Source organism: Grampus griseus (assembly GCF_964374135.1).
Source record: "Grampus griseus genome assembly, chromosome: 18".
In the NCBI taxonomy this organism is placed as follows: domain Eukaryota; kingdom Metazoa; phylum Chordata; class Mammalia; order Artiodactyla; family Delphinidae; genus Grampus; species Grampus griseus.
Genome location: NC_139012.1, coordinates 23,771,856 through 24,348,571, shown reverse-complemented (window position 1 = coordinate 24,348,571; position 576,716 = coordinate 23,771,856). Strand labels below are relative to the sequence as shown.

Below are 576,716 nucleotides of genomic sequence, written 5' to 3'. Positions count from 1 at the left end.
ACCTCTGCAGGAGACCCTCCAACACTAGCAGGTGTGACTGGTTCAGTCTCCTATGGGGTCACTGCCCCTTCTCCCTGGGTCCTGATGCACACACTACCTTGTGTGTGCCATCCAAGAGTGGAGTCTGTGTTTCCCCCAGTCCTGTCAAAGTCCTGCAATCAAATCCCAGTAGACTTGAAAGTATGATTCTCTGGGAATTCCTCCTCCTGTTGCTGGACCCCCAGGTTTGGAAGCCTTACGTGGGGTTCAGAACCTTCACTCCAGTGTGTGGACTTCTGTGGTATAATTGTTCTCCAGTCTGTGAGTCACCCACCCAGTGGTTATGGGATTTGATTTTATTATGTTTGTTCCCCTCCTTTGTCTTTGGATGTAGGCTATCTTTTTTGGTGAGTCCCAGTGTCTTCCTGTTATGATTGTTCAGCAGTTACTTGTGATTCCAGTGCTCTTGCAAGAGGGTGTGAGCACACGTGTTTCTACTCCACCATCTTGAACCAATTTCTCAGTATTGCTTTTTAAATAGAGCCTCAACTTAAATTCACTTTTAATTTATGTTTCCACTGTATACCAAACAGGCTAAAATTCTTCTTAAAGTTAAATTTCTAATACAGAAAATGTCAAAATATATATAAGATGATACAAAAAGTAAAACTAGCCTAGTCAACTAATTAAATTGACAGCTGTCCTTTGATTGTCAATTTTGCATTCCCAGGCAATGTTGCTTGAAGAGTAGAGATGGGAGAGACACCCACAATCTTAGTAAAACTGTCAACTTTTTGTTAATACATGTTTTCTGATACTTCTAATTTGCCCGATTAAGGAATATTAATCATATTGTAATGTACCAAATAACTTAGTCTGGGCTTAATTCAGAATGTGTAAAATCAACTTTAAAAGGTACTTTTTTCTTTCCTTTATATATTTTTCTAAAATATTATGTTTATAAATTGACCTTCCTTAAATCAGTTTTATGTCTTAATAAACTAACAATATGTGGATTTGCAGAAAGTACTAAAAAGCAGATTAAAAAATTTCGTTGGTTTCTAACATCAATGAAAATGTTAACTCTTAACATTTTAAATCAGATAACTGTTTCCATATCAATATTTAATGCTTTGACTTATTCCACATGCTTCTTTACTGTTTGTAATTTTTATTTAAACTCTGAACACTGTGTATCTAAGATAAATATTCACATGAAGTATATAAAATAATCTCATTTTAGTATTGTTTACTAAATAGATGCACCAAAAACAGGTTAAGAACTGTCATACCACTGAAATAATACAGAATTTGCTGCATGTATTTCTGGATCATGTGATTAATAGCAAAAATTCTAAATAATTCATGTTCAATTTTAAATATGAAGCCTATCTGCAGAACACATAATGCAAATTATTTACCAAACCAAAAAAACAAAGAAAAGTGTTATAAAAATTAGTAATGAATATAGTAAGGAAAACAATTTGGGGTGATATAATTTGTAACTGGTAGTAATATTGATTAACAATAGAGAAAAAGAAAATGCTAAAATTCAGATGTATGTAATTAACATTTTGATTCCTCAAAGTAACTGACCAACTAATTATATGGAAAATGATTTATTATCTTAGCATATTCATCTGTATTGTGTGCTGTCATTATGATTCACACATCACAATTGATTCACACATACATATTTAGGATGGGCTACTGCAAGACTGTAGTAAAGATTTTAGTGTCAACATCAATTACTCAACAAGTGCATATTAGTAACATATCTTTTAGAAATGTCATTGAAATTCCAACCCTGAGTTATTTTCTAAATATCTAAACTTTTAAGTTATATATATATTTATTTTTACTTAATTCTAGGAAATACAGAAGTTTATAATCACAGTTTTCTTCTTTTTTTCTATTTTAGGCCATTTAGAAATAAGTGCCACATATATTCATAAGATAATCTTACTGATCTTAGATTATGTGATAATAATAGCTAACTACCATTTATTCTGTACTGGTAACATGTTCATCAATTTATATGTCCTTAGAATATCTGTATAATATGGATAATATTACAAAAGTCATTTCTATAGAAGGAGAAACTAAGTCTTATCCAGTGTGACACAGTTAGCAAGTGATAAATCTATTATTTGAATTCTTGCAGTTTGGCTCCAAATCCTTGACTTCTCATTACCTCTTAGCATTTATCAAATATTGAGTTAGTATCAAGAACACAAACAAAAAAACTAAGTCCTTGACCTCACAAACTTTCTTCACAGTCTAGTGTTAGAAGTAACAGTAGTGAATAAATGATATGATAAATAGAATAATGAACAAAATCGTATGAGATTGCAAAGAGGAAAAGCATCAGTATCACTCCAACAGGTAGTAAGAAATGTTATCATAGACAGAAGAAATGACATGTACAAAGTCATAGAAGTATTAATTTTGATTGACCCTACACCTTTCCCCTTTTGCATCATAATTAGTTGAGTACACCTTCTAGCAATCTGAGGTCATGTTTGTTTTAGCATGTGTAAAGCAATATTTTAATTATACATTTCCCTGTCATTTTCAACTACTAAATTGTTAAATTCCAGAAACCAGGTTCTATATCTTAGTTTTCATTTAATCTCTAACTTATAATTTAGTGCTTGGCTGTAGTAGAGGTGCTCAAGAAATGCTTGTGACGTAAGTGGAAGAATTAACAATGGAGACTGACACATTTAAGATGCTTCATTGGTATAATTACTATATTAAAATTTAATACTTATTACTCAATTTTCTTTTTATAAATTTATTTACTTTTGGCTACATTGGGTCTTCATTGCTGCGCGAGGGCTTTCTCTAGTTGCGACGAGCAGAGGCTGCTCTTCGTTGTGGTGCGTGGGCTTCTCATTGCGGTGGCTTCTCTTGTTGCAGAGCACAGGCTCTAGGCATGTGGGCTTCCGTAGTTGTGGTGTGCAGGCTCAGTTGTAGTGGCTTGTGGGCTCTATAAGTTTATTTATTTATTTGGCTGTGTTGGGTCTTCGTTGCTGCACCCGTGCTTTCTCTAGTTGCGACGAGCAGGGGCTACTCTTCATTGTGATGCTTGGGCTTCTCATTGCAGTGGCTTCTCTTGTCACGGAGCATGGGCTCTAGGTGCGCAGGCTTAGGTGTGGCATGCGGGCTCAGAATTTGTGGCTCGCGGGCTCTAGAGCACAGACTCAGTAGTTGTGATACATGGGCTTAGTTGCTCTGCAGTATGTGGGATCTTCCCAGACCAGGGATCGAACCCATGTCCCCTTTATTGGCAGGCGGATTCTTAAACACTGTGCCACCAAAGAAGTGCCAATATTCAAATATTAAGGTAAGAAGAGAAACATTTACATAATTAGGATTCAATTATATCAGTTAGATATAAAGTATCTTGATAGCACACAAAATTATTAAGTGCTTTTCTACATTTGACAAGAAGGAAATGAAGGTAGAATCACCATTATATTGCATTCCAACTCTATACAGGGTAGAGTTTCTTAACTTTCCTTGGTCTATAAATCCACTTTTCAAACTGTTGAATCATTCTCAGTAATATTTTAAAATATATAAAATGCATAAGATTACAAAGGAAACAAATTATGTTGCATTATTGTTATAAAATTGTCAAATAAACTTGTTATATTTTATTATAAATTCATCCTTATTAATGTATTAAATAACAAGATCTTGTAGCTGGCCTAATAATTATTATACTTTTAAAATACTAATGAGTGTAAATGATATTTTGAGATATCTACAAATACTTTCCCCTTCATCATGGAAAGAAAAAAACACAAAACAGACAAACAAAAGAAACAGTAAAAAGAAAAGAAAAACTCTTGCTTATATATCATCTAGGAAACTTGGTTTTACCAAAAATCCATGACCTTGTCAATACTGCTTATCAGCTAGCAGCAGTAATTAAGTTATGTGGGACATATGTATTCCAGAAGATTGCAAAAGTGACCCCAATTCTTCATCAGTCCCCTTGCCATATGGCTTTGAAGTCTCCTCCCACTCTAATAATTGCTTTGAGCCTGTGACTTGCTTTGCCGAGGGGTTTTTAGCAATGTGATACAAATAAAGGCTTATAGAAGCACATGTCCAATTGAACTTGCTCTTTGTAGCTCTGCCAGTGTCATAAGAACATTCCTAGGTTAGCCTGCTAGCAGATGAGATATGTGGGCTAGCAATAACTTGCTTCAATAGTCCCAGCTAAGGCCATCCTAAATCAGCAGACAGCTGGCCAAATCCCTCTGTGTAAACTTAACCAGCCAAGGTCAGCAAAGCTGTTTTGCTGACTTCTAGATGACCTCAGAAGTGTGAGTTATAAACACTATTGCCATATGCCAGCATCGTTTTGCACACTTTCATTTAATGTTGTCTCTCAAATTGAGAGATAGAATAAAATAGTTGCTTTAAAAATATATATATGTATATATATACATGTGTATATATATATATATGTATATATACACACACACGAGAACTTTCACATCTCCTATTTTTCATGAAATCTTATTTTGCATATAGTGATTAACAATTAGTGAAGTCAATTCTGCACAATGTAAGAATTAAAAAATGCACATTTCCTAATAAATTATAAAATCACTTTCACAATGAAACATATTTTAGGATTCGTATGAGATTATGATGAACAAGGACAATTTGTTTGAAAATCTGCCATGAACTTGATTAATCCCTATGTTGACTAAAAAAAAAAAAAAAAAAAATTCACAACATGAAAGCTGTGAGTAAAGTTTTATTTGTAGCCTGGGAGACAGCATCTCTGATAGCACTGAGGTACTAGCTCCACAGAGGTAGGGGGAGAGATCAGAACAAAATATGATTTTAGTGAAGGGGGGTATGTGCAGTCAAGACTAGCAGAGGCTTTCTGCTTGTCATGAGGAGCAGATGTCACCATTAATGATTTTAGTGCTTTTCTAGATATAAAAAGATGCAAGAATTTGGGCTCATAAAATCTTCTCCTGAAAATATGTAACTACCTGAAGTCATGTTCGGCCAGTTTTTCCCAGAGCAGAGTGGCTCATTCCTATTCTCCACCCTGAACTCCTTTCAGGGTGTGTTGAAGGTTAGCAGTTACAGTGGCTAGAGACTTAATCCTTATAGAGGCAGATGGCAATTGCTAATTTTTAGTTGGCACCTACTTTGAGGAAAGTATTGATATAAGACTGTACATTGAAAAATAGTGTATAGCAGAAAAAAAAACTGAGTAGTAAAAAGCCACTCATTTTCAAGAAGTTAAATATTTACAAAAGTTATAAATAACATGTAAAAACCATGTGAGTCTAACTTATATTTACTCACCTATTACACTACTAAGAAATAATTTCCCTTAATGTCCACAATTTACAATTATGCCTAACCAATAGTTATGTAAATGCACTGCAAATGTCTTACTTGATATTTAATTAACAACATCAAAAGCAGATTTCTACATATTTTAATTTAGTCCAACATTTTAATTTCATTTTAGAAAGAAAGCCATTTAGCTATAGCAAATAAAATGCAGTGCATGCTAAGTGTTTTTGTTCTACATTTTCTAACAAGTTTGTTTTTCATCACCACACCTGGGCACTCTACAAAAAGGGAACATGATTAAAATAGAATTGTACCCAGTGGCCCAAAGAGAAGAAGCCAATCTGTCAAAAATGAAATAAAAATTCAAAAGAATAAATTGAAGTTAAGAAAGGATAAAAAATTAAAAAGTTGGTATTATGTAAAAGAAACCCATGAGAATAACCAATAGTTGGAATGCTGAGCTATTTCATCTACAAAAGAACTCTGGAGAAAAACAATGGCTAAACTTTTCTCCTAGTCAGAGAGAACAACTAAAATAGTTTTAATATTAAACATAGTTAAATTACTAAAATTGTATTGTTTTTCATTCTTTTAAGCAAGTATTGCTCATCAAAGCCTCGATTCGTATAGCTTTATTATGAAGATAAAGTTGAAACCACAATGAGGCATTTGAGTAAATCAGCAACCAAGTTCCTCTTAATCTGGTTTCATTCATTCCGTAATTCCATAAATATTTCTTGAGCACCTATTGTTTTCCAGGCACTGCTCTGGTTGCTGGGGACAGGACAGTCAATAAAAGTGACAACATGTTTACCACGAGACACATTATTCAGTGAGAAGATTTAGAAAATAGTATAATAAGCAGAATAAGAAACAAATATTTTGTAGTTAAGAATAAATACCCTAGAAAAAATAAACAAGACTGAAGGCATAGAATGTAGAGGATTATAATTTTATTAGGAATGACCAGTGTGATGAAGTAAAATTTGGGTTGAGACTAAAGGATATAAAAGAGGAAGTAGTGCCATACTTGGGTGTTATGGGTTGAATTATGTCCCCCACAAAGATATGTAGAAACTCTAACTCCCTGGTACCTGTGAATGTGACCTTATTTAGAAATAAGGTCTTTGCAGATGTGACCAAATGAAGATGAAGTCATTAGGACGGGCCTTAATCTAATATGACTGGTATCCTTTTGAGAAGAGAAAGCAGAGACACAGGAAATAAGAATGTCATGCCTTGTGACAACAAAGGCAGATATTGAAGTGCTGCAGCTCCAAGCCAAGGAACTCCAAGCATTGCTGACAAACTACCAGAAGCTAGGAAAAGGCAAGGAAGGATGCTTCTCTACAGGTTTCAGGGAGAGCCTGGACTTGCTGACACTGTGATTTTAGACTTTTAACATCCAGAACTGTGAGACAATACATTTCTGTTGTGATTAAACCATCCAGTTTGTGGTACTTTGTTACACTGGCCCCCAGAAACTAATATATTGGGAGAAGATAATTACAGATTAAAGAAACAAGTGTGGAGGACAAGTTATAAATATTCCAGCATAAAGAAGATGAGTGAAGCTAAGGTGGCAAAGGATAAAAAGAGGTGATGAATGGAGATCACTAATTCAATCAATTTTTCTAGTAATCAAAAAGTTACTCTGTAATTAAAAAATAATCAATTTAGGAAAAAATAAAACTGTACTTTAAGGAAGCCATATGCTTGTCTCTGAATTTGAATGTTTCAATTATTAAATGTGATGATGAAAGAGAACAACTAGAAATCTTTTTTAAAACCAAAAAAGAAGAAAATGATTAAAAGACATTACAAAATATTTTTCAGTGAAATTAAATAAATAAACAAAAATATTAGAGATGACAAAATAATTATAATACCTTTTATTAATGAAAATTATAAAATGAAAAAACAAAACACATCCACTTGAGGTAGGCATAGTGCTTAACAATACTCAGTTTTCCTTAGTTTCCTGGGCACATGGCAAATCTACATTCGTCCAAGGCTTAAGCAAGTGACCTAAGCAAGGTAAAATAAAATCAATCACTACAAATTTTTATCTAAACCATGGGATGAAATTTGTCCCTTTCTTTTCCTAGAAGAGCTCTAGGAAAAAAATAAACTCCCATTGACTTTAATGTATTACTTAACTTCATTTCCTGCTTTACTTTCCTCATTAGCACTTATACTTACATGTTTTATGTTTTTACTTCTCTGTTCACTAAAATGTAAGTGCATGAGGGGAGGAATTTTATTCATTTTGTCATTTTTGTACCATCTATTGCCAGAAGAAATTCTCCACTAGTGCTAGTAAGAGAGTCTCAACAAATGTGTATTAAAAAGAATGCATGATATAGCCTGTATTGTGTGTGTGCATGTACTAGCATGTATATGAGGGGATAAATCTATTTTAATGTTAAAAATGTGCAGGAAATAATAGTATTTCCCTTAGATATTATATATCCTTGGATATTGTTACTCACAGAAATCATTATACCCATTCCCTTCTTCCAGGGGGGAAATGAATCTACAAAAGATTGCATTAAAATTGCATTTATTGGGCTTCCCTGGTGGCACAGTGGTTGAGAGTCCGCCTGCCGATGCAGAGGACATGGGTTCGTTACCCCGGTCCGGGAAGATCCCACATGCCGCAGAGCGGCTGGGCCCGTGAGCCATGGCCGCTGGGCCTGCACGTCTGGAGCCTGTGCTCCGCAACAGGAGAGGCCACAACAGTGAGAGGCCCGCGTACCGCAAAACAAAACAAAACAAAAATTGCATTTATTATGAGAACTTATGTTACTACCTTATTGCAAAAGTTGTTAGTCATAATATTTTGGAAATTTCTCTGGAATTAGATTAAATGAAACGTTCCAAAATTTTTATGTGTACAGGTTAGGAAGTGTCATTGCATATGCTGTTAGGAGTGGTGACACTGATGGATTAATAGGAGTCATAAGGATAAATGAATATTGAATATTTATAGGCTATAAAGCTCTTCATATCTATCTTTCTATGCACTCCTTATACTAGAACTCCATTAACAGCTTAGAATTATTTTTCAATCTTTTGCAATTTATTTACTTGTCAGTAAATAGCTATTCTTCCACAATTTCCTGTTACTCTTTTTGTAATGGACTGGTAAAGTTTAAAAAACATAAAGCTCTAGGGAAATCATTGATGAGAAGGATTTTTATTAAGAATAAGAAATTCCAGCAGCAATCTTTAAATGGATTTAAAAGATTATTAGTTTTGTAACAGTAATTCAAAATAATATAGTCAAATGAATGTTTTACCAAAATTTTATTAATTATTTGGACAATATACTTTCCTGTATACTTCTGTTTCTTGAATATAGTTTAGCTATCTCTTGAAGTTTCTGGACTGTATCTTATACTTTATAAAAATTAAAAATTGATTTAGAAAATTTAAATTATTAAATTTATCATACATCTTAGTATTACTTAAAAGCTAGAAGGGGAGATGTTATATGATTTCTATGTTGAGAAAAAACTCAGATTTGCAAACATGTGAAAGATCTTAAAGGAGTACTCAAAATAGATTCTGTGGTAAAGTATTCAGCTAAACGTATTATCTCCTAAGGGCCCCGGCTTCAAATATCATCACATTGAAGATTAGGGCCTCAACATAAGAATTTGGGGGAGACATAAACATTCTGTTCAAAGCATTAGATCAGCTCGATTTTTTTCCCCACACTGTAGAGTAGGTTGTGTTATTAATTTGTTATGTTTGATTATTTTGTCACTGTTTTCATTCTGTTCTGGAGTGTCCAATATTCTGGTTGATTTTTTTTTTCCACTGCGTTCAGAAAAGCTCACTCTGTACGGGTTTTGGAAAATAAATGAAGTCAGTTATCCATCATCTAGTTACTATACTTCATCACTCTAAGAAAAACCCTGGATGGCCTCTTTGTAGTCAACAACTCTTCACGTTCAGACCCCTCCATCCATGGATGTGTTTTCTGACCATACAATATTGACTTCTATAATAATGCAAATAGAATTATTCACTATGTAGCGTTTTGAGTCTGGTGTGCTTGACTTAACAAAATGCACTTAAGTTTCATCCATGTTTTTGTATGAACCATGTAGCTTGCTCCATTATCAACGGATAGTATTTCATTTTATGAAATACAAGTCCTAGTTTTATTATCCATTCAAGGTCATCTATATAAGGGTACCTTGGTTGCTTCCAGTTTTTGATGATTAGGAATAAAGCTCCTATAAGCATTCACATGCAGGTTTTTGTGTGGAAATAAATTTTTAAATCTTTTTGATCAATACATAGTAGCAAGATAGCTGAGTTTGGTAAGCATATATGCAGAAGTGAATTAACTCAGCAGACTTGAGTTGCTCAAACTTTGTACATTTCCAGTAAGGGCCTGTTTTTATAACCATCACTTGCCCTGCCACTGTGAGAGGCTGGCAGTCCCTTTATTACTGCATCTCCCAGGAGCTTCTCACTATCACTCTAGCCTACTCTCAGCCTCCAGCAATTTCTCATAATTTCTAATTTAATAAACTTACCAATTTATATGAAGTCTGACAGTCTTCTGTCCAGGGGAGCAAATTCTTAGGTCGAATGTATGCCTGCCAGTATCTGTCTCTCTCCAAATTTTGGGGGGACTGTCCTATGAAATCATTCTGATGGATTTCACAAAAAAGTCATCTGATACTTGTCTAATTTTTTTTGTAAGGATGGGAACTTTTTTCTTTTCTTTTCTTTCTCATGTCTTTGCCGAAACCAGAAGCCTTTTTCTCTTTGCTTTTGATTATCTCTACCTGCCTCTCTGCAATGATTACAGATAGAACCCTCAAACAATAGCCTTCTCTCAAGAAAAGGGGTGATAAATTAAGTGATATGATAAAAATTGGAATATGGTTACTCACATAGTAGAACTTGACTTGTAAAGCACATGAAAGATATTTTGGGATGATGAAAATTGTCAATATCTTGTTTGGATGTTGATTACATAGAATGTGCCTATCTGCCAGTACACTCAAGATTTGTGTACTTTTGTAAATTATGTAAATTAAAAATAATTTAAAAAGAAATATAGAAGTAATTCTATTTTGTAATCGTTATCTGGCATTTTGTATTTCTGTTATAATATTCACTCTGCTGAATTATGCAGAAACAGCCTTATGTAAGTAAGTCTTGATTCGCAGATGGCGGCTTTGTGTGAAGAACTTGGCATTTCCTTTTCTTCCCCAACCCCAAACCTGAGGTACAAAGCTTGGAGAGCAGAACATGGGTTGGTTTCTGCCCCTGCTACCCACCAGGGCAGGGCACAAACTGCTCAATGGATGCAGCTTCCCTGATCTAAAGATTGGGAGGAATACAGTAACTCAGAAAATCTAACATTAAGAATAACAGACAAGATAGCAAACTGATACATACCACACCCAGTCTTCAGAACCCGGAACCCGTCTCTTTTAAATACATCAGTAATTTTAAGTATTTTTATATTATTTGGTGTAAATTATTATTCTTATGATGAAAGGAATTCTGAAGCTGTTTCAGAGACTGAAAAGGAGAAGATTCTGATTGCACCCATGGTAAGCAGAGATGTCTCCCTTTGCTACACTGTTGCCACCATATACTATAGTGCAGTGGCAATGATATACTATAGTATGTAAATTTCAACATATTTTTCTCTGTATTTAAAACTAGTACCTATGTCCTGGACAGTTTCCTGTGTTTTCATTTAAAATACATTTGAAAAGGAATATAGGCACATGGCCAAAAAATTACCTATGAAATTGAATGCCCCCTTTCATTGATATAAATTCTTCTGTGTCCTTGCCGTGTTACTGTTCATGAAGGCAAATATAGAAATAAATCCTTATCTTCACTGATTTTCAATGTAAATGGTAGAACACTTGACACTCTGTTTCGTTCATAGTTTTTAGACTAACAGTTTACCTTGGAGAAAATTCAGATTCTTCCATAGTGTTTCCTCATTCTTTTTCTTCCTTAGTGCACATTATTACATTTGTGGATATACCATGATTCATTTTACCAGTTCTCCATAGCTGGTTATTTGGGTTGCTGACAATATTTTGCTGTTTCAAACAAAGCTAAAATTAATAAACTAGTTCATATATCATTTCACATCTGTAAGAATACCCATAAGATAAATCCCCAGACATAAAATCACTGGGAGAAACTACATATACACATGTAATTTTGATATATACTGCCAATTTCCCCTCCAGGAAGTGTGTGCCAATGTACACTCAGCAGTAATATATCAGACTTATTGTTTCCTTAGTCTCACAAAAAGAGTGTGTTATGAGCATTGGATTTTGTCAGGTGGACAGATGGAATATTGTATGACAGAGTAGTTTGCTTTATTTTTTATTAAGGTAGAATTTACATATTGTAAAATAAATAAATCTTAAGTGTACAGCTTGTTGACTTTTTACATATGTATGTATGAATTTTTACATATGTCCACCTTGTGAGCACCGCCCCTGTCAAGATATAAAGCATTCTCAGCATCCTAGAAAGCTCTCTGATTCTACCATCCAGGCAGTATATCCCTAAGGATAACCACTATTCTGACTTCTACGATCAAAGATTATTTTTTCACGTTTTGTATATAATATAAATGGAATATAATAGCATTAGTGTTATGGTGTAACTGGCTTTTCCGCTCAATATTATGTCTGTGACATTTATTCGTGATATTGTGTATGCACATTTTTCATTCATTTTTACTGCTGGAGTATCCCATTGTATGAATGTCACAATTTATGTATCTATTTTGTGAATAAATAATGCTTCAATTGGTTCCCATTCTTTGCTACTAAACAGTAATCTCCTAGCCATGCTTTATATATATCCCACAAAATTAAATATGTTGATTTTCATAATTATTCCACTGAAAATGTTTTCTCACTTATGTTTGATTTCTTCTTTAACCCATGGACTGTATGGATTTGTGTAGCTCAGTTTCCAGACATTTGGAGATTTTCCACTTAGCTTTCTAATGTCTCATTTTAGTTTGATTCCATCTATTAAGAGAACATATACAAATGATTTCAATGTTTTCTTATTGGTTGCTACATAGTTTATAAAGGAACATGTTAACTTGAACATGCACTTGAAAAGATTATATTTTACAGAGGTTGGATATGATGTTCCACATATCTCAAATACATCAACAGTTAACCATGTTATTTAAATTTCTGTGTTATTAATGATTTCATTGTTTGCTTGTTTTATCAATTTTTGAGAGAGGTCTGTTAAATTCTGATTGTGGATTTTTCTGCCTCAGGATTTAGTTCTGTCAAATCTTCATTTTTTGGGAGGGTGAGGGGGAATGCTCTTATTAAGTATATACAATTTAGGCTTGTTACATCTTTTTGTAGTAGTCATATTTTAAATCATAATAATATGTCTCTTTATCATGTACTCATTTGTGTGGTAATTTGGAAATGAGTGGAGTCTATACGACTAAAGACAAAAGGAATTGTACATAACAATTAGAGTATAGTTGATAAAGTTGTCTCCCACATGAATATGAGTTAACAATTCTGGAACAATTATATGTGAATTCTTGAATTGAACAACTAAGTAAATGAATAGTGCATAGTTTAGCCAGGATTCTCACTGCTGGACTAGGATGAGTTAAAGATAAGTAAGCGAAGGAGGCTAAACTTATCTGTATGGTAATGGATTAGCGTTGGTGAATCAGTATGAACTCATGTTTTGCTTAATATAGATACAGATGGCTACATAGAAAAATATTTATAGATGTATGTGCATATACAGGGTAGTATACACACATATATTTCTTCATCCCCAATAAAGGAAATCAGGGGTCCTGGGAGAAATGGCTGATTCTAGGACTAGGGCTGGAAATACATAAGATGAACCTGGCACTTCTTGTGGTGCCAAAAATTAAATTAAAAATTAAAGAAGAGGCAATACTCAAAGAAATCTACAAGGGACACAGGAGCCAAATGAAAGCCATTCCAATGGCCAAAGCTAGAATAATTTAAGCAACAAAATAAGTATTAATAGTACCTCAGCCAGGTGATTAAGAATTAGCACCGACAGTGGTGACATGTTGATAATGTATTCCCTTGATATGATGTAATGACCATGACACTTAACCTCTACAAATATTAGATAAATCCTAACTGAGGGACACTTTATAAAATACTTGATCAGTACATTTCAAACTGTCAAAATCATCAAAAAAATCTGAGAAATTGTGAACACCAAGAGGAGCCTAAGGAGGCAAGACTACTAAATACAATGTGGTGCTATGGTTGATATCCTGGAATGAAAAAGGGATAAAGTAAAATCTTCATATATTTGAATAAGTATGGGCTTTGGTTAATACTACTGTATCAATCTTGGTTCATAAAATGTGACAAATGTAACACACCAATGTAGATTTTTGTTTGTTTTTGTGGTATGCGGGCCTCTCACTGTTGTGGCCTCTCCTGTCGTTGCGGAGCACAGGCTCCGGATGCGTAGGCTCAGCGGCCATGGCTCACGGGCCCAGCCGCTCCGTGGCATGTGGGATCTTCCCAGACCAGGGCACGAACCCGTGTCCCCTGCATCGGCAGGCGGATTCTCGACCACTGCGTCACCAGGGAAGCCCACCAATGTAGATTTTAGCAATAGGAGAAACTGGGTGCTGTAACACAGTAGGAACTCTCTGTATCATCTGCAACTTTTCTGTTAACATAAATCTATTATAAAGTGAAAGTTTATTTAAAACAAAACAGGAACAAAATATCTTGCCAGTTGGTGGCAAAAGTGTCAAATAATTTGTAGCCATTTTAACCCATCACATGTTAAACCTAATGTTATGTTTCGATCCTGGACTCTAAAGTCAAATGAAAAAAAAAAAATCTAACTAAAGCAAAGAGGAGACACTAGGTGTACAGGTCATTTAGATTGTTTAGATCATCCTGAAGCAGATTTCAGTTTACATTCCACTGTCACTTATTTTTCATAAGTCAGAGTTCCCCTTATTAACAAATGAAAAAACAATAGTATCAATGGAAATAAATCAATAAATTCTGATGAATAAAGTCAGTTTAATACCCAAAGTCTCATGTTGATGAAAGCAGCAAAGTTAAATTCTTTACTCCAGATTTAATCAATTTATTATTACAATTCTCCAAGAATACCTAAAAACTTACCTTGTTTGCCTCACCTACCAAAATCTTTCATATGGTCAAATGTGTAAATAAAATTAATTATGAATTTTGGTTTCTTAATGACTTTTAGACTTTGCAAACATTTTGATGTGGAATAAGGTAGTCTCACTGAACAAGCACAGTGCCCTTAGAGAAGTGAGTCAGTTAATTCTAGAGCTGAAGCTCCATTTTGTGTGTGCCAAGAAAGGCAGCCCTGAAAGAATATTGGAATACAAAAACAGTGAAACATTTCAGTGCAAGTGGAAAGGACATTTTGTTTGGGAATAATATCCTTCCAAATTCTACCTTCCAGAATTGTTTTGGTAGCTGTTTACAATATACTACTAATAAAGTTACTACACTGCTCTTAAATATGCAATGCCGGCAAAATCATGCCAGAAAGGAGAGCCTATTACAACTTCCTACTTTTGTTTACCCCCAACCTTATATATAGGAGTGGGGATTGTATTAATGTTTAGCCATAGGGCTTTAAAAGTATCTTTAGAATTGGAAAAACGCATACTTACTGGATAAATACAGCAGGAGTCTTGAAATAATATATACAATCATACCAGGTGGCTTTTTATATTTTTTGAAGAAGCTTATTCTAGAATATAATAAATTATCAGACATAGTGGAAACTCTGGTTTAGAAGTCCATGAGAATTCTGATAGCAGTCTTAAAGATAAGTAAATTGGAGAAAGCACTCCAATTTACTTGAAAAACTGTATAATAATTGCCCTCATTCCACTACAGACACTATGAAGTCCTTTTAAAGAAATAAAATCCTAATAGAAAATATCCACTAAAAATCAGATAGCCTTTTAACTATCTTTTAGCAGCTCAAGGAAGACTATGTGTTTTAATCAATCAAATACCTTGTACCTGTAAATCCAGATAAGTACATCAAACCAATATAATCAAAATTCAGACTGCTGTGAAGCTATACGAATAAGCTCTACAGACTGGGTTCTCAGTCTAATTCACAGGCCTACCAGCGCTCTAGGAAAAAAAACCCAAAAAACTACTTAAATGATATTGGAAAGTTAATGATATGTATCCTAACTCTTTTTCCTTCCTTTTCATTTTTATTCTTTTATAATAACATATAGCATTCATGCATATGCAGACAAGCAGAAAAATCCCTCTTCAAACATGTAGGTTTTAACCAGTCTGAATAAACTGAGCAGGGTAATTTTCAGATAGTGCATATCCAAAGATAAATGGGCAATTCCCTTTTAATTGATAATCACTCTTTGTGGAAAAACATGCAAACCATTGTGCTTATCAGAGGTAGGTATCTAACAACAACAAAAAATTTCCAAGAAAATAGTTCCTCCAGAAAATAGTTGAGTTTAGCCAGAAAATTGTCTTAACAGAATAGTCATAACATTTCACTATTCATGTGACATATGACACTGAGACACCTGCATTTGCTTCTTTGACTCAGTGTTTCCCAGCCCAAAGGCTGAAAGCCTGATTTCTTTATTAGTCAGTTATCAGGCTTCTGTAATAATTCAGCATTAAAGCTTCTGCTGCACACCACCTACCAGTGTGAACTGGTCCTATTACATACTGAGGTACAAAAAAAAAAAAGAAGAAGGAAAAGAAAACAGAACCTGTTAAGAGGCAAGGAGAGATAAATTGGGTCTGTTTTTTTAATACAGTTAGTGAAGAATCCTCAGGAAGTTCGGCAGTGGGCCACATAGATATCTGTGGTGGAGTTTCTGTCAGAAATCAACAAGTGCAAAGGCCATGACTGTGGACGTCTGGGTATCGTGTTGAAAGGTATTAAGTGTGCACTAAAAGTGGGTCACCAAGTCTAAAGAGAAGTGAACAAAGGGGAGGGTGGAGAGTGGTAGATCTCCTGTCACATAACTAGTACTTTGGATTTTACTCTGCTGCAATGGGAGTCTTTGGAGCTTTATGAGCAGAATTAATGATACAATATGTTAAAAAAAAAAACAACCTATTCTGGATGCACTGTGAGAAAATTTTCTCCTCTGTCTATCTCTCTGCCTTTCTCTCCATCTCACTCTCTGTCTCTGTCTCTATATTTGTCTCTCTCTCTACATATATATATATATATATATATATATATAGTTAAATAGTATAGTATGTATGTAGAGACAGATATATAGTATAAAGCCTATATATATAATATTATATATAAAACATATATAAAATAAAAAAGATAAGATTTGGTGGCTCATATTTTTAAGGTGAATGTTCTGAATGTTATGGCAATGCAAGTGTTTAGAATAAACACTAGTTACATCAACTAAATGAATTAAGCAAATGAATGAATGAATGAACAAATGAGTAATAAATGAATAAATAGATTAATTGATGAATAATTTTGAGAGTATGCTTATGTAATATAAATATTTTGTGTTACAGATGAACACATGATACTTTATGTGAGGGCTTAGTTAAGTATTGCTGGGCAATTAGTTTGCAAGAATAATTTGCCTAATTTACATACATTTGTACTTTGAGTTTAGGAGAGTCTAAGTACTAACACAAAACAATTAGCATGCTGAATTTGTTTTCAGTCATTATTTACTGCAGAACACAAATTAAATCACATTTTAAGCCAAGAAAGTCTATCACGCACTTAATAAGAAATTCACTCATAAGGTATTGTTTATGAGTTTCTCCTTTAATGCATCTGGATGAACTGATGTGCTATTTGAAAAACTTTATTAGATCATGAGTCTGAACTGTCCTCAGTTCTCACCCACTACTAAAATTAAGCAATATGGACAAGCAACTTGTACTATTTATTTCTTTATGAATTATCTATTTAAAAATATCTGATACAACTACACAAACTTCACCTTCTAATTTTCTTCCCTGTATACCTAGAAAAAAGTAAGATTAAATTAAATACATACAATTAAAAATAGAGACATTTTCAAACATGATTCATATAAAATCTATCACCAAATACCGAAACAACCACTCTTTTCTTTTTTATAAATGATTTGATCATAAATAAACTTATGTCACTTTGGCATTTAAATATATTGCTTTATGTATATCTGCCACTATACACTATATTGTAAACCCATAGAATAAATGCTAATATTTTTTTGCCTGTGTATATTCTACATCTGCAAATTGCCTGATGTAAAGTAGCTCAGTACATTTTTAATGTTTTTATTGAGATATTATTCACATACCATATCATTTACCTCTTTTAAGTTTATAACACAATGAATTTTAGTATATTTACAGCATTGTACAACCATCACACAATCTAATTTTAGAAGATTTCCATAACCCTAAAAAGAAAATTTGTACCAATTTATCACTCTCCATTCCAACCTCTCATCATAGGAAAAAACTTTCTGTTATTATAGAATTGGCTTTTTAAAATATTTTATATAAATGGGATTTTATAATATATACTTTTTTTGTGTACCTTGCTTCTTTCACTGAGCAAAATGTGTTTGAGGTTCATCCATGTTCACATGCATCAGTCCTTCATTCCCTCCTATTGCCAAATAAGATCCCACTGTATAGATGTGCCACATTTTGTTTATCACCATGTTTTGTTCATGAACCTTCAGGCCATTTCACTTTTAGCTCTTAGGAATAATGATGCTGTGAACATTATTGCACAGATATTTGTGTGGACATACGTTTTATTTTACCTGGATAGAAAAGTAGGAGTGGAATCTCTGGGTCATTACAGAAATATATATTTTAACTGATTAAGAAATTGTCACGGTATTCTTTTTAAATAACTGCACTATTCTACTTCTCAGCAGCAATGTTTGAAGGTTCCCATTTTATGCATACTCACAAACACTTGTTAATGTCTGTTTATTATAAAAATCCTCAGCAAAGTAGGGATAGAAGGAATCCTCTTCAAACTTACAGTGATCACCTATGAAAAATCTTCCAGTGCCATTATACCTAAAGATGAAAGACTGCATTATTTCCCTCTAATATCAAGAAAATAGGAAGGATATCTTCTCATTATTTTTACTTGTCATTTTACTGGAGGTTCTATATAGTAGTACAAGAAGTGAAGAAAAATAAATCAAGGTATTCAAAGGTAAAGGAAGAATTTAAAGTCTTTATATTCAGATGAGATTGTTGTTTTTGTAGAAAATCCTATGGAATATTCAAAAAAGTTAAAGTAACCAAAAAGTGAGTTCAGCAAGTTTACAGCAAGTTTGTAAATTCAATATACAAAACTCAATTTTGTTACTATAAACTGTCAGTGAAATATCAGAATTGGGATTTTAAAAAACCACTTACAATAATATCAAAAATATGAAATATTCAAGGATAAATCTGACAATAGATATGCAAAAATTTTACTCTAAAAATTATAAAACATTGCTGAGAAACATTAAAAGAAAGAGATATACTGTGTTCATGATCAAAAGAGTCAATGTGTTAATATATCAATTCTCCCCAGATTAATCTATACTTTTAAGGCCAATTCAGTAAAAATTCCAGTGCTTTTTTTTGGTAGGTGTTAGCAAGCTGATTTTAAATTCATATAAAATTCGTAGACTATAGAGCAGCCAAAACAAATTGAAAAAGATTCTTGTTAGTGGACAGACTGTGATATCAAGACCAATTTTAAAGCTGCAGTAATCAAGATGATATGGTATTGGAATATAAATAGAGAGATAGGTCAGTGGAATAGCAAGGAAAGCCTACTGATAGACCTATGCGTATATGTTAAATTGAGTTTTGAGAAAGTACAAAAGTACTTCAATGGAGAAATAAATAATCTTTTCTACAAATGCCACCAGAAAATTGAATATCCATATGCCAAAAAAGTATCTCTATCCATCCCTTGCAACATACATAAATATTAATTCAACTAGAGCAGAGGCCTTACTGTAAAACTCTTAAACTATAAAACTTCTAAAGGAAAGCATAGGAGACAATATTTGTGACATTGAGTTAAACTGGGATTTGTTATACACAAAACCAAAAAAGGATGAACCATAAAAGGAAAACTGGTAAATTGGACTTCACCAAATTAAGACCTGCTGCTCTTTGAAAGACATTGTTAAGACAGTATAAAGACAATCCACAGATTGGGAGAAAATATTTTCAAATTACATACCTGATAAAGTATTTGTATCCAGGATATGTAAAAATAGTCTAAAATAATCAATAATAAAATATTTTTAAAACCCAATTGAAAATATCCATAAAAACAGAACAAAAAATGAACAAATGTTACTAAAGAAGAAATATTAATGGCAAATAAACACAAAGAATGTTAGACCACATATAGCATTGGAATATTTTTTAACAATCTGAAAGAGAAGAAAGTATATTCTTTTAAAATTGAATTAACTTGGCAATGTTTTAGAAATAATTTAGATCAACTTTTATATTATTACTCTTAAGCATTATTGTATTACTCCTATGTATTATTTCCTCTTTTCTATCAATCTTGATCATTTATATTTTCAAAAATTCCATGATCAAAACTTTTTTGCAAATTTATGAACACAGAACTATATAAATTATTCTCTTTCATGTAAAAAAAGAAAAAAGCACCTAACAGCCCTTATTCATTTCAATTATTTCAAGTCTTTTTACTTTCTGTACACTCTCTACAATCAATATATCCAAATAATTTTGTCTGTTAGCATTTTAGTAATTTTTAAAAAATAGCGTCCTAAGATGTACTTCAAAGTTATTGTTTTATGATAAACCTACTGATATTGTTACATTCTAATATGTGATCTACATTGTGATAAAAACCACATTTTCTTTTAAAACATACCCCAATATTTTCTTATCTACAAATTAACAAAAATAAACCGCAACCTTTTCTTTTAGAAAAACAATACCAGTGTAGTATCTTCCTATAAGCAAAGGCAACACCAATGGCAATGATTTAGAATTGTCTAAATATCTTAATCTTTCTATTTTTATTCTAAGATATCAAGTTTTATTTTTTTTAATAAATATATTTTCAGGTATGTAACTAATGAAAAATTTAGGTTGATGTTATCACATTCATCAAGACATTACCACACTTATCAACGTCTTATATTAACATTCCAGGTTTTATGAACGAAAACACTCTCTTTGAAATGAGTCTCAACAATTTTGTAAGGAAATCAACAGTAAAATCAGAACCTTAGGAACTACTTTTGCATAATGTGCTATTTCAGAGTTAATGAAACATGCTTTCTAGGCAGACCAAAATATAGCAATTACAATGCTGGGAAAACACAGTTTGTAAATTGCAATCATAATATCATTATTTTCTGCTTTCTTTTTTTATTGACCTGAACACTAAAAGAATACTCTCATTAACATGTATTGCTATATATTATACTCATTGAAAGTTTGTAACATTTATTATACCTGAAATTTATCTTGAATGGTATTTCTGTTCCTCTTTGCATTTAGCAACTCAGTTAATTTGTCATGAGGAGAAAATAGTTTCTTAGCATGCTTATAACTTTTTTCTTAATATCAGACAATGCTATAATTTTAATCTGTTTAAAAATATACTAATAGAGAGAGAAAAGTGTGTTTCAGGCAGAAAAGACTGGTAATCACAACAGTATATGAAATTACATAGATGTTAGATTGACTCCTGTCCAATATTTCCTTAAGAAACTAATATTAACTTGTGTGAGAAACCAGATGATTTCTGTAAAATTATCCCACCTCAAATTGAGCAGTAAAAGATAAATCAGTCTGCTATAATTATACTTTATAAGGTAATGTTAACTGGAGACTGTTAAAAAATGTATCAAATTGAGTTGGCATATTTTTTTTACTCCTTTTTGCTTAATTGTTCTGCCTAATAGAGCAAAGGGACACAAATGACTCAGGTCACAGTCGTCATTAGTATCAATATGTAATATGAATAAAGCCCAAACTTCCAACTGTTTTGTGAAAATGTGAAGTCCCATCTTTTAAAATAAGTTAAATTATCATATGTTATCTCTTGAATATGTATCAAAATTATCCCACATTTACTCTCAGGTTTAAGACCTACATTAAATGCAGCATGCTTAGATACGGATATACTTTTGGATTTAGAGGTAGAAATTACCTCTGCTGACCTTATCCTATTTTAAAATCAAGACATGTATTGCAACTTAACACCACCATCAGCTAACATTTAAAGGCTTTAAATAACATGCTTTTGAGGAGTGAATGAATTGCAGTGAAACAGCCTGAGTAATTGAATCTGAATCATCTGGTTCCATTGGTTAGGAAAAAAATAAAGTTTATTATGACAATTCAATTTAAAATTGTCTAGTTAAATGTAATGTAAGAATCTCTATTAAAGACCCAATTTTCAGGGCTTATTGCAGCTTTGGAAAAAATTCTTTAGGCTAAAACTTGATGGATATTTTTGATGAATTTGTAATTTACGATTCTTTGATTTAACAAAGTGATATATTAATGAATATTAGCAATTTCAGCTTAAAGACCAAACTTAAAATAACTGGTTTAAATAATTTTCACTTGCCTTTTCTGTCTTTTTTTCTAATTTCTCTCCATTAGAATTGAGCAATATCTTAAGACTGAATTTCCAAGCAGTGTTGTGATAAAGAATAAAAGCCTTGGGATTGAGTAAAATATACAGATTCTTCTGAAACAGGCAATACTTCTGAGCTATCAAATATAAAAATGCAAAGATCTATGATGTAAAATTAGCCTAATTCTGTGTGAACATTATTTTCTCACTTCTCTGAATGGGTCATTATTTTAAGGTTAATAATTTTAAAATTCCCAAGAATACCATAGAAATTGATTTTTTTTTCTCCCTAAGATCCTCTTTTGAAAGAAAACAATTCATGTATAATGATACTTGTACTGCTGTCAGGCCCAATTTAACTTTAAGAGGAACTGATTATTCAGTGTACGTAGTAGGTTCTATTTAATAGAGCAATTCTTCAATTATAAAAGGAAACTTAAACAATGTCTTGCCTCTTGTCTCTCTCTCCGGAGTCCAGAATTTTTTACTCGCCGATATGTGATGTTTTTCTTACAGAATAGTCCCTATTGCTTCCATTCATCAATAACTAGATTGTAGTGGTTGCTTTGATTCTAAAATGTCATGAAAATAAAATTCAGTTAAGTTAGCTGAGAAACAGAGGAAGATGTATTATGTACAAAATGAATTACATGTAATCATAATCATAATTAGTCCTGCATTTATTACTACATTCAGACCACAATGGAATAGCATGCGAGAGTCACTCAGTATAACACAGCTTTCACTATAATCACCATGATTTTTATTCCAAACTTCATTCAAGCACACAAAGAATACTTTAAGCGTCTTAAAAGATATAACTTACTTTACCATACGTGATTTCAGTGGTACCATCATTTTACAAAACAAAAGTAATGATAAACTGTTATCCATAATAATAACTTACCTACATTTTTACTTATTTCATTAGATTTTATCAGCATTCTACAGGGAAAAAAAATATGTATGGCTTTAATTCTGGTGTATATATTTTTACTGCAACATGCAAATATATTTAAAACAATGTGATGACAGCTAGCAGAATCCTTTATTTCTGCATTTAATGCCTTTAGAATTCTATAAAATTTAACTTGATGCATTTATTCAAATGTTTACAGAGCTGACTCAACAACGCCATTTCACTTTATTGTCCTAGATGGCATTCCTTTTAGAATCTAATGCTTCATTGTTGAAGAATGAATATTTGGACACAATTTTCACCACATTTTCCCAAATTCTTGGGTTTATTCTATCTATCTATCTATCTATCAATCATCTATCTATCTCTACCTATCATCTATTTATCATCTTAGCCATCTATTTTTCTTTCAAGTAAAAATCAGATTAGGCCACAATAAATTGCTAGTGAGGTATATGGTTATGTTCAATAAAATAGTCCATTTAATAAATCATTTTGATCCATATCAATTATTAATTTCTAAAAACTCACAAATAATTGAAATGAACAAAGAAATTCTGCTGAAAATTGGAAATGTTAAAGAATCATCATTATTACTATAAGGTATCTGTATTGAGAATGTGTAGAAATAAATACTGGTAGTGAATTACATTTGACAGACTTAATTTTCTAGGGTATTACATTGATAACATGAACACTTCATTAAAGATCAATGTATAGTATAACTTGTCCAAGGAATGTAAAACTATGCTTTCTTCAATCCAGCAAGCAAGACGAATAATTAAATAACATTATTAAACATCGCCATCATGGACTAAAATTTTGCGTCCTTCAGAAATTCATATGATGAAGCCCTAATCCTTGTTAAAAGATACACTGAGGCATATTAAAAATATTGAGTATATTTGAGCAAAAATCAATTCGAACTGTGTAGTATCCAATTTAGCAGATAGAAAGGAGTTCCCAGGAGCTGAACAAAATGGAAGACTTTAATAGCCGGGAGGGAGCAGGAACAAGGAAGTTACCCAGGCAAAAATTTGGATTAGTTATTGCAAGGTTAATTTCCCCTAAGGGATGGCAGAGGTCATCAGACAGATTATCTAACTAGTGCTAATTAGGAGATTACGATTGACTGGTTTAATATTCCATTTCTGGGAAAGCCAATACTGTAATTAAGTTGTCTCAATTCGGTGTTTTGGAGTTTAGCATAAGCGACTCTATTTGGGGCCTTTGGGAGGCAATTAAGTCCTCCCAAATGAGAGATGAGATCATGAACATGGGGCCCCCATAGTAAGATTAGTGTCCATAGATGAGATCATGAACATGGGGCCCCCATAGTAAGGTTAGTGTCCTTATAAGAAGAGGAGGAGAGACTGGAGTTTTCTCTCTGCTATCTGAGGACACAGAGAGAAGGCAGCTGTCTGCAAGCCAGGAAGAAAGTTCTCACCAGAACATGACCTTGCTAGCACTCTGATCTCAGACTTCTGTTCTCTAGAAGCATGAAATAGATTTCTGTTGTTTAAAGCCACTCAATCTATGTCATTTTGTTATAATCGCCCGAGCAGACAAAAGCAATCTCCAAGAGTAAGTTTATTTCTCTTCAAAGTGGATATAATGTCTGTACCTCTGCCTGACTTCCAGGATTATGTTGCGAATATCAAGTTAGTAAATGTTTGAAATTATACAGTTATATGTACTTTTGGATTGAGCATCTTAATGTCATTCAGAACACTGGTGAATGCACTAAGGAGATCAAAAAGGTGTCTAAATAAAAGTTCAATATAAAGATTTGACATGTCTTTTTATAAAATTAATTTTGGTCATGGCATTTTATAATTTATGTCTTTATATACTGTTCTCTATTCTCAGCTTTACCAGCTATTTTTAGCCTCTGCCACCCTCAAAGTATGCCAGTAATTTATTTCATTATTTCTTCTCTGGTAACGCTTGCCTTCATCATTTCACTTTCCACCAGACCAAACTACTTAATTATTTTTTTAAAAATGTTTCTCAAAGAAACTTTGTTGCCAGATGTTTCACATAAACATTCATAATCTGAGACCCGTGGAGGTGTATTAGATGAGTGCTAATTTATCTGCTTTTCATCATTGGTTAATTTACTGGAAGGGAAGTATGAGTAATTGATAATTAAAAATAAAATGTATATAGGTTTTTAAAACATTTAAAGGTAACTACTATTCAAATAGGAATGCAAATTAGAATAAATTACTATGGAGAAAACACGGAACCACCAACTAAAACTGATTAATGCAGAAAGATCCAGGAAAGGAATAAAATAAGAAAATGACAGAAAAACATAGCCAATAAAAATTAAAAATAAGGTCACAGAAGTGTTTGGGTATCTTCAGTTTGTTCCTCTATATCCATTCTCTAACTTTCTCCATCCTTTACCTTGTCTCTAAGCAAAAGGAACCTGACCTTTATCCCCAGCTCTCTTGCACTCTGGCTTCCAAATGTGTAGGCCAGTGAGGAAAACTGGAGGAGACACATCTGTAGGAAGGAGAGGAAGGGGAAGGACTGGGGTTAGTATAATTATTACCCTGGCTAAATCCCTGCAGTATTGCCATCAGGCAGTTTCTCTCCTGTCAGGTGGCCCTTCCCCTTACATACTTCCTTCAGTTGAACACTCCACTGTTACTAGTTCCAGGAAAATACAATATTACTTGCCGTTTCCTCATATCCTACCCATGTCTTTGAAATAGGTGCTATTACAATTACCCAGCTTTCCTCAAGTATTCAATTTGAGGAAATTCACCATCTCATTCATGTGGGCAGCCTAATACAGCAGATGAATAATTGGAGCCAGATCAAGGAGGCAAAGTCACAAGTCAAATGCAACCTTATTTGATAAGTGAAGAAATGCAATGTTTTGATTCTGTAAAGTATCACTGGAAATAAAATAATACTGAAAGGTTGAACATAAATTGGTGAATAAAATATATCAGAAAAAAATGACCAGAAAATAAAATATTAAAATCATCAAAATGAATATAGGGTCAAAATTTTTCCATATATCTGGGGAAATGTAACAGACATTAGATAATTGGGTACCATAATTAGCTGATACGTGGTTAAGTCTGTGTAGGGTTGCTAGATTTAACAAATACAAACGCATTCGCTCAATTAAATTTGAATCAGAGGTAAACGACAAATACTTTTTTAGTAAAATAGGTCCTATACACTTTTCACTATTTAACTGAAATTCAAATTTACCTGGTATCTTAGTCTATTCAGGCTGCTATAACAAAATACCATAGACCAAGCAGCTTGAACAATATACATTTGCCTCTCAGTTCTGGAAGGTGGGAAGTCCAAGATCAATGTGCTGGCAGATTCTCTGTCAGTTGAGGTCCCACTTCCTGGTTTGCAGACAGCATTCTACCATTCTCACATGGTAGAATGGGCACGAGAGTTAGTTCTCTGAGGTCTTTTTTATAAGGACACTATTCCCATTCATGAGAGCTGTACCCTCGTGACCGAATTACTTCCAAATACTATCACACTAGGGATTCAACAAATGAATTTTGAGGGGATACAAATATTGAGTACTGTACTTGGGCATATTATATTTTAACTGGCAACTCCAGAAAGGGATATAACGTGTATTATTCACCCCCTATTCTGTGAATGCTCATTAAAATGCCCACACCATAGAAGAGGTGCTTAATTATCACAAAGGATATCAACCCACTAGAGCTTAGTCAGTCTCCTTACTAGCTCTCTCCAAGGTGCTCTTGTAAAAATGTGGCCCTGGTCTCAGAGACAAAGGCTCTTTGTGGAGTCAATGATAAGAATTTGACCTCACCAAAATACAGGGTTTTTTTTGTCTCTGTCATCTCTTGAATTTAATATTAAGATGGTGCTATTCATGCTTTGAGAATGTATTATTCTTATGTTTTTATTTCCTTTCCTGGTGAAGCTTTAACCTCCACGAACTTTATTAAATCCCTCTCACAATTTGATTCCTTCTATCTTAAAAGAGAAGGGTATAAATCGTTGTTATCTGGTGATTGCTTCTCATTACAGTTGAATCTCCTCCATCTTGAATAATCAAAATCATTACAGTGACAGCATCCACTTACACTTTTTTCCTTATTTGAGGCATTAGGGACAGGCTTCCTCTGTTGTCTCGCAGAAATATATAGAACATCCTCCATCTGTTTGTTCCATTAGGCCTTTAACATACTAATCATAGTTATTTTAAACTGTCTGATACTTCCAAATCGATGTTTTATTGAAATCTCATTCTGATTTTTTCCTCCTTAGACTGTGTTTTATCTTTCTGTACACCTCATAATATTTTGTTGAAAGCCAGATGTGTTAATTGGGCAATAGATAATGAAGCAGATATTTTGAAAGCTTGAAGATTGTTCCTTTCGCTGAGCATCTGTTGTGTGGATTTGTGTTAATCTAATCAGAATTTGGGCTGAATTTGAAGGTTGCTGTCAGGTTTACCCTCAGTGTGCCACAATCTAAATTCCTCCAGGGATACCTAGTGTTCAGCTCGTAGGCTAGTTTAGTAGAAGGTTTTTTCCCATGTTTTTTTCACCTGAGAGAATCTGTCTTTTTCCACTCTCCCAGTCCTATGGTGGTGGTTTAGCATGGCGGCCGAGGTGGGTGGGTGGCGGTGGTTCTCCACTGTTCTGACTAAGCCTCTGTCTGTATCAGGCACAGGGAAACTGGGTCTTGCATTATATGACTTTCCAAGCATTCTTGCCTCTCAACTTGCTATAATGCTAAGACTAGCATATATTCCTGCTTCTCTGCCAGAGGTAGAACTTCTGTAATCTCTTTTCTTCCCCTGGTTGAAATGGGTTTCTACCAGTATCCTAAAGAAGCAGTACTTTTTCCCCCTCTTCTGTTTATAGAATAAAGCTTTTGTTCTATCAAGGAGTTAGAGGTGAGTCTGGGTGGAATTTCAGCAGTGGCTACTGCTCCTTGACCCTAGTTAGGACCACGACGAAAGTTTACCTGAAATTCTCCCTGGGCCTCCCTGTCAGCACCCAGTCGATGTCATGAAGGAAAAGTCTCCATAAGGGAAGCGCACATACGTTTTCTGTGTAACATACATATTTATTATGTAACTTTGAGGTTTACATTTTCACTCTTTTTAATAGCGTTTGTTTTGTTTGGTGTGTGAATTAAATGGTTAATTTTAATGAAATTTCAGATTAAGCATTCTTCTTTGTTGAAGTTATTTTGTATCCTGTTTAAAATAATTGTTTCAAATTCCAACATCCTGAAGATAGTCTCCTATTGTATATTTTAGAAAATGCATTGCTTTACTTTATGAGGTTTTGTCCATGATGTATTTGAAATGGGCTTTCAGAATATGGTGTGAGATAGGGTTTTAGGTTCATTTCCCCCCCTTATAGATATTCAATTGAATGTGCACTGTTGTATTTCAAGGTCTCTTTTATCATATGTAAGCAGATGTAATTTGTGTGGGTTTGTTTCTGCTCGAAATTTCTCTTCCATTTGTTTTTGTGTACAATATCCTTATAACAATACACACTGTTTTAACTACAAATACTTCAAAAGTACCTTGATATCTATAGTCTATATCATTCTCTATCTTTCCTTTTTTTTTTTTTTTCAGCATTTGGGTTCTCTTGGCCCCTCTGAGCAATACACAATTACTTTTAATGTATTCTTTTATTTCTTGAATTTCCATTTAAATTTTAACTGGTTTTATTCCCAAATTACCTCTGAGAAGAAAACTCTATATAAAATTAGAATAAAATTCTCAATTTAAATTAAATATAAAGAGAGAAATACATGCCTACTGCATGTATTACTAAGAGTTATTTTAAAGTCCGTTTTTTTTCCCACATTAATAACAGGACAATCTGTTGCTGTCTCCATGGTCTGTGTACCATAGCTTTGGGAGTGCTGTGTTTCCATTTTTATTTGTCTCCAGGTATTTTCTGATTTCCTCTTTGATTTCTTCATTGACCCATTGATGTTTTTTAGTAGCATGTTGCTTAGTCTCCACATGTTTGTTCTTTTCCCATTTTACTTTCTTTGATTGATATCTAGTTTCATACCACTGTGGTTGGAAAAAATGCTTGATATATTTCTATGCTCTTAAATTTGTTGAGACTTATTTTTTGGCCTAGCACGTGATTTATCGTGGAGAATGTTCCATGTGTAGTTGAAAAGAAATGTGTATTCTGCTGTTTTGGGAGGTAATGTCCTGTAGGTATCTATTAAGTCCAGCTGGTCTGTTATGTAATTTAAGACCATTGCTGCCTTATTGATTTTCTGTCTGGATGATCTGTTCATTGATGTAAATGGGGTGTTAAAGTCCCCTATTATTATTGCATTATTGTCAATTTCTGCCTTTATGTCTGTTAGTATTTTGCTTTATATATTTAGATGCTCCTGTGTTGGATGTGTATGTTTTAACAAGTACAATATCCTCTTCCTGTATTGATCCCTTTATCATTATATAATTCCCTTCTTTGTCTTTTGTTATAGCCTTTGTTTTAAAGTCCATTTTGTCTGATATCAGTACTACTACCCCAGCTTTCTTGTCATTTCCATTTGTATGAAATATCTTTCTCCATCCTCACGCTTTCTGTGTGTGTGTGTCCTTAGTCCTGAAGTGAGTCTCTTGAAGAGTCTTGTTTTTTCGTCCAATCTGCCACCCCATATCATTTGATCAAGGCATTTAGTCCATTCATATTTAAATTCTTGATAAGTATGTACTTACTGACATTTTATTACTTGTTTTCTGGTTGTTCTTATAGTTCTCTGTTCATTTTTTCTTCTTTTTGTTTCTTCTCTCATGGTTTGATTATTTTCCTTAGTACTATGCTTGTGTTCCCTTCTTCTTAATTATTGTGTATCTGTTGTAGGTTTTTGATTTGTGGTTACCATGGGGTTCATATATGTTGACCTCTAATTATATCTACTTGTTTTTAGCTGGTAGTAATTTAAGTTCAAACACATTCTAAAAGAGCTACATTTTTTACTCCCCTCCCCGACATTTTGTGTTTTTGATGTCATACTGTACATCTTCATGCTTATCCCTTCACTGTTTATTGTAGTTATAGTTGCTTTTACAATTTTTGTCTTTTAATCTATGTACTGGCTTATTTTAGTTGGTGATTCTTGGTCCTTACTATATATTTGCCTTTCCTAGTGGGATTTCCCCTTTCCTATAGATTCTTCTTCTCCACTTAGAGAAGGTCCTTTAACATTTCTTTTAGGATAGGTTTAGTATTGATGAACTATTTTAGTTTTTGCTTGTCTGACAAGTTCTTTGTCTCTCTTTCTATTCTAAATGATAATCTTGCTGGGTATAGTATCCTAGGTGGCAGGTTCTTTCCTTTTAGCACTTTGAATATATCATGCCACTCCCTTCTGGCTTACAAAGTTTATTCAGAGAAATCAGCTGATAGACTTATGGGGATTCCCTTGTACATGACTCTGGTTTTCTCTTGCTGCCTTTGTAATTCTCTCTTTAATTTTTCCAGTTTTACTTATGATATGCCTTGGGGTAGGTCTGTTTGGGTTGGAGGGTTTATTGTAAGGCACCAGACAAGGAGTCCAGCATAGCTAGTGCTCAAAAAACCTGAACTTCCCAATGGAGTTCAAGGAAGCATTTTTAGAGGCAAGGTGGGGGCTGGCAGCAGGGGTAGTCGCAGGATGTGTGATCAGCTCACGCACAATCCTCTGATGGGTTGATGGTGAAGTAACAGGGCAGAGTCAAAGGGATTAACATTATCAATCCTCAGGCTCCAGTAGGTCTAGGGGCTAAGTGCTCATGGTCATCAATTGTTAACCTTTTCCATTTGGTGCGGGTTTTAGTATCTGTAAAACAGTTCAAGAAATATGCGTCAGACTGTTATCTAGATACTTTAGAGAGGAGCTAAAGATTCTGTGACTACCATATGGCTGATTTATTGTTTGAATTGTTACTAGTTCTCCTGACCTAACTGCTATTTTTGTCACTACATGTTCACATCCTTTCAATCATTAATTCCTGAGCCAGGCTTTTGTGACCCAGGAGAGCCTGGGAGACTACAGTTTTTCTATAAATAAGAGGGAGGCAGAAGACATGGTGGAAGGGGTCTTTCTCAGGAAGGTCCCATAGGGTCCTGCTAGGTTACGGTATGGGAACAAGCCTACTTTGTTTGTATATGTTTGTTTGTATATGCTATATATTTATGTCACTGATTATTAGAGTTTTAATGATAGTATTTTTACTTAGAGTGGAATATATACTTGAAGAGAGAAATTATTAGGTATAGCCAAAATTCAGTTAAATAAATATCTATATAATCCATTCATTTACCCTAAACTTCCTTCAAATTAAAGTAGACATTAGTAGGGGAAGTTTCTTCAACTAAGCTTAGTTGTATTCTCATGAAAAAACAAATAAACAAATAAAAACTTCATTTTAATTGAAATGTCCCCAAACACCAGTATATTAAATAATATTTCATCCTTCATGTATTTTGGGTATTATCGTAAAAAGGCATGTTTTCAAACACTTGAAATCCACTTTGCATTACTTAGATGTTTCCTTAGATTCTTTATACTTGCCATGAAGAATGAGCATCATAAAACATCTGTGTACACAATAGAGTAGGGTTTTTAAATAGCCACTTTAGATAAACTTCACTATCAGAATCATTCTCTGTGAATAATTTAAAAATATGTAATAATCAACTGTACAACTACTGAGTTGTCATAATCAAATGTACAACAAAGGTTATGCTTAGACACAAGAATATCAAGTGTCTAGATTTAAAGCAAGACCCAAACCATTGACAGAAGACAATAAAATAATTAAAAACATGCCTCCTGCTTTTGGAATATTTTTCAGGCATCAGTAAAAATCTTTTCAGCAAAGTAATAGAATAAAACATAATTAGAAAATGGTAGGCAATTACTCTTGGAAGTATTTCTGTTTATCACCATTAAAATGCTGCTAAGCCTAGAGACAAATGCTATGTGAGTGTGCATTTGTCAGATAAGAATTCTGAATAATTAGTGCTCTTAAGATTAGCATAAATAGCCTAAGGGAGCATTCATACATAAAATAAGTCAAGAAAGAGGTTAAAGAGAGAAAAGAAGAAAATAACATTTTAGGCTAATGCATAGTAGTTTAGAATCCTTTTTCTATTTTTCTATTTGTGAAAACATAAAACTGATCCCCTTCCTTTTTTTTTTTTCTGGCACAACTTGTCCTTATCCCACATAGCACATTTTAATGAGGTTTCATTCACTCACATCATACTTTCTGAACCAATAATTCTTGGTTATTTTTCAATGAAAAATTGTGTAGGGGAGCAAAATTTGCCACCCTAAAATATGTCTCTTTGGCATATTAATTGTATGCGTCTAGTTATTGTCTGAGAAACAGTTGACATGGAAGGGCTCTGCAAATCAAGTAGGAGTTGCCCTTTAGTAAGAAACATTTACATTTGTAAGGGAAATCTCCATTTGTAAGGGTGTTTTTCTGTAACTGAGGAGAATGACCAAATCTCTAGAAATTCTTATCCATTGAGAAGGCAAAGACGTAAATCTGCATCAAAATAACCCTTGTTTACTGTTCTTTCCCTGACAACCTCCCATAACTGACTCTCACCACACTCAACATCCTCTTTTGTCTTTAGCTGAGGAATGTGTTTAAGATGAGGGCTTCGGCTGTTTTGGTGAGTTACTCAGTATTTCTGAGTATATCCCCTGCATACATGTTATGAAATTTTTGTTTGATTTTCTCCTGTTAATCTGGCTCATGCCAGTTTAATTCTTAGGCCAACCAGAAGAACCTAGAAGGGTAGAGGAAAATTTCTTCCTTTGTGATAATGATCACACCAATTTTAAACATTTGTAATTATTCACATCACACCACTAATACAATAAGCAAAGCAGATTTAAATGAAATCAGAAAGCAACAACTTACCGGCAACAAACCTTCCATTCACTCCCATTTTTCTTTTGTGCACCTCTTCTAACAAGGACTGTTTTCCTGTCTCTTATTTCACTTTAAAGTACTCAGTCAGTCATTTTGTTCATCAGTGTTCACCTCCTTCACCCACTGGCATAGGAATCTGTCTTTTGTCTTCCCCTTCCTAGAGTGTTCTGTTTTTTCAATTTAAACTTTTATTCTGTCCCAACAATTAAAATTCTACTACTTCTTTATGAAGTTTGTTTAGCTACATTTTTGAAGATCATCTCATTTTTCCCAGTCGTGTGATACAGAGCTTCAACCCTAGTTGCAATTCAGGGTTCCTAGTTGCAATTATCAGAATATCCTTTAATTGGTTTTAACACAAAATAAATTTATTAAAAGATATTAGTTCACAAAATTTCTGGGAAAATAGCTCCAGGTTTAGATGCTCAGAATACTGTATGACCAAACCAAGGAAGGAGTTTCTCCATCCAAAGTGCGTCTGTAACCACTACCCGGAGGCAACGCTGTAGCATGAAGAGTCTGTGAGCTCTGCTGACTCTTAGGACTCTACACCACTCACACCTTCAAAGAGAAACAACACTTACTAAGAAAGAATGCCCTGAGCAACTACTTCTTAGTGTCCTTTCATCACAATTTAATTATCTTTTGAGTGCTGTGCTTGTGAGAGCCTAGTCACATGCCTGTGCCTTAGCACTAAGAGGTAAAATGAGGTCTGGGTTCTAATTTGGGGTATTGGGACACATAATGAGGGAAATTTACATCTTCAGAGTATTTTTAAATTGCTGGGCATAGACAGTCCAACAATATGATAGTCACTGAAAGTCATTCCAGATAAGTTTTTTATTTAAACAGCTTTTCGAGTTTATTTCAGCAAAATGATTATGAAAAGAGGGTGAATTTTTTTTCAAATCCTTATTAGAGTGGTTATATCCCTTATTAATTATCTATACTGAAAAACAAAAGCAGTCTACAACTTTTGTCAAAAAACGATCAGCAGCCTCTACTGTAGTCTTTGCTTCTACGAGTTTGACTTTTTAGATACAGAATAGAAGTGGAATCATGTAACATTTGTTCTTCTGTGATGGGCTTATTTCATTTATCATAATGTCCTTCAGGTTCACACATGCTATTGCATATGGCAACAATAATTTCTAGAGATCTGCTGTATGACATAGTGCCTACAGCTAACAATATGGTATTGTGCATTTCAAAATTTATTGAGGATAGATCTCATGTTAAGTGTTCTTATCAGGAAAAAAAAAAGAAGAAAGAGAAAGTAAACAAAGAGACAGAAAGAAACTTTGAGTGGTGTTGAATATATGTATTACCTTAATGGCAATGATGGCATCATGAGTGTTTTTATATGTCCAAATTCATCAAATTGTACACATTAAATATGTGCAATTCCCTGTGCATCAAGTTATACCTCAGTAAAGCTATTAAACATTAAAAAAAAAAATCAGAATGATTTTGGACACACGCAGCAGTTAAGTGGCAGCTTGCAGCAAGCAGCAGTGAGAAGTAGCTGGAAGCAAGATCTTAGTTCCCAGGCCAGGAGTCCTACCTGCTAGACCACAGAGGCCAGCGACTAGGGCCTAGGTCCCTAGTTCTTGCCTGCCTTGTCAGGAACGAATTCAGGCGAGGAGGCAGAAGGTAAAAGAGTAAAAAGTTTATTGGAAAAGCAAAGTACATGCGGAAAGACGCATGGGCGAACTCAAGAGAGAAAGTTGCACCTTTGGGAAGTTTAAATCCTTTATAAGGGGGCAGTTTTTTGGGTCTTTGTTTCCCTTCTGGCCAATCATCTTGCTTTGTCCCTCCTGGCTAATTAGTCTCAGGACCCTCCTCATAGGTGCATACGCACCTCTCAGTCAAGTTGGATCCCACCGTAAAGGCGTCTGGGAGAGACTCATTATGGCCTGGAGTTGTCCTCTGACTTTTGACCCCCAAGGAGCCTTTCTGCACATGCATAGTGTCTCCCTTGCCCCAAGGGTGCGGCGGGGAGGGGTGAGGGGCGGCGGGGATCAGAGATCCCTTGATCCTTTATTCAAACAAGGTTTTGCCCCTCCTTGTTCTTGCAATGACTGTTACCTTAAGACATCCGCAAGAGACAAAGCTTGGCTATTTACCCTGTCTCTGTCATTGCTTCCATTTCAGAGAGCAAACAGGAGGCTGATTTTAAATGCCTAACCTGAAGCCCACCTATCTCCTGTCTCAGGAAATGAAAACAGGAGGCTAGTTGTAAGTGTCAGGCCTGAAGCCCACTTTTTCCTGCCCCATGAAATGTAAACAGAAGGCCAGTTGTAAATGTCTAACCTGGAGCCCATCTATCTCTAACCTGGAGCCCATCTATCGCCTCAAGAACTTAGATAATGAGAGATTTTAATTACAAAGACAACTACATTAAGGAGGATGATTCAATCTCAGAAACCTGCAAGAATCTCCTCAAAGGAATAAAGCTTTCCTTTTATAGTTAGGGAGAAGTGAGCAAAAGTTTAGCAGAAACCACTAAGAGGAAGTTGGGTAAGCGAGGGGAAATAATCAGTGGGGTCTGATAGGAAAATTGTCTCACTGTGATCTGCCAGTTCTCAGGAGAAGCTGGTAAGGGATGCATCCCACTTTTTAGTTCTTATTCAGGCTTGGAGGCAATTAGAGTCATAGAAAATAAAGATGTTTGATTAAACTTTGGTCAAGATAAAGCAGAGGAAGAAACAGGCAACTAAGAACACTTGGTTAGTTCCCCTGGTTGTTCAAGACAGACAAAATTGGCTTTAAATGTTACTAGAGATGGAAGAAGTAATTGCAAGATTGAAGTTGGTAAAGTATTTTTCAGGGCTGGATTACTCTTCACTCTCATCAGCTCTGAAAGACTCCTATAACATCTACTGAGCCTGTTGTTGGATTGATAGCTGTTGTAAGGTCTTAGAGATCAGGCATTTAATGAGAGGAATACCCAGGAATATAATAAAGAGAATATTTATTTTTAAAGATTGACTAAGGGAGATTTGGGAGCCAGTCCTCTGAAATTTAACCATCAAGGTAGATAGATAATTTATCTCCCTGTCTCCGTGGGAGGGTAGGAGTCTAATTTAGGTAGGAACCTTGCTTTTCAATTTGTAAAACTACCTCCTGTGTTGAAGATACAATGAAGTTTATATTTCCTTTCGGTAAGGCCAATTAGTATTTGGAGAAGGTAAAATGTCTGAAGTTGTAAGGAGGTTTGAACATTTGGCTAAATAGGATTATGGATGGTTGAGAAACATACTTGCCTATGCATTTAACCAAAATGACTATTTTTTTATTAAATATAGGAAGTAATATGATTATTAAAAAAAACACCTTAGCTCTTTTAAAAGTAAGACTTGGTTCTCATAAGTAATCAAGAGCATTATAAATTCATTGTAAAGCACAGAAATTTATTCTAAGACACAGAATCTTTGCCTCTGGGAAGATCACTTATAAGGTAAAGAAAAGCCTTTTACAACCTCTTATTAAGAGCACACAATTAATCCAAGAAATATTTGTCGTTTTAATGGAGGTAAAACCATGTTATAGTTTTGTATTGGTATGTTATTGTTTCTAAAGCTGTTAAATGTTTCTAAAACAAACATTTTTTAATCTTATAAATAAATGTATATATATGAAACTACCAGTTTTGATCAAAAGAAATAAAATCTTATTCCATGAACCATCTACAACTTACCATATTCATTTAGATGCTGTCCTCTGTTTTCTTCTTCCTCATTCTAGATAAACTAGTCATTTTACTTTAAGACACAATTGCACTCTTTTACCTTAACAAAAACATACTGGGCAAACCTTGCATATAAAGTTGCTTCCCTTTGCCATTGTGCAATTCTTATGAAAAGCATCTGCTCTTCTCGGGCTATGTATTGCCATCTTCAGTTGTAGTAACATGAAATGGCAGATGTATTGAATCCCTTAAAATGATTATATTTCATGTGTTAGGCAGCTGGTGAAGTTGTGGGGAAAATTTTGTACCAGATGCCTTTGGCAACTTAGTTTCATTATGAATTTTCATGTGCGGCTTTTTCACTTTTTCTGTACCAGATTGATAAATAAAGCTTTTTTTAAAAATTTTTTTTTAAATTTTTATTTAAGAAATATGAATTTTCACTAAATGTATTTAGTATCAGTGTATAACTATCTTAATTAGACAAAGGAGCTTAAAATTAAATCTTTCATTTTTTAAAATTAAATCATTTTATTACAGTCTTTTATTTACCATATCTTTTACTCTGTTTCTACTACCATCTTTTTTGGCAACACAGTGCTTTTCAGACATTATTTAGTTACTGACATCAAATCCCTCATGAAAGTTTGTAGGAAATTTCATCAACTTTTTGGTTAAATGAGTATTTAGTAAGACTTTTAAAATCATTAATCATTTCTGAAAAGATAATAGAGTTGGTGTTACATATGGATTAATGAAAATGGAAGGGCATTTCATTGTGAATTGCAAATATAATTAGGTAATACTAATGTAAAAGTTAACATAGGCCTATTAAATATAGTAAGATTTTTACTATATGATCATGTAGACTACGTATTCTAACAAAGAAGAATGTCCCAAAACATATTTGGTATTTAAACCAATTTGCTCTTAGGATAAAATGATTTCCACTCTCTTTAGCCATAGTTTCTCACGTAGGAAAAGGCATGTAACCACATTTATCTTTTAGGGCATTCATTCTACTCTGATAACTCTTTTACCTTTACCAGCTTCCTAAGGCAGAAAGAATATTTTCCCAAGTATGACAAAATATGACTTCTGACTTGCTTGATATTTATAGGTTTTTAGTTTATATGTTTCAAATTTTATAAATTAGATGAGGGTTAAATAAACTACTGGATTAACAATCATTTATTTTAGCATGGGGCATGCTCATACTAGTCAGCATAATTTTGTTTAAATAAAAATGAGTACTAGTCAATATATATTCTTCCTATTTTGGTGTAGCAATCTGGTTCAGCCCTATGTTCAGCTCTTTCATTATGATAAACACAACCATATTAAATTTTAAACTTTCATTCTCTATGTGTTTATTAAACCACATGCATATTCTGATAACCTCAGATTTGTTTGTTTATCTCTGTGAGTCAAGTGGTGCTTTGCTTGTTTGGGCTTACATCCTCATGCCAGACTAAATCCATTTGAGAGCCACAGATGAATGATTAAAAAATAAACACTGCACATATTTAACAAATCATTTCTGTATTACAAATTGAGGTAGATGAAAAAGAAATTTGAAAATTAAGGGTTTTCATAAATAATATATCAACATAGTTCTTTATTTATTTCCTTGTTTTTAACTCTGCTTTCTCTTTCACAAAACTTATTATGGTTAAACTATGCTTAAATCTTGTAATTTTTTCTACATTTATAGCTGTCATTCCTCTGCAAAAAAATACCTTTCATTCATCATCTGGGGCTATTTAGTTGCCCTTTAGCAGAATTCTTCATAGAAAGACAAGATAAAAACTGACTACAAAAAAAAAAAACTGACTACAGAGCTTCCCTGGTGGTGCAGTGGCTGAGAGTCCGCCTGCCGACGCAGGGGACACGGGTTCGTGCCCCGGTCCGCAAAGATCCCACATGCCGCGGAGCGGCTGGGCCCGTGAGCCATGGCCACTGAGCCTGCGCGTCCGGAGCCTGTGCTCCGCAACGGGAGAGGCCACAACAGTGAGAGGCCCGCATACCGCAAAAAAAACCAAAACCTGACTACATCCCCATTAACTCCCAACTTTCAGAGTAAGAAGTCAATGTAACAACTATTTCAATACTGGACAATGACATTTTCAACTTTGTTTTTTCTTCTTGAGACATCATTGTAGACTCGTGGATTTTTTGTATATTCAATATATTTCAAATGCTTCCACCTCTTTTTAAATATAAAATTTCCCCTAATTAAACTGTGGGAGACATTTAAACTTGCTCTTTTTATTATGTTTATTAGGTTGACAAGGGCTCATTAGTTTTTCTTCTCTACACAAGATGTTCCAGGCTCATCTGATACATTTTTTGTCCCAAATCAAGATTCAATCATTTATCCAAGGAACTTGGATCACTTCTAATGTATCCCATATTTGACATGAAATCAAATTTTGGTGTTACAAAACCATTTGAGATTATTCGTTTTTCACTATGGTTATAGAACCAAGTAATGTAAAGACAGTGCCATTTGTTTCAGGTTATTTCAAATGTCAATGGTCACTTCTTTTTATTTACTATTGTTGAATATGAAAACAATTTGATAGTCTAGCTTCAAAATCACATAAGAAGCCTACACACCAAGAAGACTTTTCTACTAGCTCTGAATCCTAGACCCCATTTCTCAAGCCTTTCCCCAAGGGGATTCAATTTTGTTGGCTTCTCATTTATTCTTCAAGTGTTTCTACGTACTCTTCAAGTGAATTTTTTTATACTGCTTTTGTCATCTGCAAATAGAGATAATTTTGCCTCATTTTCTAATGCATATACCTCCAACAGCTGGTTTTATCTAATTGCATTGACTAATGCTTCCAGTATAATGTTTAATAATGGGAATCATAATTTATACATTTTCCTTTCTTAATAAAACACAGTGGAGACAATATTATTATCCCACATAGTTAGATTTCGCTTTGGGGAATTTCGAAGAAGTATTCAATACTAATTCAGTGAGAAATTTCCTTAAAAATGTATTTCAATTTGGTCAAAAATAATTTTTTTCAAATTTATTAATAAGAATATGCCATTTTCTCCTTACCTCTATTAATGTGAAAATATAATTTCCAATATTAACCTATGTTTATATTCTTGGGATAAATCCCACTGGTGTAGAGAAAATATTCTACCAGTTATGAAGACCTATATTATAGTAAATAAAAAATAAGCTATGGATATATGGATAAAATATATCTTTTAAAATTTTTTTCTCTTTGACGATTATAATTTCCTCTTAAATGGTCACTTCTGCTTCTCATTGTTTTCTTCAGTGTTCATGTGTGTTCACTTCTGCTCACTTGTAGCTTGAGTTAGTTACAGGGCTCCACCTTCACAGGGACTGGGCAGTGTAATGTAGATGTAGATATTAAGAGAACAATTAGTAACTCAATAATAGACCCCTATGTTCAGATGCCTGCTTCTCACTTTTCACCACTAACATCCCTTCAATTCACAGCAGAGAGTAGCAGGTTAGCAAAATTATTTTAAAAACAGCTCTGTATTCTATTGTCAGTGTCAGCTGCCCAGCTTAGATTGTCACAAGCTCTCTCACACCATTTAACTTCTCCAGGAATGGAACCAGTCAAGGCTTCATGTGTGAAATTAATTCTAGAGAGAAATGACAGCCTAGATCCAAATCTCCTATCCTCTACTCCCAAAAAGACAGAGAGATATTAGGACAAATAAAACATAAACGTGTCAGAGAAACTAAATCACAATTTACACAATATTTTAAAAAATCAAAATTTATGTGTACTCCATGCTATAACTCAGTGTTCAGTGAAAGTTAAAGGAATGAACAGAGATGTAAGGGATTCACAACATTGGGGAGAGGCTAAAAATATTTAACTAGGGTTCATCTTCACAAAAATAGGGCTCTGTCCTGAGTGTGAAGAGCTCAAAGCATAAATATGGTCTGGACTGTATCAGATCAATAGGAGAGTCAAAAAACAAAAAAGCCTTGGGAAAAAATGCAAGGAAACAATTTGGGTCTAGGTAGTGTAGAAACCCACATGTTTAATATTATTTTCTACCAATATATCTACATAATAATTTTGATAATGAATCCCAAATCACAGAGAATCATAGAATAACAATAAAATAGTATACTATAAACACTAAGAAAATATGAATGTGCTAAGCAAAAACATGATTTTCTTTATCTCAAAAATGTAGTTTATTTTTCCTTAGAAAAAATCAATAACAGAAAGATTGTGGGAAAATCCCCAAATATTTGAAGATTAAACAATATCTTTGTTAATAATACATGGGTCAAAGAAGAAGTATCATGAGTAATTAAAATATTTTAAATTAAATGAAAAAGAAAATACACTAATCAAAATTTGTGGGATGCAGTAAACATGCTTAGAGGAACATTGATAGTATTAAATAAATATTTGTTAAAAGAAAGAAGACTAAATCAATAATCTAAGCTGACATCTCAAGAAGCAAGGGATGGAAGAAAATTTTAAGACTAAAGCAAAGAATAAAAATGAATAATAAAAATTAGCACAGAAATAAATAAATAGAAAACAGGAAATAGAGAAAATCAAACAAACCCAAAATGGTACTTTGAAAAACATCAATAAAAATAATTAACCTCTAACCAGGTTAATCATGAGAAAAATAGAGAAGGCACACGTTACCAATATCAGAGAGGTCATTATTATGGATCTTAAGGACACTGAAGGATAATAAAGGAATACTATAAACAATTCTGTGTCCACAATTTTAATAATTTTTACAAAATGCACCAAAACCTTGAAAGACTCAAGCTATCAATACTCTTAAGAGGAAGAAATATCATTTGAATAGGCCTATATCTATTAAATAAATCAAATTAAGAAATAATAATAACCTCTCAAAACAGAAAGCTCCAGGCCCAGATGGGTCACTGGTGAATGCCACCAAACATTTAGGGAAGAATTTATACCAGTTCTCTACAATCTCTGCCAAGAGGATGGAAGTAGGGGAAATACTTCATAAATCATATTCCTAATGAAGCCAGTATTATCTTAATGCCCAAAGCAGAAAAAGATATTAAAATAAAACTACAGACCAATATCTCTCATGATGAACATAGGTGGAAAATTTCCCAGTAAAATATTAGCAAATCAAATTCAACAATATATAAAAAGAATATATACCTTGACCAAGTAGTATTTTTTTAATTAATTTATTTTAATTAATTTATTTTTGGCTGCATTGGATCTTTGTTGCTGTGCATGGGCTTTCTCTAGTTGCAGCAAGTGGGGGCTACTCTTTGTCATGGTGCACAGGGTTCTCATTGTGGTGACTTCTCTTGTTGCAGAGAATGGGCTCTAGGTGCATGGGCTTCAATAATTGTAGCTTGCAGGCTCTAGAGTGTAGGCCCAGTGGTTGTGGCACACGGGCTTAGTTGCTCTGCAACATGTGGGATCTTCCCGGGCCAGGGATCAAACCTGTGTCCCCTGCATTGGTAGGAGGATTCTTAACCACTGCACCACCAGGGAAGTCCGACCAAGTAGTATTAATTTCAGTTATGCAAGACTGGCTCAACATTTGAAATTCCATTAATGTATAATAATACATCACATCAATATATTAAAGAAGAAAAATTAAATGATCATATGAATAGATGCACTAAAAGCATTTGTCAAAATCCAACACCTATTAATGATAAAATTTCTCAATAAACTAGGAATAGAGGGGAACTTTCTCAACTTTATAAAGAAAATCTACAAAAACCTACAGTTAACATCACATGTAATGGTGAAAAACTCAAAACTTTCTGGCTAAAATCAGGAAAAAACAAGGATGTCCTTTCTCACCACTATGTTTTAACATTGTGCTGGAAGTCCTTGCTAGTGCAATAAGATAAGAAAAGGAATAAAAAGTTATACAGATTGAGAAGAAAGAAATAAGACTGTCTTTGTTTGCAGAGGACGTTATCATTTATGTAGAAAATCCAAAAGATTCAACAATAAACCCCTCCTGTAACTAATAAGCAATTATAACAAGGTTGTAGGATACAAGGTTTATATACAAAAGGCAATTATTCTCCTATATACTAGCAATGAGCAAGTGGAATTTGAAACTAAAAGCATATTACCATTTAGATCCCCTAAATTAAATTCTTAGGTATAAATATAATAATATGCATAAGATAATTATGAGAAAAGCTACAAAACTCTGATGAAAGATATCAAAGAAGAACTAAGTAAATGAAGAGATATTCCATGTACATGGCAAAAAAGAAAATTATCAAGATGTCAGTTCTTTCTAACTTGATCCATAGATTCAATACAATCCAAATCAAAATCCCAGTAAGTTATGCTATGGATGTCAACAAACCGATCTTTAAGTTTATATGTAGAGGCAAAAGACACAGAGTAACGCATTCACTATAGAGGGAGAAAAACAAACTTGGAAGACAAACATTATCTGAATTCAAGGATTACTATACAGCTACAATAATAAAGACAGTGTGGTTCTGGCAATAAAAGAACATTAAAACAATGGAACTAAATAGAAAGTCCAGAATTAAATAAATAAAACTGGTGTTTTATTTGTCCAAGAAATATTGATTGAGCATCTACTATGTGCCAGCATCTTCAAATGAATGTGGGCTTTTCCTCACTACAGATAGCTAAAGTAGTTTTGCAAGTTTGAATTTCTACCTTTTCTTGATGCCCACTAGGTGATTCATTTGAACTCATGTCACTTTAGGATTAAAAAGCTCATCTGATCTTGGAAGCCCCAGGCTGTGCTACAGCTTTCAGCTGTATCTGGGCTGCTTTGTTTGTGCTCTATAAAACTTCAAATACATACTTGTACCCACCAAGAGAGTAATCCTATTGTTATGTTTCTTATTATCATTTCTTTTTTTTGTCCATGACTTTTTCATTTAGGAATTTCCTTTATCATTTCTCAGAAAGTCTTTTGTCTGTAGTTGGTCCTGATACAAATAGCTGCAATAAATGAAAAATTAGACAAATAATACTGCACCTGTGTTAAATAGATTATGTATAAAGCACTAAGAATAGCATTGAAAGTTACTTGCCTTCACTGTGGACCCATAAACCACATGAAAGTAGAGAATGTGTCTTTACAGGATTTTTGTTCTTTTATGCATCTCATTTCAAGGAAGTTAGATATGAGCTTTTAAAATTTTTGAGTATATATATGCATATATATGTAGGTGTTTATGTACATATATATGTGTATATATATATGTGTATATATATATATACACACACATTATATAAAATACGTCATTATCGTAATTTCTCTGACATAGATAATTTTATTATTGCCTTATGACAAGTGAAATAAAATGAGGCTATGATAGATTAAATAATTTGAGTAATATCCTCCCACAGATACTCATATAATAAATGAATCTAGTGTAGTGTAGTAATATATATGTTTGATCATGGTTTTGTTTTGTTTTTTGACCACACCGCATGGCATGTAGGATCTTAGTTCCTCGACCACAGATCAAACCCACGTCCCCTGCAGTGGAAGTGCAGAGTTCTAACCACTGGACAACCAGGGAATTCTCTGATCATGTATTTTTAATTAAAATATTATGTACAATACATGAACAAGTAGTTATAAAAAAGACACAGATTTGGCAATTAAGTGAAGATTGCTTCAACATCACTGATACTTAAAGGACTATAATAAAAATATATTAAATAAAATGTATATATGAGTTGAGTGAGATGCTAGATTTCAAAATATTTAATGTTACGCATAAAGTTAAGTACACGTAAATATGGTGTTGGTGGTTAAATAAGTAGTTAACTTTTAACCTATTTGGTATAAACTCTTATAACTTTCAAAATAAAATGTACAAATATTTGATATAGCCCTTATATTGATTGATGGTATCCTACAAATATGTGTAAATGTTAATTTTTTGTGTTAAATATCACAAATAACCTAAGTAGTTTTTAAGAAGGAATGGAATAAATACATTGTGAGTCATAAATAACATGATGTTGAAAAAGACATGGGTAGATTTATATGTAGAGTATGAAAAATGCGTGGTCTCAATTATTAAGCTACAACTAAGTTACAGAATAGGAGGTAGAAGAATACTTGTAATATTTTCCAGAAGATTACATTAGAAACTTTTAAAAAACTATTGTCTTTGGGAAGTAGGACAGGAGTCGTGAGGAAGGGACAACTACAATTTATTAGTAACTTTGGCAATATTTAGATTTTAATAACAAGATACCCTTTCTTAAATACCTACATATACAAAAACACATTACAACTATCAACATGGAAACAGTGCTTTCAGAAATTCTAAAGAATATTTTTCTGAAAAAACATCTATCTAATCTATCATCTATCTATCTCTTCTGCCTGCCTACCAACACGTTTGAATATAGAGGTGCTAATTTTAAAAATGAGAAATTTCAAATTACATACTAAAGGTATATATCACATTCTATAACTTATGGAAAATTGTAAAGCTTCCATTTGTGTAATATATCTATTTTAAATCATATTTCAAAATATATAAATATACAGTATGACAAATGAAAATAAAATATTTTCCTAAAGTAAACAATTTTAGTGATTATCAATTCATTTTATTGTCAATATTAAGTTGATAATAAACTACCAAGTTTATGACACTCTCTATGTTAAAAGGTCAAATTCATTAAATTCATTAAAATATAATGAATAATAAAACTGAAAACCAAATCAGCAATAAGCATAATTATGTACAAAATAACAATAAAAATGTAGAAAGCTATTGTTTTCTTCACCCAGTTTCAGTATACTACTTAAAAACAATTGCTGCTTAACTACTCTTTGTTCTGCTGAAACAACTGTGCAGTATAAGCAATGTTTTGCATCTTTTCATAATAAGAGTAGCAATAGACATCCATGTAATGTTATTTCATGTTAAAGACTTGGTTTAAATGTGTTAATTTAAAAGTCAGTTAAATCCCTACGTAGTGCATTTGTTTTATGCAAGACCACTCAGAATTCATAAAGTTATTTTATGTTATTTATAAAGAAAACTAGTTTTGCTTTTCCATTAAGATTTGATTTTTTTTAGCATTGAATATGCCAAATATCAGAAATAATTAGAAGTTGCTTTAAAACATCTGGTAATGATATTTCTAAAAAGTTTCTAGAAATTTAGCTTAAAGAACAAAATCAATAAAAAGATGAAAACCACAATTCAGTTTTGTTGTGTAGTTTCCATATAAGTATAAAATGCATTACTTGAAGTTGTAAATACTTGAACATTGTATGCAACGTTTTTTACATACTATTGTATGCAACATTTTTTTACATACTATTTTCTGATGGTTCTAGTAGTATGAAATTGTTTTATAGAAGTTAAATAAAGAAAATTCCCATTCTTGATGCTCACTGCCATTTTACCCTCTCTCATTGAACATGAAACGATAGCATAGATCCACTAGCTTTTACCACCATAACGGAAGATTTTAGTCACCTTTATAATGTTACTTGTTTTTCCTGTATGGAGTTTTGGATGATGCAAAAGAAATATGTAAGAGAACTGATAAGAAAATAAGATAAGAATTGGATATGCATTATCCTGCATACTTGCTGTTTGGATTCTAACAGCAATCAGCTTTTACAATTGTCCAAGTTCTTGATTTCCAAACTCTTTAATATTTTCTTGAAAACCTGTCAGTTTTTTAACTTCATATTTTTATAGAACTTTGCTAAACACACCAATATAAACTAATAACGACTAATAACCTTTTCTTCTAGAATTGCTCAGTATGTGGTGGTCTGCCTCCCAAATTATCACAAATGATAGTTTTACCGAAAGTTTGCCAGTGTGTACGATTAAAAACTTAATTTCCAGCTAAAGGTATTCATTTTTTTCCTCACATATCATCTGTTAGGCAAATGCAATATATTTTAAATATTTCTTTTAAAAGCATCCCACTAATGATACCATATTCTGCATTATTTAGGATGAAATAGAGAATTTGTGGGAAAACTCGCAGTGATTTACCACACTAAAGTTTACTTTTAACTCATCTCTTATGTGTGACATAGTTCAGCAGCCTTTTACCTATTGAGTTGCATAAGTACTCTGGTTGATAGAGGCCCTTTGGATTTGGGGAAGAGGGAGGACTGGCGTTGAACTGGTGCCAGAAAAATCAAGAGATGAAGAAACTTTGGTTATTGACTAAACTTTTCAAAATAGACAGAAGGCTTCATGAGGAACAAAATGTGCCTTTATTAAATGAGAGGGCCAGGGATACAGGAGAGTTCCACGTCGGTATAAATATTGTATTTTTGTACTTACATTGTTATGGTTTTCTAAGAAAATGCCCACTTATCTAAATTTATTTGCTTAAGTTTATTTGTAATATCTTTTATAGATCACTTTAACCAAGACAATGCCCCTTTTTTTTGTTCCTAATATTTGATACTTCTCCTTAAGAAAGAATGTCTAAATGGGAATGAATCATATGCATTGTGTGATATTTCAGTAATCCAATTTGAGAAATAGTTGTGTAGATAATGTTTTTTAAAATGTCAGTTTTATGTTCCCCCTAAGAATTGATGAGAATTAATTCAAAGTACCTGTTTTCCCAAATTCTATCCTTAAAATATTTTGTTAATAAAAACTGAATGGATAAATGCAGTTCTCATTCCTCAAAATGACACAAAATTTCAAATATTAAAACATTGCCTTAAATTAATTTTAATGTATATATTTGTGTATACTACCTGATAAATAATTGGGTTGGTGCTATTTCATTACTGATTTTAATTGTTTAGAAATCTATCATCTAGGGCTTCCCTGGTGGCACAGTGGTTAATAATCCACCTGCCAATGCATGGGACACGGGCTCAAGCCCTGGTCTGGGGAGAGCCCACATGCTGCGGAGCAACTAAGTCCGTGTGCCACAACTGCTGAGCCTGCGCTCCAGAGCCCGCAAGCCACACCTACTAAGCCCATGTGCCACAATTACTGAAGTCCACGCACACTGCAACAAAGACCCAATGCAGCCAAAAATAAAAATAAATTAAAAAAAAAGAAATCAACTCCTTTAAAAAAGAAAAGAAAAGAAATCTATCATCTAATTTTCTTGAGACTATTCAACAGTGTGAATATAACGTTGGTTGTATTTGTTATATGTATTGCTAGTTAGCTTGAAAAGAAATCATTAGGCTTATACAATTTGATTTCAACCTTAACCATTTATAAACAAAATTAGAAGTTTTTAGTCCTTAAAATTTCTTGGATGTGTTGTGTATTCTAGTTGGGCCAATTTAGTGGTGTAGAAGTGTTTTCACTCATCACGTGTCATTTTATTTATAACCAAGCTCTTAAGACTGTGGCAGCATAGTAGGCAGCATTAATAAAGCATGTCTTGGAGCAATGTATTTGTTTTCACAGGTTGAAATCAATTCACCTTGAAAGCACTGCTTTCATATAGAATGCATACTCTGGAGATAAGAAGATCTATCCTATTAGCAATGAAAAAATAGCCTCAGAGAGATATAAATTTAAAAGCAAGTATGTTTGTTCTTATTCAGTGCCTCTATACATCTTAAACTGGTTTGGCTATTAGTATGTTAGATGGAGAGTAAGATTCTTTTAGTGCAAGAGGGGCAACCTGGCACTGCTGGACACTGGTGCAAGAGAAGAAAAGTTAAATCACCCAGCTCACCAGTACAATGAAAGAAGGAACATGAAATTGTATTCGTAGGACTAAAATGCCAAAAGCAGTTTGACATTCAGAAATAACTTAAACAATTCCCAATCAGATTCAATAAAAAGAATTCTCCTTACAAGAAACGAAGCCTGCAGGTTGTTATCAGGAACGTTTAAGAATATTTTTCACTCCTTTTTATGGTCTAAATAGAGCCATGAAGAAAACACCAAGATATTTAGTAAACACTATTGTGACTATTTCACCCGGAATATTACCATGTAGTCATAGCTAGATGGTCTTTCCTCCAAACTAATGTCATTTATTTCCTTTTTCACTCTTATCTACCCAAAGGCCATGCAATATTTTCTTAAAATAATTTAACCATAAATTGAATAAAATTAACAATCAAAGTGGATTTCCACCCTCAGATTCACTATTAATTAAATCAGTTTAATAATGAAATCTTAAGGATAAATCAAATTTGAGATGAGATTTAAATCTCACAGAAAATAAGTTCCATTGTGTTCCACCATGATTAGTCATAGAGCCATCTCAGCTATTATGTTTTTTATCAAACTCAAAGGTACTTCCTATTCCCTGTTCCCTCACCCAGGGGAAGCATTACAGCTGTGTTAACCAGAATTCTTGCTATGTTCCTATGAGCCATTAAGAAATAAAGCCAAAATTATAATAAATTCTGATTTATATTAATACAAATACATTTTAAATTATTTACCATAGTAAATATTCCACATCTAGAATAAATTATCCAAAAGATATCCAAGTTTTAAATACCTCTGACATTGTCAAATTGCTGTCCTAAAGCTTTACGTAATTTTAGCAACATATTAGAATAGACAATCCTCAATTCTTTCACTTTATTGTGAAAATTTTCAAATGGAGACCAAAATGGAAAGAATTTTAAAGTGTACACCATTTCGTAACTACCTAGATTCTTCAATTATGATAATACCATGCTTGTTTTAGCATTTATTTACCCATGCATCTTCCCTCCATCTCTCCATCAATATAAATTACTTTTTGATGCATTTAAAAGTAAATTGCATACATTAGTACATTTTCACTTAATACTTCATCCTGCATGTAATTCTGTCAAGCTCAGTTTTTGTTTCTATTGTAATATTTGCATGTAATTAAATGTATTTTGACTAATGAATGCACCTGTATGTCAGGAACAATCAAGGGCCTCAGATTTTATCCTGATTGCAAGACCACAGGTTTAATGGATACCAGTAGAAACTCATTGTTCAGAGAAACAAAATTGTTTATCACTCACAGTAATAGCAAAAGCCCAAGTAACATTATTTGTGCTGCTTCCCTGATCCCAGTTTCTCAAAAGGAAAAACATTGGGGGCTAGGTGACTCTTGCACACAAAGTGTTGCATTATAGGAAAGGGGCTCTGAGCTTAGGAAACCTCAGACTTTTAAATGGCTTAATTGCAAACTTTTGCTAACCTTTGCCACAGATGGAGATATTAACTTATGCTGGCCAACAGTCCCTTCCCTGGAGAAATATAATGTCTCTATTGTCCAAGACTGTTTGCTATATAAACATCTTTGAAAAGATATTATGAAACAAAAACATCATCAATGCCTTTGCTTAGAAGGTATGCTGAAATGGATGGGACCCAAGGACAATTCTCTCATAATACATATTACTTAATGGTTGGGTCTGCACTATCTCGACTTCTGTTTCATATATATATATATATATGTATGTATGTATGTGTGTGTATGCCACTTATCAACCACTCCAATTAACCTAACCTGATATTTAAAAATAAAAGTTTTGATTTGTGTTATACACCAATTAATTGTTTACTATCAATAGGTCTAAAAGCAACAAGAATCCAGTTTTGACCTTAACTATGTCCCTTAGGTTTCAAGTGGAAAGAAAAAAAAACCCATAAATGATCAAGACCTACCTTAAAAAGCTAGGTGGTTTCTGCTTAAGTTTCTGTATGGAACTTTTCCACCTGGTCCAAAGAAACATTTCAGATATGACAGTGTTTATTCCTGTTTACACAGACTTCACCTTGGGCCACAAGGAGTTAGCATAGAGTACTTCCATCATCTGTAACTATTCTGGCCAGTGAGTTGAGGCTGATTTAAATGTCTTCCAGGGTGAAGTGGTTTTCTTTAAACACATTTAGTTTTCTTATGATCACTCCTTAAGTGAAAGTCATCTTAATTTTGGAACAGAAGTAAGCTAAATCGTGGATTCACAAAAGAAAACACTGTCCTAAACATGTACATGATATCCTTAGAAAGAAGATGTTTGCAATTTTTGGGGTCCCAAGTTGACCAACATCAATCATGGGGCAAAGGTTGACAGTGCTCTCAGCTGACAATACCAGCAGGCTGGTAGGCCCTGTGGTTCACAGTTCTGTTCAAATAATTGAGTCTAGTTCTTTTTTCTTGGAGGAATTGCTTGAGGGCAGTCAATCCAACCAATTTTGTCAGTCAAGGCAGTCAATCCAACCAATTTTGTCAGTCAAGTCACATTCCTCTGCTCCAAGTAAAGATTGAGAATGGGATTGGGGAAGACATCCAGAGGTGTTGACTGGTGTTTTGCTTGGAAGATGCATTGCTGGCACCTTCCTCTGATGTTTCAGTTAGACTTCTTGGTAATTTCATGAATACATCATAGAAATCATGAATGAGTTCCTCCACATTTGAAGTTTCCCAGCATACTCGGCTTTTTCCTCCAACGGGCTGGGCTTGGAATATAGGGGAAAACAAAGGCAGTATATAAGAAAAGAAGGATCTCTGCTAATTTTTAATATTGCTGTTTTTAATATTATTAATGATTTGTAAAAGAAACTTTAAGTATAAGTCATTTGTCAGTTATGAGGTTTGTACATATTTTCTGTGTGTGCAGCTTAAACTTTCATAGATGTCTTTACAATGCATTTCAAAGAGCAAATATTTTTAATTTACTTGAAGTAAATTTTATCAATTTTTTCTTTAGTGGGTCATTCGAGTCCTAGTTAAGAAATGTTTGCTCGGGCTTCCCTGGTGGCGCAGTGATTGAGAGTCCGCCTGCCGATGCAGGGGACGCGGGTTCGTGCCCGGTCTGGGAAGATCCCACATGCCGCGGAGTGGCTAGGCCCGTGAGCCATGGCCGCTGAGCCTGCGCGTCCGGAGCCTGTGCTCCGCAACGGGAGAGGCCACAACAGTGAGAGGCCCACGTACCGAAAAAAAAAAAAAAAGAAATGTTTGCTGGGTCCAATGTTAGAAATATTTTTTCCATACATTTCATTGTAAAAGTTAGAGGTTTTAACTCGGTCCATATTTAACTTGATGAGAAATTGCCACAGTTTTTACCAAAGGAGCTTTATCATTTTGCAATTCCTATGGCAATGAGTGAAATTCCTTATCACTCTGCATCTTCACCAGCATTTGGTACTGTCAGTTTTTGAGTTTTAAACGTCTAGTAGATGTACAATGTATCGTATGTGATTTTACAATGATGAAGAGTAATGTTGAGGATTATTTCATGTGTTTATTTGCAATCCATATGCTTTTTTTTTTGTTGGAGTGTCTGTTCAGTTCCTTTACTTATTTCTTAATTGGACTGTGCGTTAAATGATTGTTGAGTTTTAATGTAATTTGTATATTTGGAAACAATTATTTTATCAGATATATAATTTGCAAATATTTTGTCCCAGTTTTGTCTTGTCTTTTCATTCTCTTAACAGTATCTTTCAAAGACAAAAAGTTGCTAATTTTTTAAAATTAATTTTTGGCTGAGTTGGGTCTTCATTGCTGCGCACGGGCTTTCTCTAGTTGTGGTGAGCAGGGGCTACTCCACGTTGCAGTGAGCGGGTTTCTTATTGCGGTGCCTTCTCTTGTTGCAGAGCAACGGCTCTAGGCATGCGGACTTCAGTGGTTGTGGCTCGCAGGCTTAGTTGCTCCGCAGCATGTGGGATCTTCCCGGACCAGGGCTCGAACCTGTGTCCTCTGCATTGGCAGGCGGATTCTTAACCACTGCGTCAGCAGGGAAGTCTCCAAAAGTTGTTAATTTGGATAAAGTTCAGTTTATAATTTTTTCTTTCTCAACTCATGCTTTTGGTTTTATATCTAAAAAACTAGTGCCAAACCAAAGTTCACATTATTTTTTCCTACACTTTCTTCTAGAAATTTTATAGTTTTGCATCTTAAATTTCAGTTTATGGTCTATCTTAAATTTTATCTTTTATATAATTTTATATAAAGTTGTCTTATACAATTTTAATTTTTTATAGTATGTCAGGTATGCTTGGAGATTCAGTTATTTTTAGACATCTGAATGTCCAGTTTTTTCCAGCACCACTTTTTGAAGTGACTATCCTTTCTCTATTGAATTGCCTTTGCACCTTTATCAAATATCATTTGTCTATATATGTGTGGGTCTATATCTGGATTCTTTATTTTCTTACTTTATTCTGTGTACTTATACTTTCACAAATACCACACTGCCTAGATTTCTTTAGCACTTTGGTAATTGGGTCATTTTAAATTGGGTAACTTGAGTCCTCTAACTTTGTTATTTGTTCTTTATCAAAATTTTTTAAAAATTCTATTTTTTTTTCCATATAAGTTTTATAATCAGGTAGTAGATAACTAAAAGAAAGACTATGGGAATTTTGATAGGTAAATCTATGAATGAAATTTATATGAACTGACAGCTTGTAATATTAGTCTTCTAATATAGATGAACATGATTTATGTGCCCATTAACTTTGTCTCCTATTTCTTTTATAACTTTTATGTAGTTTTCCACATGTGGATTCTGCACCTATTTTATTAGAGTTATATATAATAGTTTAAATATTCCAGGGAGGGATTATACATTTACTGTTTAATATTCAGATTCTAATTATTTATTATTTTTATATAGAAATGCAATCGACTTTTAAAAATTGACCTTGTACACTGTAACATAGTAAGCTCACATATTAGCTCTAGGGTTTTTTTTTCTTTCTTTTTTATTTTTTTTTTGTAGATTGTCTGGAATTTTCTCCATAGACAATGTTTCTTCAAATAAAGACAGTTTTATTTCTTCCCTTCCACTGTATATGCATGTCTTTGTTTATTTTTCTTGCCTATGACATTGCCTGGTACTTCCAGTGTGGTGTTGAATAGAAATGATATGAGATGACTTCCTGGTCTTGTTCCTGAGTGAGTCTCTTACCATTAAAGTGTATTAAGTGCAGATTTTCTATAAATAAATTTTATTAGAATTAAAGAAGTTCTCTTTTATTCCTAGTTTGCTGTATTTTAAAAAAAAATATTTATTTATTTTTGGCTGTGTGGGTTCTTCGTTGCTGTGCGCGGGCTTTCTCTAGTTTTGGTGAGCGGGGGCTACTCTTTGTTGTGGTGCGTGGGCTTCTCATTGTGGTGGCTTCTCTTGTGGAGCATGGGCTCTAGGCACATGGGCTTCAGTAGTTGTGGCATGCGGGCTCAGTAGTTGTGGCTCATGGGCTCTAGAGCGCAGGCTCATTAGTTGTTGTGCACGGGCTTAGTTGCTCCGCAGGCATATGGGATCTTCCCGGACCAGGGCTCGAACCCTTTTCCCCTGCATTGGCAGGCGGATTCTTAACTACTGCGCCACCAGGGAAGGCCCTGTTGAGGTTTTTATAATGAATAAAATTTGATATTTGTCTTTTTTTCTCATAGATTAATACAATCATATATTTTCTTCTTATTAATATGTTAAAATGGTGAATCGTATTGACTGATTTTTGGAGTGTTGAATTAGTCTTGCATGTTGGAAGTTTTTTATTTGGAAAAATTTAAATTCAATTTATTTGATAAATATAGAGCTATTCAGGTTATCTATTTCTCCTTGAGTCAGTTTCGTTAGTTTGTGTCCTTCAAGGAATTCATCAATTTCTTCTAAGTTATCAAAATTATGCACATAGACCTTTGTTATGCTTATTTATTATACTTTTAATTTTGTGAGATCAGTAATGATGTTTATTCTATCATTCTTTATAGTGGTAAAGTTTTCAAAGAACCATCTTTTGATTTTTGTTTTCATCAATTGTATTTATATATATGTGAAATATGAAATATATATGAAAAGATATTAAAAATATATATAGATCTATATATATGGAAATGGAGTTCTGAATAGGCATATATACATATGTGTATGTAAATATATATTTAAACTTTTTCCTATTTTTGACTTAATTTGTTTCTGCTCTGTTATTCTTTGTTTTATTCTTCTGGCTTTATATCTATTTTTTCTAATTATTCTAGTTAGAAGAATGTGAAGCTTAAGCTATTAACTGTAAATCTTTCTTTTAACATATGTGTTTAATTCTCTAAATGTCTCTATGTGTCATGCTTTAATAGCATTGTTCAAATATTGATGTTTTATTTTCATCTTCTTTCAGTACAACATATTTTTCAAATATTCTTATAACTTACTCTTTGGCATATGAATTATTTAGTAGTGAACTGTTTAACCTCTAAATATTTGGGTATTTTCCAGATATCATACAGTAATTGATATCTAGTTTAATTCCATTATGGTCTGAGACATACTTAGTATGATTTGTAGTCTCTTAAATTTGTTTAGATGTTAAGGTTGGGTTTTTGGCCCAGAATGTGGTTTATCTTGGTGAATGTTCTATGTACATTTGGGAGGAATGTTTTCTGCTCTCATTAGGTAGAGTGTTTCATAAACGTCAATTAGGTCAGGTTGGTTGATAGTGCTCGTCAGCCTCAGTGATTTTCTTCTGACATTTTCCAAAAATTATTGAGAGGGAGTACTAAAATTTCCAAGTGTAATTGTGGATTTGTTTATTTTCCCTTTCAGGTATCAGTTTTTGCCTCATGCATTTTGAATCTCTGTTGCTAAATTCATATTCCTTTGGGATTACTATGTCTTCTTGGAGACTGACTACTTTATCATAATGTAATATTCCTCTTTAGTCCTGATAATCTTCCTTATTCTGAAGTCTATCTTGTCTCATATTAATTATAGCCAGCCCAGCTTTTTTTTTGCTTAGAGTTTGGATGATATATCTTTCTTCATATCTTTACTGTAAACTCATCTTAGGTCTTGCTATTTAAGTAGGTTTATTTTAGACAGGTTCTGAACTTCTATCCAATGGAACAATTGTTGTCTTTTAAGTAGTATTTTAGGTTGTTCACTTTAAAAGTGATTATAGGCATGGTTAGATTATAATCTGTCATCTTGATAGCTATTTTCCATTCCTCTCATTTGTATTTTGTTAAATTTTTCTTCTTGTTCTAATTTTTCTCTTTTTAAGTGAAACTTTTAGAATTCCAGTTTTTTTTCTATTTAGTTATCATAACAACCTTTTAAAGCTTTTTTAAAAAAACTATATTTTACAATGCTGAGTATAAAATAATCAAGTATATATTCAAGTTGTTTTCCTGCTTCACATATAAGGTCCTTATAATAGTACATTCTCTATTCCTCTTCTAATCTCTAATCCATTCTTGCTTTCTCATAAACTATAAACACCGAATACATGTTTACTATTGTTGCTTTAAATATATAGTTTACTTTTAGAGCAAAAAAATTAAGAAAAACCTACCCTTCACTTATTCCACTTCTAATACTGTTTATTTCTCTTTTTAGATTCTAACTTCTGACCTCTTAACATATTCCTTTTGCCTAAAGAACTTTTCAACATTTGCAGAGCAGGTATTCTGGCATTTCATTCCCTAAATGTTTGTTCATCTGAGAAAATCTTCATTTTTCCTTTACTTTGAAGGATTTTTTTCACTGGAAATTGAATTCTAAGTTAGTATAATTTCTTCTTTTAGTACTTTAAAGATGTCACTTATGTTCTGACTTATGTGAGTTATGATGAGGAGTTGACTTAATTCTAATCTTTGTTTTTCCATAGGTAAGGTGTTTTTTTTTCCTGTTGTTGTCTTCAAGATTTTCTCTTTACCTATGATTTCAACAGTTTAGATAGTATATGCCTGTGTGTGTGTGTGTGTGTGTGTGTGTGTGTGTGTGTGTGTGTGTTGGACTTTATCCTACTTTGTGTTTTCTGGCTTTCTTAGATTTGTGGCTTTTTCTCTACCATGAATACTGGAAGTTATCACTCATATATGTCTTCTGCACACTTCTCTGTATCTTGCCTTTCTTGAATATGTGTAACTACATATGCTACAATGTTTGATATTTCCCTACATTATTTGAATGTGTTGCTCTGTTTTTATGTTTTTGGCTCTTTTTCACTTTTTTCTCTTCGTGCTTTAGATTGGATAACTTCTTTTGATGTGTCATCAAGTTCACTGATTTTTCCTCAGCTATGTCAAGTCTGCTAACGAGCTCATAAAACACATTTTTCATTTATGTTAGTTTGGTTTGTATCTGAGATTCTTTCTTAAAGTTTCAGTTATCTACTGATATTCATCTGATCTTATATGTCATATTATTTTTCCATTAGAGCCTTTAATATATTATTCATTTTTATTTTAACTTCCTTTTTTGATAATTCTAATATGAGTAATTTTGTATTATGGTGCTGATTATTGTGTTCTACCTTCAGGCTCCATTTTTCGCTTTGCTTCATAATGAGCCTCATATTTTACTTTATGATTTTTTTGAAAGCTGGGAATGTTTTATAAGACAGGAGATAAGAGGTCAATATATTCAATGCAAAGAGAAAAACATGAGTTTTTGCCTTCCTGGCTTTTATTGTTGAGATTTTTGCTAATCTATTCAGGAGGTTGGATGTGTTTAAATTTTATTGTTGTTATGGTTACCAGAAGTGAGGTTTATTGTTGAAATGGATACCAGAGAAATTAAATTCCTATAGTGAAACCTTTTACCTCTGACTTGGCTCTGTGTCTTCCCTTTGTGCTCCTTCCCAATGAGAATCAGTCTCTTGAGCACTCCCTACTGTAGTCCCTGCTGTTTTCACTCAAGGCTTGTTAGTATCATTAAAGAGGAGTAGTAGAAGGGAAAGTTCTCTGATTTTCTTCTTCAGCTTCTCACCAAGGCATATATTGCAACCTGGGTTTCAGCATTGTGGCTTTCATAAGAATCCTTCTGCTCAAGTGGTGGACTAAATTGGTAGTATTTGTTAAGATGGTAAGTCTGGAGAATTAACTTTGGGAATGCAGGATATAATTAGTTCTTTTACCAAATAGTTTTGGGTCTTTTGCTTCCACAAAGAAGATAAAGTTGTATTTTTCTAATTCTCTTGTGGTTGCTTGAAGCCAGCAGGGGTGTTACTTTCAGAACAGGTATTTAACTGCTGACTAGAAACACTTTGGAGCTCTCTCTTATCACTGGAATAGCTATTAGGCAAGCTTAAGATTGTGGCTACTCTGTGAACCTAGGTTCTGAAGTGACTATGATTTACAGTACTATCTACTGACCCTCAAAGCACAAGTAGCATGAGAAAGAAATCAAAGCTTTGTTATTTTAAGCTACTGAGATTTTATGATGTTTTCCCCTGTAATAGCATAACCTAATCTACACTGACTTGTCATGGGAAAAAGTCAGTAGTTCAGATTTGAACATTTTAAGTTTGAGATATGGATATTTATCTTGCAGTTGGATGACTGAGTACAAATGTCAGAGTGGAATTGTGAGTTGGAAATAAATTAGAAAATCATCAACATGTAGAAGGTATTTAATGCCATGAGAATAGAAGATACTGCCTAATTAAAGTATAGAGAGAGACGAGGAGGAAAGACTTTTGAATATTTAGGAATCCATTTGTAAAGAGAAAAGTATCCAGTTAATTAAAAAAATAGATTATATTTTGATGGCCTAGCAGCTGAGAACAGAGAGTGTTTTAAGGAACGTTGGAGCAGTCACCAAATACAAGTTTTGCTATAAATGTCAAAAGGTAAGAATTAAATATGTCACTTGAATTTAACAGCATGGAGAGCATTGGTTACCTTATGAAAAGTAGTTTCAGAGATAAAAGAATAAGTAAAATTGAAGCAAGGAAAAGAATGTGAGAAATTCAAATTATTTTCATCATTCTCTGATATCAAGTATATTAGACACTAGTAATATACATGTATATTTGTATTTATCTGTACTTGTGGATTTATATTTATATAACCTATGTGTGTGAATTTACATATGTATACATAGATACACATGCATATAAATGTACATGTATACACATAAATTTATGTGTATACATGTGTGTGTATAATGCAGATAGTAGCATTGCTAAACTTTATACCACTACATAATAAACATTTCTCATAATCCCATTTACAATAAGATTTTCCTCACTCTTATGTAGGCTCTCAACTGCATCGCCCTAAAGTCCACATTCCACTGACAAGTCTGCACAAGAGAATATAGGCTTTAACTACTGTTTTCCCTCTTAAAGTTTTTCCAGCCCTCACTCAATGCTGTGTTGCCAAAGTCACTCCCATATTTTAGGCAGCAACCTGTTTCATGGTAATAAAACTTGAATTTGTTATCTGTTGATGCACAGAGACTTTTTAAAATGAATATTTATTATCTCACAATTTCTGTGGGTCAGGGATACAGAAGTGACTTGGTTGGGTATCACTGACTCAAGGACTACCAAGTAGCAGAAGTCAAGCTGTCAGCTGCAGCTGCAGGTTTATCTGAAGGTTAGATTCGAGAGGATAGACATCCAAGCTCACTCACAGTCTTTGGCAGGCCTTGGTCCTTTACCATGCGGTCCTCTCCACAGTGCTACTTTACAGCACAGGAGCTGGTATCCTTCAGGGTGAGTAATCCAAGAGACACCGAGAGAGTGGGCACAATTAAGACAGAACTGTGGCCTGATGTAACCTAATCTTGGTAGTAACATCCATTACTTCATACATTATATCATGTTCATTAGAAGCAAGTCACTAAATCCAGTCTATACTCAAGGGGACAGGATTACATAAAGTTGTGAGTACCGGTAGATAGAAATCACTGGGGATTGTTTTAGAAACTGCCCATGACAAAAAGGAATTTCTAATTGTACAAATACTCTTTCTCTACATCAGGAGTCAGCAAAAGAGAAACAATATTCTTCTAGCCGTTATTTATATAAAACAAATTTATTCTTTTTCTGTTATCCAATTAAAAGTAAGCTACTAATTATTTCTCCATACCAAAATATAGAAAACATAGGATATAGAAATTCATCAGAGATTTTGACATTGTCAAGCCTCACAATTGCCTCATTGCTATTTTGTAGAGAAGTAAGTTGAGTAACTTCAGTGATGGCTAGCCAAATTCTATTTTAGATAGGCCGATTGTATGCTGGAGAAGAAAGTAAGGGCATGTATAAATTACCAATTGTTTTCTATTTGTTTGAAGTAACTAAACCAAATAATTTCTGTCATTATGGGTTCAATCATTTGATTGTACTATTTACTAAGTAGTAAGACATATTTCCATGAAATTATAATGGAATTTATCTAATTCATCATAATCATTAAAAATATGTTGTTTGTTTCTTAAGTAATAGCAATTTCACTTGTCTTGACTTTATCTGCTAATTTAATGAACTGGCTGATATTAATTTCTTTTGTCCATGAAACTTCTGGTAAGATATATAAATAACATCTCTCAGTCCAACTATTTTGATACATTTTAAATATACTGCTTGAGGTTGACAGGGTCATTGATTACTACTATTTGGCTGTGACCCCCCCCCCCCATACACATTCTCCAATTTATCAAGCATGTTGATGAGAATACTATGTGAGATGGTGCCAAAGGTCTTAGTAAAATACAGATTTGTTAGATTTTTTTCTTTCCCCTTATCTAAGAAGCCTGTCATCCTGTCATCCTGCATGAGAAATGCTTTCAAGTTGAACGAATTTGAGATAGGAAGAACAAATACGCTGCCACTAGCCATACTTTATAAAAGCTTGACTAATGCTTAATTCTGAATGTAGTGGAAGGATTGCTGACATGAACTATTTTCACCTTGTGGAATTTAATTCTTCTACTTTTTTTCTTTTTTTTCCTTAGTGGAGATTGAGAATGAAATCTTCACCCATAGTATACAAAATTTACAGTTCCCTAAGTAAAAGTGGTGACTATAAATTTTTTTCCTCATTAACTCTTTCTGTTCCAGTATCCTGGTCACTTACATCTACGAATGCATTATGCTTTCAGTATGATGCATATTGGTGTTCTTGTTTGACAGCTGTAGCCGACAGATGAGGACATTCTGGAGACCGTTCAAGGTTTGATGCCTTTGGGTAAGGCTGAGAGGTAGATAGCTTGCAGTGTGTGGAAATGGGTTTATATTTCCATCGGAGACCATGGAAATAATCACTACCCTAGCTTTGTAAATATCCTATTTTTCCATCATTGTAATGGACAACCTGTAGACTGACTCTCCAGCAGGAAATCTAATATACATACATACATACATACATGCATATTTTCTAAAGGAGTTCCAAGTTTTTGATTCTTCCATCTTCACCCAAGTTAGCTAACTTACTAAATAAGACAAGGAAGAGCCTGTTCCTTGCCAAATGTCTGACCAGAAAATTTATCTGAAACTAGCATCATCAGCACACAGCCATAGATAGTCTGAAACACCACTGAAACAAAAATAGATAAATGCCTTTATTAAAATGCCTTATTTAAGATAATATTCAATTTTTAAAATTATGAATAATTTTTATCTCAAAAAACAAGGCTTTTCATGGATGGCTTATTTTGTTAGTTTTTTATATAGATTTATCATACCTCAATAATCCTTTTCTTTAAAACATGCCTACTTAATACTTTTGCAGTATCAGTGCACATATTTTTATTCTCTCCTTGGCTTGCAGCACTGTTATATCTACTTTGAATATCTTTTTCTCCTTATGTTACCATTTTCCTCACTCATTTTGAGTTTATTATGTGACTTAGGAAGGAATGACTTTTATAACTAAGAGGAACCACTCGATGGGTAGATACTCTGTTTCAAAATCACACACATTTTTTTTTTTTTTGTGGTACGCGGGCCTCTCACTCTTGTGGCCTCTCCCGTTGCAGAGCACAGGCTCTGGATGTGCAGGCCCAGCGTTCATGGCTCACGGGCCCAGCCCCTCCGCGGTATGTGGGATCTTCCTGGACCGGGACACGAACCCGTGTCCCCTGCATCAGCAGGCGGACTCTCAACCACTGCACCACCAGGGAAGCCCCAAAGTCACACACATTTTAACTTATTATATTTTCAGTGTGAAAAAGAGGGCTTTAAAAAAAAGAACAAGTTTAATAATTTTACACTGTGCTTGATCCAGTTAGTGGAGCTGCTTGATAATTATGAAGAATAGCTGAGTCACATACATCCCTAAAGAAACTTTTCTGTCTAAGGAGAGTCAAATGGAGTAATGTTAATTGATGTAAGACCAAAAATACAGAACAGAGTGAGAAAATAATCAGTAAAATAAAATAAGATCAAAATTATATCTTTTAAAAAAAGAATAGATCCTACATGATTGCTTAAAAGCTCCTCATAGTATTGAAAATTAATCTATCCTCAGTTTTCAATAAATAGACAATTTCTGGTATTATGAATTTTATAATTGATAACATAAAACAGGCTAAAAATAGCCATAACAAACACCCCTTCAGAAGAAAACATCAAAGTATATAGAACTGCATGTATTATTATGGTTATTTATATATAAAGACTTAAAATGGATTGGAAAGTGAGACTATAAACAGAAGCTTGAGAAATACTCTTGTGCATGTGTTAACTAAAGTATCTATAACATATTCTCTATAACTTATAAAAAGTTTATAATAGTCATTAAGGAAAAAGCTCTAATAGAAAAATGAATAACTTGCAAAAACAAGTTGTCAATATATGTGAAAAGTTGTTCTCATTAGTAGTCAAGGCAACAGTTTACAGTAAAATAAGATATCAGTCTACCCCATTAGATTGGCAAAATTATTTTAAATATCTATCATCTATCTATTTATCTATCTACTATATTTATCATCTGTCTATCTACCTATCACTTATCTATCTATTATCATCTACTCATCCATTTTTCTGGCAGTTTCTAATGTTAATGAATATGGAGATGAAGAGGGAAATGTATTCTCATAGACTCCTACTGGAAATAAGAATAGTAACAAGCTTTTTGGAAAGCCATCTGGCAATGACTATTAAAACATCTGATTTAGCATCTCTGCCTTGGATTTTATTTCATAGTTAGAAAAACACTTGTATGTAAGGATACTTAGTATATGGTATAGACTATTATAGCAAATTACCAAAATCTCATTAGGTATTAGTTATTTGACTACATGTAGTACATGTGTGTTTAAAGAAGATAGAATATATTGGAATTCCTCACATTTCTGAGGATGATATAAAATGAAATTTTTAAATTGTATGTCAGACTTTTGTGAAGATAAAAAATAAAATAATATGTAATAACATACATGATAAAGCAACTTTAACTTAGACATAATAGTTTTAGAGCATGAAGAAACAAAGAAATGGTTGTGGAAAGTGAGCAACCCAAAACACATTTTGTCCTTAAAAATAAAATCTAAGACCCAAGCCAAATGAAATAATTATTTAAGAAGATATCCCATTATATGTTTTGTTATAAAGTAAATTTAAAATCTTTCACAAAAAAACTTGCCAAAAGGACAATATAAACTGCCCAATTTTTAGTAACTACAAAAGAAAGATTTTATATAATTTGTCCAAGTCAAGAATACTGTGAATAAAGGACTTTGTGGAAAAAGATATTCTTCAAAAATTTATCTGTATAATAATCTATTGATTAGTGATATTAATAAATTACTACTTGTAAATAAAGTAATTCAGATATTCAGAAATACCAAACATTTAAGGTTTACATCACAGTAGACAAAATGATGTATTAAAACATGACTCTTTACTAGTTATTGAATGATTTCAGTCTCTCACACAACATAGTGACTCTAACCAAAGAAATATTTATAGAATGCAAAAATCGGTAAACAATAAGCCATGCCAATCTCATTGACAATTCAGTGAATGTGGTTGAAGGTATGTGTGATTTAGGAATCCCGATATAGCATCTTACAATTATTCAAAAGGTGATAATGATAGAGCACCTAAATATTTAGGAAAAAAAGGATAAATATTGAATATCTACTTTACCATGTATAGAAAATTATATTCCAATTAGGCCAAAAATCAAACTAAATTTCCTGGTCACTTGAACGATTAGAAACATTTTTTCTCTGTTCATGTCCAAGCTGTTCAAAATGAGAATAAAGGAATGAAATGGAAAAAAATGCATAAAGTCACAAGGACAAGAAACGAGATGACAACTAATGGATATGTCAAAAAATTGTGGCTGATAGATACTTTGGGGACAAGCAGAAGTTGACTTACAAACCAAACTTACTGACAGTAAAATGCCTGCTGAGACTTTGGCCAACATAAAATAAGTCAATTCATGGTGCAGAACATTGGAAATTATCAGAAATTTAAGGCAACAAGTGAGGTGCAAGCAGAGGTTGAATATTAGTGGATAGTTGAAAGTTTGTGAAAATATTAAACAGCTGGTAATCTCCTCTTAGTCTTATTGCCAGATGAATCCCCTCATTTCTGGTTACTCGGGTCTCCATTTACTGTACCTTCTTCAGTGAGGTTCTTTCATACATTTCTCATACACAGAGATAAGTCTGTTACACTCTGCACTTCATCCTGGCATCCCCCTTTCCTAAATGAATCTTTAAAACTGTTCAGGCATTCAATTTAATTCTATGTGTTTTAAAATTCTTTGGATTTTGACAAATCATAGTATCATGTATCCACCATTATAGTAACTTGCCAAGTACTTTCACTGCCCTAAAAAAAACCCCTGTGTTTCAGCTATTCAACCTTCCTCCCCGTCCCACAAATCAATGACATCTACTGATTTTTACCATTGTTATAGCTTTGCCTTTTCTAGAACATCAATTGGTTGGAATAATAACGTGTATCCACTTCAGACTAGCTTCTTACACATAGTGATATGAATTTAAGATTCACTTATATCTTTTTACTAGTTGATAGCTTATTTCTTTTTATCACCAAATAATTTTCTATTGTAGGGGTATACCTTTTGTTCCTTCCAATTTGGGACTATATAATGTGGTAAGTTACTACAGAAATTCATGTGCAGGTTGTTGTGTGGACATAAGTTTTAAATTCACATGAGGAAATACCTAGAAGTGTGATTGTTAGATCATACGATAAGACTATGTTTAGCTCTTGTAAGAAACTGCCAAACTGTCTTCCAAAGTGTTTGAACTCTTTGTATTCCCACTAGCAATAAATGAGAGCTCCTGTTGCTTCACAGTCTCCTGTAATTATATTTTCAGGGTCTATTTGTGTGTTTTGGTTTTTGCTTTAAAATAATTTTAGCCATTCTAATATGTGTGTAGTTGTATCTCGTTGTTTTAATTGGCAATTTCCTAATCACAAATGAAGCTGAGCACCTTTTCCTATGCTTATTTGCCTATGGTTTATCTGTTAGGTAGGATGTCTCTTCAGAACTCTTGCATATTTTAAAATTTAACTGTTTATTATTTTATTGTGTCATAGAGTTCTTTATGTTTTAATAGTCCTTTAGCCCAAAACTCTTCTACTTAGGGTACTTAGTCCTAATAGATATGCTTGGCTATAGGTGAGGCTCAAGGATTCCTTTAGCATCTCTGTTCTATCTTTTTGTAAGAAAAGCTGGCTGGATGACTTCTTTGGACTCTTTTCTGCTCCAAGCACAAACTTTCCTTTATAATTTAACATTAGAAAGAGAAAAGCGCCAAAGATAGATTAAATGAATGAGACCTCAAAGAAAAGAGAACAATTGCCTCAAATACACCTTTGTCATATACCAATTTAATTAAATCATCAGTTAGAAACTTGGCTGTGTTGCTGTCTTTATCTTGGTCTCTGCTCTTTCTCATCAAAGAAGGATCTAGGAAGTGATAGGAAGGAAACCTTGCTCTCCTCCCACAGAAAGTAAGAATCACCTCGAAGTATAATTACTTTAGTCCTGAAAGAATACTTGTTCCATCAAGTAGTATTTTCTGTGACTTTATAGCTGTCCAAGAGTTGATAATAAAGAGCTTAAGAGGACTTCCCTGGTGGCCCAGTGGTTGAGAATCCACCTGCCAATGCAGGGGACACGGGTTCAAGCCCTGGTCCAGGAAGATCCCACATGCCGCGGAGCAACTAAGCCTGTGTGCCACAGCTACTGAGCTTGCGCTCTAGAGCCCGCAAGCCACAACTACTGAGCCCACATACCACAACTACTGAAGCCTGCGCCCCTAGAACCTGTGCTCCTCAATAAGAGAAGCCACCACAGTGAGAAGCCCGCAAACAGAAACGAAGAGTAACTCCCACTTGCCGCAACTAGAGAAAGCCCGCACACAACAACGAAGATGACCCAACACAGCCAAAAATTAAAAAAATTATTTTAAAAAAAAGAGCTTAAGAAAATGCATATTTATATGGATGAGGAGAATAAATTTTTCTACCTGGATCAGAAACACACAATAGAACTTAAAATACGTTAGTTTTCTAGTTTCTTTGCTTGCTGTGTAACCAATACTGCATTTTTACCTAAAAGTAAAATTTCTGGAGTTTCCCATAAATTTTCTTATGGTTATTATCAGTTTTTTAAAATGATTTTTTAAAAATAAATGCTCAATGAGGTTCTACAAGGCATCTAGTAGTAATGAGACCTTGTTAATACATTAACAGCCTTATTGAATGTGGGCATAAAATTTCATCCCTTTATGCTACCATGCCTCATCTAAACTTAGAAACCATATATGTTGTAGGATCCAGAAGAAATTGGTTTAACACTCTTGACATATTGATATGACTCTGGACAAATCAGGCTTGAAATATATTAATACGAATTATATTCCCCACAGTGATGTCTTGCTTCTTTGGTCACTATTATTTCTCAAGCCTCCACAGTGCGTAAAACACCATTACGATATATTGACTAATGCGTGTCAGGATCAGTCAACATCCATGCAACAGTCAAAAAAAAAAAAAACACTGAAAGAGAAAGACAATACATGAATATCACAGATTAACCAAATAGGATAGATGCTATATATGCTTTAAAAATTTTGTTAAACATTATTATTTTAGTATATGGATTTCTCTGTATGAATTAGCAAAAGTAGCACCTTCTGAATGTATGAAATAAGAGAAAAAAGCAACATTTTCATTGAGCATATTAATTAGAAAAAGGCATCCTACTTAGCATGTGAGTTTGGGTTGGCAAGCCTTTGCAGTGCATAGTAGTTAAACTTCTCAAAACTGCCCCTAATATTACAGAATTGGTAGAACTGTGGAATAGTAAATGTGGCAAAACAATTTATACTGTAAATTTATCTCCACAGTGTTTTTTGTTAATCATCCAGTGTTGAATCACCAAGAGTAAAATCTACAAGTGGAAAGTCAAGAGTTTTCATATTTACTATAATTTATAAGTATGATTATGAAATGTCAACTGCTTAGCAAAATTAAACTGAATTAATAATCATGCAGGCCTTGTACTATTAAAAACTCTATTGTCAAAACACAGAATAGGTTTTTTTTTTTTTTTTTTTTTTTACGGTACGCGGACCTCTCACTGTTGTGGCCTCTCCCGTTGCAGAGCACAGGCTCCGGACGCACAGGCTCAGCGGCCATGGCTCACGGGCCCAACCGCTCCGCGGCATGTGGGATCTTCCCGGACCAGGGCACGAACCCGTGTCCCCTGCATCGGCAGGCGGACTCCCAACCACTGTGCCACCAGGGAAGCCCCAGAATAGGTTTTAATGAAATGAGAGAAGTTATTTGAATTCAGAATTTCTACTGATAATTTTCTCATAATAGAATATAAGCTGTATGCTTTATTAAACAAACTTTTTAAAACTAATTTTCAGTGAACAGAGTTCTCACTCTTGTTGAACTGAAAGATTATCAGAGAAAACCCATCTTTCTTTTTGTCTACTTTTCAAGACCCAACATATCTAGCACCTCCATTTCAAGGATTATATTCAGTATATCCTCTGATCACATAAATTACACTTAGGAGTTGCTAGGGGCTTCCGTTTTTCTGCTTCTTGTGGGGAGAAGGACTGAATGCTTCCCTTACTGATGGCCACTTCGTTGAGAGGCTTTTTGTGCCATGGACTGAGCTGTTCTTTGCCGGGTATGAGAAATCCCAGATTTCTAGTCAGTTGAGGAAGGTGAGAAACTGTATATTAGGTGTTCATAAAATATATTTGGAAAGTGAGGATAAGAAGTCACGCCATGAAGACGTCATGAGTGCCAAATAAAGAATGTCGCTCACCAGATGGTTTCACAAGAGTGAAGTCACTAGCCACTGTAGTCACTAACCTTCAGCACCACTTGAAAAGATTTTAGGGTGGAGATCAGGAATGAGGCACTCTATGCTCTGGGAAAAAACTGGCAGAACGGGCCATCAGATAAGTATTTTCAGGAAAAGTTTATGAACCCAATATCTTGTATCATCTCATAACTAGAAAATCACTAAAATCATTAATGGAGATATCTCTTCCTTGTGACTCGCAACAACCTTCTGCCAAAACGTGTGCTGGATTGCGTGTATCCTCCTTCACCAAAATCATATGTATACTGACCTCCCACCCAACTCTTTGGAGCTGTTCCTCAGAGCTGCCTGATATGCTGTTTCCTGGGCTATAGTCTCATTTAGTCCCCCAAAAAACTTAACTAATAGCTCTCATGTTATGCAGTTTTTTCAGTCGACATGAGAGAAATGTCTGAATATTTTTGCTACAGTAAGTTTATCATTTGTTCTATGATTTTAAGTGATATGGTTATATGACAGAGAAAGAGAGAGAGAGAGATTTATTTTCCCCAAATCATATAATCTTAACTTACTAAGAACTTAGGTGGTTCAGCTGAAAAATAAAACCTAGTGACATTTTAGGCTATATAGGTTGAATTATAATTTCAAGAACACAGAAGTTAGTCTCTTGGTCCTCTGTTTAGTTCAGACTACACAGGTATTCTCTTTAGTTCCCAATGTAACAATTTTAGGAAGTACAGTGACACACTAGAGTATGTCTAAAAGATTTCAACAAGAATTTTGATATATCCATAAACTGCCAAATCATGAAAGTTATAGAATTATTACCTATTTCTCATTGGATAATTTTAAAATATAAGAAAATACAGATTAGAAATTCCACTCATATAAGAGAGTGTTCATGTAGATATAGAGGGCAAACAAGGATGAATGAGTAAATGTAACAGAAAAAAAATGTATATATATATATATATATATATATATATATATATATATATATATTTACTTGGTGAAGTATATTTATAATTTCTTGGATGTAGTCCTAGCAAGAATCCTGCCTTGAGAAGGTCAAATTTGGTCTTGTGCTGACTCTTCATTTCAGTTGCAACCTCTTTGATTCAAGAGGCTGTGCAGAAAACCAGTCTTCTCAAACTCCGACAAGTACATCCTAAGTCTGTCAAAGGCAGATGCATGTGATTACACTCTAATATCCAACATCATGTCCCATTGTTATTGTAAGCCTCTTTAGTAAAGAAACCATAAAGTCTACAATTATACTTGAGTGGCACTTGATTTAACTACGGAAGGCATCGTTGCTTTCTGACTCTTCCTTGAGCATGTCAAGAACATTTTGCTTCAGGCCTTTTTGCATTGCTCTTCTCTCTGCCTGGAATCCTTGACTCCTAATTCACAAGTCTGGCTCTTTCTCAGAAGGCTGCCTAACCTTTACCACTGAACATTGTATCATATTACTTTATTATATTCTATTCACATACAGCCATCTGAAATATTTTGTTAATGTGTGTATTTGTGTATTATACATCTTCAAGACTGTGTGCAAGCTCTGTGAGAACTAGGACCTCTTATTTGCTTATTCACTGCTTTTAAGCCCAGAACAGTACCCTGGAAATGGAAGGTGCTCAAAATCATTGGTTAAATGAAGGAAACTCAACACATATGACAAACAGCATGTAACAAATTGTAAAAAGATTAAAGAAGACAATTTAGGTGATTCAAAAAACTTTATCCAACACTTCATGAAGTGGACAGTATCCTTTTGGAGAGCTGCAACAATAGGGTAGAAGGCAGGAAGCTTTTACAGTATAAAGAGTCAAAAACAAGGAAGAGGCAAATAGCTGATATCTGGTTGGCTGGGGCCACATAGCTAACCTTATTTGGAGAGAGAAGACCAGAGTTACATGGTGTTGGGGGATTGCCTGACTAGATATACTGTTTCTGGTCAAGCAAAGCATTTGCAGGGGCATGAAACTTATGTAACTTTCAGTTTGCTGATGTGGCACAGTGGTTAAGATCAGCTCCATCTAGGGCCTAGAAAGTATTTCAACAGCAATAAAATCTGCTTAGTAAAATTGCTTTGAAGAGAAATTTTTATTATTGATACTCTCAGGTATTAGACATACTTCACAATAAGTTTTGGGCTTCCTCTTGGAGCCTCTGCTAGGAACTTGACATAGAAATCTTAATAATAAGTAAATAAATAAATATATACATACATAACTAAATATATACATAAATATCTTAGGCCTACAAATATATTTTTACTTATAAATGTTTACTCTATATGAAAAACATTGTAACTTTTCTAATATTCCAATTAGGACTTGTTACACAAAATACCCACCAAGGGAAACATGTTTCAATGAATGAGAAGCATTGTTATCATACAATCTTTCAAGGATGAGAATAAAGCAAGCTATTCATGTTAATATCAAATTATCTTCACCAAATCTCTTTGGCTAATATGTCTGTGTATGTCTGAAAGAAAGTATTCAAGATCTTTCCATAAAATTTTCTTTTTCTGAAAATAGGTGAGCATTTTAAAAGAGAAAACTATTTCAAAGTCAACCAGAAAGTTAACTAATTCATTTTTCATCTTCTTTATGTGTCGAGAGGTTACTGAAATCACGACATTATGCAAATTGGATCATAGCAATTCTTTTCCTTAAAATATTTCTGTATTTTTTCATTATCCTAGGCATAAAGTTCAAACATATTACCAAAGTGTTGGGACTTCCCTGGCAGTCCATTGGTTGAGACTTTGCCTTCCAATGCAGGGGGTGCAGGTTCATTCCCTGGTCAGGGAGCTAAGATCCCACATGCCTCTGGGCCCAAAACCAAAACATAAAGCAGAAGCAATATTGTAACAAATTCGATGAAGACTTTAAAAATGGTCCACATCAAAAAAAAAAAATCTTAAAAAAAACCCATATTAGCAAAGTATGAAAGACTGTTAATATCACCCTTGTTTATCATTTCTTTTCATCGCTTGACATACTCACCCCCACGAAACCCTTGCCCACTCTGTTCCATTCATGCTAAAGTATGTCAAGTTGTATGAACATGGCAATAACCATTTTCACCCCTACCTGGATTTCTCTTTGGCTAGAATCACTTTTCTTCTTCAACTATTCATCCTTCAAGCCTTAGATCAAATTATTCCTCATCTAAGAAGGGCTCCATGATCTCCTTATGTTTTTGTTTGTAGCATAGAACTTTAGGAAAGCTTATGTGAATGTAAATTGTTTACAGGGCAAGTTTATGAGCCTTTGAAAGGTAAAGAATTTGCTATGACTTTATTGAATGCTGAGGAGTTAGTAATATATTGTAAAATGAAAGGTCTTAAAAGATGAATTCCAATAGACGGTTTGACACTAGGTCCACAGAGATAAAGGTAGGCTTTCTGTCCCTTACGGATTTATAAACCTGATATAAGAAGGAAGAGAGAAAGAGATAAAAATGTACAATACAAATACAAAAATGTATTATGCATTACATATTAATGGCACATTTTCCACAGAATTTCAAAGCACTGTCTATCACAGAGGAAGTAGAAATTTATTTGTGAAAGAATTATGAATTAAATGTAGTATAGAAAAAATAATTTTCCTTCTATCTTTCTAAGTTCTTAGCTGAGATCCCCTTGTAATATAAGACAGATTAACAGGAGGAAAATTTTAATTATGTACATACATTTGTATGTACAGGAGCCCCACAAAGATAAGAAACTCAAAAGGCAGCCAGACAGTTGAGACTTAGGAAAGAAATAGGGGTCTGGGCCTTAAAAGTAGGGGAAAGCAACTTACAGGAAAGTGAGAAAAGGAAATGTTTAGTAAACAAAGGTTGCCCTGCCCTACCCATAAGTCTCTTTGGTGAAAAAGTGATCTCTGGTGCTAGCTCTCTTCCTGGTACAGATTAATTTCTAATGTAAATTTTCCTTACATAAGAGTAACTTCTATTCTATTTTTAGGGATCTATATCTGCAGTTTCTCAAAATAATTTTTATGCCAAAAGGCACATTTTATGGTGGCATACTCTGTTACCCTTTGTAAGTTAATGAGAAGGGCTTATCACGCACCAATTAGAGGAGAAGCGTAAAGAAACAAAATGTTTGCACTTTGTTGCATGTGGGGATACTATTTGACTAGGGAGTAATAAGGGACCAACTAAATAATAATGAGGAATTGACCAGACTGAAGGGTTTTGCATTATGAGTAAAAAAAAAAAAAATTTAAGTGATTTACTACTAGTTAAGATAAAGGTGATATTGGCTATGTATGTAGAGCTTTGGAAATCATGCTTTGACAATTACATAAACCACATATCAGTTACTATAATACATAATGAAACATCTCTCTCCATGTATATATTCATCCTCACAATAATATAGGCTGTTTCCTCCTTAAATTCCAGTTTACTGGCATAAAGATTAAGAGCATTTTGCTCATATATGACAGCCCTGAAACTTTAAGTTAAGCCCATCTGCATCTGAAGTCATTGTAAATAAAAATTCTCAAAAGCAAAGCTAATAACTTCCATTATTTTTAACCTTTAAATAAAATTTAAGCAATTTATCTTGGCTATGAAATATGTTAATTAAAAAATACACAGCTATTTTAACTATTATAATTAGCTTTTAAAATCCTGTATTTATTTTGTCTCTTAATTAGGCGTAGGGTTTCAGAACTAGCCTCCCCAAAATGTGTCACTTTTGCATGAAGATTATTTTGAGCTAAAGACAAGGAAGACCCTGTGCGTTCAAGAGAAACTACCTCCCTTCCCTTAACTACGTAGAAGATTTAAATTGGGGATTTCTCTCAAGAAAAGAGTTATTACTGGAGATAAATTTTATCTAAGTGGCCCCATCTATATGGCAGGGCAAACATCTAATTACCAAACATCTACTCTTTTTCTTATACCTCTGTGAATGACCCTCCTGTCCTTGGAAGCTCCAGGCCCCTATCCCATTCCTTAGCAAAGGATGGCATATATATTCTTCATTTTACCTTTCTGTTTCTGACCCTTTCATGTATGTGGAGTTCCTGTATGCACGGAATTAAATTTGTTTTTCCCCTGGTAATCTATTTCATGTCAACTTAATTTTTAGACCAGCCAGAAGAACCTAGAATGGTAGAGGAAAATTTTCCTTCTCCACAACATAGGTAAATATAAATGTAAACATGAAGAAATGTTTTACCAAATAATCATTTCAAGTATGCAGTATACAAGTAAATGAAGATAAGATATATTTTTCACATAGGCAAATTTACAATAATATCTTTATTCTATAAGTACATATAAATTGACTGTTCTGTACTTTGAGTTAATTTACATATTATTTACAATCCATATTTTAACTTTTTGTTGGTATGACATACAGTTGAACATAGGGGAAAGCAAATTTGCATTTTGTTTCAGACTTAGAAGAAAATAGTTGTTAATTTATTAATTTGCTGAGAAACCTCTACCTTGAATAGGGCAAAACACGTGAATAATTTTTACATGCTTTTTGACTTTTTGCCACTTTCCACTACTTAAGCAGTTTAAATTTAGTCACTATATTAATTTTCTAGTGCCGCCATAAGAAAACACCATGGACTAGGTGACGTAAACAACAGAATTTTATTCTCTTACAGTCTGGAGCCTGAAAGTGCAAGATCAAGATGTCAGTAGGTTTGACTTCTTCTGAGGCCTCTGTTTGCTTGCAGATGGCCGTCTACTTGCTATGGCCTCACATGGTCTTTCCTCTCTGTGTCCACATTGGCATAAAGGCATGAGTTGTATTGGATTAGGATGCACCCAAGTGAACTTGTTGTACCTTAACTATATCTTTAAAGGTCCTATCTCCAAGTATTCTAAGGTACTAAGGATTAGAATTTCAACACATGAATTTCGGGGTCAGGGAGACACAGTTCAGTCCAATACATTCCACTCTTTGGTCCCACAAAATTCATGACCTTCTTGTATGCATTACTGCATACATTCACCGCATATCAAAAGCCCCCAAAGTCTTAACCCATTCCAGCATCAACTCAGTTCAAAATCTCATCTGTCATCTAAATCAGGTTTAGCTGAGATATGATTCATCCTGGGACAAAATTCCTCTCCACCTCTGAATCTGTGAAATCAAAATAGCATAGAATTGAAAAACAAAATGGTAAACAGACATGAGATATACATTCCCATTCCAAAAAGGTAGAAATCAGAAAGAAGAAAGGGTCACAAGTCCTAAGCAAGTCAGAATCCTAACAAGGCAAATTCCATTAGATTTTAAGGCTTGGGAATAATCCTCTTTTGTTGAGTGCTCTGTCCTCCAGGCCGACCAGGGTGGCAGCATTGCCTTCTGCACCAACAGGGGTGGTAGTCCTATTTCCTTGTCCCTGGGCTGTGGCTTCACCACAGAAACCCTAGGCAGTAGCCCTGCCCCTAACACCCTGAGCGGAAGCTCTGCCCTATGGAACCAAGCAGGAGATAGCCTTGTCCCCTAGATCTGATCCCTCCAGGCCCACGATGGCAGTGGGATCTCTGCCTGTGGAGTCATTGTTCCCTTTTCTTGAAGGATGACATGTTTATAAACAGCTCTATTAGCTTATCCATTAGAATCTCAGAGATCCAAAAGCCCTACTTCATGTTGTCGTCCATCCCCTTTAGTCAGAGCTGGTAGCAGTTCTCCTGAGATAATTGACTGGCTCCATGGCTTACACCCATAATCTCTTTATAACAAATGTTTATCTAGCCACAGCCTTGATATTCTCTGCAGAACACACTTTCTGTTTTTTGCAATATAGATTGGCCAAGAATGTTCCAAATCTTCAAGTTCTGATTAACAATTTGTGCTTGACAGTTCCTTCTTATTTTTTCTTCTCTTATTTTTTATTATAAGCAAAAGGGGAAAAAAACTAGGTAGTGCATTCAGAACAGAAATTTTCTCAGCTAAATATAATCACTTACAAGTTCTACCATCCACAAAACACCAGAACACAAATTCTTTGCTGTTTCATAATAAGAATTACATTTCCCCCAATGTCCAAAAATATGTTCCTCTTTCCATCTGAAGCCTCACCAGATCCACCTTGAACATCCATATTTCTACCTAGAGTCTCTTTAAGGAAATCTAGGGTTTTTTCTAACATGCATCTGAAAACGTCTAGGCTCTATCTGTAACCCAGTTCCAAAGCCACTTTCACTTCATATATTTATTGAGAAAGAGATCCGTTTTACGGAATTGGCTCACATGATATGGAAGCTTGCCAAGTCTAAAATCTGCAGGATTGACCAGTACACTAGTACCGAGGTAAGAGCTGCAGTTTGAGTCCAAAGGTGGTCCTCTGGCAGAATTCCCTCTTTATCCAGGGAGGTCAACTTTTTTTAAATTAAGGCCTTCAACTGATTGGATGAGGCCCACCCATATTATGGAGGGCAATCTGCTTTACTCAGTCTAGTGATTTAAATGTTAATGTCATCTAAGAATTACTTTCATAGAAACCTCTAGAATAGGATTTGATCAAATACCTGGGTATCATAGCCTAGCCAAATTGACACATAAAATTAACCAGCACGATCACTGTGTTTGTTCTCTACTGACCTTGTTAATCAGACTCTAGTTATTCAGATAATGACAATGAGCATCAAAACCATAGTCATAAAGAGAACATAAATTTGTAGAGACATGGATGGACCTAGAGACTGTCATACAGAGTGAAGTAAGTCAGAAAGAGAAAAACAAATATCATATATTAACATATATATGTGGAATCTAGAAAAATGGTACAGATGAACCTATTTGCAAAGCAGAAATAGAGACACATAATGAACAAACATATGGACACCAAGGGGGGAAGGGGGGGTGGGATCAATTGGGAGATTGGGATTGACATATACACACTACTATGTATAAAATAGTTAACTAATGAGAACCTGCTGTGTAGCACAGGGAACTCTACTCAATGCTCTGTGGTGACCTAAATGGGAAGGAAATCTAAAAAAGAGGGGACATATGTATACATTTAGCTGATTCAGCAGAAACTAACAACATTGTAAGACAACTATACCCCAATTACGAAAAGAAAGAAAAGAATTTTTTTTTTTATAAATTTATTTATTTGTTTATTTTTGGCTGTGTTGGGTCTTCGTTGCTGTGTGTGGGCTTTTCTCAGGTTGTGGCGAGCAGGGGCTACTCTTTGTTGCAGTGTGCAGGCTTCTTATTACAGTGGCTTCTCTTGTGGAGCACGGGCTCTAGGTATGCGGGCTTCAATAGTTGTGGCTCACGGGCTCTAGAGTACAGGCTCAGTAGTTGTGGCGCACGGGCTTAGTTGCTCCATGGCATGTGGGATCTTCCCAGACCAGGGCTCGAACCCATGTCCCCTGCATTGGCAGGCAGATTCTCAACCACTGTGCCACCAGGGAAGCCCAAAAATAGATTATTAAATGTAAATCATATATGTTTTCTAATTTAAAAGATAAACTATTCAAAAATCATATTTTTATGGAGAAGAAATTTTTGAGATAAATTTAGAACTTTAATATAAGACCCAACCTTAGTAACTTGATTTATTAATTAATGTAATTAGGTTAAAGAGTGTTTTAAATGAAACTTAATTTAGTCTTGGCAAAAACAAATGTAAAATCTATTTTTTTACTCCTCTAAAATCTATACTAATGAAAGAGATGGGAATGGATTGATTTAAATATTATAAAACGTTAATAAGGAACATATTTTTACTGAATTGGCTGAATAAGCCAACCATCTCTGCTACTTGTTACTTTTATTTTTATTTTCATTTGTGTTTATCTACTGCTTGATTACTGTCATTTCACTACGCTATCATTTTAAAACTCATTATTTTAGCTTTTAAAGTAATTTTCTTTGACTTTTATTACATATTATATGGTTAGAAATAGTTTTATTATTTAGCATTGATAAGGTGATGACAGCAGTCACTGATGTTTAATGCACTTTTCAAATTTGTCCCTCATTATTCCTGCAGTGTGTTCTGAAACCTGATCGATGAAAACAATTTCAAAAGTACTTAGCCATGTAAATAACAGTGCTAAAAGCATTATTAAAATTTTTGAAATCCAGAGCTGCATTTAATCACAATTATAGAATGCAAAATTATCAACCCTATCATCAATACTCAGCTGCCTGTAAATGATGACCTACCAAAGATTCATTTGATTCTAGAAGGCAATTTGCATGCAAAAGCAAGTTCTGTGTGTGTGTGTGTGTGTGTGTGTGTGTGTGTGTGTGTGTGTGTGTGTGTAGAGAGAGAGGAATAATCAAGATAAAGAATAACTGGTATACAGAAACTAGTGTCAGTTTTGGGGTCGATTTCTACTAGAAATAGCTCCAGTATCCACCAACAGTGCCTATGGGAAGCATTAACTAAAGTTTATTTGGGGTTGACTACTACCCATATAGCATGATCCTAGGGAACTATGAGAAAAGGCATACAACTATGTCCAAATAGGATTGGAATCTGGAACTGAGTTTTTTCCCCTTTAATTTACAACTTAATCCATAACAGCATTTGGTATATGAAAGTTGTTTTTGTTAAGGAAGGCTGGTAAAATATTATTGTTAATACCAACTGACTTTAAAAAATGATACAAATATATCCAGAATGTAACTGCAATTTGGCCTAATGCTGGTATAATTTATAATATTAATTTGATTTCAACAAAACCTTGATAATACTGATACTGATGACTAAATAGTTTGAGAGATTTAATTAAAACCACCATAAAATAGTCTTCCGTAAGAACTAATTGCCCAAAGTTATTTAAAAGATTTACTTAACAATAAATTAATTGTTATGTTTACTTGGTCTGCTGATACCTTTAATAAAGTTCAGATTTCAATAGTGGAAGGAAGTAAAGGACTTCACAACCTTAAACAGGATTACAAACAAATTTGTGCAAGAATGTTTGGTAAACTCAAATTCTTTAAAGCAACACCTCATGTGACAATACAGATTATTGATATTTTGGCTGTTATTCTTTTACTTTTTCTGTTCTACAAATGGTACAAAAAAGATCACAGGTGATTTATAATTAAAAAACCTGAGCCAAGAGTCAGAGAATAAGCTATGCAGAATAAAATGAATTTACATCTTAGAATCTATGCTTGGAGTATTTGTTAACATTGTCAAATAAGGCTATCTTTAAACAAGTAAGGAATAACAAAATTTATGACCCACTCCAAATATGAAAAAAAATTCAAGGTTTGCAAATGGAATCTCCAAGATTAAAAAAATACAATATAATTCCCTTTAGATAGGAGAAACAATTATGTAACAGCAGATGATATAAACACACACAACTTAAACTGGGACCATTTGGAATTGGTATTTGGATATTCTCCTTCATACTCAAGTTTTAATGATATAGTAAAATATTTTGGGTTCTACAAGCTTACTTGTTCTGTTTATTTATATTTATATAGCCATTATATTATAAATAATCAGGTCTGTGCTATCCAATACTGTAGCCATTATCCACATGTGGCTGTGTAATTTTATATTAATTAAAATAAATATGTAGTAAATCATATTTAATTCTACACTCCAAAAGCCACATGTCAAGTACTCAATAACCACATGTGGCTAGTGGCTATCTACATGTAGTAGATAGAGTTGATTTACAGATGGACTGAAAAGAACTCTATATTTATCTCTGGGGATACTTAGATGTCTGTTGACTCTTGGCCAAGATAAGGTCAGTGGATTTATTATTTGTTGTTTAAAAACTTAAACTCCCCTGGCAACCCCCAGACACAGTTTTTTTTTACTAAGAGTTTTCAACTTGCCTAACCTATTTATCAACCTAGGCTGATTAAATGCCAGAGGAATATAAAACCCTGCTTAGAATTTATGATTTGAGCACACAGGGAGCCAAGATTTCTTACACAGACCATGGTAGTTGAATCCAGTGACAGAGCATACTCCATGTACAAGTAAAAACCCAGAGGAGCTGGAAAATGAAATTCTTTCAGAACACTGATGCTTGCTTGCATTGTTTCTGTTGCCATATGGACCACGTTCTTTGTCTTTAAATAAAACGCTTATGCTCTGTGGGATTCTTTCAAATATCTCATCTTGAAAATTTTTTATATTACCATATTAACCAGTGGTTATAGAACATTTCTATAATTACAGAAGTTTCTAATATAGATATAATATCTAATAATATATCTAGTCTATATATCTAATCTATATTTATATCTAATATATATTTATATATATTAGATATATTTATATATATAAATATATATATATTTACATCTATATACTGTTTTAAAAAATTTAGAAGTAACTTGTAGACTAATAACAAAACCAGAAAAGTGTTTTAAAATATTGGCAACATAAAAATAGCGATAAATCTAGGGTTTGAGAGAAATGTAAATTTAATATTTTGCTTTTCTATCATAAAATATCTAAACAATCTAAAATTAATATGAAAATGAATAATGTTTAAGTATAAAATGTTTCATAAAAATAATACTTAGGAAGATAATGTACCATCCTATTTTATATTTAGAGACAAAATATATTGTCTAAATTGTTAGCTCAAGAAATTAGTTGGGGGCTTCCCTGGTGGCGCAGTGGTTGAGAGTCCACCTGCCGATGCAGGGGACACGGGTTCGTGCCCCGGTCCGGGAGGATCCCACATGCCGCGGAGCGGCTGGGCCCGTGAGCCATGGCTGCTGAGCCTGCGCGTCTGGAGCTTGTGCTCCGCAACGGGAGAGGCCACAACAGTGAGACGCCCGCGTACTGCCAAAAAAAAAAAAAAAAAAAACACCCCACAAAACTTTATTTAAAAAAATCAGTAGGTGAAGATCTTTACTTTTTTTATTGAAAGGAAACTTTACTGACAGGAAAAAAAACCTTTGTTGCTTTGGTTAGTCTCAGAGTCTAGGTAACTGATATCACTTTTAACTTCAGGTTTGCGCATACTAGTATTTAAATATTTTTAGTTAGCTGGAAGAAAATCTATAGCTAACACAATGTAGAAAATCCCCAAACAATACAACCTCTTGGAAGTCTGCTATTACAAAGCCTCAAAGGATTTACTAAATTGAAGTGAAGTAGGAAGGGACAAAGACGCGAAGCTTGTCAAATTCCCAGTTGAGGGAAAGGATCAATGTTTGTACAAATTGCTAAGGTGTTCACAGGGGAGAAACCAATACTTTCAACAAGTCCTCCCTTGCTAAGATATGGAAACAGTTTCATTAATTCTCTGGAGATTCTCCCCCCATGTTAAAGAAATGGAATAAAGAATGAATTTAATTGATCTCTTCATCCGCAGTGTTAACTTTGGTCTCTATATATTCATGAAGCCAGACAGCTTTTGTTAGCAGATTGTGGAGACAGTAGATCCATCTTCCCCAAACCATAAACCACTGCCTTATATCTAGCTAAAGAAATTACTAACCTGAACAATTATAAAAGTTAATCTTAACAACAATAGCGGCAAGAGTATTGCTATATAAGTTTAAAGGAAAATAAAATAATTTTGTCCATACTGCATAAAAAAAAAGTCCAGTTTTCCTTAATGAGATGCTTATAGTGATGGAGGCATCCTGCCTCAGTTTACAAAGGGACATTATAACAGTGGTTCTCAAACTTTTTAGTCTTTGTAATACTTTTATAATTTTAAAAATTACTGAGAATACCAAAGGTCGTTTCTTTCTGTTGATAATATTATCAACATTTATCATAAAATAAATACTGAGAAATTTTAAATATACTTATTTATTTAGGCATTTTAAAATAACCATAATTAGTATATTGTAGGATAACATAAATATAATATTTTAATGAAAATAGTTATATTAAGGACATCAGTGAGAAAGTGGCATTGTTTTACAGTTTTGCAAATGTCTGATGTCTGTATTAAGATAGTTGGATTCTCATATTGGTTTCTGCAGTCAGTTTATTGCAATATGTTGTTTTGCTTCAAATATATGAAGAAAATTTGCCTTGTAAAGATATATAGTCAAAAAAGGAAAGAGTATTTAAACAATATTTTCAGATAATCATGGATTTTGAAACTATACGAATACTCAGCAAGTGATAGTTTCCTAAAAATATTTGCGAAGTGCCATCCTAAAAATATATCAACAAACTTTTCAAATATCCTTACATTAAAATCTAGTAGTCCATCTTGTACTTTAACTAAATCTTTTATCCATGCATAATTTTGTAAAATTGTGCTTTGGTTATTTTGGAAATATTGGTTCACTAAATAATGCAGTTCTTTAAATTTTCATACATTTTATAACAAGTATTAAAAATTAACATTGGTTAATATCATCACTAATCTCATCAGGAAAAGTAAGTACTGTGAAGCTTACAATGGCATGTACAAGTTTCTGAACTTCTAATTTTCACTTGAAAATTAAAATTCATTATTAGCAAAATAAATAGTTGCTATCATGGAAATTACAGGTTAACTTTATTTTCAATAAAATGTATGCAGGTACTCAAATCTGTATAATCATTGTTCGACTATTAGTGGTTCTTTCAAGGAAAAAATGGTATTCTAGGATAAAAGTTATCTTATGCTTTACCTTAAGATAACTACTATACTACAGTGAGCAGCAGAAGTGCTTTTTGCATAAAATACATTTCATCACACTTTAACAGTGAGTATTAAAAAAACGTTCACTCAGGGGTCAAGATTTAATAAAACCAATAATTTTTACTGCTTCATCAAGGATTTATTGTGTGAAACTGCTGCACTATGCACAAAATCTTTCAATTAGCAAATCTGAATCTTCTATTAACTAAGGGCAAAGCCAGGATGAATACAAAGAACTAATTTTGTAGTACATTAGTAAACAGAGAACATAGTAGAAGCTGTTTGCCAGGACATCGTATTGAATAATGTAAGTGTAGCATTCCTTTGTGTTGTATTTTGGTTCAAGGAGCTTATCTCACTTTTGACCATTCTAATTTACTTGATATTATTCTCTGTTGGTTGAGTCCAGGATGCTGTAGTCAGAGGTTGCACAGGTAGGTGAGAACAAGATTATGAACTCGCCATCCTCAACAAACATCTGCTTCAAGAAAAATGATTATGGACAAGAAGCATATTTGAGCTTTTATGCCTCTAGCATGAAGAGACATTTCTGTCAGCAGAGAGATCTACAGTAAAATTTTTACCGAAATGCTGCATATTTTATGGAATGTTTTGCTTAATAGTCCATGTATGTAGATTGATACTTCTAGGCAAAGAAATGGAGACCAGTTGGCTAGCCAACACAATACAGAACAAAACAGGAAACACCATATAAATCTAGGTAAAAGTGAAAAAAAAAATCCATATCCATGATTGCCAGTAGATATCAGGCAATTCCTCATGTGTCACTTCTTTCTTTATTTGCAGCAGCTCTTCCAGACTTGCATTCTTTAAAGCCAGCACATTGGTGCTGCCCTTTCTTCCTCTGCCATCATCCATGAGGTTTTAGCCCCAGCAAGCTTAAATTTTCCTTCTTACCACTCGCAGGAAAACAGCAGCAGACAATCATTCTTCTAAAAACAATAAAAACAATAGTAATAATAATAAACATAATTTAAATTAAAAATAAAAAGTAAGGCACAAAAAATCCCAAGTATAGAAAACCAACATATACCAGAATCTACCCATAGACCCCATTACTTACACCTTTGGGAAGAGCAAGAGATATTTAGTGTACTAATTCATTTTTCAAACTATTTTCTTCTTCTATGTAAATATGCTATCCAAATGCATGTGTAAGGTGAATTAAATATGTTATAACCATTCCCTTTCAGAAGTCTAATGAAATTTTGAAATAAAAAGTGAAAATCAGTTTCTCTTTGTTTCACAAATAATTTGAGATAAGTTTACATTTGTCAATTATCTCTATGAGAGAAAATAGTAAAATTTGCAACAGTGCTGGATCTAAAATGATATTTAAAGACAGTGTCCCTTATTTGCAGTCAGTTTGATCATTACAGTGTGAAACTGAAAAATGTTGAACAGTAGAGACAGAAATGATAGATGTGGTAAAAATTACCTTCTGACTCAGGACATTTCCATGCGTTCAAAAAAGTAATTCATATTTAAATTGGCTTCAACCTGTGACTAGAATAGTGGCCCAAAGTTCCCTTAAACAATCTATCACAGAGGCCAAGTATTCATGGTATGACTAATTCAAATCAATTTTGAAAGCTAAACCTTTGGCTTAAAAAAAAAAAGTAGTGTTATCTAAAATAACTTTCAGAAAACAAACATTCTAGGGAAAGCATGTGAAATATTGATTTTTTACATACTAAACTAATGTTTATTATGACATGTAGTATTTAAATTAAAGAGAATGATAAATAAAATAGCTAACCAATCATATTTTAAGATTCATGTAAGTACAATTGTATAATAATCTTTTAAAAATGTAACTACAATTAATCACTTTATCAAAAAAATTATTAAGAAAGTAAAAGATTTCAAATAGTTCTAAAACAAAATGAGCTCATCTATAAAAATGGAGGGATTGCCAGTCTTCATCAAAATATTGGCACCTCCAGGCTAATACTTTGTTGGTAACAGTGAAATTTTTTGTGCAAACAAATTTAAGCCTTATTATTGGCTAAGTCTCCACCTGTCATGAGCTCAAAGACATCCTGTGAAGAATAGCCTACATACATTGGATTTTTTAGCTTGAATTTGTTGTTCTAGAAGTAGAAACCAAGGTGGATCTAGGTAGTATATCATACCATCAAAAATTTCAGTTAGAGAGTTGAGCAAGTTCAAGAACCAGGGCTGTTAGCCAATTTTAGTAACATATGTTACTATCCTGAACATGTATCAATATCCAGAAAAACCAGACTTTGGGAGCAGCAGCAATTACAAAGGGTCAGATAGTCAAAAACATTCAGAAGCCTCCTATGTATACTGACGTGAGGCTTGTTGTACAGCAACAGAAAGTAAGATCAGGCAATCAATGAGGGTCTGAGAATTCCAGAGGCAGGCCCCCAGGCTTCTTTCTCAGCCATAAAGGATGTTTCATTTTTATGAACCAAAATGATATATGCAAGGAATTGTGCTTTCAAGTGGGCCCAGACAAAAATTTACAGTGGTATCTTTTACCCCTTCATCATATAACCATGCCAGTTTGTATAACCAGATAAAGCAGGTATAAACTATAAAACAATACTTTCCTAAGCAATGTAGACAAGCTAACCTTGGCTCTCTTTGCAAATGAGCTCTGAACTTTAAGCTGCATATTTTATCCTGTTCTTGGCCAAGGATCAACGTCAGACTTTCAGCCTTCCCTGGGGATAAAGCATAGTGCTAAACTAGTCCAATTATAAGTTAACCCTATTTTATACAGGAGCTAAGAGAAATATGGTTGAAATCAATGAAACATAAACTTGACACTATTTTATTTTTAAAAAGTATGACTTTAAAATAGAGAAACAATAAATAGATTTGTCCCTCTTTTCCTTGTCTTTTTAATTTACAGAGGTCTCCCTAGACTTTAAAGGAGCACTTTCCTAAACTCTAAATAAGAGATGGTGCTGTAAGTTTGGAGGACAAGTAAAAGTAAATTGACATGGCAGGTGCTCAGTAAGTGGCAACTGCTATTCCACAATGATCTTTCGTTAACATTGTCATTGTTTTATGATTATTATTGTGTAGAGGATGTGGTTATTATCCATAAGGAGAATATCATTTAGAAGTGGAAAGTAAAGCCAGTGAATGTGTATCAATGATTCTTGCAATATATGATAAGTGGAGATGCAAATAAAGGATGAACCACGGCTCAGAGGAAAGAGTAATCATTCTTAGGAGATTGATTGCCCCTTCTAAACAAGTTTTCAAAAGGTTTTTCTTTAACACAGCAAGCGTTTAGACTGCACATAAAGGACTAATAAATGTAAGAAAAAAAATGTAAATGGATATACAGAAATTTCCCTCAACATCAAACTTGCTCCTCCCACCCTCACCTCTGGTTCCCTGTGTTGTCAAAAACACTTTCTTATTGCTGTGCAAGTTGTAAACAAGTTGTGAGTTCTATTTAGTTGTTTTGTTTTTTGTTTTACTGCTGTGAAAGCTATCAGTGATGACTCCTATCCCTGACCCATAACTCTTACTGTTACCCACTTACAAAAACTTTTCCAGTTTATCTTGGAAGGAAATGTATTTACATTGTCAAGCTCTATAATGATCTTTCTCTTCTTTTCTACATTTTCTTTGTTACCTATCTCTGCCCAAGGGAGTTTTAAACTGTTTCTCTCCTGAAGTTTCTGACCTTTCTGCTTACCCTGTCACTGTTGGCAAATAGCTTCACTTAAAACTTGAAGAAGGAAGGAGAAGGCAGTTATCTGCATATTTTGCCACTTAGCCTAAAACTTTCTCTTTCCCATTATCTTTGCACAATTTCCATTTATTTGCTTCTACTGTCAGATATTACAGAGAGACTGAATTCAAGGACAAAATAATCAAAATATGTTTTCTCAGTGTAAGTCCTCAGTTCTTTATAAATTTATTTAAGTTTTTATGTGATTGAATTAACCAATGTGAGGTTTAATATAGTGTTGTTCAGCATGAAAATGGAATACATGATCATTTAAAATAATATTTCACTATTAATATTACTCTCTGATTTTTGATTTTCTTTTTAATTGAGTCATTCATTTTGATTCTAAAAACAAAACTTCAAAAGAATTTTGTCACAATATAAAGATTAATTATAGAAAATTCATGGATATTGTCATGTATTGCTACCTTTTTCTTGAAAATATGCTTTAAAATAGATCTATAGATATATTGATTTTGTACATACTAATATATTTTCAGAAATACAGACATACTTATATGTTTGTAGGGGGATAATTGCATACTTCTAGAAAATATAAAACCCTTAAAACCAAGCTTTCAAAACTGACAGTACAGAGGCTTATTTTGTTATACATATTTATCAGTTTTATGCATGAAAATAAAATATTTCATAACACAATCAGAAAGTGACATTGTATGCATAAATTCATGGCTATGGTTCAGCTATAAACTGTGATTAAGCTTGAGTGTTTCAGAAAAACCAATTTCTAATTACATATATTTACATTTTATTGCTACAAACTTCTGCACTAGTGAGAATATTACCTTGAACTCTTGAGACACTTTATAATATGCTGCAAACATATATACATATTTTCATATGTGAACAGATATGTGTGTATGCATACATAGTCCTTTCCTGATTATAAAGACACATTAATAACAAAATTAGGAAAAAAGAGCAGAAAAATATATAAAATAGTATAAAATCATCCACAAGTCTACCTTAATTTAAAGTTTGTGTGGAGTTTTGTGTGGTGAGTAGGTGGCACATAAGCATGAGAATGCCGTTACATTCTATATCATTTTTTTTTCTCATATATTTAAGATTTTTCAATGACATGACTTGCAAGGCTTTCCCATAAGGCATCCTATAGAGTTCTATGATGTGTTTGGTTCATCAGTATATCCCCATGACTTGAAGTTGCCTATCACACAGAAGTTGCTTAATAAGTAATACTTTAATGACAGAAAAATAACACTAAAGAAATTTCAGATCTTTGACATCTTAAGAGTTTTTAATTTTTCAGTGATATGAACTTCCTTATGTACGGGGCATGTATGCAATTCCAGTAAGTAAACCAAAAGTAGTAAAAAAGCAACAACAAAACAAAAAGACTAGGTTATATTCCTTATCTTTCATTTATTCTTCATCTCATGGCTGCTGAAACCACCTTTACAATGTCAGTAAATTTTATATTGTCAAATCTAAGCATCCTTCTATGTTTTTTTCCATATCACATAACATCATGCAATGTATGTATATATGTTTTTTTTTCTAGTATATTAAGTTAGAAACTAGTTATTGATTAGAGGTGCTTCTTTCCTGATACTGATTTTTTTTTTTTTTTTTTTTTTTTTTTTTGCGGTACGAGGGCCTCTCACTGTTGTGGCCTCTCCCGTTGCGGAGCACAGGCTCCGGACGCGCAGGCTCAGTGGCCATGGCTCACGGGCCTAGCCGCTCCGCGGCATGTGGGATCTTCCCAGACCGGGGCACGAACCCGTGTCCCCTGCATTGGTAGGTGGACTCTCAACCACTGCGCCACCAGCGAAGCCCCTGATACTGATTTTTAAAGATAGACATTTCCGTTTTAGTACTGTTATAGCTGTATCCCACACATTTTGATGTGGAGTTTTGTTTTTCATTCCATTAAAAATATTTTCTAATGTCCATTGTAATTTCTTCTTTGACAAGTTATTTAACATTTTTTAAAATTTCAAAATATTTAAAGATTTCCCAAATTTCCTTCTGTTGTTATCAAATTGGATTTCATTGTTTTTGGAAAACACACTTTTATTATAACAGTCATTTTATATTTATTAAAATTTGTTTTATTTTTTAGCGTATGTCTATCCTAGAAGTTTTCCATGTGTGCTTGAAAAGAAATGTGTCTTCTGCAGTCATTTAGTGAAGTGTTTCATATGTGTCAGGTTGAATTAATAGTGCTTTTCCAAGTCTTTTATATCCTTGCTAAATCACTGTATTTTCAGAATATTTGGCATTTCATATTGGACTTCTCTTGGATTCTTTTATGGATGAAAAATTATTCATCAGTGTAATTATTTTAAGTAAAGTTGAAAAACTTTTTATATTTTTATGAAATATAAATTTCACCAAATTGTATACAATTTTGACAGTTTTGTATGTTAATGTCTTCTGCCCATTTTTCTATAGGATTTTTGCTCTTTGTCCTCAGTTTTTAACTTTTCCTTTTATACTACAGGTATTAGACCTTTTTCTGTGATATGCGTTGCAAATATTTTCTCAGTTTCTCCTTCATCTGTTAACTTTAGTCATAATGTCCTCTACCTCAAAGCTGTGGTTGTTTTGTTGTTTTATATAGTCACATTTGTTAGATGTTTGTAAAAAAATCATATATAGTAATAATCATATATTTCTGTGTAGCTGTGATATTGATGAATTACTCAGTGTTTCTTCCAGTACTTGTATATTTTAATTTTTTGACGATTAAATCTTAGACCAGTTTGAAGTTTCATTCCTGTGTATGGTGGTGAGGAATTGATCAAATTTTATCTTTTTTTTTTTTTTCTGAATGGTTATCTAGTTGTCTAAAAATCTTTTGTTTAAAATGCCATCTTTGCCACAGGGATTTGAGATAGCTTATCATTTACTAGTTTTTCTGTATTAAGATAGATCTAATTCTGTAGTTCTTACCCTATTTCTTTAGTGTCTTGTCCTCTTCATGTGCCATCAAAACAGTATTCGAATTTTATAGGATCTGTCTCTATAACTGATTTTCCTACAGATACAATGCTTCTTTGGGACTTCTAGTTCTGGTCTCACTCATTTTCAAGCCCCTTCCCTGTAACCAGTGCTGAGGATTACTAGGAAGGTATTGTGACATTTATATTGGACTTTCTCTTTCTAGGTTGCTTCATCTACATTTTCATTTCCACTGTACTATTTTTGAGTCTCCTAAGCCTCCTTTTTTCCTTCTCTCAGTTACCATAGTGTTGTAGGAGTGAGCTGAAAATGGGAGTTCTTTCAGAATCTATTTTCTCTATTCATGAGTATTTGGAATATTGCAGTATTTTCTGTCTCCTACTAATGCTGAATTCCTGGGCCATGTGTGATTTTGTCTTATCTTCTTTTTTATTTTTTTGAGCAAAAATGTGGGAGATTTTCACAGTAAAGCAGCTACCATTTTTCTCCCAAACAACAAGTCTGAAAAAGTAACTAGAGCTTTAAAATGGAGAAATGTTTTAGGTAGAAAATTTAGTTTTTTCAGTTTGATTTTGTTAGTAAGTTGGGAAGTAGCAGTAGTGAGATAGTAGTAACTGTGAGAACTATTTTGGATATAAACTTGATGGATTTCATGATCGGTTAACTAAGAAGAATTATGTAGAGGGTTGTAACATGAGTTATTCATGGATACCTTACAAAATATAATAGGCAGTAAAGCCATTTACTAAAAGTCGATTCAAAACAAAAGACTAGATTTGTAGGAAGCTATATGTTAGTTTTTGACATATTGAATATTATGTGTTCATGATAATTCTAAAAATTATTTGAAGGTATTAATTTGAAATTAACACCTGTCAGTAAAATTGTATAATTTATCTGCTTTGAAATGGTTATTAAAACTGGTGATGAAGATGAAGTTTCCAAGGGTAGTCAAGTGAAATAACAATGGAAATGTCCATTGATTTTAGTGACATGGAAATTCTCTCCGTGGTTCAAGTCAGAGATGTTTCAGAATTTTAATGGGATCAGAAACAAGACTGGAGTGGTTTGACACATGAGGTATTAGAAAGATAAGTTTGGATTTTAAAGAGATATAGAAAAAGTGAAATATGCCAGAAGGTGCAGCCAAAATGCCTGTGTAGAGATGTTAAAAATGTTTCATTGTTTTTACTTTATGGCCATTTCACTATTTTGTCATTAGCGTTTTCATTATTAATGTTTAAGTACTATTGTTATAACTCTGATAACTATTTTTACAACAGAATTTCCACCAGTCTTCTCTATTTGAGCTTTAACCCACCTTAAATTCATTTCTGGATCCAAAGGTCCTTGGTGTCGCCAATTCTTGAGCCTTTGGGGGATTTTTGCTGTATAATTTAAATTTATTTTTACTTTAATTCATTGCCAGATCAGAATTAAATACTCTAGGTCTGCTAAATCATTTAACATCTATCCAATTTCTTTTCTGGATTCAAAATTTTGTTGCTACTCGTTTCTCTTTTGTCCCTGAATTTGTATTTTTATGGCTTTTATATGTCGCTTTAATAGTATTTTAGTAAAATTTCAAGAATACACAAAAGTTAATCTATATCTTCATTTAACCATCTTTTCAGGCATATTTTTGTTGCTAAAAATATTCATTAAAGATCGTAGCATGGTTAATACGAAGATTTTTTTGGTAAATGTACATTTCTATAAAATACCGTGAAGTTAGTGACTGAATACATGAATTTTCTTTTTAAACTTGACTTTTTAAAAATCAGCTGTCTACAAACAGAATAATTCAAAAACAATATCATACTAAAGAACATGAATAATAATAGGAGGAACATACTGCTACACATTCTCAGGATTCTTTTAGTTAATTCCTACGTACACACACACACACACACACACACACACACACACACTAGAATATGACTAACAAAAGAGTAAATAGATGGACATATAATTTAAAGAAAAAGAAAAATTAATGAGATAGGAAGCTAGAAGAAAGTGTAAATAATAATATAAATCAAACTTTTTTTCTTTGAACAAAATAAACAAAATAGGCCAAACACTAATCTAGTCAAGGATAAAGTGCAGAAATAGTGAATAAATACAAGATGAAAAATGACAAGCAAATAATTATTGAAACTAAAAATTATTGATACAAGTCGAAGATTAAATTTAAATTTTGATTAATTATGCAAGAAAATGACTAAACGACATTTCTGTTCTCTGCATAGATAATGATAATATGTAACCATTTACATATGAAAAGCCAATCTAAAAGTATAAAGAAACAAATTGAGGAAAAGATAGATTATATGTATGGTACACCAGAATGTGAAGTTTATATTAGAAGTATTATGCTATTTCTCTGAGTTTGTGATGCTGACAGTATTGTTTGCTTTTAAAATATGTAATTTCTTGTGATTCATTCTCCTTCTAAGTTAATATCCATTTTGTACTAAATTTCATACTAGTTTCCTATAAATTATTCACAAAAATGTATAATCTCTAGGCCTCTCTAAAACTAGTAGAATATCTGAATGAAGGCTAACATTTATTAATAAATAGATGGAACAAGAAGTATCCCAAGTCCTTTTACAATTCATTATCTCATTTGTTATTTATAAGAACCTATGAAAGACTCTTATTATCATTTGTCAACCAAGTAAGTGGTAAAGTAAGATTCATACTCATATCTTCCTGAATTAAGATACTATATTTTTACCTATAGACTGCAAATTTACTCCTCTTCCAGCTTGAATTTAAGGTCCCTGGTGAGTGCATTTCTTATTTTTTCAATCTTCTGTCCAACAGATGTATTTAATGAAAGAGACAGTGTCTATCACCATTTATACATAGTATGGTAACCATATTATGTTTTTTGTTGTGAAATAATGCTTCATTGTTACTATATACAAAACCTTGCTTTGTTTCTTCATAGAGTAGTTTAAATGACTTCTATTCTAATGGTATAACATCACTAAGTTACTTCCATATCTAGATTATGACAAGGTGACTTGTTAATTACCTTTTTACATCATAACTTTATTCTACTTTTTAATTATGAATATATTTTGTAACTTACTTGTCATTTAATGATTATTCTTGTATGAAATAAACACAGTACTCTTTAAGATACTGATTTATAAAACTGTGTGCAGGAAGGTGACAATTCAAAGTGTTCATGTCAAAATGTTTTAATTATTCACCAATTTATTTTGGAGAATTATTTCTCTAAAACTCTCTAAGTTCCAGTAAGTTACAATAATAGATACTTGACATTTGAAAACAATTGTGTTTATTCTTCTTTATAATCTTCATTTGATAGCTTCATAGGCTTGATTTTGTTTTTAAACAAAAAAAAATTACTTTTCAAAAGTTTAAATTAATACACCTCTTTACTGTCATAATTAGAATCATACAGGTAGTCATTTTAGGGCTATGCCATGATTAAAGGAATTGGAAATTTTGCTTACACCCTGCATACTTCTTTTTCTCCCTTAAAGGGTGCTGTTTCAACCTACCTTATTTTTAGTCCATCTAAAATTACTCAAATGCATGTAGATATTAATTGTTTTCTTGTAAAGACTCCTTGTTTTTAGACACCTTCTGTATTTAGTTTTTATTTTGCTTCTTCTGGAAAGAGTATATTTTTGTTATCTATTTTTTTTATTTTCCTCTCTAAAAATATAAAAATAGTGTTATTTTAGTTTTAGGTACTTTTTTATTTGACCCTACAACAGCAGTGATCTCATCAAATGTCTTGCTTTTATCACTTATATGAACTATTTTGTTTTCTATTTTCATTTTTATGAACCCTAAGATTTCATATCTTTAGATACATCACGCAATGTATCTTTAATTTAGTTGATTTTGTATTATAGTAAAAGTTTAAAATTTATTGTTTCCTTTTTGACCAAGATTAATTGTGTGTGTGTGTGTGTCTTCTGTTATATAGGCTTAATGTGAATAAAAGGCACAGAATAAACTACCTTGAAGAACAGTAACTGAAGGACTATCTAATTTTTTTTGTCCTATTTAACAGAACTTAGGTTTGTACAGCAAATGGAGGTGATATGCCTTATACTTCCATTTATTTAACACATACTTTAAGTTGACACTACATGCCAACTTATGAATTACAATAGTGAACAAGACAAAATGGAAAATAATATTTTATAAAATATTACATAATTATGAACATTTAGTCATTTTCGTCTAATTTTTAAAAAATGAACATGTGTGATAGTGATAGTAGACAGGCAAACCTGACAAGTGTTTTGGTAAATGGAGTCTCCTACAAAATGTGTCCTATAGAAAAGTATTGGCTTGGCCAAAAAATTTGTTCGGGTTTTTCCGTAAGATATTACAGAAAAACGAACCCCAAACGAACCCAAAACCCAAACAAACTTTTTGGCCAACCCAATATTTACCTGTTTCTGTAAATAATGAAACAATTCCATAAGTAATTTAAACTAAAAGTAAATCTCTGACAGGAAACAATTTGAGTGAATCTCTCTAAAGCATATACAAATAAAAATGCATCAGCAAACTACTGCAAATAAGTGACAAAATATATTTTAATACATTATTTTACAAAAAGTAAATTCTCACATAGCATCCTACTTTTGCTGTGTTTATTTTTGTTTTGTTTTGTTTTGTTTTCATTGAGGCTTGGTATAGGTGGAATAAGAATCACTTAACAAGAGTCTAGTTATTGTTTGACTTTTATCTTCTTTTATCTGTGCTTCTACCTCTGAAATAAGAATTAGCATTGGTTCAGCCTAAAAAAAGTTGTGGATTCTCCAATTATCCTCTTAAATGTAATTTTTTCAGAATAATACATAAACATTATCATAGCCATAATTTTCCTTTGATTTTGCATGGTCTAAGGACAATAGTTTTTCAGATTTTGTACTTTTATCAATATCTTATGTTTACCTTGTTTTGCAGTAAGTTCTTGCAAACTTACTAGGGGATGTGGTCTATTTAGTTGGTAGGTATAAAGAGTGATATGTTTTCCTGGACATTAATTATATCAATTTCCCTTATAACTTTGCTTTGAACAAGAAATTGGGAGAACTTTCAAAGGGAAAACTTTTCAAGTTGATTTAAATTGCCTGACATACCAAACTGTCTATTGCTCATTTTTCTTCCCAAATATCTCAGTTTATGACTCAGCTGCTCAAAATAATATGCTTAATTAAATCAATGTTCACATAGTACTGTATATATCCAAAGTGCATATGGAAAGAAGAAATAGAAGCAATATGCTTCAAATGAAATAAAGTCCCATGCTAAATTTGACATGTTAAGTATTTAAATATGCCTTTCTTACTTTGCTTTAATTTTTTACAGGCATCAGCTTAACCCTTAGGTTAACATGTGATATTGTTAAAGGATAGTCCTGACTTATTTTTGTAAGTAATTTACTATTCATTTATTCTCCTTGAGATATTTACCATGACAGGAAGTACATACTCATTTTCCCTTTTTTTGAATCAAAGTCAAGTGATATGGATCCTGATCAACAAACATATGGTTAGAGAAGTTGAATATGAAACTATTATGACACTATTTATTTCTATCTGGAAAATTCAATTAGCTATTTAGTTTTCAGGCATGCCAGATAGTTCTTTCCTAAGTTAGATGGTCATGTTTCTTCACCTGACTATTAAAATAACAAAATACATAGGTGACTTGAACATAAGTCCACATCAAGAAGATAGAATACAATATTCAACAAAATGGAAGAAAAGAGAAATAAATGCATATGAGCTGAAATGAGAATCTAAGGCTCTCAACATTACTTAATTGAAATATTTTATTAAGTATGAAATTTTATTATGATGTTAATTACTGTCCTGTGAGTATATGACTTCTTTTTCATAATTTTAAAGTTCCAAATGTCAGGAATAGATTCAACTATTTGAAAATGCTGATTTTCACCTCCTAGGAATTTTGAATATTTGGTGAGTGCTTGTTATACACTAAACCAAATCAAATTTATTCTGCTGAGATTGTGTCTTTGATATTATTTGTCAATCCTACTCATAGTCAAAGTGTCCCAATGCATTTGATTTTTAACAAAATGAAATTTAATAGTGAAATAAAAAAAGATGAATGGGGTAAAATTTGCAAAGACATGATGTCAAAAAGTAAAAAAGAGTTTATTTTAAAATAAATTTGTAAGTGCTATGCAATGTAATATTGTAGATTAATAAGATAAATGCATTTTATGATACTTTGTGTCTTGGATTCCACATAATTTCTGTTTTGCACTATAAAAAGGAAACAAAAGATAATTTGAGTGACATGTAGGTAAATCAAAAGTTATTTTTTTGTACAATAAATAAATATTGAAAACTTCTGCTTGGTTTTATCAATAGGTAGTGGTTGATTATGTAGATTTTGAAATCAGATGAGTTAGACACTTAACTATTGTCTCTGACATTCACTACCCGTTAACTTGGACAATTGTCTTAAGTCCCTAGTCCTTTGTATTTTCATCCATAAAATGGGCCAGTAAAATAAACTTCAAAGATTCTTTTCATGGGCTCCATACTCCATTACCCAAGTGTACACTAGACATCTTCATTTGGTTGCTCTGTCGTTACCAGAACTAAACAAATCCACCAAAGCACACCATCTTTCTTTGTGTCCTCAGCTAACTCTTTTACAGAAAGTAATAAATAAACATATATGTGAAAATATGAATATAATAGCATAGTTTATACACATAAATACATAAAAATAATTTAAAATTTCTATAATAGTAGATTGGCTTAATAAATTGTGGTATAGATATTTGTTAGTGTACTATTATAGGCTTTCAATTGATGTTGCACATATCCATATTTACTGATATGTAAATGCCTACTTGAAAGACAAAAATTTTTTTTAAATAAAGTTTAAAAATAATGTGTGTCGGGGGCTTCCCTGGTGGCACAGTGGTTGAGGGTCCGCCTGCCGATGCGGGGGACGCGGGTTCGTGCCCCGGTCCGGGAGGATGCCGCAGAGTGGCTGGGCCCGTGGGCCGTGGCCTCTGGGCCTGCGCGTCCAGGGCCTGTGCTCCGCAGCGGGAGGGGCCACAGCGGTGGGAGGCCCACGTACCGCAAAAAAAATAAAAATAAAAATAATGTGTGTCTATTTATTTATTTATTTTGCCCTTTTAGATGTATCTACATACAAGACAACTTTTAAGGCAGAGTTATCTCCTTTTTTGGTTCTCCAAAAAGAAGGTCCAAATCAAATAAACAAGCAAGGAAGAAAATAAGCAAACAAGTTAGAAAGTCAAAAAGCCAAAGGATAGGGCTTCCCTGGTGGTGCAGTGGTTGAGAGTCCGCCTGCCGATGCAGGGAACACGGGTTCGTGCCCCGGTCGGGGAGGATCCCACATGTCGCGGAGTGGCTGGGCCCGTGAACCATGGCCGCTGAGCCTGCGCGTCCGGAGCCTGTGCTCTGCAACGGGAGAGGCCACGACAGTGAGAGGCCCGCATACCACAAAAAAAAAAAAAAAAAAAAAAAAGCCAAAGGATGGTGTACACACACCAAATAATCAAAATATAAATTGGCTATTAACACTACATGTGCCAAAATGGTGCATATGGCTGATTACTTGTAGTATTACAGATGCAATTGTCAAATGTTTACTTAATATCTATTAATTTAGTTTACACATTTATCATTTAGTCAGTGCAACACTAAACTACAAGTTTTAAGGAAATGTACTAAATCAATTGTATATTTTCTACTTTCCATTTTTTATGAAAAAAAGTGTCTAAATTTTATATCTTTCTCTTTAGGCTCTATATCAAAATAAACAGTACAATTTTTGAGTTATATAACACACCTGTCCTGAGCAATTCACCTTCACTTTTGCTCAGGGTATCTGAGATATTAAAAAAAAAAGTGTGATATGTTAATGAAGACTTTAGCTGAAGCTACAGATTTTTATTCACTTAAATTTGGAGAAGGTGTGTTTTTTTTTCTTCCTGTAGCTATCTAATTCCAGTATTCACAAAGCAACTGCTTACTGAATTGTTTTCTAGGTTGATTATAAAAGATTTGTCAATGAGCTATTCAACACTGGCCATTATGTGGTTCTATGTGAAACAATATTTTAAATTTTACATAAAATAATTGAGAGAACTTTAAAAAAGTATACTGTGAGGGGACACAAATATAAAATACCTCCTCTTTGCTGAATTTTAGGAAAAATGCTTCCTTATAGCCAGCCATGCATAAAATATATAGGCATGACATTTAAAGAGGCACATATATAAAGAGGGGCAAGAGACAGTATAGCATAGTAATAAAAGAGTAGGATTTGGGAATGAAATTACCTGGATTTAGGTTCGGCCCCAATTGTGTAGACTGTGAACAGTTACTCTCTGTGTGCTTCTTTTCCCTTATATGTAAAATTGATATAATAATTATACACATGTGAGGATTAAATGATTTAAATTAATACATTTAAAGCACATGGAAGAGAACCAATAACCATGCAATCCATATTTCCTGTGGTTGTACTATTTTGGTCCTGATTCCCAGTGGATAGTGCTTAATTAAGTTCAAAGGGAACACATTGATTTTTAAAGAAAGTGCATTATTCAATAAGAGAATGAAAAACCTGTAGACCTCAAAGGCAACAGATAGAGAAATGGTAGATGTTTGGAAAATGGTCTAGAACAGAATTTTTTTGTTAACTAGCTGCTTTAATGTGTACATGCTATTTGAACGATAAATTTCTACATTTGCCAATTATTTCACAAGGTTTCACTGTATATATGAGTGTGTGTTTGTATGTGTGTATATCTGTACTTATATACAGGTATGCATATATGCATATATGCTGTGTGTGTATATGTACATTGTCTCAGCTGGTCTTCTGTGGGTCAGATATGGGGCAAGATGTTGGCTTTTGCAGATCTTGGATGGAATGTCTCACATAGACACGTCAGCTGGGACTGTTAGGATGCCTCAACTCTGGTGCATATGTTCTTATCCTTCACATATTAGCCTAATCAAAGTCACATGGTAGAAGAAAAGATTCTAAAAGAAACTGAAAGTGTGCAATGCTTGAGGTCTAGGCTAGGAACTGACACACTTCAGTTCCATGCATTTTACTACTTAAGGCAAGTCTCAAGGCAAGCTCAGATTCAAGGTGTGGGAAAATGAGTATCATCTTCTGATGGGCAGAGCTTCAAGATAAGAATGCAAAGGCTAAAGATAAAACAGGGAAAAATGCAGTTATTTTGCAAACAGATCACAGTGAACATTGTGATTTCCCTTCCCAAAACATATATATATATATGTATATATCTGTGTGTGTGTGTGTATATATATATATATATATATATATATATATGTTTGTAGTTTAGGATAATTTCAAGAAATAAGGACTTGATTTCTGAAGAAATAGACTAGCCGATACATCCCACTGCCTATGAAAAAGAAAAATGTATTTGAAGAGTGATACAAAGTGCATAAACAGATTTGCAGTGGAACAATCTGCAAATAAACTGAATGATAGGACGAGGATATTTGAATTTCCTGTGAGTCAAATAAGTATATTGTCTGGGCTGAAGCAGGATTGTGAATTCCCTACAATGAAACTGCATTGGCTAAAACTTGTTACAATTACATTTAAATGAATATAAACCTTCTAGGTTTTTTTTTTTTTCTTCCCAATAGTCTCATAGTAAAGCTAACTAATTTACTAATCTCACTTTCTCTAAACTTTTGTGTTCATTTGACCATTAGTAAAATATACTTTGATAAAAACATGCAAAAAAAAAAGATGAAGGCAAATATACAACTTCTGCTAAAACCAAACCTCAACTAGATTAACATTGTTGTTAGAAATATTGTAATCAGTATTAATCGCTTATGTTGGAAAAAAGGGGGGAAATTCACAGTATGACTGGGAAAGTTGCAAATTTTACAGTGTTTCAGTGTGTGACACATGGATTTTGATAGTCCAAGATAAAAAAATATTATCTGAGCTTTCTTAGGAGTATATTTGTACTACAGAAAGAAAAAAACCACAAAGCTAATTGGTGTATGATAGAAAAAAAGTGGAAATAATAGAAATATATTTGATATACTAAACATTCAATTTAAAATTTTTTAAATGGAGCATCAGAGGCTATGACATTTGAACTAGGTTACTAGGTAGTTCCAGGGCTGTGGGGGAACGTTTACACAGTAGGGACTCATCTCCGTAAAGGGTAATTGAAGTGGAAAATGCATGGGATGGTGGAAGTAGAATGTAAAGGCATGTAAAAACAGGTGAGGTTGAGAAAATAGGTGAAGTCATGGAAGGGATTTAATGTTAGGCTAAGGAGTTTGTACTTCATTCTGTACGAAATCGGAAATTACTGAACATTTTATAGAAAGGGAATGATACAGTCTGAGTAGATTTAAGACTGAATCAAACGTGGAAAGAGATTGAAAGAAAGTCTGAAAATGACCAAGTTTCTATCATTGTCATTATTGCTAAATATTTTCTAATTAGATAATCATATGAATGCCTGCAGTCCTTACATTTTTTTTGTCCACAAGATTTACCTAGAACAATCATTTTACTATTTTTAAAACTTTTTCTTCTCTTGGTGTTTATAATACCCCGCACTCATGGTTCCATTACCGTTATGACACTTATTTCTCAGACACCTGCATGAGCAACTCTACTTTCCATGGAATGAGTTTGGGCACTTTTTTCCTTTCTTTTTTCTTTTTGGTATGGTCTTTCTGCTCTCATGATACATAGCGGTGGTTTTTCTCATATACTTTCAAAGTGTCTAATACCATTTTTATGGAGATATCTCACGAGATATAGCACAAGATATCACACATTTTACGGAGATATCCAACTCTAGCAAACGTTTCTCTCCAGTGTTCCACCTGAATATACCACCTTGTATTTCAAACTCATTAGGGCCCAAACTGATTAAAATCATTATTTATTAGGAAATAAAATGTGTTGTCCATTCATTCTCATTTTCACTTAAATATTGAAACTGGGGACGTGTTTTAAACTTAGACCATTCCGTCATTCTATATATTAAAATCTGCCTAAAGAAATCCCTGTATCTTTCTGCACCTTTCTGTCACCACTTCTCCTGCCTTATAGTTTAGGTCTTTCTCATTTCCTAGGAAATGCATAAAATAGCATTATGAATAGCTATCTTGTTTCTATGATTTTTCCCCAATCATTCCCTTCAAAGAACAGAATGATCATGAACTAAGGGAAAATGCCATTCTTTATTTTAAAATTATTTAATAACTTCTCACTTTTTAATGAAAATTCCGAATTCCATAATGTAGCATGTAAGACCCCCTTAATCACTCCTCTGCTTAGCTGCACCTGTCTTGGAACTTCTAAGTGTTGAGCTATTTGAGGTATCACAAAGATGCTGGGTTCCTGGGTTACTCAGTGATTTTTTTCACACGATTCTCTCTCTTTCCAAAAATGTTTTCCTCTTGTGCTTGTTTAATAAAAGCCAAGCTGATTTCTAATTTCTTTCATTTTCTCTATGAAGTGATGTCTACCCAAGGCACTATTTATTATTTTCTCTGTTGTGCCAGTCTCAATTCCTCATAAATATGCTTATACCAGCATCACCACACATTGCTATATATTTATCTATCTTGTCATCTACTTGAGAGCAGGATTATACTTTATAGGAACTTCCTCTATTATCACCACACATGCAAATTGAAAATTTCCATATTCTATAACTTCTTGATATATCATTTACTTTACTTATCTATTTTATTGATTTCCTTACAAAGAAAGCCACATCAGGCCAGGGATCTCTATCTATTTTGTTCACTGATGTGTTCCAAGTGCTTACGACTGTGACCTGCACAGAATAGGCACTCAAATCCTTGTTAAATGAATGAATTAATACAAGATAAATTACTGGAGTTTCCATATTGACTCCAAATTATCTTTTATTAATTAAGGGAGCCAACATTCTTGATTAATACCAAAAATAATCATTTCCAGCGAACTTATTTTTTCTGGTAGAAAAACGTATATTGATGGTGTGGACTGAATGTTTGGAGCCCCCTCAAATTCATATTTTGAAGCTATAACCCTCAGTATGATGGTATTTGGAGATGGGGCCTTTGAGAGGTAATTAGGGTTAGGTGAAGCCATTACAGTGATATTCTCAGGAAGGGATCAGTGCCCATATAAGGAGAGATATCAGAGAGCTCCCTTTCTTCCTCTCTCTCTCTCTCTCTCTCTCTCCCCCGCCCCCTCCACCCCCGCCATACACACACCAAGGAAAGATCTTGTGAGGACATAACAAGAAGGCAGACATCTGCAAACCAGAAGGAGAGCCCCCATAAGGAATCAAATTGGCTGGCACTTTAGTCTTAGATTTCCTAACCTCCAAAACTGCTAGAAAATAAATTGTTACTCTTTAAGTCACTCAGTCAATGGTATTTTGTTATGGCAGCCCAAGCTGACTAAGACAGTGTATCACTGGTGTCTCCATATCCAATGTGCCAAATTGAACAGATGGTTTTTGCCCAACATCTCCTTTTGCATTCTTTAACTTAGTAGATGGTACCACCATCCACCTAGTTAATCAGATCAGAAAATGGAAATTATTACTGACTATTCCTTCACCTTATTAACATTCCATCAGGCTCTACGTTCTAATTACTTGTTGGTTACAGATAGTCAATTCCAGCTGCACTAGTAATCATCATTTATATAAGGTTGACCTATAGTTTTGGAAGGTAGAATACTTCTCCCATGACAGTTCATTTCCTCGTGTGGTTTGTAACTTTTAATGTAAATACATTTTTAGCTAAATGTCTTTCAAGGAAACCTTTCAGACACTTGGTTGTGAAAACAATTTTCTTTTTCTTTTTAAATTTATTTTTCACTGAAGTATAGTTGATGGTTGTAAAAAATTCTTAAGACTTGTCTTCCTTTGGCCTCAGTTAGAAACACAGAAGTTTAACCAGAGATGTGGTATTCTGTCAAGAGGGTATATGTGTATGTGTGTGTGAGTGTGGTTAGATAACATGATGTTTTTCCTTTTTTTAAATCTTGTGCTCATTTAGAGATAACCATTTACACTTTTATGCGTAGTTCCACCTCCCTGAAATTAAAGAGAATAAACAGTTGTCACCCATTCCTCTTTTTAATAATAACTCCAGACCCTAAATCTTCAGTTCCTAGACACTGATGGGTCATCTAGCTGTAACTTGTCTTGCACTCTAGCTTTAACTTCTGAAATGTTTCTTATTTGTTTTTAGCTCAGATAAATATGTGTGTTGTATTTCATTCAGTATTTTTGTGTGTGTGAAATGAAAAAATACATTTTTCTTGTTAACTTATGGTACAACACTAAACAGATGGTTAGAGGATTTTTGTGTGTTTTTTTGTTTGTTTTCTCTTGACAATTATTTCCTATATATTCTCTATTTAGAACTCCCACTTATTTGATCAAATGTTATTTATGAAATAGATAAAGTCAATCTACTCTCACTTGCATGTAACAATTCCCTACTGTAAGTATTCTTCAAAAATAGAGGGGTTAAATATAAATACACCAGTCAGGCATTTGTGCTGCATCACTTATTAACAAAGGGATTTGACCAATTTTTAAAATTTATTTCACTGTGATAAGAAAATTTAACATCAGATATACCCTCTTAACAAATTTTAAGGGAACAAAATTATTGTTGACTATAGGTACACCCTCATGTAGCAGCTCTGTAGAACCTACTCATCTTGTTGAACTGAAACTCTGGGTCCATTGATTAGTAACTCTCTATTTCTCCCTCCCCCAGCCCTTATGACCACTCTTTGATTCTATCAATTTGATCATTTTAGATACATCATATATGTGGAATCATACAGTATTTGTCTTTCAGTGACTGCCTTATTTCACTTCATTTAATTTTCTCCAGATTCATCTATGTTGTCATACATGATGGGATTTGTCTTTCTTGTTTGATTTCTTTCATCAATGTTTTGTAGTGTGCAGTATACTAGTCTTTCACCACCTTAGTTCAGTTTACTCCTAAGTATTTTATTCTTTTTGGTGATATTGTAAATGAGGTCACTTCCCTAATTTCCTTTACAGGCAGATTGTTTTCCGTGTATAGAAACACAATTGCTTTTTGTATGCTGATTTTGTATACGGCAACTTTACTGAGTTTGTTTATTAGTTCTAACAGGTTTTTTTTTAGGTTTTTCTATATATAATCTTCTGACCATTTTGCTTAATATCTTAGTTTATTTATTGTTAAAATGGTAATTATGAAGGTTATCAATAATCTCATAGACTATGAGTATTGAACAAGATAATGCCTATAGTATGCTTAGTTCAGTGTCTAATTTTTAGCAAGTAATCAAAAATGTTGGCAAATGTTGCTGTTATAAGCTGTCAAATATTTTTAATAAACAAACCAGGCCCATGCCTGTATACTCAAATTCATATGCCACCAATTCTTTCCTGATGAAAATAGATTGAAGGCTATTAAGCAGAGGGTTGGTATGATTATACTTGCATTTTACTAAGATCCCTTTGGCTCTAATATAAGAAATGATGAAGTGGGGTCCAGAGGTTGAATGCACATAGAGATATCAGTAGGAAGGCAATACTAGCAGTCTTTATGGAGGAAGATGAAAACTTGAAATATGAAAGGGAATCAGAGATTAAGAAAAATGAGTATATTTAATAAGCATTTATGTGTTTTAATATGTTTGGTGAATGATCGGGTATGGAAAGATGAAAAAGTAGGAAGTATCAACAATAACATCTCTATAAATGCTCTGTGTGATAGATGACTGATAAAGACCTTGACTAAAGAATGCTAGTATAAATCAAGTTTATAGATAAATATTCTTATTTACTTAGTTTTATTTTTCAAACCAACATTGAGTTGTCTCAAAATACCCATATAATAACATTGCCTAATTATTTAGAAATATTGAAGTAGAGTTTAAATGAATGATATATCTTGAAATTCATATTTGGGTCCATCATAAATATAGAAAGATTAATTGTAAACATATTTGGATAAGATTTCCAAGGGAAAGGATATACAGTGAGAACCAAAGAGGGCCAACCTTTGAGAAAACCCATTATTTAGTGACTGATAGAAAGACAGCCTGGATGCAAGGGAACTGAAATGGGAAGAGAGAAAGAAAAAATAACAATATAATTAGGGTTAACCTCACTGAGTAATTAATTTGTCAATGATAAGCATTTTATGGGTTTTATCTCATTAATGTGTTTTAATCTCATTAATCTGTAATACAGTTTTAAGCAGTAGCTCCTATTGTATGATGAATCTTCTCTTTGATAATAATGGCATTGTGATTTAAAGAAATTAAGAAAATACCTCAGGCGGGGCATTGTGTTCTTAAATGCAGAATTCACATGATGACTGAAAACAAAGACCAAGTTCACTGTAATCATTTTAAATCATCAAAAGATAACATGACATAAATAGAATTAAATACTATATTTAAATTACATATTACATTTTCGTTTTACTCTTATTTTAAAATTAAATCACAGCCTATCCGATCAAAATAACAGCATCCATATCATTTCATTTTGTTATAACATTGTTTATATCCAACTATGTAAAGGAATCATTTGAAATATAAATAGGCCAGTAAAATGAATCAAATTCAACTAGACAAGTTATAGCTTAATGTTTAACAGTCTCTTAATTGTTGACATAATTAAGTGAGCAGAACTATTAAAGTCACTATTTTGTAAGTTGTGGTATAAGAGATAAAACTAAAATACTCTTCTCCTAATTAAATGACTCTAAAGTGCCAATTCATTCTTTATTGGAGCAATTTAATACAAAGAAGCAGTCAACATTCTTTTTAAGTAAGTGTGCCCCATTCTTTTTCCATTTTGGTTTTATAACCTCAGAGTTAAGTAATTATAAGAACTAAAGAATTAAAGAATGCTACGGTAAAATTGATTTACAAAATTTACTTGCAAAGGAAGAAATTTCTAAGGGGATCTTGATGAACATGTATTCTTGACAGTATTATATTTAATCATCTGTGGGGAAAAAAGCATGGAAAACTGTTGTGGAAGAAAAGTACAGCAGATTCTAAACAGCCTGACATAGAATCTAGACAGATAACTATCATATTCTTATTTATATTTCCCAAACCACTTTTTGTTTTCCTAAATCTTTATTATCAGCATGACTTCTGAGAAAACACTGAAAATAAATCAGCACTTCTCTTTCCTCCACAAGGATTAATATACTTGGTAGTAAACAGATAATTTAACAATAAAGAATGTCTTAAATTCAAAAAATAAATGTGGTACTTTGGAGAATGAACAGTACAGAAGTAGTTGCCTACGTTTAGTAAAATCATATCTAATGTACCTGTTTTATTCAAAGGGTACCTCTTCGTGGTAACCTCGTTGTTATTTATGTGCTTGTACAGGTCTTTTTTCCCAGCTCCCATTCTCATTACGTAACCCCTTCTTACCAGTGGAAATTATTTTGATTCTTGGATGAGGATCTGAATGCTGAGCAAAAACAGCAATTTCTTAAGATTTCCCCCCCAAATTGAGACTACTTAGGGAGACCTATTGTCTCCTATGGGCTTAGTTAAATTCTTAGAAATCAAAACCCTTTGCCTTGGCATATATCTTCCCTGAGTTTATGAACCAAGAATGAATCATATAAAAGACTCATGTAAATTCATATGAAAAATTCAAACAACCTGTAAGAGAAATGGAAATAATGCCCAGGGAAGTTTATTAGAGATAAAATACTCAAGGTTTTTATTGGAGACTGATCATATATAGTCATTCTCTACCTAGCATATACCGCAATTCTAGTCTTTCATAGGAAAAGGTGTTCAGCATAAACAATGTTATTTTCACACAAAGTTTAGGCATAGTGACCCATTCTTAGGGAATAATCATAGAATGAAATAACATACAGAATTAATTAATTGATGTTACCACACACCAATAAAAAACAAATAACTCAAGAGTGATGACAGCAAAATGGCAGAATAGGAAGCCCCAGAAATCTTTCCATCAGAGACACTTATGTAACACTGGCATAAAGATATAGTTTGGGAATATATTGATGGTACATGCTTCCAGAGATGATTTGCTTTCTCTCCTGTTTCGTACCTCAGCCACTAACAGATCATGATATTTTAAAACTTAATTTCTGAATAAGATTATTTTGAATTTACCTAGTTACTATGAATTTGGACCACAAACCTGGTTGAGGCCAGGCTAGTCATTACAACTTCTCAGGCATTATTTTTGTTTTTGCTCCTCCTGTGCTTAGTGTTAAATAATGCAATTTCTCTTGTAGTTTACTGGGCCTATTGGAGTAGGAAATGTTTACCTCTTGTTCACCCTTAAACTGAAGATTTAGCCCCGTGGTCCCAGTTTTACTGAGGGAGGATTTCCTACTTAATTCTCTGCTGCCAGTGGCCAAAGGCTGTGTCCTTTGTGTCCTGTGTAAAGCTCAAGTCAGCTTGGCAATATTTCCCTGTACAAAATCAGCTTTAAGATTCAATCTATATTTTCATTATCTTCTTTATTTAGATTTCTGAAATATTGATTAATCTACATTAGCTTGCCAGCTCTTTAATACAAGTGTGTTTTGTTGTTGTTGTTGATTTGTTTCCTGTATGTGTTTATGCTTAAAAAAAATTTAATCCAGTAGTTTTAGTTTTTTTCATTGGGAACATAAATTTATCTGTCTGACTATTCAGATTAGAGAAATGGCTCCATTCCTGTGACATCTATTCTTATTCATTACCTGTGTATGCATTTATACTTGACATAAAACATAAATCTATCACTACTGAGGATTGAGGATCCTATCCTATAAAATTAATCTTTTGGCTCTTGAATGTTAAAGCTTGCGTGTAGTTTTATCTCTTCCTCTTTTTATCCCTCTCGCTTCTTTTGAATTCTACTTAAACATGTTCAAAATGTTGTTCCCCCCACTCCCCAAATACTAAATGTATACCTAAGTTTGTGGTTACTATTTCTAAGAACAATAGCAAAAAGAAAATGAGTGTGCTGCTCAAATTTGTATCTCCAATGACAAACAGAGCATCTAGAATAAGATGAAAAAGGGTTAAGAGTTCAGTCCACTGACTAGCTGAGTATTCTTGGGCAAATTACTTTCACTTGTAAGTGTTCAGATTCTTTTCTCTAAAATAAACATGCTCCTCCATTTCCCCAGCATTCTGATTGCTTCTGCATATCTCTCATTGCCTTCTCCATCATGTTACACCGGCCACCAACCAACACACCGCGTAAACTGGAGGGTCCAATGCTTTGAAAAGGTTAGTTCAAGACATATAGGTGCCCAAAAGATCTCTATGAGCTGAGGATGTTTTTCATTAGAATTGGAAGAAGAACTTTCCCTGCTTTTTGACATTCCTGCCCTTTCTATAAACCATTGATAGTCCAGCTCACATTAAAGCCTTTGCACTGCAGTTACCTGTGCCACCCACATCTTTCATGTAAATATCAGTAGAGCTCATTCTATCAGCTCCTTTCATTCCCCTAAGTGCTGTCATGACCACTCTATTTAATAAAATTCCAACCATCTCCCACAGAACTTCTAATTTCTTTACCCCCTTCCAATTTTATATTATTTTTAGAAACTACATAAATTTTATATCTGTTATTTTAACATTTATTATTCATTATGCCTGCTTCTTCTCTTTCCCATGGAATGATAAATCCAAGACAACAAGGATTTCCTTTCTGTCTTGCTTACTGTTGTTTTCAAATATCTAGAACTATCTCTTGCATTTGGTCAGTGCTCAGCCAATTTAAGCTATTTCTGACTCATCAGATGTTCAAAATACTAAATTAATTAGATAAAGTAAGCTATAATTCTATCAAAGAGAATTAAATCATGTTGTAAAGCAATAATATAATGTATTCTATTTTATTTATATAATGATAAGGGGATTTTTAAATGTATGTTTTTGAACATTTTTCAAGGGAGGTGTATACTGATTTCATTTGATAGTCAAAAAGGTTTATAATCATAACTCTCACCCTCAACTCCTCCTCCTATGATTATCTTAATGTCAACTTAAAATGAACTAAATTTTCACCTTCCAATCTTGTTTATTACTTCAAACATTTACCAAAACATACCATTTAATAATTCCTCAAGCACTGAAATCACTTTCATTGTGATCCTTCTATTTCTACTTTAAGAAAAGATTGTAAGATAGGCTTTATTATCTTTCTTTTACTGCTTAGGAGACAAATATAGAGACTTAAATTAATATTCTATTAGGAATATAATATTAAGTGGAAAAGGCATTAATTGAATATATTTTTTCTAAGTACAAATATAATATTTTACGTTATAGCTGAATGATTTCTTCTGACATTTTCAAGCATGTTAAATATTGGAATATAAAATATTTAAGAAAGCAGGTGTAATTTTAAAATAATTTTTCCCACATGCTCAAAAACACTCATGTCTAATTTCACCTATTATGATTATTCTTTTACTCAAGCATTTTCTAAATAACTATATTTAGTTTATATTTACGTATATTATATTTTACATACATTTTAAAAACTTACTTGTCTCTAACATTACAATTATTCTCCATTTATGGCTTACTTGGCTTAGACTGCATATTAGAATAACAATATATGATGTTTAGAGGACATACTGTATAATTCTATGTATGGAAGTGAGAATGTGCCTACGTGATAGTGTCAGTTCATGAGTGGGACATAGTAGATATCTGTTGATCTTGCTTGTGGGAAAATCCTACCCCTTGCAGGGTAACAGCTACTGACATTTCCATTAGGGGAAAAAAAAACCCTCTCACTTGCATTTAATCTGTTTCTGATGGGATTCAATCAGTGACAGGTAGGGATTTTAATTTAAGACAGATTAATATTTCTCCTGGGAATTGAATCCTTAGCAAAATATTTTATGGACAGAAAGAAGTTCATACTGAAGTTTTTTGTTGGTGTGTGCATGTGTGTGTGTGTTTTCTGCTATCAGTTCAAAAATAAGAAACCTGACATCATAAGAGTTACATTGTTTCATAACCTTGTCTGTTTTTCCATCAATTCTATGAACTACCCTATATCCACCCAATATTTTCATTTTGTTTAAGCTTCCTAAGAGAGTGTGTATTGTAACCAATGGACTCTGATAAATGAATATCTGTATTCATGTATATATTTTCTTACAAAATTAATATTTCCTATAATCTTTATACACTTAAAAATTACAAAATCATTTTATTATTGAAGTGGCGCCAAATATAAAATACTTAACTGACATTTTTAAATTCTAGTTGCAATAGGAAACATTCTTGCAACTCTGACCTGGCTTTAAAAGTGTTTAAAATTGTTATATTTTTTCACTGTCGTTCTTTTTATATGGTGGATAGATAGACTCAAGATTATTCTATTTATTTACAATTATTTATTTTATTTATTTTTTTGGCAGCGTCAGGTCTTAGTTTCAGCATGCAGGGTCTTCGTTGAGATGTGCAGGATTTTTCTCGTTGCAGCGGGGGGCTCTTTGTTGTGGTACGCGGGCTTCTCTCTAGTTGTGGCACATGGGCTCCAGGGACCGTGGGCTATGTATTATGGCACGTGGTGTCCAGAGCGCATGGGCTCTGTAGTTTGAGGCATGCAGGGTCTCTTGTTGAGGCGCACGAACTCAGCAGTTGTAGCATGCAGGCTTAGTTGCCCTGCAGCATGTGGGATCTTAGTTCCCCAACCAGGGATCAAACCCATGTCCCCAGCATTGGAAGGCAGATTCTTTACCACTGGACCACCAGTGGAAGTCCCTCACGATTAGTCTAAGTTGATGTATTTACAGTCCCTACTGCATGTTGAGGTCTGTTCTAGGCTATACTTCTAAATTAGTGTACAAGAATATCAAAGGCTTACAGAAAGGGCAGGAATACCAATAACAGGAAAGTTCTCCTTTTTCTACTTCTGATCAAAGGCATCCTAAGATCTGAGAGATCTCCTGTAGACCTGAATGTATTGACCCAATCTTTTCAAAGATTATTATTTCAAATCAAGCCCTCCAGTCTAAAATATGTTAGGGAAAAAAGAAAGAGAGAGAAAAGAAGAAAGAAAGAAAGAAAGGGGAAAAAGAGAAAAGGAGAAAGAAAGAAAATAAGAAAAGGAAATTTTAAAAAAGGGAAAAAGAGAGAGAATAAGTTTCTGCTTGATAAAAGTCCCATGTCAATCTTTCACAAAGCCCGGTTACAAAAACAACACAAGAATACAAAGATTTCACTTGACTTTCCTGGTTAAAAGTGAAGGAAATCTCCTGAGATGACAAACTGAGTTTGATAGGACTGGTTTTAAAAGAAAAAGCAGAGCTGCCAGGCAAAGAGTAGTCATTGCTCACAGCAAATCACAATGCATCAGCCAAAGAGTGTTGTGTTGGGCTTCCCTGGTGGCGCAGTGGTTGAGAGTCTGCCTGCCGATGCAGGGGACACAGGTTCGTGGCCCAGTCAGGGAAGATCCCACATGCCGCAGAGTGGCTAGGCCCATGAGCCATGGCCGCTAAGCCTGCACGTCCGGAGCCTGTGCTCCGCAACGGGAGAGGCGACAATGGTGAGAGGCCCACGTACCGCAAAAAAAAAAAAAAAAAAAAAGAGTGTTGTGTTAACCTCTTACCCTCTCACATCATCAATTACTGGCACACAAATGAAAGTTTCCTCTTCCCGAAGTCATGTCTCACAAAAAATCTTCAAAAAGGTTCATTTTGGCAAAGTTCCCTAAGAAATTGCACAGTCTATGTGTTCTTCTCTTTAGACAAAATTGGCTATGTAGTGCATTCTGTGTTTTTCCATAGTATGCTTCTGCATTTCATATCAAAATTACCAAACTGCTCCAAAAAAAAAAAAAGAAAGAAAAGAGGAACTGAAGAGATTAAAACACACTGGGAAAAAAATGTGATTGGTAGCACAACCACAGAGTTGAATAGAAGTTTATCTTTAGAAATATTGCATATGTTTTAGTAATTACACAGATCACTAATAAAATGTAAAAACTCTATGTGTTTGAAAAAAGCTAACATTTTGATACATTCCTTTGTAGTATGAATGATATGTTTCCCTCACATAAATGGGAATTGTTAAAAACCTATATTCAGACCTGAATAATTTCTGAAACTCTCCCTGAGGACAAGGAGAGTGATCACATTTTGTGATTTGAACTTATGTATATTAGGATTACAACATGCAGAAACATATGTTAGCTATACCTCTGACACTCACTTCCATGATGGGCATCAGAAAATTTAACGTCTTTCAAAATGACGATTCAGTTACCATGTTAGAAAGACAAGCATAGGAGGTAAAATAGTTCTTAACATTAGTGTTATCTAGTTATAGCCTTTCACTGGAGAAGAAGAATGTAACCATTCTCAAATTGTTATATTTCCTTCTGGTAGAACCATTTTCCTTACTACTCAAACAAGAAGTCCAGTATCATTCTTAACAATCTCTATTTCTTTGCAACACATAATCAGGCGCCAAATTCCCTTCATTCCGTTATTGTAAAGAATCAGTATCCAATGTATTTTCCTTTCCCTTTATAGCCCTGTAAATGAAGCCATTAAATCCTGATAGCTCGATAGTATGACCTCCTAATTAGTTACCTATATAAGTCCCAACCATCATGACTCAATTTCGTACATAAATATCAGAGTAGCTTTCCTAAGCCTTGCTTTACTGTACTTCTGTTCCACTCAAGAAGCATCATGGTTGTATTTACCCCAGTATTGTTCTTTAAAATAGCCATGCCAATTACAATTCCCATCAAAACTGTATGAGAGTAAATAACATAGGAAAAACACTCTTTGACATAAATCACAGCAAGATCTTTTTCGACCCACCTCCTAGAGTAATGGAAATAAAAATAAACAAATGGGACCTAATGAAACTTAAAAGCTTTTGCACAGGGGCTTCCCTGGTGGCTCAGTGGTTGAGAGTCCGCCTGCTGATGCAGGGGATGCGGGTTCGTGCCCCGGTCCGGGAAGATCCCACATGCCGCGGAGCGGCTGGGCCCGTGAGCCATGGCTGCTGAGCCTGCGCGTCCAGAGCCTGTGCTCCGCAACGGGAGAGGCCACAACAGTGAGAGGCCCACGTACAGCAAAAAAAAAAAAAAAAAAAAGCTTTTGCACAGCAAAGGAAACCATAAACAAGATGAAAAGACAACCCTCAGAAAGGGAGAAAATATTTGCCAATGAAGAAACTGACAAAGGATTAATCTCCAAAATTTACAAGCAGCTCATGCAGCTCGATATCAAAAAAAACAAACAACCCAATCCAAAAATGGGCAGAAGACCTAAATAGACATTTCTCCAAAGAGGACATACAGATTGCCAGCAAACACATGAAAGGATGCTCAACATCACTAATCATTAGAGAAATGTAAATCAAAACTGCAATGAGGTATCACCTCACACCAGTTAGAATGGGCATCATCAGAAAATCTGCAAACAACAAGTGCTGGAGAGGGTGTGAGGAAAGGGAACCCTCTTGCACTGTTGGTGGGAATGTAAATTGATACAGCCACTATGGAGTACAGTATGGAGGTTCCTTAAAAAACTAAAAATAGAACTACAGTACGACCCAGCAATCCCACTACTGGGCATATACCTAGAGAAAACCGTAATTCAAAAAGACACATGCACCCCAATGTTAATTGCAGCACTATTTACAATAGCCAGGTCATGGAAGCAACCTAAATGCCGATCGACAGATGAATGGATAAAGAAGATGTGGTACATATATACAATGGAATATTACTCAGCCATAAAAAGGAATGAAATTGGGTCATTTATAGAGACGTGGATGCACCTAGAGAATGTCATACAGAGTGAAGTAAATCAGATAGAGAAAAACATATATTGCATATTAACACATACATGTGGAATCTAGAATAATAGTACAGATGAACTGGTTTGCAAGGCAGAAATAGAGATGCAGATGTAGAGAACAAACATATGGACACCAAGGGGGGACAGTGGGGAAGTGGTGGTGAGATGAATTGGGAGATTGGGGTTGACATATATACACTGATATGTATAAAATAGATAACTAATAAGAACCTGCTGTTTAAAAAATAAAATAAAATAAAATTCAAAAATAAAAAAAACAAACTTCCAGTACAATGTTGCAACAGAAGAATGGATAAAGATGTGGTACACATATACAATGGAATATCACTCGGCCATAAAAAGCAACAAAATTGTGCCATTTGCAGAGATGTGGATGGACCTAGAGACTGTCATACAGAGTGATGTAAGTCAGAAAGAGAGAAACAAATATATAATATCACTTATATGTGGAATCTAGAAAAATGATACAGATGAACTTATTTGCAAAGCAGAAATAGAGACACAGACATAAAGAATGGACATATGACGTATGGATACCGGGGGGTGGGGGGGAAGAAGTGGTGGAATGAATTGGGAGATTAGGATTGACATATATACACTACTATGTATAAAATATCAAGATATAACTAATGAGGACCTATTTTACAGCACAGGGAACTCTACTCAATGCTCTGTGGTGACCTAATGGGAAGGAAATCCAAAAAAGAGGAGATATATGTATACATATAGCTGATTCACTTTGCTGTACAGCAGAAACTAACACAACATTGTAAAGCAACTAAATGCCAATAACAATAAAAAAAAAAAGATTAAAAAAAGAAAAAAGTTATCACAGCCAGGGTGATTCTTTTTAACTGAGTAGTGAAAACAGTAAGTTGTTGATTTATACTTTATTTACTTGAATACTAATTATAATAAAAATCTTTTAAAATGTACTTATGGGACTTTGGATTATTTCTTCTGAAAAATGCCTTTGCATAGGTAATGCCTATTCTTTTATTAGATTATGTGTCTTTTTCATATATATGTGTAAAGATTATTTATATTTTCAACACATTAAAACTTAATTTCATATGTCTTCATATATCTTTGGGCAGGCAACACTTTATGCATAGAATTTTATTATTAAGAAAGTCTTAATTTTGCTATATTGATATTACTGGTTTTTAAGTTATGCAAATTTTTGTTTGACTATGAATTCTAAGTGGTTTATTTTTGTTGAGGTAAAAATATTGTCTTATATACTGACATAATGTTTTGTTTCTCATATGTAGCACTTTGATTTTGATGTTGATTTATTTTCAGTTTAGTTTTGCATATGGTTTGAAATAGAAAATCATTTTATATTTTTAACCATATGTGTTTCTGTGTGTTCCGACAACATTTTTTGTATGTATAGCCCTGCATTTCTCCATTAGTTTGAAATGCCAACTCTGTTATATACCAACTTCCTATATATGCATAGCTCTATTCATAATCTATTCAATCTACTTCTATGTTCTGTTGATCTGTTCCTACAATAATATTTCCTTGTCTTAATTACTGTTTATCTGTAATATATCCTGGTATCTTATAGAACCAGGTAGAATTTGATGCTTCAGTTTATCCTCGTAGCTACTTTTCTTCATTTTTATACTATGAATTTTCATATGAAATTTTGACTACTTTCATGAGTAATCATTTTGGGTCTTTAATGGGAATTGTATTCAATATATAAATTAACTCAAAGAGTATTCACATTTTTCTAGTTCATAGAAAAGGTATATCACCATTTATTTAGGTCTTCTTTTATTTTTTCTCATAATGTTTTAGCATTATAACAAAAGTCTTCTACTTTTCTTAGATATCTTCCAATATCAATATACCTTATGCACTTTTATTTTATTTCTGTATAATTTCTCAGTTAAGATTTCTAACATGGTTTCTTCAAAACATAATCACCAACAAGCAGACATAAAAAAATCTTGGGGAATTTTTAGATGGTCTCCCCATTTTAGTACTGATATTTGTTGAATCATTTATCTAACAAAACTTGTTGAAATGCTTATTTTTTAAAAATTGCCTGAAAATTACTAACATTTTCTCTATAGACATATATATCATCTGCAATTTATCACAATTTTGACTATTTATTTGCATCTAAGGATTGTGTTTTGTGTAATTTTTTTGTAGGTTACTTCTGTTAGGTTAGCATAAGTCCTTGATAATTAATTTTTATTAAACTTTTTACTCCCTTGATTAAAAATAACCACATTTGCTATTTTCTTAAACTGAGAAATAAAGTAGGAAAATCTTAGGAATAAACAAATTGAATTGCCACAACTGGCTGAGGCCAGACCTGATTTGTTCCCCTGAACTTGGAATATTGATGCTAATATAATTTGGAATCTATCAGAAAAGAAGATGAGACTAGTAGTTTTCAGTTAAACCTCCCTCATTATCTGCTGCAGATGATTCAAGATTGCTTTGCCCAATACGAACTGAATTTACATGTCTTGATACACTTACATTTATAGCTTTCTGCATGGAAGTTGTGTTTCTGGTCTCCATATTGCTTCAAGGTGCAGAAAGGAAAATTCTAGCTCAAAGTTATGTGCGGGTCAAGTAGTTCTTACCAGTGCTGTCCAATAAACTATCCAATCGGGTACCCACCAGTCACACATAGCTATGAAGTACTTGAAATATGGCTATGGCTGAGAAGGTTAATTTCAATTTAATACTATTAATTTTGAGTTATATATTTGGTCCTGGGTCCCCCAAAAGAAGCAGGGATTTTGTTTTTGATCTCTTCCCAGTCATGAAATCTGAGACCTATAACCACAGCTAAATCTTGATATGTCTATTCTCCTGGAGAGTTTTAGCAATTAAAAAGAATAATAATTTTACATTGATCACAATATGAAGGAGCCCTGTCACCTAGAATCCAATTTAATGGGTGAATAAAGAAGTTTTCCAGTCCAGCATGGAAAATGAGTGAAAAATCAGATGTAAATTTTATTGCAATTGACAAGATTGTGTTCTTGAGTTTTAGCAAATGAGTACAAGGGGAAAGGTCATAGTAATATAATGGCTATTGATTAAAGTGCTCTTTTCTTCCTATATTAACATATTCTTAATAGGATACTTTATCTTCCCATTTCGACATTAACTCTTAGCAGATATGAAATGTAATCAGTTGCGATAATATTAATCAATGCTTCTGAATTCAATATATAACTTTATGCCATTTCTTGAGAGAAGGAAGCATTCTGTCCAAAAAACTACAAAAGTTATATCAAATGATTATTTTTTTTAGTAACAGAATTATTTATACAGAGAAGAGAGCATGAAAACTGAAATCTATTACTGATAAGGAAGGAATATGTAATTGAACAGCCTTTTTTCAAAGTTACATGTTTATGGAAGCCCCATTATTTAATTAGAACAAAAATGAATTAATTTAACAACAATATTGTCCTTTTTTCATAATACACATGACATTCATATGTCTTAATAGTCCTTTTTGTGTTATTCTTTCAATTATTTTAGCATTACTGTTTCATTATAGCAAAAATACAATGAACAGCAAAGAATTAGGTAGTGCTCAATGATTTATTTCAAAGCAAATACTGTTGTAATCCAGGTTAAGAAATGAAACAGCATGAGCACCTCAAACATTTCATCTTCAAGTTAACCAAACTTTTAACCCATTCATAATAATGAATGTTTTACTTTTCATTAAGATTTTGCCACCTAAAATGCACTCCCCAATACCAAAAGTTTTACATTTTTTAAACTTTGGATTTAATTGTTCATTTGTACTTTTCTCTTTTGATGAAATGTATGTCTATAAAATTATTTCCCTTTTTGTAGCTATATTTTAATAATAGTTACTCAGTAATAGGAGGATACCACAATTTGTTTACTCTTTTTAAATTAATGGTAATATGGGTGATTTCCACTTTGAAGAAATAACAAATGGTCCTTCTATGAACATAACCATATATGTCTCTTGGTGCACATGTCCATGTGTTCATTTCTATAGGGTATTCATGTATAAGCAGCACTGATCTGACATGTGTGAATATCTTCATGTTAATAAGCAATCCCAAAGTATTTCTCAAAATGATCATTCCTACTGACACTTCCTCTGAAGTCCCTATAGTAGTCCCTATAGTCCTCTGTACTACTTCCTCTGTAGTCCCTATTGCTTCACAGCCTTGTCAACACATGCATCAATCTTTTTAATTTTAGCCGTTCTGATGAATGTTTAGTAGTCTCACATTGTGCTTTTAATTTGCATTTTGTTGATTAATAGTGAAATTGAGTACCCTCTTTTCAGCCATTTTGATATATATGTTGTGAAGAGCTTGTTCATACTTCCTGCTCATATTTCTATTTCTGTTTTTCATGTTTTCCTTATTGATTTGTAGATATTATTTATATTCTGGTAATAAGCTTTTTGTCAGTTTTATATATAGCAAGTATAATCTCCCATGTTATGACTTGGCTTTCATTCTCTTAATGGAATCTTAATTTTAATGTAATACAATTTATTAATCTTTTCTTTTACAGTTTATGTTTTTTATGTCCTGGCTAATGAGTCTTTTCATACCCAAGGTCATGAAGGTGTTTTTTATTTTGTTTTGTTTTGCTTTTTATATTATACTCTAGGAAGTTTACTATTCACCTTTCACATTTAGATCTGCAGTTCTCCTGAGAATGATTTTTGTAGATCCTTGTGATATACGGGCCACACTTATTTTCTTTCCTGGTATGAATATCAAACTGACTTAGCAACCATTTTGAAACAAACATCTTTTACTCCACTGCTTTACAAGAATGTCTTTATATAATATGCCTTATGCCATTATGGGTGGATTTTGTTTTTTGGATTCCCAATTTCCTTTGCTTGGCCTATTTATCTGGTCCTGCACAAATACTATGATCTCATAATTAAATGTTGTTTTATAATAAGATTTCATATCTGATATAGCAATACCTCTCATTTTGTTCTGTTTCTCTAAGATTGGTTTTAGATATACTTAGAACTTTGCATGTCTATATAATTTTAGAGATCATCATGGGAAAAAAAATTGATACTGACAAAATTAAATGGTAATTATTTCCAAGGTGAATATTTGCTTACAGAAAATATGCATAGTTTGTGGAGAATTGACATAATTAAAATATTGATTCTTTTGATCCATAAACATTGTATATCACTTTATTGATTGAGGTCTTTTAAAATTATAAATAGTAATATTTCATATTTTTTCCATACAAATGTTGCCCTGCATTCATTACACTTATTCCTAAGGGATTGAAAATATCATTTTCTTTAATGTTATTTACTAGTACCCAAGGATGGCATATAAAAATGGAATTGATCCTTTATATGACATTGTATTCAGAAACTGGGCTAAAGTCAGTTCTTTATTCTAACCTGTAGTCTATACAGGTTTTCATATTTTCTGTGAACACAAACATATCATCGATGAACAGAGTTTTGTTCTTTTCTTTCTAATCCTTACAGACTTTATTTTATTGACTTGCCTTATTTCAGGTCCTAGGTAGAATAGAACAGATTACAGTAGAAATACTTGTGTCTATTCTAATCTTACTAGTATACTATTTGTAACATTATCCATTGTGTTACTATACTTTAGAAAATATAGTTATTGAGCTAATTATGTTCCTAAGTAAGAACTTTTTACCAAGAATGTATACAGGAATAATGTAATCAACTATATTTATTGAAATGATCATATGATTTTCTCCTTTATTCTGTCAATATGCAAATTATTCTGATTGCTTTTTACATTTTAAATCAGCCCTGCTTTACTAAAATTCATAATGGTAAATAAATATTATTATTTTATATAGACTCTTTGCTATTCTTTATATGCATTCTCTTCCAATTATTTTTTAGGATTATTATATCTGTATTTAAGAGTAATATTACCCTACAAATTTCTTTTACTGAATTATATTTTATTTGATACATTTTTCTGTCTTTTCTAATTCATCTCTAATCTTAAATCTCTGATCATTTTTCTTTTTGTTTGAAGATAACAGTCTGCATTCCTTTGGTGCAGAATTGGTAGCAATTTATTACTTGGTTTTATTTGTCTCAAAACAGCTTTCCTTCATCTTCATTCTGGAAGGATGTTTTTATCTGGTGAATAATTCTGACTTAGTTATTTTCTTTCATTGGTTTGCAGACATATTTTCTTATTTTCTGGAATCCATTGTTTTACCAGGAAGTCTTCTCTCAGATTCTTTTTCCCTCTGGCTTTTTTAATTGAAGTTTTTTCTTTGTTTTCTGTTTTAAGTAAGTTTGTGTGTGTGTGTGTGTGTGTGTGTGTGTGTGTGTGTATTTTTTATTGTGAATTATTTACTGTATCACGTGAATAATTTATGAATATACTTTATGAAAATTTGGGAGGTTCTTAGTAGTATTTCATTAGTATCTCACATATTAGATCTTTAAACTGTGTTCTCCAATCTCTTATTGTCTCTTTTGTATATTCCTTATTTTTGTCTTTTATTTTATTAATTCAAAGTGTTTTCTTCTGCTGTCCAACTGCATAATTCTCTTCAATTGTTTCTAATCAGCTGAATTGCCTATTTTACTATTATCATAAGCAGAAGTCCTATTGTATCTATTGCTTTTGTATTTGTTAAATCATTTACAAAACGATTGTTGTATTTTTTTAAAGTAATAATTATTTTCCTTTTTTTGTAAGTCTGCTCCACTACTGTTCTAAAAAATATATATTCTAGCAATACAATAAAATTTATCTTTTTGATTAATGATGCCTGTTACATAAAATATTAATCTTATACCAGATACTGTGTATATTTAATTTCATTTTCGTTAACTTTCTTTATAGTAATGTAGGTTCTATTATCAAATAAACTTTTGACTCAGAACTTTAGACCAATATTATCCCTAGAATTACTTTCTATATAGCTAAAACAACTGAAAATCTCCCTTAACATCATTTTCTTCACCTACAGTATTAGAAAATACCATTTCAAACTTGCAGGATTATTGTGCAGATTATTTGAAATAATGTATACCTTAGAAATACTAATGAATATGTTTGTTATTAGGCCCATAAATGAAAGTATGTTATCTTTAATTATTTACCATAAATATCTGGCATCAAAATGTAATATAAAATCACATTTATAAATATTTTAATTATTATATTTCTTATAGGAAAGACTAATACATGTGCCCAAAAAGTGCTACACCCAGATATTTATTCTCACACATATAAACAAGCATCCCAAATGTGAACTGTAGCTTGATCTTAGACTCAAAGTCTAAATAAAATTCTAATAATTCTCATTAATTCAACATCCCGTTGAAAACTAAAGTTGTTCCAGATAGCTCTCTAAATGTAAATTGGGTTTATATATTTAGTGTCACCTCTGCCTCTGGACTCTTGTACAAGTCATTTATGCTGTATTGCTTGGTCACTTTTACACACATATACAACCATAAACACATGCATATAAATACATATGTATTTGGTACACTCTCTTAGTAATTTCCCAACTGACAGTTGAAGTTTTAAATATCTCTCTATATATTTGTGCAGGGATATAAAAATGTCAGGAAAAACACTCAGAGGAACAGGAAAACATACTTATTGTGTTCTATCTGAGAGATTAGATTATAATATTTTAAGAAGTCTTCTTTTGCTTGTCTGCATGTTTTTAATTGTCCCAAATTATAGTTTTCATATAAATAACATAACAGCAGCAATACAGTCCTTACCAAAAAACACAGAGCACTTGCAGCAAAGGAGTAAAATCCTTAACCTAATGTTTTCTTCATGGAAAATTCTGCTAATGTCTATTCACCATCTACTTTTATTTACTTCTTTACAAAAATATTATAACTATTACTCAAACAGAAAATTTTAAATAATATACATACCATACAATTGTCTAAATATTAGGGTTTAGGACAAAGCAGATTACTGTTTTATTTCTTCCAAAATACTTGTTTCTTTAAGTATGTATGGTTTCAATTTTTGAGATAGTAAAAAGTCAGCAAAGAAAATCCCTATAAAATATATCTCTTCATCAATCCACCAAATCCTCAGTGTTCAGTATAAATTTGAAATCTTTTCATAGATGCCAAATATTAGTAATAATATTAGAACTATTATTGTCAAGCAGAGCACAGTAGGCTTTTTATAGTTTTTGCCATGAGTCCTTGCCTGATGAGCCTTGTCAGAGAAACAGAGACAGGGAGAGAGAATGAATAGAAGACCTTCAGATTTTTTTAAATATCTTTTTAAAATCACAAGTTCCATAGAAATTTGAAAAAAAGTTATATTACTATTAACTGCTATTTGTTTACTATTTAAACACTTCACTTATTTTAATGTTCTCAAAAAATCCATGGAATTATTTTTATCATCCCTGTGAAGTGTGGTGTGGTTAGGTAAATTTTCCAAAATTATTCAGCTACTACGTGACAGACATGTGACTTAAACCTATGTCAGAGGACAGCAAATCGAAGTTGTAATAAGGGAACATAGTGTGCATTGACAAATTGCTTCTTGTTATTTCCTACATTAACTCTTCTATCAGGAATTCAAAATTCTCCATTATTTGACACTCTCCAAACCAGCCAGAAGTTGCTTTTACTACTTCCAAAAGGATCCCTCCCCTGAGTCTGATTTGTCTGTTTACTGTTGTACCTAAGTCTAGGGTCACTCCTGTCTTGTGTTCCTGTTCATCTATGCCTTGAATGTGAGCTTCAGTCCTTTAATCCAGCAGTCCCCAACCTTTTTGGCACCAGGGACTGGTTTCGTGGAAGACAATTTTTCCAAGCACCAGTGCAGGGGTGTGTTTTCAGGATGATTCAAGCGCATTACATTTATTGTGCACTTTATTTCTATTATTATTACATTGTAATATATAATGAAATAATTATACGACTCACCATAATGCAGAATAAGTGGGAGCCCTGAGCTTGTTTTCTTTCAACTAGGTGATCCCATCTGGGGGTGATGGGAGACAGTGACACCCAAGTGTGTTGCTTAGGTCCAGTCTACTCCGTAATCTCGTTCTGGTTGCTGTCACTGCAGAAAACCCTGCTTCACAAAGATAGGAGGTTGGAAATGGAAGCAGCCTCTTCAGTGCTTTTGTGGCAATCTCAGGAGATATTCTGCTTTGACTTTAATCCAGACGTATGGAGATTTGAAGTTGTCTCAAACATACTTTTAAGGCCACCGTCATTTGTGATATCAAACAGTTGATCCTGTTCTAGGATGGACAAAGTTGATTCACCTGGCTTATTCCCAAATGGGTAACAGATCCATTCCTTCCCAGTTCGAGGGTCTTTTGTGGTTTGGAAGTAATGCTCAAACTCTTTTGAAAGCTGATATAGGTGATCATGAACCAGCTGGGAAAAAGAAGGCCCTGGCTCAGTCTCTTTCAAAATCTCTGCTAATGTTTGAAACATGTCACAAATCCCAGTGTTCACTTGTCACCCCCATAATTCCAGTTTGGCTTTGAATGCAGCCACTTTATCTGTGGACTTGAACACAGTTGTCATTCTCCCCTGAAGTGACAGATTGAGTTCATTGAGCAGGTTGAATATGTCACACAAGGAAGCAAGTTTTTCGACCCATTCTGTGTCACTGAAACGTGCTGCCAGTGGTGACTGCGTTTCTAAAAGAAATCTCTGGAGCAGCTCTTGTTACTCAAAAACTCTGGCCAGTGACCTGCCTTTAGAAAGACATCTCACTTCTGTGTATAAGAGAAGACGTGTGTGCTCCGTGTCCATCTCCTCACAGAGCTGTGTGAACAGACGTGAGTTAAGAGCATGTACTTTAATGTTGTTGATAATTTTGATCACATCCTGCAAAACGTTGTTAAGTTCAGGTGACACTTCTTGGCTAGCCAGCATTTCTCTATGGATGGCACAGTACGTAGACTCACATTCAGAAGCGACCTCTTTGACTTGAGTAGTGAAACCAGAAAGACGTCCGGTCATGGCAGCCACTCTGTCCGTGCTTATGCCGACACAAAATGACCAATTTAGTTTTCCTGATATGTAATCATTCAAAGACTTGAATAGTTCTGCAGCTGTGGTGTTGGTTGGCAACAAAAGTGCACATAACATATCCTCATGCACATCCTCCTGAAAAATATATCACACAAAAACAAGCATTGTTGCCTTGTTATCAACATTGGTAGACTTGTCAACCTGGATTGTGTACCAGAGTGACTCATTAATCCTCTGACAATTGTGCCTCAATATTCTCTGCTATTTCATCAATTCGTCTAGTTATGGTGCTAACCGAAAGAGGAACATGTGCCACCTTTTGAACTGCAGCCTGTCCTGAAAGTTCACAACAAATGTCCTTAGCAGCAGGCAGGATCAACTCTTCACCAATAGGAAAGGGCTTCTTAGCTTTAGCAATGCGGTTAGCCACTAAGAATGATGCTCTCAGTGCAGACACATTTGATGAAGTGGTGGCCTTCAATAATTGCTTCTGTTCTTCGTGTTCATGTTTTTTCTTTTGAAAAACTCCAAAGACTTGTCTTTAAACGCAGGGTGCTTTGTCTCCATGTGGCGAAGCAGTTTTGAAGGTTTCACAGCTTCATTTTTACAGCCGGTCACCACATATTATACGAAGCGGGCTTGGAGAATGTGAATCGTTGTTGCAATGAACCTGTAATTTAAGTAGGACTCTTGGTATTTTCTTTTAAATGCAGCTTTCTTTTTGTTGGCAGTCTTAGAGTCTTCTGCTGTCTCATCATTGGGTCTTTCCCCCTTTTCAAAGAAGCTCTCCAGCGACGTTTGTTTTTTACTTGTTTTGGCTAGGGTTAGCTTGTGGGCTTACCAAAACTGTGACTGAGACAAGTGTGCAGTGCAGGAAAGAGGCACGGATGGAAGTGGTAAATAAAAGCACTGCCTCAGCTCCACCTCAGGTCATCGAGCATTAGATTCTCATAAGGAGTGCGCAGCCTAGATCCCTCGCATGCCCAGTTCACAGTGGCCCGGGGGTTGGGGACCCCTGCTTTAATCCAAATATTTCAAAAATTCAGTTCACACCCAATATTCTCTATGTACTTTTCTATAGCTCGTCTGGCTCTCATGTATATTCTTCCTATTTAAATTCCTCTCATTAATTGATAAGTACTAAGAGTCTTTACTAGAAGTATGAGGCACTTATACATGTTGCTACATGGCAATAAATTATATATTACATTGCAAACCATGTGTTATATCCACATAGTAGAATATCATTCAGCCACAAAAAGAAATGAAGACCAGAACCATCCTACATTTGGATGGAATGTATCCTACTTGGAGTTTGTTGAAATTCTTCAATGTGTAGACCAATGCAATTTTTAAAAATCAAATCTGGACACTTTTGACAAATATATCTTCAAACATTTTCCCACCACTTTCTCTCTGTTCTTTCCCATTTATGCCTATGTTCACATACTTGATGATGATGATGATGTCTGACAGGTCTATGAGGCTCTATTTTTCTTGATTCTTTTTTATTTATTTTTTTCTGGTTGAAAAATCTAATGTGACCTGTTCTCAAAGTTTGCTGATTCTCTTTTGTGCCTGCTCAAATCTGTTGTTGATCATCTATTTAATTTTTCTTTTTGGTTATTTTATATTTTAACACTAAAATTTCTTTTTTGTTCTTTTTAATGATTTATATATTTTATTGATATTCTTTTTTGGTGATACACTATTTTCATACTTTTCTTTAGTTCTTTAGGCATAGTATCCTGTCATTCTTTGAAGTTATTTGTTCTACACCTGGGCTTCCTAAGGGGTTATCTCCATGGACTCCACACCCTTGACCTGCCCCACTTTCTTTTAGCCTCACATGTCTGTAATTTTTTCAACTGTTTATTTTCTCTCAACCTTACTTTCATTTTATATTCATAGATTTTATTGAAATGGAGATTTTAAATAATATAATGTAGCAACCTTAGAATTGAGATTCATTCCCCTTACCCAGGGTCTGTTGCCCTCTGATCTGTGTTTGTTGTTATTGTTGATTTTGTTGTTTTCACTCTTTGTATATTGACTTTCATGAATTAATTATATAATATTTATAGTCATCATCATCTGTGGACTCTGAATTCTGTGCGGTATTACCTTAGTGGCCACCTAATAACTGGACAGAGGTCACTTTAAGTGTCTGGAATCGATTTGTCTCCCAGTCTTTGCCAAGGGGCTCTGTGTGCACGTGGTGATGTGCCTTCAACACTCAGCCAGGTACATGACAACCCTTAACCAGTCTTCACTGTCTGCTTGTGCAGAGCCTCAAGGTCAGCCAGAGGTGAGGCCTTAGGACCTTCTCTGGACATATCTGAGCATGTTCACATCCCTGTACTTGTGCATGGCCTTCTAGATTCCTAAGAACATGTCAGAGGTTTTCAAAGGTCTCTATAAATATTTCACTTCCCAGCTTTTCCTTTCAAGATTTTTGGTTAGCTGATTGTTTGCCTTGACTGGTACCACAGACTCTGGTAGCTGTAATGTCCAACAATTGCCACTGATTATTTTTCACAAATTATCCCAAGAGAAAAGCTGTTTTTTTCTGGGTGATATTTGAGTCAGGTCAAATAAAAAATGCCCTATGAGTTAGTATTTTATGAAATTCTAGATATGCCCAGTAATGACAGTTCTTTTGAAATGGGGCTTTGGAAGAACTCCAGCAACATTCTGCTCCCTTCAGTGAATGCTAGGCTGCTGGTTTCCACTGTCATTGTGAATATTACTTTTGAAGGCCACAACAGAAATGGGAAGACAGAGATAGGAATAGGCGAGTTTAAACATCGGTGACAGCTCACTGTTCTTACCAAGATCAGGCCATGTTTTCTTTAATAAACGAAGTTTCCCCAGACTGTTGCAAGGTTTGGATTAATTTTCAGAGTTATAAAAAGTTGATTTTTACATTTTTTTCCATAATCACTCTTAACAAATTGAAAGATTTGGAAGATTCATACTCTGTCATTCCCACTGTTGTCACCTTGCTTTTCTTTACTTTCTGATGTTTATTACCAGCAAACGTTAGTGAGCCTGCTGTGTAGATACATTTTTATAAATACTATTATTTGAATACTTTGGAGTCCTCAAATTTATCTTTACATTTTCAAAGGGAATATGGCATCTTAAAATTCAGGATTTAATATATAATTTCATTTATTACTGTTTCCCAAATCTCTTTAACAGTCTACTTGGAACATTTATCTCTTTCATAGCCAAAGTTTCTTTTTCTTTTTTTTAAATATACATAACAGAATTTGCCATCTTAACCATTTTTTAAAAAAAAAATATTATTTATGTTATTCATTTATTTTTGGCTGCGTTGGGTCTTTGTTGCTGCATGCGGGCTTTCTCTAGTTGTGGCGAACGGGGTCTACTCTTCATTGTGGTGTGTGGGCTTCTCATTGTGGTGGCTTCTCTTATTGTGGAGCAGGGGCTCTAGGTATGCAGGCTTCAGTAGTTGTGACATGTGGGCTCAGTAGTTGTGGCTCACGGGCTCTAGAGCACAGGCTCGGTAGTTGCAGCACACGGGCTTTGTTGTTCTGTGGCATGTGGGATCTTCCCTGACCAGGGATCGAACCCATGTCCACTGCATTGGCAGGCAGATTCTTAACCACTGAACCACCAGGGAAGTCCCCAAAGTTTCTTTTTTTTTTGCGGTACGTGGGCCTCTCACTGTTGTGGCCTCTCCCGCTGTGGAGCACAGGCTCCGGACGTGCAGGCTCAGCGGCCATGGCTCACGGGCCCAGCCGCTCCGTGGCATGTGGGATCTTTCTGGACCGGGGCATGAACCCGTGTCCCCTGCATCGGCAGGCGGACTCTCAACCACTGCGCCACCAGGGAAGGCCCCCAAAGTTTCTTTTTTTAATGCAATTCAAAAATCTAGTTCCCATAAAAACGTCCCATTATAACTTACCTGTTTTTGAATGGGTTAGCCTATCCCAAATATCCTTGAATTTATGTTATCCTTCAATGTTATTAGATAACATATTTTTCTTCCTCTATTATAATATGCACTTATATTGTAAGAATTAGATATATTTGTTTATCACATTTAAGGGTTATTGATATATACCATGACAGTTTGAAATAAAAGGCAAACTCCTAGGAAACACAACTAAGTGGAGAAGACAGACATTCAAAAAGTTATTGCGGTAGATCATATAAAAAGAGAAAAAGCAACCCAGACTTAAGGTCTAGAAACAGGAATTTTTGAAAGCAGAGTCAAATAGAAACAGTTTTTCTTTGGGATTTTAAAAATGGGTATAATTTGGTCATGTTGAAAAGTGGTGTGAGTATATGTGTCTATTTGTATGCATGCATTGGTATATGTGTTTTTTATGAACATGAGTTTGCTTGGAGTTAGAGTTAGGGCAGCAATATAAATACTTTATATAATATCATTTAGGAAATACTAAATATTTAATTGTTGAATATAAGGGAAAATTAGTTTATCCTTGAAAATATATATATTTTGGATCATATATTAAAGAAAAGCTGATCAATAAAGAAAATAATTCATAAATTTACCAGGGTCTTACTTAATAAGTGAAGATAAGATATGATCATTTCTCTGAGCCCTGAAGCTCCAGGTAAGATTGTAGGTGTTTGATTAATAGTTTTATTTTTCTTGTTGCTTGAGTCATTTCTTTCTTGCAGGGTAACCTCTGTTTTCAGACTTGTTTGGTGTTATAGTTTCATTAGAAAGGAATTGTTCCCAATTTGTTCTTTCCTGCCCAGGTATGACCCTTGCTGATGTAGTTTGGAAACCTAATTCCTGTACAGCAATGGATGAGTCAAGGGTCGAACATGGAAAGCATGTCAATAGTCTTTGTGTTGCGGTTACAATTCACTTCAAGGAGAAAGAGCAACAGTCAGGGCAGAATGTGGACCCAGGAATTTTAATAGAAAAGCTATATTTAGCTACTTGAATTAGTAGTGTTCTAAGGGATGGGTCAGTTTTTTTCAAATAGAACAAAAGTAAAATTGGTGTATGTGATATCTGGCATCTCAAGTTATGCATATTGTTATGAAACATGTTACGCATATTGGAATGCATTAAGTGTATTTGGGGGGGTATTTTTGGTAACCTTTAATGTATTTAACATCATAGGATAATTGGTTAATCAGTGTTTTAAAGTAAGTTTAAGAAAAATTTGTTCTGTAAGTGAAATATTGATCAGCAATGACAAATGGGAATTTCTTAGTCTACTTTTCTTTGTCATAAAAAAATTAGCTTATATTAACAAGTCAGGTATATCCCAAAGATAAAGAATAATGATTATATAAAATAAAATAAAAACTTTATGATTTTATTTTTATATTATTTGTTTATAACTTTATCCTTTTAATGTAAAAGCATTTGCCATTTATAGTAATCACTTCCTTGGTAATGTGCCAATTTACAAACACACTAGAGTTCGAAAGTTGAAGGTAGGGAGGGTTGATCAACTACAATTTCCACCTAAGAATGAAAAAACTACATATGCTTATAATAAATAGTTAAAATATGTATATCTCTTAATATTTAATTTGAAAAAAAGATAATTTTTGTATAGTGGCAATGATACACTAATCTCTTAAATGCTCAAATTAGCTTATAAAACTGACTTGAAAATGGTGTATACTTTGTAGAGGTTTCTTGGCTTTTTTAAACAATGATCTGATTATTCATAGTAGTTCTTTGTTTTTCAATGAATATTGAAAGTTATATTTTTCTAGAACTGTTTTGAAATGTTTGTTCAGAAATATTAAGATAAAATGTTTTATTATGTCCTCTAAATTTTTTCTGCCTAGACATCATTTTTCTTTAATAATATTTAATGAGATAATCCTTAAGATTTGTATTTTGTTTTGTTTTCCTCTGCGGTACGCGGGCCTCTCACTGCTGTGGCCTCTCCCGTTGCGGAGCACAGACTCCGGACGCGCAGGCTCAGCGGCCATGGCTCACGGGCCCAGCCGCTCTGTGGCATGTGGGATCTTCCAGGACCGGGGCACGAACCCGCGTCCCCTGCATCGGCAGGCGGACTCTCAACCACTGCGCCACCAGGGAAGCCCAGATTTTTGGGGTTTTTTACCGTCAATTTACCCTCCTCCTCAACAGTGGGTAATAACCCCTAAGTTTAGACACTCAAAAACATAATATTATAGAAAATATTTAGATTTTTCCTATGCAAACTGAGAAAAAATATTTTTAAAATTTTGCATTGCATGCAGTTGTCCTTGACACTGTTCCTCTTTTCATATGCTAATGAGACATTTATATTTTCCTTCCTGTGCATTCTAGTGTGTACTTGCCATTTACTTATATTTTATAACTGTCACATTACAGATATTATACTTAATGAAAATAATCTTTTGATTACATGTACTGTAAATATAATTAAATAATTTTTCATTACACTTAAATTTTATAGTGATTGTCCAAGCAATATTACTTATTACTCTGAAGAAAAAAATCATTATTTCTCTTTACTATCTTAAGATTTTATATATTTCTGTGAATTATCTATATTCCTAGTATTTCTTTGGAAAAGGTCCATTATCTTTAATATGCTAATTCATTTTTTATTTTTTTCTTCTGGTAAAATTCTATTTATCTATCTATCTACCTATCATCACTTATCTATTTTTTAATTTGTTTATATATGTTACTTATATATCATTTATTTCATTTTTCATCTTATGAATTTTGCTCTGTCTTGTTAACAAAATTAATTTTAATTCAGCTATTGTGTTTTTATTTTCCTTGGAGTAATTTCTAATTTCTTCCAACTCCCTTTGCATATTATATTATTTAACATTTATCATATACATTCTGTCTTTGTGCCTTTCTGTACTTAATGGAAACAATATAATCTTCTTTACCCAATGAATAACATAATGTATTTAATTCATCCAGACATTCCTTAATCATTCATTTATTTAACAAAAAATGTATTAAATACCTCATTTGTCTGGGACTATTATCTGTTCATAAATGTAACAATGAACAAAAGAGATATGTGCCCTTCTCAGCTATATGACAAATAAATAGAAACATAGGTTAAGTAGAGATAATTGCTATAAAGAAAATTTGTAAAAATGAAAAGCAAAAATTTTGAAAATGCTTAAAATATTAGATTGTTATGGATACATCTTTAATGACATGACAAGACAGGAGAAACCTAAAAGAAGTGAGGAATTAATCCAGACCGATATCTGGAAGAACATTATTCTGTATAGAGGGAACTGAACATGCAAATGTTTTGAGGTAAAAATACTAGTGTGAAGAACAGCAAGGAATCCAGTGTTGTATAATATTTCTCAGTTGAATATATTATCCTTTTTTGTCTTCTCATCCATTATTGGGCATTTAAGCTGTTTTATTTTTTTCAACACTGTGAATATGGCTGCTATAAATACTCTTTCACATATTTTCTGCTTTAAATGTAAACATTTATTTTGAGTATATTTTTAGGAGAAGTCTTAGACCAGAGAATATCTGAATATTTAAATTTAAATGATAATACACACAAATTTCCAAAGTGATTTCATCATTTTACACTCTAATCAGAAATGTATACAAAATGTAAAATGTAATAAAATGTATGTAAAATGTAATACTCCACATGTGCCACAACACTTGAAATTGTCAGAATTTTAAGTCAGAAGTCTAAATGAGTAAATTGGTCTCTCATTTTCACCTTGATTTGACATTAACTTCAACTTACGATAGTTTTTAGACATATAGTCAATAAATTATAAGCAATAATTAGACATCATAAATAAGTGATTTTGATATTTAGCATAATCCTTGTCCAGTATGATATAGGTGAAAAAAATTCATGATAAGAATATTTGTTTAGTATCATTCCAATGCTTCCTAAATTCTGCCTTTCTTGTAAATTTAATTATAATTGCCTATCACTATACTAACTTGGTATATTAATGTTAAGTTTAACCATTTCTCTTTATAATGTCTTAAATTTCCTTTTTTATGTACATAGCTTTCTGCCATTTAATATTTATATATAACATATTTATATATACTTTCTTTAAAATTTCGTTAATAAAATGCTTTATATTTTAGCTGCAGGCATAAGTTATTCAGACTTCCCTGGCTGTAGTCACACATGCCAAACATATTAGAAGACATTATTATACCTTCGTTCAGAAATTTTTTCCTCTTTAGTTCCACAAATGGATCTGGAAGGACATTGCGGTACTTCCTGAGAAAGTAAAAAGTCACCTTAATTGTAAAATTATGCCCTGCTATTATCAGATCATAATAAAAGACACGGGAAAAATCAGCTGCGAAGTTGACAAGGAACAGTATTTCCCTGCAGGACACACTGTAACTGTAGAGTGTCATAACAATCTCTTTCTGAGAAGACTACTGCTCTCTTATGTACTGTGGGACACTGTTCTGCCAAACCCTAGACTGTCGGAAACTTTGCTATTTGAAATTCTATCAGTAAGAATGGACTGCTTCCGTGCCTGTAGGATCCAAGTCCCTTTGGCACAGCCGAGCAGTTTTGGTTTACAACTTAGGTAAACCTCAGCTTCCTGGCCACAACTCGACACATCAATCTCCACTTTAAAGTCTTGAAGGAAACAGGATCCTGGGCCAATTTGCCGTCCAGATCTAATGCTAACCCCTTTTCTCACAGTCAGGCTTTGCTTGAGCCTATCAAAACACTGTTTCATTTCAGTGACAACCGATTGCCACCCTCCTTCCAAATCCTGCAAGATCTCTATTTTTCCTTTCTTTGGGGGAGATACTCTAATGTATATCTAACCTCTCTTATTGCAGTGATTTAATAAACAGTAACTGTACTCCTGATGGTTTCAAGACAATTGGAGACTTCAAGGAGATGGCTGTGACCCTGTCTGACATAGACCGTGACCCTCAATTTAATGATAATACACACAACTTGAGACAAATTTGCCAGGAATTAAATGCAAAAAATAGAAAATCAAAATCAAGATATATCAGCTCACCCACAAAGAACTGGAATTAAATATTATTAAGCATTTATTTATGTTTATGAAGAAATTAGGAGAAATTTATTTTAAAAAACTCAGAAAGATATGAACTAGACAAAAATAAAAGTTGTGAAATAAGAGCAGATGAAACTCTATAAAGAAATTGAGGGAAAAGACAAAATTTTCTCAGAAATGTAGCATAAATTACAAAATATCCAATGGAGAATGGATGTAATTGAAAATGTAATAAGGGAGGATGCATTTATGATTTTCTATGATTTTAGGAAAAGAGAATTCATGTAATTATATGTTCTGTGAACAAGAAAAATCATCCCTACTGAAATATTTATGAATCAGTATGTGCAGCTGTATTAGCCATGGATCTCCAGAGAAACAACCTATATATATATATATATATATATATATATATATATACACACACACACACAAACATATATATATATATATATATACACACACATATATATATACACCAGTATAATCTATCTATTCTATCTATTCTATCTATCTATCTATATTGATTGATTGGTTTTAAGGATTTGGCTCACATGATATTGCAAGGCTGGCAAGTCCAAAACTGCTGGTCAGGCAGGCAGACAGATATTTGAGTAAAAGTCAATGTTGCAGTCTGGAGTCAAAATGCTATAGGACAGTGAGCTGGAAACTCAGGCAGCGTTTCTATGTTGCAGTCTTGATTAGAATCTCTTTTTCACTGAGGAACTTCATCTTTGTAAGATAGCTATTCCTGGTATATTTAAAAAATGTAAAATTCGTATATGCAGTTGGATTAGTTACTAAGTACAGTTTTTGAATATGTAGAGTTATATTTATCTGAGGGTTTTTTACTCTTAAAATCATTAATTATAAAATTTATCCTCAATTTTTTGAATAATGTTTTTATTTAATCAGTTAACATTAATGGTTATTGTGTGTTTAGATTCCTCATATTTACTTTTATATGCTTTTTCTCATTTATATTTAATGATAGTTCAGTTTTGAATAAAAAAAAGTCCAAGAAGCCCAAAAAATAGATTTGATTACATCTGCATGCCTAAGTGTTTTCCATTTCTTCAGAATCTTAATATGTTAATCTTAGAGATGTCTGCTTTTATTATTTAACTCTAAGTTTGTTTTGTTAACTAAACTTCCTGCTCTCCAATATGCAAATTAGAGATCAAGAGTCTCACATCAGTCTCTGGCAAAGGTATTTAACTTAGGAAAGATAAGTGTCAACTGAAAAGCTCCAAGAGTCGTCAATATATGTATATTACAGTCCATCAGATCTTCAATTTCTACATAATTCATTTTCTGGAAAAAAATTCATTATAATTCAAGAGAAAAATTTCCTCAGAAGATTACACTATAATTAATGTCAGGATTTGTTAAAGTCATTTTTCTTTATCTCAAAAATCAAACTCAGTGGCAAAAACTAGTATATGCTCAAAACAAAAATTAAATAAAATCATTGTTTTAAAGGAAATCTGAGTCAAGTAACCAGCAGAATATCATTTTGTAGGAGATTTTGTGTCTCTTTACACCTATATGTATACATGACGTGATGGGATGGTGTGGTACCTAATGATGACATTGACATTAAGCATTTAATAAATAAATGCAACATATGATAAACAAAAATACTTTAATATAACCTTTCCAAAAAACAAACAAAAATCCATTTCCTTTCTATTACTTTGCCATATTTTTCTAACATTTAAATATATATCTTCTTCCAAGCTACTTTGCTATGATATATATCATCTTAAATATGTTCCACATAATGTCTAGTTTTTTGTTCAGTCTTTTCCAGGTAACAAAAATATTTCTAATTTTCAAATGACATTTTAAAAATCTACTCTTATGAAGGAAGTACATTATATATAACCAACTATGTACATTTATAATACTCAACATCATCTAACCTGGTTATAGGCAGACTAATGTCATGTAAAATGCTTGTGAATAAGTTGTTTTATTAGTATAAAACTTATAAATAAAAACATGAGGCATTTTAATTGTTGCTTTTAAAATATCTGTTAGTTGTATGTACTTTTCTTCTTTGTAATGAACTGTGTGCATGTGTGAGTGTACTTTTGCTCCAGAACAAAACAAGTGGGCATAGACAGTTGTTCATGTAATTTCAGCAGTTCACTGATGGAGGAAATGAGCTGTGTCGTTCTCCTAGCCTTTCTCTCACAAAAATACAATTGCACCTGCCTCTTCAGATCTGGGGATAGCAGTTTGCCCTGCAACATCAGGTTTTGATGGACATAAGAAAATTCATTGATTTTAGTTATTTTCTGTTTTGTTGTTTTTGGGTGATGATGACTTACAAGCTCCTTAAATGTCAGAGCTGAAATCAAGAATTCCACTCAATTTTCCTAAGTTTCTTGTATAATTCTATGACATTTTATCACACAGATCCATATAACTGGACTGCAGTTCAGTTAAAGAACTATTCCGTCAGCAAAGGAACTTAGTTTAAAAGAAGATTAAAGTAAAGAAGTGTCACTTAGTAGACAAGTTTCATGAAACATATTTAGTCATTTCTTTTGTAAAGATTGAAAGCAAAATGCTTACCTTGGAAATCTCCTGATTGTCCTGCTCTAGTATTATCACTGGGGAAGAAAGGACAAGTGTAATTTTTCACAATTCATTGTATTAATTAATTGAAACAACTGCATTTTAAATACTACACTTAAATATTTAAATACAGAAGCATAATGGTAACAAAGATTGCAAAAACTAATGATGAAATGTATTGAATTGTTATAATTAGTTTGCTTCATTTGCTTTTCTTTATTTTGGCCATGCCTATGAAATTTCATTAGAGTAAGAGGAAATGCCTATGACAGTTTTTTGCATTTGTGATGAATTAATACAAATCTAGAGATTTTATTTGTGATAATATAAATCATCTGAACAGAAACTTAATTAAGTGTCCAGATGCATTTAAGATAGAATGTTATATGTGAGTAGTGACCATTTTAAAGTCTCTAAAATTGTAATTGTAATTACCATTTCTTTATTTAGATTGTCCACCAGTATCTCTCTCTGTACATCTATTTTTTGCCACTTTTCTGTCAATTCAAAATGAATAAGCACATTCAGGAATGAGATTGATAACTGTACTGAGAATTATCTCACTACATCTGACATTATATATCCAGCAGACATTTGGAAATGATAGTTTCTTCTGCTATTTTTGTTTCCTTAGCATTAGATATATTCAGAAATATAAAGCAAAACATCATTTTTCTTTTAAAGGGCATGCCTTATGCTAATCTCTAACTCTCCCTGTGGAAGAGGCAATCTGAGAAGTAATTTTGTTGTAGAGAAGGAAGAAAGGATATAAACAAGTCACATGTATTATGCAACCATCAATCCCATAAATTATTTTGTATTATACAATGATTTTGTATAAAATTAAGGACAAATAATTTTGTCAAATAGTTCTACTATGAAAAGGATTGTCAAAGATTTTTATATTTACTTTCTGGGGAATCTTAGACATAAAATACATTTTCCATGGAGTGCTTTGGAGTTTGTATTTCTTGATGGTTTTCCAATGCTGTAACATGGTAAGTGGTCATGGGCCTCCATTAACTCACATTTCATTTTTTAATGCCATAATAATCTGCTAGTAATCTAAATTTTGGGGGCTAAAAAGGATTAGCTTTAATAGAAAAAAAATCTCTAATAGGAAAGAAAGTATGACATTAAGTAACTTTTCTTTCTATTCTGGACAGTTTTTTTCCAAAACATTTGGGACTGCTTTCATTTACTGATTGAAAATATTGTTTAAAGTGCAGAATCATAAAATTTAACTTAAAAATTCTCAACATTTTCACTTAAAATATAAATTTAAAATATTTTACTTAAAATACACACACAGACACACACACACAAATTATCTTTGCCTTTTCAATATGTTTTATGATTTTTTATCATGTCTTTCTAAAATGTGTTTTTTTACCTGGCAATACACTTTGAAATTCATATTAATATTTTGTAATTAAAATATCAAATACTAGCATAAACAAGTTTGGAATAAAACTAATGACTTTTGATAAGCACACATATCATTTTATAGACACATAAATTTATGCTAAATATTTAGCTACTAATCGTGAGCATTTAGCAGTCTGTTTTTAAAGGAGTTAGAGTTTATATGGCTAATCTACTGATTCTGTTCAAATTTTAAATGGAATGTAAAGAGCACTTTTACTTTAACAAGTAACATTTTGAGCAGCTACCAGTTTGCAGAACTTACTGGAAACATAAAAACTCTTTGCATTACTAAACATACAGCAAACACACACGTATATGTTTATACATATATAGTATGCAGCAAACTTTATCTGCAGAGATAAGACAATCTCTGCAACTAAAGAAAATCAGAAGAGCTCTGAGACAAGAAAGAAAGTGATCAGTATATATCAAACTCCTTAGGGCAATAAAGGTCACAAAATAATTTTAGGTGGAGTGATTTCCCTCCTTCTCCCAAACTTTCCAACATATATTAAGTTAAACATTTGAGATGTATAACAAAATAATTGCTTTCAATATATGTAAGGAGAAAGTGTGTGTGTGTTCATATATTTGCATAAAAACACGAAAAACATAAATAAATGTGGTTACCTTTCCAGAGAGGTAGTATAAGTAGGCAGCAGTAGGAGCAATACTCTTTGCTATATATGTTTTCTTGGTTTTACTTTTCAACCTTGTGATTTTATTAACTATTCAAACTATATTTTGTTCTTGGAGACCTTTTATTTGAGCTATTTACATGATATCTTTGGTGAAACATTCACAATTTTATGTATACATTATTATATTTCAATTTTATTCACAATTTTATTGTGTACATTATTATATTTCAATAGACCTTTTATTCTAAGAAATACCATAAATAAATTTTGGTATACCATAAATAAATATTGCTCATTTTAAATAAATAAAAATATATAATTTTTCTCCTGGGTAAAAATTTCTACCAGGTCATTTTTTAAAAAAGAGAAAATGAAATCAGATTCCTTGTAGAATATCTATACTTTGGTTTGATAATCATGATTAAATTACTTGCATGATAATATGTATTCATATAAAATCTCTTTCATAATTTAATTTCAATTGCTCTCAACTAAAATAAAACAACAGCACTGAAGAGTCAGAATAATTTTTCCTCATCTGCACTTTGCAGATGCTCCATGATAATCTGTCACCTATACACACACAAAGTACATTATCAAAAAAAGATCTTTTGTAATAAAATGAATTTCTGTCTAAGCTTGCTAAATTTAAATACAGTGATGTTTGCATGGTTAACAATATTAAAAATGTAAGATTAACACATTTCATACAAAGTTCAAGGCAGTAATTTGACACATTGTATCAAATGGTGAGGGAATAATTAATTAATTTATTTAATCCTGAAAGACTAATCTGGAGTTATTTGTAGATTAATTCTCATAAAACAGACTCTGTGAGCAAAACTCTTTTCTGACAATAGAATAAAGTAGATTTGATAGGACTGAGTTCTTTTTTGAATTTTTTTATTGGAGTATAGTTGATTTACAATGTTGTGTTAGTTTCTGCTGTACAACAAAGTGAATCAGTTATACATATGCATATATCCACTCGATTTTAGATTCTTTTCCCATAGGTAATTACAGAATATTGAGGAGAGTTCCCTGTGCTATACAGTACATCCTTCTTAGTTATCTATTTTATATATAGTAATGTGTATATGTCAATCCCAATCTCCCAATTTATCCCTCCCTCCCACTCCCACTTTCTCTCCTGGTAACCAAAAGTTTGTTTTCTGTATCTGTGACTCTGTTTTGTAAATAAGTTCATTTCTATCCTTTTTTTAGATTCCACATATAAGCAATATCATATAATATTTGTCTTTCTCTGTCTGACTTACTTCATTCAGTATGACAATCTCTGGGTCCATCCATATTGCTGCAAATGGCATTATTGTGTTATTTTTTATGGCTGAGTAATATTCCATTGTGTATATGTACCTCACCTTCTTTATCCATTCCTTGGTCGAGTTCTTCCTAAGTTTACTTTAGCAGTTTGAACAATATTGAATTCCACAATATGGGAAGGTGGGATAAGGGCACGACTGGGAAATTCAGATAACACCCATGGAAACAGCTAAATCACCTGGATTAATGCATATGGCCTGCAGTCAAAGCAGGAATCCTTTCAAATTGGTCAAATGTACACTATTTTTAAGATATGAGAAAATTTGGGGGACACAATGAAACATATCACATCAAAAATCCTATGACTTTATTCTTTATTTATTTATGTACATTTTAATCCCTATGGTATTTTTAAAGTGATTCTTCTATTTTTTATAGAAAATATAGAATTTGTATTCCCTTGACCAGCATGGTACCCCTAATGGAGCTACATGGGCATGGCCACTTCAGAGCATTACAATCAAACAATTGGTTAACATTTTATTGACTCTGCTTGATTTATGCTGTATAATTAAGAAATATAATAATTCAGACAATTAAAAAAAATACCAGTTTGTAGGAACTTTAAACCCATTTCCCTGCAAGGGGATATTCTAGAATATTGATATAAGAAGTTTTGTAAATATTCACTAACTTTGCCTAATTTTTGGTCATAATTAAAACCTAACTTACATTTTGAATTAATAAAAATGCAGCAATTCAGGGAATACATAATAAAGCAAGTGAAGTATTTATGGAAGAATTGAATTTTCAGTGAGGAAAATTTCAATGTTATGTGTTTTCAATTTTTCTTTTCTATGGGGTACTTTATAAATATTAATGATATAAACCCTTTAAGAAAGGCAGTCAAAATGCCTTTGAATATTTCTTGCTCCCATTTCATCTGAATGCAAACTAGATCTACCCAGACTACTTTCTAGAGGTTTATTGTAATAATGCTGCCAGATTTAGCAAATAAAAATACTGGGCACCCAGTTAAATTTGAATTTCAGATATTCGACTAGTTTTTCTTTTTTTTGGCATAAACATACTCATGCAATATTTGGGGCATGCTCATATAAAAATGTATTATTGTTTATTTGAAGCTCAAATTTAATTGGGGTTCTTGTATTTTATCTGGAAACTCTACGTGAAAGCCTCGAGATCAAATTTGTTCAGATAGTGTCTGAGATTTAGGAGAATTGTAATTCTTTTTAGTTACTGTAAAGATGAAGGCCGTTTTATTTAGGTGATCCTCAAATGATACTAGTTGTTCTAGTGAGATCAACACTAGTGTTTTTCGTTCTCAAAAGTGCCCTGAATTGAACGTAAGTTATAAATTTTATGCGCTTTGAAAAGAGATAGAGATGTCTTGGGTTCCTACTGCTCTTTCAAACGTTTCTACTTTTACCACTAGAAGCACAAACATGAATACAAAACAAATATAAGAATGTCAGTATACTCTCCAGGTTATATTTATGCAAAATAAAAAGTACATAATATAAAACTAGCAACATAATTTTCAGTAAAAGCTGCCTCTGTTACCTGAGAAAAGAAAGACCAAAATACAGGTGTTTTGACAGCAAGAGAATCATTGTAGTGTTATTAACAGAATCAGTTCAAAAGCCTGTTCAGTTCCCAACCAATAACAAGAAATCCACATTTATTTTTCCAATAGTCAAACTCATGAAGATGACATACTAGTAAAAGGAGAAAATAAAACAATTTTAATTGTCACAGCAAAATGGAATAATTGCCTGGCTTTATATTTGAACTTCAAGGACTTTAATTAGGTTTTTATTTATTTACTTTTTCCTGAGGAGCTCATTATCCTGTATGCATTGTGTTTGTGCAAATATACTTGATTCTATCCCTAATTTGACTGCCCCAATTATCAGGTCTTGGCTTTACAGCCTGACTTCCTATCTGCTTTCCTTATTGTTGTATTAATTTTTTTAGACTGGAGAGAAAACAGCCAATGGCCAAAAGAGAGAAAGAGAGAGAGAAAGAAAGGAGAGGAGTGGGGAAGAAGTGGAAGGGAGGGAGAGAGAGAGGGAAAGAGAGAGACAGAGTCAGGGAGAACAAATGCCCTAAACTGATCCTTGTTACACTCTCTTCCCACCAATAACATTCTCTGTGACAATAACGATATTATATATATAGTTATGCCTCCCCTAATTCTCTGTCTCTGCCTCTGTCTCTTTCTTTTTTTTCTGCCCGAACTTTTTTCTTCTGAACTTTTCTATCAAATACAAACTTAATCTAGTATCTTTAATCCTAAAACAACTCCCTGTCTTCAACATCCATTCCTGGCTTTGCCCCATTTGTTTATTGCTAACATTTTTCCTCTACACAATATTCATCCTTAGCTCTAGTTCTCTCAGTAAATGTAACCACAACTAGCTATTAAACAGGAGGGGAAAATATAAGTAATCATTATTCTAATAATTTAAGGACTCAGTGTTCTCTCTGCTTTTAAACATTAACCTCTTACTCACGTAATTCTCCCTTCAATCTTGAAAAGAATCACTTTCACTTAATCTTGGGAGCAAGATTTAGAATATCCTTGACGTAGGGTATGAAATCTACATGGAGAATCACACTATTTTAATGTGGGAAAACATGAGTTAGAATATTGTTACGTTTAAAATCATTCAGGCATTGCATTACAAATTAAATATTTTACAAATGTAAAAAATGTGCTGATTGAAGCTATGGGAATTCACTGGAATTCCCATATGGGAAGATCACTGGATTAATTAGCAGAAAATGAAGTTAAATTTGGTATTAGGTATACAGCCAATTTTTTATTTAGGAAAATAAATCACTGCTAAATTCAATCAAAGGGATTGACTTACCAAGTCTTTGTAAAATAAATCACTGAAAGCAATACTCCAAATGAGTTTTAAAAAGAAAAAGGTCTGTGCATATGTAACTTATTTTATCATAAGTAACTAAATATAATTATTAATGATTATGTAGGCTTAAGATCAATCAACTAAGTGAATTTCATCTTATCTTATAGGAACAGTTGTTATCACTGACAAAATTTTATATAGAAACATGAAAACAATGAGATATCCAGATGTTAAATTAATCCCAGGTTATTTGGTCTGTGAGTGACAAAGTACTAATGGCTAGAATGCAGATCTTCCTTATTTCTACATTATTGAATTCTCTCCACTTAAACAAAACATTTTACTGCCTATGTTATCTTTCTTGTAAATTCAAATAATTTTCTGTCACTTACTTTTAACAAAATGGCAAAAGTTTGAGCAGCCAGAGTTGCAATGAATGTTAACATTTCAGTAAACACAAGATATGTGGTCTTAGATTTAATAAAAAATCCCCTGGGTGCTGCGAAACCTCTTTTAGACAGTCAAGAAAACTAAATATTGACTAAACCACACAAAATAATAGAGTAATTTAATTAAACATGTAGGATCCTAAATATTGTCTTAGTCATTTTCAAATCTTTAATTTCTCCAATAAGAGTTAATCTTTTATTTTCTGGGTGTGAAGTGTGTGTCATTCAGTCAGTGATGATAACTAAATAAATACCAAATAACCTATAGAATCCATATAATGCATATATTTCATATAAAATGATTTGAACATTTTTGTTTGGATTATGTTATTTATAAGGGTGTATAGAATGACATTAATTAGACTCAATATCAGTTTGTTAATACATTTTCAGATTTATTGGCTAGTTCTTTCAGGTAGAAAATTGAGACATATTTTTACTCAACTTTTTACTTCTGAATATATTGTCATCATCCGTTTTTTATCTTTAGGTGACTTCAGGAGCTTTATAACTGTGGTCCAAGAACAGAGAGAAAAAATTAAAAATAATAATGTGAGTTTTATCTTCTCCTTTTCTTATATTTGATGTCCTATATTGTTTCAGAAATAAAATGAAACATATGTTTAAAATATTTAAACAATAAATGAGGTAAAAACACTATAGATTGAATACATAAATAATAGTATAAAAATCTTTACAAGTAGTAATATTAATAATTAATAAAAATTGACAAAACATTTCCTTTCCTGTATTTTTGATTAATTTAGGCAAAATTTTGATTTTGTACTTTTTATTATCTTACACAAAGAGAGACAGACATACATTGATATCTGATCCACAGCTTTTATAAAGTAATAATAAATTAGGTCTTAGGGTAAAAATATAGGTATTTTTGTTATTGTGTACTGAGATATAGCTGTCTCAAGTTTTGACTCTCTTTTGACTCTTTCTCTTGTTCCTTAATTCCTTTAATTCTTATATTCCTCTCTCTCTTTCTCTGTTTCTCACATACAAACACACACACACACACACACACAGAAGTATTTATCATATGAATGAAAGGTAAATGTTGATAAAACATGGTGAATGAGTAAGAAAAAAAATGAAAAGTAAATATGATGAGTATGAGAAAGAAGAAAGTGATGAGTGGGGACCATGTGATATTCTAAAATCCGAGGGAGATTCCAGATTATCTGAGAAATTAATTTTTACCTTGATGGCATTCAAAAAATGAATTTGAATGGCCAGAGGTAAAAAAAAAAAGTAGTGTTTTAAAAAGGAGAAAAACAGAATGAAAAAAGACTCCTAATAATGGTTGATGATGATGAAAAGGCTGATGTGGTTGCTGTAGGGAGAGAGGGTAAGAGAGGAAAGAGAAGATGCTGAAAAATCAACAGGGAAGAGATTATGCCAGGCTTGTGTATCGGGTAAGGATTTCCATCTCTACCTTGAGGACACCTGAAAGATATTTGTAGGTTATAAACTTGGGGGTGACCGGTATATTTTGCTCTACTGCGGGAAAATGGCTGACAAGAAGTAACAGGGGCGATTGTGGCTGGGTGGGCTAGCCTTGCAATGGATTGCTAGAATTGCACCTTCATTCATTCTGTTATGTAGCAAATATTTATGGCACACAGGATGAACCTAAGACTCTTTGTTCAAACCTCATAATGGGTTTACACATTTTAACTTTCATATCACGTGTCTTGCTTTTGAAGTTGAAATGATACATTTTATGCTATCTCTATTGAATAATATGAAATTCATAAGGATTTTTCCTACTGACAAAGTACAAACATTATTACAGAAAAGAATACCATATTATTAAATTTTTGACTTTAGAAAATTACAACAGGAATTGGAAGATAGGTGGCATCTTGACAATTGTGGTGCACTGGAATTTGAGTAGTGCCAAGTAGCAAATAACTCTATAGCAACTCTACTAAGTGTATAATGCTCACATAGGCATTCTGATAACAGGGATAAGTAATATATCTCCCACCCTTTACTATGGAAACAAAAATATCCTTCTCAATACTATCATCTTATATTAAATTGGCAGTAGATATAGCTATTCATTTCTTCATCAAAAAAGTTAAAGCAGAATCTATCTCATATCTAAACAAAAATCACATGACACTATTTTGAGGACAGATGTTGATGGTGGCAATGAAGAAGAAAGTATTTGAAGGACACCAGGGGAATAAAAAGTGATATAGAGTTTAAAAATTAAAAAGTAGAGGAGGGGTTGGGATTATTATATTTAAAAAATAAAAAATAGCAACAAAAATATATTTCTCCACCTCAAAGTGTGCTGCATCATTAAATAGAGATTGTTTTCATTATTAGTATAGGATTGCAAGTTGGGTTTCCCCCCAATGGTCTTAATTTTTGTTAACCATATTTTTTAGGTGTTTTAATAGTTTACTGTCTCTTTATTATGTATTTTAAAGTGGAAAGGATATGTGTCTTTGCATGATAAGTTTATTTCTCACTAATATCACAGTGAAAGTAGGTAGGTCAGCTCTCCCAGGCATTTTCTCAGGGAGGTGAGTTCCTCCTGTTACGTGTCTCTGTCACAGGAGTCCTTTGCTCCAGTTCAAAGATTGTAGGAGACAGAACATACGGTAGGCACGCAGGCTCTAACTGCCTAGGCCTATAAGTGAACCAAGTCCCTCTGTTCACATTCTTTTACGCAATCTCATTATATGGATCCTCTAAAGTACAAGAGAGACTGCAGAATAATTATTTCTGTTAGCTTGAAGAGAAAAATGAGAGTTTAACACTTAGCCATGTCTCTTTCACTCAGTGTTTAACAATGGCCTATGTATAAGCCTTTACCCATATAGTACCATAAATTTGCATATTATTGAAATACAAGTGGAGTTAACATTGTGAAGGACTCCAGCATAAAACAATCTGATACTTTCATCTTTACAACCTGTCTGAGATATCTTCTGCTATATTCCCTGTCTGGGCCTTCAGTGTGTGAGGATATTCAGAACCTACTTAACACTCCATACCTCTAAATTCACCAGATCTCGAATTTTTGCATTACATCTAGCATGGAGAGTATAGAAGATACATCTTGAGAAAGTAGTAGATGCTATGTATCAGGTGGAGAAGGAACATAAAAATAAAAAGCATTCAAATGCAGTGAAATCAGAGGTTATTCTCAAGTTACTAAGTGTAAAAAGACAGAAAAGCAAAGCAAGATGACCAGAATTGCCATGTATGGAAAAAGTGCTTAGCTTTGGAGCAACTTTACTTTAGACTCGTTATAACTAAGTAAGATGTCTAACACATCTTTCAACATGAGAGATCTCTAGAACATTAGAAATGTGTTTTGGCCCTTAATTTTTAAAGTGATTGTTATAATACTTCTGCCTGTATTTGTACATGCAGACTTTCCCTTTTTTGATTGTTATCACTTTCATGGCAGCATTCTGTCTGAACTGTTATTAAATTTCAAGAGGATAAGGGCACTCATTCTGAAATGTGTAACTGAGAACAAATCTATGAGGATTGCATTTTATGATTTGTAAAATAACAGACACTGAGATTAGTCCCACCTTCTGATTTAGGTCAAAGCTTAGAAGAATAAGTCTCATCATGGTTAAACAAATTATCCAAGGTCATGGAAAATAAATAATATCCAGGATAGTCCTAGAACATATTTCTTCACAATCCAAGTCCAGTGATTTCCCTTCCATATCCTGTTGTTCTATAGATATATTTTATGTGAAATCTTTTAAAACTGCATTTAATTTTACTAATGAACACACATATGTATGTGTGTGCATTCAATATAACTATTAACTTCTAAAAAGATTTCAAAGTTTATGAAATAAACAGGAGGCTCATGACAACTGAAACAGTGTCATTTCCAGAGCAACATAAATTTCTATGATCCATTACTATTACTTAGTGTAACTGGGAATCCCTCTCTTCAGTATTTTGTAAGCACACATAAATGTAAATGATCTGGAAATTAGCAATAATATCAAAATATTAGGTATAAACAAAGGTGAAGTTACTAGTCAGCCTATTCGTAAATTTTTACAGTAAATCCATGAGGTGAATATGTATAAGCATAAAAGAATAAGAGAGGAAAAACAAAAGACTAAAAGAAGAATGTTTAATTGAAAATATAGTGAAAATAAATGAATAAATAGCATATATGTATGGTTTTCACTATTTATGACTTCAACTTTACTATTTATGACTCCTATTTATTTGCAATATTTTGTTTACTAGTTATTTCTCATTTTTGTATTTAGAATTGACATGGAACTTCTGATACTTGAATTTTAATAATTTCAGAATATTTCAAAATACAAGAGCTTTGTTTTAATTTCCAAATTTTCCTGAGACCTGTGTTTGGAGGGATTTTGAAGAGGAAAAATAGCAATGGGATCATGTTTTCCTTCAAATATGCCAGTAAGACCTAAAATTAAATCTGTGCTTTTTCTCAGTATGAATCAACATTCTGTATTTGGATATTTCCTTTTCACATCACAGGGAAATCCCTTAAAAAGAAATATCTAGAATTTAGTGATTCTGTCACCTAATCTGATATAATCTGTACATGAGCATTCCAAGTTAAAGTCTTCTGTCTTATTGCAGCTTTTTAAATGTTTCCCTGATCAAGACATAATTTGGGAGCAAAAATAGATTAAAAATATGCATCTGTCCCCAATTCCTTTCCTTTCTATACTTTATGCAAACTTCTGTATATTTTCTTTTCAGGTTAAATTTTTCACCTTTTGTTTCTTCCTTGCTTTTCCCTATGTTCTCAATTATAGTAAGGCTATACTATTATGGAATTATCGAAATGTTGTAGAAAGAATTTTGTAAGTAGGTTTGTTCTGAATTTAATTTAAAACAGAGTTTATAATCTGACTTGACCCTTAATAATTAGATAGCCTAATCCAATTAGTTAGCTAATCTGAGGTTATATACTTTAACTGAATATTGTCAACATGGAATGTAATACTATATTTATTATTCAGTTGGCACTAATAGACAGTGATGTACAAACAGCCAAGGCCCTTATTATCCATGTGATTATAGTCTAATATTAAGCATATAATAACCTTAGCAAACATAATCATCACAAGCATAGATTGTGTTGATTGATCTAAGGAGATTTGCAGAATTATGAAAAAATGAAATGAAAAGAATAAGAAAGTTAATTGAGTAGAGGCCCAATTAGAGAAGTAAAACTATGAGATCAAGAAGTCCTGAAAGCCAAAAAGAGAGGTTTTCATGAAGGATAAGTAATAATTGTTACAAATAGTAGTGAACTGTCAAACTTCATGAGAATTAAAAAATGGCCTTTGGAGTGAAAAATTGGAGGTCCCTGGTGACAAGAGAGAGGGAATATTTTACTGGAATAGTAGACCACAGTTGAAGACTGAAGAGAGATGGGAAGAGAATTCCAGTTTCCCATATGTGTGGATTTAAAGAAATGAAAATAGTAGATAAATTATAAATCAGTTACAAAAATAAATCATCTTAAAAACGCTGATGAACAGAAATGAGGGTCAAAAAGATAATTTTTAATGAGATTCTATAAATAGAAAGTTACTCACTGTATCAGATTGAAGCACTAATTTAGAGAACTGAAAACAGATGGAAAAAAATGTAATGTACCATGAAACTAACCAAAAGCAAGCTGGTAGCGGCTATAGTAAAGTAATATGGTTACCAAACAGGTTTGCCTGACATGCGGCAAGCCGAAGGCTGAGGCACTGAGGTTTGTAACAGAGAAAAGGTTTGTCCATAAGGTAGCTGAGAAAGGAAACCAGGGAACAGATCTTCAGATCCTGAAGGCGAGGGGCTTGGGATATTTATGGGTGAAGAGTATAGGGTGGTCAGAGGTGCAGGCGAAGGTGACTGAAGGCAGGAAAAGAGTGAGGTCATTGCTGCTCTGCGTGGGCGTTTCTGAGTTACAGGCTTCTTCATGGGACACTTGTTCAGAAAATAGTAGCATTAGCATGATCTGAGGGTGGAATTTTGGCCCTCTGATGTCAAAACATCACCTATCTAATAAGCGAGTCTATTCTATGCAGGCTCTGGTCAGCCACATTGGTTCTAGCAGGTTTCAGCCAGTTTTGTTGTGTTACAGACAGAGAGGTTTTTAACAAGCTGTTTCCTTTTCTGCTGTTCTGTAAGGCAAGCTCAATAATTTCTCTTAGTCACAAGTTTCTATTAACCCCATGGCTACGTTTTCAGCATGGGTTTTTTTCACCTTATGGGGCACAGTTTCAATATCTAAAATAATGTATACCTTAAAGCAACAAGCTGTAAGAGATGAAATGGACATTTTGTACTAATCAAAAATGCAATCCAACAAAAAGACATAATTCTAAAAATGTATGCACTTGTTAACATACCTAACTATAGAAAGAAAAACTAAGAGAACTAGAAGAAAAACAAATGCACACAAACCACTATGAAACTGTAATACATCACACTCAATAAGTATGCTACATGGAAACCGATAAAAAACATATAGATTTGGCAAACACAATTAACACAATCGAACTCAAGGGTGTATGTTAAACATTACATCCAAAGAGCATGACACATATTCACTGAAGTTCATATGGAACAGTCCACAAATTGATCATATTCTCTGGCCCATAAAATAAGCCTTCACAAATACCAAAGGACAGGCTGAAATAATTAAAATATGTTCTCTCACCAGACTGGATTTAAGTGAGAAATCAAGACTAAATAGATAATTATTATCCCCATTTAAACTCCCAGATGAGTATTTCCTGAACAACTTTATGACAATAAGCTCCCGTAGCAATATTTCATGAAAAACATATGATAATAAATTGGAATTTTAGGTAAAATGGAAAAGGAAAAAAAACTAGTAAAAATAGAAAATACAGCCCCATATTTATTAAAGAAACTAAAATTTTAAATGAAATTATTTCCACACAGGAAACCCCAGTCCCTGTTGAATTTACCAGTGAACTATCACATGCATTTAAGAAAGAAATAGCAACATGATTACACAAAATTTACCAGGACATAAAAAATTAACAGCAACTTTGTTTTACAAGGCCAACATGTTCATAATAGTAATATTTAATAAGGTCATTTCAAGAAAAAGCAATTTTAGGTCAAGTCACATCATTTTCGGGTCCCTGCTATTTATTTCTAGAAACACAGTGCTATCAGTACAGTTTTCTTGTTAGCTATAACTTTTTAACTGTTCATAATGCCAGCATATGCATAGTAGTTAATGGCCCAATTACAATGATTTTTGCCATCATATACCTTTCAGTGAAATATGGACAAACAAGAAACTATCTGGACAAAATATGATTGTTTTTCTGTTATTTGCTAAAAGTGAATCATGTTGAACACGGGGTTACAAAAAATATTCTGGTAACTTATCAATATTGACAATTTTATGAAATTCAATTATCCCTGAAATTTAGTTGCAATTATATTATAAATGAAGAAAGTTTTTTTTTTTTTTTTTTTTTTTCCTGACAGGACTCTTTAAGTACAAATTAGTTACAGCAGGGATTCTGTTTTACAGCTCATTACAATCTGCTCAACTCACTTCCTGGAGAAGTGCCTAAGCTGTTGCTTAAGAATTACCCACTTGGAAAATTCTTGTTTGCTATAATAGATACACAAAAGTGTCATAAACCAACAGTGCTGAAAATTATTACAGTGTATGATCTGGTGCTTTAGTCATCTATAATAAAATTGATGCCTATCATTTGTTTAATTACTGCATTTAAAACATATTTGTAGTGGGCTCTGATCTCCATATCATTCCATCCTTTCACTTTTCTGATTTCATGTAATAATAATGCTACCAGTAATAAGCTTTCTATTCAGTGTGGGTATTTTTAGAAAGAAAAATTGAAATATAGGTAGATTTATATATTCATTAAAGTTGATCTTAAAGCAATGACTAAGCATAAATATAAAAGTCTCATATATAGATTTTAAATAATTATATCAAATATCTGTTTAGGTTAATTTCAAGAATATGTCAAACTCTTGTCTGCACATTTACCAAATAAATGAATAAATAAAATAACAAACAAAATTACACTAATTTAAAAGACTAGGATATTTTTTAAAATAAGCAAAATGAATTAACCAGTTTGATGTTATGAATCCATTTTTATACTGCTCTCATAACTGCATTTGGAGTTGCAAGCAGTAATAGTAGTAGCATATGATTTTATGCAACTTTATATTTTCTAAGAGAATAATTTCATATACCCTATCATTCCCTTATCATTAAAAAAAGACAAGAAATAAACCTCATAATCTATAGAGCTAAAGTTTTCTAATTTACATTCCTTTTGAGTACCCCACTATAGTATATTAGAGTAATATAAATCATACTATATATATCAGTAAAGTAATAAATATGGATTTTTAACTTATGCAATAATTATCATTCCTAAAAGGGGATAAATCAAAACTGAAGGTCATATACAGCACGTGTTTTAAAACTCAAGTCTGAGATAAAAGTAGAAGAAAAATATGTAACCATGTGTGTACACACACACACAGGGTACGGTATTTAATTTCAGTTTTGTTGTGAGAATCCTTCACTGCTCAGAAGGTATGGGGAGGACTTAACTTTATATTAATCATGGGACAGAGTAGTATGAGCAACAGAGCTAGAGTCTCAGTTTAGCAATTGTTTAGAAAATTAGGATGTAGTAAGAGGGTGGGGAAAATGATTTGGGGATAAGATCTGGAAAGATCACCATGCAGAATACTTAGTACTTAATGGTCTTTTATGAAAGAGTATGCCCTGACTTTTGTCTATGTGTGATGAGGTTGTGCTTTAAGAAATTTTAATTAGATAAAGCCTCATCTTTTCTCTTCCTGTCTTTAAGTTCTATTATATAAAAATATATTATCATGTTTATATTATATATCTATGTAGGTATTCATATCTATATTCCAATAAATTTCCTACTCCTCTGTTAAACTGAATGAACAAAATTTCTCTACCCAATAGAGTTTCCTAATGAGTGACTAAGACTTTGCAGCCCCTGATAAAGCAGTGTCTATTTGTTTTCTTAAGTCTCAAACCCAGATACTTCTGGAAAAATATCTATGGAAACAAAGATATATTGGCATCTGTGTCTCCCCTCTTTGACTTCAATATGCAGATAATATTAGACTTATTCATTCAAGCTGGCAGCACAGCTTGGTCAGTCTGAATAAAGCCAAGCTTCTTTAAAAAATACCCAAATATATTTCAGGTGTGATAGCGTAAGAAAACGTTACTAGAAAAGATATCTATAAATAATTTTTAAATTGCTGAACTAATCTTGTTTGCCAAGAATTAACCAAAACTGTAATTGGTTATGATTTTAATATTCTACTGGATTTCATTTTCTAATATTTAAGATTTTAGGATCTATGTTCTTAAGTGAGATTTTTAACTTCCGTGATATTCTTGCCCAAATGTAGTTTTAGGTTATGCTAACATTGTAGAATGTTACAAAATTTTACATTGCATTCTTTGAAATATAATATTTTATATAATTAATTAGCTGTTGCTTGTTGGTTTATTAGAATTCACCCATAGAACCCTTGTGACCTAATTATAGCTTGGGTGTAGAATTTTTTCCAATTAACTGTAATTTTTCTCTTTAATTCCTGGTTGACTCATTTTTCTCAATATCTAGTAGAAACATTTGCTAATCTCTATTATATTAGACCAGAGGTCAGCAATTATTTTCTATAAAGGTTCAGACAATAAATATTTTAGGTTTTCTGGGCCATAATGTCTCTGTTGTAACTACTCAACTCTGTGCTTATAGCACAAAAAGTAGCCGTAGGTGAATAATCACAGCTGTGTTGCAATATAACTTGATTGACAAAAATATGCAGTAAGACAGATTTTGCCTGAGTGCCATAATATACCTACTCCTGTGCTAGATATGTATGCATTCATAGTTTTTCATTTGTGCTGCTCTAATGTTCAAATTAATTCAGTTTTAAATATCCTTCATTTTCTCTTTCTACCACTGCTAGTGCTTTATATTTCAGACTCCACACATTTTTAAAAGATTATACCTACTAGAAATGTGTCTACGTTATACATATGTATATCTAGAAGTGATTCTCATGAAATCACTTGGATGGATGCCAAATTAATGTTGTTGAAGGAGGGATACATGCGAGGGATGTCTTATTTAGCCATTTTGCTGAAGTCACTCTCAAAAGGTTTTTCTCTTATAGAGAAAAGACTATAAGGTTAGAGAGCACCAAGTGTGAAGAAGTGGGATGAAAGGATTGTGTGAACACATAGTATATCTGAGATGTTTTACCCTGAGGCCCCCTTACTTTTCAGGAAGACTCCTTAAGGAAGAACTGCCTACTGGCTTAGGCTGAGTGCACCAAAGTTCAGGGCTGAGGAGAAAGACAGAATCCAAATTGAAGTTTGGTTACCAAGGATTCTGTCCCAACTGATCAGTGGTAACAAGCGGTTGAGCTAATTATTTATGAGGCAAAAAATGAAAATAGGGAAAGCCTGTGTTTGGCATTGTAAAAAACTAATAGAAACCTCAATTAAATAGAGCTGGAAGGCTTCCCTGGTAGGGCAGTGGTTGAGAGTCCACCTGCCGATGCAGGGGACACGGGTTCGTGCCCCTATCCGGGAAGATCCCACATGCCGCGGAGCGGCTGGGCCCGTGAGGCATGGCCGCTGAGTCTGCGCGTCCGGAGCCTGTACTTCGCAACGGGAGAGGCCACAACAGTGAGAGGCCCGCATACCAAAAAAAAAAAAAAAAAAAAAGTCAGTTATACACATGGAATGTGCTAGGTATTTGAGAGTTACATGACTGAACAAGATTATGTCTCTGTGTATTGGCAGTTCATGAGCTAGCAAGAGAAACTGAAGAGTATAAGGCAATTTTAGTACAGGAAGATATTTATTATAAAGCTGACATAAACAAAATGTATGGAACAGTCTGTATCCATTATCTTAGTTGAGCCAGAGTAGAAAAAGTGGGCATAAACTTTTACTATTTTAAATTTATATGTTAAGACACCACTTCTCAGAATCTTAAAATTAACTGCCTGAGTTTACACAGTTAACAGAGTGTGTAGGGATCACTCAAATCCATCTTGCCTGTTGCAAAATTCCAGTGCTCTCTAAATGTTGAATTGTCACCTTGCACAGATTCTTAGGATCTGACAATCATTTCTCCATCATCATGCTCACCTAGGGATGTGGGTTACTCATCTTACATAGAGCTAGTAACTGAAATTATACATTTGATATTCATCATTTAGAACTTTAGAACTATAGGAAATTGTTACCATTGTTTTAAAATGTTTCCATACTAGAAACTTGATTTAATTTCTTAAAGTTAGCAGTGTATTTTTGTTTGAATATTTAAACAATGTTTTTTAAACCTCATTAGGCTACTGTTTTAATATTTTTTTAAAATAACTTTAATTAACACTACTATATTTATCACTTAGCAAAAAGTCTTATTTTCAGTAACTCAGTTCTAGGCCAAACTCTTGGGAGCTCTTTTGTATGAATATATTTGACATTACTGCTCTGTTTATTCTAGTGTAAAAACAATAAATGCCACAACTCTATGCACTAAAGAGACTCTTCTATATGGGTTCAATTGAAGGAAAGCTTTCATTTAAAAGCCATTCAGTAATTTCGGGTATTTGACTTAATACAGTTAGTTCCTAACCTATTCCCAATAAATGATATGATGCCTCACAGTCCAAACACTTTTGACTTTCTGTATTTTCCCTCAAACACTTACTATATACATACTTACACAGCCATTACGTCCATTATCCTCATAATTAACACTAAAAAATCCTTGTAAATGAATCATCTTTTTTGATTACCTTAGGTGATTTATTTTAAAGAATTGTTAAGACTTTTTTTGGATTATAAAAAAACCTTCAAACTAAATAATAATTTTCTCTATTGTGATGGCATAATCAGGTTTGTTTCTTGGCCAGGGACATGGATATATACCAGAAATACTTTGAAAAGATAGGCTATATGAGATTTTATCTTACTTTGAAGTTAACAAGTGATCCTGTCACAATTTCATAGATGCTGATGGAAGACAGAAGACTCCTGGTTCAGAGACAAAGGATTTTATCACTCACAGCACAAGAAATCTGAGGTACCTGTGTACAACAATTGTCCCTGCCCTCCTTAAAATCCCTTGGGTTGTGATATAGAGGTAGACCCAGTTGGATATTGTGAATATAGTGAGTTTCTTTTGTCACAATGAGGAAGCCTGATATTAGGAAACATCAGTCTTACAAAGGGCTGCTAGCAATCTTAACCTTTGTTTAGGAAGAAGACATTACCTTTATTATACTGGTCAGGAAAAAAATCTATAGTCCCGTTCATACATGGCCCTAAAAGATTTTGTTTTGCTTTGAGCACCATATATGGTCATACATTTTGTGTTTAAAGAATCTTCAAAGTAAAGATATACATGGAGTAGGGTGTATCCAAGTGGTTTGGCTTATGGCCAATAATCAGGAATGAGAGAAATTGGGAAATAAATCGTTTTTTCAGAGGCCCAGGAAAGAGTTATATGGGGTCAGGGTAATGCAGGGTTTTGAATCACATATCAATGCCCCAAAAGCACTTACTGCAGAAGAAAACTAGTGAACTACCTGGCCAAGATGACTTTACCACTTACCATCCTTGACACTGAAGATCTTATGGATTAGACCTATGAATGTAATAGTCATGGTGGCAGAGGTGGTGGCTATGTTGGTGGGCCTAATATTAAAGACTGTTATTCTTTAAGTCAAATATCCTAGCAAATAATGATTACTTATCTTTTTGGTCATCCTATAATTCATTCTGGCATAGCAAAAATCCTGCTTGCGTAATTCCCAGTAAGCTTTCCTATTAGTGCTTTCTTAAATATGAATCAATCACCAACATTGAAGACATACTTGAAGAAACATGAAAATAATAATTAAGAAAAGGTTTAGAGGGACATATAAATGGTATTTCTATATTTTAAAATAACATATAGACTAAAATATTTTAATAAACTCTAATTTGCATCTCAGAAATATTTTGTAATAATACAAATCTATAAATGAGGAAAGTGAGCTAAAAGGAAAAAAAAAAACTCAACAGTATCAGAAAGTAAACCATGATTGTTTAAAAAAACTCCATGTAAGTTTGAAAGACACAATGCTATTTCGTAAATGGAGGTGAATCTCCCAAAAGAGAAAGAAGCAAACAGAAACATGTAAGAGAAAGGGGAAATTCCCAAAGGGTTGGGTTGTCTATCTTCTAACTAATAGGAGATGCAAGTAGATAGAAAAGAGAAATTAGGTGAGAAGAAATTAGTAAAGCAATTAAAAGGGAAGATAATAAAGTTTCTTTAAAATACACACCCACATACACATAAACTATTAAGTGTAAGCCATTGGCTCCACATGAGGAAAGGTTTGTTTTACATTCAATAAAGTGATTAATTGTATAAAACAACCAGCCAAACTACTAAGAAAATTGTCCAAAGAAGGCAAAATACTCAAAATAGTGAAGTCAGTGAACTATAGATCAGGTACTGTGAGTGAATTCTTAATTCATACTAACTACAAGTAGATTTAAGCAAAGGTTTGTGTATTACAATACATGGAAAGGGCAAAAATGCTTCAAAAAGCCAAAGCTGTCCTGTTACTTAAGAATCATTAAATCTGGTGAATGTGAATTTGCCAAATAGGTACTTAGAAATAGTCTTCATTAAGTGATTCATCTTTGATGTCAGCTTTAGAGGATATTGATTTTAAATTATATTTTCTTCCAATCATCCCATTTATATATGAACTGATCGTGTTATTGACTTTACTGCTGCCACTCAAAGCAGAAAGAAAACAGCTGAATAAACCACATTTTAATTAAGAATGAACAATGAATATATTACATGATTACTGGGACAACTCTGGACATAATGATAACAATACTTAATTATTTTTTACATTGACTATTTGTTAAGAATATTGTGGTATATTATTTCTAAATACTTCCATGATATTTCCGCCTTCACTCATATATTTAAACAGGTAAAAATATTATTGCCAGAGTTGAATAGTCACTGGTGTTTCTTCTCTCTACCTTGGAGTCATCTGCAAAGTAAATACTGCTAATGAAAATTTGAAGGACATATACATTTATGGCCCATTTAAAACAATATGAAACAAGAACTCTTTAACTTAATCTAACCTTTCTATGCACAAAACATCGAATTTATTGATTTTTTTAAGGGTGCAGCATTTTATTTTGAAAATTGCTATTGAGAAATATAGTTGGCTATATTCTTACCCAAAATTATTTTAGAGAGCCTGATAATGCATGCTCCCTAAGTGATTTTTATATGTATAAAGGAAAAATAAATTTTAATGACTAACAAACAGTATGAAATGCTGACACAAATGGGAAAGAAACCTGCTTTGGAAGCTAGCACAGTTTATCAAGTAGGAGTAACAATAAATATAGAATTGTTGTAGGAGGAAGGCTGGGAACAGTTAAAGAAAAATCAGTTAGGATTTAGGATTTTCAACATAAAAAAGAATAACATGTATTTGAAATATTTAAATTACCAAATACGGATAAACCCATTTAGTTTTACTTTTTTTTTTTTTTGGAATGAGGACAAAATGTTGCTAACATCTGTTCTTATTTAGCCCACTAAGATTCTGACATTAGCAGGTTTTTAAATTTTCTTCTCTAATATGCAAAGAAACTTATTTGGTGTCGTGAGTCAGTGATATTAAAGAAATGCTTGAAATTGTATCTGCTTCCTTCTCCTGTTGCTCCTTTTATTCCTGTCTCTCTCCTCTCTCTCCCTCATTCTCCCTCTCTATCATCTCTATGGTATAAAATACTTTGCTTTTGTATACTAAGCATTATTCTGAAATTTGGAGGTTATTAAATATTTCTTAGGAATTTATATATTAACTATTAACTATATATTAACTATATTTCTTAGGAATTTATATATTAACTATTCTGATTATCGTTAGATTACTGAAATACTATAATAAAACTAAGAAGGACAATTTGGGTTTTCAGTGTGTATTTTGACTAAAAGATAAACTGATGAATTAGTCTTGTAAAAAACACATTGAAAATCAAAAGAGACCTGTTTCTTTAATTGTGCAAATTTATAGGCTTTATTTTTTTCATTTTTACTTGAATATTTACAGAATTATAACTTGTGATTTTTACTAGTAGTTTTACAAACACTAATTTAATAAATTATACCTTGAATAATAAATATACCTTGACCCATTATACCTAATAATATACCTTGAATAAATTGTACCTTGAATCATTTTCAAACAACAGAATGTATGGCAACCGTGCCAATTAACCAAACTCATTGGTTAAACCTTTATTGTTTTCTTCTTAATGTCTTTGATTTTTAAATTCAATAATGAGGCTCTCTAGGGAGAGCAGGAAAGGCACCTACATAGGTCCAAATATGACTTCAGACAGCAGAAGTAGCAACTAGGATGGCACTTTATGGTGGATAAGGGTGGACCTGGGATGAGGGTTCCATGGGTTATATAGTTGAAACTAGACCATGGGTTTGATCTCAGGTGACCTTGGCCTCCAGTGGCTTAAAGCAGGATTTCTGTTCACAGCCAGAGATTGAGTGCTGAATCCTAGCCACTAGACCACCAGGAACCTGTGGCCAGTGACAAGGCCCCTGGCCCTTCGGCTTTGTAGAAATGAATTCCCACAAAGAAAGTAGTGAAACAAGTATAGTGTTTATTAGGAGGAAAAAGAGTACATGTGGATAGAGACATGGGCTGACTCACAGAGAGAGTCGCACCCTTGTGGTAGTTTGAATCTCTTATATGGGGCATTTCTTCTGGGTTTCCTTTGGCCAATCATCTTGCTTTGCCTGGTTCTGAGTCCGTATTTGGTTTATTTCAGGATCCTTCCCTGTGTGCATGCACATCTCTTAGCCAAGATGGATTCTAGTGAAGAGGCCTATGGGTAGGTTGACATCACTCCCTTTTTGACCTCCAAGGAGCCTCTATGTGCATGTATAGTTGGGAAGGGCTCCTAGACCTCGAGAATGAGAAATACGTCGTCTCTGTCTTTTATCTGGGAAGGGCTCAGCTCCTCTCTCCCTCCTGCTATTTTGGAGTACCTGTCCATAGGCGACAAACTCCAGCTGCTCAGCCTGGGGCCCATCTATCTCCTGCCTCAGGGTGTGACTTGCGTGGCTTCAACTTTCCACCAGTGCCAAAAAACGGAACACCTGGTTTCTTAATAGATTACCTAGATGTGGGGCAGAAGGGGAAGAAAGTGGGGTTTGAACACTGTCAGAAATGAAATATTTTTTAAAAAATGGAGTCAGACTCTATTATGCCTAAAAAAATATACATTTAGCACACATTTAATTATTCATGTTCCTCATATAGAAATAGATGTTTTGTCTTGTTTTTAAATAACATTTTGAAAATATTTATAAAGACATTGAGTTTATATCATTATTTTAAAATATGTATTTTTTCCCGCCTTTAATAGAATGACCTTTTTTGTTGTTTAAGGTAAATAACATTTTTAATACTAGTAATGATAAAACAAAAATAACACCAGGTCCCAGGCCTCTTATTAAAGTTCTTGGAATTCTTAGAATTTTAGCTTAACTTTTCTTACTATTCCACTATTTTTCATATTATAACTAGGTTTTTTTCCCCCCATAAATGTATAACCTCACTATCTTAAGCACATATCAATAGCTCTTTAAAATTTTGGGAAAAACGTAGTTTTCATTAAAAATGTTATCTTAAAAATCAATACAAGATTAATATACAGAAATCTGTTGCTTTCTATACACTAAAAATGTATTAATATACAGAAATCTGTTGCTTTCTATACACCAAAAATGTAAAAAAAAAAAAAAAAAACCATTTAAAACTGCATCAAAAACAAATTTCAAAATACTTATATCATAGAATATATGTTCTCTAACCATAGTGAGACTGAGCTAGAAATCAATACCAAAAAATAAAATGGGTAAATAAATTCTCTGGAGAATAATCAATACACCTAAAATAGTCCTAGATAAAAATAATTCTCACTTGAATTCAAAAATATTTTAACTGAATAATAATTAAGAAATGCCATATAAAACTTGTAGGAAGCACCTAAAACCGTACCCTGAGAGGAATTTTAATATTAAAATGCAAAATTTTTTTTAAAAGCCTGAAAATCAGTGATCTAAAAATCTAGTCTGGAAGTTAAAAAAAATATTAAATCCAAAGAAAAAAATAGTAAATTAATAAATAGTAATTTATTTAAGAAATTAATGTGTATAACACACATATATAGAGAAAAAGCCTAAAAGTTGTTTTTCTGAAAAGACAAATGTGATTAATAAGCCAGGGTGAAATCAAGGACAAAAGATAGAAGGTACAAAAATCAATATCAGGAATAAAAAGTTGATATCCCTACATATTAATAAAAGTAAATTTGAAAATTAATGAAACATACAAATTATTATAAATTATCAGAAAATACAACCAGTGAAACAGTCATAAGAAATATATAAACAGTCCCGGAATTATTAAAGAAGAAATCTACTATAACAAGTGGAAACTCCATGTCTACATGCTTTACTAGTTCGTTCTTCCATCTAATTATGGAAAAAAATTTATCAATATTTATAAATACTTCATTACTTGTTTCATGAGGTCACATGACTTACATATCAAAACCTGACAGGACCATTACAGGAAAAGGGAATTGCAGGTGAATATCATTTTGAATATTAATGCAAATAACCTAAAGAAAATATGTGCAATATATCTAGTAATTCACTTTTAAAAAGGGATATCAATATACCCATGTGTATATATTTCAGGACTAAAATTTCAGTTCAAATTTATATCAGTGTTATCTATGAAGCTGATTAATATAGAACTTATAATGTTGTTTATCTTTTTATAATTATTGGTTTATCAGAGATTTCAATATACTCATGATACAAGTTTTTTTTTTTTGGCTGCACTTGGGCTCAGTAGTTGTGGCACGTGGGCTCAGTAGTTGCGCTCTAGAGTGCAGGCTTCAGTAGTTGTGGTGCACGGGCTTAGTTGCTCCACGGCATGTGGGATCTTCCCGGACCAGGGATCAAACCCGTGTCACCTGCATTTTCAGGCAGATTCTTAACCACTGCACCACCGGGGAAGTCCCAATATAGAACTTATGTGTATTAGGTACAAGAGGTGCTAAGAACCCTTAGTGAGCTGGAAAAAGGTAATTACTTTACATGATAAAGGTATTAACAAATGATCTCTAGCAAACCTCATGCTGAAGGGTGAAATATTGAAAGCTTGAGGTTCAGAATAAGAAGTCAGTGCCTACTATCACAACTTGTATTCAGCACTGTACTAGACAACTGGACCAGTGCAATAATATATGAAAAACAAAGGAAAGTTATAAGAATTTAAATATGATTAAGTAAAATTCACTTTATTCATAGATAAAATAAGACTGTGCATTAACACAAAGATCTGGATTTAGCAAAGCCACAGGAATATCAGGTTAACATGAAAAAATAATTTATATTACCATATTCCAGCCCCAAAGAAATAGGAATTAAAGAATATCATTTATTATAGCATTATCAAAGACATTGAATGCATAGGAATTATTTTATGATAGCAGTACAAATTAGTTAACACTAAACCACAAAGCATCACTGAGAAAAATGAAGGAAAATCTAATTTAATGGAACAATATACATGCTCATGGATCAGAAGACATTAACATTTAAAGATGTCAATTAAGTTGATCTGGAGATTCAATGCATTCCTAATAAAAATGCTAGCTGTTTGGAGAGTTGGGGGGGGTGTCAAAATGTATTCCTAGAAATTATAAGAAAATGCAGATGGTCAGAAATAACCAAGACACACTTATAGAAGGAAAACAAACTGGGAAGTCTTGACTAATGCATATTAAGTCTTACTAAGCCATTAATCGAAGATAATGTTTAGCAAGAAATCTGATGCAAAATTTTACATATTCTGTGATACCTTAATATATAAAGTTCAAGGTTGGGAAAAATTAATCTAGTGTGTCACAGCCATGATAATGACTGCATTTTGGGAATTAGGGGTTAGTGGCTTGTTAGAGGTCTAAGGTAGCTACTAGCAATATTACTAGGTGCTAATATTCTATTTCTCCATCTGAATCATGGTTGTATGAGTGAGTTCACATTGCGAATATGTGATAAGCCAAACACTTATGATTTAAACATTTTTCTATAGGTATATTATACTTCAATAAACATTTATTTAAAAATGTATATTAGGTACATACGACTGCACTCACTTTACGCATGAAATAAAACTTAGTCAAACAATTTTGCAAGTTTACAGTTAATCACTGTCAAGATCAGTATTCATTGACTTTGATTTCATTCAAGGTCCCTGTTCGTACACAATAATTATACTATCTCTGATGAAAACCTGAAGTGTTATCAATGGGAAAACAAAATTGTATTACTCATTTAGTTGGAAAGAAGAGTAGAAGAGTTAGCGTGATTAGAATCACTGATTAATATAAGCACTAAACTAAATTTAAGAAAGAAAAAGTGACATAGATTGAGGGTGTGTCCTTCATTGATCCTACATGTTATGTCTTTCACTGTAAAGGCTGAGGAAATACACATATAGAAAAGTTTTCAAGGTTAATGATTGATGGATTTAACATTGCCCTGATCTCAGAGCAGGTTGTTACAGAAGCTGAAATTCTTTTGATTTTTCATATAAGGATATCATCATTTTCCCAGGCTTCTCAGTTTAACTCTTTTTGTGAAGATAGTTTATCAACCACTGAATATAGCTGTCAGTTTTACATTTGCTTATGATTATCTGTATTCTTGATGACTACCTGTCTAGATTGATAGGAATATTTTATGCAACAGTTCATTAGAAATAGTCTAAGTCGTTTGCTTTGGTCAATAATTTTATTAGAATAAAGTTTCATTACAATGTTTTCTTCAAGGAAAATATAAGGACCTTGTTTTTATACCATGTAAATATAAAGAGAAACACATCCTAAGAGTATATATGTTTATAATTGACTGAATTTCAAAAACTTAAGATCATGTTGAAAAACTGATGTAGTGACCCAATTTGCTCTGTTTAACTACTAGTAGAAAAACTTTCTCAGAGGGTGGATATTAAGATCAGGAGGCACTTTATACAAATTGCTACTTCTGATTCCTCCTACGCCAGTGTGACTAAGTGGAGTTACCTTCCATGGTTCTAAAAGAGTATAATGAACTAGTATACTCAGTTAGTGAGATGGTGTCCCCATTCCCCTCCCCTTAAAGTTTTCCTCAGAAACTTAAGAAAAGAGAAATAAATCTAATGATACCATGTATGTGAATCTGTGTATTTAAATTTCAGTCATGAGACAGAAAAAAAAAGATTTTGAGGACATTTAAACCTAAATATTGACCAATATTTTCATAATAGAAAGAACACTGTAATGAATATTAGAGGGTCTCAGTTCAAGAGCAGTCGATAATTATTTGTTTGATTTTGGACAGAATATATTAATAATGATAATGACATAAATGGCATATGAGTTGATATGCTTTTTAATGTAGTGATTATTTGTTTTAAAATGTAATGTAGCATCTATTGGAAATTTAGTTTTATCATACTGCCTTCTCTAGATATGGATTAATTGAGAAGGAATAAAAGATATTATTCTCCCTTCTAAGGAGATAAGCCTAGGAAGCCTTTGTTAAGGTCTAGTCTCTCTTTTTTCTCATGATATCAGGGCTTCAAAAGAAAAGATGGCACCTGATGAAGGCTGAAATTTAGACAATTTCTGAACAGGGTTTTCTATTTCAAAAATCTAGGCCAATGCAGACAATTTAGCATATTGCCCCAGTGGGTTTAGGATGGTGTAAATGGATGATTAGGTAATGAAACTGATCTATAGATAAGAATTAGAAAGATAATCAGGGACTTCTGGATGGAATTTGCAGTAGTGCTTTGGAGCCACAAGGGAAGCACCATACCCAGCCTACCGATTTCGTCAGAAAATTAAACCCTTACCTCAAATAACTCAGAAATGCCAGATGTGTTTTTTCTTGCTAAATGACACTTCAATAATTGGATGTGATTCTAGCCTATAAATTACCAATATATTGTCCGTTTATTTAATATTTGTTGAGTACTTACATTTCCTTTTCATTCCATGGTATAGGTAGATAAATAGATAGATAGATAGATAGATAGATAGGTAGACAGAGTTAATTGACATCTTTATACAAACTGTGTGAGTAGAATTATTTGATTCGATAATCCAATAATGTAGTAAGTTCTTTAACATTTTAAAATCTCTAATTTCTACTAAAGATATATAACGCATTAGGGAAATCATAAATGTTTTGAGAAATGTCAGAAGTAGAATTTGAATCTAAATACAGTAATTAGAGTAGCAGATGAGAATAGGTTAGATTGGCTTGAAAACAAACTCAATATCAGTAAGTGATAGTTTTCACAATTGTAGAATAAGTAATTTTACTGAAAACAAATATGCAAAGATTGTCGATCATTATTTTATCCTTCATAGCACTTATTGCAGGTCCTGTGGTAATTTGCCTAAAAAAAATGTCGCCAACAATTTTTCACATTTCTGAATATTCTTTCCTGAAAATTAATATCAAATATTCCAAAATGTATTAACATAACAATTTTACTAACCTTTCTCAGGCAAGTAAAATTCAGAATGTCTCCCAAATACTAAAAAGCTGAGATAATGTATTTTTCTCATTTAAAGTAAACATGATCCATAGTCTTACTTTTTCATAATGTTGCCAATGCTATTTGTTTAATAATCAGACATTGAAAATGTGCTTAAAGTTTTAGGATAACATACAATCCAGTTGTAGAAAAGAAATGAAAATTGGTTATAACAAAAGGGTGAAGTATAAATATGTCCGTTAACATAACTTGATGTTGTTGAACTCCTTTCTATGTTATCTAATGGCTAAGTTTGAATAAAATGTGCACTATGGAGACAAGTCTTTACCTAAAAACAAATCTATGAATCTTTAGCATTTTAAGTTTTAAAATGAGCAGAATTGTTATCTTTAAACATTTGTTGTATCATTCAGTTCTAAAATTCTACATTTCTGAAATTCTTTAATTTAGAAGTGTGTCCAAAGAATGACTGATCCAGTTGAAATTCATTTGCATAGACATTTCCTTTCCCTTATGCCTCCATGACAATTATGTCTCATTTGTTCTGCTAACTCCCTTTTCTCTTTCTATTGAATTTATAGCGGCCACCACCTTCTCATCACAATATCTAGGTTTTATCATCTCTAATTCTGTTGATCTACTCTGCTATGGTTTCTGTTTGGTTTTTGTTTTTTTTTTTTTTTTTTTTTTTTTTTTGCGTTATGCGGTCCTCTCACTGTTGTGGCCTCTCACGTTGTGGAGCACAGTCTCCGGATGCACAGGCTCAGCGGCCATGGCTCAGGGGCCCAGCCGCTCCGCGGCATGTGGGATCTTCCTGGACCGGGGCACGAACCCATGTCCCCTGCATCGGCAGGCGGACTCTCAACCACTGCGCCACCAGGGAAGCCCTGCTATGGTTTCTTTTACCCTATTCCTGGCTGGTGAAGTCAAAACTATTAATCTGAGCTGGCTGGATATTTGCATTCATCACCTTTAACAAGGATTGTCATTACCCTGTGATTAAATTTAATTCTCACCTCCTATTAGGAATGAGAGCATATGTAGCCTAAAGTTATTATCACCTACCCTGTGTCAGGCTTTGGTTTAAATCTCAGCTAAATCGTTTGCCAGTCTTGTGATTTGGGGCATTTTATTTAACCTCTAAAATTTTTCTATTTCCTTATCTCTTAAAGGGCAATCTTCTATATTCCAAACACTAGACTCATTATCATTAATTTAAACAAGGTTAAAATTTCTGACAACCATGTATTCCTTGTCCTCTTCTTATCTTGACATTCTCCTCCACCCTTTTAAAATGATAAAATAAATAACCAAGTTAGTGCATCTTTTGTTTATAAAACACATTGTTAGGTTTATCAATTAGAATTGATAAGATCTGCTGTGAGTTATTGAAAGCCAAAAATAGCAGTGAATTAAGTAAGAGAGGGGTTCTTTCCCTAAAATTTCAAACATAAGCAATCAGGGCTGATATGGCACCTCTAAGGTCGTCAGAAATCCTGGCAGCCATCATTACTAATCCAACCCGGAAAACAAAATCCTTGTTATAGCCATCAGGAAGGACTGAGTGAAGAAGGAAAGAGGCAAGGAATAAATAAGAGCCATCTTTTTCTAATAGCTCCTAGAAGCTAGTAGCTGGCACTTTCACATGCATCTAATTGATTAGAAGTGTAGTCACATGGCCATACCTCGTTGCAAGAAATTTTTTTTTTTTTTTTCCCAAATGAGAATACACCAACTAAAAACCTGGGATTTTATTACCATGTAAGAATGAAGGGAAGAATATTGGAGCCCCATAAGCATTTCTATAATCTCAACCTTTCGCCATTAAATGATCTATGCACACCATTCCTCTTGAACAAAGAACATACGCAACCTACCTGAAGAAAGACAACCCCACTACATCCACTTCAACTTCCAAGACCTCTTGCTTACATATGAGCCTCTCCATCTGGTTCAGAAAAAAAGAAAGTAAATAAATAGTTATATACATAAGCACATATATACATAAATACATACGTTCACACATTCATATATTCACACATACATGCATAAAGGGCTTTTACAGGGCAATATAGATAATATGCCATGAACTGAATTGTATAATTAAAGCAAACCTCAGCATATGAGATCCATTGAAAAGAAATCTAGGCAAGTTGATTGCCTACAAAATACCTGTTATACAATAGAATAATAGGCATAGAATAACCACAAAACTATACATTTTTTCAAAAAAGGAAAATGTGAAACATATAATGGAAGTTATTAAATTCTATTGGCTTGGAAGCGTAAAGAATTTCTTTTCCAGCCGTAAAATAAATTCCGTGGTCATCCTGTATTCCCTCTGTCAGCATCCAGTTCTTTTTATGAATTCCTCCTCCCATCCCCACATTTTCCTTTGAGACCCCCGGCTCTCTTTGGGCATTCTTTCTTAGGTATTATCAGAAAATAATTACATTACAAAATGCAAAATATTTTGGAGTGAGTATAAGAAAGGTTGTATTTTGTCTAATTTGCCTATGGAAAAAAAGTTTTTATCATTTGAAAAATTACTTAATCATTTAATATTGGTTTGCTCACCTGTGGAAATGAAGAATTTGATTTGGAATTGTTTTTAAAATCCCTTAGAGAATTTTTTTAATCAAAAATACTTTGTAAATTCAACAATTGTGCATTTGTCATATTATTTTTCACATACTCTAAATATTCAATAAATATCTCTCCCTATAAACATCTGAGCAGAGACTGTGCCAGCAAAAATATTAAGAATGGGCTATTATCTAGATTGCATAGACCATCTTTTAAAAACTATGTTAAGGTGTTAGATAGAATACATAAACTTATGTATCAAATATCCTCAACATATAGGAGGGATAAAAACAGAAGAGAACTCAACCCCATTGTCACTTTCCAAAAATAACATGCGGTATATACACAATTTAGGAAAGGATGTATGTGTATTATGGTGATGATTTCACAGGTATATGCATATATCAAAACACATTAGGGGCTTCCCTGGTGGCGCAGTGGTTGAGAGTCCGCCTGCCGATGCAGGGGACACAGGTTGGTGCCCCGGTCCGTGAAGATCCCACATGCCATGGAGCGGCTGGGCCCGTGAGCCACGGCCGCTGGGCCTTCGTGTCTGGAGCCTGTGCTGCGCAACGGGAGAGGCCACAACAGTGAGAGGCCCGTATACCACAAAAAAAATAAAAAATATGTATTATTAGTTACTTCAAAAATTATGTCTGTTATAGAATTATACTTCAAAAAAAGTGATGCAGAAGAAATTTAGTAACACTTGGGAAAAAGTTTACACAAGGAAAATGATTAATCTGGAAAAATGTGTAGAGTCATATTTTTACAATGTGTCTTTTTTGATTAAACACACAAAACAATTACTCTAATTTTGACTCAATAATACACATGTGATTTTTTAATATGAACTTTTGAAAATAAATCCCACACTGCTTTTCTCACTAGTGATCATGCCTCTTTTTTTTCTTTTAATAATTAAACAAGTGAGAGCTGATTAACTTATTGGAAATCACAGCAAAATATAATCAAGACAATAGATATGCTGCAAAAATATGTATTGGGATTTAAAATAAAAATGTACATCGTTTAGAATACACTCACCCATAGTTTTCCCATCAACAGTACAGATGACTGAGTTGACTGTTCATGTAGGTGAATGAATGAATATTTTTTTCATATTATGAAAATCACTATGATTTATATTCATTCAGCTTTGATTTATATTCATCTTACTTTTTCCAGATAAATGTTAAGTATGATAGTTATTATTTATATGGAAATGTCTATAGTAAACATTCATTTTTTAATTTATAAAATATTTTTCAATGTGAAATTATATTTATAAAAATATCAGCGAAAAACATAAAATGACTCAGTCATGGGAAATTTTGCTTTTGGTGTATAGAAAATGGACCCAGATTTTGGGATCCTTCCAGGGAGTAACAAATAAGCAAAAATCTGGTCAAATAAGTAAGAAAAATAAACTTTACTTTCAGGTACATGTTTAGACATATTAATTTCGATGGGAAGATATTCAAGGACTATTTCACAGAAACTGTATCATATAGAGAAGATATATAGGATATTTTAAATGACAATGACCTGTATGAAAAATATGTAATGTAATGAAACAATTTACTTTTTCCATCCATATACTGAAGATTACTTTTATTTGTCCTATATGTCATTTTGGTTGGATGTGATGTAGCAGACGTTCAGTTAATATCATGAAATTAGGTGTGTTAATGGATCAGTAGTTACTTTCAGACAAATATGTGTACATATAGGTTATTTCCATAGCTTAGACCTGAGTAAAATATTTGAGAAGAATTTAAGAATACATTCTCAGTTATTTTTAACAAAGGTCCAAACTGTGAAGGAAAAGTGTAGTATTGTAATGTTTGAGATACACCAATGTGATTATATCATAGTTGTCAACAAGGAGTTTGGAAATTAGCTTGGTAGGATTGCAAAGACATGTTTAAAATGATATAAAGGTATATGATATATACAAAAGATTAGTTAACCTATGCATGATATTGAAGACACTCAGTGAATTAAAAGAAGAAAGATAATGTGAAATTTTTATTCAGTTAGATATTGCAAAAATTACCGCACTTTAATTCCACTTCCCAAATGACTCATTTTCAACAATTAAAGAGATCATGAAAGGAGAGAGATCAGATTAACAACAATCTGTCTTCAATAACACAGTACTTTTTTTTTTTAATGAGAAAAAGATCATCCAGGGAGATGATAACTATGCTTCAGGCTGTTTGGGCAATACAAATGAGAGGTTAGTGATCATTAGAAAGTTAGAAAGTTCCCCAAAAACAAATTGTCCCCCAGTGAAAAATTTAGTTACTTGTTACATTTGGTTTTGACTAGGAGAAACTGGCCTTGACATCTGCTATCTTACTGAGCTTATTATTACTCCAGATGGCAACTTCAAACTGTTCTCCAATGTTTCACTTCTTTTTTTTTTTGCTGTACGAGGGCCTCTCACTGTTGTGGCCTCTCCCGTTGCGCAGCACAGGCTCCGGACGCGCAGGCTCAGCGGCCATGGCTCACGGGCCCAGCCGCTCCACGGCATGTGGGATCTTCCCGGACCCAGGCACGAACCCGTGTCCCCTGCATCGGCAGGCGGACTCTCAACCACTGCACCACCAGGGAAGCCCACCAATGTTTCACTTTTGAAGAATAATAATTTTGTGTTCTCAGAACATGAGACCCTTATCTTCATGCCATTGTTACCATTTCATTTTGTTTATTAAAATATTTTATCAATAAGATTTAAAGACACAAATAAAACGGGTATTGATACAGCTTTTGTTGAGCTATACAAATAATCTCAGAAAACAGCTATTGTTTAAGTACTAAGAAAAAATGTTTGGCTGAAAATGTAATAAGATCACTTCTTACCTCTTCTAATTAGATAAATAACTCTACCATCTCAGACCAAAGGAAAGGAAATAAAACATAGATTTCAGGAAATGTCTAAGACACAAGCCATAAGTATGAAGAACAGTCCTAAATTCAGCAGAAGTCACAGAATATCAGAAAGATAATCCCTGTCCAAGATAAAAGCAAGCCCATACCTAATAGATCATTTAATCTGTTAATCACAATTTTCTAATTTGTTTCATTAACTAATTCTCTTGATTCTTCCAACAAAATTATGGGGTGCAGCTCTTGCATATGGGCTTTGTTTGGGAAGGAAGGCAATGACGGAATGAGGATTAAATGAAAGATATTACAGATAAGGCACATAACCTGAAGTAGCCTGTTGGTGAGTTGGGATAAGGAACCAGAGACTGCAAAATGAGTTGGCTGGTGTTAAGTAAATTTAAGTGAGTAAAGTTCAAAGAAGGAGGAGGGGAGGAGAGGGAAAAGAAGGAAATCTCTGACATTTGCACCTAAGTGCACTGATATGGTAATCATTGAATAAAAAATATGTGTATATGCAAGGGGAAAACCCACAAGGCTAGGAAAATTGCTACTGGAGCAATGTAAGGTGAACAGTCCCGCAGCTCACAGAGGGGCTTGAGACATTCAAGGTTCAAACAGCCAAGTGGAGAGACTTAATTGAATATCTGTGATATTCAGTAAAGACCTTAGAAAGGTCATACATAAATCGTAAGTCTAAGCTAGCTCTAGAATTAAAACAACTCTGAATAGACCATAATATACCTTAAAATGAAGATGTAAAAGGATAACACTAATCCATAGCTTAACGGCATGCAAACAAGTATCAACAATCTTTTATCTAAAGAAAGAGAACAAGGGCTTCCCTGGTGGCACAGTGGTTGAGAGTCCGCCTGCTGATGCAGGGGACACGGGAGACAGACACACAGACAGAAAGAGACAGAGATAACACTAAAAGAGGAGTTTCAAATGGCAGAAAATGTTTCAAAAGACACTATACATTCTGAGAAAAGATATGCAAATACGCTTTCAAAATTATCATTTGTCTTTATAATCCAAGATGCGAAGAAAGCATAATATATAGTCTTAAGGAACATATCTTCAGATATGCAAGAAAATAGGCTTATTATGTAATCTCTGATGAACAGTAAGGCATCCATTCTCTTAATTTACATCATGGGTTTTGTAAGAATCCTTTCAAGTTAATTAAACAAAAAATATGGATATTTTCATAGGGCCTAGTTTGCATTTAACAAGCAAACAAATGGGACATGAAATGGGAGAGTTCAGTATCATGCTGCCACCTCAAAAAAAAAAAAATCCAAAAACTTACTGTCTCAAACTCACAATATTTCATGCAAAAAATTCAATGGATGAACAATTCAGTCTGTTCCCAACTTGATGCTTCTTTGGTTGGCCCTCAGAGTGCCTTTGTCTGCTGGCTTAACCGAGGCTGGATGGTCTAAGCTAGCCTCACTCTCATGTCTGTGGGTTGCATGTGGCTGCCACATCATGTATCTCCAGCACTCTTCACTGATTTGTATCCACCATTAGTAGACTGTCTGTGAACCAAAGATCTCTTTATTCCAATCTTGATAAGAAGATGAATTAAATAATGAGACATTGTTCGAAAATATTGCTTTCTCAAATATTTAATTTAATTTAGCTATCTCACATGGCCATTAAGAAACCTGTCCCATGAGATAGCTTCCATTTCTATTTCCCTAAATCTTAAGGGAAATACAACCTTCCTCATGCAAAGCAAGATTCAGAGATCAGACATCTGAAATAAATTTCCTGAACTATGTGTAATCCCCAGCGCATTCACGCATGTAACCCGAAGGATGCTCTCTGCTGCTTTTCCTCGAGTGATGGCAACTTAGATCTGGAGAACCACTGTCTGGTCCCAAAACAAGATTTTAATTTCACTCTAACTTTAATCATGCTAATATTAAAAATGAGAAAAATATGTAAGCAGGATGTTTCTGAACATGTATAAAACCATCATTTTCCTTATTTTTCATTGTCTTCTTTGAGCATTTTTTTAAAACTCTACAAATTCTTAATACACCTTCCCCATACTTACTCCAGAGTTGAAATACATAGGTCAGTGGTCTCCAAATGTTTCATCATAAAATCCCTGTATAGCCTTAACGTTATTAATAACCCCAGAGTATTATTATAGTTATTAAAACTTACCATATTAGAAATTAAAACTGAGAAAAATTGTAAAATAATTATTTTTCATTTAGAAATAATAAATATTACTTATTAACATAATGGTATTTTTATGAAAAAGAATGATTATGAATAAAAATAACTATTTTTCCTATTTTTCTTGCAAGTCTTTTCAATGTCTAAGTACCAAATAAGTTGGTTCTTATGTCTGCTTTTATATTAAATCTGTTGCAATATGCTGTTTGGGTTTAATATGTGAAGAAAGCCATGCCTCACATACATGCATAGTTGGGACTAAGAAGAATATTTAATAATATTTAATAGTGTTTTTAAGTATGTGTGTACATTCTTCTCTAATACTAACTGAGAATGTGACAAGTTGAAGTTTAATAAAGAGTAACTGCAATGTAGAACCTGAAACAATATCAAATGTTTTTTCGTAATCTGTTGCATTAAGACTCACTGGCTATCTTCCAACTTGAATGTATTTTCAACACAAACGTGATTGGATAACATTATGTTTTCATCACCTGGTAAATAATTTTGAATTTAAAATCCATAATGTCCCAAATTCTATTATTTGTGAAAGTGTACCTCATATGCAAAATCAAGGACACTAAAAAGGAAGATAGTCTTTAATAGAACTTACACACACAGACACACACACACATACACAGAGTCCTGAAATATTTTGATGGATAAGGAAAAATCATTTCTATTCCACATCCTCCTCCTAATTTTCTCAGTTCCTAATTTCATATGCAGACCTGGCCTTAAACTATATAATCCAAACTCATTACATAAATACACAACTGAAGAGAACAAGGGCTCGGCTTTATTTTCCCAATTTTTTTCCTTACCTTCATTTTTTCTGTTACTGTTCATTAAGTAATTGATTAATATCCATTATGCTACTTGACTATAAGGTATGTGAATCATACTTTCATAACAGTGAAAGGTTCTCCCATGTAGTGACGGGGGGTAGGGACAGGGGAATGGAGGCTGTAACAGCAAACAAATTATCATTTTTTTAGTTGAAATATAGTTGACATACAATATTATGTTAGTTTCAGGTGTACTACATTGTGATTTGACATTTACATACATTATGAAGTGATTACCACGGTAAGTGTAATAACCATCTGTCCTCATATAAGGTTATTTATAATATTAGTAACTATATTCCTTAGCTGTATACCATGGCTTATTTATGTTATAACTGAAAGTTTGTACCTCTTAATCCCCTTCACATATTTCATCCAATCCCTCACTCTCCTTCTCTCAGGCAACCACCCATTTGGTCTCTGTATTTATGAGTCTGTTTTCATTTTCTTTTGTTTGTTTTGTCCTTTAGATTCCACATATATGTGAGATTAAATAGTATTTGTCTTTCTTTGTCTGACATATTTCACTTAGCATCATACCCTCTAGGTCCATCCATGGTTTTTTTTTAAATCATGGTGTACAGGTGCTCCCGAGAATCTTTTGTCAGAGATGTATTGGTAAGCACTGCTAAGTCAGGGTAACATGGCTCTAATCACAAGATTTCTAGCCAGTACTCCCAAGGAGCAAAACGTTAAGAACTCAGTTGAAACTTGTGAAAACTCAATATTCAATAAAGGAGAAAGAACTTGAGGAATGAATTGACCAAAGCTTTCAGAACATTCTTTTCTGATTTTATTTTCCCATTTTGATGGCAGCTGATGCCAGGAATTATCATGGTTAGTCCTTTTCTATTTTATCTCTCTAGATTTTCTTATATTAATTTAGGTTGAAATTATCTCAATATGGTTCATAACTATAACATGTAACTTTAAAGTTTATTTTCCCTATTTTTTTTTCCCTTTTACGAGTGTAGACTGGTAGCAGGGAAGAGAAACTTTTATGAAGAAGGGTGGGAGACAGGCATGGCTGCAATCTTCCTTTCAAATTCCAATCGTTATCAATGGAATATAGGCCTAAACCTTGAAACTGAACAGATAAACAGAACTGTTTGTGGTTTATAAGATGTTATCTGATACAAGTTTGCCTTTCTCCAGCACTTCATATATACTAAGACTTTCCCTCTATCTTGAAAGAAAACCAGTAAGGCCTGCTGGGCCCTTAATAGCTTAGGAGCTCAAGCACATGCCACAGTTGTTCTTTTGACAATCCTCACTTAACTAAAGCCAAAGCATTCAAAATACTTGTGGCATAAATGCAGTCACAGTTCTTTTTTTTTTTTTTTTTAACATTGAAAATGTATGATCAACTTTTATTATTTTGTTAAACATCCAGCAAGCACACTTGTTTACAACATACCAGATACTGGAGTTACACAGATGAAAACACATTTCATACACTTGAAATGTTCAAAGTCTGACAGGGACACACATACAAAAACAGAAGAGTTCAATAAAACGAGGGACGCAAAGGTGAGGCTGTGAAGCTTGAAGAGGGTAGATTAAAGGAGGTGGCACTGAGCTGAGAAGGAAGGAAGATAGCCCAGCAAAGAGGGAGGGGAAAAGTCATGATGAAAAGTTGGAATCGGAAAAGAGCATGGTGTCTGCCAGTAGCTTATTCACAGCTCCCTGCACCTCTACAGAGGGGGATTGTCTCAAACTCCTTTACTGCAGTGGTTCTCAACTAGGGGAAATTTCAACTCCTGGGGAACATTTGGCAATGTCTGGAAACATTTTTTGGTTATCCCAACAGTGAAGGTGCTACTGGCATCTAGTGGGTAGAGGCCAGGGATGCTGCTACACATTCCGCAACGCATAGTACAGCCCCCTGCAACAAAGAACAAAGAAATGTCAACACTTGCTGAGCTTGAAAAACCTTATTTGACTGACAACAGACACAAAGATTAGTAAACTGAGTCACAGTGGTTTCCATAAGGACATTTATTTTTTTTTATTTACATGATTTAGACAATTTACTTTTTTTTTATGCTTTTTTTTTTTTTTGGAGTATAATTGCTTTACAATGGTGTGTTAGTTTCTGCTTTACAACAAAATGAATCAGTTATATATATACATATGTTCCCATATCTCTTCCCTCTTGCATCTCCCTCCCTCCCACCCTCCCTATCCCACCCCTTCAGGCGATCACAAAGCACCGAGCTGATCTCCCTGTGCTATGTGGCTGATTCCCACTAGCTATCTACCTTACGTTTGGTAGTGTATATATGTCCATGCCTCTCTCTCGTTTTGTCACAGCTTACCCTTTGCACTCCCCATGTCCTCAAGTCCATTCTCTAGTAGGTCTGTGTCTTTATTCCTGTCTTACTGCTAGGTTCTTCATGACATTTTTTTTTTTCTTAAATTCCATATATATGTGTTAGCATACGGTATTTGTCTCTCTCTTTCTGACTTACTTCACTCTGTATGACAGACTCTAGGTCTATCCACCTCATTACAAATAGCTCAATTTCGTTTCTTTTTATGGCTGAGTAATATTCCATTGTATATATGTGCCACATCTTCTTTATCCATTCATCCGATGATGGGCACTTAGGTTGTTTCCATCTCCGGGCTATTGTAAATAGAGCTGCAATGAATATTTTGGTACATGACTCTTTTTGAACTATGGTTTTCTCAGGGTATATGGCCAGTAGTGGGATTGCTGGGTCATATGGTAGTTCTATTTGTAGTTTTTTAAGGAACCTCCATATTGTTCTCCACAGTGGTTGTATCAATTTACATTCCCACCAACAGTGCAAGAGGGTTCCCTTTTCTCCACACCCTCTCCAGCATTTATTGTTTCTAGATTTTTTGATGATGGCCATTCTGACTGGTGTGAGATGATATCTCATTGTAGTTTTCATTTGCATTTCTCTAATGATTAAAAATGTTGAGCATTCTTTCATGTGTTTGTTGGCAGTCTGTATATCTTCTTTGGAGAAATGTCTATTTAGGTCTTCTGCCCATTTTTGGATTGGGTTGTTTGTTTTTTTGTTATTGAGCTACATGAGCTGCTTGTAAATTTTGGAAATTAATCCTTTGTCAGTTGCTTCATTTGCAAATATTTTCTCCCATTCTAAGGGTTGTCTTTTTGTCTTGTTTATGGTTTCCTTTGCTGTGCAAAAGCTTTGAAGTTTCATTAGATCCCATTTGTTTATTTTTGTTTTTATTTCCATTTCTCTAGGAGGTGGGTCAAAAAGGATCTTGCTGTGATTTATGTCATAGAGTGTCTTGCCTATGTTTTCCTCTAAGAGTTTGATAGTTTCTGGCCTTACATTTAGGTCTTTAATCCATTTTGAGCTTATTTTTATGTATGGTGTTAGGGAGTGATCTAATCTCATACTTTTACATGTACCTGTTCAGTTTTCCCAGCACAACTTATTGAAGAGGCTGTTCTTTCTCCACTGTACATTCCTGCCTCCTTTATCAAAGATAAGGTGACCAAATGTGCATGGGTTTATCTCTGGGCTTTCTATCCTGTTCCATTGATCTATCTGTTTTTGTGCCAGTACCGTACTGTCTTGCTTACTGTAGCTTTGTAGTATAGTCTGAAGTCAGGGACCCTGATTCCTCCAGCTCCGTTTTTCATTCTCAAGATTGCTTTGGCTATTCAGGGTCTTTTGTGTTTCCATACAAATTGTGAATTTTTTTGTTCTAGTTCTGTGAAAAATGCCCATGATAGTTTGATAGGGATTGCATTGAATCTGTAGATTGCTTTGGGTAGTAGAGTCATTTTCACAATGTTGAGTCTTCCAATCCAAGAACATGGTATATCTCTCCATATATTGGTATCATCTTTAATTTCTTTCATCATTGTATTATAATTTTCTGCATACAGGTGTTTTGTCTTCTTAGGTAGGTTTATTCCTAGATATTTTATTCTTCTTTTTGAAATGGTAAATGGGAGTGTTTTCTTGATTTCACTTTCAGATATTTCATCATTAGTATATAGGAATGCCAGAGATTTCTGTGCATTAATTTTGTATCCTGCTACTTTACCAAATTCATTGATTAGCTCTAACAGTTTTCTGGTAGCATCTTTAGGATTCTCTATGTATAGTATTATGTCACCTGCAAACAGTGACAGCTTTACTTCTTCTTTTCCGATTTGGATTCCTTTTATTTCCTTTTCTTCTCTGATTGCTGTGGCTAAAACTTCCAAAACTATGTTGAATAAGAGTGGTGAGAGTGGGCAACCTTGTCTTGTTCCTGATGTTAGTGGAAATGGTTTCAGTTTTTCACCATTGAGGATGATGTTGGCTGTGGGCTTGTCATATATGGCCTTTAATATGTTGAGGAAAGTTCCCTCTATGCCTACTTTCTGCCGGGTTTTTATCATAAATTGGTGTTGAATTTTGTCGAAAGCTTTGTCTGCATCTATTGAGACGATCATATGGTTTCTCTCCTTCAGTTTGTTAATATGGTGTATCACATTGATTGATTTGCGTATACTGAAGAATCCTTGCATTCCTGGAATAAACCCCACTTGATCATGGTGTATGATCCTTTTAATGTGCTGTTGGATTCTGCTTGCTAGTATTTTGTTGAGGATTTTTGCATCTATGTTCATCAGTGACATTGGACTGTAGTTTTCTTTCTTTGTGACATCCTTGTCTGGTTTTGGTATCAGGGTGATGGTGGCCTCGTAGAATGAGTTTGGGACTGTTCCTCCCTCTGCTATATTTTGGAAGAGTTTGAGAAGGATAGGTGTTAGCTGTTCTCTAAATGCTTGATAGAATTCACCTGTGAAGCCATCTGGTACTTGGCTTTTCTTGGAAGATTTTTAATCACAGTTTCAATGTCAGTATTTGTGATTGGTCTGTTCATATTTTCCATTTCTTCCTGATTCAGTCTCGGCAGGTTGTGCATTTCTAAGAATTTGTCCATTTCTTCCAGGTTGTCCATTTTATTGGCATAGAGTTGCTTGTAGTAATCTCTCATGATCTTTTGTATTTCTGCAGTGTCAGTTGTTATTTCTCCTTTATCATTTCTAATTCTATTGATCTGAGTGTTCTCCCTTTTTTTCTTGATGAGTCTGACTAATGGTTTATCAATTTTGTTTACCTTCTCAAAGAACCAGCTTTTAGTTTTATTGATCTTTGCTATTGTTTCCTTCATTTCTTTTTCATTTATTTCTGATCTGATTTTTATGATTTCGTTCCTTCTGCTAACTTTGGGGGTTTTTTGTTCTTTCTCTAATTGCTTGAGGTGCAAGGTTAGGTTGTTTATTCAAGATGTTTTCTGTTTCATAAGGTAGGATTGTATTGCTATAAACTTCCCTCTTACAACTGCTTTTGCTGCATCCCATAGATTTTGGGTCGTCGTATCTCCATTGTCATTTGTTTCTAGGTATTTTTTAATTTCCTCTTTGATTTCTTCAGTGATTACTTCGTTATTAAGTAGTGTATTGTTTAGCCTCCATGTGTTTGTATTTTTTACAGATTTTTTCCTGTAATTGATATCTAGTCTCATAGTATTGTGGTCAGAAAAGATACTTGATACAATTTCGATTTTCTTAAATTTACCAAGGCTTGATTTGTGACCCAAGATATGATCTATCCTGGAGAACATTCCATGAGCACTTGAGAAAAATGTGTATTCTGTTGTTTTTGGATGCAATGTCCTATAAATATCAATTAAGTCCATCTTGTTTAATGTATCATTTAAAGCTTGTGTTTCCTTATTTATTTTCATTTTGGATGATCTCTCCATAGGTGAAAGTGGGGTGTTAAAGTCCCCTACTATGAATATGTTACTGTCGATTTCCCCTTTTATGGCTGTTAGTATTTGCCTTATGTATTGAGGTGCTCCTATGTTGGGTGCATAAATATTTACAATTGTTATATCTTCTTCTTGGATCGATCCCTTGATCATTATGTAGTGTCCTTCTTTGACTCTTCTAATAGTCTTTATTTTAAAATGTATTTTGTCTGATATGAGAATTGCTACTCCAGCTTTCTTTTGATTTCCATTTGCATGAAATATCTTTTTCCATCCCTTTACTTTCAGTCTGTGTCTCTAGGTCTGAAGTGGGTCTCTTGTAGACAGCACATATATGGGTCTTGTTTTTCTATCCATTCAGCCAATCTGTGTCTTTTGGTGGGAGCATTTAGTTCATTTACATTTAGGTAATTATCGATATGTACGTTCCTATTACCATTTTCTTAATTGTTTTGTGTTTGTTATTTTAGGTCTCTTCCTTCTCTTGTGTTTCTTGCCTAGAAAAGTTCCTTTACCAGTTGTTGTAGAGCTGAACTCTCTCAGCTTTTGCTTGTCTGTAAAGGTTTTAATTTCTCCATTAAATCTGAATGAGATCCTTGCTGGGTAGAGTAATCTTTGTTGCAGGTTTTTCTCCTTCATCACTTTCAGTATGTCCTGCCACTCCCTTCTGGTTTGCAGAGTTTCTGCAGAAAGATCAGCTGTTAACCTTATGGGGATTCCCTTGTGTGTTATTTGTTGTTTTTCCCTTTCTGCTTTTAATATGTTTTCTTTGTATTTAATTTTTGACAGTTTGATTAATATGTGTCTTGGCGTATTTCTCCTTGGATGTATCCTGTATGGGACTCTCTGTGCTTCCTGGACTTGATTAACTATTTCCTTTCCCATATTAGGGAAGTTTTCAACTATAATCTCTTCAAATATTTTCTCAATCCCTTTCTTTTTCTCTTCTTCTTCTGGAACCCCTATAATTCGAATTTTGGTGCATTTAATGTTGTCCCAGAGGTCTCTGAAACTGTCCTCAGGTCTTTTCATTATTTTTTCTTTATCCTGCTCTGCAGTAGTTATTTCCACTATTTTATTTTCCAGGTCACTTATCCATTCTTCTGCCTCAGTTATTCTGCTATTATTCACATCTGGAGTCTTTTTCATTTCATTTATTGTGTTGTTCATCATTGTTTGTTTCATCTTTAGTTCTTCTAGGTCCTTGAAAAATGTTTCCTGCATCTTGTCTATTCTATTTCCAAGATTTTGGATCATCTTTACTATCATTATTCTGAATTCTTTTTCAGGTAGACTTCCTATTTCCTCTTCATTTGTTAGGTCTGGTTGGTTTTTATCTTGCTCCTTCATCTGCTGTGTGTTTTTCCGTGCTCTCATTTTGCTTATCTTACTGTGTTTGGGGTCTCCTTTTTGCAGGCTGCAGGTTCGTAGTTCCCGTTGTTTTTGGTGTCTGTCCCCAGTGGCTAAGTTTGGTTCAGTGGGCTGTGTAGGCTTCCTGGTGGAGAGAACTAGTGCCCATGTTCTGATGGATGAAGCTGGATCTTGTCTTTCTGGTGGGCAGGTCCACGTCTGGTGGTGTGTTTTGGGGTGTCTGTGGACTTATTATGGTTTTAGGCAGCCTCTCTGCTAATGGCTGGGGGTGTGTTCTTGCCTTGCTAGTTGTTTGGCATAGGATGTCGTGCACTGTAGGTTGCTGATCATTGAGTGAAGCTGTGTGCTGGTGTTGAGATGGAGATCTCTGGGAGATTTTCGCCATTTGGTATTATGTGGAGCTGGGAAGTCTCTTGTGGACCAGTGTCCTGAAGTTGGCTCTCCCACCTCAGAGGCACAGCACTGACACCTGGCTGCAGCAGCAAGAGCCTTTCATCCACACGGCTCAGAATAAAAGGGAGAAAAAGTAGAAAGAATTAGTAGCTGGGAGGGGAAGATGGCGGAAGCGTAAGATGTGGAGATCACCTTCCTCCCCACAGATACACCAGAAATACATCTACACGTGGAAGAACTCCTACAGAACACCTACTGAATGGTGGCAGAAGACCTCAGACCTCCCAAAAGGCAAGAAACCCCCCACGTACCTGTGTAGGGCAAAAGAAAAAGCAGAGACAAAAGAATAGGGATGGCACCTGCACCAATGGGAGGGAACTGTGAAGGAGGAAAGGTTTCCACACACTAGGAAGCCCCTTCACGGGCGGAGACTGCGGGAGGCAGACGGGGAAGCTTCGGAGCCAAGGAGGAGAGCACAGCAACAGGGGTGCAGAGGGCAAAGCAGGGAGATTCCCGCACAGAGGATCGGTGCCGACCGGCACTCACCAGCCCAAGAGGCTTGTCTGCTCACCCGCCAGGGAGGGTGGGGCTGCGAGCTGAGACTCGGGCTTTGGTCGGAGCTAGGGAGAGGACTGGGATTGGCTGCATGAACACAGCCTGAAGGGCTTAGTGCACCACGGCTAGCCGGGAGGGAGTCCGGGAAAAGGTCTGGACCTGCCGAAGAGGCAGGAGACTTTTTCTTCCCTCTTTGTTTCCTGGGTTTAAGAGTGCTGCTTAAAGGAACTCCAGAGACGGGCGCGAGCCGCAGCTAAAAACGCGGATACCAGAGATGGGCGTGAGCCGCGGCTAAAAGCGCGAACCCCAGAGACGGGCGCGAGCCGCAGCTAAAAGCGCGGACCCCAGAGACGGGCAGGAGATGCTAAGGCTGCTTCTGCCACCACCAAGAGGCCTGTGTGCGAGCACAGGTCACTATCCACACCGCTCTTCTGGTGAGCCTGTGCAGCCCGCCACTGCCAGGTTCCCGGGATCCAGGGACAACTTCCCCGGGAGAACGTATGGCGGGCCACAGGCTGGTGCAACGTCATGCTGGCCTCTGCCGCCACAGGCCCGCCCCGCACGCCGTGCCCCTCCCTCCCCCCGGCCTGAGTGCGCCAGAGCCCCCGAATCAGCGACTCCTTTAACCCCGTCCTGTCTGAGCAAAAAACAGACGCCCTCCAGCGTCCTACACGCAGAGGTGGGGCCAAATCCCAAGCTGAGCCCCTGTGAGCTGTGAGAACAAAGAAGACAAAGGGAAATCTCTCCCAGCAGCCTCAGAAGCAGTGGATTAAAGCTCCACAATCAACTTGATGTGCCCTGCATCTGTGGAATACATGAATAGACAACGAATCATCCCAAATTGAGGAGGTGGACTTTGAGAGCAAGATTTATCATTTTTTCCCCTTTTCCTCTTTTTGTGAGTGTGTATGTGTATGCTTCTGTGTGAGATTTTGTCTGTATAGCTTTGCTTCCACCATTTGTCCTAGGGTTCTAGCCGTCCGTTTTTTTTTTTTTTTAATTTTTTTCTTAATAATTTTAATAACTTTATTATATTTTACCTTCTTTCTTTCTTTCTCCTTCCTTCTTTCCTCCCTTCCTCCCTCCCTTCCTTCCTTCCCTCCTTTAGACAACGAATCATCCCAAATTGAGGAGGTGGACTTTGAGAGCAAGATTTATGATTTTTTCCCCTTTACCTCTTTTTGTGAGGGTGTATGTGTATGCTTCTGTGTAAAATTTTGTCTGTATAGCTTTGCTTCCACCATTTGTCCTAAGGTTCTATCCGTCCCTTTTTTTTCTAAATAATTACTTTTTAATTTAATAACTTTATTACACTTTATTTTATTTTACTGTATCTTCTTTCTTTCTTTCTTTTTTGCTTCCTTCCTTGCTTCTTCCCTCCCTCCCTCCGTCCCTCCTTTCTTTCCTTTCCTTTTCTTCTTTCTTTCTTCCTTCCTTCCATCCTTCCTTCCTTCCCTCCTTCCTTCCTTCCCTCCTTTCTTTCTTTCTTTCTTCCTACTTCTACTAATACTTTCTCTCTACCTTTTCTCCCTTTTATTCTGAGCTGTGTGGATGAAAGGCTCTTGCTGCTGCAGCCAGGAGTCAGTGCTGTGCCTCTGAGGTGGGAGAGCCAACTTCAGTACCCTGGTCAACAAGAGACCTCCCAGCTCCACATAATATCAAACGGCGAAAATCTCCCAGAGATCTCCATCTCAACACCAGCACCCAGCTTCACTCAACGACCAGCAAGCTACAGTGCTGGACAACCTATGCCAAACAACTAGCAAAACAGGAACACACCCCCAGCCATTAGCAGAGAGGCTGCCTAAAACCATAATAAGTCCACAGACACCCCAAAACACACCACCAGACGTGAACCTGCCCACTAGAGAGACAAGATCCAGCCTCATCCACCAGAACACAGGCAATAGTCCCCTCCACCAGGAAGCCTACACAACCCACTGAACCAACCTTAGCCACTGGGGACAGACACCAAAGACAATGGGAACTACGAACCTGCAGCCTGCGAAAAGTAGACTCCAAACACAGTAAGATAAGCAAAATGAGAAGACAGAAAAACACACAGCAGATGAAAGAGCAAGATAAAAACCAACCAGACCTAACAAATGAAGAGGAAATAGGAAGTCTACCTGAAAAAGAATTCAGAATAATGATAGTACAGATGATCCAAAATCTTGGAAATAGAATAGACAAGATGCAGGAAACATTTAACAAGGACCTAGAAGAACTAAAGATGAAACAAACAATGATGAACAACACAATAAATGAAATGAAAAAGACTCTAGGTAGGATCAATAGCAGAATAACTGAGGCAGAAGAACGGATAAGTGACCTGGAAGATAAAATAGTGGAAATAACTACTGCAGAGCAGGATAAAGAAAAAATAATGAAAAGACCTGAGGACAGTCTCAGAGACCTCTGGGACAACATTAAACGCACCAACATTCGAATTATAGGGGTTCCAGAAGAAGAAGAGAAAAAGAAAGGGACTGAGAAAATATTTGAAGAGATTATAGTTGAAAACTTCCCTGAAAAAGCTTTTGACAAAATCCAAAACAATTTATGATAAAAACTCTCCAGAAAGTAGGCATAGAGGGAAGTTGAATAACTATATTATTCAACATAGTTCTGGAAGTTTTAGCCAGAACAATCAGAGAAGAAAAAGAAATAAAAGGAATCCAAATTGGAAAAGAGAAAGTAAAGCTGTCACTGTTTGCAGGTGACATGGTACTTTACATAGAGAATCCTAAAGATGCTACCAGAAAACTGCTAGAGCTAATCAATGAATTTGGTAAAGTAGCAGGATACAAAATTAATGCACAGAAATCTCTGGCATTCTTATACACTAATGATGAAAAATATGAAAGTGAAATCAAGAAAACACTCCCATTTACCATTTCAACAAGAAGAATAAAATATCTAGGAATAAACCTACTGAAAAGGACAAAAGACCTCTATGCAGAAAATTATAAGACACTGATGAAAGAAATTAAAGATGATACAAATATATGGAGAGATATACCATGTTCTTGGATTGGAAGACTCAACATTGTGAAAATGACTCTACTACCCAAAGCAATCTATAGATTCAATGTAATCCCTATCAAACTACCACTGGCATTTTTCACAGAACTAGAACAAAAAATTTCACATTTTGTATGGAAACACAAAAGACCCTGAATAGCCAAAGCAATCTTGAGAACGAAAAACAGAGCTGGAGGAATCAGGGTCCCTGACTTTAGACTATACTACAAAGCTACAGTAAGCAAGACAGTATGGTACTGGCACAAAAACAGAAAGATAGATCAATCAAACAGGATAGAAAGCCCAGAGATAAACCCATGCACATATGGTCACCTTATCTTTGATAAAGGAGGCAGGAATGTACAGTGGAGAAAGGACAGCCTCTTCAATAAGTTGTGCTGGGAAAACTGAACAGGTACATGTAAAAGTATGAGATTAGATCACTCCCTAACACCATACATAAAAATAAGCTCAAAATGGATTAAAGACCTAAATGTAAGGCCAGAAACTATCAAACTCTTAGAGGAAAACATAGGCAAGACACTCTATGACATAAATCACAGCAAGATCCTTTTTGACCCACCTCCTAGAGAAATGGAAATAAAAATAAAAATAAACAAATGGGACCTAATGAAACTTCAAAGCTTTTGCACAGCAAAGGAAACCATAAACAAGACAAAAAGACAACCCTTAGAATGGGAGAAAATATTTGCAAATGAAGCAACTGACAAAGGATTAATTTCCAAAATTTACAAGCTCATGTAGCTCAATAACAAAAAAACAAACAACCCAATCCAAAATGGGCAGAAGACCTAAATAGACATTTCTCCAAAGAAGATATACAGACTGCCAACAAACACATGAAAGAATGCTCAACATTTTTAATCATTAGAGAAATGCAAATGAAAACTACAATGAGATATCATCTCACACCAGTCAGAATGGCCATCATCAAAAAAATCTAGAAACAATAAATGCTGGAGAGGGTGTGGAGAAAAGGGAACACTCTTGCACTGCTGGTGGGAATGTGAATTGGTTCAGCCACTATGGAGAACAATATGGAGGTTCCTTAAAAAACTACAAATAGAACTACCATATGACCCAGCAATCCCACTACTGGCCATATACCCTGAGAAAACCGTAGTTCAAAAAGAGTCATGTACCAAAATGTTCATTGTAGCTCTATTTACAGTAGCCTGGAGATGGAAACAACCTAAGTGCCCATCATCGGTGCCCATGGATAAAGAAGATGTGGCACATATATACAATGGAATATTACTCAGCCATAAAAAGAAACGAAATTGAGCTATTTGTAATGAGGTGGATAGACCTGGAGTCTGTCATACAGAGTGGAGTAAGGCAGAAAGAGAAAGACAAATACCGTATGCTAACACATATATATGGAATTTAAGAAAAAAAAATGTCATGAAGAACCTAGGGGTAAGACAGGAATAAAGACACAGACCTACTGGAGAACGGACTTGAGGATATGGGGAGGGGGAAGGGTGAGCTGTGACAGGGCGAGAGAGAGGCATGGACATATATACACTACCAAACGTAAGGTAGATAGCTAGTGGGAAGCTGCCCCGTGGCACAGGGATATCGGCTCAGTGCTTTGTAACCGCCTGGAGGGGTGGGATAGGGAGGGTGGGAGGGAGGGAGACGCAAGAGGGAAGAGATATGTGAACATATGTATATGTATAACTGATTCATTTTGTTATAAAGCAGAAACTAACACACCATTGTAAAGAAATTATACCCCAATAAAGATGTTAAAAAAAAAAGAATTAGTAGAAGTATAAAGAAAGAAAGAAAAAGGAAGGAAGAAAGAAAGAAAGAATGGAGGGAGAGGAGGAGGGAGGGAGGGAGGAAGGAAGGAAGGAGGGAAGGAAGAAAAAAAGAAAGAAAGAAGATAAAGTAAAATAAAATAAAGTAAGATAAAATATAAAGTTATTAAAATAAAAAAATAATTATTAAGAGAAAAAAAAAAAAAAACGGACTGATAGAGCCCTAGGACAAATGGTGGAAGCAAAGCTATACAGACAAAATCTCACATAGAAGCATACACATACACACTCACAAAAAGAGGAAAAGGGGAAAAAATGATAAATCTTGCTCTCAAAGTCCACCTCCTCAATTTGGGATGATTCGTTGTCTAAAGGAGGGAAGGAAGGAAAGAAAGAATGAAGATAAAATAAAAGTTATTAAAATAAAAAGTAATTATTAAGAAAAAAATTTTAAACAAAAAAACAAAACAAAAAAAAACGGACGGCTAGAACCCTAGGACAAATGGTGGAAGCAAAGCTATACAGACAAAATCTCACACAGAAGCATACACATATACACTCACAAAAAAAGGAAAAGGGGAAAAAATCATGAATCTTGCTCTCAAGGTACCCTCCTTAATTTGGGATGATTCGTTGTCTATTCATGTATTCCACAGATGCTGGGTACATCAAATTGATTGTGGAGCTTTAATCCGCTGCTCCTGAGGCTGCTGGGAGAGATATCCCTTTCTCTTCTCACAGCTCACAGGGGCTCAGCTTTGGATTTGGCCCCGCCTCTGCGTGTAGGTCACCGGAGGGCGTCTATTTTTTGCTCAGACAGGATGGGGTTAAAGGAGCAGCTGATTCGGGGGCTCTGGCGCACTCAGGCCGGCGGGGAGGGAGGGGCATGAAGTGCGGGGCGGGCCTGCGGCGGCAGAGGCCGGCGTGACGTTGCACCAGCCTGAGGCGCCGTGCGTTCTTCCGGGGAAGTTGTCCATGGATCCCGAGAACCTGGCAGTGGCGGGCCGCACAGGCTCTCCGGAAGGGGAGTGTGGATAGTGACCTGTGTTTGCACACAGGCTTCTTGGTGGCGGCAGCAGCAGCCTTAGCGTCCCATGCTCGTCTCTGGGGTCCACGCTTTGAGCCGCGGCTCGCGCCCGTCTCTGGGGCTCCTTTAAGCAGCGCTCTTAATCCGCTCTCCTCGCGCACCAGGAAACAAAGAGGGAAGAAAAAGTCTCTTGCCTCTTCAGCAGGTCCAGACTTTTCCCCGGAGTCCCTCCCGGCCAGCCGTGGCGCACTATTCCCCTTCAGGCTGTGTGCACGCCGCCAGCCCCCGTCCTCTCCCGGCGTTCCGACCGAAGCCCCGAGCCTCAGCTCCCAGCCCTGCCCGCCCCGGCGAGTGAGCAGACAAGCCTCTCGGCAGGTGAGTGCCGGTCGGCCCTGATCCTCTGTGCGGGAATCTCGTCGCTTTACCCGCCGCACCCCTGTTCTGTGCTCTCCTCCGCGGCTCTGAAGCTTTCCCCCTCCGCCACCCACAGTCTCCGCCCGCAAAGGGGCTTCCTAGTGTGTGGAAACTTTTCCTCCTTGACGGCTCTCTCCCACTGGTGCAGGTCCCGTCCCTATCCTTTTGTCTCTGTTCATTCTTTTTTCTTTTGCCCTACCCAGGTACGTGTGTGTGTGTGTAGGGGGGGGGGTTCTTGCCTTTTGGGAGGTCTGAGGTCTTCTGCCAGTGTTCAGTAGGTGTTCTATAGGAGTTGTTCCACGTGTAGATGTATTTCTGGTGTATCTGTGGGAAGGAAGGTGATCTCCACGTCTTACTCTTCCGCCATCTTCCCGGAACTCGCAGTCATCGTTCTTAACATGACCGTTAGTCATACTCATGGATACAAACTTATCTACAGAACTAGCACACTGAATAAAGCATTGTTTTGTACTTTTCAGAAATTTACCATCTGTGTCATCAACAGTACACTTTTTAGAGGGTTCTTCAGATGACACATTGAAGGAATGACTTGCATGCAGTTTTCATACAGTCAGGATACTGGTATATTTGTGTATGAAATTATGGACTCAGACTCCAAGAAAAGGAAAATAATTAACATTTTTCAGCATCTGTTTAGTCCACTGTGCTATGCTAATTGCTACATCAATTAAACTACTGATGTAAGTAATAATGTATAGAAATTAAGTTACTTTTGCAACTTATATAGGTAAGATAACATTTAAGACCTACTAAATGACAGTTAACTTCATAACTAACACGTTTAGGTATCGTGCATACTTTTCTCCAATTCCAGGTGAAAAGTACAGATTCAGGGAGTAAACACCTCATTAGAGTTCAAGCTATTAACAAATGTGACACACCTGTTTGGGAGATTGAAGACATGTGATATCCATTACAAAACACTTGCTTTGAGTAGGTGTGAGAGGTCATTAAAGAAATATCAAAGCCAAATTGTACAAGTCCAGTCACTCTTGTTAGATAATAAAACTTTTCATGATAGTTAGAAAAAAAAGAATATTATTGCAGAACTCAGGAAATAAGAAGAAACCACATATTCATATGTTCTACAAAGAGTAATAAATGCTGTATCATTTGAAAATATATATATATTTCTTGTGTCCAATTTTTATTAATTTATATTTGTATGGAAAATGATGACAAAATCGGGTAATATATACTTTATGCAGAACTATTCAGGATATTCCACTTTACATGCTTCAGAATTTTATAGATGGCCATATTTATACAGATTGTTGATGACAAGAAGTCTATTTTGACATGTCCAATAGGCATTACTGAATCGTGTGATATATTTTGGTGTTTTTGTATACAATATCATAATTAATCATTTCATCGTGACACTAACATCATGAAGAAATATTACAACTTCTTAATAGCTATGAAACCAAGTAAATTAGAAGAAAATTTTCAGACTTTTAAAATTATCATACAGCTATTACGTGTTGATAGCAAAACTAGATTTCTATACCCAATTTGCTTTTTCCATAATCAGTGCATATGCCACTGCACGTGAATTATTTTCTACTACAGTATCATTCAGGCAAAAATCACTTGTTTACTGTCCACTTCATACCAGATACAGGACGAGGTTATGAATGGGTTGCAAAAAAGAATGAATTTCTTTGCCCTGAAAATACTTGAGAGAAGAGAAAAAGTAGATTGTTTAAAAAGAATTGTGTTGAACTATAGTTTTAGTTGTGAAATAAAATGTATCCTTGTATATAGTATTTCCTAAATAATGTATAAAGGTTGAGCTCAGATTTTAGCAGTTGATAATGCTATATAATTGTAGTTTGTTCATAAATTATCAATGTAGTATCAGAGCCTGTTCTCCTTTTGCTTCCCGACAGAACTCTGATTCTTTTCACTACTAGTTAAGAAAGAGAACTTATCCTCTGACCTTGCCCATTTTTCTTCCCAAATAAGCTTGAACTTATTGAACCATGGCCAAGCGTTAAGTTTAAGATCGGTATTGTCCAGAGGGGGCATGTTCTTTTCCTAGGGATGGTTTGTATAAATATTTCCCCATCAGTCCATTCAGCAAGCATTCAGTGCCAGGTTTTGTGCTAAGTGTAAAGGAGACAGAACATAGTAGTCCCAGTCCCAGTTGTAAATGTTCTCAAATCATTTAAAATATAGAAAATGAGTCAGATAATGAAGTGATTTGAAAATTATTGTAAATGATTCTGTAGATTAGTATAGGACACAAAAGAGAAATTAATCAATTGCAACAATAGTTTAGAAAGGCTTTATGACGGAGTTAATTTTGAGTTGTCCCTTGAAGAGCAGGTATTGGGGGAAGGACATTTCAGACAATAGAAGCGTTGTGAACACAGAGACCAGCACACGCTTTAGCCAGACACTTGAGAACTGAGTATGGTTCTATGGGCTGAAGAATAGGAGAGAAGGAAATTGTTGCATAATGTAAAATCACAAGACTAAAAAACTGAAAGATGTCTATTATTCACTGTTGCCTGTGTTTAGGCAAGCAATACCAGATATTGTTTGTAGGTGAGTAAATCAATATATGTTGTAGAAGAATTTATCAGTCACGATTAAAATTAGTAATATATATGACTTTGGCTAGGGAAATTCTGCTTTAAGTAATCTATCTGAAAGAAATACATAAAATTTTCACTGTGGCATTATTTGTATGTTATAATGGAAAACAATTATTATAAGTGAGTATTATTATGGAAATCCATAAATATATATGGAATATAAATGCAACCCAACACTAAGGATTTAAAAAGCTAAGCTATATTATTGCATGTATCGTAACATGTTTGCCATAACATGTATTTAATTGTAGAATGATATGTGCATGAATCTTATTGCTATCAAAGTGGCTCTCACCATAGTTTATTCCTATGCAATTAAAGACAGTGAGGGATTTATTTTCTAGAATATTATTATTTCTTTGGGTTTCTAGGAACCCTGTCTCTGTTTGAGAAGGGCAGTGACAAAGGTGCAGTACGTAATGGATATTCATGGATATGTCCATCCGAAGCGTAAGGATTGGCTCATTCAGGTTTTGGGGCATCGAATGAGTGAGCATAAGTTCTGCTAGGTCACACAGTCACAACATTTAGGCTGCTGTCACAGGAAAGAGTTCAGCAGATACGGGGTATCTGCTCTGCACTGGTGATGTACACTTTTAGCTTAAAGATAAGAATTGCCTTGGATTAGTTCCCACATGGTTTCTAGAAGGCAGCAAAGGACAGGAGCAAACGAGCTGCATCAGCAACTCTCTAAGGTCTCCCTACATGGCTGCTCCTTTTTCCCAAACATCTATGATCTCCCCAAAGTCATAAACTCCTTTAGACTTTAAAGATAATTTTTTTCTTACCTGGTTTTCCCCCTCAGGACAACACAGGCTCCGTTTTCTCTTTGCAATCTTGTAAATCTTACCACAAAGATTTATTTCCTGCTCTGACTATATGTCCACTGTGCATCAGCTGAGGTTTTGCTCTGTATCGTCTTTACTCTGCAACAAAAGAAGATGGAACAGCCTTCATCTGGGTCATGCCCAATTGTCCTGGCAGATTAAAGAGAAAAAAGGAAAAGGAAATAAAAAGAACCATGGTGGCTCTCACTCTGGCATTAATTATTTAAAGATGCTAGCCTCCAAGTGATATATATTATTAGCACTTTCAGTTCATTGCCCAAAATTTGCCAGAAGGTCCCACGAACCTACAAGGGAAATAAGAAGTGCACACTTTCCATGTGCTTCAAAGAGAACAAGATAGAATATTTTGTTAAATAGCATATTAAATACAATAAATCTATCATTATTATGAGATGGCTTTAATCCCATGCCTTACTTCTTGCCTGATTCTCAGCAGGGTCCTCCTCTCCCCACCGGCCAACTGCCAAAAAATAAAAAAATCTGCCTCTTTTAAGTTAAAAGATTGGATTTCCTGCTATAATTGATATGGCTGGAAGAGTATATATATAAGGAAGTATGGAAAATAAATGACTACAATTAATATTTTCAGTATTAATTTCAAGATATTGTCTCACTGCATATGCAAAGGCAATATTCTCAAAGAAGATATAACAAATTCACAGTATTGAGCTCCTAGGGCAAGCAGCAGTGAGGGTACGAAAGGAAAGAAGGTGTCAGAAAGCTGCTTTTCAGCATTGTCTTTGTTTACATCCTTTACATAAGTTCAGATATATTTAAGTTCAAAAGAATTAGGAAAAGAAAAATTAGAGAAAAAAAGAAAGGAAGGAACAGGTAAAGGAAAGAATGAGTAAATACAAGACAGAAATAAGACTAAATAAAATTGTATGGGCCAAAGAACAAAGGATGGCACTTAAATTCAAGCACTTGGATTTTATTCCATAGGCGACAGAAAACTTTTTAGGCTTCTCAGAAGGTTAGCAACATGATCAGATGTATATGCCTCAAGAGGAATATAATAAATATTATATATATATTATTTATTATATGTCATAGCATGTATAGTATAATTTTGATATAATTACATTATATCATATTAATTCTATATAAAATTCTGATATAATTATATCATGTATCAATTATATATTACCATGTGCTTACAATAAAATATTATATATTGTTACATATTAATATAAGTATATTGTTATATTATGTATTATTTATTTTAATAAATAACAATAATAAAATAGTAGTTTTCATTCACCTACTCTATGAACAAAGAATTATTCATCTGTCTATGAATCTCTGGATCAATAATTCTAATTATTTTTCAATATATTGAAATTAGGCAATAAGAAAAGTCTCAAAACCTGTTATCTACCATTACCTAAGTGCCTGTCATGTTCCAGGTATTAAACTATGCATATAGTAACAATGGAATATCACTCATGTTAAGTAGCATTTATTTCTTTTTGCCAAGAAAGTCCTTTACCTACTTAACATATTTAACCTTCACAACAGTTCTAAGATGAAGATATTATTAGTAGCCATATTTAGTGGATGAGAAAACTAAAATTCAAAGAGGTTAAATAACTTGCTCAAGGTGGAGGCAGTAATCAAACTCAAGTCCGAATACATGATTTTCCCACTATGTGTCTGTTTTTTCACTTTTTATGTTATAATAAGAGCAAGTGTCTTTTCTCACATAAACTAATACAATGGGAAAAATGTAATCACAAAAGATTAATCATAATGAACAAGATGCACATAGAAGGCACACAAGGCCATTAGAATGTGTATACTTTCTTTATACTCAGTTTGATTCCAGCACCTGAATGAATAAACCAATAACTTCTACTTTATTTTCATTTTGAATATAGAGCAGAAAACTCTTATTTTCTGATGCTAATATTTTTGTTTTCTTTTCAAAGATTTCTAATAGTACAGATAATACTGGGTTTTTTTTAAAACAAACTCACTTTTGTTTGCAGAACCTGAATCTGAGATGTAAGGACTGAAGCTGCTGCAACACCTTGCCAGTAAAAGGGGAGAGCCTAATGTTGCTGGGAGCCATGACCAGACACCAAATCTGCCAGTGCCTTGATCTTGGACTTTCCAGCCTCCAGAACTGTGAGAAATAAACGATATATCCATCCATGTTGTTGTAAATGGTAAGGTTTCAATTTTCTTTTATTGGTTAAATAATATTCCGTGTGTATAAACGTATATCACAGTTTCTTTATCCACTCATCCATCGATGAACGTTTAGATTGTTTCCATATCTTGGCTTTTGTAGATAGTGCTGCAGTGAACAGGGGGGTGCATGTATACTTTTGAGTTAATGTTTTCAATTTCCTTGGATAAATATCCAGAAATGGAATTGCTGGATTATATGGTAGTTCTATTTTTAAATTTTTGAAGAGCCTCTACGCTGTTTTCCATAGTGGCTTCACCAATTTACATTCCCACCAACAGGGCACAAGGGTTCCCTTTTCTCCACATCCTTGTCAACACTTGTTGTTTCTTGTCTTTTTGATAATTAGCCATTGTAACAGGTATGAGGTGATATCTCACGGTAGTTTTGACTTGCATTTCCCTGATGATTAACAATGTTGAACATCTTTTCATGTATCTGTTGGCCATCTGTGTGTCATCTTTGAAAAAATGTCTCTTGGCACTTCTGTCCATTTTTTAATCAGATTGGGGTTTTTTTGCTATTAAGTGGTGTGTTATTTATATACTTGTATATTAACCCTTTATCAGATATATTTAATTAACTTTAAACCCTAAAAGGAACAATAAGCCGGTATGTCATGTGTAAAGAAAAAAAATTATCTAGGAAATTCCAATACCCACTAGGTATATGACAAAGTCTTCTAACATGTTTAGTGTTCACCATATGCCAGTTACCATGATAAATATTTTTACATGCATTGTCTCACAACATTTCTGTGATAAGTAGAATTTGGGGGCCAATTTTATAAATGAGAAAACTGAAGCTCAAGAGGTAGTAACTTGCCAAAAGTCACACAACAGCAAAAGAGTGGCAGGGCCAGATTTGGGACCCACTTGTTTGACTCCAGCGTCTGACTACTTTCTACTGCATTAGATGGATTTCAAATGTGAAAGGGCTAGAAAAATGGAGGCAGGAGGATGGGATGTAGGGACTAGGTAAGTTAGCCTGTTACTAGATCATCACTTGTTCATTTGTTCACTCAGTAATTACTTAACTTTCTTCCTAATATGTGCTGCCTCTAATACAATGATGATTGAGAGAGAAAAACTCACTGCACTAAAGTAGGTGTTCCTTAATCTGTTGTTACCTTTTTAATTAAGCCTCTAAACTCATGACTATTTCATTAGCAACAATAAACATTTTTAAGTGAAGTCTAGCACACCTGTTAAGCGTAGATAAATAAAAGGAGCTGTGGAATTACTAGTACAAGGAGGTATACAATTTTAACAAATATTAAAGGGGAACAAAATAGAAACACAAAAGATTTAACATAGACCAGGACCAGAATTTCAACTTCTGAAAGAAAGCTACTTTGAAGGAATCTTTAAGGGGACAAAATTGAACCAGGTTTCTTGAACAATGGATGCATTTTGTAGAACTGAAACCCAACAAATTCCCAGCTCTCAGTAAGAAGACAACACAAATCTGGAGGCATATACCAGGACAATAAATGAATAGGCTAGGTAACAAATAGGAAGGCATTAGAAGCAGGATGTCTGGTACAGTAAAGAGATCCACGTTATAAAGCAGGTTATAAATATTGGCAATGTAGAAAGCCCAAGTTCACGGGATTTGATTAATGTTGCCTGAATTAACTGTAGGGTAAACTGCTCACAGGAGAAAAGAATGGTAGTCACATGCAGAACCCACAGTCATTTCAGTTTTTTTTTTTTCTTTTGTACCAGAAATGCAGAAGTCAAAGGTAAAATATAGATTACAGTAGGTAAATATATTAGATGCACAGTAACAGTCAAAGAAGAACTAAGGACCTAAGAAATCATTACTACAAATTTCCAAATTTTACGAGGATACACTTTTGTTATAAGTGTGGATTCCCAATATTCGTCTATCTCATCCTCTGTATTCTTCCCACTGGTAAAGGTAGCAATGCCAGAATTAAACATGAGGATATAATCATTCCCCCAAATGATGGCAATCTCTTTCAGTTGTTGTCCCAGAATAACCTTAGTGAATTGATTGTGTGAATAATGTTGAAAATGAAATTTTGAAGTGTTTTTCTTAACCTTTTCTTCTTTCTTATTAATCTCATACATCAATAACAATGTAAAGACATGTTTTTACTTAAGATAAGTTAAAAGGGATGGTAGAGTGGTCCTATTAAATCCTGTTGAATCTTTGGGCTTTTGGAAAAGTGGGATACATAAAAGTCTTGGATTATTCAGATAATCTGTATTTAGAAGTGGTAAAAGAGCTATATCTGTTTAATTGGCAAATGGTGCAGGCTATAGTGCTAAAGAGGGAAGCCTAGCTATGATTAGTCAAAATAGTAATACCCGCTGACAAAAAATAATTTTAAATTCCTGTACTGCATTGCTTTATGTTCTACAGCAATAACAGCAATGATATTATTTAACTGGAACAATGCATAGTAGTTTCCCTATCAAGCTGCATAGGAAAATCACCTGGGTCATCTAAAAATAATATTGTATCTGCCCAGACATACCAAATCAGACAGGGAAAGGGTACATAGGTAGAAACATGTGTTTTCAGAAGCACCTTAGGTGATTTTTATGTAGTCAGCCTACTATATTTATTCAGATTAGCTCTTGAGGAAAATTTCTTTGTGGCTAACAAGAAGGAATTTCCCTTTAAATATCATAATTATATGTTCTAATAGGAATTTAATAATAAATTTGAGCTCGTAGTTGTCTAATACACAGCATTGCGTAACATTTGCAGTGGGTTATTTGAGCAGTGTTACTGTGTCATATCAGCACATTATCTTTATTGGTGAGTTTGATTGGAAGATTTAGCTAGACATAATTCAATACAGAGACAGACTAGGGGATAAAGTTTTGGCCTAGCTTATAATATGCCTTTGGTCTTATTATTATCTTGACCTATTTCAGAAATACCTTTGTACACATGAAAAAATAATGATTCTGTTGTCTCATCTACACAAATTCCTGGTCTAAGGAATATATATTTGACCTTGGGAAGCAAGAATAGGTCATTTAGCAGTGGAATTTCCAATACTCCCTTGATTTTCTCTCCCTGAGTGTGCGATTAGCACTTACACAGTGGACCACAAGCTAGGTAATTAAGTGGAAATTTTTATTAACAGAAAGAACAAAAAGCATGTGAGTACAGACCTCAAGTTCTCTAACTCACTGGGGGTTGAGTGTCTAATCTGTTTATATTTTATAACACTTATTGGGGGATATTTATTAGAGAAACCACAGTGTGGTTTCACTGTACTATCAAGAAGGGCATATTTTTTTAAAAATTAGAATAAAATTAATCAAAGATATACAAGTTCTCTATATAAGAAACTACAAAATATTACTACCAAAGAAATCATATATATCTAAAGAAATGGGTAGATACTTATTTCATGTTTGTATATTGACCATGGCATTATAAACATGGCATTTCTCCTCAAATTATTCTTTACCTTTAATGAAATATAAATCAAATTCCAGCTGGATTTTTGAAGAAATTGACAAGTAAATTAATTCTAAAATTCATATAGAAAGGGAACTAACCAGGATCTTTAGGGCAGCTTAAAGAAAAAGAAAAACGGGGGGCGGGGGGATTTATATCACCAGAGACCAAGATCTATACAGAAGCTATAGCAATTGAGACAGTATGATAATTAAAAAGCTCACTAAGGGAACAGTTTGCACAGTCCAGAAACGTACACAGTGGAATTTTTCTAATGGACACCTTGCGCTTGGACTGGACAAAACGTTTGGAGACTTGTAGTACTGTAATTGAGGGCACTGACTACCATTTCTTTCTTTCCTCTTCTTTTAGAGTTCAGAGATGAATTATGGTTTGAAGCCTTCTTCTTTGTCTTTACCTGCACCCTTTACCTTTATCCTTTTTATATTTATCCCTTTATCTTTATCAGATTTTTCCTCAATAATCTCTTGTACTTCTTATCATGGCTTTCGAGTCTCAGATGACCTGAATTGACGCTGGGAGCTAAAAAAATATATTGTGTGTGTGTGTTCACATAAAAAATTATCATTGAAGCATACTACTTGTAATATAATATGTTCCAAGTCTGTATATTAAGTTGCACTATATTGAGGCAGATCAGGCATTCTTTTTTGTCTCAATCATTAAAATTAAATTTCATTAAAGATCATTAAAGTTCATCAACAGGTGTGGAATATCAGAATGATAATTATTATGTTTGAAATAGATGTAATTAATGAAATTTTAACTTGTGTTTAAAAAGCTCTAAAGGGATTCCCTGGCGGTCCAGTGGTTAGGACTCGGTGCTTTCACTGCCCATTGCCATAGCTCGGGTTCAATCCCTGGTCAGGGAACTAAGATCCCACAAGCCATGCGGTGTGGCCAAAAATAGAAAGACAAAAGCACTATAAAACAGCCTTTCGTAGAAATATATTATTCTATCCTTTAATTTTCAATATTATCATAATCTCATTTCCAGTATCTTTCACATCATTACCTGACATTAAGAGAATTACCCTGCTCCATGCTATGGTAGAGGGGACAGAAAACAAAGGTATACATCTCGTCAATGGCATTCTATAAGTCCCATTGATAGGAATGGAATGTTTTGGTAATTCAGTGGTGATAATGGATTTGCATTTGCTTGTTAATATTCTCAAGTACTTCATGCTTTTAATAAGAAAGATAAAATAAACTGGAAAACTTCTCAAAGTATTTAGGAATACTATATTTGGTTATGGAACAAAGCTTATTTACCTGCAGAGAGTTCAAAGAGAGAATCTAATGCATTCTGTGTTCCAATTATAATGCCTACGATTTATAAAACATTTTATAGGTTACAAGATATTCTCTCATGGTGTGTTAGTCTTCTATGTGTACTGTAATAATTTTACCACAAATTTAGTGGCTTAAGACAATACCAATTTATTATCTCATAGTTCTATAAATCAGAAGTCTGGCATGGCTCACCAGATTACCTGTTCAGGGTCTCATCAGACCAAGATCAAGGTGTCAGTGTACTGAGGAGCTTCTGGGAAGAATTTGCTTCCAGGGACATTCAGGCTGTTGACAAAATTCAGTTGCTTGCAGAAGTAGGACCTACTCCCCATTTCCTTGGTGGCTGTCAGTAGAGTGTCTTCCTCAGCACTGCAACGCCACCTGCATCCCTTCTCAAATGACCACCTCCTTTTTCAAAGCAGCAAGAGCTCATAGAATCGTTCTCTTTCTTTGACTCTATCTGACTTATCTTGCCAGTGCCAGGAAAAAGAAAATCTTGGCTTTTAAACTCTCACATGATTAGGTCAGGTCTATCAGATAATCTCCCTATCTTAAGGTCAACTGTGCTATATAACAAAACATAATCAGGAGTAACTTTCCATACTCACAGGTTCCAGAGATCAGAACATATTTTCTTGGGGGTTGGGGGGAGGTTAGGATTCTGCCTACCATGCATAGATTATCTGTGAAGTCGTTATTATAATTATGACTTTATACTTATTACAAATCAGCTTTTCTGAGGCTCAGAGACTGAAGTAACTTATATAAATTCTAGTCATTTGTATTGGAATTAACTAGTTCTTGAATCAAAGACCTTTGAATAAATTTATTTCCCAAATAAAATTTATCCTTCCAACAACTTAGCTAACAAAACATTAAAGTGTAAACAAACACTGCCAATTGTTGATTCCATGCTTTTGTGTTTTGTTTTTGTTAACAAAAACAAAACAGTAGGAAATAAAGATGCTGTCATATAACCCAGGTGGTAGATGCTCAATATTATTTTGGTCAGGGGGATTTCATGGCATAGCAGTCAATGAATATATACTAAATCAGTGGTCCCCAACCTTTTTGGCACCAGGGACTGGTTTAATGGAAGAAAATTTTTCCATGGATCAGGGGTGGGGGATGGTTTTGACATGATTCTAGCACATTACATTTACTGCGCACTTTATTTCTATTATTATTACACTGTAATATATGATGAAATAATTATACAACTCACCATAATGCTGACAGAAGGCGGAGCTCAGGTGGTAATGCGACCGATGGGCAGCGGCTGTAAATACAAAGGAAGCTTCACTCGCTCACCCGCCGCTCACCTGCTGCTTTGCAGCCCGGAGGTTGGGGACCCCTGTACTAAATGATTGAACATATGAATGATTATCCAAAGAATATCCAAAAGATTATCTTTTGTCATCATTGGAATGATCTATTTTTCTAGAGCTGCACTATCCAGTACAATAGCCCCTTACTGCTTATGACTATTGAGCACTTGAAGTATGACTAGTCCAAATTGAAATGTGCCATCAATAAAACATGTATCCAATTTAAAAGGTTTAGCATGAAAAGATGTAATATTTCCCATTAATAATTTTATAATAATTACCTTTAAAATAATATTTTGGATATTTTGGGTTAAATTATAGTAATAAAACTAACTTCACCTGCTTCTTTTAAGTTTTTTTTAATGATGTTTTATTTATTTATTTATTTAGGCTGCGTTGGGTCTTCCTTGCTGCACACGAGCTTTCTTTAGTGGCGGCGAGTTATTACATACATGTCTCACATTATGTATCTACTGAACTGTGCTGCTTTAAAACAATGTAGCAAGAAATATTTTCTTTACGATCAACATTCACATATGAGGAAAGGTTTCTTTTATTATTATCTGCAGATCACTTAAGTTATGAATAGATAAATATTTTATCCTTCACATATGTTCAGTCAGATTAAATTGTTAAAAACAAATGAAAATGAACAAAAAATCAAGATTTACAACTAGAAAAGCTATTTATTTGACTATTAGAATCAAAAGAGCAAATGGGGCACTGCGTCTGGTGTAAATCTGATTTTGCTATTGTCCTTGTTTGTACTCCGGATTGCTCCTCTGCTTGTTGAGCTCATTTCTTCTCTCCTTCCAGGTCTTATAAACTGACCCAGGTGTTAATCTTCTATTAATTCAAAAGAAGCTTAGTGCTTGGATCAGCTCTGCCTGGCACAGGGAAAATGAGAGATGGGGCCATTGATATGCAAAGAAGGGAAATGTGCCTAGACAAAAGGGGAAGGCTCTTGGCCAGCTCCTTCCAACACGGCTCATTTAAAATTCCCACTTGTTTAACTAAAACAAAATATTAATAAGTCTGCTTAAGAGAGCTTATAAATGCTGGAGAATTAAAAAGGATGAAGTCTGAAGGGCATAAAAATAATTCTCTCTGACTACTGATGCTCAGGTGTGATATGTAACTTCTTAGTTTTTTGAATCCTTCTATTGTAAATGGACTCAGTATGACCCTTCCCATAAGGAAAGAATAAAGTGATTTTGATAAAATATCTTGGAAAGTTGCCTGTGCTTTTAAAAGGTAATAAAAAGTGACCAAATGACTAAGCAAGTTTGAGTAACGTAAAGAGATTGGAGGAAAGACTACATTGGTAGACAAACTGTTTGGTTTGAAAGTAAATTAACTCTAAACTGAATGTAGGTAGCTAAGTCTAAAAAGGCTAATACTTTTTTTTATTTTTAATATCAAAACTTACATTGCATAGGTAAGAACATAGTTGGTTGTCTTAATTTGCAAAATAATTAGTTTAGTGTCTTGGTAGTTATATGTACCACCAGCATAACTGAATAGGATTTTATTTGCTATCTATGCTTCTCAAGTGTACATTTTTTTATATGAATATTATTTGGGATATGTTTGCATGTGTAAAACAGGAGTAAAAATGTAAATTAATAATAATTATATATCTTATATAGATGCAACACAGACAGTAAACCTGTATTTGCACTAACTATGCATGGTTTCCTTGAAAACAAGATAATTTACAATACAATGTTCATGCCTCAAAAGTTATATTCAGTAAGCCACTCAGAAGATTTGTAATGCAACAGGTTTATGAAGAAAGAAAAATGCATCATTTTAAATACTTGCGTTAATAAGCAAGTAACATTTAAAATGAATAATAAAACATTCAACTAAAATTTCTGCAAATAACATGGTACATAATAATAAAGATAATAAATACAAAAACGGAGACATTATTTTAAAAAGAAAAAAATAGTACATTTGATACAAATCCAGATTTGGTTCTTGAAAGAATAACAAGCTTGATATAGTACTTGTTAGTCAAATTATAAAAAAGGAAACACATACTACAATCAGAATTTACAGAAGGAATAAATTCACAGATATAAAATTAAAATTGTAGGGGCTTCCCTGGTGGCGCAGTGGTTGGGAGTCCGCCTGCCGATGCGGGGGACGCGGGTTCGTGCCCCGGTCTGGGAGGATCGCACGTGCCGCAGAGCGGCTGGGCCCGTAAGCTATGGCTGCTGAGCCTGCACGTCCAGAGCCTGTGCTCCGCAACGGGAGAGGCCACAATGGTGAGAGGCCCGCGTACCACAGGAAAAAAAATAAATAAATAAATTAAAATTGTAGACAAGCTCTGTGTTAATAAATGTGAATATTTCATTACTATGTTGGATTTTCTAGAAAAATCGAATAATTCAAATTGAGTTAAAGTAAAGCATTTAAATAAACAATTTGTGAAAAAAGAAATTTAGTAACTGTTCAAAAACCAAACTTTAGAAAATGGCTCACCTCATAAATAAGTGCTTTAAAATCTTAAGGATATATGATTATTTTGAAATTTGCAACCTTCAATAACATAAAAGAAGCAGTAAACTTTTTCAATTACTTTAAAAGAAAATGTAAACTTTATGCAAAAACAAAAAAACCTCACAAAATAAAAACAAATAGAAATCACATGTATGCCTATAGTGGCCAAAATTACATTATTATTAAGTAGAATCCAGTGAAATATTTAAAACATAAATACACTGTATCTTACTCCAACCTCCTTCATATCTTGGCCAAATGACTATGTATCAGTGAAGGAGGTGTCAGTCAGTTGCACATACATGGAAATTATATATGTGTGTGTGTGTGTGTGTGTGTGTGTGTGTGTGTGTGTGTGTGTGTTTAAGGAGAGAGAAGTCTTTAGCCTTCCCTCCCTTCTTCCTTCCTGCTGTCTGCAAGCACATGTAATGGCTGGTGCTCCAGCAGCCACCTTGGACCATGAAATGACTTGAAATATGGAAATCACATGGCTGGGACTGATAGAAAAAACTTGGGCCAACACTCCCTCAGTAGAGCTGAAACACTAATCTATTCTCTGCAACTTTGTGCCTGTTTAGTTGAGAAAATTAATTTGTTTAAGCCATTATTACTTAATATCGAAACTAATTCTACAGATAAGTTATTCTGACTTCTCAAACTTACTTTCTCCTTTGAGCATGATATGAAGATATAATAAGGGTAATGGAGGGGGTTAAGAAATTTAAAATAGGTCTCAATACAAAAGAAATAAAATGTAAAGAGACTGAGTAATTTAAGACCAGATTATGTAGATATTAGATTTATTTTCTATAAACATAAAAATATTTGGAAATATGACTTTAAATGTAGTAAAAATGTAGTAGAGAAAAGCATGAGGTCCTGAACTATGATTTTTTAAAAAATGAAACTTTAAAAACACAGCTATTGAGTGACCCAACTTGGGTAGCGCTATTGGGCACAAAAGCAAGGGCTTCAGTTGACAGAGTTGAGCACAATCAATGGTATGAGTGCTTCCAAAATCTCATACAAATTTAGCCAATAAAAGTAAAATTATTCAAACACTGTTAAATATTATTTAATAGTATTATTAAAATACTACAATTATAACCCTGCTTTATTACTTTATTGCCTTATCCTAAATTTATAAAGCACGTAAAAATATTGGGTATAATCTATACTACCACAATTCTCAATTCTTTATGTACTATATATTGAATTAGTGGATATACAACGATAACGTATGCATTAAGTTATCACATAGTGCTAGTCATTCACTAGCACGATAATGCTAGTGTTCTGTAGATGTAGCATTAGTTCATAACCAATTTTTACAATATATTAATATTATGAAACATTCAAGAACAACTTTCATACAATTAAAAAAAAGTCTTAGCAATATATGAAAATCTTAAGAGAAAAAAACTGAAATTTCTGCATAAACTGTAATCTTTGTGTAAGTAATGGGCTTCAAGATTATAATTTCCCCAAACGTTTATGTAAATGTCATTGACAGTGCAGAGGATGAAGTTATGAAGCCATTTATCTTCCATGTTAAAATACTGATTGGTGATAAAGACTACACAAAATATCAGATTCTGAATTTTGATGGAACTGGTTTTTATTGAAAGAAAATGCCTCTGAACGGCCTACAAATCCAAAGAAGCTGTAGCTCCCCAGCTAAAAATTCAGAAGATTGAATGACAGTGATGCCAGACACAATTGTCAATGGAGATTTAACTGGGCTATATAAAATTTAGATTATTTATTGCTTTTATAAGTGCTTTAGCTAAAATTCACATCAGTTTACTTGTTTGTTTGTTGAGTAATTGATTGATTGGTTGAATTTAGTTGTATAAGCTTCGTGTCATATAATCCTAATCCTATTATTTCCATAAGTGTTTGTTGTATTTATTTGGTGATTTTTTCATAATAGGACTTTTTTAGATACTTGTAATATATTTTCTTCTAAGCACCAAATATGGATATTTAGGGGCACAGCAATCTTTAAACACATATATAAAATAAATAATAAAATTGTGAGAGAAATAAAATGATTCATTTATTTCAAAGGAATAACTAAAGCAATTTACAGCAATAAGTGTCAACTGAAGGTCCAGAGAGAGAGATGCACTAGTTTTCTTCAAATAAGAAGCCTTGTCAAATGGAGGAAGTAGTCTCCCTTGTTCACAAAATGTCAAATTAAGACCTATGTTTAATCCTAATGCAGGAAAATTTGGGGCTCAACATAATAAAGGAATTTTCTGACAGGTCTTTCTAGATTACTAACTGCATTTCTTCACAAAGTTACATTTCATTCAAGTCTTTCAGTTATATTAGGGCAGACATATTTTGGAGGGCATTCAAAACAACCAACATCAGCAGGACTGGGGCACATTCAATTCACCTGATTCTTTAAGGTTAAACAAGAATCTTGGATGTCCCTGGTGCCGCAGTGGTTAAGAATCTGCCTGCCAATGCAGGGAACACGGGTTCGAGCCCTGGTCCGGGAAGATCCCACATGCCACGGAGCAACTAAGCCCGTGTGCCACAACTACTGAGCCTGCGTTCTGGAGCCCGTGAACCATAACTATCGAAGCCCATGCGCCTAGAGGCCGTGCTCTGCAACAAGAGGAGCCACCGCAATGAGAAGACCGTGCACCACAACGAAGAGTAGCCCCCGCTCACCACAACTAGAGAAAGCCTGCACCCAGCAACGAAGACCCAGCACAGCCAAAAAAAAAAACAACAAACAAAAAAAACATGGTGTGTTCTGAGAGAAAAGTAGTTGTGTGTGTGTGTGTGTGTGTGTGTGTGTGTGTGTACACTTAGACAAAGATGCTGATTGGCAATTTCAGTAATAGGCAGAAATTTTATCTCTATATCACATGTGTATTATTCCAATGCCTAAAATTTTATCTCTATATCACATGTGTATTATTCCAATGCCTAAAATGCCTAAAAAATAGACAAAAGCTATTTAACATTAATCACTCCAGTAATGCATAAAAAAGTAACCACTATTTACTATACTGCTTTTTCATGTCTAATCATTTTATCAATAATTTTTTTACTTCTATGAATTTTTTTTCTTAAAAAATTAAAGTAACATTTTTTATTTTTGTTTGAAAACACAAAACATTATTCATCTCAACACCTTTTACAGATTAAACTAGAATACAAAATTTTGATGCTCTTCTAAAACTTGAACAGGGAATGGAAGTTATACACAGACTCAAACTAATCTTTGATATTTAATTTCTCAAGTACTGGTAGTGAATTATACATGATTTTCCATTTACAAATAATTGTGATTCTTGGCAATCAAATCAAATATGGTATTAAAATAGTTTTTATTAAGCTATTTGTCTTACATTAATAAAAAATTCAGATATTGTTTATTTATGTAATATATTCCCTAGCTCATTTCTCACAGTATCTAATATCATCCATGTTTTGTATGTTTTACTAACAGAAACATGACAACCAGAATGCAGTATTTATCAAAGCTTAATATAATAGTGACCACATTCTCCAGGGCATATGTCTATTTTATCAGTTCTCATATCATTATAACTTAAGCAGTGGATTTATACAATTTGTTTTCCAATTTAATCTTAGAAATTTCTGAAGCAGGGACCTTCATTTTTGTAAGTTGTTAAAGCCTTTAGGCTTTTTTTCCTCTCAGGGATTAGAGTTCACATTACATCAAGTAAGGGAGTGTTTAAAAAAACCCTGAGGATTAAAGCAATGAGTATCTATGTCAGGACTGCAGAAATATCTCACTGGAGAATGGATTATAATCATGTTTTAGTGAAATAGAAAATATAAATATATATATTTAAATTTAATAAGCTTTATCTTTGAGAACAGTTTTCGTCTACATAAAAAATATAAAGATTTTACAAAGAGCTTCCTATGCCCCACATCCAGTTTCCTTTATTATTAATTTCTTACAGTAGTATTGTACACTTCTTATAATTAATCAATATTAACGCATTATTATTAACTAAAGTTCATATAATATTCAGATTTGCTTATTTTTTTCTCTAGGGCCTTTTTTTCTATACCAGAATCTTTTCCAGGATACTACATTATACTTAATCTTCTGTTTTCTTAAGCTCCTCTTGGCTATGATAGTTTTTTTTCGCATGATTAAACTGGAGTTCTGGGGTGTAAGGATTAAGATCACAGAGGTTAAGTGTCATTTTCATGAAATTATATTAAAGATACATTATATCAGTATGATTCACCTCTGTTGAACTTGACTTTGACTACTTGGCTGAGAAGTGTTTGTCATGTTTCTCCAATGTAAAGTTACTCCCTCTTTCCCCACCTACTTCTGTCCTTTTCATACTGTAGTCTTTGGGAGGAGGTCACTATGTGCAGCTCATACTTAAGAAATGAGAGCTTACACTCAACCTGGAGAGCAAAATATCTACAAAAATTAATTGGAATTCTACAATGGAGATTTATCTCTTCTCCCATTAATTTGTTTGTTTTTATAATTTATTAAAGTAAATATGGATTAACAGATGTTTATTTTATAATTTGGGTTATTATCAAGTACTACTGTATTTTGTTACTTAAACTCTTCCAGCCTTGGTCATTTGGCTTTTTCAATTGGCCTCTGTGTCTCTTTGATATTCTTCATTGTTTTGTTTGTTTTTTGAGCATTTTTTTTCTGGTCACTACAGATACTCCAGGCTTATCTTCCATATTTTTTTTTCCTCAGTCCTAGACCAGTCATTTGTCCAAGGAGTCTTTTCACAGCCATTTCTCCTGGATCCTTTTGTTAATGAATACTGTTAGAAATTAAAGTCTGATGCTAGGTGTGTTCTTTGTTACTGGGGTATTATTGCTTCTAGGTCCTCTCAGAGACAATGCAATTACATATATTTGTATATACTAACCTATGTATATATAGATATCTGCAAATATCTCCATAAGTTAACCATCTGTATCTCTCTTAAGTTATACGAATTTAGACTGATGTATCCACCTTTAATATATTACTACATGAATATTACCAGAGAGTCTACCCTCTTGCTAATTTATATCCCCTCACTCTGACAGTGAAGAACTTGGTCCCCACCATCTGCCATCCATTTATTTGTTTAATTTCAGAAGCTTGCAAAGCAATATCAGAATTGTTATACCATACCCAGATAGGATATTTTAAAACTAGAGTGCAGTGCTTGTGTACAGTTCCTTTTCCCTTAGTCTTACAGACCATTCTCCTTTCTAAAGTTACTTAGGTTACCATATTATTCTTCCACAGCTTCAGTGAGGTTTTATCATGTATTTGCAATACAGTTCATTTGTTCTGTTATATTCTGCCTTCCATCCCAGGATCCCTCCTACTCCTAATGATTTCAAGAAATGTTAAGTATATTATTAGAAAATGTCTTGTTTCCTTAGAAAACACTTGTTGAAACATGTCTTCAAGGATGCCTACACAGAGGCATAGTATTTGTGAATCTACCTGTGATGGTCAATTTTATGTGTCAACTTGGCTTGGCTATAGTCCACAGTTATTCAATCAAAAACTAGTTGTGTGGGTTTATCTCTGGGCTTTCTATCCTGTTCCATTGATCTATATTTCTGTTTTTGTGCCAGTACCATACTGTCTTGATTACTATAGCTTTGTAGTATAGTTTGAAGTCTGGGAGCCTGATTCCTCCAGCTCCGTTTTTCTTTCTCAAGATTGCTTTGGCTATTCAGGCTCTTTTGTGTTTCCATACAAATTGTGAAATTTTTTGTTCTAGTTCTGTGAAAAATGCCATGGAAGCAACCTAAGTATCCATCGACTGATGAATGGATAAAGAAGATGTGGCACATATATACGGTGGAATATTATTCAGCTATAAAAAGAAACAAAATTGAGTTATTTGTAGTGAGGTGGTTGGTCCTGGAGTCTGTCATACAGAGTAAGTCAGAAAGAGAAAAACAAATACCGTATGCTAACACATATATATGGAATCTAAAAAAAAAAAAAAAAAGGTTCTGAAGAACCTAGGGGCAGGACAGGAATAAATATGCAGATGTAGAGAATGGACTTGAGGACACGGGCAGGGAAAGGGTAAGCTGGGACGAAGTGAGAGAGTGGCAAGGACTTATATATATTACCAAATGTAAAATAGATAGCTAGTGGGAAGCAGCTGCATAGCACAGGGAGATCAGCTCCATGCTATGTGACCACATAGAGGGTTGGGATAGGGAAGGTGGGAGGGAGATGCAAGAGGGAGGGGATATGGAGATATATGTATATGTATGGCTGATTCACTTTGTTATAAAGCAGAAACTAACACACCATTGTAAAGCAATTATACTCCAATACAGATGTTAAAAAGAAGAAAAACAACTAGTTGTGCTTAAAGTCAATAATCATTTAAGAAAGGGCCTGATTCAGGGTGGACCTGATTAAATCATTTGAAAGACTCTAAGAGCAGAATAAATTCCGAGGAGAAGAAATGTCCACTGTGGCTTGTGCCTGAGACTTCCAGCCTTCCTTTCCTGAGGGCGGGCCCTATAGATTTGATACTTGTCTAGCCACTCTCAAAATTGTCTGACCCAATTCCTTGCAATTAATATTCTACAGGTTCTACTTCTCTGGTCAAATAGGCTAATACAAATTTTGGTTAGAGAAGATCTAGAGAGAAAGAGAATCTTTAGAATGTGTTCTCTCAATTGGTTCTGGGTTTTCTGGAATTGTTCCTCAAATGTGAGTAGGAAGTAAACATTCTATTTTGAGTGGTAAAGAAAGCACTAGCAGTCCTTGGCATGATTTGACAATAGAAACATGTAAAATGCTGCCATTGGATACCACAAACTAAATACTTTCAGAAAGTGAAGCTCAAGGTGACAATGTCAAACACTAATTTTGACAAATCTTTTTGCCAGTAGAAACAGTCCTTCATTCCCTGCTTGAGGATGTTAGCTCTCTACTCTCTGGAGAATATGTAATTACCTCCACTGAGACAGTTACGTAGCAAGTCACTGGTGATTCTCCTCAAGACCTGTGGCAACACCCCTTTTTGTTCTAGATTTATAAATAGACTCAGATCCCAAGTACAAATTGTGACCCAAAAGGTAGTGAGTGCACTGTACACCAAAAGAACTGCACAATTTTTCTAATTTATATCGACAGAGATATGGGGATATTTGTGGAAATGGATCTTAAGGGTGTGCGATCATGGTGAAACGAACTAAAGTTAGAGTAGGCCAAATGTATTGCTATGTGCCCTCTAAGCAGAGCTTCTAGATTCCACGTTGTAGCTCAAGGTGTCGAAAGGGCCCTAACACTTGGTTTGGTTTGTTGGATTATACACAGATCCAAAGGTGGTCTGCCCCAAATGAAGTTGAAATGCCATAACTGCCTTGGTATACTATAGAGGAAGGTATCCCAAGACTTAGGGAGATTGGAATAATAGAGTGGATTAGGTGTGTAAGACCTGCTTATCTAGCATGGGTTAAGAGGACACACATTTCATTAAGACTGTGAAAAATAAATTTTGAGGAGAGTCCCAGTATCCTTGAAGAGCCTTGTGTTCACACTTTCAATAGGTCAGAAGTTACAGTGCAAACCCTTCTCACTGAACTGGGAGATAATGGAGATAATGGACCTCAGGGTGGCAGGGGCCAAGGGCAACATGTAATTATCAGAGACAAGGTGGATGTGGTTACAGTAATGGATAGTAGAGTCAAAGTAGTAATATGAATAGTCTGATTTGCAGAGACCTATGCATTGATCATGGTATCCCTAGAAAGAAAAAAGTAGATTGGTAGTGTATTGGTTTCCTAGGGCTGCCATAAAAAACTGCAATGAACAAGTTGGCTGAAACAGCAGAAATATCTCTAACAGTTCTGGAGGCTAGAAAACTGGAATCAAAGTGTTTGCAAGGCCAGGCCCTCTCCAAGTGAGAATACTTCTTGGCCTTTTCTAGTATCTAATGATTGCTGGAAATTCTTAGTGTTCTTTGACCTGTAGACACATCTCAGCAATCCTCACCTCCATTATCACATGACATTTTCCCTGTATGTCTGTGTTCTGTGTCCAAATTTCTTCTTTTTCTATTGACATGAAGTCAGTTGATGAGGGCCTCTGGCCATTTACCATTGTGACTGCATTGAGGAAAGAGAAACAGTCATATTTTTCAGGGATTACTGTACACTGATTCTGAACTGACTCTAATTCCTGGACATCCAAAGCATCACTGTGGTCCACTAGTCAGAGCAGGGGCTTATGGAAGTCAAGCAATCACTGGAGTTTTATCTCAGGTCTATCTCATGGTGGGCCCAGGGAGTCCCTGTCCCCAACCTGTAGTTATTTCACCAATTCCAGAACATGTACTTTGAAAAAATAATCTTCGCAACTGGCAAAATCCTTACATTGGTTTCCTGATAGGTGTTGTGAGGGCTGTTATGGCAGGAAAGGCCAAGTGATTTCCGCCACATCCCATTCAACTTGTCATTTTGGCCTATGCAGAAAACAATCCTGAAGAATGGCAGTGGATTACAGGAAGTTTAATCACTTATTGATTTGTATCACAATTACTGTTCCAGATGTGGTTATGCTGCGTGGGAAAATTAACACATCCTCTGGTGCTTGCTACACAGCTATTGATCTGGCAAATGCTTTTTTCTCTGGACACGTGTTGGTAATGATCATCAGAAGCCATACGTCTATAGCTAGCGAGGCCAGCAATACACATTCACTGTCCTACCTCAGAGGTATAACTACTCTCTAGCCCTATGCCATAATTTAGTTCGTAGGAAGCTTGGTCACCTTTCCTTTCCACAAGACATCACACTGGTCCGTGACATTGATAACATTAAGCTGACTGAACCTGGTGAGCATGAAATATCAACTACTCGGTATATATCAGTAAGACATTTCCATGCCAGAGGGTAGGAAATAAATCCAACAAAAAATCAGAGACCTTCCACTTCAATGATACTTCTAAGTGTCTGGTGGTGTGGAGCATGTCGAGATATCCCCTCTATGCTGAAGGGTAAATTGTTGCAGCTGGACCTCCTATCACGAAACAGGAGACATGGTGCCCAGTGTGCCTCCTTGGAATTTGGATGCAAAGTATCATTCATTTGGGTGTGCTATTTCAGCCCATTACTGAGTGATCCGAAAAGCTGCTACTTTCGAGTGAGCACCAGAACAAGGGAGTCTCTGCAACAAGTCTAGCCGGTTGTGCAAAATGCTCTGCCATTTGGGCCGTATGATCCAAAAGATCTAGTTGTGCTTGAAGTGTCAGTAGCAGATAGAGGAGATGCTATTTAGAACTTCTGGTAGTTCCTTATAGATGAATCATAGCTCAAACCTTTAGGAAAACTCTGCTCCTTTTAAAAACGAAAAAAGCACAAAACAGCTCTTGGCTTGCTATTGGTCTTTATTAGAGACTGAACACTTAACAATGAACTCCTAAGTTACCACGTGACCTGAGCTGCCCATCATGGGTGGGGTGTTTTCTGGCTCACTACACCATGAAGCTGAGCGTGCACAGCAGTACAGCATTATCAAGCACAAGTAGTCAGTGTGATCAGAATACGATAGGCACAAGTAAGTTGCATGAAGTGGTCTGATTCTCCATGATTCCGACTTTATTATCTCTTTCCCAGCTCACACTTATGGCTACATGAGGCTGCCTATGACTAACTGACTAAGGAAGAGAAAACTCAGGACTGATGTATAGACAGTTCTCTATGATATACAGATACCATCCTAGAAGTGCGCAGCCACAGCACTACAGCTTCTGTGACATCTCTGACAGAAAGTGGTGAAGGGAAATCCTATCAATAGGCAAAAGTTTGGGCAGTGCCCTTGGTTGTTTGGGAGGAGAAAGGGACAGAGGAGAGGTACAAGTCCACAGTGACTCATGAGCTTTGACTTCCAGTTTGTCTAGATGGTCAGGACTTGGAAGGAATTCAATTGGCAAATTGATGACGAGGTCTGAGGATGGGGTATGTGGATAGACCTGTCTGAATGGCAAAGAATAAAAAGCATCTTGTTCCATCTGAATACTCACCTAGAAATCCTCTGTGCTCTGTCTGTTCCTCCCTCTCTGCCCTCTAGCTTCTGGCAAACACTGATCCTCTTATTGTGTCCGTAGTTTTGTCTTTTCCAGAAGGCCATATATATATATATATATATAAAATATTTATTTATTTATTTATTTATTAATATTTACATATATAAGCTGAATACATATTTTGATATTTTCTAATTTTACTTTGAGTAAAACTTTGTTTTCAAACTTTATGTAAGTGAATTGCAGTATGGTAACATTAATATAGACTTACCAATCTAACCTTTTGAAATTCCACATGAACTTTTAAAATCTGAAACAATAAAAAAAAAATTTAGGCAACACAGGAATAAAATTGAATGTGAGATCTAAAATAAATCTTATATGATTCAATTACTTATACCCAGTAAGATCTTATTTTCATATTTTATCTTCCATTGTTTTAATCTCATTTGCCAAGAATGAGTTTTATTCACTTAATAACAGTGGCTATAATAAGTGGCTATTATATTTAACTCATTTTACCTGTATTCAGATCTCTTTGTTTCTTTGTGTAAATCCAAGCTTCTGATGTCATAAATCTTCCTAAAGAATTACCTTTATCATTTTTGTGGCACAATTCTTCAGGCAATGAGTTTACTCAACACTTATTTGTCAAAAAATGCTTTGCTTTAGTTTTTTGAAAAATAAATTCCTTGGGTATAGATTCCTCAGTTGATGTTTTTCACCTTTCAGTGCTTTCAAAATATTGCTCTATTGCCTAGTTTGCATAGTTTGTGCTATAATTTCTGTCTTTTTCTCTGTATATAATGTATCATTTCCCCCCACTATTACCTTCAAGATTTTCTCTTTATCCTCAGTTTTCACTAGTTTAGTGTGATGGTTTGAACATGATGTTTTGAGGTGTGTGTTTACATGTATGTTTTGCTTTGTTTTTGCATTTCTTTTAGATGCATTTGGGATTCTTTAAATTTTAGGGATCTGTGGCTAATATCTTTCTATATTTTCAGAAAATTGTTGATTACCCAACGTCTTTTTAAATATATATTTTTCCTTATTCAGTTTATTTTTATTCTGAGGCTTCAATTACATGTATATTAAATCTTTTAATTTTGTCCCACAATCCTAAGATGTTCTGTTTTTGTTTCACTTGTTTTTTTCTTTATGAGTTTTCATTTTGGTAATTTTTTACTAACCTATCATTCACTAATTTTCTCCTTAGATGCGTGTTTCTTCAATTGATGAGTCCATTGAAAGAATTCTTCATATCTGATATGTGTATTTTTAAATTTATAGTCTTTTGTTTTGGCTCTCTTACAGTTTCCATCTCTGTGCTGAAATTCTCCATCTATTTATGCATGTTGTCTCTGTTTTCCATTACATTGTGCTTATTTGACAGCTCTTTTTTGCTTCAGTGCTCTACCACATTTTGTCTCACCTTGGAGACATCTGTCCCCTCTTGAATATCAGGCCTCCTAATTGCCCTGAAACCTCAGGTCTCTGATTACTTGCAAAAAAAAAAAACCAAAAAAAACAGTTTGTGAAAGTTACATTTTTTGCTCATTGTTGTAGTAGGGCAGCATTTCTCAGATTTCAACATCCTGGGTGGAAATAGAATCCCACTTGACTGTTATATTAAATAGCAGGTATTTTCTTGCCCTTAATAAATTATTTATAACTATGAATATTATACATATGAAATTTGAATTTATTTTAGTATATAATGAAATTAAATATACTCATTTAACCATTTTTAAATTGTAACTATTTATAGTTATGACCTTCAATGTATCTGTCCTTGATTTACTTTTATGTTGTCCTATAAATGAAGTATATTTTAAGAAAGGCTGCAGTTCATTCTGATTATTCTTCTGCCAGAGCATAGATATACTGATGAAAAGCTGAGACAAAAACTATTTGTCTTTCAGACAAACATTTCAAGTAATGAATAGTAGGAAATCAGACTCAAAAGAGACTTATTGCGTAAAAATCTTGGAAAATTTTACAGAATCTACAATACTAAGCTGTGGCAAAATTATCTGACTCAGCATTCAATACCCGTTATTTTCCAAATCTCAAATAATGACTGCTTGAAAAATTTCACTACACTTTGATTTCCTTTTCTTTTCTTTTTTTAAAACATCTTTATTGGAGTATAATTGCTTTACAATGGTGTGTTAGTTTCTGCTTTATAACAAAGTGAATAAGCTATACATAGACATATATCCCCATATCTCCTCCCTCTTACATCTGCCTCCCACCCTCCATATCCCACCCCTCTAGGTGGACACAAAGCACGGAGCTGATCTCCCTGTGCTATGCGGCTGCTTCCCACTAGCTAGCTATTTTACATTTGATAGTATATATAAGTCCATGCCACTCTCTCACTTCATCCCACCTTACCCTCACACCTCCCTGTGTCCTCAGGTCCATTCTCTACATCTGCATCTTTTTTCCTGTCCTGCCCTTAGGTTCTTCAGAACCATTTTTTAAATTAGATTCCATATATATGTGTTAGCATATGGTATTTATTTTTCTCTTTCAGATTTAATTCACTCTGTATGACAGACTCTATGTCCATCCACTTCACTATAAATAATTCAATTTCGTTTCTTTTTTATGGCTGAGTAATATTCCATTGTATATATGTGCCACATCTTCTTTCTCCACTCATCTGTCAATGGACACTTAGGTTTGCTTCCATGTCCTGGCTATTGTAAATAGAGATGCAGTGAACATTGTGGTACATGACTCTTTTTGAATTATGGGTTTCTCAGGGTATATGCTCAGTAGTGGGATTGCTGGGTCATATGGTAGTTCTATTTTTAGTTTTTTAAGGAGCCTCCATACAGTTCTCCATAGTGGCTTATCAATTTACATTCCCACCAACAGTGCAAGAGGGTTCCCTTTTCTCCATACCCTCTCCAGCATTTATTGTTTGTAGATTTCAGATGATGGCCATTCTGACTGGTGTGAGGTGATACCTCATTGTAGTTTTGATTTGCATTTCTCTAATAATTAGTGATGTTGAGCATTCTTTCATGTGTTTGTGGGCAATCTGTATGTCTTCTTTGGCGAAATGTCTATTTAGGTCTTCTGCCCATTTTTGGATTGGGTTTTTTTTTTTTTTTGATATTGAGCTCCATGAGCTGCTTGTAAATTTTGGAGATTAATGCTTTGTCATTTGCTTCATTTGCAAATATTTTCTCCCATTCTGAGGGTTGTCTTTTCATCTTGTTTATGGTTTCCTTTGCTGTGCAAAAGCTTTTAAATTTCATTAGGTCCCATTTTTAAATTTTTATTTCTATTTCTCTAGGAGCTGAGTCAAAAAGGATCTTGCTGTGATTTATGTCATAGAGTGTTCTGTCTATGTTTTCCTCTAAGAGTTTTATAGTGTCTGGCCTTACATTGAGGTCTTTAATCCATTTTTAGTTTATTTTTGTGTATGGTGCTAGGGAGTGTTCTAATTTCATTCTTTTACATGTAGCGGTCCAGTTTTCCCAGCACCACTTATTAAAGAGGCTATCTTTTCTCCATTGTATATTCTTGCCTCCTTTATCAAAGATAAGGTGACCATATGTGCATGGGTTTACGTCTGGGCCTTCTATCCTGTTCCATTGATCTATATTTCTTTTTTTGTGCCACTACCATACTGTCTTGATTACTGTAGCTTTGTAGTATAGTATGAAGTCAGGGAGCCTGATTCCTCCAGCTCCATTTTTCTTTCTCAAGTTTGCCTTGGCTATTCAAGGTCTTTTGTCTCTCCCTACAAATTGTAAAATTTTTTGTTCTAGTTCTGTGAAAAATGCCACTGGTAGTTTGATAAGAATTGCATTGAATGTGTAGATTGCTTTGGGTAGTATAGTCATTTTCACAATATTGATTCTTCCAATCCAAAAACATGGTATACCTCTCCATCTGTTTGTATAATCTTTAATTTCTTTCATCAGTGTCTTATAGTGTCTGCATACAGGTCTTTTGTCTCCTTAGGTAGGTTTATTCCTAGGCATTTTATTCTTTTTGTTGCAATGGTAAATGGGAGTGTTTCCTTAATTTCTCTTTCAGCTTTTTCATCATTAGTGTATAGGAAGGCAAGAGATTTCTGTGCATTAATTTTGTATCCTTCTACTTTACCAAATACATTGATTAGCTCTAATAGTTTTCTGGTACCATCTTTAGGATTCTCTGTATATAGTATCATGTCTTCTGCAAACAGTGACAGCTTTACTTCTTTTCGGATTTGGATTCCTTTTATTTCCTTTTCTTCTCTGATTGCTGTGGGTAAAACTTCCAAAACTGTGTTGAATAATAGTGTTGAGAGGGGGCAGCCTTGTCTTGTTCCTGATCTTAGTGGAAATGGTTTCAGTTTTTCATCATTGAGAACTATGTTGGTTGTGCGTTTGTCATATATGGCCTTTATTATGCTGAGGTCAGCTCCCTCTGTGCCTACTTTCTGGAGGGTTTTTATCATAAATCGGTGCTGAATTTTGTCAAAAGCTTTTTCTGGATCTATTGAGAAGATCATATGGTTTTTCTACTTCAGTTTGTTAATATGGTGTATCACATTGATTGATTTGCATATATTGAAGAATCCTTGCATCCCTGGGATAAACTCCACTTGATCATGGTGTATGATCATTTTAATGTGCTGTTGGATTCTGTTTTCTAGTATTTTGTTGAGGATTTTTGCATCTATGTTCATCAGTGATATGGTTTTCTTTCTGTAATTTTCTTTCTTTGTGTCATCTTTGTCTGGTTTTGGTATCAGGGTGATGGTGGCCGTGTAGAATGAGTTTGGGAGTGTTCCTCCCTCTGCCATGTTTTGGAAGAGTTTGAGAAGGATAGGTGTTAGCTGTTCTCTAAATGTTTGATAGAATTCACCTGTGAAGCCATCTGGTCCTGGACTTTTGTTTGTTGGAAGATTTTTAATCACAGTCTCAATTTCAGTGCTTGTGATTGGTCTGTTTATATTTTCTATTTCTTCCTGGTTCAGTCTCAGAAGGTTGTGCTTTCCTAAGAATTATCCATTTCTTCCAGGTTGTCCATTTATTGGCATATAGTTGCTTGTAGTAATCTCTCATGATCTTTTGTATTTCTGCAGTGCCAGTTGTTACTTCTTTTTCATTTGTAAATCTATTGATTTCAGTGTTCTCCCTTTTTTTCTTGATGAGTCTAGCTAATGGTTTATCAATTTTGCTTATCTTCGCAAAGAACAAGCTTTTAGTTTTATTGATCTTTACTATTCTTTCCTTCATTTCTTTTCCATTTATTTCTGATCAGATCTTTATGATTTCTTTCCTTCTACTAACTTTGGGATTTTTTTGTTCTTCTTTCTCTAATTGCTTTAGGTGTAAGGTTAAGTTGTTTATTTGAGATATTTGTTGTTTCTTGAAGTAGGATTGTATTGCTATAAACTTTCCTCTTAGAACTGCTTTTGCTGCATCCCATAGGTTTTGGGTCACCATGTTTTCATTGTCATTTGTTTCTATGTTTTTTTTTTGATTTCCTCTTTGATTTCTTCAGTGATTTCTTAGTTATTGAGTAGTGTATTGTTTAGCCTCCATGTGTTTGTAATTTTTATAGATTTTTTTCCTGTAATTGATATCTAGTCTCATAGTGTTGTGGTCTGAAGAGATACAAGTACAATTTCAATTTTGTTAAGTTTACCAAGGCTTGATTTGTGACCCAAGATAGGATCTATCCTGGAGAATGTGCCATGGGCACTTGAGAATAAACTGTATTCTGTTGGTTTTGGATGGAATGTCCTATAAATATCAATTAAGTCCATTTTGTTTAATGTATCATTTAAAGCTTATGTTTCCTTGTTTATTTTCATTTTGGATGATCTGTCCATTGGTGAAAGTGGGGTGTTAAAATCCCCAACTATGATTGTGTTACTGTCGATTTCCACTTTTATAGCTGTTAGCAATTGCCTTATGTATTGTGGTGCTCCTATGTTGGGTGCATAAATATTTACCAGTTATATCTTCTTCTTGGATTGCTCCCTTGATCATTCTGTCATGTCCTTGTCTCTTGTAATAGTCTTTATTTTAAACTCTATGTTGTCTGATATGAGAATTGCTCCTCCAGTTTACTTTTGATTTCCATTTGCATGGAATATCTTTTTCCATCCCCTCACTTTCAGTCTGTATGTGTCTCTTGGTCTGAAGTAGGTCTCTTGTAGACAGCATATATACGGGTCTTGTTTTTGTATCCATTCAGCCAGTCTGTTTCTTTGGTTGGAGCATTTAATCCATTTACATTTAAGGTAATTATCAGTATGTATGTTCCTATTACCATTTTCTTAATTGTTTTGGGTTTGTTATTGTAGGTCTTTTCCTTCTCTTGTGTTTCCTGCCTAGAGAAGTTCCTTTAGCATTGTTTGTAGTTTGTTTGGTGGTGATGAATTCTCTTAGGTTTTGCTTGTCTGTAAAGGTTTTGATTTCTCTGTCGAATCTGAATGAGATCCTTGCTAGGTAGAGTAATCTTGGTTGTAAATTTTTCCCTTTCCTTACTTTAAATATGTCCTGCCATCCCTTATAGCTTGCAGAGTTTCTGCTGAAAGTTAAGCTGTTAACCTATGGGGATTCCCTTGTATGTTATTTGTTGTTTTTCCCTTGCTGCTTTTAATATTTTTTCATAGTATTTAATTTTTGATAGTTTGATTAATATGTGTCTTGGCTTGTTTGTCCTTGGATTTAACCTGTATGGGACTCTCTGCACTTCCTGGACTTGATAAACTATATCCTTTCTCATATTAGGGAAGTGTTCAACTATAATCTCTTCAAATATTTTCTCAATCCCTTTCTTTTTCTCTTCTTCTTCTGGGACCCCTGTCATTCGAATGTTGGTGCATTTAACGTTGTCCTAGAGGTCTCTGTGACTGTCCTTAATTCGTTTCATTCTTTTTTCTTTATTCTGCTCTTTGTTTATTATTTCCACTATTTTAACTTCCAGGTCACTATCCATCCTTCTGCCTCAGTTATTCTGCTATTGATTCCTTCTAAAGAATTTTGAGTTTCATTTATTGTTTTGTTCATCATTGTTTATTTGCTCTTTAGTTCTTCCAGGTCCTTTTGAAACGTTTCTTCTGTTTTCTCCATTCTATTTCCAAGATTTTGGATCATCTTTACTCATTACTCTGAATTCTTTTTCAGGTAGACTGCCTATTTCCTCTTCATTTGTTTGGTCTGGTGGGTTTTTACTTTGCTCCTTCATCTGCTGTGTGTTTCTCTGTCTTGTCGTTTTGCTTAACTTAACATGTTTGGAGTCTCCTTTTTGCAGGCTTCAGATTCGTAGTTCCCATTGTTTTTGGTGTCTATCCCCAGTGGCTAAGGTTGTTTCAGTGGGTTGTGTAGGCTTCCTGGTGGAGGGGACTAGTGCCTGTGTTTTGGTGGATGAGGCTGGATTTTGTCCTTCTGGTGGGCTGGACCGTGTCTGGTGATGTCTTTTGGGGTGTCAGTGACTTTATTATGATTTTAGGCAGCCTCTCTGCTAATGGGTGGGGTTGTGTCCCTGTCTTGCTAGTTTTTTGGCGTAGGGTGTCCAGCACTGTAACTTGCTGGTCATTGAGTGGAGCTGGGTCTTAGCATTGAGATGAAGCTCTCTGGGAGAGCTCTAGCTGATTGATACTATGTGGGGCCTGGAGGTCGCTGGTGGACCAATGTCCTGAATTTGGCTCTCCCACTGCAGAGGCTCAGGCCTGACAGCTGGCCAGAACACCAAGACCCTGTCAACCACATGGCTTAGAAGTAAAGGGAGAAAAAAAGAAAGAAAGAAAGAATTAAATAAATAGTAAAAAAATAATTATTAAATATAAAAATATTAAAAAAGTAATAAGGAGAAAAAAAAAGAAAGAAGAGAGCATCCAAACCAAAAAACAAATCCACGAATGATAACAAGCGCTAAAAACTATACTAAAAATGAAAAGCGACAGACAGAACCCTAGGACAAATGGTAAAATCAAAGCAATACAGACAAAATCACACAAAGAAGCATACAGATACACGTTCACAAAAAGACAAAAAGGAAACATATATACATATCATTGCTCCCAAAGTCCACCACCTCAATTTTGAAATGATTCTTTGCCTATTCGGGTATTCCACAGATGCAGGGTACATCGAGTTGATGGTGGAGAGTTAATCTGCTGCTCCTGAGGCTGCTGGGAGAGATTTCCCTTTCTCTTCTTTGTTCGCACAGCTCCTAGGGTGCAGCTTTGGATTTGGCCCCACCTCTGTGTGTAGGTCACCTGAGGTCGTCTGTTCTTCGCTCAGACAGGACAGGGTTAAAGGAGCAGCTGCTTTGGGCCCACTCAGGCCGGGGGGGAGGGAGGGGCACGGAGTGTGGGGCGACCCTACGGTGGCAGAGGCCGGTGTGACGTTGCAGCAGCCTGAGGAGCGCCGTGCGTTCTCCTGGGGGAGTTGTCCCTGGATCACGGGACACTGGTAGTGGCGGGCTGCACAGGCTCCCAGGAGGGCAGGTGTGGAGAGTGACCTGTGCTTGCACACAGGCTTCTTGGTGGCTGCAGCAGCAGCCTTAGCGTTTCATGCCCGTCTGTGGTGTCCTCTCTGACAGCCGCGGCTCGCACCCATCTCTGGAGCTCGTTTAGGCAGTGCTCTGAATCTCCTCTCTTCGGGTACCCCAAAACAATGGTCTCTCGCCTCTTCGGCAGCTCCAGACCTTTCCCCAGACTCCCTCCCGGCTAGCTGTGGCGCACTAGCCCCTTCAGGCTGTGTTCATGCAGCCAACCCCAGTTCTCTCCCTGGGATCCGACCTCCGAAGCCCGAGCCTCAGCTCCCAGACCCGCCTCCCCTGGCAGGTGAGCAGACAAGTCTCTCAGTCTGGTGAGTGCCGGTTGGCCCGATCCTCTGTGCGGGAATCTCTCCACTTTGCCCCCCGCACCCCTGTTGATGTGCTCTCCTCCGCGGCTCCGAAGCTTCCCCCTCCGCCACCCGCAGTCTCCACCTGCGAAGGGGCTTCTAGTGTGTGGAAACCTTTCCTCCTTCACAGCTCCCTCCCACTGCTGCAGGTCCAGTCCCTATTCTTTTGTCTGTGTTTATTCTTTTTTCTTTTGCCCTACCCAGGTACGTGGGGGCGGGGGGTTTCTTGCCTTTTGGGAGGTCTGAGGTCTTCTGCCAGCGTTAAGTAGGTGTTCTGTAGGAGTTGTTCCACGTGTAGATGTATTTCTGATGTATTTGTGGGGAGCAAGGTGATCTCCACATCTTACTCTTCTGCCATCTTGAAGGTCTCCCACTGTGTTTTTCAATTTGCAAAATTGATAACATCCGAAACCCCTATAGATTAACAAGTAAATCACTTCGAAATAGACAAACATCTCTGAGAAGAACTTAATAGCTAATAGTAGCTCATATTTAATCCTCCCCACCCCATAGTAGCATGACATTAACTGCACTGGGGAATTGGTAATGAAGATGGGAAGTCAGGTAGATAAATAGTACTATGAAATAACAAAACTATAGGGCAGATCTTTAAAGATTTAGAATTACTTATCACAGCATAATAGTACTGGAGATCTAATCCATTTGAAGCAAAAGGGAAAATGGAGCAGAAATATTAAATATAAAACATGCCCATAGCAAAAGTTAGCTTAGAGTAGATTTTAATCCCAGGAAACAAGAAAGAAAGTTAAAAATACTTAGGAATAGAATTAATTTTTTTAAGTTCCCTTCTCTTCTAAACATATATTTTATTGAACTTTGATTGAAATAAATACCAACCTGATAAAACAATCAATCTTTCTGGTGTTGTTATTACATCTGGAATATTTGTAAAGCAGCAGGCAAGTAAACAATACAGAGTAAAATTGATGTCTGTCATTGAATCAGTGTTACATACAAGTTTTGTAAATAGTTGGCTAGGTCATTCAGTCATTTTTCAGTATAAATTAATTTGATTAGGTGTTCCTACATTACTGTAATTAATCGGATGATTTTAAGATGAACATATTTACTTTGATTGTGAACCTAACCAAAATACTAAATCATTTCTCTTCTCCAAAGTGAGTTACAGAAAGAATATTGATTAGAAAAGTACTCAACTTTTAGTTCTCTTTCAAAAACTGTGAATAAAGAAAATTTTCCTCCTGAATAAAGAGCTACTCTGTTTCCAATGCAGAAATAATGCCCCTAGAGATAAAAGTATTATAAATTTGCTTTACTGGATAGTTATTGAATCAAACGGAAAAACTTAAACAAAATGAGAGTCTTCTGACAGTAGGTTTGTTTGAAGCCATAGACTGTAAAAATTGTCTGCAGTCAGGTCATCGCATTTCAGATTTAAACTTTTTCTCATTATAGGCTACTCTACTTCTGTAGAATGTAATTATATTAAACAGAATTATTCTAGCCACAGAATTATTAATATCCACATCTTAGGCTAGACAAAATTGTATTTTTAGGAAAATAATAGAAAATCATTGAGCACTAACTCAAAAGTTTTAGCTGTATACCTACCTGTGTGAAATATTGACGTTACACGCAATAAAGGAATTCTTCTATTCAAATAAAACGATTATTGCTTATTATTTTAATATAAACTTGATATATCATGTCTGTAAGACTTAGCAAAAGGTTTAGATTATACAATATTTTAATAGTCTAAGATGTTTAATAATCTATAATTAGAAAATATTTTAGTGAAACTTATATACATATTGCTGAGTGAAAACCAGTATAAAAATGCTACATAATGTATGATTTCAACTATATGACATGCTGGAAAAGGCAAAACTTTAGAGATAGTGAAAAGATACGTGGTTCCCAGGATTTGTAGGGAAGAGGTTGAGCACCGATCATTTTTAGAGCACTGAATTTATTCTGTATGACATTGATGTATTTTATATATGATATTAGGTATTTGGCAAAATCCATAGAATTTTACAGGACAGAGTGTACTCTAATGTAAATGGTATACTTAATAATAATACATCAGTATTGGTTCATTAATTGTGATAGATGCATCACACTAGGAGAGGAATCTGTGTGTGGGTAGAGAGGGGTATATGAAAACTTCTGTACCTCCTATGCAATACTTTATTAACCTAAAACTGCTTTCAAAAATGAAGAGTATTAAAGTTTTTTAAAATGATCTTCCAAAAGATATCCATCTTAAAATCTTAGAGCCTGTGAATATTATCTTATTTGGAAAAAGGGTGTTTATGTAGATGTGAAACAGTTAAGGATCTTGAGATAAGGAGACAGTCCTAGCATATTTATGTGAGCCCCAAATTAAATGATACTTCCTTATAAGAGAAGGGCAAAGGGAGGTCTGGGACAGACGGAAGAGGAGGACACAGAAAAGAAGTGTAGAAAATGTGACCCTGGAAGCTGAGGTTGAGTGATGCATCCACAAGTCAAGGAATGCTGGCAGCCATAAAAAACTGAAAGAGGCAAGGAATGGATTCTCCCCTAAAAGCATCCAGAGGAAGAACAGCCCTGATGACACCTTGATTTTGGACTTCTGGCCTCTGGAACTATGATAAAATAAATTTCTCTTGTTTTATTTTACCAAGTTTGTGGTAATTTGACAGACAGAGACTAATATAGGTATTTAGTCAACTAGGTTTGCTATGTCTTTTTAGAGAATAGATAACTTTATCATGAAGTAATGCCTCTCCTTACTCCTGACAATCTTCCTTATTCTGAAGTCACCTTTGTTAGAAATTAATTCTCTTACTTTCTTTGGGTTAGTGTTTACATGGTATACCTTTATCCATCCTTTATTTTCAACCTATTTTATTTAAATTTGATTTCCTGTAAACAACATATAGTTGGGTCTTGATATTTACTCAGTCTGACAATGTCTATCTTTTAATTGGTGTATTTAGACGATTACAGTGAAAGTGATTATTGATATATTTGGATTAATGTCAACCATATTTGTAGCTGTTTTCTACATATGCAGTGTTTTTTCTGTTTTATCTGGCTTTAATTGAGAATTTTATATTAATTTCATCGCCTCTTTTAGCAAATCAACCTTAGTTCCTTTAGTACATTTTAGTAGTTAACATAGAGTATATCATATATATTTCTCACAACTCTAAGTCCATTTTCTAATAATTGTTTTCTGCCTCAAATGTAGTGCAGATACCTTATAGCAGAGTATTCACAATTACTTCCCCTCATCTCCTATGAAATTTTCTGTCATTTATTTCACCATTTGCTGTAAGAATCCAAAGCAGTATTGCTATTAGTATTACTTTAAACAGTTATATTTTACATTATTTGTGAATAAGAAAAAATGAATTTATTTTACCTTAATTTATTTATTCTCTGATGTCTTTGCTTTGTTATATAGATACAAATTCCTAACCTATATTATAACCCTTCTACCTGAATATAATATTTTACTGTTTCTGGCAAGGCAGACCTCCTAGCAATGAATTAACTCAGTTTTTGTTTGTCTGATAAAGTCTTCATTTCTCTTTCACTTTGAAGAAAGAGGAATAAAGTTGTGGCATGCTAGATTAGTGTTTTTCTTTTTGTCAACACTTTAAATATTTCATTCCATTTTCTTGTTGCTTTCATGGCTTCTAATGAGAAGTAGGCTATTGGTCTTACCATGTTCATCTATAGTTAAGATTTTTTTTCCCTCTAATTTTTTTTTTTAAAGATTTCCTTTGTATTTGATTTTCTGTAGCTTGAAACCTATGTCTAGGTGTAGTCTTACAGTTATTGTTGTTTTTTGGTATTTATTCTTTATGTTTACTGAGCATCCTGGATCTGTGGCTTGGTACCTGTCATTAATGTTGGAAAGCACCTGGTCGATATTATGGCAATGTTGCTGTTGTACCTTTCTCTTTTTTTCCTTTCTTGTATTCCAGTTATGCATTTGTTACATGTTTTGAAGCTGTCTCCAAGTTATTTGCTGTTCTGTTCTTTTTGAAAAACTATTCTTTTTCTCTTTGCATTTCAGTTTGGGAAGTTTCTACTGACTTTGACTATCAGTGTACTGATACTTTCCTCAGCCTTGTTAAGTCTGCTAATGAGCCCTTCAAAGACATTTTTCATTTCAATTACAGTATTTTTGAATTTGAACGCATTCTTTTGAATCTTTATTAGAATGTCAGTTTCTCAGCTTACAATACTTATTTGCATATTATCTACTTTATAGAGGTTTATAGAGGTTTCTATAAGGTTTATAGAAACCTTAGCATATTTATTGTAATTATTTTAAATTCCCTGTCTGATAATTACAACATCTGTGTCACATCTGAGGCTGGTTCTGATGCTTGCTTTGCATCTAAAGACTGTGTTTGTGTTTCATATTGCCTTTTAGTATGCATTGTAACTTTTTTTTCTTAAAAGCCAGACATGCTGTGTCAGGGAATAGGAACTGTGGTAAATAGAACTCTAGTGTTGGGATTTATGTTAATCTGGCTAGGAGTTGAGTTTTGTTCTTTTTGTACTTGCTGTAGTGATAAGTGTCAGAGACTTCAAATTTCTCTAGTGTCCTCATTTTTGTCTCCACTCTTGACTTTGGCCTATCCTAAGTACTCCTCACTTTGAGTCTGCCTCCTGGAACTCTTCCAGCTATAATTCACTATGATTATCCTGGAGTCCTGTTGGTATATTGGTAAGTGTTTGGAAGAAGAGGATTATTTTAGTATCTTCCAATTAAATCAGTCTTTGGTGGGCATGTGTCTCTGGGCTTCACACATTTTTCTTATTGGATAGCTTTCCCCCTTTCCCACCTCTTGGTGATATATGAAGACTAGACTAACTGGGATTGCAGTGGGAGAAATACCCTTATACATCTGTTGGAAAAGTCTCTGGTAAAGAGCTTCCCTCCTGAAGAGTAGGCTTTTGTTATTTAGAAGGACGTGGACATGCATGACAAGGATCACTCTTTTACTCCCCTGCCAGACAGAACCATGAGTGGCTCGTTCTCAGTTCTTCACTATGAATTGCAAGAGGCAAAGCCCAAGGAAGTGTGAGCTCCTTCCCCACCAAGACCGAGTCCTCATACCTTTCTCGTTTTCATGCTAGTCCACACTCAGCCTCCAGCAGTTCATCAACATTACCATTTCAGTGTTTCTACCAGTTTATGGCTCCAGTGGCTTCTGTTCTACCTGAGCATAACTCATCTGTGACTCTCTGTATTCATCTGTCTCTCCAAATTTCAGAGTGGACAGTTTGCTCTGTGACCTATGTGGGAATAATGACTTCCAAGCTCTTTACATACTGGAGCTGAAAATGGAAGCTATTTTATAATTTGTATAACCTTGCATAGGCAAAAGAAAACATATTTGGAGGTGTTCTCTTTGAAGCCAGTGTGTCAACTCTGCTATTAATCTTTATATATTATAAGCACTGTTGTTTACAAAGTTAACTTGATGCTCACTTTAGTGATAAAAACGGATATGTGCATTAATTTTCACTAGATGAAATTAAAGTAAGTTCCAGCAGGTAAAATGACTTTCTTATAACCATACTGCTAGTGAATGACAGGAGTACGTCCTTAAGTCTTCATATTAAAAATTAAATGAATATATTTTCTTATTTTTACATTACCTACCTCCAAAGAAGAAAACAAATAAAATTTTGGAGGCTTATGTATAATCCTGTAACCTCAAAAAAAGAAAAAATAAACTTTATATGACAGAGCTTCTTTGCACATTCTAACAAGTAACTCAAATGTGAAAATATCTTGAAAAACAGTACTGGCTCCCTCCTAGACTTTTTTGAATCTTGGGCTAATGGAACAGCTACTAAAGTCACATTCATTTTGGGATCCGTTTCTTATACACTCCCAACAATTGTTACATATAAATCATCACTAAAATAGGTCTGTATCTTTCTACTGTTGATCTACTACTCATAGATTCCTCTTTCCATGGAAAGAGAAAAGCTCACTAGTTGCTTTTTAATTGCCTTCTCTGAAAATGTTAAGCTGGGGCTTGGCAAGGATCCCTGACAGTAAAGGATATAAAGGAAGGAGGGACACCGGAGATCCAGCTGACTATGTCTATTGTGATCATGAAAATAAGCCCAGTGTTTCAGCAATCTTTATTTTTCCTCCCTCCCACGTAGGTGACAAATTAAAAATGAAAATTTCCAAGTCATACAAAATAAGAGAGAAAACCAAAAACATAATTTAAAGCATTGTTGTATCCAGTTGAGACTCACTAGGTTATGTCAATGATTTCATTTCCTTTGTAAGGCTCTGACAGGGAAGTCATATATCTTTACTAAACAAGAGAGAGAAGGTGGAATATACTTTATCCCATTAGACCATTTTGAAGTAAAGGCACAGTGGGACAACTTAGAAGATTGGACCCTGCTGCTGATTTCATCTTTTACGTCACTGAACTGACAACAAAGTAGTCAAGTGATCTTTAACTCAGTGTGCATAAAAAAAGTAGCAAAACAAACTCACTGTGGAACGTATAAACTGTGTTGAAACCCTGTACCCATCTCTCATATTAGAAATCATAAATGGTGAAAATGAAGATGTATGTTTAATCACAAATTAACACTTTTATGTTAAAAGCCTATAAAATTGTCTCTGATACATCATAAGGTGTTTGATATCTTCAGTATTTTTTGGTTCAAGACATTCATCCTGTATTACCCTATGTGTATATACCAGTTTTTTGTTTTCCTCATTAACTCAAAGGCACACACATAATACAATGAGAGTGCTATTCATTTGAAATAGGGGCTTCCTCCCATTTCAAAGTTTCGTCCAAATATTTTGAGATGTCCTCAGGGTGTGTTTCATATAAGCCCCAAAATATATATTACCAGCTACTGTATCATGTCCACTAGCTACTACTGCTGTGTTTTCCCTCTCTTCCCAAGTCCTTCACCCTCACACATGCCAGTGTCACTGTTTTCCATCATCACCCATGGCTACCATCGTCCGTGAACTGGAATCTTGAAGTCCACAAAGAATGACTTTGTTCTGACTCTTTTTGCCTAATATTCTTTAATTATAGAAATACTGAAACAAGTTCTCATCTAACCAGTGTATTTGACAGCTTTAGGAAAATGGCTGTTCCTGATTTAATTAATGGTCCTTTCTCTAGGATCTGTTCCCTTGTTTTGGAGCTAGGCTGGTTGTATTTCTGTGGGACAGATAACACTTCATAAGACTCTTGTGTCCTCTGTGAGGTCTGAAGCATTGTTACTGGATCAAATTGTATGTGTTCAGGCTTTCCTCTAGCATAATTTCTTTCCTACGAAGCTTGTCAGTAAATCCCATACACATGTTGTGAGGTAAGCCCTGTAGTTTTACCAGACAGGCACAGGTGGGAATGTGCCACAGTAATGACTCGGTTAAGCTTAATCATTAGTTCCCAAGATACGTAAATATCCTATATCCCTCAGCAAATGGGAGGTTCAGAAGTAATATAAAATAGCTGCATGTGAAGTTCTGGTGATGTAAATTTTATAAACTACTGAATTACAGCAGTTTAATAAACTACTGAATTACTCCATTTACTTAAATATATGGAAATAATGGTAACATTAATTTTAGACCCAATTGCTCTATGGTAATGGATACTACAACAGTGTGTATTCTTGGAATTATTAAGAAGCTGTTGTGTGACAGTGTGAAAATCTGTGAAACAAAATAAGAAATTTCAGGAATTATTCTTATAGAAAATTTTATTGCAGATGGGTCATAGTTTAAAGGAGCAGGTTATTACTACCAATGATATTTTAATGGGGAATGCTATATTTCCTAGAGTAGCAAAATTACTTTTTTCATTAAATTCATTTTAAATTTAAAGATTCTTCTGATTTACACAGATTTAGATGTATAGTAAATAAATCTATAAACTTCTGCAGTGTTTTTTTTCCCTACTTCTTTGTTTTTATTCCTGTCTTAATGGAGAAAATAGATTTTCCTCCCAAGAATAGATATTCAGAAGAAATGGGAGCTCTGGGTTTCAATTACACTAGAAATATGATATCCAGACTGTACGTATTAAAGACGCCTCTGGCCATTTGTGTTTATGTTATGTATGGTTCAAGATTTTACTTCAAGATGATATAGGAAATGTGTTTCTATAATAAACATGGTGAACGCTATTGTAGTCAAGGTAAAAATGTTTTACAGAATCTGCTGGATGAAGATTTGCAGTTCTGTGCCAATGAGCAAAATCCCAGAGGGTTCATAACCTTTGGAAAAGTACAATATTTACCAGATTCCTGAGAGACCAATGGAAAGATAATTAAATGGATTTGGGGATCATTCCTTCATAATATTTGCTGTACATCAAATAACTTTTTTAAAACTCTTGGGACAGTAATTACAAGACCAGACGCTTCAAACTTTTAAATAAGACTATTAAATGTGAATATCTGAAATGTGGAGAGAGCAACAGAAGACACCAGGCATATGTCTTCTGGTATTTTCACCCCTAGATCTAGAACTTCAAACCTTAGTGTGGAGGCTGGGTTAGTGAAAAGAGGGAAGAAATAAGCTGAAAAATGGCTCAGAAGAAGACTGCCCAAAAGACTTTGTACAACTGTGCAATGAAGGCTGTGTTCTCTATCTGTGCCGTCCAATAGAATACATGTGGATACTGAGCATGTGAATTACAGTTATTATGACTGAGGAACTGAAATATTAATTGCATTTTAATTTAAAATAAACTTTTAATTTCAGAATAATTTTAGATTTTCAGAAAAAAATGCAAAGGTGGTCCAGAGTTTCCATATACCTCACCCATTTTCCTTAGTATTAACATCTTATATCAGTAAGGTACATTTGTTATAATTAATGAACTAATATTGATGCATTAAGTGAAGTTTGCAATTTATCCAGATTTCCTTAGTCTTTACCTAATGTCCTTTTCCAGGTCCAGGATTCCACACAGGGTACCACACTGTATCATCATGTCCCCTTAGGTTTCAGTTGGCTGTGACAGTTTCTCAGACTTTTCTTGTTTTTGGTAACCTGGACAGTTTGCAGAGTACTAGTCAGGTATTTTGTAGGACAACCTCTAATTAGGATTTGTCTGATGTTTCACTCATGATTCGACGGGGGCTGGAAGTATGGGGAAAAAAACCACTGAGGTAAAGCACCATTCCGATCACATCATACCAGGGGTACATACATCAACATAACTTTATCACTCTTCATGTTAAACTTGATCACCTGGCTGAGATAGTGCTTGTCAAAGAGTAACTGTAAAGTTACTCTTTTCCTCCCTGTGTCAGTACCATCCTCTTTGGAAGGACATCACGATGTGCAACCTTCGTTTAGAGTGTGGATTTATACTCGATGTCTGTGAAGGTGAAGTATCTACATAAATTATTTGGAATTTTTCTGCATAGTCAATTTGTCTATTACTCTCCATTAATATATTTATTCAATCATTTATTTACATCAGTATGGACCGATGGACATTTATTTTATACTCTGGGTTATAATGCAGTAATACTTTACTTATTTGTTGCTAATTTTTTTTCTGACTTTGGACATTGGAATCTCTTTCAGTTAACTTCTGTGTCCCTTTGACATAATCCCATCATTTGTTTAACACTTCCCTTGTTTCCAGCACCAGATAATGTTCATGGCTCGTCTTTAATATTTCTTGCCCTGTTCTAGATTCAACTCTTTCTCAAAGGAGCCTGGTTCCTTTTATTGGATAATAGTATTAACATTTGTTAGCTAAACATTTAAAATAGTTTAGCCTAGGGGATGGGGGGAGTATTGAAGGAATCTCAGATTCCCTATAAAAGTAAAAAGAATTCATTCTTTTTGCATTTGCTGATTGAACTTTATTTGCTATTTCAGTTTTTAAAAAGGATGAAAAATATAAAACTTTGGTGCATTGTAGGAGGATATCTTTTCTTCCTTGATCAGAGATAGACCGTGAATCAGCCTTAAATGCTTTTATATTTGGTTCTCAAATCCAGCCTCAAATAACTTTTTTTTTTTTTGGCAGGTTCTACTATATATTAGAATGAATTATTAATGTTGTTACAAAACTCATTAAACATTTATACTCTCACATGATTTCAGGAAGAAAGAAATATATATTCTTTTGTTTTTTTCATAAGCAACCTGCCTTTCTAAATGTGATTTATGAGAATTTGTAATTCAGAAGAAAGTGTAAAATAGAAAGTACATATTTCAGTAACATACTGTGCCTGCTCTGGAATGAAGTAGGGTTCATACATCAATCCAGGAACACAGCACAAATCTCAACGTCAGCAACATTCCCCACGTGAAATGAATGCGGGAGGGCCAGAGCTATGGTTTTTACCTAGCTTCCCGGGAACAGGAACAGCTCTGTAATGTCTAGTTAACCTCCTTTTCTTTCTTCCCCGTCTCTTTTCTTTAACACCTCTTCAGCATTCTGTCACTTCCCACCTTTGCCATACATGATAAACTGCTTTATCCTATGCTATGCCTGAGGTCAGGGGCAGAAGCAAGAGTGACGGGAGGCTGAAAGACAGATACTGATGCCGGCTCAGTGTTTAACCTACCTGCTTCTACAGCCTAGGTCAGTGTTTAACCTACCAGCTTCTAAAGCCTAAGTCTTTTCAACTAAACAGAACCTTTTATTTTATAACTACAAATAAGGTTAAAAACCGTTATACTTAGAGAACTAACACAGTGATTTCCAATTGTGCACATTTGTAAACAGAGCATTTCAAAGCTTTTCTACCAAGAGGAATTTGATAGGTGGCTAGGTGAGAACTGCTAAAACAGACTTTTAATGTGCATTTCTGCCTGGAGCCATCCTAAAGACCACAAGGAATGTGAATCAGACAGTTATTTACTTACCCATTAGTGAAAATCTTAGATTTTCTGAATTGCCAAAATCATCTCTGTCATGCTAAAGCTTAATGTTGGCTCGTAACATTGGTCCAATTAAGTGAAGTACTCCACAGCCACCTGTATTCTGTCAGTGTATGTGTCTCCAGGGTGCAGTCGGGAGCATATAATAATTCGGGAATGATTGCCTCAGAGGTTTTATTGGACTCACTCAGTTAACTCAGATAAAATACAGAGAAAAAGAAAATCTTGCTGGCGTTCTGACTTTCAGCTCTTGTGTTTGTTTTCTGCCTAGATATGTGTTATGCAGTTAATAGAGAGAAATATATATTAAGTCGCATAGCACAGGGAGATCAGCTCAGTGCTTTGTGACCAGCTAGAAGGGTGGGATAGGGAAGGTGGGAGGGAGGGAGATGCAAGAGAGAAGAGATATGGGGATATATGCATATGTATAACTGATTCACTTTGTTATAAAGCAGAAACTAACACACCATTGTAAAGCAAGTATACTCCAATAAAAACGTTAAAAAAATAGCCTTATAATTTGTCTAATTATCAAAGTTCCATAATTTATTATTTTTTTTCAGCGGAGAGAAATCTGGCCCTCTAGATAAGGGCTCTTTTTAATAATTAACTGTAGCTGGTTGCTCTGTGTAAGAAACAAGTAACCTGTGTATTCATTTGGGGTGTAGGAGAGCTCATTCAAACTCATATTTTGCACTACTTAGAAAAAACAGGGAAGGAATGTTTTATTTTATGTATTTACATTATATTGTAAAAATTAATAAACAGAAACTTCAATTAAAATAGAGTGGGGAAGCCAGAAGGGGAAGATTTCACACTTTACCACTAATAGTCGAGCCAAACAGGAAGAAGACTTTCTCTCCTTGCCTGGCAAAAGCTCAGCCAATGAGAGGCCAGTGAAAAAGCTGCTATTCTTCAAACTCTCAGTTCCTCCAATGGATTCTGTTTACCATAACCCTCCCAATGTCTTTTTCTTCTCTTTAAAAACGTTCGCCTTTCGCTGTGTAGGGATCTGCATATGGTTTGCCGTGGTTGAAAATCCGCAAATTGCAATTCTTTGTTCATCTCAAATAAACCCATCTTTTGCTAGAGAAGTAACTGGCAGTTTATTTGTTTTAGGTCAACAATATGTTACTTGCGTGGTTTAGAAACTGTCTGGAAGGATATCAGTGAAGACAATTACATATATTGTTAACTTTCTGAATTTATCCCTGCTTTTGAGGAAGTGAAACAGAATATAAATATGGCCTCTTTGAATCCAGAAACCATGTTGGAATACAAGGAATAAATTACATGATATATTGTTGAATAAGGAAGAGTTGCTGTGCCCCCAGTATTTCTCTTTATCGTATCCCCTTGTGTGTTGTTCCTTCTGCCTAAACTGTCCTTTCTTAATTCTACAATTAGCAACCTGTACCCATTGTTATCATCTCTTGCCTAGTCAACAGCAATAGGACTTTTCATTCAGTCTCCAGCCTCTCTCTGTCTGGTTATACTCCATACTATCAAAAAAAAAAAAAAAAAAAACCCTTTTCTTCAAACCAATAAACTCATGAACAAACATATATAATCTGATACCAGCATCCCCCATTTTGACAAACAGCACATGAAAAATGGCAACCATGTAATAATCTCGTTAGCTCATTTTTCCTTCTGGGTTAAGTTGAAATGTCTCAGTTCATTATACAAGGCCTTGAGTAGTCTGACACCAGCCTTACTCTCCAGCCTCTTCTTTATCCTACATCACCTATCACTTGCTTTATTAGCCATGATTCTCCGGAGAGGGAGAGAGATTTTAAAAGTTTATTACAAGGAATTGGCTCGCATGATTGTGTGATTATGACCGGAGACCCAGGCGAGCCTGTGTACATAGTACCAGTCTGAATCTGAATGTCTGAGAACCAAGAGAGCTGATGATATAAATTCCAACCCAAAAGCCAACAAGCTTAAGATACAAGAAAAGCCAATGTTTCAGTAGGAGTTTGAAGGCCAGAAAAGAACAATATCCTATCTCAAGCAATCAGGTAGAAGTTTCCTTTGACTCAGCATTTTTGTTCTATTCAGGTCTTCAGTTGATTGGTTGAGGCCCACCCCCATTAGGGAGTGGGACTTTACTCAGTCTGCCGATTCAAATGTTAATCTTATCCAGAAACATCCTCAGCGACACACCAAGAATAATATTTGGCCAAATGTCTGAGTACCTTGTGGTCCAGTCAACTTGACACATAAAATTAACCATCACACCTGCTCTCACCACATTGAGGAGCCACATGAACATGTCCTCACTTCCTGCATTTGCTACATACATTTTTCCGTCCTCTGCTATGACTTTGTACAGTCTTCTCCCATTGAATCAAATGACTTCTCTTTTTCTCTATGACTGGTGTTTTTTTTTATCCTTAAAACCCCCTTCATAGTCACATCATAGTGAAGACCCTGTGAATTGACCTAGGCAACATTAATTTCCTGCTGCCCTCTCTCCCTCTGTTTTAGCTATATGAACTATCATGACCATCTGGAAAGGCTATTTCTGTCTTCCTCACTTGACTATGAGCTAATTACTCCAGGGCATGGCTCTCAAGCAGGGGTGTTAGCTGCTCATCCATCAGGGGATATTTGTTCACGTCTGCAGACATTTTTATTGTCATAACTGGGGGAGGGAATGTCAGTGCATTCTACTGTATAAAGGCCTGGGTGTGGCTAACCAAATTACATACAAGACAGCCTTCTGCAACAAAGAATTATCTAGCTAAAATCTCCTTGGCACTCTTGATATTTTGGGCAGGATAATTTTTGGTTGTAGGGAGCCATCCTGGACAGTGTACGATGATCGGCAGCATCTCTGGCCTCTACCCACCAGAAGCCAGTAATGGCATCGCCTCCAGTCATCGCAGATGTCCCCTCACTTGCAAAATTTGTCTACTAATTTTGAGAAATATTTTTTAAAATACTGTGAAAAAGATGAACTCACAGAAACAGAGACTAAAGTGATTACCAGGGACTGATGCGGGTGAAAGGGTACAGACGTCCAGTTGTAAGTTCTGGGGACCTAATACACAGCATTGTGAGCTTAGATAGCAATACTGTACTGTATAATTGAAAGTTGCTGAGAGAGTAGGTCTTAAATGTTCTCAATACAGAAAACAAACGATAATTATGTGACTTGATGGACGTGTTAGCTAACACTAAGTAATCATACTGCAATATATGTGTATCAGATCATCACGTTGTACACCTTAAAGTTACACAATGTTGAATATCAATTATATCTCAATAAAGCTGGGGAAAAATACTGTGCATACTAGGACCTAATTAGGCAGGATGGTGAAAGGCTTAAGAAAATGAACTCCAGAATCATAGAATCCTGCAGTTGAATCCTGTCTGCACTTTGTGAAGGGAATAATGAGACATATTTAACCTCCCCCAAATCTATATTTTCATCTGTGACCTGATGGTCTAAAATACAAAATGGCTCACACAGTAGTTAGGACAATTACATTAGTTAATGTTAGCGATGGTAGATGGTAAGTGCTTAATAATTGTAGCTATTGTGATTGGCTAAGAGAATGCCACCATAAGGGCGGGGGAATTTACCTTATAAATATCCTTAGTTACATCATTTTAGAACATATATAAAAGTTAAAGTTTGCACCAAACATCTTAGCACAGAATTACTGTCTGAATTATATTTAAATGTTTCATGTGTAATTTTTGTCTCCTTGAATACAGGGATTACATTTTTGCTTTTGCCCACAATGCAGGCTGTGATAAATATTTATCAAATTGAAACTAACCAGAAAAAATATTGCCACTTATAACACTGAGTGTGGCAGCTGTGCTTCCAAATAATTCTTATTTGCCTGTCCTATCCATTACTGTTATGAATATTTTTCTTTTTATCAGTATTAAATGCATACGGAGGCAGCATGTAAAATATCAATTTACAGTGCCATGCTATACTGCTACAATACTAAGATGTAATGCAATGAAAGATGAAATTTGGGACATAGATGCCTGTAGGAGGTCCAAAAGTTATGGGAAAATGATTCAAATTGTACAGAACACAATCACAGGATTAAGGAAACCAATCGTCACTTGCACTGTGTGGTGATAACAAGAGTCGGAATGTGCCAGGGGCACAGTTTGTTTGCAGCTGTTGTCATTTGAATCTTTTGTACAACATCCATTTTCTTTCTCAACTGTGTGGGATTTGTAAGTGCAGAGAGTTGATCAGAATTACTTTTGTGTAGAGACTACTTGTATGATAGCTCTTAGATTTAAACCATGCATAAGAAAATATAACCCAGAAATAATTCCACAAATACTGCTTAAGCTAGCACAAATGCCTATGTTGATGGATTTAGCTGGATATTACTTTAAAGTGCTAATTAGGTCAGGTTATGGACATCACCAACTAGAGCAGGAAACTTATCAGTTGCTCAAATGCCATCTTTAGGATAAACAGCTTGAGAGAATTTTTATAAACAGGAACTTGTAATTTGACCAGCCTTGATAGACTCTTTGTCTAACTAAAGCCAACTCCATATCTTTGTCCAGATTAGTTTACTTTTTTTTTCACATTCTGTGCAGCTTTTATTTTAATCGGGAACTAATCAAATCTACACACAGTCTAAAAACAGTAGAAAACATGAGTAAAATGGCCAGCAGTCCATTTGGGGTAGAGATAGAGAGTGGACTGGGCACCCAGAGAGAGAGAACTCACATTGTTCTGGCAGCAACCAGGATGGGGCCAAGCATTTCCTGGCTGACTGAGTTGTTTGCCTGTGCTCACAGGGCAGGCAGAGACCCTGAGACCACCTGAGTGGCCAGCCAGGAGAGAAAGCCAAGACCCAGCCTGGATTCTCTGTTAGCAAATCCAAACCTTCACAGTACTACCCACAGCCCCTAAAAGTTGGTCCCGGGACACAACCAGTACAGTCACCCTGCCCTGTTGATACAGCAGGATCTGCATGTAGATGATGTTGTCCCTATTCCAAACCTTGAGGGACTGGTAGTAGCATGTGCTGAAGACTTTGATCTGGTCTGACATCAAGATAACCACCAGGGCATACACGGTGCCCATGTGGCCTGCCAGTCAAGGTCCATACATGCTTCTTGGACTCCATATCCCACACATGCATGAGATTCTCATAGGTGCCACACACGATGAAGTGATTCATCACGTTAATAGAGTAGATACTGCCACCAGATGTCTGCAGGACATGGATGCAGTTGAACTTCCAAATGTCCCAGATCTTGCTTGTCTGGTAGAAGCTGCTTGAACAGCCACCACTGCCCACACCCACTTGTTGAGGCCTGTGAGATCCTTCTTCAACTGCAGTTTGGTACCCATAATGTCCCAGGTCTTTATGGCCTTCAGGAGACCACTCAAGAGCATGTTATGCAAACAGACCAGCATGTACATTGGGCTGTTGTGGGCCTGGATTATGTTGGTCTTCTGCAGGTTCTGGACACCCTACCTGGTGATGGTGCAGTCTTCTGAGCACTGTAGAGATTGTACCCCTGAATGCAAGGTGGTACATGTGTCCCATGTATTGGTGGTCTGGTCAGAGGAGCCCCTAAGGGCAGGTCATCCATGGAATAGAACAGAGACAGCAGATGGGGCACTGATGGACCAGAAAGTTTCCTTTGAACTTGAAAACCTGGTGAGGGTCTTAGGATCCTAGGATGCCCGTGTTCAGCCATGCACTGACGTGGGACAGCTTGTCTTTCAACATTAGATACCTCCCTCTGGAACTCCATGAGGTCGTAGCTGAGCTGGCTCTATTTTTTGTCCATGACATCAAACTTGAGCTCAAGGCTCTTCATCAGCTTGTCAGTATTCTCTGAGACTTTGCCCAGCATGGAAGAAAGAGAGTGATTTTCCTGGGCCTTCCAGGCCAGCACTACGTGTATCTCATGGAAGCATTTGTCCCTTGACTGCAGGAATCCATTTAAGCTCTTGAAGTGGCATGTCCCCAGGTGTGTCTCATACATGTCCTGGTTCCCATTGAACATGTGCCAGTACTTGGAATGAGGATACTTGATGTGTTCACACTCTTGGAGATGAGCCTCCAGGTTCATCTTGAGGAAGAGCAGGTAGCTGGGGTTGTTGGGGGCACATTGGGGCTGTAGTCACAGCTCCCCTTTTGGTCCTTCTAAGCACTAAGCTTGATGGTAAAAGGCACCATGGAGGTCCACATCCAAGAAGATGGCTTCTGATCCCTGCCATGGTGCAGACACGCTTTCAGTGAATGAAGAGCTCCCAGATCTGCTCAGCCACCGCACTGGTGTTCTCTACCACCATCAGCTTGGCATTGTCCACAGGACCCTTCTCTGACTTCACGGAGCATCTTTGACAGAATGTATGTATACACATGGTGATCTCAAGGTCCTTGAACAAACGGCAGCAAAGCTGGAAGCAGAGCTTTCTGAGGGCTAGGCAAACCCTGGTGTCTTTGGCTCCTTCTCCCCATAGGACAGGGAGAACGTAGGGAACAGGGACACGCTGGGCTCAGAGTGGAGGAAGCAGATGGAGATGGAGGAGTCAAGCAGCATCTGAGTGGCAGGGAGGGTGCTGAGGGGGGTGGGGACATGCTGTGTCCTCTTCATCCCTGGAACAGTTAGACGAGGGTACTGTTTGTACTTGCTGGTACCCCCCGCCCCAAAGAAAAGCAGTTGCAGCTGGTGCTCATGCCCAAGCTCATGCTCTAGAAAGGTATCTAGGGTCCCCGGGTGGCCCCACCCTCCCACTTCATCGCCCCCACCTTCCCCCACTGCTGGAAAGGGCTTAAGTGTACTTCTATAGCTTTAGAGTCTTCTAACTGCTATCTTCCTCCATATTCTTATATGCTGTTAGGTTCCCAGTTTCCTTTGATAATTACCTGTCATAGATATAGTCCAAAAAAACTGTCTGTTGCTATTTGATTCTTGTTGATAGAATTGCTCGATTTATGAGCATGAACTTTCTTCTCTGTTCCAGTAGACTTACAACTAAAGTCACGTTGTGTTCTCAGATTCATAGAGCAACTCCAGTAATACAATCAGATATCTATAATGAAAAGCTGTAAATTCATTTTATCCAGGTAGTCCCTTCTTTCTTGGCTGAGATAGCATATGAGGGTGAGGATGTTGGTAGGAGAGTACAGAGAAGGAAATCTTGAGGGTAATAATGGTTTAATGAACAGTCATTGTTTTCTGATGCATAAGAGCTTGTAATTTGAAATGTGATGGACTATATAAAAGTGTACATCTTCAATTCCATTTATTTTTCTAAGTGACTTAAGTGAGTTAACTTTTAAATATGACTGTCCCAGTGTACACTGGTCTGAAGAAAAGCTAGTAATTTTCTGAATTCCAAACAATATTCTATGAAAAAGAAAGTATTTGAAACATTCAAAATAGATTTTAATCTACAAAATGTAAAAACACTCTCCCTATCATGTATCTCATCATATGTTTTTTGCGTCACATGCTCAGCTGAAAGGACCCCTAGGTAACTTTGAGGTTTTTGTCTTTACTGTGTAAGATACCAGTCGAACTCAGGTTTGCTTGCCCAACATGCAGCAAAGCCAGTCTGCTGATACCTGGTTATGGTGAAGGAAATTATGGCATTTGCAGGGCACCAAGCAAGGAAACTATGCATCTAATGCTCAAAAGACCTGAACTCCTTGATGGCTTTTAGAGAAGGGTTTTTAAAGCCAACATTAGGGTACATGGATGACAGCACATCTGTTTACAACATGGTTTCTTGAATCTTTTAATCATCTGACCTACTGCTCAGAAAAAAGATGCCTTTCAAAATATTACTGCTCATTGACAATGGCAACCGGTCACCCAAGGGCTGTAATGGAGATGAACAATGAGGATAATGTTGGTTTTTGTGCCTGCAAACACGACATCCATTCTTCAGCCCATGGATCAAGTGAAAATTTTGACTTTCAAGTCATATTATTGAAGTAATACATTTCCTAAGGGTATAACTGCCAGGAATAGTGATTCCTCTGATGGATTTGGGCAAAGTCAATCAAAAACCTCCTGTAAAGTATTCACCATCTTAGATGCCATTAAGAACATTTGTAACTCATGGGCAGAGGTCAAAATATCAACATTAACAGAAGTTTGGGAGAAGCTGTTTCTAACCCTCAGGGATGACTTGGAGGAGTTCGAGACTTCAGTATAGGAAGTAACTGCAGATGTACAGATGTAGTGGAAATAGCAGGAGAACTTGAATTAGAAGTGAAACCAAAAGTTGTTACTGAATTGCTGCAGCAAGTTCTGAGAGGACTGACTTCAATTTTTAAAGAATTTCTACTGTAGGTAAAATGTGACCAAGCCGTACAGCATGCTACAGAGAAATTGTTCTTGAACAGAAGAGTCAATCAGTGTAGCAGACTTAATTGTTGTCTTATTTTAAGAAACTGTCACAGCCACCCCAGCCTTCAGCAGCCACCACCCTGATCAGTCAGCTGCCATCAACATCAAGGCAAGACCCTCCACCAGCAAAGAGATTATGCCTTGCTGAAGGTTCAGATGATGATTACCATTTTTTTAGCAATAAAGTATTTTTTAATTGAAGTATGTACATTGTTTTTTAAATATAATGCTATTGCACACTTAATAGACTACAGTATAGTGTAAACATAATTTCTATATGCACTGGGGACCCCCAAATTCGTGCAACTTGCTATATTGCAATATTTGCCTTATGGCAATGGTTTAGTACTGAACCTTCAATATCTCCAAGGTGTGCCTGTGTATTATTTTCATTGTCAGCACATTGGAATATATTTGACTGATAAATGTAAGGATTTTCATGATCAAAGAGATTAACAGTATGAAATTTGACAGCTCTGTTGTGAAGCTTGAACACTGATTATGTTGATAGTTGGTGGCAGTAACTAATGTTAGAGTAGGACCTGAGCCCAGAGACAAGAGATTGGTGGTCTCAGGAATAAAAAAGAGAAGTAGTCAATTGTTTTCTGTGTATCCTTCCAATCAGAGTGATTCCAAGAAGAGTGAATCTGTTGATCATATTTCTAAACTACTGCACTTTTCAATGAAAATAACTCCTTTTAAAATAACATCCCATTATACACATATATTTAAATAAAGTATTCCTCCCTGGAAGATGATCAGATTTCAAAGTTACTACCATTACATTCCAGGCACATCTCTGTCTATCTATCTATCATCTACCTATCTATCTATTGATAGCCAGATAGATATACCAGAGAATGCGAAACGTGAAACTCTGGTTTGAGGATCAGGCTCCAAAATTACTTACCTCATATTTATAACAATTTCTAATTGTTTACAGTTTCTTGGTACAAACTCATATTGTGAAGAAGAAAGCATACAACTCACTCAGTCACTCTTGCAAACAGCTACAATACACTGTGAATAAGAGGTAAAATATTATGATAATATAAAACTGTGAACAAAAGTTTTACTTTTTATTTAAATAGCCACATATCCCTTTAAAAAGACATTAAATTGCTCAGTAATTATAGTTAAAAATAATGTGATCTTAATTTTCAGTGCTTATTAAAAATCCTTATAATCCAATAATCATGGGCTAAATTATAAAAAAGTAAGAATTTGTTATTTAATAATTATTCTCATTTTGAATGTGTGAAATCTCAATAGTCCTTTAGATATAGAGTAATGTTTTATAAAACAGTTGTCTAAATTAGATGTATTCTGGGATCAATATTTAATTATATATTAGAGAAATGTATTTTATAAGAAAATTATACTACCTGTATATATATATATTTTTCTAATTTATTTATTTTATTTATTTATTTTCGGCTGTGTTGAGTCTTCATTGCTGCGCGCGGGCTTTCTCTAGTTGGAGCGAGCAGGGGCTACTCTTCGTTGAGGTGTGCAGGCTTCTCATTGTGGTGGCTTCTCTTGTTGTGGAGCACAGGGTCTAGGCACACGGGCTTCAATAGTTGTGGCATGCGGGTCCAGTAGTTGTGGCTTGTGGGCTTAGTTGTTGTGCCGCATGTGGGATCTTCCCGGACCAGGGTTCGAACCCGTGTCCCCTGCATTGTCAGGCAGATTCTTAACCACTGCACCACCAGGGAAGCCCCTGTGTATATATTTTAATAAAATAAAATTACTTAGATTTTCTAAATATAAAATATAATTTAAAATACTAATGAAAATTTACATTTCAATATACAGGCCTTATAAGTATTTCAGTACATTTGTTTAAAGATATATTTTGGTTCCAGAGTGTTTTCATATATAGAATCATAATATATTCATCCAAAAAAGAATTTACAGATAATTTGATCCAGCCTCTTTATTTAACAGGTGAAGAAACTGATATTCAGAAAGGTCATGATATATTTACAAATAGAAGCCAGATGTTTTGACTTTCTGTCAAATACCCTTCTGTTATACATGTTGCAACTTCATGAATCATCAGTTTTCATCAAAATGAAATGTCATAAAGGCCCAATATTAAACATATTTAACCACTGTATTATATTAGATTGATGAAAAATTAAACGTTTTTCAGTATCCCTAGATCATTACTTAAATATTAATGTGTGTTTTTGTAATTCTATAGATAAACAGCTATTGGCTTTCTACTTTGAAATGCCAGTAGATCAATAATTTATTTCATCAAGACAATTGTAACATTTTTTCCTTCTCGTTTCTGTAGTTTTTTCATACTTTACAGTATACAGTATTTGAAACAGAATCTATGTTTCTTTTTATACCTTTATCGTACTTCTGCATGGTTTTTAGATCTCTTGCAATTGCTTTCAAAGAGGTGAAAGAGATGACTTATCCTTACTTACCTAGCTTGAAAGATTCATCTTCATATCAGCCCATAGTGCCCATGCTCTCATACAAATCATAGGACAAGAATAGTAATTTTTCTATTTTGTAATGTATGTTTCTCTTAAAGGATGCCCTTGTTTTAAATAACAGAGATAAAAATAACCTTTCTCCAGGGATTATTATGAGGATTGCACAAAATCACACTTGTAAAGTATTACTTGTCTTGAAAAAGTAACAATATTTGACATCTCTCTTTGTCACTGGGTGTAGTGAAAACAAACCAGAGTAGCACGAGGAAATGTGTAAGATTCTGTTACCCCGAATGTTAAACAGCAATGAATTTCTCACACATATCTCATTTAGGTCACAACAAATAGAGTTTTCTCATTTAGTAATTCAAACTCACATCCCAAATTAAAATCTCCACACACTAAGACAAAATCTTTGAATGAAAAGGAAGTCTGACAACTTCAGCATAAGTGAAGGGCATCTTCAGTGACCTTCACCACTGTTTAAGGAATTTGTCTGCTGGACATCCATTAATTTTTTGCCCATAGAATGTTTTGCATCTTATAATCTTCAGCACCCTGAAAAACACTAAAGGACTGTTCCCTATGACAAACATAATTAAAGCAGTGTATTGGCATTTTGAATTTATGTGCCAACAGGTGTCCTAGTATAAGAAAATATAAAAGAATATTTAATTTGGACAAAAGATTGCCTAAGTTCTTAAAAAAGGAAATAATTTTTAATGAAACAGAATTATTGTACCTTAAAGAGGGAGTCAGTTATTATTCCTTAATTTCTGTTTCTGTTTCTTTATAAAGACTCACCAACACCTGCTAGGGTGCCAAACTTTTAAAGAAAGCTTGAAAAGCAGAATTCTCTTATGGTTACTATTGTTGGTTATTTTGTTTTTAAAGTGGAAGAAAAGTCAAAGAAGGCTATATTAAGCACCAATTTAAAGAGAGTGCTAAAAGCCACAAAACTGAAATACTTAGTATGAAATTTAAATATTTATATACTACAAGATTCTTTTGAATAATAATTATCACAACCTTGGGTGCAATGCTAATGTATCTGAAATGTTTTCATTGCTAGAACTTACTGCAGGGAATGTGTGAGGAAAAAATATAATCAGGCATTATCTAGAATCTCTAGGCAAATAATAAAGATGAATCAGTCACTTTTCTAATTAGAAATGCTTTACAAATTATAAAGTATAAAAATTTATGTCAATTAAATATGTATGTTTCATATTCCACATCTGTTACAGTGGAACTATATATACATGTTTGTGTGTACATGAGTACATGTGTGTGCTTATGGGTGAATTTGACACATGTGTGTTTGTTAAGGCTACTTATATAATAAATTTCTAAGGCAACTTAAGATTACTTTATTTGAAGCCTAATTATGTTATATAAAGCCATTATACTATGTAGTAAACGCGGTTTGGTACCCTGCCCATATCACCTTTATTGGGCTGGAGTGCCCATGTTTCAGCTACTATGGCTGTTGTCTGACAGTAGTTGAACTCTGTTCCCTTATCCTGAAAAATGGTCTTGGCAAAATTGAGTTTTCTGAAACAACCAGAAGTAGCTCACAGTTTTGCACTCACCCTAGGCATGGGTAAAGCCAAAGACTAACAGATACGGGAGTACAGAAAACTAGCAACCTTCCCTCAAGGTTGACAACTTTGTACTGCCATTTATGCTCTCTGTTGGTTCAGGCTGAAGCTAGAGATCAGCTGAAATCAAATCTTTATCTAGCTTTTTTTTTTTCATGCTTAATCTTGCTTCCTCACACTTTCATAGGTTTTAATGACAGAATTTCATTACTATATCATTTGCACAATAATCCTTCTTTTAGTCTCTGCTCCTAGGGAACCCGAACCTGAAAACAAGAATCCAGCTACCACTGGATTCTTGTGTACAATGAGGTTACAGCCAAAATTGGATGTTTTGAGAAGTCATTTGCACAGTTCTATTTAGTTATTACCTAATGGTTTGAATAGGTCCTAATGAACCTTAAGATTCTAGAAAACTTGGGAGAACATTTCCCATGGATCTCTCATGTTTCTGCACATCTTGAATCCACTTTTGTTCTGGAATGTTTTTGTTATTATTATTGACTTATTTTTAGAACAGTTTTAGGTTCACAGCAGAATTGAGAGGAAGATACAGAGATTTCCCATATACTTCCTATACCCAAACAGCCTCCCCCATTATCAGTATCCCCCACTGGAATCATACAATATGGAGCCTTTTCAGACTGGCTTCTTTCACTTAGTAAGATGCATTTAAGGTCCCTCTGTATCTTTTCATAACTTGATAGTTCATTGTTTTTGGTGTTGAATAATATTCTATTGTCTGGATGTACCACAGTTTATCCATTTACCTACTGAAAGATATCTTGGTTGCTCCCATGCTGAGGCAGTTATGAATAAAACTGCCATGAACATCTGTTTGCAGGATTTCTGTGGATATAAATGTTTGAATACTTTGGTTATATAAAATAATAATAATAATAAATAGAAATCTCAGTTAAATAGAGTAGGAAGACCAAAGTGGGGAGCTCTCACACCCTGTGAGAGGGTATCTGATGTGTCTTTTCAAATATTTTTTTCCCAGTTTCTGGTTTGTCTTCTCATTCTCTGAACATTGACTTTCATAAAGCAGTTTTTAATTTTAATTAAGTCCAGCTTATCAATTTATTTCATGGATCTTGCTTTTTGTGTTGTACCTAAAAAGTCATCACCATACCCAAGGTCATGTAGGTTTTCGCCTATGTTATTTTTTAGGAATTTTATAGTTCTGCATTTTACATTTAAGTCTGTGTTACATTTTGTTAATTTTTGTGAAGGATATAAGTCTGTACCTAGATTTTTTTGTGGTTTTTTTTTGCATATCGGTATCCAGTTGTTCTAGCGCCATTTCTTGAAGAGACTGTCTTTGTACCATTGCATTGCCTTTGCTCCTTTGTCAAAGATTGGTTGACTATATTTATGTAGTTCTGTTTTGGGGCTTCCGTTCTGTTCAGTTGATCTATTTATTTGTTCTTTTGCCAACACCCTACTTTCTTAATTAGTGTAGCCTTATAGTGAGTCTTGAAATTGGGTAATATTTGTTTTTCAACTTTGTTCTTTACCTTCAGTATCATTTTGGCTATTGTCAGGCTTTTGCCTCTCTATTTAAACTTTAGAAGCAGTTTGTTGCTATCTATAAATAACTTTCTAGGATTTTGATTGTGACTGAATCTATATATCAAGTTGGGAAGAACTGACATCTTGACAGTATTGTGTATTCCTATCCATGACATGAACTATCTCTTCATTTCTTTAGTTGATTTCATTTATCAGAATTTTGTAGCTTTCCTCATATAGATCTTTTACACATTTTATTAGATGTATACTTAAGTAATTTATCAGAGGCTAATATATAAATGGGATTGTGTTTTTTATTTCAAATTCCACGTGTTCATTACTGGTATATAGAAAAACGATTGACATATATTAACCTTGTATTCTTTAACCTTGCTATAATTGTTTATTACTTCCAGGAGTTTATTTGTTGATACTTTTGGATTTTCTACAGATAATCATGTCACCTATGAATAAAGAGAGTTTTATGTGTTCCTTTCCTACATGTATAAATTTATTCCCTTTTCTTATCTTGTCCCATTAACTAGAACTTCAAGTAGGATGTTGAGAGGGAGTGATGAGAGTAAACTTTCTTGCCTTGTACCTGATCTGAGTAGGAAAACTTCAAGTTTCTCAGCATTAAGTATGTTAGCTGTAGACTTCTTGTAGATATTCATTATCAAGCTGAGGAAGTTCTCCTCTATTCCTATTTACTAAGAATTTCTATCATTAATAGATGTTGGATTTTGCCAAATGCTTTTTCTGTACCTATTGATATGATCATGTGAGTTTTCTTTTTTTAGCTTATTGATGTCATGGATTACATTAATTGATTTTCAAATGTTGAACCACCTTTTTATGTTTGCAATAAACCCCACTTGGTTGTGGTATATAATTCTTTTTATACACTGTTGGATTCTATTTGATAATATATTGGTAAGGATTTTTACATATATTTTCATGAGAGATATTGATCTGTAGTTTTCTTTTCTTGTAATGTGTTTTTCTGGTGTGATTTTAGGGTAATGCTGGTCTCATAGAATGAGTTAAGAAGTGTTCTCTCCACTTCTATCCTCTGAAAGAGGTTAGAGAGAATTGGTAGAATACCTTCGTTAAGTGGTACAATTTACCAGTGAACCCATCTGGGGTTGGTGCTCTCTGTTTTTAGAAAGTATTCATGCTGGAGTAATCTTTCCAAGGAGGTTTGTATAGGGGACAACTGTAATGATAACATTAATGGCTGTCTCCATGCCAGAGTGCTGATTTGTTTACTGTCCAAGATAATAAATATAGTATCTCCATCTGGGACAAAGATGGGTAGGTTCGCTAGCAGCTTCCTTATATAATTGGAATTCCCTAAACTTTTGGTTTCCTTACCTGTGATGCAAACCCTCCGCATGTGCAGCATCCATCAGGGCTGCTCTGTATCACTCTATGGGACAGGGGAGGGGGTGCTGAGGGAAAGCAGTGCAACCATGTAGCCTGTGGTGCCATTGTGCTACAAGTAATAAAATCTTGTATCTCTGACCAGGGAGTTTCTTGTATTCTGCCAGCATCTATAAAATAAAGATACTTATGGGAATATTTCCCTATGTTTTCTATAATATTAAGCTTCTTTAGAACCTCTTTACACCATGAGGTAATAACTAAAAAATGAAACAAGGTAAAATATCATATCCATCACAGTTCTTCACAAGAAACCTCCCCAGAAATATACATATATCTTATCTAGCAAAGATAAGTGAACAGAGATGCAGAAATTATGCTAAGACCACATCTACAGAAACAGATTTAATTAAAGACAATATAGAGTAAACATAATGTCTTGAGATACTTTAGAACTTCGATGATCAGATTCTGTTGTTTAGTGAGATCTTCCAAATAGATGTGATCCATCACAGACTTTATTAACAAATGATGTGAAAAGGAATTTGAAATGTATTAATAACGTATATACAGAATTACCCAGCTTGGAATGAATGGTTCTTGTTTGACATTTTGAATTCCAGAGACTTCTCCTCCTTATTCCTGGCAGGGTATGAAATAATCAGTATATTCTCAGCCACATGAATTTAGACATTGCTTTTTGTATATTTTTACAAGTCCGTTGACCAAGCTGATAATTATTCAGTGCATACAATTGTGACATTAGGTTCTACCTACATTTCTCACTGACTTTCATGTTCCATTTGAATTTGAGGCTTTTTTTGTTTTTGGAAATTTGGGACAACCAGGAATTTTTTAAGTAGATACAAACAAGTCTTACCTTAGAACAGGACTTCTTTTTTTAACATTTAATAGCTTTTCATTAAAGTCAGATAAAACATAAATAAGAGCAGAATATTTTAACTTTTATCTATTTTATGTCAGGAGGTTAAGGTGAAGCTTCTCACAGATGACTTCAAATTAAGATTTAATCATTCTATTTTCCTAACATTTGGAAACAGCAGTGATCTTAGAAGAAAACTGAATCAAGACATTTAAACATCTGGGAGAGTTCAGCTCTGAGATTCACTCCCAAATGACCTCATGCAGTGTATTCATACTCACTGTGTTTAACAGAAAGAAGCTATGTTAAAATGAATCTAAGGACATGTTTAGCTGTAGCATTCTATGATGAATCTAAGATCTTAATTACCAATTATAAAATTGTTTTAATGAAGAATCATGATGCATTTATAGCTATTTGGGGAACAAATACAAGGAAATACTGATACTATTATGTACTAAATTAAATTTAATATAGTTGGTGATTTATGTATGAGCTGTTCATGATAGAAGATTTAGAAATTAAAATAGAGGTGAGACTTGAATGATAGCCAAACATATGCTTGAAGACCAACAAGGTAAAAGCATCCCAGGCAGTATTTATGTAGACATAAGGGTATGAGGGTCTGGTATGTTTGAGAACTACAAGTGTATAGTTTAGAGTTCCTAGAACATAAAGTTTGAGTCAGGAAGAGCTGAGAAGGGTTTTAACGTGAGCAGAGGGCAGCCCATGAACATTCAGTGAAAAGGAGTTTAATTTGTATTATATCAGCTGTATATAGCTATTGAAGTTTTTGAGGAGGTTTGGGATATAATTAGATTTTTCATTTTCAATTTTTGCTAGCAGAAGGCTGTGTAGGAAGTAAGAGAAGTAGGAAGGAGGAACGGATCTCTAGTGCAGAGAATGACCGCAGCCAGCCGAGTGTCATTTGAAGATTAGCACAAGGTTACAATCTTTCTTCAAAGTCAACCTTAGACTCTTGCTATTGGGGAACTTGGATACCATCTCTTAGCATGTGGTCAGTCCAGGGTGCTGTTTTCTATTAACTCTCCATATCTAGGGTATATGGACAACCTATGACCTATTTTTGCTCTATTTCTTACACTTGACAGAAACTACATTTTCAGATCAAAAGTGGAAGAACTTATATAAATGAATGGTTTTGCATGCTTTTTAGGATTCTCTAAAGACAAAGACACTAAACATGAATATTCTACCCAGAATTGAGTACACTTTGTTAGTAACTTTGAAACAGCCTTTAAATCATTTGCCAGAAAACTCTGTGATAGATAACACCTAGGACTGAGGCTCTCACTTTATATCAGAATGTAATTAATGCCAACCCTTTGAAGCTATATTAAGAGTTTGTTTTGTTTTGTTTTTTTAATGTGTAACTTTGATGATAATGTAGTGCTCTTATGTAAATATTCCTTGAAAGTTCTGTTTTACTCATCATATCTCAGATGCAGATCATTTTTAAATAGAATTTTAACTACTTTAGTGAAAGGAATCAGTAAAGCATCAAATGCTAATCCTATATCCTATCTCTATTTGCTTCTTGATTTGAAAACTTGAAGGGCATGTTCGATTATATTTAAATAAGTGTTTGCCAAACATACCTAGTTTAGGACACTAGTGGAAAGTATGGAATCCCAGGTTCCAATTCAAACTCAATGAATCAGTAACTCCTGGAAAGGAGTCTTGAAAGCTGAATTGTAAATATAACCCACGTAAGTCTTCAGAACAGAGATTTTTGGAAATCAATTGCATTATCTCATTCATTACCTGCAAACTGAAAAATATGACATTGTAGCACTTCAAATAAATTAATGAATAACAATATTTCCTTATGTTCTTCACTTATGATTTAAAAGGGGGTAAATAATGGAGTTAAGAATGGCTGTAAAAGGAAAGAGAATGATATATGTGCAGTTTGAATGAGGTATGGACAGCGAAGATGAAATGGTGAATGGCAGATTGGATAATACCTGTCCCCAGATTCCCAAGTAACAAGGACATTTTTTTCTGAAAGTATCAATCTAGGTTATGGATGGTGGTAATAAATATCACTGAGTCAAGATGCAATCACTAAAGGCATCTTTTATCCCCCCAACTCAGTCGACAGAATCCACTAAAAACCAACAACCAGTTGTTCAGCTTCGTCAATAATTTTGTAGTCAAGGTCATATTTTCCCAGAGTGTTTAATGTTATGGTTTGCAGGACAGAATCAGGAGCCTTTCTAAAGTTGAGATAGATTATGTGTACTGCATTTCTTGATCACTCATATCTGTCACCCTGTCCTAGGGAAAAGAGACTATTTGACAGGATTTCTTCTTTTAAATTCTGCCTGAATGGGCCCAGGAACATGTTTCATGCAATTTTAGGTGAACAGTTTACTGTGTGTTTCTAAATAGAAAGATGCTCATAATCTTCTAGATTCATGCTCTTCAGGTGATCTTTTGTTAGGCTGTACTTTTACTTTTTGGTGTTATAAATTATGACGATGAGTCCCTAACTCTAGTGACTTGAAATAATCATTTTCAGGGTTGTAGGCTATTTGTAAATAATTTTTTTAACTCTTGAAGTCCACATTTTATTTTGTTCATATTGTGCATAATATGACTTTGTTATTCTTTCTGGTTTTAGGTTAAGAGTTGTCACAGCAAACATTGTAAAAACACAAAATCATGAGAGATCTCTCATTTAAATTTCATTTTGGCATGGGAAAAGGGAAAGAAGACCAGAATATGTATTTGGAAGATAAATTTATATAGGGAATGATTCCTCATTGTTTGATAGAATTGAAATTTTACTAATTCAATAATTAGTAAAAGTGTAGTGGTAGGGTGTTTTGCATCTATCAACTCTCCAACAGATAGATGGAGAGCAAGGATCTGTGAAAAATACCTGGAGTAGTTTGCAGGTGATAATTAATAAAAATAATGTTTAGAGAAAGAGAAATCAAGGCTTTAAATTGATAGTGATATTCATTATGAGCCATAAGTTTCTTTCTTTGAAAATTTGCGCTATAGATTATGGATTTTATTTTTTTTAAAAAGAGCAAGTAAAATTACTCTTTTAGGTTTTGACTGTAAGTTAATTCATTTGGTAAAAAACTTTAGTACTGCAACCCTTCTTGAATACAGCCACCTTTATCACCAACCAGGAGGCAGTCCCCAGAGGTGGAGCAAATCATTTGAGAATTTTAAAGCCTTCCTAGTGCTATCTCAGAAACACAGACTTTACAAGACATGGAAATATTATGCCTTTCTACTCATCCTCAAGGTTATTTGTATTTCCGTGCTAATGTGTTGCCCACTAAAGTTATAATTATCATCTTTTGGCTTAATAAAAATGCAACCTTGTTTTCAGCTAAATCCTATAATTTCTCTCCCTTTCTTCAAAACCAAGCAAACTGTTTTAGTTTGATCAGGTAGGGTGTTACAAAGAACTAAGTTTAACAAAATGAAATTAAATCTCAGAAATACCTCTGAAGCTAAGTGTGCTGGGTCAGTCCTCATCTCATCATAGATAGGCAAAATTATGAGAAAAGTAAGTAAAAGAAAAGTGTTTAAGTGAGTGCTTCTCTTTTCTTTTTTCTTTCTTTCTTTTTTTTTTTTTTGGGTGGATGAGAGATTTATTTCTGTAAAGTGGCGGAAGTGAGGGGAAAATGTTGGCTTTACTGGGTAATATGCAAGCAACTGTCTTATTCTTCTAATCTGTGTGAGAAATAGATCAAGTTCCTGCCTTTTTTTTTTTTCAGTTAGAGGAGGGAAGTGGGTAGTTCTGTTCACCATATTCTACCACCAGCCGTTGTCCCTCTTATGCGATGATTTGAAATCTGTTGTCTCTGCTAGATGCATGTATGCAACTGTGTATTTTGTCTTTATTATTTTTATTGTGCTTTTCAAAGTTATTCATCTACATAATCAATGCAAAAGTAAGAAAATAATAGGTGTAGCACAAGTCATGGTCAAAAGGAAGTACTAAACTAGAGGATCAGTTGATCAGTGAACTTCCTTTGCAGTTGATACAGGTTAGCTCAACGGATATTTCACCTGGCCCTCAAAGACCTTAAGGCAATGCCGCTAATTTGCAGGTAGAAGTATTATAGAAGTTACTGTCACTTTCAGGAATTTATGGCCCTGCCTAGCATGGATAGCCTCTTAGTGGGCCCACTGCTTTGACACAGGGTTGTTTCTTGTCTCAGAGCTGAGGGTGTTCACTGTTTCTTTTCTTGGCAATTGACACAACCTTGAGGAAGCACAGTGGCTTGATTGTCCTTCACTATGACCAAATTCTGCAACACTTGAGCTAGTCTTTCCACCTATTCACTCTGTGTAATTCTGATTCTCTGTCCCAAGCATGCCTCCGCTTCTTGATCTTTGGATTCCCATCCTCATATTTCATCACCTGATTCTGTCACTATAGTCTCCTCCCTTTGGGGCCCTTATTCCTTGAAAGTTTAGAAAGCCAAAAAACAATACAAAACAGAAGGACAACAACAACAACAAAAAACCCACAGTAACCTCTATCTCATCTTAGCAGCTGTTTTTTTTTAGACTAATTATTTCTAAATACATTATAAATGCAGTAGAATATATGCAATTATATTTTTCTTCAGTTTAGCCACAGATTCAAATTCCTTCAGTCTTTTTAATAGTTTAATACTTGCATATATTATCCCTTTATTATTGGTTTTTTCCATACTTCAGGGTTTCCACACACAATGTTGAACATTGTGCATACTCTGCAATAAAAATTTTCATGCATATAGCTTTTTTATTATGCTGGATACTTTCCTTAAGGCAAATTCTCAATTGTGCATCAAAGTTTGTAGAAATCTTTATAATTTTGCTGGTGTTAAAATCCTTTCCCTTGTATTTAATAATGCCTAAACATTGTAAAAAATAAAATAGTACAAATAGTTTATTACAGAAAAACAGTATTGCCATCTTCAGTTTCATTTTCAAGAAGTAATAATTCTTAACATTGTGTTTTAAGATACGTCCGTTTCCTCTATTTAACTAAATGATATCTTTATACAGTGAACTTTTAATTTGCTATTTACTATTTTATATAATCAATGAATTGCTTGCTATCAAAAATGAGGATTTTTTTAATTGATACAATCCTCATCTGTCCTTTCAACATTGTCATTTCTCTAATTTCGTTAGTTGTTTTAAATAAAAATTATATAAACATCAATTTCTATTTCATCCACTTTAAACTATGCTTCATGGATTCCCACTACATAGAATAAATGTATTAAGCACCCATCCCCATCACCACCTTTTTTCCTTCTTTGTTACCGCTCTCAAATTACGTCAAATTTAACTATAATTTTACATTACCAAGCTGGCAATATTTTAATTTTAGCTTAGTAACATTAATTAAAATATCAGTTATATCCAAGCTTTGTCCACAAGTTTATTCCAATCATTGAAAAATAATTAGCAAATATTCAGTAAAATGTATATGAGTATATTTTCACTTTAAAATCACATAATACTAGGATTACACTTTCTCTACAGATCAATGTGACTTATTGTTTTACATGCATTCTCTTGTTGAAAAGCATGATGTAGTGCATTCGGATCCATCCAAATGTACTACATATCTGTATATATCTATTCTATATATATCTAGAATATATAGATATATATATTAAGGCAAATTCTCAATTGTGCATCAAAGTTTTTTCTAAATAGTTAATAGTTTCTAAACTATTAGTTTCTAAATAGTTTTAGTTCTAGTTTAGTAATAGTTCTATATAGTTTCTAAATAGTTAATAGTTTCTAAATAGTTATTTCTAAATACATTATAAATGCATTATTTCTAAATACATTATAAATACATTATAAATATATATAGATATATAGATATATATAGAATATATAGGTATATATCTATAGAATAGATATATATCCATCTGTGTGTTCTATATATAGCTATCTATTCTTTGTAGGTTGTCTGGTTAGTTCATATATCCTGGAGTTCATCTTTGCATACGCATTTGTTGCTGAGAGCAAAATAATATTCTTATGGTCCTAATGATTTACACTTTTACTTCTTCTTCTGTGTAATGGTGTAGTTCATCCCACTTAAAGTACATCTCCTATTTCTTTTCTGAAGATGATGCAGAAACATCATTTGAAATTTAAGGATAATCATGAAACAAGATAGTCTTTTGGGAACATATAAAGAACTTCTAATTCCTTATTGCTGGAGGATAGTAAAAGATAAGAATTAGGACCAGATATAATTGTAAAGGTGACATAGAATGTCATTAAGATGTATCTACTTTTTATCTGCAAAAAGAAAGGAGAGGTAGGTGAATAGGAGACATGTCAAAATTGTATGTTTTTCTTAAAAACTAACAGATAAAAATGTTTTCCCCAATCATTGCTCAATTCTTAACTGGGTTCATTAATCCTGTAACTCTATACTATTTAATATATCTTATTATTTTAAACAGAAAATAATCATGAAAAACTTAGGTTTGTAAAATAACTTAATTATTTGGGCTGTATTGCTCAGTTATATGGACCAAGCAGTCAATCACAGCCTTTTCCCTGCCAAACTGAAGCTTCTTGAATAGATCAACTTAACTGCTTTCTAGCATTCTATTACCTTCAATGTAGGTGGTCTACTCTGATGATTTCCTCCTGAATGACTTTCTAAAATATTAATGACAGCTGTTGTATATTAATTAATTAATTCCACGATTGTATTTTGAGTAAATACACTGTACCAGATACTATGGTAAGTGTTTTATGTGTGTGACCTCATTAAGTCCATAAATCAGTATGAATTGGACCTGAACCTGGGAGATCAGAACTTAACGGAGCCTCTATTTAAATCAAAATTGTCTGACTCCTCGTCTTTTGTGCTTAAACACAATTCATATTGTTTCTGAATCACAGCTATTTTAGAGTATCTGGCAAGACCACCAGGAGATTTTAACAAACAGAGCTATTAAGATAGTTGTCTAAATGGGTTGAATTAATCAATCAGCTCACATATTTAAAGGCTGCTTATTTGGCTCTTTATTCTCTCTTTTTCTTTGGCTTCCTGTCTATGGCCATTTCATTGCTCTTTAGCACTTCCATTAGAGACTTGGCATGAAAAGAGAAAAAAGATGAAAACTAAATGAGGCTATTTGAATTTCCCAATAGGCTTAGCAATTTTTAAATATTCCTTCAGGGGAGTATGATGTAGTGTAGGTAAGCTCACCTACTCATCCAGAAGGTCATATACCATATTTAAGCATTATCCTTTTTGTCCATTGGAAAGTAGGCATGTGTAAATCCACGTGAACTTATTTGAAAATACTGCAAAATCTGCCTTTTCGAAATGTTTGCAAATTTCAGTGATACAGTAGGTTTATTGATTTTCCAATTAATTTTGATTAGTGTATTTTATTTCATTATGTTTTTATTTCATTTTTTCATTAAATCGTTTTATTGAGAAGTCGTTCACACATCATAAAATCTGCCAATTTACATTGAGTCATTTCATATGATTTTTAGTAGCTATCCTGAGTGGGGCAACTATTAACATAAATCAATTTTAAAACAATCTTATCCCTACAATAAGATCTCATATGCCCATTTACTGTAAATATCCAATCTTATCCCCGCCCTAGGCACCCACTAATCTGCATTCTGTCTCTATAAATTTGCCTTTCCTGATTGTGTAATATAAATGGAATCATGCAATACATTGTCTCTTGGGTCTGGTTTCTTTAAATTAACAATATAGATTGACATTCATCCAGGATGTAGCCCGTGTCAGTAGCTTGTTCCTTTTCAATGCTAAATAGTATGCCATTTTATTAATATACCACATTGTGTATATCTGTTTACCAGTTGATAGATACTTGGATTGTTTAATTTGGGCTATTATGAATAATGATGCTGTGAATATTCACATATGTTTCTTTGTATGGGCCTATGTTTTCATTTCTCTTGGATACTTACCTATAAGTGGAATTTCTAGGTCATATACTAGTTTTATTTTTATCTTTTTGAGAAACTACCAAATTGTTTTCTAAAGTGACCTGTAATATATATTTACACACTAACATAATTTATCAACTTGAGTTAAAATAATTATGTTAATATTATCTTGAAGTATGAATTTTTCTGCAGTGGTTTCTGATAAAATTAAATATAATATATTGCTAATTATTTGAGAGAATATCAAATCTAATTTTATAGAACTAAGAGATGCATTTTACAAATAATGTATTATGTTTCTGTAGAAAACTTGATAAAATTTTAATAATTAACTTTATTTGAAAGGAATATAAAACTAAAGGAGAAAGTTTACATATGTACTCAACCTACACCTGGGATATCTTTAAGGGAGTCTCTGTATTGCATATGTGTGATGTTAAAAGACAACAGGCCCAAAAGAATTCATCTGTGCTAAACCCTCATCACCAAACGGAGATGCAACGCCTAATCTAGTTGCAGTTTCAGCCTCTCCCAGTAATGTAACCAGTCAGTCTGGAATTACCAGGTCAGCACTAGTGAGATAATCCACCTGATAGACTCCTGCCATCCCCCAAAGGAAGGCGACTTTGCCTGAGCAATCTACTCTTTGCTAATAACTTCCCTGTCCCACCTCCTCTGCCCTATAAAAGTCTTCCCTTTTGTACAGCTCCTCAGAGCTCTTTTTTTCTGCTAGATGGGATGCTGCCTAATTCATGAATGGTTGAATAAAGTCAATAAGATCTTTAAATTTTACTCTGTTCAATTTTGTTATTTAATGATGACATTAGAAACAGTAATAAGTAATATTCCAAGTGGAGTATTTCACTACTAAAAGACAGAAATTTAGAAAGTTTTTGATCTGTTAATGGCAAAGTAACTTGTGTAAGACTTAACATTTTACATAAAAAGATTACAAACTTTGCTGAGGGAAATCTTGTTTGAAGACACTGGAGAGAAAACCAAAACATCTAGAAACTGGAGGATGTATAGCATTTAAAGATGCACTGGATAAGACTCATGTTTATATGAAGGCACTCTCTAGTCTCCTCTAGAGGGAAACAGCTATATTCTTTTTATAATAGACACACTATAAATATAAAGACGGGTTGAAAGTTAAAGAGTAGAAAATGGCCTAACCTGCTAACTCTAAGCACAAGAAAGCCAATGTGGCAATACCAAAAACAAACAATGTAAATCTTAGGATACAGAGTATTAACATAGAAAAAATAATTATTCATAATAAAAGCGTAATTTCATCAGGAGAACATAGTAAACAAAACTTTATGTACATATTTTAAAAATCCACAGTCATAGGTAGGGAAATGAATACCCATCTCTCAGTTAATGATAAGCAGCAATAAATTTTTAAAAATTAGTATAGCAAGACCCTTTTTGATCCACCTCCTAAACTAACGAAAATAAAAACAAAAATAAACAAATGGGACCTAATTAAACTTAAAAAGCTTTTGCATAGCAAAGGAAACTATAAACAAGACAAAAAGACAACCCTCAGAATGGGAAAAAATATTTGCAAATGAAGCAACGGACATGCAGCTCAATATCAAAAGAACAAACAACCCAGTCAAAAAATGGGCAGAAGACCTGAATAGACATCTCTCCAAAGAAGACATACAGATGCCCAAGAGGCACATGAAAAGATGCTCAACATCACTAATTATTAGAGAAATGCAAATCAAAACTACACTGCCAAACGTAAGGTAGATAGCTAGTGGGAAGCAGCCGCATAGCACAGGGAGATCAGCTCGGTGCTTTGTGACCACCTAGGGGGGTGGGATAGAGGGGGTGGGAGGGAGGGAGATGCAAGAGGGAAGAGATATGGGAACATATGTATATGTATAACTGATTCACTTTGTTATAAAGCAGAAACTAACACACCATTGTAAAGCAATTATACTCCAATAAAGATGTAAATAAAAATAAATAAAAAGCAAACAAACAAAAACACACGCACACAAAAAAAACTACAATGAGATATCACCTCACACCAGTCAGAATGGCCATCATCAAAAAATCTGCAAACAATAAATGTTGGAGAGGATGTGAAGAAAAGGGACCCCTCTTGCACTGTTGGTGGGAATGTAAATTGATACAGCCACTGTGGAGAACAGTATGGAGGTTCCTTAAAAAACTAAAAAATAGAACTACCAAATGACCCAGCAGTCCCACTCCTGGGCATATACCCTGAGAAAACCATAATTCAAAAAGAGTCATGTACCACAATGTTCATTGCAGCTCTATTTACAATAGCCAGGACATGGAAGCAACCTAAGTGTCCATAGACAGATGAATGGATAAAGAAGATGTGGTATATATATACAATGGAATATTACTCAGTCATAAAAAGGAACAAAATTGGGTCATTTGTAGAAATGTGGATGCACCTATAGTCTGTCATATAGAGTGAAGTAAGTCAGAAAGAGAAAAATATCGTATATTAATGCATATATGTGGAATCTAGAAAAATGGTACAGATGAACTTATGTCCAGGGCAGGAATAGAGACACAGATGTAGAGAACAGACATGTGGACATGGCAGGGGGAAGGGGAGGGTGGGATGAATTGGGAGATTAGGATCAACATATATGCACTACCATGTGTGAAATAGATAGCTAGTGGGAACCTGCTATAAAGCACAGGAAGCTCAGCTTGGTGCTCTGTGATGACCTAGATGGGTGGGATGTGGGGGTGGGAGGGAGGTCCAAGAGGGAGGGGGTATATGTACACATATAGCTGATTCATTTCATTGTACAGCAGAAACTAACACAACATTTTAAAGCAATTATACTCCAATTAAAAAAAATTAGTATGGATATAGATGACTTGAATAATTCTATCAACCAACTTGAGCTCATTGATGTTTCTAGGATACTCTATCAAACATCTGTGGAATACACGTTATTTTCAAGCGCACGTAGCTAGACCATTAACTAAATCTTAAAAACTAAAAAAAAAGCAAACTAGGATCATGCTGAATATATTATTTGGACAAAAGTTAATTAAATTGAAGATAATCAAAAAAGTTTACCCAAAACTATTACTAAATAATGAAAATTAATACAATACACCTTTAAATAAATCATGCATTTAAACAAAAATTAAAAGGGAAATTAGAAAATATGTCAAACAGAATAATAATAAAACACCATGAAAATTTCCACACTCCAATGAACTGAAGTGGACTGTTGCATGACATCTTTGCATCTCACTTCTACACTCCCTCATTAATCTTTATTTATGTGTAATTGAGAACAGTATCACTCACACAACTGGAACTGACACTTTCAGACAGTCTCTTATGGGGAAAATCATAAAATGCTAGAAATAGATATTGGTCACCAGATCATTACCAGAAGTGGCTTGTAAAATAAAAGTCAAAAAGAATCAAATAACTGGAGAGATATCCATGTTCATGGATAGGAAAACTCAATATTGTTGAATGTCAGTTCTTCCCAAATTTATCGATAGATTCAATGCAATCCCAATCAAGATTCCATCAAGTTATTTTTTGGATATCAGCAAATTGATTCTAAAGCTTAAAGACTTGCTGTACACAGGGTTGCCACAAATATTCAATTATAAAATTGCGAACCACAATAAAGCAAAGTGCAATAAAAATAGGTATGCCTGTACTTGGCTTCACAACTTACTCTGAAGCTACAGTAATCAAGACAATGTAGTATTGGTATTGGCTAGGAATACATCAATGGAACAGAATAGAGAGCCCAGAAATTGACTGAAATAAATATAATCAACTGATCTTTGACAGAGGAAGAAATGCAATGCAGTGGAGCAAAAATATCTTCAAGACATGGTGCTGGAACAAATAGACATCCACATTCAAAAAAAATGTATTTAAGCACAGGCCTTACAACCTTCACAAAAATTAACTCAAAATGGATCACTGACCTAAACATAGAACAGAAAACTATAAAACTCCTAGAAGATAACATTGAAGAAGACCTTGGTGACTTTGGGTATGGTGAAGCCTTTTTAGATATGGCACCAAAAGTAAAAATCATGAAATAAATAAGCTAGACTTTATTAAAATTAAAAACTTCTGCTCATAAGATACAGTGTCAAGAGAATAGGAAGACAAACCACAGACTGGGAAAAAAGATTTCCAAAGGACAAATCTGATAAAGGACTGTTACCCAAAATACACAAAGAACTCAAAATACTCAACAATAAGAAAACAAACAACCCAATTAAAAAGTGGGCCAAAAACCTTAACAGATACCTCACCAAAGAAGATACACAGATGGCATATGAGAAGATGTTCTTCATTATATGTCATCAGAGAATGCAAATTAAAGCAATAATGAGATACCACTATGCACCTGATAGAATGGCCAAAATCTGGAACACTGACAACACTAAATGCTGGTAAGGATATGAGGCAATCAGAACTCTCATTCACTGCTGCTGGGAATGCAAAATGCTACAGATACTTTGGAAAAGTTTGGTGTATTTTTTTTTTATACAAAACTAAACATACTCTTTATCATACAATCCAGCAATTGCACTACTTAATATTTACCCAAAGGAGTTGAAAACTTAAGTCCACAATGCACCTGCACACAGATGTTTATAGCAGGTTATTTATAACTGTCAAAACTTTGGAGCAACCAACATATGCTTTAGTAGGTAAACAGATAAATAAACTATGGTCTATCCAGACAGTGGAATATTATTTAGTGCTGAAAAGAAATGAGCTATCAAGCCACGAAGACATGGAGAAACCTTAAATGCACATTACAAAGTGAAAAGTCTACATTATATATAATTTCAACTATATGACATTCTGGAGAAGGTATGGAGACAATAAAAGATCATTGGTTTCCAGTGGTGAGGGCAGAGAGAGATGACTAGGCAGAGCACAGAGGGTTTTTTTAAAAATATTTTTTTATACAGCATGTTCTTATTAGTTATCTATTTTATACATATTAGTGTATATATGTCAATCCCAGTCTCCCAGTTCATCCCACCAACACCCCCACCCTCCCCCCACTTTCTCCCCTTGGTGTCCATACATTTGTTCTCTACATCTCTGTCTCTATTTCTGCCTTGCAAACCAGTTCATCTGTACCATTTTTTCTAGATTCCACATATATGTGTTAATATATGATATTTGTTTTCCTCTTTCTGACTTACTCCACTCTGTATGACAGTCTCTAGGTCCATCCACATCTCTACAAATGACCCAATTTTGTTCCTTTTTATGACTGAGTAATATTCCATTGTATATATGTGCCACATCTTCTTTATCCATTCATCTGTTGATGGGCATTTAGGTTGCTTCCATGACCTGGCTATTGTAAATAGTGCTGCAATGAACATTGGGGTGCATGTGTCTTTTTGAATTATGGTTTTCTCACGGTATATGCCCAGGAGTGGGACTGCTGGGTCATATGGTAATTCTGTTTTTAGTCTTCTAAGGAACCTCCATACTGTTCTCCAGAGTGGCTGTATCAATTTACATTCCCACCAACAGTGCAAGAGGGTTCCCTTTCTCCTTACCCTCTCCAGCATTTGCTGTTTGTAGATTTTCTGATGTTGCCCATTCAAACTGGTGTGAGGTGATACCTCACTGTAGTTTTGACTTGCATTTCTCTAATAATTAGTGATGTTGAACATCTTTTCATGTGCCTCTTGGCCATCTGTATGTCTTCTTTGGAGAAAGGTCTATTTAGGTCTTCTGCCCATTTTTGGATTGGGTTGTTTGTTTTTTTAATATTGAGCTGCATGAGCTGTTTATATATTTTGGAGATTAATCCCTTGTCCGTTGATTCGTTTGCAAATATTTTCTGCCATTCTGAGGGTTGTCTTTTTGTCTTGTTTATAGTTTCCTTTGCTGTGCAAAAGCTTTTAAGTTTCATTAGGTCCCAGCACAGAGGGTTTTAAAGGCAGTGAAAATACTCTGTATGAAATTGCAATAATGTATATATATATTATACTTTTGTCGAAACCCATAGAATGTACACCACCAGGAATGAGCCCTTAGGTAAACTATGGACTTTGTCTGATTATGATGTGTCAATGAAGGTTCATCCTTGGAAAAAAATGTACCATTCTGGTGAGTGATGTTGATAATGTGAGAGGCTATTCATGTGTGAGGACAGGTGTACCTGGGAAATCTCTCCACCCCCTTAATTTTAATGTGACTCTAAAACTGCTCTAAAAATAAAGTCTCTATAGAAAAAATGTGAAGTGGTGCTTTTCACATATTGGAAAATAAAGGTTGCCTTTTTGCTTCCTTTTTTGGAAAATGTGGTTTAAATATTTTTATTTTAAGAAGGTAAAAAACTTTTTCTTTTTTTGACCCATGAAATATTTATAGTCATGTTCCTTCTTTTGACTTGTGAGGTCACATGTCAGCTTTCTCTCATTCGTGGTCACCCCACCTTTTCATCCTCAAGCACTTGCTTCGTAAGGCATGGAGTATTTCTATCAGCTCCTTCCCTATTGATATCTACTGTTTATAAAGTCAACATCCTAGAAACACTAATTTAAAGCAGCTGTATAAAATATGTATAGGGCTTCCCTGATGACACAGTGGTTAGGAGTCCACCTGCCAATGCAGGGGACACGGGTTCGATCCCTGGTCCGGGGGGATCCTACATGCCGCAGGGCAACTAAGCCCGTGCGCCACAACTGCTGAGCCTGCACTCTGGAGCCCAAGAGCCATGACTACAGAGCTCACACGCCTGGAGCCCTTGCTCCTCAGTGGGAGAGGCCACCGCAGTGAGAGGCCTACATGCTGCAACGAGGAGTGGCCCCTGCTCGCCACAGCTGGAGAGAGCCTGCTCGCAGCAGCAAAGACCCAATGCAGCCAAAAGTTAATTAATTAATTAATTTAAGTTTTTTTTAAAAAAGAAAAAATTCCTTTAAAAAATGTTTTAAAATATATAAATAAAATACATATAAACTATGCTTAATTGAAGTACTTTTCTTTCTGAACAAATGATGCCTGTTTCCCCCTCCCCCCAAAAAAAGTTTTATAACAATATGCATTTCACTTAAAAATGCGGATAGCTATTTCTACAATGTCTGCACAATATTGGTTTCCGTGGGCCAATTATTTAGTTTTTGCCTGTAATTTCCAAAGATATGGCTGTTTCAGCTGGTGATAATCACATAAATGTGTCACTTTTTTTCAGATACTCATCAGCATCAAGAGAATTTATCTAGCCTATATCTAGCTGTTATTTCTCATTTTTCTAACACTTTTATATACACTGACTTGCATGTATTACAGTGAATCATATAACTTTGAGCTACTCTTACAGCTCATAAAGGCACTAATCAATAATTTGCTGCTGAATGGAAGTTGCTAAGATGAGACATTAAGGGGAAGGGAAATTCTTGCCAGACTGACCAAACAGTATTCTTGCTGAGGGCAGGCCCGGATGATTAGAACTAACCACTGAATAAGGCAGCGGGGGTGGGGGGGCGGTTTGCGGGTGGAGCAAATAAGACATAAGATTAAAGACTTGAAATTAAATAAGCAGTCTTTTGTAATTCACAAAAGACATAATTCCCTAAATAGGAAAAAAAAATTAACTACAAATTATCTAATAAGATTGTTTAGCAAGATCCCAAATAAGGATTAATGTATCACAAGCATGAAAGTAATGTTGTTTGCCTTCTTAACATTATTGTTTAAGATAACCCAAATAATCTGCATGACAGCTGATGCACTTTAAAAATAATTGTTTAAATATAAAGATGAAATTTAAAAGAAATTGAAAAATTCTGTCTTTACTCAATTTCCCCTCAAATAACTCAAAATAAATGTTCATGAGAGCTACTCTCTTTTAATGTTTGAAAAATAATTTTGTTTTTGGGCTTCCCTGGTGGCGCAGTGGTTGAGAGTCTGCCTGCCGATGCAGGGGACACGGGTTTGTGCCCCGGTCTGGGAAGATCCCACATGCCACGGAGCGGCTGGGCCCGTGAGCCATGGCCGCTGAGCCTGCGCGTCCGGAACCTGTGCTCCGCAATGGGAGAGGCCACAACAGTGAGAGGCCTGCGTACCGCAAAAAAAAAAAAAAAAAATTTTGTTTTGTAAAATATCTATTAGTGAACTTACAAATAATCAGAAAAAATGTTCCCATATAAATTGAAATGCATATGAGTGTTGATTAAAATTAAACTCTGTACCAATATACTATTGACATCATCTTTAAAAAAATACTTAAACATGATCAGAACCATCATTCCCTTAAACATTCCAAACACAAGTCCCCAAATTTAAATACATGGAGCTCAGTTTGCCTAATGCGCCCTAAGTGTGATGTAAGTCATTAACAGATTGAGATCAAACATCAAATTAATGTGCTTGACAGAAAATTTCTGCTGGCAGTTACAAAATTTAGAAGCTTAAACATGTGTGGTATTGAAAAGATAAGAGTTTTTCCCTTCAGATGCGTCTTTCAGGATGAATAAAAATATTTGAATAATCTGTTAGAAATATATTGCTATAGCTTTAAGCAAGTAGTCCCAAGCTTTGGTATTTCGATATACCAAAAGGGTGCCAGGTAAAATAAATTATTATTTAAAAATGATAAATATAGAAAGCATGAACCCTTGCCAGTTGTGGGTGTGTATATGAATGCCCATTCACATACATGTACATTTATGTAAATATATGTTTATATATGCGTGTGTGTATATCTTTGTGTGTCTGTGTACATGTATAAATGTATAAACAAAATTTATGTTGAAGAACTTAATGTATGTATACATTGACTATTTCTATATCTCCTTCCCCTTCCCCAAGGTTAGTTTCTAAGGAAAACTTCAGGGAAATGATATGTACATCCTTAAAATCAACAGTCTTTTACCAATTACAGTGATGCTACTCTGTTCTTAAAATAGCTGAGTTTGGTATTTGACCCCTGCCAAGACATACATGCCCCATCTTGGCAAATGATGTAATCAGCAATAAATGTTCCAAAAAAAAAAGAAAGAAAAATAATTCAAGACTAGCTTGAGGGAAAACAAATACATCACATGGGATGACTGGCAGATCAAAGACAAAAAGTGAACACAGAATAGCCATAGGCAATGCTTTGATTTTTTAATAGTCCCTTCGCGAATGTCTAACTTCCCTGTAGACAGGAAACCAAATTCCTATGAGACCCAGATTTCTAAGAATTGAGCACCTGAGGAGATTCTACATCGCTTTAGAAGATGAAGAGGATTTTGTTGAGTGGTAAACCAAATCAATCTGCACCAATGGGTACTTGATAGCCATGCATTTATAAATATATATAAGAACCTATAATGATCAGGCACTGAGCTTGGCAGTAGAGATACAAGGGTAAGAAATCAAAATGAGGTCCAGAATCTCATGAAGCTTACGTAAAGAAAAAAGAAGTCATTATTAATGGGTAAAGGCCCTGAACATATTTGAGGACTAGAGAGAAAGCTCAAGAGTGTGATTAGAGTATGGTCAACTGACACTTCAACTAATTTGTGTGACTTCAGCATTAATGTGTTCACATTTCATCAAATAAATTTTCCTTTCTGTAGTAAGGAAGATGGGCAGCTGTGTAAATAGCATCAGATACAAATTATAAGAAAAGTAAAAATTGTTGCACAGACATGATCATGTAATATAAACAGAAATAGCAAGAATGAGTGGCTTACATTATTTGACTATTTTCTCCACTGTTTTATGTATTTCAACTCAATATAGAACATGCCATCATATAGTAATACTATGTGTAAGGATGAAAACTACATATTAATTTATCTTATATAAGATTTTGTTTGTAAGAACACTGAGAATTGTATGAAAAGATGCACAGCAAATTGATGAGTTAAAATAGCAAATATAATTGGGAGAGTAGAAGAGGGAATTATTTTCCTTTATATAATTTCTTTATTTTTGTTAAGTAAATAGTAATTTGAGATTGACAGTATTTTAATAAATCTATGTGTTTCAACTCATAATTACTTCTAGTTTTATGAACTGAATGATTGTATACCCCCCTCCATTCATATGTTGAAGCCCTAATCCCCAGTGTGGTGGTGTTTGGAGGTGGGACCTTTAGCAGGAAACTGAGTTTGGATGAGGTCATGTTGGGTGGATTTCCCATGATATCATTGTACCCATATAAGGAAATGAAGAGACCAGGGTTCTCTCTAGGCCATGTGATGATACAGTGAAACTGTCCTGTCTACAAACCAGGAAGCAGGCCCTCACCAGAACTCAACCATGCTGGTACTCTGATCTCAGACTTCCTGCTAGTCCACAGTATTTTGATACAGTAGCCAAGCCAACTAAGACATGTACCAAAAATAGAATTTAAAATATATCCTTCAGGTTTTGCAATACAGATAGAGGAAAATCAGGTATAAAATGGAAGAGATTTCATGTATAATTTAAATTATCTAGATTCCTACTTTTAATTGAAGTCAAAGTATTAGAAGAGGGCTTTCCTGGTGGCGCAGTGGTTGAGAGTCCACCTGCCGGTGCAGGGGACACGGGTTCGTGCCCCGGTCGGGGAAGATCCCACATGCTGCAGAGAAGCTGGGCCTGTGAGCCATGGCCGCTGAGCCTGCACGTCCGGAGCCTGTGCTCCGCAGCGGGAGAGGCCACAACAGTGAGAGGCCCGCGTACTGCAAAAAAAAAAAAAAAAAGTATTAGAAGAATACTTTTAAAGAATAGTAAACAAAATTTTTTTTATTTTATTGGAAACTAATTTACTGCAAATGTCATTGCTGCAAAGTTTATTGGAAAGTGCATTGTTATTGAATTTATATGGCATTTTAGTTCAATATCTAAGAAGTGCCTATTGAGTGTGAATTTTAAATAACAAATTCATGTGAGTAAGTCAGTTTATTATACCAGCTTAATATACCTGCCACTCTGTTACTCTGTTATAGTAAAATTAAAACAGGTTTTCAGAACATCATCATCTAATCCTTTCTCACTTAGACTCCCATAATAACATCCATCTTCTTGCTTCCCTTTCTTAATCTGTCCTTCTCTAAGCCAGTTTCCACACTGTGGTAAATGATCGTTTTTAAATAGTCATCTGATCAAAATGCCTCCCTGCACAGAATTCTCAAATAGATTACCATTTTACACGGCAAAATCCATTCTTCTTTGAGCAGGCAATTAAGTCAGTGACAAAGGTTGCCTATTTATCTTTCATCTTTTCTGTTTAACTCCCAGAAAAATATAAATATAAGTAATATATACCCACATATATTTATGTACATACACATATTATGCATGTACATACATGTGTAGACCATCCCTCCATTACAGCCATGTAAAATAATTCAATAGCCCTCCTACTATCTCTTATGAATTTTTTAAATCCTTTTTCTTTTCACGGGTTTTCCTGGATTTTTTCAATCTTCCTATCCACTCTAATTTGACTGATTGCTTAAATATTGCTCCCAGATAAAATTTATTTCACTTTCCCTTTTGGACAAATGTAAAAGGTCACTTTTAAGATGCTACTATAATTATTGATTTGATTTTAGTTCTAACATACTATGAAATTCTGAAAGAAAACATTCTTAGTCATGTTTGAAATATTGATTTTAACAGTGAGCTTAGTAACTATAGATGGATTTCAGGTTCTAAGTACTAACTAAAGACATGCTATTTAAAGGACCTAAACAAGGAAAATATTCCATTTTACTTAAATCAAGTAAAAATAAAATATCTAAAATGAGTCATTTTTAAAATGTAAATCTATAGTACAGGACTCTTCTTTTTAAATTGTAATCGTTGGTACCAAGTATTTCCTAAACACTGAATGAAGAAATACACAAGTTTAATAGAAGACAGTTTGGCCATACATCAAATGTTTTTCAAATTGCTATCAAAATTAAATCAACCTGCACGTAAAGTGGCTTGACTGCTAATGCATTTTCTCCCTTTGTATTGAAAAAAACATTATGATGTTCTTTCCTAAAACACTGAATTACTATGTGTTTGATTAAATTTTCTATTCAGTTAAATGAAAGCTAAATAGTTATCAAGGGTTTCTTAATGGTGCCATGCCAGTAATATCACCCTACATTTCTGGCAGAATATGAATGATTTCTAGTAAACTGGATTTTTTTACCAAATTCATATGTAAGGGAGTCAGTTATTCTGTAGAATGGAATATTATTATGCTTTGAGAGGTTTGGGTAAAAGTTAGTAATATTTTAGAATGCAAAACTAGGCTTAAATACAACAATATAAATGTAATAAGATTATAAGAAAGCCGTATTCATAGTATTTATATACAAACATATAAACTATCAAAGGACAAAGGCCATTTGATGTAATATAATAGCAATTTTTTAAATTTTACAGAGTGAACCTTAAGTAAAACAAGTGGTTGCAACTTAATGGTTGACTTGAGGTAGACTTCAAGGCTGGATGTGAGTTAAATTAATAACACAATCACCAGGTGATTAATAAAGTAACTAAACTAGAATGATTGCCACTACGTCAGTGACCTGAATCTTAGTTTCTTGCCTAGTAATAACTGGTTAGCAACTAAAGATTACTTAAAAATAAAAATAAATATTTTACTTCACAAGATCTGCTGAGATTTGAAAATATGATTCTGATAGCATTCAGAGTAATGTGATTAGTTGAATGACTCACTCAGATACTCCAAGGAAGCAGCGCTGTGTTTAAGAGGATGATTTTTTTTTTTAACCCCCCCACCTGCACATCAGAGAGTTGACATTGAAGGTAAGAAAAAAGAAAGCAACTTTATAAGGTAGGGCTTTTGGGAAATGGGGCAGAGTCTTCCAAGCAACACTGATTAAAAAACAGTCCTTTTACCTCTTAATCGATGTAGCCTGTGAAATACTTTACAGGTACATCTTGGTCTTCGTAAGCAAAGGGCATTTGCTTTTTCTCCTTCTAAGAAAACCAATAGAGACTTGATTCTAAGAAGTTCTGCTTTGCACAGATTTTTTAAAATGCCTGGGTTAGGGAGAGTGGAGGATGATTTGCTTTGTACTTCAAGGATTGGACTTAATAATTTCCATTAGAGAAGAAATCAGCTGACTCTAGTCAACACATACATTTTATTATTCCAAAGCATAATCAAACTGGCTTAAAGTAAACGAAGCCTAAATCCAGACAACAAAGCAGAAAATATTGCACAAACAAAATAGCAAAGGAAGATGAGAATTGGTGTCCAAGTATAAACATAAAACAAGTTCCAGTGATTTGGGAATTAAAAGCTTATTAATACTGATCTTTTTATGAGTCAGTCTGTCCTGGGGAAGGCAACCAGAAATATTTTACAGGATGAAAAAGCACTTGAATTAGTCTTTGAATTAAGTCTAGGGTTTCAAATGTTAGAAATGAGGGAGGAGCAAATAAAAATCAGAATCGAACACAGGGAAGTACAGATATTTCTATAAAAAGAGCTTAGATCCAGAAGGGTCTTGCATTCTATACCCACACTTGACCTAAATTCAATAAGTGAACAGGAGTTAGTGACAGTACAGTGCAACTGACTTGTATGATCAAATCTCAAGTAAAGAAAACATATTTGAGCAACAACTTCAGAAATCCATGACAAGTGGACAAAAGATGGTGCAGAGTCATTTAGGTGAGACCTGTTTTAGAGTTGAACTAGGGCACTGGAAGAGGAAATGAAGAAAAGACAGATGTACGAAAAGAAGAGCAGGCCAGAATTCATAGTATTTGGCTACCTAATGAATATGTGCAAAAGAAGGGGACTTGGATATAAAGAGTGATAAAGATGATTTTGAATTTTGAGTCCAGTTGCTTGGGCACTAGGATAGAGAAGCAAGTTGGTTTGGGGTGCAGGGTGATGAATTTTATGGTTAAGAAATACTGGTTCTTATTTGTAGCTGTATGCTCAGTATATACTAGAATATACCTATAAATAAATATAGCATAAAGTAATATCTAGTTAAAAAATAGTATAGCATTGAAAGTGTTAATAACATTATAGTTATTTTGTATTTAGTTGTTTTCATTGTTTTGCTTTATTTTAGTTACAAACTCTCATTATATATAATAAATAATGTATAATATTTGGAATTGACATTAATATCTCCACCCCTCTTCCTGCATGCCATCCCTAGGAGTAAAATGAAAATTAACTTGGAAGTGCTGATATAGCAGCTCTACTAAGTAAATGAATAAAATAACATTATTCTCTGGAGTGCATTTGATAAGTAAGCAAAGCTGGATACTTTGGTTTCAAGATTCTACCAGATTAATATCTGGCACCTGGAAAGCACACAATAATTGTTCAGCTCTTATCTGGTCTATAAGGCAAATGTGGTTTGGCAGATAATCAAATCTATCTTAATTTGTATAAAATTTGCTTTCTGGAATATTTGAATCAACTTTCTATTCAATGCCTGTAAATATGTAAGTATTTAAAATATCATTTCAGTTTTACTAAATAGCATGGCTTCAATTAATAACCAACAGTAGTTGAATATAGCAAATATCAGTAATATTTATCTTTTATAATAAGCTGGTTTTGCAGAGCAACAGTTTTGTTGATTTAGGTGTTTTGTTAATATTCAGAATTATGTAATTACTACCAGACTTAATGTTCTCATGCCATAAATATAAGTAATATGAAAAAGGAAATTCATTTCATAATGGTATTAGATTTTTTTTTGTTCCCTATCATTTGAAACCCTATAATTCTTGGATCTTCTACAGAAATAGACTAGGAAATTATCGAGATCATCTACCTCAAACACTCAAATGCAAATTGATACCACTCGTTAGTTGGTAAATTATATAATGAATCACTGAAACAATAAAAACATTGTGATTATTCCAAAGAACCGTATTAGTAGACAAATCTGAAACACATTCCTGAGTCTTATTATATATTTGTTGTACACTGTATATGAGGTACAAAGTGGAAAACTGTATCAATGCAAACAGATTTTTTATATGTTGGTTAATGTGTTTTAAACTAATATTAAGTGTAAAATAAATGTAAGAAGTTATAATGAAAAAAATCCAAAAGACATAGATCTGCTTTCCTCTCTGACAATGAGATAAAATGGATACTACCATGTAGATGATTATGTAAAAGTATACGTATCTATAAATCATGTCTATTACTTGACAAACTAATAAGCTCTAAGATATAATTATAAACAATATATAATGGAAATATGGAAAAGCTAAAGACCGATTTTAGGTGACGGCTTTATTTTAAAAGCATTTTGAATGAGTTAAGATTTGACCTGTTTTGAAAAATATGTATATTTATATAAGAAAGGCATTGTGTGTGCAGGAACCAGGAGAGTTCAGAAGGATTTCAGCAACTGATCTTGTCTAAAACAGCCAATTCCAAAACTCAGATTATGAAAATCACTTGGCACTAAGTCAGCTCTACTGAGTAACATCCCCAGTGTTGGGTAAAAGGGGATTGATAGTGGATAAATGGGTTAGTTGACTTTGAATAATGACTGGGAACTTTTTTTTTTTTAATTTCATGAGTAAACTAGAAAATGTTTGGGTAAGAAAATTATAATATGCAAGTTTTATTTTATAAGCACAATTCTAATTAAAATGTGTACAATTTTGGAGACATGAAAGGGATATAAATGACCAATTATAAGACTATTATAATTGTACAATTGAATGATAGTGAATAATTTACCTTTCACAATACACTTAGTTACTGTAATAAGGAAATGGCAAATATTTTGATGTTAAAATAGCAGAGCAGGGACTTCCTTGGTGGTACAGTGGTTAAGAATCCACCTGCCAATGCAGGGGACACGGTTTCGAGCCCTGGTCCAGGAAGATCCCACATGCCATGGAGCAACTAACCCCACATGCCACAACTACTGAAGCCCGTGCGCCTAGAGCCCGTGCTCTGCAGCAAAGAGTAGCCCCTGCTCACCGCAACTAGAGAAAGCCTGTGTGCGGCAAAAAAGACCCAACGCAGCCAAAAATAAATAAATAAATAAATAGCAGAGCATGGTTTCCAGTTAGTTCAAAAGGAAGAGAAAAATTTTAAATATGACTTCCAGGTAAAATGTTAATTCCATTCTATTGGAAAAAGCAGTCCACGACTGTAGTCTTTCAGCCTCCACTTTGCCATGTAGGAATGGGCCTTGAGCCTGTAACACATCCTTACCAAGAGATGAAGAACCCAAACAGACTGTGTCAGGCTTATTGCCTTATTGCCTTATTGCCTTATATGGGAATATCTTTTCCTTTTCCAGGGGTAATGAGTGTTCTTTTGTCTCTGCAGCATGCGCATCACATGACACCTGACGAACCCCACTGCTGGTTTCTTCCATTACTGCACGGGAAGGTGCACTAGGCAAATTGCCCTACTGTTGTCATCCAGGAGAGACCTGCTGTCCATGGAGGATTGACACTCACAACTGAAGCGGATCTTGCTGTGTCTCTTGTCCATGTAAGTAAAATATTGCTCCATCCAGAGCTTGACTGCTCTGTGGTTTTTGTTTTTGTTTTTTTTTTGGCAACTTCAATACCAAGATGCAATGGACGAAAGTGTTTCCTCCCTTGTGATTGATAACCAGTGCACAGTACTTTACTCCATTGGCATTGATAATTGGTGCATGGTACTCTGCTTGACACATTCTGTGACAACAGCAATGGACAGAAATTATATTTGAAGTTTGCAGTAATATAATGAGTAATGATCTGAACATGCTTATTGCAGAATACCTGCCCAAATACTTACGAAAATTTGGTTTGGTCTTCAAAGAGTTATCAGAAGCTCAGGGAGAGATCAGGGCCAACGGCAAAGAGTTTGGAACAGCTTAGCTAAAAGATGCAGAAGGTAAAGGGGTATGTAAAATAAGAATGATAGTTTCATAAAGAAAATGAAATGATTTTAGGATTATCTCCTTTTTACTTTATAAAGCTGTCTCATAAGAAATGTTCCCATTAAACATATAAGGATGGAAATAAGTAATAAACAATTTTAAAAATGAATAATTTAAGTAAACATATAAATAAATGCTATATAGAAAGTGAATAGGATGAAAAATAATAACTATAGTTAGAATTATCAGTAGAGGATTTTCTTTAGAGCAGATATTTTACCTGAAATATGTAGGTTGTGAAGTTCTTGGGGAAAAGCTTGCATCTAAAAGCAAATAACAGGTGCAAGTGCCTAAAATGAAGCCTTCCTATAACAAACAATGGAAGAGCATGACTATACTCACAGGAGAATAAAAGAAATTACCAGCAGCCAAAAAGAGATGAAGCTAAGAACCTGACTATTAAGCAGACCTTAAAATTAATGGCTCTCTAGGCATCTGATATTTAATGACCTGCCACTGTTGTCTTCAGATAATAGAATCATCAGACTTTAGAATATAAAATAATACTTATTCTCAAAACCTTGTGACATACAATTGTAGATGTCCAGTAGAGAGTCAATTAGGTTAATTTGGTTATCAGGGAAGGTGTGTGTGTGTGTGTGTGTGAGTGTGTGTGTGTGTGTGTGTGTGTGTGTGTACCCAGTTGTTTGTTAAAGTTCTGGGTTCACATGTTGCCTTGTTATCACTCAAAGAGAAAGTAAAGACAGAGCAAGGAACAGAACAGAACTTAGAGTTATTACAAAATTATGGAAACCGGTAAGATAAGGAGACAAACAATAGGGCAGATTAAGAGCCAGTTGAGACGTAAGTTAAATTAGAAAAGTATGTTTTAAGAAAGGAACCTTCAAATAGCTTACCAAAAAGTCCATTCTCATTAAGAATTTGAAAAGATCTGTTTTATTTGAGGATGACAGAAGATTGATGAGATAATCAGGGGATGAGAGGGTGGACGATAAAACTATGGAAATATTTTTTGATCATATTTTCCATTAAAAGAAACAAAATTTAGGTGGTGGCTGTAGTGGTTGAATGGGACCAGGAGAAGGTATTTTCAAAGATGAGAGGTGGGAAGATTTGTGTATATGGGTATGAATTATATAATAGTTTAGATGAGTTGTTTAATATAAGGTATAGACATAATATTTAAGGAATTAATCCTTGAGAAGATGACATGGGAGCCGATTCCCAGAGCATAAAGAGAACAGACTGTACTTTGATAAAGGCAGGAATTATTTATGTCACCACACCAAACCAAACTTGGGTCCACTTGTCCATGCACAGTAAAGCCAACCTACTGACACTGGGTTGTGGAGAAGGAAAGTGCAGAGTTTATTGCAGGGCACGAAGCAAGGAGTCCAAGTAGCTAATGCTTACAAGGCCCCCCAACTCCTGAAGGCTTTCAGGGAAAGGTTTTTAAAGATAGGGTGAGGGAGGGGGTTTGTAGGGTATATGATCAGCTCATGGACATTGTTCTGATTGGTTGGTTGTACAGTAATTGGGAGTCAACATCATCAACCTTCTGGTTCCAACCTGTCTGAGGTCTACGTGCTTGTGGGCAGCATAGAGTTAACCTCATCCACCTCGTGGAGATTTCAGTATCTGCAAAACAGTGCAAAGGATATGGCTCAGAATATTATCTATGACCCTTGAGGAGGAACTAAAGGTCCTTGACTTTGTTTAATGGCTAACTTATTATTTTGTCTTGCTTGACTGTTCTCCTTTCTTTCTGTATTCTCACTTCACTGATTAAATTTACTCTTTGGAACTCGGGGAAAGCCTCGTAGGCTAAAGTTTTTCTATGGACAAGAGGCAGGCAGAGTACAGGACATCTATTCTGGGAAGGCCCCATAGGGTCCTGCTCAGTTGCATTTATCTATTTAGAGAACTGAGAGAAAAGGAAGACACATTCAAATCTTATAAATTAAAAGTTGTAAATTGAATGTAAATTTTAAATTAAATTGGAAATTGGAAAACTGAGGGCAGTTTCCTCTATTATCTACTGTATTTTCCAAATATTTAAAAGCTGAAGAGTGGTATCACACAGGCACTATTAAGGTCAATGTGGATGTACAATAGTAAATTTTGGTATGATGCCCTGATTTGCAAGGGAAGTAATATAGAATTTTTGCTGGGAAGCTTTAAATGCACATATGAGGCTTGAGGTCATAATTTTTTGGTAAAGTAAATTAATTTGGGGTGATTTTTCTCCAGCAATATTGAGCTATTCAGGTGAGCTATTTATTTAGTTTTGTTTTGTTATGTTAGTAGACAGTAGTCATCTTTTCTAGTGAGATGCTGTTTCCCCTCCCCCCTCAGGTGTATATAATAGAAATGAGAAAGATGTGTATTTTTTACAGTGACTATAGGGTATTGTTATTGCCAAATTATGTGATCTAATTTAGAGAAAAGAGAGACTTTCTGTAAAGTAGAAAAAATTTAAGGGTAGTGGCATCAGTGAACTGGAAATTCCATGTGGTTAAAAATAATTTTTTTAGAGCAAGTGAGGAAGAAAGATAGGAAGTGGTAGGAAAAGGTTTTTTGACTGGGGTCATCTGAAATGGTGGTAACAGACACCGTGATAAAATACATCACAAGAAAACATGATAAAAGACATTAAGCCAGGTGGTGAAGACTTCAGTAAGGTAAGGAATATGATTGAAAAGTCAGTAATGAAAGCAGGGAGGAATGGTAGAAGTTAGTATAGCCAAATGGTATCCTTTAATGGAACTCAAGTTTGTGAACTAAGAAGGAGGTCTAGTGTTCTGCTTGCAGCAAAGGAGAGCGAGAGAGTCCCACTTCTTGGACTTCAGGTATGGGGAGTGGGAAAGAAAAATATACTCTGCTTTGTAAGTTATAGGTGATACAGTGTTTTCATGGACAGCATGGTTAAAGATAAAGCAGAAGTTGAAGGGACATTAGGGAAATAGTTTAAGACATAAGGAATACTGTTAATAATAACTATGGTGTTATTACAGAGCTGAGAGGGATGGGGGAATTCGGTTGGATTAGGAATTACACACTACTATTAGCATGAATATCTTAGTCATAAGAGGTGGTAGGGGAAGATTGGATTTTTTGTTTTTAAGTGTACAAAACAGTGTTGTTAATTCTAGGCACAATATTGTACATCAGAAATCTAGAACTTATTTATTGTGCATAACTGAAACTTTAAGTTGAATATCATCTCCCATTTCCCCCTCCCCCCATCCACTATTCTACTCTCTTTCTATGAGTTTGACTATTTTAGACACCTCATATAAATGAAGTCACACAGTTTTGTCCTTCTGTGACTGGCTTATTTCCCTTAGTATAAAGTCCTCCATGTTAATCTATCAATATGTTGTCATATGTGGCAGGATTTTCTTCTTTTTTAAGGCTAAATAATATTCAATTGTATGTACTTATCATATTTTCTTTATCCATTCATCTGATGGATGTTTAGTCAGTTTCCACATTCTAGCTATTGTGAACAATGTTGCAGTGAACATGGAACATTATTCTTTGAGATCCTGACTTCATTTTTTTTTTTTTTTACTACATATCCAGAAGTATGATTGCTGAATCATATTGAAGCTTTTTTTTTTTAAGATTTTTAAGGAACCTCCATACTGTTTTCCATAGGAACTGCACCATTTTGCATTCCCACCAACAGTTTCCCAAAGTTCCAGTTTCTCCACATCCTTGCCAGCACTTGTCATCTTTTGCTTTTTTGATAAGAACCATCCTAACAGGTGTGAGTTAATATATCATTATGGTTTTGACTTTCATTTCCCTAATGATTAATGATGTTGAGCATCCTTTTTTATACCTGTTGGCCATTTGTATGTCTTCTTTGGAGAAATGTATTTTTGAGTCCTTTTCACATTTTAAAAATTGGGTTATTTGTGTCTTTGCTATTAAGTTGAAGATGTTCTTTATATATTTTGAATATTAGCTCTTATCGGATATATGATTTGCAAATATTTTCTCTCATTCCATAAATTGCCTTTTTCTGTGTTGTTTCCTTTGCTGTGTGGAACCTTTGCTTTGATATAGTCCCACTTACCTATTTTTGCTTTTGTTGCCTGTGCTTTTGGTGTCATCTTTGAGCGAATTGGGTTTTTAAGGTGCCTGAAATAAACAGAGATGTCATACCTGATGGGAATAATGTAATTATCCTCTAAGAAGAAGCACCATAATGCATTCAAATTATGAAATTGGGAACATGGCCTGGGGTGAAGGGTTGTCTGGAGCTATTTGTGGGAGAATGGTGAAAAGAGCATATATGTGTGTGTTTGTGTGTAATGTGTGTGATTCTCTGCATGTTTGGACAAATTATTAACCTCTCTGGCTCTAACAAGTAATGTGATAGAACCAGAAAAATGTGAAGATCAAAGTTCTACCAATTTAATTTTCTAAATTAAATTTTAAAAGGAATATTAACTAGTAGCCCATCTCTTTCCTTACACAAACTGAGCAAGGAAAGATTACAAAAAATCCTCTCTGAAAATTAATCATTAAGACCTGTAATTGCAAAAAGGCTTAAATGTTAATGAATTTGATAAAATATTTATGAATCAGATTCAAAAGGCATACAGATTAAGATTAGAGGTCACACAAGTCAATTAACTAATTAAGAAATATCACTGTAGAATAAATTTTATGATGTGCCAAATGTTTTTAATATCAAAATGATCCAACACAGGAAGTATGTGATGTGGGTTATAAATATTAACTATTATCTTTATATATCTTTTATAATAAAAAAGTAGGAGGAAAACTGGTTTACCTTTTTAATAGTAACAATATTCAACTTGAAGCAAATTCAGAGATTTTTTTAAAAGAAACAAGAGTTAGGGCTTATTGAGGAAAGGGTAGATGCAGTTCCTTAGTCAAATATGTCCAGAAACATAACTTAAAAATTAAGTTCATTGAGGCAGAAATATGTCTTCCTTTCTTATCCTTTCTCCATGTTCCTTTTTAGAATATAAATTTGGGGCTTTTATTTATATATTCAGCTTTATTTTCTGAGTTTTTTTGCCCCATGTCCATAGTACATTCAAGAATTGCCAGGCCCTTCCAATTTTAATCCTCAAAATGTGTACAAAATCAAATTTGTGTTCTAATTGTGTTATTTTTTATGCCCCTGGAAAAATTAAAGATGAATTAGACATTGGGTATACAACACATACATATTTAATGGATAAATACAATAGTGAACAAATTTGAATTTGGTTTAGAAAATATGATTGCTCCATATCTACAACTATTAATTTAACAGTCCCCTTTTTTCTTCAGTAAGTCACATGATTCTTGCAAATTAAAGTCTTTCTAAATAAGGGGCCTCAAATCATTGTTTCCCCAATTCTACTTCATAGGTTTAGTAATTCCTCAAGAAATTAACTTATGATTTTTTATCTAGTGGTCTATAACATTTTATGGATAATTTATCATTGAGAAGTTTCAAAGATGTTTATTTAAATTTTCTATTTCTTTAGTTTTTATACATTGTATGTTTTGTATGCTGATTCAGTTATACATTGCTCATTTATAGCTATTTGCCTTTTTTATTTCTCAGTATAAGCCATGCATGCCTGGATACAGATTAGATACTTAAACACCACCACAGCAGTAGGCTCATTCAGCCACACATAGTTATATCAGATACAATTGTAAAGAGTAAAAACTACTTAAAACCAACTAAAAAGTAGCTTACCCAATAAAACGGTCATTATCTCAAATAACAAGTTGTATGGAAGTAGGGTCAGTTCAAGGTGGGATAATTTAGAGGCATATCAACATATTTGGAACTCACTTCTTCATCATTTTGCTGTGCAGTCCTCAGCATGTTGATAGATTCTGGTTTTAGGATTGTAGCATGTCTATTATGGGCATAAACAGTAAAAATATGAAAATATCCAAGAGCGAGAGAGGGATATTCCTGTTTAACACTTTTTATTAGCAAGGAAATAAATAATTTTCTAGAAACTTCCCCAAAGACTTTCAGTTCTCATTAACTAGAATTGGGTCACTTCTGCAGGAATAAACAAATAATAGCAAGGGAATAAGATAATCACTGTTGTCCTGAACAAATTATTTTGTACTCTTGAAGCTAGAGAGGGTCTCATTCCCTGAACACATTGCCACTGATGATGAACTTTCAGACAAAATTGGAGCTATGTCATCAAAGAGAGAAATTGGAGCTATGTCGTCAAAGAGAGAATGGAGGGATAGAATAGGAAAGCAACTGCACTGGGTCATTAAAAAATAAATTTTATATATATATATTTTTAAGGGAACTGTTTTGGTTTGTGTGATCTCAGTTTGGCAGTATCGCAGTTAACTTATTTTACAGTGCAGGAGACTTTTTCCAATTACTGTTCATGGAGGTTCAGTGTGACATTTGTTGCCCAATTTTTCACATCTTTGTGCCTATTTAGTTCTAAATTGGAATAAATGGCATATCTTCCAACGTTTTTATCAAACCTAGGAAGAGTAAGGCAAGGTAAGGTGAAGTAAGGTAAGGAAAGGTAAGGTAAGAATCTGATCATAATCACATTCACCTCCCAGCTGTTCATGTTTGAAAAGTTCGAAAAGTGAAGGGTCTTCTGCAAAGGTGAGAGCCTTGTTGAAGTTATCTCGCTACTTGGGGCAGAAAATGAATAGAAAAATCCTTTACTTTCATCATCATCAAGTACTATTAGTGATTATATCATGCAGGTAAGAGAAGCTATTGGTGTTAAGAAGAAGAGCAACGCATAAGAAATATTCTTTGTCTTAAAAAAAAATAACTTGTTTTAGAAATATGGACAAATTGATATCCATCAGATCTATCACTTCCCTTTTGTGAAGACTCTGTGAGTGAACAAATTGGTGAGTGGTACCAAAAAACATTACGAGGGTATTATTCCATCCTAGGTAGTAAAGTGGAAGGTCATATGTGAACATGAGAACAAGGTAGTATGATTCATCATTATAAATCATCTTAGTTTTGAATTGCCATTGTCAACCAGCTACTTGAAATTAATTTCATCTTGCTTCTGATACCTCCCAAATCTTGCCACTTGTTCTTCTACTTTCCTCTTTGACTTATGATTACTTTTTATAAAGTGTTAATGAACTATAAAGTATACAGTTTTATATGGTTTGACATATGTATACAACTGCAAAATTATCTCCACAATCAAGGTAATGTACATGTCCATTATTCCCCCAAACTAGGATTTATGTTTGATTTTTTTCAACTTTCTTATCTCAACAATGTCATTTGTTCTCTACCCTAAATATAGCAACTGAATCCATTAATGGTAAATGTTTCTTCAAGCTTTATGGAATCTCAGACCTCTTCTACAAGGGATAACGTATGCAGCAGTCATACATTCACTACTCATGTGTCAAACAAAGACAGGTGATTCTTGTTATTTGCAGCAATTATGTTCTATAAAATTATCATGGACACTGATCTATTGCTACTGGGAAATATGTATATGTATGTAATCTGCATATCTCATATAGATTATAATCTTAAATCATAAAAACAACTCATCCTTGTAGAGTCTATTTTCTTTATTTTAAAACAGGGAAATAAGGTTCAGAAGTAAGTGACTTGCTTGAGACCATCCCACTAATAGGCACCAGAGCTGTTTTTCACACCCTGTCCAACTGCCTGAGAGCCAGAGCTTCTTGTACTAACTACACTGCACTGCCCCATACCGTCTCCGTTTTTTTGGTCATCTGTATATGAAAGCTGAAACAAGAAGGCAGAGTTTAATCCTGTTTGACCTCAGCTAGGAACATATGAATCAAGTGATTCAAATTTTTCATGCTCTGTGCATGTCTGCAATGATTACCAAAGTATAACGAATATTGATTTTGGGGTCACAGGTATATATTATAGTGAGCAGGTAAATACACAAAAGTGGAATTTATAAACAATGAGGATAGATTATATTTAGTGAGAGGTCTGTTGCATGGCCACCAAGAAAGCCATGTTTCAAAAGAAACAACCACAATCCATGACATCAGCACTCTTTAGATACATCTGTTCTTTTCTTTATCTCCAGGATGATTACATAGAATCCCTTAGTATATTATAGTTATCCATACCGAATATGAATTTGTCACACCCCTTTACATATTGTGATTGACTTCACTGAGAACAAACCCATGGCTAAGCATGGTCGCTAGCCTAGACTCCTAGACAGGAGTCTCTGCCCACTATCATAACTACAGATTAAATCCATGGATTATGCAAGATGATGCTGAAGATGATGATGATGATGTTGAGCATGATGATGATGACATTATTTTTAAAGTTAAGCAAATTAAATATTCATTGCTTCCTAGAATAGAAGCAAATGTCTCATAGGTGACTTTTAAATTAAGAAATGTTTTGACATTAAACTAATTATATATGGACACAAGCAAATTAACACAGGTACTTTTTTAGTCAACACCTTTTATTCAATGTACACAAGCAAAAATAAACAGAACTAATGTGTCCATGTCACCAAATTGATGGAAATTTTGCTATAGATTTCAGATGTAATTTATAGCTATGAGATAGAATATTTACTGATACAAAGCCATGTTTTTCATATAAATTGTTCTAATCACTGATATATAATCTCATTTTTATATAAATTGACCTAATTGCTTATATGAAATCTGGTTTTGATATAAATTCATCATAAGATTTTTTTTTTTTACTTCATTAAAAAGTCTTGGGATAACTTTATTTCAAAATAGAGAATAGGAGAAGACAACCATATTTAACACAGTATATTTCAATGTGAACATTTTTGTCAAATGGCAACCCTAGTTATTAGGCCAAGAAAAACAACAGCAAAGGAATAAATGCCTTCTTATATATTCAAGTGCTCCCTGGGGACTGTGGCCTTCAGTTGAGAACTACTGATCCAGATAAATGTATGCTTTACTTCTCTATTCTTATAGTTCTTGATCTCTCATCAGTATTTTTTAATCTTTTAGGAAATTATGTTTATTCTTTCTTTTATTATCTAACTCTGAATAATGTAAAAACCAAGGGCCCTGTTGTGATCCTTCTGTTTTTCTCCATCTAAACACTGTCTTTATTTAACTTCACTCTAGCACATTTTGAGTTACAATTACATACTGATGAATCTTTATGAATCTTGAATTATTTAGTGTATAGCATGAGACACCTTAACAAAGAGACCCCAAAATAAAATAATTTCAATGAGGTAAAATTTTATTTTTCACTCATATTACAGTAGAAGAGAGTTGAAACTGGTAAGAGAACTCTAGTGCATAAGATATGTTATGTCCCAAGCAGGCAGAAGAGAACACTTCCTAACTAATTCTATGTGGCCAGCATTACCCTATCAAAGCCAGACAAAGACACCAGTGAAAAAGAAAACTACAGATTAATAGCTTATGAATATAGATACAAAACTCCTGAACAAAATATTAGCAAACCCAATCCAACAGCATATTAAAAATATTATACACTATGAACAGGTTAGATTCATTTCAGGAATGTAAGGATGGTTAAAAATCAATCAATCAATCAATCAATATAATATACCACATTACTGAAATGATGGGAAAAAGAAAAACACATAATTATCTCAATTAACACAGAAAATAAGCATTTGACAAAATCCAACACCCTTTCATGATTAAAAACAATCAGAAAACTAGGAATAGAGGTAACTTCTTCAACATGGTAAAGGGTATTTGAAAAACCCAAAGCTAACAACATATTCAGGCAAACGACTGTAAACTTTCCCACAAAGGTTAAGAAAAAGACACGAATAATATTTCACCACTGCTATTCAAATTGTACTGGAAGTACTAAAATTCAAAAATTCTTAGAGAAAACATAGGAGTAAATCTTCATGACTTTGCATTTGCCAATGTAATTTTACATATAATACAAAAAACAAAGGAAACAAGAGAAAAAGAAAATTTTGGCTGGATCAAAATGAAAAGCTTTTGTGCATCAAGGACATTATCAAGAAATTTAAAAAAAAACCTACAGAATGGGAGAAAATATTACAAACTATATATCTGATAAGACTTTAGTATCCAGAATATATAACAAACTTTCACAAGTCAACGATGAAAGAGCTAAACAACTCAAGTGAAAAATGAGGGAAGAGTTGAAAAAACACTTCTCCAAAGAAGATATACAAATGTTGAACTAGAAATGGGAAGAAGCTCAATCTCATGAATAATTAAGCAAATGTAAATTGAGATACCACTTCACACCCACTAGGATGGTATAATAAAAAAAAAGAAGACAACAGGAAAGCAATGTGTTAGTGAGGACATGGAGAAATTGGAACCCTCCTGCATTGCTAGTAGGAATGTAAAATGTTTCAGTCACTGTAGAAACATTTTGGCATTTCCTCAAAAAGTTAAACATAGAATCATCATATGACTCAATGATGCTACTCTTAGGAATATACCCAAATGAATACAGTTACATACAAGTGCTGTTAAAAATAGCCATGCAGTATTACAGGTGATAATCGCCTAGTCTCACACACACTTCTCAGTTGAGGAAACTGAGTCCCAGAGACTTCCTAAAACGCTCACAATCAGTGAAAATGCAAAAAAAAAAAAGCCAATTTAGTCTCTATATTACTGCTGAACACACAGAAAGTGAATTGCAGTTAAGGTCCAATATTTACAAAAAGATACCAAACACTCCTCATGTTCTTATGATAACCAGCAGTCCACCAAGATACCTTTAGTAGGGCTTTTGAAAATAGAGCGGAACAGGTCTTTATAATAAAGCCACTAAGTCCCTACCAACTTCAGAAGGGGAAGGGGGAAGAGGCCTTGTCAACAGTATTTTAGGGACACTATATTTGCTGAAAGGTTACTCTCTCCCTCTTTGTAATTATGTTCCTGTAAACATAGATCCTGGGATCCTCCAGGAAAAAAAATTTGGGAAAATTAAGCATGCCTATAAGAACCATAAACAGGCATTTCCTACCCCATTTTATATCAGTGTGGGTACAAGATTTAAAAATCTACTCTTGTTCATTTTAGAGCAGGGTGATAGGAAATTGCAGAGAGAGGGAAGATAAGAAAGAACGGTTGACCCAAGAGTTGCCACCACTCCTATCATATTGTGAGAGAGTACATGATTTTTTGATGGATCAAATGGACACTGTGGAAAGAAGCTGTAGTTGATTAGCGCTGTAGTATCTTAACAAAGGATCGTCTCAACAGGTGAGAGTTTGTAGCAAAAAAAAAAAGGCTAGGACTGAGAACCACTGGTGATGGGAGCTGAGGTTGGAAAGGAGGAGAGGGAGAAGATGCTGGGTCAACACCAAGTCTTCCACATCAGCTAATTGGGTGGTTGGGTAGCTTTGCAGGTACCCATCATGAACCTATACATGCACCCTACAAGAAGGACAAAAGTGGGATGTTTATCATTCAGAAAATATTGACAGCCAGTCAACGTAAGTCAGAAAAGCAGTAACCACCACCAAGAGGGAAACTGCATATTCACAAGCCTGATAATTAAAAAGATGTGTGTCCAGAGGAACTAGTGTCAAGAAGATCAGAGAAGGAGGAATCCCAAATTCCTTGAGCCTGAATTTAATCTGCATTGGAAAAAAGCAAAACTTTAAATGTGCTATATAGTTGGAGATTTATACTGTCTTAGAATTAGTTTTAACAGCCATAAGTAGCTGGAGAAAAACATAATATGCCCCAAACATATCATAGCTTAAGTAGAGTATATTAGTTATCTATTGTTGCATAACAAACTGTCTCTCAGAACAAAGATTTATCATCTCAGTTTCTGTGGATTAGGAATTAAGGAGCTGTTTGTGTAACTCTGGCTATGTCCTTATGAAGACTCAGTGAAGAATTTGGTTGGAGCTTCTCTCATCTGAAATCTTGGCAGGGGCTACAAGATATGCTAAGATTATGGATAGGGCGCTTAAACAATTTTGAGTAGAATAGAGAAAACTCTTAGGCATATGGAGAAATGAGATTGATTGAATATTTATATTGTGTTATAAAATTACGTTAATTTTGAAAAATAGAGGAGGAATAAGAAAGAAAATTCTTTCAGTTCTCTGACTCAGCATTATCTTTTGCAGTTTCTATTTCTTGAATTACCTTTTCAGCTACCAAAGCTATTCAAATTACCATGGTAATATATGTTAATTATTTTATTTTATTTTATAAATTATTAGAAAAATACACATTAAATGGTCAGAGAAATGTTCCAGTGGATCCTTTCAAAAGAATTCTGAATAGAATATGCAAAATATAAGGTGGACTATTTTGATTAGTATGCATCCCATTATTCTTAAGCTATAAAAATAACAGCTATAACTCTACTGACAATGCTTAGCTTAATGTCCCATAAAACTTCCCTTTCATATTTTGACAAATATTCTAGATATGTATCCTTTGCATAAATTCTTACCAATTAGGTTCTCTTTTTCAAACCTCTAAACACTAAATGGGTAAAAATTATGCATTACCTTAGCTTTGGCTTAGTCAAGTGAAGTGTTTTGCTTCTTTAGTGCTGCCAAAAACATACTGCTAAATACTTAGACTACTCATCTTTATTCAATTTTCCACAAAAAAGCTAGCATTTTACCAAAAATTCAAAAAAATGTTAACTTACATCTGGTAATATATCTTAGAAATATGGTTATGACCCAACAGGATAACATGGAAAAGTATAAATCTTAAAATATATTATATCTTTTTTTTAAAATTGCAGTAAGAGCACTTAGCATGAGATTACCCTCTTAAATTTTTCAGTGCAAAATATGGTGTTAACTAGAGGCACAGTGTCATACAGCAGATCTCTAGAATTTATTCATCTTGCATAATTGGAACTTTAAGTTGAATAGCATCTCCCCATTTTCCCCTCCTCCCAGCCTCTGGCAACCACCATTCAACTCTCTGTTTCTATGAATTTGACTACTCATATAAGTGAAATCACACAGTGTTTGTGCTTCTGTGATTGGCTTGATTTACTTAGTATAATGTCCTCTGTGTTAATTCATATTATTGCATATGGCAGAATTTTCTTCTTTTTTAAGCCTGAGCAATATTCCATCACATTTTCTTTATAGTTTTGTTGAGATATAATTGACATATAACATTGTATTAGTTCAAGGTGTACAACATAATGATTTAATATAGGTATAAACTGCGAAATGATTACCAGAGTAAGTTTGGTTTACATCCCAGCAGCTCATATAGTTAATTTTTTTTCTTGTGATGACAACTTTCAAGATTTACTCTCTAAGCAGCGTTCAAATGTACAGTATAGTATTTTAAGTTATAGTCACTGTGCTGTACATTACATCTCAGAACTTATGATTGGAAATTAGTACCTTTGACAACCTTGATTCCCTTTCCCGACCCTCATCTCTGGCAATGCCAGTCTATTCTGTTTCTATGAGTTCAGCTTATTTAGATACCACATGTAAGTGAAATCATACAGTGTTTGTCTTTCTCTGACTTAACGTCAGTCAGCATAATGCCTTCGAGGTCCATCCACGTTATCAAAAATGGCAAGATTTCCTTCCACTTTATTGCTAAATAATATTCCTCTGTGTGTGTGTGTGTGTGTGTGTGTGTGTATGTGTGTGTGTGTGAGAGAGAGAGAGAGAGAGAGAGAGATGTTTTTATCCAGTCATTTATTGATGGAAATTTAGGTTTTTTCCATGTCTTGGTGCAATGAACATGAGAGTACAGATAGCTTTCTGAGAACCTGATTTCAATTCCTTTGGATATATACCCGATATGGAATTACTGGATTATATGGTAGTTTCTTTTGAAAATTTTTGGTGAAACGTCGTACTATTTTCCACCGATTCACATTCCCACCAACAGTGCACAAGGGTTCCCTTTTCTCCATACACTTGTTTTTTGTTTTTTTATAATAGCCATCCTAACAGGTGTGAGGTGATATCTCATGGTGGTTTGACTTACATTGCCCTGAGGTTTATTGATGTTGAGCATCTTTTCATGTGCCTGTTGGCCATTTGTCTGTCTTCTTTGGAGAAATGTCTATTCAAGTTATCATTTAATGGGCACATATACCATGTTCTTAGTTTACAGAGAATAATAATTAAATAAAAATCTTGCTTGGTTAGAAGACTAACTGCTGGGGAAAATTTTTTCTAAAATATAGTCATGAGAAATATTAACTTAAAAATGATTTTAACATGAAGAAGTCTTGAATAAGAGATTTTTATATTATTATTTTGTCCTGAATCATATGACAGACCAAATAAATTATAAGACACATTTTATGGAATAAACTCCTTTAAGATCCATTAGCATTTAAATTGCCAGAAAGGGAGGTGAAAATGAGGCAGAATGTCTGAAGACATAATAGCTAATAATACTCCTGAACTGATGAAGATATAACTTCACAAATTAAAAGAAAAAGTCATAAACATTGAGCAAAAAAATTCAAAATGAAAGCACAGCTACTCAGATTCATCATTTTAAAATTGCTAGAAAGCATAGATGAGAAAATCTTAAGGAATCTAGAGAAATACTACAGGTTACTTACTTTGATCTCATATTTCTCCAAAAAATTGTTGCTAGAAATCAATGAAATAGTATATTTGTAATCCTACATGGAAATAATTCCAACCTTACATTCTCTATCAAGTGAAAATATTCATCAAAGATAAGATAAGATCGGGCTTCCCTGGTGGCGCAGTGGTTGAGAATCTGCCTGCTAATGCAGGGGACACGGGTTCGAGCCCTGGTCTGGGAGGATCCCACATTCCGTGGAGCAACTAGGCCCGTGAGCCACGACTACTGAGCCTGCGTGTCTGGAGCCTGTGCTCTGCAACAAGAGAGGCCGCGATAGTGAGAGGCCCGTGCACTGCGATGAAGAATGGCCCCCGCTTGCCACAACTAGAGAAAGCCCTCGCACAGAAACGAAGACCCAACACAGCAAAAAAAAATTAATTAATTAATTAATAAACTCCTACCCCCAACATCTTCTTTAAAAAAAAAAAAAAAAGATAAAGACATTGTCAAATAAATAAAATATGAGAGAACTTGTTTCTAGTAGGCCTGGTTTTTAAAACTAATAAGATGATTTTTCAAACAGAAGAATTAGACAATATGGAAATTTGGAGATACTGAGAAGAAGGAGACTATTGAAAAGAGTAAATCTAATAGAAAATTGCCTGTGTAAAATCACAATATAACAGAATTAAAATATAGGTCAAAGTCACATAAATCAGGAGGAATGAATAAAGTTAATATTTTCTAATCTCTTTGATTTTTTATGAAGGATATGGAAGTATTGGGTGATATTAACCTTGGATAAGTCAGAGCACATGCTGTTATCAGTAGAATAACAAACAAGAAAATAGTAAAAGATAGAAGGATACGTATTAATAGTGGGTGTTCCAGGAAGAAAGAAAGAAAGAGAGAGACAGAGAGAGAAACAGAGACAAAGACAGAAAGAAGGTAGAAAACACAAAATCTCTATTCAGAGACTTGATGTTATCCTAATTTAACTCAAACATCAAGGTCTTTGATTATTCATGTAGAATTCATTTTGGATTTGTGAGAGCCTCAGGTCACAAATTTTAGCATGCAACTATTATAGTTTATTTTTTTGGTAATACTTTTTGGAATATCATTGTTTTACTAAACAGTTCTCTCCTCTTGTAGGTACTCAATGTAATATTCTAGGAAAAATTTTAAGTTTAGATATTAATAACTAATAATAAGTATATATCAAAGCCCCCAAATTTCAGTTTTATATTAGAATTGATTCTATATTGAACATTTATTTGTGGAATAAATGTATGTGTTCATTGGACACTTTTTTCTTAGTAGTCCCAATGGATTAAAAAAAAAAGACACCCCTATCAGTGTTGTAATGATACATGCAAATCCTTCCCTTGTTTATAATACATGTATCTTGTAGTAAATCTTGTCGGAGAGCATAGTTTCTATAATGTATTAGCTATGGTGATAACAGACAATTTAAACAACTTCTCTGTTTTCATAAAAGGATTATAAAATAGTGCCTAGTTCATAGAATTTTAAAGATTTATTAGATTATGCATGTGCAGTGCCTAAGTACCCAGCAAAGTGCCTGTCATATGGTAAATCCTCAAGAATTGCTAATTTATTTTATTTTAATTCTTATAAACACCAGCCTCTCCTCACATCAGGCAGTCATTGGGTTATTAACTTACCATCTCAATGTGGTTTTTTTTCACGTTTTGATTTCTACTTATTATTGTATTAATCTTAGGAATGGTGAGACAATTCTTCACTGCTTATATGCCTCTATCTCATTTACCAATAAATTGAGAGAATGTATTAAGAAATAAGAAAGGTAGAATGAGATTAAAACATGAATTTACATTGAGCAGTCACAGAAGAATTCTGACTAGTTTTCCTGAAAACTCTTCTTTCATTGAGGTATCAATTTTGAGATATCAAAATTGACAGTCTTATTTTTATGTGGCATATAGTCCTATTATCTCATCCAAGATCTTTGGTCTACTTGAATGCTAAAACTGGATATGATTCTACCAAAGCCTCAAACAAATTTCACACAGAAAATAAGTTTCAGAGCCATAATTACAGATATAAAGTCTTTGGTCCTGTTTTCCACTCCAGGGGACTTAACTGCACTTTTTAACGATGGCCATTCTGACTGGTGTGAGGTGGTACCTTGTTGCAGTTTTGATTTGCATTTCTGTAATAATTTAGAGATGTTGAGCACCTTTTCATGTGCCTTTTGGCCATCTGTATTTCTTCTTTGCAGAAATGTCTATTTAGGTCTTCTGTCCATTTTTTGATTGGGTTGTTTGTTTTTTTGTTGTTGAGTTGTGTGAACTGTTTGTATACTTTAGAAATTAAGCCCTTGTTGGTCACATCATTTGCAAATATTTTCTCCCAGTCTGTAGGTTGTCTTCTCATTTTGTTTATCGTTTCCTTTGGTGTACAAAAGCTTGTAAGTTTGATTGGATCCCATTTGTTTATTTTAGTTTTTATTTCTGTTGCTTTGGGAGACTGACCTAAGAAAACATTGGTACAATTTATGTCAGAGAATGTTTTGCCTATGTTCTCTTCTAGGAGTTTTATGGTGTCATGTCTTATACTTGAGTCTTTAAGTCATGTTGAGTTAATTTTTGTGTATGATGTGAGGGTGTGTTCTAAGTTCATTGATTTATGTGTGGCTGTCCAGCTTTCCCAGCACTGCTTGCTGAAGAGACCGTCTTTTCTCCATTGTATATTCTTGCCTCCTTTGTTGAAGATTAATTGGCCATCAGTGTGTGGGTTTATTTCTGGGGTTTCTATTCTGTTCCATTGGTCCGTATGTCTGTTTTTGTGCCATTTCCACTCTGTTTTGATTACTGTAACTTTGTAGTATTATCTGAAGCCTGGTGGGGTGGAGTGGTTATGCCTCATGCTTTGTTCTTTTTCCTCAGAATTGCTTTGGCAATTCTGAGTCTTTTAGGGTTCCATATAAAATTTAGGATTGTTTGTTCTAGTTCTGTGAAAAATGTCATGGGTAATTTGATAGGGATCACATTAAATCCGCAAATTGCTTTGGATAGTGTGGCCATTTTAACAATATTAATTATTCCAGTAAAAGAGCATGGTATATCTTTCCGTTTCTTTCGAGAATATTCATTTTTAATTGCTGAGACTTGGAGGTAAACATCAGGTTTTAATAATAATTTTTTCTTAGAAAACTTAAAAACAGTGCACTACATATTGATGAAGGCATTACAATGAATATGAATACAAATACGTCCAATTTTGGTTTACCATGTGATCTTCACATATAAAGGCTCAACAGGAGTAAGTCTTTGAAACAAAGTCACTCTCATTTTTTCCTTTAATGGACTACTTATTCAACTTTATTTTATCCTTAGTTAGTCATGTTTACATTTCCAGTAGTATTCAAAGTCTCAGATATTGGGTACATGTACATATTAAGTCATTGCAAGGACCACCAAAGCTTTTATTCCAACCGCTCTACTGAAACTGTTCTCAGCAATAGTTTTCACATTCTTAAATCAAGTAGGTAGTTTAAAATCTTTATTAAAATTACATAGCTACTAAGAGACTCAGAATGTCTGCAATATCGCTAAACCTCTAAATAATTATGCTGTAGATTTGCTCTAATAAAGATTTTTCTATGTTGTGGAAGTGTGATTAGATATCATTCTTAGAGTGATAAAGGAAAAATCAAAGTTTAAAAGCTGTGATGATGTGTGGCTAGGGTCAGTTAGACTTGTAAAGACTATATTTAAATAATGTGGATCTTTGCTGTTAGAATTGTGTATGTAATATAAAGATCAAAGGACATGGGTTTTTTTGGAAATTAATTAGTATTGATTCAAAATGTTAAGGAAAATAGAAGCCTTTGAGATTCAAGCATCTGACTGTAAATATGAGGGCCGTGGTGTCACATATCCTCTAAGGGGATTTTGAAGAGAGGACAGGTTTGCAGAAAGTGAAGGACAGTAGATTATGAGGATGATTCAATGTTATCTACTCAGAGATAGAATGACAGCATTGTTTATTATACAAGGCTGGGCACTTAGAAAGTGACAAGAAATTCTAAAATAATTAGAATTACATTAGACTAAAACAGTTTTTTTTTTTTTTACTTGATGAACATAGAAATCATCCTTTTTGCATAAAGAAAATTTTTTTCAAAAACATATACATTTTATTAAAGAGCAACATCAACAACAAATCTTTTTATATTGTGTACCTAGACAGGTAAACAAAATAATTATTCTTGGAACACATCACCTACCTTAATCAATTTCTTACCCATATCTGTCTCTAATAATGTGTTGCTATTTTTTGAATAGTGTTTTTTTTTGTAATTTGTTCTTTTACATATATATATATATTTTTTTCTTTTTCATAAAAATGCCAACCAGTTTCTTTCAAGTTACATTTTGTGGTTAGTGAACAAATTGTTGACACTTTACATTGACTTTTCTCCTTAGACGATAATATTTTAGTCACTTTTTTTTTTTTTTTGCGGTACGCAGGCCTCTCACTCTTGTGGCCTCTCCCGTTGTGGAGCACAGGCTCCGGACGCGCAAGCTCAGCGGCCATGGCTCACGGGCCCAGCCGCTCCGCGGCATGTGGGATCTTCCCGGACCTGGGCATGAACCCGTGTACCCTGCATCGGCAGGCGGACTCTCAACCACTGCACCACCAGGGAAGCCCTTTAGTCATATTTTTGAGCTATAAGTTCTGTATGATAAAATACAAATGCTTTAGTATATAGTTCATTGAGTTTTGACAAAATATGCCATATATAAAAAATAAGCCAGTTTATGGCTATTATGAATAAATTATAATTTGAAATTAAACATTTAATATTTATATACAGCATAATCTTCCACTTTTAGCCAAATGATTGTAGAATGTAGTATGTTCAGTTTTCCAAATAGTCACTATAATATTACAATGGAACTTTCAAAGAAAACCTAACTCTAGTATTCACTAAACAAAGCAATGCACGTATGACAGGTAGTCTATTATTTATCGTAATGTAGATTTTATTCAGCAGCACAATTCTGAACATAGCATACCTTCCAGATACATAACACATTGAATATGTATCAGCCTGTAATGGGAGTTTCTAACAAAAAAACAAATGTTTGACCTACATGTCATATCAACTAAATATCCAAGTCAAATATACAAAATTTTGCCTGTGACAACTTTTGTTTCTTCACTGAATGGTAACTTCAACAGCATCTGCATTATAAAAATCCATGAAAATTGATTTGTCACATTAAAGAAAACTGAAGCAAATTATGGAAATTATTCTAAGCCTACTACTGCTTGATATCTTAATTAAGACAGTATTGTATAATTAATGTCACAGATATATTTTCAAGTTTATGAATTTGTGACTAAGTGAATCTATTCCTAAAACAGAAATTATGACCTTTATGTGGCTTATTCCCAAATTTGACCTCTAGCATGCCACTTTTGCACATACTACATGGACCTTCTTTGTAGACTGCACCAAGTGTTTTTCTTATTCACTCATGCATTCTGCTCCTTCTGCCAGAAACACCTTTCTTCCTCCCTCACCTCTCCCATGCTCCTGGGCCACTCCCAAACCACTGTTCATATCTGACCACTCTCACTAGATGAGTTCCTCTGGCTTTTAAATGCATATTTAATAGTTTAATTATATCAGAAAGCCTTTCCTGCTTTCTTAAACTGAAATGCCTTCACGGATGCTATAGTCCTTGTCTGTATCATTCACCATTATTTGTTAATTAATTGCTGACATATTGGAGATAATCAATTATTATTTTAAAGGAATTGATCCACAATTTACACTAAAATAATATTTAATGCAGTTTTCCTTGAAAGAATTATCAGGGAAGGTAGTGTTCTTTTTGTACACTGATTCATTCCTTTAACATTTCATTTTATCACTTTTATTAAATCATCATCAATAAGAGCACAGTGGTAAAGAAATACATGTGCATTATGGTCCAGATAGGAAAATACACATTCCAAGACCCCCAGTGAACACCTGAAACTGAGGATAGTACCAAACTTTATATATACTATGTCTTTTTTTTTTCCTGTACTAATGGGTAGGTAGAGTATGCAGCATGGATATACCAAACAAAGGACTGATTCATGTCCAAGGCAGGATGGAGCAGGGCAGCACAAATTTGATCATGCTACTCATAAGGGTGCTCAATTTAAAGCTTACTCATTGTTTATTTCTGGAATTTTTCATTCAATATTTTCTGACCATGGATGACCACGGGTAACTGAAACTATGTAAAGTGAAACCATGGATAAAGAGGAACTACTGTAGACATAAAAATATTATTAAAATTGTTGTTTCAAAATGCATTGTGATAAAATTTACCACAATGACATTTAAACTATAAACTTGTATTAGTTGTATGAAATTATAACTGAACTAATAATTTTAGTTTCTTGAAGGATGAGAATATATCTTATCATCAATAGCAATGGCCCCAAGATTGGGATTTTAATAGCCAGAAATATTTTTTAAAAGACTACATGTAGGGCTTCCCTGGTGGCGTAGTGGTTGAGAGTCTGCCTGCCGATGCAGGGGACACGGGTTCGTGCCCCGGTCCGGGAAGATCCCACATGCCGCGAAGCGGCTGGGCCCGTGAGCCATGGCCGTGAGCCTGCGCGTCCGGAGCCTGTGCTCCGCAATGGGAGAGGCCACAACAGTGAGAGGCCCGCGTACTGCAAAAAAAAAAAAAAAGAAAGAAAAAAAAAGACTACATGTAAAAGGATGGCAATTTTGTTTTACTAAGGAATGAAAGACATAAACAAAATCCTTATTTTATCTAGTTATAAATGGTAGTGTGTGTGTGTAAAATTTATCTCAGAAAGTAATATATAATATATGAATATATATGTATACAGATTCATATGTATATTTATCTATATTCATAATTTGTCAGTGATACATGATGTTTACTCTCAACATAAGCAAATCAGAAAGAAATACCATTTTTCTTGAACTCTAATGCTTTTTGTTGATCGATCTGTCTCAGTAAGACAAATGTATCATTTGAATTATAATTTTACGTGAATGTATGTGTGAAAAAGAGATACATAGAGAGAGAGATGCAGAGAGAGAGAGTGCACACTTCAGCTCCTCCCAGTGGACTCCTGATGTAACTTTCTTCACCCCAGATTAACTGTTAAAATATTCCTATAGAAAAAAGTGTTTTTTATTCTATCTCAAAAAAATAAATAATAAGGCAAATTATTCAGTCTTTCTGTCTTTCCATCTAAATTCATATGGTCACTAGGGATAGTAGAGGACATGTGAAACACACACACACACACACACACACACACACACACACACACACACACACACACACACACACACACACACACACACACACACACACACACACACTGGTACCTGCCACCCACCAGCACACTTAGTAAAGTTTCAAAGTCATTTTCCTTTCTCTTTGTTGGCAGGGGCATTATCCATGGTGGTTCACAGTTGAATTTCCAGTGCTAAACCCTGACACCATTCTACCTATTAATATGGTTGATATTACAATTATATTAGGTTTATCTGACCAATCCTGTTTATCTGAGCAATACTGGTCTTGTTGAGAGTAAAATATGAGACCATAGTATTTTACTAGCTAATGATGGAATTATATCTTATGAACAAAACAGATAAACCCTTTCTGTCTTTATTCTGTACAGTTCAAAGAATTTCTACTATTATTTTGTTCTGTTGCCACATATAAGGAATTTAATTCAACATCTATGTCTAATTTTGTAAATAAATATAAAATGTATAAAAATAATATACTCTAAGGGCCAAACAAGTATCTATTATCTCTTTTTTAATGAAAACAACTTCTTTTGACATAATTTTTGAAGAGTTTTTGTTCTTAAAATATTGGCTGCTAAATAATCAGCTAGGTTAATAATTCTCTTATGAAATTAAACTCTTTTTGATCTACAAGTTTGAGACAAAAATATTCTGCCAGATAAGGAACAGTCTGTCACCTCATTAATTCCTCACATCCTTTAGTGAACCAAGCCACACATCCTTGATGTCTAATATTTCTCAGGGAGATGTGCTGAATTTAACCTAGACCATGTACTGTATTCCGCTTTAATCTCACTCATCCTTCTTTATTATTAGCACAAACCATAGTAAAGAGTACTCTTTTATTTGCTATCATTAACACTTTCACTAAATACGTCTGAACTTTGCCTTACAAGCAAATAGTAAGTTTGCACTTCTTCATCCCCTGACAGAAGTTATGTGGTGACATTCCCAGTGCATTATATCAGATGATACATGATGTTAGTTTGTTCCATTATTAATGACATAATCTTTGATCCCTTGGTTATTATGGCCTCAGCCAGATTTCTCTTCTGTAAATTTATTATTATAATAAGTAATTTTTAAGAGATATTTTGAACTATAAAACTGTCTTGTTCAGCGTAAAGCTTTTACCCCCATCTTTAGCATTCACTGATGATTCTTTGCTCAGTCAACCTCGATGGCAGCAAAGTGATGATTTTGTAATTCCATCATTGCTTCTACGTGATTGCTTATTACACTTATGGTATTCATCTGTAAGGAAGGCATTTTCCCCCACACTCCCCATCCATTTTACATAGTGATATTGGAAAAAGTTGCACTGATTCTATACCAAAATTTGGATAGAATTGGCATCATTTTTTTTTTTTGGCCGCACTGTACTGCTTGTGGGATCTTAGTTCCCCAACCAGGGATTGAACCCATGTCCCCTGCAGTGGAAGCATGGAGTCTTAACCACTGGACTGCCTGGAAGTCCCGAATTGGTGTCATGAATACACTAACTACGTCATACATAAAATTTTATTTTTCCATTTATTTTGCTTCGCTGTGGCTACTCTAAGCAAAATTAGAAATAATCTTGCATTTAAAAATTTTTATTTGCTACATAGTACATTTTTATGTTGCTATGATATATTTTGACCAATAATTACTGAGCGTAATAAAATGTGTTTTTAAAACTCCAGTGGGTTCTTTTTTTTTTTTTTTTTTTTCCCCAGTACGCCGGCCTCTCACTATTGTGGCCTCTCCTGTTGCGGAGCACAGGCTCCGGACGTGCAGGCTCAGTGGCCATGGCTCACGGGCCCAGCCGCTCCGTGGCATGTGGAATCTTCCCGGACCGGGGCACGAACCCGTGTCCCCTGCATCGGCAGGCGGACTCTCAACCACTGCACCACCAGGGAAGCCCTCCAGTGGGTTGTTTATTTAATCTTATATAGTTTAGAAGTTATTTGTAAAACACTTTTTACTGGTATGTATGGGTAAAAGCTCTTAAGTTGATCTTGGATAAATAGCATTTTATGTTTCATGAAAAATATTTTTTCTCACTTTTCTGTTTGCTTTGAGAGTTATTACATTGTCTTTCACTGATAAAATTTTCAGCAACAAGATTATCACCACAATTTCACTATGTCTTTATCTTAATTTTTTACAAAATATTTTAGTAATGGCCCTCCAAAGATGTCTACAAACACTGGAACTTGTGAATATGTTACCTTACAGGGAAAACAAGGATGTTGAAGATGTGACTAAGGTTAAGGACCTTGAGATAGGGAGATTATCAATGTGTGCCTTCACTAAACACATAAGTCTGTAAAAGCAGAGAACCTCTCCCTGCTGAGGTGAGACTAAGGGGAAGATATGATTACAGAAGAAGCAGAGAGAGTCAACTTTGCTGTCATTAGAGATAGAGGAAGGGGCTGTGAGCCAAGGAATGCAGATATCCTTTAGAAGAATGAAATTCTTCAGGCAGAGGAAAGATTCAGGTCAGAAACATGATCTACATAAACAAAGGAAAAGTGTCAGAGAAGGAAAAAATGAAGGCAAAATAAAATCTTTCATTATTCTTACTCTAAATTGGTCTAAAATATAACTGTTTAAATTAAAAAATAGTAACTGCTATTTTCTGAATGCTTATGTTCTCCTCAAATTAATACGCTGAAGCTGTAGTCCCCATTTCGAGGTGGGGCTTTTTCAAGGTAATCAGGCTTAGATTAGGTCACGAGAGTAGGGCCTTTTTTTTTTTTTTTTTTGCAGTATGTGGGCCTCTCACTGTTGTGGTCTCTCCCGTTGCGGAGCACAGGCTCCGGACGCACAGGCTCAGCAGCCATGGCCCACGGGCCCAGCCGCTCCGCAGCACGTGGGATCTTCCCGGACTGGGACATGAACCCGCGTCCCCTGCATCGGCAGGCGGACTCTCAACCACTGCGCCACCAGGGAAGCCCAGTAGGGCCTTCTTGATGGGATTATTGCCCTTATAAAAAGAGGAGACAAGAGATCTCTCAGCCATGTGAAGCTATGGCAAGAAGATGGTTACAAACCGGGAAGAGGGCTCTCATCAGACATCTGATCTGCTGGCGCTTTGATCTTGAACTTCCCACCCTCCAGAAATGTGAGCAATAAATGTTTGTTGCTAAAGCTAATCAATCTATAGTATTCTACTGTAGCAGCCTGAACTGACAAAGCTAGTAACAATGCCTTAGAAGATTATACTATATATATAGTTGAAATGAATGACCAAAATTTTAGAAGGGATGGAATGGAGGATTTGAATACTCTATTATAATGTATGTGCACAATATATGAAGCAATATCGTGTTATTTTAATGTAGTTTTAGAATAGTTAAAATTATGTATTAGAAACTCTAAGGCAATCACTAAATTTTTTTATAGAAACACAATTGACATGCTAATGGAGGAGATAGAATTGAATCATAAAAAATAATCCATTAAAACCAGACAAGGCAAGAAAATGTTGGTGGTGGAGGAGAAGAAATGGAATCTATAGAAAACAGTTACAAACATGGCAGATACTAATCCAACTACATAAATAACCTCTTTAAATGAGAATGGAGTAAATGAACCAACTAAAAAACAGCTTGTCGAAAAGGATAAAACATATTCAACTATATTTTCTACAAGAAATAAACATTAAATATACAGAGAAAGGAAAATTAAAAGTAAATGAATAAAGAAATATATACCATTCTCACATTAATCAAAAGAAAGCTAGAGTAGTTATATTACTTCAGACAAAGCCAAATTCAGAGCAAGGAAAATTATCAGATATAATTATCAGGGACAGAGATATTATAGAAGATAAATACATCAATTCTCAAAAAAAAATCCTCCTAAATGTGTATGCACCTAACAAGAGACTGTCAAAAAGCTTTAGTCAAAGACTAATAGAACTGGAAAGAGAAATAAACAATTCTACTATCATAGTTAAGGACTTTAATACTCCTTTTTCAGTAATTAACAAATCAAGCAGGGAGAAAATCAGTAAAGATATAGTTGACCCAAATAGCACTGTCAGTGAAATTGATCTACTTGACATGTAAGGAATATTACAATCACCAACCAGCAGATTACAGATACTTCTCAAGGTCAAATGGAACATTTACCAAGTTAAACCATATTCTAAGATATAAAACACAACTTAACTTAAAAGGAATAGAGATTATACAAAGTATATCCTCAGATCACAATGGAATTTAACTAGAAATCAATACCAGAAAGATAGCTGGAAAAGTGTCAAATATTCAAAAATTACACAACAAATTTCTAAATAACACATTGGTAATTTAGCACCAATAAGCCCAAGAGGAATTTAAACTATTTATAACTTAAAAAAAATAATATAAACCTAGTCAAATTTGCTAGGTCCTGTGACAGCAATGGTAAGACTAAAATTTATGGCATTAAGTGCATATGTTATAAAATAAGAAATTTCTAAAATCAATAACCTAAGCCTTTACCTTAGGAAACTAGATAAAGAATAACAATTCAGGTCTAAAACAAGCAGAAGAAAATTAGAGCAAAAATAAATTAGAGCAAAACTCAATGAAATTGGAAACAGAAGACAATATGGAAAACAATGAACTCAAATGCTGGTGTTTTGAAAAGATCAATAAAACTGATAAAACTCTATATAATTAATCAAGAAAAGTAGGGAAGAAGCAAATTGCCGGTATAAAAAATGAAAGCAGGTTCATTAGTAATGATCTCATGGACATTAAATGGATAATGAATACTACAAATGACTCTGTCTACAGATTTGGTAACTTAGATGAATTGAACCAATTAGGCCAAGTGTGGGCTAATTAATTTAAGCAAAATGGGGTAGATAGAGATGAACAAAATGATAATCTGGTAAATGTCTGATTCTTCAAAGCTAAATCAAATTGACTGGGCCAGATGCTAGTCAACTTGCTGCTTCTAGGAGCTTGTATTTTGAAAGTCCTGAATAGATTTGTGATTGCTTGCCTCAGTTAGCCAAAAGGAGCAGGCAAGTTAGAGGCAATAAAATTCAAATTCTGGAAAGATGGTTGATAAATTCCAAGTTGATAGAATTATATTCAAGAATTTTAGAGCAGTGGTCCCCAACCTTTTTGGCACCAGGGACCGGTTTCGTGGAAGACAATTTTTCTGTGGACTGGGAAGTGGAGGTGAGTGGTTCAGGCAGTAATGTGGCAGATGGGGGGTGGGGGGGAGGGTTCAGGTGGTAAGCTTCACTCACCTGCCTGCCTCTCACCTCCTGCTGTGCGGCCTGGTGCCTAGCAGGCCGCAGACCTGGGGTTAGGGACCCCTGTTTTAGAGCATCAGAGAAAGAGGTATGTGTCAAACTAGAAACAAAAATTTGAGTCAGAAGAAATACCAAGAACCAGTTAGCTGTGAGCATTTAAGCAGCTGGAGAGTTATTATATGTAGTCAGATATAGTTGTCTTACAGAATCTGGGTGATGGTAGATCAAAACAGACCCAGATTCACATGCCACAAGGAAGTTCATTTTGCAGAAAGCGTGGTAATCTAATAGAGCAACTGCTGCAATGTATTTTGAATGGGATAATAGATTCTGAAGTGATTCAAATGGAATAGCAGATGAGGAAATACTCACAATCAGGCTATTGCACCTTCAAGTTTGAGAGGAGGTGACATGCTAGAAAGGAGATTAACAGAAGCAAAGCAGAGCCATTACCTCAGTTCAATTATTACCAAGACAAACTCCCAGCCTCATGGGGATAATCAGAATATCAGTTATCCAAACTAGTACACAAAATCCAAACCAGGGTACTAACAGAATTGTATAGTAGTGAATAACAGAGTGATAAGTTAAATTTCCTTAAATTTCCCAGTAACCAATGCAAAAATGTGTTCTAAAGACAAAGATGGAATTAAACCTGCAGATTGCACTCAATGAGTTACAGCTGTGTGAATCAGTATACTGTAGAGACTAGAAAATACCTAGAATAAGAAAATAATACTGCTGTTGTTTCACATTCTTTTACCTGGCCCTGCTATTCTAATGTTTTTTTTAAGTGTGATATTATACACTCTACATTGAATCCTTTGTGGCAGAATTTGGAAATAACTAAATAAAGGTGCTGTCATTATATTGTACTTATCTTTACTGGCAAATAAGTTAATACGTGTGATGAAGTAGTATAAATTATATTCTACTTATTCTACTTATATTCTACTGACTTATTCTACTTATATTCTACTTATGTAGAATGTTTCAGATTCCCATTGTATCTGTTCCCATAATCTTAACTCTACATATCCAGACACAATAGGCCATGATCATTAATAAATAGACAATAGACAGCATAGCAATAAATTAAAAATGGAATGAAACTTTATCAAGTGAGGTTACTATTGGATGAATTCCAAAAAGCCCATTAGTTAGCCACAACTTTTCTAATACGCCAAGAAACAAGGAAAAAATTTCACTTTTTCAGTGTTTAATTACAGTTATAAAACACTCTTTTTCACTTGTGCACAAATCTTGGTAAAAGGTTGCTGCTAGTCAGGAGGAACAGATATCTTAGTTAATTTTAGTGATTTTAGTGCTTTTAGTGCTCTTCTAAGTATGGGACAATGCAAGAATCCAAGTTCGTAAAAAATTTCTCCTGAACATATCTCACTATCTGAAGGCTTGTTCTGCCAGTTTTCCCAGAGCACAGAGTGCCTCATTGCCGATCTCTGCCATGAACTCTTTCGGGATGGTTTTAAAAGTCAGCAACTATAGTGGCTAATGACTCAGTCCTCGTAGAGCCTGATGGCTAGTGACATTCTTTAGTTGGCAGACTGCAGGAAGATTATCTTTACAATAGTACAGAAACCAGAATTATGTGGGTCGAATTAACATGACACCTTTTGGAACAACGTGAAGCAGCCAGAATTGAGACATGATTAACCATCTGTATATTCTGACAGATAGATAATGAAGGGAAAGAAAGGGAGATTAAATCAAGATTAGATACATGTTTTGCACTTGGGCAACAGGGTTTTCATGGCACTCTGGTGCCATTGATCGAGAAATGGTTTTGAGTTGAAATGGGTTTGTAGGGAAGGAAAACAACAATTATCTTTAGAAACGCTAAATTTGAGGTTTTTGTAGTGATTACTTTTAGTAGACTATAGGGGAAAAGTACATGTATATATTCTCTAGTTTATATCTCTCTCTATCTACATCTATATCCAAATCTACATCTCTACTTTTATTTGTTTGAAATTGTACTTCTGTTCAGGTTTTATTTACACGACATTTTGTGTAAATAGAACATATGTAATTCCAATGGTGCAAGAGATAATTACCTTCTCTCCTTATGTCAGATAGATCACCCAATGTTTTGCTGATAACTTTGAAATCCATGATTACATATAAGATTCAAATTAAGTGCTCCTAGATGAATGAAAATGACTGAAAACTGAGTAATTAAATGATTTAATATGGGTAGAGAATGGGCATAGGTGAAAGTCGGAAATTTGCCTAAGATCAGTCCTCCAGAAAAATTTGGGGAAGAGAAAACATCTCAAGGACTATTTGAAGCCATAGTTGACTGATACATTTTTCAGTGCATCTTCCCTGATAAAATATAAGGACCAGACATTTTATTCAGCAAATCTATCCTCATAAAACCATTTAGAAGTAGAAATAAAAGTTACCCAAGTTCTACTGATTTCTAGACTGGTTAAATTTTTTTTTTCAATTTTTTGACTCTGATTTAAACATTGTTCTTTTTGTAGATTTATAGCCAGCTATATTTAACATACAGTGTCTTATCTAGAAAACAACATGAATGGTGATGGCTACACTTTTCCTTGGTTTTTAAGGCTTGAATCTATTATTTTTGATAAGAATTTTGTAAGTCTACCAACAACAACAACATACAAGATACCAAGAAATATTTTAGAGAAATTAAACCAAGCTTAACGAAGCTTCCAGCATGTGATTCTGATATCAATCAATATATATTATGTAGCTCTTTTTTGCATGTTATCACGTCACATAAACAAACAAAACAAATACACCACAAAGCAAAAATTCTGCTTAAATGGCCAAACATGCTGGGAGCTTTATTTGCAGGAAAATGTAAGTAGGAACTATATTGCATATTGTACACAACAAATACTAACACCAACCTCAAAACATTTCCATTTATACTTAGAGTAGGTCCCTAATATCTCTACTCTCTCTAGCATTTAATTTTCACAAAACCACAGGTCTAATTACAGGCATATGCATCAAGATTCTTATGTAAAACAACCGCACCCATTTTCTATTTTCACAATTTTTAACTCTACGTATTATCCCAATTTAACAAATTCTAAGAGACCAACTTCACTTGAAGGCTTGGGCTGGAAAATTCATAAATATTTTTAACTTCAAGGTTTCTTTTCCAAGTCAGTTTATAAATCCATTGAATTGGGGAAGTCATAGATTTAATTAAGCTATTTAAGTTTAATAATTTTTTTTCATTTTTTGCCTTATGTTACTTATATATTCAGACGAAAGGTACTGATTCAGCACATAACACAAGTTTGCATAATGCACTATGCACATGAGGGGATAATGTTGGACAAAACAGATATTGTACCCTCACTGATCTTAAATTCCAATGAAGGCTGACAATTATTCATATTAAGTTTGAAGAGCGCTTTGATAAAGGAAGAATGGAGTATATAGGAGTAAGCAATAGTAAGAAACACTATAGTCTGAAGGATGAAAAAAGACCAGAGGAAGTAATATTTCAATTGTAATTGACAACTTGAATAGGTGTTGATAAGAAAAGCTGATGTTGTTGTGTCTGATTTGAGATGTTAGGAAATTGAAAATGTTCCAGGAGAAGGAAGTTAATCCCTAGAGAAAAGATATAACATGACACATATTCCTGATAATATGGCTGCATGACAAATTACTGGAAAATTTAGTGGCATAAACAAGCATTTATTACGCTCAGATTTTGTGGGTCAGGAAAATTTGACTTACGTGTACGACCTTTGATGCTGGCTGTTGGCTTTGGACTCCAATTTCTCTCTATGTGGGACATTCCATGTGGTTTCTCTATATGGACACTTTTAGGTCTTCTTACAGCATGGTGGCTAGATCCTTAAGGTGAGTAGCCTAAGAGAGACAGACTCAGAGAGAGAGAGAGAGAGAGAGAGAGTGAGAACTAGAGGGAGATATATAGAGAGAAAGGTGAAAGCCGTATTCTTTTCAAGGCTAAGCCTTGGAAGACATCTAGGATTGTTTCCACTATACTCTACTGGCTAAAGGAGTTGCAGGCTCCCACTTAGATGCAAATGGAGATAACATAAATGCTGTGTCTTAATGGGAGGATTGCCAGTCATGTGTATAACAGTCATCTCAGACAATGCATTCTTCCATAGTCCACTTGAGCAATTTAACATGTTTAGAATTGCTGAAGCACGGTGTGTAAGAGGAAGGGAATGCTTTATGAGATACGTGGAAACATATTGACTTTATTCTAAGGGTTATGGAAAGATACTAATGACTTTCATGTAGGAGAAATTTTTCATCAGATTAATATGTTGCAAAGATCTCTTTGGATGATTACTTTGTAAGAATGGAACAAGTTTAACTATTCAGAATATTGTAGGAGTGTATTTGAAAAACTTGTAGAGGTTAAGACAAAATCAGAGTGCTGAGGAAAAAATAGATAAAACATATTTTTAACATTTAAAATGGGAAGGATATGTGGTTAATTGGCTGTGAGGAGTTAGGAAAAAAATGGAGTCAAAATAACAAGCAGATTTCTGGCGTAACCAACTTGATGAATCTTGGTACCATATAAACAGGCAGAAGAGTAGGAGTATATTTAAAGGAAAAATTATGGGTCAGTGACTTAAATGCTGTGTTTTAGGTAAAGATTTTGAGTAAGAAACAATGTTTTGGGCTGGAACACAGATTAGTTGGAAATGAAAATAAATGTAGATTTAAGGAGTTCTCAGCATACAGAGAATAATTGAAACCATGGGAGCATAAGAGATGGTTTTGGAGGAGTACATAGAAATGGAAAGAAAAAGGAGTCTACGGAAGAGTCTTACAACACACCAACGTTTAAGGGCTGATGAAAGCTAAAATGTATTGGCATTAGCATTATTATGTTCCAGCATTCTAACTACTTAACACATATTGTCTTGTTTAATCTTACAGCTATCACATGAAGTAGGTGTCATTCTTATTCCCATTTAATAAATAAGAGCAGAATCAAGAAAGGCTAAGATATGGTGCATGGATTCTGACTCGGACATTTAAGTCCTCAGTCTGTGCTGTTCTTGGCCATTGCTATTCCCTGCTAAGAGAAGGAATTGAGATGAGGTGAGAGAATGAATAAGACAGATGTCAGAGAGACAGAAAGAGTACCTGTACCAAATGGTGTCATCAACAACATGGAGAAAGAGCATTTCAAAACAGAATAATGTGTTAGTAGTTTTGTATAACTTTAAAACTCTCACGATAATTTGGTGAATGGAGAGCTAGTGGAGTTGTGGGGCAGATATAGCATATGTGAGAAAAATAAAATCTCATTTTATCAAAAAATCTTAAAATTAATTTCATTATTAATATTTAAATGTTAAATATTAATATTATTCTTGAGACATAGATAAATTTATTTGAAGTTACCCAACCACAAATTTAACTCTCAAAATTTGAAGGAGTTAGTTATATCACAATAGAAATTGATAACTTTCAAAAATATAATTTCTTTGAAATTATAGATGGGCTCTACCCATCTGTAATCAGATTTCTGAAACTAGGACTGGAATTCTACAAAGTATGTGTTATAGATTCTTCTTGTCAGCTTGCTTCTTTTTAGATTTTATCCATAGCAGATACTAGAAAAATATTGGAAGTCAGAAGGGAATACTTCTTTCTTGTCATTCCTGTGAGCTTCTCCCCAGCATCAGCACTTCATACTAGCAGTGGTTCCGGCCTCCAACTCTTTCCATTACTCCTAAAACCAACCCTTTTACACCTGCTTTGAGGTTCCTAAAGCAAAAGGGCCACACATGCTTCTCAAAGCCTGTCTCAGTCCATTTAGGGCTGCTGTGACAGAGTGACTGTGATCATAGACTGTGTGAATCATAAACAACAGAAATTTATTTCTCACAGTTCTGAAGGTTGGAAAGGCCAAGAGCAAAATGCAGGCAGATTCTGTGTCTGGTGAGGGCCCACTCTTTGGTTCATAGACAGGATTTTCTTGTGGTGTTCTCACGTGTTGGAAGGAGCAAGGGAGCTCTCTTGTGTTTCTTTTATAAGGGCACTAATCCCACTTATGAGGGCTCTGCTCTCATGACCTAATCACCTCCCAAAGGCACCACCTCCAAATACCATCATATTGGGGGTTAGGTTTCAACATGAATTTTGAGGGGACACAAGCATTCAGGCTACAGCAAAGCCCAAATCCTAGCTCCATGGTTTTTTTTTTTTCCCTGACATTCCTGATACTTTTAATTCCCATTTCTTCTTTTTCATTCTTTCTACCAACCATAAGGGTTGTAGTTTCTACCCATAGTAGTTTCTTAGTCCCTCATATTTCCCTTTTTGCTTGTTTCAACTCTTGTGTAACCAATTATTTATACCACATATTCTCTTTTCTAATAACTAATGTGTCTGTGTTACTTACTGGACCCTAGTAGTAAGTATTAATAATGATTGCCGATAAGAGTTTCTGTTGTCTCTTCAAGTATTCCTGAAAATACAACAATAAAGACAATGTTTCCCCAAATTGTGCAGTTATTAGCTTTAGGATAAACAAAAAAGTAAAGGAAACATAATTTCACTAGATTGAAATGCTCAGGTATGGAATAGGCATATAACCTAAATACAGATCTTTTATTTAACAAAAATTGTAATATTGAGTGTGTGGGGAAGGGAGAGCAGAGGGGATGGTAAGGTTTGAGAACTAAATCCCCATCTTCCATTAAAGGAAGTCAATAAACAAAGTCTACAATTAAAAAAAAAAGGTTAATGATTCCTAAGTATTCTAAAAGTAATGTCTAGATAAAATAATTTTTCAGTCAGGATCTAGATAAATAAATGTTATAATATCTAAAGATATTATTAGCATTCATTATCAGAAATGGAGAATTAAGTTTTAATTTAAGATTAACTTATTTATTCCCTGGATATACCTTAGTGGTTTATAGTTGCAACCTAGTTCTTTCCTGATTACTGACTTAAATAAGTCAGCCTAATTGAATGCATACATGACAAATGACAGTAAATCCTATGATGGTCTTACCATTTAAAGAAACAAAATATTCTGCATCATCTTATTGAAACTTCTAAGTCACTGTTTTGTTGAAGATTATTTGAAGGGCTTTTTGCACTTTACTAACTGACATTATACCAAGTTCAAAACACTATATAGAAGATATATAAGAGTATATGCTAAACTGTAAATTGCTTATATACACTTATAATTTGCTCATTTAACTACATTGTGATAACCAAATTCTGTATCATTTTATAGTAAAGTTTAATCTCTCAGGTCAATAAAGATTCACATTGATTCTTTGTGACCACCAATGTATCATTTAGTAATATTCATGGCAATGGTGGAGCCTTTGGGAAAGAGAACTAATTAAAGAACATTTCTTGAAGACAAGGTACTTCTGATCTAATGTATTGCAGAATTACTGAAGGAATCCTTAGAACTGAGAAGTTATATTGAGATACTATTCTGATACCGATATTATATAAAATATATTAAATTCACTTTGACATTTTAAAGAAGAATGAAACAAAAGAGCTTCCTATTATATGTACTGAAAATCTTTTATGACATAATACTCATTTCTAAAATTATGATTAAAACTGCATGTCAAAAGTCAAATCTTTTCAAAGAAACTAAATTACTGAGTAAAGAATTTGGAAATCTTATCTGATATTCTCATGAAAAATTCTTCTGACCTTTGGTTTGACATTGAAGAGCTTTCTCATTTTCTAAAAGCCTCTTTTGCCATATTATTTTCATGAAAATGGAATGATAGGGAAAACATCCAACAGAAAATATATGTTCAATGTGCTATGAGAGTAAAGTTTCATATATTTGTGTGTGTATAGTTTTATTTTATGTGTGTCTATATATATTCACATAATACAATTCAGAATAAACTTATAAAATTAGAATCTAAAATACTTAAAATATTATCCTAATTTTCTTTGCTCTGTACAATGCATCACATGGAAATTTTCCAGGTCATAGTTTTCTTTAAATGAGTAAATTAGATATACTTGCAGCTGCAAATAGAAGAATTAGTCTTATTACTTTTAGGTTAAAAGGATAATATTACAGAAAACAAAATATGAGCTCTGTAACTATCCTAAGAGAAAGAACTTTAAAAATTGGTAAAACCTCTGCAAAAGAGGTTTAATGTACTGGCTGTGCATTAGAATCTCAATGTCTCTGATCTGGTGGCAAAGAACTAAGGCTTGGAAGTACGTATTTCTATTTAGGTATGCAGGCTTGTCCATGCTAATTTATCTTCTTCTTTCCCCCCCTTACTGAAATGAAGTAAAATAATCAAAACAAAGACAAAAGACAACATGGGGGAGACATCACCAGAGGAGAGCTTTAAAAAGACATTTTGGATGCAGAAAATTGAAGAGGGAGCGTTATTTTATGTAACACAAAATATTAATGAGAATAGCAATCACTGCTTCATATAGTCCTTGGGATTCTCAGAATTTAGATAAATTTAGAAAGATGCACGTAGCCAAAAACTGGTGAACTGCTGAAAATAGGAATTGCCCTTTGTCCTCTGCCAGATGGGAAGCAGCTTATTTATTTCATGAAAAATGTTATAAAAGGTGCTCTGGGTTCTAGAACCCAAGCACAGTAAAAGAAGCCTTTACTTGTACTTCAAGTACAAGTACTCCAAGCTTTACTTGTACTTTCTCTTCCAACTCATTGTCATGCACAGGCTCGGTAAAAGAGGAAAGATTGCCATGTAACCACAGAGTGTATGTCAAGTCTTCTCAAAACAAGGAAGGATTGCAAGAAACCACTGTACAGGGGGAATTGCACAAAAGAATTCTCTAGAGATAGGATATTAAAAGCAGCAGGAAAGACTTATGTCTGCCACTTTCTGTTACTGAAAATTGTGATTTACACCATAGCTTGCTGTTTTATACTTTTAATCATGAAAACAGCCAGTCCAATTCAGTTTTAGGAAGATTGGTTTAGATGAGAATATAGCCGTAATTAGTTTTGGTAAGGAGTAGGTAGGGCATTAACAATTAATAATGGTCACAGACAGCCTTTTAGTGTGTCACTCCCTGAGAACTAAGTGATCAAAACTAAGGGAGACAGTTCTTTAAAAGAATATATATCATCAGGGGAAATACAGAGAGTATAACACTAGATCGATCTCCATCAACTCTGTCCCCTGTACTTCCTTAAAAACATCTGCAGATTATACTCCAATAAAGATGTTTAAAAAAAAAAATCTGCAGAAGTACAATCTTGTGTGCTTGCATTATCTTTGTTCCATGGTTGTACCTGCTGATGAATTTTGCCCGGGGATCCAGAATGCGCAGAGAAAATTAAATGCATATTATTTCAATCAATGAAAAGGAAAAATAATAAAATGAAAAACATGCTGACTACTCTCTACCAATCCCCCATATCTCCTCTGCTACTTTCTGCTCTGTCCTCTAAAAAATGGAGACCCTAGCCTGCATCACCTCCATCTCCTCCCTTTGTTTAGAGTTAGGTTCTGCTTCGAGAGACAGATTTGCTTACTCTGCAGTAGAATAAAAACAGTCTCCTCTGGGGCAAAAGTCAGGCAGGTTTACTTCCCACTGTAAGTGTTTCTGGCTCCCTAAAGCCAAGACCCTTCTCCTTCAATACAACCTACTTTGTGGGGTGCTGGGTGCTATCTAGCAGATCCTTTGCGATGACCTGATTTTGTATAGGTGAGTACAATTGATCACTTGTTACTGACTAGGCTAAAATTCTGCAGGGAGAGAAAGTTATTGATGATTTACGATACTTTAGCTAACCCTCCTTGCATCATCCTGTGGGATTGGGTCTGAGGGAACCAGAATAAAAGTGATAATGTTCCAGCTACTGCTATTGCCATGAGTGATATCAGTAGCTGGAACATCCACCCAGGGTCTTTGTGTTTTCTGCAAACATCTGAAGTTTTTAGTTTGGCAGGCAATATTTTAGTTTTTAAGTATAAATAAAATCTCAACCTGTTATAGTTCCTGACAAAAAGATCAAAAACATATCTATACAACAGTAGGGCATTATTTGCCCTTTTATCTTGGGTTGTTATTTACACAAATGGTGTAAATTTCTTTTTGAAGTAAAATTCTTGCATCTTGGTACAAACCACAGTGGTGGATCAAAGCACTGAATGAATTATCATTGTATTCTTCACCATGTGCTTACAGTTAAAACAGACAAATAAAACAATATCAATTCTGCCAAAACTCCCCTTAACGATACTATTACTAAACCATTTATGCACATATATGTACATGGCTATAGTTATGTGTTTTTGTCTATAGATTATATCTTGCTTGAGATGGATAGTCAAATTACTGTGTGTTAAAATCACTTGAGGGACTTCCCTGGTGGCACAGTGGTTAAGAATCTGCCTGCCAGTGCAGGGGATACGGGTTTGAGCCCTGGTCCGGGAAGATCCCACATGCCGCAGAGCAACTAAGCCCATGCGCCACAACTACTGAGCCTGTGATCTAGAGCCCGCGAGCCACAACTATTGAAGCCCGCACACCTAGAGCCCTTGCTCCACAATAAGAGAAGCTACCGAAATGAGAAGCCCGAGCCCCGCAACTAAGACTAGCCCTTCTTGCCGCAGCTAGAGAAAGCCTGCGCACAGCAATGAAGACCCAACGCAGCCATAAATAAATAAATAAATAAATGAATAAATTAATTATTTAAAAAATCACTTGGAATAGTTCATATATAATGTACTATTTTATATTATTAAGGATCGTTTTAATTTTATGTTAATCTGACAAATTATTTTTATGGATTTAGAATCAAAACAAGAAAAGAAGACTAGATTGAATCCATGGCTTTTTTACCCTGTTCTCTCTTCAGAGATAACCTTTTAAACACTACACACATACATAAATACATATAGATGTATATGTATAGTAGGTATGTGTGTACCCCCATTTTCTTAGGTTAAACTAAAACTACTATACGCGTTTTCTAGAGATTACTCATTAGTAATATACAAAATTTTACTTCCTCTTTTTTTTTTTTTTTTTTTTTGCGGTACGCGGGCCTCTCACTGCTGTGGCCTCTCCCGTCGTGAATCCTCCCAGACCGGGACACAAACCCGCGTCCCCTGCATCGGCAGGCGGACTCTCAACCACTGCGCCACTAGGGAAGCCCTTCCTTTCTCTTTACAGCAGTTTATTTTTCCATTTTGTTGAGAACTGGGTGTTGTCTGTTTTGTTGATTTATCATAGTTTATTTAATCAGTATGCCCTTGATGGGCATTTCATGTGTCCAGTTATTTGTTATTATGTTTTGTTTTTGCTACTACAAGTAATAGTTCAATTAAAGTTCTTATGCATTTAGTTTTATATATTTTTCAATGAGTTTTGGGAATAGATTCTTAAAATTGGGATTGCTACATGAATTTTATAGATTTTGCCATATCCTCTTCCATGAAGGTTACATTTCCATCAATAATAACTGAATTATCTGTTTCCCCTCAGCTATGTAACAGAATATGTTATTAAACCATTAGATTTTTACCAATCTGAAAAATGATATTTCAGTGTAATTTTAATGTGGGTTTCTCTAATTATGAGAATTCACTTAACTTAAAACATTGTTATATTAAACCCCACTCAATATAATTATTTCAAATTTTGAGAAATGTTCCTACCTTTTCCTTCACATTTTAAACTTTTCTTTTTATTCTCTGATTTCAGTTGCAGCCATAGATCAGTTTGGACTTGCTGAGGTTATTTAATTTGTTTTTCTTTTTTAATCACAGACAATTCTTCCATGTAGTTTTCATGTGAAGGTTGAAAATTTTGTAAAACAATAAAGATGATTTAAATAATTATGGGTTTATAAATTTCACTGCCAAACCAAGCTGTGACAGGCTTACCCTTATTTCTTACAAATGCATTGGAGCCATTGTTTCTAAATTCACATGTTTTCCTTTTTGTTTAATTAATACCTTGTTTTATTTGAATAAGTTCTCAAGAAATCTCAGCTCTTATATGTCTGAATGGTATGTTGTAAAACACAATTGAAAGTTAGATTGGCTAAAAATAATATTTTTAGTTTAAAAATAATTTAATACTTAGAAAATGTTCTATTTCTTTTCATCATTCAGTAGCACTGATAAAATTTATTATATTAGTTATGTATATACAGTTTTTGTGTGTATATATGTAACATTTTATGCCTTTATGCATTTCATAAAATTCAATAGGAAACAAATTTAAACTGTGAATCTATAGTATCCAAAAATGAAAATTATACAGAAAAATTGTCCGAGGTTTGGAAATTGGTGTAAAAAAAAAGAGATTACTGGGTATTCTTTCAGTGGAGGTCTGGGTATTGTCTAGCAGACTCCTCACAATTATCTAGTTTTGTATAGAAGTGTACAACTGTTTGCCTTTGTTATTAACTAGGCTATTTTCAATTCTTTAGAGGGAGAAATAAAATTATAGAAAATGGAAGATATACAAATGTTTTCTGACCATTACAATGCAAAGAATCATTCTTCATAACAATGCACATGATTTTTTCCTATAGAAAATATACATCTTTATATGGTCAATTTCTCTTAAACCAGTTTTAATGTATTTTTGGGATCCTCATTAACTCATGAATTTAATGAAGTCTTTGACACATGTCCTGTCTGTATTTGCATGAAAGTCAAAGTTTTTACTTTTGAAAAATTATATTTTAATAATAACCATATATGTAAATTAGAAACTATTTCTTAGAATATTGCCTATATGATATGGCAGAGAATTTCACCATGATTGCATTACTCATTGTGATTAAAATATGGTTCATGATGTATTGAATACAACTTGAATTCAAACAAATAAGAAACACTTTTCCCAACTGTTAATAGTTCCTCATGAACAAATACTAAGTAAAAAAGTTGCTCTAAACACGTGCACTTTAGGTGCTATATTTTCTCTTGGTAATATTACATGAAATAAAAACAATTTTTTTAAAAAATAGCAGCAGTAACCAACACTTTTTATTACTCAGAGAGTGTATTTTTTTATGTCTTGATAAGTAAAGTTTAGAGTGAGTCAGGAATTGTGTTCTAGGATAAAAATGGCTCAGTAGCTACATATCCAATATCTGTTATTGTTGTTTAGGGAATTGTCATAAATAAGCTGAGAAGTGGTAAGGGGCTTACCTATATGATTTACATTTTTATGCTGACAGTATAATATACTTAATATCATCTCATTTACTTAAAAGTCTTGATTTACAAAATTTTTTTCAAGAAGGATGTCAATAACTAGGCTTTCAAGAATTTATTTTAAGGCCCTTAAATTATGAAATTTACATATAATCTCTGGTAATTTTTTTCTTTCCATTATACATTTAAATACAATGCCCATGTGAACAGTAGCAATAAATAGAGTCCTATGTTTCTGGCAGATTCTCGTATTTGCCCTGGATCAAGTTAATTCACTATAGCAGAAAATTTCACCTAGAGGATGGTAACCACAAAATGCTTCTGTGGCTTAGATCAAGAAAATTTAGAACAAGTATATGATATTTCAGCTAGTAGTGAATTCTCTCTGTATGTGACTTTCTCAATTTATAATATTTAATGGTGTAATGGTGTAATGGGTTTAGTATCCTATTTTATAATAAGGTACTGTATAATATAATCATACAATTGTCTACAATTAAAATATATTAGAGTGATGTAATCATATATGTAAAAATGTATGTCAGTTATCTATGTTTAATGATTGCATGGTTATATATGAAATGATGCCAGAGATGAAATAGTTGAAGAACACTGGCCTATTTTAATGGAATCTGTATAGAATACTGTTTTTATTGTCTTCTCTGGAGGCAGGTTGTAGAAACTGACAAGGAACAGTAATTTGGAAAGGCTTAATAAAGAAAATGACAAAATTGTTAATGAAAAGTAGATCATACTAGAGGTTGATTAAGATCCAAAAATAAATGTGTTTGGCCTAATTAGAATAAATCACACAGATTAAGAAAACTCTAAATGTTAAAGTTAATATAATTTAATACTGAGATTTCTTTCAGATTCCTTGCATGAAATGAAAATTAGAGTAAGAAGTGGTTAAAATGTTAATAGGAAAAAATTAAAAAATATAAATGTTTGGGAGAATCATTACTATTTTGTACACTTATTTATCACAAGCATGTTATAAGATCCTAATCAGGAGGATAAGGCCTGTAGTAATAAATTCACTTTACCACGTAGCTACCTGCCCTTTGGTGCACAAGTCTGATTAATGGGCTCTAGACTTTCTCTTCCATCTTCTTTACTATCTTACTACAACTCAGAAAAGGTAAATAGATATCATTTTTTGTTTTGAAGATGAGAATTAAGAAGTTCAAAAGATTATATAACTTGTGTAGAACCAATCAGGTAATAAATGACCAATTTAATGGCAAAATCCAGAGTGTTTTGTTTTGTTCTTAGTATCAAGTCATTTTCCCATGTGCCCTTTGTCTATTAAAGTAACCTGCATTTAGTGGGCACTCAACACGGTTTGAATGATCACATTTTAACAAAGTATAACAAATATTTCTTTCTTTTTCAATAAGTTTACCTAATGAATATATAATTCAATCATGTAGTAATATTTGAGAATTGTTATGCAGCTACTTTTAATAGCAAAATATAAAATAAGTATAATAAAAATGTTAGTAATAATTGGAACTGATATTGAGATTAGAGTGAAAAAAATTCAAAATTCTTTGAACTCAATCAAAAAGAAACATCAAGAGGCAGATATAAATGAAAATATTTTCCTTTTTTCTTGGGTATGATGTTATATATTGATTTTGGAGGGTTAGATATGTAGACTTTTCTCTCTCTCCCCGTCTTTCTCTTTCTTCTGCTTCTCTCTCTCTTTTTAGTAATAATAATCAGTAATAATAAGCAATATATGCTTGATGTTTCTTATGTAACAGAGCATTTTTTAAAAATAGAGAATTTTTTATTTCAGTGAGAATGAAACAATCTCATAAAAAATAGATAGCTGATTTTTCAAAGGCTTTACAACTGCCTGCTCAGATTTTAGTAATTCGTTGTAGAGCTCACATAGAGCAGAAGGATGAAGTTTCTAAATGCAATAATTTTACTGATAGAATTGCAAAAGCTGCTGTCAGAGCCTGACAGACTACAAATATAGAGGCTTCACTTTTAATACAATAAAAAACATTTATTCATTTTCAAAAATATGCTTAACAAAAGAAAATGGGCACATGGATTATAAAAGAGACATAAAAATTTGACTGGATGATGGGAATTAGCTAACAAAATATTTCCTATACCACCTATTTTCTTGGTTAGTGTTGTGTCATCAACAAAATCATCTGAATAAAAGATAAATTTTAAAGACGCCAGACTCTTACTATGCCTACCAAGAAGATAAAAGCATTCAAAACATATTAAAGATGTGCTATTTGTCAGCATAGTTTTTTGCAAGCCACTCTCAAGGTAAGCACAGGAGGTTTTTCCTGACCAATGTTACTAGGAACTTGCTAGCAGTTGGATTTCATAGAACTAATGCTTGTAAAAGTAAAAGATTTTTGTCTCTAGACATACATACATATGGTATATATGATGTCTTGATGGCCTGAAGTCTTTCCTTCTTCAAAAAGCGATATTCAGTCAGTGTTGAAGTCTCTGGTAATACACATAGTTCCTACTTTGGGGATACCAGGGCACCCTGCATAGGACTGAGAAAGTCACTTTATTTCTACTGCTGTCAAGGATTACACAAATGTTTGCAGATTGCTAGACAACTCAGTGCTCTGGAAAAGTTTAGTATAGCAAATGAATATAATTCTAAAAACACATCAGCTAAGATTCTGCAACTACTATACTAAGATGTCTTAGAGCTTTACCACTGGCCTTGTTAAAATTTAGAGTGGTACCTGCAAGCAAGCATGGAGTTTCTCCCTTGAAATTCGTGTTAGGCAGACCTATAAATTTGGGTCTGAGACCATGTCCTGTACCTGATTTAACTGAATCCTCTTATATTATATACTTTAAAAAAGCTTCTCTCATTCCTAGGAACCCTTTCAAGTGTTGCTGATTATCTATCTGGCAAGCAAAGTGAAAAAAATCAAAACTGAATTCACATTTACTATGTGAAGCTAGCACCTCAGGAGGACTGTTCTGTGCTTCCTACAAAGGACTTCAAATGTAAGTTTTCTACATTAACTGATAGTGGTAGGGAACTAAACTGAAAGGAGGAATTCTAGCAAACTGATCGCTATTGTCATAGACTACCTTGGTGTCCTATTCACAGTAGGTTGTTTTCAATTACTTTACTGAACAATCACATGTTATTAGAAAATAAACATCATTTGTCACATTACTGTTTTCTTCCTGTACTTCCAATAACAGTTCCCACAGTCTCATTTCTGATCAGCTCTAACTTGTCCACCCAGGTAAGCAGCACCTGGACTTATAAGTCCAACAGTCTAATTACTGAGACAATAAAAGTGAGATTGTATTCATCAGTAATTTTTCAAAATAACAAAGTAAAAGTGATTAATATGCATCTAGGTATCAGATCCTAAATTTGACACAGAAATGTTTTGGTAACTGGTTTGATTGGAAGGACAGTGTAGAAAAGAAATACTTATAATAATAATAATAATAAAGCAGAAATCTGGCAATTATAGATGGAGTCTGCAAAAGACAGTTCTAATTACTTTATGAATTTGGGGATGCAAGTTCACTACAGTTGCAATATAGCTAGATAAACAAAGGTGAAAGTCTGTTATTCATGGAGATATTTTTAACTGTTGTAATAGTATAATTATTGATTTATATTCAATGCAAAAAATAAATAAAATCCAAACATGAGGTTGTCACCTGGACTTAAAACCATTAGTCCTATACGTTGAACATCGGAAGTTCAAGCTGTACTTTTCTGTTGTTACCTCATTATAAGACTGTGATACTAGGTGATGGCCATGAATGTCTTCACATTTCATATCTAGGAAAAAATATTTGGAAAGATAGAATAATGGCTAGAGGACCTAAATAAAAGTCATATGGGCCTAGATAAAAGCTATATAAATGTGATGGCATGTGACTGACTGAAACTCAGGAGATATTTATTGGACCTTGCAAAGACTTAATTTTAAAAATTAGATCATCAGGCTTCAAAGTTAAGCTACTCTTGAGGCTTGTGTTGGATAAGACTTCATAAGGAACTATCAAATAATAGATTGTTAATCATTTGAACATGAAAGCAATGAAAACATTACAACAATGTGAAAAGTTAATGTATGACAGAGAAATGTTTTTGTACACTTTGAACCAAAAATGTGATTTACCTGTTCATCAGTGGTGTGGTATATTCAAAGGTTATTCCCAAAGGCAAATAATGTGCTGACTTTTTAAAAAATTCAGTAGTTCAGTTATTCTATCACTACTCTGATAATTGGTTTGATTTCTATTTTACTATGAGCTTGCTGGATATTTAGATGGTGCACATTGCCCAAAAAAGGGCAATATAATATAAATTATCTGGGATTTCTATCACTATAAACTGCATAATTTTATTAAAATAATTTAGGAGAAATTATAAAGGTTCCTCAAGGTCTTAACCTGTATAGGAAATACAGAGAATATGTTAAATTTGAGAAATGACAATTCTGCTATGTTAAAGCTGTTGTCCACATCTTCTGGCATATAGGGTTGTGAAAATCAGTATATGATATGACTCAGAAGTATTACATCTGAGTTGAATCGTGTATAAATTCAGGACCAGAAGACATAGTACTTAAGTACTGATATATTCATTTAAAAACTGTTGTATTCCTTCTATGTATGTGGCATTCTGTTTACTGGGGATTCAGGGTTGAGTGAGGTATGTTTTGTTTCTATTCTCAGATGCTAATTGTACACTAGTAGCTGCTGACAGGTATTGCAATTCCTGATTCAGTGGTAGTAGAAAATTTTATTTTTCCCTACGTTTATTAAGATATTTAACTGTAACATAGGAAAATTAAAGAATTTAAAACAAAAAACAACACATTAGAAAGATGGTAAATTTTCTGTTTTTAACCACAATTTAAAAAAAAGAATAGTCAATCTTTTTTGAAGAAAAGCTTTTTAAGAGCTAAACACACACACACACACACACATATTAGAATTTATAGGGCTTGTTTGCTTTTTTCCCATAGTGATAGTGGTAGTTTTGTTTTGTTTTGGTTGTTGTTGTGTTGTTTTTATTTTTGCCTAAAATGGCTGTTTGTCCTTTCTCTGGAACAAAAAATATTATGAAGACATAGACTTCCCTGTTATTTTGTTAAAACATCATTTCTGGGCCAAGAATTTATATTGGCCTCTATGTTACATAATACCAAGAATGAACAATAATTTAATTATATGTAACAAAAATACTTGCTTCTGGAAAATAGGTCTGTGAGTTAATTAAGTTGCTTTTCTATCACAATCACAGGTTACTCATCAAGGCTTGCAAAACTCACTCTGCTCTCCAATCCCAAGCTATTATTTAATAAACATCCTGAGCCATAAAACCCTATAAATATCTTCCTTCAGTTTCCACATTTTGAGATACTATAAGAATATGTTAAGATTTGTTTTCCCTTATTGCAGTAGACCCAATAAACTTAGCTTTCCTTGATTAGTAGGTTTTCTTGGTGGTCTTCTAAGAGATTTATGGTCCCTTGCTTTCCATAAACGATTATCCTTAGAACCAGAAATCAGATACTGTAATAATCAATTAAGTAAGGCATTATAATCAGACATATCCTATTGTGGCAGGCATGCACACATACACACACACAATCACAGTTGCCTGAGTTTTATCAACCATGAGTTTATTGCTTCAATTTGCTCAAATGAGGGGAAACATTCTGAGACTTCGTAATCAGAGGAATTATTGCAGTTAACTTTTATTTCTGAGTATGTGATTATTTCCCACCAAATGGAACCATAACTTTATAGATTCTACCAAATATTAAATGTTAGACTTGGGAGATTAAGATCCACTTTAACAAAAAGAAAGCCAGGACAAGTTTTTTTGGTATAGGTCTTATAACTACACCAGGAAAAATACAGTTGGTTTACTCTATGTTGAAAGCGCCAGCTACTTTTTTTTTTTTTTTCTCCTAAAGGGTATTAAAGCATGAAACTGATAGGGCTACTAGATTTATGTTTGTTTTTTTTTAACATCTTTATTGGAGTATAATTGCTTTACAATGGTGTGTTCGTTTCTGCTTTATAACAAAGTGAATCAGTTATACATATACATATGTTCCCATATCTCTTCCCTCTTGTGTCTCCCTCCCTCCCACCCTCCCTATCCCACCCCTCTAGGTGGTCACAAAGCACCCAGCTGATCTCCCTGTGCTATGTGGCTCTTCCCACTAGCTACCTATTTTACGTTTGGTAGTGTATATATGTCCATGCCACTCTCTTTGTCACAGCTTACCCTTCCCCCTCCCCATATCCTCAAGTCCATTCTCTAGTAGGTCTGTGTCTTTATTCCCGTCTTGCCCCTAGGTTCTTCATGACTTTTTTTTTTTTCTTTTCCTTAGATTCCATATATATGTGTTAGCATACAGTATTTGTTTTTCTCTTTCTGACTTAATTCACTCTGTATGACAGACTCTAGGTCCATCCATCTCATTACAAATAACTCAATTTCGTTTTACGCCAGCTACTTTTAATCTTCCTTTTGTACTTAATGACATTTAAAGGGTTTGAGGAGATCCCTATTAATATGTAGTTGAGCTAGAGAGATGGAAGAAATGATAGCTGTTAATTAGCCACTGGGACAATTCATAATAACATGAACATGCTAGCCTACTTTTAACACAGCTGAATGTCTTCCAACTTCTTTCCCACTTCCCCCTCCTCAAGAATAAATGAAGAAAGAAAAGAAAAGAGAACAAAACAAAATATGTTTTTTTTTGTTTATTTGTTTGTTTGCCTCTCACTGCTGCGGCGTCTCCCGTTGCGGAGCACAGGCTCCGGACGCGCAGGCTCAGCGGCCATGGCTCACGGGCCCAGCCGCTCCGCGGCATGTGGGATCCTCCCGGACCGGGGCACGAACCTGTGTCCCCTGAATCGGCAGGCGGACTCTCAACCACTGCGCCACCAGGGAAGCCCCAAAATATGTTTTTAGGACAAAATCTTTGTTATAATTTCTCCCCCCAGATTGCTGGCCCTAAGAAACATAAACAGTTTCCTACTAGTGTCTGAAAGAGAGGAGCACTAGTGGCCAAAACCTGGAGAAAATGGCAACAAAAATCTTATAGGCAGAAGAAATAGACATTTACTGTAATTAAAGGAATAAAGAGATTGTAAGAGCAGTGGGCACAAGGAGAGAGAGCCTGCACTGCTACAGGCAGTGGCTCTGTTTATACCTGAGTATCAAGGAATGTTCTAAAGAGAATAATTGGAGATAAGTAAAAATGTCCTAAGGATATGTCAATGTTTTATTCTCTTTTTGATTAATGTAATAACTCTCATTTCTAATTCATGATATAACTAGAGGTCTGATTCTGTTCCACAGTGTTTCAGTGGCACTAATTATTTCTGGAATTTCCCGGTGAGAAATCACAAATGAAACATCATGTGGTGCTCATTAAACCTGTGCTTAAAGAGATTCTTTAGCATCTTCAATGAATCAAGATGCATAGCATACTGGTTAGAAAACTGTAACGCATAATAGGTGAGCCTCATAAAACTACATAATTTCATTGCCTGATCTTTTTATTGTGGGAAAATGAAAATAAAGTAAGTAAACCAATATACAACATATAAAACATACAAAATAATAACTCCTCTCAAAAACAAACTTTAAAGATCTTTTCATATTCTAATAATAAAACCTTTTTTACTTGATATCCTGTTTTGCTGAACAGATAGGGAATTTTGATATTGAAAGGCTTCTGTGAATTCTGTTCAGAAAGATCTGAACAAAGATCACATTTGTATTCATCCTACAAATGTGTGGTATAGTTATTTATTTGAATAGATGTTTGTTAATAAATAATATCACCAAACATCAACCTATACTTGAAATGTAATTAAGGGAATTCTTTTTGACTTCTAGCTTCTAAATAATGCTAAGTATTTTCATAAATAATTTCAATTCTATCTCTCTTATTGCAGGTTTAAATGCATATATTTTAAGGTATAATGATCTTTAACCATCTTAAGTGACTAAGATACAGTATAAGCATAGTTTACATTATTAAAAATACTTGATTTGGGGATTTTCCATATTGTTTCATGCAATTCCTGATTTGAGCAGATATATTTATACTTAACTAGATCATTCTCCTCATTGTTATTATAGAAATGCAAGATAAGTTGAAGAAAATTCTAAAGGACACAATTATCACTTCAGTGGTGATATAGCCCTCTTGGATGAGTGACTTGAACACTTTAATGCCTTTAGTGTGATTAACAATGCCCATATATGATACCATTTTTATAAGTATTATTTCTTTCTTTAAAAACTGACGACCTCATCTTTAAATACAGTAGTCTTGTGTTCTTGGTCTTTCAATGCATTTTAAAATGTTCTACACTGATAATTCACCTAATTGCTTACACTCAAATTTAAAATTTCAGATATGTCATATGATAGAAACCAATATTATTACTGATTTCAGAAGGAATCAGGAAAGTATCAGATACTTTGTTTTTCTTCTGCCCTTAATATAATATTTATAAAGGTAAATTGAGAAGTAGGATATAAGAATGTAAAATTTCTTTTCTTTCTTCCTTTCTTTCTTTATTTCTTCCTTCCTTCCTTTCTTTCTTTCTCTTTTATCTAGCTATCATCTATCCACAGAGAATTCATTGGACATTTTTAAATTTTAGTAATATAATTTGAGATCTCTTTATTGAAAAGGCACGGTGTAACTGAAAAAGAATTTCCATATAAGAATATTTTTGGATGCATACTGAGACTATTATGCTATTAGAGTCTATAATAGGTTAGAACATATAATAATATGATGGAATAGTAAAAATATATACTGTATAGTATTTAATATGATATTATATCCAATGTGAATTTTGACATGAGGCATTGCAACAGAGTCTAGTATACATACACTACAAAAATATTTGATGTTAAAATAAATCCTAACTTTCCAATTTTACACCCTCCTGTCACATTAGATCATTATAAAGATTTTTTTAAGTAGAGTCCTTCTAAGCTGTTTTGAAAACACTATCAGATTTTTAAAATAATTTTCTGCTTGTCACATGTATCTGTGATGAAAAGCCATTTCTAGTTCATATATGGTATGTTAAATAATAGTATTAACCATGAAGTAATAATAGCTAACGTTTATTGAAGGTTTACTGATGGTGGTGGTTAAGCACTGTTCAAAGTGAATTAGGAACATTAATTCATTCATGTCTCACAAAACTCTGTGGAGTACGTACTGTTTTTACCACTCTAGTGTACAGGCAAGGAAACAACAGAAAGTAGTGAAACCACATAGTTCTACTGCAGAGGCTTTGTTCTTAACCAAAATATTCTCACGACTTTTCAAGTTTAAATTCAAAAACTTAGTACTGTTTCAAATGTGAGAGCTATGGACAAATTGCATCAAAATAACCTCAGCAACAGATTAAAATACCATTTTGTGGCCCGAAACACAGTTGTAATGAATCAAAGTCTTTGAGGTTGGCACCTGGTGATCTTTGTTTTAAACTAAGCTCCCATGTATTGAGGTACCTTAAAATTTGAAAACATTACTTTCTTCTATCATTTGAGAATCCTCTCATTGTGGTACCCAAATCTACCTTCAACTAAGTCACTCCCATGAACCCTTGACTCCAGTTCATATTTCCTATATGTATTTTTGTTTTGGCATTTTTTGGTCACGTCTGAAATTTCCCCTTTATCACTGTGTAAATTTCCTCTTTATAACTATTTAAATTTAAATTTTAAAATATTCTAAATGTATTTATAATTTAAATAGGATTACATAGAACAATGTGTTATCAAATATATCTGATTCAATAAGAAAATGTCAGAAATGATATTTTTTTCTGCTGCCACTGAAATAGCATGATTCAATGACTGAGAAAAGTTGAGGGTTTAGAGACTAGTATGGAAAGTGATAAATTTACTCTCAAAGTGTCCATAGTGGCCAGGTTTGGAAACATCATCAATTAATTCAGTACAAGTATCTTGAGGGGAATTTTCCAAGTAATGCAAATGTTAGGGCATGAGAAAAGACAGTTACTAGAGTCAGAGTATTAAATGCTAAAGAATACCAGAGCAAGGGACTACAGTGAATGGCGAGGGTAATAAACTGTTATTGCTTGGAGCTTTGCTGGGGATAGAGAAACCAAATGGAAACACAGATTAGGATTTCAGAAAAGGTGTCCCATGAATTTTACCCCAAATATTTACTCTGAAATTTGGAGCTCAGTTTTCTTTTAACTAAGTAGAGCCCTCACTATATTCAATATGTAAGGGACTCAAAATGGAAATACAATTAAAGGTATGAAAATGTGTATTGAAGACAGTTGAAGAAAGAACTCTCAAAGAAAATCTGGAAGCTAGGATTGCCAATATTGAAATTTTCTGCAGTTTTCAAGATGTCAGGCTCATTTCACACAAAGATTACTAGCATCCATAGGCATATTTTCCCTTCAAAATATGTAATTATGTTGCCACAATTCCTCACTTGCTACGGTTGAATGTTTGTGTCCTTCCAAAATTCATGTATTGAAATCCTTTCAGAGGTGATTAGGTCATGAGAGCAGCGCCCTCATGGATAAAAATAATGTTCTTACAAAAGAGGAGAGAGCTCTCTTACACCTCCCACCATGTGAGGTCACAGTAAGAAGTCAGCAGTCTGCAATCCAGAAGAAGGCCTTCTCCAGAACCGGCCCATGCTGGCACTTTGATCTTGGACTTCCAGTCTCCAGAATATGAGAAATAAATTTCTGTTGTTTATAAGCTACCCAGTCTGTAGTATTTTGTTATAGCAGCTTAAATAGATTAAGATACCCCTTGATGAGATATTGCTCTTTCTTGAGCTTATGTTACAAAACATAAACCTCAGCAAAATCCAGATGTTCCCTATGTATGTAAAATTAACAAAATCCAGATGTTCCCTATGTATATAAAATTAAGACAAATTTTCTTTTCCATCTCCTTTTTTGAAATTTATTCCATTTCCACCCCTTACTCAACACCAAATGCTGCCATCTCTGCCATGTTTTTTTTTTTTTTTTTGGTTTTTTTTGGTCTGCTTTTAACAGCAATATGGGTCTATATTGTACCATCTCTTTGCTTCTGAGAACATTTTACTTGGGATCACTACTATAGAGGCTGTGAATCTGCTTGTGATACATATGTAGGTAGGATGCTGGTTCTGTGATTTTATTTTTTCTGGCCTTTCTGGTAAGATGTGCTTCTGTGAAGTGTTATTTTTTAAAAATAAGACACATATGTGGTTGTATTCCAGGTAAAATTATTTTAAAAATCCAATTAAATTTGAATATCAGGTAAATAACAAATAATTTTTAGTATAGTTATGTCTCACACAATTGCAATTTTTAGACTAAAAGTAATTTTGTTGTTTATCTGAAATTTAAGTTTAACTGGGCTTTCGTACCTCTGTTTGCTAAATCTGGCAACTCTAGGCACGTTTGAAAAATGACTTGGTTTCAGTTCAACTGTGGTGATTATACTGCAGCAATAGTGTTTCCAGCAGGAGAGGTCTAAGTTGAAGGTTAGTAATTAATGTGTATTTTTAAATTTCCCATTGAAAAGTCAATTGGCATATATTTTTTTCTCTGGAAATTTAATAGCTGGAGGTACACATGCTATTGCCTTTTTTTTTTTTTTTTCCAATTTGGATCTTTCTGTTTTAAGAAGACTATATAATTTGGGCAATTTTTATTCTAGTATATGAGGCTCATTGCACAACTAGATTGTACTCTGTTGCAAAGAAGGTCAGTCAGAGACTTCATCTATTAATATGGTAAGAAGCTCCACCAACTTGTCCATTCAAACTGTACAAATACTAACAATAGTATATTACCTAATTATCTTCTAGTTTCTGTGTATGGTCTCAGTATTTCAAGTATTTGAAAGAGAAAAAGAAGGAACAACACCCTCTCCACTATGTGAAGAAAGTAAACGGAAAATGAAACAGAAATAGGATAGGGTATAGGAAAGGTCTTAAAAGGAATAGGAAATACTAGATTTTGTTTAAGTGATATAATAAACAAAAATGTAGTTAGATGTGAAGAAAGAAGAATCCCTCTGATATCTTCTATTTCTTCTGTAGAGTGGGAAATGAGATGGTCTAAGGAAGTTTTGAGGAACACGAAGGTTTAGAAAAGAAACTGTAGAGAGACGAAGAGCTGCCAATTTGGAAAAACATTGTGATTTTCAGTTAAACATTAAAGTGCAAATGAAGTAAGGACCATGAATTTATTGTAATCTCATTCTATAAATTTGTGAAATTATTTCCAGCAATTAGTAGAGGCAGAGAGAAGATTAATTGAAATAATTTGAGATGAACCTAAATGTCAGTGAGCAAGCATGAGGATTAATATCATTGCCATGGAAAACATCAACTTACTGAGCATGGATATAAACTAGGTAGACATATGTAAAGCCTGCAGGAAGTTGAAAGATAAATATCAAGTAAAACAATAATTGTATCTGAGGCATCTTTATGAAGACTAATAAGCATAATCATAATAAATTGATGTAAATGAAATGTTGAAGATATGTAAATAAAGAGTGAAATATCTGAATATGAAATAGTTTGTGTGATTACAATTGCTAGACTATTACTAGGAGTAGGTGACCTTGGTGGAGAAGTATTACAAAATAATTAGACACCTGCTTAGGATTTATAGAATTATTTTATCCCAACATTTTCCCCAGAAATGAATGAAAAGTTTAGAGTTATCTGGGCTTTTTTTTTTTTTTTTAAACATCTTTATTGGAGTATAATTGCTTTACAATGGTGTGTTAGTTTCTGCTTTATAACAAAGTGAATCAGTTAGACATATACATATGTCCCCATATCTCTTCCGTCTTGCATCTCCCTCCCGCCCTCCATATCCCACCCCTCTAGGTGGTCACAAAGCAGGGAGCTGATCTCCCTGTGCTTTGTGGCTGCTTCCCACTAGCTATCTATTTTACATTTGGTGGTGTTTTATGTCCATGCCACTCTCTCACTTTGTCCCAGCTTCCCCTTCCCCTTCCCCGTATCCGTCCATTCTCTAGTAGGTCTGCATCTTTATTCCCGTCTTGCCCCAGGTTCTTCTGACCATTTTTTTCTTTTTTTTTTTTTAGATTCCATACATATGTGTTAGCATACGTTATTTGTTTTTCTCTTTCTGACTTACTTCACTCTGTATAACAGTCTCTAGGTCCATCCACTTCACTACAAATAACTCAGTTTCGTTCCTTTTTATGGCTGAGTAGTATTCCATTGTATATATACAATGGAATATCTGGGCTTTTAAAGCCTCAATTTTTATAGTATTTTTATTTCATTTTTTTACTTCAATTTTTGTAGGCAAAACTTTTACTATGATGTATACGTTTTGTACTTTGGTTGCTGTTTGAACTGTCTTCCATGTAGGTAGATGCAATTGACTATTCCAGATATATTTTCTGCCAATTGGCAAGTACCTGTTTTCTTGTTGGCCTTTAGTCTTGTATAATCATATGTTGAGTCGAATAGTTTTCTATAACATGGTTTGCATAGATGCCTTTAATTGCCACTCTTTGCCCTGTAATTAAGAGAATTAAGGATAATTCTGCCAGAGTCATCTCCACTTAGTTCAATTGTCAATATATATTTTATGAGGATGACTTTGGGTCATTCCTCAGTGATTTATTAAATCTGGTCTCATTTTTATAGGTGGAAGATTCCACATCCTAGTGTGGAATTATTATTAATAGTAATAATAATAGTTGAACTCAGATATAGAGAGTAGAATGGTCATTGCCAGGGACAGGGAATGGGGGAAGTAGGCAGGTGATGGTCAAAGGATACAGAATATCATTTATAAAGTGATAAATTCTGGGATTTATATGTATATCAAGGACTTCCCTGGTTGCTCAGTGGTTAAGAATCCACCTGCCAAGGCAGGGGACATGGGTTAAATCCCTGGTCTGGGAAGATCCCACATACCATGGAGCAACTAAGCCCGTGCACCACAACTACTGAGCCTGTGCTCTAGAGCCCACGAGCCACAACTACTGAGCCTGTATGCCACAACTACTGAAGCCCATGCACCTAAAGCCTGTGCTCTGCAACAAGAGAAGCCACCACAATGAGAAGCCTGTGCACCGCAACGAAGAGTAGCCTCCACTCACTGCAACTAGAGAAAGCCCATGCGCAGCAGCAAAGACCCAACACAGACAAAATAAATTAATTAATTACAAAAATAATAATAAAATAAATGTAAAAACATATGTATATCAAAATGCTGTGTATCTTAAATAGTTACAACTTTGTCAGTTATACCTCAATAAACCTGGGAAAAATACAAGTAAAGTATCTGCCCAAGAAATTCTCATTTTGAAAGAACAAGGAAATTATAACTGATCTCATTGTCAGATGTAGCCTCCTTATCAATTTTAAATATCATTCCCTCATCTGTTTTATATGTATTAACTGATTTCCTCAGACTTGTGCTTTATGTTTTCTCGGATGTACAAGACTTATCTACTTGATTTCTGATACTAAAACTATAGGATGATGTGTTTCTTTTCTTTTCATGTTTTTCTTTTTCTTGCTTTCCTGAGGCCAATAAGGGTTATGGTGTGTGATGTTCCTCCTTTACTTATTGCATAACTACTCAGTATCAGACAGGTTTTTAAAGTAGTTTAAAATCTGCCTATATTCCATAATATAATTATCTTAAATCATGAAATATCTCTTCAGGCTCAAAATGCACAATAAAATTCATGATAAGATTTTATATACAAGACTTTCATTTCCCATTTTACTTTTTATCTATAAGAGGTAATTAATCAGAATTGTAGTTTCCCCTTCTTCTTTATTCCTGGGGGTGGGAATAAGGAAGAGGGGATGAAATTTGTTCTAAAAAGATTAATGATTGACTAACATTCTCTTTCTGACACAATATGTGTGTGTGAATGTGTGTATTTCTTGAGAGCTCTTTATTAATCTCAGTTCTTTTAAAAAAAAAATTTATATATTGATTCTCCTGAGTGTTACATCACTTTCCCCAAAAGGATAGAAAATCGACCAAAATACTTGAAGCACCCTTGTCATCTTAAAAGTGTGTGCTGCACCCAGATAATCTTATCACCTCCAACTATTTTATTTTCTCCTACTTCCTCTTGCTTATCTGTTTCCTTTTCTAACAGTAGATTCACTAGTCACAAAAGAAGTGCCATTTTCATCAAGGTGGATTTTAAAGCAGCTGAATCAGTTCTTATTGGTCAAACTTTTTATTTTTTAAGTAGGTTTTTCTGCCCCAAGTCTCTTTTGAGCAAAAACTACATTTCTTGTAAACTATATTTACATGTGCTCAGAAGGTAATATATACACCTTGCAAAGTAAAGAAATGCATTATTTACTTACCAAGCATCAGGAGAATGAGACATACACATGCCTAACTTTTATCCAGATTAATAAAGCCTTTTCTCTATTAAGAGCAAGTCATTCTTTGTCAAGCAAGTATACATAGTATGCTTTGCTAGCTTTTGAGTACAAAGGTTTCATTTTATAATACTTTCTGCAAATTTTTATACTATTAATAATGTCTTCATATATAGTAGATAAAATATTTTATGATATTCATGGGGAAAATTCTTTTCTATGCTCCCTATTGTGAGTGTATTATAATAAAATCCATAATTCAGAATTATATGTGTTGTGTGGATTTACTTCAAACTCTTGTTGATATAGGGAAATTCTAATGATGCTTCTATAACTAGGCCAGAAACTGAATGATTTGTTGTTAAACTTAGTTTAATCAAAAGTTTTCTAAATATAAATAAAATAGAAAATATTCCCAAATAACATTTTGTAATTTTATAAAAGTTCTGCAAAACCCTTTGAGAAACTAAATGGAATTACACGTTTTATCTTTATGTCTACAAGTATTAAATAAAGAATCTTTTTTATTTAAAAAAAGGCAAAGGGCTTCCCTGGTGGCACAGTGGTTAAGAATCCACCTGCCAATGCAGGGGACATGGCTTAGAGCCCTGGTCCGGGAGAATCCCACATGCCATGGAGCAACTAAGCCCGTGCACCACAACTGCTGAGCCTGCGCTCTAGAATCCATGAGCCACAACTACTGAGCCCGAGCACCACAACTACTGAAGCCCACACTCCTAGAGCCCGTGCTCCGCAACAAAAGAAGCCACCTCAATGAGAAGCCTGCGCACTGCAACAAAGAGTAGCCCGCACTCGCCGCAACTAGAGAAAGCCTACGAGCAGCAACGAAGACCCAATGCAGCCAAAATAAAAAATAAATAAATTTATAAAAAAAAAATTTTAAAGGCAAAAATGAGAAAAGGGAAAAGTGAAGAAGGTCTATACCAGATATATTTGTAAGTGATACTTGTACATACAAATACATATGTGCATATTCACATATATACATTTATATAAATGTTTAAATATCTATCTAAAGCTAAAAATCTTAAGGTAATTAGAATAATATGTACAGATTATTAAAACTGTGTTTGTGCAAAAGTTTGATTATGATGTTGGTTGTATAGACATAAGCTTTAACCAGGTAGCAAACACTGTGAATTTCTAATTATTTTTTATTCATTTTTAAATGAATTTATTTTTTAAAACGTCAATTTTATTAAAAAAATTCCTCAACCATCTCTTTATATTTACAGTCATTTTAGTAATATAAATATATCCACCCAATGAAGTCTAGATAAAATAGCACAAAATGCATTACGTTTTACTTTTTCCCTTTAAAACTATTTATCAAATGTACTAGAAGGTGTTTTCATTGTAGGCTTCAGTGGTTTGACTACTCAATTAAATAGATGACTTCTGTAGTCCACTTTATTATTTTAGGATTGTTTTTATCTTTATAGCAAGGTCCTTTTTCAATTATTTTCTAATAGAGCTATATTCTGTGTAAGAAGAGCCTCATAGAGATATTGGTATACAAAACCCGTTCTAAGTTCTAGTATGCATAACTCATTACCAAAAAAAAGTTTATTTAGGAAAATAAATGATAAATGGTATAAGATGGGAGGAATTAGAAGTTAGAAATAAAAGGCTATGACCTAATTAATTTTATATTGAAAGTTACTACTCCTTAAAGAAAAGAACGATTTTTGGAGAACATGTGTAATATTGAAACATTTTATGATTACATTGATATCATAAAATTATAAAATAAATTAGGGTCACAAAGGAGCTTCTAAGGTTAATCTTATTTTTAAAGTTTAATTTACTAATATAGAAAATATTTCTTCATTTTGAGTCATAGACTTAAAACTCAGAAAACTTTTTATTCTTCATTATATAAACTGTTCTTGGTGATATAAACTACTGTATACAGAGACTAATAACAATGATTATACTTTTAAATACTATTTTTTAAAATACCTGATTGGGTTAATAAGTTTGGATTTGGTTGTTTCATTAAACATTTGTTAACGATAAGGGCTGGTGTATGTGTGTGTGTGTGTTCATGTGTGTGTATGTATTTTTTGAAAACAAGTAATATATGTAGGGAACAATTATATGGATGTCATGGCAATTTAAATTGAAATAAATACTTGTTGGTACAAGTGAACTTATGCTTTGAATAAAGTAAAGACAAAATAGTGAAAATGGAGTTATTAGGAAAAATAAGGAATCATGATAAATCTATGTCGTTACCAATATTCTTCAATAATGCTGGTCACCATTATTATTAAATGCTGTTTGAAGCAATGACTTTTAAAAAATACCACCTATAATTATTACTGAAGGATATAGATCAACAATTAAGTGAAAAAAATTTTGGCTAAAATTGTACACAAAAAAATAGAGTAAGCAAACAATACTAATTTACTTATATGTTGGCCAGCATTCCAACATAATGCTTCAAAAGTTGTTACATTCTTAATAAAAGTGTATTGAAGTCATGAAATTAAAAGATTGCTATCATTAAACGAGTAGAATCTATACTTAATTCTAGCTCCAAATATAATTCAAGGACTTCCATCTTCTGGTCTGCATGCGAGAAGCTTAGAAGTTGCCACTCTGTCCTAACAAGTGAAAGGCTTTTATCCATGTTTTATAGATCTTTCAGTGTACAGATCTTTCACCTTATTGGCTAAATTTATTCCTAAGTATTTTAGTGTTTTTGATACTATAGCACATGGAATTGTTTTATTTCTCTTTCTGTTAAGTTCGTTGTTGTTTGTGTATAGAAAAGCAATTGATTTCTTTTTACTGATTTTGTATACTGCATCTTTACTGTTTCCATTTATTAGTTCTAAATGGTTTTAGGTGGAATATTAGGATTTTCTGTATGTAAGAGCATGTCATCTGCACACATAAATTTTACTTCTTCCTTTCTGATCTGTATGACATTTATTTATTTAGTTAGTTTTCCTGGTTGTTTTGGCTAGGATATCCAGTATTATGTTGAATAAGAGTGGTGAGAGTGGGCATCTTTGTCTTTTTCCCGATCTTACAGGAAAAGCTTTCAAACTTCACCATTGCGTATAATCTCTTTCGATGAATGTTCCTAGGAAAATTGGATATTCACATGCATAAGAATGAAACTGTAACCCTATTTTACACCACTAACAAAAATTAACTCAAAATGGATTAAACAAACCATAAAATTCCTAGAAGAAAACATAGGGAAAAAGCTTCTTGACATTGGTCTTAATAAGTTTATGGTTATGACACCCAAAGTACAAGCAACATAAGCCAATAAAAACAAGCAGGACTACATCAAACTAAAAAGCTTTTACACAGACAATAAAATAATCAACAAATCAAAAAGGCAACCTACAGAATGAGAGAAAATATTTGCAAACCACATATATGATAAGGGGTTAATATCCAAAATATATAAGGCACTTATACAAGTCAATAAGAACAACAACAAAAACAATCCAATTAAAAATGGATTTAAAGGCTCGGTTTTTAAAGGCTGCTTTCCTTGGAGTGTTTTCTTGGCTAGCAGCTGAGGTTTTGTAGAAAGAAAACTGAGCCAGAAGGGCTGGATTCAATCTAAACTCTGCCGATTTTTAGATGTGTGATCTGTGAAAAAGTCACAAACTTTCCATGTCTTAGTCGTCACATTTTCAAAACAGAGTTAGTAATATCTCACAGAGTTTTCATGAAGAAAAACGGCATAATTTATATTAAATTCAAAGATTACTATTACTATTTTCCTATTGTTATTATTACTAAAACAACACCTTGGATGACTGATGACTGGTACTTACCCAAATATAATTCATCATACCAGTTCTCTGGATTACATTTTTAATTTAAAAAGCAAAAAATATCAAGCCACAGTGGAGTATTTGGAACACATTAGAGAAATCAAAAAGGAAATGGCACTTTAACTATTAATTAGATCATTACAGATAATAATATGGCATATGATGGGAAAGGGTTTGCTAAGGCTAAGAAGAGCTTTTAGAGCTGGAGCAAAAAAGAGCCAACATTAATTCATGCCAAAAAAGCAAAAGGAACAAAAGGAATTAAACTAAACTAAACTAAAAGCTACCATTTAAAGAAGCATGTGCAATTGTGGGGCTAGGAAGCACTTGCCCCATGAACAATTATGATTTTTGAGACAATGGTTATTTCCCAGCTAATATTCTTTAGTGCCACACTCCAGGGAGTTTAAGGCATTATAATTCTAACACTGATTCACATTTAAATTCTGGTTTTTGATATTTGGGAATGTCTATAAATATACAGTGAACATTTAAGTACCCCAATTCTTCACTTAATCTTCAGACTTAAGGAATAGTATCTTTTAATAACACACTCAAAGATTCAGTGGATCCCCAGAATTAATCTAAATCTTTCTCCATAATCCTTATAATGTCAGAACATCATAGAAAATATATTAATCCTAAGACTTTTTACTAAAAAGGAAAATGAACTTTAAAAAATTACAGAATAGGGCTTCCCTGGTGGCGCAGTGGTTGAGAGTCCGCCTGCTGATGCGGAGCACACGGGTTCGTGCCCTGGTCCAGGAAGATCCCACATGCCGCAGAGCAGCTGGGCCTGTGAGCCATGGCCGCTGAGCCTGCGCATCTAGAGCCTGTGCTCCGCAACGGGAGAGGCCACAACAGTGAGAGGCCCGTGTACCGCAAAAAAAAAAATTCACAGAATAGCAAATAAATGTGTATTTTAACATAGATATGGATTTTAGAGTAACTATGCAAAGCCTATTTAGATATTTAAACATTAATGTTCGTGAAAAACAAAAGTTAGAAACAAAAAAGTAACTTTTTGATTTTTTTTTTTTAAGATTTAATTTTATTTATTTTTGGCTGTGTTGGGTCTTTGTTGCTGCACGCGGGCTTTCTCTACTTGTGGTGAGCGGGGGCTACTCTTTGTTGAAGTGCACGGGCTTCTCCTTGCAGTGGCTTCTCTTGTTGCGGAACATGGGCTCTAGGTGCGCGGGCTCAGTAGTTGTGGCGCAGGGGTTTAGTTGCTCCGCAGCATGTGGGATCTTCCCGGGCCAGGGATCGAACCCGTGTCCCCTGCATTGGCAGGTGGATTCTTATCCACTGAGCCACCAGGGAAGTCCCTTGATTGTTAATAAGCAAAGATTTAAGTGTTTTATGCACTTGTGTTCAATTTTATGAAATTAAATTAGAAGTTAATACTCTGGCACAAGGGTAAATTATAGTAACATATGATGAGGTATTTGATCCTGGTATTCCAAGATGTCTTCTTCCTTTATTCTTTCCTGGTGTTTTCTTTTTCATCTCTGATTTTTAAAAAAATATTTTAGTATCCCAAATAGGGGATATCAATAATTTCAAGATTTATTTCTGACTATAAATGAATGCTTTGTTGGATTTCTAATGGCTTGCAAACCCAGATCCCTAATGTAGACAATACTTGCTATTAGAATGAAATAGTAGGCATGAGAAACAGTAATGGAAGTGCTTTGGGCTTTGCCAGTTTGAAAATCATTAAAGCATCATTTCAAGCTATAATCCCCAAGTGAAAAATCTTAAAAAAATTAAAAGTGATAAATAATTCATATTCCTCAGGAATTTGTAACATTGACTAGACTTTATAATGCTTTGGATAGTAAACAGTAATAAAGATAAATTCATTTCCCATTATTTATTATAGTATATCCCACTGTACATTATAGGTCTTAAAAATCTGAAGACAAATCCAAAGGTGAATAGATAATAAATGATGCTACATACATGCTTTTATCATTATGATTTGATAACATAAGTTGCTGAACTGTGGAGTGGTTTATTAATTGCTTCTCATGTTAATAATATAACAGTGTCCTGGAGAACAAAATCCTTTCATCATTTTAGAAAAATAAATCCAGTAATTGACTTTTTACAGCATGATTCTCCAATAAAGACAGACAAGATCAGTTTAGAGGCAGTGATCTGCACCAGGATTGTAACAGCCAGACCTCTTGTAGCTAAGCTACCATTTGTCCCCCTCAAAAACTGTTGAAGTTGTCTTCTATTTTATTTTTTAAGTGCGTTTATTTAACACTATAGTGTGAGCCTCATAAGCACAGGAGTAGAGGGGAAAAATACACACAAGAAAAGCAAAGAAAAATGCCTTTTGTTCATTAACCTTCTCCATGTTTTCCTTGACAACTTTATTTTCCCCTTTGAGTCTTGTTGCAGATTAATACATTTAGCTGCTACTTTCCAACATTAATACTTCCGTCTATGAGAAGAACACAGTCCCATTAATTCTCTGGATTTTGCTTCTACTAATCTTCCTTCCTTCCTTCCTTCCTTCCTTCCTCCCTTCCTTCCTTCCTTCCTTCCTTTCTTCCTTCCTCTGTCTCTCTTATAGTAATGTACTCTCTTACCATTTTATCTTATGCTCTGTGTCCTCATTTATGACTTTTTCATTTCTCTTTTCTTGCATAATTCTGAATTAAATACAGTAGTTTTTATGGGTGGAAAGAATTTTTTTTCATTTTTTATTGAAATATAGTTGATGTACAGTATTACATAACTTACAGGTGTACAACATAGTGATTCACAATTTTTAAAGGTTGTATTCCATTTACAGTTACCGCAAAATACTGACTATAGTCTCCATGTTGTACAATACATCCTTGTAGGTTATATATTTTATACATAATAGTTTGTGCCTCTTAATCTTCTACCCCTCTCTTGCCTCTCCCACCAGGGGCAAAGTAGTTGTTAATTCTCCATTTTTCAAGGCTCTAAAGTATTGAATCGTTTAATATTTTAGACTTTAAACCATATAGCATGTGTCCTCAATTTGTACTTAAACTCTAGATGTAAGTTATCTCTTCAATGAATTTAAGCAGTCTAAATTCAATCATTCTTTTCCTTATGAATTCTTGAAAATCTTAGGTAGCTTGTATATTCATTCCCAGATTTTATGTATTTTTATAAAGTCAAATTGAACTCATCTTTAATCATAATTTTACTAATTCTATTTTTAAAGATTCCTTCTTGGACTTCAGACCTTCCTTCTGAGATTTTCTTCTTCCTAAATACTATGTTTAGTATTTGTTTTAGAAATTCCTCCCAATTTTCTATTTGTGTCCCATTCTAGATTGATAGCTAACTAAGAGTACAATTCAAGGCCAGTATGATTTTTTAAACCTTTTTAAACACAATATTTCATTGTCTTACCAATTCTGTTAGCATATGAAGACCCTATGATTGAACTCATCATCATGTAGGTCTTCAACTTTTCCTTTCATTTATTTTAAATCTCTCCTCCTTCATCCCTGTGGCATCTGTTTTACACATAGACAGATAGATAGGTAGATAGATAGATAGATAGATAGATAGATAGATAGATAGATAGATAGATAGATATAGGTATAGATATAGATATATATTATTCTTGAGTAAATTGTGTTTCCTGAATCTAAGGATGCCTTTCTTAAACATTCCTATCGTGCTCCTAGTCATTATCTCTTTCAACATTGCCTCTCACGTTAGATGTATTTAGATGTTCTCATTCCATTTTTCAGTCTCTCACTGTCCTTTACATTTTTTTGCCTTTATTTTCCTGGGATATATTTCATAGGATTAGTTCATGTATATCTTTCAATTCACTTTTGTGTCCTGCAGCACTGGAATAACACAGCCGAAGTTTCACTTTGTAAATTAGATACTACAAAGGACAATATTTCTTTGTACACCCTGAGACTGCCAGATTTAGCAAATAAAAATACAGGACAAGTTAATTTAGAATTTCAGATTCACCAGGAATATTTTTTTTAGTATGAGTATGTCCTGTGCAATAGTTGGCATATATACTAAAACGTACATTTTTTATCTGAAATTCAAATTTAATTGGGCGTCCCTTACGTTATCTGGCAACCCTGAGGATGTTGGCAGGCTTCTGTGCTTCAGCACAATTGGTCCAAAGCAACTTTCTTTCAGTCAACAGAATTCCTTTACTTCAGTAGGTATATTAAAAGAGCATTCAAATGAACTGAAATTTCCCATAAAGATATTTGAAAAACAAGGATACCCATAAATATAAAGCACCAATGAGGTTTAAAGCATTGGAATGAGACAGAATGGGCAGCTGTGCCCACCTCACTGGTGTGTATGGGTGTGTTAGTTCCTGTGGGGAATGAGGATGGGAAGGCCTCAAGGACCAACATGCTGGGAACATTTGGGCACAAATTCATCGCATTATACTAGTTACACTTTAGCAACACAAAACGACAAGGCATATAAACAAAAACAGAAAAAAATTAAGCCCATTCAAATAAAGAACTCAACCTTTAAAAAAATAAATGGAGGAATTTATAAAGTTGGAAGAGGAAACAGAGTTAGTTAGTTAGTTAGTTAGAAAAAATAGATATCAAAAAGGGAGAGCATGCCAAGGCATAAAGGGTGTTCAACAGCTTCACTGCAAATATGGAAGTGAAAATTAACCTCAGAAAGGTCTTCTTCACTATAGGTTGTAGAACAAGAAGCAACTGCTGTCCCAAGTTAAAAATATATAGAAGAGGGGCTTCCCTGGTGGCGCAGTGGTTGAGAGTCTGCCTGCTAATGCAGGGGACACGGGTTCGAGCCCTGGTCTGGGAAGATCCCACATGCCGTGGAGCAACTAGGCCCATGAGCCACAACTACTGAACCTGCACGTCTGGAGCCTGTGCTCCGCAACAAGAGAGGCCACGATAGTGAGAGGCCCGCGCACGGCGATCAAGAGTGGCCCTCGCTTGCCACAACTAGAGAAAGCCCTCACACAGAAACGAAGACTCATAATAAATAAATAAATAAATAAATAAGCCAAAAATAAATTAATTAATTAATAAAACTCCTACCCCCAACATCAAATAAAATAAAATAAAATAAAATATATAGAAGAGTCAAATGCTATAGTTAAGGAAGATATAGTTTCCATCTTAGCACTCCTAGTTATTATAAACCACTACTGATAACAAAACTAAATGCATGTAATTCCAATTTTATAACATGAAGTGACACAGATATATTATTTTATTTCTAAAGTATTTAACAAATACAAAACCTCCCAAAAGATAAAAATTTAACTGTTTCTGTAGTCTACTCAAATAATAACTTATTTTAGCTGTCCTTATATGACTAATTGTTTACACCACTGCCTACAGACCTAAAAACACTAAAAATTGATTATAGGGGAAGTCACCATGTGAATCTTTGAATTAAAAGCATATGTATATACATTACATATATGTATGATTAATGCTTTCATATTATGTTACTGTTGTTGTTACAGTCCTTTTACTAGGATTATTTCAGCATTGGAAAAGTGTATATATAAAATTATAATGTGTGTGAGTATGTGTAGGTGTGAGTGGCATGTATGTAGGATGTTAATGAGGGGGTATGTTAACAATATATAGAGAAAAATAACATGGAAAATAGGTCTCAGCTACTTGCTGAATCATTGTGAAAAAATAGTAACAGAAAACTTTTAATTATTTATGCAGTGAATTCCAAACATCTTATTCTATAATAGCACATATATTCTAAAATTTACCAGATATTTAATTGATAGGGAATTCTCTAATAATTTCTTCGATTTTGTTTGCTACTGAAAAGAGATGTCTAAATACAATAGATTTTATTTGGAGAGGAGGGTATCTGGAATTAATGTGTCATCTCATTATTAAGAGTATTTTGTCATTTCTCATTATAGAAAGGCTCAAAATTGATTATGAAATTCAAATTTGCATAGAGGTTGTAAAATTATCCATTTATATTGAGTAAAATCCATGATTGTGAGTTATATTTGCAAATTATAACGCAACCTTTTAAGACATTTTCTGTCAATATTTACTGAGTACCTATGCAATTTTTTAATGTGACCATACTTCATATATATCCCAGATAATTTGCTCCTCAGGAGGGCATATCATAGGAAAATAGACTCAATTTAATGAACTGTTTTGGAGATAGGATAGCATAATGATTGAAAACCCAGACTGTCTTGTCAAGCTGCATGGATTCAAATCCTGCTTTCATCAGTAACTATTTGACAGTAGGGGATTTTCTTAATCTTCTTTTTGCTTCCCTTTCATTATCTAAAATATGGAAGAAAGAGGAGGATTTATTTCCGTGGTTTTGAGTCTAAAATCTCAGAAGGCCAACATGGTATCATAGTTAAGAGTATAGAGTTTGGAGCCAGATAATTTGGATTCAAGTCTCAATTCTGCAATTTACTAGTTGTTTAGCTTTGGGGAAAAAGTAATTAACTTTCTCTGCATCAGTTTTCACCTTTGTAAAAGGAGAATAATAGTATTAATTAGCTCATACACTTATTTCGAAGGTTATGTGAGTTTATTCATGTGAAATGCTTAGAACAATACCCACTTTAGATAAATCATGTAGACTATTCCTTAATCTTATAAAGATTGGAAGACTAAAGGAAAGTGAAGAAAGCTCTTATCTATACCTACAAAAAAAAAATCAATGCTTAATTGTTATTACCTATTGTATTAGTTCCTATTAGCTGTGGTAAAAAAAAAAAAAATGACCACAAATTTGTGGCTTATAATACCAGAAATTTATTATCTCACAGTTCTAGAGTCCCAAAGTCTGAAAACAAGTTTTAGCAGGGCCACTCTCTCTGTGGAGATTTAGGGGATAATCTGTTCTTTGCCTCTTTCAGCTTCTGGTGGCTGTTAGCATGCCTTGGCACCTGGCCACATCTCTTTCTGCTGGTCTCCATATTGCTTCTCCTCTGGATGTATGGTGTTTATCTCCCTCTGCCTCTTTCTTGTAAGGATATTTGTGATGACATTTAGAGTTCACCCAAATAATCCAGGATGATATACTCATTTTAAGGTCCTTATCTTAATCACATCTGCACAGACCATTTTTTCAAATAAGGTAATATTTACATATTCTAGGGATTAGAACATAAATACAACTTTGGGAGCTGATATCAGCCTACCATCGTTAAGAAATTTACTTACCCTTAGTTAATATTTTTCACTATATTGTATATCAAATTTTGTATAACACTACCTTTAAAAGCATTTTTTGGAGAATTAGCACAAGGTGATATAACATATGCATGAGTTTAGGATATGAACTTTGAAAATAACTAAAAATGTTGAGACACTGCATCATATATACGTTTCATCATTGTATTTAAAACATAGATATTCCAGTAATGGGAAATGTATAGTATGCTAAAGCATTGGTGTTTTTTTCAGTCCTTGACTCTTTATAAATTAAAATAATACATATGGAATAATAGTGAAAATGAGTCATTTGCTTACCATTGGGTCTTAATATGCCAGTTTTACTCAGCTATAACATTTGTTTAATATTTAATTTTTTCAGTCACTTACCTTCTACTGAATTATAAAGTAACTCATGAGACTTAATGCAGTTTTAAATGTAAAAGGTATAGTGAATGCTCAATGTTATATAGAAATTAATTTGTAGGTTGACTTGAACTTCAATTTAAATCTTTTCTAACGAGCGATTATTAAACTGGAGCCCGTGAACCTCTGTAGTCGTATGACTAATTTTATTCAGAAGTATGTATTTTCTGAGGAAAAACTCCAAAATATTTACCAGTCCTTCAATGGTGTCAGTGGTCCAAAAATTTTAAAACCATAGCTCTAAGACCATCAAATGAATGAACACTTCAAATTTTATGGTGGCATCATCTAAACATAATTATTTCATTCATTCAACAAATTCTATTCCTTGTTAGATAAAGACCTATGCCAGCTGTCTGGATTATAGGAAATCAATAAATAATAACCCTCTTTCCACCCCTGAATTGAACAGGTGAGAGAGAGGGGCAAGAGTCAAGAAGATGCATCTGAACGCATCATTCATATTTTTGATAAAGCTATTTGGAGAAGGTGGCCTTACTCTGTGCCCAAGTGAGTTTGCTAGTAACCCCCCTGAATATAACTATTCACCCCAAAACCTCATGTCTCTCCTATGGCCACAGAGTCAAGCATATATAACCTCAAGCCAAGAGGACCACTGCCAAAGGCTAACATCTTCAGCTCCCTCTCCCCTTCTCACCAATTGGATAACTCACGCCTCCAGGGTGTAGATTATATCAGAAGAGCCTCTTCAGGTGGGATAGGAAGGGTGGGAGAGAGATGCAAGAGGGAGGAGATATGGGGATATATGTATATGTATAGCTGATTCACTTTGTCATACAGCAGAAACTAACACACCATTGTAAAGCAATTATACTCCAATAAAGACGTTAAAAAAAAAAAAAAAGAAGAGCCTCTTCAAGGATGTTCTTACACATAGCAGCCTGAGGAGAGGAATTTAAGTGCTCTTTTTCACCATTCTCCACCTTTTTTTCTCCTGTTGTGTTTGACTTTAAACCTTAAATCTATGAGAAGATTATCAATGCATGGGAACATTTCCACTTTTACTTTCTTAAGTCTCCTCTCATAGCCTTCAATTCTCAAAGCTTCCTGGATGCTTTTATAGGACCACCAATGGATCATTTTCCTTCTGCCCCAACAATACTACAAAGTGGGCCATAACAATTAATTAATTAAACTAACTTAGCCATTCTGTATCTAAGACAGAAAATTAACTTGCTATTTTACATTATAAAAAAAATTTTTCTAATCATTTTATCCCATAAAACCCATCAGAAGTGTTTCAACAAATTTAAATAACATTGTAAACGAACGCAAATAATAAAACTGTGATAACGTACAGAAGCCATAAATGTGAATATAATGTTTTTCATATATTAAAATTCTTACTAGATATTGAAGTTTAAATATTAAATTTGTTTTCAAGTTCCTAAGAATTAAAACCCTAGAAATTACAATCAAAATCAATTTTTACTGCATTAATAAATAAAAATTCAAAGAAATGAAAACCTAAAATTCAGATATCCTGATTTTTTTTTTCTGATCATTATAAGGCAAATGTTTTTTCCAGTGCCTTGATAAAGGTGGGAATTCTTTTGACTGCTAGGGGGTGCTATTTCACACTATGATGGAAGCAGTGTCCTCAGGATCTCAACAACAGAATTTGTTTTTTCTGTGTATCACATTTAAAGAGTCCAAATAAAGAAAAGACACACAAAAGATTTTTACAACACACCTTCTTACTCCAACACACAGACATACACATTCACATACATGCGTACACTCACAAAAATTAGAAAATACAGAAATGCCTTGCCCCTAGGACAGTTATACCAAGAAAAATTATGTCCACAGAACATAAGGTTGTAGAAAACTCAGTTACATTTGAGAAGATCCATGAATACCGAGTTCAGCTTTACCAGTCATTCTAAGAGCATAGTATACAATCTGAGACTTTAAATGATATTGAAAGAAATCTTCCAGTGTGCAGCTAATTAAGATATTCTGTTTATTATGCAGGGGGAAATTTCAACTGTGAATACTGTCTGTTTTCCCAAGGAATGGCACTTGTACTAAAATTAGAATTTGTTTTTCATATTCAGCATATTTAATTCCTTTCAACTTAGGTTTAGCCTTGAGTGACTTGTCCCTAGTGTTGGAGTTCTGAATTAGTACTATTTAGTGACATCCAAACCATCAACTCTTGTAAGCAGGCCTTCAATACTTGGCCATTTGTCTTTTTCCACTGCCCTTTGCTGTGAAAACTCATAAATGTATAACACTATTATATATAAAGAAATGTATCTCTTAAAGAAGCTTCCTCCCTCCTCCCAATTTTATTTACTATTTATTTATTTATCAGAAGAATCATCCTCAGGACATTTCTGAACCAAGACTTATGCTAATATTTCTGAGTCTTAGATTTCTAGTGAGATATGCTTAGTGTTTCATTTTCACTTGCTGTTACTCCTTTCAAGAGCCTCAATTTGTGTTAGTTCAACCTGTAGCTTAAGTAGAAACTTTTCATTATCTATATCATGAAGTCTACCACTGTTTGCTGGATTTGAGTTAATATATTCCTTCCCTTTCTCATTCACTTTCTGGCCCATACATACATGCGTTCATTCAATAATTTCTAATGTCCTTTTTTCCTGTTAGGTTTATTTGTGCCTCAGTCACACTTTTAGATCTAATAACAAATAAAATACCTAGTTGTTTTCTAATGTCCTCTGTAAGAACAGTTAAGACATGATTTTTTAAAATTTTTAAAATTTTTTATTGGAGAACCGTTGATTTACAATGTTGTGTTAGTTTTTGCTGTACAGCAAAGTGAACCAGTTATACATATATCGACTCTTTTTTAGATTCTTTTCCCATATAGGTCATAACAAAGTACTGAGTAGAGTTCCTTGTTCTATACAGTAGGTCCTTATTATATATTATCTATTTTATATATAGCTATCTATTTTATGTATAGTAGTGTATATATGTCAATCCCAATCTCCCAATTTTTCCGTCCACTCTTTTCCCCCCGGTAACCATAAGTTAGTTTTCGACATCTGTGACTCTATTCCTGTTTTGTAAACAAGTTCCTTTGTATAATTTTTTAAGATTCCACATATAAGTGATATCATATGGTATTTGTCTTTCTCTGACTTTACTTCACTTAGTATGCTAATCTCTAGGTCCATCCATGTTGGTGCAAATGACATTATTTCAAAAACCATGATTTTTTTAAAATGCATATTTGTTTATCCTATCCCTCAAAATCCCACTTTCCTTTTCACGTCACTTTAGTCTATTATCTAATATCCTGCCTTTCTCCTGAAGAAATCACCCTCTTCTTTTGGGTTAAACAGGTATGCCACAGTTTCTGTTCTGAGAGACTACAGCATGATATGTTGAGTGCCTCTGTTATTGCTGCTTTTCGTTCTTCTTGTTGTAGTGTCATTTTTGCTGCTATTTGTTTGCTTAATGAATTTTCAGGACTAATTCCTTTCTTTTAAAGACTTTTATTTAAAAGAGCAGTTTTCGGTTTACAGTAAAACTGAGTAGAAGGTACAGAGATTTCCTGTGTATCCCCTGCCCTACAATATACATAGCCTTCCCCGTTATCAACATCACTCATCAGAATGGTACAGGTTTTTACCAGGGATGAACGTACATTGACAAGTCATAATCACCCAACATCCAAAATTTATCTCAGGTTTCGCTACTGATATTGTACATTGACTCTTGGTACTTTACATTGGGTTTGGACAAAACATAATGATGTGTTCATCACTGTAATATCATACAGAGTATTTTCACTACCCTAAAAATCCTCTGTGCTCTGCCTATCCATCTCTCCCCACCTCCGCACCTTTGGCAACCACTGATCTTTTTATTTATTGTCTCTATAGTTTTGCCTTTTGGGACTAATTCTTTAAATTCTTCATTCGTTGTCACATATGGCCACTGATGTCTCTGTTCAGTTAGCTTGCAGGGCTACTAATGATTAGTTTTTAATGTCTTGAACCATAAATCTTCTGCTTATTGCCAGAGGGCCTGTGTCTATGTTTGGGCATGACTTTAATGCTCATGCAGTTTATAATTCTGCTTCCTGCTCACATAGGACCTCAAGGTCAACCACAAGTAAGAATTTGGGCTATCTCCCATCTGTAGGGGTCTGGATACATCTTTACCCTTACACTGTCTTTAGGTGTCCTGGGATATTTCAGAGCTTTTCAAAGCCCCTTATGGATATCTCATTCCCTAGATATTCCTTTAAAAGTTTTGACCAGCCTCTTATTTGCCCCAACATGTATCACAGCTTTAGGGAGCTGTGTTTTAAAAATGTTTTTTAATCATTATTTTCAACAAAGACCCTGGAGATAGGGCTACTCCCTTGATGTAAACTCCTAAATAGGTCAAATCATGACATCATTCTGCAACTGAGACTTTTCTAGGGAGCTGCCAGACAAGTCAGATAGTGGATTTGCTCCAGGTAAGGAACTTTTTGAGGAACCCCAAATCTGATCTGCCCCTACCTGTGGTTACAAGGCTGCTTATTTTCTCAGTTACTATGGTTATGCTCCTTGAAAGTTTTCAAGGCTGCTGCAGAGCTGGAGAAATGGCAATGGGATTAGGCCAAGCTATATTGCCACAAATCCTATTGTTCTTAATAAAGTTCAGCAGATGTTCTCAAAGAAACATGCCTGTTTGTTTCAATACTTTTGTTAATTTCCAGAGTTCTGAAAGTCTTGACTTTGACAATTTGTTGCCAATGCCTTTGTTGTTTTTATGAGGAAGCACATGTTTATAGTCCTTCACTCTGCCATTCTGGAAATCCCACCCCTCCCTTTCTTTATTTCTCTCCAGTGAAGTTCAATATATTCTTTATAACAAAGAAGACAACTTTTCCTAACTGGGTCAGTTAGTTGTATCTTCTTATGTGTAGTTGAATATTTTCCCACTAAAATCCTATATTAGATCTATCAGGAATCCTAAATAAAAGGAAATAATTATCCAGATATTTATGTGTATTTTATACACATTTTATCAACTAATCTTCATTAATATTGTTTGTGTAAGGCATTTCCATCCCCATTTTACAGATTAACATGGGAATAAACCTTGATTCTATCTATTGTTACACACTTTGAGCAGGTTATGTAAACTTCCTGATCCTCAACTAACCTGAAATATAAACATAAATACTGACTACCTAGAGTTCTGAAGAGGATTCCATGAGATATTGAAAGTATACAACTTAACTGAGTGATTGGCAAATGACAAGCACTTAAGAAAAAGCCTATATATTTCTGTGTGTATGTGATGTGTGATGTGAATTTATATTTTATCTTTGTGTGGTGTATGTGTTTAATATGTTATATTTTAGCTCCCTTTTAGTGGCTATGGAAATTTGTGATGGGATAAACCCAGAGTAAATTTCTGCTTATATTAAATGCCTTTGATATAGGCTGCCGTAAGTCTTTCTTATGTACTTATTCACTGATACAGCACAAATTCTAATGCATCTCACAGATAGCCATGGTTGACAATTCAGGGTATTTTTATAATCAGAATACATAATAACACAGCTTAATGCTGTTATTTCTTTGATTTTGGACTTGGCCCGCTGTGTTCCTTCTCTGTTTCCCTAACCTCTATCTAATCTTCAAAGCCCAGATTGAGTCACCTACTTAATGCCTTGCTTGGTATTCTTCTGCCAAAATTAATTGTTTTAAAAGTTTTTGTACTCCCACAAGTACCATTTAAATATTAATTATTTAAATTATATATTCTTATAATAATGGAATGGTTCATATATCTGTTTTAATTGGAGTAAATGATCCTTATGGCAAGAAAAGGGTCCTACTGATTTTCTACCACTATCAGCCCCAAATCCTTAATATCATGATCATTTACATTAAGTAAATACTTGATCGATATCTGTCTGTTAAAATATAGATTGAAGCCAAATTACAAAGGACTTGCAATTGTCTGTCAAAATACAGGTTGAAACCAGATTGCAAGAAGTTGAAGCATATAATTTTTATACGCAGTATCCCTTTAAGAAAATTACTTCTTTTGTTTTTTGATATCTTGTATGTCGGAAAATGACAGAATACTGGAGGGGAAAATCATATTGCACAAAGACTGCTTTAAGCATTTCTAATACCTAACTTATTGCCCTGCATAGAGTTATGCATGTGCATATTTGTGAGGAGATGTTTATAAATCTTTGTGCTGACAGTAAAATAGAAAGTTTTAAGTACATTTTGGTGCACACCTGGTATTTTCTTTCTGAACTCAATAAGAAGGTAAATGAAATTGCACAGCCTGTGTGTGAATATCCTATATACATAGACTTGGAATACCTATATTGAAGTTGTCAAAAAGAAAGAGAAGGAAAGAAAGAAAGAAAGAAGCAAAGAAAGAAAGAAACAAGGAAAGAAACCTAGTAAATAAATTTACTTTTGACTCTTAGTCCTGTGGAAATGTTTTGCAGTGCAAAATGTCATCTTTAATGTGGTCTTATGCCGACTCTGTTTTATCCACAGTTGAATGTCAAGTCGTGGGCGAATGGAAGTGGCACTGAAAAGAAGGATAATAGCTTTACTCAAACATACTTATATTCCAGTTATGACTGAAAATGGAACTCTGCTGAAAAGATTGAAAAAAATAACATAGTGTGAATATAATACAACTTTTGTCTTCTTATTACTATGAAATGCCAAGTTCCTACTGTTACTTTTACATACAATTTCCACATATTTATAAAAAATAACATAGGAACAGAAATGGTATCAAAGTGAAAGAGAAACAAAAGAGCATTTTTTTCAAGTCCAGCCTAATTTAACTGTGCGCAACTTTTCGATCTCAGAGTGGATTACTCTTTATGCTTCACCAGATATTCCAGGAAGAGCTTCTGTAAAATTTAGCTACATCTAACTTCTCAAAATCCACAGAGTCCACATCTATTTTAAGTAAATATTTTATTCAACTATTTGAATTGTATTTCTTTTCAAAGTGTTGTAATGTGGGATAATGTTATAAGTTGAATAGCTGTTTGATATAACAAGGACAGAAATGTTGGCCTTAAACTCTTAAAGATTTATAAAAATTAAAGAGAAGGGCCTCTATGCCATCTTCCTGTCATTCGAGCTAGAACATCACACCAGCACAGTCACTCATTTGGAATAAATTATGCCTTTTCTTTTTTAAAATTTATTTTATTTATTTATTTTGGCTGTATTGGGTCTTCATCGCTGGATGCAGGCTTTCTCTAGTTGCGGCAAGCTGGGTCTACTCTTGGTGCGGTGAGCATGCTTCTCTTGCAGTGGCTTCTCTTGTTGCGGACCACAGGCTCTAGGCACCCGGGCTTCAGTAGTTGTGGCACACGGGCTTCAGTAGTTGTGGCACGCAGGCTTTAGAGTGCAGGCTCAGTATTTGTGGCTCACGGGCTTAGTTGCTCCAAGGCATGTGGGATCTTCACGGACCAGGGATCGAACCTGTGTCCCCTGCATTGACAGGAAGATTCTTAACCACTGTGCCACCAGGGAAGTCCCTAAATTATGCCTTTTCAAGTCTAACAGAAAAAAATAGAGACTAGACTAAAGACTTGTTCTTTTTAATTAATCTCAAATTTATCCACTCTTTAAAATTTGATTTAAACCACATTCAACATAAATGTTTTTCTCTCTGACTTTCCTACACTTTACCAAGTTATTTGGCTCAAAATCTTAGAAGAAACTAAAAAAATGTTTTCTTCTTCATTTAGAGAATCAGCTGATGTTTCACATTATGAAAATATCAGTACAGAGACTATGTTCCTATAATTGTCTACAGGGTACATAAAAAAATCATAATTATGTTTCATTGTTTAATTTTAATACATTGTAAGGCCTTGAAACAAATTAATATATCTAAGTAGTTAGTAATTTTGTCAGTTGCTTTCATATATTGTTAAGCATTCAAAGGAAGATTTAGTATTTTGAATGGATTGGGGTGAGGGGTCAATTGAGGTAGGAGAAATCATCACTTTATCTGTATTCCTAATAGTCATTAGCCATTTTCCTATGTTGTTATTTTCATTACTGACTCAATGTTCTCTCCAATTTTTTTTTTCCTATAAAAGAGTCCAAACATTTCATACTCATCTAGCAGTGCTGTATTTGGAGGGTCAGTGGTAAAAAATTAAAATTTATACCAGTGAAAATGAGGTTTTCTTTTTCAGAAAATAAAAATGCTTCTTCTCCATGCTGGGAGAAAGGAAGCTTTATAAACTATAATATGCTTAGGGACCTGATCATCATATCATCATAGTCTTAAATATTCAGAGTTAAGAAGGCAAATAAATGTAGATATGTGTATATATACGTATCTTATTTTGGAAGGTACAACTATTTACTCTTGTTTGTAAAAGACTGCTGTTTTAAAGTCAGCAATGCTGCAATCTGAACAGATTATATGTGGTTTGAGAACACGATGTAGAGAAACTGGATTCAGCATTATTTCCAAAGTGGAAGTCAGATCTTCATCTATTCATTTGCTATCGAATAAAGTTGAAGACAGTGAGTCCAAGTACACAAGGAGTAAGTGTATTTATATTTTTTACATATCTATGGGAGGTTTATGTTCATAGGAATTTAAGAATTTGTGATATAGTAGAAAGGGGAAAGAAATTAGTAAGATTTGTGACTAGGTCATCACAAAATCCTTAGACATCCTATACCTCAACTTGACTTGATAAATATTAATACTTCTCACCCATGGAAACAGAGAATATTTAATTAAATATTTATTGTGTTTTATTTATTTTCATTTTTCTCTAAATTAAAAAAAAAAATCTCTCAGGTTTCAGCTATGACATATAAAGGAAAGTTGTCACTCATGCCCCTACTACAGCAAGAAAAAAGGTTTTGAACAAACTGAAAATGAATGATTTTCCTTGGATCCATCAGGGAAGTAAGGTCAGAGTGTCAACCACTACCATGAAATCTGGAGATACAGGTGAATCCAGAGAGTCACAGCTAAGATACGCTTATGTGAAACAAAGCTCCTAGAGTCATAAACTTGCAGCCACACTAAACAGTAATTTTGATGAATTGCTGGAAGATGAGTGTGGACTACCACAAGAGTGAGGAGGACCTGGGCGCTGCAGTGTTACGGGAGCATAGTCTCATGGGATGTGTATCCAAGAGCATCACCAGGTTCCACAGGTGAAGAGCCAAGAAAGATTCTCCCATGGTTCTAACAGGGTGCATAAAGAGTAATCATTGACAAATATTCCCAAATCATTCTCTGTTACACTTTTCTGTTTTACTTAAGGAGGGGGAAAAAGCTTAGAAGCACTATGAATGTCACAGCCCAGGGAGACAGGCCCAATAAAAAACTGAGATTTAATCATAAGATTACAGACTGCTTCCCCTTCCCACACCTTACCACCACAGCAACACTGCTCCAATAGAGTAACAGTGCATTGAAGGTGAGAGAATTTCAAGACAGACACTATCTGAAGAGGAGTTTTTTGTTTGTTTGTTTGCTTGCTTTTTAATTATATTGGAGTATAATATTTGAAGAGTTTTTACAGAAGAACAAAGGAAAAGAAGAGACAAAAACAATGACATTAGAGGAATTTGACACTCATTGTTTGGCACTTTGGCACTCATTGTTGCAGCAGACCTTAAACACAACCCAACTCCTAGCTGGATTAACAGGAAACCTATTGTTAAAGACCTATTTACCATTGTTTCTATTATCAGATACTTCATGTTTGGCTTCAATTAAAAATTGCAAAGCATGCTAAAATACAAGTAAAATGCTGTCTGAAGAGACAAAGCAAGCATTAGAACCAGACTCATATTTGACCCATATGCAATTATCAGACAGGGAATTTAAAATTACTATAAATAATATGCTAAGGGCTCTAGTGGATGAAGTGGACAACATGCAAGAATAGATGGGTAAAGTAAGCAAAAAAAAAAAAAAATTAAGAATCAAAAGGTTATGATAAAAATGGAATACTCAGTAATATAAATGAAGAATGCTATCAGTGGACTCATTAATGGGTTAGACACAGCCAGGAAAAAAAATCAATGAAGTTGAAAATAGGCCAATAAAAATTTCCAAACTAAATTGCAAAGAGAAAAAAAATATGATAAGAAAATATCAGAATATCCAAAACTGTTATCCCATTTCAAATGGTGCAACATGGGCATGATTGGAATATCAGAAGGAGAAGAAAGATGGAATGGACTGGAAGGACTGTTTGAAGTAACAATGGCCAAGAACTTTTCCAAATTAAGGACAAACACCAACCAGAGATTTAGAAAAAATGAAAGAACATTTTTGAGGATAAATACTAAAAACTACATCTAAGAATATTATAGTCAAACTGCATAAAAACAATGACAAAGAGAAAATCTTGAAAGAAACTAGAGAAAAAACACAAAGGCAAAACACCTTGACAATAGAAGAACAAGGATATGAATCACAGGAAACATTTAATCACAAACCATGTAGGTAAAAAGAAGTGTAGTGGAATATGTAGTGGAGTATTTAAAGAGTTGAAAGAAAAAAGAACACCAAACTAGAATTCTATATCCAGCAGAAGTTCCATTCATGAACAAAGGAGAGGGGCCTTCCCTGGTGGCACAGTGGTTAAGAATCTGCCTGCCAATGCAGGGGACACGGGTTCAAGCCCTGGTCCGGGAAGATCCCACACGCCGTGGAACAGCTAAACCTGTGTGCCACAGCTACTGAGCCTGCACTCTAGAGCCCATGAAGCCTGTGCACCACAACTACTGAGCCTGCGCTCTAGAGCCAGCAAGCCACAACTACTGAGCCTGCGAGCCACAACTACTAAGACTGCATGCCACAACTACTGAAGCCCACACGCCTAGAGCCCAAGCTCCACAAGAGAAGACACCGCAATGAGAAGCCCGTGCACCGCAACGAAGAGTAGCCCCCGCTCACCACAAGTAGAGAAAGCCTGCATGCAGCAAAGAAGACCAAATGCAGCCAAAAATAATTTTTTTTTTTAAATTAAAAAAAAAAGAGAGAAAGAAACACATTCAAGACACTGCCGGCAGACCTGTGCTGGAAGAAATATTAAAATAAATCCATCCTATAGCAGACCAATGATATAAGTCAGACACCTGGTTCTAACATACAAAAAGAAAGAGGATAAAAAAAAGAATAAAAGAAATTAAGATAAATCTTTTATCTTTCTTATTCTTAATTGATTTAAAGGTTAAATCTTTTTTAGAATAAGAAGAGTAACAATGCATTGAGTGATTATAGCTTATGAATAATTGAAATGAATTAGAGCAACAACAAAGGGGCTGGAGGAAGGAATTGAGAATACTGTGTTATTAGGTTATAATCCTAGGGCAACCACACACACACGTGCACAACTAAAAAGAAAATTGTAATGCGTATGTCAAGAGAGAATACAAAATTGAAGCATATAAAACAATTAAAACCAGAGAAGGCAGGAAAAGTGGAAGATAATCAAATGTAACAAATAAAAAACAGTTGCAATTGTGGTGATACTAATGCAACTATGTAAGTAATCACCTTAAATGTGAATGGTCTAAATATACTAATTAAACATAGAAATTGTAAGAGTGGATACAAAACCAAGACCCACTGTGTGTTGTGTATGAGAAACTAACTTTTAATATAAATAGATAGCTAAGAAGCAAGGACTTCTTGAAGATATGACTTATTCTAGAACAGTGGTGGGGAATATACAAGATGAACCTGAAAAATCTTTCAGTGCCAGAAAGTAAGGAAAGCTTCCAAAAAACTACAATGCTCTGCAGGTTTCCATGTATAAACAGCCAACTGCCTACAGTAGATATTAGCATAAGTTCTGGAGCTAACCTGACTATCCTTCAGTCTTAGTCTCTTTCTCTACCTAAATTGTGAGGTTGGGAAGTTTACTCAGCTGCTCCATGCTTCATTTTATTTGCATAATTTAAATAATATTTTTTACCTCATAGGATTAATATTGATAATTTTTATTCTTAGTGCAATGTCTTTCTCAAAATTATGTCTTAATTAAATTGTCTAAGTACAATCTATAATATGTGTTTTATAATTTTGGATCATACTATCTAGTGTTCTGTAATCTGATTTTCAATTTAATATTATGATATGAACAGTAGGTTATTTGTAATATATTAAATGTCAAGGGGAGTCTACAAGAACTTTTGTCTTTCAATAATTCTTATATAGTACATTCAGTATATAAGATGAAAGCATTGTTTTCCAAATTTTTCAACCAACAAATCCAGTACTGTAAAATATAAGAACAGGAGAATAAAATCTCATTTTATGTCAGTCCTAATAGCTACATTTAATAAACATGGAATACTAAGTTTATTATTTCAAAGTATCTTGGTCCAAAGCCTATTTAATCTCTGTAGAATTATGTTACTATCGTTGTGCTGAGACTAACAGAATAGCTTGGAGGAAACTGCCAAGAGGTTAATTATCAACTTCTCTTGAAAGTCAATAGAGTTTTTCAGCAGCCTTTTCCCATTAAGGAAGTCCCAAGGGTATTTATTGCCTGAAGAACATTCCTATTAGCAAGTTTTTTACTTTCTCTTGAAAAGCTCCACATTCCAAATGAAATTTACTACTTAAAAGAGAAAGTCAAACATATTTGTAAATCATAGTGAAGAACTTCTAAAATAATGCTATCAATTCAGATACACTTATATACCTAAAAATGTGATTTAGCACTAAAGTTATCATTCTTTGTTTCAAATACAACATTGCATGCTTTAAATATAATCTCTATGTTTTCATCTTGGTGTAATAACCAGTTTTGAAATATAGTATGTAGATCAATTTAGAGTCAATAAGAAAGTTTAATTACTTTTGCAGTAACTCCTGACAGCTTTTCAAGTCTGTGTTCAGGTATATTGCTCTTATTTAAATAGTGATATATTCAATGAGCAATAATATTACAAATAACTTGTAATAACTCATTCCCGTGATGAATCAGCATTTTGAATATTTTTAAGTTGTATATAAGAGATTACTTACTATAATTATAGAATTTGAATTAGATCTAAAGGCCATTTAAATGTGCTGTCACTCACTACTTTTTTCTTTCCCAAGAAAATTATTGGCTACGGGTCATAGCATTCCTGCTGTGAACGTCATGGTCTTGGCTTCCCAGTGTGCAGCACTCTCAACGAATCGTGCTTAGAAGTTAAGATGAACTCTATTTTTCATTCTATATTTCATCCAGTTCTTTCTCTGTCCCATATACCTCTGAGGACATCATCCTGATTCTGCTTGAACACTTCCAGGAATGAAGATCTTATTACATGATAAGACAACACCATTCAGTTTGGGAAAGTTACAGATATTGAAGTGTCACTTGTTAGTTTAAACCAAAGGGGACTGAACCACTATTTCCAGACATTGACTCAAATTCACTCTCTTCACACCATTTTAAAAAAAAGTTGAATTTCTTTCTGACTAGAAGAATCTTGAAATAAATTGGTGGCAAAAGAAACTTGGAGATTTTGCAGCAGTGTATACATAGGAAGTAAATGGAAATTGCTCAATAAGCTTACCAATACTGGCAAATGTGGCTTTCTCTTGACAGATAATGGTGGACTATATAATCAAGTAATTCATCCCACAAAGTTACACAACCAACAACATTGAAATAGGAATAGGATTATTGCAATGACAATGCCATTCAGAAGGGTTTGGAAGAACAGAAAGAACGTGAAAATCAGCGGTCCATGGTAATTCTGAATCTCAGGCAAACAAATTGTTGTCAGTTCTTCCTCCTCTTAGGAGAGAAAATATTCCTTGATGAGCACTTAGTTTTGTTTCATGAAAGTGGCTCCCAAGTTCATCATTATATATTGTACTTTAAGTTTTCCTTGATCCAAGTTCTTTCCACTGAGATACAATTCCTTTTTTTAATAAGAACTTGCCCATATTTGATTTCTCAGTCTGCTTCTGAACAATAGAAAGTTAGAAATGCAAAGTTCTTTTTTTTTCTTGTTTTTCCTTTTGTTTTTTTTTTTTAATGTTTAATTGTCTTCTTTTAGCTCGAAGCCAGTAGTACTTTTGTCAGTACAACTTTATTAAAAGTTTATGGGTTTCTTGTACATCTGATGTGAGTCCACTCCATGTGTCAAAAGCCACATCCATAATATATCTCTCTACTTTGGTCTTTATGTCAGGCTACTGAGAGACAACAACCTTAAAATTCTTAGAAGCCCTTTTTATCAAGCTGAGAATGACTTCTAGGGACTTCTTTAAATCCTTCAGAGGTCTTAATAGGGATTCTTAGAGCTAAAGCACTGATTTGATTTTTGATACCAGATCTCATTTCACTTTATGAATCTTCATCAGCAGAGGAGACTAAAGATGAGAACAGTATTTAGCAAGAGCTGGATCTTCTCTAATTCCTTTAAAGGCTACTTACAAACTAAATTTTTTTTTTCATTACGTCATCTCTCTTATCACAGACTCTAGGTCCAACCAACTGACATTTATAACATCTTGCCTGATTACATTAGTCAGATGCTCAAGTACTTTAAATGTATTTTCTATTTTCGACATTACTGCAGACCACCATTTTGCTAATTGTTCTGCCACTACTCCAGTAGTTCTAGTTTCTCCAACCTGGCCAAAAAAATCACTGTTTATCCAGGACTATTAAAAATTAGAGCATCATGTTTCCACCCTTTTCTGTTTTCTTTCCATATTTCCAGCCTCGACACAGTTCTAGCCAATGCCAAATAGTTTATATTTTTGTTAAGGCAGAACCTCTCTCTTCACATCAAATTTTGTGCCAGTTTTTTCTTGCTGAATGGCAAATCATCTCAAAATGTACTGGCTTAAGACAAGAATTTGGTATTAATTCTTACAGTGCTATGGGTTGACAAGACAGATTTTCTGATTTGGGCAGTCTCATCTGGGTCTGGCCAGTCTCAAGTGGTCTCACTCCACTCTCTGGGGGATAGCAGGCTGGTGGTGTAGGTGGAAAACATTATTGCAGTATCCTCTGAATATCTGTGTCAATTGGAGCAATGTCTAAATGTGTCCCATCACCCAGCAGGCTATCGTGGACTTTCTCACTGGCTGGAAGGAAACATTGCCAGCAGCACAACAAAAGCAGCTCTCTCAATAACACAAAGCTGCTGCTTTCCAGCCTCTGATGTCAGCTTCCTCTCCAAATGCTGAACAACTACTAAGTGAACAGTATATATTTTGGGGTATTTTGTGTTTTTTTTGGTAACACCCAGTTTTATGTATTATATTTGTTAAGGTAAATGCTGTAACAATCAAATTCAAAATCTTAGGGGCTTTTACAGAATAATGATTATTTTTCCCTCAAATCGCCTTCCAGGTGGGGCAAATGGAAAAGGAACTAAGGATCTTTGCTCCAAACTGTGTTTCAGAGGGAAAATTTTCTATCAATTCTAGTGCTTAAATATTGGAGATTTGGGAGCTGTATCTGACAGCAAGAGAGAATCTGTGAAGAAGGCACACACACTGTTAACCATTTCAGTCAGTGGGGGGAACATGCATCATTTGTACTCGTTTTCCCCTGGTGAAAACCAGGTACATGACTCCAAATAGATGCAATAGGGTGAGAAAATACAGTCTAATAGTGTTCTAGGGAAGATGTGGTTCTTATTATTGATGAATAATCACCTAGTATTTTCCATAGCACTCTATTAATGACCCGTACTTGTTTTTACTAAATGCATTTATTACTATATCTATTAAAAAGTATCTCATGTAAAGTTTGTGTATAAGTATTTTATATATATTTTAGAAGTATTCATCCTCCTATTTATATACATAACTATTTTGAAAGGAAGATGCCAGATACAACATAAAAATTCAAGCTTAGTCATAGTGAAGCACTGAACACTCTGCTTTATTCAAGCAATTACATTTTTGCTCTTTATCTGAAGACTCCAGAAGTTGTCAGGATATTGACAGGAAGAGAGAGAGAGCATTTCCTGATGTGTGCATTATGTAATCATAGTGCCCATGTGAGCTGACTATAGGGAAAGGAAGTAGTCTGATAATCCAGGGGTTATTCTGAAAGCTAGTGACACAAGGGATCGCAGAGGACCATGGCAGAGCCATTTAAGTATACAGGACCTTCAGTTCATCTCCTCAGAGGGGGTGGTTTAATCTGTGGGCTTTTTTCTTCTCCAGCCAATGTGAATGATAAAGCTCTACCCTACCCCATGGATATGTCAGATTCCTAATCTTGCTGAAACAGACTTGATTCTGTTTTCTCCTATTCCTGATTCCCCTTTGTGTGATTGTGATGGCACTTTTAAAGGACCTGTATATTTCTTGTTTGCAACCATTATTAATTTTCAGACCCACAATTATGGTTGCTTTCTTTATCAGACAATTAGTCTTGGCATTCTTGCACTATTGAAACTGCATTTTAAGCTTGACTTTTTCTGCTAAACTGTTTCAGTAGAAAGGAGTTTTAGCTTTACTGTAAAGAAACATACGATAGATGAGACTAATAGAGAAATTTGGCTCCAGAAATTCATAAGAATTGTTGATGTAACTAAACATTTTCTTTAACTGCAGGTGAAGATGTTGTTTTACTATTCTGAATTAACATCTTCACTTCAAATGGATATCTCTATTTGAGATGAGATGAAAAGTTTAGTACTGTGATCAAATTCTTCATGCTCTGGAGAGCGTTGAAACTAATGATTATGATGTTGAAAAGGCACAGTTATCACATATCAGAAAATAGGGTTTGTTTGTTCAAGTTTAAATGCTGCATGTACTCACAGAGAGCTGAGTTTTCGCAAATTTTAAAATAAAGGAATATTGAGCTCAGGGGTTCTATGTTTACAAGTATTGCAAATTATACAATTTTATAAATAAGATTTCAAGATCAATCAGAAAATAATTAGGACAGACTCTATTTTTCAAAAATTAAAGTATGAGACATTCAGTAATGTTACCTGATCAATAATTTTGGATCATTGATATTCTGCAAGCACATGTCTAGATTTCAGTTTGTTTGAACTTAATTTAAAAGGCATTTATTTGAGAAAATATCAATCCTTCTATTGTATTAAACTTGTTGCTAGATTTTGGGAAATACTTACTGCAATAAAACACAATGTAATTATTATGGAGCTTAAAAAAAAAGTCTCATGTATTAAGAAAGTATACCTAAAAAGCAAAAATTAAATGTTCTAGCTTTTAATATGTAGCTAAATGTGGTAATATACAATTGTGCATAGAAATAGGAACAGGGGCTGATCTTAGGGGTTTGAAACTGTCTCACTTGTATCAATAAACAGACATATGTTCCACTAAATTATAGCCCGCCCATTGTTTATTTCTTACTCACTAATAACATCGCAGGAGAAGAACGGAGCTATTAAAAGATGAACAGTGAATGTGATATAAGGGACTGTAAAACTTTGGTACAGTTCATACGCATTACTCATCCATAGGCTTTTCTACATCCAAATCACATATATTTTTATATCTCCCACATTTGTAAATTCTTATTTTTGAAAGTGCATTCACACTGAATATGTCCACCTGAAAGAAAACCACTAGGTATATAAAGGATTTGATTTTAAAATGCTATGTCTCAAACACAACATGACAAATATATATTTTTTCTTTTTTTTAATAAATTTATTTATTTATTTTTGGCTGAGTTGTGTCTTAGTTGCGATGTGCAGGCTTCTCACTGCAGTGGCTTCTCTTGTTGCAGAGCACGGGCTCTAGGCACGCGGACTTCAGTAGTTGTAGCACACAGGCTTAGTTGCTCTACGGCATGTGGGATCTTCCCGGACCAGGGCTCGAACCCGTGTCCCCTGCATTGGCAGGCGGATTCTCAACCACTGCGCCACCAGGTAAGCCCATGACAAATATTTTTATACCCCTTTAACTTTAGTAATAAAAGAGGGTAGTAAAACAGAATGCAAAGGAGTTAATTTTCTCATCTGATCTTTAATATTTATGAATGATGTGAAATAAAATCTGGTGATTTTTTAAATATATACATTTTTCCATAATAGTTAACACAAAATTATGAATAATTTGGTTTTATGAATTGAACCATTATAACAAATTGGTGTAAGAATTACACTCACACACACACACACACACACACACACACACACACACACACACAATGACAAACTGACCACTTTTCAGTCTGGCTTATAATAAAACTTGTGGTTACTCTGTTTTTGACCTGGGTAAGGTTTGCCTAGTTTCCCTTACCAGATGTTAGCTTGCTGTGGTAAATATTTTGTGTCTGAAACTACTGAAGTGAGTCCATGTCTAACTAATCAAGCATTTCCAACTGTACAATTGTTTTTGTTCCAAAATGTTGATTCAAATATCTAATTGCTAATGTAGATGCAATTCATCTGAGTCATTAGATGATTAATTTTTATAACAGTTATGTGCAATCTACATGGTGCTGTACTAACAATCTGTTTCATTCATTTTGTAATTACCATCTGTTAGTATTAATGTGGTAGAATCTGCCACTGTCATATAAAATTACAACTAGGAGATGCTTATAGTAAGCAATACTCTAAGTAGTAGGTCATTATTACTGACATACTAAACACATATGCAGGATGGCTCTTAAATCTTGGAAATTTCACTATTGAACATTATAAATATTTCAGTTGAAAATTATGTTTAATATTAGCATCTTTTCTCTTTAAATCTTGTATAATTTTGTTCTTTCACGGATTCCATTTATAAGAAACTAATGCACTTTCAGTACCAACATATCATGTCTTAAAAATTGTATCATTTGCTAAATGAATTTTTGTGGATTAAGTAGGTATTTGGTCCTATGTTATGCACTGTGGATATAAAAATGAAAATATTAAGCACCTACTATCAAGGAGTTGGTATTTTTGTAGAGTGCAGATGATAAGGACATAAATTTAGTTATAATACAACTATAAGGTACAAAATACAGGAAAATTTGTTCTGCATAGGATTGTATTCAGGTACATATTCTTAAAGAGGTTGATAAGTAATAATCTTGATTCTTGTCAATGGTTAATTTTATGTTTCAGCTTGGCTAGGTTATGGTACCCAGTTATTTGGTCAAACAGTAGTCTAGATGTTGCTGTGAAGGTATTTTGTAGGTGTGATTAATATTTATAATCTATAGATGTTATATATATATTATATATAGTATATTAGAGAGATTTCTAATATATATATTAGCAAGAGATTTATGTTGAGGAATTGACTCACATGATTGTCTGAACTCTTGTAGGTCAAAGCAGCAGTATGGAAATTCAGGCAGGATTTTTATAGTCTTGAGGCAGAATTTCTTTCTTCTAAAGGAAAATGCAGTTTTTGCTCTTAAAGACTTCAACTGATTCGATGAATCCTACCCATATTATGGAGGGTCATCTCTGTTTTTAAACATTTATATATGTGTGCATGTGTATTTATAGAGAGAGAGAACAGAGAAACAGAACCAATAGGTTCCATGACAAATACATATATAGGAGATATAGATATCAGTTATGTATTGTATTTATATATTATATATAAATCATATATATATCATATATATGAGGTATATATGTTATATATGTATAAATCACTTGGTGATGACCCTGCAGGGTGATTACAGATTCTAAATTTACACCATCACTAACCATAGAAGCAGTTTATAAAGAGAGATTATGAAGAATGAAATATTTTGGCTGTTAGAGGTAGAACATCTGGTTTAGCAACTGAGGAGAGAGCAGGAAAGAATAAGGGAATAATTCAATGAAATAGCATTAATTATTAGGGTATACATAATAAGGTATAAAAAAGGTGCTCTATGTCTTAGTTTTGAACAGTAAGCATGGAAAATGGTATATTTCATGTAATTTGATCTGAAAGACCTAAGTCCATTTCTAATTATTTGGACTTTAAAACATTCACTACTATTATTCTAATTCCTATGACATTGCAATACAGATGACTTGTAACTTCTTACAAAGCCAGAAAATCTATAAGAAGCAATTTTTAGGTTCATAAAGTGTTTTTTTTTTTTTTTTACTTTTAAACTTGAACACAACTACTATGACCTTTCTTGATACTTTGTCTTTAGCTCTTTAGATTCTATCTTATTCTATTTACTCCTCTTTTCCAAAGGCCTAAAATTTAAGTCATATTGCCACTAAGGAATATCACATTGACCATATTTTCTGAATAATTAGGTTAAGCTTTAGGCAATTTACACCCAAAAACCTCTGATAAGTTGTCATACATTTAAACTGGATATAACCATTCATTTCATACTTCAGAGGAAGTATTCTCGTGTGGAGAAAATGAAGGGATAGAATATTGATTCGGAGGCTTTAGTTTGCTGACCTCTGTCTCAAAGCTTCAAATTCTTCAAGTGTGAATTGAAAATGAAGTTATAAGGATTAAATTGTATTCATTCAAAAAAGATTTCTTGAGAGCCTAAAAGATGATTGGTACTTTACCTCCTTAAGATATTTAACAGATATCCAGTTATATATCGTTACATAATGAACTTCTCCCAAATTTAGTGACTTAAAACAACACGCATTTGATAATATCTCACAATTTTGTGGATCACTAGATAGGGCAAGGCTGGAGTCCAGGCAAAGCTCAGCTGGACAGTTGTAAATTGGTGATATTCAGCTGAAAGCTGAGCTGGCTTGAAGTATTCTTAATGGCTTCACTCACACGCATGGACTGTGCCAAGAAGGTTGAAAGGCTGGAAATGGCTGGTCCTTTCTCTCCCTCCATGTAGTCCGAGTTTCTCATTGTGGCTTCTCCAGGTGGGTGGGTGGGATTCTTACACAGCAACTAAAAGCTCCAAAAACGACTAATGCGGAAGTCGGCATCTTTCCTAGAGACACAGCCAGAAACTGTCATAATATCACTTTTCCATACTAACGGTAGAACAACTCACAGGCCAGCAGAGATGGAAGGGGAGGGGTGGATTAGACAACAGTTCAATACGAGAATGTTGAAGAATTTGTGGTCATTTTAAATCTAACTATAGCCTGCTGGCAGGTCACAAATGCTTTACATGTTTCACCCCCCTTTCATGACCTACGAAGTCTCCTCTTAGTATTATTATATTCTCCTGTTTCAGGACATTACATCTAAATCAAATCCAAGTGTGGATGAGGTTCCTTCAGTGTAGTTCCACATGTATAGTTTCTCTCAATCTAAAAACTTGTGAATTCAATCAAGAAACAAGTTATTTATCTTTTGCATACCCAACATACAATGGTGAGTCAGTCATAGGATAATTGTAATAGACACTTCTATTAGCAAGTCATCGGGGCTGAGGGAGTTTAGGCAAATAGTACTCGTTGGTAGATTGCAATGCTGAAATCCAGCTGGGCATGTGTTGTCAATTCCTTGTTTAAGCCTTACTTCTCTTCCCAGAAAAAGATTCTCTGCAGATCTTGCCTCCACCCTCTGAATCTTGTTTCTGCCTCATGAGTCATCCTTTATTTTTCCATGAGAAATAGCTTATGTTTACAGGTGAGTATATTTGGATCTGCTTCTTCTTGCAGTACATGATAGGGCCAAAGGCTTCTTTTTATATTGTGCTGCCTTTCTGTCTTTTGGTTCAAGATGTTATAATACCTTTAAAAATGTCATGGCTTCCTCTTCCTTAAATTATTCTTTATTTCAGTAGTCAAAAGCCACACCTGCAATCCTTTCTGAGACAGTTATTCTGTTCATTGAGGTGACAGACAAGGTGTTCTGTGAAAATACTAAGATCTTAAATTTTTTTGTCTTGTTTTTATAATGTTAGAGGTCCTTTTGTACAGAAGAGAGGTTCTAAGAGTTATGCCTTAAGACTCTTAAGGCAAGAATCATGAAAATGCCTCTGTACCTCCGACTTCTGGGGACACAAGACAAGAATACTTTCATTTGGTTAGGGGGGAGTATGAGGTTTCCCATAGAAAATGGAGGACATTAATGCAGTATTCTCAATACCACAATTTTCCCTAAAAATATTTTTTCATATAAATCTCTAGGCGGTTTATATGCAACTGGTGAGTGTAATGAGTATTTACTGTCAAATAGCTGTGTGACCAGTCCTATACTAAGGAGTCTAAGGGTGCTACTTGCATCAATATTGAGACTATGATGGTGTTTTTTAATTTATTTTGCTTGGCTTTGAGACTTTATCTTACGTGACTTTCTAGGATAACTAAAAATTCTTCCTTCTGCACCCTGGTACATACTTTAATATATCCTTTTATTTCATCAAATATTATATTATCATAAATGTGATTATTCCAATAACAAAATATAGATTGTGATATATTTATCTTCTTCCAATTGCAGAGGGAAGCTATCATTTATTGAGCTAATGTACTATGATATGAAATTATATCATGAACTGTTCCAGGGTCATGCATATACACAATTATAAAAACATACTTTCAAAAGTCTTATTAGATATGTACTTGTATTTCCACTTTATAGACAAAAAAACTGAATATTTGAAGATGTTAATTAATTACTCAAGGTCATATAACTCCTAATTATCAGAGCTAAGTTTTTCTCTGTTTATTAGCTAGCTCACATGATGTTAAATGAGAAAAAATAGGTTTAAAATACGTAGATTTTATGTGATTAAATGTGGCTTGGAAACTTAGGTCTTTTATTTCCAAAGCAAAAATCCTCTGCATTACACCATATGCATGTGTTTTTGCATTTTCAGATGTGTGAATAGCTATGCAACTGGAAATTAGTTTCAGGGCATAGCAATGTCAGAGATAGTAGCCAATTGTGCAAGAAATGAAAGATAATGGCACAAAAGTGATGGCAATTGCAGGACACTGGTTAAAGGATATTGGTTCTCTCCTGTTGCTGAATGTGAGCTCAATCCTTGGGACATACACAAAGAGAGAACAAAAGTTTGCTAAGAATTCACAAAGACACAGTTTGCTAAAGGATTCACTGTACTGAAAATAGGAATTTCTTCATTCCTCTCTTAGAGAATATGTAATTATTAAACATGAAGGAATATATGTTTTTTAAGCATGACTCAAATTATTTCTATGAAGATTCCATGTGCTAGTTGAAAGGCCATGTTACGAAACATATCTTGCTGACTTCACATTAAAATAGCAGAAAACACATGTTGAGAATTAGAATTATTATTCATTGAACATTTCAATAAGAGTCCAATACAAGAAGATACAGAATTCAATGGTTTCGTTTTTGTATATTTCATATCAATATTTTGATATGATATATTCTAGTGTGTCACTGACATGTGGGAAGCAAAGCATAGAAAATAATGTTAGAGGTATTTAGTTCGAAAAATGTGAATCAAGATATAGTTGAAAATTTTTTTTAAAATATATGTTTAATTGCGGGGAAGGGATAAATTAGGAACTTGGGATTAACAGAGACGTACCACTATATATAAAATAGATAAACAACAAGGACCTACTGTATAGCACAGGGAACTATATTCAATACCTTATAATAACTTATAATGGAAAAGAATATGAAGAAGTATATATATATATACACATACATATAGGTATAACTGAATCACTTTGTCGTATGTCTGAAACATTATAAATTAACTAAAGCCAATGGCACATTTATTTATATATATTTATGTTTAATTAAAATATATAAGAGCAGCTAGCAGGAAGAAAACAAAATGAAAGCCTAAATGTATTCCATTAAGTAAGAAAAAGAAAAAAAAATGTTGCTGAAAGCTCATTCATAGAGAGCTTTAGAAGCTAAGAGTGTCACTTTAGCAATAAGTCTGCCACTACACCAGGCACCTCAAGCACTGTGTATGGAAAGGGAATATCAGTCCATAGAAACTCTATCTGACTGGGCAGGTGAACGCTATACTTGTAGATAGCAGCAGAGCCCTGCTGGAGGTGTTTCTAAGAAGTACTTATAGTGAATTATTCTATTCAAAAGATAAACAGAATGTCCTACACTGTCTTGCAAATCAAAATAAAGTGAGATCTCTTCTCTTTAATGCTGTAGAGGACTCTCTCTCTAGATATTTGAGCTTGCAACCTATGCTGTAAAAATTTGACAAAAATAAGCTCTTAATTTTGCTTTGGACTGAGATGAAGCACTGTCTGTCAGGAAATAAAGAATATATTGCAAAAGTGTTATCATTCAAGCAATGGAAAAATGCCAGTTCAGCTTAAAAATGGGAATGATGGTAGGCAATTTAGGTGGTAGTAGATAGTAACACTAGACTTTGCCAGTGGCCAAATAGTATAATAAATGATGCAGGAGTATCTATTTAATAGTGATGGTGAAACAAGAAGGACATATTTAAGGATTCTGATTGCAATATTTCTGAAACAGACTGGACTTAGGAATTAAAAATTGATAAAAAAAAGTAAATTACCAACATTTGTAATTATTTCCTTAAACCTTGATTTAAAACATGTAGAGTGATACAGATCTTTAATGGTCATGTATTGTAGGATCAATACTTTTTGGTAAAAGGAAAGCATATGTTGGAAAATCTAGGATTATATTCTGGCAGATAAGTAAATTGGGGAAGTATTCCTTATTTAGCCTTACCTTTATTACAAAATCATTTACTAATTGCTTGCTCTGTTCCAAGCATTTCATTGTGAAGGATAATAATCATGCTGTCCAGTGTAGGTTTAAAAAAAGCCATTTATAGCACTTTTCAATTAAGGAGTTTCTTGAAGAATGTTTTTATTATGTTTTGATTTCAGTTTATAAATTAACCAAATATTGATCTTTTTAAGTGATGTAAGACACAAAGTAAAATAAGTCATTTTAATCAAAGGATTACGTGCATTAAATATCTAGAAAAAGTATTTCAACTATTATTTGTATGTATGTATGTCTCAAGAAAATATTACTAAATTAGCACAAACGTGTTTCATGTATTTAACAGATTATGCCTCAACTATTTTCAGTCCCTTATAGATGCCATTGGCCACTGAATAGAATCTGAAGAAAAGCTAATTAAACTGTTCCATTTTAAGCAATTTATTATGAATTCTATCATTTCAAACATGACTTTTAGATACATTTATTTTTATGGAAACACTTTCCCTTCCCTTCCTCCTCCTCCTTCTCTCTCTCTCTCTCTCTCTCTCTCTCTCTCTGGCATAATAATCCCTCACAACACAAGATACCCATATTCTAATGTTCATGAACCCGTGACTATGTTACCTGACCAACATAAGGTAAAAAGTATGTGCAGAGATGATTACACATCTTGAGGTGGGGAGATTATTCTCCTTTACTCAAGTAAACCCAGTCAAATCATATGAGACATTAAAGCTGAGATGCTTTGCTCGCTGAGGTCAGAGAGAGAGAGATGTGATGAAGGAAGAGAGTCAGAAAGATGCAACATTGTTGACTTTGAAAACTGAGTAAGAGGGACAAGAGCCAAGGAATGCATGAGGGTCTCCAGAAGCTCCTGCTGTGCCTCCAGAAAGGAACACAGATCTGGCAACACCTTGATGTTAGCCCAGTGAGAGCCATGTCAGACCTTCTGACCTCCAGAACTATAAGACAATACATTTGTGTTGTTTAAGTCACTAAATTTGAGGTAATTTGTTATAGGAACAATAGAAAACTAATGGATTATTCCTCTCTTCATTTCATTAAAAAGTGGTAAGGCACGATATGTAGCTCTTGTTTAGGAGAGAGGGCATATGTCTGTAGATATTATATTTAATAATCGTTGTAAAAGAAAAAAAATAGTTTGTTTTCAGATAATTTTAGTGTTTGTTTCATAGCACATTGGATCTATAAGAAACTAAAAATTTTACTTTGACTCTGTAAAGATGAGCATTCAAGTAACTTGCTCCCATCTTGTGTTGCACATGTGATCTAGAACATGTGTAAGTATTCTATTAGGGAATGTTTACACTGTTTATATCACATTGTTGCTCATTTAAAAGAGACTATGGTGCCAGACACGACTTTGTCAAAGTACTCTTTTAATGAAATAAGAGCTAATATTACAAATAAATCCTATGGAGAAAAAAAAGGAGCATTGATTTAATCAATTATCATACAAGGCAGGACAATAACTTAGTATTAGATAATTAGTCACAGTTGTGAAATTCATTAAATGTTACAGAGAAATGCATGCAATTAAATGGAATTTTTTGGCATATCCTGACTCCCAGTTTAATTTCCCCACTGTTTCTCCTCTCATGAATTATTCATATTTTCTTTGTAATGAATGTAATATTTTATTATTACAATAATTTATCATTTAAAAGTTTCTATAATGTATATTTTGAAATATATAGGTTTATTAATTTAAAATGTCTAATACAGTATTTAGGTGCAGAAATTTCAGGTTTTTTGAGGTTATATACATATCTACCTGTACAAATTCTTAACAGATGTCCCTTGAAGGTCTTTTATATGTCAATCTAATTAATTTTGCAAAAATGTATCTTATAAATTTTAACTGAAATGCAAACAAGGATTTATAATTTTAGATGATTAATTATGACTGTTCACAGCATTTTAGAGAAGTTAGAATTCTCTTTCATCTAAGTTCCCCCTTCCATCACTTTGCTTCTTGTGATCAAGGGTAATAATTTATCTCTCCCACCACCACCATGTGTTTTTTCCCGTCCTAACACCAAATACGTGGCTGTATCTTTTCCAACACCAATTCTCCAATTCCCGGACACCAACTGGGTGTCCAGTAATTAAATTCAGTTCTGACACTAACTACCTAGCATTAACATCATCTCCACAGGTAAGAGCTCAGACCCACAAGACTTCCCCTACTTCAGATGCCAGCGGCAATGGGGTGCCCAGGCTACCTGCACTTCTGTCTGACTTGGCTACAAATTCAGGGTTCCCACAACCCACTTCTCAGGTTCAATAATTGACTAGAAAGACTCACAGAATTTGGGAAAGTGCTTTACTTACTATTCCTGGTTTATTATAAAGGATGCAACCCAGAACAGCTAAGTGGAAGAGATACATAGCACAAGTTCTGGAGGGAGAGGCACAGAGCTGCCATGCTCTCTCCAGGGCACAATACCCTCCAAGCACTCCCTTGTATTCTCCAACCTGGAAGCTCTCCGAACTTCATTGTTTAGAGGTTTTTATGGAAGTTTCTTTACTTATGCTTGCTTCATTAAATCCTTGTCCATTGGTGATTGAACTCTTTTCCCAGCCTCTCTCCTTTCCTTGGAGTTGGGAGAATGTGTATGGGAGTGAAGTTCCACGCCTTTAATCATGGCTTAGTCTTTCTAGTGACCCGCACCCATCCTGATGCTATCTAGGGGCCCAGAGCCACCAGTCATTCATTAGCATACAAAAGGCATTCTTATGACTTGAGATTCGAAGGGTTTCTGAATCTCATGTCAGGACCCTGGGACAAAGACCAAATATATAGCTGTTGTTACATCACATCTTCACTGTGATTTTACAGCCCTTTTACAACTTTCAATATGGACCCAAACATTTCTGGTTCCAGAATAGGAGGAAGCTGATTATACTTTAATCCATGGGGGGGGTTGAAGTTCATTCCTTGCCATAGGTTTATGAACACATTTTTTTGGTTAGTTGTTATTAGAGTCATACATATCCAGTAAGGAAAAACCTACCAATCTCTGAGGGTTGGTCTAGCTTGGTAGCTTCAATAAGCTCATTACAAAATAATCCAGTATTTGTTGGAAAAACCAGTTTGGTTAGTGTATGTGGTGGTATGAAGTGTTATAAACAACGCAGACAAACAGATGAATGAAATTTGATCCCTGATCCTAAAGCATCTATAATGTAATAAAATAGTTATTCTGTTTATTGAAGAACTAAATCTTCAGAAGATGTCAGTTTTTCTTCTGAAAATTTACCATGGCACCTGGAAGTCAGGCTGATTTCTTTCTCCATCAATATCCTCTCTATCAACCCTCTGACACATTGCAGTGCCTCTCCTTTTTATTTTTGACTTGTGCTTTGATAGTAAGAAAAGTCTTTCTTGTTCTAAATATTTTCTTTGTTTTATTGTTATACCTCTTGTATAGTCAACACTGTAAGAGCTGCAATTAGATAACTGAATCTTTTTTATGTAATTGATCATTACTTTCAACTGACCAAATTTCCATTTAATGGACTCCCACATAGTAAACCTTAAAGTGGAAGATATGTGTGCCACATTAGAAATAAAATTTAGAGTTTTTCAGTTGCTCAAAATTTAAAAGGTCAACTTCTGTACAGTCCAGAAAATCTGATGAATGTGAATTCAGTAAAACCCTTTATTAGTAGAATAGAAGAAGCACGAAAAGAAACAAGTGTATATAACTGAAGATTATAAATTTATATTTAAGTACAGTTTAAGTAAATGGCATCCTTGTTCAATGACTGCTTTTCTCAATCCATTAAGACTCTCTTCTTGCTACAAAAATAGATCAGCCATTAAATGTGTGAAATGCTGGCTTACTGTCTATTAACATAAGGACAAGAGAAAAAATTAAAGACTATTGTTGACAAATATTGTTAAAGAGAAAACTTTCTACTGACTAGGTGGAAAATATTTAGAAAAAGATAACTGAAAATAATGTTTATACAATAGCTAATGTACAGTTAGGGTATAGAATGGGTCAATTATTTTGTTTCAAAAATTCTGAGGTTCAAACTTTCTTATATCAAATTAGTTATTTTATTAAATTTTAGTAGATTATGATTTTTCAGCCTTACTATGAAAAATAAGAACAAATTAAGCAATAAATTGTAAATATGTTCTTAAAACTAGTTATAGTCATTTTGACTAAATTTCCTTTTAAAATTGAGAATGTCTTCCAGTGTATGAGGATTTAATTGTTTATATAGAAGTTTTCATTGGTGAGTGAAGAGCAGTTTTGGCATGAAGATTATTTTAAGCTGAGACATTTGAGATTCAAAAGATGTAGAAAGAAGTCTTTTGCAAGCTTCCCTTACTTGATTAAAGGCAGAACCTTCTGAGGGGAGGCAACTATAATCTCCCCTTCAAGGCAGCTTCACTCCTAGAGAGTGTAATTGCTGTAAATCCCCTTTCTGGGGGAGTTTCACCACTAGAAAGAAGAAAGATCTGAGGAGATATTGCATGAGCAAACATTATCACAAACTTCGTAACTTACATTTGTTTACCCAAAAGCTCATTGGCTTCCCCTGCACCACACAATAAGCCCATTTGTTCTTCCCATGTAAGTCTTTTCTCCCCTCTCCCTTTCTCCTAGCTAAGTGGGGATATAAACCCATTTCTCTAGTTACTCAGAGAGCCAGTTCTTTTGTGCACCTTCAAATACACCTGCATATGAATACACTTAACTCCTTTAATCACCTTTAATCAGACTTTTGTTTGTTAACTCCCAGGCCCCTAATCAGTCAAATCTAATGGGGTACAGGCAAAGTTTTCCTCCCAGCATGGATCAAACTTCTCTCTTATTTTTTAAACTGAACTTCCTCAATTTATAATATGATATTGTCTTAATGTGTTGAAGGTCAATACACAATTTTCAGATGCATATTTTCTTTTCAATCAAGAATAAAGTTTGCAATTTTTAGCACAAATTGACCTGGGAAAAGCATCTTCATAATTATCAAAGCAATAGTGGAATAATATATAGCCCTGATGAAGTTGTTCGCAAAGTGTGGTTAGTTAGCAACATGCCATCAACTAAGAACTGTTAGCAACATTGCCGTCAACTAAGAACTGTTTAGTAATGTCTCACCCCAGACCTATGGAATCAGAAACTCTAAGGTGGGTCAAGCAATCTGTATTTTAATAGGCTTTCCAAGTGATTTGGATGCATGTCTTCCTCTCTGTCAAAATCTTTTCCCTTTCTCTGTCTCATTAGTTTACAAATCAGGATATGTCAACATTCTTTTAGTTTCTTTAGCTTGGTCAGCAAGACGCTAATGTCTTCTTCTTGTTTTAAATGGAATTATATTTTTCCATAAAAAACATAAAGTGAAAAAGATTTGCCAAAGATTGCCTTTCTTGTTCACAATCCCAAATTCCTAAGAGAGAAAGACAGTTGTCCAAATATCAATATTTTTTTAAATTATAAATTTAAAAAATGTATATGGGGAATCCCTGGTGGCGCAGTGGTTGAGAGTCCGCCTGCCGATGCAGGGGACACGGGTTCATGCCCCGGTCCGGAAAGATCCCACATGCCGCGGAGCGGCTGGGCCCGTGAGCCATGGCCGCTGAGCCTGTGCGTCCGGAGCCTGTGCTCCGCAACGGGAGAGGCCACAACAGTGAGAGGTCCACATACCGCAAAAAAAAAAATTAAAATAAATAAAATAAAAATAAAAAATGTATATGCTTTAATCAAACAAGTTTTAAAACCTGCTGCTGACTAAATGAATGGCAGAATTTTGGCAATTTCTGAATTAATGATGTTACAAAATTGTTAGTATCATGGCAGAATTATTGGCAAGTCAGTCTCATCTTGTGCTTTCCTATATTGATCTATAAAATCTGATGTCTTAAAGTTTAAAACTAAATTATAATAAATCATTTTGTACACATTCATTTCAGCCTGTATTCTGAAAATTAATTACATAAACAGATTTTCCTTTACAGGTGAAATAATCCCCCAATTAAAAATTGCTCAGTTGTGAGCTTAAATTTATAAAGGTATGATTTGTAGTATCTTAGCAAATAAAATTGTAAAGAAGCTAAACTTTGTTTAAAATATTTCTTATGCAACAGGAAAAAATAAAACACTTTGAGCAAATATTTTCTGCCTATAACCAACTTTTCCATAGGAAAATATTTTTAAGGAATAAAAAGAGATAATAAAAGTTCTTATTTGCCTTTTCTAAATCACTAAATGATGTTTCAAGAAATTTATGAATACTAAAATTCATCTCACTTTTCTTTAGGCTTCTAGTTGCCAATAAATCATTACAGTATATCAGTGTATCTCTTGTCCCTGTTTTACTCATTGTCTTTTCTGTGTAATGTTCTATTTACCATAGAAAGAAAAAATATTACATCAGAAGAGAAACTGGGGCTTCCCTGATGGTCCAGTGGCTAAGACTCCGCACTCCCAATGCAGGGGGCCCGGGTTCGATCCCTGGTCAGGGAACCAGATCCCATGTGCCACAACTAAAGATCCTGCATCTCAAAACTAAGACCTGGCGCAGCCAAATAAATAAATAAATATTAAAAGAGAAACTGTTTTTAATTAGAAAATACTGCTGAGGTGTGACCTTAACTTAGTTTTTTTTTTTTAAGAAACAAAGGTTCAGTGTTTTATATGTGACTTGTTTAATTTTCATTCATACCCATGGTAATATTCAAATTAAATATAATTATTTCCCTGTCTTCTGAACTTACTGTAGACTTCTAACACCAAGACTGTTGCCCTTCAGGGACCTAAAGTGAATTGTCACTGATGATCTTCAACTTTGCTACAGACATTGTGATTCATATGTCAAGTGATAAATATGCCTATGACCAATAGACATAGTTTTCTGATACAGTTATGCACTCAAATCTGACAGAGATGAGAAATGTTTGCCATTAGAGCAAAGTAAAGATGTAGGATTGTTCCCTTTGTGAAGACCACATGTAGCTTGTGAAGTTTTGACGTTTATGAGAAATAAAAGTAGGAACTTTTGAAGGTTTTTAATCACTCTTACAAGGTTTCTTGCTGTTTTCAAACCCTTCAGAATTCGAAATGATCAGATCATACAGGGAATTGATGCTGTAAATCAATGAAAGAAAACAGAAGTTAAAAACCCAGAAGACATGAAATACTTCTGCCTAATACCACCCACACAATTCCTCAATTCCAAACTAGTTCATTACACTATATTTTATTGTAGGAATACTATGACCTGGTGTGATAAAACTGGAAGATTGATCCACAGTGACACACCAGTTTTGCGAAAAGTAAGAAAATACTCTAAGTGTGCATTCAACATATTATCTCTGCCTCTAATATTCCTTGCCTTCTTTAATCCATATTTTTCATGGTCCACCTCTACTTTTTGTGTGTGTACAAACATTCTTTCTCTCAGAAACTTTAATATAATGTATAAAATAACTAGGTTTAATTGTTCCTGTCTGTGGTTACTAAACTACTAGTAGTAAATAAAATTCAATATGACACTACCAAATAAAGTTTTTAAACATGTGGAAATAAAGAATCCTTAATGTCTATTAGGTCACTCATACATATTTTCTTAAAAACTAGAAGTTTATGTTTTGCCTCAAAATATGTAATTTCCCCTCCTTCCCAAAAATAATGTCAATACCAGATAATATTTGACAATTATGACCAAAATATTGTCTTTCAACCAATAGTAAGAATTTAGTTTTCAAGATAGTCATCTGTAGAGCAATATGATAATATTTCTTCATGTATTCAAAATTTAATTTAAAAATGAAATTCCAGCTTAGAAATAATATACAACCCAAATATACAGAATATAAAGTTATGCAAAATTGGATTAAGTTACTTTCATAATGTATCCAGAACATTATTAGATCATTGTTGTGTAGTTTGTTACAGAGCAAAATTGATGAAATAAATTTAAATATACCACATATTTGTTTAATAAAAATACAAATTAAGACATTTTCTACTTGTATAATATTACTTTTAAAATCTGTATTATTCAAAGAAAACTGCTTTCTTCAACTGCGTGAATTTTTCATTATTTTTATGTCTCTATAATGCAACCATTTGACTTAAAGCCTCTTACTAAAGTAGATGAAAAATTAAACAAAAATATCCCAAAGCTGTAAATTATATTAAGACTTATTTTGTTCACCTACTTCTTCCTGAAAAAAAAAGAGAAAAACTACATATGCATGCATAATGATTAAATCAAAATATGACTGATAGGGAAGATGACCCATGTGTTTTCCTTTCTGTAAGAGAGTACTGTTAAAGAATAAGCCAAGTGTGATCAGATATCTGTATAAAATAAGTATTATTACCATCATTATTATCAACATAGTTATATGGGAGTTATCTGGTGGGATGGACACACAACTAATGAGGTGGTTATATCCCTTTGGGATTGTAGTGTGGTAATAATGTAAAGGAATTATATTTTCTAAAACATTTACTGTTTTGTTTGTAAGAAACTGCATTAAATTTACAATAGGAAAAAACACAAAAGATGAATTGTCTTATGTGTAGCTATAGTTAATTAATCTAATTAATTTCTGAAGAGCATTCTCTTTTATCATTTTGCAAATATTAAATTTCCACATACAAGTAATAAAACAAATTCTACTGCTATAAAATGGTTAGAAATTACTTCAGATAATATTTAGATAAAATATTTTATTTTCTGTTATTTCTTGAACACTCTTCCAAATACAATGTGATTATTATTTTTCAAGGTTTACAGATGTTCACTTTAAGTATGTGTATAAGTGCATGCATGTAATATTTTCATCTTTCTTTTTTTTTCTTTTATTCCATGATCCACATAACTGTAGCATGTTTCATTACATTGCAGTGAAAAGAAATAGTCAAATGAATATGTTATCAAAATGTACTATACTAACATTTTATATCATGTATAGTATTTAAGAATTTAGAAAATTCTTTTAAATATTTTCTGTCTCCTCTCAAATCAATGGTTTATATTTTACCTATTTCTGCAACTTTTTTGTAAATCCATGCTTATATCTTTAAATCTTCTCTACCTGACTGCCATTGCATTCATTATCTGCAATATAATAAAAAATACATAGCTTATGTAGTAAAGTTTTTAATCTAATAGACCTTGCAGTGGAGGAAAGGACTCCAGTGAATGCCTAGCATATATACTAATATAATTACAAATGTGATTTTTTTTAAATTAAATTCAAGATTAGGAGAACTCCAAAACTTTAAGCTGAATGTTCTTTCAAAGATGGAACAGAGGTCTGAAAAATGAATGAATGTAACTTAGGGTTGAAAACACAGATTATTTTAAATCTGAGTAAAGTTATGGACATCAGCGCTATCTGTTTACTTGCAAATGTGTCAATTATTTATATACCTTTTTTTTTTTTTACTTTTTTTTCATCTTATCCAGTACATGAATGTGTTGTATATTTTCAGTTCGTACTTCTGTGACTGGAAAAATATGCAAGTGCCAAAGTTGGTATACCATATAAAATTTACATTTCCCATTGAGCAAAATTATCAGAAGTTCATAATTTTTTAAGAACATAGATTATTAGGGGAAAACTTTAAAAAAGAAAGTTTTTTCTTCCAAATTTTATGGTTGCAGTGCATTTATTTTTAATTTGTTGAAACAATCTTGTGAGGCAAGAGTATGTCCAGTATCTTCATTACATGTTATTTCTCAAACTTTATGTGAGTATATGATGTGGGGTTTTCTTTTTATGTACCTCTATTTTGTTTGCTTTTGTGGTTAAAAACACGTAACATAAGATCTGCCCTCTTAATTTTTAAGTGTATCAAACAGTATTGTTATCTGTAGTCACAATGTACCTATAATCCTGTATTCATTGTACAGCAGATCTCTAGAAGTTATTCACCTTGCACAACTGAAACTTATTGAACAGCAATTTCTTGTTTCCGCCCTCCCCCAATGCCAGGCAACCACCATCTTACTCTCTGTTTCTATTAGTGTGACTATTTTAGATACCCCATATAATTGAAATCATGCAATATTTGTCCTCCTGTGACTAGTTTATTTCACTTAGCATAATGTCCTACCAGTTCATCGATGCTGTTGCATATGGCAGGATTTCTTTCCATTTTAAGGCTGAATAATATTTTATTTTTTTCTATATACTACAGTTTCTTTATCCATTTATCCATCTACAGACATGTTTCCATATGTTGAATCATGTGAAAATGCTGCAGTAAACATAGGAGTGCATATATCTCTTCAAGTCCCTGATTTCAGTTCTTTTAAATGTATACCCAGAAATGGGATTGCTGGATTATATGGCAATTGTATTTTTAATTATTTTAGGAACTTCCATACTGTTTTCCATAGTAGCCACAACATTTTACATTCCTACCAACAACGCACAGGATTCTCATTTCTCCACATCCTCACCAACACTTATCTCTTGTTTTTTTGATAATAGCTATCCTAACAAGTGTGAAATGATATCTCACTGTGGTTTTGATTTGTGTTCCTGTGATGATTAGTAATGTTAAATATCTTTTCATATACCTGTTGGCCATTTGTATATCTTTTTTGCAGAAATGTTTATTCAAGTCCTTTGCTCATTTTTTAATTGGATTATTTCTTATTTTGCAATTGAGTTGTAGGAGTTCCTTACATATTTTATATATTAGCCCCTTATCAGATATATATTTTGCAAATGTTTTCTTCCATTCCTTTGGTTGCCTTTTCAGTCTGTTGATTGTTTCCTTTGCTCTGCAGAATCTTTTCAGTTTGGTATAGTCTTACTTGTCTAATTTTTGTTGTCGCTGTTGTTGCCTTTGATTTTGGTGTCATATCCAAGAAATCATTGCCACAACCAACATCATGAAGATTTTCCCTAATTGTCTTCTAGGGGTTTTAGAGTTTCAGGTTCTATGTTTAAATCTTTAAAACATTTGGAGTTGATTTTTGTGTATGGTGTAAGATCAGGTTCCAATTTCATTTTTTGCCTGTAGATATCCAGTTTTCCCAGCATCATTTATTGAAGAGACTGTACTTTCTCCATTGTGTATTTTTGGCACCCTTGTTGAAGATCATTTGACTGTATATGCATGCGATTATATCTGAGGTCTTTATTATGTTACATTGGTCTATACGTCTGTCTTTATGCCAGTATCATACTTTTCAATTACTGTATCTTTGTAATATAATTTGAAATCAGGAATGGTGATCCCTCTCAGTTTTGTTCTTCTTTCTCAGGGTTGCTTTGGCTAAGAGAAGTCTTTTGGGGTTCCATATGAATTTTAGGATTATTTTCTTTTACTTCTGTAAAAAGTACCATTGGGATTTTAATAAGTATTGCATTAAATCTGTAGATCATTTGGGTAGTATGGACATTTTAACAATATTAAGTCTTCTAACCCATGAACATGAGATGTTTTTCCAATTATTTGCTTCTTCTTTAATTTCTTTCATCTATGATTTGTAAATAGGATTGTCTTCTCAATTTCCTTTTTGGATCATTTGTTTTCAGTGTATAGAAGTGCAACTGATTTTTGTATGTTGATGTTGTGTACTGCAACTTTACTGAATTCACTTATTAATTCTAATAGTGTTTGTGTGTGTGTGTGTGTGTGTGTAATCTTTAGGATTTTCTACAATTATGATGATTTATATGTCCCAAAACAATTTAATATCAGATAATCATTTAAATAGGATAAACATTATTTTATACATATTTCTTCTTTGTGAATTGTCCAATCATAATCATGTCATTTGCACAATTTAATGTATATTTCATAGCATTTATTTGTTATAGTGTATTACTTAGGTTGAATATTATTTCTTTATCTTACACTAAAAAAAACCTTTCTCTAATTTTTATCTGCCTCATGTTTTGCTTTATGGTGTTATTAAATATATCAGATCATTAAAATGCTAGTCTTCTTAAAATTACTTATATATTACATTATGGTTTCTTTCTTTGAAAACATTCTCATAAAAACTGTTTCTATTCCCATGTGATAGTCTCTAAGTAAGGTTTCCAATAATTCATTTTTTCTCTATATGCATGCCACTGTTCACACCAAAAGGTAGTCTTTCTCCTCCTCTTAAACCTTGGTTGGCCTTGTGACTTCCTTTGAAGTGCAGTGCTGAAGGGATAATCTGGACCTCTCAAGACTAGGCCTATTATGTACCATTAGTTTTGTTACCTTTGCTGGTGGCCAGAACTACAGGCAGGAGATTTTCAGTCAAAACTAGTTAGGCAGAGAGGAAATTATTTTGGACGTTGAAGAAAGAGGAAAATATTATGAATTGGTGGAGCAGTTAGAAGAGATATAGAATGTGTCAATACCTGACAAACTTGTGAATTTGGTATAGATGATTTCTGGTAAGAAATTTAAAACTGCAAATTAACTTTTTGTACCTACCTGTGTGAAGGTGATAGTGGTATAGGTATTCCTGTGGACTAGACTTCCCAACTGGCCTTCCCCTTGATAATGCAGTCAGTAACTCTATCCTATGACACATGGAAGGCAGGTAGACAGCCAGCTCCATGGGATCCATGTCATGTGCAATCAGTACCTTCTGAGTCTTCTTGTTCTCCACCAAAATGGTAGCACTGTTAACCTCTGCTCGAAAAACAGGTGGCCACTGAGAGGGAAAATTCCCTTTGCTTGCAGTTTTCTTCTCAGCCTTGGCAAACAGTCTCTGCTCCTTCTCTTGCTTTATCTCTGATATGTATTTATCGGCCAGCCCAAGCAGTTGAGAAGCTATTTGGTGGCACAAGGCCTGGGTGAACTGGTTAATCATGGGAGGCACTTTTAGCTGCTTATGGTGGATAGCCCTTTGCCACCACAACTGGATGGAGCAGGGGCATTTTACAAAGTAGGTGAGGGCCCTTTGGGGCTAGATGTCCTGTCAAATGCCAAATTATCGGGTCTTTTCTCAAACAGGGGATTTACCACCTTCTTGGCCTCCTGCTTCTTCACGACAGCAGGCACCAGGGCCACTTTCTTCCCCGTGGCCTTCTATCCCTTTGGTATCTTGGGTATCTGGAAGAAAAGTTGTATTCTAATATATAGATGATTTATTTGGAAATTTGAAAAATAACTCTGAATTTTTAAACTTCCCTGTTTGTATAATTTAACATCAATATTTTGATTCATTTTGGATTTATTGATCTTATTTTTCCTAATATTTTGTTTCTTATATTTAAAAAATTCTACATATTTTTTTCCAAAGTCTATATATTAAATTTTCCAAAGGTAATAAATTATAAGTTAGTGGTCTGGCTCAACATTGCAATCCTCTTTCTCTCTCTCTTTACACACACTTTATTGTATATTATAATTAATAAATAACATTTTAATTTTTATTTAAATACTACTCATAGAATTATTTATGGCCTTGATGGCTGCTGTTGCATTGAACCAGTCTTGCATAATTTTTTTTTGTTACATACTTGAAATGACTTAAGGTAGATTGTTCATATTTACATATGTTCAGTAAAATTAAAAACACAACTCTATGCAACATTTTATTAAAGTAAATCACAATCTTTTGTCAATGCCTGCATATTTTCTACACAATGCCTGCAAGTTTTCAACAAGGGAAACTTTCTGATGTATTTGAATTTTCTCCTTTAGGTAATAGTCAGTATGTTACAGTGTCAATTTCAAACCAAAATCAGTACGTCTGTGGTCCATAGATAATTTATATATCAATTTATCAGTTACTTGGAGTGAAAAGAGAATATCTTCTTGGAATGAAAGATAACTACTGATGATAATTGATATATACTATAGACATAGAATTTTAAACCATGCTATCTTGAACAATGCTATTGTATTACAATATAGATTTACTATGGTTCTGGGGAGACCATTAATGACACAAGACTGATGGATAATTTTTGAGAACTAACTTATGTTCCTCATTGTTTAATATATGTGGAAATGTCACAGTGTTACTTTTTCTTTAATTACATTAGCTATTTTATTAAAATGTTCAATAAGTTCATCCTGAAAACACTGGATGAGGGATATTTTGACTGTCTAAAAATGCTAAAGGGAAGAGTAATTTGGGGAATTGGTTGAAGATGGGACTTAGGAAGACACAGGTCTCACCTATTCCCAGGGACACACCAAAGTTACAGCTACCTGTGGAATAATTCTCTCTGAAGATAATCAGAGGACCAGCAGAACAGCTCTTCCACAACAAACAATAAAAAGGCCACATTGAGTAAGGTAGGAGAGGAAGAGAGGCAGTCTCCACAGGGCCCCTACCAGTAGAGTAGCGACCCACAAGCAGGAGGGATATCACAAAATATCACAAAAAAGGAGCTTCTTCCTGAAGAATGAGGCATTTGAGACTCACATCAGGTACCCCAACCCTTGGGAACTGCGCTGGAAAGATGAACCCCAAAATAATTGACTTTGAAAAACAATAGGGCTTATGTCCAGGAGACTCAAAAGGCTATAGGAAACTGAGACTCCACTTTTAAAGGGCTCTTCACAGACTCACCCTGGGACCCAGCTCAAAAGCAGCAATTTGGAAATCACCTAGACCATACATGAAGAAGATTCATTAACTAACCTAAAGTGTCTGTCAGAGGGACAGATGTCTCTTGAAACTCTTTCTGGTGATGTAATTGCTTGCAGGTGCCATTTTTTTTCAATCTCCTACTCTGCTAGCTTGAGGCTGGCAGGTGCCATTTATTGATAGTCTCTCTCTACCTTGCTAAGGCTGCTTGCCCTGCCCCAGTGTTACACTATTCCAAAAAATTAAACTGGAGAGAACATTTCCAAACTCACTTAATGGAGGCCTGCATTACCCTGATACCAAACCAGACAAGGATATCACAAAAAATGAAAATTACAGGCCAATATCTCTGATGATCAAAGATGGAAAAATCCTCAAGAAAATATTAGCAAACTGAATTCAAAAATATATTAAAAAGAACATACACCATGATCAAGTGGGATTTATTCCAGAGATGCATGGATGGCTCAACATCTGCAAATCAATCAATATGATACACCATGTTAGCAAAATGAAGGATAAAAATTGTATGATCATTCCAGTAGATTCAGAAAAAAAAATTGACAAAATTCAACATCCTTTCATGATATAAACTCTCAACCAACTGGTTACAGAAGGAATGTACTTCAACATAATAAAGGCCATATATGACAAACCCATAGCTAACATTATACTCAACAAGGAAAAACAAAGTTTTTCTTCTATGGTCAGTAACAAGACAAGGATATCACTCTCACCACTTTTATTCAATGGAGTATTGGAAGTCCTAGCCAGAGCAATTAGGCAAGAAAAAGTAATTAAAGTTATCCAAATAAGAAAGAAAGAAGTACAGCTGTCACCATTTGTGGATAGAAAACCCTAAAGACTCCACCAAAAATCTGTTAGAACTAATAAGTGAACTCAATACATTTGTAGGATACAAAATCAATATACAGAAATCTATGGCATTTTTATACACTAGTAATGAATTATCAGAAAGAGAAATTAAGAAAACTATTTCATTTACAACTATGTAAAAAAGAAGAAAATACCTAGGAATAAATTTAATCAAGGTTAAAAACTGCACTGAAAACTATAAGACATTGATGAAAGAAACTAAAGAAGTAACAAATAAGTGGAAGGATGTTCCATGGATTGGAAGAATTATTAAAATGTTCAAACTACCCAAAACAATCTACAGATTCAGTGTACTCCCTATCAAAATTCCAATGGCATATTTCACAGAACTAGAACAAATAATTCTAAAATTTGTGTGGTTTATAAAAGATCCCAAATAGCCAAAACAATCTTGAGAAAGAAGAACAAAGATGAGGTATCAAGTTCCTGATTTCAAACTATACTACAAAGTTATAGTAATCAAAAGTATGGTATTGGCATGACAACAGAAACACAGATCAGTGGAACAGAACAAAGAGCCCAGACATATATGGACAGTTAATTTCCAACAAAGGATCCAGGCATGGACAATGGGGAAAGGACAGTCTCTTCAATAAATGGTGTTGGGAAAACTTGACATGCAAAAGAATGAATCTAGACTACTTTCTTACACCCTACAGAAAAATTAACTTAAAAAGGATTGAATACTTGAATATAAGACCTGAAACCGTAAATTCTTAGAAGAAAACTTATGTGGTAAACTCCTTGACATTGGTCTTAGTGATTATTTTGGGAGGTATGAATCTAAAGGCAAGGGAAACAAAAATAAACATAAGCTGCTACATCAAACTAAAGGGCTTCTGTACATTGAAGGAAATCATCAACAAAATGAAAAGGCAACCCACTGAATGGAAGAAAATAATTGCAAATCATAACCTTGATAAGGGGTTAATATCCAAAATATATTTAAGAAAACAAAACAGTCAGGCATCTCAACAACAAAAAAAGAAACAGCCCATTGAAAATATGGGCAGAGGATCTAAATAGAAATTTTTTCAAAGAATACATACAAATGGCCAACAGGCACATGAAGAGATGTTCAACATTACTAAATACCAGGGAAATACAAATCGAAACCACAATGAGATAACATCTCACACCTGTTAGAATGGCTGTTATCAGAAAGATAAGAAATAACAAATGTTGAAGAGGATGTGGAAAATAGAGAAATCTCATATACTATTTGTTGGAATGTAAACTTGTATAGCCACCATTGAAAATGATTCGGAAATTTCTCAAAATTTAAAAATAGAACTACCATATGATCAAGCTTTTCCATTTCTGGATATTTACCTGGAAAATGTGAAAACACTAATTTGAAAAAATATATACATCCATGTTAATTGCAGCATTATTTACAATAACCAAGATAAGGAAACAAGCTAAATGTTCATAAATGGATGCATAGATAAAAAAGATGTGAGCCATATATATATATATATATATACACACACACACATATACATGTAATAGAATACTACACAACCATAAAAAGAAGGAAGTCTTGTCATTTGCAACAAAATGGAAGGACTTTGAGGGTATTATACAATGTGAAATAACTCAGACGGAGAAAGACAAATACCATGTTTTCACTTATATGTGGAATCTGAAAACAAACAGACGAATCAAATCAAAAACAAACTCATAGATAGAGAGAACGGACTGGTGGTTACCAAAGGAGGAGGTTGAGGGGTAGCAAAAGCATAGGGAGTCAGTTGTATGGTGATGGATGATAACTAGTAGACTTTGGGTGGTGATCAATTTGAGGTGTATCCAAATATCAAATTATAATATTATACACCTGAAACTAATGTAAGGTTATATACCAATTTTAACTCAATTTTTTTTAAAAAAGTAATTTGGCAAAGGATTATCAAAATAGAAAGACAACCTAAAGGATTTAAGGTAAATCCCAAAGTGACAAACATATAGCTCCAGTTTTATTTCTGCCTATATGCCAAACTGAAAATGGAGATGTATACTGATTAAACTACTGAAGAGCTTACACACTAAAATTTCTTCAGGCTGTTGTTATACTACAATGAATGCCCACAGTTCAAAACACATTATAATGTACTTGGAAAATTCTTCCTATCACAGAATATATTGAGAGTGATATATATATATTTATTTATGCCACAGATTTATTTCTATGCCACAGATTTGGATATAGCTAAAAATGACAAAATTAGTATTAGGATTCAAATATATAAAAAATAAAATGAACAGAAGTTACCTTTCTTGCCCTTTCAAATGATATCTTATTGTAAGAGGATGTGAATACATTCAGAGGTAATCTAATATGCATTTCATTATTCACAAAATTCCAATAAATTATGTATCTTGCCTCTGGTGTGACATTAGCTTCTTAATGAAATGAAGCACATCTTTCTGTGCAAATATGTAGAACAAATATCTGATACTTGTTAGGTTTTATATTTTTTATTAACTAATTTAAATGAGTAATTTTTATGGTTAAATAGTGACTTTTATACATACATAATCAAGAAATTCCAACATTCACAGGACTGGATTTCAGAATTTTAGGATCAATGACTACTTCTCTCCATTTCCCCCCGTTTTAATGGGAATGTCTGTAGATGTTCCCACGTGACTGTTCAACTGCTGCATGTTGATTTGTTGGGGAGGGGCTGGAAAACTTGTCTCTATATTTTACAGTTAACTGGTTTCTTTCATTACAGAGAACTACACACAAAGAGCCTCATCCGTATCTAGATCCAATCTTGTTAGGTGATAAGATTATAGACTTAGAGCAAAATCTTTAATGGGATCAGTGTCTCGTGAATGTCTCATTATAAGGAGAATCAATGTATTTTGCATGTGGGAAGGATATAAACAACTAGAGTCCAGAGGGTGATCTGTGGGGAACAGATGCTAGGGTTGCACACATGATCTCTAGCTCTTGGTGTTCACATCCCTGTGTGATCCTCTTCTGAGTGTGGACAGGGTCTATGACTTGCTGGTAACAAGTAGAATAAGGCAAGATGATGGGTGCATGTTTTTACATGTTCACGATTAGGTTATGTAAGGCTGTAAACTGTGTTGCTACAATAATTTCTCTTCCTTGCTGGTTTTGCAGAAGGAAGCTGCCATGTTGTGTGTGAGTTGCATGGCAAGTTGCTAAAAGTGGCTTCCAAGGAACACCCAGCAAGAAAATGGGGTTTTTAGTTCCACAGCCTTCTAAGTAACTGAATCCTGCCTCCATGAAAGATTAGAAGTGGATCATTTCAGAGTAAAGTGTCAGATGAGACCACAGCGTCAGCCAACACAGTAATTGCATCCTTATGAGAATTTGAATTAACTAAGTCATGCCCAAACTCTTAAAGCTTTAGACACTATGATATGATAATAATAATAATGTGTTGTCATAAACACTAAGTCTGTGTTAATATTGTTATGTCACAATAGATAACTAATACAGAGGAATTTCATAATGATTCAGAAATCATTCTTAATCTCCAGATTGCCATCATGGAGAAAAAACACAATTATTTCAATCAAACCTCTTCTTTCACTTCTTAGAAAATTATACTGAAAGGCAAATGATCCTAACTAAAATACTATATTTCATGTCTCAAAACAATTACTCCAGCCATTTTTGATATGGGTATTTCTTGATTGGAAAAACAAAAATAATCAGTTATACTGGGGAAGATATTTGACTGACATGTAAAAATTGAATAGGCGGAAGGGAAATGGTATATAATGTTCCATTATATTCAAGCAGGAATATTCTTATGGAGAAGTGATTGAAAGGGATGAGCGTCATGGTGAAGATGCTGTACTAATAGGCTGTTTACACCCTCTGTTTTGATATATAGTCATACTAATGTTTACAAAATATAGGCTATAACTTCTCTTTCCTCAATAACCCAAAGATCTTCCCAAGTTGTATTTTCAGTGGTCATGTGACACAAGTTATAGAGGTATGTGATCAATGGAGGCTGATTCTTTAAAGATTTAAGACCATTTCCCATAATTCAATCCAAGTTCAAAAGGGAGGGAGAGGATCATAAATAATCAATTAAGTGACTACTAGAAATAGCCCTTAAAGATACATCAACACAAAAATACCTTTCACAATGTGGCATGGGGAAATAAATACACTATATTAGGTGGAAGTAGTTTGAAGTAATTTATGGTTTTTGAAGTCTAGACCAATTAGATACCAAATTGCAGGATCCTCCACTTTGCTGTGTGAAACTTGGGCAACTTTTTCAACACATTGTGAGAATTTTATCTTTATGTATAAAATGAGGATATAATCCATCATATAGGGTGATTGTGGTTCCTTGAGTAAATGAATGAGAATGCACTGTGTGCCATAAAATAACATCACTAATTAAAACCATTATTGTTATCATTAGTTCTGCTTCTGCCACTAATCAGTGGTGAGAAACTAAGAGTGTGATTTTCTGAAATTCATTTATGTGTAGGAGAAATGATGATGTTGTAATTAATACTGCTAATAATCTGTACCAACTATTGATTATTTTAACGAATGATGTCTTTCTGGTCATGGAAAATAAATGACCAACATTCAGTTTTTCCCTTAAAGTTATACTAAAAGTTTCTTCTATAAGGAAATATAACATGTTAAAAGTCTAATTTACAAAGGCATTAACTTACAAAATGCTTTTTTATTTGATATTATTTTAACTATTGCATGGCTTTATGCCATTTCATGGTTTTGATTAAATCCTGAATCAACAATTTTTAATAGCCTTTGATAAGACTACAAGTTTCCTTAATCCTTGTGAACATTGGAAGATGGGAAAATGTATCCAGCTGGACCTTGCCTCAATGAATTATCTTCTATATAATCAAGCATTAAGTAATCATAATAAAAATATTTAAAGACTTATATATGTTTGGGGGAAAATGTTTTTTTATACCCATCTTGTAAAGTGAACCTGGAGGGACATTTTCCCCTATCTTGCAGTAGCAAAATAAATAAAATTATGCACAATAATACAAAAACAATGTGGGCAATTTGTGTGTATATATAACAATTATATTTTTACATTTAAAATTTTTTTGAAACAATCTCAAAGTTAATAAGTGTGGCAAGTACATCACAAATAACTTTTTTCTGAATCATCTAAGAGTAAGCTGCTGACATGATGCCCAATCACTCACAAAAAATTTTTGTGTATATTTCTTCCAATCATGTTCTAGAAAACCACAATGTAAACATGAAGATCAGGAATTGATATTAATATATTACTACCATCTACTCCTGAGACCATTCAAATTTCTCCAGTTATTCTCGTAATATCCATTAAAATAAAGGAGTAAAGTCCAGAATTACACACATGCATTTATTTTCTACGTCATTTTGATTTTATTCATTTGGAACAGTTCTCAGTTTTTCCTTGACTTTCATGACCTTGACACATGGGCATATTAAAAACCAGTTGTTTTTGATAATGCCCTTCTATTTGGGATTATCAAATATCTCATCATAATTCAATTCAGATTAAGTATTTTGGGCAGGTTTAACAAAGAAGTGATGCCGTGTCCTTCCCATCCAATCCTGTAATGGCATACCATTTTAATTTGTCTCATTACTTGTTTACTTATTTTGACTTTGAGCACTTGATTAAGATGACACATACTAGTGTTATCCATTCTAAAGTTTCTCTTTCTTTTTCTCTCTTTTATTTTTTTCCCTTTCTTTATATATATATAAGTACTGGGATGGAGATAGTCTGAGACTTCATCAAACATCTATTCACTAATTTATATTAGTGTAGACTCATGAGTGCTTATTTTAGTTAATCAGGTGTAATCCATTAATATCATCATTTTGACATTTAAGTTTTTTACAGTGAGGATCTCTTTAAATGGACTTACATATCCTTTGGCATGCACTCATCATTCTTTGAACTCTTCTTTATTTTCTGGCCTAGAAAATACCCCATTGGAATCTCATTTTGTATTTTCCTCACCCCACTACTAAAATGAGTCATTTCTCAATGGAATTCTAGGTTATTTTAATGGAGAATAGAGTACAGAAAAGATTTTAGTGCTAGGTGTGTTCATTGTTATTGGTATGTCACTTCTCATAGGACCATTGTAGTAGATAGAGCCAGAAATACACACACACACACACACACACACACACATATTTATTTCTATATCCATCTCAATAGGTTAAAATCTCTGAGTTTACAATATCTCTAATTTAAATCCAATAACATAGGGTTGATTTTCATTTTCTCCATTTCTACGCAGTCTCCTCTTGCATGCCCTTCTCATACTTAGGTATTATATACTAAGCCAGGCTTCAGCCTCCCCAAGAAGATACCCTTCTTACACTGCTCTAAATCCAATACTCTAGCCTGGGCAGCTGCTGTCATCTCTGCCCCCCTGCCCAAGATTGAGTTCTAATCCTGTTCTGGTACCAATAGCCCTTGCTGGGCTGTCTGTTTCCTTTGAACACCATCCTCACTCTACTTACTTAGCCTCTGACTCTGGATTGTGGAGCACCTTGATCCCTTATCAACACAACACACACACACATAAGCACCTGTCTTGCTTATCCCCACCTACTGTTTGTGACTGGAGTCATCAGGAAGGGAAATAGGTGTGGAAAAGGAAGAATAACTACAATTTATTTCAATATGTTGCATCACATGTTAGAATAACAAAATCCCAGAATGAGCCAAATTTCAAACCTCACAAAAACAAACTCTTGTACATAGCACAAACTCTGTGACATACTGTCTATGACTATTGAACATTTTGAAGAATGGTATCCTAAAAAAGTATCTATTTTAAACTCATTACATGTTCATATTATTGGGTTAAATGTTTATTGTTATCTTAAATAAGTTTCTTGTGTCATAAGATTAAAAACTCAAATTGTTGTTTGATATAAGAAATTTAAAGAGTGTTACAGTAGTGCTCGCTTCAGCAGCACATATACTAAAATTGGAACGATACAGAGAAGATTGGCACTAGCACGGCCCCTGCGTGAGGATGACATGCAAATTCGTGAAGCATTCCATATTTTTTACCAATAGCATTTTTCACAGAACTAGAACAAAAAATATCACAATTTGTATGGAAACACAAAAGACCCCGAATAACCAAAGCAATCTTGAGAAAGAAAAACGGAGCTGGAGGAGTCAGGCTCCCAGACTTCAGACTATACTACAAAGCTACATTAATCAAGACAGTATGGTAGTGGCACAAAAACAGAAATATAGATCAGTGGAACAGGATAGAAAGCCCAGAGATAAACCCATGCACCTATGGTCAACTAATCTATGACAAAGGAGGCAAGGATATACAATGGAGAAAAGACAGCCTTTTCAATAAGTGGTGCTAGGAAAACTGGACAGCTACATGTAAAAGAATGAAATTAGAACACCCTCTAGGACCATACACAAAAATAAACTCAAAATGGATAAAAGACCTAAATGTAAGGTCAGACACTATAAAACTCTGAGAGGAAAACATAGGCAGAACACTCTATGACATAAATCACAGCAAGATCCTTTTTGACTCAGCTCCTAGAGAAATGGAAATAAAAACAAAAATTAAAAAATGGGACCTAATGAAACTTAAAAGCTTTTGCACAGCAAAGGAAACCATAAACAAGATGAGAAGACAACCCTCAGAATGGGAGAAAATATTTGCAAATGAAGCAAATGACAAAGCATTAATCTCCAAAATTTACAAGCAGCTAATGGAGCTCAATATCAAAAAACCAAACAACCCAATCCAAAAATGGACAGAAAACCTAAACAGACATTTCTCCAAAGAAGATATACAGATTGCCCACAAACACATGAAAGAATGCTCAACATCACTAATTATTAGAGAAATGCAAATCAAAACTACAATGAGGTATCACCTCACACCAGTCAGAATGGCCATCATCTGAAATCTACAAACAATAAATGCTAGAGAGGGTGTGGAGAAAAGGGAACCCTCTTGCACTGTTGGTGGGAATGTAAATTGATAAGCCACTATGGAGAACTGTATGGAGGTTCCTTAAAAAACTAAAAATAGAACTACCATACGACCCAGCAATCCCACTACTGGGCATATACCCTGAGAAAACCGTAATTCAAAAAGAGTTATGTACCACAATGTTCACTGCAGCTCTATTTACAATAGCGAGGATGTGGAAGCAAACCTAAGTGTCCATTGACAGATGAATGGATAAAGAAGATGTGGCACATATATACAGTCGAATATTACTCAACCATAAAAAAGAAACGAAATTGAGTTATTTGTAGTGAAGTGGATGGACCTAGAGTCTGTCATACAGAGTGAAGTAAGTCAGAAAGAGAAAAACAATTACCGTATGCTAACACATATATATGGAATCTAAAAAAAAAAAAATGGTTCTGAAGAACCTAGGGGCAGGACAGGAATAAATACACAGACATAGAGAATGGACTTGAGGACACAGGAAGGGGGAAGGGTAAGCTGGGACAAAGTGAGAGAGTGGCATGGACATATATATACACTACCAAATGTAAAATTGAAAGCTATTGGGATGCAGCCACATAGCACAGGGAGATCAGCTCGGTGATTCGTGACCACCTAGAGGGGTGGGATAGGGAGGGTGGGAGGGAGACGCAAGAGGGAGGAGATATGGGGATATATGTATATGTATGCCTGATTCACTTTGTTATAAAGCAGAAACTAACACACCATTGTAAAGCAATTATACTCCAATAAAGATGTTAAAAAAAAGAGTGTTACAGTAAACCATAAGTTATGTATTAAAGTTATATTTTAATTAATTCACATAAGTTTAATGCTAAAATATTAGTATGAGATATAATCATATGTAAACATATTCTGCTATAAAATATCAAATTAAGAAATAGAGTAAAAAAATCAGTATTATATATATACTGTCAGTGCAGATTGAGTCAAAGGTCTTTCATGACCATGTAACAATATTAGTGAATTTATTTCTGAGCTTTATATTCTCTTATACTGATGTATATGTCTATATCAGAGCTAGTCTATATGATGTTAAATTGAGTAGACTTGTAAAATAGCTGTTTATACCACAAAACCATTACAATATGCTAAGAATTTTTAAATGGGTAAAGATAATGTGTGGATTACTAATCGTGGTAGAATAACAATAATGTTGACCAGTGATAAAGATAATTTAAGAAATTGTAATTGACAACAAATTGTTTAGGTTAAATCAAACCACATCCAACCACACTCAGAATAAGCAGTTTTATACTAGGCTTGTATCTACTATAAGATGAGAAAATACAGAAGGCAAAATTGAAAATTTTAAATAGCAACAGTATATAATAGAAAGATACAACACTCAATACAGACATCTTCTGGGGAAACAATTAAGATTCCAAAACTGAAGTACATAAGAAGGGGACTTGTCCACCTGGATGGTGGATATAAAAATTGCCAAGGAGGGGAAAGGGAAGCTGAGACGAAGTGAGAGAGTAGCATTTGATAAATTTTACATTTACCAAATGTAAAATTGATGGCTAGTGGGAAGCTGCTGCATAGCACAGGGAGATCAGCTCGATGCTTTGTGATGACCTAGAGGGGTGGAATAGGAAGAGGGAGGCTCAAGAGGGAGGGGATATGGGGATATATGTATACATATAGCTGATACACTTTGTTCTACAGCAGAAACTAACACAACATTGTAAATTAATTATACTCCAATAAAGATGTAAAAAAAATAAAATTGCCAAGAAAGACGTGAAAGTTTTGGCTTTGGTGCTATGGTTCATTAAACATATCTGAAGTCTCAGCTGATTTAATATGAAAACCCTAGCTCTCTATGTCTTATGGTAAAATCATACCTGCAGTGGGGGAAACTAAGAATTATGAACTTCAAGTTATGAATAAAATTATATAAAATATTGCACATCCATTAATTAATATAAATAATAAAATCTGACAGAATTAAGTGTTAGAATCTGACTCCAGATGCTACATAACTGGTAGGATTTTAAGTGGCTTCTATTTCTGAAGGTTGAAAATGCCACATACCCTACAACCCAGAAATTCTGTTTGCCAGTATATACCAAGGGGAAACTTTGCCATATGTACTCTGGGATACATTTCCAAGAATGGTCAGAGCACTACTTTTCATAACAAATTTCAGAAAACAAACTTGATTTCACTGGTGGGAAAATGGATGTATGAGCAAGACAGAATATTATGTGGCTGAAAATGATTGAATTAGGGTAAACACAATAATATAGATAAATCAAGGAAACGTAATAGTAACTGGAAAAACAAATGACCCAGGAATTTGCATAAAGAGTGATATCCACTTTCTAAGTTAAAAAAAATAATAATGTGTGAGTGTGGGTGTGTATCTGTGTGTGTGTGTGCATATGTCGTTTTTAATAGCACAATAGACGCTTTAAAACTGTATAACAATGATTGTGAGATTCAGGATGGTTTCTCAGATGAAATGCTGGGGGATAATGGTGCCCATGGAGCAAACAGGTCAAATTTCCCAGTAGATTTACTGGCATTTATTAACTAATGAAAACAAGATAACCAATGTGAGAAAATAAATATAAAAAGACCATGCAAGAATTTAAAAGATTGCAATAATTCTAATTCTATGTAACTATGTTTAAAAAAAAAGTATACGCATTTGTGTTAGAACATTTGTAACAAATGCAGTCTCAGAGTACTAATCAGGTTTTTAATAGTAGCTTTGTTTTTATCTTCAGTGTTTAAAAATTAAAAGTTTTTAAGAAAATCTGAAGTATCTTAATGTGAAGAATGTTTAACTAAGTCATCAATCAATTTTAAATTTTGGAGGAAATGTAATTTCTGAAACTAAAGCACATGCTTTAATAATTATTTAAGCAGAATGGGTGTTGGGTTTGAGTGGAGTTAGTAGGGCATCCATGCAGAGATAAGTGGCAGTGACTGCAGTGTGAAGTGTGAGGGGGAGAGAAGTGAATCAGTGCAGGGGTGCAAACTGGCCTGGGGTTATTGCTGAATTGGTGATTCCACATAGGAAGTTAGGGGTACAAGTTCAGCAATGGGGTGTTAGTGTCCAGTTAGTTTGAAGAAGGAGGCTTCCATGCATTTTCCAAGCTGGAGTTGATGAGGAGAGAATTTGCATTGTAGAAGACATGACTTGTTGTGGGATGTCACAGTTCAAGGAGAGTCAGGTGTTTAGATAGTGGTGGTGGAGTGGCAGAATCCCAACAAGAACCCAAATACATTGAGCAGGGTGTCCACACACAGTGCCAGCGCTTGCTTACATACTGAGAAACTAATCAAATAAGTAAACACACTGAGAAAAGCAGGAGATTGGTTACTCCTTGTCTGAAAAGGGAGATACTTACAAACATGGAATTTGAGAAATCAGTGTGCTCATTGATTTTGATAGATGATAGAGGTAGAGAGACAGATGATAGATGATAGATAGGTAGATAGATAGCTCTGTGTGTGTGTGCACGCGCATGTGCGCACATGCACTTATACATGTGTGGGAAGCTTGCTCTGTCCACTGTCAGGGCATGGGTGCAGCAACATTCAAATAACAATGAAAACATCAAGGTCTAGATCTTTGTTTCCAAATATAATCCTCCACAGTTGTCTAGAAACGAGGATTCCTTGAGGAAATTACAGGTTTCTGTGCTAGGGGAGGGAAAGTACAAGGTGAGACTGGAATATGTTTTGTACCAGACAGTAAGAACTCAAAGAATGATTGGGACATGATAAAAATCACAAAAGCCAGCTTAAAGAATTTTCATGGACAAATATGGGGCACTTTGAGCATCAAAATAATAATGCGAATGGATTAAAACTCACTAAATACAAAAGGAATCTATGAGTCCATCGCAATATGAATAAGTGAACTCTGCTTCAGTAATATGGCTGATTGTCTGAGTACCTGGAGTACAAGAAATTACATAGGGTGAGTTAGCTGCTTCCTCAGACCTGAAAACATAACATTGGGTCAAAATATAAGTGCACTACAGATATGAATTAAGATATTTCTGTTTTAATAATGCTGTAATGGAGACAGAATTAGGAGTTATCTACAGTCTTGTGAAGTTCTCAGGGCTATTTTAATTTACAGAACCATTAAGTTTTGTTACACACCAGAAATATCTTGAAGGGAAAGAAATGTTACTATGTGTCACTGTTACCTTTCAAAGTGACCAGCCTTATGTGAAAATTGTTACATTAATGTGGTTGACTTGCTTTGGTGACCATGAAACAGGCCTCCTAATATTAGCACTCTTATGTGGTCCCTTCTCAAATTAATTCTAGACTGGCCTGTGAGTACTTTAAATATAAGTATAAAATATACTGAAGTATTTATAAATAGATTGTGGTATATAATACCTGCAAATTTCTATTACATGATTAAAAACCAAAAAAATGTGTGTGTGTTTGGGGAGGGTGATATAGATAAACAAATGACCAAAATGTGAGTGTGGGTAACAGGAGTTCTGTGTTCTATTCTGCAATTTGTCTATAATTATGAAAACATACTAAGATAAAAAATAATGAAATCAATGTTTATTTAATAATTTTTATTGAGTGGAAGATTTTTCAGAGACAGTTTACACAAATTAAAGGCATTAAGTAATGGACAGGTGTATACAATTAAGGTCTTTTGGCAGAAAGCATCACTTCTAGATTGTAGCTGAGCTGAAAATAAACCTCTGCTGAGCATTTCCTGAATTATGGGTCTAAAACATTCTCCTTAGCTCTGGCAACTTGGTGTTTTACTCATGCTGTCTTATAACTTGTGCAGACTGAAAAATGATATTTCATATCATTACTCCCCTGCTTCATCCAGCCACTGAGAAGAGAATGTTGAGTTTGATAGGTGTTCAAATAAATGCAAATTGGCCCTCAAACAATCACTCGCCTACCTGATTTTTAAAAAATCATACATATTTGAAAGATCCAAAATGATGCAACTGAGCTTCTTGGTATTATATAAAGTAAAACTCATGTGAAAACTGAACACAAGCTCTCAGAATTATAAATGATGTACTTTATCCATCCAAGCTAATATGTGGATAACCATTCATTGTCAAATAATCCCTTTTCCTCAATATTGAGTTTTCTATTGCTTGTTGAACTTTTCACCTCCATTACTCACTTAAGGGTTTCATTAATATTAGTTCATCTCATTTTGTTTTTATTCCCGTATTAAACACAGAGATGGAAAAATAAAGCCTTATATTAAGCACTGACAAAAAAAAGGTATTTAATTGCCTCCGGTTCTTTCTCAGCCTCAACAAGGCCATTTTCAGATACAGAAATATTGTTTATCATTTTTAATGCTGACTTGAGATTTGCAAATAGAAAAGAATTTATGCATCTGCTATCCTTGCAGTGGAAAAAATGAGAACAGTACACATTTACACAGATAGGCAATTGGAAAATATAATAATAAAAGTTTGTGTGTATTTTTAGAATCAGAAGTCAAACTTTAAAGTTTTAAGGAGTCATTGCCTAAAAAGTGATAAGCCAAATATTTTACAGGATATGTTTAATAGAGCTATGAAACCTATTGTTATACGGTGCCATGTTTGTGTACCTGAAAGGAGTTTCAATGAAACATGCCAAATGTTACTTTTAGTCAGCATGATCAGAATAGTCTGTTTAATAATGGTACTGGTGAGTCATATACTTCCAGGTTTCTATTAAATTGAGCCATCATAGACTTTGCTATTATAACAATAGCCAGTACCTCGGGATTTAGACAATTTAAAACAGGAAGAGTTATACAACAAGAAATACCAAACCTTGAAATTGAAAGTCAGCATCTTGTAGCGATAAGTTTTACTTGGAGAGTGCATACTAGAACAAAACTATTTTAAAACATAGTAATTATCTATGTGAGGATTTTATTTTATATTACTTTTTTGTGTTAAGATATTAACATGATTCCAGAATTTTAAAATTATATATTAAAAATATTTTTAAGGATGTACCTCACCCTCAATCTTTTCAACTCTCTTCCCACTTACCCTGGAGGTAACCAATTTAATAAGTTTCTGGTTTATCCTTCCTGTATTTCTTTTTGCAAAAACATGAAGATAAATGAATGTTTTCTTATTTCACTTTTCTTTTAACATAAAATGCAGGACACTATGCTCTTTTCTTGCACTCTTTTACAAATAATGTTGCAAAAAATAACCTTGTGCAGATGTATTTTTCAATTGTTGGAGATTATTGGATTGAATGTTGAAGCATGTACAATTTTGTTAGATGTAGTCAAATTCATATTCATGAGGTTAAAACATTTTGCATTTCCAAAGCAATGAATGAGAGTGCTTGGTTCCAAACTTAAAATATTATCAAGCTTTTATTTTTGGTCATTATAACTGATGAGAAATAGTTGCTCAGGATTCTTTTAATTTTTATTTTACTTATGATGTGTGAGGTTGAATATCTTTTCAAAGTTTACAGGCAATTTTCACACCTTTTAAAATAATTATTTGTTTATGTCTTTCCATTTTTTCTGTAAAGTTTTGTGTTGTTCTATTTATACATATTTATACAAGTATGCTATTATTGACATTGACTCTTTATTTGTATTAAAGTTGCAAGTGTGTATTTACTGTTTGTCATTTTTCTTTTGACTTTTCTTCTTACATTTTTTTCATACCAAAATTTCAAAAATCTAATTCCACTGTAGAAAAAAGTGTATTCTCTATTACCATGTGGCAAAGTTTTACCTGTTTCCATATGATCTAAAAATTGATTACACTCTAGCATTTTTTCTATATTCTACTTTTTTAAAAATATTTATTTATTTATTTGGCTGTGCTGGGTCTTAGTTGTGGCACAAGGGATCTTCGTTTCTGTGTGCAGGGTCTTTTTTAGTTGCAGCATGTGAGCTCTTCAGTTGTGGCATATGGGATCCAGTTCCCTGACCAGGGATTGAACCCAGGCCCCCTGCATTGGGAGCTTCGAGTCTTAACCTCTGGACCACCAGGGAAGTCCCTATTTCTAAGTTTTTTGGTCCATTTTTTTTTACCTCACTTTTACTGAGAGTAGTGTGTTAACCCTTCTGATATTTTTATGCTTCTGTCTCTTTTGTCCCCTCTTTCTGCTCTAGTAAGTTTATTGCAGTATTATTTGGTGCATATGTATTCATATGTGTGGTACTATATTGTGGATTGTGGCTTTTAGCATTCAAAAACACATCTTAGAATAGTTAATCCTATTTATTATATTTTGCCTGATATTCTAATAGCAATGCCTGTTTTTCTCCTTGTTTTTACTTGTGTTTTTTTATTTATTCATTTTTAAAAACACTTTGTTTTAAGTGAGTCCCTGGGAAACAGCATTTAGTATGTTCTTTCTCTGTAAGGCAATTTGAATTTCTTAAATAGGTGATTTGACCCTCATGTTTATTCACAAAACTGATATATTTGATCTCACATCTGTCAAATTACTCCTCAATATAATACTATGTTTCCAAATGCTATATTTCCTGTGTTTTCTTCTTCACAAGATATGATTTTCTTCCTTTGTTAAAATTTCCTTTAAGTTTATGAATGCTTGTATGTTAAGTATATCAGTTGACTTTGAATGTATGCCATTTTAACATCTGTAAGTCACCTGTTTCTTATTAATCTTTTTATTAGCTTGTTTCTCAGTTTTTTATTTACATACTTTGCCTTATATTTTGTCTATATTAGAATCAATAAACTAGTGTTCTTTCCTCTTTCATCACTTATCTTCTCATATTTGAGTTACATTATTTCTACTTTGTTAGTAAATATAACTTGTAAATGGTTATTATTCTATCCTCATTCCCACCTTCAATTACAACTTGGATTTACAATTAAATTCTATTCATTGTTCATTTTCCTAAAATTTTATCATTCTTTAATAAAGCTCACCATTTCTAGAATCTTCCAAAAGTACAGTATTGGCTGCTATCTTGAATGTTAAAAAACTTTTTCTCTGGCCTTGATACTGGAAGAGCAGCCTATATAGGCAAAAAATTCTTTGTTCATAATTTAATTCCTCGATTTTCTTGAAGCTGCCCATACACTTTTGTTTCACTATGTATGTGGCTCTAGAGATGTTTGATGCAAGTCCAATTTTCAGGTATTTGCAAGTAACTTGTTTTTTCTTTACATGAGGCCCTATGGACTTTGTTTTTCTAAATGTTATTCTATATGCAGATATATCTTGAAATTGCTTTCTAAACCAATTTTCTTAGATATCCTAAAAATCCTTCAATATTAAGATTCAGGTTGTTTTTACATTTGGACTTTTTTTCTTGTAATTTTAAATACTAGTTTAGTTCAGTTTTTGTTTTTCCTTCAGAGCCTCCAATTATATATATATACTAGATGTCCTTTGCCTTACTGACACCTCAACCATTTTTTCTAGCACCTTTTTTACTTCTTCTTTTATAGTCTATTTTTTATTCTATTGTTGGTTTGACTAACTTTCTTCAGTAATCATTGTTAAATTTCCATTTGATATTAATGCACCTTGTGTATCTTGCAATTAAATGTTAATTTCTGTGATGGTTTTTACTTCTTCCATTTCTTTCCTCAATTCAATAATCTTCTTTTTCTCCTCTTTTATTTTGAACATTTGTGTTTTCTGGTTTTGGATTTGTGATTCAAGATGGTTTTACATAATTCTAAATGTTTTGTAGAAAATAATCAGGAACGTTTTTATTAATTTTCTTCTTTGTACTTTCTGGTGCATTTTATTTGGGTGGGAGGAAGAGCATTTCATTAAGCCATGTTTTTATTCTCATTTTCTGTTTGTTTGTTTGGTTTCCCTTTCTAATAGAAAATTTTAAAATATTTAGACTGGGATTTCCCTTGCAGTCCAGTGGTTAAGTCTCCGTGCTTCCACTGCAGGGGGCATGGTTTATCTCTGGTCGGGGAACTAAGATCCCACATGCCGCATGGTGTGGCCAAAAAAAAAAATTTAGGCTGCTTTTTTCTATTTATTTCATATGTATTTATTTCACAAATTTGGAGTGAATTCCTAGTTCAATAATGCTTTTTCTGCCAGTGTAGTAAAGAATAATTTCTTTAATGGATGCCTTTATTCTTCTGGGGGTTTAGGAGAAGGATTATGTGGCTTCAGTGTCTTTTGCTGTTGTCCTTTTTTGTTTTGCACAACATAAATTTGCAACTCTTGCTTTATTTTGTTATATCACCCTATATCTAAAGAGTACCTGTCCCTTCCTTTTCACATTCTTTTTCCCCAGAGCAATGTCTTGAAAAGCTGCCACCTCAGGTCACACATTTTAACTTCTCTCCCTGTAGTCTCTGCTCTGATATGCCCAAATTCTTTTTAAATGTTTTCAAACTTAGTATTGACATGTCTCTCTAAAAGTGATTTTAGAACAATCTTAGGCTCCCTGCTAATTCCTATTTTCTTTATTTCACATTTTTTTTTCTAGATTTCTCATAATCTCCTTAAAAGTGTAATGACAGGTGACTCTGCTGTACTTGGTTTTCTGGAATATTTAAATATAAGTATTTTGAAATTTGCAACCATCTCTGTCATCTGTCTTTATTGTGGGCATTTGTGTGTGTGTGTGCATCTTTATTTATCTTTCTTTTAAAGTTTTTTTTTCTTTTTTTGAAGAAACCTTCAGATTACCATTGGTTATCAAAATTCCCCTCATTCCATTAATGATTTTGAGAAAAATTATGATGGACTTCATTCCAATTCAAGATACACAATTTTCAAAGATAGAAAATTATGTATAAGTTTTAAAATTCTGAAATAATTGTATGTAGGGATAAACAATAACTGGTGCTGTGTGATTTAATTTTTTACATAATGTAACGTTGTGGAGGTTTTCATAATTATTATTTTTTTTTCATTTTTCCTGTACCAATTTGTCAGTGTTTCATACATTTTTGCTTTTTATGGTTATCTCGCATTAAAACTGCATGAAAATACAAAATTTAAGCACAAAATCTATTTTAGAGTCAAATAAAACCTAAATACACGCTCCAAGAGTTTAAAATGTTAAGCATATTTGCCCAACATATTGAATTGTTCTAAAGATGCCAAATCTTCACCCTTTCTGCATGAAATACACACATGAATTAAATGTTCTCTGTTTACCAATAGATGTTGAATATGGCTTTGATACGCTTTTTTCTTTTAGTGTTTTGATGTAATGGTAAGTCATTATATCAAAACACACAAAGCTACAAAACCCTGTTGTCTAAAAAAGGTGGATGATAATTCAAGAGCTATTTTGAAAATTTTTTACGAAATTAGACACATCAAATAATTATTGAAATACAACTATGTTCCTGTATTAAACAGGAAGAAATAGAATTGAAAGAAACCAGGAAACTCATCTGTCAGGTAACAGTAAAGAAAGAGAGCCTAGAAAAATATGGAAAGAACAAGACAAAAAAGCAGGAGGAGTGGGAAGAGGAGAGGAGGAACAACAACGATAACAACAAGAAACAACCACATATAAATAGAGAAACCATACTGCAGAGACTGAAATCAGGCTAGGAAAGCTTGGGACAAAATGTAACATTATCTGGAAAACCTACCATACTAGATGAGATACTGTTGTATTACTTTTACATGGTTAATCATTTTTACCAAATCTTCAGTTAGGAGTGATTGAAATTAATATTAATATTAGGTAACGATAGTTACACATAAGCCAAGAAATGAGCTCCCAATGGCCAAATCTGAAACAACTAAATAAATAAAGTAGTATTGGATTATAAGGTAAAGTGGAACTAGATATTTATATGTCCATATAGGTGTAACATATTATTGAATAAATAAATAAGGGATGCTATGGATTGAATTGTGTCCCTCCCTAAAGTCATATATTTAAAGCCCTAACCTCCATTGTGATTGTAGTTGGAGATTGGACTTTTGGGAGGTAAAGATTAAGTGGGATAAAAAAAAAATGGCCCCTAATCCAATAGGATTGGTGGTCTTAAAGGAACAGGAAGAAAGAGAGATCCCCCCACTCTTCCAGCACGCAAAAAGGAAATGCTGGGGCTTCCCTGGTGGCGCAGTGGTTGAGAGTCCGCCTGCCGATTCAGGGGACACGGGTTCGTGCCCCGGTCCGGGAAGATCCCACATGCCGCGGAGCAGCTGGGCCTGTGAGCGATGGCCGATGAGCCTGCACGTCCGGAGCGTGTGCTCCGCAACGGGAGAGGCCACAACAGTGAGAGGCCTACGTACCGCAAAAAAAAAAAAAGAGGAAATGCCACATGAATAGAATAATAGGAAGGTGGTCATTACAAGCCAGGAAAAGAGTCTTCCTTCACTAGGAATTGAATCCTAGAACTGTGAGAAATAAATGTCTGCTGTTTAAGCCACCCAGTCTATGGCATTTTGTTATGGCAACCCAAACAGACTAAAACACGCACTGAATAAAATCCCTGTCCTTACGTCAAGTGGGGGAAACTAATGTTTTAAAAAATTTCAATCTTTCTGTCACTCTCCCTCTCTCAAGATACATAATCTCACTCACAATACATAATTCCAGTCTAATAATGAGAATAATATCAAATTCCACTAGAGAGCATCCTACAAAATACTTGACAAAAACTCCTCAAAATTGTCCACGTTATGGAACAAGGAATGTCTGAAAAGCTGTCATAACCAAGCGGAATGTAAGGAGATATTAGAACAGATGTAATGTGGTATCCTGGTTAATATCCTGGGGCAGAAAAAGGACATCAGATAAAACTGAAGGAAATCTGAATAAAGTATGAAATGTTTTAATAATAATGTATCAATATGGTTTACTAATTGTAACAAATGTCCCATACTATATTAAGATATTTATTATAGGGGAAATGATATATATGGGAACTCCCTGTAAAATCTTCACAATATTTCTAAAGTCTAAAGCTGTTTTCATAAATAAAGCTTATTTTTTTAAGTAGACTACTGTTCAGTAATATTTGCTATTCAGTTAAGTTCCTAAACACAGTTACTTTGTTTTCCAGTGGGCACACACCAAAGAAAAAAAATGCTCACCACAGGAGTATAAGATACTTTTTCAGGTATCTGTCTTGCCTTGGTCTTGCAAGATGTTTCTGCTTTTCAGTGTATAGTGTCATTTTGATGTCGACATTAAACAATCATCATATCTGGAGTAGCTGTGAAAAAGGAATTTAACAAAGAGTGAATAAGTATGTGGTGTGTGTGTGTGTGTGTGTGTGTGTGTGTGTGTGTGTGTAAGGGGGGATATTAGTAGTATGAGGCATAGATGAGAAATCCATGGATCCATGACATAGATCTTATGGGGTACATCTCTCAAAAGAAGGTGCTCATAGTATAAATGTAATTAACTTTCAGATCCTTGAATTAAAAAGAGATAGGTCAAGATGAGAGAAAAGAGTAATATTGTAGGGCAGAAAACTTTAAAAGATGTATTTCAGAAAGCTGTAACAGGAAAAAAAATCTTAAGAACCAATGGAAAGTGCTGCCATTGTCATATGGTTTCACAATTTCTATTTGTGGAAAGTTGGGATGCAAAAATCAGTTGAAACTAAAGAAGAAATATGAACCTTAAATGGTTCTGAACCTGTTTGTGTGTCAGCCCTCCAACATCTATGTGTTTCTGGATAGTAATACTTTCTAGATAATGACTATTGTAAAATCATTAGTTATCTTCCCTGAGCCATCTTTATGGCATAGATGTAATGGTCTACAGACCATGAAGTCAAAGTGTCTATGGGATCATCCAGGAATACTTGGAATAAAACATGCACTAGATAAGGATTCTCATTAAGAACACAGATGGAATTCGTGAAGTACACATTGAACATAAACCAGTTTTTCACTCAAAATAAAATTATCGAAGTTTCAAAAAAATTTGTTCCAAGTAATATTATCTACAGGTAGTAACTTCCAAGTTTTAAAACATTTAAAGGTACTTAAAACACACACACAATGAATTTTTACCTGGAAAAATTAAAGGAGGTAAAACCCATAGCAACACCATAAATATTCAGTTATACTGTTTAAGTTATACAATGCTTACACACATTTCAATCCAAAAAATATTCTAAAACAAGAATCCAATTTTTACTGCCCTGGTGTATACCATTATAAAAAAAATGGGTCTTTTAATAATGAAAACATAAAATCATCACACTAGATACTAAAATTCTATGGCTAGAATGGCCCTAGACATAACATTTCCTGAGTATAAGTTTGAAAAAATGAAGTGATTGAAAGTCATTAACTGTTAAAAATATATATAAACAATCTGTGGATGTGATAATTTGGCCAGTCCTTGCCTCCTTTCTGAAACTTAAGGTGTATTTTAAAACATTATCCAAATTTAATTTTCTTGTACTTACTTTACTTATAAACATGTTTCCAGGACCCCAAAAATACTTTAATTATATTTAAAGAAGTCAGAATCTGATATTAATACTATATTAACTTGAATTTTTGCAACAGAAGAGCCAAGTAAGACGAGGGGTAGAAAGCACTATCCATACAATCTGTGCACTGTAGGTGGTGATCACGGGCTAAGTAGAGTGGAGGAGAAATGTCCTGCTTATAAGAATGCAAAGCTGGACTCAACTGGCTGTAGACAATGCCACGTCACAGTGCTGCTATCCAAGATGTACAACGCCATAGCCTTCCATTTGGAAACTGGTCTTTGGGTGGGTTTAATCATGGAAGTGGGAACAATTGCCTTTTGTTTTATTGTATAGGATGAAGACTACTCTAAGAGGAAAAGAAATCTAAAGTTTGACAAAGAAATGATGTACCCTTCTTATAAAAGAAGGCACCTCATGAGGAGAAGCTACATATAAAGCTACGACTTTAGCACTAGTTTTAAAAACACTCCAGCTTTTATTAGCCTCAAGCTTAAGTGTTATCCAGGCAGCACTCAACTGCAGCCTCCACTTTCCCTTGTGGGTTTTTTTTTTTTTTTTCCTCAAATGCTTTCCTTCTCTTGTCATCCCAGTAGGCTAGAGAATAAGATAAATGGCTAAAAAACAAAGAATGCTAATTTGGTGTGAATGCAGAGTCTGCACTTTAGAGATCAGGGCATCACAACTTTGAACACTAAGTGTGCCATGCTGAACCTGATTTTGTTTCAGGATATGTCCTTATAAGTTAACTGATTTTTTAAAATGAGAGAGCTTTGCAAAGCCCATTATGTGTATCAGCTTAGGAGGTATTTTGAATTTCAAATAAGTGTTTTTTTGTTAGTCCACATTTGCAAGGAGTCTTTGGAAACAAACTCCATATTTGAGTTGGGAACTGCTTATAATACTATTTCCTTAGTAAAGACAAGGGCTTTGATAAAGATATGTGGAGTGAATAAATGTATATGCATTGAATTGGTAAACGTGCATTTGTAACTTTGATTTCAGTCTATAAAATGCAATTCAAATAAAGCTGGAGGAGGTTTGACCATTTTGTTGCCTCTATGAAATTGATAACAATTTAGATTAGACAATTTGCTTTTGTTTGTAGACCAGCAAATGCACACTTACCATTACAATAAAAATTTTAAAATAATGAATCTGGAAAACAAAGAAAATAGCACTTCCTAAGAGCTAAGAGATTATTCTGTTGTTTTCATCATTTAATTTGCATAGTAGCTAGCAAAATGAAAACTATTGCTTCAATGAAATTTACAGTAAGTAAATTAGAATGCAAAATAAGGGAAATAGAATCTTTTAAGAAAACTTCAGAAATACGTTGTCAAAATCAAGGAGTTATGCAAAATAACGCTGAGGTTTGTGATGCAATATCTTACCACGCAGTAGGTCTCAACTTCAATTTAACAATTCTCATTCTTCTCATCCTCTTTCTATTAAAACAGGAAATTGCAAAAAGATGGGCTATGTTTTCTTTTGAATATTTCTTATTCCTAAATAGATGCAATGTTTACCTGAATTCAAACTTAGAAATACCTAGTATTCATACTTGGTCCTGATGCTAATCCCTTTTTGTGACTATTTAAAGTTTATTTTTAGGGACTTCCTGGGAGGTCCAGTGGTTAAGACTCCACACTTCCACTGCAGGGGGCATGGGTTTGATCCCTCGTTGGGGACTAGATCCCACATGCCACACGGTGCAGCCAAAATAAATAAATAAAAATTTTATTTCTATACATGTAAGTCCACATAATATAATAAGACAGAAATATTTGTACTTAGGCATGAAAAAAGGGCTGAAAATTGAATGAGTCCAAATACATAAAGCTAGTTAACTGTTGGATTTGTGATGATGTTGGTGATCCTGCAGTTCTTTCTGCCCATCACAGACTTCTCTCTGATTTCTAATACCTCAGTTTCTCTTGAGCAGGCTCACTGGATAAACACTTCTGGGGAAGTAGAGACACAGGTACATGAAATACATAGACAGGCCTACTGGCTTAAAGAGGAACATTTCTTGACTTATTTGATTCTAACTGGTTTGGGTCACGGGGTCTCTTGGCTCAGGAGTGCTCCCCAAACCATGAGTGTTTTGTTATTTTTTATTTATTTATTTATTTTTGCGGTACGCGGGCCTCTCATTGTTGTGGACTCTCCTGTTGCGGAGCACAGGCTCCGGACGCGCAGGCTCAGCGGCCATGGCTCATGGGCCTAGGCGCCCCGCGGCATGTGGGATCTTCCTGGACCGTGGCACGAACCCGTGTCCCCTGCATCGGCAGGCAGACTCTCAACCACTGCGCCACCAGGGAAGCCCATGAGTGTTGTTTTGTTGTTAATAATTGTCTCCCTAATACACTGAATTCTCTTAAAAGTTATAAATGCATGTGGGCAGTCATTGACCAGCTGACAAATGGTCTATCTCCAACTGGGACGACAAAAGAAAACAGAAAAATGTAACCTGCTCCAAGAATATGAGCCTGACATTGTCTCTTGTGGATACAATGCTGAGACCCAAAGAGGCAATGGTAACTAAGACCAGGTATCTTTGATCAAGCATCTTGAATAGTCAAGAGGATGATCAAAGGGGGGACATTTGAAATAGATTTCTAGATCCCCAAAAGAGCCACTCCTGCCCAGGATGCCACATCACCAAACTGAAAGTTGGATATCTTTCCTATCCCTGTAAATGCTCTGCTTGTCCAGAAACACTGTATATCCAGTCAGCGAATCCCTAAACTCCAAGCCAGCTCTGGGCCTTCTCATCCCAAACAAGGCTGGCTATGTAGCCCCAGCCAATCAACTATTTTCTATTTGTCTCTTTCTTGCTTTTTATTCTTTATTCTATAAAAGCTTCCTGCTTTGTGCCATTTACTGTTCTCTGAAAAGACACTCTCCACTTCATAAAGTAATTAAAGTTTGTTTGTATAACCTAAATTGTCTTCTTTAATCATTTTTAACATTAGGCATGATAATCAAAAGAAAATGCAAATTCAAGAAGGGCAAAATCTCTTCTTTGTATTAAAGAGCTAAACCTGGGAGGAAGGGAAAGGACTATAATCATAGAAGAAAAATATTTGAATGAGTAGGTGGTTTCATTTTGGTATAAATAACTTGAAGGCAGCATACTAGGTTCAGAGTTTTAATTTACAGTTTTGACCTTTCTGACTAGCTAAGCTCCTCTTGTTGAATATCTCAAGTTCTTCATGATGCACTGAGGAAAATGTTATCACTTCACTGTTTTCATAATTTTTTTTTTGTTCGGTGTCTGTCTCCAGCATAAAAATTTAAGTTCCAGGAGGGTAGTGAACGTGTCTTTATAGTTCATTACTATAATCCTAGTACTAGAGGAAGTGTCTAGAACATAAGAGAAAAAAAAAAAAAAGCTCAACAAATAGTCATTGAATACTAAATGAATTAATTTCTGAATGAATACAATAGTAGTTATAGCACATCACTGGGCAGTGGAATTGCAGGTATTAGCTCAAAATACTGCTCAGCCCAAACCAACCAATACAAATTAGGGATCAATAAAATCAGAAAATGCAAATATCAAAGAGATACCACTACATACCTATAAGAATGGCTAAAATCCAGAACACTGACAACACCAAATGCTGAGGAGGATTGAAGCAACAGGAACTCTCATTTATTGCTGGTGGGAACACAAAATGGTACATCCCCTTTGAAAGACAGTTTGGTAGTTTCTTATAAAGCTAAACATACTCTTATCATACGAATCAGCAATCATGCACCTTGGTATTTATCCAACAGTGTTAAAAACTTCTGTCTAAACAAAAACCTGCACATAGATATTTATTGCAGCTTTATTCATAATTGCCAAAACTTGGAAGCAACCAAGATGTCCTTCAGTCAGTAAATGGATAAATAGTGGCACATCTAGACAATGGAATATTATTTAGCACTTAAATGAATTGAGCTACCAAACCACGAAAGGACATGTGGAAACTTAAAAGCATTTACCAAGTGAAAGAGGCCAATATGAAAAGGCTGCAAGTGTATGATTCCATATATATATATATATATATATATATATATATATATATGGAATTTGAAGTAGATTATCCTTTGGCCTAGATTAATTTATTAAAATTAATCTATTTGAAGTAGATTATTAAATTAAATTTGAAGTAGATTATCCTTTGGCCTAGATTAATTTATTATTCTTAATCATTAAGAATTTAAAATTTGAAGTAGATTATCCTTAAAATTTGAAGTAGATTATCCTCAAAATTTGAAGTAGATTATCCTTTGGCCTAGATTAATTTATTATTCTTAATCATTAATATACTGAGTTCCAAAGCTCCATATTTTAGGATTTTCTTTCAATAAAATTATAGTATACAAAATTTTATTTGAAATAAGAACAATCCATTATTTTGTTGGTAGGGAAGGAAATGTGTTTTGTCCCCTGATGTACTAGAGCATTATATAGTCAATAAATATGACACAGCTTTTAAAAGCTTTGGGAAACACTATAGTATTCTTTAATTGTTTCATATTTTTACATTGCACATTGTAATAGTACCTAAAACAATAGATTTGTTCTAGTACTGAGAAAAATATGTATTTTCATAAACTGTTCAAATTCACATAATTATATAAGTATCACACGATATTTTTTTAAGTGACTACATTTGAAATTGTTTGACAGTTCACAACTCTATCAACTACAATTAAAATAACTTTTGTTTTTATTTGAGCAAGTGTTGCCTGACCTCTCCAGTATCTCTCCCTGTTAATTTCACCCACAAAGGAATTTCAAAGCTCCATCTTCTCTTCTCTTTTCTCAACTGGTATCTACCTCCAAAGTTCTGGTTTAGAGCAATCTATTCAACAATTCTTCATTAAATCCTTAAATCCAAACATTCTTTCCTGTTTCAGAATTCTGAGGTTCTAATTTCAGGCAGGTAGGAGAATACTTTCGCGAATGACAACTACAAAATCCAAGAGTAAAACAATTTCAGGAATTCCTTGGACCTGCCTATCTTAATAACATCAACAACAAAACAAATGGGAAGGATGATAGAGTGTAGAGATGGCAGAGCAAATTCTAGCTGTCAGCTCAGTGTTGGGAGCTAGTCTCCACTGATTTTTAGTGTGTCTGCACTTTGCTTACCCTGAAGCTGATTAAGAGAAAGCAGTGGTCTTTTTTAGTTTTTGTATTAAGACACCAGAATTTGATTCATTAAGATATATCCCAAGATATATGAAACAAGGGGAAAAAAAGGTCCAGACATGAGAAAATGTTGATATTTCTGGTCATTCTGGCCAACTATTATGTGATATGTAATGTATGTATACATAAAGACTAGTAGAATTTCATGAAACATATAAAGCTGTGAGAATTATAGAGATAGTTTACAATTTAAATTAGGCATTAATTTAATTTTGAAGACTATACAAGTCAGGATAGACTCTCCTATTTGCCCAAATACTGTATGTGAAAAGATACTTTAAATGATCTATTTTATAGCTTCTTATTGTACATTGACATTTAAAATATTTTAACATGATCAAATAAAAATATTTTAAAGAATATCAATTATTTGTTTTCATTTTTGATACAATATTCATGCATTTAGGATTTTCAGGATTTAATTTTTTTCTCTCAGTATGATGCAAGATGTTATGAGCTAAATGAAATTTTACAATTCATATTTCTTTTGTTCTACTTGTTTTCTCATTTGTTAAGTGTTACAGATGTGTTTTTCTGTGGCACTAAATTAATTTGCATAAAATTGCTATATCAAATTACATCTACATGCTACAATAAAAATTGCAGTTAATTTGTTCTTTGTTGATACACTTAAAGAAAACATTAGTTATGAACAAAGCAAAAATGTGTTTACCTCATTAACACACAAAGAAAAAAAGGTTTGACCATTTGAAGTTATCTTGTCATTGTAAAAAATGTGTTTAGTGAAGATATGTCCATTTCTTTCTCTTTTAAAAAAATGTTCCATGCCTGTTTTCCTCAAATTGCTTCATTTAAGATTTCAGTTTGCTCTATCCTAAAAATATAAACTCTGGGTACCATCTTAGGCCTATTGAATGTAATTTCCACAGGAATAGTCTGAAAATCTGACCATACAAACTTACATTAAGCAAATTTGATACAAACTCTAACTTATAACATTTTAAGTGCTGCCTCCCCTGCAACATGCACACACTCACATAGAAACATATATATGATGTATGAAAATAAAATCTGAAGGAGAAAATTAAACTAATTGCACAACAAAAGAAATCAGGACTATTTCATCTTTATGTATCATTGTACCTGAAAATATTTATTTACTACTATTTTAGTCTTATCTTTGTGAAGACCATTAAAGCCAAGAATAGAAGAAATAAAAAAGGAAAGAAAGAAAGAATGAGAGAGAGAGAGAGAGAAATAAAGGGAAAGGAAGGAAGGAGTAGAGAGGGAGAGAGAGAAAGAAGAAAAGTAGGTAAAGCTGAGGAAGCCAATACTGAGAGACAATTCTTTATGGGTACCTGAGGTTTCCTGACATTTTGCAGAGACTTTGACTGCCTTTGTTCCAGACTGTTTTCAAAGGTATTTGTTTAGCAATCAGCCTAAGAAGACAGAAACAATGTCTCCCTTTGTAGCAGGCATGCTTACCTCCCTTATAAAAGAGTTCAGTTTCCTAAAGTCAGGATGCCTTTCATAAAATGCAAACTATTGCATTCTCAGACATCTATTTGGACCTATTTGGGTTATTCCCATGAGGCTTAGTTGCAAAGTGGACTGAGGAAATACTCTGATGTTCATGCTGCTTATATTGCCATTAGCCATAAAGTTCTATGACTCATGTCTCCTGTATTCTGCCAGCATTTCTAAAATTGTGGCAAATTATGTGCCAGCTTTTAAGTAGAGCAAAGTCATAGATCTCTCATAGTTCTTGACAATTTTAGAATGAAGATAGCATGCTGACATAGATTTACTTCTGGAAAAGGAAGAATATAGGCTTTCTGTATATTGATTAATGGGATGTGAAGAAATTTCATGGGAATGGATAGTGAACATGTTGTCCAAAATGTTATGATCTACTGGGTAATAAATGATCTTCTGCTCTATCTGGTTAATGGGGAAGAATTTGGGATAGTACTGCATGCTGTATACCTGATAATAGGTTCAAAGACAGGTGACCAAATGGTGTCCTAATTGTTGGTAACACTTCTCTGAGATTAGTTCTTGCTAATCTGGTCTCAGGTCTGCCCTATTGTAAGAAGTTGTATTTATTTCCATTCTGAATAGTCAGAAGGTTCTAACCCATTTCAGACAGCAATTATCCATTCATCCATGTCATGGAATTGCTGAGTGATAACTATGGGGGTGGTTGTGGGAGGATAGCTAGAAGCTTTCACACGTGTTTTCCATGAGAGGCACAGGGGCTAGGGAGGGCCATCTCCTATTGTTTTTAATAGAGTTATCATTAAGGTTATATAAAAGGAAAATCACATCATGGTCTAAACTGACTCATGGTAGATGACAAACCGTATATTTAAATGTAACGTTCTTGCAAAACTTTTGGAGAACTGTGACACATAATTTTGTTTTGAGAGAAAAGATATAGAAGTGTCTCTCTAAGATAGAGTGTCATGAGTGCCTTCCTTCTCTAGTACCTAATGGGCTCTTGTATAATTGTAACTTTATACCCATTGCATACTTCATATAATACACTACTTCATATAATACTTATAATACTACATTATACTATACTTACTTACTATACTTACTACTATACTATACTTATACTTATAATACTACACTATACTATACTTACTTACTATACTTACTACTATACTATACTTATAGTACTACACTACTTCATATAATACACTCAACCTCTCATATTTTAGTGGAGAGCTTAAAGAGAAACTTAAGGTAGAATTCTATCATGTTACTACTTTAATTATATTAACAAATGTTAGATTAAGAGGAAAAGTGAAGGAGAAAGAGAGAGAATGATCACTGTCATACGTAACTCTGTCCATTGTAGTCAAGGACAGATTTTCTTGAAAATGTTATGTGAGAGATGTGAACTTAAAGTTTTTTTGCTTGTTTGTTTTGTTAAAAGCCACTCTCTTTTACCTTTCGTACAGAACCATTTATTACTTCAGTGTATAAAGACATATATTTACAATGTAGTCCCTCAAAAAGGCAGCAGTGATCAGGCCAAAAAGGTGATCTATTTCATAAATGAATTAAAAATTGCTTGCCTTAAAATACTTTAGAGATGTTCTGAATGCAGTGTATTTTTTCCTAAGAATTCTAAAGGAAAATTTAAATGATTTTCACTGTTAGTGCTGATTTTACATTTCAACACATAATAGGCAACTCAATTGTATATACAACAGATGAGGAATAAACTTAACTAAGAAAGCAAAAGACTTGTATACCAAAAGCTGTAAAATATTGATAAAAGAAATTAAAGACACATAAAAATGGAAAAATATTTATATTCATGGACTGGAAGACTTACTATTGTTAAAATATCAATACTGCCCAAAGACAACTACAGTTTTAATGCTGGAGGCATCATGCTACCTGATTTCAAAATATAGTCTACAGTAATCAAAACAGTATTAGCACTGGCATGAAAACAGGTACATAAAACAATGGGACTGGACCATTATCTTACACCACACTCACACACACACACACACACACACACACACACACACACACAAAAAAACAATACAAAATGGATTAAAGACTTAAATGTAGACCCGAAACTGTATAACTACAAGAAGAAAACAAATCCAACAGTGTATAAAAATAATTATACACCAAGACATTGTGGGATTTATACCAGGTATGCAAGACTGGCTCAATATTCAAAATACAACTAATGTAATGTTTCACATCAACACACTGAAAAGAAAAATCATATGATCATGTCAATAGATACAGAAACAGCATTTGACAAAATCCACCACTAAATGTGACAAAAACTTCTGGTAAAATAGCAATAGAGAGAAATTTCCTCAACTTAATGAAAAATATCAACAAAAACACTTATTACCTAGCATCATACTTAATTATGAGAAACTTGAAGCTTTCCTATTAAGAGCAGGTATAAGAAAAGAAAGTCTCCTCTCACCACCCCCTTTCAACATCATATAGGAAGTTCAAGCTAATCCAATAAGACAAGAAAAAGAAATAAAATGTATACCGATTGGGAAGGAAGACATAAAAGTGTCTTCTTTGTCTATGCAAAAAATTCAAAAGAATTGACAAAAACATCCTAGAACTAATAAGAAATTATAGTAGTTGCAGTATACACGGTTAATATACAAAGTTTGTCACTTTCCTATGTACCAATAATGAACAAGTGAAATTTAAAATTAAAAAGGCAATACCATTTATAGTAGCACCTGCAAAAATGAAATACTTAGGTAAAAATCTAGCAAAATATATACAAGATGTATATGAGGAAAACTATAAAACTGGGATGAAAGGAGTCAAAGAAGAACTAAATAAGTGGAGAGAAATTCCATGCTTATGAATAGTTAAGATTCATGTCAATATTGTCAAAATATCAGTTCTTCCTAACTTGATCTATAGATCAAAATCCCAATAAGTTATTTGTGGATAGAAACAAATTGTTTCTTACATTGAAATGGAGAGGCAAAAAACCCCAGAATAGCTAACATAATATTGAAGGAGAAGAACAAAGTTGGAGGACTGACACTAGCTGGCTTCTTCATGACTTACTATAAAGCTACAGTAATCAGAACAGTGTAGTATTGGTAAGAGAATAGATCAGTGGAACATAATAGAGAACTCAGAAATAGACTCATGTAAATATAGTCAACTGACCTTTGACAGAGGGGCAATGACAAATACAATGGAGCAAAGATAGTCTTTTTACCCAAAGTGCTTGAACAACCAGTACATGCACCATTGGTGTGACTGCAAAATGGTAGAGCTTCTACAGAAAACATTTTTTAAAATTTCTCAAAAAATTAAAAACAGAACTACTATATGACCCAGTAATCACACCTCTGGGTAATTTAAATCAGGTTCTCAAGGAGATACTAGTACTCCCATGTTCACTGCAGCACTATTCATAATTGCCAAGGTAAGAAAGGAACGTGAATGTCCATTAGTAGATGAATGGATAAAGAAAATATAATGTGTATGTATGTGTGTATATATATATATGAACACACACATACACACACAAACACAATGGAATATTATTCAGCTTTAAAAACAAAGGAACTTCTGTGATACATGACAACATGGATGAAACTTGAAGACATTATGCTAAGTGAAATAAATTAGACACAGAAAGACAAAAAACTGCATGCTTCCACATATATGAGGTATCTTAAATAGTCAAATTCATAGAATCAAAGAATGTTAGAGTGGTTGCCAGGGGTTGGAGGAAGGAGGAAATGAGGAGTTACTAGTCAATGAGTAGAAAGTTTCAGTTAAATAAGATGAATAAATTCTAGAGATCTGCTGTACAACATTAATACCATCAACATTATATCATCAACAATACTGTATTGTACACTTAAACATTTGTTAAGGCAGTAGATTTCATGTTAAGTGTTTTCACTAAAATTAAAAAAAACCAAACAGATGAGAGTGTAACTGTCCTTCTCTAGGACACTTCTTTCTCTCACAGTAGTCAGAGAAGCAGTACTTCACACTTATAGGATTTGGTGGAACACAATTTATAAAACACTGTTCTAAGGCCAGTTGTGATTATCGATGATGATTTTTGTAATCATTAGTTCAGATGAGTGCTTCTCACCATTTAATATGCATTCAAATCACTTGGGGATCCTGATAAAATGTACATTTAGATTAAGTAAGTCTGGGTGGGTACTGAGATTCTACATATAATGAGCTCTCAGGGTACTAATGTTGACCACACTGAGAGAAACAAGGGTCTTTATCATTTAAATCAAAATTCCTTTGTTTTACATAAACATTATAACATTTTTTGGGCCAACCCCCATATATATCACTAAATTACAATAGATTGTATTTTTACTTAAGTTACTTTTATGCTTATCATTCCTTAAGCACATTAAGAACTGAATATTGGGGTAAGGCAGTCTGGTGTGTATGTGCTGGCAATCATTAGAGAACACAGTCTATAATACAAAGAAAGCTCTAGATAATATCTATAAAGAAGATTCATGATGGTCTACAAAGAATATGCTGTAATTATCACACATTAGTTGATTTATATGAGAATACACTTAAATACTGACTTGTATTACTAATTTTCAGAAAAAGGGAAAAAATGATAACATTAAGTCAATATAAATATTTCTCATCACTTGAATGTTGAAAATATGGTACTGCCACCTCTTGATAAGAGGTATAGTAGCAAGATAAGGGCTGTTTAAATGATTAAAATTTTTAAAAGTAATACATTTTCATTGTTTTATGTACTCATAGTTGATGACATCAGATTTAAGTCAGTTCTCTAGAGATAAATCAAGAATTTAGACTCACTTGTGAATATCTTTCCTTGCGTTGACGTATTTTGGTAAACAGTTCCTTAGAGTAAAATATTTTGCTAACCTGTTCCTCTTTATTCTGATGTCACTAACACAAAAGAAAATGGGAACTTATTTATTCAGTAAAAAGTAGTATCAGTACTCATTTTCATTATGAGCAAATTGAGACTATTTTCTTCTTTTCCCTTCACATAAAATTGAGTCATTTGGGGTCAATCTGGATAGCAAATGAAAGAAGAAAGCAATAACCAGTCACATTATTCTTAAAAGAGATGAGACTTTACTATTTGGTAACATCCCAGGACTTAATAAACTTTTAATATGATAGTCATATGACTTCATGGACTAATTCATCAATTTCGTTAGGCAAAACAAAACAAAAATCAGTTAAGTTTTTTTTGTCTTTTTCAGAACATGAATTGCAATTAAAACTGTTTACCAAAGGTGGAAAAGCCAAAGCACTGGCTAAGGTAGGAATGTTGAGTCTCTGATACTCAAAACATATTTGTTTAAATAGTGGATGAGAAATAAAATGGAAAGATTATACCCTTGGTACAAACTGATACCATATGCAAATTTAGGGGAGAGTTGCCAGATCTTATTTTTTTAGAGAAGTACAGCCATTTAATTTTTATGTAAAATTTTCTGTTTTGTAAATGATATGTTCCTGTTTTCTTTTTTTTAAACCTATAGGCTACTGTTTTGCGACCTACCATATAAAATACAGAATCTTAAAACAGGATGTTTTGTTAGAGATCATGTCTTTCTTCTAACAATTTTACAAATGAATATCTTAAAATCAAACTGATTTGACCATGGTGTCGGTCAAAGTTCCTGGATTAGAAGGTAAATCTAATGAATGATCTTTAGTATGATATCCATTGATAAAGTATACTGAAAAACACTTCAAGGCTACCCTTACAGTACAAACTTTAAAATAAAATCTAATTAGATTATATCAGTTTTCTTCCTTTATCATATCCCATAATACTGTACCTAGTATACATTATAGAACACAAGTTATATACACATCTATTCATGAATTCCTCAAAAGATTTTACAAACTTTCTTCTTTTCCTTAGATGTTTTTCATTATTCATGTCATATAGTGAATGATGGTCTTTGCTGAATATATTAAAATACTATAACATATTGATAATATTAACATGTCAATTCTTTATTTCTTATGAGGAACTCAATGTGTATTATGAAACTAGCACATTAATCTTGCATTATCTCTTTGAAGTAATGGAAAACCAGTATTATTTGACACATAATTTGACTTACAGATTCAAGAGAGAAGCTGAAGTATATTTTCCAAGTAACAAATAGAAAGCTAGTGATAAAGTGATTACACTTGGTGATAGTTAATTTAATGCAGCAACTTCACTGGACCATGCGGTGCCCAGATGTTTGGTCAGATATTATTCTGGGGTTTCTGTGATTGTGTTTTGGGATGTGATTAATGTTTAAATAGGTAGACTGAGTAAAACAGATTGCTCTCTTTAATGTGGATGGGCCTCATTCAATCAGGTGAAGGCCAGAATAGAATAGTCCCCTGACCCTCCCCCCCCAGTAACAGTGAATTCTGCCCCAATGACCTTATACTTTTGGTTCTGTTTCTCTGGAGAACACTGAACAAGATCTACTGCTTAAACACTGTGCCTTCTAACGGAATGAATGATGTCTCATGTAATTTTAATTGTATTTTTTATAAGGTTGTTGTTAATACCACCTCAACCATTTATTCTTCCAATAAAAATATGGTGAGTGGTTATGATCACTGAAATATACTGTTACCTGATTAAGATTCTTCAACTTTCCAAGTAAATATTAATGAACAGTCAAAAGGGGTGTAAAATTCAAATAATTGTAGGGAATTTGGAATATGATCAGAAACACTGAGAAATTTCTACCTTTCTTACATTACAGCAAATTCTCTGGTAAAACATTGGACCACAGTGGGAAAGACAGTAGATTAACATCTAGTCACTCCTTTGAATTTTGCTCAATTTAAACAATTGTTTCCTCAATTTAAACAATTGTTTAAACAATTGTTTAAGTTCCTTAAGAAGTTTTCAAGTATCCTTTAAACTTCTTAAGGAATTTAAACAATTGTTTCTCAATATACTCCCTTGTCTCTCTACCTGTAACCTATTGCTCTTACTGAATTGAGCACTCATAACCAGGTACTTTAAAAATAATGCTTTTTCTTTAAAAAGAGATGTATTCATCAGATGTCATGAACTTAGAAGGCAAAAGAGGAAGTGCTTGCATCATCAGCTGGCCACCTACTCTATATTACAATGCATTTACAACCAGAGATTTTCCCTCTGGACAGGTTTGGCTAGTGACAGATAAGATGGCAGTGACCAATTTGGTCAATAATCCTTGCTTGATATCTGTTTTCAGTTTTTTATTCTTAGGTGGGCAGTTATTGTAATAGAATTGGACAACAAAAGACCATACGTGCAGGAAATATGCATTTTTCCAACATTTTCATATCCTTGCTAGAGCTTAGTCATGTTCATATCAACTGATACAAAATATATTATTGAATAATCTCTTTTATATGTTAAACCAAAACATACTTAGTACTTGTACTATAGTTGACTTTATTTTCTGAGAAGTATTAATCATAATTATATTAATAATATTGTGTAGGAAATTTTCCATTATGTGATTGCTTTCCCTTTATTTCTAAGGTGATTATAATCAGAATTCACACATGATAGACCATATTTATGAATTGAATATCTTCTGAGAAGGGTCAGGGGAGGTTGCTACCTTGCTATCACTGTACCTTCATGCTTTTAGTCCTGAGTTTCTTTCCAAAATAGCTAGAATCACTTTACCTCCATCTTTATTCCATAGCTGTTTCCTACTGTACATTCACTATAGATTATTACTACCTATGACATGATATGGTGGGAGACAGAAGTGGAAAGCAGTGGGTCTACATAAATGAATAGATGCACATATTACAAGAAAGTTAATAAACTCAGTATACTCTGGAGGTTATTATATTTTGTTCATTCTCAGGAGAGAGAAAACCACAAATACCATTAGAATATTTAAAATGAACTACATGCTTCCATGTAAGAAGACCATGCATCAGGATCAAAGATCCTTACAGAGACTTGCACAGCTACAGATGTATATTAGTAAATATTCAAATTTAAGAAAAAGTTTGTGTACATCAATGTCCTACAGCTTACGGTTTAAAAGGAGGAATTAATATTAAACAGTTAGAAAATGTGGGGAAGCAAAAGCAATCTGTAGATGTTCACAAGATAAAACATATCTCTAATCATTCAAAAATATATCAACAGATAATCAAAAACAAGTCTATGAAAAATGTATTCGACTTCAAAATATGCCAGTTGAACATGTAAGACATAGAAGATAAACGTTCTTCAAAAATCCCCACTACAGACTGTGATTCAAATAGCAAACTGAACTTAGATAACACTTGCCTCATTCCAAAAGCCAATTTTAAATATTCAATGCAACAATAAAAATAGTAAAAAAGTCTAACAAGATCCACATTGCAGAGCCTTTTGCCATTTGCATACCCAGGCATTTGTGGAAAATTTTTGATATAAGCAAGAAAAGACAAGATGAGAATAAAAACACACTAATAAAACAGGGAAAGAGAAGACCACGTGGAAGAAAAATGCTCAAAGGGCAACACATGGAAAGCACTAGGATCCCCCCCACCCCCGAGGATAAATAAACATGAGCAAGAAGAAAAGGTGGGTTGTTGGTATTGATAACATATCTCAATCCTATGTTAGTGCAATAGAGTAACTGGCCATAGTAGTCCGCCCCAGGGTATGCTGTAGTAACAATCTTAAAATCTCATGGCTTAGCACTGCAAAAGTTTATTTCTCACTCAGACTAGGAGTAGTATCATGTTGGCAGCATGTTTAGCTCATTATGGTGATTCTGGGATCCCAGCTGATATAGCTTCATCTTAATATTCGCTTTCAAGATCACCTTGGCAGAAGAAAAAGAATATAATTTATTTTCAGGTTTTGAAAAATTCCAGTGGAAATGACACATGTCACTTCTGTTAACATTTCATTGAACAAAGTAATCATACTATTGTGCTCTATTTTATATCCTAAGCTATTCTGTTTTTCTGTATTCCACCTTAGTTTGGAGTTAAGTTTCCAAATACACTTGTAGAACAGACATTATAGCAGTGGTCAGAGTGTTTGTTTTACATAAGAGTTGTCTCAGAGTATTTTAAGGCATATTTTAGAACCTGTTTTAGTAAGTCTGAGTGTTGCCTGCAGACTGCACGTCTAAAAAGCACCACAGGTGGTATTTATGTAGGTGGTCTGGGTATCAAACTTTGAGTGAATGAAAAAAACAAGTGACTAACCTTTAATGATATCTCAGAGATCCCATCCTCTTTGTCTCTCCTCACTTGCTCTACTTGCAGGGAGAAAGCCAGATAGGAATCAAGACAGAAAATTTCTGCATGGTAATGTTAATTGAAGCTTTTAAACAAAAGGGCTAAGGGGAGAAATCTTTTTGTTAATGGGACTCCTAAAACCCCTGTGAGTATTGCTAGATGACTTTCTCCCTTTCTAAAAATTCTTTTCTCTCTTTGCTCTGAAAAGCTTTCAAGAAAATGGAATCTTATCCATCAAAAGTAGTTTCCTCGGGCTTCCCTGGTGGCGCAGTGGTTGAGAGTCCGCCTGCCGATGCAGGGGACACGGGTTCGTGCCCCAGTCCGGGAAGATCCCACATGCCGCGGAGTGGCTGGGCCCGTGAGCCATGGCCGCTGAGCCTGCGCGTCCGGAGCCTGTGCTCCGCAACGGGAGAGGCCACAACAGTGAGAGGCCCGCGTACCGGAAAAAAAAAAAAAAAAAGTAGTTTCCTCTCCTACTTGTGAAGACTCAATGTTAGCAGGATGGAACAGGAGATGAAGGAACTACTAGGAAGGTCAGTTAGCATGATTCTATAATAGGCAAAATATGTTTTTCAAACTTCTTGACATTCTACATTGTCTCAAAAGACACTGGTAAGGGATTAGGATCAAACTGCAAGCTCAGTATAAATAGCATCCATTCACTGATTTTTTTTTTTTTCTCATAACAAATAATGCAAATAACCTCAGAAGCTTAAACTGGTATGTTTGTCTGTTCAGGATGGTATGATAAAACTCTATAGACTTGGTGGCTTATAAATAACAGAAATTTATTTCTCACAGTTCTAGAGCCTGGAAGTCCAAGATCAAGGCACTGGCAGATCTACTGTTTGGTGGGAGCCCACTTCCTGGTTCACAGACTGCTCTCTTTTCACTATATCTTCACACTGAGGAAGGGACAAGGGAGCTCTCTGTGATCTCTTTTATAAGGGCACTAATTTCACTCTTAAGAGTTCTACCCTCATGACCTATCACTTCCCAAAGTCCCCACCTTCTAATACCATCACACTGGGTTTAGGAATTAACATGGATTTGGGGGGAACAGAAACATTCCATCCATAACAACTGGTAGAAGTCTGACCATGCCAGATTTGTGAATGAGAATTCTCGGCTTTGAGATTCTAGTCATATTCATCTTAACTAAAATGCCTTCTTATTGATTTATAATTTAAGGGGCTCCACTATATTTTTATTCTTGTTTTCCTTCTCTCCTTAAAAAAAAAAATCACCTATTTTAATTTCTCTGCAAGAGGGTGTTCTGTCCATTCTCCAGCTAGTTATCTAGCTTTCCACCACATTATTAAATCGACTGTCTTTACATATTTTCTTTCCACTTCTTTCTATAGCAATCTATAGTCCTACCTCTCCTGGGCTTTTATCAAGCTCTTTGTGCTTAGTTGGTTAATTTTTTCCTACTGAACTGTTTATTTTCTCATATTTTTAGGTGTTTAAAGCATTCTCATTGTGCTACTATCTTAATGAGTACTTTTGGATATTTACATAGGCATATTTTACACTAAACTTATATAAAATTATATTTACATCAGTATCATGTTCCATACTGAATACATCTTTGATGCATATTTTACTCTACAATACTGTAAGAAATTAGTCATCTCCAAATATCAAGTATGAGTTTTTTCACACAACTGAATGACAAGAAACTGTTGGTCTATTTGCTCCTTCATCCATGCTTCTCTAACCCACTTTATTCATATATTTACTTATTTGTCTAACAATCATTCATTGACCACTCACAATGCTAGGTGCTGAGTAGATAGAGTAAAATAATATGAGTTATGCAAGCAGTTCAGAACTACTGAAGTTTAACTTTCTTTTTTAAAATTTTTTATTGAAGTATAGTTGATTTAAAACATCATGTTAGTTTCAGGTGTACAACATAGCTACTCAACATTTTTATAGCTTATCCTCCATTTAAAATCACCACAAAATAATGGCTATATTTCACTGTACTCCTCCCCCTGTAGCCTGTCCATTTTATGCACAGTAGTTTGTACCTCTCAATTAAATTTAAACACTATTTGGAGAATAGTTCTGCTTAAGTATGAAGAGCACATAGGGTTTAGGAGATGAAATGATAAGTGACTGAAAAGTAGTTACAGCCTAGAATAGAAATGTTCTTAATTTCTCAGTAATGAGCTTGATTATTATCCCCGAAGTATTTTAACATTGAACTACTTCAAAGGGACACCATAATCATATCTGAATTTTAATAAAAATCACCCTAGTAACTCTATGAAAAATAGGTTCAAAAGGATCAAATCAAGATAGAAAATAAATTGAGAAAAATATTAATTAACCATGACAGAAATTATGAGGTCCTGAACAAAGAAGTAGAAATGATTCACGTAAGTTTATAAATACAAAGGGAGCAAGAAATGACCCAAATTGGTAACAAATTGGATGAGGAATGAAGAAAGAATAAGGACTTTTAGTGGCATGCCTCCCAATTCTCTAGTTCCTCAGACTGCATAACTTAAGTCATAAGTGTGAAATGAAGAAAGAGAACTGAATACACACATTTCAGGCTGTGTGAGATAATGTACTAAGAATTCTGTGTGTACGTGTATGTAGGTATATACATGTTATCATATCTGTTACTCATAGAGCTGCAACAGCTACCTAAAGAGCCTCTCTTCCCCCCCTTACCAAAGGTGGCATGGGGCGGAGGGACGGGAAGGCACGTTTATGGATCACCGTATGGTGAAAAATGGTACTAAGATGTTTCTGAAAATATATTCTCTGTGGTGTTGGGGGAAGCCATCCACAGAGAGGACTGTCACCTCGGAATGCACAACAGTCACCTGAGAGCCAGGTGAGGAGCCTCACTTGTGGCAATCTTTTGTGAAGCCATTAAAGAAGGTGTTGGGGGGACTGCAGAAAATCAACTGCTTTTGGAACTAGGAGCTGGCAAATCTATCTGCTGTCAACAGCTGGGACTGGAAGAAGTCACACCGTACCTTAGCCCATAACTGAAGAAACATCCACAAGCAGGAGCTTAGCACAGAATGAACTGTACTATGGTGGATTCTAGCATTGGAGGAAGCTTTGCCCTTGAGGAGACTGGCAACTGAGACAAAATGGAGAGCAGACAAGAAAAGCCTTTTTCCCCTCCAGTGTCCTTCCAGTACCCTCTACCGACAATATTAACATTGTGCCAGCGTCCATATGAAAAATACTGACAAAGGGTGACCCTGACTGAGGATGCAGTGCTGGAGCTGTACACATTTAGGCAGTACCAACAGGTCAGGCAAACATATATGTAAACCAGGCTTGAGGGTCTTTTTAATCCTTAGTCAATTAGTCATAAGAAACACTCCAGGAAGCCACAGACATGGATTGTGGGAGAGGAGACTATACAACAGCAATTGGTATTGAAAATGTCTGAGTTATGTGCTCGTGCAACTTGTAACTTCTGGACCTGCTCGAGCTTTGTCATAATTTGTTTTACTTTATTTGTTTATTACAATAATAAACAAATAATAAATTACAAATTTATTACAAATGTGTAATAAATTACAATTTTTAATAAATAATAAATTACAAATAATAAAAAATAAATATTTGTTTATTATTTAGTCTAACCACCTTTTAGCAGCTTGTTGCATAGGAAGCTTCCAAGTCGGTTTTTCAAGAGCTCCAGAAGGAGGCTTTCCAGCAAGTTTCCACAGCACCCCCATGCTGGTTTCCCAGTGAGTTCCAACTCTCACCTCAGCCAGCTTTTCAGTAAGTGTTTTTGACATTATGTGCTTATTTACTACTTGCCAGCTCCTGGCCTACAACATTATAGATAACTTCTTTGCCATCCAGTAAAAGATGTTCTCCTATTCTCTTATGAGATCCAAATTTCGGACTTGGGGGTAGAGGTCTTCCAAATTTGTTCCTTCCTTTGTACTCATCCTCAGTCATGGAGACAGTGTTTTTTCTCAATGACTACTACTCTTGTATATTTAAGAGCTTCTTTATTTCTTAATATTAAACCTGTTTTAAAGTAGATAATACATATTTAGATTAAACTTTCAGTGCTCAAATTATTATGTGGTTTTTATTTCATGATTGGACCCTAAATGATACATCATCTTCTCCCTTGAGGTCCTTTATCCTCTCTAGAATTTCCTGTAACATACCAGATTGTTACTGAATACCAAATATATAGCAGGAACTGTGTCCAGTGTTGTTGAGAGATCAGTAATAAACCAAAATTACATAGTTTTCCTCCTCTTTTTGTGTTAAGTATAGTGATAGTGGTGGTGGTGGTAAAGGAGGAGGAGAAGGAGGAGAAGAAAATAACATTGTGTGACAAGAGGAACTACTATACACTTTATAGTGAGGAGATAAACTCCTAAGGTGTTAATATTAACTAGACTTGGAAACTCTATTATCATATAGATATCTGGAAGGAAAGCTACTACGAATCACTCCTTAACCAAAAAAACAAAAACCTTCTGAGTTTACTGCTTTTTTAAATCTGAAATCAGAAAGACTTCTGTCTAAACCAATGAGCTATGTAAGATTCAAGAGTATTGTTTAATTTTATTTAGAATTGTGTCCCAGCAGCTGCACATCTAGGTGTAGACCATTCTTATCCAACAAGACATTGCTTTTGGTTTGCCATAATTTGGAGAAATTTTGATCCATTAGAAACCCTTCTGTGCTCCCTGTAGATAATATATATTTTTACCTCTACACCTTTCCCAGACATCAGAGTATATTTCCCCCCATCTGATTGTCTGGAGAAGTTCAATAATAACTAGCAAATATGCTCTTTCATATTATTGAATAAGATAAAGTATACACTAACTGGGGCTAATTGATGGGAGGAGATACATGAGGGAAAGTCATTATTTGGTCATGGAACCAAAACATCAGTTTTTTCAGATCGCAGTGGTTAAAGAGCAGATGGTCAACCAGTGCCTGAGATGATCACGGACAATGGATAGCAACTGAAGGTATTAGCAGGGGCTTCTGTCTGATACTCTGCTCTGGCCCACCTTCACTGACATAGTCTACTGAAACTGGATTACCCACCATAAACCAGCTTAATGAGAGATGCTACACATTCCATTAATTTAGGTGAATTCTCCATATATATTTACATTCATTAAGCTAAACTAGAATCCTAGAGAGTTTGGAGTTCACTAATTTAACCCACCTAAAAGTATTACTGTAGCTATCATTTAGAATTTGGGCTACAACCCAGGTTTCATTGATTCCAAGGTCTATACCCTTTCTACTGCATTTCATTTGTAAACTAAGATTTGCAAGTATAATAATGGGGATGGAATTAACAAATGCATGAATACCTTCATCCAAGAAGGGGCAGAAAGGAGGAAGGAGAGTATACAGATGACTTGGAAGTAGAGAGACTCTATCATGTGTACTCGTAAAGTACTTGAAAGCTCAAGATTAATCAGACAGATTTAGAGTGCACAAGATTCTCTAGCCATGGGATCTAGAGAATGTTACTTAACTTCTTTAAATAGAATTACTAAACTTCTTTCAGCTTAAATTTATGTAAAGTGAGGATAATAACAGTAACTATTTAATAAGGCCATTGTAAGAATTATGTCATTGCTTCCTAACCTTTACTTTACTGCACACAGAGAAGATGATAATATGTTTATGTCCCAATGGGTAAAACACAGAAGCCTGCTCAGGCTCCTTCAGGTTCCTACCTGTTAACTCAAAGGCTGAAAATAACATTAACATAGAATACCTAGAACTTTCTATGACACCTTAATTGAGAAGGCATTATTTAGATAACGAATGCATAGGCATATTACTGTGTTTCAACACAGTAGGTTATCAGTGAATAATAACTACTATTTTAGAAGATTTTTCACTGTGATTAAGTGGGTCAAAATTTTCTGCTTCATGTTAATATTCAGGATACTATAAAGTGTATTCAGTAAAGTGAGGAATTCCTCTCTCTTTGGAAGATCACATCAAACCCCATATTTACTGAGTTTAACTTAGGACAAACACATCCCTCAGGTACATTCAATTTTCAGTGACAATCTAAGTCCCAGTAATTTAGGTATTGGCATGATACCTGAATTCATCTTTGGGATATGTGGTCCTAGAAAAAAATTTTTTCCGTAAACATTTTCTTATCTTATTTCTTCATTTTGACTCCTATAATGATTTTTGATGATGAAACAACTAGAGCAGCATTGTCTTCCCTCCTTTTTTTTTTTAACCTTTTTAATATATTTTCTATATATTTCTTTTCTTTCTTCCTGCAGGAGTTCAGGATTTCTCCATGTTTTTAAAGAATTCTGACACTCTCAATGCATCTAATGAAAGCTGTGTGTGTGTATTCTCTTCAGTTTTTTTTCTTTATAAAATGTTGAATGCATTAAGCAGACACCATGGTAACATAGTTGTCTAAAACTTCTTGTTCTGACAATTTAACAAGCTTTAATACTTCTCTTAGTAAATCTTCTCATCTTGATGTTTATCATTTATTTTAAAATGATGTTAAATATGATTCTATGATTCTCACATATTACACATTGGGATGATTATAGTAGATAAAATTGGTAAGGCAGATAAGGAAACAGGGTCATATAAGTATTGAGTAATATGCTTTTCGTTAGATCAATAAATGTTTATTATAACATACAGGGTTAATCCTTGGATGGATAACCTTTCAATTCACACACAGCCCCCCCAAATTAAATGTTCTACTTAATTCAAGTTCATCTCAATACTGTATTGAGATGAATACTGTAATCTCATGTAATTCTCACAACTACTTTGTATGGCTTGAATTTATCTCATATGTTACTTGTCTACTTGTTTGCAACATAAATTTAATATTCTATTTCCTCCACAAACGACACTTAAATAATGCCAGTCTAAAACAGCATCACTCAATTTATTATACCACTTATAAAAACTCACATTTCATTTATCTTCAACTATAATGACTAATGAATCCATGAATCTCTTTTCCTTCCTCAATAAAAATAAGAAATTTTTAATTTTTAAGATTGCTATTTATTCATTTTCCCAGTAGTGGCAGGCTCCCTCCTGGGCATTTGATAACACACTTTTGTGAAATACAAAAACCTTCATGTCATGAAAAAAATCTATAGTGACTTCATATTATCAGCATTTTAAAAGCAATTCCATAATAACCAGCAGCTATTTCTGTTTAAAAAAGAAGGAAGATCGAAATACAGTAAATTAAAAGATTGATTGCAAGGTAAATCCCTGTTTTGGAGAAATTAGTAGAGCAAATGCTTAAACTTGCTTTCAAAAGAAGATAAGGAAATGGAATGTTGGCACATGAATATAGACTTCTGCAACAAAAAGCTAATTGGTGTATCTTGAAAGCATCAGAAAACAGAAAACTCTACAAGTTAGGACTACTGACTAAATAATGCTTCTAGTTCTCTTTCCTAGAAAATAACAGACTTTTTCTTCCATGTGATGCTCTGATATCTGAATAATTTCTATAAGGAAATCTCTCTACAAAATGATTATCTGAGTGTTAATTTTTTTTTCTTAACTTGAATGTTTCCATATTTTCTTCAAAAAGGTATATGTACTTGCCTTAGTAAAATCAAATAGTTTGAAGCTTGTAAAAATCCAGAAGCACTGAATTTCTCTTTATGATTGTAATTCAGTCCTAAATATAAATATCAAATCCTTTTTTATTAATCAGACTTTGTAGGCATTGGCTGTTTTGAAATCTGGAAAGAATGGGCCTTATCTAGGGAATGTCTGAAAAAAGCTCCCTTTGCAGTTGATGTGCACATTTGGTTTAGCAAATGTTCTTTGTTGAGTCACAAATGACTTAAATCCTAGCACTGCCTAACATTCTTCTTTCTTTCAGTCACTCTTTTCACAGCCTGGGTTAATACTAATAGATGCTTCAGAAGAAGTAAATAGATGGAGAGAAACTGATTAATATTTAAAAATAAGACTGCTTGGGACCTCATAATTTTATGTACAAACTAAAAATATTAGCAAATGTACTTAAAATAAAGTATAAATCCAAACAGTTTAAGATTAAAGATTTAAAAACAATTCAAATCATTTTTTGTTATTTAGATATGAGACTTTAGTTATATAATTTTTTGACACAAATTGATAAGAAGGTATTAAGTCATTTCCAAATGACACAGTTATAAAAATTTCAAATATTCAAAACAAAGAATGAAAAAACAGTAACAATAAATGTAAACTCCATATAGAGTAAACACACAGTAAGGGCCAATATATTATTATTTAGGTAGTAACTACTCAATAATAACTACTATGAACTGAATTGTATCTCCTCATATTCATATATTGAAGTCCTACCTCTCCACCCATGTGACTATATCTAGAGGTATGACTTTTAGGAGGTAATTACATAAGGTAAAATGAGGTAATAAGAGGGAACCCTAATCTGATAGGAGTGTGTCCTCTTATAAGAAGAGAACAAGAGCCATCTCTCCCTCCCTGTGCCATGGGAGGCCACAGTGAAAAGTTAGCCTTCTGCAAACCAGGAAAAGAGCCCGAACCAGAACCCAACCATGCTGACCCTAGATCTCAGACTTAACAGCCTCTGTAACTGAGAAAAAATAAATTTCTATTGATTAAGCCATCTAATCTATGGTATTTTTTATGGCAATCAGAGCTGACTAACATAATGACAAATAAATTATTTAAATACTCATCAAGTACAGTACATAGTTATTAAAATCTTGTATAAAATAAATATTACCATATTCAGATTGATATTTTTAATATACCATGTCATGTGAAAAAGAAAAGAAATATCACTTTTAAAAATAATTCCTGCATATTATCTTCAAAGTTTTATTTAAATGATGGCTTTTCTGAAACATATATAAACATTGTTATTTATCTATAGGTATCAAGAAAAAGTTGCTAATGCAATATCAATGATTTGTCATGAAATATGGGGAAGGAATAAAGGAAGTTGAATTTCTCTACAGAATGAAAGAATAAAATCTGAAACCCCAAGAGGGAAATTAAACAAGGATTCACAATGGAACTAACCTGAGAAGCCAAGAGAGACCAAGGTACTGGCAAGATAAATGGCAGATATGTGTTCTCTATATAGTGGTCAAGGAATTAGCTAAGCTTCTTGTTTGATTTTAAAGAAAGTGAGGATTATGATAGTAGGTCAAGAAGAAATAGTCACATAACTCACCAATGACAGTACTATTGGGGAACATGAGAAATTAAGTTCCTGTGAATATTTAAGAAAAAAATCATTGAAGACAGTCTTGACTTTCATAATCCCCAGAATTTTGGGTGTAATACAAAGTTATATTCATCTCCAAAAAATTGGAAAGCCCAAATGCTATCTAAGATACATGTTAAGTTATCCATTAAACATTCAAAATATATTTATTTTTTGAATCCAATAAAAAATTCTGTCTTTGCTGCTGAGTATATAAAGCATATACACATACAGGCATTGAATCGTATGGTCTTGACTATCAACAGAACCTATATCTTCTCAACAGTGTGCCTTGAATAATTTATATAACCTAAGAAGATCAGAGAAATCACGTAAATAAATAAATTATATGGTTCTCTTTTATACTGGTGAAGGGATTGGAAGAAGATTAATATAGTGGCTGTAGTAGCTCATGTCAGTCAGTAAGCAGAAAATTCTCATCAGAATACCACCTCAATTTCCTCCACATTACTAAAGCCCCAGAAGTGAACACTAGTAAAAAATCACAGTAATATGTGCTGGGAGGCTAGGATTCAATTGGGAAGCATTAAATAGAACAATGATGTCATGAATATGTTCTATAAGTCATAAATGAACAAGTCAAAATTGATAGTTCTAGTGCCTTAAACATAACATTATAATAAATTAACACATTTTTCACCCAGAGTACTCATTTCAAGATCTAATCTATATTAAAATATGTGACTTTATGTATACATATATAATGAGAATCCCATTTTAAAACGTATTGAATCGAGGAAACATTTATCAAGCACTAACTATAACAACTGCCTTTGATCCAAACCTTAACACTTATTAAACCAATTTAATTTAACATCATACACATAATGGCAAGAAAGCAATGAAATTGTACAAACCTTCCCTTCCTACAGACAGCAATTATAAAAACTGAATACAATATGAAAAATAATTAAATACACCATACAATATCTAAATAAGACAGAAATTGGAGCTTCTAACAAAATTGCCAAATCTACATAGAATTCAATATTTAATATATACCTCATATTTAAAAAAATTATTTTATATTGGAGTATAGTTGATTTACCATGTTGTGTTAGTTTCAGGTGTACAGCAAAGTGATTCAGTTATACATATACATGTATCTATTCTTTTCCAGGTTCTCTTATACCTCATATTAATTTATAGGGTGACTAGACCAAAAAAAATGATATGCAAGATATGAATGACAATGTCAGCATCATAACCTAATTGATATATGTGAGACATTATACTTAACAACTACAGGTTAAACATTATTTCCAGCACATATGGAGTGTTCCCAAAAACAGACCACATATTGATTCATAAAACAAATCTCAATAGATATTAAAAAAGGGTTTCTTTCAAACTATGTTCCCTGATCAGAACACAAACTAGAAATAAAAAAATACACATAGAAGAGCCCCAAATATATACATATTAGATAGCTCATTTCTAAACAGCACATGTATCAACATATAACACAAAACGGAATTACACAGTATTTTGAGTCAAATGATATTATAAGGCTAGCATATCAAACTATATGTGAAACTGCTAAAGAAATGTTTAAAGGGAAATTTTTATGTTAAATGTAAATATCAGAAAAGAAGAAATGTCTGAAATCAATGCTGTAAACCTACAACCATAGGAGAGTAGTAAAAGAACAGCAAACAAAAAATATCCTAAGTAGAAGAAAGGGTATTGTAAAGATAAAGAGCAGAAACCAACAAAATAGAAAACAGGCAAAAATACAGAATATAGAGCTGCCCCATATAATTCAGAACACTCAGTTAAATTTGGATTTCAGATAAAGTACATTTTTAAATATGTCACAAATATTACATGGAACATAATTATGCATGCAAAATATTCATTATCTGATTTCAAATTTAATTGGGTTCTTGTATTTTTATTTGTTAAATCTGATAAACTTAACATAAAAATCAATAACACTAAAAGTGTTTTTTGAAAAAAAATCAATAAAATTGATAAACCTTATAATCTATTGATCAAGAAAAAAGGAGACAGGGGCTTCCCTGGTGGCGCAGTGGTTGAGAGTCTGCCTGCTGATGCAGGGGACACGGGTTCGTGCCCCAATCTGGGAGGATCCCACATGCCGCTGGGCGGCTGGGCCCGTGAGCCATGGCCGCTGAGCCTGTGCGTCTGGAGCCGGTGCTCCGTCACGCGAGAGGCCGCGGCAGTGACAGGCCCGCATACCGCAAAAAAAAAAAAAAAAGAAAGAAAGAAAAAAGAGACAGGTGACAAATCGCCATTACTAGCAATTATAGAGGGTATACTACTCAAGATCTTTCAGATATTAAGATAATAAAAAGGGGTCATTATAAATAACACCAATTACATGAAATGAAAAAGTTACTTGGAAGTTGCATATTACTGAAAGTGACAAAATAAAATATAGATACTCTTATAAGAAGAGGCCAGATAGCGTGCTAACTCTCTGCCATATGAGGACACAGAGAGAAGGCTGCCATCTATAAACCAGGAAGAGGGCCCTCACCAAGAACCTGACCACAGTGGCCAGATCTTGGATTTCTAGCCTCTTAAGACTGTGAGAAATAAATATTTCTTGTTTAAGCTACCCAGTCTGTGGTAATTTGTTACAGCTGCCTGAACTAAGATACTTACCATTTCCATCATCATTGTCTAAACTTGTGGCTTCAGGGACTTGGAGTGTGGAGAGCAAAATAATCGATTCCTTTTTATCCCTGTAGCTCCTTCCTGTTAAAATTAAACTCTGTCCAGGCACTGCTGACTTATGTGGTTCTAGGTGTGAGTCCTTCACGATCTCTTCTGTGGCTCTTTTGCTGCAAGGCTCCAGGAAGTGAGATTTCCCTTCTGGCTCAAATTCTTCCATAGCTGCTAAGGTTTCCTCCAAATTAGAAGCCCTTTTTGGTAGGGTAACTACAAAACAGTTCAGGTCTTGCTAGCATTTTCTTCTTGACCCAAAATAAACTCACAGAAAATATGCACTGGACTTGAAAACAGAAATTCAGGCTGCCACATTTGTACCTCTCTCTAAATCTATCCATCTATCTGCCTATCCATCTCTCTATCTGTCTACTGCTGGGGTAGCAGGAGGAACAGCCTAGTCATTCACTATTTCAGCCATCATCCTATCAGGGTCTGAATGGTCTTTTCCCATCTTGCAGGCATCTTCGACCTCACTCAGATCTCTGGAGACCATTTCATTTAACTTCGGCAAGGAAAAGGGTTTGGGCGTAGCATGCTGGATATACCATTCCTTTGCTTATGGCATGGGAAGAAATGACTTCATACCATGGCTACTAAACTTCTGCCAGGTAGAAAACTCTAATGCTTCTGTGTCTCACTTCCTGGGCGGAGAATAAGCTTAAGGGGTAATAATTCATGCTCTTGTACCAATTCAATATTATTCTCCAATTTATACATATATAGACATACTTGTGCATCTTCATCTGATTATAGTAAACAACACAAAATATGCGTCAAGTTGCAGAGTCTTAAATGTTTAACTGCATGAGTAGTGCATTATAATGTTTTTGTTTTGTATTTTTTCATATTTTCTTTTCATTTTCAGAATTTTACAAATTCTCTACAATTATCACATAATAGTTTAGAATCAGAAAAACAGTAAATAAAATGCAAGCACAATTTATTTACCCATTGTTAAATAAATTATTTAGCATATTGCCTCCCAATTATGATTTTAAGATATATTGGATTATATAATTAAATTTATATTATAATTGTATGTAATTAATTATAATAATATCATATTTACTTTTTACTCTCCAAATGGATACGAATAATATATGATGGTCTTAAATCATGTAATTAGAAAGAATATGTCCACTAGTTTTATCAGAAAGACTTTCACAGTCTAAGTGGCTTTTAGAGTAATTTACAGATGAAATTTTTACTTAAAAAAATACATTTCACAATTTAATCACAGATTAATACTTAGCAAAATGTCTTGTATACACATCATGTTAAACTAATTTTTATTCCATGACTAAAAAAGTTAAAGTGTTTTGTTAATAAACATAGTAATAATGAGTAATGCTAGTTGTTCAGTGGTTCAAAGTATTCCCGAAAATTTACAATCAAAAATGAAAGAACATCAAGAAAATGATGGCAAACTTAGTTTCGGTGGCACAATAAAATGATATTCTCTTTGTCTAATTTCCAATCACATGTCAAAATTATATATAACTCTACTCATTTTCTTACTCATAATAAAATTTGCGGCATTGATGAATACAGAATTCGACCATTAAGATCTGACAGTTCCCAGGACAGATTATTCAGACTGCTTTTGTAACACATTAACTTTGATCTTTTGTTATTATTCTTTTTTAATGCATTTTTTTCAAGGATTTTTCTTCCTGCAAATTTCTTCTGCTGCATTTCTCTCAGCTGAATATCTAAGTTTTTCCTCCCTTTAACCTAGTACAACCCATTGTTTTCAAAATGTCATGTACAATTAAAATTACCAAGAAGCATAATCCAGGCAATAAAAGGAATTGAATGCTCAGGAACATTGAAAAGATGGACAAAAGTCCAAAAATCTGGTAGCATATATCCTGCTTAGTTTAATGGTCTTTGGTTTTCCTTTGTTTTTCCTTAACGATACAGGCTTTATGCCAAACATATATATTGTTAACTTCATGAAAATAATTTCAACTTTATTCTACTGGTAACATCAATATCAATAAATGCTTTAAATAAAATGGTAACTCCTTTAGAGGTATATTATAAAGTTTCTATTAATTTATAATTGTGATTATGTTTCCTATTGGACAAAACAATGTCCAAAGAAATCCAAAAGAAAATTAATAATACATGTTAATAAATAATAAAATATATGGGTATTGATTCATAAGAATATTTTAAGGAAAATAATAATGTAAAATATAAAAATAGTGTCAAGATGCTCTTCTATACAAAAATCTAAATGCCATTGTTTTTTTCCTTTTTCCAAAGTAGTGTAATTGTATCCAAGTATATAATCTAATTATTGAGGAAAATATATTTTGATGCCCCTTTCTGATAAAGCCAAGATGGTTGATAAGTCTCACTGCCATGAGTAACTAAATGGAGGTGAATTTTTCCACATAATGATAATGAAGTTTGACTTACTGAGGCACTTATGAATTCAGAAAGAAAATGAAGTACCAACAAATATATGGTGAAAAAAAAGCAGTATTTAGTGGTAATCTGAGACCAAAGAGGTATGACCATCAACAAAGTCTTAACTTTATTTTGCTGAAAGTCTTATCATACCATGTATTTCTCCTCCATACTCAACATCTTGAGACAAATATGACATAGAAGATTTTTGCTGATGTGATTTGAGAAGATTTTTGCTGATGTGATTTGTTTAGGGAAATGGAGAAACTGAGTATCTTCGTGGCTCTGGAAGATGAAAGCAGCTGTAAAAGACTTCAACTAGAGATTGGTAATTTAATGAAAAGAGCAAATTAGAGCTAGATGTGACAGATTAAATGTAAACATTCTCAGAGATTTTGATATGCAGTAGATATATATTTTCCAACAAGAGTGGAATTTAGGCTGAAGTCAAGATATTCGAGAAACACTGAGGTTATCTGTGTTGCAGGCTCAAACATTCAGTGACCATAAAATAAGTAACAAAGAATAGAGGCAATACAATGAAATGATAATAATGAAACTAGAATTTAAATGCATACTTTCAGAGTGAACAATTCCAGTATATGTGAAAAGGAAAATTAAAAGCACCCTATGTATATATACATATACACAGAGACACACACACACACACATACACACACACACACACACACACACACACACACACACACACACACACACACCTCTTTCACTTTCTTAGTACAGTACAGTATGCCAAAAACAGTAGCTTGATAATGGTCTATTTCTTCCATAAAATTTTAATTTGGCTGTTACCCAGATTGATCTTCTCAAGGAAAACTGGTCTATGTATACTAAATTTGAAAGAGTACCATTTAGATTCATAACCAAAACATCCCTTTCTGAGAGACCATTAAGTATATTTTTGATATTTCTAATCCATACTAGCCAAGAGAGATCTGGACAACATCCACCGTTTAGTAAATGCAAAAGAACAGTCTGGATTGACCCTTAAATATCTGTTGTCCAGGTTACATGGCCAACAATGTTACCAAAATGAGAAATAATGCTTATTTCAGTTCAGAATTGGTTATATTTCAAGTTTACTTCAATATTAAATTGAGGGAAGTTATGTTAAAAGTCTGTCCTATTTGGGGCATTTGTTCCATTGTTATTTTCCATAAATCTTGAAGTCATATTGACCTTATTCAGTGTCTAAGAAGGAACTCTCCAAGAGTCATCTTTGAATAGCTTTCTCTCTTTTTTTGAGTATTTAGTGTTACATATTAGGTTTTAGAAAACTCTTCTTGTTTGCAAATATCCTTTCCTTTCTTTGTGGATAATACTTTAACTTCTTTTTATTCTCCTCTATCTGATATTAAGTATTAGTGTGATGCCAAAAAAATTGAGTGATTAACTTTCATCAGAAATTAAAGTAGGCTTCAGCATTAAGTTCCACATGTGAACTGAAAAATATCTCCAGTGAGTTCTAACAAATAACTAAGCCTTGTGCCCACAATGTGCCTTGAATGATTTGTTTTCCAAAGTATCTGTGAAAATTTTATTTCTGAGTCTAAGCTTTTCTGGCTCTATTTTAAATTGTATTTTCTATTTTATTATTTATATTGGAAATACTTTTGATTTAGTTCATAATCTTCCTGCAAAATATACACTGTACATTTGTACTTCTTCATACATTATACATAACAATAAGCAAAATTTACAGCAGTGTAAGCAAAAGAATAGTTAGCTTTACTACAATATACAAAATTCAGCCAATTCAGCAAAAGCCTTGAAACTCTAGTGGAAACATTTTTACAGGCTGCATATGTGTTAAAATAAGATCTTCAAATATTTGTGCATATACATTTTTTTCCTTCAGAGAAAATTGAATGGTTTAATAAATTGAAAGTGGCAAGTAGAAACACAGTGCTTCTGTTTTGCAGTAATGGTATGTAGTATGGCAGCTCCAAGTCTAAGCTTCCACAGCATTTGCTAAAGGAAAGCACTACTAATTTCATGGTTCCATATAAGGACTGGAGCTATTTCAGTTGAGTGTATAGTTGTCATATAAGGAAATTACTGAACCACAGACGAGTCTAAGAAAGCCTTATGTGTCCCTCAGCTTGTCTAAACTTTAGATAGGTTTCTTCCTGACTATAGTCCCCTGACCTTCCTTTCTTAGAGCATACATTTTAGAAAACTTGCAATTGTAAATTATTTGTCCACTCTTTATAGGTGTAAATCTTCTCACATCCTCTTGCCAGATTTATAAACCCAGGCATATCTTTCTCAAGGATTTGGGAACGATCTCTTTGAAATCTAATCATCAAGAAAGCCCGTCCATCACCCAGTTTCTAAGGGAGGGTAGGAGTCAAATTTAGATAAGTACCAGTTAGCGAACACAGACGGCATAAGCACAGTGACCAACCTCCCTCTCCCCTAACATCCTCCTGTACTTTTCCATGAGCTCATCCCAGTGTAAAAATCCTCCTGCCTTTTGTGTTAGTGGAGTTGAGTTCAATCCCTCTGCCCTACTGCCACAGTATCAAATAAATTCTTCACTGCCTGTTTAACTCCATGCAGTGAAATTTTTCTTTAACAAGTCTTTGTCTAAAATCTGCTTGTATAATAATCTGTGAGGAGTCTATTTCTATAAAACCTTAACTTCAGGAATGGTCTAGTTAGACTATATTTGAGTGTGATAATTTGGGGCTTTCCTAATTGCCTAGGCAATTAGTAATTATTAGGAACATTTTTTTCATTGAAACATTTTATTTTCATCAGCCCTTGCCAGTCATTCCTTGGTTTTATTCTCTGACCAGAACAACAACAAAAGACATCTACAGTATAGTCAGCACTTGTATTCTGAAATATCGTTCCACATGTAATAACTGTCTTGGGCTCCCTCCTTGGCAAATTTATGACAAGGGCTAGACTTCTGTCAGTTCTCAGCACAAAAGCCCCATTCAGATGTCCTTGGTCCTCTTTGCTCTTAAAGGGAGAGAGAGTCTTTAAAAAAGCATAATTTAGTTTCAACAGGTTTTAGATCTTATACTTATTTGGGGTCATATATGTTGATGAGAATTTTATGTAAGCTCTAAAAATTATTCTCTGAAAAATGAACCTATACATAGACAACTGAAATTCTGTTTAAATTTCAGGAAGCCCCTGGGCTGGGAAATACATGTTAGCTAACACAATTCCACTTCCAATAGCAACTCCTCTCCATCCTGAATTAATGGAATAGTGTAGCTGCTCTCTGCCCCAACATTGGCTCCTGTTCTCTCTGCTGTTACTGCTTCATATTCCTCAACTTCTTATGTAACCAAAGATGTTACTTCTATACTAATCTGCTTAAAACCTCTCCTATAAATTCAGAGATAGTTTATCTGTAATCTTATATTCCCAAGTCAATGACAGTTTCAACCCAAAGTGAGTTAAATTATACTTGCAATTACTAGAACTGTTGCTTTAAAAAATCTTCACCAGGTTTTTATCTCTACTTTAACTGAGTTCATTCTTAAATGGTCATTAAGTATTTTCTAATATGTCTTCTATGATTATCTTCTCTATTGCACCGTTTTTCCTCATATTCACTACCTCTTAAAGAATCTGCCAGGAGTTGCTTTATTCACATAGCTAGAATACTATAATTCCATAAGAAAACCTGCTATTTTGTCTTTACCTTCTGCATTTAGTAAATCACTATCAACATTACCAAAAGATCCTCACCAAATTCCCACAAATTGTATGGCCTGACAGTTTCTTTCCTCTTATCATGAAACCTGTCAGAGAGTTTGCTAAATTCCTGCCTAAGTATTATATTTCAACCTCGTTAATCTTCAGCCAAGTGGTCACCTTTTATCCACAGATTCATTCTAGGGATTTAAGACAGAGTGCTAGAGAAATGACTGACGAAACTGATTATGAGCATTGTGATAATGGTCATCTTATCCCTGGACTCAGGAAGAGAAAATATGTTCAGTGAATCCATTGGTTCAGAACTGACATCTCTCTTTGCTTCCTTGCTCTTGTTTTATGTTAGTACGTATCTTTGCAATTTAAAAATGTCTCTAGTCATGTTTCCTGAAAAGTATTTTTAAAACTCCACAGTCCCAACTGATCTAAATGGGAAAATTTCTCTCCTTACTTGCATCATACTGGAAAATCAACTTATATTTTTCCAAAATAGAGAGATTGACATCAAGTTCTGTTTTCTTTTATATTCCAGAAATTTAATAGAAAGTGTAAACAGGTATTAAAATGCCATTTATATATTTTATATTGGTAGCCTTAAATAATCATAAATCATGCTGCATTTTCTACTGCATTCTTTGTTTTTTTTGTTTTTTTTCTACTGCATTCTTGACAGAGACACACTAAAGATTCACAAATCCCGAACAACTTTTGCTTTCTCTACTATGGAGGACAAACTTCAAGGTGATCCACATGGTCCCTGTCTCCTGGTCTTCACACTACTGTATAAATCTTCCCCTTGAGTGTGGGAAGACATATGACTTGCTTTAACCAATGGCAAAGGTGATAAGATGCATATGATTACATTTACACGATTACAGATGATTACTAGGATTGTGGTACCCATCTGGTTAGCATCTCTCTCTCTCTTTCTCTCTCTCCCTTTCTCTCTTTCACTTGCTTCCTATCTCCCTCTTTCTCTTTCTTTCTCTTACTGGTTTTGAACTAGGAAGCTGCCATGTGTCTTATAGCTATATCCTGGTTTATCACAGGATATTAAATATAGTTCTTATAGATATATCCTGGTTTATCACAGGATATTAAATATAGTTCCCTGTGCTATACTAGCCAAATACATTCATTCATGGTCCAACCACACATTCTATACATGATTTCAATATTTGGTTTTATTATGTCTTTGATTGATTTATTTTCTTTCCATATGATTGCCTAATTCCTCATCTTCCTGTCAAATGCAAATGAATGATCAAATAGCAAGTCCATGTCTCTTGGGAATTCTTCCTTTGTTGACCAAATAAAAATAAATAACTCCATCAAATCCTTAAAGCAGTAATTTTTAAAGTATCATACCAAGATCCACAGCATAAGCATAACTTGAGACCATGTTAGAAATTCAAATTGAGAACTCTGAGGGTGGGGCCAATCAATCTAATTTAAACAGTTCCTCCAGATAATTCCAATGCTCGTTAAAGTTTGAAAGCCTTTTTCCTTTTTTTATAAAATTACTACCTGATATTTTGTATGGCAGTTTATGAATCTGTTTTATTCAATAGACAATGAGCTTATTAAAAGTAGGGACTACAATTATTCATTTTTGTACCTCTCATAACACCAAGGACGAAGCTTTGTACAGCATAGAAAATCAATGATTGCCTGCTGAATTAAATCATACTGAAAGGTGAAACAAATTATTTTTTTTCTCTTTATCGAGTACTGAATAAATGAAGTTTGTTTTAAAATCGATGTCCCTTGCTTCAACTTTATTCTTAGTTAGTCCCTCAAAATAAATGCAATCAGGAATATCAAAAGACATATGTTTACTTTTGATATTTAACTGAGACATTTTAAAATGAGAAATTTCCTCTCTTTTTTATCTTTACTAAGTCTGACTCTTTCGGAAGGGGAGGTATCTATATTCAGAGGCAGTAAATATTAAAAACAAAAAAGAATTTTACTTTCTAAAAAGCAATTTTATGTCCTTTTCTTTTGAAGGCAATTGCTGTCCCCTCCTTGGAATAATTCTTTTAGTTAATCAGGGTTGTGGTGTTATTATATTCATCCTCTTCATTGTTGTTGATTAGCTGGTTGGTTTTCAGAAGGAATGCAATTTATCTGATTATTTACATAGGAGGAATAATTGGTATACCCTGACCCCACTGAAAGCTCAAGTGTATACTCTTTAACAATTTACTTAGCCATAAAAAAGAATGAAATAATGCCATTTGCAGCAATATGGATGGACTTAGAGATTATCATACTAAGTGAAGTACGTCAGACAGAGAAAGACAAATACCACATGGTATCACTTATAGGTGGAATCTAAAATATGACACAAATGAACCTATCTATGAAACAGAAACAGACTCACAGACATAGAGAACAGACTTATAGTTGCCAAAAGGGGGAGGTATGGGGGAGGGATGGATTGGGAGTCTGGGGTTAGCAGATGCAAACTATTATATATAGGATGAATAAACAACAAGGTCCTACTGTATAGCACAGGGGACTATATTTACTATCCTGTGATAAACCATAGTGGAAAAGAATATGAAAAAGAATGTATATATATGTATGACTGAGTCACTTTGCTGTACAGCAGAAATTAACACAACATTGTAAATCAATGATACTTCAATAAAAAAAAAAAAACCTCCTTCTTTCCCATTACTATTTGAAGACCACTTTTAAAGGTGCGTGATCTTGCCAGAGTTCTGAATTATTACACTTATGATTCTACTGACATCTCCCATCACAGGAAAATGTCACACTCAAAATAACAAGGTCTTCTATTTTTTATGTACATGCTGTAGACAAGCAGTAATCAAAACACCTTTTAAGCTAATTTAATTTTTTTCTCATCACACCCCATTTTAGTTCAGATGTTATAGCACTATGTTAGTAAGCATATTGTTCCTATTAGATTTAAGTATTTCTGCACACAAACTCATATAATGTAAATTTGTTGACTCTTTCAGTGGATTCTTCCAGATGAGGCTAATTTTTTAAAGTGAAAATTAGAAAAAATGTTTAGTTTAATAACAGACTGCATCTATGCACTGCTGTGATGAATCTCATTTACTTCTGAGGAATTTTTTTTTTATCATTAAAAAATCTACGTAAGTGATTCATTTTATTCAAGTTCTTATCCTGGCCAAGAAGAAAAAAATTGAGGCTAAGTTTGGCATCTCACTAAAGGTTGAAGTAAACCAACCATGGTTAATGATGCCATAATTGGCACTAAAATTCGGTATGCATCAGAAGCCCAGGGCTACAAGATGACCCGACTTACTGAGTCAATACCTAAGTAGATAATACTGCTACAAACAAGATAACTGATAATGAAATCAATATGTTCTGTAACAAAAAATACTGATCCAAATCAATATATCAACAAAGCATTTGTTTGTGCTGCATTTGGCACTGTTGCAATTAGAGTACTTATGATATATTAGAACTACTGTATTACTGTGATGGACTAATTCTTTTAAAGTTTCACATTATCTACGTTTTACATGTATATAAAAATATTATATACACACACACACACACACACATATATATATATATATATTTGTTTATACACTCTTTAACTTAATCATAATGTTAATAAGCCACTGGTTAAATAAATCTGAAATAAGTTTCTTTGTAACCAGTACCCACCAAACATGATAGGCAGTATTTCAACAGTAAGTTCACAAGTCAATCATTCAATAGTTTGTAAATCAATCAAAAACGTTTGGTCATTTGATTATTTTATTTTTAAAGTACTGCTCCATAACTACCTCTTATGGGTGCTCTAGATGGCACTAGGGAAGCATTATTTGTTGTCCTAGACCTCAAGTATTTACACCTTGTCTTGGAGGTCCTAATGAACAGAAACAAAGTAATAAAAGTGAATATATTTTCAATTCCTAAGGCAACTGATTCAGAATTGAAAATGTGATGACAATAGATAAGTTAGACTTAGTTTCTAATCTTCAATAAAACCTTAAACATGTCTTATACTTTAATAAATATGTATCTTATTTTGGAAGTTTTTCTCTTCATCAATCAGTGTAATGTTAAACACAGGAGTGTCAATGTTTCAGAAAAAACCTGGAAATTTTAATTTTTAAAAAAGTACTTTTTAAGCTTCTGTCTGTCTCAAGCTATCCTTCAACAGTGAAGCACGAAACAAGGTGAGTGAGCTTTTCGCATGTCCCCAGTTCATATTTTCTAGCATGTGTTTAGAACATACACAGCGATAATTATAGCCAATTACCTGGTTTCCTACCTACACTGACTTGATCGAAGTAAGAGAAGCAACAGCTCTCAAACTTGTAGGCTTCACATAATGTGGTTACCAAAGAAATTAACTCATACAGATATAAAACTTCTTTCCTTTGTTCACATCCTTGGCCCAACCCAGCTTAGTACCCAGTGACCCCTCAAGCCCTGTGCTTTGGCTCTTGCCATCATCAGACCATTCAAATGTGGTGAACTGCATGGGCTTTTTTATTATAGCTTAGTGAAGAAAGTTGCTGTCTGGCATTAGTGTCTGGCTTTACTATCCATGAACCCTTGGTTGGTTCTGTTGTTTCTATTTTTTGTTGTTGTTTGTTTTTAACAGGCACCCTTTTAAAAATAAATATAATTATTTCTAAAACTCCCTTAGTCCAATTTTTATATTATACTTTATTCTGTCAAATATATAATTATCAAGGCTTTAAGGAGCTGTCAGGGTCTTGGGGAAGACAGACACCTGATTCTATGCTACGAGGTGGTTAAAATTATATGGAAGATCAAAAAAGGGACTATTAAATCCACTTATTGACATAGAAAAATCAATATTTTCTTCTAAGGAAAGTATTTTTAAACAGCTGAGCTTTGCAAGTTTGTGTGTATGTGTTATAGTTGCCAATGTTGGGTTTGTGAAACAGTTACCAATGTTGTGACTTGAAGAAATAATTTTAATCCCATTGAAATATATATTACCCTCTACATCACAAGGAATTTGTATGTATTGATTACATAACATAGATATGCCCTTTGTGAATGTGAACATTTTCATAGTATTTTGTTTAGAATGTTGTAACTATCTAGAGTTTTAAAACATTTAAATGTATAGAATTTTTAGAAACTATTATAAAATATTTGTAGAGTATATTAGTGTTATTCTTACATGTGTAATTTATATTCATTCTTTAAACATATATTTATTGAGCAGGTACTTGTGTGAAGCACTATTTTATTTGTCTTGTGGACATTAGATTTGGATATTGGGGTTTTGTGGGAGAAATACATATAATGAATTTATGAATGCATTTCCATTTATGATCATCATAACTATTTAAAAGAAAATAAATCAGTAAGAAGTAATAAAGAGTGGAGGGAATGTGTACTTATTCTAAATGTGATGCTGAGACAAGGACAACAGAAAGCAGTTATACAGAAACTTTGATCTTATGCAAATTTAAAGCCTTGAGTCAGGGGAAAGCTTGATATGTACAAGAAACTGAACATGGACCATATGAGTAAGGAACACAGAGACCAGGTGGCAGTAAAAAACAAGGCTGAACAAAGTCATCTAAGCAATGAAAAAATGGTCAAATTTTCTTCTAACTGCAACAGGAACCTTTCTGAGGGCTTAAGGAAGTGGGTGATATTACTCAATTTGTATTATAAAAAGACAACTTACTGGGCCATATGAATAAACTCAGCCTGATAAACCTTTATGTCCTTCTGCCATTATCTCTCTCTTAATATCCATTCTCACACATATTCCACAGCTAAATGTCTGCATAAATTAGAAAAATCATGCAGTTATTTTGGATTATGGGCACCTCTTCATGAGTCAATGTTTATAGTTCACTTTTCGAGACCTGCTTGGGCTTGAGTCTCCTTACAGATAGAAGCACAGAAGGGTGGTGAGAGCTGGTTCTGAAGAAAATCTGCAGTGTCTTGTTAGGCAGCTACCTCAGGGAAGGTCATTACAGATTATTCAGGCAAAAGTGAGTTAACAAACAGGGTTGAAAGAGCTGTTTCTACTGGCAAAGGAGACGCAGCAGAATTTAGGGGTCCGATGGCCCCAGCTTCATCAGAATCTGCCCATGTCTCTATTCTGACTTTCAGGATCCCATTTCTTCCCAATCAATGCCCTCAACTTAACAGAAGATACCCTGTATGGTTGGGAGATTCAAATTAGATTGTAATTCAGTCACTTGAATGATGAGACTCTAGATTTGGTTTTGAGAAACTTCAGCTCTGTGGCTACAGGAGATAAAGGTTTCTTTCGGGACAGATATAAAACCTTTCAGGTCATATATGTTGAGATTGAACTGGGAATTTTAAACCTTGAGTTCATTCTTTTCTTTCCCAACTTATCCCCGTACAGTTATGAGCAACCAGCCAATCTCATTATACTAGTTAGTTTGACAACTTGTTCTAAGATATCAGATATATCAACCAGAACCTCACTTTCATAAGTATTGATATTTAATTAAGAGTATTCAATGATGATACAACACAAAACAGAAAACACACACACATACACACACACACACACCCCACAAAAACTCTCTTTTAAATACATAATGCTGGGTCAATTGAATATCCACACTGGACAAAAAAGATAAGAGAAAAAATCTGAGATGAGTGTTTGATCACTGCCTTAAATCATATGTATAAACGAATTCCAGTAAGACTGTAGACCTAGATGTGAAAGGCAAAACAATAAAGCTATTAGAAGACAGCATAGCTAAATAGCTTCAGGACTGTGGTGCAGTCTCCCAATGACACAAAGGAACTACCCATAAGAGGAAAGACTGATAAACCAGACTACATTAATTTTAAGAACTGTTCATTTATAGACACTGTTAAAATGCTGGGAACAGAAACCACAGAAATAGGAAGAATCTATTTTTCAGTACATTAGTATTCAAATATATAGAGAACTACAAAGCAGTAAGAAAAATAGGGACAATAAGAAATATCTGAATGACTAACAAATCTGTAAAGTGGTGCTCAACCCAAATAGTCATAGGGGTATTGTAAATTAAAACCACAGTGAGAGAGTTCTGCACAGCCAGAATGCCTAAAATTGAGAGAAGCAGTAAAAAGCTTAAACGAAAGAAAACTGACAATACGAAATATTGTAAAGGATGGAATTTTCACACACTGCTCTTGAGAGTGTAAATTAGTACAATCTCCATAAAAAGTCTTTTACATATTCTGCTAAAGATAAACATGCATTTATTTTATGAGCCAGCATATTCACCCTGAGAATGTGTCCATCAGAAAAGCCGTCACTCTCTACAAAAGACATGCACGTGAATGTTTTTGAAATATTATTCAGAATAGTCCCAAAAGACATCTCTCATGTCCATTTGTAGAATGGATAAACAAATTGGGATATATTTATATAAAGAAATGTTGTAAAGCAATGAAAATAAATCAATTATACCTATACATAACAACGTGAATAACTTTCACAAGCATAATGTTAACCCAAGAAGCCAGGTGTAAAAAGTACATCCTGCATGATTCCTTTTGTATATAATTCAAAACATGCATTAGCAAGTGATGACAATGATTACTTTGGGGGATGGGGGAGGTAGTAGTTATCAGGACGGGCACAGAAGGAGGTGTCTCACATACTCTAACATGCTTGGCCTAGGTAATATTTACATAAGTGTGCTCACTTTTTGATAATTCAATGAACTATATACATACGTGCCTTTTATCTTTTTCTGGATGTGTCTTGTACTTCAACTTAAAAAGTTAAATGAAAATAATCATGCTAACGATGGAAAATAGGTCCTTAACGCTTTAAAAGATAGTTCAGTGAAAACAATCAAGATAAATACATTTGCATGTATTTAACCAATAGAAAAAAGGGAAGATTTTGAAGAATACCTCATTCAAATCGTATTTTTGGAAAAAAAAAAAAAGAGAGAGACAAGTCAGTGATGATATTTTGCCTGCCTCTGTTGCTGCTTCACATTATGGACTCTCAGTGCCTTCTTTACCACTGGAAATAGAATCATGAATGCCTTTAAAACTCATCAGAGTAGAGAACCAATTCCGGAAATCTTAGAACCAATTTAGAACACTCATCCTTAAGATTCTGTTCTCCAGCACCACTCTCAGTATCAAAATATGTGTCACCAGGGTTCTAGAGCGAGAAACAGAAGGGTATGTCTCTGTGTGTGCACGTGTTTGATACCTATTTATACATTCAATTATGCAGCTTTAAATGTTTACCTTTTATATATTCAAGCAGTATATACATGTTACATATATTAAATGTTATAAAGTAGATAAAATATATATTATAAACATATATATAACAGTTAAGAGCCGCATCTTTACAGACGACTTGCACGGGGTGGTGGACCGTGAGGTGCGCGCGACGGCAGCCGACGCTTCACGAGCGGCGGAGACGCAGACGCTACGCCACGCGGGCGACGTCACGCGGTCGGCCCGGACCCCGGCTCCGGGCACGCGAGGAGACTGCTGTGAACGCGCCTCAGCAGCAGGCGGGACAGCGCGTCTGGACCCGGCACCAGCCCTCTGCCTGCCGTGGACACTCCCGGGGCAGGAGCTGAGGGCCCCAGCCGAGCCCTGCCAGATCCAGAGAGTGCAAAGCCCTCGGAGCCCAGGTAGGCCGAGCAAACCCGGCGCCAGGCCGGTCTTAACTGGGAGAGGGGGTCGATGGGAAGTGACGGGCCTGGGGGCCACGCGCGCCTCGTGTCACTTCACGCTGTGTTGTAACAACTCTCTAAGCATTCTTTTCCTCACAGTTGGAAACACAAATGTAATGCAAGAATAAAAAAAAAAAAATGGGGGGGAGAAAAACATATATATATATACATGCACATACATATGTATGTGTTTATGTATGAATGTCTCCTTATACTTTAATTTTTGATAAAATATATATTGAGCCTTTTTGTCATGGGCACCGTGTACCAAGTGAAAACGTCAGGCAAGGACTCTGTCTTTTGAATGCTTGCGTGAGAGTTGAAAAAACAGTCAGCAAGCAGGTGATTACATAAAGTGTATCCGTTTGTAGGCTGGGGAAATAGTATGCTCTGAAAGCTCAGTGGACAGCCGTATATAAAACAGACCAAAGATGTCAGGATATAACACATTGATCTCTGCTTTTCCTGGATCCCTACAACCTACTTTTACCTAAGGGCATCCTTACTCTGGTTGTTCTATCACCTTGGAAACTGCTTCCCCTAAATAATTGCATAATTCACTCCTTTAGTTCATGCAGGCCTCTGCTGAGATATTCATCTCATCAGAGTGCTTTTGCCGGCCACCCTTATCTCTTCATGATTCTTTACTCACCTTACCCTAATTTATTTTTCTTCATTACACATGATGTCACTTACTCCTTTGTATGCTTTTGTGTGAGACCCAATAGAGCATGAACTCTAGCTGTATTATTTGTTGATGTATTTATTCTTAGTTTCTGCGATAAATCTTGATACAGCGTTGGCCCTCAAAACAAGTTTGTTGAACAGATGAATCAATATATATAATTTAAAATTTGGAAAATGAGTATAAATTAACCTGAGGTGGAAAAAAGGGTGGAGTGAATTTCAGGCAGACAAAAAACTTGAGCCCATAGCCAGACATTCTAGAAAATGTACTTTGAATCAACTGAACAATATTGAGTAACTGGAGTACTGAATGTAAAGCTAAGGATGGAGGCAACAGGCAAGAGGCAAGGCTGAAATAATCATCGGTATTAATTTGGGCAGAAGGGATTGGAAGGGAAAAGACTGAGGCAGATAGGCCAGTTGGGAGATGTGACAGTAATCTGCATGACAGATAATGGGGGTTGACACTCAGGGAGGTATGGTAAGGTGGAAATTGCACATATAACAATGTTCAGGAAGTAGAATTACATACTTTTAAATTAATTTGATTTGGAGGTAAGGAAGAGAGCAAGATCAAGAATAAAACTTAAACTTCTTGTTTGGAAAATGATGTTATAAAGAGGAGAAGAAACAGGGCAAGAGGTGTGGATTGCGAGTAGTGATTGGAATAGTGGACATTATGAGTTTGAGGTGCCTGTGGAACATCTAACTGGACTCGTCCAGTAAGAAATTTGCTATATGAAGTGGAAGACCTTGTGTGAGACCTTGGAGCTGGAGATAGACATTTGAAAGCCCGGAAGTGAGCATCGATGCTATAGAAATGAATGAGATACATCAGAGAGAATGAATGGAATAAAGTGGACGTGGAGACTCTGGAGAGGGGAAGGGAAATAGGCTCCACAGTATGAGTAAAGATCGATTTTATCATAGAGTGAGGAATGTCTCATTATTCATGGGAACTGAAGGTAGTTTTATCTTATGGCTTCTATTTTTTTTAATATTGGCACTATTCTATATAGTTATGTGATATGCACTAGTCTCACTTAAACTTTTCCTTTTGTCATAACACATTCCTATAAAGCACATTCATATAAACCCAGGTGTTTAATGTAGACTTCTTATTATTGAAAATTATGTGACTAAGGACAGGCATCTTTGTATTATTTGTGTCTTGATTTGGCTTTTCCTAGAACCAGATCCAGAGAAAAGAAAATGTGTGAAAGTAGTTTATTTGGGGGGGGGGGGTGCAGGTGACATCAGTATGGGAGTGAAGAAGTTAGTAAGGAGAGGAGCTACAGTTAGTGATAGGTGCACTATCCATCCTGTTACCATTATGCCTGTCTGAAACTTAATTTCAAGGGGGAAATTCTGGAAAATGGTGTAAAACACATTCCTCAAAATTACACCATCTTAAGAGAGATGTTGTATGTACATAAAAACTCCTATCAGACATTAGTTGAGAGATGATCTTGGAGGTGTTAATTTCTTAACTACCACCAGTCTGCAGTGCACATGTGCACATGGGACCTAAGATTGGAGAATGCCTCTAGGCAAAGAGATGCTGATGTCAGCACAACACAAGCAAGTGGCAAGACCTAAACTGTCTGGACTGGTCACTGAAGAGCTACAGATAGTTTAAGTCTTTCAGTATTTTTTATTATTTTTTTTTTGCCGTACGCGGGCCTCTCACTGTTGTGGCCTCTCCCGTTGCGGAGCACAGGCTCCGGATGCGCAGGCTCAGCGGCCATGGCTCACGGGCCCAGACGCTCCGCGGCACGCGGGACCCTCCTGGACCGGGGCACGAACCCGCGTCCCCTGCATCTGCAGGCGGACTCTCAACCACTGCACCACCAGGGAACCCCAGTATTTTTTAATTCATAAGTAGAACCATCCTACTAGCCTGTCACAAATATTTTGTATATAATTGGTTGAATATTTTCAAAATTAATTTTAGATTCAATAATTATTGAGGCCAATTTTATGCTTTTCTTATGTCTTCAAGCATGCAAGAGTGACTGTGTATTATATAACCAAAACACTCTCCAGAATGCATATTACCCTTTAAAATTTAGTTGAAATATTAGTGAAATAATACCACATCTTAGGTTCATTATTCTAAAGAAACACATTTTACACATCTTAGGTTAATTATTCTAAAGAAACACATTTTACAGCAATAACCAACATATAAATTCCCTTATACTTGAATTGTTTTGAGTACTTTAGAATTACTAAAATGAAGTAAACTTTAGAATAAATTTTCTGTTTCCATAGTTGTTTTATTCCGAGTGTGCCTATTAGCCTAAGTTTCTACCCTTCTCAAATCTTCTATGCATTTGACTAATCACAGATATAGTTGTTGAATGTATTTGTTGAATTCTTTAATTCATTTATTTCATTTAATTGTTTTTGGCTGCATGGGGTCTTCATTGCTGTGCGTGGGCTTTCTCTAGTTGTGGTGAGTGGGTGCTACTCTTCGCTGCGGTGCACAGTGTATTTTCAGTTAATTATATAAAAGGGATCTCAGATGGTGCCTGTATATTTTATATTTGCTTTGTGCTGCTGTGTTGATTTATCGGTTCTATTTTTAGCATAAATTTCTATTATATTTATTACATTTAGTTTGTTTTCTAAAAGCATTTTGCCACATGGTTTTTGTTTATGTTGTTATATCTTATTTGATCAACCTCATTTTATACAGGAAATATAAAAATTATTGGAAAAGTATGGGAACAAATCTTTAACGGCAATTTCCTAAAAACCAGTTTTTCATCTACAGTCAATATGGAACTAATCATTTTATGTTTTATACCCTTTAAGGTATGTTTTTATTTAAAAAGTATGCATTTGAACATAGCCTTGAAAAAGCTCCACCTCCTAAAATATAGAGTAATTTTTATGTTTATTATTTTACCTAATATACAATAGATTTTGTAAAACATTTATTAAGATGATAATCAAAAATTTTATATTTATCTAGGTACCAAGTGTTAATGATGATTGTCTTTAAATTATTTGTATTTGGAATCTTTAGAACTATATTATACAGAAAAAGTATTATTTTAGGTTTATAAATTTTCCTGTGTACCACCAAAATTTTGGTAAGGGATCATTACTGTAAAAAGAATTTTTTTATTGAGGTCTAATTGATATACCAAAAAATGTACATATTTAATGCATGCAATTTGATGAGTTTGGACACATGCATACACCCTTGTGACAATCATTACAATCAAGGTAATAAGCATATCCAACACCTCCAACTGTTTCCTCTTGCCGTGTGTGTGTGTGTGTGTGTGTGTGTGTGTGTGTGTGTGTATTAAGAATACCTACTATGAGATCTACCCTACTGACAAATTTTTCAGGCCCACAATAGATTACCATTAACTGTAGGCACTACATTGTACAGTAGATCTCCAGAATCATTCATTTACATAATTGAAACTTTATACCCATTTAACAGCAACTTCTTGTTCTCCCTACCCCAGTCCCTGGCAACCAGCATTCTACTCTATGCTTCTATGAGTTTGGTTACTTTAGATTCCTCATATACATGGAATCATGCAGCGTTTGTGCTTCCTTCTATTACTGGCTTATTTCACTTAACATAATGCCAAGTTCATCCATGTTGTCTCAAATGGCAGGGTTTCCTTCTCTTTTAAGGATGAATAACACTCCATTATACATATATGCCACGTGTGCTTTATCCGTTCATCCATCAATGAACATTTAGGTTGTTTCCTAAATTTGGCTCTTGTGACTAATGCTCCAGTGAACATGGAGTGCAGATATCTCCTCAAATCCTAATTTCAATTATTTTGGATATGTAGTCAGAAATGTGATTTGTGGATCGAATGGTGATTCTATTTTTATTATTTTTTTTGAGGGACCTCTATGCACCATAGCAACTGCACCAATTTACATTCCCTACAAGAGTTCCAGTTTCTCCATATCCTTGTCAATACTTCTTATCTTTTGTCTTTTTGATAATAGCCATCCTGATAGGTGTGAGGTGATAGCTCATTTTGGTTTTAATTTGCATTTCCCTGATGATTACTGATGTTGAATACCTTTTCATATACCTGTTGGCCATTTGTGTGTCTTCTTTGGTGAAATATCTGTTAAGGTCCTTTACCCATTTTTCAATCAGTTTATTTGTTTTTTTTGTTTGTTTGCTATTGAGTTGTCTAAGTTTTATACATTTTTTGATATAAATCGCTTATGAGATAATATGGTTAGCAAATACTATCTTCCATTCCATAGGTTGCTTTTTCATTCTGTTGATTGTTTCCTTGATGCTGCAGAAGCTTTTTAGTTGATGCAGTCCCACTTATTAATTTTTGCTTTTGTTGCCTGTGCTGTTGTTGTCATATCCAAGAAATTATTGCCAAGACCAGTGTCCAAAAGCTTTTCCCCTGTTTCCTTCTAGGAGTTTTACAGTTTCAGATCTTACATGCAAGTCTGTAATGCAAATTGAACTGATTTTTGTGTGTGGTGTAAAATAAGGTTCTAATTTTTTTTTTTTTTTTTTGCATGTCTATACCCAGTTTTCCCAACACTATTTGTTGAAAGACTGCCCTTTTCCCATTGTGTATTCCTGGCACCCTTTTTGAGGATCAGTTGACTGTGTATATGGGTTTATTTCTGGGGTCTGTATTCTATTCTGTTGGCCTCTATGTCTGTCTTTATGCCAGTACCATACTTTTAAAATTACTGTAGCACTGTAATATATTTTGAAATCAGGAAATGTGATGCCTCTAGCTTTGTTCTTCTTTCTCAAAATTTCTTTGGCTATTTGAGGTCTTTTGTGGTTCTGTATGAATTTTAGAATTGTTTTTCTATTTCTATAAAAAATGTCATTGGGATTTTGATGGCTATAGCATTGAACCTATAGATTCAATATGATAACCACATTAACGGACTGAAGGATAAAAATTACACAGTCATCTCAATAGATGCAGAAAAAGCATTTGACAAAATTCAGTATCAATTCATGATAAAAACTCTCAATAAATTAGGTGTAGAAGGAATTTATCTCAACATAATTGAGTCATGTATAACAGGTCCACAGCTAACAGAATATTCAGCCGTGAAATATCTTTGAAAATTTGAAATCTTTTCCTCTAAGATCTGGAGCAACTCATGGATGCACACTCTACAGCTTCTAATCAACATAGTACTGGATGTCCTAGGTAGAGTAAGTAAAAAAGGTGTGCAAATTGGAAAGGAAAAGTAGAATTTTGTCTGTTTGCATATAGCATGATCTTATATATAGAAACCCTGAAGACTACACACACACACACACATACACACACACAAACTGCTAGAACTAACAAATGAATTCAGTAAAGTTTCAGGAAAAACAATCAACATAGAAAAATGCTTTGCGTTTCAAATACTGTAACAGTGAACTATCTGTAAAGAAATTTAAGAGATCATTTCAAAATATCATAATAATACTGAGAAGTCAGTAAGCTGTTAAACTGTAAACTGAATTTTTAAAAATATACTTAAGAATATATTTGTTAATTAATGTTATGCTGGGCAATTTTTGCTATGATTATATTATAGCAAAATGCTGTTGCCTTCAGAAAGTCATAATCAAGGAATGAACCATAAAACTGAGTGAATCACACAAATAATCTTACGTAATTAGACATGCTTCTTGTGGTTAAGTGTCAGTTTTTCAGTTCAGTCTGTGTTCTTAGCCAATGGTTCCATCGTAGACTTTTTAAACATAGTTCTGATCATTCGGAAATTCCTTGTGATTTATATTTCATTGAATTTGACTCATGAGTATTAGCTGTAGATGTTCAGATTGGAAATGCAACATAACGAAATACAGAGAACTTTCATAATATAGCAATTACGATTCTATATATTAATAATTAAAATATCAAATATAGTTAAAATATCAAATTATATTCAAACCATTGAACTAGAGGAGATATAAGAAAGGAGTGTATTTATAGTAATCATCAGAATATGATATGTTTTTATTATTAATTGTAGAGTGGTATTTTCCATCTTGGACATCAATTGAATGGATATAAATTGTAGCATTGTTTATAATTGGTTAATAAACCAAGACCTCTACTGAACATTGAGCACTTAAATAAGGCATGAATAGAAGACATGGAATCTTCAATTTAGGTTATAGTTAGAAATGTTAACAATTTCCATATATGTGGATAGTTTAAATAGAATATGAAGTTAAACAATGCCTGAGATGTTCCTCAAATATTTTTTTTAGCTCTGTACCAGCTAATTTTAAAATTATAACATTAAAGATGTTTCTCAAGTTTGCCATGAGTCTACTCCTCTTGCTACTTCTCACTCCTTGGGGCTGTGGCTGGTAGCTTTTGACATCACTTCCAATGACCCCACCTCTTCGATCTCATGTTCTTCTTTAAGCTTAGTCCATTATTTGTGAGCTGGGCTTAGTGATTTGGTTCTAATGAATAGAGTATGGAAATTAATGGGTTATCATTTCTGGTATGAGCTTAACTGTGACTTTCAACTTGCCTGCACTCATTTTCTCTTGCTGGTATTCTGTCTTGCTCTCTTGTTTGATCACTCTGATGAAGCAAGCCATGTTGTAAGGTAGTGTATGTAGATGAAAATGAGTCAAGAAACTGAGAGACAGTTATAGCCAAACCTCATGAAGAACTGAGGTCTCAGTTTAACAGCCTGTGAGTGACTGAAGGCTGCCAACAACCACGTGAGTGAGTTAGGAAGTGAATCCTTCCCAGTGGAGACTGGAAGTGAATGTACATTTGTGAGAGACCTAGAGCCAAATGCATTGACTATACCACTTCAGATTCCTAACTTACAAACATTGTGAAATAATAAATGTTGTAAGCCACTAAGCTTTGGGATAATTTGTTATTGTAGCAATCAACAACTAATATATAGGCATGGGCTAATTTATCTATTCCCAAGGATTAATTTCTCATCAGTTTATTTATAAACTAAAATTCAAGTTACACGACTCTGATGTCTGTTGAAATTCACACCCGTATTTCAAAATTCTCACTTTATGTCTACATTTTTACCTCTTAGGAGCCACAATACCAATCTAAACAAAATTGAACTCATCTTTTTTTTCACAAAATTTATTTTCTCTCTTAAACCTTAGTTCATGAAATGATACCTTAATCAAACCAGTTTCCCATTATAGTGTTTCAGATTTAGAAGTCATTCTTAGACCTCTCCCACCCTCTCATGAATCTACCATATGATCTTGAAAAAATATTAAGTTTATTTTATTCTACTTTTAAATGCTTCTGGAGTCCTTCTTATAACTCCTGTTTGTACCTGAGTTTAAAATATTGTCAATTTGAAAATGAATTGCTATACAAGCTGCATGAGGAGTATCCATTTTTGGTATGGCAGTGAAAATTATATTTTAAAAATAAACATCTCACAATTGGTTTCCTAACACTTAAAAAACCTCTCATTTCTTTCAGGTAAAAGTCAGACCTTTAATTTGGATTTAAAGGATCTGATAAAAATGTCCTTTTTAACTCTAATGTATCAATTTTTTGTTTGTTTTAGACATAAGCTCTTTGAAACTGTCACAATTTTCTATATTATTTATTTCTTTATCCTCAGGCATAATTCTGTTTCTTTTCAATAAATTCATGAAAGAATGAACAAACAAATGATTAAACATAGTATTGCACATTATAGCCTTCTTAATATTAGGATTATGTTAAGAAACACTCTATTAAACACATTGACTTGTAAAGACAGAAATGTGTGAATTTTAGTCCCAACTTTGCTATTAATTTCATGTCTTTGACATTCAGAAAAATATTCTGTAGATAATCACACTGGTTCACTACACTGATATTTCACTGTAATTGAACCTGGTGAGCTAGAAGAATAAGCATTCCAGATGCATTAGTAAGACACATGAATGCAAGAGGGTGGAGAGACACATAAATGAAAAAACAACAAGAAGGGAGTTAAAACAGGAGAGTACATACTAAGAACGTTTAACATACGTTAACATTGAGGATGAGTCAATATCTGACCATGTGCTTCAGGCAACTGGCCCCAGGTCAAACTGTGTATTCTAGTATATGACAGTCTCTCCAGGTAACTGTGTGTATCAGCTTACTTCATGAGTTGAACATCATGTGGCCACCACTGCTAAGAGAAAATCCTGAGATCTCAGTACTCCACTGATGTTTGCAAATGCTATTGCTTGGCAGAGGGAAAAAAAAATCAATAACTCACTCACTGGATTAGCTTTCCTGCACCATTATGCCAAAGTCTGGAGTGGAGTGAGGTTCTGCCACATTCTCCGTCTACCTTTATGATACATTGCACAGTCAAAAAGAGCCATGGAGATAGATCTTTATGCTTCCCTTCAGTATCTTTTTGTATAAATCCAGTGAGAAGAAATTTTGAGGGCTTTTGGAATGTAAGAGCAAACTATTTTTACCACCAAATTATCTTCTATTTTAATGGAAATAGGGTGAATGATATATAGGTGGATATTAATTTGTCACCTCTACTCCGCTTAGATTTTACATTTTGTCTACTATACCTTTACATATCACCAAGGTACCTACCCTGACAAACATAGAAGATCATTTTAAAATCATTAATATAGATTATACTAATTTATTTGAAAAATGTTTGCATTCAAAATACGAAAAGAAATACACAAATTGTACAATATCAACTTCTAAGTTTAAATTTGACAATGTTGTCTTTAAATTTATGAATTATCAACTGCCATTAATTTTCCACTATTGCTAATTAAATTCCTTTTAAAATGTAACAATCAGGAAGAAAATAGCCAACTTTTCATGCTGGTTGGAGTTTTACATATTCACAAAGCTAAAGTAGAGGAAACACACAGGTGGAAGCTGCAGGTGTATCCATCTTCCTAGATTTATTTTGTGATAATCATGTGGTTGATTGCTAAACTGGATGGTGTCAAGTATGGTAAAGGGCCTGAGATTTACCTGATTTGCAAACTAGCAAATAAGCCTGCCATGGTTTTATGTTTGCTGACAGAAAACATGAGACACCCATAACAGAGAAAAAGGACTTTGTTTCTCAGATACAGCAAGAAGCATAAACTTCATAATTATATCAGTTTCTCTCCCCGTCCCCTATCCACTTCCCGAGCACATAATGCTGGTGGGTAGAGCTGGGTGCAGCAGTGGGCTTGTGTCGCAGATGGAAACCCCAAGATTATAAAACCTCAGTCTTTTATAATGAACTGCAAGCAAAGCTATCCAATCTATTACCCAGAGGGAGAGCTTATCTTTATTAAACTGAATAGCAAACAGTTCTGCCCTCATCATCTCTATCTTCCAAAGCTGTTCACTATGTAACACCCTTAAAAGTAATCCAGGAAGAAAAAATAAATGTTGTCAGTGTCTCTACTTTGCAGTGTCTCTACTTGCAGGTTTGATGAAGTATGAGAGACACCATGAACAGGAAGGCAAACCAAAAATGCAGTTGACTGTATCGTGTGAATGCATGGTGAGAGATGGGGATAGAGGTAGGGCTTGGCCAGAAATATATCTGTATTTTCAACTGCCAATCTTTGAATTTCTGTCATAAACTAATCAGTTATTAAACATTTACTGACCACACACTATGTAACATTGCCTTAAATTATAATTTCTTACTTTAAAGAAAGCATATTTTGTTAAAAATTAACAAAATTCAGCGAACTGGTGCCTGCCGTTAACACACGTGTTTTAGTCATCATTTTATTGTCTAATGTGGTTCTAAGCTGAGAACAAGTTATAAAAATGGGGATAGGGGCTTCCCTGGTGGCGCAGTGGTTGAGAGTCTGCCTGCCGATGCAGGGGATGCGGGTTCGTGCCCAATCCGGGAGGATCCCACATGTCGCGGAGCGGCTGGGCCCGTGAGCAATGGCCGCTGAGCCTGCGCGTCCGGAGCCTGTGCCCCGCAACGGGAGAGGCCACAACAGTGGGAGGCCCGCGTACCGCAAAAAAAAAAAAAATGGGGATACTGAAAGGAGAGATTCTGACAGAGGTGACTTCTGAGAGTCCAAGTGTCTCCAAGGAGTAGTGAGCAGTCAAAAAAGTATTACGAGAGAATGTGTTGTATGAACTCAGGAGAACATTGGAATGAAGGTGGGAAAATGTTCCAATCAAGCCTCTTAATTTGAATTGTCCTGTGATTTGCCCTCATCACTTAAGCTGGTTGCTTTCTTAAGAAAATCATTTCGTAGGCTAACAAATCACTTTAATTGCATTTTGGTTGAAATTACATTACTGTAACTTCAAACATGTAACTGAGTACATCATCTAAGAAGACTATTCTCACTAAAAATCAAAAGGACAATTTCTCCAAGCAACAGTGATAATGTATTTATGGCATAATAATTCAGACCTCAGTCTCTGGAATTAGATATTCTTGGCTTTAACCCATTACCACTTACTAGCTCTATGAACTTAGACAAGTAGCCTAATTTTTCTGAGTCTGATTTTTTTCCTTTGTAAAACAGGAATTTGTACTTAATGCAAAAATTCGTTGTGAATATTTAACAAGTTTATGCATGCAAAGAACACGGTGTTATACTGGAATGATTCTATAATTCTATTCTCTTAATAAATAAGCAGTATTTCCATAATTAGCATTATTATTATTTTAAAGAGCAGAGGAGTAACGCTGGGTTAACTACCTCTGAGAAAAATAGAACAAACAAATATTATAAAGTAAAAATAATACTTATAGAAACTAGAGAGAAACCTGGAAGGATGAAATATATACTGTATAGATAATTCCATAAATTTGGAGGTAAGGTAGTAAAATTTCTGAGAATAAAAAAGATAAGATCTTGTTTCTGTTACCTAATTGAAATCAGTTGCATCAAAAGGCATCCACAAGAAAATATATATAACAGGGAACTGGAAATACATTATTCAGGATGACAAAGTTTTTGAAACATGTCTGGCTTAGGAGCCTAAAGAAATGAAATATGAAAAGTAAGAAAATGAGGGTTATGTCTCCCAAAATAAAAATACAGTCTCCTTTACTGTTATTTATGAGGCCATATCTGATGTTCACACAGTTCCAGTGTCCACACCATTTCAAGTTTGTTGCAAACCCATAGGATCTGGATTAGAAAAGCCCACTGCAAAGTACTCTGCTTTCCTTCCCTCAGCTGTCTAAATTTTAGGCACAATTTTAGGAACAATATTGTCAAAGGATTAAATAGTTAGAGATCTTATGTGGCTTAATACTCACTATCAACATCAGAAAAGCTTTGGATATGTCAATGTGTGATCTTAAAGATAAGTAATATTAACTCTTCACTTTACACATTGAGAAAATTCAATTCAGAAATCGCAAACATTGCCTGTGTGAACCCTAGATCTAAAAAGACTCTGTGTCCATGCTGCAGTCCTTCTGTTATTCCATAATCACCCCTCATCAGAATACTTAAAATGACATGGTCAAGTATACCAGTGATGGAGGAAGTTCTGAGAGAATCAATGTATAGCCAAAAAGAGCCATAATGAGAAGTGTTGATGGACTCAGAGGACCCTGCTGTAGCCACCTAGACAATCAGCAGTATGTGTGCTTTATTCACCTTTGTGCCTCCACACATACTATCACAGGGCTTTGCCTATCCAGGTGTTCAATAAAATGCTCACTGAATTGATTTGCTCTGTTTGAAATTCCAATTAAGTTGTCAACACCACTTAATATTTCTTTATCTCAGACCCTCCAGAGGTTCCTCAGAATCAGATAGCAATGAAACTGATTCTGGTTGGAAAGGTAGTTATATGCCTTGCTTTAAGATGTTTGTTCTAATATCTGTTCATCTGTGTCTCATGAAATCAAACAAAAGAGCTTTGTATTCCCTGTTGCCAGTATTCAGCATTAGTGCTCTCAGAAAAATAGTACAGAGTGAAGATCCAGTTTTAAATAATGGTAATTATAATGGAGGTTCCTGGAAGAACTCTGTATATGTTCCCATTTTGTAAAATTTTTATTTCATTTATAATCTCACTTGTGCTCCCCACTAATCTACTGTTGATTGGTTGATTGACTCATTTATTCCACAAACACTATTGAGTATTTACTCATTACTAGCTAGTCAGCCTGGGTGCTGGGAATTAAGTGATTAACAGTCTTTGGCTTCAAGAAGCTGGGGATCTCATAAAAGAGATATACTTTAAAATTCGGAAATAAGGATTTATATTAAAATTTGTGCCATTAGATTATAGCTATAACAAGGAGACTTACCTAGTGTGAGGTTTATGGAAGACTTTCTAGGAAAGCAAATTTAAGGAGCTAAGATGAGGAGAAATTAACCCATGAAAAGAAGAAGAGAAAGCATGCCTGACAGAGGAGGACTTGAAATTCTGAGAATGTGAATAAACCTATATCATATTTGTTAGGAAAAGATAGTAGCTGACTGAAAAGAGTGAAGTAAATTTAGAGATGAAGTCATAGCTAGTTGCTGCAAGGTTTTGTAGTCTAGAGGAGAAGGCATTGTAGTTTTAAGCAGGAAATCTCCCTTATCCAAATCATATTTTAAAATACTTCTCTGATACTTAGTGATGAACCAAATGAAGGGCTGCAAGAGAGGACAGAGCAGATGAGTTAACAGGGTACTGCAGGGATTTTTTTGTTGTCTTTTATTGAAATATATTTGATATATAACATTGTGTAAGTTTAAGTTGTACAACATGTTGATTTGATACATTTATATACTGCAGTATGATTGCCATTGTAGTGTGTTAAATAGCACCTCTATCAGGTCACATAATTGTCATTTCTTTTTTGTGGTGGGAATGATTAAGATCTAGTTTCTTATCAAGTTTAATTTTTATAATATTATTATCTATAATCACTATACTGTGCATTAGATCGCCAGGACTTATGTATCTACTAGTTGCAAGTTTGTACCCTTAAACAACATCTCTCTTATTTCCCCACCTGGTAACCACCATTTTATTCTGTTTTTAGAGTTCAGTTTTGTTTCTTTTTTAATTCACACATAAGTCATATCATACAGTATTTGTCTATCTCTGGCTTATCTCACTTAGCATAGTATCTGTCCTCAAGTTCCATCCATGCTGTCACAAATGGCAAGATGTCCTTTTTTCTGATGAATACTATTTCACTGTATGTATATATACAACATCTTTTTTATCCATTTATCTGTTGATGGACACTTAGGTTTTCCCATATTGTGAGTAATAATAATACTGCAGTAAACATGGGAATGCATATATTTCTTCAATACCCTGTTTTTATTTCCTTTGGGTATATACCTAGAAGTAAAATTGCTGGATCATATGGTAGCTCTATTTTTAATTTTTTTTTTTTTTTTTTTTTTTTTTTCCTGCGGTACGCGGGCCTCTCACTGTTGTGGCCTCTCCCGCTGCGGAGCACAGGCTCCGGACGCACAGGCTCAGTGGCCATGGCTCACGGGCCCAGCCGCTCCGCGGCATGCGGGATCTTCCCGGACCGGGGCAGGAACCCACGTCCCCTGCATCTGCAGGCAGACTCTCAACCACTGCGCCACCAGGGAAGCCCTATTTTTAATTTTTTGAGGACTCTTCATATTGTTTTCCATAGCGGCCGAGGTTTAAGCTGAAGAGAATGGTGACTGTCACTAGTGTCACGGCGCTGTAGTTGAATAACAGAGAGATTTGATCAATATTTCAGGAGTGGAATCAAACAGTTGGTGATTGATTTTGAGGAGGGAGAGAGACAGATACACACACACAAAGTCACTCTCAGATTGTAGGTACAAATACCTAAGTGGAGAGTACTCTTGGCTGAGATTTGGATGGTTTTTCAGGTATGTGTGTGGGGGGGGGTGGGGAGGGAATGGGCAGGAGAAAATCAGCAGGGTCCCATGAATTGATTTAAGCACTCGCCTTTGTATTTCTATTGGGAACAAAGAAGCTCATAGTAAGTGAATAATTGAATATACGATAGAGGAATTTAGAAGAGCAGGCAGGATAGGTGATTTAAAATTGAGCATTGTCAAAAAATAAGTCAATGCATGTTCCAGATAATTTGAAAATTTAAAGTACTTTTCTTCAATTATTAATTTTTGATCCTAATATTAAGCATGTTAACTTGCTCAAATTTCCAAATTCCTTTGACAAATTAATCAGTTAATACTTATTTAAGCTACCTAATAAATATTATGTATAACAGGAACAAAAGAGGAGTAAGATTCAAAGGTAAAGAAGTTATTCTGTCTGGCCTCCTAAATTTATATGTGTGTGTGTGTGTGTGTGTGTGTGTGTGTGTGTGTTGGTGTGTGATGTCTATATCTATGCGTATATCTATATATCTATATCTGTATATCTAAGTATGCAATCTATATATTTCTATCTGTAAATATATTGGTGAATCCCAGTGTATGGAAAATATGATAAATTCAAGCTTTTCACATTTAATGTATAGAATTCAGATGAAGGAACTTGAGTGGGCTGACTTCAACTGCAAAGCCTTTATGTTTTCTGTGATTTATCGGTGTGGAATTGGTTTTGAAAAAAAAAAAAAGTGCTCAAGTTGTTTTGAAAAAGCTGTTTTTACCCTGTATGCTCTTTTGACAAAAAAAGAGAAATAAAGCGATTTAAAACCTTTTAAATGATGCATCTATTGCAATATAATAAGAGGCATCACACTGTTAAGAATAGCATCAAATCCCATATCAGGTCAGCTATTACCTTTTCATTCAGTTCAAAATGACCTTATGGAATGGGCTCCGTACTGTGCGGAGTCACATACAGTAATCTAGCTTTTAAAATGCTGTTTATATGTTGTATTTCACTCTTCTTGAACTAAATGTCAATTGTATGCCATTGAGTTGATAAAAAATGATTGCCAACAGAAATATTCATATTAATGAGAGATTAATATGTTAATGAGAAAAGGATATGTTATAATTTGTGTCTGGGATAAACTTTTCATTACCATGCAATGTATTTCTCATGTCGTTATCACTAATTTATACACAATGTATTTGTAAATATCATGCCATTTTTGGTTTCTAAAAATGACTCTTTTAAGGAAACATTTTAAAGTTCTTTAAATCCTGCAACCTTTTGGGGGCACTATATAGTTCAATCATTATATCTTCTAAGGGAAGAAAAATAATACAATGTCAGGTGGGAAATTATTATATATAAGTATGTTTCACTGTAGTGATTTTTTTTTTATTTCAAATATATTTTCTTAGAGTTTCAGGTTTGATTCTCTTGTATGTGCTTTAATATCAGTAACTATGGCAACAAGATTTTAAATGCTGTCTGTAGTATAAGTAAAGGGAAAAATGGAGAGAATAAAACCTTAGAAGAACATATCAGTCCTTTTACTGCCATTGTGAATCACAAAAATAATTTTCAGAATTGTGCTGTCACTTATGCAGGTGATGTATCTTGTATGTCACAAAGAAGTTTTGTTTTAGTTTTAACTTTAGTTTTTATTTTTTACTATGTAAGTTTCCAGTTTTCAGGATTATAATTCAGCATCTGTATACACTACAAACTAATCACCACCACCAAGTCTAGTTTCCATGTATTACCATACAGTTGACTCCTTTCACCTATTTTGCCCACTCCCAACCCCTCCAATTTCTTTTTTTTTTTTTTTTTTTTGCGGTACGCGGGCCTCTCACTGCCGTGGCCTCTTCCGCCGCGGAGCACAGGCTCCGGACGCGCAGGCCCAGGGGCCATGGCTCACGGGCCCAGCCGCTCCGCGGCACGTGGGACCCTCCCGGACCGGGGCACGAACCAGCGTCCCCTGCATCGGCAGGCGGTCTCTCAACCACTGCGCCACCAGCGAAGCCCCCGTCCAATTTCTTTATAATTATCTATACTTCTTTACAGGCCTTTATATTTCATGTTATAGTTTTGTGTGATGACTGACATTAAATACATACATACACAGAGTCCATTTCCTGAATAGTGATAGGAGGAGATCTGTGAAACCAATTCCCAGTAGAACAAATATAACTGAGGAAAGTTATATTAAAGAAATTAAAATCACTGGGAATTATCCTAAAGATATAAAGCAAATGAATAAATATTTATTCAAGAAAATATACTAGGGAATTCCCTGGTGGTCCTGTGGATAGGACTCAATGCTTTCACTGCCATGGGCACGGGTTCAGTCCCTGGTCAGGGAACTAAGATCCCGCAAGCTGCTTGAGGCGGCAATAAGTAAGTAAGTAAATAAATAAATAATTTTGATTAAAAAAAAAAAAGGAAATCTACTAAATATCAGGAAGAGAAAAAGAGAGACTGTATAACTTGAGCCATGGTCTGTTCCCAGCCTCCATGCTGAACCCCTGTTCCATTCTGGGCAGCTGTCGCCAAAATGGGAGGTCTCTCTTTCCATCCAGATCTTAGTTAAGAGCTATGGAATCTCTCCAGAAGTGTGGTATCACCAGCATTTTCTCACAACCCTAGGTTCTTGTTGCTTAAGCAAACCCCAGGAAAACCTTGCCCCAGTGCAAAAACCTGCCACTGTACCTCATTCAGGGGAGGAAGACTCAAAGTACTTCAACTACCCTCACTTGGGCTTACAGGTTGGAGGTACCACACAGGGAGAGTCAAGCTGAGAAGACCAGAGGCTATTTCTAGCATCCATTTATATCCTAGGCATGTCATTATAAGAGAAGCAAGCAAGTGTTCCCAACCCCATCTTCAGAGCTCAGATTTTTTTCCCAGTGAAAGGTTTAGGCCGTAAGAACAGAGGTCACCAGAGTTCTCCCCAAAAGAACTGACTTTATTTTGAAGAGCACGTAGGCAAGATTTAGCCTAGGGCCCCTTCAAAAACAAGAGAGCTTTTAATGGTAAGCAACCAAGGAAAAGGTTAATATCTTCATGAGAATGAGCTAAGCTTTAGCTCAGCTAGTTTACCACAGACAACAAGGTAAAAAGATAGCCTCCTGGAACGAGGAGAAACAAAAAAACTTTCAAACTTTCAAGATAGCCTCAGAAACTACCTAGGCAAAGGAAGCCAAGTGAAGTTGGATCACTGTGTATTAATTTATGCTCCAGGGCATTGATAGAAACTATAACAATCAGCTATCAGTTTCGCTCTCTCACCCACCGCTTACCTCCTGCTGTGTGGCTGGGTTCCTAACAGGCCATGGGCTGGTACTGGTCCACGGCTCAGGAGTTGGGGACCCCTGATTTACAAGGCAGAGGAAACAGGTGCCACAAAAAGAGATCAGCCAGTTCATTAAACACATGAACAGGTAAACAACAGCAAAATTAGCAAGTCCTAGAGGCACCTTAAAAATGTTAAAGGAAACTTTTCAGGCTGAAAGCAATAAACCCAGAGAGGGAAATTCAAATCCACAGCAAACAGTGAACACCAGTGAAGGTAATTATGTAACATAAAAGACAAACAAATGTATAATGTTTCTCCTTTCTTCTCTTAGCTGATTTTTAAAAAGAATCTTGTGCAACAATTTGTATATAATTATATGGATCCATAGTACATAGAAATGTAATATATTTTACAATAAGAACATAAAGGAGGTAAGTAGAAGCAAAGCTGTATTGGAGTAAGGAAATGATACCATATAAGTCAAATCCATAGATACAAATGAAAAGAACCAAAATGATATATTAGCAGGTTAATACAACAACCTCTATAAATACGTACTTACTCTCGATTTTCTATATAAACTTTTGTCAGTGATATACAATTATATAAAATAATAACTGCCATAATGTATGGCAGACAAATCCAGCTATATCAGTTAATATCATTAAATTCTGAATGGATTAAACAATCTAATTAAGGCAGAGTTTCAGGCTGAATAGAAAACAAACAGGATCCATATATAGGCTGCCTATAGGAGACACACTTTAAATCCAGATATACAATTAGGTTGAAAGTAAAAGGATATAAAAAGATGTCATTGCAAGCAGAAACCTAAGAAAGCTGGAATGGCTATACTAATATCAGATAATATAGACTCTAAAATAAATATTTCATCTTTGTGCAAAGCTTTTATTTTAAAAATTAAGTTTGAAAGAGTATATTACATCAGAAAGAATACTGTAGCAAACGTCTTATTGTAGGGATAATTTAAACCCCAAACATTAGATACATGGAGTGTTTTTTCTCTGGTTTACTGTTAAGTCATCATTTAGTTTTCTTCCTTCCTTCCTTTACTTTTTTCTTTCTTCCTTCCTTTACTTATTTTCTTTCTCTCTCTCTTTCTCTCTCTCCCCTCCCCTCCCCCTCCCCCTTTTCCTTCCCTTCCCCTCCCTCCCTCCTTCCCTCCCTCCTCCCTCTCTCCCTTCCTTCTTTCTTTTTTCTTTCTTTTTCTTCTGCCTTACATTTTCATACTTAAACCTATATATCTAAAATTCAAAATTCTGAATCTCAGCTTTGAAAATACATATTTTATCATTTTATATATAGACTTTTAATACATTATTTTTCATATCTTCTTGGATTTTATATATTCGAATATCAAATATATAAACATTTTTCATATAAATGTCTAATCTAGTATTGTTCACATATGAGTAGAGCATTGATTAATCAATAAAAATGATTATTTTGTTCAGTATATCATTTAAAAATAGTTTATGCATATATGTTAATTTGAGAAAAAATTAAAAACAAGTTAGCAATTAATATGTTTCAAGTATTGTCACAATAGTTTAACATTAATGCATTTAATTTTTACAGCAATCTTGTATGTTAGTTTACTTTTATTTTACAAATGAGGAGCCTGTAGTATGGTGAAGTTAAATTACACACCCGTGGTCACAAAATTAGCAGCTGGTTGAACTAGAATTTTAACTCAGAAGGTCTGGTTTCAAAATCTGAGATCTAATTTAAAAGTGCTAATTTTCTCAATAAGTAGTCACATTATTTTAAGATGTCATTACATTGCTCTAGAAATATAACCTTTTTGGCCTATTAGAGGAAAGGTTGTGTTACATGATCTAAATAGTTTTTAATACAGATGGCTTCTTTTTCACCACGTGAAACTATAATCAGTATAAGTGGTTTATCATTTATAAACATTAAACTGAGTCTTTTTTTAACATCTGTATAAACTGTGTCTTTTCATTTAATTCTACAATATAATTTTGACTTTGACCCGACATACTGTCACAGAGGATTAATAAATAACAGTAGTAAATGTATGTTGAATACCTACTATCCTCAAGACACAAATATAGTTTGAACCAAAAGATACCAAATTTTATGATGAAATTTAAATCATTTCATTGCGTTAAAGCCAACTGTTCATTTAGAAATATAAAATTTGAAGAGTACTGCATGTCTGTATCAAGGAGGTTATTTTAAAATTAGTTATCAAAGAAATATTAATTTAAATTGTCAATTCTTTTTACTACATAGTTAGAAATAAATACCCAATTCCATAAAATCAATGTTCCATGCCCCCCAAAAAAAGACTAGGTAGAAAAAAAATGCATTGTCATTTTTGGATGGCACTGAGGTATACATTGACTGTTACACAAAAGCACTCATGAAATAGAATTGTATCTTCTTATTCTAGCATTAAATAACTTCTTTTGATGAATGCCAAAATCAAGTTAGAAGAAACTATTAGACTTCTTTTAGAAGATGAGGTAGAATTAAACAAAATCCACTTAAGGATTTTACAGTATCTAATTTCTTCTTAATGTTCTTCTCCTATAATTATATACATGTAAAAAATATTATATAGTATATAAGATAAGGTGTTGAATTTCAGATTAGTAAAAAATAATCTGTAAATTTGCTAACTTCATATTTGAAATTTAAATGAAATTTTCTAAGACTATGGGCTTGACTAATTCATCAGAGGACTTTAAAAATAATGCTTTAATTTTTTGATTACACAGTTCAAGTGTTATATAGTATAAATTTTACTTTACCAGGGAACCCAATTTTACCAAAACATAGCCTGGTTAATTTTCTTTCCTAATTAGAATTTTCTAAGTATTCATTGTCAAGGATTCAAAAATTAATTATACCGTTGTTACAGTATTTGTTTTTCATATAGCTCTGTTATTTAGTGTTCTCACAATGATATCAACTACTAATTTATCTAATTTATGTTTGTTCAATTTATTATAACATTTTATTAACATAATCACTCTATAAGTACACTAAATGACCAAGACTTTTATAATCTTAATTGGTGTATAATATGTTTCATATAGAACCTTTAATTTGCATTATTGGGCAAATGATATATTTTGTATTTCATAAATAATTTTACTTTTATTTTAAATTAATAGCAACACTGGCATATCACTTCTATTCAGTTGTGATTTTTTACTGTTTTTGTTTAAATAAATGTTTAGTAACTTAGCACTATCATAAAAATATCTTAGAAAAAATGTTCATCTATAATACAGTAAATACATCTAAAATAAATTTGTGTCCTCTGAGATGCATATTATATGCCAATTTAAAGCATATTGGAATGTTGAACAAACCAATATCCACAAGCAGATTGAGTCAAAAGCCTTGAGGGTAAGAAAATTATTTTTATCTAGGCATGAGTGATGAAATAAGTTAATGAATAGATTTTAAAAAGTTCATGACTACTTGTCAACATTATTCAAATTTATTTATTAATTAATTTACCATTTAGTATTAAAGGTAAGGACCTGGAGAAGAGAACTCAAATACACTTCTGTTATATGGTACATGTTCATTACCTTCTAAAAATTTAAGGGGAAAGTAATGCTATATAAGGTCCAAAAATCAGGAGAAATAAAAAAGACAAATATGTGTGTGTGTGTGTGTGTGTGTGTGTGTGTGTGTGTATACACATATATATTTGACTTCTTTAATGACTTTTACTTGATGCTTTTGACTTCTTTTTTAGTTGATGTAAATTAATTTTTGAATAGCTGCATTTACCAGTTCCTAACAAAGACTGATAAATTTACTGATAAATTTACATTTGAACTGTGAAAAAAAGTTCCAACTTTTACTAACAACAACAGCAGCAAAAAGCAAACAATACAAAATAGGACAAAACTATGGTTTTCAATGGTTGGGAAAATATAATCAATATGTTAAACCCCTGTAAAACATTTATCTATATTGATTATCTATATTGATATATCACAGTTGTTGAAAGGGGAGAAATGCTTGTGTGCGATGACATGAGTTTTATATTTAATATTAGAAGGTATAATATTATTTAAAGACAGACTATGTTAAGGTAAAGATGCATATTGTAAATCTTAAGCAATCACTCACACACACATGCACACCTGCCCATGCATACACACAGACCCACATGCACACACACAAGCAGGCTTAGCCGGTAAACATATTTAACCCAATACAAAGCAGAGAAAAAATACAAAAAGTACAAAGAACAAATTGATAAATAGAAAACAATTACCAAGATGGCATGTTTAAACCCAAATACATAGATAATTCAATTATAAGCACATTGTCCAGACGCACCAATTAAAAGGCATATATTGTCAACAATATGCTGCATACAAGAAGTACATCTTAAGTACAAAGATATATATATATATATACACACACACACACACAACTTAAAAGAAAAGGATGGAAAAATAATTCATGCAAACACTTATCAGATAAATTCCCAATTGGCAGTATTACAAAAATAAAACTAAACTTTAGGAAAGGAACTGTTACCAGAGCGCTTCCCTGGTGGTGCAGTGGTTAGGAATCCGCCTGTCAATGCAGGGGACATGGGTTCGATCCCTGGTCTGGGAACATCCCATATGCCATGGAGCAACTAAGCCTGTGTGCCACAACTACTGAGCCTGCGCTCTAGAGCCCACGAGACACAACTACTGAGCCTGCATGCTGCAACTACTGAGCCCACGTGCCTAGAGCCCGTGCTCCACAACAAGGGAAGCCACTGCAATGAGAAGCCCACACACTGCAATGAAGAGTAGCCCCCACTCGCCACAACTAGAGAAAGCCCACACGCAGCAATGAAGACCCAACAAAGCCAGAAAAAAAAACAAAAAAAACTGTTACCAGAGATAAAGGGATATCTCATAATTATAAAAGGGTCAGTTCTTGAAGAAGATTTTAAAAGTCGTAAATGTATATGCATCTATTAATACAGCTTCAAAATATGTGAAGCAAGAACCGACAGAAAATGAAGTAGAAATGAATTTCAACAGGAATCTCTCAGTAATTGTTAGTATAAGAAGACAAAACATCTTTGAAAATATAAAAGACTTAAAGTAAGGTAACTGAAATAATGTAACCACTGCAAAACAGTAGAAAATCAGTTTTCTCAAGTTCATTTGAAACATTCAAATATGTCTGAATAGATTTGAGGGATGAAATCCTATAAATCATGTTCTTTGACCACAGTAGAATTGGATTTAAAAAATACACTGTTAAATACCCTCAGATTTAAAAAAGATAGTAAAATGGGAAATTTTAAAAATTAAAAATATATCTTACCAAAATTTGGAAGATAGAGCTAAAACAATGCTTGGAGTGAAATGTATAGTTTTAAAGGCTTATATTGGAAAATAGTAAGGTCTAAAATGTATGATCTAAGTTTCTATCCAAAGATGCTAGTAAAGAAGTGCAAATTAAATCCAAAACATGTAGGAGAAGGATATAATAAGATAAAAAGAGCAAGTGGTAAAGTAGAAAATAAGCAAAAGATGAAACCAATGAATCATAAATCTGTTTTATTAAAAATCCTATAAAATTGATGAACATCTACCTAGACTGATTATGCAATAAAAGAGTGAGTAAGCAAATATCCAGCGTCAAGAATAAAGATGGATACATTATTAGGGATCCACAGATATTTTAGGAGAAAAAGAAAATATGAACAGTCTTATGCCATACGTTCAACTCAGAGATGAAATATAGTTTCTTTGAGATATGCTAAAACTTACTTAAAAAAATAAGATATCTCAGTAGACTATATGTACTAAGGAAAATAAATTTATATTTGAAACCCTTCCCAACAAGAAAACTCCTGACTCAAATGGCTTCTCTGATAAGCCCTTTCAAAAATTTAGGGAAAAGTAATATCAATCCTACACAAACTCTTCCAGAAATAAAAGAGAGAAGAAGGCATTACCACTTATTTTATAAGGTCAACATTATCCTGATAACCAAATCAGATAAGAGCATTGTGGAAAAAACAGAACTATATACCACTCTATGCCATGTGAACCTAGACTCAAAAATGAAAAAAAAAATATATATATGTACATATATATATACGTACCCACACATTAACAAAGGGAATCCAAATGCATGTGCATATTTAAAAGATAATTTAAATGAAACATATTAAAGTATATTTTAAAGACATCATGATCATGTGGGATTTATTCCAATAATGGATCACTGTTTTAGCATTCAAAACTCTCAACGTAATTCACTACTAAACAGATTACCAGAGAAGCATTTAGATAAATTTATCTTATTCATGATGAAAATGCTCAAACAGTGAGCAATAAAGGAAGCTTCCTCAATCCAACAATGAATATCACAAAAAAAAGAGAGGAAGAGAAAGAGAGAAAGGGGGAGAGTGTTAGAGAGAGAAAAGAAGGGAGGATACATACATAAAGGGAGGATGAAAGAAAAAAAGAAAGGAGGTGGGGGAAACGAAGGGAGGAGAGAGGGAGGGAAAATCGAAAAAACTGTATATGAGGCAAGGATGCACTCTCACCTTTTTTATTTAACATAGTATTAGAGATTCTCCCTAAACCAACAAGGCAATCAAAGATGTAAAACATACACCGAACAAAAAACTAAGAAGTAAACATCTCTTTGTTTGCATGTGGCATTATTGTATATGAAGAAAATCCTGAATAATATACAAAAAAATAATAAAAATAATAACTGAGATTAGAGTAGTCATTTATAAATTATTTGTATTACTATATACTAGAAAATAACAGTTGGAAACAATTGGGAAATTGAATCAAAATAAAATATACCATTCAAATTATCACCCCAAAGTATGAAATATTTAGGGATAAGTTTTAACAAAATACGTGCATGACCTCTGCACTTACGTAACTGCAAAACATGGCTTTGAGACATTTAAAAGTCCTAAATTAATATATGGAAAGATGTTATTCATGAGTTGGCTGATTTGATACTATTAAGATGTTAATTCACACCACATTGCTGAATGAATTCAACATAATTCTAGTTAAAACCCCATCAGGCTTTTATTTTGTAGAATTATACAAGCTGATTCTAAAATAAATATGCAGTTACAAAGGACTTGGAATAGCTAAAACAATTTGGAAAATGAAGAACACATTTGGAGGATGTACACTATGTGATTAAAACATAAATCTACAGTAGTTAAGATGCTGTGATATGGTTTGAGGATATACATGTAGATCAGTAGGATAAATTGGAGTCCACAGATGGACTCATCATGTATCAGTGATATTCAACCCTTTTGCCATGGTAATTCAGTGGAAGGAGTGGCTAGTTTTTTCAATCTTGCTGATGAAGCAACTTGATATCCACATGGGAGAAAAAAAAACTTGGCTACCTCACAATATGAATGAAAATTACATTTAAATGATTTATGGAACCTGAAACGTGAAAGCTAAATCTATGATACTTCTGGATTGAAAGATAGAAGAAAATCTTTGTGATCCTGAGACAGGCAAAACACATGGGCAACTGGAAAAAAAAATGATAAATTGGACTTCAAATAACTAAAAATTTCTGATTTTCATAAATGCCATTAAAAAGGAAAAGGAAAGCACAGACTGGAAGAGAATATTTGTAATACTGATATCTGATAAATGACTTGGATCTGAAATATATAAGGACTCATAACTCTATAATAAGAAGGCAAACTACCCAATTAAAAATGGGCAAAGAATTTGTACATCAAAGAACATGTGCTAATGGCAAGTAAGCACTGGAATGCTGCCTACCATAATTAGTCATAAGGGAAATGCAAATTAAAATCACAATTATCAATAGATACCACCACACACTGCTAGAATAGAGAAATTTAAAAAGGCAGAAAACCAAGTGTTGGTAAGCATATAAATTAAACTCATACATTGCTGATGGAAATCTAAAACAGTGTGACCACTTTGAAAAGTATTTTGGCAATTCCTTATACAGTTAAACATATACTGACCATAAGCCTAGTAATTGGAGTCTTGAATATTTACCTAAGATAAATGAAAGTATATATTCTGACAGATATCTGTACAAACATTTTATTGTCGTTTTTCTCATAGCTGAAAATTATAAGCAATGAAAATATCAACAGGTGAATGATAAACTTTCGATCTATCCATATAATGTAATAATACCAATACAAAGAATGATCTATTGATGCGTGAAATTACAAGAAAGATTCTCAAAATCATTGTTCTAAGTGACAAAACACAAATACAAAAGAGTATTTACTGTATCTTTCCATTTATATGGAACACTTAAAGAGGCAAATCTCATTTATAGGGACACAAAGCTCATTGTGCCATGGATGGAGAGAGAACCACCAACAGTAATAGATGGCTGTATTCTGTATCTTGATTGTGGTGATAGTTACTTGAGTTTATATATGTGTGTTAAAATCCATTGATGTGTATTCTTAAAATGGATGCATTTAATTGTGTTGCAATTCATAGTAATATTTATTTCAATAAAAGGCAGTTATAAAAATGAGAAGGAAAACTCAAGAAGTATTTGTCTACTTTTTTTCCGAGCTCCACCAGCAGCGGTTTCTCCAAATAATCTCTAGGGTCTTCTTAAAGTATGTAAAGGATAGACTTTACCAGATTTGAAAGTTTCCATTTTCAGGTTGCACCCAGAGAGGCAAAATGTACTGCATGCTGACTTACTTTTCTTCCTTATCTCTCTTTTTAATTTAATATAATTTTTATTTTATATTGGAGTATAGTTGGTTTACAATGTTGTGTTCGTTTCAGGTGTACAACAAAGTGATTCAGTTATATATATACATATATCCATTCTTTTTCAGATTCTTTTCCCATATAGTTTACTACAGAATATAGAGTTCCCTGTGCTATACAATAGATTCTTGTTGATTATCTATTTTATATATGTAGTGTGTGTATGTTAATCTCAAACTCTTAATTTATCCTGCTCCCCCCAACCTTTCACCTTTAGTAAACATAAGTTTGTTTTTGAAGTCTGTGAGTCTGTTTCTGTTTTGTAAATAAGTTCATTTGTATCATTTTCTTTTTTTAGATTTCACGTGTAAGTGATATTCTTATGTCCCTTTAGTTCAGCTTCCTTATTCTGTGCAGGAGCCAGAAGACAAACAAACTAAAAATCAAATAAAGCAAAATAAAAACATGGAAGAAAAAAAGAAAATTTACAGCAACATGGCCTAGTATAATACATTTGTTAAAGGGACTCTCAAGTTGATACATAATATAATTTTGTTCTAAAGTTACTCTCTGAACCAGTTTTTTCTTGCCACTAGATGGAGTTCCATAATCTCCACTTCCAGGCATTTGAGCTCCAATCACATGCTCATTTAAGCAATTACAATAACTACTCCATTGTCATAATCATAACCAATCAAAAGTTTTCCTTGAGGTTCAAACTGCAAAGACTGCACTGGAGAGTGACGTAGGAGGAAAGAAACTGGGCTTGGATAGAGGGTTTCAGTCTGTTTTCTCTAACTTTATGTATTTCTCCCCTCCCTTCATGAGGCTGCTTCTGTCCTATACAGATATAACAAGAAGGAGAACAGAGATGTAAGTGTAGCTAATGTCTTTGTGCAAGGACATATGTGATGATTCCTTCTGAATTGCATTTCAGTTATTCTTAATCCCTTAGAACACTTGTGTGGTTTTCTCAAATGTTTCTCTTTACGCTCTCCCAACTCTAATTTGATAGGGGCAGTACCTCTCATCCAGCTGGGAGCTAATGATTTCCCATTCAACTCTGGACATCCAGTGGTCCACCTTCTGCTAGGGTTACAAACGCTCTCTTGTCTGATGTTTTAATAAGGTCTAAGGAAACTTCAGTTATATTCTTTTATGGATACCTCGTTTTGCCTAGACAGAGGTGAGGGTACATTTCCAGTCTTACCTTCTAAGCTTTCATAGGTCACTTAAGTCAGCCTCTTGCCTGTAGAATTTCATGGCAATACCCACTAAAATTGCAGGGCTCACATAAGTTTTCCAATGATCCCCTGAAAGTCCTCTCATTTGGTTGACAGTAAAAAGAAAGCACCTGTATTAGGGTTGTCCAGAGAAGCAGAACCAATAAAATAAAAATGGATCTATAGAAGGAGATTTATTATGAGGTTTCACAATTATGGAGGCTGAGAAGTCCCATGTTATGCTATCTGGAAGCTGGATGGCCAGGAAAACTGGTAGTATAAATCCAGCCAAATCTCAAAGGCTTAAGAACCAGCAAAGCCAATGATGTAAGTCCTGACCTGTGTTCAAAGGCCCAGGAGCACTGAAGTCTGAGGGCAGTAGAAAATGGATGTCCCAGCTCAAGCAGAGAGCAAATTTTCCCTTCTTTTGCCTTTTTGTTCTGTTAAGGCCCTCAGAGAATTGGCTGAGGCACACCTGCACTGGTGAGGGCAGGCTTCTTCATTCTATCTGTCCAAATGCTAATCCCATCCAGAAACACCCTCACAGACACTCTAGCAATAATTTTTTATCTGTTGTCTGGATATCCCTTACTCCAGTCAAGTTGATACATAAAATTAACAATCAGAACATCCCTACACCTTCCCCATCTAAGTGGGGTAAGGAGATCTAGAGGACAGTGACAATGTTACTTAAAAAGAATGAACCCCAAAATAAATGCACACATACATAGGCAATTTATGACACACGAGCTAAGAGTATACCATGGGGAAGGATAGTCTTTTCAATAAATGATGCTGATAAAACTGGACAACCACATGCAAATGAAAGAAACTGCATCCCTATCTTAGGCCATACACAACAATCAAAATGGATTAAACCCACAGCCAACATCGTTCTCAATGGTAAAAAACTGAAACCATTTCCACTAAGATCAGGAGCAAACAAGGTTGCCCACTCTCACCACTGTTATTCAACATAGTTTTGGAAGTTTTAGCCACAGCAGTCAGAGAAGAAAAAAATAAAAGGAATCCAAATCTGAAAAGAAGTAAAACTGTCACTGTTTGCAGATGACATGATACTATACATAGAGAATCCTAAACATGCTACCAGAAAACTACTAGAGCTAATCAATGAATTTGGTAAAGTAGCAGGATACAAAATTAATGCACAGAAATCTCTTGCATTCCTATACACTAATGATGAAAAATCTGAAAGAGAAATTAAGGAATCACTCCCATTTACCATTGCAACAAAAAGAATAAAATACCTAGGAATAAACCTACCTAAGGAGACAAAAGACCTGTATGCAGAAAACTATAAGACACTGTGAAAGAAATTAAACATGATGCAAACAGATGGAGAGATATACCATGTTCTTGGATTGGAAGAATCAACATTGTGAAAGTGACTATACTACCGAAAGCAATCTGCAGATTCAGTGCAATCCCTATCAAACTACTACTGGCATTTTTCACAGAACTAGAACAAAAAATTTCATGACTACTAGGGAAACACAAAAGACCCTGAATAGCCAAAGCAATCTTGAGAAGGAAAAACAGAGCTGGAAGAATCAGACTCCTGGACTTCAGACTATACTACAAAGCTACAGTAATCAAGACAGTATGGTACTGCCACAAAAACAGAAATATAGATCAATGAAACAGGATAGAAAGCCCAGAGAGAAATCCACACACATATGGTCACCTTATTTTTGATAAAGGAGGCAAGAATATACAATGGAGGAAAGACAGCCTCCTCAGTAAGTGGTGCTGGGACAACTGGAAAGCCACATGTAAAAGAAATTAGAACACTTCCTAACACCATACAAAAATAAACTCAAAGTGGATTAAAGACCTAAATGTAAGGCCAGACACTATAAAACTCTTAGAGGGAAACATAGGCAGAACACTGTATGACATAAATCACAGCAAAATCCTTTTTGACTCACCTTCTAGAGAAATGGAAATAAAAATAAATGGGACCTAATGAAAGTTAAAAGCTTTTGCACAGCAAAGGAAACCATAAGTTGAAAAGACAACCCTCAGAATGGGAGAAAATGTTTGCAAAAGAAGCAACTGACAAAGGATTAATCTCCAAAATTTACAAGCAGCTCATGCAGCTCAATATCAAAAAAACAAACAACCCAATCCAAGGCAGAAGACCTAAACAGACATTTCTCCAAAGAAGTATACAGATTGCCAACAAACACATGAAAGGATGCTCAACATCACTAATCATTAGAGAAGTGCAAATCAAAACTACAACGAGGTATCTCCTCACACCAGTCAGAATGGCCATCATCACAAAATCTACAAACAATAAATGCTGGAGAGGGTGTGGAGTAAAGGGAACCCTCTTGAACTCTTGGTGGGAATGTAAATTGATACAGCCACTATGGAGAACAGTATGGAGGTTCCTTAAAAAACTAAAAATAGAACTACCATACGACCCAGCAATCCCACTACTGGGCATATACCCTGAGAAAACCATAATTCAAAAAGAGTCATGCGCCACAGTGTTTATTGCAGCTCTATTTTCACTAGCCAGGACATGGAAGCAACCTAAGTGTCCATTTACAGATGAATGGATAAAGAAGATGTGGCACATATATACAATGGAATATTACTCAGCCATAAAAAGAAACGAAATTGAGTTATTTGTTGTGAGGTGGATGGACCTAGAGTCTGTCATACAGAGTGAAGTAAGTCAGAAAGAGAAAAACAAATACCATATGCTAACACATATATATGTAATCTAAAAAGAAAAAAAATGGTTCTGAAGAACCTAGGGGCAGGACAGGAATAAAGATGCAGATGTACAGAATGGACTTGAGGACATGGGGAGGGGGAAGGGTAATCTGGGACAAAGTGAGAGAGTGGCATGGACTTATATATACTACCAAATGTAAAGTAGATAGCTAGTGCGAAGCAGCTGCTTCACACAGGGAGATCAGCTCGGTGCTTTGTGACCACCTAGAGGGGTGGGATAGGGAGGGTGGGAGGGAGACGTAAGAGGGAGGATATATGGGGATATATGTATATGTATAGCTGATTCACTTTGTTATAAAGCAGAAACTAACACACCAATGTAAAGCAATTATACTCCAATAAAGATGTTAAAAAAAAAAAAGGATTAAAGACTTGAAAGTAATATTTAAAAACATAAACCCCCTAGAAGAAAACATAGTGAGTAAGCTCCTTGACATTGGTCTTGGCAGTGTTTTTTTTTTTTTTTTTCTTTTTAGATTTGAAACCAAAAGTAAAGGCAACAAAAGCAAAAATAAACAAGTGGGACCACATCAAACTAAAAAGGTTTTGCACAGGAAAGAAAACTATAAACAGAATGAAAAGGCAACCTCTGGAATGGGAGAAAATATTTGCAATTCCTGTATCTAAGATATTAATGTCCAAAATGTATAAAGAACTCCTACAATTCAATAACAGCAAAAAAATTTGATTAAAAAATTGGCAGAGGAAGTGAGTAGAAACTTTTACAAAGAATACATACAAATGGCCAACAGGTACACGAAAAGGTGATCCATATTACTAATCATCAAGAATATGCAAATCAAAACCACAATGAGTTATCTTCTCGCACCTGTTAGAATGACTGTCTTCAAAAAGACAAGAGATAATAAATGTTGGTGAGGATGTGGTGTGCACTGTTGGTAGGAATGTAAATTGGTGCAACCACAATGGAAAACAGTATGGAGGTTCCTCAAAAAGTTAAATACAGAACTTCCATATGATCCAGCAATTGCACTTCAGTGTGGATATCCAAAGGAAATGAAATCACTGTATCAAAGAGACTTCTGCACTTCCATGTTCATTGCAGCATTATTTGCAGTAAAATACACGGAAACAACCTAAATGTCCATCAGTGGATGAATGGATAAAGAATATGTGGCACATACACACACACACACACACACACACACACACACACAGAGGAATGTTATTCATCTATAAAAAAGAAGGAAATCCTACCATTTGTGACAACATGAATGAACACTGAGGGCATTATACTCAGTGAAATCAGTCAGACAGAGAAAGACAAATACTGTATGATCTCATTTATATGTGGAATCTAAAAAAAAAAATGTGATGGGTGTTAACTGGACTTATTGTGATCATTTCACAATATATACATATATTAAATCATTGCGTTATACACCTCAAACTAATAAGTCTATTATATCTCAATAAAACTCGGTCGGGGGAGCCTCACAGGATTTTTAACAAAATGCTATGGAAAGAAAAAAATGATCTTGTTCAATTTACTCAGTTTTCACACTTCTATACCTTCAGTAAGGGTCACGGAACCGGTTTTCCACATTTCTCTTTGTAAGTCAATCAATTGGTCATCTAGCAGGTCAGTTTGGGTCTAAAGGTGTGTTGTTTTTTGTTTTTTGTTTTTTCCTTTGCAACTTTTAATATCTCACATGAAATAGAATAAGAAGCTCACTTTTTGGAGAAAGAGCCTCATGAAGAGTTTGTGCTACTATCACTCAAGTTATAATAAAGGACTTACTGGTATAGGACTAGCCATAGTGCACATGATGACATGCTGTTATCATTTTTAAATGGTGACTGTTCTGAACAGCTAAATTGTTTTAATTTGGGGTACATTAGGCAAAGAAAGAATTTCTTTTCCTGGAACATATAACGGCAATATAATAAGTGATGCAAAAATCAATATCAAATCAATAGAATCATAATATGCTTATTGTAGCTACTTTTATTTTAAATAATCCAAAATATTTTAATCACTCTAAAATGATTTCTGTTTGGATAATAGAGTTTACCGACCCCTGTCTAGTATATCTAATGCAATCCGGTATCCTTTGGGGGATAGTGTACAGATGAATACTGGTAATTTACAGATGAATAAATGATCTCAAAGATGTTAAATGACTTGTACAAAGCTACAAAGCTAGTAAGTGTAAGTGGTGGGCCTCGATATCAACTCTAATGACTCTTAGTCCAATATCCTATTCACAAGATTGCAGATGACAATGTTTATTAGCACAATTTCTTTAAACATGAAAATTTGAAATAGAAAAAAAAATCCTGCAAATAACAAATACATATTTTAAGAGGCCATCAATATTTTCAGATACTCAGAAAATAGAACTGAAACTTATAATACAAAATTAAAATGAACATTATATGGCCTGCAAGTAACTGTCAATTTAACTATTTAGTAAGGAAGAAAAAAGGTATATGATCACTTAAGGGGATATGAATTTTATTAAGATATGCATTAGTTAGAACTGTGAGAGCCCTTTGAGATTTGAGTTTAAAAATTGTAGTTAAAACTGCTAATGTGTTTTTTCCTTGCTAATATTTTGGGATCTTATCTTCTCAAATTTAAAATGGTACATGCTTCAGTTTTTATTTAAAAGTTCCCTTATTTTGTAATTTCTTAAAACCTAAATTCAAATGAGTTTATTTCTCCATTTAGCAATTTCATAAAAGAAATGTTATATTAATTTCTCCATAACACAACATAATATTGAGTAATAAGAGATTTTTCATTAATTAGGAAAGCACTGTAGTAGTTCTAATATGGAATTAGAAAATGTTTGTCATATTTTAAAATGACATGAAGTGATAGTAATTAGATAACACAGACTTTGTTATATTTTTTCATTAAAAAAATAATAATTATTCATGTTAACAGAAGCCAAATTGCATAGAAGATATTGTTTTGACAGTTGTATGTGTTTGCTAGCGTTCCCATAATGAAATACCACAGACTGGATGACTTAAACAAGAGAAATTTATTTTCTCACAGTTGTGGAATCTGAAAGTCTAAGATTAAAGTGTTGGCAGGTTTGGTTTCTCCTGAGGCCTCTTTTCTTGGCTAGCAGATGGCGGTTTTCTTGCTGTGTTCATATACAGCCTTTTCTCTGTGCATATGTGTCCCTATTGTCTCTTCCACTTATAAGAAAACCAGTCTTATTGGTTAGGGCCCCATCCTTAACATTTCATTTAACCTAATTTCCTCTTTAAAGGCCTCATCTCCAAGTACATTGACATTTGAGGTACTAAGGATTAGAACTTTAGCATTTGAATTTGAGGGGTGCACAATTCAGTCCATAACAGTAAACTTTATATTTTACTGTCTTCACTTTAGGCTGTGATACACTCCAATTAATAGGTTATTTTATTTTTTATTATAATCCTAACATGATTCTTAAAGGGTTCTCTTTGTCAAAACAATTGATTTACTTTAAAAAAAAATTCATTCAGCCATTTATTAAGCATTAATTTGGTGCCTAACTCAATGTTATTAATTATTATGACAATATAAATCATAGATCACCTCCATTGGAAGAAATTCCTAAATGATGAGAAAAAATATACAAGTTTTTAAGAATTATTTCAGGCAAGATATGTGTAGAAAATTGTAGAAAATTGATGTGTAGAAAATTGATGATATTGTTTTACTGTCTGTAAAATTCGGCAAAGATGAGGATGAACAGAGTCAAGGGCCATCCTGAAGAATAAGTCATGGCAGATGTGATCATTAAATTGTATTTCAAATCTAATAAACTGTTTGGCTCGATGAAGCCTGGAATCTGATGATAAATGTGAGGCTTTTCACCTTCTGCTATCTAATGCTGCTAGAAAGTTCATGTAAGAATATATGGTGTTTATCTTACTGAAGAACTGTAGAATTCAGTTTTGGGGAAATTACTGGGAAGCAAAAGATTAAGGAAGATTGAATTACATATATTTAATTATTTGAAATGCATTGAGGTTCAAATTTAAGACTCGCCATTCTGAAGAGAAAAACTAAGATGGAGGTTTCTGTACTAATTCTTGATGATAGCTTTGGGATTGGCTAAAATGAATATTGAAATTTGTAGGAGAGAGGACCAGAATAGAATATCATCTTATGCAGACATATATGGTTGTATTTTTTTCTTTTATCAAGCCTTTACTATCAGTATTATTCCAAGAGATTTAAATTCATATATTCAAAAATTTGTAAGGAAATTTTGTCTTACATTGGTAATAGATTATTTTCACATGCAGGTGAGATCTGCAGTGCTGGTAGCTATATAGATATTTAAGATGAAAAATTTTAAATTAAACTGATCATTTTTCTTTCAGAATATTGAAAATGTGGATGCAACCTTAAAGAAAAATCAGGATATTATTCTTAAAATATTTGCATATAAGCAAATAATTGTTAAATGCCTGTAGTATCACTGTGCACTTAAATGTATGTAATAAATATCTGCTAGCTGAGTAAAGGGATGATGAATGCAAAGAGAAATTAAGATTAATTCAACAGATTTTGTCAATAATCACAGTGAATTCACTTTCATCAGTACAGATCCTTAAAGGCACTTTTTAAACACTTGTTTATCACAGTATTAATTCAATAATCACTTCTAAAATAAAAAAATAGGTAGTATTACGCTAATCCCTTTGTCAGGTTTCTGTCAGTCTTGGCACAGTAGAATATGAAAAATAGACCTCACAACTATATTATTTAATCTAGAGGGAAGATATGATAAAAACTATTACAAAATTCTGTTGACTTAGAATTACTTACAAACTGCATGCACTGATTTAATGAAATTTTAATATCTGTTTCTTTTGGTAACAAAGAATGCCCCCTCCCCCCCGCCCACGCAGTTACATTTCTGTTGAGGGTTATGTTTGGGAAGAGGCAGTATAACTGAAAGACACTTTAAATCCTTGCAGTACTGTATGGAAGCATAGTTCCATCACATATGTTATGAGTGCTTCTAATGATTAATCTTAATCTTGTGACAATTCTTTTGGAACTTTTATTGGACCTCTTTCTATATTTTAAAAATATTTATATATGACAGTGGAAAGTGCAAAAAGAGATATTTGCCAACTGTCTTTTTTAGCATTTACAGGCATACTATATGTTATCTTAAATGTTAATATTTAGGTATGTCCAATGTTGGTATTAGTATGCTGTAAAAAAAGATATTTTACTAAATATATCAGAAGATTATTATCAGATTATTATCCATAATTTATAGTATTAAAATGGTTTAATAAATTGCATTTTTGTAATTTTTATTTGACACTATTATTATAGATATATACAGAAGTGCATCATAAAAATCCAGTGAAAAGTAAACTATGTTGAAAAACAAGATCCAGGATTCTTCAACTTCATGTGTCTTCAAATAAGTTGATGATAACATAAATGATTTTCTATTAAAAGTAATAACAAAATCTAAAAACTTTAAAAAGAAATCTATGATATTATTTGCACAATGAAGAGTTAAATCTGTAGTGGTTTAAAGAAGACAATATGAATAAATTAAATTATAGACAATTGTGTTACAGCAGTAAGGCAATAAAAAACAAACAAATAAACACAGCAGAATGCTATAGAAAAAATGCTGATCTTAGATAAATGTTAGCACCAGCAGACATAGGGCACCATGCCATAGCAAAAAAAAAAAAAAAAAAAAAATCAATAAAAGAATTCCAAGTGAATGTTAGTAGACAGTGACTCATATCCAAAGCTTTGAAAATTTCATGTCATAGCTGTGTTGAGTGGAATGAGAAAGTACATCTTAATTCATTGTATGAAGCTTTGTGATTTTTGGAATTTGTTTTTCTCAATGTACCTTCAAATAGTTTCAATAATAGTATGCCGTTGAAAAATTGCTTTATTCTCTTTTTAAAAGCTGTGGTGATTATTTTTTAAATTATATTGTGCTAAACAAATCACTTTTCTAAATTGATCTTTCTATAGCAGAATATTCTTATAACTAAATTAATCTTTCTATAGCAGAATATTCCCAAGGTCTGTAGGACTTAATGGTTTAATAGGCGTGCATATAAAAATTGTGTTTTACTGGCTTTGTTATGCGTATTTTAGAGTCACAATACACCACTGACTTGGTGTTAAACTTTTGTAGGTCGAGTAGATCTTTGCAAGTACTAACATCAGTGAGTGAACTTATATATAATAATGTAATAAATACCATTTTAAATAGGATTAAGTACTACAAAATGCTCAAAACAATCTCAAATAGGATTTTATTAGTTTTTCTAACAAATGGAGAAAAGGAGACATAGACATTTTACAACTTGCCGACCTTGTTGTGTAACCAAGTTTAAGACCCAGATTTTTATCCTCTGAATTCTATACTGATCGCTAGATTGTAATGACTCGTGGCAGCATGTGGTAACTGATGACAAAACTATTGGTATTGCCATTTTAGAAAATTGTAGATCAAAAGAAAAAAATTTGGCATCCTAAAGCCTTCTTGCTGGAGTTAAGATTATTCTCAACTAGTGGAGGAAGGAAAACATAGGCTCAGTAAACTGAAGTATAGGTTTTAAGTGTAGACATTTCTTGATGGAAGACTTGAAAATAATGTCTATCAAAAAAAAAAAATAGAATTTAGTTCCCTAGGCCAACTAGAGGCCTCACAAAGAAAATATACCATAGAAACATATTTGAGGTAGACAGAAATAGTTCTAATCTATCAAATTTTGAGCAACCTTGCACTACCCCCATATGAGCCATGACGGTGAAGTTCAGGGGACCTGAATAACTGAGGCTTGAAACCAAGTTAAAGCAAATGAAGAATTTCAAAACCATTAGTTAGCTGGTTATTTCCAAAAATTGGTTAAATTAAACTAAGACAAAGTCATCCTTAAACTCAAAAACCTTATCTTCATTATAGGTCAAAACTTGGGGACTTTTTTGTGACTATGTTGGAAAAAATACACATTTTAATGTTGGTGGAAATGGAGCTGTGATGGATAAACATTGTTTCTGAGATAGATTTTTGATTGCCAAGTAAGAATGACAAGTGAATCAGATTTTGCTCAGAATGATTGATGAAGTGCTAGTGATGCAGTAAATAATAAGTACTAGTACAATATCTTTAGTCCATAATTTTTTTTTTTTTTCTTTGCGGTACGCGGGCCTCTCACTGCTATGGCCTCTCCCATTGCGGAGCACAGGCTCCGGACGTGCAGGCTCAGCGGCCATGGCTCACGGGCCCAGCCGCTCCGCGGCATGTGGAATCCTCCCGGACTGGGGCACTAACCCATGTCCCCTGCATCGGCAGGCGGACCCTCAACCCCTGCGCCACCAGGGAAGCCCTTCTTTAGTCCATATTCTAAGTTTTGTTGGGTTTATCCTGGAAGCATTATATATATGCACAGATATATATTCACATATATATCACATGCATATCACATATATGATATATGTCTGTGCTTAAATAAATATATTTGAATCTATATATACTTTATATATTCTATATATAATGTATATTCAAACATAGCTATATCTTTCCTAGAAATTTTACAGTCAGATATGAAAACTAATGGTTTAAATGTCTATATGAAAATAAAAGCAATATGGAAATCATAAAAATGTCTAAATATGCTCATATTACAGTATAACAAATTCATTTCTCACATATGTATTACTTATTTTAAATTAATATTTATTTTCTTTTATTCTCCTGGAAATTTATTTTGAAGTTAAGTTGAATTTTCTCCTTTTTATTATTCCTTAGCAATATAGAAAATAGCTTGTCTTGGATTTAAGAACAAAATAATCTGGACAGCATTCTGATTAGTGGATGAAATAGTTTGAGACAAAAAAATTGTTCTAGTATATACTAACTTATGTGGTGAAGACTCTGGTAATACATTAGTGTTTGTTTCTCTTAAGGGGAGAACTTAGTGAGGAGAATATCCATACAAAGTGATTTGAGATATAAAAGAACTCTATACAGTAAACTGGACACTGAAGTATATTTGATTTATAAAATCGAAAAATTACAAGGAAAATTATTATTTAGATTTGAACCTAGTGGAAAACCTAGTTTCAAACAGAGTGCTTACCAAGTCTCATTTGTCTGGTGTTTGCTTTATGTTTGCATTTTAAGGATTTGACAGAGTTTTCCTGGACTGGGTAGAAGAGAGAGAGAGGGAGAGAGAGAGAGATTTTATTGTAATAGCTAAATTATTGAAATAAGACAAGGGTCAGTGTTTTTCAGATTACTGTAAATTTTGTTAGCTAAACAAATTCCAAGATATTTTGCTGCTGAGTAAAATTTACAGTGTATTCAGTCATGCTATATGAGAAATTTTAGCTCAGGAATTTTTCCGAAAGAAAGTTTTAAATGAAACAATATGATAATTTTGATTAAACAATAAAAATCTATTTCAGAAGTAATATATATATATTTGATAAACCATTTAAAATTTTAGGATTTACCCCATTTTTTAATTTCTTTCATTATCTTTATTATTATTTCATATTTTGAAAGGTGAATTCTATTAATATTTTGGAATTAAATCTTTTGGGAGTTTAGCTTTTGGAGTTAGAGACTGAGATCGTAGTTTTCAAACTTATTTCTGAAAAAATGACTTCCAAGTTAAATATTTCTCTCTAGCTATTTCCTATGTTTTATTACAGTAATTTAGTTCTCAGTTATCCATAATCTCTTTTAAGCTTTTTTTTCTTTTGTTTGTGGAATATTTATAACTGTTTTTAGAAGTAAGATATTTTTTGATATCTCCACTTATTTGTGACTTGCAATTTATTCTAGACAGGTAATATAGATAAGTGATGTTCATTGTTTAATAATTTGAGGATTTTTATGGTCCAGCTTGTGTTCATTTTATTGTGAGTATTCCATATCAAAAATAATAAGTTTTTAACTTCAAAACATGATAAATATTAATCCATTGATTTCATGTATCCAGTGTTACTCTGAAGAAGGCCATTTCTTAATTTTTAATAATTGCATTTCATTTCTATAAGTCTTCAGAACTGTTTCTTGATGGTTTAGAAACTGACTCTACCAAGTTTCTATTTGGACTTTTTTCTTCTTTATTCTGTTTGACACTATAGGTGCCCTTTCAAGCTGATGTTTTGTATATTTTTAAAATTAAATTTGGGCAACTCTGAGTTTTCATTTCTTCAAATATTTCTGCCAGAATATCTATCAAGTATGAGGATGACATAAATATCTATAGATTTGAAGAGATTTACATGAGTATGATACTCTGATGCCTCTTGGAGAATTCTTTAAGGCTTCAGGTTTGGTTTTTTGTTTTGTTTTGTTTTTAAATTAAAGTAGTGGAAAATCTGGCTTCCAGAAAACAGATGCCAAATCCAGGAGAACAAGGAAATGAAGTCTGAGAGTAAAAGCTAAGGAGTAGGCCTGGAGGGGCTTCCCTGGTGGCGCAGTGGTTGAGAGTCTGCCTGCTGATGCAGGGGACGCGGGTTTGCGCCCTGGTCCGGGAGGATCCCACCTGCCGCGGAGCGGCTGGGCCCGTGAGCCATGGCCACTGAGCCTGCGCGTCCGGAGCCTGTTCTCCGCAACGGGAGAGGCCACAACAGTGAGAGGCCCGCGTACCACAAAAAAAAAAAAAAATAATTAAGAAAAAAAAAAAAAAGAAGAAGTAGGCCTGGAAAGCAAAAGAACGAATCAGAACAGGAATCCAGAGAATTAGGAGAATAGTGTGTTCAAAAAGCAACTGCATTCTGTATAACTACTAGTATGATAAAGAACTTAGGTTAGATTATTTCAGACGTTAATTTTGTTACTGTTCTTACTCTACATTTTTCCCCATGCAGTAATGCTTCCCTTCCCAGCTTTCAGTTCCTCCTGGTAGGTTTAAAAAAAAAACAAGAACATGAAACCTACCAAGTTGAGTCCTGCCTCTCCCTTTGAGCCAACAAAATTCCTTCTCTTTCACATGTGAGTAAAAATTATTTCAAAATTATTAGTGTCTAATACACATGAATTAATAAATATCTTAATGGTTCATTTAGGAAATGATTTATGTCTGTGATCACCAGAAACTTCAATGTAGATCATTGACACTCTATACTATGTATTTTTTATGTAATATATGTACATATCCATATGCATAATTATTGAAGTTTTTGCAGGCCACAGACTTCAAGGTACAATTTTGCCTCAACAAAATTTTTGTAATGAATTAACGGATGAGAATATGTGAATAAACATTGCATGCTCATACTTGGGGCATACTCAACAACATCTAGGATAAGTATTGGGGCTTTATTTCTCAGAATTACAAACTCAGTAGCCTCAACGTTTTATAGGTCAAGAAAAAAGTTATGATTGTACAATATTGATTTTTAGAAGATAATGCTTTCTCTAATAGGTACAATTGAAAGCAAGTCTGTCGGAAATTGTTCTTTTTACTTCTAGTTTTGTGCTGTTTAAATTTTTTTGTGCTATATTCTTATGGCCATAATTGAGGTGAAAATTTACTGAGAAAATTTCTGGTGGTGTCCTTTTCATTTCTGACATTTTGTAGTTAACTGAAATAAATGATGTAAAATTCAGGGGAGGATGTCTTTGTCATGTTTCCAAGGCTGTGGAACTCTCTGTTCCTGCAGTTCTAAGGCTTAATGTAAGAGCATTTAGGAAGAAATTCAAAAGATAGCTCTTCATCAGTATTCTGCATCTACTAAGCCAAGCTAATTCTTATTTTGGCTTAGACTTTGTCTATATAAAGACACAGGATCTAAAAACCGAATTTATGCGGAAGTAAAACATATATCCATTTACAATGATATATATATATATATATATATACACACACACATAAATATGTACATATCATATGTATATATTTATATATAATAAAGAAGATATGTTTAAATATTTATACATTTCTAGTATAACACGTTCAAATTTACAAAACATGATGCTCATTTAACTGGGATTGATAGATTCTAGACTTTTAAATTGAAAGCATATATTCTTCTCTTAGATGTTCTTATTAGTGTCAGCTGATTCATATGGACCATGCTGATAATAAGCAAACCAAACAGCTGAGAAGATGATCATTAAAATCGTTTTCACTTCCCTCCTGAATTTGGATAAACCTGTATTATTTTTCACATTTATTTTGGGCAAAGGACAGTAGAAAAAATGTAATCTAATATTAAAAATTCAAAGAGTACTCATTTATTTTTGCTTAAACTAGTAATGATCTCAATACACAAACAAATACAAACAACAAAGAAAACATACCTCTTATCCTGCTTTAAGAAGCAATAAAAGGCAATGGAATGGGTGTGGGTTTCAGAGGCAGATGTTCAAGTACAAATCCCAGCTTCCCTATTTACGAGATATGACTTTGAGCCATATAACTAACTCTTATGCCTCAGTATCCTGCACAGTAAAGCAAAGAATAACATCTACCTCAAGGGATGGGGTTAGGAGTAAATAAATTCATTTCTGCAAAGCATGTTGCAAAGAGCTACACCCAAAATAAGCACTTGATGAATATTAACATTTGTTATGTTGTTCATCTTTAAGGATGAAACGTATTCATTTATACAGTCTGCAAATATAAATTAAGCTTCAATGATGTAAGCATATATTTGGTATTGAGAGTATAAGGGCAGTTCAGTCAAGGTTCTTTTTTTTTTCCTAGTAAAATTTAGCTAAACTAACTAAAAATATACATGAATGTATATAAAGTAGATGTGTAAGTATTTGAAGGTGCATGATATAACAGATATTCTAGGAGGTAACTGAAAAAACTTTAGGTTTGGGGAGTGTGGATGAAATGTATTGCACCTGAGGTTATCACTGTGACCAGCTGCTGAGGCTAGTGCTCTATAAGCCCGTGCTGCTGCAGTGTCAGTACTACCATCTCTGGGGAACTTGTAACAACAAAAGCCCTGAATAATTTAACTATCCATTTTTTTCTTTTACTTCATCAAACTTCACAGTTTCAGAATGGAACATCTGATTGGCTGAGGTAATGAGCCTAAGATTTAACAACCAGGGTATTGGGAAAGATACTATTATTTTCTGCTTAATTGGAGGAGATAGAAATAAAACTAGTATTTGTAAGGAAATGCTAGAGGTATAAATATAGAAGTGTGGATTCTTTTGAGGCATCAAGAATAAGTGAGATAATTCTAACTGGGACAAAGAACATTTCATAAGAAGCAAGTCGAGCCAATTATATATATATATATATATATATATTTGTGTGTGTGTGTGTGTGTGTGTGTGGTACGCGGGCCTCTCACTGTTGTGGCCTCTCCCATTGTGGAGCACAGGCTCCGGACGCACAGGCTCAGCGGCCATGGCTCACAGGCCCAGCCGCTCCGCGGCATGTGGTATCCTCCCAGACCGGGGCACAAACCCATGTGCCCTGCATCGGCAGGCAGACTCTCAACCACTGCGCCACCAGGGAAGCCCGAGCCAATTATATTTATAGTTGTTTAGAAGAAGTGGGTTTGGGACTTCCCTTGCAGTCCAGTGGTTAAGACTCCATGCTCCTAATGCAGGAGGGCATGGGTTCCATCCCTGGTCCGGGAACTAAGATCCCGCATGCCACACTGCGCGGCCAAAAAAAAAAAAAAAAAAAAAGGAAAAGAAGAAGTGGGTTCAAAGGGTATTCTATGCAAGAGAGAGAGGGTGATCAAAGCAAGGGTTAGATGCAGACTATGCTGTGTATGCCTAAAATTGAATATAACTATTTCCACTGGATCCCAATGTGGCCTGTGTATGTGTGTGTACACTAAGGATGGAGATTTGTGTATGATGACGGTTGAGCATGAAGTGTTAACAAAACCAAAAAATAATGAGTTATATGTGTAAATAAAAGACAGTTAGATTTTATCCCAGACTATTGAGAAGCAATTGAAGATTTTATAGATGACATACATCAAAGTAGTTAAATTTTAGTAGGGCCATTCAGTTAATAAGTTGGAGAACAAATTTATGCACAGAAGGCTAGGGGAACAGTCCAGAGGAAGAGAGGATGTGTCTGTGAAAGACAGTAAAGGAGAAAAATTAAAGAAAATTTTAGTAAAAATATTTTTGGATTTTATTAATATGATTTTAATAACTAATATATGCTGGTAGTTAGAAAATCAGATGTATTCATTGGTTTGAGATTCAGGAATTTACAGAATTGTAGTGTGATTCAAGAGATAAACAAGAAGGCAAGCATGTTTCCAGAGAATGTTCAGTATGGAACATTTTGAGTTTAGATATTTATTGGATAGGTATGTTTCATATATAGACACAAAAAGGAGAATAACTTTTTTCCCTAGAAAAATATATTTATAAATCAATAGCATTTAGGAGATCATTTAAATCCTCCTCCAATTGACTGAACCCAGTGAGAATTCTACTGGCAAGTGAGCCCAAAGGAGGCTGTCCTCAAATGTCAGGTTCCCTCCTGGGTCAGCCCCCCTTGGCTCAGTACACAGAAAAGAAGCATTGAGGATGGTTCGTGACCAAGGACAAAAGCAAATGGGCTTGCCCAAATATCCATTTGGCATCCAGATGACTTACTACCCATACAATCACCAATTACATACTATCTAAGGATACAATTTCAGAGTAATCCAAGGTTCTCTCTTCCTCATTATCTCCCTTATCTGTATACCAGTTATCTATGATCACATCATATCCAGAAGCCAGACACTTCTTGTTATCGCCACAACAAACACTGGTTTCAAGGAATCGTAATCCTTCATCTGTGTTACTAATGTAACATCCTAACTGGTCAGCCTGCAAACACTATTGCCAGTCAGGCCGTGTGTTTGTTCCTTACCCTTCCCCCAGGGCAGTTCAAAGCAGTATCTTCCATTTTAAAAATCCCTCAGTAGCTTTAAATCACATCTACAGAAAAAGCCAAAGTCCTATGTTTGTTTATTTATCAACCTGTTTATTTTTGGCGGTCTACCTGCTATCTACTTCTACAGTATCATTCAGTACCATTCTCCTCCTTGTCAACTACAGTTCAGCCACATTCTTCTTTCTTTCCTCCAACTATTCTGATCCCTTCCTGCCTCAGTATCTCTAAGCTTGCAGGTTGTTTTCTTCCTGGAATTCCCTCCCTGTATCTTCATAGGGGGCACCCCTCATTCAGCTGGTCTCTGTTCAGAGGTCTCTTTCTTGAGAAGTTTCTCTAAATCCCCTTCCAAAACAATCCCATCCCATTCCATTTACTCCTATTTTTTTGACCCTGATGATTTTCTTCATAGCACAGCAGTATATGAAATATTATGTATGATATGTTTACTGGTTTAATGTGTGTTATACTCTGCATCGCTCCCTGCTGAATCACAAAATTTACAACAATGTTTGGAACGTAATAGGGACTTATTTAATAATTATTATGGTAAATGAATGTATGATAATCATCACAGTTAATTTACTGGCAGGCAGGTGGAAGCTAAACCAGTGACTATGTTCTAGGTGCTGCTAATATATCAAATGTATTTGATATTAAACATAAATAGATCACCATTTGGGTATTTTTTTAAATGAAATAGTAGAGAGAAGTAACTCTCTACTATTGAAATACTAATGAAATAACTAGAGGGTAAAAAGAACAGAGTATACACTTGTCTGATCTTGCTATCTTCCAGACCTGATTACTCACTCTTTCTCCTGATTTACTCAGTATTTTGTGCGATCTTCTCACAGTGTTAAGTTCCTTGAGCCAGGGGCCCTATCTATCTACCTATCTATCTAGAATTACCTGAATAACAAGTTATAGCCAATAAATAAACTCACATTTGATTATATCATATAAACATAATCTACATTTATATCTAAGTTTCCTTTGAGTGGCTAAAATGACATTTAAAAATGAAGAGCTAAGAAAAATATACTTAATCACTTTTACACTATGATTAGACCAACTGCTTTGAGGATCTATTAATTTATAGTTTAAAAGGGAGCATGGAATTAGGAAGTAAGATGGAATAAGGTTTAGGAATATAAAATAATGGAAGATGCAGAGGTCACCAGAATCTGTGATTTATTCTCTATTTACTGCTCCTAAAATGGATTTCCTACATGTGTTCAGCACTTATGTTCAGAAATGTTCTTGTGTCAGTTATCACCATGTAGCCACTGGAATGCTCCCAGGAGAGAGATGATAATTTCTAACTTTCATGTGTAGACCTTCATGAGGAAGCAAATGTGTCTGTTTGATGTGTAATTTTTAGGAGTAGAGTCAATTCAAATGACTGGTAAGTCTATTTTCAAAAGACAGTAGTATACATTTTTGTTGCAGAAAATGTGTTCTTGTGGAAGGAAGAAAATAAAAACTACGAAGCATGAAACAAGGTATTTTTGAATGCACATTTCAGAGCATTGTAGATAATGAGTTCCGATTGGGAAAACTCTGTAAGACTGTGAAGGTTCAGTGCAAACAGCTAAGAGAAATTATCTGAAAATTTACAGCATTTTAAGCAGAGCTATCAATACTTTGGCCTTCTCCTATGAAGCAGAATATTCTCACCCCAAATTCTATTTTCTTATCTGATTTTGGTCTTGGAATAGAAGTTACCTTCTAATTGATTGGGCATTGAACAGTCTGTTACTTCACAGGTAACTATTTTTGACCTGAAACAAATAGACTGCCAGATATTTTTCCAGCAAAGACGGATTTATTCAGGATCGGCAGAGAATGACAGTTTTGGGCCAACAGCCATGGTGAGCCATGTGCAAGGCCCCAGAAGGCAACAAAAAGAGAACACTTTTATTGGGAGGGAGAGAAAGTTGGGAGAGCGCTAGTAAACAAAGAGTTCATGGCTTTTCATTGGCTGAGTCTCTGCCAGGAAAGAGAAGTCTTTCTTTTCCCTTTTGGGCTCTGCTGTCATCGTAGGGCATGAGAGCTCCCCCTTCTGGTCTCCCAACTCTAATTAATTGAGGTCTCTTAATTTTTTTTTTTTTTTTTTTTTTTTTTTTGCGGTACGCGGGCCTCTCGCTGTTGCGGTGCACAGGCTCCGGACGCGCAGGCTCAGCGGCCATGGCTCACAGGCCCAGCTGCTCCGCGGCATGTGAGATCTTCCCGGACCTGGGCACGAACCCGTGTCCCCTGCATCGGCAGGCGGACTCTCAACCACTGTGCCACCAGGGAAGCCCCAAGGTCTCTTAATTTTTTACATTTTCTTCTTTTGATCAAGTTCTTTCTTGGAAACCTCGCTGACTAGGTGTCAGGTTTCAGCTGCTTTCTGTCCCTCAAAAGGGAAGGATCTTCCCTGGGTTAGTGTCTCACATCAGAGAGAAAGTTCACAGATTGGAAACCTATTAAGGTCACATTCAGGTAACAATGAGGGGCAGGAGAGAGAACTCTCAGGCACTTTTTATCTGAAGTTCATATGTTCTCAAGATCAAAGGCTTTTGAAATCATCTGAATTCTGTCATCATCAAAGATTTGGTGACAAACATCCAGCTAGTCTTGGGAAAGCTGTCTCATCAGATGTCATTTGCTTCAGTTTGGGAAATCTTTACTTTTAGGTTACCAGTTGACATGCAGGTCTAGTCAAGGTTTGGTGCTTTCTTTAGGTGTGTCACGTGAATCCAAGAGTCTGTTTCCTAAAATTGGGTGGCACAAGGGTTTGTTAGCAGTACTTCAACCAGCAAGGTTGAAGGGGTTTTTCCAATAGATAAAATCTCAAGATTGCAAGGTATGAAGCTTAAGGCCTTCATCTCCTGAGGACACACTGTGAAAAGACTGCTGTACCAAAACATGGTTATTTTTAATAGAAGCAATTAGGTCCTTACAGTATTGAAGTCTCTCTCCTTTTATTCGTGTGGGTCAAAAGAAGCGGGTGCCAAGTGCAGTGGGTATCCTCTATCTCAAAGGGTGAGAGTTTATGAGTTCCAAAAGGGTGGATGTGAGATTTAGAAGGACCAACAGCAATGATTTTGGCCAAAGTATTTGGAGGGCCTCTACAAAGTATGCCAAATGAGTCTTAGAAATGCCATTATTGCATTAGACTAAAGCAAAGGATTGAGAATGGTTGGCACAATGAAAGTGCTGTAAAACTAGCCAAACAGTGCAGACTTGTCAGAGCACCTGGCCAGTAAAATGGGTTCCTTGATCTATGGAGTTTGAGAGGAGTTACCCAGGTAGGAATAATCTTTACCAATAGGACCTTAGCCACGGAAGAGGCAGTAGACTATCTGCAAGGGAAGGCTTCAGTCCAGTGTGGAAACATACAGACCATGACTAAAGCATATTTATATCCATGAAACAGAGGAAGTTGTGTGAATACATTTGCCAGACATTCAGTGGTCCATTAGGCCATTTAAAATGACTGGAAGCAGTTTTCCCTGGGTTGTACTTCGGACAAGTGGGACAAGTGAGGCAGGCACTTTTTGCAGCTTTGTTAATGTTTCCCCACCATATTGACTCATGAAGGCTACCGTTTTGTCAGTAGACTAATTGTTTAATGCATGGACAGTAGTGAAGAGTGGGAATTTTAGTCTCTGGTACGACTGGGTTGTTATTTGGTCCAAACCAGAGCTTCCTGTTTCTATCAGACCAACAATTGTTGAATTCCCAATCTTGTTTTTCCTTTTCTGAGGCCAATTATTGGGCTTCTTTAGCCAGTTTTTCTAAATTATTATTTGGAGAAATAGCCCGTTGGACCATGACAGAGGTTTGGCTGCTGTTGAGTCCTTAAAGGGTAGCATTCCTTGCAGAAATATCAGCAAGGTGCGATTACCCTTAGCTTCCACAGAATCAAGTTTAGAATGCCCTGGAATCTTAATGATAGCTAAAGCAGTGATTTAAAATATTGCATCCAATAATTCCTGAACATAGGGACCATTTTTAATTGTATTGCCACTGGAAGTAAGGAGGATACGTTGCTTCCACACTATCCCCAAATCATGAACTACTCCAAAAGCATATATACTATTAGTATAAATATTGGCAGTTTTGTTCTTGACTAAAATATAAGCTCATAAAAGACTGTATAACTCAGCCTGTTGTGCTGAAGTAGCAATATGTAGAGATGATTCCTCAACAACATCCAAAGGAGTTGTAGTAGCATTTCCAGGACAATATTTACCATTGTCACTTTTAAATAAGAACCATCAGTGGACCATGAGAAGTCAGCATTACCCAGGGGAGTTTCCTGTAACTCATCACAAGGAGTCAGGAGGTAGTTTGTTAGTGTTACAGTCGTAAGGGACTTCATCAGTGATGTGGAGGGAAGTAGCCAGATTAAGGTTATTACAAAGTAAAAGAGTTATGTGAGGAACAGTTAATAAAAGACCTTCGTAAGAGATGAGGCAGCTGGCTGAGAAATGCTGACTGTGATGAGAAGTACTGCTTGAGGTACAAAAATGGTTAGAAGAGATCCCATGATTTTCTCTGTGGCTTTAACCAAAAGGGCAGTGGCTGTAATGGCTCTAAGGCAAGGGTATATCCCCATGCCATAGGGTCCAGTTGCTGCCTATAATACCCTATCAGTTGATAGTGGTCCCTGTGTTTTTGGTTGGGTCCCCCAAGGGCATTCCCTTCCTTTTCATATACAAGAAGGAAAAAGGGAGTCTGATCATTGGGATGCCAGAGGGCAGGTGAGTTCATCAGACTCTCCTTTAAGGTCTTGAAGGCTGTGTTATCTGGTTCTTCCCATAAAATTGGATTGGGATTGTTATTGTTGAGTAAAACATATAGAGGTTTGCCCATAAGAGAGAAATTTGGAATCCAATTTCAGCAATAACCAACTGGCCTGAGAAAACCCCACAGTTGGCACTTAGTTTTGGGCTTTAAGACACCATGAAATCTATTGGGATGTGGGTGTAGCACTTGTTCTGATATCCAGTGCCCTAAATATTGAACCTGAGTTTGGGCAAACTGCAGTTTTCTTGGCGTCCTTATGTCCCTTTAAGGCTAAAAGCTTTAGCAACTGGACACTGTCCTCCTGTGAGGAAGCTTGAGAAGGAGAGCAAAGAAGCAAATCATCCACATTGCAACAAAGCATCCAGATCAGCCTTCAGGACTTTCAGGAAATAGGGACTCACAGTATAACACTCAGGAATCACTGTTCAGGTGAATTGTTTTTCTTCCCGAGTGAAGGCAAAAAAGGTATTGGCTATCTTCATCAACTGGAATACTTAAGGATATACTGCATAAATCATTTATAGTAGAGAATTTGCTTTCAGTGGAAATGGATGTTAGTAACCTGTGAAGGTTAGGAACAACAGGGTATCAAGGGATAACAGTGTTGTTTATTGCTGTGAGGTACTGGACAAACCTCCACCCTGGGCCCTTAGATTTTTTTCACTGGTTTAATGGAGGTGTTACAGGGCTAGTGCAGGGTATAATGAAACCTTGGGACGTCTATTATGGGCCTTATGCCTCACAGGGCTTCTTGACCTACAGGATATTGATTAATTTTGGGAAGAGGTTTTGAGGGGTCTATTTAAATTTTGCTGGGAGGTGGCTGTGAATTTTGCCAACATCAGTTGGAGATTTTGCCCACAAGGAAAGTGGTAGCTGATTCAAAAGGGACAAATGATCAGTGTTGCCAGAATCTGCTCTAGTTCCATCAGAAATGGAACAAATGAAAAATGTCAAAGGGTCATTTAATTCACCTAGTTGGTTACTGTGATGACTACTGTCAATTTCTAGAATTAGAAGCATGATGCTTCTCTAAGAAGTATCAGCCTAATAAACGTATAGGGGTGGAGGAACTAAGGAGAAAAGGGTGAGTATCTCTCAAAGGGCCCAAACAAAAAGGAATAGATTCGGGGACAGGAACCTCTTGAGGTTCATTAGAGATGCCCACTAGTTGAACTGTTTTAGTACTCCGAAGCAGGAGCTGTTTCATAGTAGCAGGGCTGAGCACTAAGAGTGTGGCTCCAGTGTCAGTTAGGACTGGAAGAGATTGATCCCTAATATGGAGACAAGTTCCTCCAAGCCAGTCAAGAGGGAGGATTGGGAGGAAGCCCAGTAGTTCCTTGTAGTCCCATCATTAGGGAGGACTTTGGAAAGGCTGGCTAGTGAGCTGAAGGTATCTAAAGTGCTTAAATTTGTAAAGATCTCCTTTCCAATGTTTTGCCTCTTTTCAATAGTAGCAGAAACTAGGTGGGGTTTGGTTTCATTTAGGAGCCTTCATTTGATGGAGTTTAAGATTAAGAAGTTTGGTGGTCTTCCTTAGCGGTGACTCATCTGGAGTGCAAGAGAGCTGGTTGCCAGATTAATTAAATGTGGAGTGGACATAGTTTCCCATTCCATCCTGGTCCTTTTTACTGGAAGGGAAAGGTCCTGGTTCAGCCCCATTAATAAGCATAGAGTTAAAAGCTACTCAGGTGGACTCAACATCTGAAGGAAGACTAGAATTTTCTTTTAAAACATTCTGAAGTTGACTGTAAAAATTATGAATAGGTTCTTTAGATGTTCGTGTGCACACTTGAGTTTTGTTCTAATCAACAGGCTTTCAAATAGCGCTAAGAATTGCTCAATGAAATTGCCTAGCAGTTGCCTGAATGTGATCGTAAGTTAGCAGGCTGGTCTCCCAGTTCTAATTCTAGAGACTTTTCAAGACTTACCCAATTAGCAGTTTTCATCCAGTGCTGGCCCTGGCCTTTACCAACAAGCATAAGAACTAGGTGATGTAAGTCAGAGAAACCAGGTTGATAAGTGTGTATGGCTATATTAAATTCTTCAGCAAATCTATGAGGATCTTTGATTACTTTAGGAAAATCTTTGACTATGTCTCACAGTTCAGCTTTAATCCAGAAAGTATGAAAAATTAAAAATTTAGCCTCTGGATCCTCAGAAGGCTTAATTTTAAAGGGACAGGTTCTGACGAGTCAGAGAAAAAGGGAGTGGGGAGAGTTTCAGAGAAAACGGGAAGTTTGGCAAGAGAATTAGTATGGGAAATTTGGGAGTATGGTGGAGGTGGAGGTGGTGTAGAAGGGAAGAAGGAAGATAGCTCTGGAGGCTGAGTCTGGCCAGGAGGTGCTGAGAGAGACAAGATAGTGCCAGTGACAGAGTCTGAGGGGAAGCCAAGGAAGATTCTGAGGCTGCAGGAGCCATTTTATCTTTCTTTAGTCATTTGTTTGCCTCAGTTAATCTTTAAAACTTTATTTTACAGAGGCAATTTTAGATTCCTAATAATGCTAGGAAGCTTCAAAATATTAATTGAAATAAGCATTCCACTCAGTTCTGGAAACTTTCAAGCTATTGTAGTCCAGTACAGTTTTAAGTAAATTAAGTTTGGGTATTTCAGAAGTTCCCCATAATGGCAATTGATTTTCTAAATTGCCTTTGGTCAGGTTTGTCCATTCAGTTAGAAATGTACCTGAGGAAGGACCATGTTTTTAAACGTAAAATTGGCCAGATTCCCTGGGGGGAGGGAGTGAGGCTCCCTCAAGACACTTAGATACTGGGATGCCATTTCCTAGAGGTTTTTCTCTAGAGTAAAGAACAATTTTCAAACAGCTTAAATAAGTTTACAGCACAAATGGCTTAATTTGAACAGTTTACAAGCCATCTTAGCCAGTCTTAAGACAGCTTGGTCCCAGAGGAGCCAGGCCAAATGCTCTTTTTTTAGGCACTCTCCAGAAGATAGCCCTTCCAAAGGAATTGGCCAAAGGCAGAAAAAATTGGCATTGTTTCAGAGAAACAACCCCTGTTCCGGAAGGAATGGTTTGAAGACTAGCCAGCTTCTGTGAAACAGTCTGATCTCCAGTCAGACCAAAGTGCCAAAGGAGTATTCATATACAAAACAAGGCCTTAACCAGAAAGATGAAACCTTTAAAAAGATCCTAAGTAAAGACGGGAGAGCTTCAAACACAAAGAGCATGTAAGCTCAGATCCAAGAAAAAGAAATACCTTAAAACTCCAGGGTTTTGTGAGATAAGCATTGAGCACAATGGGCTCAATCATGGGTACCTCACCTGTTTTCTCACCAACCCTGGAGCTGCCGCGTTCTCCAGCATAATGGGTTTATTCGGGATAAGCAGAAAATTGCAGTTTGGGGTCTGCAGCCATGGCGAGCCATGTGCAAGCCACCACATGGTAAGGAAAGAAGAACATTTTGTTTATTTATTTTTAAATATTTTATTTATTTATTTTCTTTATTTTTTTGGCTGAGTCGGGTCTTGGTTGCAGCATGCAGGATCTTTCGTTACAGCGCACGAGCTTGTCTCCACTTACGGCACTCGGGCTTCTCTCTAGTTGTGGCGGGCGGGTTTTCTCTAGTTGTGGCGCACAGGCTTCAGAGTGCGTGGGCTCTGTATTTGTGGTGCTCGGGCTTAGTTGGCCCAAGGTGTGTGGAATCTTAGTTCCCCAACGAGGGATTGAACCTGCCTCCCCTGCATTGGAAGGCAGATTCTTTACCACTGGACCACCAGGGAAGTCCCAAGAAGAACACTTTCATAAAAGGGAAAAGGAAGTTAGAGGGAATCGGAAACAAACAGACCATGGCTTTTTGTTGGCTGAGTCCTTGACAGGAAAGAAGAGGAATCTCTTCTTCCTGTTGGGCTCTGCTGTCTTTGCAGGGTGTGAGAGCTCTAACTTCTGGTATCCCACATCTACTTGACCAAGGTTTCTGTTTATTAATTTTTAAAAAATCAATAATAACACTATCTTAAAAATCAACTTGACATTCCTTGTTATTATTTTTCCACTTTCTGGTAGATATTTAAATTATAGTCAGCCATCTCCGCCCCCCGACCCACATCTCTCTCTTGTGCAAATGGCACCCTGTCTAGTGACAGGCCTGGGACACATAGAAGCTATGTAGCCTTGGCCACCTTAGTGCTAAACTCAGAAGCTATCATGCTGCTTCTTGCCATTCATCTGATTCTATTTGTCTGCCATTTTCTCCTTATTCCAGCTACTTGTTCTTGCAATAATTTATGTAAATATTCTCTGAGATTCAAGGAAAAAGAGATAAGAAACAAAAAGATTTGGGTTTCCTGGTCTGAGACATTTGTCATTAATAGTGTAAGTAGAGTTGATATGTTTTCATAGAATTTTTTCCTTCCTGTCAACCTCTGTAGATATATTTTTGACAATATCTAGATTCAGAATGCAGAGTTGCTAAAATCTAGCTTTGGCCCAGGAACCTTGCACTGATATCACAGATAAAACTTCAACCAATAAAAATGACTAATATTAATTTAGTGTTGTCTTCACTCAGCAGAGGACTTCAAAATGAAAAGGAATTTGTGGTGCTGCAATCCTCTGATATATACTTCTCAAATTAAGTGACAGTTCAATTTTTATTGGACTTATTTTACCAGTGAAGACTGGCAGAATATACCACCCCCAAATTCGCTGCTCTGGCACGTTGACTATTTTGAGTTAAAGGCACTTGCAAAACAGAAAATGCAAGAAAAACACTGTGACCTTCCTTCTTTTTCTTAAGAGCAGAAGATGAATTGCCCATGCAAAAGATGTCCTTCCTATGTGAGCAGGACCTGATGGGGCCATCCGGGAACAGACCCCCACCCCCCACCATGTCCTCCACCTGCTTCTTATCTGTATAAAATCTTTAGCCTCCTAGGTTTTCCCCGAGTTCCAAAGAATAAATTTAATCAGAGAAGTGAGAAAATGCAGAAAGAAAGGAAAACAGCCAGGCAAGACAGAATAGTAATAGTTTTGCCATTAAACAAAGTCAAGAACCTTTAGTTCCTTCTCAAGGGCTACAGATAATATTCTGAGCCATATCCTTGAGCTGTTTTTCAGATACTAAAACCCCTGCCAGGTGGAAGAAGTTAACTGTATGCTGCCCACAAGCATGTAGACCCCAGACTTGTTGGAACCAGAAGGTTGATGATGTTGACTCCCAATTACCTCACCACCAGCCAATCAGAAGAGTATCCATGAGCTGATCATATACCCCACAACCCTTCTCCCTCACCCTGGCTTTAAAAACCTTTCCCTGAAAGCCACTGGGGAGTTTGGGTCTTTTGAGCACTAGCTGCCTGGACTCCTTGCTTGGTGCCCTGCAATAAAGGCTACACTTTCCTTCACCACAACCTGGTGTCAGTAGATTGGCTTTACTGTGCACAGGTGAGAAGACCCAAGTTTGGTTTGGTAACACCTGTATCAGAAGGAAAGTAACATTCTTATCATCAAGGACAAGAAGCTGAGACCAAAAGAATTCTGTACAAACAGATCTTGTTAAAATAATTCTTATTTTCTTTTAGCTTTAACACATAATTCAGTTATTTTTCCACTATTGCCTCTCTTCGTTCATCCTAATAGACTTAATCACTTATTTGGGTGTTCATTCTTTATGAAGGTTTCCATGTCACATAAAACTTATATATCTGAATGCTTTTCTCCTGTTAATCTGTTTTACGTCAGTTTAATTCTCAGGGCCAGAGGAAAACCTTAAGAGTATAGAGGTGAAAGTTTTGCCCCCTGTACAGTGACAAGGCACTGTTCTTCTCAATGGAGAATTAAAAGAGGTATACGACTTGGCACATTCTATTAAGATTTTTATATGATATTTGGGGGAGACAAGGCAAAATGAGATATGATACACTGTGTAATTCATATCAGTGTATTGTTAAATATAAAGGGCTATTAAAATATAAGACTTATCAGTTATGGTAAGAAAGAATGATTTGTTTTTACACTTGAAAGTTCTTTCAAAATACAAGATTATAGAATATAGGAACAAATGAGTTCAGAAGAGAGGAACAGTGTAAGAAAATGCCATAACCAAAGTTGAAAACTCTTGTGAAGGAAATCGTCACTTACCAATAAACAGCAGCACTTGACTGATTGAACAGCAGAATAAAGATATGCTATATTCAGGAGAAGGGGATTGTTTTTAAGACAGTGTAATAGTTCTAGGAGTGACTTAAGGAAATGTGTTTGGTAAAAGTGGGAAAGTTTGAGAGCCTTTAGGAAGGGTTCATATAGGGAGATCTTATCAAGTATCTTCTGTAAGTATCATTTATTATGTGTACCAGGTATTGTGCTAAACAAGATTTAGTCCCAGTTTATCATTACACAAACCACGTGGGTTTCGTATTACTATTTAAATAATAATGATAGAACACCGAGGCTCTAGGACATTAAATTACCAATTCAAATAGTTAAATAACAGACTTGGGATTCAATTTCACTTTTTTCTGAATCAAAAGCTAGTAACTATTTCTAGTAAGGTATGTTAGTAATGAACTATTCTATCTCCTTAAAGTGTTATTGTTTAGTACTTTATTCTTAATGGTTTATATAATATCCTTAGTAAGGATATATTATAAGAATATCAAAACAAATATTTTAACACACTGATCATTCAGTTAGTCTGACCTTAGCAAAGCAGTATCTAAATCTCTAAAATGATTAGGTCACAGGAACCTTGGGAGCAAGTGCACATCTAATGCATCTCATTTGTCTTAAACTGTGGTTAGTCAGCATTCTGACCTTCTATTCACAGGGTGGGTAATTGACTGAGTTGAGAAAATCATTTGTTTGACCTCTGTGGGAGGGAGTTCCATCAGACTTCTGGCACCAGAAGGAACAAAGTTATGATTAAATAACCACAACCTCCAACAGCTCTGAACGTATTCCTCTCACTTCATATGCTGCAGCTTTGTTCCAGTATCTCTGCTCCTGGCCAGGCACATCCTGTTCTCCCTTCCAGCCATAACTCAATCCTGTAAGGGACACCAGCACCCTCACAGCCCGATCTGGCTCAGAACCCAATATCTTTTCTCCTTCTGGCACCAAAAGCACCTTCTCATTCCAACCTCATTCCCTTTCTATGCCTTGTCTTTACTTTTATCTTGGTACCCTTCCAACTGCCCATTCCAATTCTTTTTCCTACTCTGTCTTAAATTTTCCTCATTTTTCTTCTGATTCCAAGGCCATAATCTTTTCTTCCTCCTTCCTTTTTTTCTCTCAGTTTCTTCTCTTTCCTCTAATTATTATTGTCTGCTTTGTTTTTATTCATATAATTTGCCTAAACCCAAATATTTAATGTTCCTGCAGACTAAAACCCAGTGCAATATTTGTTGATAAAATATTTGCAGACCATATAAAGGTAGCACTTTGGGGGGTTATTTCTATAAACTATATATTAGCAGATTACAGCACCTCAGTATAGAACCTAAAGAAAACAAAGGAAATGTACTAGATATATGAATATTGCCATATGAATTTAGCATCTGAAGGGCATATTATAATGTAATCATATATATCTTGAATTAAGAGTTTTCAAAACACATAAAAATTTACTGTAACCTAAAGAGTTTCACATGTAGCTTCAATTAGTATAGATTAATTAGATGCATACATTAATATAATGAAAATACTTTATGAAGGACAGGATTCATGCTGGAATTTCTGATCTGTACTTCACATTATAATTATATACTCTGACACTAAACTCTAATTGCATTATTACACACACACACAAACTAAAAGCTGTGTATTCAGATTTTCTTTTTCTCTCTATAACTCTTAAGCGCGTGTCCGCATGGGACATAGTCCTACTGACTTAATAAACCTCGATTATCTCTTCTACACTTCTGCAGCATTCCTTGGAAATTACATGTTTTAATTATTCTATCCCTAAAGCCCAAAAGGCTCTGAGCATAATTTTTCCTCTTTTCGTTATATTCTTTCCTTCAGAAGTATAGGTTATTTTCTTGGTATTTTATTTTTTGATATGCGTATGGGTAAGGGATTTAAAACTGTATTATTTTTCATATATAATATTCTGTAACTTCTAAATGCTAAACATATAAATGTGTGAATATAGGTAGGTTGACATACTCATGTAGTGGAGGAAACTACACTGAGAAAACTAATGTTGAGTACTAAATTCTTTGTTGAAAATCAGGTAAAAAAGTGGGGAAAATCACATGGATAGTGTTTATTTATTCATTAGCTCTTTAATTCCATAAATATTTATTGTGTTTTTTCATATTATTCAAATCTCTGAGACAAATAACATTTGAATCTCAAACAGGTATTGTGTTTTACAATCTTTGTTTGAGATTATAAAATTAATGACTGCAAAATAAAATAGTAATAACTGTTGTGAGACATTCTTAAATAAAATACTACAGGAATTCAAAGGAAGGAGGTATTATTTCTACTTGCGTGAAGAAGATCAGGAAGATCAAGTAAAGTCTCATATTTGTATGTGATTTTTTTATTTGAACAATAAAGTGCAGATACAATTAAAAGTTAGGAAAACAAAGGGTTAATACTCTGGTTATCTTTTTCTGGTTGTTTTTGTTTGCTTATTTGTTTTTTTTAATTGAAGTACAGTTGATATACAGTGTTTTGTTAGTTTCACGTGTGTACAGCATAGTGATTTGAGGGATTTTTTTGCAGATTATATTCCATTGCAGGTTATTACAAAATATTGGGTGTTAATTCCCTGTGCTATAAAGTAAATCCTTGTTGCTTTTCTATTTTACGTATAGTAATTTGTATCTGTTAATACCATACTCCTAATCTGTTGCTTCCCCACTTCCCTCTCCCCTTTGTTAACCATAAATTCTTTTTCTATGTCTGTGAGTCTGTTTCTGTTTTGTATGTAGATCCATTTGCATGATGAAGTGATATCACATAATATTTGTCTTTCTTTGCCTAGCTTAATTCACTGGGTATGATATTCTCTAGGTCCATCATGTTGCTGCAAATTTATGGGTAATATTCCATTGTGTGTGTGTGTATATGGATATATGCCCAGGAGTGAGATTGCTGGATCATGTGGTAATTCTATTTTTAGTTTTTTAAGGAACCTCAATACTGTTCTCCGTAGTAGCTGTACCAATTTACATTCCCACCAACAGTGCAAGAGGGTTCCCTTTTCTCCACACCCTCTCCAGCATTTATTGTTTGTAGATTTTTTGATGATGGCCATTCTGACCAGTGTGAGGTGATACCTCATTGTAGTTTTGATTTGCATTTCTCTAATAATTAGTGATGTTGAGCATCTTTTCATGTGCTTTTAAAGCATCTATATATCTTTTTTGGAACAATGTTTATTTAGATCTTCCATCCATTTTTTGACTGGGTTGTTTGTTTTTTTTTGATATTGAGTTGCATGAGCTGTTTGTATATTTTGGATATTAATCCCTCATTGATTGCTTCATTTGCAAATATTTTCTCCCATTTTGAGGGTTGTCTTTTCATTTTGTTTATGGCTTCCTTTGCTGTGCAAAAGCTTTTAAGTTTAATTAGGTCCCATTTGTTTGTTTTTGTTTTTATTTTCATTACTCTAGGAAGTGGATCAAAAATAATCTTGCTATATGATTTATGTCAGAGAGTGTTCTGCCCATGTTTTCCTCTAAGAGTTTTATACTATCTGGTCTTACATTTAGGTCTTTAATCCATTTTGAGTTTATTTTTGTGTATGGTGTTAGGGTGTGTTCTAATTTCATTCTTTTATATGTAGCTGTCCAGTTTTCCCAGCACTATTTATTGAAGAGACTGTCTTTTCTCCATTTTATATTCTTGCCTCCTTTTTAAGGCATTACATATTTTAAAATATGAAATTTTATTTGAGGAAAAAGTAAAAATAAGTTTTCATAATTTTATTAAGCATGTTGTTTGGCTTTCCAAACATTTGCTAATGAAGGAATGCCCTTAAAATGATCTGAACATATTTATATGTTCTCCAAATACTTATGCTTAATAAAAAATGAATAAATAATATTGATATAATTTCTACCAGTTTTAGTGGAGAGAAAAGGAACTAAAATGTACTGTTGAATAAAAAAGATCTTCAGTCCCAACATGTTGAAAAATAAAATAGTATTTATATCTTTATACAATATACAAGCTGAAGTTATTGGAGTATAAAAATATGAATTCCTGTGATTTTTCTGAACTGACCTTCTAATATTTTTAATAATGGAGCACCTTTCTAGGATTAAAGGTATACGCGCACACACACACACACTACAATGTTAGACATATGGTTAAAATAAATATATAAATATAAAATAAAATAAATATAAATGAAAATAAATAAATATAAGGTTAAAATATATGGAATCATTCCCAAATACAGGAATCCTGTTATTTGGCTAAGAGTGAAAAGTTGCTTGATATTTCAGATACTGTTTCTTTATTCATAAAACCAAGAATACTAATATCTTAAAGTACACAATACTTAAATATACACATTACATATTTTCTGCTTTCTTTTCACCTATTCACTCCAAATGACAGTGACATAGCTTCTGTCAAAGCACTCCATTGAAATTACTTTTGTTAATTACATTGAAACCCTCCACATTTTGAAAGCTGATTTTTTTTCCCAACACTTCTCTTAATTGAACTTTTTGGCAAAATTTACCATTATTGTTCCCAAAGTTTTTTCCTCAGAATTTTATATTCTTTTGTTTCAAGAAGAGTGGTATCTCTGTATTTCTACTCTAGCATGTTGTGCTACCTGTTCTTCTTGAGTTTCATTTCTGGTTTCTTTTCCTTACTCACTCATAAATGGTGGTGTTACCAAAATTTTATCTTCATGTATTGTCTCTTCTTTTACCACACTATGTTTTTCAGGGCCATTTCATTGACTCCCAGAGTTTTATCCAAGAATTATGTAGTGTTGAGTTCCAAATTTTTTTTTCTACCCCATAGTTTCTTAATCACTAATTCCATGACATTGTTTTCTATTTCTCTATATCTGAAACTCAACATTTTGAAAATGACCAATCTTTCTTCAAACCTGTATCTTCTCAAAATTTCAATCTCAATGTATGGCATCATTTTCTACAGACAATTATTTTTGGAGAAGTTGCTAATTTTTGTTTTCTTTCATTAATTTTATATTTTAAAAAGTATGTTTTATTTCATTATATTTCACAGTTTTATTTTAAATTATTGCTCTAGTTCCTAAAAATGGGTGGGAATGTATGGCTTTTGTCAGGAAATGTCTATGTGCATGTCTTTCATGATTAGTCTGCTAGAAATCAATGCATTCAAGAAAGTAGACTTGGGTTTCTCTTTGGCCCAGGAATGAGTGTCTATTATTTGTTGTCATTATTTTTTTAATTTTTACTATCAATTCTTTTTTACCTGGGTTTTTAATATTTAGTTATTAATTCTCAATATCTGAACTCCAGGGTTTTTGTCTCTTTCCTCATAATTTTCATATTTTTAATCTCTTTCCTTTTATTCCATTTATGTTTTAGGATATTTCCTTTACTTTGTCCATAATTTAGGACTCAGGGGCCGCTGTTCTTTCCTTTAATTGACTTATTGATTTTTTAACTAGAAAGCAAACCTTTTAGTTCAAGAAACTTTGGTGTTCCACTGAGTCATCTCATTTTAAAAAATACATTTTACTTCTAGATACTTTTTTATTTTGCATTGAAAACACCTGTGCTATTCTTAATCATGTATAAGTAATTGTTTTTTTTTAGAATTTTAGTAAACTTTCTTCTGTAGCTGATAAATCATGTTGGACCTTTTCCTTCTGATTACCTTCCTCCTGAGCTCATAGCACAGCTTAGATGCATTGTTACTTATTTTTGTCAGGCCTTTTCTGTCTATATCTGATTCTCATGGTGACCTAAATCAGGGGTTGGCAAACTATTGCCAGCCGGCCAAATCTAGCCTGCCTCTTAGTTTTTTGGTTCACAAAAAAATAGTTTTTATATTTCTAAACATTTCTTAATCAATGGGATAAAATGCAAAAATTAAATGTTTAAAGTCCATCAATAAAATTTTATTAGAATGGAATCACATTCATCTATATATATTTTATGCCTGTCTTTATGCTACAACTGTAGGTTTGAATTGTTGTGAAAGAGATCATATGGCCCACAAAGCCTAAAATATTTACTGTCTGGCCTTTCACAGAAAGTTTGTTGATCATCAAACATCAGATAGAATGTATTGTCCGCCCATTGGCAGAAGGAGTCTTGAAGCCACAAGACCAAGTGTAACATTGTCAACGGGGCCATCTTTCAGCTCTTGCAAGCTTTCAAGCTTAGGTCTAGTGTTGCAGGGTTTTTTTTAATGAATCCTTAGTGAATTTGTGGTCTGGGAAGATAGGAGCCTTCATGTGGCTTCTTCTATCTCTGGATAGAAGAAAGGGAAGACGTTGGATTAGGGCCAAATTCTCAGTATTCTCCGTTTTTTCCAGTATGTGAAAAGTACTAGCCAATCTCCATTATCTTTAGCAATACTGTAGTTACTGTGCACACAGTGTGATTCAGAGTACAACTGTGGCTCTACTGGCTTTAAACCTTGAATTATATATCATGAAGATCGTTTGCTATTGATCACTGAATTTATTCTCAACTTTTATATGATAAACTTCATTTTCCTGTGTGTCATGGGCATGATACTGACTAATGAATATGAGATTACAAACTATGAATGCCATAATATTATTATGCTACTTATGGTCACACTCCCAAACATTTGCTTTCAAAAATATTTAAATATTTTCTAAATTATAACATATACATGTAATTATATTCAGTGATTATTAAAAGTCCAAGGTAATAATTCTGATGACCTTTAAAAGCTATCAAAATATTTGTTACTTTAGACAAATATTTTCTTAATAATTCTGGTATGTTCCTAAATATTTGGGACTTTTTGGTGATATAATTGTTTTTTGGGTTTTTTTCCTTTACTTTCTCTATGAATATACTTTGTCCAAATTATTAAGTCAGTTTTCTTCATTTTTTCTAAATGTATGTTAAGAATGTCTTGGCAAAAATTCTAACTGGATTCACTTGCACTCTTGCAATTTTTTTTAAAGTGTTATGATTTGACAAATAACCATTTCTTTTGGGGTATTCAAAAGTATTTATTCTACCTTTATGAGTCATATCAAAAAATTTCCCTGCTCCTTTTTCTATTATAATGATTCATACATAGTCAACTTATTAAATTATTTACTAGAAAATAAATCTTATATAATCCTTTATAGCAAGCTTAGGGATTTTATTGCAAAAAAAAATTCTTAAACAAATATGACACACAAAAAAAATGTTTCTAAACTCATACAAACAACCAAATGAAACTGGAATCTGATTTAGAAACAAGTGAATAAAGAGAAAATTAGCATGGAGAATCTGAGAAAAGCTAGGAGAATATACAGACAATTTAATCACACACAGACACACACAGAGGAATATAAGTTTAAATTGTTTGTATACAAAGCATGATTTTTCCCAACCTTAATAATATTTAGGTATATTGATATTTTTCTCAAAAATTAGAACTTTCCAGAAAAAAGGAAAAATGATGTCAAAGTGAGTCTTGTGATAAAAATCAGCTATGAAATTATAAAATAATTGTTGGAAAACTTATTCTAGTAGCCATCATTTAATGAGGACTTACTTTGTGTCAGATACAGTGCTACAGACTTAACATACAACTTTTATATATTTTTCCAAAATGAGATAAATATTGTACATGTTTTATACCTCTTTTGAGGAAGCCAAGTATCAGATCTAATTACACTTGTTTATAAGCTAAACATTTGTCGGGACTGGAAAACTTAGGTCTATTTGACACCAAACTTTTGGAACTTTCCTACTATAGGCAATGTTTCTTACCTAGGTCTTTTGTTAAAAGTGATATTTTTATATATGCAGGAGAAAAACTCACTAACTAGCAATTCAGTACTGTGAAAACTGTTGACTTTGCCGTTTTCTGACACTTAAAAGAGCTCCTTTTATCTTTGTTAAGCAAACTGTATAAGATTGCATAATCTTCATATTCTATAAAAAAATTAAATATAGAAAAAACATTAGGCTAATCAAATGAAAAGCAATCCATATTTCTTACCAAGTGGGGAAATAGAAAATATTCTAGTCGTCAAAAGTGCATTGCATAGCTTCTACATAGCAAGTAAAACAGATTCAATTTCTCCATTTAAATTATGTGAGAATAATTAGCATAGATTCAGGGGATTTATTTCATCTATAATTATGGTACAATTTTCATACATTAGAAGATTCAGCACTTGTTTTCCCTAACACTGAACATCTGAGAGTGCTAGTTCCTTAGATACTACATATGGTACATCTTAGCATTATAAATGCTTCATTAAGTGTTCATCAAAATAGTATAGCTATATTAAAATATTTTTATTTACCCTCATAATATAGAAAGTTAGTTGTATGATTTGGAAGTTAAACATTCTGTTTCTGTCATTGTATCACATACCCTTTAGCATACACATTTATCATTGTCTCTTTCCTCCTTCCAAGTATGCCAAGATTCTGTGAAAGCCTTAATTCTGGTCACATCTTTGTGTCTTTCCATTACTGTTATCCAGTATTTCAGTTCTATTTTTATTTACAGTTTCATTATTGATACTTCCATTGTTTTAAGCATTCAGAATTTTTACATAATTGCCATTATCTTTTTTAACTATTCCTATTTGCAGCTCAGTCTTCTAGGTTCAAATTCTTTCTTCTGTATGTACAGACTTTATAGTCTCTTATATTGAGGACATGTTTGTTATAAGTTATCTATCTATTTATTTTTACTTAAAAATGTATTTCTTTTTTCAGTGTGGAGTCATAGATTAGGTGAATAAAACAGTTTCTGCTGCAAATTTTTCTCCCCGCATTTTGAAGCTATTACTCTGCATTTATTGTTAGAGTTGAAGCATCATCTTTCAGTCTACTATATATTACTTTTCTTTCCAACTTCTTTTTTTAAAATAAATTTATTTACTTATTTATTTTATTTTATTTTTGGCTGTGTTGGGTCTTTGTTGCTGTGCGCAGGCTTTCTCTAGTTGCGTTGAGCGGGGGCTACTCTTCATTGCGGTGCGTGGGCTTCTTATTGCGGTGCCTTCTCTTGTGTTGCAGAGCACTAGCTCTAGGTGCATGGGCTTCAGTAGTTGTGGCATGTGTGCTCAGTAGTTGTGGCTCATGGGCTCTAGAGCACAGGCTCAGCAGTTTTGGCGTGTGGACTTAGTTGCTCCGCAGCATGTGGGATCTTCCCGGACCAGGGCTTGAACCCATGTCCCCTGCATTGGCAGGTGAATTCTTAACCACTGCGCCACCAGGGAAGCCCCTCCAACTTCTTTTAAGATACTCTATTTGTCATTAGGTTTATGTTTCCACACTTCTCTTGGGTTTTGTTGGAATTCCTAAATCTGAATTCATGTTTTCATCGGTTCTGAAAAAATCTTGGTCATTATTACTTCATTATTTTCCTCATTCTTTTCTGTTTGCATCTTCCATAACTCATGCTCAGTTGTTTTAATATATTCCCCATGTCTCTTTCTCTCCTTCATATTTTCCATATCTTTCTTTCTCTGATCTGTTCTCTTATCTATATCTATAAATCCATACAAATATATATGCACATGTATGTAGCTTAAAATATATACTCGGGTACACAAATTCTCTAAGTGGCTGTGCTAACTTGTTTTATATCCATCACTGAGCTTATATTTTAGTTGTATTGTTATTCTTCTAATTGCAAGAATTTCTAGTTAGATCTTTCTCAAATATGTCTAGACTACTTTGAAAGTATATTGTTCATTTAATCATAGTAAGCATGCTTATATTATTTGATACTGTAATATTCATAATTAAGTCCCTGTAAATCTACCCTTGTCACTTACTGTTTTAGCTTATTCTCATGATAAATTATTTCCTTTTGTGCATTATAATTTAGAATTAGCAATTCATTTTTGGTGGGGCTTTACCTATGGACATCATTGTTGCCTGAGACTGAGGGTGTGTTCCTTGAAAGATATTTTACTCTCAGATTCGGTTGGCACTATCTAGTGTTATCAACAATGATTGACATTAATGTGTATTTTGTTGCTTGTGGCTACTTGAATCATACATGTTTTAAAATTCAAATCTCAATAGCACCTAAAGTCGGAACAGGGCATATTAATTCTCATGTAAAATTGTGTGTTTTGGTTTTTTTTTCAAACCAAAATAAGCTTTCCTGTTTCCCTGATTGAAAGTAAATGTATTTTTGTAATTCTCACTTTCATGGATGATATAATTTTGCATTTTTCTACATATGCTTGTTAAGTAACAGGTTTTGGTTTACAAGTATTGGCAAACGTAAGGCATATATGTGCATTTCTGGTTTTCAATTATGTTTTCAATATTGAATTATGGGTATTTTTCTAAAATTCTTCTGATTTTATTTTCTTTTGAATATATTTATTTATCATCACATTGTATTTTTCTGAGAGATTTTCATAAACCATAGTCTACAAAATTCTTGAAAAGAGAATGGCTTAACTTCACCAATCTTAATAACCATTCAGTCATTCCCAAACATGTGTTCATCTCTTAGATGGATAACACTATAAAAATATTCTGGAAATATGAAGTGTGATGAAAAGACGGGTAACTAAATGACTGTATCATATAAAACTCAAAACATCTGACACAGTAGATGATATAATTATTCTTTCCCTTTACATATGTGTAGATACTTAGTTTCATATGAATGTATTTTGAATAAATATGGTTATTTATTTACACATTTGAATTTTATTTCATACACACACACAAACCCACGCAAAAGAGAGGAGATATTAATAGATGGATAGCATTGTCTATGACTGAGATTTCATTGTGATGGGGCTCACTGTACATTATCAGTTGTTTTATTTATTTTTGCTTTCCAAAAATATAAAATAAAATTGTTGTCTAAAAATAATTTTGTTTTACATTTTCAAAAACTTGTTATATTTACTTTAAAGAAAACATTAACTTGAGACTAATCCATAGTTTAAGTTTTATTTGAGAGTAGAAAATGTATATATTGAGTAATAGTACCAAAAGATGACACAAACGGATGGAAAGATATACCATGTTCTTGGATTGAAAGAATCAGTATTGTTAGAATGATCATATACCCAAGGCAATCTACAGATTCAATGCCATCTCTATCAAATTACCAATGACATTTTTTACAGAGCTAGGACAGAAAAGTGCCCTGGTCCAGGAAGTTCCCACATGCCACAGAGCAACCTAGTCCGTGCGCCACAACTGCTGAGCCTGCGCTCTAGAGCCCGTGCTCAACAGCAAGAGAAGCCACCTCAATGAGAAGCCCTCACACCGCACTGAAGAGTAGCCCCTGCTCTCCACAACTAGAGAAAGCCCGCACGCAGCAACGAAGACCCAACGCAGCCAAAAATAAATAAATAAATTTATATTTTAAAAAAAGTACCAAGAATCAATTACATGAAATTAATCTAAATATTAAATGGCATGGACGATGCCTATTATTGCTGTTGGTATAAGAACTTTTGGAGGTATAATTATAATTTGCATAATATTCAATTCTCCTATTGCACACAAATGCAAACTGAATTGCAGAGACTTAAAATCGTATAGTTCACTTGAAAAATAAACAGAAACAAAGCACAGAATGTTTCATCATTTTTGCCATGTATTCTTACTTACTGAGTGACTTGTGGGAACTTCATCTGTGTTTACTTGTGAGATCAGAATGTTTGTATTAATCTTTATGGTTCCTATGTGTTCATTAGCCGTTGGAAGAGCTTAATCTGAGACGATTTAAAAGATAAGACATAAATCCTTTATTTCAGCTCATTCCAAATGTTAATAATTTACAAGCTTTATTTCAGAAATCATAAATATATATTAATAATATGACAATTTGAAAAAAAACAAAATAGACCTTTAGCTAGATTCATCAAGAAAATAAGAGAAAAGACTCAAATAAATAAATTTATAAACGAAAAATGAGACATTACAACTGCTACCACACACACAAATACAAAGGAACATAAGATATGAGGATGAACAACTATATGCCAACAAACTGGACAACCTAGAAGCAATAGATAAATTGCTAGAAACATGTAACCTACCAACACCGAATCATAAAGAAACAGAAAATTCGAACAGACTGATTACTAGTAAGGAGATTAAATCAGTGATCAATAAGCTCCCAACAAACAAAATTCCAGGACATTTTAAATATCTTAAAATTTTATTTGTCATTTATACCTTAATAAAGCTGAAAAAATATTACAAGTCAACAGTTATTAATTTCTGAAATCCAGTTGACAATCCAAACTCCTAGACATCTTAAAGTGAGTATTAAGCAGGTGGTATGTGCAATAAAGTCTACAAACTAAAGGGAGGCAGAACAATCATGTCTATGCCATGAATGAGTTTTAATTCATTAACTGAGCTAAAATTCCTTCCAATTAAATGATAAAGAAACATTTTTAATGTATGTTTAAACTGAGTATTAGAGTACTGCTGAGTGGACCATAAGGTAATCCAGGGAATAAACTATTGGTGACTCCTCTATGACATAAATTTCCAGTGCATATTAAAGAAGGGAGGGATTTAATTAGTCAGGATAAAGAAGAAAATTCTTTCAATTAGTGGGACTGCCATATCTTTTAAGGCCTGAAATGAAATATACAGCAATTTCATAAAACGATTAAAAAGAAAGTACTCCCCTAATCTGAAGGGGAGAATAGCACAGTTTTTGACCTTTTAAAATAAGGCTTATGAGTTTTTGTTCAGACTTGCATGCCATAAATCTGTTATTCTATACAAATACACACATAAACTTTAAATATTAACACGCATTTATACTTATCTGGCTTTGAGCTTTCTAAGCACTAGAATCTTGATTTTAATACTCATATCTATTCAATTACATCTTGGTATTTTGTAATTTTTTTTAATTGCGAAGTCTATGAAAATGAAAACGATTTCGTTCAGAATTGCGTCACCAACATCGCGGGCCTCTCACTGTTGTGGCCTCTCCCTTTGCGGAGCACAGGCTCCGGACACGCAGGCTCAGCGGCCATGGCACACGGGCCCAGCCACTCCGCGGCATGTGGAATCTTCCTGGACTGGGGCACGAACCTGTGTCCCCTGCATTGGCAGGCGGACTCTCAACCACTGCGCCACCAGGGAAGCCCTCACCCACATTTTTGTATTAACTTATCAATAGTCAATTTTAAATGTCCCTTCCCTACATTGTGTTCATTCATTTCACATAAAATATTTATTTAGCAGTTGCCCACCTAGATAATTCAGGCTACTGGCCCTATTTTAAGGTCAGTTTATTAGCAACCATAATTCCATCTGTAACCTTAATCTCCTCTAGCTAGAATCTCTTTTCTTGCCTTCTTCAGCATCTTGAGACTGCCTGCATTCTTTGGTTTGGGGCCTCTTTCCTCTATGTTCAAAGCCAGAAATGGTTGGTCAAGTTCTTCTCATACCCCTTCACTCTTACTCAACTTCCTTTCATCTTTACATCTCTTTCTCTGATTCTCTTCTTCTGCCTCCCTCTTGTATTCAATATTTTTAAGGACCTTTGTGCTTATATTGGGCTCACCTGGAATATCCAGGATCATTTCTCCATGTTAAGGTCAGCTGATTAGCAGCGTTAATTTCATCTGCAACTGTAATTCTTATTTTACCCAGCATATTCACTTTGAGGAATAAGACTGTTAATTTTTTATTTTATTGGTGGTGGGGCATTGTTCTGCCTACCACATTGTTGTTACCAAAACATGAAACCTATAAGTAGTTGTAAAGCACAGTAGTTTTCTGAATTTTAAGGAAAATAATGATCTAATGATCTTTTAACTTTTTCTGTATGATTTTTTCCTGATCCATGAATCTTTCTGCATGGTTCATATTATGGTTCAGAATATGGTTTTCCTGAGGGAAACCTTTTGCAAATGTGCTTGTGCATCATGGTAATACTATTTAGATTCATATAATAAATTTTACAAAATATCTTTTCTGCCTCTACTGTGAGTTTGTATGTATTATCCCTGCTTTATTCCCTCTGGCATCATTTCTTGTTCTTGTCAAATTATTTCCATAGCAATATTTATTTAAGTAGATCTGTATCGTCATGAATCCATGAAAAGTTGCAATGCAATTTTACTAAAAATTTTACTAAAATTTTACATAAAATTGTAAAATATGTATTGTCTGACCTACTTTTCTACTAGTGGGAATGGCAGTCTTCAATATGCAAAGATAGCTTCTCAGCAAGCAGTCAAAGGTGGTCCTGCTCAGATAGATCTCTAGCTTAATTACATATGATTCTGCTAACTTGGTCCAAGTTGATTGAATTAGAGATGATACCCTTCCAATGTTGAATTAGAGATGGAATCCTTCCAATGTCATCCATCCTTAGCCTGCTTAGTGTCACTTATGAGAAAGAACACTTAGCTTGAAGAGTTTGCCTATATATGTGATTATGTATGCCTATATATAGTGATTATCCAGCCAGAAAAACCCTGCTTCCTGGGATGTCTGTAATTGAGAAACAAGGATAGGGACAGAGTCTAGGTTGATAAAAGAGGTGGAGTAGACAAGAAGTGATGACAAAGAAAACCTGTATCAGAAGGGGAGTGGCATCTATAGGATAAATCTAAGTAAATATTCTACAGTAACAACTTGCCTGTATGCCCTTAAAATAACCCCCCCAATCTATGGTAATCTGTATGTTTCTTCTTACAAATGGAAGGATTTGAGTTCACTTACAGAATGAAAACTTAAGAATTTAAAGAATAGGGACAAGAATTCTACAATCAGAAATTTGGGGTAATAGTTTTAAAATTATTTGCAACTAAAGATCTGTAATTACTAAATTTTAATGAATATTTACAGTGTACAAGTCCATCTTCTAGAAGTGTTCATATATATCAAACTTTATTCCTACAACTGTGTGAAATAGGCTATAAATATTTATTTAACTTTTCCTCACTTTTAAGTAATCTGGTAACATATACTTTAGAGCTGTATAGAGCAAGAATTTGAACATAATCTGTTGATATCTAGTTCAATGGTCATCTTATATTTAAAAAATATTATACATATTTCTTCATCAAAAGGGAAAAGAAAAATTAGAACAACAAAATCCTAGGAAAGAAGTGAGGGAAGAACCTTCCTAACTTTGTAATATAATTCCCAAAATAACCATATGCAGAAATTAGTTATTCAGGATCAGGAAATAAATGAATCAGAAAGTTAATTTGTTTTACGAGGAATAGCTTAGAAATATCCCAGTATCCAGGAAAGCGAAGGAAATATCCACAAACTTATAGATACTTTTTTCTATAACCTTCTCCTTTCTTGTGCATATGGTTATTGGGGAATTGTATTGCAAGGTTAGGAAGCTTCTTCCTTCACTTCTTTCCTAGGATTTTATTGTTCTTTTTTCAATTAAAAGGATTTTAATTCCAACACCACTAGAAAGAAACTAATGTGGATGTTATTCCTTATCCAAGGAATAAAGTGGAAATCATCTCATTTGTCTATGGCTAGAAAAGATCTCTGTCTCACTGGTTGAACTTCAAAAACCAGTCACCTACCTAGTGGCAGCTGATTGTAGGTCTAATCAGACTACATTGGAGAAAGTAAACAAGCTTACAGAATATAGTTACTTAACTAGTGTCTCAAATGCAACACTTCCAACATGTAGTTCATTATATTGTTCTTTGAATCTGTTCTTTTTGTCTGGCATGTCTTATTTAGGTAGCCTTATCACCCAATGACCCAAGCTAGAAATCTCAATAGAAGTCACTTTAATGACCCCATTAATGAAACTCCCCAAATCAGTCTCATTCATATTTGTAAATATGTCCCCTTAACTCCATCTGTAGATTGGGTCATTATCATTTATTTCCTAACTTAATACAATAATACCCTCAATAGTTTTGCCTTCTGTTGCCACCTTGTACAAATTTATCACCTATAATATCATCACAGTGATGAAAACAAAAATCTAAATCTATACATTTGATTCCTAAGCTTAAAAACTTTCAATGAATGACTTAATTTATAGAATAAAGTTCAGTGTAATTTCATGACATTCATAGTCCTCTATGCTTTTTCTTTCCATTCTCATCTGCAGACAATTTCTGCCTCATAGTTCATTCTTTAATGAATTTTCTTTGTTATTGACTCTTTTTTCTCCATATTTTGAACTCTGTTGTCTCTGTATTTAAATATACTATTTATTTCAATGATATTTTTTATAAATATTTCCCATTACAAAATTTTCAAGTCATCTCAAAGTATAACTTATGTCTTATTTATCTTTTTTTTTTCATCCACACCTGACATAGTACCTGGCATGTAGTACATGAAGTTGACTAGAATGACAAATGTTTCACCCCCAAAGTATTTTCTAAATAAATGCACAAAGCTTAGTTGGTGTTTTAGTCAGGATTTCCCAGAGAAACAGAACCAATAGGGACTGTGTGTGTGGGGGGGGTGCAGATTATTTTAAGAAATTGGTTTATAAGATAATGGAAACTGGCAAGTCCTAAATCTGCAAGGTAAGTTGGCAGGCTAGAGACCTAAGGAAGAGGTGATCTTGCAGTTTAAGTCTAAATGCAAACTTCTGGAAGATTTCCTTCCTCCTTGGAGAAGGTCAGTCTTTTTCTTAATGCCTTCAACAGTTTGGATGAGGTCCACCCACATTATGAAGTTTAATCTGCTTTACTCCAAGTCTACTGATTCAGGTGTTAATTTCATCTAAGTAAATACCTACACAGCAACATCCAGACATTTTTGACCAAATATCTATGTACTGTGGCCTAGTTAAGTTGATGTAAAGTTAATCATGTCAGTTGGTTAGCACAGTGTACAATTAAGAACAGAAAGTATAGACCAGGTCAGACATATCACAGGCAAATTCTTTGTTCCACTTCCACAGGGTAACTCCCTACCACAGCCCATAGAGGCAAGAAAATGTAATTCAAATCAATGAATAGATGACTCTGGGGCCTGCACATGATTATACAAGTAATTTGGAGCAGATACAGTACCACTAGAGAATTACAGAGAAATCTGTTCAGTTCACTCAGGATGAATCTGCAAGTTACCTAAATATAAAAACAGAAAGTAGTTTTATAGCATCTTATACAGTCTCAAGCATTTATTATAGTGTCATTAAAAAATACAGAGTGCCCGTATTTGTGAAAACCTTATAAGGATGGATTAAATATCATCAGATAATAGATAAAGCAACAAACAGAGTCTCACAAAGGATAATTTTCTTAAGTTTTTATGACTCCAAAATCCATAATAACACTCAGTTGTGAAATTAATGGACTCTGCAATTGTTCCCCTTCCAATTAGAGTTAAGTCAGTTTCTAGACATGTTGAGTAAACTATCACTAAATTTCTGTTGAAAAATGGTCAGAATTTACTTAACATGTTACTAAATATTTAATAAGTATTTGACATATTTTGAATAGTTTTAGAGAATTTAGAGATATTTGTCACTTTGAGAAAAAAATTTCACATCAGTCTCACTTGATAAATCACAAATAGAGTAAGCATTTGTTATCACAAACTAGTATCTCTTCTTTTCCTGAGAGAGCCTTTAAGCTTTTGGTTGCCACGCCATTATATATATATAGCTGTCATATAATTTTGTCACAGAATAACAAACAGGAAAACTGAAAAAAGAACAAACAAAAAATATTTTGGCAGACAATGAATATGATGTTTTATATAACACAGATGTCATTCCATTATAACAAAATGATTTAACTACTTGGACTCTTTATGTACATTTACCATGTGCTGAATTATATATAAATACCATTACAATTGCTTATATCCATGTGCATTTTTCTTTTTATAGTAAATGGTCTTGCAGAAACACTCTCCTAAACTAAATGCGCATGGCTACTTATGTATACATCGTTTTTGTGAATTCAAATCTTTAATGAATGCTGGTTAGTTACAGGTTATAGGTATTAAGGTTTTATAGTAATAGTTATTTTTCTGCTGCAGATGTTGTTGTTGCCTCAATTCATTTCAAGGTTCTGTGATTTAGGAGTTTCTGTACAAATGTGTTTGCCAGTAATTAAAAAAAATCATAGCATTATTTATTTTTACATGATTATATTTTAGCTGGATTTAAAATGACATACAAAAATACATGTTATGGTAAAAAAAAATTTCTTAGGTCAGTAAATGAGGGTAAAAGGAAAATAAAGGTGTAAAATTAGCTAAACTCAGCAAAGAACTTAACACTCAAAATGCTTTCTCTGGTTTTTCTATAGGTGGTGGATAACTTTGGCTTTTACAGAAATATCACATAGGAGAAGCATGATTCACATAGTGCTCGACATGTGGCAGATGTTTCGTAAGTGAAATCAACACTAAGTAATTATTTTTAATGTTTCCATGTTGATTTATGCACATACTAACATAGGCTGAATTTTATACAGAAGAGGAAGGACAATGACGAGAATAAAATAAACTATTTTAAGATAGGGTAAATTATTATCATATAGTTAAAGGGTAAATTATTATCATATAGTTAAATGGCTTCCCTCAAACAGAATTAGCCACACTGCATGGCTGTTCCTGTTCCATGATGGAACCAAAAAATATTCCCTACAAAACAATTAGCCATATAGAGGTGATGCAAACTTAACCTAGTCCAGCCTGTTAACGATAAAAGTGAATGGTTTAAATTCTTCTTTTCTCAGTTTATATTTATCACAAATTATATATCCTTCATAGAGTCATTGAAAAAGTGGGTAGTGATCATTTGACTCTGCAGAGCTTAAATTCATGTGTTTTACTCATTACCCTTGAGGAGTTTCCTTTTGGAAAATAAAAGACCAAAGGAAGTAAATTATGAAAAGAGACTGCAAGGACAAGGGACCATTTTTCTAAACAAAAATGCCTCGTGGTTAATATTTTGTTCCAACTGAGCCATGACACCCAGGGGAGGGTAAATTTCTAATTTACCATCCCAGACCTGCCGCCTTTCTCTAATTTGCTCAAAGACAAAGGCTAGCCTTGACCCAGGCTTAAATGTAGGTAGCTTCTTACATCTGTTCTCTTCCACATTCTTTTCAAGACTTCCATCTTGCCCTTCAATTGATATGGAAAGACTACTGAGAAACTAACAAACTAGCACATCAACTAGTAACAGAGAACTTGACCCAATCAGAAAAGAGCAGGTCTAGTACCATTTCTTCTAAATGAAAGCAGTCTACAGACTCAACGTGGATGAGATGGGGTAAGAGACAAATGAAACAAAGAGAAGAAGGCATAGCCACGCCTTCTCTCTAGCAAGGGCAGTTTTGCAAGGATTTGCTCATTCAGTTTTCTGAGCAAGTTATGGGTTCCAGCATTCAAAAAGTCTCACTGCCCAGAGCTAGGTACATTTATGCCACATGGCTGAGTCTTCAGTCTCAGCTGCAATAGTGCTTTGAATTTTACTCACCGGGAACAGTCTTCTTTAGCCTTGGAGTAGAAAAAACATGTGATAGAAACATTTACCAGCATGGAGGTTGCTTTCTCTAGAACTCATTGCAGTGAGGGACTGAGGGAGAATATTACCTTGATAGAGACTTAGCAGTGTCTCAAAAAGGGGAAGTCAGAAGAGCCTTTTATAATAGGATTTTGGGATCTAGGTTTAAAAAGTCCAATTTAGATCTTCCAATTTGTAATTAGCCATAGATATGACATGTGGTGATGGTCTTGAAGCAGGTATCGATATTGTGTGATAAGTGAATGCTTTGTCTAGCTGAGCAGGCTACTGTTTCAGATAAATTTCTCTGCAAGAGATTCCTGAAGCAAAAAATAAAGTTCAGTATAGATTTACAGTTTTATCTTCCTGAGCAAAGAGCATAGGGAACAAACTGACTCATGTTGACACATGTAGTCTGAGTCCAGAAAAATATTCCAGGTATGTCGAAGAGTCATATTTTCTTTTATTTTCAGATCTTTGTAAAAGTCCCAATATATAAATATTTTCTAAAATATAATGTGGTAACTCACATTTTCTTGATATTTTCATAAACAAAATGAGCCGCACTTGACAGTTCTATATTTCACATTTTTAACCTGCTTGAAAAGGCAAATAACTTGAATTACGTAGAAAATAGTTTACTCAACACCTACAAAATTCAGTTAAAAAAATAACTTATTTCACAGGTAAAAGTGCAGTGGTATCTAAGATTGTGCTTTATAGTCACATTTTTCTGTGTCAAACTTTAACAAAAATATGCGAAAAAAGTTTTTGTGAAAAAACGATTTTTTGCTAAACAATAGATATTAAAAAAGTAAGAAATCTATTTTTCTACACCTTCAGATTAAATTTACTAATGGATATATGCCAATGTACTTATATGAATTTAACTGTGAAAATTAATTTTCTGCTCCTTTGTTTTCAAGAGTTTAAATGAATTTACTAAAATAAAAAGCAAGCATAATAGCACATTTCTTTTTAGTGCTGAATAATATTCCGTTGTCTGGATGTACCACAGTTTATCCATTCACCTTCTGAAAGACATCTTGGTTATTACCTACATATTTTGGCAATTATGGGTAAAGCTGCCAAAAACATTTGTGTGCAGGTTTTTGTGTGGACATAAGATTTCAGCTCATTTGAGTAAATACCAAGGAACACAACTGTGTCTTATGGTAAGAGTATGTTATGTTTTGTGAGAAACTGTCAAAGCGTCTTCCAGAATGTGTGTAGTATTTTGCATTCCCCCTAACAATGAATGAAATTTCCTATTGCTCAGTATCTTCGTCAGCATTTGGTGTGGTCAGTGTTCTGTATTTTGGCCGTTTTAATAGATGTGTAGTGATATCTCATTGTTGTTTTAATTTCCATTTCCCTGGTGGCATGTATAGTGGAGCATCTTTTCATATGTTCATTTGCCCTCTGTATATCTTTTTCAGTGAGGTGTCTAAGGTCTTTGGCCCATTTTTAAATTGGGGTGTTTGTTTTGTTATTGTTAAGTTTTAAATGTTCTTTTATATCTTGGATAACAGTCTTTTATCAGATATATCTTTTGCAAAAGTGGGCTATCTAGCCATGAAAAGACATGGAGGAAACTTAAATGCATATTAAGTGAAAGATACCAATCTGAAAAAGGCTACATACTGCATGATTCTAACTATGTGATGTTCTGGAATAGGCAAAACTATGGAGCAGTTAAAAAAAAAAAATCAGTGATTGCCATGAGTTTGACAGGAGGGAGGAATGGATAAATGGAACACACAGGATTTTTAGGGTAGTGAAAATACTTTCTGATACTATAATTGTGGATACATGTCATTATACATTTGATCAGACCCATAAAATGTACAGCACCAAGAGTGAACCGTAATATACACTATGGGCTTTGGCTGATGACGATGTGTCAATGTAGATTACAGTATAGTAACAAATGTATCACTCTGATGGATGTTGATAATGGTGTGAGAGGGGTATGGATGTGTGTGTGGGGTATATGAAAGTTTTCTGTACTCTTCTTTTAGTTTTGCTGTGAACTTAAAACTTCTCTAAAGAAATGAAATCTTAATAAAAAACGTAGCTAGAGACTGCTTGCTACCAAACAGGAAATATAAACTATGGCAATTTATTTTGTTCTTAAGATATAATAGTAAATATTGTAAAGGATACAGAAAAAAGCAAGTATAAAATGTTATTATTTCTGCCTACTTGTATTGATGAATCAGTTTTTTTTCTTCAGTGTTACCAATAACAGGGTTAAGACCTATGACTGATATAAAATGATGACCCAGTTTCAAATATTGGATTAGTTGAAGTAGCCTCAACTTCTCTTTCATCAACTTTTTAAAGAAATGTTTATTCCAAATTTGCATGTAAAATGAATATGTCCCAATCAAATGTTTTTAGATATTTTAGGTATTACTATATTACATATCTAAACTCAAACGTAGATGTTTTCTGTTTTAGAAAAACAAAAATCAAAAATTATAACAAAAATAAACTAAAATGAATAACAATGTGCAAAGGATAAGAAAGAAATAAAGAGGCAGGCAGGAAGGAAATGATAAAGCAGTTCATTAGGCAATTTCTTTAAAATAAAATAAAATTGCAAGATACAGACAACAAAAAAATATGACTAAGAAAAAACTTAAAATACACTACAAGTTGGAATTCTGTACGCTGTTGAATCCTTTGAGAATTCTTTTTATCCAGGAATTTTATCTTTCACCTGCATTTGTGATTTGATTTTCTGTTCATTTCCTCTAAGATCTGAAAATAACACTTATTATATCCTGTTTTATTTCTAAGTGCATAAACATGCCTTCTGTTAAAGCAGTATTTTCCCCTTATATATATTCCATAATTAAAATTTAGGTTCAGTCAAGGGCAAATAAATTATTTTGTTTTTCTGAAGTGAATTTTTGGAAGGTTACATATAGGAGAAGGCCTACCTTCTCATAAAGGTTAAACCTTTTTGTAATTTATGAGTTTTCAAACACAAAGTCATTAATATTTTTTTTAATGTTGAAGTGAGTTAGGATGGTACTGGATAATTATTTCAAGGTTTTGATAAATGTATTGATACATTGTATCTAATATTAATACAAGGCAAAGACTAACTATTCTCCTGGTTGAGCTAAACTATAAAATTAACTCATTTTCTGATTTTATTTAAACCTCAGTCTCTTTTATAGTGGTCATTAAGTAAGAATAGTATACCATTGACAGTAAAGGACAAACACAACATATATTTTCATTCAAATTTGTTAATACTCTACAGTTTTTGGACAATGAAGTGTTCTTATTAAAAGAAAAAAGCATTTACTGTTAAACCATTATGGTCAAAGTATAGAAAATGTGCTCTTCTCTTCTCAAGAATTACATCAGAATGGATTCCCAAATATTTTAGACAAGAGGCCTGTATTTTTTTTTGAATGACACAGTTTGAAAACCATTTAATCAAGTGTACAAAGAGCTAATAAAATCTAGGATAAAAAAATCTGTGTTCTTTTAATTTTGTGCTCCCATCTTCTAAAGTGTAATGGGAAAAGTAGAGGTCGGGAAAATTTAATATAATTTTAGCTTTGTTTTTAAAACTGCTAATGTACTATTCACTAAATCGTTTCCACAGTCTGTCTTAGTTAATGTATTTGTAAAATATAGGTGAAAATTAGATGCTTAGTATGTTCTTGGCAGTAAATATTATAATTTTAATGTAATGAGTGCCTGGACGCTTATCTTGACCAAAGAATAGAGTCAGGATTTCTTGTGAACTTGGAAAGAAATCTGTTATAATGCATTTTATCCCTCACTTCTTAGTGTCATAGGAATTCACTCCATTGTCTCGCATATTTTTTTGATTGAGTAAGCAGGGACTAGGAGACAAAAATAAGATAGATAACAATTCCTTGTGCTATACCAGAGGTTCCAATGATTCATCATTAGCATCATTTTATTAATTATTTTTCATAAGAAAATTTACTTTTTGCAGGCTTTATATTTTAAAGGATAGATATACAACACATTTTATTCTGCTGAAGAAATGCCATTGCCCTGAGGGAAAGTTTGCATAGCACACTGTCTGGGATGCCATGGTAATTGAGAAATTAAGATATTAAGCAACTTGGGAAATGGCTTGGAAAAATGGAGCATTCTCCAAAAGGAGACAGATACAGACATGGAACACTGTATAATAAAGGGGGAAAAAAGTGAAAGTTAACATCATTTGATGTATTCAGTTGAAGACTATTATTGAGGTATTTCAGTCTTCTAGAATTATACTTTTCCTGGTAATATTAAAATACATGTGGAAAGTCCATGCAAAAAAATCATAACCTACTAGGTAGTTTATAGTCTAGTGTCATAGGATTAAAAAAATAAAAACAGAGATATAAAAAGTCATATTGTAAAGTCAAGGCAAAATAAAATAACTGTGGTTATTTATGGACTAATGAACTACTCTGTGAACTAGATCTTATGCGTTTCTAAATAACAGTTCATCCCCATAAGTTAGTGAAATATAATTAAAACCAGACATATGCTGCTAAAACAATTTGCCAGTAAATATATCAAGCCATGAATGGAAAGCACAGCCACTACTCAAAATAATTAACAACTGATTGCATTATTGCATCTTGTTAATGTAAATGCTAAAATAAAATGCTACTATTTGGTATAAAATGGACATTTACAGCTCAATTTTAAACAGAATAAAGATATATGATATAGCTGTCTTATTTTCCTTATCTTGAGTGAATATCCTGTATGTGCATTTACATAGATGATTTGTAATTTTTTTCCCTTCTGAAAATCATTTCTTGGCCTAGGTTAAAACCTCAATGAGATCAGAAGTTATTTTGTAGATTGCATTAATTAATTAATTTGAGGCTTAACAAAGGAATTTCTAAGATGCAAAAATAGACACTGTTGACATTACCTTTCCATGTTTCTTACATACTTTAGAAAATAGCAATGTTAATAGTCGGTTAACAAGGTTTCTATTAATTGATTATCAACTAAAAATAAAAATGTACATACATTTTACTGTATTCTGATGTTAGATTTTTACAGCAGTTACCATGTTTATTCCAGACATCTTTTTAAAATCACTATCTCTGCAGTGAAGCTAAATGATGTTTATTGGAATATCTCATTTTTATATATTCAGAGTTGAAAATACTCGCTTTTTAATCAATGTGAACTGTCATGGAACATTATATTCTGTATTAGTATATTATATGTATACTAAATTCATAAATTTCGAATATATCAAAATATCTCTTAATGCATAGGAGAGGCCATTACTATCATGGTATGATCTATGGACCACTGGCATTATGAAGGAGCTAAAAATTCAGAATCTCAAGTCCTATCTCAGAACTACTGAATCAGAATCTGTATTTTTTGATAATATCTTTTTATTAGTTTTTGGGTACATTAAAGTTTGAGAAGCAGTGGTTTTGGCTGTTATAAGTAAAAGAATCAACATATTTTATGTAATATAAATATTACTATATGTAATAATATATGAAGAAATGTTTTTGATTCCCAATTATTATGATTATTGTCAATAAAGTAATTAATTTACATCTCTGAATTAAAAACACTGTACTATTTCAGTATTGACAGACTAATTTAAGATACATCATTTAATCAAGGTTCCAAGAAATATTAGAAATAGAAAGGAAGGAAAACAAAGGAAAGGAAAGAAGAGAATAAAAATCAGCCTAAACGAATCTTTCTTTTAATTATATATTATTGGGGATTTTAGATGTTAACAGATTCCAAATTACCTAATAAGCGAAAAAAAAAGCTTTCAGACAATGTCCTGATTTATGTCTCAAAAGATGTCCAATATCTATAAGACTTCCCTACCAACATTAGGTAAATGAGAAGCAAAACTCGCTTGTAAGCAATTTTGTTTACTGATCTAAATTAAATGATTAATGGCTATTCTTTAGGAAAACCATTTTGATTATATTTAATATGAAATATGTTAGATGTAGTTGTCATACCTGCGCTGCCATAAAGATATTTTTCTAGGGACTTCCCTGGTGGCGCAGTGGTTAAGAATCCACCTGTCAGTACAGGGGACACAGGTTCAATCCCTGGTGTGGGAAGATTCCACATGCTGCGGAGCAGCTGAGCCCATGCGCCACAACTACTGAGCCTGTGCTCTAGAGCCCGTGAGCCACAGCTACTGAAGCCCGTGCACCTAGAGCACATGCTCCACAACAAGAGAAGCCACCGCAATGAGAAGCCTGAGCACCGCAACTAGAGAAAGCTCGCGTGCAGCAATGAAGACCCAATGCAGCCAAAAAATAAATGGATAAATGAATAAAATTTTTTAAGATATGTTTTTCCACAAATTGAACTGCACTTGAAAAAGTCTGCAACAGTCCCTTAACATACCAGGCAAATTTTAGCAATTTTGCATTAATTTTATCCTTTTTAGAATATTTTTGTCTCTCTGACATCCCCATGACAAAATTCCTCACTTTTTTCCAGTAATCTCAAATATCATCTGCCTTTGAGGCCTGTCCTAACAAGATTATTTAAAATTGAAAATGCCACCAGCCCCTGTTTTCCCCTTCTGACACTCCGTGTCTTCCTTAACCTGTGCTAAGCTATACACATTAACCTAGTAGAATTGCACATTAACCTTCTACAGTACTGTGTGATTGACTTATTTCTGTTATTGTTAATTATATGTCTCCTGCAGAACTCTGATCTCACATGCACCTTAATCCATCCCATGTACCTCAAAGACTCTGGCACATAGTAAGCCCTCAATAAATAGGTGTTGAAGGAATGAAACAGTAAAGAGCCTTCTATTTATTAAAAACTTAATGGATACTAGGTCCTATGCTATGTCGCTAGACACGTTATTCCTCTCATGACCTGTGTCAATTGTATGTGTTAGAATTAAAACAATGATATTAAAATATGTTAATAATTTTTACTGACAAACACGGTGTTAAGGGCTTTGCATATATTTTCTTTTAATCCTCACTAGAACCCTTAAGGTTACTAGTATTTGAACCCTGTATTACATGTGAAGAAACTAATTTACATAGGTTTCTTACCTCTAAGCAACTGAAACTGACTTTATGTCACTTTAATGTGTGTGTGTGTGTGTGTGTGTGTGTATTTATTTAGTTATTTATATATTTATTGGATATCTCATAGAATCAGTTGAATAATTTGGAATTAACTGTAAAGTTACCTGGAGAATCTTTCTGAGAAAATAGTAAGGAATCACAGGAATTCAGATTGTGGGAAACTGTGCCAAAATGATGCCACAGAGTCTGCTGAACGCATTCTTCTGCTGATCACTGCTCATGGCATTGCCCTATCATGGTTATTGGACTGAAATCCACTTTTCATTCTTGGCTACTACTACTGGTGAACATCAGATGCAGGTGCTACAGGACAGATTCTCGCAGCACTACAACAATGCTATAAACTGCTATTTTGAGTTACTTTGACTTTCAGAATCTTAGAAATTCTTATTTAAATGCATTTAAATATGTAAATTTCCCTTCCTCACTAGTTAATAGAGAAAAGTGAATTAAAACAATGAAATATTTTTCAGTAATTAAATTGAGAAAAAAATAAAATTTTATTAAGTGTGTAGCAAAGGCATGTTAAGGTAGAGGTGGAAATGTATACTGCCATAGTCATTTGGGAGAACTATTTGTCTGGATCCAGTGATAACATTAGCTTAATTTTTCATCAGTTGGTTGCACTTAAAGTAGAATTCTATAGACTATGTCTCAGAAAAATATATATACATGTTTGACTAAGGAAAGATGTATAGGGATATTTATTGTACCCTTGATTGCAAAAAGAAAAAAAAAACTGGAAAATATAAAATCTTATCAATACAGAAATGATTAAATAAATTTTGTTTCACTTTTAATATTGAAAATATGATGGAAGCTCTGTTTATTAACATGGAAAATTCATAGTATGATGTTAATTGGACAAACATGAAAGATAAAGTATAATAGACATTCAGAGGAGAATATTTTAATAGACGTCTATTTAGCAGATTTTGCAGATCAATAACACTCTCCTTTCCCTCTTTAAAACTTTTCTACTGATGCTTAAAGCATGGTTACCACTGGACACTTGCAGGTTACTCTCTACTGAGCAATACCTGGGTGTAATTTTGTTCCTAAGATATGAAATTTATGGTCAGTATGGTAGACAGAATAATGCCTCCAAAGATGTCCATATTCTATTCCCCAGAACCTTTGAATATATTGTATTACGTGGCAAAAGGACTTCACAGATTTAAGGATTTCGAGATAAGAGGATTTATCCTGGGTTATCCAAATGGGTGCAGTCTAATCACCAGGACCTTTATAAAATGGAATTCAGAGGGCCAAAGTGAGAGAGATAAAGGATAAGAAAAAAAAAGTCAGAGATGAGAGAAGATGCTGCTCTGCTGACCTTGTAATTTGAAACAGCAGCAATAGGAAAATAATTCAGTGAGTTTTCTTGGTTTTTAAGCTTTTTAATGTCAGTTTATTTTATAGCTTTAATTATATTATTTTGTTAAGCACTGCATAAACCAATAAAATGTGTATGCAAAGAGAGTTGCAGTTTTTATGCTTTTGATGGCCTTGATAAGTGTAAGGGAAGGAAAATCTATTGTCTTAGGAATTAGCAGGGCAAGTATAAAACTAGGCAAAACTCATAATAACCTAGAAGAGTCCTGGTTTCAGATGTTTTAAAAAAAGACCTTAGTTTAAAACTGTTGAAAAAAATTGTGTAACTAAAAGAATGGAATAGGCAGTTGGAGAATGTGGCTCAGAAAATATTGAAAAAACATGATTTCATAGGTGGCAGAAAACACTGCCAATGATGCAACTGAACTAGGTCTAACTCTTCTTTAAGGAACCTGAAAGAGAAACTCATAGATAACGCATCTTAGACATAGTTAGGAAGTTCATATAGGACTCCAATTAATGAAATCATATTAAAAATAGTCTTGGCTCTACATCAAATGATTTATGAATAATTTAAATAAATGATGAATAAAGACCATCAATACCAATTATTAACCAGTAATTACTTGTCATAACTAGCTATTGACAATCATAAATAATACTTTCAATGAATAATATATAAATAATAACATATGTTGATGAGTATTTAAGTTTACATTTCCAGCAGGTGGATGATTAATAACAGGGCTTCAGAATGAGAACATAAGCAAGGTCTTAAAGTGCAGATATAGAAGTTATTTATATGGATAAGTACTTCAACAAATATTTATTGAGGGTCAGTATGAGCTAGGCACTATTCTAGGCACTGGGAGATAGAGCAAATGGGGACAAACTATAAACAACACAAATAAGTAAATTATTCATTATGATAGAAAGTGATGAAAATGCTATGAAAAGTACCATGAATGAGGATGATACAATTTAATAAAAATGAATATTGGTGACCTTGGGAGACCTGGGTGGTGGTTTGAGATTTTGAAAATTCTCTTTTGACTGATTTTTCCCAGTGAGGTAGAGATCAATATCGTAAGGTGAGAGTGAAGTTTGGGGACAAAGTATAGGGTGTTTTAGGACAGCACAAGTGTGTGGACTGGGGAGGAGTTTCGTGATCAGTCCATTCCTCTGGAAGCTTGTGATCATTAATTTAAAGTGAGAATAGTTTAAATAATTCTGTGTGTTTTCCCAGCCTTGTTGATCAGCCTGGGTGTAGGTAGGGTCAGAATTGGATTAAAATACCACACTTGTATGTGTGTAGTTGATTAAGATGAGGTTTCATAAAGCCCCTAGGAATAGAGAGAGAAAAAATGAAGAGAAGATGGAAGAAAACAGATACCTGAAATCATCCATAGTGATGGGTAACCAAGATTAAAAGAGCAGGAATAAGAAACGGAGAAACAGCAGTCAGTGCAGTGAATAAGGGTAGTATGTGCTCAAGAATAGCAAGAAATCTCTGGTCACTGGAAAAAGAAACATTAAATTTTTAAAGTAATTTCAACTGATGGGTAACCTTTGAATAGATTTTATTGTTGTAATTGCTGTTTAAGTACTAGGTTGGTTTGTTTGGAAAGCATAAAGAACCTGCATCATTTATTTTTTGTATTCACTACAAAATCAATCATCATAAGGCTTCCAAGAATGTTAGGAAGCAAGGCTAAAAATTGTCAATTCTAAGACAGAGGGTCATGTCAGCATTTTAAAAATATTAGTTAGATTAACGTAAATGATTAATAGAAAAAAATGATATTTCAGTACTATTTTACTCTTTTTATATGTGAGTGGATTAATTTTTTAAATAGCTAAAGTTGCTAAAATACTAATATGTTCATTACTTTCTGAGTCGCCTATGAAGCACTGTACTTATTAAAGTTTTAAGAACTTGTATTAATATAGATATTTCAAATTTATTCAGACTCTTTGTAAGTTTAGAATATTTCAAATATATATTTATTAATTTTAAGTTTTTAAAACATTAGTGATAAATCCAAACATAACTGGTTTAATTAATAGAAGATTCGAGTTCTCCATCTGTATTCAGAGCTTAAAAGTATAATAAATAAAAACAAATTAATTTTTTCTCCATACATTTTATTTTTCTAAGAACACATTTGTGTGACATTTTTCCGTGAAAGAGTTTTACCAAGAGGCAATTGCTTCCAGCTTGTGTCAAGTTTTAAACTCTATTATGTCTGAGGCCAATTTTACTTGATATAATTTGATAAGCACTTAAATTAAATTTCTAATGTATCCAGAAGTTTTAATAAAACTTTAAACAGAAAACATTCTTTCAAATAAAGGGTGAATTCAAGTATTTACCTGTAATGGAGCATTTGGGAAATACTCATTTCAACACTGACCATGTTTCAAAGATTAACTCGTTTAGCTTTGGGCTGTGGAGATAACATTTTTTCTTTTGTAATTTAATTACATTTGAAGCCACTGTTTTCAGTGATATGAAGTGGCAAAATGGAAAATAACAACTGTTTTGAAATGGATGCAAAAGCCCCAAAACTTTTAAATACAGAGATAAAAACATCTCTCTCCCTAGGAATTCATTTTGCTGAATTTTAAACACTTTTTCCTATGGAGGTAAATGGACTTCCTACAAATTGGGAGCATTTAATAACCTAGTTGGTTATTCTTGCCGTCATTATGAGGCAGCTGCTGTACTTATCGCTGCTTCTTTCAGGGATGTGTGTGTTTCAGAAACTTTTGTTCTTCTCCTGAGACAAGGCTCTCTCTATTATATTACCTTTATTCTCATGGCCCTTAGGTCTTAACCCTGTCCACTCATCCCTGATTGACAGATCTCAGAGGCTCTGTCAAGGCTGCTAGTCTCCAAGGCCATCAAACTATCATTCAACCTCCCAGTGCCATGACTAAATCCAAAAAATGTTCTTCATTGCTATTAGCTGAGCTGGGGAGCATGTTCTCCTTCTTTAGTACTTTCTTTTTTTTAACTTTTTTATTCTGAAAGTGGCTTTATCTTTAATATAGTCAAAGTATGTTTTAACAAAAAATACCTTCCATATAAATTTTGTTCTAATATCTTTTACCAAAATTTATATGTTGTTCAAAGCTAAACTATAACAAATAGCAAGTCTATTAGAGAAATAAGTACCATTATAAGAATAGTTGGTTTATACTACAGTTCTTTATTATGTTGATCTTTGACGTTTTCCAAGATTATAGAGTGTGCCTAGGGATAAAAAAGAACATATAAAGGGTAATGATTTTTTCAGATAAAGTGTTATATATAAATATTCAGAAGTTGATGAATAAGGATGACTAGTTGCAATATTTTCCAAAGATTGTTCTACAAAAATAAATATATTTTGGGGTGATCAGCAAAATGCAAAATGCATTAATGGATCTCAGTTGGATATTGATTATCCCTGTAGTGTCTTCAATAGGTGGATCCAAACTAATACTCAGTGTTAGAGGTTAGGTAAGCTTTGTTATCTAAACCATATCACTTCCTTTTTTTTTTTTTTTTTGCGGTATGCAGGCCTCTCACTGTTGTGGCCTCTTCCGTTGCGCAGCACAGTCTCCGGACACGCAGGCTCATCGGCCATGGCTCACGGGCCTAGCCGCTCCGCGGCATGTGGGATCTTCCCGGACCGGGGCACAAACCCGTGTCCCCTGCATGGGCAGGCGGACTGTCAACCACTGCGCCACCAGGGAAGCCCCATATCACTTCCTTTTGCTATAAATGCAAGAAAAGTAGGTTGTTTATCTTTTGGAAATTAACCTATAGTTTAGTTACCCATGCTAAAATACCCTGTGACTGCTAATATAAGACTTTTCTGATAACTGTTCCTGTAGCATGAGGTTTAGTTCTGGAAGTCTGAAGTATTTAACTCAAAGAATATTAATCAGTTGCCTGACTCTGTACAAGGCAGTCTTCCAGTGCTGAGGATATATCCAGAAATAGAACAAAGGGGAGGTATTTTTTTTACTCTAAATGAATAAAAATATATTCCATCTTCAGCACAAACTTTTGACTTGTACCCATAGCCCCAAGGACAAGGAATTAAAACAGAGCAAGTTAGATGGAGGATAGTCAAAATAAAGTATTAGCAAAAGAACTTGAGCTTCTTATCATAAATGAAGCAGAAGATTGAAATCATAAAATTATATTTCCTGTGCTTTACCATAATTAATTCTTTAAACAAATATTCAACCCTTCCTAAGTACTAAAGTAGTAGGGAAAATTTTTTTAACTTATATTTTAATTGTTGTAAATATCATCAGAATTAATCCTATGATATTTTCAGTATATTTATAATATGAACTCATATACAGACATTAAAAATGGACACACCTTTTCATAAGTAGGTTGACTTGTGTATATATATTAAGTTAAACATAAAACTGACACACTTGATATTGTTTTAATTAGAGTTTAATTTTGAAATTTTAAGTCATTTAATGTAAAACCTCATATGGCTTAAATCAGGGGAACGTTTTCAATTGGAATGTTACAGATTATTTAAGAAGTAGAAAAACATCTTGACTCTTGACTAACAACCAAAATATGAGAGAAAAAGAAAATATATCCTGGAATAGTTTATGTTTTATCTTCCTAATGTCTAACTTCTGAATTCCTCTTCTCTCTTCAATTGAGACCATTGATAACCCCATCCCAATTCCATCTCTCATCGTTAGGACCAGTCTTGACAATAGACATGTGTATTTAGAACAGTTTAATGAGTCACACTACAGAACTTGCTCTGGTACTGTAGTCTACTAGATTGAAAGCCTTCTGACAACAAGTACCGGTTTTGATTATCACTATAACTCCAACAGATATCGCAGCCTGGCACATGGTAGGCACTTGACAATGATTTGATGGATGTATAATTTATTCCTGTTCTGTGTCATTTCCTGCCATTCTCAAGCCATGAAGCAAAATTAGAAATACTTACTGTGCTGCGGTATTAGAAACTGGAATTCTGAGGTTAAAGCATGCCAGTGTCTGTTTCTATCATGATCTGTAAGTATCTGCATTTGTTGTTTGGAGCCAATCTAAAGATACAGATTGTCAAAACAGAACAAAACATCATGACTAAACTGTATGTTGCTTACAAGAATTTCTATTCAAGTTCAATAGCATAGATAGGTTGAAATAAAATAATGGAAACAGATATACCGTGCAAACATTAATAAAAAATAAGAAAGCAAGAGTGGCTGTATTAATATCTAATAAAATATACTTTCGAGCAAAGAAAATTCTCAACACAATGTGATGGTTTCTAACTTCAACTCTATATTTCTCCTGAGAAAAACATACCTTTTGTCCCTTTGTCCACCTTTAGAATGTTTACTTTTTTCAGTGTCACATCTTCTGTCCCCAAAATTTTATTTTTGAAGATAATTATGACATTCCCGTGAAGACAAACAAAATGTCCCCTCTGATTTTCCATCTGTATACCGTCATTACAGATTTGCCTTGTTTCTGTGAACTTACAACCATATATCTACTTTCTATGCTATATTGGCAGTAGTTCAGAATGGTATCTGTAGCTCTGTGCCACCAACATTCATTACAGTGTCACAATTGATAAATAATTGGTCACTTAATAGCTACATATATGATTAAAGCAAGTCTTTCAGTGTTCTAAATAAACATTTATTGTTTTGGTAAAAGAGCATGTATTCCTAGAAATCATATCCATCCTTATACAATATTGTTTTCTACTCTGAGACCATCTGTTACCTATAGTTATCCAATATGTTTTGCACTCCATCTCTGTATCTTGATAATTTTTGACACCCTGAGTCCTACTTTCTCAGAATTAGAAAGCCTGCATCCACAGGATCCCTTTCAAGTAGAGAACAGTTATTTAATCCAGTTACTCCAATGAATGCAACCAAGCAAGATTTAGATATAGGGCTTCCCTGGTGGCGCAGTGGTTAAGAGTCTGCCTGTCGATGCAGGGGATACGGGTTCGTGCCCTGGTCCGGGAAGGTCCCACATGCTGCGGAGCGGCTGGGCCCATGGGCCATGGCCGCTGAGCCTGCGCATCCAGAGCCTGTGCTCTGCAGCGGGAGAGGCCACAACAGTGAGAGGCCTGCGTACCAAAAAAAAAAAAAAAAAAAAAAAAAGATTTAGATATAGAAGTGGTCAACACCTAGAAGGAAATCAGTCTTTTGGCAACCTATGAGACAGGGTGTCCTGCTCCTCAAGGGTGGCAGTAGTAGAGTTTCTGATACCAGTCCTTGAATGTGATAGGAGCCACTGATAGTGGCAGTGATGTTTAGGTAGAGAAATCACTGCAGTGTGTGGAACGTTGTTGCTACCTTTTTCTTGCTTGTTTTGGCCTTACCAGAGATTCTGTAAACTGGCAAACATCCATTAATGAATTCTGTTTCTGCTTAAGTGACTCATGATTGCATTGTTTGCAGCCAGAAATCCTGAACAATGACCACTCTGATGTTACAGTATGTTTGTTCTTAGAACAGTTATTTTTGATGGTAATGATAATAAACTACAAACTTTTAAAAAATCTTCAATTTTTAGCCCATATGCTGCAATAGGAAAATGAGCTTACCTGGGATGATTTGCTCTTTTGGGGGTTTACTGTATGGTTCTCTAATGACTCATAGATTTGCTTTGGGTACATAATTTACATTAAACAAATTACTAGCAGCTCAGGCAAAGAGAGTTGACTATATGTAGTTGACTTTCTCAGACAAATTCATTTGTCTTAGACTTAGGCTAAACGTAAAGACAGATTCCTGCTAAGAGTATGAAGAAGTAATGTTAATGCTCTGAGTCAATCTGGGGTTTTAAATAGTGTGAGTGCTCAGGTGAGGTTTGCATCTGTTCCTAATATCTATGACAAACGCTGTGAAAATTACATTTCTTGCCAGCTGGGACAACATAAGCAGCTGTAGATTTATAAGTGAGTACGCAAACGAAGTAGAAAAATAGTTATACTTGTATAAAACAAACAGAACAAATATTCATCTTTATTTAATGAATAAAAATTAAAATTCCATAAATATGCATTTTAGTAATGTGATTATTGGCTACATATTTTATTTCTATATTAATAATTTTTTAACTCTCTGCCATCCCCGTTTTACAATCAATCACTTTAGCAAATATTGTTTGGAGAGCTACTATATATATTATAATGTATATAGTGAGCTATATATGCTATGAATGTAGAAATGAAAAAGACAAGTCTATACCCTGATAAAAATTACACTTGAGAAGCAAAAGGAAAGAATGAAAGAAGTAACATCTTATTATGTACTTGATGCTATGGACTCTGAAGAAATTTTTACCAATGTTGACAAACTTTGCTCATAACAGCCTTGTAAGTGAGGTTTCAAATAAGTAGTGGATTCTGTTGTGTTAATGAGGGAACAGACATTCAGTCCATGTTTAGCTGATTTTTAAAACTAGGTCTTTTCTCCTCATATATAGTTCTTACCCTTTTTATAACAATGAAGTATAATATGTAGTCTTACATGATTTTAATTGTATTTTAACATTTATGTAATACTAAATTACTATATATTAAATAGCATGTTTAAGTATATTATTAGTATATACTAATAATAGGAGTATATTATTAGTAATAAAGGCGGATATATATATTTGAAAATTAGTTCATATATTCTAGCTATTATCTATTCCATCACACAGACAATATTTGATTCTCATCTGTATTTGTGGATACTTGTAGTAACTCCATTGCCCCCAAATCACATGAATATCTTAGAATTCCTTGCCTTACACTGTGAGAAAAAATTATTAATTCAAGATAGAACAATTGTAGTGTTTTTATAACATGCTCCTCAGAACAGTAGTTAATAATAGTAATACGATTTCTTAGTTGGAGCGAAGTTGCTGAAATAAACTTTTCAAATTATGAGTTAAACAAAATTTAACTGTAGTACTCCCCAGGAGCTGTATTTTGCTAAAATTCCTATGGAGATCCAAAAAGACCATGTAAAACAATGGGCTTTCTGAACATAAACCACATATTACTTTTCTCACATGATACACCAAAAAAGACCAAGGTTTAATGGAATATGTTTTGGAAAATATTCTTTTACACAGTAATCTGACATCACTGGACAACTGATTGATCAGACACCAGGCAATAATTGGGAGATTACTGCTGTAATCCAGGGATATTTTTTGAGGGTTATTCTCATTTTATGAGAAATAAGCAGGAGGTCTGGCACAGTGACAGGCTGTAAAATATAGGTTAGACAGGCAACCAACTGTACTTAAAGACAGACAAAAGGATGTACAAATATAAAAATAATACCTATTATTTATTGAGAATTTATTGATACATGCTCTCCGCTCCTCTTAGTATTTTCATGGGTTGGTTTATTTAATCATTATCCTACAGCCCCATCTACAGATGGAGTCTCTAAACAGAGAGGTTCAATCAGTACTTTACCCAAGGCAGCTCATTTATTTATCTTTTTTTTTAATTTAATTTAATTTATTTATTTTTATACAGCAGGTTCTTATTAGTTATCTATTTTATACATATTAGTGTATATATGTCAATCCCAATCTCCCAATTCATCCTACCACCACCCCTCCCACCCCCGCTTCCCCCTTTGTTGTCCATATGTTTGTTCTCTACATTTGTGCCTCTATTTCTGCCTTGCAAACCAGTTCATCTGTACCATTTTTCTACAAATGACCCAATTTCGTTCCTTTTCATGGCTGAGTAATATTCCATTGTATATATGTACCACATCTTTATTATCCATTCATCTGTCGATGGGCATTTAGGTTGCTTCCATGGCCTGCCTATTGTAAATAGTGCTGCAGTGAACATTGGGGTGCATGTGTCTTTTTGAATTATGGTTTTCTCTGGGTACCAAGGTAACTCATTTAGTAAGGGCCAGGACAGACTTACAATCCCAGACTCTAGGTTCAGGCCTATGTTCTTAAATGCTATAGTACCCAGAAACTTATCTGATGTATCCTAAAAATAACATTTGGTTAGACAGTTCTCCCAAAACAACAGTAGAAAAGAATGTACATAAGGAGGACACTGAGAAATCATGTAAAAAGAAATAACAAGATAAATTTAACCTCAGATATAAGGAAATAACTTAGTTAAATATAGCATTTAAAAAGTCTCAGAATTTCCATATAACTAAATGTAAAAAAAATGAAGAGAAATTTTGAATGAAGCAAAACATAAATTGGTCTCTATGCAACATAGATTTTTTTAACTTAGAAATAAGGATTTGGACATTATGGTCGGAACTTCACCGGATTTGTCCTTTGAAGAAAATCCAGGGCTAAGTTAGGAGAACACATAATTTTGGACATCTATTCTTGCCCTACCTCTGTATTCTAATCAAATAGATCTCTTTGCCCAAAAGATATTACCACCTTAACCTGAACTCCTACTGGCTGGAAAGATTTTTGGCAGTTTCGTCTGTTAATTTATTTATAATTTTAGAATGTTAACCCAAAGGCAAGTAATTCCTTAATTGCATAGCTTTTAGCAAAATATGACTTTTACCAGATATCCGGTGAGCTAAATTTTGCTAATAATATTTCTGAAAGGAATTTCTGATGTTCATCACAAATGCAAGATTAGCTTTTCCATCTGTTGAGATGTTCTTTACTATAGTGAAATATTTTTTTTCAAATCTTTCCTTAACATTTTATACAGATGAAATCCATGCTGCTTGCTCCTTCAGGTTATCTCTGATAGTACTTTGGGTATTTCAAGTGTTAACCTGAAAAGTAAAATAATAGAATTTATCAACAGGCAGTATAGATGATGGAACTACTTCCACTGAAATGGCTTTCAGAAACTCCTTCAGCACATTTTATTAAGGGATAAATAGTCCATATATACTGAATGCTGCAAAGAAATAAGAGTTATGGGTATCAGGAGGAAGGGCCTTGTATTAAAACACTGTAATGTGTTACATACAAATAACACAGTATTTAAAGCCCTTATATGTTAGCTTAAAAAACTTACTCTTCCAGTATAAAGTAACTATAATTCTATCTGTAATAGAAGGCTGTTTAAATACCTTACAGGTAAATTACTTCAGTTATTGAATTGAAGCACTTGTGAAAATTTGAATTTAAGATGACTGTTTTTTCATAATTCAGTTTTTTTGTTTTAACATAATTTTATTATGATTGTACAACGCTCACCAGAATTTGATGTCTCTGATATTTTTAATCCATTATTTGGTATGGGTTAAATGTTTTAATATGCATGTTGATAATGGCTAATGATCCTACCCAGTGTTTCAAATCTTGTTGGTTATTTAGATATTACTCTTGTGAAGTGTTTTTTCATGTGCTCTAATTTTCTGTTGGTTTTCTGCTTTTAATAATGGGTTTTAAAACGTCATATTAATAAATTACTCTGCAAAACAGATATAATTATAACAAAGTTGTAGATATCTGTGGAATTTTTAGCAATGTCATATTGCAAAATTATGTTTTCAAGATACTAATGAGTGGGATTTATCCTTTTTAGAATGGAGTTTGGATTGAACGTATGATAATAACTAAAAAGAAAGCCAGATATTGATTATTACCAAGACTCTCTGGTTGTCTGAGATGAAATGGATCTGTTGATGATTTACACAATATCCCACTATTATTGAAAATAAAATAAATTGTGGTTGATTTAAAAAAAACTAATTCAATTTGCAACTTACTGTTACTTGCAACATTTACTTTGAATTTCCACAAAACATGATAAATAAGCATTGGATTTAAATCAGGTGTGACTTAATCATCGTTTTATTTTAATTTTTTAAAACTTTATTTTCTAGAGCAGCTTTTGATTTGCAGAAGAATTGAGAGGAGAGTGCAGTGATTCCTCATATACTTCCTGACAAACACATGCACATCCTCCCCCATTATGAACCATGACCCCCGCTTCCCAGAGTGGTGCAGTTGTTACAGTTGATAACCTATATTGCCACATTAGAATCACACAAAGTTCATGGTTTACATAGGGTTCACTCTTAGTGTTGTACATTTTATGAGTTTGGAAAGATGTACAATGACATGTATACATCATTACAGTATCATACAGTGTATTTTCACAGCCCTAAAAATCCTCTTTGTCCTTTGTTAACTAAGGTAGTACTATTCCATTTAGAATTTTTCAAGATAAATCTTTAGCAAAGTATCTAATCTGATCCAATCTTTAGTTTAAATATAACACTTACATCTATTTAATCTTCTTTTACATAACAGAGTCTATGTGGAGTTCAGCTGCTACATACTTCATAAAGAAATCATTTAAAAGTGTGTCTGGGGGTGGGTGGGTGTGTTAATAAAACAAATGTTCTGCAGGTGTATTGTGGTATATACAGTATTTGATACTGTTTTAAAATGATCGCCCCCCATAATATCACCCCAAATCCTTTGCCTTTGAAATATAATAAATTGATAGCCATATTATAGTTGAGTAGACATTATTCACTTATAATAATTTCAAAACACAGTCAAGTTTTGATAGAATTTTAAAAATTATAAATGATACTTGTCAAACGTAAACTTGTTTTTAAAATATTTTATCATTTTTCCTGCCTTATATGTGTATTGGATTAAAATTATAAATGGAGCATTTATCTAGTTAAGAGATTATATACATATATACACACGCACACCCACATACACACACTTTAACTGTATCACATGTTGACTTTCTTCTGCTAACATTGACATTTTATCAACATTGACATGTAACATTTATCTTAGCCTAACAAATGACTTCTGTGACTCTCGTTTGCTTATAAAAATGTTAAAATTAAACATAAAAGTGAAAGAACTTTCCATCTTCTCATATTTTGCCTGGTAAAATGACACTAGAAGAATATTATACCTTAGAGGCATTAATATATATATTTAATAATTTCAAAAATATAATTTTAACACAACTTTGCAGAATATTTCAGGTTATCACACATTTAGGTAAGTTTGTTATCTTCTGTATTTGAACAAAAACTTTTTTTCTTTAAAGTAATTGTGGAACATTTTTAATATATTTTAGTTTTCTCTGTAATTTATGTAAGTTGTTCTTCAGGTTTAAATAAGAACATATATAAAAATATAACGAGTACAAAAATTAATTTCCCCATCTTCTGTTGAGGTTGAAATGTGAGCTTTATTTGTAAATAGCTATATTTAGCAATATAACTGCTTTGTAGTAATAGCAAAAAACAAAGCACGTATTAGCTCCAGAAACCATAAATGCAGTATAAGGGACATGAGTGAGAAAATAAACATAAGTGGAAGTAATGTTTATACCATTTTTCACAATGCAGGGGCTGATATCTTTGAAACTACTTTGTGAGTAATGCTTTTCAATTCCCTATACATAGTTCAAAACCTCTAAAAATACAATTTTAGAGGAGGCCCTGAACCAAGACAGTGGAGTAGAAGGACGTGCTCTCACTCCCTCTTGTGAGAACACCAGAATCACAACTAGCTGCTGGACAGTCATCGACAGGAAGACACTGGAACTCACCAAAAAAGATACCCCACATCCAAAGGCAAAGGAGAAACCACAGTGAGATGGTAGGAGGGGTGCAATCACAGTGAAATCAAATCCCATAACTGGTGGGTGGGTGACTCACAGACTGGAGAAAACTTACACCACAGAAGTCCACCCACTGGAGTGAAGGTGCTGAGCTCTATGTCAGGCTTCCCAACCTGGGGGTCCAGCAATGGGAGGAGGAATTCCTAGAGAATAAGACTTTGAAGCATAGTGGGAATTGATTGCAGGGCTTCGACAGGACTGGGAGAAACAGAGACTCCACTCTTGGAGGGCACACACAAAGTAGTGTGCGCATCGGGACCCAGGGGAAGGAGCAGTGACCCCAGAGGAGACTGAACCAGACCTACCTGCTAGTGTTGGAGGGTCTCCTGCAGAGGCAGGGGGAGTGGCTGTGGCTCACCGTGGGGACGAGGACACTGGCAGCAGAAGTTCTGGGAAGTACTCCTTGGCGTGAGACCTCCCAGAGTCTGCCATTAGCCCCACCAAAGAGCCCAGGTAGTCTCCAGTGTTGGGTTGCCTCAGGCCACACAACCAACAGAGAGGGAACACAGCCCCACCCATTAACAGTCAAGAGGATTAAAGTTTTACTGAGCTCTGCGCACCAGAGCAACAACTTTCCCCACCACCAGTCCCTCCCATCAGAAAACTTGCTCAAACCGCTAAGATAACCTCATCCACCAGAGGGCAGACAGCAGAAGCGAGAAGAACTACAATCCTGCAGCCTATGGGATGCAAACTACATTCACAGAAAGATAGACAAGATGAAAAGGCAGAGGGCTATGTACCAGATGAAGGAACAAGATAAAAGCCCAGAAAAATAACTAAATGAAGTGGAGATAGGCAACCTTCCAGAAAAAGAATTCAGAATAATGATAGTGAAGATGATCCAGGACCTCCGAAAAATATTGGAGGCAAAGATTGAGAAGATGGCAAGAAATGTTTTAACAAAGACCTAGAAGAATTAAAGAACAAACAAACAGAGATGAACAATACAATAACTGAAATGAAAACTACACTAGAAGGAATCAATAGGAGAATAACTGAGGCAGAAGAACGGATAAGTGACCTGGAAGACAGAATGGTGGAATTCACTGCTGCAGAACAGACTAAAGAAAAGAAATGAAGACAGCCTAAGAGACCTCTGGGACAACATTAAATGCTACAACATTTGCATTATATGGATCCCAGAAGAAGAAGAGAGAGAGAGAAAGGACTCGAGAAAATATTTGAAGAGCTTATAGTCAAAAACTTCCCTAACATAGGAAAGGAAATAGCCACCCAAGGCCAGGAAGCACAGAGAGTCCCATATAGGATAAACGCAAGGAGAAACAGCAGAGACACATAGTAAACAAATTGGCAAAAATTATTGAAAGCAGCAAGGGAAAAATGACAAATAACATACAAGGGAACTCCCATAAGGTTAACAGCTGATTTCAAAGCAGAAACTCTACAAGCCAGAAGGGAGTGGCATGATATACTTAAAGTGATGAAAGGGAAGAACCTACAACCAAGATTACTCTACCTGGCAAGGATCTCATTCAGATTCGATGGAGAACTCAAAAGGTTTACAGACAGGCAAAAGCTAAGAGAATTCAGCACCACTAAATCAGCTCTACAACAAATGCTAAAGGAACTTCTCTAAGTGGGAAACACAAGAGAAGAAAAGGACCTAAAAAAACAAACCCAAAACAATTAAGAAAATGGTCATAGGAACATATATATGGATAATTACCTTAAACATGAATGGACTAAATGCTTCATCCAAAAGACACAGGCTTGCTGAATGGATACAAAAACAAGACCCATCTATATGCTGTCTACAAGAGACCCACTTCAGACCTAGGGACACATACAGACTGAAAGTGAGGGGATGGAAAAAGATATTCCAGGCAAATGAAAACCAAAAGAAAGCTGGAGTAGCAATATGCATACCAGATAAAAAAGACTTTAAAATAAAGAATGTTATAAGAGACAAGGAAGGACACTACATAATGATGAAGGGATCAATCCAAGAAGAAGATATAACAATTATACATGCACCCAACATAGAAGCACCTCAATACATAAGGCAACTACTAACAGCTATAAAAGAGGAAATCGACAGTAACACAATAATAGTGGGGGACTTTAACACCTCACTTACACCAATGGACAGATCACTCAAAATGAAAATAAATAAGGAAACAGAAGCTTTAAATGACACAATAGACCAGATAGATTTAATTGATATTTATAGGACATTCCATCCAAAAACAGCAGATTACACTTTCTTCTCAAGTGTGCACAGATCACTCTCCAGGATAGATCACATCTTAGGTCACAAATCAAGCCTCAGTAAATTTAAGAAAATTGAAATCATATCAAGTATCTTTTCTGACCACAACACTATGAGATTAGAAATGAATTACAAGGGAAAAAACATAAAAAACACAAACAAATCGAGGCTAAACAATACGTTACTAAATAACCAAGAAGTCACTGAAGAAATCAAAGAGGAAATCAAAAAACACCTAGAGACAAATGACAATGAAAACATGATGATCCAAAACCTGTGGGATGCAGCAAAAGCAGTTTTAAGAGGGAAGTTTATAGCTATACAAGCCTACTTCAAGAAACAAGAAAATCTCAAGTAAGCAATCTAACCTTACACCTAAAGGAACTAGAGGAAGAAGAACAAACAAAACGCAAAGTTAGCAGAAGGAAAGAAATCATAAATATCAGAGCAGAAATAAATGAAATAAAAACAGAGAAAACAATAGCACAGATCAATAAAGCTAAAAGCTAGTTCTTTGAGAAGATAAACAAAATTGATAAACCATTAGCCAGACTCATCAAGAAAAAGAGGGAGAGGACTCAAATCAGTAAAATTAAAAATAAAAAAGGAGAAGTTACAACAGACACCGCAGAAATGCAAAGCATCCTAAGAGACTACTACAAGCAACTCTATGCCAATAAAATGGACAACCTGGAAGAAATGGACAAATTCTTAGAAAGGTATGACCTTCCAAGACTGAAGCAGGAAGAAATAGAAAATATAAACAGACCAATCACAAGTAATGAAATTGAAACTGTGATTAAAAATCTTCCAACAAACAAAAGTCCAGGATCAGATGCCTTCACAGGTGAATTCTATCAAACATTTAGAGTAGAACTAACACCCATCCTTCGCAAACTCTTCCAAAAACTTGCAGAGGAAGGAACACTCCCAAACTCATTCTATGAGGCCAACATCACCCTGTTACCAAAACCAGACAAAGATACTACAAAAAAAAGAAAATTACAGACCAATATCACTGATGAATATACATGGAAAAATCCTCAACAAAATTCTAGTAAACAGAATCCAACAACACATTAAAAGCACCATACATGATGATCAAGTGGGATTTATCCCAGGGATGCAAGTATTCTTCAATATATGCAAATCAGTCAATGTGATACACCATATTAACAAACTGAAGAGTAAAAACCATATGATCATCCCAAGAGATACAGAAAAAGCTTTTGACAAAATTCCATACCCATTTTTGATAAAACCTCTCAAGAAAGTGAGCATAGACAGTACTAACCTCAACATAATAAAGGGCATATACTACAAATCCACAGCAAACATCATTCTCAATGGTGAAAAATTGAAAGCGTTTCCTCTAAGATGAGGAGCAAGACAAGGATGTCCACTCTTACCACTATTATCCAACATAGTTTTGGAAGTCCTAGCCATGGCAACCAGAGAAGAAACAAAAATAAAAGGAATACAAATTGGAAAAGAAGAAGTAAAACTGTCACTGTTTGCAGATGACATGATACTATACATAGAGAATCCTAAAGATGCCACCAGAAAACCACTAGAGCTAATCAGTGAATTTGGTAAAGTAGCAGAATACAAAATTAATGCACAGAAATCTCTTGCATTCCTATACACTAATGATGAAATATCTGAAAGAGAAATTAAGGAAACACTCCCATTTACCACTGCAACAAAAAGAATAAAATACCTAGGAATAAACCTACCTAGGGAGACAAAAGACCTGTATGCAGAACACTATAAAACAGTGATGAAAGAAATGAAACCAACAGATGGAGAGATAGACCATGTTCTTGGATTGGAAGAATTAATATTGTGAAAGTGACTATACTACCCAAAGCAATCTACAGATTCAGTTCAATCCCTATCAAATTACCAATGGCATTTTTTACGGAACTAGAACAAAAAAATTTAAAATTTGTATGGAGACACAAAAGACCCCGAATAGCCAAAGCAGTCTTGAAGGAAAAAAACGGAGCTGGAGGAATCAGACTTCCTGAATTCAGACTATTCTGCAAAGGTATAGTAATCAAGACAATATGGTACTGGCACAAGAACAGAAACATAGATCAATGGAACAAGACAGAAAGCCCAGAGATAAACCCACGCACCTATGGGCAACTAATATATGACAAAGGAGGCAAGGATATACAATGGAGAAAAGACAGTCTCTTCAATAATTGGTGCTGGGAAAACTGGACAGCTATGTGTAAAAGAATGAAATTAGAATACTCCCTAACATCATATACAAAAATAAACTCAAAATGGATTAGAGATGTAAATGTAAGACCGGACACTGTAAAACTGTTAGAGGAAAACATTGGAAGAACGCTCTTTGACGTAAATCACAGCAAGATCTTTTTTTTTTTTTTTTTGCAGTACGCGGGCCTCTCACCATTGTGGCCTCTCCCGCTGCAGAGCACAGGCTCTGGACGCGCAGGCTTAGCGGCCACGGGCCCAGCCGCTCCGCGGCATGTGGGATCTTCCCGGACCGGGGCACGAACCCGCGTCCCCTGCATTGGCAGGTGGACTCTCAACCACTGTGCCACCAGGGAAGCCCAGCAAGATCTTTTTTGATCCACCTCCTAGAGTAATGGAAGTAAAAACAAAAATAAACAAATGAGACCTAATGAAACTTAAAAGCTTTTGCACAGCAAAGGAAACCATAAACAAGATGAAAAGACAACCCTCAGAATGGGAGAAAATATTTGCAAATGAAGCAACTGACAAAGGATTAATCTCCAAAATATATAAACAGCTCATGCAGCTCAATATTAAAAAAACAACCCAATCCAAAAATGGGCCGAAGACCTAAATAGACATTTCTCCAAAGAAGACATACAGATGGCCAAGCAGCACATGAAAAGCTGCTCAACATCACTAATTATTAGAGAAATGCAAATCAAAACTACAATGAGATATCCCCTCACACCAGTTAGAATGGGCAGCATCAGAACATCTACAAACAACAAATGCTGGAGAGGGTGTGGAGAAAAGGGAACCCTCTTTCACTGTTGGTGGAAATGTAAATTTATACAGCCATACTGGAGAACAGTATGGAGGTTCCTTATAGAACTAAAAATAGAGTTACCATGTGATCCAGGAATCCCACTACTGGGCATATACCCAGAGAAAACCATAATTCAAAAAGACACATGCACACCAATATTCATTGCAGCACTATTTACAATAACCAGGTAATGGAAGCAACCTAAATGCCCATCAACAGACGAATGGATAAAGAAGTTGTGGTACTTATATACAATGGAATATTACTCAGCCATAAAAAAGAATGAAATTTGGTCATTTGTAGAGACGTGGATGGATGTAGAGACTGTCATACAGAGTGAAGTAAGTCAGAAAGAGAAAAACAAATATCGTATATTAACGCATATATGTGGAACCTAGAAAAATGGTATAGGTGAACTAGTTTGCAGGGCAGAAGTTGAGACACAGATGTATAGAACAAATGTATGGATACCAAGGGGGGAAAGCGGCAGAGGGTGGGGGTGGTGGTGTGATGAATTGGGCGATTGGAATTGACATGTATTCACTGATGTGTATAAAATTGATGACTAATAAAAACCTGCTGTATAAAGAAAATTAAATAAAATTCAAAAATAAAGACAAAACAAAAATACAATTTTATTCCATTATCTTTAAATCTTACAAATAGTGCAATGCTGTGGAATTGGAAATTTTATTTCATACTACAATGCTGATGTGCCTAGAAAGCATAATAGTTAATCTCTAATTAATTTGGTCTGACTCAATAGCATGTATGCATGGATGAGGGAGAAAAGTAACTTTCTGTTATATAAAGTTTGAAAATTGTATGATACCTTATTTTTTTGTAGTCCTTTTAAATAATGTTTGGTGTCTCTTAGATAAAATTTTCTAGTTACTCAGCATCCCTTTCCTCTTTCTACTTCTATAATTTCAATGGCAAAGCCCTTGGAGAATATACACTATCTGTAGTGACCATGTGACTTATTGTTCAGAATGGAATACTTTGACAGTAAAGAGTTGCTATTAATAATAATCACATCCAGACAGTCAGCATAGGCTGGGACACTCTTTGATATACATAGCTCAGCTTCTCTTCTTGGTGAAAACAAACCTTAAATCCCACAAAATTTTCCATCTGACTCACTACAATAATCCCACTTGTGTTTTTTGCTCAGCATTTTTATTCACAGCTATATTTTAGTTCTTAATTCTAAGCCTACAGGTTCTGAAAGGCTCATGACTCATACCTAAGCACACTGCCAAGGTTCTGTGGTGATATCTGTGTACTAGATTATTATATAGAAGCCTTCTAGATATCCACTTTCCTCAGTCTAATTTAGAGAGCCAGGTGAGTCACTATCTCTCCTATCTCTGCCCTTGTAGAATCTTGCCTGATATAACATATATCCCCCTCTTTATGTTAAAGACTATATAGGTGGAAAATGGGACTCTTTCAGATCTGATTCTCTCTCTTTACTTTTTTCCTTCTCACCCCTCAAATATCACTAGGTCAGAAAAGGACTCAATCTCATTCTACCATAATCAGAGATGATGAAACCTGTGGATGATGCTTACCCTCCACCACACAGGACAATGTACTTATGTGTTTCCTTTAGGTGCATTATTGACATTCTAATGGGAATGTTGGTAGAAAATTAGAAAATCCTCTCTCATAATAACATCTTGATTAACACAGTTATCCTCCCCACAATGTATAATGCTTTTATATTAGAACATGAATATTATCTCTCTATTCAATGTATATCCCTCGATAATACATCTCAGTCTCCATATTCCTTTTAGAATTTATCCTGCTCTTCTCTGAGATGAAAATTTTAGGTAAGGTAGGCAAAAAGAAAAGCAAATTTATAATAAATCTTGTATTAATAAGATACATAACTTTTTAACTTTTGCAGAGAGTAAACAAGAAAACTAATTTAAGCTGCAGAGGAAGTGTATTTGTCATATAGTACATGCTTAAAGAAAGGAAGATAATTCCCATATTTTTTCACAATAATTCCGTATTTTCCATAATAATTTCACAAATCATTTACATAATTTATGAGTATTTTCCTAAAATGTAAAATGAATGTAATTTCATAATATACAAAATATTTCCTGACATTTGATAATGTACAAAATGAATATACTTTCCAGAATTTTGTTCCTCATTGCATTATTTTAAGAAGAAATCCACATTCCAGTTAAATCCATTTTTTAAAAAACAACAGTACAGTACTAGCAACTCTAGTTTTCACTCTTGCCAAGAAATTTTGTCATTGGTTTCAAGAGAAGCTTAAAAATGATATTGAATGAACTTTTAAATCTGCTGCTTTCCAAATTAATCTTTCTTGGAAATTATGTTCTGGAAATTATGTTTTGGTGGATCTGTTTTCCACAGAAACAAATGAACAGTCAATGTTAGTAGCAGTAGAAAGTATCATCAGTAGTAGAAGATCAAGATATTTGAAATATTTATGCACTTTCAGAATTTTAATTCTTCCTGAGTAGATTGTTTTTTTGATTAAGTAATGATAATGTTGATAATGTTAATGTTGATAATGGTGAAAATTTTCAGCTTAAAAAATAGTGTCCATATAAAGATAGCACAAAAGTGATTAAGTATCAAAGAGAAGTGGATAATCTTTGTTGATAAAATAACCAAATTTTAAGTTATATTCTGGACATTTATTTTGTTTAAGGTGTCATTTAATTTTCAGAATAAGTATTTTTGGAAAATAAATTGTGTGTTGTTTTGCAATATGACACTTGCCAACTCTCTGCATTACTACTCTGATATATACCTTGCCATGTGATTAATGGGGAAAATATCATATAACCAGGTTTGGAAGAATATAAACGCTGTTAAATTTCTAATATATGCCACAGATGCTCCTACTTCACAAACAAAATACTTGCCTTTAATTCACTGTATATCTTCATCAAGAGTAGTCCTTTCAAGAAGGAGAGAATCAAGATGGTGGAGTAGGAAGAACCTTAGCTCACCTCCTCCCGTAGACACACAAAAACTATGCTATGTATAGAAGTTTTTCTAAGAACAACCTGAAGACTAGCAGAATGCCTCTTTCACAGCTAAAGATACAAAGAAAAATCCAAATTGAGATGGCTAGGAAGGGCAGAGATGCAGTCTAGTCAGGACCCACATGCCTGGCACAGTGACCCACAGTGGGAGGGGATATCACAAACGCAGAGGTCCTCCCTAAGGAGCAAAGGGTTTGAGCTCTACATCAGGCAGCCCAGCCCTGGGGACCTGCACCTGGAAGATGATCCCATATAATGTCTGGCTTTGAAAACCACCGAGGCTTATGGCTGGGAGAGCTGGAGGGCTATAGCAAACAGACTCTGCTCTTAAATGGATTGTGCACAAACTCACTCACTCTGGGTTCCGGCAAAGAGACCCGTGTTTGAAAAGTGCCTGGGCTATATGTGAAGGAGATTCATTGACAAACTTTAGGGTGAGTCCCAAAGGAGCAGGGATCTATTGGAACTTTATCAAGGTACCAAACCAGTGGTAGATGCCATTTTTCTAATTCTGCTTTTACCTAGCTGGCCAGGCGCTGGTGGGTATTATTTCTGACATTTGCTAACTACCCTGCTAGTATTTCCTTCCCTGTCCTAGCAGTCCCCTGAGGACCCACCCTGTCCAATCCATCCACCCTGGTCAGTGCCTTTCCAAAGCAAGCCCTACCCCACCACACCTGGCAGGCAGCCTCAGGTGGGTCTGGCATGCCTCCCCCACAAAATGGCTCCTGTGCCAGGGGACCAACCCCATAAAACCACCATACCCACAGCTGTTGCAGTCAGGCCCTGAATCCAGCCTCAGTGGGGCAGCAGTTAGGACCAGGCCTTGCAAACAGCTGGGCCAGGGAACAGCCCCACCAATCAGTACACCAGTAGCAAACATGACCCCACCACAACAGGAGGACTCAAATAGCCCACAGAAGGAATACTCATGAAGTGCCTGGCTCTGGTGACCATAGGGGATTGCTCTTCTGGGCCTCACAGGAAACCTTCTACAATGGACCACTCCTTCAAGACCAGGAGATATATCTGATCTACCTAATACATAGAGATAAACACAGAGAATTAGCAAAATGAGGAGACAAAGGAATATGTTCCAAAAGAAAGAAAAAGACAAAACCTCAGAGAAAGAACTGAACTAAATGGAGATAAGAAATCTACCTGGTAAAGAGTTCAGGTAATAATAATAAAGTTGCTTACCAAACTCAGGAGAAGAATTGAAGAAGTCACTGAGAACTTGACAAAACTATATATATATATATATATATATATATATATATATATATATATATATATATATATATATATATATATATATATATATAAAACAAGAGCTGAAGATTACAATAACTAAAATTAAAAATACACTATAGGGCTTCCCTGGTGGCGCAGTGGTTGAGAGTCCGCCTGCCGATGCAGGGGACACGGGTTCGTGCCCAGGTCCGGGAAGATCCCACGTGCCGCGGAGCGGCTGCGCCCGTGAGCCATGGCTGCTGAGCCTGCGCATCCGGAGCCTGTGCTCCGCGGCGGGAGAGGCCACAGCGGTGAGAGGCCCGCGTACCACACAAAAAAATTCAAAGGCAACTACAAGCACAGCAAAGAAAAGGAGCTGGAGCGGGAAAGGGCGAAAGAATGAAAAGGGAGAGATTGGAGGGGGAGAGGTTAGAAAGGGGAGGGCTGGAGAGGGAGTGACTAGAACAGGAGCAGCTGGAGAGAGAGAGACAAGAAAGAGAAGTTCAGGATTGCCTGGAGCGGGAGAGACAAGAGCGGAGAGGCTGGAGAGACTGGACCGAGAAAGGCAAGAACGAGAGCAGCAAGAGAAACTAGAAAGGGAGCAGCTGGAATGTGAGCAAGAGCGAAGAATGTCAAACGCTGCTGCCCCTACCTCTGTGGAGACTCCTCTAAGCTCTGTGCTGGGAGTCTCCTCTGCTGCTGAGCCAGGCTTGCATTGTCTTGGGACCACCGGCACCTCCACCCCCTCCTCCACTCCCACCAGGTCCTGCCCAGGCATCAGCCACACTCCCTCCTTCCCCAGGACTCCTCCCATCCCATCCACTTCCATCCTCAGGGCTCCGCCTCCTCTACCACCTTCTTCCTAATCAGGTACCCCCTCCTCCTCCACCACCTCCTGCTTCTCCCCTCCCTGCATCTTGATCTTTTGGGGATCCATGTCTGAAGACAGTCACCCTTTAACTGGACTTGCAGCTGCAATTTCTGGATCAAAACTTAGGAAAGTGTCACGGATGGAGGATTCCTGTTTCCTAAGCGGAGAGATCACTGGTGTGAATTTGGCCTCATCTAAAAAATACAGGTAGTGGAAAAGGACCCCTTCCATTAGGGGTGGTGGGTTAATGGAAGAAATGAGCACCCTGCTGGCCAGGAGGAAGAGAATTGCTGAAAAGTGATCAACAATAGGAACAGAACGAAAAGAAGACGAAAATGAAGATTCAGAGCCTGTAACTTCTAAGGCCTCTTCAACAAGTACGCCTGAACCAACAAGAAAACCTTGGGAAAGAACAAATACAATGAATGGCAGCAAGTCACCTGTTATTTACAGACCAAAATCTGCACCCTCCAGTGCCAACGGAGTCCAGACAGAAGGACTGGACTATGACAGGCTGAAGCCAAACACTTTAGAAGAAATGAGAAAAGAAGTAACTAAGCTACAAGAAGAGCTCATCGATGCAATCAGGCAGGAACTGAGCAAGTGAAATACCACGTAGAGAAACAAACTAAGAAGAGATAGGACTTTAATCTGGAGAAAGAAAAAAAAAAAACCTGCAAAGAACAACTGTTAACAACAACAAAACCCCTACATTCTGTGAGCTGTAAAAAGAAAAGGGAGACAAACAGAACGAGGGAAAAGACAACATACTTTGAAAGCCTTGAGACATTACTACTCTGGCAATAAGCTAGTACCCTCCCAGTTTGATGCTTTTTCCTGACCTTTACAACAGGGTGGAAGAGAGTTGTATAGGAGTTCCTGTATCAGTTATGCAGAAAATACTAAACCAGTCAGGCAAGGACACCGTGCCTTGAAATATTTTCATGTCAAGAGAAAATCACACATTTTCCACAATCCATTGCTAAAATAAAGAGGAGAAAGACTTTGAGAAGTTTTTTTCAGAGAATGCTGATGAAGAATTTAGCAAGTTATGCTATTGTATTGTAAATGTTTCTCTCAGGTTTGTCTTCCTATCACATTTGATGTCCCATGAATAATTGAGATCAGCCCTATGTAGGTTAAGATCATAAAATGTGGAACAGTTGGAATTGTATGTGCTTTCAAAGGGTGATATTTATAAGAAAGTGTCCTAAAAATGATTTGCCCAGAGTGAGGAATTCTAGAATGATAGGAAGTCTCTCGAGTTTAGCCTTAAAGCAATTTTGTAGATTCGAACATAAATTCATCCAGAATTTAAAGGTTTAGATGCCTTCCTAAATTATTAGTGATTTACCAAATCTATGATTCCTACATAACACAAACCAGTGGTCAAATGTAAAACACTATATTGTAGATTCACTGTAGGTTTTCAACCTTTTTAGATTGATGAATGTGGACATTTTTATAATATAATTACAACCATCACAAAATTAGCTTTTTAAATTGCAGACAGTAATGCATGCCAAACTAATATGTAGTGACCTTTTCAAGGCCTAGTCCAAGGGAAAACATTTTGTAGAGTATAGGGAAGTGGGAGGAAGGGAAGGAATAATGTTGAATTTAAACTTAATTTCTGCACTATCTTTTTCTCAATTATCTGCATGAATAATAATGAGGAATATTTTGTGACTTTAATTGGTAAATATGTTAACAGAACCAAGTACTTAATCTTTTACATCATGTTTTCAGCTATTTGTATTTTAACTTCAGTAAGTTCAATGGTCTGAAACATGATTCAGACCATTTATAATTCACATGAATTATATCTTACCGTGGAACTCAAAAGTTCGATCCCTGAATTTGTCAGTTATTATTACCTAGGTGCCCTGCAGTTATACAGGTGTTCAGGTACACGTTCCTGACTACAAAGCTGCTTTTGAATCTTATGTTGAAATACTAGAAAAGTAACCATGATGGCAGCAATTAAGGTCATAGAAATCATTAGACGAAAGGAAAACAACGAGGGGTCCTGCATAATTTTCTTTTAATAAAGTGAGACTTAGGTGGTGGGAGGAAGGAGCTAGATACTCTACTTACCACCAAGTGTGTGTGTGTGACCATGCGTGTGTGCAGGCACTCACGTGTGAGTATGTAATCCACTCCCTTTCCTTTGAAACTTCTAAGATTAAAATAGGGGAGAAATCCTGTATGTTGCAATGATAGAATTTTTTGAAAATTTAGGAAATCAAAAATTCTCCAGGCTCTCCATCTTGATTTATGCTTGGGTTGTTATGTGCCATATTTGCTTTGAAATCTTTGATTATCAGTAATTTTACTAAAATTGTGAAGGAATAATCCACCATCTGCTTTCTAGATTTCTTAATCTAAGTTCATAAGACAGAGCTTGTTGATAACATACTTTTCTAAATGCTGCAGGTTTGCAGCCATTACCACTTCAAAGAGGTTTGAATGAGGGAATTTTTTTTCCTTGTTAAAATAGTTCCTGTTTCTGTAGAAACTTCATTTTTAGATTTATCTGTGATGGATGAGCTATCATAATTAAGTATAGTATTTTTTCTATCAACTATTCATTGTCGTCCAATAGTAAAGACATTAAAGATGCAGCAAGCTTATAAAGTACTATTTTCTAAAAGAAATAGGAGGCATTTTCATCTTTATTATTGTACTTTTGGTCATGGAAACACTTTGATGATATAAATGTATATGCCCCCCATAAATCTGGTCAGAAATCGCTTTTGATTTTGTTAAGTTGAGCAGTAGCATAGAGTACTGGGTACAGGTGGTCCAAAGTAAGATAAAAGACCAAGATAAAAATGATAGATCTTAAAAAAGAAACTGGTTTATGCACTAAATGTTTTGTGCCTTGGTCTAATATTAACATGATGTCTGTGTAAAATGACTAAAAGAACCAGTGTTGAATCACGTTATATTTCCTGTCATTCTGCATTATCCCAGATTGCTAAATGTGTTCTTTCCAAGAAGTTTGATTGAATTTCTGTATATGTTTACTGTCCTATGTGACAGTTCTGTCATTGTTAGAGATTTCAGTAATTAAAATGGGAAACAGAAGCTTAAGTTATTTTCCTTATCAAAACTATGTTCCTTGGAGACACATTATTGTGATGGTTTTTGTGCTCTTGTACATTGGATGTCTTAAGGTGAGTGCAGTTTAGGGGATCCTTTCTAATTACAGGAAGGTACTTCTTTCCTTCAACACTGTGATCTGACCAGTGACAAATCTGTACTATGGCTAACAAGTCAATCGCAAAACAACTGAATGTACAAATCTTAGTTCTGGTGCTGAAATCTCTTCAGAATAGTCATCATGATCTCAAAGTTTGTTTCAAAATTTGCAAGTATCAAGTGTCAGTATGAAAAAACTGAAGATGAAATACCAATGAATGTTGAATTCTCATGCTTTAATTGTACTTCCCTCATTTATTTATTTATTTACATATTTAGCTTTTTTTTTAAACATCTTTATTGGAGTATAATTGCTTTACATTGTTGTGTTAGTTGCTGCTGTATAACAAAGTGAATCAGCTATACGTTTACATATATCCCCATATCTCCCTCTTGTGTCTCCCTCCCACCCTCCCTATCCCACCCCTCTAGGTGGTCACAAAGCACCGAGCTGATCTCCCTGTGCTATATGCAGCTGCTTCCCACTAGCTGTCTATTTTACATTTGGTACTGTATATATGTCCATGTCACTCTCTTACTTCGTCCCAACTTACCCTTCCCTGTCCCCGTGTCCTCAAGTCCATTCTCTACACCTGTGTCTTTATTCCTATCCTTTTTCGATTCTTTTAGTTCTCTGCTATTTTTACCATAGTTTCATTTAAATTTCCTACACGCTAACTTTGTGCGACTGAAATACAATTCCAGTATATTAAAAACATTACGAATTGTAAAAAAATTCAAAAATAAAAATAACAGTCCTTTCACACCATACCCTGCCTCTTGTTTATATTCTCTGATAGCCTTGAGGAGTCTCAGTAGTACCTCAAAAAATTATTGGCCTCTCAAAAGACCTTCACAACACTCTTCATCTTGGAAAATGTGTACACTTAATCAGCAAAGAACCCAGGTGCAAATCTTGCCTTCATCATTTGCTAATTGTGAGTTATTGGACAAGTTAAATAACATTTCTGAGCCTCAGTTTCCTGTTCTCAAAACAGATCAAATACTGTTTTTCATATTGTGAAATTTCAAAAGTTAGCACTTACAACCTGGCTTGCAACATAAAGTATTATGTGGCCTATTAGTCAATAAATTCACATTTATTTTAATGTGTAACTTGGTGACTTTCATGTTTCATATCAGGAATAGTTTCCTCATATTCAACAATTTAGATTGATATTTGTATCATTATACATATTATTTTCATAAATGGGTATAGTTGGACATACTATTTTTTCTGTATTTATATGTATTATTATAGTATATTTCCACTAAGGCTTATCTTCTTTTTATATGCCAAGCATGTGGTCAAATTTTGGAAGAAATTTTATTCTCATTATGGCAGCAAAAATAACTGTTCTCTTGATACCCATAAAATGAAAAAGAAAAAAGAGAATAAAGCCATATGCCTTTAAAAATAATTTAAGGGGTAAAATATAACTAAAGTCACCCAACAAAATGAAGGTTATGGATACTTTTAATTTATTTTCTCCAAATATATTACAGAAATTAAGACACTACCAATGTTTGAAGATCACCAATTCAATAATTACACTCTGGAGAAGCATATTATGTCTTCAGATACATTTTAATGTATTTGATTAATTAGTATTCATTTACACTGGAGAATAATTACAATTGTAATATTACACGTTAGAAAATTTTTTAAAAAGGTAGATATGCAAATTTTATTACAAAAATGAAATATCTAAGTGTGATTATTCTACCAAGGAAAGCTGTACAGCTGTCTTGAAAGAAATTGGTACATTTCATATGATGAGCATTATTCATTTAGTTATTTAGTATTTAGACTAGGATTATGCTAATGTTTAGGAAACTTGAATGAGCATACTTATATCTGTATTTACAATTGACCTTTGAACAGCACAGGTTTGACCTGCCCAGGTCCACTTATAGGTGGATTTTTTTCACTAAATATGCTACAGTACTACATGTTGAACTTGCAGATGCTGAACCATAGATACAGAGGGCCAAGTGTGAAGTTAAGCCCACATTTTTGACTGCTGGGAGGGTCAGCACCCCTGACCATGGAGTTATTCAAAGGTCAACTAGACTTCTATCTCTCTGTGCCTACATCAACACACACAAATGCACATACGTAAACACACATGTATATATGTATTTTGCTGTCTATATGCACACACACATAAGATGCATATATATACACATATACATCTTGCTTTTGCAATTGCCTTTCTTTTAAATTGACTGAATCAAAAAGTTATCGAGACAACACAGCATACTTTCCAAATTGACACATATTACTAGAAACACAAGACATTTGATTGTTCAGAAACTAGTCTGTTGTATACCTGAAACTAACATGATACAGTAAATCAACTATATTTTAAAAAGGCAGAGACTGTAATTTTGTCAACTTGTTAAACCTGTGAAAATGTACAGACTGTAGTTGCTGTACATTTTCACAGGTTTAGCAAATTGATAAAGTATTTCAATTATATATATATTTGTTCAGATTGTTTTCTGTCATAGGTTATTACAAGATATTGAATATAGCTCCCTGTGTTATACAGTAAATCCTCAATGCTTATCTATTTTATGTATAGTAGTTTATCTCTGTTAGTCCCATACTCCTAATTTGTCCCTCCCCCCTCCCTTTCCTCTTTGGTAACCGTAAGTTTGTTTTCTATATCTGTGGATCTGTTTCTGTTTTGTATATAGATTCATTAAGATTCTACATACAAGAGGTATCATATAGTATTTGTCTTTCTCTGACTTAGTATGACATTTTCTAGATCCAACCATGTTGCTGCAAATGGCAATATTTCATTCTTTTTTATGGCTGAGTATATTTCATTGTGTGTGTGTGTGTGTGTGTGTGTGTGTGTGTGTGTGTATATATATATATACACACACACCACATCCTCTAAGACCAATCATCTATTGATGGACACTTGGGTTGTTTCCATGTCTTGTCTATTATAAATAGTGCTGCTATGACATAGACAATAGACTTGTGGTTGCCAAGGGGGAAGAGGGTGGGGGAGGGATGGATTGGGAGTTTGGGATTAGCAGATGCAAACTATTATATATAGAATGGGTAAACAACAAGGTTTGCTGTTCAGTGTCCTGTAATAAACCATAATGGAAAAGGATATGAAAAAGAATGTATATATATGTATAACTGAATCACTTTACTGTACAGCAGTAGTTAACACAATATTGTAAATCAACTATACCTGAATAAAGTAAATTAAAAAAAAAAATTAGTGCTGCTACGAACATTGGGGTACATGTATCTTTTCAAATTAGAGTTTTCATCTTTTCTGAATATATGTTCAGGAATGGGATTGCTGGATCATATCATAGCTCTATTTTTAGTTTTTAAAGGAACCTCCATACTCAAAAGAAGACAATCTCTTCCTTTGAGTTCAGTAATTTACCTTCTCATATCAGTATACTGTAAATAAAGAGAACATTTTTGTGTTATCATCTATTAGTAATTTTTTTCTTCTAGTTTTATTGAGATGTAATTAATTGGTATACATCACTGTATAAGTTTAACGTGTACAACGTAATATTTTTACTTACATACATCATGAAATGATTAGCACAATAAGTTTAATGAATATCTGTCATCTCATATAGATACAAAACATTTTTCCTTCTGATGAGAACTCCTAGGATTTACTCTCAACAGCTTTCATATATTACATACAGCAGTGTTAATTATGTTTATCATGTTGTACATTACATTGCTAGTACTTATTTATCTTATAACTGGAAGTTTGTACTTTCTGACTGCATTCATTGAATTCCCCCTCCCCCCACTCCCTGCTTCTGGCAATCACCAATCTGATTTCTTTTTCTATGAGTTTGCTGTTTTTTTTTTCTTTTTTGTGGTACGCGGACCTCTCACTGCTGTGGCCTCTCCCATTGCGGAGCACAGGCTCCAGACGCACAGGCCCAGCGACCATGGCTCACGGGCCCAGCCGCTCCGCGGTATGTGGGATCCTCCCGGACCGGGGCACGAACCCGTGTCCCCTGCATCAGCAGGCGGACTCTCAACCACTGCGCCACCAGGGAAGCCCCGGTTTGTTTGTTTTTGAAGTATAATTGACTTGTCACCATACAAAGATGTTACATAATTATTGACTATATTCCCCACAATGTACATATCCCTGACTCATTTATTTTGCAACTAGAAATTTGTACCTCTTAATTTCCCTTACTTATTTCTCTCCTTCCTCTAACTCCTCCCCTCTGGCAGCCACCTGTTTCTTCTCTGTATAAATGACTCTGTTTCTGTTTTGTTATGTTTGTTCATTTGTTTTGGTTTTCAGATTCCACATGTAAGTGAAATCATACAGTTTTTGTCTTTCTCTGTCTGATTTATTTCACTTAGCATAATACCCTGTAGGTCCATCCATGTTGTTGCAAATGAGAATATTTCATTCTTTCTTATGGCTGAGTAATATTCCATTATATATTTTATACATATATATATCTCACATCTCTTTTATCCATTTACCCGTTGATGTGCCTGTTTTTGTGCCAGTAACATACTGTTTTGATTACTGTAGATTTGTAGTATAGTTTGAAATCAGGGCGCGTGATACATTCAGCTTCGTTCTTCTTTCTCAAGATTGTTTTACTTATTCAGGGTATTTTGTGTTTTCACATAAAATTTAGAATTATTTGTTCTAGTTCCGTGAAAAATGCCTTTGGTATTTTGATAGGGATTGTGTTGAATCTGTAGATTATCTTGGGTAGCATGGATCTTTTAACAATATTAATTCTTTCAATCCGAAGCAGGGTATATCTTTCCATCTATTTGTGTGGTTACCAATTTCTTTCATCAGTGTCTTACAGTTTTCTGAGTACAGGTTTTTGACCTCTTTTGTTAGATTTATTCCGAGGTATTTTATTCTTTTTGAATGTGATTGTAAATGGGATTGTTTTCTTAATTTCTCTTTCTGGTAGTACTAGTAGAAGTACCAGTAACTTCTTAACTACAAAAAAAGTTACATTTTTCAGTAACATTTCAGAATATTCACATTTAAAATTGAAGAGTAAAATCAGTTTATAATTTTCTATCAGTATAATGAAGATATTATCCTTTATTACATCTTTCTTCTAGAAAATCTTCATCGTGATTATTAATCAGTTTTTATCTATCTACATATGATGTGGAACATAAATAATTCTGTATTTTATCTTGTTTAATAAATTTTTTATACAAAATTGCATTGGTGATAACTTAGTCTACACTTACTAAAACTCAGTCATCACTTGTGATCAGTGACAATATCTTTTAAAATAAGTATGACCTATTTACTTCAGTCATTTCATCAAATTAAACACAAATTAACATTTTATGTATGAATAAATACCCAAATGTTGTTTCTTTTGATAGGTGATTGATACAAATAGAACTATCTAGAATCAAATATTTCATATTTTTAAACTGAATACATTGTAATTACGATAGAAAAAATATTTTTCTCTGTGTGCTTTTACAATAACCTGTGAAACCTATAAATAAAAGGTCCTATAAATTTAGACCTTGAGATTATCTCATTGCATTTTTTTTTAAATTAGTCTTTATGTGTTTTGAAGTGAGGAAACATTTCCATGTCTCTGGATAAATAACTCCTGTATTTGAAATTTGAATTGTAACTTGTCTCCACTGTGCTATTTTGAAACAACAGAGGAGGAACTATGAGAGATAAATGCTTTTGTGATTTTGTAGACAATTTAAAAGAAAAATACGTATTGAGTTTGCTCCACTCAAATATTTGAGGAATTTTGTGAAAAAATGAATGTCTGCTTGTTCACATACACTTTAAAAGGAGGAATTAAACTAGTACGTAGAGATAAAAGGAGAAAAAGTTTTCTTGCAAGTGATGAGGAATTTCCAATAATTAGAAGTAGGCACAGACCTTATGCCCATTATTCCTGAGGGTCTAGTTATCTCTGCCTTGTGTCAGAGCTTGTACCAAAGAGCTTTGAAGAAAACTCCTGCTCATATGATTCTGTTAATAGCATCAGAAACACTAAGGTTAAGGATGTTTTGGGGTGAGAGGGGACTAGCATAAATAGGGAACTCTAGGTACATAGGCAGTGCCCTTTGAACTGCATGCAGCTTAATTCTGGCACTTTGATGGCAGCAATAAGTTTGCCAAATTCAATGTTCAATCCAGACAGAGACACATTTCCTCACATTTGCTTTGAAGGCTAATGGATATATCTGTAATTATGCTAAAGTGGAAAAGCACATAATAGTATTTGAGGACAGAAATACTAATGCAGTCATTTAAAAATAACATTATTATTATTATTATCGTCATCGTTATGCTTGAAATATATAAGCTTCTTTGGCACCTGACTACACAAAGAAGAGTAAAATGAAATGAGTGCCAATTATGTATTATTAAATGGCTGTCTCTGAAAATTCCATTTCAAATTTGATTTGAGGAATGTCCTAAAAGTCACAGTAAAGATTCTCTGAGGTCAGAAAGGGTACTTTTTGTTTGGAGATTCTAACTGAAGAAATAGGTCCTCTTCTAGCTGAAGTGATCATGCCAAATTAAATACTTCATTTTATGAAAGAAGCAAATAGAGTTATGACTGCAAAAGAGGCACTCAGCCAGCCAGATCATTTGAAGCTGTGTAATAGATGTCACAGCCAACTTGTCCTCAGATCACATATGTCAAAGGGTATCTCCATAATTTTAGCTGTTGGGCTCACTACTACCTCTGGCAAATTAAATCAAATACTCTCACTCTCAGTGTATTCATATTGAACCGATATAAAAATTGGCAGAGATAACAGGGTTAGATTCCACAGAGTCCTGTTATAGAAGTGTCATTAAATGAAAATAATTAAATACTTTCAGTGTCATGCTACTTACTCTCTCACTTGACTCTGATGATATATTAGGAACTAAGTGCTAGGGTAATTGTGATCGTATTTCAAATATAATGGTTTATTTGGAACCATGAACTAGTTCAATTAAAAAGTTTATTTTAAATATTTGTTTTCTTTGCATGGGGCCTATTTGTCATCTTGGACTGTGATTTTGTAAGGGAGTGGTAATAAATATCTAGAGCCTGCCTCAAGGGCCATTATGCTTGGTTTATTTCTTCCTGCCTAAAGGTCTAAAGTGCTTATCTTACAATGTGAGTTGTAATAATGCCAATATAATTTAAATTTTCTACAGTACGAATATTGAAAAGAAACCAATGTTTTTCAAAATATTATAGCAAGTGGGAAAATAGAGGAAAGGCTATTATTAGAAAACAAGTGAGTATATGACTAAATATTCATAATGTATACATATATGCACACTATGTATGTTATTTATTTACACGTAGTATTTACTTGTTTTAATGGGAACTTGCTCAAATGTAAGTGTTCAATAAATGATATTGATGTCAATGATTATTACTGTTACTTCATTGCAGTTTCAGGTAAGAAATGGGATTTAATACGCTTCTAGTGAACAGGCAAGTGAGAAAATTGAAGAAGAAAAATTTAAGTAGGCTTAAGAAGAAACAGCTAATTATTCATAAGGCTTAGACCAGAACATAGTTTTTCTGATTCTGATCTCTATGATTTTGTTTTACCATTTTGTACTATGTAAATTCTAAATGCATTCTAATGATTAACTATAGATTATCTCACTAAGCATCACAAGTTTCCTCTAGCTGTATTTAACGTATTATGTGACCTTGAATTTCCCCTAATCATGGACTAGAGAGTCAGATATGAATATGCGCCAGATTCACGTCTGTGATAGGCACTACTATTTGTTTGTTCCATGTTCGTGATCTCTTTCTTTACAAAGAGAACACTGATGTTATTCAGCATGTCGTTCAGTCCAACCTAGAAAAGCCTAACATTTATCTCAGGGCTGTTTTTTTGTGGGTATCAGAGTGTACGTCAGAAAGAGAAGAACAAAAGAGGATGAGTGGCAGCAGAAGGAAAGTCACAAGGAGGAGGACAGAAGCGGTACCCTCTTATTCCCCAGTTGGACATCTTCTTAGGCAAGATTTATCTGTGCCAGCATTAACATCATAAACAACCACCACCATCACCTACAAAAATATAGGGAGAAACGACAAGACTGAAACAGGAGTCAAAAATAAGCAGTCCATATCCCCATGTTTTGTTATGTCTAAGAAGATGCCATCAGTATTTTCTGGACTTGAGTTACCCTACCCGGATTCACTCGAAAGAGCTGCCTGCTATTCGAAGGGATCAAAAGAAGAAGTGTGTTTGGGTCAGAGCCTCAGATAAAGGAGGTGAGTAAGGGGGTAAAAGGACAAGCAGAAAGTATAGGAAACTAGAGAGAATAACTCCAATGAGCTGTCTACAAAACACATGGTTTCCCCACGAAGGATCAAGATTTGAGCATCAATCACACCAAGTGCCTTAAGGATCAGTCACTCTTCACCTGAGAATCAACAACACACAAAAGAAAGAACATCGTTAAATGGCCAGTTAGTGAAGACCCACATATTATTTTGCTCTTTGCATTCAGACATCTAAGTTTTAGAGAAGGAGTAAAAAGGAGGTAACTTGGAATCAGACAATACCACTGTGGGTCCCAACTCCAAAATTCGGAATCCCAGGTCAAGTCTTCATAGTGGAATGAAAGTAGGATATGAGCTTCAAATGAAGGTGGGAATTGAAATTTATTTAGGCTGGACTTAGCTTGAAAAAGATAAAGTGGCTGGCAAGATACAAAATCTGATTAAGGTACTAGTAGGGGGTTGGACAGGGAGATTCGGCATAACATGTATAGAAACAGTGATAAAAGATAAATAAAAACTTTTCTATGCATAATTTATTTAGTTGAAACTGCTAAAACAGAGGCAAAAACATGTAATATGAAGTTAATTAAACATAAGAAAAATGGTTTCATCATGTCATACTTCCTCATAGTGAGAGATTCAGGTAAAACACCATGTATAAGGAACCTACCTACTTATTTATTGGATCCAAAGAACTTGGGAAATAACATTAAGTAAAAAAGAAGAGAAAAACTAAGAAACTGTAATAGACCAGAGAAGGCTAAGGAGATATGATGACTAAATGCAATGTGGTATTCTAGTGTGGATCTTTGAAGCAAAACACAACATTAATGGAAAATCCAGTGGAATCTGAATAAAGTCCAGAGTTAGGTAATAGGAATATTCTAATGCTCATTCCTTACTTTTGATTAATGTACCCTGTTACATTGTCAGCAGCATGGGAAAGTGATTTAGAGAATACCAAAAATCTCTGTATTATTTTTGCAAGTTTTCAATAAACCTTCTTAAATTATTCTAAAATTCTTTTAAGTTTATTTTTAAAAAGAAAATTTTAAAATGATAAAGAATGTATACAGAAAATTGACAGGAAAAAACCAACAATATAAAGAAAATGAGATGAAGTTCATGAACAGAAAATATCATGGCAGAATTCTAGTTAAAAAGAAGTATAGGGCTCCCCTGGTGGTGCAGTGGTTGAGAGTCCACCTGCCGATGCAGGGGACACGGGTTCGTGCCCCGGTCCGGGAGGATCCCACATGCCGCGGAGCGGTTAGGCCCGTGAGCCGTGGCCACTGAGCCTGCGTGTCCGGAGCCTGTGCTCCGCAACGGAAGAGGCCACACAGTGAGAGGCCCGCGTACCGCAAAAAAAAAAAAAAAAAAAAAAAAAAAAAAAATTATAAATTATTTATAATTAAAATAACAAAAATAAAATAAAAATTATTTCAAAAATACCATCCCTTTATGCTTGCCATCAAACTCACATTTGGGAACAGTTTACAAAACACCTGACTAGTACTTTTGAAAAGGATCAAGCTATTAAAAATGAGGAAGGTCTGAGATGAAGAGCCTATAGAGACATGAGTAACTGTAGTGTAGTATTCCTAGATGGGATACTGGAACAGTAAACAATACAGTAAGTAAAAAATTAGGTAATATTAATAATAGTAGGCCAGTTAATAATAGTGTATCAATATTGGTTCAGTAGTTCTGATAAATTACCATAGTAATATATGATATTAACAATAGCAGGAACTAGGTGCAGGGAATATGGAAATTCTATACTATCTTTGCAACTTTTCTGTCAATCTAAACTATTGTAAAATAAAAATTTTATTTCTATTTATACATACAGATTTGTGGTGGAAGAGGCCATACTCACGCACACACACACGCATGCATACATAAATAGAAACACATTAAACGTAGTCATTGAAAAAGAATTAGAAGGAAATATTCTAAATTCTTAAATTATCTCTGTGGGATAAAATTATGAATTCTTATTATTATTTTTAATGTTTTCTAAGTGATCTGTAATGATCACACATTATTATTAAGCTATTATTAATATAATACAGATATTACTAGGGAGTAAATTAAAATACAACTTAAAAAAGCAAACATCTGTTAGATCTTTATATAGCCAAGTGGTGGGCATTATCAAATAGATTATTCTAAACTAGTGCCCTGAGTGAGAAAAATAAGGGGAAACAACACATTTTGCACAATAATCTATAACAGGCAAAGCCATGCAGATTATATTGCTGCTTAGGAAAAGCTTTATCTTTAGTAATGCAGATTTAGAATGTACTCACTAAGAGTCTTCAGTTGTGCCAGAGAGAGCAACTTAATATGTTCCCAATCTTAGAGTATGTAACTAGAACACAAACATTTAACATCTAAGAAAGCCCTCACATGAGTTACACGGTTTGGGCGTTAAAAGTCCTAGTAGGAGGAAGAGCCAAATGAAATTCCCTGAAGTTCCAGGCCCCAGCCAAGAGAGTGAATCACAAGTAGAAGTTGCAAAGATTGATGCCATCTTCAAAATTTAAAAAAGGCAGGAGGTGATACCTCATTGTAGTTTTCATTTGCATTTATCTAATAATTAGTGATGTGGAGCATCTTTTCATGTGCCTGTGTATTGTGTGTGTGTGTATGTGTGTGTGTGTGTGTGTGTGTGTGTGTATCGATATATATACAAAGATAGATATATATATCTGAATCACTTTGCTGTACACCTGAAACTAATGCAACATTGTAATCAATATGTTTCAATAGAATTTTTTTTAAAGTTTAAAAAATAATGGGATTCCAGAAAATAAATAAATTAAAAGGAAGGCAGTAGATCCTATTATTCTCTAACTCAGTTACCTGCTTGATCCTTAGGGGGGGAAATGAATCATGGCATTTGTCTGTGGACTATCTTAAATTTAGTCAAGTGGTAGCCAGGACACAAGATGCTGTGATGTTTGAGGTATCTTGATTGTCAGAACTCAACAGAGCTCTGGCACTTGGCATTTCAGTCCATTATCTGCCAAATTAGGTGTTCCTTGTTTTGGTTTGGCTTGGTTTGGTTTGGTTTTTTTTTCAGTCTCCAACAATAAGTATGACCAAAAACAATTGACTTTTATGTGGTAAGGAGAGCTGTCCACATTGACTGTCTTATGGTTGTATAAGCCGTCAACCATAATAACGTGGCCCAAGTAAACTTGATCATCTTGCCATTCATAAAAAAGCACACATAAGTTCACATAATCAATGATGCTAATTGGATCTGGTGAGCAGGGAGTTGCAGGTATTCTAGATGAAAAAGTAAAACAGAAGTATGCCTCATGGTAAGAGATAAAAGGCATGAAGAATGAGGGACCTATCACATTTATGAATTTTTAAAGTATATAATCATATGAGGCAGAACAAGATATTTTCTTAATACATTTCAGCATGTTGTAGCCCATACCACAAAGAAAAAAACAGTTTTCTGAGACTTTTTTGAAATGATGGAAGAAACACCAAGGACACTGGATGGAATATATTGCTCAAAATAGTTGAGTGACTCAAAAGTCTGCAAATTTTGAGTGGGTCCTAAAGCAAGAGGACTCTTCAAAATCTCCAGTCTGTGGTTAAAGCTACCATCCATTGGAGCCATCTCATACAGCCGATGAAGTGACAGTACAACACTAGCATGCCGGGTAAAGTGCCTGACAAGGTCCAATAAGATTATCATAGCATAGAGGTCATGCCTCCACAACAGTGGCATGATAAAGTGAGGAAAGGGAAGAACCTACAACCAACATTACTGTACCCGGCAAGGATCTCATTCAGGTTCGATGGAGAAATCAAAAGCTTTACAGACAAGCAAGAGCTAAGAGAATTCAGCACCACCAAACCAGCTCTACGACAAATGCTAAAGGAACTTCTCTACGTGGGAAACACAAGAGAAGAAAAGGATCTACAAAAACAAACCAAAACAATTTAGAAAATGGTCATAGGAACATACATATCGATAATTACCATAAACATGAATGGATTAAATGCTCCAACCGAAAGACACAGGCTTGCTGAATGGATAAAAAAACAGGACCCATATATGTGCTGTCTACAAGAGACCCACTTCAGACCTAGGGACACATACAGACTGAAAATGAGATGGAAAAAGATGTTCCATGGAAATGGAAATCAAAAGAAAGCTGGAGTAGCTATACTCATATCAGATAAAATAGACTTTAAAACAAAGAATGTTAAAAGAGACAAGGAAGGACACTACATAATGATGAAGGAATCAATCCAAGAAGAAGGTATAACAATTATAAATATATATGCACCCAACATAGGACCACCTCAATACGTAAGTCAACTGCTAACAGCTATAAAAGAGGAAATCGACAGTAACACAATAATAGTGGGGGACTTTAACACCTCACTTACACCAATGGACAGATCATCCAAAATGAAACTAAATAAAGAAACAGAAGCTTTAAATGACACAATAGACCAGAAAGATTTAATTGATATTTATAGGACATTCCATCCAAAAACATCAGATTACAATTTCTTCTCAAGTGTGCACGGAACATTCTCCCGGATAGATCACAGCTTGGGTCACAAATCAAGCCTCAGTAAATTTAAGAAAATTGAAATCATATCAAGCATCTTTTCTGACCACAGCACTATGAGATTAGAAATGAATTACAGGGAAAAAAAAGTAAAAAACACAAACACATAGAGGCTAAACAATACTAAAGCAGTTCTAAGAGCGAAGTTTATAGCTATACAAGCCTACCTCAAGAAACAAGAAAAATCTCAAGTAAACAATCTAACCTTACAGCTAAAAGAACTAGAGAAAGAAGAACAAACAAAATGCAAAGTTAGCAGAAGGAAAGAAATCATAAAGATCAGAGCAGAAATACTTGAAATAGAAGAAAAGAAAACAATAGCAAAGATCAATAAAACTAAAAGCTGTATTTGAGAACATAAACAAAATTGAAAAGCTATTAGCCAGATTCATCAAGAAAAAGAGGGAGAGGACTCAAATCAGTAAAATTAGAAATGAAAAAGGAGAAGTTACAACAGACACAGCAGAAATACAAAACATCCTAAGAGACTACTAGAAGCAACTCTATGCCAATAAAATGGACAACCTGGAAGAAATGGACAAATTCTTAGAAAGGTATAACCTTCCAAAACTGAACCTGGAAGAAACAGAAAATATGAACAAACCAATCAGAAGTAATGAATTGAAACTGTGATTAAAAATCTTCCAGCAAACAAAAGTCTAGGACCAGATGGCTTCACAGGTGAATTCTGTCAAACGTTTAGAGAAGAGCTAACACCCATCCTTCTCAAACTCTTCCAAAAAATTGCAGAGGAAGGAACACTCCCAAACTCATTCTATGAGACCACCATCACCCTGATACCAAAACCAGACAAAGATACTACGAAAAAAGAAAATTACAGACCAATATCATTGATGAATATAGATGCAAAAATCCTCAACAAAATACTAGCAAACAAAATGCAACAATACATTAAAAGGATCATACCCCATGATAAAGTGGGAATTATCCCAGGGATGCAAGGATTCTTCAGTATACACAAATCAATCAGTGTGACACACCATATTAACAAATTGAAGAATAAAAACCATATGATCATCTCAATAAATGCAGAAAAAGCTTTTGACAAAATTCACCACCCATTTATGACAAAAAACACTCCAGAAAGTGGGCATAGAGGGAACCTACCTCAAAATAATAAAGGCCATGTACGATAAACTCACAGCAAACATCATTCTCAATGGTGAAAAACTGAAAGCATTTCATCTAAGATCAGGAACAAGACAAGGATGTCCACTCTCACCACTCTTACTCAACATAGTTTTGCAAGTACTAGCCATGACAATCAGAGAAGGTGGAGGAGGTGGGTCAAAAAGGATCTTGCTGTGATTTATGTCATAGAGTGTTGTGCCTATGTTTTCCTCTGAGAGTTTCAGAGTGTCTGGCCTTACATTTAGGTCTTTAATCCATTTTCAGTTTATTTTTGTTTATGGTGTTAGGGAGTGTTCTAATTTCATTCTTTCACATGTAGCTGTCCAGATTTCCCAGCACCACTTATTGAAGAGGCTGTCTTTTCTCCATTGTATATTCTTGCCTCCTTTATCAAAGATAAGGTGACCATATGTGTGTGGGTTTATCTCTGGGCTTTCTATCCTGTTCCATTAATCTATATTTCTGTTTTTGTGCCAGTACCAATACTGTCTTGATTACTGTAGCTTTGTAGTATAGTCTGAAACCTGGGAGCCTGATTCCTCCAGCTCCGTTTTCCATTCTCAATATTGCTTTGGCCATTCGGGGTCTTTTGTATTTCCATAAAAATTGTGAAATTTTTTGTTCTAATTATGTGAAAATGCCATTGGTAGTTTGATAGGGATTGCACTGAATCTGTAGATTGCTTTGGGTAGTATAGTCATTTTCACAATATTGATTCTTCCAATCCAAGAACATGGTATATCTCTCCATCTATTCCTATCATCTTTAATTTCTTTCATCCGTGTCTTATAATTTTCTGCATATGGGTTTTTTGTCTCCTTAGGTAGGTTCATTCTGAGGTATTTTATTCTTTTTGTTGCAGTGGTAAATGGAAGTGTTATCTTAATTTCACTTTCCGATTTTTCATCATTAGGAATGCAAGAGATTTCTGTGCATTAATTTTGTATCCTGCTACTTTACCAAATTCAGTGATTAGCTCTAGTAGTTTTCTGGTAGCATCTTTAGGATTCTCTATGTATAGTATCATGTCATCTGCAAGCAGTGACAGTTTTACTTCTTCTTTTTCAATTTGGATTCCTTTTATTTCTTTTTCTTCTCTGATTGCTGTGGCTAAAACTTCCAAAACTGTGTTGAATAATAGTGGTGAGAGTGGGCCACCTTGTCTTCTTCCTGATGATACTGGAAATAGTTTCAGGTTTTCACCACTGAGAACGATGTTGGCTGTGGGTTTGTCATATATGGCCTTTATTATGTTGAGGTAAGTTCCCTCAAGCCTACCTTCTGGATGGTTTTTATCATAAATGGGTGTTGAATTTTGTCAAAAGCTTTTTCTGCATGTATTGAGATGATCATATGGTTTTTATCCTTCAACTTGTTAATACGGTGTATCACATTGATTGATTTGCATATATTGAAGAATCCTTGCATCCCTGGGATAAACCCCACTTGATCATGGTGTATGATCCTTTTAATGTGCTGCTGGATTCTGTTTGCTGATATTTTATTGAGGATTTTTGCATCTATGTTCATCAGTGATATTGTCCTGTAATTTTTTTTTTTGTATTCAAACAGAAAGTCACAAAAATTATAATCATCCTCATCAGTTCACTCAGTCCCATGTAATTATTTTTTTTTCATCTTGATCTTTTGTTAGCAATTTTATGAATTCATCAGTTTTCCACTAGAGTTCTAAAAATGCTTATTCATTCAGTTCAGCAGTATAGTCAGTTATCATAAACCTGTACTTGTCAGAGTCTTTTCCATGCATTCCTTGAAGATGAAACCCTTTTATAGGAATATTTTTGTGAAAGCATCAGTGTACACCCAGAACCGTCTGTAAATGACAAAAGACTTAAAAATGACCACGGTTAAAGATTTGATGAAAGTTCATAATAATGCAATTGATAAGGAAATTTAGTTATTTCTGAGACATACATTTTACAGTAATAACTAGAATTATGACTTATGACATACCAGAATACATAAGATTTTTAAAAATTTCATGTAATGTCTGAAACATTTATATTAACATATTTCCATACAAATAACCAAAAACAATGTTTGTTTGTTTATACTGCAGGTTCTTATTAGTCATCAGTTTTATACATATCAGTGTATACATGTCAATCCCAATCACCCAATTCTTCACACCACCACCCCCACCCTCTGCCACTTTCCCCCCTTGGTGTCCATACATTTGTTCTCTACATCTGTGTCTCAACTTCTGTCCTGCAAACCGGTTCATCTGTACCATTTTTCTGGGTTCCACAAAAACAAAAATAAGCAAATGGGACCTAATGAAACTTAAAAGCTTTTGCACAGTAAAGGAAACCATAAACAAGATGAAAAGACAACCCTCAGAATGTAAGAAAATATTTGCAAATGAAAGAACTGAGAAAGGATTAATCTCCAAAATTTACAAGGAGCTCATGCAGCTCAATATCAAAAAAACAAACAACCCAATCCAAAAATGGGCAGAAGACCTACATAGACATTTCTCCAAAGAAGATATACAGACTGCCAACAAACACATGAAAGAATGCTCAACATCATTAATCATTAGAGAAATGCAAGTCAAAACTACAATGCGATATCATCTCACCCCTGTCAGAATGGCCATCATCAAAAAATCTACAATACATGCTGGAGAGGGTGTGGAGAAAAGGGAACTCTCATACACTGTTGGTGGGAACATAAATTGATACAGCCACTATGGAGAACAGTATGGAGGTTCCTTAAAAATCTAAAAGTAGAACTACCATATGACCCAGCAATCCCACTACTGGGCATATACCCTGAGAAAACCATAATTCAAAAAGAGTCATGTTCCACAATGTTCATTGCAGCTCTATTTACAATAGCCAGGACCTGGAAGCAACGTAAGTGTCCATCATCGGATGAATGGATAAAGAAGATGTGGCACATATATACAATGGAATATTACTCAGCCATAAAAAGAAATGAAATTGAGTTATTTGTAGTGAGTTGGATGGACCTAGAGTCTGTCATACAGAGTGAAGTAAGTCAGAAAGAGAAAAACAAATACTGTATGCTAACACATATATATGGAATGTCAAAAAAAAAATAGTCATGCAGAACCTACGGTCAAGACGGGAATAAAGATGGAGACCTGCTAGAGAATGGACTTGAGGACATGGGGAGGGGGAAGGGTAAGCTGGGACAAAGTGAGAGAGTGGTAGTGTATATATGGACATATGTACATTACCAAATTTAAAATAGCTAGTGGGAAGCAGTCGCATAGCACAGGGAGATCAGCTTGATGCATTGTGACCAGCTAGAAGGGTGGGAATAGGGAGGGTGGGAGGGAGGGAGACACAAGAGGGAAGAAATATGGGGATATATGTATTTGTATAACTGATTCACTTTGTTATAAAGCAGAAACTAATACACCACTATAAAGCCATTATGCTCCAATAAAAATGTTAAAAAGAAAAAAAAAGAGTGAACTTAGACATTTGTTTTGTATGGAAGGAGCAGTGGCCAAAGCTTTATATATATCTTGATTCTAGGACATAGAAGATGGTTGAGTTTGTTGGTCATTGGTCCAAAAGAAACTAAATCATAATTTCTTGTTCAAATGTTTGGGTCAAAGCATGTAGATGAACATATGGGAGTAGACACAAAGGGTGCAGATCTGTAGATCTCATGGTAAGGTACAGCAAAAAAATGTGTGCTGTGGGGACACTAAACAATCAAATGGAAGAATATTTCTTTTATGTATGCCTGTTAGTGTCTTAGTTCGACCACTCTGGGCCGCTGCCATAAATTCATCCATATAACGGTTATGGTGACGGTGATAGAGCCTGTACATTTGTTTGAAAGAAGAGAACTCCATTTTCCAAGACTGCTCCATCTACTACTGCTGCTGAAGGACTTACATTCCAGCAGCAGAGACTGACATTTAACAGAAACTGATATTTAGCCCTCAGTATGATAAGCCTTAAGGAGACTAGCCAGTTACTTGGTAGCAGATTGACTACATCTAACACCTTCCACCAGTGAGAGGACAGCAATTTATCATTACTGGAATTCACACCTTCTCTGAATATGGATAGGCCTTCCTTGTTCACTGTACTTCCGACAAAATCATCAGCTGAATGTTCATAGGTTACATTATTTTGTGGAATACGGTCCTTCACATCATCAAATTAGACCTATTAAAGAGCAGAGGAGAAGTGACAGAGAAAGCAGAATGATAGGATCAATACAGAAATATTTCTCCCATAAAACTGCATCAGTCAGATATCAACGTGTGAATAATGTCTTGTATGTGGTCAGGGCTCTTTCTTCCAGCAGTAGTATATATATTGAATGAATCATTGATGTAAGGTGTTATGGTCCTATTAAGGATGCACCATATATGGTCTAAGACCCAAGTGATGGAAGGAAATTGTCTCCTTTTTCTCACAGAATTTATATTTCTAGTCCTTAAACTTTGCTGGGTAGAGGTACTGATTTCCAAGAGGAGGGCTGCTTACACTGAATACAGGGAAGAGGTTACACTGAATTTGAAACTGAATATCATTTGGCATTTGGTCTAGAAGAAAAATAAAGTTAATATATTGACAGGGTTGGATGACCCAGATAACTACAAAGTCTTCCTCTCTCTTTCTCTGTTTTTTTTCTTTCTCTCTCTCTCTCTATATTAAATTAGTCAATATAAACAAAGAAGCAAATAAATATATTTTAAAAATTGGGAACTATCTAAATTCTCTTCAATAGTTAATAAATCTGATTCAATCTCTACATTATGGCGCATCTGAGATGAGAAATTCTAAATAGTTAGAAAAAATTTTTAGAAAATTGATCTACATTCGGTAATATGTTATATTACAAATAAAAAGCAAGAAGCATTTCAATCTCTGTAGAAAGTGTAGGTTAAAAAGAATATATGCATTTATATATGTAGTTACATTTTAAAAAGTTGAAACAAGAAACTATACACAGTGGTTTTCCATTGTCCTGGAGTAGAGAAGCCCTATGCCCTGGAACCTGGGATCTGAGATGGATTGAGACATACTTCTTGTTATATAGTTACAATTTTTTTTGAAATGCATGAGCTATATTTTTCACTGAAACACATGACTCTTATTCTATATAAGAATAATCATTAAAAAAATGAATTTGTCAAGCTAGGGGAAATATATTCAAGGAAAGATTCGTAATCCTGAGAAAAAATTTTAATTGAAAGAATTATCGAAAAGTTGAAGTGATAAGAGTTAGTATATTTTTCATGATATTTTTCAATCAATTAGAAAATGTGTAACAAGGTAGTTGCTAAAACAAGGGAGAGGGAGAGATTAAATTTGGGAATGGAGAGGGAGTAGATGGTGTACACAGGAAGTGATGGACTATAACAGCAATTCATGAAAATACCCCTGAAATGAATTCATATCATTTCTGCTTTGGAACACAGATATGTGAGGACCAGCAAGAGTTTAGTGAAGAATGTATAACTAAAATCTGGTGACCTTTTTTCATGAAAAAAAAATAGGAGCAAAGAATTGCCAAATTCTACTGATTGTAGAGTGATCATGATGACATTTCTCCAAGAACAGTGAAATCAAAACTGAACTTCTTCATGTATTATGTAAACCTGATATTCACTCTGTGTGACACTGTTTTTGTTTTGTTTTGCTGCTGCTGTTGTTGTTTTTTGCAATGCTGCCTTCACTCAGTTTTGAGGCCCTGGCTAAAGGCTAGTCAGCTTCTTGAGTAGCTAGCTGATTTAAGATCACACCCTGGCCTGTCCACATATTGATTTCCCATACATGGGGCCATTATGCACCAGTTTTATTCCCCCTGGGCCAAAACAAGGGATAAGCCCTATGTCCTGGAGCCCATTAGATTATTGAAGTTAGCCAATCCATAGGAGACCCACAAGACCTAGTTAACCCCACCTACTACTACACATAAGCTACTCTATACAGCTCCAGCTTGCTATTACCTTCTCCCCTGGGTGCAAGCCCCAGCAACCTTTACTTGTTCAGAGCTGTAAGTAACAAAGAGAACGCTTTCATCTCTGTGAGTGTAATAGTCTTGTCTCCCACCATCAAAAGAATCTTTAAATATTATAAAACACTTTCACAAACCAGTCCTATTCAAAAATTAATAGGACTTTAGGCTGCTTTACCTTACTGGATACCTCTTTAGAAGATCCCATATCATAAATATTTCTTCATGTCTTTACATATCTGAATTTAGGGATTTTCTAAAAGCTAAATTACCCCCACAAGAAAATCTTTTTATATTAAACATCAGAATTTTGATTTTCTCCTTAATGATACTTGTGAAATTTAATAACATATAATAAAATATACAAATGAGATTTACAGAAATATGTATCTGTATTACACACAGATTATAATTTAATTGTACATACCATATGGTTGTGTTTGTTAATATATAAGATATAATTATGTAGTAATGCTAAATGTTTAATATAAATTCATGTATTGCATGGGACCTCCCTGGCTGTCCAGTGGTTAAGACTCTGCATTCCCAATACATGGGACATGCGTTCAATACCTGGTCAGGGAACTAAGATTCCACATGCCACACGGTGTGGCTAAAAAAAAAAAAAAAAAAAAAAAAAATTCATGTATTGTAATTTAATATCATTTAATTTAATTGCTTGTTAAAAAGGAAGAACACCATTACATTAGAGTAAAATTTTTTCCTTAAAAAAATCTTTTAATTTTCATTTCTAATGTGTTGTTTTTTAACTACTTATAAAAGTGAATTGTTTTCATCCCTTCTGAGTGAAGATTCAGAAAAGAATATTTTTTTATTATGAGAGACATGTTTGAAAGAAAATGCTGACATTTTACATTTCATATTAAGCTTTCTCCATACCACTTTTTTCATAGAAGTGAACCATTATTTGGTAAAACTATCATAACCTTGTAGTGTGAAATCCAGATATTTGCAGTAGGTGACAATATTGAGACATTCTAAACAAAAGAATAAAAATATATGGATTATCTATTATAATCATGAAAATCACTGAAGTTTTGCAATACTTTGCCAGGTATAGTATTTATATTTACACCGTAGCTGTGCATATCTTTAAATTATTTTTTATGTAACAATAATAATAATGCTACCATGTAGCTACTATGCATAAAAGTGTGTTATTTTCTTTATAATACACTATGTTGTCTTCAAAACAAGTTCATAAGGCAAATATTAGTTTCCCTATCACTGTACTTGATAAATATTTTAAAAAAGGAGTAGACCTTTAGACATCTAGAAAGGTTCACTAAATTTACAGGGCTATTCATAAATGTGATAACGAAAATAAAGGAGCAACCAAAAGTTATTTAAAAAGATCCTGTGCTCATGTGTATTTCCCAGCCTCCCTTAAAATTAGATTTGCTATGTGACTGGGTCTCTGCCAGTGCCAGTTGGGCAGAAGAATGTAAGCATCTTTCCTTCCTGGCCCTTCAATCACCTTATGTCTTCCCTCCCCAGACACAGTGGCTTTGAAATCTACAAGTTCCCAACAGCTGGTAGCTCAAAAAAGGAGGACAACCAACCTTATATGGGTGAGAAAATACATTTATTTTATTAAATCACAGAAAATGCAACGTTTTATTTATTACACAGCATAGCATTTTCTATCCTGACTAAACCATAACAATAATAATAGTTGTTGAACAGGGACTGTTTAATATATGTGAGGCCTTGTGCTAGGGGCTACCGTCTCCATCCCCTTGCTGTTCTTACCTCGAACCACCCAATGGGAACTTTCTTTAAATATCACCTTCCAGAAGTGCCCTGAAAAAAGTTCCTATCATGTTCTGCCTCTCTTTATTTTCTTCTTTTCACAATGAGAGTGACTTAACTAATGGTAGATAATTCCTTTTGAGTTAATTTTGTGTATAGTGTATGAGAAGGATGGGTGAAGTTTTGCCCTATGAATATCTAGCTTTGTTTCCAGTACTGATTATTGAAAAAAAGTTTCCTTTCATCTATGAATTGCCTTAGAACATTTGTGGAAAATCATTTGACTATACATTCCGGTTCTATTTCTGGACTAGCTATTCAGTTCTATTAATCAATAATGTCTGTAATTATGCCAATATCACATTGTGTGTATTAAAGTAATTACACTAATTGTAGAATGAAATAGTGTAAATCTTCTTAGTTCTTTTAAAAAATGATTCAACTATTCAACCTCATTTATATTTTCATTAAAATATTATCTGTAGCCTGGGTATTTCTCCAAAATGCCACTGGTATTCTTTTTTTGAATTGTACTTAATCTGTAGATCAATTTGGGGAGAGTTGATATCTTCACAATTTTGAGTCTTCCAACTCAAGAATATGGTCTGTTTCTCTATTTATTTAGAAGATTTTTTATCTCAGTGATGTATTATGATTTTCACTGTACAGGTTTTCAGTGTATTTTTAAATTTTTTTCATATGTGTGTGATGTTTTTGTTACTGTTGTAAATTGATTTTTCAATTTTATTTTCCAATTTTTGTTGCTTTATGAAACATCTATTGACTTTTGTATATTTACTTTGTATTCTAATATCTTGATAAAATTTTTATTAGTTTCCCCAATTTCTATAAGTCTTGTGAGCAGTGCAGCTGACTGTACTTTTTTGCAGGACTATCTTTTCAAGGTTGGTTGCATAGAGAAGAGCCTGGGAGGATAGAGATAGTGTCTGCCTCCAGAACAGAGCTGAATTATGCTTACTGCTCACTATAAAAGATTTGAGTTTCTTAACTCCGGATTCCTCTCCTTGACCTCAGTTTGCTGCATATGCAAACATCCGTCAGGAATAGCTGGATAGCCCAGCTATATCCTCCCTCTATTCTCACATCTGCTGCTTTCTTAGGGGTAGAGTTAAACTCTTCCTATCCTAAGGGAGATTAAAAGTCATATGTATCTCGTCCAGTGATCTGAGAAACTTCAGGTATGCGAGAGATCCAGATTATTATTAGTCTGTTGATACAGGTACCCAAGTTACCATTTTATGCAGACCCACGGAAGACTGGTCCACCCAAAGTCTGCTGATGAAATCTGAGTAAAGGTCACAGAGAGGAAATAAGTTAAAGTGACCTTGTGTTTGGAGTCCGTTGGGCAAATCAGTGACTTTTTGTGGCTTCCATGTTTAAATGTATATTAGTAATTGATTTATTAAATAATTGTACTTCCACATGCCATGAGGGTCAGAGGTAATTCTATCAGGCAGAGTCCCATGTAGAGAAGTGCTAAGGGAAGTCTTCCACAGCAGTATCTTAACTCCTAAACTCCTCTGCTGTTTATCACTAGGAGGTGGGCAGGATTTAAAACAAGTGTTTTTACCCTCTGATGTTCAAAGCTTTGGTGGTTGTTTTGTTTCAAAACAAAATCCTCAGTTTCAAAGTCCCCGACTGAGACATTACCACATTTCTTCCAGGAGGGTGGATGATAAATTCTAACAAAATTCAGGGTTGTATTTATGAAATAAAGTTTCTTGAGCCTATTCACAAGATTCAATCCCACTGGCATGCATAGGAAAACTGTTTTCAGCCTCATAAAATCAAACAGTGATTTGGACTAGATCTAGATCTAACTAGATCTAACAGTGTTTTGGACTTTTGAGGTATTGAGGACAGTATGTATTCTTCTCCTGTTGGTTTTGTGTCTCTGGAGAACACTGACTAATGCACACCCAATGCGTTGTTCCAGAATTCCATTCTTGCAAAGAAAGTAGGTCTTAGTTATGGAGAAGGATCTGGGCATGTTTTACAATAGTTACTTCTCCCCTTCCTCTGCCAGATTCATGAGGAAATGTTTCACAGATTCTCATAATAAGAATGTGGTAAAATTCTTAGAAAGAATACCCATAAAAGAGCGAGACCTCCAACAGAAGCAGCCCTCAGGAGTTTTCACTTTCATACCAGTTCATACTCAGTCTCCAGGAATTTATCAATATCAGAAATTTATCAACCATTTCAGTGTTCATGCTAGTTTATGGCACCAGGAGCTTCTATTCCAGGTAAACAGGTGTTGCCTGCTTTAACACTGTGGGTGCTCCTTTCTCTTCAGATTTCAGCATAGCAGTTTGACTTCATTTCTCTAATGGGTCCGAGAAAGATTGTTGATTTTTAATTTGTCCAGCTTCTTGTGAGGACAGGAGGGATGACTTCCAAGCCCTTTTGGTGTTGTAGCTGAAACCAGCAGCCCTCAGCGAAGGTTTTATTATAGACATCATATTTTACAATTAGAAATTCTATATTTACCTCTTTTTAAAAATAGGTTCTTTTTCTCTGCTAACATTCTTATCTTTTCATTCATTCTAAGGGTATTTTTCTTTACTTCATTGTGCATAGATATAATAGCGGCTTTCAAGTCCTTGCCTAATGTTGCCAACACCTGGATTATCTCTGTTGTGTTTTCCCTGGTTCTGCATGGGTCAAATCGTTTTACATTGTGTGCTGGACTTTGTGATGTTAGATATTGTAGACTGTGGATTTTGTTATATTCTCAGAGAGTGGTAATAATTTTGTTGTGTGGGAAATTAAATTGGAAAGGTAAAAATTGCAAACTCTCTCATTTGTGGTGGATGGCAGTTCAAATCTCAGTTCAATTTGTTGAGCTTTAGCTTGGCAGCATGAATGCTATAAATAAGAGGTTCAGAGTTTAGCCAGTGGATTGGCAAAATTTAAACAGAAAAATTAGAGCTCTCTCTTTCTGGGATTCCTTTCTCAGATTTCTGCTGAAGGGGTTAACCCTTGCTCTGTCATCTGAGTTTTTTATTTCTTTTTTTTTTCTTTTTTTTTTTTTTTTTGCTGTACACGGGCCTCTCACTGTTGTGGCCTCTCCCATTGTGGAGCACAGGCTCCGGACGCGCAGGCTTAGCGGCCATGGCTCACGGGCCCAGCTGCTCCGTGGCATGTGGTATCTTCCCGGACTGGGGCACGAACCCGCGTCCCCTGCATCAGCAGGCGGACTCTCAACCACTGCGCCACCAGGGAAGCCCTGTCATCTGAGTTTTCAAGCCAGAATGATGGTGGGGTCTTTATTGTATCTTCTGCCTCCAAGCACCTCTCTCTGCCTTACACCACTCCCTCAGGCCAAAGCCCCCAAATTCAGAAATTAATCTTTGCCTTCTTCCAAGTTTCAACTCCTGTTTAATGTGGCCTTGCCTTTATGCAGTTCATTTTTTATTTCATTTTGTATTAAGTATTTTGTCAAGAGTGTACCATTGTTATTCTAAAAGAGGTTTGTCCATCATATTGAATATGATACTCCATCATATTGAATATGATAATCTTTGACAGTGAAAAATTTATTACTTCATTTTCTTGATGAGTTGTCATTGTGTTTTTGCCCTGAAATCTGATAGATTCTTGTCTTAGCACCTCAGTTGAAAGAAGTGAAACCCCTTTTACTGAAAATCTGGTATTTACAAAAAAAATGTCCATGCCTACTTGGAAATAGTTTTATAATTAAAATTCATTGTCTTTACATTTATTGATAAATGTCAGTTACATTTGTACACTGTTGTCATCGCCATACCATATACTGTCTTCTTCATTGAGATACTATTGTACAATAGTAAAAATTGATGTATTTCTTTTTGCATTGTCCTGTGACAAACAGTACGCAAAAAAGAAGCCAGCAAAGTGCTTATAATACAAAAGAGTAAATTAGCTTGGTGTCACCTAATCAGGAGGAAAAAATAAGTCTGCATCTGAAAAGTGGTGGCTTAAATTACTTCAATAAGAGCTATAGGAAATCTATATTTATAGCCTACTTTTGAAAGAAAAAGTTCATACTATTCTTAAGGTATTATAAGAAATATCTCTCCTGCAATAAAAATAAAACAGAGAGTTAGAAGATAGTCAATATAAAATTAAATTTCTTTCAGATTTTGAATTATGATCAGTCTGAGTTCATTAAGTAATTCTGTACCTACCTAATTTTATGTGACTTTATGCTTAAATCTAACAATTCACAGGGTT

At 34.3% G+C, this 576,716-nt stretch overlaps 2 pseudogenes across 2 annotated transcripts; one reads left to right on the top strand and one right to left on the bottom strand.

Annotated features, from left to right (window-relative positions):
- Positions 1-235,050: 235,050 nt before the first annotated feature.
- Positions 235,051-426,544, bottom strand: LOC309835745 (large ribosomal subunit protein eL8-like; annotated as a pseudogene). Its single transcript has 4 exons — positions 426,316-426,544; positions 376,155-376,192; positions 374,060-374,659; positions 235,051-235,197 (listed from the first exon to the last, which is right to left on the bottom strand). The product of its transcript is annotated as a large ribosomal subunit protein eL8-like (transcript).
- A 2,513-nt stretch (positions 426,545-429,057) lies between these two features.
- Positions 429,058-548,071, top strand: LOC309835744 (annotated as a pseudogene). Its single transcript has 4 exons — positions 429,058-429,127; positions 431,035-431,163; positions 440,847-441,310; positions 546,957-548,071. The product of its transcript is annotated as an uncharacterized misc_RNA (transcript).
- Positions 548,072-576,716: the final 28,645 nt, after the last annotated feature.